The sequence below is a fragment of the Schistocerca cancellata genome, chromosome 5 (genome assembly GCF_023864275.1).
Source record: "Schistocerca cancellata isolate TAMUIC-IGC-003103 chromosome 5, iqSchCanc2.1, whole genome shotgun sequence".
Lineage (NCBI taxonomy): Eukaryota > Metazoa > Arthropoda > Insecta > Orthoptera > Acrididae > Schistocerca > Schistocerca cancellata.
In genome coordinates this window covers 624,055,227-624,631,942 of record NC_064630.1, presented here as the reverse complement: position 1 = coordinate 624,631,942, position 576,716 = coordinate 624,055,227, and the positions used below count along the sequence as shown (strand labels likewise).

Here is a 576,716-nt window from a genome sequence, read left to right as displayed (position 1 = left end):
TCCAGGTGAATTTTGAACTCACAACCCTCTATGCAACAATCTAGTATCATAACGACTACACTACGGTGACTCTGTTACTTGGCTTCTTCTGCGACAGTATTAATCTGAAAGCTCACACATATAGACAAGAAGGCTGTGAGACACACTGTACATTTGTGTTGCAAGGCAGTGTTCATTACATTTTTCTGCACATAAAACTAGTAAATATTGATGTTGCTGTAGCCCGTGCCTCAATAATGAGGACAGTGACATTATATATTTATTGCCAAGAACAGAAACAAATTAATATCTGGTGTTCATTAAACTGTGCCCGCACTGGACTAGCTGTACCACACAGACACGCGGCACAGAAAGGCACAGACCAGAGCACAACTGCAAGCATGAAACAGTGTTCGTAGGTGTGCAGGAATGTTCCAGTGTGTGCATCAATAAGAATGGAAAATGACAAATATCGTACAAACAGAACACGCATGAACAAACCATTTCCTTTTATATACTGACATTGCACAGAACTAGTTCTTTGATGCACACAGCACCACGATTTCACATCCACATTGGAGATGCCACACTGCACTGACTCTCTTTCCTCGATTTTGCGCAATGTGGCACAGGGCGGTGCAGCTGGTATGGACATGGCTTTATTTATTTATCTATTTTTTTATACTGCAATTGCTTGACAAGTTGTATGGGAACAGTTTGGTGCAATGACTGACTGTCACAGTATTTTGATAACAAAATTCGTTGTTAGTATCATGAACTAACAATGTAAAATATTACCAATTGAACCACTAAAACAAGTGTGCTCATCATTGATCCAACACTTTGCCTTGTATATGCGAATAATAGTCAATACCACAAAACTTTCGAAGCTCAGGATTTATTCATGTTAGTGGTACTATATGTTAATAACCTTACATTATATTTTGAAAAGATGACAATTTTTTTTGTAGATAATATAAATATTATTGTACAATGTGAAGGCAAATCTAGAGAGAAACTTTTATGAATATTGTGATTGAATTTGTCAAAGATATGGACTATAACAAATGGGCAACGGCTAACACCAGTGCAGGCTGGCCAGGGAAATGGTGATACTAGTTGTTCCTCAAAGAACGGTAATACGTTACACCACATGGGCTGAGGCAACGTCCTACTGAAATTGGGCATACACAGTTGTCCAAAGCATGGGCAATACCTAAGGTTTACCACTGTCTTCATATAATAGCTGCTGCTCAGAATGCCCATGATACTACCATACTGCTCCACAATGCAGGCTACTAGATTGTGATCACCACATCACAAAATTAGTATCTAATACATATTTGGTCATCACTGTAGAAGCTGAAGTAGCACTCCTAGAAAATATTATGTTCTGCAGCTCAACATGCCAGCTGTTGGGTTGTTTCTGGAGAAAAGAAGCTGACATGTAATGGCATGAAATCACCATTCCACAATGCAAGAGACGACATTATATCATTGACAGTATTAAGTTCACAACCATTGCAATTCTTCCAATGTCAAATCAACACACATACATATAATGTAAGGTTCACAGCTTGTGGACAAGATAGCAAATGTTCCATAAAATTTTTGGCATTCAGCCGCAGAAATTTCACTTCTTCTTCTGATATTTTGGCTGTATATTGTCCAGCCATCTAGTGAACTGGCTCCCTCTGAAGATGGCTGGATGGTTTACAGACAAAATATCAAAATAAGAAGAAGTGAAATTTCTGCGGCTGCATTCCCGAAATTTTACGGAAAATCATTGCACCATGAAAATATTAAGATGTACAAGACAGTAGTCACACCCACTATGATAACACTGAGTCACCCACACTTAGTTGTTGCTGTGTGTGGCCCTCTTCTGTTGATTGGTTCACCACATGGATCACTATCATAGCAGCATGACCTATACAAGCTGGTATCTCATGGTATGATAAAACCACTTCCCCAAATGCTGATTATATTGTGCCATTTTAAATCACTCACATGCTGATGGTATGCCTTCTGATATTAACATGTCATATTAACACTTGCTTTTATGTTTTCACTTTACTTAGTCTTCACTAACCTTAGCATAACACTGACATTTCTGCTAAGGCCAGAGAAAGTCTTTGTGGGTCCATGGGTAAACATATGTTCACAATCTTAGTTAATAATTCCTGGTATCTCGTTAAACTTTCAAATGAATTATTTCTTCTGGATGTCGCAGTTTTCTCAAACATTAGTGTATTATGTGTAACACATACACGGTCCAGTGAGATTAATGTGACCACCATCTATGTCCACTGTCGACACGGAATAACCACTCACAGACAGCAGGTGGCAGCACTAGCAGTGGATAGCATAAAAGCGTGTTGCAGGTATGAGGAAAATAGTTAAGTTGTTGTCATAATGACTAAATGTAGTGATTTTTATAATGTCCAAAAGGGCACAATCATTGGCTTTCAAGCCAAGGGTGGAAGCATTTCCGAAATGATTATATTTGTGACACCGTAGCTTCAAAGCGTATGTGTGTGGTTTTAAGAGCACCATGATGAATTTACCATACTCTCCTGGCCACCAAACTCCCCAGATTTTAACCCATTAACCCAACTGAGAATCTGTCGGGCCATCTCAATCAGGCGGTTCACACCACAGATCCTTAAATGAGAAACCTAGTGCAGCTGGCCACAATACTGGAGTTTGAATGGCTCCATATCGCTGTCGGTCCCCTTCAGAACCTCACTGACTCTCTTCCTGCATGTCTCGCAGTGGTCTGTGCTGCAGAAGGTGGTTATTCACATTTTTGATAGGTGGCCACATTAATGTGAATACACATAGTCACACCTGAAAAGGGTTAATGTACAGCTGTATATCTATAGGCTAACCAACTAATTGGCTAATAACAGCCAAAATATCATAAACAGTTGTCATATGATGTCATTCCCATAAATTTTTACACAGGGTTAACTTACCACAGAATCTTACACTCATGGCTTAACACTAAAAAACACATCAGACAAATCTTTTCCATACCTGTGCGGTTATTCTATTACCATTCAAATGTGATTCTTTGAAGCCATTTGAAATACAGCGTATGTCCAAATCGTCAAAGCTATTATCAGATTCTGCTTGTGTAATTCCATTTGCATCTGGTTCAGAACTGTTAAGACTGCTAAATACATTTGTTTTTCTTGCCTGTCACATAATTAAAACAATCACTGAGATTGCATTCCTATTGATAACATCCAGTTCTAATTAATATTACATTACAATTGTGAATACTCAAATCCTTCCCAGAAAAAGCAACAGAATTTAAAACTTAAACAATGAAAGCTAGTGTAATGAAAAGCATATACACATGTACAAAGGAATAAAAAATCTTAATCATTAAGTGTTATATAATCACAGTGACGAAACAGTGATTCAATGTTAAAATATTGAAGAATGTTCTACATTAATCAGTTTTTAAAGAAATGAATCAGCCTACTGTTGACCTAATCAAATAATGTAATGTGAGCATGCTAACTTGCCAGAGAATGAGGTGAGCCAGACCTATATCGAACCCTCATAATGGATTAATGACATGGTCTGGTTCACCAGTGTGCGTGAGTGTGGTGGTTTGAATATTTCTCATACTCATTTATGCAAATGCTCGACTGGGCCCCAAATTCCACCTTAGAGAATATGATACACGAACAGTTAAAACACAAAAATAATCAGAACAATGTTTATACAATTTGCAGACAGATTTACATCTACATCCACATGATACTCTACAATTCACATTTTAGTACCTGGCAGAGGGTTCTTCGAACCACCTTCATACTATTTCTCTACTGTTCCACTCTCTAATAGCACATGGGAAAAATGAACACTTAAATCTTTCTGTACAAGCTCTGATTTCTGTTGTTTTATTAGAATAATCACTTCTCACTACATAGGTTTGGGACAATAATATATTTTCATATTCAGAGGAGATAGTTCATGGTTGACATTTCATGAAAAAATCCCACCACAATGAAAAAGTCTTTCTTTCAATGATTGCCATTCCAAATCACTTATCATATATATGACACATTCTCCTCTATTTTGTGACACTACAAAACGAACTGCCCTCTTCGGACTTTTTGGTGTCCTCCATCATGTCCTCCATCAGTGCTATGTGGTAAGGATCACATAATACACAAAAATACTCTTGCAGAGGACAGACATGCACAGTGTAGGCAGTCTCTTTAGAAGACCTGTTGCATCTTCTAAATCAGGGCTTCACAACATACGTGCTCGCGGAGCAAGCTGTGAGCAGCAAGGCGTGAGCACGGAGCAGCGCGAGCACGCTACCCCCACTACCGGACCAGAGCGGAGAGAGTCATGTATGGCACACAACAGCTGCCGCCAGTCAATGTAAATCCACGGACACCTGCAGGGATATCACTCACGAATTATACTGCGACAAATGAAACAAATAAAGGAGAATGTACACGTGCCAGATAATTTTATTAGCTTAGTGTATGCCTCTACATTCGTATTAATTTGTGAACTGTTACACAATAAAAGGTGTCACTGAAGTGTGGGATTCTCGGTTATCTTGTACTTTTTGCCCTTTACAATTGCGTTTATGTTCGGAGTAATTGTTCGTGTGCATTGTAGGCGCAGCGTGCAGTTTAAATTTCGATCAGAAAATGCGTTTCTCAGGCGCGTCTTGTTACATTTCATTGCAGAGAACAGTTGTTCACAAACATACGTGGAACCGAACATTGATATTATTGTAGCCGCCAGTTTGTGCAAACGAGGAAATCTATGCTGAGGGAAGTGTCTGTACAATTCCAAAATGATTTTCTTGTTCTGAAATTTGTCTCCGTATTCTCTGTCACACTGCTGGTCAATAATTTGTAGTTGCAGCTCAGGACGAATCTCTTCAATATTCGCTGAATATGGAGAGGAGAACAGATCAAAATCACTGTCTAATGCTGCTAGATCTCGAAAGCATTGATCAAATTCTTCCTTAAGGGCAACTAAACTATGTGAATGATGTTCACAGTTTTTGTGAACATCTTGCATGGATGGTAATTTAGGAAAATGAGCTAGATTTCCTGTTTCCAGCTGACTCACCCAAAGTGTCAATCTCATTTTAAAAGCTCGTATTCAATCTATGAAATGAGTAATTAGCAGATCTTTACCTTGTAGTGAAATGTTCAAAGCATTCAGATGGCTAGTTAAATCTGCTAAGAACGCGACATCACATTTCCATGAAGGCCCTTTCAATTCAGGAACACACATGTTATTTATTTCCATGAACATATTTATCTCATCTAATAGGCAAAAAAATCGATTTAATAATTCGCCACGACTAAGCCAGCGGACCTCGCTGTAATAAGGCAGGCTACCATACTGGTTTTCTACATCCTCAAGAAAGCTTTTAAATTGTCTGTGTTGTAGTCCATGCTTCCTTATATAATTGGTTGTACGAACAACAACACTCATCACATTTTTTAGAGTGATACTCTTTGCACATAAGTTTTCCTGGTGGATCACACAGTGAACACCGCTTATTTCATTCAGCACGGTCAGTTTTTGCATTTTCTCCTTCAACAGCACAACGAAACCTGATTTTTTCCCTGTCATCGCTGGTGCACCATCTGTAGACACTGAATCTAAAGAATTCCACGACAATCCTATATTTTCAACGCTTTCTTCAACACTACTTAAAATATCACCTCCAGTTGCAGTGTTCTTCATGACTACTACATTGAGGAGCTCCTCCCTCACCTGAAGATCTCTATTAACACCTCTAATAAATATGGCAAGCTGTCAGTTCCAGTGATATCAACACTTTCGTCCAGAGCTAGAGAATACACCATAAAATCTTTACAGATATTTGCAAGCTGGCTCTGGACGTCGTCTGCCATGTCCTGTATGCGACGCATAATGGTCATGTTAGATAATGGCACAATCAGAAACTGTTCAACTTGAGATGGACACAAATGTTCCGCTGCAGCTACCAAACATTCTTTTATTAAATCGCCATCAGTGAAGGGGCGCAGGGATTTTGCTAAAAGCAAAGCAATTTTGTAACTCAGTCTGAGAGCTGCCTCAGTTGATTTTTCTTCGGCGTCCAGATCTTCTTCGGATAGCTTCCATTTAAGTTTAATAACTTCCTGTGCATGATCTGGTCCATCACATTTTCCACTTCCGTAGTCTTTCACGTGGTGTGACATATAATGTCGCAGCAAATTAAATTTCCTAAAAGAATACAGCGTTCTGTGACATACTAAACATTTTGCAACTCCAGCTTTTTCTGTAAACAGATACAATTCCTCCCAATGGGGGTTGAACTGCGAAAGCATGGTTGGGGTTACACAACGGCGACTTGACATGATTCTTAACCAGTGAAGTGACTGTTAGAGCTGATCGTAGTACTTTAAACGTTACACAGTTGGTGCAAATTCAATAGACATGCTGCGGCCATACTCAAACGTGCGCGTGCATTTCCCCTCTCTCCCCTCCTTCCCTACTCCGCGACCTTGCACCTGCTCGCGAGCACGTGCCTGAGCAGACGCGAGTACTCGCACTCAAAACCGGCCAGTTGTTAAGCCCTGTTCTAAATGTTCTGCCAATAAAATGCTGTCTTTGTTCCTGAAACTGATTTTATTTGAGAGCTTAGACCCACTGAAATAAACAAACCCAAAATGCCTGACTTTACTTAGAAATAATGAAATCAAAATCCTGATCTGAACCTCCCAATATGTGTCATCTGGTAAAATTCTGCTCTAAGAGGCTAAAAAATTATGTTTCCTCTTACCAAAAGTGCTTGGAATTTAATAGTCACTTTTAAGAAGAATAACTTTATGTGTCTAGTCTGTGATCTTTTACAGCCAGCTGGGACTTACATCTGTACTCTTTTCTATTGTATGGTGTTGTGCTGTGGAGAGGAACATATAAACACATGAACAGAGGATTTGTGCCACAGAGGAAAGCACTGAGGATAGTGGCTAGGATCAAAAGGAGAAACCTCATGTAAGGATCCAGTTATAAATTTTAATATTATGAAAGTGTAAGCAATGTATATGTTCCAAGCAATTAAAAAAGTAATACAGAATAGAAAAATTACTAGCAGAAATGTGGAATTTCATGGGTATGGTATGAGGAGCACCTATGCATGAATTTCACTTAGATTACAGGAGACTCATACTAATGGAACCATTTCAAATGAACCATGTACTGTAACTCTATACCCAGCAAGCTCAAAAAGTTAGAGGACAAAAAATTTAAGAGTGACCTCAAGAAATGGCTTGCAGCTGAGTGTCCACCTGGCTCAGAACTGAATCAGGGTGCTGTATAAAATTAAACCTAAAATGTGGTGAAACTAGATCTTTCGTCATTAAATGTACTTGTGTAACTTAAGAGTAAGTATATTTTACATCCAAAGCCTTGTGCTACTAATTTTTACATGAAATAAATATATGTGCAATGTTATAATTTTAACCCTTAGCACTTGCCCAGTGGAGCAACCCTGACTATGTAAATATCACAATAGACTCGCATTTTGGGCATCACCCAACACTAACTTCAATTCGCCATTGGGGCTCTGCTTTATTTTTTGTACTGGAGTGTTCTGACATATGTCTGCAAATGATATAACAATCAGGAAATGCATTTGTTGAATGCATAAGAACTCTTGTTGGATGAATTCCTTAAACCCAAAGCCATTTGCGACCATAATAAAAAGACGGGTGGAGTGGATATCCAACTGGTATTGCGCATCCTATAGCCTCACCAGGAAATTTAAAAACTGGTGGTGGAATATGTTTTTCTGGCTGCTGGAAGTAGCAGTAGTTAACAGCTTCATTCTGTACAATCTGGACACTACTTACAACCAGTAACCCAAGTTGAGCCACAAGAAATACAGAGTGACATATCTAAAAGCTCTGGTTGGAAATGTATGGTACACAAATGGAAGAAAGAGGGGAGGACCATGTACTTTTGCTGATGAGGAGAGACTGTCAAAAAAGCCAATACTGCATTTATTCCCATGGAAAGAATAACAGTAAGGACTGTGATGTTTCCTGTAGCAGTAACGCAAAAGGAAGTAGAATGGAAACTATTTACTACAGCAGCAAGTTCCAGAAAATCAGCACTCCATCTGGGTCAATGCTTTGAAAAGTACCAAACCTTGGAGAAATATACGGCCTAGGTGATGATATACATAAATGAAGGATGCGATATGAGATGTGAAGCATAATTTGCTTTATTGTTTTGTTTATAGTTAGACATGGCATAATTTCATTACATGTAATAGAGGTTATTTTCAGTGCAAATATTATGAGTGCAGTGGACAGTACAGGGTGGAAAAAATCAAGTGGAAGAGTTGATCTTATGCATGTTTTGTCACATGTTTGAAGAAAATAAATAGATAATCACTTCTATGATTGAAAAGAAGTAGCATCACTACAAATTGTGTACAAACATAATTAGTCAAATAAAGAGTACTGCAGCAGCTAAATCAAATTTTTATTTTCAATGATCATATTGTCTGACATAAGTAACATAAACGTCAAAAATGCTTATTCATCTACTTCTTAATGTCATATGGGAATATTTTTCAGGGTAAATCATCATCTAAACTAATGCTTCAGAGTCCAAAACAATTTACTACAAATCATTAAATCAATACTCCTCTGATTTCAAGAATGCCATGCACAGGCCTGTCAAAGAACTGGAAATACTTACTACTGCTTCTCAATATATTCATTTTCTAATGAATTGTCACACACACACACACACGCACACACACATATATATATATATATATATATATATATATATATATATATATAATAGAGGGAAACATTCCACGCGGGAAAAATATATCCAAAAAGAAAGATGATGAGACCCACCAAACAAAAGCGCCGGCAGGCCGACAGACACACAAACAAACACAAACACACACACAAAATCCAGCCCTCGCAACCAACGGTTGCCCCGTCAGGAAAGAGGGAAGGAGAAGGAAAGACAAAAGGATATGGGTTTCAAGGGAGAGGGTAAGGAGTCATTCCAATCCCGGGAGCGGAAAGACTCACCTTAAGGGGAAAAAAGGACAGGTATACACTCGCACACACACACATATCCATCCATACATACAAGACACAAGCAGACATGTCTGCTTGTGTCTTGTATGTATGGATGGATATGTGTGTGTGTGCGAGTGTATACCTGTCCTTTTTTCCCCTTAAGGTGAGTCTTTCCGCTCCCGGGATTGGAATGACTCCTTACCCTCTCCCTTGAAACCCATATCCTTTTGTCTTTCCTTCTCCTTCCCTCTTTCCTGACGGGGCAACCGTTGGTTGCGAGAGCTGGATTTTGTGTGTGTGTTTGTGTTTGTTTGTGTGTCTGTCGGCCTGCCGGCGCTTTTGTTTGGTGGGTCTCATCATCTTTCTTTTTGGATATATATATATATATATATATATATATATATATATATATATATATATATATATATATGATGTGAATATAATAGAGGGAAACATTCCACGTGGGAAAAATATATTTAAAAAAGAAAGATGATGAGACTTACCAAACAATAGCGCTGGCAGGTCGATAGACACACAAACAAACACAAACATACACACAAAATTCTAGCTTTCGCAACCAACTGTTGCCTCGTCAGGAAAGAGGGAAAGAGGGAAATTTTTGAAATGTCTGCTTGTGTCTTGTATGTGTGGATGGATATGTGTGTGTGTGCGAGTGTATACCTGTCCTTTTTCCCCCTAAGGTAAGTCTTTCCGCTCCCGGGATTGGAATGACTCCTTACCCTCTCTCTTAAAACCCATATCCTTTTGTCTTTCCTTCTCCTTCCCTCTTTCCTGACGAGGCAACCGTTGGTTGCGAAAGCTAGATTTTGTGTGTATGTTTGTGTTTGTTTGTGTGTCTATCGACCTGCCAGCGCTTTTGTTTGGTAAGTCTCATCATCTTTCTTTTTAAATATATTTTTCCCACGTGGAATGTTTCCCTCTATTAGATATATATATATATATATATATATATATATATATATATATATATATATATATATATAAACCTAAAAACAAAGATGATGTGACTTACCAAATGAAAGTGCTGGCAGGTCGACAGACACACAAACGAACACAAACATACACACAAAATTCAAGCTTTCGCAACAAACAGGAAAGAGGGAAGGAGAGGGAAAGACGAAAGGATGTGGGTTTTAAGGGAGAGGGTAAGGAGTCATTCCAGTCCCGGATAGATACACACACATCCCGGGAGCGGAAAGACTTACCTTATGGGGAAAAAAGGGCGGGTATACACTCGCACACACACACATATCCATCCACACATATACAGACACAAGCAGACATATTTTGGTCTTTAAATATGTCTGCTTGTGTCTGTATATGTGTGGATGGATATGTGTGTGTGTGCGAGTGTATACCCGTCCTTTTTTCCCCATAAGGTAAGTCTTTCCGCTCCCGGGACTGGAATGACTCCTTACCCTCTCCCTTAAAACCCACATCCTTTCGTCTTTCCCTCTCCTTCCCTCTTTCCTGATGAGGCAACAGTTTGTTGCGAAAGCTTGAATTTTGTGTGTATGTTTGTGTTCGTTTGTGTCTCTCGACCTGCCAGCACTTTCATTTGGTAAGTCACATCATCTTTGTTTTTAGGTTTATTTTTCCTTCATGGAATGTTTCCTTCTATTATATATATATATATATATATATAATAGAGGGAAACATTCCACGTGGGAATATATATATATATATATATATATATATATATATATATATATATATATATATATATATATATATATATATATATATATAAAGAAAGATGATGAGACTTACCAAACAAAAGCGCTGGCAGGTCGATAGACACACAAACAAACACAAACATACACACAAAATTCTAGCTTTCGCAACCAACGTTTGCCTCGTCAGGAAAGAGGGAAGGAGAAGGAAAGACAAAAGGATATGGGTTTTAAGGGAGAGGGTAAGGAGTCATTCCAATCCCGGGAGCGGAAAGACTTACCTTAGGGGGAAAAAAGGACAGGTATACACTTGCACACACACACATATCCATCCACACATACACAGACACAAGCAGACATTTGTAAAGGCAAAGAGTTTGGGCAGAGATGTCAGTCGGGACGGAAGTACAGAGGCAAAGATGATGTTGAAAGACAGGTGAGGTATGAGCGGCGGCAGATTGAAATTAGAAATTAGCGGAGATTGAGGCCTGGCGGATAGCGAGAAGAGAGGGCAAGTTCCCATCTCCGGATTTCTGACAGGTTGGTGTTAGTGGGAAGTATCCAGATAACCCGGACGGTGTAACACTGTGCCAAGATGTGCTGGCCGTGCACCAAGGCATGTTTAGCCACAGGGTGATCCTCATTACCAACAAACACTGTCTGCCTGTGTCCATTCATGCGAATGGACAGTTTGTTGCTGGTCATTCCCACATAGAACGCTTCACAGTGTAGGCAGGTCAGTTGGTAAATCACGTGGGTGCTTTCACACGTGGCTCTGCCTTTGATCGTGTTCACCTTCCGGGTTACAGGACTGGAATAGGTGGTGGTGGGAGGGTGCATGGGACAGGTTTTACACCGGGGGCAGTTACAGGGGTAGGAGCCAGAGGGTAGGGAAGGTGGTTTGGGGATTTCATAGGGATGAACTAAGAGGTTATGAAGGTTAGGTGGACGGCGGAAAGACACTCTTGGTGGAGTGGGGAGGATTTCATGAAGGATGGATCTCATTTCAGGGCAGGATTTGAGGAAGTCGTATCCCTGCTGGAGAGCCACATTCAGAATCTGATCCAGTCCCGGAAAGTATCCTGTCACAAGTGGGGCACTTTTGGGGTTCTTCTGTGGAAGGTTCCGGGTTTGAGGAGATGAGGAAGTGGCTCTGGTTATTTGCTTCTGTACCAGGTCGGGAGGGTAGTTACAGGATGCAAAAGCTGTTTTCAGGTTGTTGGTGTAATGGTTCAAGGATTCCGGACTGGGGCAGATTCGTTTGCCACGAAGACCTAGGCTGTAGGGAAGGGACCGTTTGATGTGGAATGGGTGGCAGCTGTCATAATGGAGGTACTGTTGCTTGTTGGTGGGTTTGATGTGGACGGACGTGTGAAGCTGGCCATTGGACAGGTGGAGGTCAACGTCAAGGAAAGTGGCATGGGATTTAGAGTAGGACCAGGTGAATCTGATGGAACCAAAGGAGTTGAGGTTGGAGAGGAAATTCTGGAGTTCTTCTTCACTGTGAGTCCAGATCATGAAAATGTCATCAATAAATCTGTACCAAACTTTGGGTTGGCAGGCCTGGGTAACCAAGAAGGCTTCCTCTAAGCGACCCATGAATAGGTTGGCGTACGAGGGGGCCATCCTGGTACCCATGGCTGTTCCCTTTAATTGTTGGTATGTCTGGCCTTCAAAAGTGAAGAAGTTGTGGGTCAGGATGAAGCTGGCTAAGGTAATGAGGAAAGAGGTTTTAGGTAGGGCGGCAGGTGATCGGCGTGAAATGAAGTGCTCCATCGCAGCGAGGCCCTGGACATGCGGAATATTTGTGTATAAGGAAGTGGCATCAATGGTTACAAGGATGGTTTCCGTAATACGTAATCCTCCTGGCCTCAATCTCCACTAACCCAATGTCTCCACACACTCTACCCAATATTTTCCCTTTACCCTGCCCTGTCGTCCCATCCTAGTCCATCCTCCAGATTATCTTCATTGTGTATTGCATCTCATCGGCCCCAGTAACTTTGTATTACATCACATTCCTAGCCCGTGTACCTTCCAACCCTCTTTCCTGCTTTCCTAACCAATGAACCTGCTGCCTTCCTCTGATCCACTAGGTACCCATCGCCAACCCCTCTTCCTGCTTCCCATCTTTCTCCCTCTAACCACCCTACATGATACAATCCCCACCCCCATCCAACACAACCCCCATCCCACCTTAGTCCATCTGCTGAACTGTATTCCTGGCACTGTGTCTAGCCAGCACCATGCTTATCGATGGATTTCTTCCAAAAGCTAGCAAGTTTTTATTCTCTTTAGTGTGTGCCTATTGATGGTTCAGTGCTTCTGCTATTCAGTGAATGGTCTCGTTTATTCCTAAATTATTTCCTATTAATGTTTCCAGTATTTTAAAATAACATATGGGTTGTCATAAATCTATTTAAAACAACATGGCAGCAACAGTGGGAGGGGGGGGGGAACAAATGTCTCTAGTATGTTATTTGGTAGTTAGAGTGCTATAATTATATTTGAACATTTGGGAAACAAGCTCAATTACAAAAACTTCAACCCCAGCATAGATACAGATAAGTTGTCACTCACCATTATTTTTAATGCAAGTCAAGTCAAATTCTAGTACATTCAAACTTGGTATATTTTGACAGATCTGAAAACATAACTCAAGGTAGTTATAAATTGCAAGGTTGGATAGTTAATGCAGTTGCTGGTACTGACTATAACATATTGGGACATACGCGGCAAGAGATGGCTATTGTACTGACATTTGCCGCATCCAAACTGTGCCTATATTGAAGACCTGTAATGTGAGTTAAAGCTTGGAGAGATACTCAGTCCTCTGATGTATGTATATTTATTGTATGTCTTGTAGTTTTTGAGCAGTCATTTTCTGAAACACTGGAGGTACTTCTGAATAATCGTGTATACGCAATAAAATGAAACTCGCACCCACATTCTCCATTGAGACAGATGCATGCAAACACAAACATGTACTACCAAAATAATCAATAAAAAAATACAAAAAGACCTTAGTCAGGGGTTCTCCTTCATGTGCATGTGAATTTTTTGTCAACACACTTTCTGCCATTATGCATTGTTTTATAAAGTCGCTTGATAGCTCCAGCTTATACAAACATCGAAAACATACATGTTTTGGCAGCGCATCATCTTCAAAAATCTGAAAGCAATTTCACACTAACTTCAAGCCAATGTCTTCAATGTAAACTAGTTATTTGTACTTATGAAATAAATTTGACACTATGAAAAGAAGAACAGAGATAAGTAGCCTGCTTTATAACCAAACACCATTTACTAGTTTTACAGTTTGCAATTACTATTATAAACAGTTGATGTACTCATATAATTTCTCACTGTTGGGCTGTAAACCTCTATAAACTACTGTAACAATAATATGAGGATGATGATGACACTAGCTGCAGTGGACGTATTTACTTTTTCAAGCCCTCTTAATTATAAAGTATTGGGAACAACATAACCACAGGTCCATTACAATTTCCTCTTGCATTTCAAAAATACTAAAACATTTTGTGTATGACTAACATAGAGAACTTGTATATTAAAATAAAATCCTGTGTAACGAACAACACAGATTCAGAAATAAGAGGTGAACAGTAAATTCCATTAATGAGTGCATTTGTTGTTCAATAAGCATGACAGACAAGAAACATTAATCAACCTGGATATTCACTGACGAAAAGCTTTTGAAATGGTGGATCATAAGATTCTACAGTCAAAGGCTGAAAAGTATAGTATTTGAGGTGTGTCCAACAGTTGGATCATTTCCTTCATGAGCAATCTTAAGCAACCAGCAAGCATCAAACATACTAATATCAACATAAAAGACATTTAATATAAACATAAGTATTAACAAATACCTATGTCCCACAGTTCGTATATTCCAAGTATTTTATTTTTTATTATGAGTGATTTCCAATTCCTGACTGAACTAAACTTACAATTCATTACTGTAAAGCAACAAGCACTGTAACTATTAGCAACCAGTGTGCACTTAGGATTAATGCCTATGTTGCCAAGGTGACTGATGACTAGTTGTAACAGGCACATGTGTTTAGAGATATAACGAAGGATAATTTGGTTGGTGAGACAATTGACAATATTCTTTAGTGAATTTTCAATGTTAAAGCCTTCTTGTTGATATACGACATGTGGAAATGGACAGCTAAACGTGTGAGTTGGCATGGCATATATTATTATAATCAATGTTTGTATTTCTCATGGTTTAGTGTGTAATACAGAGAAGCTGGTATTTTTTATAAACAAAACCTTAGTCAGGATTACACTAATAATTACAGTATTTTCAATTAACTGTGCTTACTACTGGCTACTTGGTTGTTCTAATTTAGATGCTGCTTGGAGACTGGTTACCTGCATGGCATAGTCTACCCTGCTGCTACTAACTATAACTCTTCCAGTGGAGATAGTCACCCAAGAGTAAGAGACAACTATGGATCTTGTATTTGCTCACATGTTTTCCTGGATAATATAAAAGTCTGTTAGCAGGGCAGGCGCCTACGCCCCCCCCCCCCCTTTCTCCCAACTCATTCCGCACAATGCCCAAGACACAACCACTCAGTGCAAAAAACATTTTTAGTCTTGCTTCTGCCCTTATTGACAAAGTAATGTCTGAACTATATGTGACTTGTTACCTTTATTCCTTTCATAAATATTAATACTGTAAATATTTCTTTACCGTGATACATATATTTACTCCAAGCTGGAGGTAAACTATTTAAGAGTTATTAAGGGAAAGAGAAGATTGGGTTGATAACTGACAATAAAGCTGAACAGAAAACTTCAGCACTGCCTAGAATGAAAGATAAATATGGAAAGGATAGAGAGTAGCTCAACTCAGGTAAAAAGACAAAGAAGATAGGCAAGACAGGAAAGCCAACATCCCAAGGACACCAATCAGTTCAATGAGTAGTGGTCCCATTTACTAGTGTTTACATGGACGGAATGTACAAATACACTATAATAATTGCTTATAAATAAGTTACAATTTATATAAAAACTGCCAATTTCTATATGACAAACAATACAGTAGCACATACTTGTGTATTCTTATCTGTCATTAATAACTTGCATATACACAGAAAATAATTTCAAACAAAAGTAAAAGCCTCTTATTAGCATAAAAATTTGTTAACTATTTACACAAATGTGTACCAAATCCTGGAAAAACAAGCCATACCTCAAAAAATACAAGGTCTCCTCAAAAAATTCTGGAGCTTTTCCCACAAAATTTTTCTACACTTATCTTTTACTTATTACATGGCCTCCTTCACAATACTCTCCTCCACAATTGATAAACTGCTCCCAATGAAATTTCCACTTCTGGAAGCAGTCTTGCTGGATTGCGTGAAGCGCCATCTACAAATTTTATTTTACCTCATTTCTTTTCCAAATCTTCATCGTTTCAATGGGGTTTTCAACTTGGGAAATAAAAAAAAAAGTCCACAGGGGACAGGTCCGGAGAGAAAGGAGAATGAGGCAGCACAGTGATTTCGTTTTTTATGCAACAGTCATGCACCAACAGGGATGAGTGTGTGACTGTGTTATCATGATATGATGCAAGAGCTGTGAATTGTCTCACCACATTTTAGGCCATTTCCTTCTCACAGGCGTTGCAACATGTCATGTCAGCACCACCAATTATTTTTTTTTTAAATTTCTTTTATTTTTTTTTAGAACCTTTCCACCAGATCCAACCTCGAACCTTGGTCTCAATATCATAACCACAGACCCACATCTCGTCACCAGTTTTGAATCTCTTAAGGAACATCACATTCTCATTTGCACAGCCCAAAAGCTCTTCACACATTCTGAGGTGAAAGTCTTTCTGGTCTTAACTCATGAGCCGTGGGACGAACTTGGCAGCAACAAAATGCTTTCCAAGATGCTGTATCAGGATTTCATGACATGATCCAACTGAAATGTTACATTCTTCTGCAGTCTCTTGGACAGTCAGTCTGCAACTGGAATGCACAATTTCATTGATATTCCTAAAATAAGCATCATTGATAGACAATGAATGGTGTCCTGAACAAGGGTCATCTTTAATTTCCGTCCACGCACTTTTTAACCATTGAACCACTTGTAACACAGAGTATGACTTAAGCACTCATCACTGTAGGCTTCCTGTATTATTTGGCATGTCTCTGTAAATGTTTTCTCGAGTTTCATGCAGACACGTTGCTTCTCTAACTCTGCCATCTCGAAATTTGTAAATTGTGTGACACAATGTTCTACTCAATATAGCACTGAACAATAACTAACAGACATACAACAATGAAACTTCTGGCACTTACACATAAAACACAGGTGTGTGCAGGGATGCCAACTGCATTTCAGTCCAACACACAATTGGTGTGAAATTACAAGTGTCCCAGAAATTTTGAACAGATCTCATACATGTGTATCATGCGCATTACTGACTCAAGGTGGCATTTACTTCAGCAGTTTTCTTCCAAGGCAGTTATATTTCAATGCTTGTACCCCCCCCCCCCCCCCCGCCACCCCAGTCACACCCCTCACCTCACCCCTCCAAACTCACCAACAGCCTCAAAGATCCATATACATCTCAAAAAGAAGAAGAAGCTGTTGTCTGTTGTTCCCAAATTGTTAGGGTGAACCACACCTAATTAAGCTGTGCAACTAGGTATACTAATTAAATAGTTATCTCCCAATCTTAATGCACTGAGTGGGTGTTCCCTCTACATCTAAAACTGTACTCTGCACACCACTACGAACACAGAGTGGAGGGTACTTCCCATTATATGATATATTACAATTTCTTCTGATCGCAACTGAGTATGGAGCCTGCAAAAAACCATTGCTTAAATGTCCCTGTGCATGTGGTAATAAGTCTAATTTTAACGTGTGACTCTAAGCTTTCCAGGCATATAATGATTTTAAAATGTTCTTGGGTATTCAGTGGGGTGGTGGTGTTATCCAAATGGAGCCACTTGACTGAATACCTGAGGACACTCCAAAAGTCTAATATTGCCTTTGAAGCTCATATGGAACAATACATTTGGAGTCTATAATATACTCCTAGATACCCCACCTAACACTCATTCTTGAAACTTTGTTTGTGTGCTTTCATGGGATAGCTGATGTCTACCTTCAAACGTCTGCCATTTCAGGTTTTTCTCCATTCCCTTGATTCTCTCCCTTGAGTCAAATAAACCTGTGACCACCTATGCGACCATTCTTTGAAAACATTCAATAATCTCTGTTAGTCCTATTTGGTATGGATCTCCCATGGATGAACAATGTTTCAAGAAGGAACATTCAAGTGATTTTAAGCAGTGTCGTTTGAAGACAGGCTGCTTTTCCCAGTTTGTTACGAATAAACTGAAGTCTGCACCTGCTTTACCTATGACTGAGCAGGCACAATCATTCTATTTGATATCCCTACAACTTTTTACATACCAATATTTGTATGAGTTGCCTGGTTCAAATGGTGACTCACTGATATTGTAATTATCCAATACTACATTACTGTATTTTCAGAGTTACACATTTTTACATTTCTGAACATTTGAAGCAAGTTGCTAATTTGTTCAAAGCTGAAATCTTGTTAAGATATGACAGATATTTGTGCAGCTTTCTTCAAAGAGTACTTCATTATTGTGGTATCAACGTTCAATACCACACTTGTTAGGGGTTGCAATTATCGACCACAGTCCGTACTAGTATCGCTGGACCCACGAGGCGAGACTAGCACCGCTCCGTGTCTTGCAAGAAGTCTCTAGCATGTGCTCGGCCACTCTTGCTCGGGATGTCAAGTAGGAAAGTAGTATAGCCTTCAGTTGATAGGCAGCAACCTCTAACAGGATGCTTAGTTAAAGTATGGCCTCTGTGATGCCTATATAGCTCTCTGTTTGTAATTATATTCATCCTGACTATGAAGACTCCTGTACCACCAGTTAAGTACAATATATGATGTTTTATCAACAACTTCTAATTATTTTAGTCATTGCAGACCCAGACCATGTAGAGCCCAGAAGAGAGCAATTAGGATAATAGCAAATATTAGTAAACGTCAATCCTGTAGAGAATACTTCATTAAGTATAATATACTAACAGTGTATTCATTATATGTTCTAATGACTATACTGTTTGTAAAAGAAAGTATAATAAATAGTGATATCCATAGTTATAATAAAGGAAGAAAGAGGATTACCACATAAAATTCAGAAATAAAAAAGCAACCGATCATAATCCATTTTCTGCTGGAAGATTTTTTTACAACAGACTGCCAAATATCATAAAAATGTTAAAAGGAAACATACTTAAAATAAAATTAAAGCAGCTGTTAATTGCTAAATGTTTGTACTCCATCAAGGATTTTTAATGTTGTGTGTACTTTATTTCTACTACTAAACTATTATTATTGTTCATGTATGTACTGACTGACTATGTCCACGACTGTAAAAGTTATTATGGACAAATAAACCATTATTATTATTATTATTATTATTATTATTATTATTATTATAGCTCCTTATCGACTTCACTGACAAACCTGCTGTATATGCCAAGAAGAGATTTGCATGTTTCCATTTAGCAGTGGCCACCAGACGTTCACATTGGCAACAATTCGTTCATCATCATCATAACAATTATAATGAGTGTACCATAATTAATATTGAAAACTGACGTGAGTGAAAGTATACTATAATAGAAACAAAAGCATTTTAGTGAACATGGGTCCAAAAATGAGCTATTAGTGAGATAATTTTGAATGTATGAAGGTGACTACCAAAAACTTAGGTATGAAATATTCTCCTAGTTACCGGTAGTACAAATGTATTTGAAATACAGTCCTATCATTACTAAAAATAAATTGGCATTAAATAAGGAAAAGACAATTCTAATGGAGTTTATGCTAAATTACAAATCAAGACAAGTGGATACTGAACCAGAGTTATCAATAGAAACAATTGATAAACATAAATTCCTAGGTATTATACTTGATGAACATCTTACAAGGAAGGAGCACATCAGCTATATGTGTAAAAAACCTCGTGTAATACCTACCTGCTAAAACACCTTTCTAGCATAATAGCATCACCAGTCTTAAGACAAATCTATTTTGGTATTATACACTCCCCCCTACAATATGGTATTGAGATTTGGGGCGGGGCACCAACGGTACACATGGATAGGGCTTTTAGAGCTCAGAAGAGAGCAATTAGGATAATAGCGAATATTAGTAAACGTCAATCCTGTAGAGAATACTTCATTAAGTAATATACTAACAGTGTACTCATTATATGTTCTAAGGACTATACTGTTTGTAAAAGAAAATGTGGAGCACAGTATAATAAATAGTGATATCCATAGTTATAATACACGGAAGAAAGATGATTACCACATAAAATTCAGAAATAAAACAGCAACCGATCATAATCCATTTTCTGCTGGAAGATTTTTTTACAACAGACTGCCAAATACCATAAAAATGTTAAAAGGAAACATTTTTAAAATAAAATTAAAGCAGCTGTTAATTGCTAAACATTTGTACTCCATCAAGGATTCTTAATGTTGTATATACATTATTTCTACTACTAAACTATTATTATTGTTCATGTATGTACTGACTGAGTATGTCCATGACTGTAAAAGTTATTATGGACAAATAAACCATTATTATTATTATTGCGCCTGTCTGTGACTCAACGACTCCTGTGTAAGGTGAGTAGCAGTCTATCCTTGTTATTCCATCCTGGATTTCCCATTGTTCAAAATATAAACATTTTGATTATTTCTTCATCTAACTGGATTCAAATTTCACCCATGACCAATGAACTGGAACGTGTTAGATGCATTAAATGGCACATACACATTTTGCTATTCATGTATAATGACATCTAACATGCCAATGTTGTCCAAGAGAGAGAGATTAAGCAGGAACTGTACCTCAAACTGCAAGATTACCTGACCTCAATCATCTGGGTTTTTCTGTCTGCGTTTATCTCAAAAGTGAAATGTACAGCACTCCTGTTGCCCAATTGAAGAGCTGGAGCACCAAATCATACAATCTTGACAAGAATGGCACATGGACCACCACCTTTAAGCAGGCACAAGTGTATAGTAACTTGTGACATGTAAGATACTGAAGCAGTAGCCTACTGTGTTTTTTGTTTGAGGTAAGCCAGGAGTGAAATTTGAGGCCAATTAGATAAAGACTTAATCAAAAAATTTACATTTCAAACACATTTTAGTGGCATCTCACAACCACACATTCATAATTATCCTGTAAATGGCTAGTTTGTGGACCCATGTTTCCTGAAACACATTTCCTTCTATTACATTATACTTTTTTGCGTGTGCCCATTTTCAGTATTAATTATGATAGACTCTGCAGAAGACAGCAAGATCCGCAAAAAGACAGCCAGGTCATAAAAGTATAATATGATCAGTACGGGCCCAATACTCTTCCCTGGGCATGCCTGAAAGTACATTTACATCAGACAATGATTCTGTTGTGGTCCTCACTTAAGGCCACAATATATTGAAGATAAAATAACTTCTGAAACAACAACAAAAATTGGCAACTGGTATGTGAACCAAACCAATGTTGCTGATATTAGATTTACAGGCATAAGGTCATGGTTCAAGACATAATTCTCCACCTAATGTTTCATCTTCCATTGCTGGAGAATTCAATAGAGAATTTAAGAACTCAGACAGTTGCTCAGACTCAGACTCAAAACAAGCTCAGAAAGCCGAATTGTTTATACGTATCCACACGATGGTCGGTTCATGATGTCATCAGCCTCTGATGGTGTTTCCAGCAGTGGAAGATAAAACATTAGGCAGAAAATTATGCCTTGGCCCACAGCCTTATGCTCATAAATCAAATATCAGCAATGTCACAAGTACTGCCCATGAGAGCCTACACTGTATGATCAAACAGTAATAGTTCTACAAGAAATATTCATCTGAACCAAAATGGAAATTATTATGAGACAGTTCCAGGGTAGTAAAATAATATCCAAGTACATCTTTGCCAGACACGTGTATTCCATAATCAAAGTTCTATATAGGCAACTGGGGATGGAAATCATAAGTTCATGATTTGTAGCACTAAACACACAGTAAACAGTTGTCGCATTGCGAAGTCCAAAGGAAGAGGAAAACTGGATAACGTCAAACTGATGCAGAGATGGCTGTCAGATAGCCTTACTTTTGGCCTCATACAGATGCTCACATGACTGGCCTGCAATATCAGTCTTATTCCCACCCCAGGCGCCTTCACAGGACAAGCGAGACATTACACATATCGCGAGACATTACACATATCAATAGACTATATTATCCTGCTGCACAGCCATGAACAAGCATTTAGGGCCAGTACCTACCAAGCCGATGCAGTGGAGGATCACTTGGCAGAAGCAGCTGGGAACTGGGCAATGGCAAGGCGGAAGATTCTGGAGAGACATCTGGGGTTTCCAGCAACACTTGCACTAGGTATGGAGTTTCTTGCACAGGCCTAGATATTTTTGGAAATGGAGGTGGCGAGGTCAGTGATTAGCCATTAGTGAAGGTGAATTGACACCATGAGTACATCCCACAGCTCACAGGAAGGAAGTACCAGGTGGCTATCATCTGAGATCCCTGAGTAGCTGTGATGCTGGAGATGGTGGACTCCATGACAAAGGACGCTGCTGACCAAGGGCCGCAACTGGAGCTGGTTGCAGTGTCAGTGCAGCATCCCATATGGCATAGTACCAACACCACCTGGTGTCCCTGTTGTTCTGCCACAAACGTCCAGATCCACTTTGTACTTTGCCCAAATTTCCGTGCCCACACCAGCCTTGTACAGAAGAAAACATGAATTATAAACAATTCAGGCAAGAAGAGAACTGAAGCTTTTGATATGTGGTGCTACAGAAGAATGCTGAAGATAGGATGGGTATATCAAATAAGTAATGAAGAGGTGCTTATTATCAAGAAAAATATGTGTATTAGCACCTGCTCCAGTTCATAATAATAAAGTTTCTCACTTGCAGCCATAAAAGTGAAGATATTCATAAAATGGAAACTGAATGCCCAGGTATAAATTTGTTCAAAATAAACATATGATAAACCTTGTCTCGAATGTTTTGTTTCCATTTCTATTCTATACAATAGGCTAAGTATCAAAGTATTTAGTGTTTATAAATGGAAATTAATGGAGGTTTGATTCTGGGTCAGATTATATAATGTTATTCAGTGTTAGAGGTTGTGACCATTAGGCCTAATTTGTTTGCAGGTATCCACGAGTATAAATACAACAGCAAGTCACTAAGAGCTAAAACCTCATACATCACAATTATTTATAATAGTACAATTATGAGTAAAAAATGTATATGCTGTGACTTCTGAAATTTTCCCAGCATATTTCTTCTTCCAGTAATTTTTGGGTTTGCAGCTGGCTCCCATCAACATTCTGCCATGATATTTCTGCCCAGAGACGTACGGCCATCCTCAGGTGAGTAGACAAAGTACTGAAGAGACCTGATGCAGTCATGGTATTTATAGCGAATTCTGCACGTGCGAATCGTACTGGCGGTTTATGGCGCATGCGTTAGGAGGTGACATGTGCGAGGCAGCACAGTTGTGTGTGCTGCGCTCAGTGGTGAAGTGAGAACAAACTAACTGCTGAGTATTGATTGAGCATGTCGATTCCATTGTGACCGCATCATTTTAATAACAGGATTCCAATTTTTATCAAGCTGTGTAGAACATGAAAGATATACCTGTCTGCGGTAACCTTTAAAATCAGCAGTAGCAGAACATTGCATTTCCATGGGACATTCAATGGAATACAATAATACCAAAATTTTAGCACTGGTTTCCAGCTTCTGGGACTCTGTAATTAAAGAATCTATGGAAATGCGTGCTGCTGATAATTTAATGAACTGTGACAACTTCCACCTTGATAAAAATTGGAATCCTATTATTAAAATGATGCGGTCACAATGGAATCGACATGCTCAGTTGATAATCAGCAATTAATTTGTTCTTACTTCACCACTGAGGGTAGCGCACACTAAATGTCGTGGCAGAATGTTGATGGTATCCGGCTGCAGACCCGAAAATTACTGGAAAAAAAAATGTATATGCTGTCACAGGTTGGTTAATAGTTTGTAATTGATGTGTGGAGGTTGTGTGTGAATTGTGATTTTATCAGGTAACTTGCAGTGTGACACAGGAAGGGATTTCTGGTGAGACTCTCCTATAGATTTGTAAGTTCTGTATAAAACACAGGAAGATCACAGAAGAAGATTTGAGCCCTTCGGGCAGAGACTGAGTCCTTGAAAACTGAATAAGAGCAGTTAATGGGGAAAAATAAAATGGGAAGTGAGAAAAGATTACAGGAAAGTCATGAAAAGAGAATAGTCTGGATATTCCTACTGCCACTGTGCTACAGAACAGATACAGAATGTCATCTGTTGAATGTGAGGAGTCTAATCCAATTGCAGAAAAGAGTAGGTTGCAACAGATCCTCAATAAGAAACTAAGCTAAGTAGAAAAAGGAAGGTGTTGCTGATAGAAAGCAGTCAAGGAAGTGGTGCAGAGCAACAACTGCAGGAAAAATGAGGATCAGATAACCATTTCACAAATACTTGGCATCTGCTAGATAATACTGAAGCAGTGGATCTGAGTGAAGTGGATCAAGTATTTACTGTTGTGAGAGAAGGCAACAGCCTGGTGAAGAATAGAGAATGTAGTGTAGTACCAGCAGTGATACAGAGAAGATAGATGCAGCTACAGCACACACACCTGTGAGCTTTATTGAAGTTCTGCATCATTGGTGCAACCAGCCCTGGATGAACAAAGCCTTGCCTTCAGGTGAGTAAACTTGGAACTGACAGAGTTCCTGCTGATTTCAGATGGGGCTCACATTGGTGTCATGCCAGTTGCTGCTATTGGGAGATAGGGAAACACAAGGTATGGCCTCTGCACATTAACATAAAGGCTAAAGGTAGATTAGCTGAACTGACAGCTGAAAATATAAGGACAGAGGGGTGGGGAAGGGAGGGAGGGATTGCGATGCACTGTCCTATAAAAAAGAAACTTGTTTGAATAATATCATTAAGAATCAGAATACTATAGGACTAAAGAACAAAAAAAAACATCTATTTACATGATCTAGAATGTCATAAGGAAATTGATGCAGACCATAGTAGCCCATTTCTGTGGCAATTTAAATAAGAATTTTCTAAAATATCCAAACAAAAATGGAATGTGTTCTGTTGTTAATTTTCCTATCAGCCTTACACATGAAAGATGTATACAAATATATTGTAACAGTTTTGTATATGAACACTTTACCAGTGACATAAATGTTTTTTCAGTAGTGAGCAGCTGCTCTGAAAATGAAGCTCAACACTTAACTTCGCTTATCTATCCATACCAGTGGCCTACAGAACCATGCCTCTACATAGAATATTCACACAATGGAGCATCCCAAAGGCATTTTAACATTATTGCCAACCACCCCCTCCTCCCCAGTGGGGAACTTCTGCATGCATCTAGTGTACATCTCATGATCAATGCAACATCATTTTTTAAAAAGTTTATGTATTGCATATCTGAGACAGAGGCTGGACCAAGGATGTGGAAAACTTCCAGGATGGATGGTACACTGGCCCCCATCATTAATCCAGGAGGCGTATTCAAGCTGGGGCAGGCATGCCTCCCTGTCTTCCACAAATGGATGCTTTAACATGGGTGCCCCGACTATCCAAGTCGGTTATGAAGCACAACTGGCCATACTAAACAGCTTATTTGATTACAATGAAATGGTATAATGGAAAACAGAGTAATTAATGAACAGACAACAGAAAATTACAAGGCAATATCTAGGAAGGTGACTGGAAGGTTTTCTATAATGTGACAGATATCAGTTCAAATTTTATGTATTTATAAATGAGTTTGTATCAATTCTTATCAGCTGTTTCCCCAAAAATGCCCTGGATTATAACAGGAACCAAAATATCATGTACAAGGAAATGCAAACAGTTTGGAACAATTAACTGTACTAAGGAAACTGAACTAAGGAAAATTCATCAATGGAAATCTGTGTGTAATGTTTTAAATCATCACTACAGACAATAAAGTTAAATATATATCAGCAATAGTTAAAAGAGAAATCAGGAAATTAAGGACCGTAAGGACTTTATTATTAAAGAAAACGGCCAAAAATGAATGATAGCAGCTAGGCAGCCAATATGCTTAATAACTGCTTTCTTGAAGTAGATCAGAAGATTGGCATAACAGTTCAAAGGATAAAGCAATAGAATATAGCGTGGTGATATATAACGCTCCAAAGGACAAAGGACACTCAGAACTAAAAGTTATAAAATAACATTCAAATATAAAGGTGCAGACATTATGCAAAGATTTTAATTTTAATTTTTACATGTTGAGGGATGGCACGTCTTCAGCATGGGCCAGTGATTGCAGTGATTTTGCTAGAGAAAATACATGCTCAGATGTGCAAATACATACACCTTAGATTGACGACCTGCCCTGGGGTGCACAGACTTCCAAGTATAGTTATATTAACAATGAAGGCATGTTGGCAGATGTAAGAACAGAATTTTTATCAGATTACTTTTATTTGAAATATGAAACAATGAAGGCAATCACATAATACAGTTAGTGTATGCGACAGTGAAAAGAATACACAAGTTGTTAACTCAACACTAGCATCACAAGTTATTCAGAGCAATGTGGTGAAGCAATTCTGAATTTTAAAGCAACCAGAACAAAGTCAGAGATGAAGTCTGAGAAATAACAATGGTCTCACAAATTTAAAGAAGATCAATATCACACTGAAAGCTGACACCACGCAGGTGTGTCGCCTCAGTGCAGGACAATGATCAAGCGATAAATGTTTATTGCTTGAAGTGAATAAAATATTTAAACTCTGGAAGGAAATATTATACAGACCACAAAGAGTGAAGGAAATAAAGAATACTAAGGAAAACTGATAACAACATAGCAATTCGCGTGCCAGGTGCATATGGTGTTCCTTGCGAGTGCAGCAGCAGCATATGTTTAGGTCAGATAGAGTGTTGTACAGAGCACAAGGGACATATTAAACAGAGAGAGCTAGACAAGTTGGCCACAGCTGAGCATTGCCTGAAAAACAGACACGAAATACAGTCTGAAAACATGAGAGTTTTTGCTCATGCATTGACATACTGGGATTCAATTACAAAAGAGGCAGCTGAGATTAGAACGAATAGCAACAATTTTAACAGAGACCAGGGGTACGCACTTAGCAGGGTGTGGAGGCAGGCTTTGGAAGTTGAAAGGAAGCAACAATGAATGCTTGACACTTGTAGAGCAGTGGGAGCAGACGCTTGTAGAGCAGTGGGAGCAGCAGTTTCAAATGTGGCACCAGCCCCATGTGCCACCTGACATCACTCAGTCCCGTAGCGGGAGCTGCTATGAGCTGTCCAACTCGCCTCCATTGCTTCTGTCATTTCAGCCCTCTCTGATTGGTACCAGAGGCTGCAGTTGGCACTATGTTGTTGTTGTTGTGGTCTTCAGTCCTGAGACTGGTTTGATGCAGCTCTCCATGCTACTCTATCCTGTGCAAGCTTCTTCATCTCCCAATACCTACTGCAACCTAAATCCTTCTGAATCTGCTTACTGTATTCATCTCTTGGTCTCCCCCTACGATTTTTACCCTCCACGCTGCCCTCCAATACTAAATTGGTGATCCCTTGATGCCTCAGAATATGTCCTACCAACCGATCCCTTCTTCTGGTCAAGTTGTGCCACAAACTTCTCTTCTCCCCAATCCTATTCAATACTTTCTCATTAGTTATGTGATCTACCCATCTAATCTTCAGCATTCTTCTGTAGCACCACATTTCGAAAGCTTCTATTCTCTTCTTGTCCAAACTATTTACCGTCCATGTTTCACTTCCATACATGGCTACACTCCATACAAATACTTTCAGAAATGACTTCCTGACACTTAAATCTATACTCGATGTTAACAAATTTCTCTTCTTCAGAATAGCTTCCCTTGCCATTGCCAGTCTACATTTTATATCCTCTCTACTTCGACCATCATCAGTTATTTTGCTCCCCAAATAGCAAAACTCCTTTACTACTTTAAGTGTCTCATTTCCTAATCTAATACCCTCAACATCACCTGACTTAATTCGACTACATTCCATTATCCTCGTTTTGCTTTTGTTGATGTTCATCTTATATCCTCCCTTCAAGACACCATCCATTCCGTTCAACTGCTCTTCAAAGTCCTTTGCTGTCTCTGACAGAATTACAATGTCATCGGCGAACCTCAACGTTTTTATTTCTTCTCCATGGATTTTAATACCTACTCCGAATTTTTCTTTTGTTTCCTTTACTGCTTGCTCAATATACAGATTGAATAACATCGGGGAGAGGCTACAACCCTGTCTTACTCCCTTCCCAACCACTGCTTCCCTTTCCTGACCCTCGACTCTTATAACTGCCATCTGGTTTCTGTACAAATTGTAAATAGCCTTTCGCTCCCTGTATTTTACCCCTGCCACCTTTAGAATTTGAAAGAGAGTATTCCAGGCAACACTGTCAAAAGCTTTCTCTAAGTCTACAAATGCTAGGAATGTAGGTTTGCCTTTCCTTAATCTGTTTTCTAAGATAAGTCGTAAGGTCAGTATTGCCTCATGTGTTCCAGTATTTCTACGGAATCCAAACTGATCTTCCCCGAGGTCGGCTTCTACTAGTTTTTCCATTCGTCTGTAAAGAATTCGTGTTAGTATTTTGCAGCTGTGGCTTATTAAACTGATAGTTCGGTAATTTTCACATCTGTCAACACCTGCTTTCTTTGGGATTGGAATTATTATATTCTTCTTGAAGTCTGAGGGTATTTCGCCTGTTTCATACATCTTGCTCACCAGATGGTAGAGTTTTGTCAGGACTGGCTCTCCCAAGGCCGTCAGTAGTTCCAATGGAATGTTGTCTACTCCGGGGGCCTTGAATCGACTCAGGTCTTTCAGTGCTCTGTCAAACTCTTCACGCAGTATCGTATCTCCCATTTCATCTTCATCTACATCCTCTTCCATTTCCATAATATTGTCCTCAAGTGCATCGCCCTTGTATAGACCCCCTATATACTCCTTCCACCTTTCTGCTTTCCCTTCTTTGCTTAGAACTGGGTTTCCATCTGAGCTCTTGATGTTCATACAAGTGGTTCTCTTATCTCCAAAGGTCTCTTTAATTTTCCTGTAGGCAGTATCTATCTTACCCCTAGTGAGATAAGCCTCGACATCCTTACATTTGTCCTCTTGCCATCCCTGCTTAGCCATTTTGCACTTCCTGTCAATCTCATTTTTGAGACGTTTGTATTCCTTTTTGCCTGCTTCATTTACTGCATTTTTATATTTTCTCCTTTCATCAATTAAATTCAATATTTCTTCTGTTACCCAAGGATTTCTACTAGCCCTCGTCTTTTTACCTACTTGATCCTCTGCTGCCTTCACTACTTCATCCCTCAAAGCTACCCATTCTTCTTCTACTGTATTTCTTTCCCCCATTCCTGTCAATTGTTCCCTTATGCTCTCCCTGAAACTCTGTACAACCTCTGGTTCTTTCAGTTTATCCAGGTCCCATCTCCTTAAATTCCTACCTTTTTGCAGTTTCTTCAGTTTTAATCTACAGGTCATAACCAATAGATTGTGGTCAGAGTCCACATCTGCCCCTGGAAATGTCTTACAATTTAAAACCTGGTTCCTAAATCTCTGTCTTACCATTATATAATCTATGTGATACCTTTTAGTATCTCCAGGGTTCTTCCATGTATACAAAATGGCACTATATAAGCAGAAAACCACGCCAGCCCCGACAATAAGTGGTTTTACTCCTGATTATGCTAGTGGAGATAGACATCAGAAGCTTTAGAATTTTATCCAAACTTACGCAGGTTGAAAACCAAGAATATTTTATTCAGATATGCCTCTGTGAAAGACTCTGAGGACATATTTCTGACCTAAAGCAGAACAGTTAACAACTGGCCTAAACATAAAATTAATGCGAACATAACCAAACATGTTTTAACAATCGATGAACGGACTCAAAAAGTTCATGAACAGGCTTCAAAGCTTGATGGATAGGCTAAAGCTTATGATAAATGAACATTAAATTATATGTAACATATTTTAAAATAGACAGTGAAGACAAAAAGCTACAGGAATACATTGTGGAATCATATCAAGAAAACGATCAAATAAATCACAAAATATTATAATTAAAGACAATTACGGTATAGGTACTGAATTTAAAAGACAAATTACATTCTGAACTAATTAAGTCACAAGATTTAGTTAGGAATGAGTTAAAAGAACAGTTTAATGAAGTAAATACAGGCCTAAAACAAATTAAAGAATCTTCTGGATGGGGATTTACAGAAGTGCAAAAACAAATTTCATACAGTAGCCTAAGGTTTTAGAACAATGTAAAGATTCAGACAGAGTAGTTATCTCTGGTTCCATTTTCACAACATGGTTTTATTGAATGGAAAGGTCAGGAAAAGGCTGTTACTACACCTCATTTGCCAGCTGGCCTTGAGAAAACAGAAGCAAAATTTTCAACATTAAGAGGAGAAAGTTATTTAAATTCTATTAACCACAGCTTGACTGGTGGGAGAAATAGGTAAATGAATTTCATAAACTGTTTAAGATCACAGAAATGACTTGTTGCCATGTAGTATTTGATGTTGATTTGTTATAAATGTTTGATTCTGATAGAAAAATCTGTAATTGTGATTTAATAGCAACATTAATAGAAGCAACTACTAATGAAATTCTGTTGAAAAGGGGGTTGTAATTGTATTGCAAAAGGTACTGCAAGATGTATTAATTAAGAGAATCAAAATACTACCACACAGATTAATGTATCATATCAGGGAATTCACATGCTTTAAGAACATGTAGCCGACAGCGACAAGGTTCCAGGTTGGACATTATATTTCTTTGTATTTCACTTTCCATACAATGATCCTGTCCCTTTATTATTCTGTAGACTCTTCTGTAGTTTCTTTCACTGCCATTATCTCTTGGTAGTGCTTTCACTGGTTATTAGATAGCAACAGCAGGAACATAGATCACTTATTCACTCATCAATATTTAGATGAAGAGGATTGATGGTCAGTAGTTTTGAGATCCCTGTATGCACCCCACATTGGATGAAACCTGGGCCAAACTTAAGCAGATTCATTTATTCATAATGTACAAACGTATGCATTCTTTCCCTGAAATATGATTCTGACTATGAAAGAGGAACTTTTACTGGAAAACTTGAATTCAATGTTGTGACCTCCTCTGGCATTTTTATAAGTAAATAGAGTGTAATGTCATCAAATTTCTTGAAGCACCCATTGCCGCGTTTGTTCAATATACTGCTTCTTATAGTCTCAAAGTCATCAGTAGGATGAGAAACGAACTTTGTACTTACACAGGCCTTTGTCTGGCTGTACCACTATTCTTTAATAGCTGCCAGTTGCTGGTGTGTATGTTCCAAATAGTCAACTATAGACAACTGTTTGGAAATCTCAGAAGGTATTTATTTACTATCTACTCATGTGCTTGTTGTAGAGCACCTGGCACAAAGCCTTGGTTGCAAAGAGGAGCTGTTCATGATGATATTAGCCTTTAGTGAGATACCAGTGTTAAGCTACACTTGCTTTAGTATCTTGTACTTTACCTTCAAGGTAGCCTACTCCACTCCATTTGTATAGTCGTTACAAGCTAAGAAATTGTCTCCGTGTTCTGCAAGTGTATTCTGTCTCTCTTTTTCTTTTAGTGTAAAACTGTAAAACATATTTCTAAAAAAATTAATGAGGCATGTAGCTTTGGACATTATGTTTCAACTTACAGAGGCATGTTTACTTGGGACTGCAGCTTTGCTAACAGATGACAGTATTGAAAAAGAATGAAACACGTTACAAATGTGGAGATAGAATTTCACGAGATGATTACTGATGAGGGGGTGTAATTCACAAAGCAGGTTACTGAAACCAATCTTTGGAGGCTGTGGGGGTGGAGCTGGTGTTGTCTATCCTATAGCCCGCTAGCAAATTACCACCCTTTGTCCTTGGGGCTATCTTCCTTCCTTCTTTGATCTCAGCATACTGGATCTTATTTTTTCCTTTCATACAGCCCTACTGGGTATCAAATCATTCTTTTCCTCTGTGCATATTTATAAGTTCTCATTGTGAGCCCCTTCCTTTTTCTGTTTGAACTTTAAAATCCATTATTGGAAATATCTGTGATTATGCAATCACCATAAGAATTGCCTCTTGAAAGTACAGATCATACTTTACAACTACAAGCTAGTTTTATTCTGCACATCATTGGAGTGGGTCTCAAAAATCAAATATTTCATTGCAATTGAAATTATATTGTCCTACTTTCACCTCATTTCTCAGATACACCACTATCCCCTTTTAAATTAATTTTCCTTCTTTTATCTTCTGAGGTGGTATTTGTGTATACAACATCCTCCAACTTGTCTCCCAGTACTGTAATGCAAGTGTAGATGCTCCTTCCTTCGTATACCTACTCCATCTGCTACCATGCTAGATACACTATGTGATCAAAAGTATCCAGACACCTGGCTTAAAATGACTAACAAGTTTGTGGCACCCTCCATTGATAACGCTGGAATTCAATATGGTGTTGGCCCACCCTTAGCCTTGATGACAGCTTCCACTCTCGCAGGCATACACTCAGACAGGTGCTGGAAGGTTTCTTGGGGAATAGCAGCCCATTTTTCACGGAGTGCTGCACTGAGGAGAGGTATCGCTGTCAGTCCGTGAGGCCTGGTACGAAGTCTGCGTTCCAAAACATTCCAAAGGTGTTCTATAGGATTCACGTCAGGACTGTGCAGGTCAGTCCATTACAGGGATGTTATTGTCATTTAACCACTCCACCACAGAGCGTGCATTATGAATAGGTGCTCAATCGTGTTGAAAGATGCAATCGCCATCCCCGAATTGCTCTTCAACAGTGTGAAGCCAGAAGGTGCTTAAAACATTAATGTAGGCCTGTGCTGTGATAGTGCCATGCAAAACAACAAGGGGTGCAAGCCCCCTCCATGAAAAACACCACCACACCGTACCACCACCGCCTCCAAATTTTACTGTTGGCACTACGCACGCTGGTAGATGATGTTCACCAGGCATTCACCATACTTACACCCTGCCATTAGATCGCCACATCATATACCGTGATTTGACACTCCACACGTTTTTCCACTGTTCAATCTTACTTTGTTTAAACTATGATAAAACCATTAGCACACACAGTGGTCAAGTACAAGTAAATAAGTAAATGATACAATTCATATAATGCAAATGTACTGAGTATTTTTGCTATAATTGTATTTGTTCAAAAGACCCTCCTTATTTGCTACAGAAAACATTTTCAATTAAGACTTTTACAGATAAAAGACAAATTTCTATTATTTTCTAAACTTACATTTACTGATATAAAAAAGAACAGAATTAATTAGAATTTGAAATAATGGTGCTCAATTAAATTTTTCACAATCTTAGGTGTAAAAACAAAAACATTCAGAATAGAGGAGAATCACCTGCTTTACTGACATCAGAACCTTTTAACCGACATAAGGGTTGCCCAGATAACCGTCAATAATTATTTACATTTTAATGCATCAACAAACACCAAAAAATCATGTTTATGGCAATTTTGCCAATGTTCTTAATTAATTTATTTTCCTTTCTCTGTTTCTGTCTTTTCTTAATTTATAGATTGTATTCTATACAATCATGAAACAATATTGTATTAAATCTTGTGTAAGCATTATTTTTTAAAAAAATGAATTTTTATGAACCAGTACTTTGAAAAACATTTCTAGTCTATGGTAGTAATGTATTCTTCTTCACTATTAACAACAGTCTGCCAATGGTGGGGTAACTTTTCAATTCTCCAATTGTGGAAATCATGTAGTTTTGAGAGGAAGAACTTGTCGAGCTATGTTCAGGACACATTTTCACCCACAAAGTAAGTTCCTTGAAGGATGTTCAGCAAAAGCAGAAAAGAAGAAAATCAGTAGGTGGAAGATCAGATGAATAATGTGCATGTGCACTGACTTCCCCACACAATTCCTAGCATCACTTCACGCAGTCTTCCTGGTCATTGTTCTTGGATTGCATCTGCATGACATCTCACTCGTTAGCAATAAATGTCAGCAGTGATGATTCCACCTCAGGGAGGAAATTCATAGTACACCACACTGTCACTGTTCCATCATATGATGCATGCAGGTCTTGGTGTGGGGAATTATTGCTTTTTTAGACCTCAACCATTCTATTCTTTCCCCTGTGTTAGTGTAATGACTCCATTTCTCCTTACCAATAATGCTACAGGACAGGAATGGTCAGTGATGTTCATGAGCCAACTGATGACTAGCAGGCAGTGATGTACATATGACCACCAGCTTATTTTTGTGATTTTGGCTTAGAGCATGCAGTACACATACAACCAATTTTTGAATCTTCCCCGTTGCATGCAAATGTCATGCAATAGTTGTGAAATGATCATAATTCATCACATTTGCCAGTTCTCAGGTACACTGATGTGGATTATTGTGGATTAATGCGCTTAAACGATCTTCATCAAACCCAAAAGATTTTCTAGAGTATGGAGTGTCACTAATGTCAAAACAATCCTACTTAAAATGAGAAAATCAGTTACTTGTCATGCTTTATCTAATGGCATTAACCCCATATGTGGTTCAAATATTTCTGACTGCCTTTGCTGCTATCATCCCTCTATTAAACTCAAACAGAAGAATATGCCAGAGATGTTCTTATTTTTCCACTTGGCACTCCATTTTCTAGCATCCACAACTACACCCACTATCTCCAAATGACAAAATGTAGACTCAGACAGCAACAGTGAACTACAAATAAGGAATGACAACTGATAAATAAATTCACAGCAATATGAATACTAACATGTGGGGAAAAACCAATACAAATAATGGTTTGGAAGGTAGGAGACGAGATACTGGCAGAACTGAAGCTGTGAGAATGGGTTATAAGTCATGCTTGGGTAGCTTAGTTGGTAGTACACTTGCCCGCGAAAGGGACAGGTCCTGAGTTTGAGTCTCAGTGTGGCACACAGGTTCAATGTACTCAAAATGATTTCCTGGACCAAATAAATAAAGTACCACAAATAAATACCTGATGCAATTTACACACAGTCTGATAAATTGGAAGGAAAAATATCTGCTACATTCTAAGTTATGACCCACTTAATGTACCTTTCTTGCTGCTAGTGACATTCATATGAGTACACTGATAACTGAGAGTACGTGTGATAGAAGTTACATTTCCCAATAAAATGATCTGAGAGCACATTTGGTACACTAAGGTGCAGATCTCTCCTGAGTACAAGAAGTATATGTGAAATCCCTGCATAGTGCCGCATTCTGCGATGATACATTATAAGCTCTAAGCCAGTACCTGGAGTGCATTTGGAATACAACTAGTATATGTAAAATTGTGGATGAAAGGATATTACTGCTATCTTTAATGAAGCATGAGGTACGCATTTTTCTGAAATACAGCGATAGCCTAAAGTGTATGCTTTTAAGAGTGCTTATTGTAATATTTAAGGCACATATAAACAATTTATATGTAAAATGGTGCTATGTTTCAAATGGATGCTTGTGTAGTAGCAATTTTGTGTTAATACAATGTGAAGTGAACAATTGAGAAAGAAGCCAGAAAGAGCCATACAACATCAGGATTTCAGAGTCACAACATTAAAGGATGAGCCATACCACGAGTCACAAAATTAAAGATACCAGCAGAGAAGATAGGAGAGGTTACAATTTTACATTGTCACATTTCCAAAACACAGGACTCATTGCAACATAGCAGACATTCTTCACAAGACAGTATTTGTGCTCAGAGATTAATCTAAGCAAGATATATGCACTCTATTGATCCAAGTGCATAGAAATGAATATAGCTCCAGTTAAAAAACAGTATTACTCTGATGTTTTTAACAGAGTCTTCAGTCTAAGCTTTCATCATCCATACAGTGACACATACAATAAGTGTGGCAAATTTACGATTGATGTGACCTCCTCAACCAGATCCTTGCTTGTGAAGCCAAGAGGCAGAAAGAGCTTCATGTAAGAAGGGTGTAAAGGGCAATGGACAACAACAATTGGATAAGAACACTTGTCCTGACCCTACTGCAGAGTTTGCATCTGACATACAAAAAACTCCGCTGATACTATTTTTGATTACGAACAAAATATTATTTCTGAGAGTATTGTGGACCAACAATTTAGGTATGCATGTTCTTAAACATCTGGAAAAGCCAAAATGGATCTACTGCAGGGAGGCATTCACAGGTAATTCTTTCAAGCTCAGTCAAATATTTAGAACAACTAACAGTTGAAACATCCCATATCATTGAATACAGTGACAGAAGCAATGGTCAAGACAGAACAGCTATATTTTGAAATACTGGATGTACATCTTGAAGCAAAATCAACACAGTAACACAACTGATCACAAGTTCCTTGAACGTGGCCAAATATATATGGAATGTGATCAAGATTTTGATCTCACTGAAAAGGCAAGGAAACACTTGAACTACAAATTATTCCCCATGACTGGATGGAAGCAATGAAGTTGGTCAGCAGAAAGTTTTTCACAGTGGAAGTGAAAAGAGAAAACTTTCTTTCAATTACAACTAAGGATGTCATAGAAAAGATCAAAGTTCCTACAGACAATGGAGGAAATAAAATACAATGTAGGAATATTACGTGGGTCAAAATTTCCAAAGACAATCCCCTAACAATGCAGTTCAGTCACTCACTTAACTGTGGTCTTGAGTTTATAGAAGTAAATTGTAGGGGGCACAGTATTGGTTGCCTATCAGTGCTTCTTCTGTAGCTTTTACATGAAGCTGACATTGAAATAAAATTTGAGAAGTGCAATAATCTTCAAGAGATAGAGAACTTCACCCCTCCATTTTATCGTGACTTCCATAACAATACAGGATATCCCAGAAATGTTGCAACAGACTTCAAAGGGCTGTACCACAAGTCTTAAGGCACAAATCAAGGATAGGAATTAATTTCCAGAAATGTCTTCCAACAATGCTCCAGAACATCGAAGTTATAGCCACTGGCATCTGCCAATAGGCCACCCCTTCAGCAGTAAACATGACTTCATACCTTGACAGACCATAGGTGGAACATCTTGCAATGTTGTTTGTTATTCAGTGATCGCAACTGATTGCCATGAACACCAGTGGAGGAGATGGGGTTAGCTGCTATATAAACAGGCTTGTCTCCTATAAATGCAATGCCTTGGTGAATAATGGTTTTGGACCCCACTAAAATCTCCAATAATTTTCGGCATAAAGGAGAAAAATAAACAGCAGATGGAAATTAACAGCTGAACCATCATTTACCAAGGCAACAGAGCACTGAATTCATAGGAGACAATGCCTGTCTACACAGCAGCTAGCTCCATTTCTCCACTGGTGATTGTGGCAATCAGTCAAGGTCACTGAATAACTAACAATGTTGCGAGACATTCCACCTATGGTCCATAAAAGCACAAAGCTGTATTTGCTGCCAAGAGGCTGGCCTAGTGCCACCATATGTAACTTCGATGCTTGGTAGCATCATTGGGTGATGTTTCTGGACACAGGTTTTTGTCCTCAATTTGTTCCTCAAGACACCCTTTACAACCCATTGAAGTATGTCACATTTGTGGGATACAATTTACATCCCATAGCCAGGCAGCAATTACAATGAATGCAAGAAGTGGGAACAGACAAAGGAGAGAATCTGATGGAAGAAGGGAACGAGAAAGACCGAAAAGAACACAACACAATGATACAGAGTCATGAGTGCTGTCCCAGGGAGATAAATTATTCAATGGATGCCCTGGAAGGCACTGATTCTGTAGTCACAGACTGTGAGACGAATATGGAAAGTGACTATGAATTATCTCTCTTATATGTTGGAGTACACACCATTATATTAACTATCTTACTACTAACAGGAAATTTCAATGCCTAAATGCCAATACCATATTTATGAGATTAGGGATAGCTGTGATTTCCTTTAAGAACCTACAGAGATGCCCAATTTCTAGTCCTGTTTTACAACAAATTTTGGATCAGAATGCAGAATTCCATTCTGAACTCCACACAATACACCAATTATTATTGTGTCTTCAACTATGGCTGTTGTAACACAGTTAATTTAAGTTAAACTCTCTTTTAACACGACTGTAAATTCGAACTGTCCTTTCGTTGGCTGGGGCACTTGCCTTCCAGAGAACTGGTTTTCTCGGTTATTTAAGATTTCTCACGGAGCCGTAGTGGGGCGCGTACATATTCCATATTTTCAGTCACCATGCAAGGAGGAGGCGAACCAAGAATGGTCCATCTTTTTCGGTACGCACATATTAACTGTCATATCGCAACTTCATTACATAAGAAATGTTTTCGCACTACGTAATAATTCAAAATCCTTTGTAATGTCTTATGCAAAACTAAATTTAACATTCTTATTATTCAGATTTGCAGGATGTATCAATTGCGTTACGAGAATATTTACCCCCAATGAAAAGTGAAAAGGACGGAAATTACTCGCGCAGGTCACATAGGTAGGTGCAAAATATAGTGACCGGTGTACAAATCAATATTTACTGTGCCGAATCTATTGTAGGCTTTACATATCAAATCGTCAATAACTTTTGCAAATAGGGTTTCGGCCGATTACAACTGACTTCCAAGTTGGAGAGCAATATCACAAGTAAAACTCTTCCTGTGTAGCGGGCAGCATCGGCCTGTTCGTCTGTTTTTGTAAAATTACTGTGCTTTCCGACGATCGTTGTTATCGCGAATGATGTAATGAAACTAAACGTATAGCAATGGATACATCCTCTCCACGCGCCCCTTTATCCTTCTTTCTTTATATACTAAATGTGGTGTATTCACTCATGCACAAGAATGCATGTAACAATGAAACATATCTGAACACAAATAATAATAATTGTGTAGATATCATTTCCTTAAAACAAAAAAATATTTAAAACGTGCAACATGAATACGGACCTTTAATCTTGGTATACAAATACGAATCTTATCATGAATTTCTTTACTCTCTGCAAGCTTTGAAAAGATATCTAAAGCAAAAGAATCCCGGTTTAAACACAGGCGACACGTCATAATTGTGTTACATCGTACATTTTCCGGGTCATTCATATTATCAGTCTCTAAACGCACTTTTGATATACTAAAAGTATCGGTACCATATAGGCCTAATATTTTTCTCGATGATCTCGTGACTCAATTGTCTCAGGTAGAAATTGTTGGAATTTAGAATCGATGCCTCTACTACATATTTATCTTTGCCGCAGTTGCTACGGACGCTTTTATAGACGTTCCTATTAATATGGTTGTGTTTTGCTACCCTTGTGTTACATTCGTTCTGTGCGTGTTCATAAAAGCATTTATGTTCACTTTCAAACCGTGATCACGTATTTATTTCAAGTTCAATAACAACAGGTTATGGGCCCAGGCACAGTCACCCAGCGGTTTATTTGAAATGAATAAAAACTACGTTTTTTTCGTCACACTAAGACGCAGATACAGAACGCCGATATCATGGGCTCAGTCAGTGCCAATTCGTTGCCGTTAATTGAAAAACTGAAACGAAGAGAAAATTACAATACACGGCAATTTGCAATGGAAACTTATTTACAGCACGAACAATTGTGGCAGTGTATAACGGGCGAGATCAAAGATGAAGTTAAGATATGTACCGCAAGGGCCAAAATAATCTTATCAGTTGATTCTGCCATTTATGTGCATCTGCAGAGCACGTGATCTGCAAAAGAAGCGTGGGATAAATTAAAACAAACTTACGAGGATTCAGGACTTTATCGAAGAAGAATATGTGTCGCGAATAATTTCAACGTCAATTAAATTGAATGATCTTGACTTTGAAGTGAAAGACGAGTGGGTAGGATCCAAATAAGTGCGAGCAATGGTAATGGGTTTAGAGAACTGCAACACGCCGATAACGGGCGATTCCATTAAAAACAAATTACTACAGGAAGTAAAGGATGAAGCGTGTAGCAACTGGTATGTTAACCACGTGGGTCTCCAGGCAAATAAAAAAAAAAGGCTTATCAGCTCACACCACAATCCCAGAGGTCCGAGATGTTACAACTGCAACAAATATGGACACATAGCGAAAAACTGTCGCAGTAAAAACAAGGCAAGTGCAAAATAAGTAATTAAAGAAACCAGTTACAAGACGTTTTTCATGATGCCACTGTCAACTAAAGATATACACAGACTGATTTGTGGATTCTGGTGCGTCAGCGCACGTGTCAAACCATCCATGTGATTTAAATTTCGTAGCGTCAGTTCTCAGTTCACAAGTGGTCGTGGCCAACAACGAAAATTTACCCGTTAAAGGGACAGGTTGCATGCATAATGAAGCTGTGACAGGCCGAGAGAAAATAAATATTAAGGTGACGGATGTACTTTGTGTTCCTCAGCTGAGTACAAATTTACTTTCCGTAAGCAAAATAGTGCAACAGAGTCACTCAGACATTTTTGACAACAGAGGCTGTCGCATTCGAGATACAGAGAAGAAATTGATAGTTACAGCTACATTAATCAAAGGAATGTATAGGCTGGACCAAACAAGTGATTGCAGTGCAGAAGCAAAATATGCAACCTTGTCTACTGATACGAATCTATGGCACAGAAGATTAGGCCACCTACACTCAGATGCGTTGGAAGAATTACGTAACGGTTTGGGTAATGGTATCAAATATTAGGGAGCCGTTGACACTCCATGCGTTACGTGCCTATAAGGTAAGGAAACTTTCCTCACTCCACTTCTAGAGCTAAAAGAATTTTGGAATTAGTGCATTCAGATTTGTTGGTCCAATGCAAACCACATCGATTGGTGGAGCTAAATATTTTCTAACTCTGATTGATGATTTCTCTAGAAAGATTTTTTTGTATACTGTCAGCAATAAATATCAAGTACCTGGCATTATACACAATTTTAAATAGTTCTTAGAGAGTCAGACAGGCGAAAGGCTTTGTATCTTGCGAACTGATAATGGAAAAGAATATATAAACGAATGACTGACGAAATTTTTAAGGGAAGAAAGAGTTAAACATGAAACCATGGTTCCCTACACCCCAGAACAAAATGGTGTTGCAGAAAGGTACAATAGAACAATCGTGGAAAAGGCAAGATGTATGTTATTTGAAGCAAAATTACCTACGAATTTTTGGGGAGAAGACGTGTCCACCACAGTTTATCTCATTAACAAATCACTGACTAAAGCTTTGAACAACATAACGCCAGAGGAAGCTTTCTCAGGAAAGAAACCTGACCTCCGACATCTAAGATTATTCGGCAGTAAGGCATTTGTACACATACCAAAAGCCATTAGGCGCAAATGGGACAAGAAATGTGTACAGTGCATACTCGTCGGATACTCTGAAGACAGCAAGCCATACTGGTTGTTCCATCCGGTTCAACAAAGAATCATTAAATCCAGAGATGTGATATTTAAAGAAGAAATAATTCAAGAGAATAATAACAAGTCAGGAACATGTGATCATTTGCTGGAACGAAATCAGGTATCTATTCCGTTCACAAATAAGGAGAAGACATTACGATTAAAGATGACTCATGGGACAACAGATCAGATAACAGCATTTCAGAAGAAACAGTCTCAGTCGAAATAGAAGAAGAATCAGAACCGCCTCAACAAATGCTCAGAAGATCTTCCAGAATACCCATACCGAAGAAGATGGATGATTATGTGACCTATTGTATTAAAGAAGATTCACAAGAGTCAGAGCCATCAACTTTGGAAGAAGCTTTCTAATCCAAGGATTCAGAGAAATGGTTTCAAGCAATAGAAGAAGAATTGAAGTCACATGCGGAAAATAAAACTTGGGAATCAGCTATCCTGCCCTAAGCCATAACTGTGATTGCTGCTAGGCGGGTCTTTAAGGTAAAAAGAGAATTACGAGGATAGATAATTCGCCATAAAGCTCGACTTGAAGTTAAGGGATGTTCACAAGTTGAAGGTTTAGACTATGAAGAAACCTACTCACCACTAATACGATATAATTCACTCAGATATTTGTTTAGTCTAGCCACTAAATACGACTTGGACATTGATCATTGTGATGTGGTGACAGCTTTTTTGCAAGGTGATTTGAAAGAAGAAATTTTGTTAAAATTCCCACAGTTGACTATGTGACAAGAACAGTCAAATATGGAGGTATTAAAAGACTCAAGAAAGCAGTGTATGGACTTAAACAGGGAAGTCGCTGTTAGAATATCAAACTGGACAAAGTTCTACTAAGTTTAAATTTCAGCAGGTCCACCGCTGATCCATGTGTTTATCACAGAAATCAAGGAAGTGATATATTAATTGTAGCTGTTTAAGTAGATGATATGCTGATATTTTGTAACAATATGCAACAGAAAATAGCATTTAAAGGACAACTAAAGGAACAATTTAAACTAAAGGAACTCAGATAAATATCCAATTGTCTAGGAATCCGAGTGACAAGAGATCACATGCTCTAGTATATCCCAGCTGAACGCCTCAATCGTTTCCCTGAGCCATTTTGCTGTATGTGATGGGGCCGTTACCATGGAGCAAAATGACTTTACGTTGTCTTTTCCCATATTCCGGGTTTTTTTACACGTAAAGCTCGATTTACATGGGTCATCTGCTGTTTGTAGCGATAAGTGTTAATGGTTTCACCAGGATTTAGCAGCTCATAATAGGTGACACCTTTCTGATCCCACCAAATACAGAACATTGTCTTATAGCGAATGTCGATGGTTTTCCTAGATTATCCAATGATTTACAACGCTTCGGATTCTCAAAATATATCCATTTTCCATCACCTGTCACTATTAGATGGTGAAACGACGTTCTTTTGTATCTGGCGAGCAGCATTTCACAAGTAGTCTTTCGAATTGCTTGCTGTCTTTCGTTCAGTTCGTGCGGAATGCATTTTCCCACATTCTTCACCTTTCCCATAGCTCTCAACTGAGGAGAAACGGCTTTCTGCGTCACATTCAATTATTATGCGAGTTCCTGTTGAGGTTGTGTATCATCTATATCCAATATGTCGTGCAATTCGTTGTTTTCGAACGTTTTCGGTGGTTTCCCGCGCTCGTCGTTTCTCACGTCAAAATCACCACTTTTGAACCTCTCGAAACACTGTGTTTTTCCAAGAGCATGTTCGCCGAAAGCTTCGACAAGCGTTCGATACGATTTTGCGGCAGTTTTCTTCAAATGATAACAGAAAATCAATGCTGTCCGCAAATCGTACATCGTAGATACAAAACTCGACATGTCTACGGGTTTAAAACAGATACCAATGCATGGAACTTGCGTTACCGTGTATTGACATTCGTCAGCCATTAGAGGACGCAGCTAGCGCTGCAGACACGGTTTCACGGGCTCTAAACTGACGGCTAACACCATCAATAGGGAAGTTCCGGTTTCATACTTCTACACCTGGTACTATGCAGAATTTTATTCCATTATGTCCTATGAGACTGAACTTTAGGGGAGTGCATTAAAAATGAACAAGATCCTTGATATACAGAAAAAGGCCATCTGCAGAATGATAAGGCAAAGAAGCTGTACCACATGTAGACCAAAGTTCAAAGAACTGAACATCCTAACACCAGTAAACGCCTACAGCTACAAAATACTAATACTCACAAAAAAACACAATAATCTCTGCCAAGCAAATGAACAAATACACCAATATAAAACCAAGACTTGATGGAAACTAAGGGCAACTCAGCATTGAACCAGATATGAGAAAGGGATTACATACATAGGAATGCGTCTCTGTAACGATCTTCCAAAAGTCATTACGGAAATAGAGAACATAAATGACTTTAAAAAATGTATTAGACAAATATTGACAGAAAATTCATTTTATTCAATGCAGGAATTTTTTGATCAAAGCAAAGTTATAAATAAATGAATGTATCATTATAAAATTGCATGATTATAGACTAACATGATTATAAACCTGTGTGATTTTAACAGGTTTGATTAATAATCTGTATAATAGTATTAATTTGTAACTATATATTATTTGTAACTATATATGCAAACTTTAATGTACTCTCAACTTTAGTATATAAGGCCTGAAAATGTCCATGTGTAAAGATAAAACATGTATCAATTGCATTGCATCACAATGGCTGCTGAATTAATAAAAATAATAATTTTTGATATTAATTTCATATCTAAGTTACTGATTTTGTTCGCCAATTTCGTATTATCTGACCATGCCCCGCCACCTGCAGTAATTATTTTTGTGTTATCTGAAACATATACCAGCAATTTCAGTGTACTCTGGTCATTTCTGTACGTATTCTGGACATTTCTGAATTCATTTTTAATATTGTCTGCAATATTTTGTTACTCTAATTCATGTCTACCGTTATGTATTGATGTATCCACATTACTCATTCTTTCCAGCTAGCTTCATTCACCCAGAAATGAGTCGCGTAAATTTTCATTGTCAGTTCCATTATTACTTCCTCTATCACTATAAAAAATTTCACCTTCCACGATTGATTGAGGACCGGTGTCATCATTAGCCCCAAAATACACATCTAATTCACAAATAATAGTAGAGTTTAATTGAATATTCTCATTATTTGGCAAATTACTGCATTGTTGCGAATGATTATTGTCATCTCTTATTGGAAATTTTGTCAATGCTTCGACATCTCACTTTCACCATTATTTGTTGCTTTTTGTTGGGTTCCATTTTTAACGAACACACATATTAATTGAATACATAAAAATGTTAAATACTTACAGAAAACTTTTTTTGTTTATTTAGAAATTACTTTTTACTTGCAACAAGATGGTACATCATTGTGGTACTGTTACATAACAAACACTACAGGAATACAAATTACAAGGATGAACTTTCTTGCTTGCTGCTAAGGCTGGGAAATTGAACAAGGAATAGGATAGTGGTGGAATTGCTCTCATATGGAAAAAATTTGTTAATACTCTTTTCCTACCTTGTTCAAGTTCCCTCTTAATTCGGAATTCTGTAATTTCCAGTATTTTTGGATGGTTTAAATGTTTCTTGTTCCCAACAATTAATAAACAGCTTTTCCGTCTTTCTTCCTCGTATACCATAAATATGCAAAAAATAATAATTATTAGTACAAAGTCGATCTCTAATAACGGATTCTAATCTTTCTTGTACTCTCACGTAAAATTTTTGGAGATCATGGTCACAGTTCGGTCGCCATTGTAAAGTTTTAAGAAAAGGTTATGGAAATCACAGGGGAAATACTATTTAAATGGTTAACTGATTTTTTAAGATTATTCTGTAATACGTTATTGGATAAAGGAGGGGTTTCAGCTATCCAGTCGCCATAGTTTATCAAGAAAAATTGAATAAAATTTCTTTATGAATACATAGATATAAAAAGTAAAAAATGTTCTTATGTCGCTTCTTCAAATGATTTCTTACACCTCTTCAATGCTGTGGTGACCTGTTGGTGTTTCCCTCCACTATTACTCCTGTCCTTGCAGATCCTCATGATCGCCAAAATATTTTTTATGATGTACATTCATGGATTAATTAATAAATATTCAAACAACTTTTTAAAACTGTCCTGAATATATTTTCATATATAACCTTTGGTAACACATTCACAAGTTAAATAATTCGTAGTGTGCATACATTTTTTACACAAGTCATCAATGCATCTGGTGTCTTTCAGATCTTAACACAGACAGACAGCAAGTAATGAATTAGTGCTCACTGGATTGTTCATTAACAATCATCTCAGGCCTCACTATCTTTTACCATTGTCATAGATGTTATTGCTATCTAGTGGTCAGAGAGCGCGTTTTTTAATCAGATTAAAAATTACTGTCACAGTCAATAAAAATATTCCCTTAACAATATTGTTTGATGTGTCTGTATGTATATATTTTCGTTAGATAAACAATTTCGTCGTTCTGAAATGTTGTTTCACTTCTTAGCACTTTACCACACAAAAGTGTCTAGAAATATACATGATGCATTTAGCTTTCGCCATTAATAAAGTTTATTATTTTATTGTTAGTTCCTGAATTGTCATTCTAACGGATTTAAATTTAAACTCATTGGTTGGAATATTAAACTCGTTGGTCTTTTGTATCATGGATGGTAGCTCATAACCTCGCTCTTACCATTCAGTAAGGGGCCTAAGTGAATTGATGTGCGTGATGGCCAGTATGAGTTGACCTTAAAGTATGAAACTTCTTTGTTTAATATTTTTTGCTGAAATTGCAATAACTGTGAAGGTTAAACTACGTTATTTAATTCTGAAACTGCTGAATGAAACTGAATGCAAGTGTCACTTTGCTATTTTTTTTTTCATTTCATTTCTGACCTACAGAATTTTCCCTAACAAGTACAACTCAAACTTATTCTATTCATTAATTACCCACAATATTCAGGGATAATGCGATCTGACTGCTTTAAAATTAACTCAGAAGAATATCACTGAATTAGAAGAAATGTTAACAATAACCCATACATTTCATAAGTCACTTACCTCACAGAAAATCTTCATTACACGAACAACAGCAATACAGCAAGCACCAATACAGCCAGATAAAAAAAATATTCTAATTACTGTAGGCTCTGACTACTAATAGGCATGTAGTTAGCAAAGCAGAGGAAGAAATGTATTTAGCAGATTTTGCCTTAATCATGTGACATCCAGTTAAAAATATATATATAATCGTCCGTGACATCCAGTTCCAAAAATTATATAATCATCAACAATATTACATCTCCATGACGGACAAACATCCAAACCATCTACTCGCGCTAACACTTCACACCTCTAACCTCCATCACTGCTAACTATAAACTTCCAACCTCCATCCCTGCTGACTATTAACTTCCAACTTCCATCACTGCTGGCTATTCACTCCTAATTGCGAGTCCAACCAGTAACTGAGTCTCTTACAGAGGGCTCACAGCGCTGGCAGAGATATTAATGCAGTCTATCGTGCTGCCAAAATACAAACATATAAACAGGCTACTTACAAGTATAGTTGCGCTTCAGATTTTTATAAATTAGTGATGCACAGGAGGAAATAGCATTAAATCATTAAATTCTATTACTTTCAAACTAGTGTTGGATTTGCACAAATTTGTAGCAAGAGCTCTCATGCATTATGTACAAATATTCACAAAGTGGGTAGGCATGTTACTACATCTGAAAGATATTGTCTGTTCATATTTCGCTCCAGTCGCAAAAAGGTGGTGGTAGTAGCGCCGCTATGATGATGCAAATTAAGTTCGCTTTAAATACAAGCTGTAACAGTCGTGAGCTTTAGTTATCTTCGAGACTGGACGTGGTGACGTGATGTTAGTCAAGAATGCCTTTAAGGTGGAAAAGATACCATTAACTGCACCTCACTGAGTTTGAATGAGGTCGTGTAATAGGACTATGAGGAGTTGGATATTCCTTCTGCGATACTGCAGAAAGACTTGGGAAGAATGTAGCCACTGTACATGATTATTAGCAGCAGCGGTCATGAAAATGTACGGTCACAAGAAGATTGACCTCCAGACAGCCATGTGGCACTACCAAGAAGAAAGATCATCGTGTTCGGAGTATCGTCTCTGGCACATCATGCTGCATCTGCAGCAACAGTTTGAGTAGCAGTTGGCATCAAAGTGACACAACGAACTGTTACAAATGGATTACTTGAAGGACAGTTCTGAGCCACATGCCGTGTAGCGTGCATTTCACTGGTCCCAAACCATCATCATTTGAGACTTCAGTGGTGTCAAGTAGGAGAGTTCACTGGAGGGCAGGGTGGAAGTTTGTCATGTTTTTTTATGACAGCTGGTAACGCATCAGGGCCAGTGATGGCCGTGCATTGGTTAGAAGGAGACAAGTTGAGGGCCTGCAACCAACCTATCCACGTGTGAGAGAGGCAGGACATGCACCTGGAGTTATGATCTTGCACCTGGAGTTATGATCTTGGTTGTGTTATAGCAGGAGCACTCTTTTGATGTCCCACACACTACAACAGCAAACTTGTAGGTCAATCGAATGATTCGACTTTGTGTTGCAGTTCACAAACAGAATTCCAGGGGGTGTTTTCCAACATAATAACGCTCGCCCACATGCCGCTGCTTAACCCAGCATGCTCTACAGAGTGTCTACATGTTACCTTACCCAGCTTGATCACCAGATCTGTCTCCAATCGAGCACAAGTGTGACATCATCGGACAACTCCAACAGCATCCACAAACAATGTTAACCATCCCTATACTCACCAACCAAGTGCAACAGGTGTGGAACTCCATCCAACAAAGTGACATCTAGAATCATCAAAGCACTATATATCCACATTTGCATGCTTGCATTTAGCATTCCAGCAGTTACACCAGTTATTAATGTACCAGCATTTCACATTTGCAATGTCTTATATTACACTTACACTAACCTGTGATATTGCAGTGTTAATCAGTTAAATGTGTTACTACACAAATGTATTCCCAAAATTTCATTACTCTATATTAATTATTTTTGGCGTTGTGATTTTTTGTGAGTATAGAAATATTTATATAATGATTTTTAATTAAATCGGTGAAACCCTTCTAAAATATTACGTGGTTCTGAATTCAGTACAATATTATATTTGATTATTATAGACTATAAGAATGTACTGGTACCAAGTGGTTTGCTAATAAATTATCAAATGGCTGTGAGCACTATGGGACTTAACTTCTAAGGTCATCAGTCCCCTAGAACTTAGAACTACTTAAAACAAACTAACCTAAGGACATCACACACATCCATGCCCGAGGCAGGATTCGAACCTGCGACTGTAGCGGTAGCGCGGTTCCAGACTGTAGCGCCTAGAACCGCTCGGTCACCCCGGCCGGCATTAAATTATCATTTAGATCCCTGTTCATATATTAGAATGATGTGGAAAACTGTTACCATCTGTGTCTATGCTTTGAAAACTACTGTGAAGTCCATGGCATTGTGTACAGCCATCGCCACATACAAGGGTACCGTCTTTTTACAGTAAAATCCTTGTTCGCTGTTTGGGGGAGAGGTATGGAGTCATCACTGGATGTGATATGACGTCATCATTTAGAACTGGTGTATCTGTGGGGTTCTGAAAAGGTTTGGTTCAAGTTGTCATATCTTTCGTCTGTTTATCTACAAGGTGGTGCTGGTACAGCTGACTTACAAACAGGGACTGTTGGAGTTTTCAATATGGCAACATTGCACAGCTGTCAAATAAACTGTCAAATTTCATTTACCCAGGCAGGTAAACACAAGCGGAACTAGAGATACAGACCCCGGCAGAGGCAGCCAAAGAGACCATTAGTACACGTTGCGCTTGACCAAACTAGGGCTATCGGCATTACAGAAAGAAAAGAATCGTAACAGCGGATTTCGCCAGAAGGACGCGTTGCCAGGCAGCAGAGGTGCAACGGTAGTCAGACGAGAAGATCCAGCAGCAACGGCAATCAGCAGAAATGCAGATTGGACCACGAGAAGAGCGTTTTGTGAATGTATGTTTAACTCGAATAAAAGGGACCGAAGCTATTAACCAGAGACAAGAAATACGAACGGGTGTGTTCACCACAGATGCTATAGTGACCTTGAAGGATTGAATGTGTATTACAAGTGTGATAAACACTCGGGAAGAGGAAGTGCAAATGTCAAGACCAGAGTTAATTGCGGAGTCAGTGCCTCCACCACCGACAGCAGAATCAGAAACATAAGAAGAGAACCAAAAAAATGGCTCTGCGCACTATGGGACTTAACATCTAAGGTCATCAGTCCCCTAGAACTTAGAACTACTTAAACCTATCTAACCTAAGGACATCACACACATCCATGCCCGAGGCAGGATTCAAACCTGCGACCGTAGCAGCAGCGCGGTTCCAGACTGAAGCACCTAGAACCGCTCAGCCACAACGGCCGGCGAAGAGAACCAACCACTACTGTTAAGTGTAGGTAAAGCCTTCTGCTAGAGAACATGCGAGTAGGTCATATGAAACAATCGCTTACCGAATTGTGTGTTGCTTACAACGACGTGTTACATTTACCGGGCAATCAGTTAACGCATACGACAGTTCTGAAGCACCAGATACCACTACTACCAGATGCAGCCAGCAGGATTATCAATCAACGGCCTTGCAGAATTTCGCACCCCCAGCAAGAGACACTGAAGAAGGTATGTCAGCAGACGGAATAATATCCCCTAGTAACCGTCCTTACAACTTTCTTTTAATTATGTTGCCAAAGAAATAACGTATATGCGAGCGGACAACAAAAGTGGAAAGTGTCAGGCGACCACAGAAAGTTAAATGAGATATCACTCAACATGGTGTATCCTCTTCCCCGTATCGACGAAATGCTAGTCAGTTTAGGAAAAGCAAAATACTTTTCCACGTTGGACCTGCCAAAAGGATACTACCAAGTGCTTATCGTCGAAAAAGATCGCGAGAAAACCGCATTTAGCACGCCCATATGTCACTTTGAGTATAATGAAATGCTCATGGCATTGGAGACTATACCATCCACGTTCCAAAGGTTGATGAACTCAGTGCTGACAGGGATACAGGGTAACCAAGTTTTCTTATATTTAGACGATATAGTCATCGTGGGAACATCGCATGAGGAGCATAATTAGAGGCAGTGTTCAAACCACTGAGATAAAACGCTTTAGAACTACGGATAGATAAGTGTGAATTTCTGAGGAAAGAAGTCACTTTTTTGGGTAATTTGTTGACGGCCAAGTGACTACAGCCAGATCAATCCAAAGTGGAAACCATCAGGAAATACCCACAAACGCAAACGGTAACACAGCTGAAAGCGTATTTACACCTGGTGGGGTACTACTGGCGTTTTTTAAGCAGTTTCAGTAAGATAGCCAAAACGTTGTATGAATTGTTGAAGAAGGGAGTTCCGTGTGGCTGGAGGACTCAACAGGAAGAAGCTTTCCAACAGTTAAAGGAGAAAATAATTAGTCCACCTATATTGCAGTACCCAGATTTTGAACAAGAGTTTATAGTAACCACGGAGGGGAGACTTTCATTTCTGTACTCGGTCAAGGACCAGTTGGCAAGGATCTACCAGTAGCCTTTATATCCTGAACATTCAACAAGGCTGAACAAAATTACAGCACAGTGGAGACATAACTACTCGCGATAGTGGGGGCCATGAAGTACTTCAGATCTTATCAGTTCGGAAGACATTTCAAGATAGTGACAGATCACAAGCCGCTCACATGGCTTGTTAGAGTCTCTGATCCGTCTTCCCGTCTGAGAAAGTTTAGGCTGAAATTAGAAGAATAAGACCTCCAGATTTTGTACAAAGAGGGCAAGCATAATAAGGTTGCAGACGCATTGTCTCGCATTCCGACTGCACTTGAATTAGAAAGTGACGCAGCGACTAGAGCAATGGGGAGCACCACGAGTGAAGAAGATAACATTGTAGACACAGGCAGTGCAACAGATACAACCCAGGCCGCCAGTGATGGCTCGGTTATAAGGCGAGGAGACAACCGTACCATCCGACTGTCACAAACCCCGCCAGGGAAGCCACCAAAGGAGTAAACGAGACCGACGTAAGTAACGAGGAGAAGCTAGCAACAATGGAGCAAATGCATATGTCTCCAATTGGAGGACATCAGGGTATGGGTAGAAAATATGGGAGAGGAAAGCAATATTGCAGCTGGCTGGGAATGAAGGCAGACACAAGGGCAGAAAAATAAAATTACACATCCTAAGACTAAGCAACCATTAGAGCTAACGCCAAGCCCAGAATTTATATTCTTGAGATGTGATGCGGACATAGTGGGAAAGTCGGTACAGTCACAGGCTGGTAACAAGTACCTTTCGACATTTCAAGATTCCCTGACGAAATTCGTTGTGGCGGAGCCACTGGACAAACAGGATACAGATACCATCGCGAGGAAGTTGGTAGAGAACGTTATACCTAAATTCGGTATACCAACTGCACTGCTGAACGATATGGACAGTAATTTCGTGAGCGACATGATGAAACGGGTGTGCAAACTGTTAAAAATTGAGAAGCTGCAGGCAACGAGCTACCATCCGCAAACAAACGGAGCTCTGGAGCGAACGCACAGAACATTAACGGAAATGCTAAGACATTACGTAAAAAGAGATCAAACCCACTGGAATACGTGGGTGCCATTCGCAATGTTCGTATTTAATACGACCCCCCTCCCCTTTCCATAGTGCTACAGGGTGTACCCCGTTTGAATTATTCTTCGGCAGAAAATGCAACCTACCAGGACTTTTGCGAAAGAAGCTGGCGAATGTTATCTATAACTACCATGGTTACGTAACAGAGACACGCCAAAGGAAGCAATTTTTACACCAAGGGGCGAGGACAGCCATACAGGAAAGTAAAGAAAGGAATAAGATTCAATACGATAGAATGCAAAATCCCAAGACATTTAAGTTTAACGAGCGAGTTTATCGTATGATGAGAGCTTAGGAACGGGTATATGAGGAAATTAGACAGTCAGTGGAGAGGACCCTATCAAGTGGTCGCTGTGGACGGACCAAATGTCATAATTAGGATGAAGGAACAGAAATGTACGAAGGTACATGCGAATAGGCCGAAGGAATTCTTTAATTACAGATGGCAGGAGTACGAGACTTGTGGGGATGGATAATCGTCGGATATATGGTAACTAGCATAGCGGGACAAACACAGACGGCAAGGGACACGCGGTTACAACGATTTCAGTCTGCACCTGAGATTTATTATGACAACCAAGGAAAGGCTAGTTTATTCAGTACTACTTGGCGCATAGTGACGTATTTTAATTTAAAGGGCTTGCATGATAGGTTTGACAAGACTCGCCAAGCCGCGAACCTAGCGGTGTCAACCTGCGTAACGAGATTGCATACTGTGAAGTTGGCCCCAGTCGAGTGTGAACATGCACAGCATCCGGTGACGTGGCATGTAAAAAAAAGTAGAGCGAAAGAATCGATAGGGCAGTTAGCGAGACATGGAACCGGCAGACGGAACAGAGGAATTTTGAATTTTATAGGGGATGCAAGTAAGATTTTCTTTGGCACTTTAGATGAGGAGGACGTGTCGTCTTTCAAGGCTAAGATAGTTGTTCTGCAGGAACAGCAACGGGAATTACTAAGGCTGTCCAAGGACCAAATGCCAATACTGAAGGCCTCGCTAGAGAGTTTTAATCAGACGTCAATGTGGTCACGAAGAATGAGAAAATAATCGCTGAAGGAATTCAAAAGTTAAGTAAACATGTAGTAGATTACGAAAATAGTACGTCTAAGAAGTTACAGCAAGCCTTAATTCTGATTATGATGACTGAACAGTTGGTACAATTAACAGCAATGTTTAGTGAATTGGAAAGGGAATATGATTTCCTAATTAAGGCCATAGTGAATGCACAGAAAGGGTTCTTAGAGCCTCACTTAATAAACCCGGTGCAGGTAGTGCGATACTTAGAATTAATTAAAGATTATATGAAAGACTAGAGGTTCCACATCGCACTGAGGACCAGGGTTACCAACTGCTACGTATTATAGATTTAGATGTAGTTTTAGCTGGCAGTACTTTAAGCTATATTGTAAATGTATCACTCTTGGATAGCAATGAATATACTATCTATAAGGGTTGACCATTACCTGCAAAAGTTGATACAAGTAAGTAATTGTTTGCATACACTACTGGCCATTAAAATTGCTACACCACGAAAATGACGTGCTACAGACGCGAAATTTAACCTACAGGAAGAAGATGCTGTGATATGCAAATGATTAACTTTTCAGAGCATTCACACACGGTTGGCGCCGGTGGTGACACCTACAACGTGCTGACATGAGGAAAGTTTCCAACCGATTTCTCATACACAAACAGCATTTGACCGGCGTTGCCTGGTGAAACATTTTTGTGATGACTCGTGTAAGGAGGAGAAATGCATACCATCACGTTTCGATAAAGGTCGGATTGTAGTCTATCGCGATTGCGGTTTATCGTATCGCGACATTGCTGCTCGCGTTGGTCGAGATCCAATGACTGTTAGCAGAATATGGAATCGGTGGTTTCAGGAGGGTAATACGGAACGCCGTGCTGGATCCCAACGGCCTCGTATCACTAGCAGTCGAGATGACAGGCATCTCATCCGCATGGCTGTAACGGATCGTGCAGCCACGTCTCGACCCCTGAGTCAACAGATGGGCACGTTTGTGAGACAACAACTATCTGCACGAACAGTTGGACGACGTTTGCAGCAGCATGGACTATCAGCTCGGAGACCGTGGCTGCGGTTACCCTTGACGCTGCATCACAGACAGGAGCGCCAGCGATGGTGTACTCAACGACGAACCTGAGTGCACGAATGGCAAAACGTCATTTTTTCGGATGAATGCAGGTTCTGTTTACAGCATCATGATGGTCGCATCCGTGTTTGGCGACATCACGGTGAACGCACACTGGAAGCGTGTATTCGTCATCGCCATACTAGCGTATCACCTGGCGTGATGGTATGGGGTGCCATTGGTTACAGGTCTCGGTCACCTTTTGTTCACATTGACGGCACTTTGAACAGTGGTCGTTACATTTCAGGTGTGTTACGACCCGTGGCTCTACCCTTCACTCGATCCCTGCAAAACCCTACATTTCAGCAGGATAATGCACGACCGCATGTTGCAGGTCCTGTACGGTCCTTTCTGGATACAGAAAATGTTCGACTGCTGCCCTGGCCAGCACATTCTCCAGATCTCTCACCAATTGAAAACGTCTGGTCAATGGTGGCCGAGCAACTGGCTCGTCCCAATACGCCAGTCACTGCTCTTGATGAACTGTGGAATCGTGTTGTAGCTGCATGGGCAGCTGTACCTGTACACGCAATCCAACCTCTGTTTGACTCAATGCCCAGGCGTATCAAGGCCGTTATTACGGCCAGAGGTGGTTGTTCTGGGTACTGATTTCTCAGGATCTATGCACCCAAATTGCGTGAAAATGTAACCACATGTCAGTTCTAGTATAATATATTTGTCCAATGAATACCCGTTTATCATCTGCATTTCTTCTTGGAGCAACAATTTTAATGGCCAGTAGTGTATTTTACTCCCACAACAGAATTCTTAATAATCGATTAAGCCAAAAGGCAGCAGCGCAGCTGTCTCTTTAACAATTAAAATGTAAAGGTATTAATAATAAGCATCGGATATGTAAGCAGAATTTTGTATTTATGTGTAACTATGATCATGAGAGACGCGAAGAACGAATGCTGCAGCCGGTTCGAGAGGTACCTAATGTAGTGCCTAAAGAATTTCGACGCAAATTCTAGAGACCCTCGGCTTTCCATCATCTCGAACACCCGATATTTTAAGTACGAGTGTGAGAGACACGAGAGTGTCTACCTCGTCACCGGTTTCTGTGTGTGCAGGATGGACGTGTATCGGGAGAATACGGCAATAGTGAGGGTCGATCGGCGCGGGCAGATGATTGCCGTGCTCACTACATAAGTTACATGACCAGCACTAGGAGCAAGCGCGCCTTACTCCGTGACGGTGCTAAGTCATTCATCACTGTGAACAGTTGAATTGTGCAAGAGAAAAGAAAAGACATATTTTTACTTACTTACTAACTATCTAGAGTTGCGGATGGTGGACTTGCGACAACCTTGAGAGATTTTTGGAACTGTATTTATTGTAAAATAATTAATAGTTTCTGACTGACCGCGAGTCATTGGGCTTACGAAATATGATTCATTTATGTGAAAACTGTTATGTGGTGTTCCGTTAGTGGAAGTGAAAATATAGTAGGTTTGATTTAAAAGTATCTTGAGTGTACGCAATCATTTTTAAGAGTATAGAAAATTACGCCAAACAGCATTATATCTTCGAAGAAGAAGTTGGGGGAGATCGTCGCAGCCGGCTATCCTGCAAAAGAAGATTGGCAAAGCACCTCCAAGTAAGTCCTATGATGAAGGGGACTTGTGAATCTTGCACACCAACACGACACGGCTTCTTCCAGTTGCCGGAAACCGCCAGAATAAGGATTGCAATCAAAAATACATAATTCTGAACGAAAGTATCTGGACGCAGATACGGAAGATCGAATGGTTATTCGTGGCTCCCAAGGACGAAGGATTAACAGTTTTGTGTATTGAGTTCAGCCGACTGATGCCATAGTACGCGGTACCGGCAAGTTAACGTTTCTAGGAAAATGTAACGGCTATGGAGCTCAGATCATACTACAATCAGATCGTATGCTATGTACCAATATAAGTAATGCAGATTTAGTACCTGCCTTAAACATAGAAGTAAACTGTTGTATTATAGAAGATGAAAAGCATAAACTATCAGAAACACCTGTAATGTTACCTTTAGATCATGTAGTTCATCAGCTGGACGATTTGAAAGCTGGAGGGCATAAGGTTGATGAGTTGCAAGATGAAATTAATTATCAAGAAAGAACGACCTTCAAGGGATGGTCGATGAGTGAGTATTCCACCTGGGGATACTCAGGATCCGCTATATCATTTATAATTATAATTTTGTGTTGTCTGTGTGTTTGTCGTAGATGTTGTAGGACTTGTGGTAAGAAATTGTGTCGAATAGTCAGTACATACTGTTACGCCAGATTTGTGTAACGAATACCGTTGTAAATGAACGTACCCCAGGCACACGTGTCAGATATAGCCCAGCTCAGCAAGCTGATGTGAACTATGAGGAGAATGAGCTGGACTCTTACGACGCTACGTCAGTCCTATATCCTGCGCCAGCTGAACAACGACTGAGAAGGGCTACCAGTCCTCTGGCAGGGACGATTAGGGAGAATGACTCAGCCGCCCCTATAACAGATTCCCTACAATTACGCGTCGATAAACGATAAATTCCCAGCACAAACTGCTCGCAGCGTTAGAATGTAGATTTATTTTATAAATGTGTAACTATATTGTAAACGAAAAATAAGACCAGCTATACTTTTAGTGATGTAAGAATGTATGTAATATTGCCTGATCTTGTCAAATGAGAAAAACGAATGGTCACATTTAATGATGTACGTCATGTAGTATAATTCTGCTGACAGTACGGAACGAATGTAATTTTCGGAACCAGTGATCCGATAGCACTACTGATGATGCAAACAGAAAATTTCATAGTCCCTGAGGACAGGTTCTATAAACTTTTTCCTGGGGTCGCGAAATCCACTGTTAAGGGCTGGAATACGGCATTACATTCAAATTTATAAGCGAGGCCCTGCATCGCAAGACGACGGAGGAGTTGGTCAATCGGGTATTCAAACAGCGACAGACTGGCGACGGTCTGAACGCAGGATAAGTACACGTGGAAACAGTCTCTGGTTAGCCAGCGCGTGACCGAAGTTCCGTGTAGCAGCTCGCAACACTGACACAAGTGCCTCGTGAGTTTCCCATACATGGTAATGTACACTCCTCGTTGGCGACGTGCGTCAGAGGGAGTGTTCTAGAAACCCGACGAGCGTTATAAAAAGGGGACCCACCCCCAACCCGAGAGAGAACACAGTTGGTAGTCATCTGGGGTGCTATCCCTGCGCCGGGCGTCGCCAGGCTGAGGACTTACGAGCCACGTCTGGATCGAGATAATACTGAGAAGATAGTCTCAGGACCGTGAGATAGGAGACAGGTGACAGTATGTTACGTGAAGCCGTACATCGTAACATTGTGCATTGAATCATAGAGTAAATATCTCTGGAGTGAGCATTCACATGCGCAGAACTGATTTTGTGTTGTTAACATACATTGCCGGCCTGGTCACGTGTTCTCGGGACGTCGTGTGTTTGTCCGTATAGTGCCCTGTACATTTGGAATGTCACTACATCCCTAGAATAGACGGATTCTTTTCGTAAGTGTCGTGGATTATTTATATATGTTGCGTAGACATTTTAACAGTATCCATTTGATACCGGGAATAAACCAGCTACGTAACTTTTAAGGGCAAGTGATATTGCATTCTGCTTCTTTGCGATAGGTGTGACAGTTCAGATGGACTCGATTTTTGGTAGTTTTCGGTATGAAACGGCACTTTATAGTATTACGGAGCCTGACGTACATTTTTGCAGTGATAGTCTTGCAAACCGACTTGACAGTACGCTAGTACTTTTGCAAGTGTCCGAAAAACAACGAATTTGCCACACATTAGCGATTATATCCCTGCTAATTTGTCCTTTTTTCTGCTATTTCTACTTATTTATTTTCTCGCTTTTGCGACCTAAAGCACCATTTTTCTTACTTGTGACATATTGAAGTATTTATTTAACGCATTTTACGTACTTGCTCCCAGTTTATTAAATAAATAGTAGACTGAGTAATCTATATACATAATCGACAAGTCACTGATAAATGCATGAAGGATAGTATTTGATGAAACAACTAACCATTCCCTTTCCTGTTTCACTAGCAAATTTACGAGAGGAAGCGATTGTTTGTAAGCTTTTGTACGAGCCGTAATATTTATGATATAGTCATAAAATCGTTGATAAATAGATCTACAGACTCAAGCCTTAATTATAATGCGTCTCGAAATTTTTAACGTATACAGTGTCTCTTACTAATATGATAACTATAATTAGAGCTACATGGTATGTACCCATGAAAAGTTACTATCCCTCCTTTCACATATTTTTCTTTGCATCCGTAGCAACAACTGTAATTCACCATCGCTATTACACTATCAACAAACGGTGAAATACAACAAAAGCTCCTGATATTATAAACTTCAAAGGCTGCGGAAAGCACATTCGCACAGCGAAGTCCCGAAAACACGTGACAATCCTGATTTAATGTTGACAACATGCGCAGAACGCAATGCTCACTCCAGAGCTACTTACTCTATGCACTGAATAGAAGAAGCTAAATTCAGTAGTGCCAGAAGTAAACTTCCAAAGAAGTTTATCAGTCTGATTTTGATTAGACCTGATTTTCCTTGCGCTGTACACCGAGTACTGTGTCCCTGAACACTCTCTTTTGCTTGTAGATTCTTTACAGGGTGGAGTTCTGCAAGCTGCCTACGCCAAAGTGGCCCATCGATTATATCGATCGATGTAAGCCCTTGTAATTACAACGTGTCCTTCTCACTTCCTCTCGGGACGCGACAGCAGCGCTGCCCACCCAGGCAGGACATGCACAGCCCGTGCAAATAGCTGCCTCTGTAGTATCGTAGCAGCATATGGCCGGTGGGCCTCATGACATGGCAGCACGCTGGCTTCGCTCCCATCGCGCCATGCCACGCTAATGTGGACTCACTGGCGACTGTCATATTCATATTCCGACAGCGATTCATAAGCGCACACAGGACGATACTTAGGCTTCCTCATCTTAAATTGCGTGATTGCTATTACCAAGGCTCATATCACCATCAAGTGGGCGTCGACTGTGCCTGGAACTAGACTGTTCTGGGATTTCTTCAAATGGTTCAAATGGCTCTGAACACTATGGGACTTAACATCTGAGGTCATCAGTCCCCTAGACTTAGAACTACTTAAACCTAACTAACCTAAGGACATCACACAGATCCATGCCCGAAGCAGGATTCGACTGTAGCAGTAGCGTGGTTCCGGACTGAAGTGCCTAGAACCGCTCAGCCACAGAGGCGGCTGGATTTCTTCTACTCACCACTCTGATCACCAGCGTCATCCACGAACTTTGCTAATCATCATCACAGTGACAGAGCTAGCCAGTCACTGAGGTTGTGCATAATTCTCTTTTCTGTCTGCTGTGGTAGAGGAATTAACTGTGTTGATTACTCACCCCTGCTGTTATTTGTTGGCCTCCATTCATGGATGCAACATTCAGAACAATATCCTCAAGCAGAAGCTTATTTATTGTAAACAGTGCTACCACATACATGTGAATGTGAAAAAAAGACAGTAATCATCTAGTAGATTCTAGTACGTAAAAATTCACATGGCTGGACCCTATCAACAGAAAGATTGTCAGTCAACTGCAAATTCTTTTTTTCCTATGTATTCTATATCTCCTCTGTTTAATGCTAATGCTCAGTAATATCTTCATTCTGTGTTCCATGGAGAAACGAGTACATGAAACTTTTTGGTAGATTAATCTGGTTTTAATCTGCGAGGAAGCTTCATTTCAGCACACTTTGTTGCAGAGTGAAAATTCAGTCTGGGTTATTATGGATGTATATAAGTAATTTCAGACGTCTGTATCAAATTTAGTTTCATATAACCCATAATTGACAATAAAATGATGTTACTTGTATAAGAAAATTATTATTGAATATTTCTTTATTACAATTTTCAATTGACAAAAAATATAGAATTCAAATATAAGTAAAAAAGTTAGCTATGTAGGATATTCGAACTTGAGAATTTTTGACTTCGAAACTTCTACATTACTTTTTTTATTTTTATTTAAAAAAGGGGGGATGGTTCCAGGGGAAAGTGGGGCAGGGGACATTTTGCGAGGCCTGGCCATAATGACTCAGTTGCCAAACAGGAACAGACGCAAGGGGTAAAAGGCCACAGAAGAATATTCATTCTTTATTGACAAAAAATAAATTCGTCTTTTTCATGACTTGTCTCTGTCGCCAAAATTTTAAAAGAAGAAGGGATGCATACTACTTGCGTGAAAAAAATACTAAGTAACACTTCTGGAACACTCACATGCAGCGTCTGTACTCCACGGACGCTGACACCCCATCTTCATGGCATGTCTTCTTGTAATGTCATGTAGGTACTGTTCTCTAGTCAATCTCCTACGTGTGGATCTACCAAACTTATCCCCTGCCATGAATGATCCAGCAACGGAGCAGATCGTGGAAGGTGATCCGCAAGAAGTTCTAAAAGTATTGGCTGTACATAGGGTTCTTCACAATAGCACAATGACGACCGTTTAAATAGCTCCAAAAACCCACGAGCCCTATGACACACCACCTCCAAACAAATAATGAATCACGTGACCTCTGATCCATGTGAGGGCACTGTGTTCCGTCTTCAGGTAATAGACATCTACTACATCTACATCTACATCCATACTCCGCAAGCCACCTGACGGTGTGTGGCGTAGGGTACCTTCAGTACCTCTATCGGTTCTCCCTTCTATTCCAGTCTCGTATTGTTCGTGGAAAGAAGGATTGTCGGTATGCCTCTGTGTGGGCTCTAATCTCTCTGATTTTATCCTCATGGTCTCTTCGCGAGATATACGTAGGAGGGAGCAATATACTGCTTGACTCTTCGGTGAAGGTATGTTCTCGAAACTTTGATAAAAGCCCGTACCGAGCTACTGAGCGTCTCTCCTGCAGAGTCTTCCACTGGAGTTTATCTATCATCTCCGTAACGCTTTCGCGATTACTAAATGATCCTGTAACGAAGCGCGCTGCTCTCCGTTGGATCTTCTCTATGTCTTGTATCAATCCTATCTGGTACGGATCCCACACTGCTGAGCAGTATTCAAGCAGTGGGCGAACAAGCGTACTGTAACCTACTTCCTTTGTTTTCGGATTGCATTTCCTTAGGATTCTTCCAATGAATCTCAGTCTGGCATCTGCTTTACCGACAATCAACATTATATGATCATTCCATTTTAAATCACTCCTAATGCGTACTCCCAGATAATTTATGGTATTAACTGCTTCCAGTTGCTGACCTGCTATTTTGTAACTAAATGATAAAGGATCTATCTTTCTGTGTATTCGCAGCACATTACACTTGTCTACATTGAGATTCAGTTGCCATTCCCTGCACCATGCGTCAATTCGCTGCAGATCCTCCTGCATTTCAGTACAATTTTCCATTGTTACAACCTCTCGATACACCACAGCATCATCTGCAAAAAGCCTCAGTGAACTTCCGATGTCGTCCACCATGTCATTTATGTATATTGTGAATAGCAACGGTCCTATGACACTCCCCTGCGGCACACCTGAAATTACTCTTACTTCGGAAGACTTCTCTCCATTGGGAATAACATGCTGCGTCCTGTTATCTAGGAACTCCTCAATCCAATCACACAATTGGTCTGATAGCCCATATGCTCTTACTTTGTTCAATAAACGACTGTGGGGAACTGTATCGAACGCCTTGCGGAAGTCAAGAAACACGGCATCTACCTGTGAACCCGTGTCTATGGCCCTCTGAGTCTCGTGGACGAATAGCGCGAGCTGGGTTTCACATGACCGTCTTTTTCGAAACCCATGCTGATTCCTACAGAGTAGATTTCTAGTCTTCAGAAAAGTCATTATACTCGAACACAAGCGGACGACACCCGTAAAAAGAGAGCCAAAATTTGAGACACAAAATTCCATCTCTCTTCCGCCGGTCTGCAGTGTAGCCAGTGTTCGTCTATATTCTGAGTGTTGCAGAGGCGAATCGACAAGATGAATCCTATGGAGTCTCTCTCGAGTAATCTTTCTTTTCACCGTCGCATACCAGTCGAACGCCCATCTGAATCTAGCGTCACCGTGTTGACAGTGCAGCATACTACGAGGGTCACTCCAAAAGATATGCACACTATTTTTGTAAAAATACAGTTTTCATTCTGCAAGTGTGAAAGTTTTACAGTGTGTAGATACATCCTTCCCGCTTGTTTTCAGACTTGGTTCAACCTGTTCCCGTGAGTGGCGCCGTCACAGCATGTCTTCAAGGTGGCTGCTACACTTGACGTTCGTCAGAAGCAAAGTGCTGTCATAGAATTCCTGTGCTGTGAAAACGAGACAGCGGGAAACATCCACAAGAGGTTGAAAAAGGTGTATGGAGATGCTGCTGTCGATCGCAGTACAGTTAGTCGTTGGGCAAGCACGTTACTTGATGAAAGCGAGCACGGCAATATTGAGGATTGTGCTCGCAGCAGCAGGCCTCGTACTGCACACACTCCAGACAATGTGCAGAGAGTTAACGAATTGGTGACTGCTGACAGACGCATCACAGTGAACGAATTGTCACGCTACGTTGGGATAGGGGAAGGAAGTGTTTGCAGAATACTGAAAGTGTTGGCTTTAAAAAAGGTTTGTGCCAGGTGGGTTCCAAGAATCTTGACAGTGACTCACAAAGAAACAAGAAAAACGGTATGCAGCGAACTTTTGGAGCAGTACGAGAATGGTGGAGATTTATTTCTTGAAAGAATTGTGACAGGTGATGAAACATGGCTCCATCATTTTTCACCAGAGACGAAGAGACAATCATTGGAGTGGCATCATGCAAATTCACCCAAGAAAAAAAATTTCAAAACCACACCTTCTGCTGGAAAAGTTATGACTACGGTGTTTTCCGATTCCGGAGGACTCTTGCTTGTGGACATCATGCCAAGTGGAACCACCATAAATTCTGATGCATATGTGACGACAACGAAGAAACTTCAAGCGCGACTGAGTCATGTTCGACCACATCGGCAAAAGCAGGATGTTTTGCTGTTGCACGACAATGCACGGCCACATGTCAGTCGAAAAACCATGGAAGCGATCACAAAACTCGGATGGACAACACTGAAACACGCGCCTTACAGTCCTGATGTGACTATCATCTCTTTGGGAAACTGAAAGACTCTCTTCATGGAACAAGATTTGAAGATGATGACTCCCATGTGCACGCTGCCAAACAGTGGCTCAACAGGTTGGTCCAGACTTTTACCGTGGTGGTATACAGGCGCTCGTTCCAAGATGGCGTAAGGCAGTTGAGAGGGATGGAAATTTGGGGAGAAATGAAAATATTGTTCCTAAAGGATGTATCTACACACTGTAAAACTTTCAAAGATGTAGAATAAAAGATGGATTTAAAAAAAATAGCGTGCATTTCTTTTGGAGTGACCCTCGTACCTTCCAATGCGCGGTAGGATATGTCAGTTCGATGACATTAGACGACCAGTGGCGAAGTAGGGTGCGATAGATGTCACTGGCTGTTGGTAAACGAGAAACAGGAAGAACATCTCATAAGTGGCTAAACTCTAGATAAAGCATCCCAAAGCAGGAAGATGGCACCGCTATCTCAGTGAGCGCCACTGGAGGGTCGAGGAAGAGCCTCCATCAGTAAGTCTGTGAGGTTGGTTGGACATCGCAGTCAAAGCATGAAGTGCGTACCAAAATGTAGCAGCACTGCTCGATCGTGAACACTGACCAGGCCAAGTCCGCCTTTTTCTTTAGGAAGAGCGAGGGAGCCTTAAATATCATTCTACTGCTGACAAATGAACTGAATGCTACTATGAGGCTGCGAGCTATGTGTTTGGGTATCAGTAGCACTTGGGCTACACGCAGAATTCGTGATGCGTGATAGACATTAATAAATTCGGCCCATTGATGAAGGTCCAAAACATGGAGCCGATTATCCGCAAGTCTAGCACGGGTGCATTGCAAGAGGCTCTGATAGTTAAGAGTCGTATTCGTGAGATTTCGTCCGTGAAGTCGATACAAAGACAGCGGATTTTTATAGCACAGTCTGAGCGGGTGACGCTTGCATATGTCATCCCAGTGCCAATACTCAAGGTCACAGATTTATGTACTGTGATATGGCTCCCCAAAGTTTCACCATAAGTGGCTAACCAATCTATGACTATACGGACATCCTGTTCATCACGAAGTGTTAACACCAGATCATCTGCATATGCAGTGCATGTAACAATGATGCCATCAACAGACAATCCCATCGTGTGGTGTCACTGACAAAACAACAAAAGTTCCATTGCTAAAGTGTACAGTATCGTCGATAAGGGGCATCCCCATCTAACCGAACGGCGAATCTGCAAGGTGTCCGACAGTCTACCATTGGTAAACACTTTTGATATTGCACCACGTAGGAGAAGGAGCACCACCTCGCCGAATGCACCCGGGTAATGTATGTTTTGAAGAACAGCAGTTAAGTACATGTAGACTGACACGATAAAATGCTTGACTAAAGTCTATCACAGCCAGCCTCCCAGTGTAAGACGCACCTTAACGAGGACAATCAGGTCTCTGTAGTGACACAGCGTGGCGCGGATATTATGTGTCCCAATCATCAATCCCTGATCCATTGATAGGACATGAGACGTAGTATGCCGAGTTCGAGTCGCCAGTAGGCATGTGAAGATTTTCATACCACAATTCAACAAAGTTAATGCTTGGTAGTCTGTAATACGTGATCCTCCCTGAGGTTCACAGTTTGGGATGATGACACCTTTCACATAGGCAGCTGGAAGTTGCACCTCTGGCGTCATGAGTTGTTGACATATAGTAGTCCAATAGGGTACTAATAGCCTCTGGAAAGGCCTATAGAGCTCCAGGTGTAGCCCATACGGTCCTGGTGTCTTATTGGGTGCCCGTTTTCCTATGGCATCCAACACTTCTTCTTCAGTCTCCGATTCTGGCAGTTCCTGTCTCTGCTCCACATACAAGTGAGAATAATGCATAAAACATGCATTGTTTGTGTTTCGTTGCATGATGTGACCGACGCCATTTTCTGTCATCATCTCATGGATCAAAGTCCCGTGTCTGCACTTTCATTCCGTGGCTATATGGTACATAGAGGGCCGTTCGTTGGCGATTCTGATCATTTGATGTGTACGAGTGGTGGTCCCTTGCAAGTGCTGACACGTCAAAATCACAGTCTTCGCTTTTGCTTAATAGAAAGTCATCTGGCGGTCTAGTGATGGAGGCATGGTAGAACTCTGTAGTGCTGTGCCTCCACGCCGCAGCTTCCCTATTAAAAATATTAAGGGGCAATGATGCCTCAGCTTGGCACAGTCCAATCACCACTGTAAAGCAAATGTATCGTTCCTCGTCGTTGTAAGCAATCTCAGTGTGTCTCCCATCACTGCTTGACATTACAATGAGGTCAGGTGAGTGGTGTTAAATTTCCGATGGCTGCGGCTGCACCACACCAGTTGGCATCCAAAAGTGATGGTACATATGTAAGCAATGTTGTCAGTAAACGCTGCTAGCCACAATTTGGCTGCTGTGACTGCCTACCTGAGAGAGTGGAAGGTATACAGGGTGGTCCATTGATCGTGACCAGGCCAAATATTTCACGAAATAAGCGTCAAACGAAAAAACTACAAAGAACGAAACTTGTCTAGCTTGAAGGGGGAAAAAAGATGGCGCTATGGTTGGCCTGCTAGATGGTGCTGCCATAGGTCCAACGGATATCAGCTGCGTTTTTCTAAATAGGAACTCCCATTTTTTAGTACATATTCGTGTATTGCTAGAAGAATGTTCCGTAAGTTGCATGAATTCTAGTCTGTCAGCATAGATGATGTTCCAGTTGACACAGAGTGCTGAGCATGGGGAATGGAGAGGAATTTGGTCCTTGGGATATTGTCTACAGTTAAAATAACCCCCCCCCCCAAATCGCCGTATCATCTATCCTACTTCGGCCTAATTGCATTAACTCCTCAGTAAAGAAAAAACGAACGTTAGTGCGTCTTGCCTCTTGCTGGCACCAGACGTTGTGTAAGCAATGATGAGACGTATCCCTTGGACTATAAGTACCATGCCCCTGGCATTTGCTAGGTAATGTACATCGGTGGCTACTAAACCTTCTTTGATAAGTATTTTGATGGCATTGCTCATAAATGATGCATGTGATACGGATGTCATGTAACCAGTAGCTAAAAACGCATACTTACTGCAATAAAGCCACATAGTTGCAGTTGCATAAAGTATGTCATGTAACAGTCACAGCTTCGAATGTGATCGGATGGTATTGATGTTGATAGTCGCGAATCGATATGACTGTCATTCGCCCTCTAAGGCAGTGGCAGTCATCTGTGTAAGGGATGGCGACGAATTTCGTCACCCCAACGCCACCCTGTCGTCTCTGTTATCATGCTGTCCACACGAGATGTGGAGAATTGTGTAAATCCCTCTCCTCTGCAACTGATGTGCCCGCCACAGAGAAGTCTTCCATGTCGTCCGCCAGCAAGTCACTAGAGAGAGGCTGCTAGTGTGTTACAACGGCTACCAAAGAGGCCTTTGTCGTGGTTCCTAGAGGCTGCGGCGGTGTTCCATCGTCCCCTCCATCCCCAAACTGGTGTCCAGGAGAAGAAAAATCCATCGTCTCAGTTCCTAAAGAGGGAGCAGAGTCGGTTGACGACTCCATTGCAGGGGCGTAACAGCACGGTCGAAATCAGTACAAATACGTGTCTCTGTCTGCAGGAGACAGTTGTCAGATGGCGTCCATTGGAGTTTGTTGTGCTTGCAGGGTGAACGCTGATTTGGTAAGTGTGTGAGGGTTTCAACATGTGGATGTAGATCTGGTTCCTCTGCACCTTCTGAAAAGGAAAGCTTGGGCTGGCACGACTCGTGTATCAACATCCATCCACATGTTGTAGGGTGGCAGTTGCTGTTCGGGTTTACCTGGCGACTCCCTGTAGCAAGCGAGTGGTACTCGCCTCGTCAGTAACATGTCTGCCTGTCTGAGGTGGTAACCTACACCGATCCCCACTACCAGAAGTCATACATGCCATCACTTGTGCATAAATAATTGCTAGAATAGAAGGAGGAGAATGTTGTACCGCTTGGTTTGATGTAATCTGGGTGATCCGCCGCTGCAAACAATAAGACATGCACTGTTGCACATCATACATGATAACTACCTGACAACCAGCGATATTTAAGTATGAAGGAACATGCTTTGTGAGTCCGATTTTGATCTGTGTTACTCCATTGAGTTGGGTTACATTGTAAGTCTGCCACTTCTCAGCCACGTGGCTAATGACAGTCCTATATGGCTTAAGAGCAGAGCCGGCAGGGGTGGCCGAGCGGTTCTAGGGGCTACAGTCTGGAACAGCGAGACCGCTACGGTCGCAGGCTCGAATCCTGCCTCGGGCATGGATGTGTGTGATGTTCTTAGGTTAGTTAGGTTTAAGTAGTCCTAAGTTCTAGGGGACTGATGATCTCAGAAGTTAAGTCCCATAGTGCTCAGAGCCATTTGAATCATTTAAGAGCGGAGATAATGGAATTGGCAGGTACCCCAAAATGTAGCTCAAAAATCTTCATGATTGGGCCTGCATGTTCAACGGTAACAGGGCCAATATATCCATCTGAGTGCCTAAACTGGAGTCTGCCGGTAGCACTAGTAACCACCTCCATGCACGCTTCTTCATTGATCATTAACATCGACGACACTGGCCGTGATCGAAAAATGGATCTAGATGTAGTTCATCACGCAAGAATGTTTTACATCATATGCTCGTTGCCGTGGATATTCAGCTTGGGACGTAATCTTGATAGTGTTTTTACTATAGGAGTTCGCTGTCTTACTTCAATGAACTTATAGTAAGTGACTTGCACTCGCGGAAAGTAAACAAATTGCGTACCCCACCAGACTGATGGGAAGTTAAGCACGTGTCCTCGCTGCTCTGTCGCTGATAGCCAACTTCGGTTCAGTTATAGGCATCTACAGCACTTCAGCCTTTTGCTTTGTGTCCTTGACAGAGTTCAGTAATCATCTCATTTTTTAAGGCAACCGATTGTGTCACACTGTGTTATTAAACTGATGTCTAGGCACAGACTTTCAAATTGCGTAAGTACATTCTAAGACAAAAAAAAAAATTAAAAAGAAGACGCACCACGAAGGAGTTATGCAAACTGCTGACAAACTGATATTCATATAGATATCGACGGAAAACGCAAAATTATAAACTTTGGCAGCTGGTGGGTGAATGTATGATGTTGCTGCAGCTGGCAAGGATAGTAAACAGGTGGCACATGGATACCAGGGCATAAAGACTTTGTGAATTTCATTACATTACTCAGTTGGACAGTAATATACCTCGCAGACAGTCGTGTGAACACTATATGTAGATGTAACCGTTTGAGAGAGGACATGCAGTTGGGCTCAAAGACGCTAGTTGGAATAATTGCCGAAACGCTTGACATTTGAACAGGAGAAATGCCGCTATTTGACGATGTTGGCAAGAATGGGTGAACCATGGCTGAGAACAGTGTCAAGAAGGCAGTGGCAGATGTAGAGAAATGAAAGAATGAGAGAACAGCGTGAGCTCCGGAGAGGTACTCAGAACCCTGTATTCATGAATCGATCCAACAAGCAACTGGTGCTTCAGTGATCACGAGGACCATTAATAGGCGGCTAATAGAATGGAACCTGAGCTCACAGAGATTCTTGTGGCAACTGTCATTGATTTCTGAACACCAACAAGCCCATTTGGAGTGGTGTCAGGCTCATTTGACGTGGAATATCACTGGCTGGAGTAGAATTGTCTTCAGTGATAAGTCCCACTTCGAACAGAGCCCTGATAACCAAGAAGACGTATCTGGAGACGCCCCTGACAGCAGTGGCATACCAGCCTGACTCTTGCCTGCCATGTAGCCTGACAACCAGGGGTGACGGTCTGGGGTGCAATTTCATTTCATAACTGGACCCCTTTGGTTGTCATCCACAGCAGTCTTACAGCAAAGTGGTACATCGAAGTATTCTACGCCCTGTTTTGTTACCCTTCATGGCAAATCAGCCTGGGTTTAGATTTGAGCATGATGATGCCTGCCCACACACAGCGAGAGTTTACACTGCTTGTTTTTGAATTTACCAAACCCTACCTTGGCTGACAAGGTTGCTGGCAGGGGCAGCTCGTTCTTAAGGGCCAGAGGAGCCCATCCTCACCAGAAATTTTGTGATGTAACTTTATTCGGTGTATTTTCTTCAGTATTATATCAAACAGTTTGAGTATGACAAGACTTTGATGTAGTACATGTGATGCAGACCAGAGGTAATCAGGCCCAGTTTCCACTGCTCTGTAAAAGAGACACGATGTTTCTCTGAGCTATCGGTACCAAGGTCACTCGACCAGCACCAGCGTCAGATGGCCCACACTCTCTCCCCACCCCGTGCTCATGAACCTACAGTAAGTGACGTGACAAAGCAGTTTCTCTTTCTTCGCTTCGCCCATTGCCGTAGCATAGTGTAGGGCCAGCTCAGGTAGGCGCCTTGGATCCTGCGCCCTTGGCAGAACTGACAAAGCTGTGTCCCCCCTCCCTCCCAGAAAAACTATCTTTCTACAAATATTTTCAACACAGATCTAAGACATTTTGTAATTTGTAATTTAATTTTTGTGTGAATTTATAAGGGACCAAACTGCTGAGGTCATCAGTCCCTAGACTTACACGCTACTTAATCTAACTTATGCTATGAACAAAACACACACCCATACCCGAGGGAGGACTCGAACCTCTGGCGGGAGGGGCCGCGCAATCCATGACATGGCGCCTCAAACGACGCGGCTTGTAATTTGTAAAGTAGGTTTAATAAAAGTGAAGCATAATTGAAGAATAATATTTAAATGAGCTATATTAGGCGACACATATTGCACCCAACATATTAAATGTATCAGTATAGAAAAATAAATTACAATTTGTCCAAACTTTCTAAAAGAATTGAAAGTAAAATAAAAGCTACATCTTATTGTATGTGCCAGCTCTTATTAAATTATTAGCGGAGTATGAATCATTAATAGGAAATAAAGGAAAAGGGGCTATAAATATGTGTTTAAAAACGCTTTACTTTTCAAGAATTGTGTTCTTATTATAATTTTACTTCCCATTTCCTTGCTTTGAGCGCCGCAAACTCATTGATAATGTCATTGAAGTCAAAGCAGCTGATCATATTCCATAGAGAAGATAGCTGAATTTCACAGTCTGCTTCACCTACATCCGACCAGAAGTAGTATTTTTATCATCTTTTAATTTGCTGAAATGGCGTTGTAATTGTCACAAATATCCTCAATCTTATTTCGATATTTGCATAAGTTTCTCGTAACCCATACACCGAAAACAAAAAATTCAAAATATCTGAATGGCAATTTGTGTTACAGCTTTTCATCAGCTCTCTCTCCTGGAATTTGAAAATAGCTATTTCCTTAACCAGCTCTGCTGTATCGAAGTTTCTTTTATATTTGGCAACAAAATCTGTTGTGTATGTCTCAAAACAAGATACAAAGCTCTCATTTAGCAGCTGGTCATATTCCTTAGAGAAGATAATTGAATACTGTTGAGCCCCCAGACATGACTTGTGTAACAAATAAGTTTAACTATGTTTTCGGACAGTATGCCTTCTGTAGAACAATATGTTATTATGTAGGGTGAAATAGTGCCAAACTGTTCACATTACCTTGTCTCAGCTATGTTCTCACTTTGTGCCATCGTGGATCTGTTTCTTGTAGTTATTTCATGTTTCTGCACATATCAATACAGTACTGTCGGTAGTATTTGTCATTCATGAGTAATATGCAACAGTCCTTTACTTGTTCTAGTGTTTCTGCATTTTCGGTCAGACCTTGTGGCAGTCTAGACAGTGTGTTACCTACAATGTTTTCTTTTCCTCTTATGTGAATTATTCCCAAATGAATATTCTTGTAAAAATAGTTCTCATTGCGCTATTTGCAGATGTTATAATTTGCAGAAAATCAAAAAGATCAAAGCTTGGTGATCAGTATATACTAATGTTTCTACTACAGGGTGTCCCACTCAAACCTCCCTGATTTCAAAAACCCAGGAAAAAACCCACAGTAGATATGACAATGAAAGATGCACCACATTCTAGAGCATCTCAAAGAATTTATTTATTTATCATCAATACACCTCTACAAGTTAACCATTTGCAGCATGAAGAACATCGAGTCTATATTCAGTTTCTTGCCAAGACCTTTGTAACATTTCCTCTGTTATTGTTGCAATTGCATTAGTGATACAATGTCGCAAAGTAGGAATATCGTCCATTTTGGTTGCATACACGTGATCCTTCACGAATCCCTAGATGAAGAAATCAAGCAGTGTAGTGTCGGGGGAACGTGGTAGACAGGAAATGGGTCCTCTGCATCCGATCCAACGATTGGGAAATTTCCTATCCAGGAACTTGCGAACAGCCATTGACCAATGCAGTGGAGCTCCATCCTGTTGAAAAATGATAATGGGTTGCACGTCCCGTATCTGAAAGTACAAAAACTGTTCCAACATGTCCAAATACATTAACCAAATCTTAAATGGAATACTCATATCTCAGCCCTAAATTCAAAACTAGCAAAAATGAGTTATGTGGTAAGAATTCTCTGCAACAGTACTAGTGCAGAAACAGTTAGGGCTGTATATTTTGCTCGTGTACATTCAATACTGAAGTACGGTATCATTTTCTGGGGAAATGTACATCAGGCCTAACAGTTTTCAGGAAACAAAAGGCAATTATAAGAATAATGAAACAAGTGAGCAGCAGAAAACCATGCAAACCTTTCTTTAAAGACCTAAAGATCCTACCCCTTCCCTGCATTTATATACTGGAAATAGTCACGCATGTCAAAAAAAGCATTCTGAGAAAAGAAAACCTTTTTCCTCAAAACAAAAGTGTCCATGATTACAGTACCAGGTCAGACAGTGACATACATGTCAATCATTGTAACACCACATTATGCCAAAAAGGTGTATATCATGCAGGAACAAAACTTTACAACAGATTACCGAGACATATAAAATCTCTTACTGAACTACAAAGCTTTAAAAAGTCTGTGACATCCTACCTTCTGAAGAACTGCTACTATTCAGTCTCACAGTATCTTATGCAAGAAAAAATGTAATTTGTATCTTTAATTGTAGAAATAAGTTATAAATATACAGTATTTCAAAAATTTGTAATTATTAACTGTATAGATCCAATTTGTCATAAAAATTTATGTTTGATATTTGAAAATCCAATAGCCAAAAAATGCTTTCTGTCCAATATCCTGTGTACAATATATGTACTTAAAAAGAGATTTATATGAACCCATTCACTGTTTGATCCGCAAAGAAGAATGCTCCAACAACCCTGTCATGCATTAGCCCACATCAGACGGGCTATCACGAACATGTTCCATGATAACATGTGGATTTTGCGAACCCCAAATCCGAATATTATGCCTATTAATCCTTCCTGATAGATGAAAGGTTGCCTCATCTTCCCAGGAAGCTGGCATCCATACCAATACGCTGCAGCATATCTGCAGCAAATTGTTGTCGGCGTGGTTTTTCGTTTGGCGTCACATGTTGCAGAGTTTGCACTTTGTAAGCACATATACGAAGACGCTGGTGAATTGCACAATGCGATGTTGATCAAGGTACATCAAGTTCCCTATATGCTTGACGAATTGACTTACGTGGGCTTCTGAGAAACGTTTGTCCGATGTCTTCCACTGTCTCTTTGAAAACTCTGTAACGTGCACTGCCAGAATGTTCCAGAAACTTCCTGTTGCCAGAAACTTCTACACCATTCCTTAATAGTTTTCACATCAGGTGGATCACATTCATACACACGACGATAATTTATTTGCACAGTAATCCGCGATTTTGTTTCTGCAAACCACAGTACTGCTTGCACTCGCTGTTATCGAGTCTCCATTTTCACTTGATACGACCATGCTGCACTCTGATGACGATACTTGGCACTTCTGACGCGAGAATATAAATTCTTTGAGATGCTCTACAGTGTGGTGCATTTTTCATTATCACATCTACTGTAGTTTTTCTCTCCTGGGTCCTTGAAATCAGGAAGGTTTAGGTGGGGCACTTGTATAATTGAACTTTTTTAATGCCCACACAGTTTCTATTGTTTCTAATTCTGTCACTGAATAAGAACGCTCACATTCATGAATAGTTATACTTGCAAAAATAATAGTTTTTGCTTCGTATTTACCTTGTTCTTGATCGATTTGAAACAGACATGAGCGCAGTCCTGTGTATGCGGTATCTGTAGTGACACAAAAATCTTTGTACGTATCAGGGCTACATAAGATATCTGTATTAACTAGTGGTTTTTTTCTGTGTTAAAATCATTGTTGCACTTCTGTGTCCAAAGCCATAAAGTGTTCTTCTCTAATAAACCTAATAATGCTGTTGTTCTGGGGTGAAAAGCAGAAAGAAAGAGCAGAGACTGAAAATTTCTTTTAGCTGCTTCTTGGTGTTTGTATAAGGGAAATTCCTGACTTCACAAATTTTATCACGATCTGGTCATATTCCTTGTGAGGATATGATGTGGCCTAAAAATTTGATCTCCTCTCTTTCAAACTTAGATATTTGCAAATTTACCATTACTCCTGCTTGCGAAAACTTTTGTGGTGTTCTTTTTAGAATTTATAGATGTTCTCAAGTATTTGTTGCCATCATAATGTTGTCAACATACAATGTTAAAATTTTCTAGTAGTACTGGACCTATTACTGTATCTAAAGCCGTAATGAACACTCCAGAACTGAGATTAAGTCCAAAACATACAACGCAAAACTAACAGCCCCTACTGCCAAAAATAATGGTTGTCTATTTTCTAGATTTTGGTGTCAATTTTACCAGCCAATATGACCTTTTTAAATAAATAATTTTAAGGTGACATCATGAAATTTTTGTAATTGCTCATCAAGCTTTTCAGGTATTGTGCATACATATATTTTATTTATAGCTCAAGCGTCTGACACAAGATGAATACTTCCATCAGGTTTTTTACTGCTAACAATGGCCTACAATACAGTGATAGAGAAGTTTCAATTACATTCAGTTCTAGCATTTGCTTGCTCTCATCCATCACTGTTACTCGCTTTGTATGTGCTGTTGCAAAGTGCTTCATGGGGGCGAACCTCCATATTGTAAATACAGGCTTTAATAACACTTGGTTTTCATGTAAATACCCATAAATAGTGCAGTAATGGGTCATATAACTCACTCTGTTGTACCCATGTAGTTGCTGTAGATTCAATCACTTTATTGCCTCGTGAGTTTTCACAAAGTCTGATATCCCATCTTTCATTATAGGACAGCTAACATTATGGCCTAAGAATTGTGTACAGTAGCTCTGGAACTATTTGCCATGAATTAACTTTTATCTGTCCACAATTACATCGGTCTTTCGTCACTGTGCGCCAAGAAACGTTTTCCTAAGGAGAAATCGATCATAACGTATTTCTCTCTCAGAAAACCTAGGCCTAACAAGCAGTCATTAACTAAATGATCAATTACTAGGAAAGAGCATTCCATTTACCTGCATAATTGTCACAAAACTGCATTCTTACCCCATGTGACTTAATGCCAACTTCGCTCACGATTTGGCATTTCTGGACAGGAAAATATGGTATGAGGCCTAATTCCCTTATCCTCTTATACAAATTGTATGATATAGCACATATTGATGCCCACATACTGGGTTGGTACACCACTCACGATAGTTTGTGTTGTGGTCTGTATCTCCTCGTTTTATGGGCCATGACATTGTGTATATTCTTCGGTTATCTTGTCACATAGATCTATGTTTTCGTTGTACCTCAATAAGAACACAGGATCTGTCTGATTACCATTTTGTTTATTCTGGTTCTTGTTCTCATTTGTGACAGGTTGTCGCCACCTTTATGAACATCAGTTATCGTCTGGGGGTGAAAAAGAGAGACCGAATCTAGTTTGATAGGCCATCATTTGATGGTTGATTCTCATTCGCTAGCTCTATTGTGTTCACTTGGCGATGACATGTCCTTCAGTCACCCTAAATCACATGGCTCTCTCCATTACTATGTGTGTTATTTGCTACTAGCTGCAGATTGGTGACATCTGCTGAACATTGGAATGTAGCATGGCGTATTGTTTGGCTATTGTTTTTTGTTTATATGTAGCCGAAAACATGGCCACGTTGTAAAGCTAGCGGCAGTCCGGCTGGTGCTGGCTATTATTTCTTTCTTTTCTTGTAGTCGTATGGGCCATGAGTTCGTTCCTGTACGACAGCAATATTATCTAGCAATGATTCTTTGATGGTCGTTTTGGATCTGAGTAGTTAATTGTGTTTGAACAAAATGTTGTGGAACATGAAAATATGTTAAAATTTCACTACTGGCCTGGATTATACAATAGGTCGTTAGCAGGGAGATGAGCACACACATTTTCATTGCCAAAACTTCGTGCACTTTGCGTATGACTGGAACTTTATGCGTGGGTGAGGGATATGTAACACTTTCCTGTACCTGTTGTAGTTCCTTTTACAAATCAGAAAACTGTTAAGAGACATTTGTTGCCAGACAGCATATCTTTGTTAAAAGTTTGTTTAATTTCATGAACCTGTTCAGGTTTTGAAGTCTGTGTGCTTATCTTTATTATCCAACCATTCAGAATAATTAGTCCTAAAAGTATGCATGTTGTCATCAAACTGTAACTTTAAATTATTTGCCCGCTCAATGGTGAAATGTTTTACTTTAGACTGAAGTGACACATACTGTAACATTTACATTATACACTCATCATTTCAGTAACAATATTCACTCTTCTCGTGTACCTGAGTCGATGTATACCACTCATGGGGCGAACAACTTGGCGAACTGGATTTATTTTCATTAAGCACTCACTATCTCAGCAACAATACTCACTCTTCTCCTGTACCTTAACTGACACATACGACCCTTGAGGCGATAACTCAGCATACAGTGTCATAGTGCATGGTATTTTCACCAGTAAGCTATTGTATATTAGTGGACAAATTCTGATAGACATTCGATAATTTTGTTACACTGCTAGCTAACATTTCGTGTTGCTTCAAATTTGTATTCTCTTGGGATATTTGCTCTATCTCTAGGGAAATGTTACCAAACTCTGACAGCTGATGAAAGCTCTGAAATTTGTGTTGCGATACTTTTCGTTGCTTCATCGAACTTTGTCTCATTTCATCTTTAGAAGTCAAGAGTGGTCATATTAGGTAATACCTAACGCAACATTTGTTGTACATTAAGTTCGCTAGAAGCTTGTGGGAATGCAAGGTCGGATGAAGGTCGAACCATTGCATTAGCGATCTGTTTATTACATGAGGTTGAATATCTGACTGAAATGGTCACTTTCCGATCGCGTATTGGTTTCACACACAGCAGCATTACATTCTACATGCTTGGATAAATTTCCACTTAGTTACTTTCTTCTTTTGAAGATGTTACCAGAATTTATTTCTGCCATTTTTTGTTTCTCACAGATATTGACCATAATATCGAATTTACTGAACGCTTCACGCGTAGCCCTCCTCACGCTAACTTTGACATCGTTTAGCTTCTGTTTGCCTGCACTAAAGCATTTTTTCAATAAATAACTGAAGATATTTACGTGTTGCTAAATGACCACAATACTGATCGGATTTACTTCGATATTGAATGCCCGATTATGTGTGAGATGTAACACGATCGTCGATCTTGGATTGGCTAAACTGTGTATATGTAACTAAGATGGAAAACTATTGTACTGCTGAGATATTTAAACAAAATGTATACGATCGCAGCCCAGCACTTACTACTTCAAGAGCTAAAGCACAATAATGAATTCCTTCTTTACCGATTTCATTACTTATGTGGCGGCTTTCTAGAATGCCAAACTATAGAATAATACGCAGTTGTTCACAATAACTTCTATTACCTTCACACTTGAAAACACAACGATAAACATAAACAACTCTAAGTCACTATGCCAACTGCGGCAAAGTTTATGCTCTAATAAGTCAGCGATACGATCGCGCTAAACTCATGTGGCAAAGAATGTCAAAGGTCGCCACACTTACTTTGTTTCATGTTAATTCTTTTCATTTAGTTTTTGTTTCTAATTAATTTATGTGTCCACACAGTAATGTTTTTTTAGCTATCACTCGACTATTTAAGAAAGACATGCAGTTAGAATAGTCAAACCAATTACAATTTTATACCATAGACATTATTTAACAATCATTATGACAGAATTACTAATAAATTTTCATTCGATAGACATTATTTAACAGTTGTACGGTCACTGTCGCCGGTGTGAGTTGGCTTCCACCTCCTCTCACTAAATAAATGCCAAACCAGCGATATAATGCATATTGTAATATGTAATTGTACCAGAGTGGTGTTGGGAGCCGCACTACCTTTATGTAAATTGCATATAACGATCTGATAATCGCTCTATGTGGTGTAATTAGTTAAAATTCTAAGACTTCGTCTTCGAATGACTGCAGGTTCAGGTTGTTTGATGAGAGAAAAAATATACTGAAAATTAGTAACAAAGTTATGCCAATAGCGGTTTGATGCCACTTCTAAATGTTGCGTCTCTCTCACAAAAGGCTGAAAAATGGAACTGGGAGTACAGTAATCAGTGACATAAATATGTGGCATGGTATTATAATAAAATATTTGACCACATTTTCAGTGAGAATTAGTTTAATATATTGGAAATTGTTCAGAGCTACAGAGATTAATGCTTACATGACAAGATCGTGATGGTAAAAGACAAAAGTGATCCGCCAGGCATCTCCTAGCTACTTTCAAAAAAACTGAAGACTGCACCCTCATTTCTTTGTACAGATAGTATAAATGTTGGCATATGGGCCTGAATGGTTACAAAAATAATATTTTTAGTAAAAGAGGTCTTACGAGATAAATGCCACCTCAGTTACATGGTTCACAAATGTTTAGAAAACTCTGATACACTTTCACATTCAGACAGCTGGGGGTACACACTTTCTGTCCCGGGATGGCAGCAGAGAGAGCATGTGGCCACCATTTAAATTAACCATGCCAAATCCATAAAATAATCATGTCAACCCAGCACAGAAGCAGGATAAAGGCACAAGGAAAAAAAGAAGCCAGGAAAATTGAATCCACCAAGACCAGAAATTGAAACTAGGCACAAGACTATCTTGGCAAGACTCCGTATGAAGGGTGAGCATGAACTTGTAATCAGCTTCTTCTACTGGTCACATGATTCATTTTGATATATAACTGAAAACTTTAGAGAAAACCTAAGTTCACTAGTAAGTTTCCCAAGCATACTGTCATCACTGAAGGAGGCTTTAATCATCCAAAAATTACAGTTTTGTAGGCAGTGTACAGACAGGACACCCTGGGAATCATTATTAAATGCCTTCTCTGAGGATGACATAGAACATTATGTTCAGAAGCTCATTCACAATGGAAACATATTGGAGCTAATAGCAACAAATAGACCTGACCTCTTTGTCCACATAGAAACTGGTATCAATTTCCATGACATTGTTGTCACAACAATGATTAACAAAGTACAAAGGGCAAGTAAAACAAGTAGAAGGATTTACATTTGCAGTAAACTAAATGAAAAGGCAGTAGTATTGAATCGCAATAAGGTACTCAAAACATTTAGCTCAGGAGAGGAGCAAGTAGAACAACTGTGGCTCAGGTTTAGAATAATAGTTGAGCATGCACTTGATAGGTACATACCTAGTAGAACAGTTCATAACGGCAGGGACCTTCTATGGTCTACGGTCACGCATATTTGCAGTGGTGTTAGAATTAAATTGGAGCAATAGATTTTATATGTAAAGGAACATTTGAAAACAAGAGTTCAGTGTTTCTACCATTCTGCTACCTCCCAATTTCAGTTCATCTTGTCCATGTACAGCTGCTTGAATGTTCAGGCAGAACTTGATAATATTTCAAAGAGGTGCAAAGATTAGCAACTTGCTTTAAATGTTCAAAAACGTAAAGGTGTTCATTTTACAAAACATGTAGTATCCTATGACTACAGTATCAACAAGTCACAGTTGGAATCAGTCAACCCACACAAATGTGTGGGTGTAAAATTTTGTAGGGATATAAACAGGAATCATCACATAGACTCAGCCATACATAAAGTAGGCAGATTGGTAGAATAATAGTGAAATGATATCAGTCGGCAAAAGACATTGCTTACAAATCAAGCATGTGATCCATTCTAGAATATGGCACAAGTATGTGGTATCAGTTCCAAACAGGACTACAAGGGAATACTGAATGTACACAGAGAAGAAAAGCACAAATGGTCATATGTTTGTTTGACCCATGACAGAATGTCACAAAGATGTTGAAGAAACTGCAGTGGCAGACACTTGAACAATGCACTTCAACCCCCTACAAATTGCCTCACATAAGGATCGTTAGGACCAGATTTGATTAATTGCAGTGTGCACAGAGGCATTTTTCCCACACACAGTATGTGAATGGAATGAGAAGAGGAGCTGCTACAATGGAAAGTACCCTCTGCCCTGCACTTCATAGTGGTTTGCAGAGTATGGATGTAGATGTAGGCAAGGGGTGGGAAACTACTGCTATTGAAGTATCCTGTTAGAAAGAAAGAGCTCTACACAATTCGGAGAACAAGTAGTAGTCCAGATTCGAAACACCATCACTGTCAGTATTTGCAGTCTTCCAGCTGGTCATTAAAGAAGCAAAAGTCATATACTGTGCACAAAAATAAAACACTCTGAGAATAAGATAAAAACTTTTTGGAACATTATTAAATAAGAAACAAACAAAAAGAGCCTCCAGGAAATAGCTCTGGTAGAAATGGTGAGACTTTCAAATCTTTGGCCACCAAATCCAATAATTACTTCATTATATTGGCAGCAAACATTGCACCAAGAAAGAAACAACCAAATACATATGTGTTAGATTTAATTGTGCAGATAATGAGTACACTGCCAACAGACATTAGTTTCAAAAATACAATTCCCAAGGAGATTATAGAATTCACTAGGTCACTAAAATGTAGTGCAGACTTGATAGGATTACTCTTAAACTATCTTTGTAATCAATGAAATTTCATCTTTACATCACTTTAGTTGTATTTCATGGATCTCACAGAGAGGATTCACTGGGATGTGAAAAGAAGTCAAAGATGTACATTCAGTTTAATAAGTGCAGTTCAGTGACACAACCTTACATTACTGTATTGCAGTGCTAATTCTCGCCCCTAGGGTTTATCCTGACTAGCATAGTGCCCATTTTTTTCAGGATTTGGCAAACTTTATTTCTTTATTTAATGTTGTGACGAGATGCCATTCCTAATACCACAGTTACTAACGTACCCTGTGTAAACCTTGTCCTTTGTGTTATTCTATGACCTATTGTGCACTGTATTCTCTGAGGTGGAATTTGAGGACCAGCCTAAATGAGAGTGGGAAACTGCCTAAAAAACATACTCAGGCTGGCCATTTACAGGTCACTAGAAGTCTCTGTAGAAGTTGTTTTGTCATAGTGCTATGTTCACACACTGCACTATTGTTTTTGCCAAAGACAATATTGGTAATGGCAAACAACATCAATGAAGATATGTATTGTGAAATAGTTGTCGAAATATGTAGTTTTTGAAGAGTTCGCTGCATGATGTTCTAAAATTAAAGCCAGATATAATTTCTCAAAGATGCTTCTGTATACTGAAAATACTATGCCTGTACCTTGAATTTCCCCCCAAAAATGGCTTTGAGTATATGGCCTGACAGACTTAAATGTTCTGCAGTAACACCCATCTACAAAACTGAAGATAAGCAAATCATCTCTAATTACATATGTATTTACTCCTTCCATTCTTTTCAAAAAGTGGTCAACAACAAAATACTGATTCATTTAACGGAGTAGAATTAGTTAACTGTCTCAGTCTGACTGCCACAAAGGATTGACCACAGAATAAGGAATACAAAACCTCACAAATGAAGTGGTAGCAGAGCTAAACACAGAAAGTTAGCGTGTTGGTACATTCTGTGAGCTTGCCATCATAAAATTCTGCTTGGTAATCTTAAGTGTTATGACATTAATAGCATCCCTCTTACATGGATGGAATCTTATCTTTATAATAGAAAGCAAAGGGTCTCACTGACAGACTGTATCTCAGATATGTAAATAACCTCAGAATGGGAGAACATAACATGCACAGTGCCACAAGGATAATCCTAGGCCCACTCTTGTCTCTAACCTACATAAATGTTTTTCAAGGACAGTTCAAAAACGACAATATTTGCAGCTGATACAAACATACTATTCAATGAACTGACTCAAGCCTAACAGACACAGTTCAGATGATAGCTGAACTCACCTGCAACTGGTTCACAGCTAACAATTGTCAGTCTCACAGACTCATATTATACAGGGTGCATAAAAAAGAATCATATGATTTGGCATGTCTATATTTCTGAAAGTAATAAACATATACAATGAATTTTGTCTTTTGATGAATGAGAAACTAAAACGGTTTTTTTCTTACTTTTTCATAGGTGTTCAATATACCCCCCCCCAACTGTGATGCACCACGGGATATGTCAAAATGCAGTATTCAAATTTGTTCCCACACTGCAGTGAGCATGTCTTGAGTTACATCTTCCACTGTTGCTGCTATGTGATGTCTCAGTTCATTCATTGTTGTTGGTAATGGAGGCACATAAACATAAATCCCCACAAGAAATAATCACGCATAGTCAGGTCTTGTGATCTTGGAGGCCAGTAATGTAAGGCTGAATCATTTGATCAAATGATCTGTATCCTCCATCTTACCAAGAATGAAATTACAGAACTCCACACATTGTTGTTTGTTACCTTTATGAAGAGCTTGCAATAGCTTAATTCTGTATGGTTTCATGACTAAACATTGATGCAGCACACGCCAAATAGACATTGAGGGAATATTGTGCTGTCGAGCTGCATGGCAAATGGATTTCTGCGGACTCCTTGTGAAACTAAGGGCGATTTGTTTGACGTCTGTGTCAGACACTCGGGTACGGCCCGGCGAATTGCCTTTACACAGACAACCTGTTTTTTGGAATTGTTCATGTCATATTCTAATGCTCTGTACTGTATGAGCATCCACACTGTATCTAGTAAGAAAGTCATGCTGAACAGTTATTACAGATCCTCACTGCACAAAAACTAGAACACAAAATGCTTTCTGCTGTCCAGACACAATTTTTACTAGAATTGAAGTGGGCACATACTGCTGCTACCTAGCAGGAACCATGTAATACTCGACAGTTTGCTCTTTCCAGCACTATGTACAATTTCAGACCAGCAATAATGGCTTATTAGCATCAGAAGTAGATGTTAACAGTAGTACGCTAAAAGAAATAAAAGTCCCTGAGGTCCAGCTGGATAAAAAGTTAAAATGGAGTCAGCATATGTGTAAACTAATCAAGAAACTCGGTTCAGTTAGAATCATCTCTCGTTGTGTTGAGCTAAAGACAAGAGTGACAGCATATTTTCATTCCCTATGTAATTATATTTAGGGGCAGTGCATCTAAAATAAATAAAATGTTTATTTAGCAGAAGTGAGCATTAAGAATGTTGTGTCAATACCAAACATGTTGCACAAGCCTTTTTAAAGATCTTTGATTTCATACACTCACTTTCCAATACAATTACTCTTCAATGACTTACATAGTCGATACTAAAAATCAGTCTACAAGTATTTTGCAACAGTGTCACCAATGAAATATTCCAGTATTTCTTATTTATTTATTTAGCAATCATTGTATCACATTTATGATACAGGGTTTGTCAGGATACAAGACTGTATGAAATTTTACATAGAAGTATGTACAAAATATAGGTACACTTAAGTTGTAATATTACAATTAGACACGTGGCACTCTTAAAAAGTCAACATGTCTTGACTGACAACAATAAAATAAACACTATTCTACTTAATTAAGTGTAAGAAAATAGAATTTTATGTACACACATGTAGACATAGAAGACAAACAGTTGAAAAGTTATTGACACATCTTGACTGACTGTACTAAAGTAAGCAATATTCTAGTTAAATATCTATAAGAAAATAAGTTTTGATGTCCACATATATGGCCACAAGAGAGACATGACTACACACTAACAGAAGTAAAATAGTAAAAGGTGTTTAGTTTTATCTAGAAACACTTTGATAATTATAAAGTGCAGATTAGACGTAATATGAGGTAGAACACACAAATTTTAACTACTTCCAAATATTTATTATTTCTTTTGATATTATTGGGCAAAGCACAGAAGAGAATTTTTGGTTTATGTAGTAACGCGATTCACGTTTCCATTGCACTTCACACAGTGTAGACTGGGAACTGTCTGCTAAGCATGCCCGATGTGAACTGAACTGGGCACAGCCCGTGCTGCCTGAGTTGTTGTTGTTCCGCCGGCAGAGGGCGCGGCTGAATTCTCGCGTGCCCTCTGGTGGACGGGACTTTACTTGTGGCAACAACTGTCCGTGATGCGCCATGCCGATGTGCGCCTCCCGCGATCTTTCTGGTGGCTACTGCACTCCTCCTCCTTCGGGGGCGAAGCCACTGTGAACCACTGCGTCGGAAGGTGGAGCATCGTGCAGTAGTGATTACCTCCACATCCATTGGAAGGCTGGAGTCGGGGGGGGGATCTGCCAACCCTCGAGCCGCAACCTTCGAATAAGGGTGGAGGTGACCCACACGAAGAGGCCCCTGTCGTCCCACCACTGGAGACCGGGACACAATGGGCGACAAGCCGTTGAACTCCGGATCCCGGTCCACCTCTGAATGGGCAAGACCCAGTGGCAGGGACGATGGCGAAAGGACGACCACAGGGGAACCAGCCTCCTGAGAAACCGGGCCCGCGAGGGGGGCCTGCTCTCACCGGGGCATCTCAAACGATGACGATGCCAGTGCTGGAGCTACTGGAGGCCGCCAAGGCTGAGAACCATCGCCGTGTGGTGGAGTCACAGGTGGGAGGGGCAGTAGCATCCCGAGAAAACAACACGGATGCCGGGAATGGGGAAGCCGTCGCCCGAGGAGTCGGAGGGTGGGTGCCCAAACGTGGACGTAGCTGATTTTGGTGACGACGTACCTCCTGGTCCCCCGCCTGCAAGGTATAGAGCCGGCGGCCATGGCGGTGCAGGACCACCGCCGGTATCCAATGTGGATTGTGACCAAACTCACGTGCCCAGACCGACATACCCGGTGGAAAGCCGGGTACCCCGTTTTGCGAAGACTGGTGAGTACCAGGTCGGAGGAGGTGCAGTAGAGTCCTAGGTTGGCACCCATGGAGGAGCTCTGCAGGGCTGTGTTCTCCCATCAGTGTAGTCTGGTATGCCGTCAGGAAAATCATCAACCCCTCCTCTGCAGGAAATTCGTGCACATACTTTTTCATCTGCGTCTTAAATGTGCGCACAACTCGCTCGACTTCCCCATTCAATTGTGGATGAAAGGGGGGCGGGGGGAGTAAACATGCCGAATACCGAAGCGCCTACAAAAATCCTGAAAGGTCTGCGAAAGAAACTGAGGTACATTGTCCGAGACCAGGGTGACTGGCAGATCTTCCACAGAAAAGATTTTCGCTAGTACCTGGATGGCCACTTCTGAAGTGGTTGAGGAGCAGCGAACCACATATGGGAATTGGGAATAAGCATCAATGACAATGACATTGAGAAATGGGCCCACAAAATCTATGTGAACACGTTCCCATGCCTAGGTTGCAGGCAGCCACGAAGAGAACGCTGACCAGGGAGATGCCTGTTGGCTCGCAAACTGCCAACAGGCGGCCACCAAGTGCTCAATTTCTCTGTCAATACCAGGCCAGTACACATGTCTGCGAGCCAAGGTTTTAGTACAGGAAACACTCCAGTGCCCCCCATGTAATAACGTGAGGACCTCCCTTCGCAAACTGGTAGGAACAACCACGCGAGGAGCTGTATCATCGGTAGCCAGAAGGAGAACTCCTTCCAAAACTGAGAGGTGGTCTAGTAGAACAAAATAATTATGAAGAGGGTCCGAGGCCTGCCTGGAGGGCGGGACGACCACCCCTGCTGAACGAGGTGAACTACTTGCCGGAGAACTGGGTCAGCTGCCATTTCCCTGGTGACTCGAGAGCTAATGATCAGGAAGCCATCAACCGCTTGGCGGGACGCCACATCCAAATGAAAACACATTATCTCCTCCCGAACGAACTTAGGATCCGGGCCCACCGGAAGACGGGAAAGAGCGTCGGCATTGGCATGCTGTCCGGTAGGGCGAAAATGAATGTCATAATGGTACTTAGAGAGGAACAATGCCCAGCGCTGCAGTCTGTGGGTCGCCCTATTTGGAATCTGAGAGGCGGGGCCAAATAACGATATTAATGGCTTATGGTCAGTGATTAGCTGAATCTTTGTGCCATACAAGAAAGGGTGAAACTTGGTAACAGCATAGACAATGGCCAAAGCCTCTTTTTCCAGCTGGGAGTAATGTGCCTGCGCGGGACTAAGAGTTTTAGATGCAAACGCCAGTGGCTGCTCGGAGCCATGCGCATTGCGATGGTCCAGGACTGCCCCCACCCCTTACTGCGAAGCATCTGTAGCCAGGACCAATGGCTTATTGGGGTCAAAAGTAGCCAAACAAGGCACTGACGTGAGGAGGCCCTTCAACGAGGTGAACGCTCGCTCGCATGCAGACGACCAATCAGAAGGCAGTACAGAGGGTGGGCTATGGTGGAAGCCCTGGGAATGAACAGGTGGTAATAGGCAATTTTGCCTAAAAAGGCCTGTAACTCCTTCAGCGAAGTGGGCCGCGGAAGGTCGACGATACCTTGGACCAAACTTCCTAGCAGCTGGACGTTGTGTCGAGAGATGGTGTACCCCACATACTCAATGGACGGTTGGAAGAAGTTCGACTTGTGCAGGTTGCAACGCAGGCCCATGAACCTGAATTTGAGAAAGAGGGGCCGAAGGTTGTGCAAGTGTTCCTTCGTGCTGCAGCCCGTGACAATTATGTCATCCAGGTAATTAATACAATGAGGAATTGTCGACGTGACGTGCTCAAGATAACGCTGAAATATCGCCGGGGCACTGGATATTCCGAAGGCCAACCGCTGGTATTCGTAAAGGCCAAACGGGGTGTTGACGACTGCCAGCTGTTTGGAGTCCTCATCAAGTGGTATCTGATGATAAGCCTCCGAAAGATCGATTTTAGAAAAATATTGGCCTCCCACCACGGCGGAGAACAATTCATCAGAACGAGGCAAGGGATAGGTGTCCACCACCAATTCGGAATTAATGGTGGCCTTGAAATCACCACAAAGATGTAATTTTCCCGAGGGTTTCCTGACAATAACGAGGGGCGAAGCCCACTCACTACAAGAAATGGGAAGAACGACCCCGAGGGCTGTCAGCCGGTCTAGCTCTGCTTTTACCTGAGGGCGGAGGGCCAAGGAGATATGCCTCACGCGTAGAAAACGCGGGTGAGCCGACGCCTTCAACGTTAAGTGAGCTTCAAAGTCAAACATGCCCCAGGCGCTCCTCAAAGACATCCTTAAAATCAGAGGTCAAAGATTCCAATGATTGAAACTTCCTGGCAGCACTTGCCCACGGAAGGCAAAGGTCCCGAGTTCGAGTCTCAGTCGGGCACACAGTTTTAATCTGCCAGGAAGTTTCATATCAGCGCACACTCCACTGCAGAGTGAGAATCTCATTCTGGAAACCTCCCCAAGGCTGTGGCTAAGCCATGTCTCCGCAGTATCCTTTCTTTCAGGAGTGCTAGTTCTGCAAGGTTTTGCAGGAGAGCTTCTGTAAAGTTTGGAAGGTAGGAGACGAGATACTGGCAGAAGTAAAGCTGTGAGTACCGGGCGAGACTCGTGCTTCGGTAGCTCAGATGGTAGAGCACTTGCCCGCGAAAGGCAAAGGTCCCGAGTTCGAGTCTCGGTCGGGTACACAGTTTTAATCTGCCAGGAAGTTTCATATCAGCGCACACTCTGCTGCAGAGTGAGAATCTCATTCTGGAAACCTCCCCCAGGCTGTGGCTAAGCCATGTCTCCGCAGTATCCTTTCTTTCAGGAGTGCTAGTTCTGCAAGGTTCACAGGAGAGCTTCTGTAAAGTTTGGAAGGTAGGAGACGAGATACTGGCAGAAGTAAAGCTGTGAGTACTGGGCGTGAGTCATGCTTCGGTAGCTCAGATGGTAGAGCACTTGCCCGCAAAAGGCAAAGGTCCCGAGTTCGAGTCTCGGTCGGGCACACAGTTTTAATCTGCCAGGAAGTTTCATATCAGCGCACACTCCGCTGCAGAGTGAGAATCTCATTCTGGATTCCAATGATTGATAGGGAACGTCTTCAGAGACCAACTGTATGGTGTCTGTGATAGAAAAACCGAAAGCCTGAAAGGCATTCAATCCAAAAAGGTTAGCGGAGCTCGCATCACTGACAACAATAAAAGTATGAGGCCGAGTGACTGATTTGTAAGTAATGTCAGTAGTGAATTGACCCAGTAGGGGAATGAACTGTTTACCATAACCGCGTAGACGCCGGTAAACAGGCACCAACGGGGGCGACCCAAGGTCGGAGTAAGTTTGTGCATTCAACAAGGGAACTGCCACGCCCGTATCTACTTGCAGTTGTAATCGGAGTGACCGAACCGACACCCCGATAAAGAGTTTGTGTGTCGATGCGTCGGGAGCCTGACCCGATGAAACTTCCTGAATGTCAATGTCCATGTCCTCTGTAGCTGCTTCCTTCGATTCGTTTGAGGCTAAGCGGCAAACTTTAGCAATGCGTCCTTTTTTATTACATTTGTGACAAACGGCCAATGCTGGGGGCAGTCTGACCAATCATGATGCATATAGCACGATGCACAGGACGGTAACAGGGGCTGGCGACCGGAACTCTGTTTACGCGCCATGCAGGAGTGGCCGTAACGGCCGGATTGTACCACTTGCACGTCGTCCACCCCAGACACAGTGGACGCGGCCGCGCCACCCTGAACCGCTGTGACATCGCACCACGCTTCCAACTGTTGACCTGCGGCATGAGAGACTTCATATGATTGAGCAATGGACAGGACTTCCTCAAGGGAAGGGTCTTCCAACTGCAGGGCCTGTTGTCGGACCTCCCCATCTGGGGCCGAACGAACAATGACGTCGCGCACCATAACGTGGGCATACGACTCTCGCGACTGCTCAGTGACAAAATGACACTTGCGACTAAGACCGTGCAGGGTAGCGGCCCACGCCCGGTAAGACTGATGGGGCTGTTTTTTGCACTGATAGAACTCGACCCTAGCTGCAACATGCGTGCGGCGCTGATAATAGGAAGACAGCAATGAACACAATGCGTCAAAAGAAAAGGATGAGGGTTCCTGCAACGGCGCTAGCTGCCACAAAACTTGATACAGCGAGGGAGATATCCAAGACAAGACAAGAGCACGATATACCTCTGCATCGGCAACATAAAACGCCTGGAAATGCTGCCGAAGGCGATGTTCATAAGCGTCCCAATCCTCCGCCTTCTCATCATACGGGGGAAAGGGAGGAGGGAACGGCGCTGGGGCAGACTGCGGGTAGAACAACGCCGGAAGCACTTGTTTCATGGTGGCCATGAGCTCCGTCCGCTGCTCAACCAAAACCCGCACTAATTCCTCCATACCATAGATAAGCTGCGAAACCGGAACAACGATGCAACACCCAAAACAACGACCCTACTCGTCGCCAATTGTGTAGTAACACGATTCACGTTTCCGTTGCACTTCACGTAGTGTAGACCAGGAACTGTCTGCTAAGCATGCCCGATGTGAACTGAACTGGGCATGGCCCGTGCTGCCTGAGTTGTTGTTGTTCTGCCGGCAGAGGGCGCGGCCGAATTCTCGCGTGCCCTCTGGTGGACGGGACTTTACTTGTGGCAACTATTGTCCGCAATGCGCCGTGCCGATGTGCGCCTCCCACGATCTTTCTGGTGGCTACTGCAGTTTATATAATACACAGTTCTTTGAAAATCATCTAAGTGCAGCAAAGACTGCAATAATGGAATTCAACACAAAGAAACAAACAGTAGAAATTTGAAACTGATTTTACTCTTGATAAAGACTCCAGTGTTTGTATGTTCCAATGTTAAATATTTTACAGAATATATATGTGAACAAAAGATTTGTAAATATTATTGAACTACTTGGGATATAAAACTCGAAAAAACACTCAAATCCATTTCCATTGTATAATTTATTTACCTTTAAGTTCCTTGGGTCCTTGACGCAAATATACTGAGAGGCTGTAGAACAATCACATTATTACAGTAACTGTCTATACTGCATTCAAACAGGTAGGTGAAAAGCAGGCAAAGTGCTCAGATAACAACTCAGCAGTGTCACTACTTTCTTGTACAGAACAGAAACACCTATCCCACAGATAATGTTTTAGCTGCTTTTTGAATTTAGTCAGATCCCCAATGACTGAACTGACATGAGCTGCAAGTTCACTCTATACATTTATGCTACATTAATGTCTTCCTTTTTATATTATGCTGAGATCTTTGTGAACATCATGTTTATTTCTTCTATCACGATCATGATATGCACTGTTTATTTTGTAAATTGTACTATTCTTGTTGATAAAGTACACAAGGGAAAACACAGTGGTGATGATCCCGTGTTTGAACACATTTCTGCTAGAGCTTTTAGCCTGGACTCTACTCATACATTTGATGATCTTCTTCTGTGTCATATAGACTTTATTTGCTTATGACTGATTTCCCGAGAATATGATGCCTTGTATCAAAAGTGAATGGAAATATCCAGTGTATGCAGTTTAGATTATTTTCATGTCACAACAAATGCAATTGACTGAGTGAAAAATGCTGCCAAATTCAGTCTTTTATAAAGGTCGAAATGTGAACTGACCAGTTTAGATTATTGTTAGGCTGTAATACCAGGAATTTTCAGGAGTCATCTCTCAATATTTCTTTGTCACCACAAATTATTTCAACATCTTCCTGTTTTTTATGTTTCGTGTGAAACAGAATGAACTAAGTCATGCATAGAAATGTTTGTACAGTAATTTTCATATTATTTTTGATGCGCACATCTGATTAGTAAATGTACTCACATGGTGTAGTTGAAATCCCCAAGGATCTGTACAATAATCCCAATTACTACTTGTGGTTAGTATTATTATCACCTTTTTCTATAGTTTGGAGACTGTGTTGTGTATTTCCACAAATAACACTTGAGTGGATGTGTGTATAGTATTTATTTGGCACTGGCTGTTACACACTGATGATAAGACTCTGTGCTCAAGATATTCTGTTTGCAAGTATCTTTGTGTGTTCTCAACTCATCATCATCATCATCTTCTTCTTCTTCTTCTACACAAAAGGGTGAAGTAAGGGACAAAATATGCCTCTATTAAGGCAGTTTTGAAGCTAGAACTATGAAAATTGATATTTGTTTTCTTGTTCAGAAAAAAAAACAACAGATGCTCCGCATTTTTGGGAATTCAACTACTAAGGGGGTAAAATAGTGAGTGAAAGTTTATTTTGAAAATAAATCATTATTGAAGTACTACTAAAGCATTTTTACAGCAACATATATGAAAATTTGTACTTCAATTCCTGGTTAAAATTTTTTTAAAAAAAAGAAGAAAAGAAAAAAATTGTGCATTTCAGTGTTTTTGGGAATTCAACCCTTAAGGGGCCGAAATAAGAGAGAAAATTTTTTGTGAAAGTATTTCATTATAGTAAAACACATTTAAAGCTAAATACATGAAAACTGCTATTATACTTTTAAAGAAATATGTGTTAGGAGATGAAAGATTTTATGGAAATATCACCACAAGAACTCAAAAGGCAAGACTAACAAAGACCCCGACCAGCATCGCTTTTTGGTCAGAAATAAAGTCGGAAAATACCATAGTTTTATGGCCTTAATTAGTGTGAAAAGTTTAGATACTGTTGCAATTTATGAACAACATAAAAGATCAATTAAAGAAAAAAAAGAAAATCTGTGCAGATGCGAGCAAAGCAGTAGGCGCTAAGTTAATTACCCATATTTTCCACGCATACATGAGTAATGGAGGGATAATATGCACAGTATAACATTTGTTTGTATTTTGGCTGTGCAGCGTTGGTCCAGAACAAGCTTCTTACTTCTGCAGGAATCCCTAGGTTTGCCTTCCCCTTTCTCTAATCTCCTCATCAGTCCTCCTGCTGTCTTCTATGGAGCTACATAAGTACTTGAAATGTTCACTTCCTTTTATGCTTGCTCTCTAATATATATATATATATATATATATATATATATATATATATATATATATATATATATATATATCTGTCGCTACTGTCCTTGTTGACACCATCAGTTCACAATTCTTTGCATTAGATTTCAGTCCATACTACCCCACGTCTTCATTCAATATGTTTATCATACTTCTCCTTTTCGCCATTGAATAACAACAATGTGGAAAGGATAGACTACACTATTCACCACATAAGAGTAAGCAATGAGTTGCAGGTGGGCACAGCGAAAAAGAATTCTAAAATATTTACACTTTTGGATCTAATCATTCTTCTGATGTAGAAAACACACACTCATTCACACAAGCAAAACTCAACCACACATGGCCACTATCTCTGGGTATTAAGGCCAGACTGCGACTTCATACGATGTGATCAGCACTCCAGCTATGGTGGGTAGCGGGGATAAGGAAAAAGCATGGGGCAGGAAGGAGGAGGTATAGCTATTTTTAGCATTCTTTTTCAATGTGCTGGTCCTTTACGACGTGGCTTCTCTATGTGGTTAGTGCCAAAGTGTCATTCCCATATAGTTACTACTGGGAAAGTCATTGATGTATATGATGAACAATATTGGTTCTGGTATGTAATTCTGAGGAACTCTTGCATTAATGTATCTTGGTTCTTAATAATTATTTCACTAAGTGTTCAACCTTATTTAAGGTTTTTGTGTTATCTCTACTCCTAGAACCTGAAGTGCTTTGTATAATTGGAACCAGTCATTATCCACACCTCTTGGTGCTAATGATTCTAGTTGTTTTTTAGGAGAATATCATAGTCAACAGTTTTGAAAACGTTAGAGAGATCTAAGAGTACACCTATGACACATTCATCCTTATTAAGTACATAAGTATCGCTTTGTATGAAATGTATTTTTATATGTGCTTTCCACTATTTCATGCAGTTCAATTACACTGCATAAAACATTAAACATCTTGTTTTTAAATTATATTAGGGCTTATTGTGGGCATAAGGCATGAATCAGCATTATATTTGTAATACCTTTTTTGTGTTTTGTATTATTTTAAGATATTTCTTGGACAACACATGGTGGTGGCAAGATTGTTAGTAGAAAACTTGACTTTGCAGCAGTTGGTGCATAGAGCCATCAGTGCTGTCTTGCAGTCTGTTCTAACACTGCCACATGGGGCAAGGGTCTCCTATCTGCCTATCAACATGCTTGCGGGCAGGCACAGGTAGTGTAGCGTTCAAGTCAGGTGGCCCTATTTCACATGTTATGTACATGTGCAAACCACAGGGCACACCTGCCTGTGTGTACACTACAGACGGGCTGCAAGACTGGCCACATGTCATTAGTTTGCCCACTCCTGCCTCTGCTGCCCCAGATGGTTCTGGGCATTTAAATTCTTTACCAGGTTACCATCCCTCACCTCCCTCCTGTTGAGGAGAGGATCAAAGACAAATCAGTACGAGCTAAGAAGTTTTAGTAGCCAAAACTAAATTTTGGATGTATTGTGTGTACAATTTTGTGTCAAGCCAATATATATTATTGTGATGTCCTCCTTAACTTTGTTGGGGTGAATTCAATAAATACATGGCCACCAAACTTGAATCATTGTTCTGATTACACTTGATGTTAAACGAATGTATGTATTTTTAAAATCTTTCTCAAAAGAGAAAGAGTAGTAAAGTGTACCCCTCACAGATTTACTTACATTTAACTATACATTGCATGTACACAAAAGATGCATGCAACCTGTTCCAGCTCAAAGGCCGGGGTGGGCAAAGGGCTGATAGGTGGTAATCAGTTAGTTGGACCCTAGCGTACACGATCGTAAGACCCTAGTTGGACCCTATAGACAGGGGCAGCCAAGTGGCTTGCACGTACACAAAACCCATGCAATATGGCTGCCTAGCGGGTAGCCTATACTACCTGTGTCTGTGCAAAGGCAAGTTGACAGGTGCTTACATGTGCCTAAGCCTCTGGGGCAGTGTTGGGACAGTCTGATTGAAAGCTTCTACTTATAATGTATATGTTGCTGTTGCTGTTCAAAGCATGTATTGCATTTTAAATGCCTGTCAATCTTCTTTGTCTATCACTGTTTTAAAAACTGTTTAGAGTCATAATGGATTACTTTCAAGACCACAACATACTGATATTACAAAGATTGACACACTAATATTTATTACAAAGAAGATAAAAGAGTTAATGGGGTTTAACGATCAATTCACAAAGTGTTATGAATATTTGTTATGAATAGTAAATTTTATTTCAAAAATATACATTTAGATGATAAAACAAAAATACTGCAACATATACAAACACACCCTATTTAAGTGTGTTACAGGCAGTGTGTTTTGAAGATATTCTGTGAATAACGCAGCCACTTTTTTTCAGTTTTCGGTACAGAGAAATGTATTTTCCTGCTGTCGTAGTTTGAGGCACAATGTAACTTTCACAAAATCTTGTTCTACTGACAGCGGCTGCACTGAGGGCTCCAAACCTCAACTCTTGCAAAAATTTCAAAACAAAATTGTAGCAGTTGAAATTTTCTTCATTGTACCTATCAGAAAAAAAGAACAAAAATATTGTAGCACGCAAATTTAATAGTCTATGTGGTAAATGTTAGCTTATTTTGCAACTATATTTGTACACAAATTGTGTACAGTTTTATATATGACAGACTACAGATTTATTTATTTATTTACATTTTCTTTACGTGGAGCCATTGTAATGAGGGCTTTTCAAAATGTCAGACTTAATACTATGGTTGTATTTACATTTATAAAATACACTATATTCTGTAGCTGTTGCTTCTTATGTCTATTTTTTACATTTATCCCTTTACAACTGATACGATAATGCCCCATGTTACAATCACTATCTTAAAATTCATTGAAAGAATATAAACATTCTTCTATTAGAAAAGATTTTAATTTTGTTATAGAAACATTTCCCCTGTACGTTCTTTTAGAGTGTTTGGTAGCTTTTTATAGCAAATCAAACCACTGATATATGGACTTCTATCAGTCATTTTAAATGTTGTTCGGTTATGGAAATAGTTACACTTTGTTCTAGTGTTGTGATCCTGTACATCACTGCCCTTGATAGCTTCTGTTGGTTGACTTATAAAAATACAGTATTTTGAAGATGTACAGAGAATATATTGTCAGATATTTGTGCTGCAAAAACACTTCACGACATGAATCTCTATGTCCCATCCCATGTATATGTCATATTGCTCTTTTCTGTAGTAGTAGTAGTAGTAGTATTCTTTTTAAATGTACATCAGCTGTACAGTCCCATAGTTCAATTCCATAACTGGGAAAGTGGTAAAGTGTTCCATAATATACTAATTTCAGTGCTTGGATAGGAACAGAATAAAATTTTTACTTCCATTTCAATATAGAATATCACTGTTGAGAATGATACATAAGGCAACACTTTGAACAATTTCATGTAAAGAGGAACTCTGAATTACTTTCCATCCTGTACTTCACCAAAAGCGGTAACCTCTGAAACTGGAGATGATGCACTTCCTCAGTGATTTGTTCTACACTCAATATATTTGTGAGATTATGTTTCTTTCTTTTATGACTAGCACTGAACAAAAACAATTTTTTTTCTCCAAACAGTGCTTCATAGCTTTTAAATGATTCGGGAAAGATATTTTACAAATGTCAAAAGCTGTTAACATTAAAGATTTTAATTATTTTTGGCAATTTTCTTACAATATAGTTTGATTTGTTGTATACCTATGATATTTGATATGTTGCACTCTTGAGTTCTACCTGTTCTTTTGGTGTCTACCGCATTTCCTCTCATGTTATGTTGATAAATATTATCAACAGGATTTTAGCATTATAATTTTAAATCACCATTATTTAAAATTGAAACAAGCCTAAAAATTATTAGTGCAACAGCTTCTGGTGGTTTTAAGATTCTGAAACAAATAACTTGGTATTTTGAAAATTCATCACTTAAACAGCATTCAGAAAGAAGAAACTAGAATGGAGTATTCTGTATTCAGTACTCAAGTAACACTACTTTATTCTGAAATTTTTATAAAGTAGTAATAAAACAGATGTCTATTTACTTTTTGAACCATGATTTTTATGTATGATGCTCTACAATTAGAATGAATTACAGCAAAGTAATGTAAATGAAAGATATCCCAGTTAGAAAATTTTGTTTGGAAGCTCTGAATTAAGTTTTCCATTATGATTTTTTTTGTACTTTCCAGTAGCTGATGCATTTATTTCAATATCGGATAGGAAATCAAAGCATGGTAATTTAACCTAATTATGCAGTTTATCCATTATTATAATCATTCAATTTTTCACCTTTTGAAACTGTTTAAGTCATGGAGAAGTTCTGCAAGATTGTATCTCCATTAAGAAAAACAGTGTCCTAAGTTGGCCACATTAATTATTCTTAATATGAGCAAGATGGTGGCCGATGAATTAAAATTTTATAGTACAGGCCTGAAACCAAAGTTGTATATTATGGTGCTAAATATCAGTCCACAAGAGTGATGTGAATCCCTACTTATCCTTGCCAATTAATTGTACTCACAAATGAAAAACAGAAAACAAGTTATATTAGCAGAGAGCATAAATATTGTGCAGCTTTATTTTATTTGCACATGAAGAACCATGCCAAGGGATGACATTTGTCTTCAACATGGAAATGGTGACTGCAACAACTTTGTGAGAGAAATTATTTGCCTTGCCTGGATGCAAACATAGAAGCTCCAACAAGCATTGCCAGGGTTCTTTGGAGAATGTTTAATCAAATGAAATGTTAATGAAATGCCATTCAGATTCAGTATTACTTTGGATAGATGTCGATGTAGATGTTTATGATTTGACAGAAGTTTGATCTCATCCATTTGCAGAGTGGAAATGGAAAATGTTCTAATATGACTTTTTTGTCGGGACTTTTCTGCCGGTATTGGTCCATGTGTGTTGGTTTTAAGTACAGGGTTATTACAAATGATTGAAGCGATTTCACAGCTCTACAATAACTTTATTATTTGAGATATTTTCACAATGCTTTGCACACACATACAAAAACTCAAAAAGTTTTTTAGGCATTCACAAATGTTCGATATGTGCCCCTTTAGTGATTCGGCAGACATCAAGCCGATAATCAAGTTCCTCCACACTCGGCGCAGCATGGCCCCATCAATGAGTTCGAAAGCATTGTTGATGCGAGCTCGCAGTTCTGGCACGTTTCTTGGTAGAGGAGGTTCAAACACTGAATCTTTCACATAACCCCACAGAAAGAAATCGCATGGGGTTAAGTCGGGAGAGCGTGGAGGCCATGACATGAATTGCTGATCATGATCTTCACCACGACCGATCCATCGGTTTTCCAATCTCCTGTTTAAGAAATGCCGAACATCATGATGGAAGTGCGGTGGAGCACCATCCTGTTGAAAGATGAAGTCGGCGCTGTCGGTCTCCAGTTGTGGCATGAGCAATTTTCCAGCATGTCCAGATACACGTATCCTGTAACGTTTTTTTCGCAGAAGAAAAAGGGGCCGTAAACTTTAAACCGTGAGATTGCACAAAACACGTTAACTTTTGGTGAATTGCGAATTTGCTGCACGAATGCGTGAGGATTCTCTACCGCCCAGATTCGCACATTGTGTCTGTTCACTTCACCATTAAGAAAAATGTTGCTTCATCACTGAAAACAAGTTTCGCACTGAACGCATCCTCTTCCATGAGCTGTTGCAACCGCGCCGAAAATTCAAAGCGTTTGACTTTGTCATCGGGTGTCAGGGCTTGTAGCAATTGTAAACGGTAAGATTTCTGCTTTAGCCTTTTCCGTAAGATTTTCCAAACTGTCGGCTATGGTACGTTTAGCTCCCTGCTTGCTTTATTCGTCGACTTCCCCGGGCTACGCATGAAACTTGCCCGCACGCGTTCAACCGTTTCTTCGCTCACTGCAGGCCGACCCATTGATTTCCCCTTACAGCGGCATCCAGAAGCTTTAAACTGTGCATACCATCACCGAATGGAGTTAGCAGTTGGTGGATCTTTGTTGAACTTCGTCCTGAAGTGTCGTTGCACTGTTATGACTGACTGATGCGAGTGCATTTCAAGCACGACATACGCTTTCTCGGCTCCTGTCGCCATTTTCTCTCACTGCGCTCTCGAGCGCTCTGACGACAGAAACCTGAAGTGCGGCTTCAGCCGAACAAAACTTTATGAGTTTTTCTACGTATCTGTAGTGTGTCGTGACCATATGTCAATGAATGGAGCTACAGTGAATTTATGAAATCGCTTCAATCATTTGTAATAGCCCTGTATATGCTGTGTCCCAGGTTTTCAGCAAACTATCAAATCACCACCTGAGCCAAAAAAGAGGCTCGATTAACATGCTTGTACCGTGAGCAAGATGAATATGTGAGCCGTAGTACCTCAGATGCCATATCCAACACCTGGAAAGCATTTGGAGAAGCAATGCATACTCCACCAGTTCTATCAGGCGAGAGTCAAACACTCGTTGTATAAGGCGAGAGTCAAACACTTGGCGAAGTGACACATCAGAAAAAGAAATGTTGGGTACGGCTTTCTGCCATACATTTCCAGAGTGACAGACAGAATCAGCCTTAAATTGCACAAATACGGTGTAAAGACTATTTATAAACAAACAAAGAAGATCAAAGGGTATCTCAGATCACCAAAGGAGAAAAGGGACTCACTTGCAATGTCGGGAATATACGGCACACCATACACACGTGGAAAAGTTTATGTTTGAATGACTGGACAATCAATCAACACCAGGATCACGGAACATAAGTGGCATTGCAGGCAGGTGGAGAAATCAGATGTGACAGAGCACATACTGTATGAGGCCAACCACACAGTAAAATTCGCCGAAATGGAATATCTGGCCATAAAGATGAGCTACCACAACCATTTGTTTAGAGATGTTACAGAAATACACAAACATGAGAATCACTTCAACAAGAAGGAACAAAGCTTCAAGCTGAATGGATCTTGGATCCCTGTGCTGCAGCGAATGACCTTTGCAGATAGCAAGAAGAGAACCACACTGGAAGTGACCTGAGAAAAGCCTGGGATGTTGGCACGCCAGGTACATATAGTCTGTGTCCGCGAGCTCAACTCCAGTCCACCACCAGCAATGGAGGGTGAAGCTTTGACAATGCTAGCCACTCGTGCTGGTGGAATGTCAGAAAAATCATCAAACAAATGTCAGCCGAAGAGCTTGAGATGGAAGCCAACAGGTAATTTATCAATAACTGGCCATGAAAGCCATAATAATTTTGTAGTAGTAATGTTCTTGATTTTTTTGTTAGTAAGGTACTACAACCAGGATTTTCCTGTATCATAGGAAGTGTGGTGTGTGTGTATGGGGGGGGGGGGGGGGGGGGGGGGGGGGAGAAGGGAGAGGGGGAGGGGAGGGGGAACAATGCAGTTGCTACACTGACTTCTCCAACATATTAATATACTCAGATGTGAAATAGAGAGAAAGCTACACTGGTTCCCATTTGCCCACATTACACTTTTACAATGAGCACTGCAACTGAATATCCTGTCCAGTGCAATTGAATGTCGTCTCCAATATTAAAACTGTCTTGTAATGTAGTTTTTAATGGGAAAATTTTCAAAGCTGTTGACACTTGTCATGAAATCTCTGCTATATATATAAACTGAGAGTGATGAGTGAAGGTGTTGTACATTAATGGTATCATTTGCTTAAGAATTCAGAACTGGCTGTCAAGAATTCATAACTGGCTGTCAAGAATTCATAACTGGCTGTCTGCAGCAAGCAACAAACCAGGAGAGAAAATCAATTTCAGAATTCATGAAACTAATCATGTCACAATGTCTAAACTGTTGGAAAAGTTTCTGCAGACATCTCGACATGTTTTGCTTGAGATTGTGACTAAAGAATCAGGGTACTTTAATTTGTGTGGTCATTTTTATGTAGCAAACTGTCTGCTAAAATGAGAACTGTTGCATCAGTACTAATAGGACATTTATGAACAATTTCCCTGCAGTCCAGATTTGGCTTCAAGTGAGATCCACCATTACAATATGTTGTCAATGACAGGCTGCAATCTCAGACAAGAGCTTAAATCTAATTGGTGATTATGTAGAGAAGTAACATAATGGTATAGTATTAAGATTTTAATAGACTTGCTGAAACTATTCCAATATTTTATTTATAGCCTGACAGAGGTAAATGCCACTTAATCTTTGTACAGGGTGTGCAATATAACTCTGACCCAGAAAATATTTACAATTAAGAGTCGAACTGTTTTTGGATAGTTAAGGTACTACTGGATTCACTACAGAATCCATTTTGTACCATTCTGCCATTAAGTTTTGCATTTCAGACTTTGCTGGAGGTTTTCTCGAAACACTTCCAGTCTTAAACTCTTGCACAAACAACTCTGAACACAAATTTTTTTGAAACATAGTTTTTGGAAATGTCAGCAGTCATAAAATACTAACAAAAATATAACAAACAAGGAAAAATAAAAAATGTAATAAAATAGTATAGACCACATAAAATATTTTACTGTTAAAGCAGAGACAGGTTTTGATCAGTGTTTAATTACCCTCACACTGTTACTCCTTTCTTACTGCTGGAGATGGTGGCATGGAGCACAAACTGCTCTAGGCTGGTGTGAGCAGCACTGCTACTGAACATGGGCTCTTTTTTCATGAGCATCATTTTGTGTTGCATTCAACTGGTCACTAAACACGTCTGCCCTTCTCACTCACTCGTACATAATGACACAGTGAAGCACTCGGGACAGAGCATGTGGAAGATGCGCATACAGAGGCATGTGACAGCAACTGATTGGTGCACCGAAATCACGGTTTCCAGCATATTTTGTGATGGGCAGTTCTCTTGTTCATTAATAAGGGCCAGTTCCGTGACAGTCACAAATATTTTCCAAGCCACTTTTATTTAGCCCACTCTGTACATCAGCAATTTTTTGCAGTTTCATATTTGTGAAAGGATTCTGGCAAATAACTGAAACGTCATTCTCTACAAGTTAGCTTTTGATGCCCCCCCCCCCCCCCCCCTTTGTTATTTTGTATCAGCCTATTTGACCTCTACTGAGCAGCTGTAGTCAGTTTTACAGCAAAGAATTTGATTCAGATTTTGTCTGCCTTTGCTGCTGAGAGAACAACATGATGTGCTACTTTAAAAACATACCCTCAATTTTGTTGGAAGAATTAATTTGCACTGTACAGTATATAAGTATGTAACATTCTGCAGTTGTACGGCAAGTTGGAGATTAATAGCTTAGCAATAATGGTTTGGAGTTTCCATTATTGTTATAACTGCCTTTATCTGAACATGTTCAAACACAGAGGGCACCTACAGCTACAGTGTAACAATCCCATGCTAATGGATGTTTTCGAAGAGAAACAGATGGTTCCTAATAGATGTGTCATGTAGTATGGTGCAGTGTGCAGTGACTCAGTGCTTCTCAAGAAGAGACATAGGAGACAAGTGATAACAAGTCAGTGAAGAATTTAATGCCCTATCAGCAATGTGCACAAAAGTTATCAGCAAAGCAGTTAACTGTAAAATTTGATGAACTCCAAGCCCCAAATAGATATAACCAACGTCCAAAAAGATATTGGTTTGCATGTAAGCATATTCTGATCTCTTTTGAACTGTGAGATTAAATATAAAGTTTTTGTTTCCTTTTCTTAATCATGACTCAGTGGTTATACAGGAGCACCAATGGCATACTTTTATAGAATGCACAAACAAAACGTTCAGTGACTATTTGCAGTAGATAAATTCTGTTCTTCAGTCTGCCCCTCTGTAATTAAAGTCAAATGTTTCTACTTTAAGCTTAAACGAGCCAAATTACCTTTCAGGAGACCAGCAGGTTAGACTGGACACGTGTCTTAAAGTGTTATCCCATATTTCACTCCAAGACTCATCAGCACCATCTACTATTAAGCATTGTTTCCACAAGCTCGCTTTGTCATACTGCAATCCATTTTTATCATATTCCACCACTAACCCCTTAGATGAAGTGACTCCTATATGAAGGTCTTTAGAATTCAAGTAATCACTGAAAGACAGAAACACAACGCATTAGCATCAAGAATAGTTGAAGAAATACTCAACAATCACACATTTTTAATACAAACTACAACATTGTATATCAAACAATGGAAAATCCAGTGTGGGATGTAACAGTATTATGAAAAGGTAAGTTGCTACTCACCATACAGTAGAGATGTTGAGTTGCAGATAGGCACAACAAAACAACTGTCATGAATAAAGCTTTCGCCCAGTAAGGCCCTCGCCAGCAATAGATGACACATACACAAACAAACAAACAAACACACACACCCACACCCACATGAAAATGCAACTCATACACACGACTGTAGTCTCGGGCAACGTTTCAGTTGCCATATATATATAGATATATTATTATTATTGGTGTTTTGCCCTTAAAGAGCGCATTTGGACTAAACTACATGGCCAGTTCCTTTTGCTGCCTTCCTTGCTGCCCAAACTTCCCTCATTCGCTCGCTGTGTTTCTGTTTCCGGTCATCTGTCCATGCTTCTTGTCGGCTTTGTGTCTTCGGCTTCATCTTGATTGCCTTTTTGGTTGCCCATATTTCTTTCATCTTCTGGCTGTGTTCTTGCTTGCGTTCTTCGGTCCATTTTATGCCTGTTCGTTTGTCACATTGTATCTCATGTAGTTTACTTTTCTTAATGATGTTTCTGAATTTTGTTCTGTCGTTTATTGTGTCTGCTGTTATGTTGAGTTGGTTCAGGTCGTTTTCTACCTCTGCCACCCATTTGTTGTTTCTAGTGGTTACCCAGTCAAAGATCTGTTTGGTCAGCCTGTGTGATGGCATTCTGTATAGGTGTCCATAGAATTGTAGTCTGCATTTTCTAATCTTTTCTGTGATTTTCTCCGTATGTTTGTACAGTTCCTCTGTAGGTTTCTTGATCCACATTCCATTGTTGTTAGTTGCGCCAAATATTTTCCTAAGTATTTTCCGTTCTACTTTTTCTAATTGTCTGAGACGTGTATGCCCTAGGATTAGTGTGGTCTCTGCTGCATATAGTGCCTCGGGAAGCACCACCGTGTCGTAAGGGCGTAATTTGGCTTTTTGTGAGATAGACTTCTTGTTGTAATGATTCCACACTACTTTGTATGCCTTGTCCAGTTTAGTCTTTCTTTCTTCGTTTGAGTCTCTGTTATGTCCACTCATTTGTAGTGTTTCACCAAGGTATTTGAAGTTTGCCATTTTGTAAATCGTGCCATACTTTGTGTTCAGAGATGAGAGTTTCTTTGTGCTCATAAACTGTGTCTTTTCGTAAGAGATCTGTCCAGTTTTGGAAGCGATTTCGTGCAGTTTTTCAATAGCGTCTTTTGTTTCCTTTATACCTTTCGTGACAATCGCCAAATCGTCTGCAAAAGCCAGGCATTTAATCTGTAGGTTTCCTAAGCTTATCCCCTGTTGTGATGTTTCCCATTCTTTTATGACCTTATCTAACACCAGATTGAAAAGGAGAGGTGAGAGGCCATCGCTTTGTCGCACACCTGTGCGAATTTCAAAGGGCTCTGATAGTTCCCCACACAACTTTACTTTGGAGGTCGTGTTGGTTAAAGTTTGCTCTATGATAGCCCGTGTTTTGTTATCTACTTTTTATTCTGCTAGAATTTTGAAGAGAGTTTTCCGGTTGATAGAGTCGTACGCCTTTTTGAAGTCAACAAAGGTAATGATCAGGTTCTGTTTGTGTTGTAAAATCATTTTCAGGTTCCAAATTTGTTCCGCACAAGACTGCCCCTTACGGAAGCCTGCTTGGTATTCCCCAATCAAGTGGTCGGTCTGGCATTCTAGTCTGTTCAGTAAAGCTTTAGAGAGGATCTTGAAAGTGACCGGTAGTAGCTATATTCCTCTGTAGTTGTTTGGGTCAGTCTTGTCACCTTTTTTGTGTAGTGGGTGTATCAGGGCAGTTTTCCAGTCGTCAGGAATTTTCATGGTCTTCCAGATGCCCTCCAAGATCCTGTGGATGTCTTTGGTGAGTTCTGGGTCTTGTAACTTCCAGATTTCCGCAATGATGCCATCTTCTCCTGGTGCTCTACGATTCTTGAGTGACTTGATTATTTCTTTAACTTCTTCTAGAGTTGGAGGTTCACTATCTGGATTGTATGTGCTCATTTCTGTCATCATTTGTTCCATAGGGGGGTCCGTGTTGAGCAGTTTTTCAAAGTACTTTGCCAGAATGTCACAATTGTTTTTGGTATTGGTTTCTAGGGTTCCATCCGGTCTTCTGAAGCACAAGTTGGGTGGTTGATACCCAGTCATATTTTCTCTGAACGTTGTGTAGAAGTTTCTTGTATTGTTCTTCATGAAGTCCGATTCGATCTCTGTCAGTCGCCGTTTGTCATACTGTCGTTTTTCACTTCGAATGATTTTGCTTGATTGCTTCTGTGTTTTCAAGAAGTTCATCCAATTCTCTTGGGATTTATGGCTACTAAATTTTTTCCATGCACTGATTCGTTAGTCAATAGCTTGGTCACATGTGTGGTTCCACCAACGGTGTTTCCGTGTGCATGGTGCTTGTGCTAGTTTCATGGCCTCTCGGATTCTTTGTGAAAGTTGTGTCCAGTCTGTCGTTTTCTCCATTTTAATTTTGTGTAATATTTGTGTCTGGTTTAAAGTAACGTATTCTGGATCTGGTCTAACAATTTTGTTCTTCTGGAGCTTTTTCTTGGGCAAAAGACGAATCCTGATCTGTAGTAGGTGGTGGTCTGAGTCGAAGTAGCCTTTACGGGTGTCTATGTTCAAAATTTCTTTTTGTGAGTCTTTCTGGACTATTACGTGGTCGATTTGTAGTTCTTGCTTTCCGCTGGGGAATTTCCATGTGGTAAGTTTTCGTGTTGGTTTCTTGAATTTTGACATAATGGCGAGGTCGTGGCTTTTGCAAAAGTCTATCAGATGTTTTCCGTTTTTGTTGGTGTCCTTGTGTGGAGTATGTTTTCCTGTGATATGTCTGTATATCTTTTCTTTTCCAAGTTTAGCGTTGAAGTCTCCCAGTATTATTTTGACTCTATGTGCAGGAATTTTTCTGATAGTTTCTTCCATTGTCGTCCAGAAGTCATCAATTTCGTCCGGGTTTTTCCTGTTGTAGTCATTAGTCGGTGTGTGTGTGTGTGTGTATATATATATATATATATATATATATATAATAGAGGGAAACATTCCACGTGGGATATATATATATATATATATATATATATATATATATATATATATATATATATATAGAGAGAGAGAGAGAGAGAGAGAGAGAGAGAGGGAAACATTCCACGTGGCAAAAATATATCTAAAAACAAAGATGATGAGACTTACCAAACAAAAGCGCTGGCAGGTTGATAGACACACAAACAAACACAAACATACACACAAAATTCAAGCTTTCGCAACCAACGGTTGCTTCATCAGGAAAGAGGGAAGGAGAGGGAAAGACGAAAGGATGTGGGTTTTGAGGGAGAGGGTAAGGAGTCATTCCAATCCCAGGTGCGGAAAGACTTACCTTAGGGGGAAAAAAGGGCAGGTATACACTCGCACACACACCCATATCCAACCGCACATACACAGACACAGACACAAGCAGACATTTGTAAAGGCAAAGAGTTTCAGCAGAGATGTCAGTCGAGGCGGAAGTACAGAGGCAAAGATGTTGTTGAACGGCAGGTGAGGTATGAGCGGCGGTAACTTGAAATTAGCGGAGGTTGAGGCCTGGCGGATAACGAGAAGAGGGGATATACTGAAGGGCAAGTTTCCATCTCCAGAGTTCTGACAGGTTGGTGTTAGTGGGAAGTATCCAGATGACCCGGACGGTGTAACACGGTGCCAAGATGTGCTGGCCGTGCACCAAGGCATGTTTAGCCACAGGGTGATCCTCATTACCAACAAACACTGTCTGCCTGTGTCCATTCATGTGAATGGACAGTTTGTTGCTGGTCATTCCCACATAGAAAGCTTCACAGTGTAGGCAGGTCAGTTGATAAATCACGTGGGTGCTTTCACACGTTGCTCTACCATTGACCGTGTACACCTTCCGGGTTACAGGACTGGAGTAGGTGGTGGTGGGAGGGTGCATGGAACAGGTTTTACACCGGGCACGGTTACAAGGGTAGGAGCCAGAGGGTAGGGAAGGTGGTTTGGGCATTTCATAGCGATGAACTAAGAGATTACAAAGGTTAGGTGGACGGCGGAAAGACACTCTTGGTGGAGTGGGGAGGATTTCATGAAGGAAGGATCTCATTTCAGGGCAGGATTTGAGGAAGTCGTATCCCCGCTGGAGAGCCACATTCAGAGTCTGATCCAGTCCCGGAAAGTATCCTGTCACAAGTGGGGCACTTTTGTGGTTCTTCTGTGGGAGGTTCTGGGTTTGAGGGGATGAGGAAGTGGCTCTGGTTATTTGCTTCTGTACCAGGTCAGGAGGGTAGTTGCGGGATGCGAAAGCTGTTTTCAGGTTGTTGGTGTAATGGTTCAGGGATTCCGGACTGGAGCAGATTCGTTTGCCACGAAGACCTAGGCTGTAGGGAAGGGACCGTTTCATGTGGAGTGGGTGGCAGCTGTCATAATGGAGATACTGTTGCTTGTTGGTGGGTTTGATGTGGACGGACGTATGAAGCTGGCCATTGGACAGATGGAGGTCAACGTCAAGGAAAGTGGCATGGGATTTGGAGTAGGAGCACGTGAATCTGATGGAACCAAAGGAGTTGAGGTTGGAGAGGAAATTGTGGAGTTCTTCTTCACTGTGAGACCAGATCATGAAGATGTCATCAATAAATCTGTACCAAACTTTGGGTTGGCAGGCCTGGGTAACCAAGAAGGCTTCCTCTAAGTGACCCATGAATAGGTTGGCATACAAGGGGGCCATCCTGGTACCCATGGCTGTTCCCTTTAATTGTTGGTACGTCTGGCCTTCAAAAGTGAAGAAGTTGTGGGTCAGGATGAAGCTGGCTAAGGTAATGAGGAAAGAGGTTTTAGGTAGGGTGGCAGGTGATCGGCGTGAAAGGAAGTGCTCCATCGCAGCGAGGCCCTGAACATGCGGAATATTTGTGTATAAGGAAGTGGCATCAATGGTTACAAGGATGGTTTCCAGGGGTAACAGATTGGGTAAGGATTCCAGGTGTTCGAGAAAGTGGTTGGTGTCTTTGATGAAGGATGGGAGACTGCATGTAATGGGTTGAAGGTGTTGATCTACGTAGGCAGAGATACGTTCTGTGGGGGCTTGGTAACCAGCTACAATGGGGCGGCCTAGGAAGAAGGAAGATCTCCAGTTGCTTTCTAGTTCACCTTTATCTCTCCCCATATATTTTTATTTTCATTTCAGCCTCATGTTACACTTTTCATCTTCTAATACCATGCCACCCTCACAACATCCCCACGACGACCCCATTAAGTTTTAATTACATTCCCTCCGCAAACATGCCTTCGCCCTAGCCAGATTACGCTCCCATATTTTATTTTCTCAGGCTTGTCTGACATTTGGAATTACCCCCAAAGGCCTCACACTTGAAGTTCCCATCTCTAGCTGCAACCCTTCTTTCCATCAGTCCCTATACCAATTCCAAACTGAACAATCCATTGCCCTCACCCACCTAATACTTCACCTACACATCAACTCAGCCAATTAACACACCCGTCAACTCCTATCCTTAATAAAAGTCCTCAATCTTCCCTCTCCCACATCCACACTGGCTGTTCAGAGCATCCTCCTACAGGCCAACCACAAATTAGAACAGCATACCACCCTCCATCTCAAAAACTATCCAATCTCCTGGTTTCCCACCTCCGGAAAGGCAACTCTCTCACCCTTCACAACCTTTCCAGCAAACCTCAACCTCCTCTCATTGCACACAAATCCAGTCTCTCCTATCTACTCAATCTCCCACTTTCAGCTCCACTCCCTCCAAAACCTCAAAATTCCAATCAACACAATCTGGAACCACAACACCCTAATTCAGTAGTTAACCTTTCCTCCAAACCTCTCTCCCAATCCAAAACCTCTGTCCTATCCAAAGGCCTCACCTTCAGCCCCACTCCCAGATTCAACCAAACAGCCCTCGTCAAAGATTTACTGTCCTACACTCGTACTCTCTGCTGGAAATATCACTTTGCCATGAAGAAAAATGATCCTAATCCTACTCCTAATGATCCAAATCCCCAAGACACTATCCAAATTGAACCCTGCCTGGAACAGTTCCGTCCTCCGCCACAGCGGGACCCACCTCCTCTTCCTCAAAATCACCCTCTCCAAACCTTCCGGGAATTTCTGACTTCCAGCCTTGCCTCTCAATCCTTCTTAAAAAACCTTAATCCTACTCCCAACATCACCACTGCTGAAGCACAGGCTATCTGTGATCTGAAGGCTGACCGATCCATCGTCATTCTTCCGGCAGACAAGGGTTCCACGACCGTGGTACTTGATTGTCGGGAGTATGTGGCTGAGGGACTGCGTCAGCTTTCAGACAACACCACATACAAAGTTTGCCAAGGTAATCCCATTACTGATGTCCAGGCGGAGCTTCAAGGAATCCTCAGAACCTTAGGCCCCCTACAAAACCTTTCACCTGACTCCATCAACCTCCTGACCCCACTGACACCCGGCATTCCTACCTTCTACCTTCTTCCTAAAATTCACAAACGCAATCATCCCGGCCGCCCCATTGCAACTGGTTACCAAACCCCCACAGAACATATCTCTGCCTACGCAGATCAACACCTTCAACCCATTACATGCAGTCTCCCATCCTTCATCAAAGACACCAACCACTTTCTCGAACACCTGGAATCCTTACCCAATCTGTTACCCCCGGAAACCATCCTTGTAAGCATTGATGCCACTTCCTTATACACAAATATTCCGCATGTCCAGGGCCTCGCTGCGATGGAGCACTTCCTTTCACGCCGATCACCTGCCACCCTACCTAAAACCTCTTTCCTCATTACCTTAGCCAGCTTCATCCTGACCCACAACTTCTTCACTTTTGAAGGCCAGACATACCAACAATTAAAGGGAACAACCATGGGTACCAGGATGGCCCCCTCGTACGCCAATCTATTCATGGGTCGCTTAGAGGAAGCCTTCTTGGTTACCCAGACCTGCCAACCCAAAGTTTGGTATAGATTTATTGATGACATCTTCATGATCTGGACTCACAGTGAAGAAGAACTCCACAATTTCCTCTCCAACCTCAACTCCTCTGGTTCCATCAGCTTCACCTGGTCCTACTCCAGATCCTATGCCACTTTCCTTGACGTTGACCTCCATCTGTCCAATGGCCAGCTTCACACGTCCGTCCACATCAAACCCACCAACAAGCAACAGTACCTCCATTATGACAGCTGCCACCCACTCCACATGAAACGGTCCCTTCCCTACAGCCTAGGTCTCCGTGGCAAACGAATCTGCTCCAGTCCGGAATCCCTGAACCATTACACCAACAACCTGAAAACAGCTTTTGCATCCCGCCACTACCCTCCCGACCTGGTAGAGAAGCAAATAACCAGAGCCACTTCCTCATTCCCTTCCCTGAACCATTACACCAACAACCTGAAAACAGCTTTCGCATCCCGCAACTACCCTCCCGACCTGGTACAGAAGCAAATAACCAGAGCCACTTCCTCATCCCCTCAAACCCAGAACCTCCCACAGAAGAACCACAAAAGTGCCCCACTTGTGACAGGATACTTTCCGGGACTGGACCAGACTCTGAATGTGGCTCTCCAGCAGGGATACGACTTCCTCAAATCCTGCCCTGAAATGAGATCCATCCTTCATGAAATCCTCCCCACTCCACCAAGAGTGTCTTTCCACCTTCCACCTAACCTTCGTAACCTCTTAGTTCATCCCTATGAAATCCCCAAACTACCTTCTCTACCCTCTGGCTCCTACCCTTGTAACCGCCCCTGGTGTAAAACCTGTCCCATGCACCCTCCCACCACCACCTACTCCAGTCCTGTAACCCGGAAGGTGTACACGATCAAAGGCAGAGCAACGTGTGAAAGCACCCACATGATTTACCAACTGACCTGCCTACACTGTGAAGCTTTCTATGTGGGAATGACCAGCAACAAACTGTCCATTCACATGAATGGACACAGGCAGACAGTGTTTGTTGGTAATGAGGATCACCCTGTGGCTAAACATGCCTTGGTGCACGGCCAGCACATCTTGGCACCGTGTTACACCGTCCGGGTCATCTGGATACTTCCCACTAACCCCAACCTGTCAGAACTCCGGAGATGGGAACTTGCCCTTCAGTATATCCTCTCTTCTCGTTATCCGCCAGGCCTCAACCTCCGCTAATTTCAAGTTACCGCTGCTCATACCTCACCTGTCTTTCAACAACATCTTTGCCTCTGTACTTCCGCCTCGACTGACATCTCTGCTGAAACTCTTTGCCATTGCAAATGTCTGCTTGTGTCTGTGTATATGCAGTTGGATATGGGTGTGTGTGCGAGTGTGTACCTGTCCTTTTTTCCCCCTAAGGTAAGTCTTTTCGCTCCCGGGATTGGAATGACTCCTTACCCTCTCCCTTAAAACCCACATCCTTTCGTCTTTCCCTCTCCTTCCCTCTTTCCTGATGAAGCAGCCGTTGGTTGCGAAAGCTAGAATTTTGTGTGTATGTTTGTGTTTGTTTGTATGTCTATCGACCTGCCAGTGCTTTCTTTTGGTAAGTCACATCTTGAAACATTCCACATGGGAAAAATATATCTAAAAACAAAGATGATGAGACTTACGAAACAAAAGTGCTGGCAGGTCGATAGACACACAAACAAACATAAACATACACACAAAATTCAAGCTTTCGCAACAAACAGTTGCTTCGTCAGGAAAGAGGGAAGGAGAAGGAAAGATGAAAGGATGTGGGTTTGAAGGGAGAGGGTAAGGAGTCATTCCAATCCCGGGAGCGGAAAGACTTACCTTAGGGGGAAAAAAAGGACAGGTATACACTCGCACACACACACATATTCCATCCGCACATACACAGACACAAGCAGATAGAGAGAGAGAGAGAGAGAGAGAGAGAGAGAGAGAGAGAGAGAGTGTGTGCGTGGGTGTGTGGTTTGTTGTTGATTAAGGCGTCACTGGCAGAAAGCTTTATTTTTGACAGTCTTTTTGTTGTGCCTATCTACGACTCAGCATCTCCACTATATGGTGAGTAGCAACTTACCTTTTCATAATATTGTTACAACATTATATAGTTATATGTAAAATCTTCATTCACAGAATAATACGCATATTGGACAAAATCACCCTTAAAAGGGCATACTGGTCACTTTGGAATGCTGTGGATTAACGGTTTTTGTGATAATATTTACTATATAAGTGACTTATTAGTGGTTTCTTCATTCACCTCCGCCTTTCTTGTGTTGTGACCTGATATTTGTGAGTGTTTCGTAGCGAGCAACTTAACCTCTTACCTGTGTTTACATTTCGCACTGACCAGTTGCAGCTGTAGCGGCGCATCGAAAGCTAAGTACTAATTAATTGTTTGTGTATAGTGGTTTATTTAGGAACTTTAGTAGTCTTCAACCGGTGTTCTTGGTGTTTTCTGGTGAAATAATTTCAGAAGAAATTTTTGGGAACTGTTTTCAGTTTCGTTACTGTGTCATCAGACGTTTGATTTTCTTTCTGTGTTAGTCTTTTGTTATATTCTCATTTGCTGTTGATTAATACTGTTAATAATAGTAGTTACTTCCCTTGTAGAGTAAGTTTGTGATTATTGTAGTTAGTTTTTTAACATCTTCTTATTGTGCTAGCGGAACTTAGATAAAGTAGTTTTCTTGTTTCAATAACTGAAAAATTTTACCATGAGTGAGAAGTGTGGGCTTTGCCGTACATTCGTGAGTAGTGGATTGCGGTGTGAGACTTGTTCGAAGTACTTTCACTGGGGGGGGGGAATGCAGTGGGAAAGCCAGTGGGCATTCTGGTGAGATCCTCTCCTGGAACTGCAGGTTATGTAGCAAGAGTAAGTTGATACAGGAGCAGGAGCGTAAGATCTGTGCCCTTCAGGTGCAGTTGAAAAACGCACAGGAGGAGCTAGATAGGATGAAGGGGAAGAAGGGGGTTGGGGAATGGGAGCTGGCTGTTGGCAAGAGATCTGCTAGGAGAAGGAGATTTTCAGATAGTTTTACCATTGGTGTTTGCAATAGATACGACCAACTGTCAGAGTCTAGTAGAGAGGAATCTCTAGTAGCTGTAGATGTAGGAAGTATGCAGCAGACCTCAGCAGTTACGGTGGCTAGGACAGTTGCAAAGTCTAAGAGAAAGAAGAAGGTTCTGCTGTTAGGTAGTTCTCATGGTAGAGGTGTAGGCCAGCAGTTGCAGGAAGTGTTGGGGAGTGAGTACCAGGTCACCAGCATTGTGAAGCCTAATGCAGGATTGGCTCAGGTGACTGTTAACATAGGGGGGTTATGTAGGGATTTTACTAAAGGAGATCAGGTAGTGATTGTGGGTGGGGCTGGTAATAGTATTGATAGGGATGGGGAGTATGACATAGATGGTGACCTGGAAAAGATAGCCACTCAGACTGGTAACACGAATGTGCATTTCGTGGAACTGTTTCAGCGTCACGATCGGCCTCATCTTAATATAGCCGTCAAGTGTAATAACATGAGACTTGGGGGTGCGCTGATGATAGAAGGCATGAGTCACATTTCAGTGGTGTCGGTGGAGTCTATCAGCAGGACGGGTTTCACTAGACATGGCCTGCACTTCAAGAGGTATGGAAAGGGGAGGTTGGCAAAGCTTACAGGTGACAGCATAAGTGGGGATGGTGGGATCACTCATGGGAAAATTCCTGTACTAGTGGGTGTTAGAGCTGCACCTTTTTTAGATTGAAGTCAGCTGATAGGTATTCCTGCTAAGGGGAAGTCTCTCTGACAAAGAAACCACTTTTGACAAAGCTTAGGTATCCGAGTAATGAGGGAATTAGTATATTTCATCAAAATATACAAGGTATTAGAGATAAAGTTAGTGAACTGCTTATAGATGTTGACTCTGAAATTATTGGTATATCTGAACACTTCTTAAATAAGGAGATAATTCAGAGGCTTCCTTTACCAGGATACAGGTTGGCTGGCAGCTTTTCTAGGAGCTCTTTGCGGTGTGGGGGAGTAGCCATGTATGTGAAAAACGGTATCCCGTTTGAGTCAATTGATGTTTCAAAGTACTGACTGAAAAGGTGTTTGAATGTTGTGCAGGTGTGGTTAAATTTAGTGGAGATAAACTCCTAACTGTTGTTATTTATAGATCCCCAGACTCCGATTTCACAACATTTTTGCTAAAGCTAGAGGAGGTTCTTGGTTCACTTTATAGGAAATACAAAAAGTTAGTTGTACGAGGTGTGGCTAGAAAAAAACCGGACTAGTGCTGGTGAAACAATAAAACGAATGCAATAAGGCTGAAAGTCGCGTGGCCTGTCACATGACTTTCGCTCCGCCTACTGCTCGAGTTTCATCTGCCTCCTGCACTCAGTCTGCCCGTGGCGTCTGTTTTAAGTAGTTGACGTTTTGTCTGTGCGTTGGAAAATGTTGAGTGTACAGAAAGAACAGCGTGTTAACATCAAATTTTGTTTCAAACTAAGAAAATCTGCAAGTGAAACGATTGTAATGTTACAACAAGTGTACGGCGATGATTGTTTATCGCGAACACAAGTGTTTGAGTGGTTTAAACGATTTAAAGATGGCCGCGAAGACACCAGTGATGACACTCGCACTGGCAGACCATTGTCAGCAAAAACTGATGCAAACATTGAAAAAATCGGTAAACTTGTTCGACAAGATCGCCGTTTAACAATCAGAGCAGTGTTTGAGTTAACAGGAGTTGACAAGGAAAGTGTTAGGCAGATTCTTCATGAAAGTTTCAACATGAACAAAGTGTGTTCAAAAATGGTTCCAAAGTGTCTCACAATTGAACAGAAGGAACGCCGAAGAATGATTTGTTCTGACATCCTGGAAAACATTGAAAGTGATCCCACCTTCTTACAAAATGTTATTACTTGCGATGAATCGTGGTTTTTTACTTACGATCCCGAAACTAAACGCCAATCGATGCATTGGAAAACTCCTGGTTCTCCACGACAAAAAAAAGCACGAATGTCAAAATCGAAATTCAAGGCAATGATGATTGTTTTTTTTGACATCAAAGGGATTGTGCACATTGATTGGTTACCAGAGGGACAAACAGTGAATCAGCATTACTACATTAGCGTCCTGGCTACCCTACGTGAGTGAGTACGGAGAAAACGGAACGATTTGTAGAGAAAAAAGTCATGGATCCTTCACCAAGACAATGCCCCAGCTCACAGTGCGTTGTCAGTGAAGACGTTTTTGGCAAAACACAACATTCCCATCTTAGATCATCCACCCTACTCACCTGATTTGGCCCCCTGTGACTTTTTTCTTTTCCCTAAAGTCAAGTCAGCTTTGAAAGGAACTAGATTTGAGACTGTTGAAGCAGTAAAAGAAAAAGCGACGGAAGTAATGTATGGACTTACCGAAAATGATCTGCAGCATTGCTATGGACACTGGAAAATTCATATGGAGCGGTGTAGAGACCGAGGAGGAGAGTACATTGAAGGAGATAACATGAAATTGTAAATAATTGTAAATAAATGTTTTTTCCAGCATCAGTCCGGTTTTTTTCTAGCCGCACCTCGTATGTGGTGACTTCAATATTAATTGTATAAGTGATTGTGCACAGAAAAGGATGCTGGTAGACCACCTTAATTCATATAATCTTATGCAAACCGTATTCTTTCCAACGAGAGTGCAAGGGAACAGTAGAACAACCACAGACAACATTTTTATTCACTCCTCATTACTAGAAGGGCATTCTGTTAGCAAAACAGTGAATGGCCTTTCAGATCATGATGCACAAGTTTTAACTCTAAAAGATTTTTGTGCTGCAACATATGTTAAATGTTGCTGTAGAGACCTTTGTAAACCTTATCAAGTAACAAGAGTGGCAAGATGTTTATAGTGCTGATACAGTAGACGATAAATCTAATGCTTTCCTCAAGACTTTTCTTGCGCTCTTTGAAAGTTGCTTTCCGTTAGAATGTTCAAAACAGGGTACTAGCACAAACAGGCAGCCTTGGTGGCTGACTAGAGGGATAAGAATAGCCTGTAGAACAAAGTGGCAATTATCTCAGAACATTAGAAACAGTCAAAATCTAAATGCAGCAGCCCATTACAAACAGTATTGTAAGGTGCTTACAAAAGTTATTAGGAGGGCAAAAAGTATGTGGTATGCAGATAGAATAGCTAAGTCTCAGGATAAAATTAAAACCATATGGTCAGTCATAAAGAAAGTGGCTGGTCTGCAGATACAGGTCGAGGATATAGAATCAGTGCGTAGTGGGAATGTCCGTGTTACTGATAAGTCGCATATATGTAGAGTATTTAATAATCACTTTCTGAATATAGCAGGTGAACTAAATAGAAACCTAGTCCCAACAGGGAATTACATTGCGCTCGTAGAAAAAAAGTGTTCTGAGACTGTTACCTGAAATGCTCCTCCATGATACTGAGAAGAGGGAGATTGAGTTAATAATTAAATCACTAAAAATCAAGAACTCTCATGGATATGACGGGGTATCTAGCAGAATACTGAAGTATTGTTCTATGTATGTTAGTCCAGTACTTAGCCATATCTGTAACTTTTCCTTTAGGAGTGGTCGGTTTCCTGACCAATTAAAGTACTCAGTAGTGAAGCCACTTTATAAAAAGGGAGATAGGGATAATGTTGACAATTATAGACCTATTTCTATGCCATCGGTGTTTGCTCAAGTTGTATATACAAGGTTACTGGAGCATTTAAATTCACATAATTTGCCATCAAATGTACGGTTTGGTTTTAGAAATGGTTTAACAACTGAAAACGCTATATTCTCTTTTCTCTGTGAGGTTTTGGATGGATTAAATAAAAGGTTGCGAAAGCAATTTTGATTTAATGAAGGCTTTTGACTGTGTTGACCACAAAATATTACTGCAGAAGTTGGAACATTATGGAGTAAGGGGAGTAGCTTACAATTGGTTCGCCTCTTACTTTAAGAACAGAAAGCAGAAGGTAATTCTCCACAATATTGAGAGTGGTAGTGATGTTCAGTCCCAATGGGGCACTGTTAAGTGGGGCGTTCCCCAAGGGTTGGTGCTGGGGCCACCGCTGTTTCTTATTTATATAAATGATATGCCTTCTAGTATTACAGGTGATTCAAAAATATTTCTAACACCAGCTTGGTAGTTGAGGATCTTGTGTGTAATATTGAAACTGTTGTGTTGGCAGAAGAGCCAACACCGTGTTAGGAATGGAGACCAAAATGCACACGTTTTAGCTCACACAGGCTGGCGTGAGGAGGAAAGGACTATACTGATGTGAGGTCTGGAACATTACAAGGAATTAGAATTCAGAAAGCGGATGTAATTAGTTTCATACTTAACTTTAATCCATTAATGATGAACATCACTCTTGACAGTACATGATTCACAATATTATCTGTTCAGAATAGTAACTGAATATGGCACCTTGCTAGGTCGTAGCAAATGACATAGCTGAAGGCTATGCTAAACTGCTGTCTTGGCAAATGAGAGCGTATGTAGACAGTGAACCATTGCCAGCAAAGTCGGCTGTACAACTGGGACGAGTGCTAGGGAGTCTCTCTAGACTAGACCTGCCGTGTGGCGGCGCTCGGTGTGCAATCACTGATAGTGGCGACACGCGGGTCCGATGTATACTAACGGACCACGGCCGATTTAAAGGCTACCACCTAGCAAGTGTGGTGTCTGGCGGTGACACCACACAAACATTATCAAATAATGTAGTTCATGAAATAAGTTCGTGGCTTGTGGAAAATAATTTGATGCTAAATCACAGTAAGACTCAGTTTTTACAGTTTCAAACTCACAATTCAACAAGAACTGATATTTTGATCAGACAGAATGGGCATATTATAAGCAAGACGGAACAGTTCAAGTTCCTAGGCATTCGGATAGATAGTAAGCTGTTGTGGAAAGCCCATGTTCAGGATCTTGTTCAGAAACTAAATGCTGCTTTATTTACCATTAGAACAGTATCTGAAATAAGTGACAGTTCAACACGAAAAGTAGTCTACTTCGCATATTTTCATACACTTATGTCATATGGTATTATTTTTTGGGGTAATTCTTCTGATTCAAAAAGATATTTATGGCTCAAAAACAGGCTGTTCGAGCTATATGTGGTGTAAGTTCGAGAACCTCTTGTCGACCCCTATTCAATAGTCTGGGAATTCTGACATTGCCCTCACAGTATATATTTTCTTTAATGTCGTTTGTTGTTAGCAATATTAGCTTTTTCCCAATAGTTAGCAGCATTCACTCAGTTAATACTAGGCAGAAATCAAATCTGCATGTGGAATGCATTTCCTTGACTCTTGTGCAGAAAGGAGTGCACTATTCTGCTGCATCCATTTTCAATAAGCTACCACAAGAACTCAAAACTCTTAGCAGTAGCCCAAACACTTTTAAGTCTGAACTGAAGAGTTTCCTCATGGCTCACTCCTTCTATTCTGTCAAGGAGCTCCTGGAAGAGCTGAAAAATTAAGCAAATTATTCCAGTGTTACATTGTTGATTTTCTTTATTTAAACTTACGAATTGTCGCCTGAATACGTTTCTTGTATTTCATTTTATCTGTTTCTACTATCGTGTTATAATTTCATGTATTGACTCGTTCCATGACCATGGAGACTTCTCCTTAATTTGGGCCCATGGAACAATAAAAAAAATAAAAAAATGTAGAACTGGTACCAATGGCCATATCATACAACACCTCTTGGCAGAGTGTGTGTGTGTGTGTGTGTGTGTGTGTGTGTGTGTGTGTGTGTGTGTGTGCGCGCGCGTGCGTGCGTGCGTGTGTGCGCGCGCGCACACGTTTTTATTTGTTTTGTTTTAGGGTGCTTAAACAACTAGGGTCATATGTGCCCACATCAGAACTGTAGAACACAAATACAAAGAGAGGAGCTAAAAACAACTATGCGTTAATCTCAATCAATTGAAGAGAAGACAGTTAAAAACAGGAACATGCAGAAAGATCTATTAAATACACCATAAAGAAATGGAGGTCCGGAAGTAAAGATTAAATGTCCTTCACCATATTGCAATGAAGGATAAAAAGTAAAACACAGTTGACAGGCCACGTGTTGTTTGCTAAAACAGCCGATAAGGCAGACGGCAAACACAAATGAGAACATAAGTGTTAAAAGAAAGGGCATTCCACCAGGAAATGGTGAACCACCAAAGGTTGAGGACAGTAAGCACAAAGTGGTGAGGGAGCACCAATTAACAAATGGCGTTGGCTAAAAAAGACAGTGCTCGATACCCGACCCAGCTAAAATGATCTCCTCATGGCGAGAAAGCTGAGTGGAGGTCGTACAAGCCACTAGGAGAGGCTTAATAACCTAGAGCTTGTTCCCATGAAGGGATGACCAGTGACGATGCCAAAGTAACACCACCTGCCGACAGACAGCAACAGAGAGATCATCGGAAGGAAGTGAAGATCGTACAAGCCGCTGGGAGAGGCTTAATAACCTGGAGCTTGTTCCCATGAAGGGAGGACCAGTGGTGATGCCAAAGTAACACCACCTGCTGCCAGACAGCAACACAGAGATCATTGGAAGAAATGCAAGAACTAGCGGGCCGAGATACAAGGACTTCAGCCTTGGCAGCAGTGTCAGTGGCCTCGTTTCCTGTCATACCAACATGACCTGGAACCCACAGAACATCACAGTGACTCCATCAAGAATGAGCAAGTGACAGCTTTCCTGGACACATTGCATTAAATGACGGATGGTGTACAGCACACAGAGGCTTTGAAGGGCACTGACAGAGAGGGTACAGATGGCAAAATTGAAAAGCCTATGTTGCAGGATGTACTGCATTGCCTGATACAGGGCGAAGAGCTGAGCAGTGATCCAGAAGTCAATACCAAAAAACATTGGTGCCAACGATGAAGGCACACCTGACACCACGGTCAGTCTGAGAACAATCAGTGTACACAAAAGTACTATCGCGAAGTTCCATCCAAATGAAGTGAAACTGAAGGCGATAGACGGAAGCTGGTGCAGTGTCCTTAGGAAGTGAATGAAGGCCAAGGTGAACATAGGCCACCACATGAAGCCAAGGTGATGAAGGGTTCACACCCACCAAGAAAGTGGCAGGTAGTGTGAAGACAAGCTGCTGGAGCACGAGCCAAAAGCGAACTCTATGAGGTAACAGAAAGAAGGAAGTACCCCATACTGGCGATCAAAGGAGTCATCAAAGAAGGCATGGGATGGGTGGCCACACATGGCAGACAAATGGCATGCGTATCTGCTGACGAGAAAGTCGCGGCGGTAGGACAGTGGTAGTCCGACAGCTTCTGCATACAGACTCTCAACCTGGCTAATGTAAAAGAAAAGGTGCCGGTGGCCAAACGGATGCCACGATGATGGTCAGTATTGAGATAGCATAAGAGGTACAAATGTGCAGCTGCATAAACAAAACACTCATAGCCAAGTTTCGAACAGACAAGGGACCAGTACTTCCAGGAAGTACCACTGAGGACACGTAGGACATTGAGGGACCGCACACAGTGGGCTACCAGGTAAGATATGTGGGAGGACCCACAAAAGTTTCCTATCGAGCATGAGCCCCAGGAATTTCATGGTTTCAACGAACGGAGGAGCAACAGGCCCAAGATGTAAACACGGTAGAAGAAACCAATTGTGCCACCAGAAACTCATACAAACGGTTTTGTCAATGGAAAAACAAAAGCCACTGTTGGTGCTCCATGAATAAAGAGAATCAAGACATTGCTGAAGACGCCACTCAATGAGACAGGTCAGTGGAGAACTGCAATAGATGGCAAAATCTTCAACGCTTTTGGAGCCGGAGATGCCTGGTGGGAAACAGGCCACTATAAGGTAATGGCGGTAGCAAAGAGCACGACACTCAGGACAGAACCCTGAGGCACACCGTTTCCCTGAATAAAGGTGTCCGACAAGGCAGAACTCACACACACCTTGAAAACTCTGTCTTTTAAAAATTTCTGAAGGAAACAGGGCATGTGACCACGGAAGCCCCATGTGTAGAGAGTACGGAGGATACCAGTGTCCTCCAGCAGGTGTCGAAGACTGTCTCCAAATCGAAAAACACGGTCACAGTCTGAGATTTCCGCAAAAAGCCATTCATGACATGGGTGGACAAAGTGATGAGATGGTCAACTGCAGAACAGAGCACTTGAAATTCAAACTGTTCCGTGGTTAGTAAATTAAGAGACCCGAGCCACCATACCAGCCAGGCATGAATCATACGTTCCATCACCTTTCAAACACAGCTAGTGAGAGAAATGGGGAGGTAACTAGAAGGAAGGAGTTCGTCCTTACCGAACTTAGGTATGGGTATGACAGTGGCTTCACGACAGCATCTGGGAAACGTGCCCTCTGCCTAGATGCGGTTATATGTGTTAAACAGAAAGTGCTTGCCCACAAGAGAAAGGTGCTGCAACATCTGATTGTGAACATCCTCTGGCCCTGGGGCAATGGATCAGGATGAAGTGAGAAGTGAGAGCATGGTCTAGTTCCCTCATAGTAAAAGCAGCATTGTAGCACTCACTATTTTGGGAGGAGAAGGATTTCACATAAGCCTCTTCCACTCATTTTCAATGGAGGAAGGCAGGGTGACAGTGGGAGGAGCTTGAAATCTCTGCAAAATGGCAGCCCAAGGTGTTGGAGATAGCAATAGGGTCCATTATGAAACCATCTACTACTGTCAGGGGGAATGGACCTTGGTCCCTGAGAGCCGTCAGAGGTTGGCCCACATGACGAAAGAGGGAGTGGAACTATTAAAAGAACTAGTAAATGAAATCCAGCTGGCTTTTTTGCTATCCCAAAGAACATGACGACACAGTGCATACAATTGTTTATAATGAAAGCAGTCTGCCATTGTAGGATGATCGTTAAAAAACAGAGTACCGTATTTACTCGAATCTAAGCCGCACTCGAATCTAAGCCGCACCTGAAAAATGAGACTCGAAATAAAGGAAAAAAAAATTTCCCGAATCTAAGCCGCACCTGAAATTTGAGACTCGAAATTCAAGGGGAGAGAAAAGTTTTAGGCCGCACCTCCAAATCGAAACAAAATTTGTCCATTGTAATATGAGACACAATTTAGGTCGAATGAATGACGATACAGCTACAGTAGTTTGGTTCGTGTCTAAGCTTAGCAGTTAAGCTTTACCACGTAGCCATTGCTATGCGTCAGGCACTCCGTCCGTATTTATACGGGTGCCCTTCCTTTTTCACGTGCTTCGTCTGGTTTGAATCGATTGCTTATTTTGCTTTGATCTGATAATTGCCGTTTTCTTTGTTATAGGTCTTTGCGTCACTCTTAAGCTGAAAATGCATTACTGCACTGTGTCATGCATTGTTTGTTGCATTCTGATAGTGCGTGTTTACGGCCTGTCGCTACCGCCGCGTACAATTAAAAAAAGAGGAATCGTCTCATTAGCGAAACAATGGCAAGAGATCGCAATTTGTTGTTACTTACACTGCTGCTTTCTTTGATAATGATCAACAAGAATCAAATAATAGACTGCGTATGATAGAACATGTTCTGAACGAAAGTTAGGCGAAAATTTTTCTCCGTTTGAAAATGTTTGTGGTCGCTTCTTTATTACATCAAATTCTGCACAGAAATTAGTCATTTTAGATTTAAAAATCTAGTCACTTGCCGTGCTTCATTTCTGACTGTATCACTATCAGGCATAAGAATAATACGAATATAAACATGACACGATACGTATATTCTTCCGCGTTTGCTGTTGTCTCACTCTAGTTTTGTAGTTTATTAGGCACAGGATTTAAATGAGATAGCAGCAAACACGAAAGAATACATGGCAAAATGTTTATATTCGTATAATTCTTATGGTGAAGAGAATACTGTATATGATTCAAATTTCATCAGGTTCCTATTAGCAACCATCTCTTCTCACAGATAGGAAAAAATTCAGAACGTAGAGTTGGCCATATTGACAAACATCCCAAACAGTCTTGCCAGTCAGATTTTCGTAGTACACTGAAATTGTGCTACATTCGAAGATGAACAATACGGAATTTGTATTTACTTCGTTGGATAATGTATGAAAATGCAGTGGTCGAAACTCGCGGCGGAGAAAAAAAAAGCTCGTCTTCCACTTTTTTTTTAATTTATTTACTGACGCTGAGATTTTGGCGCCAGTATTTATCCTTGTGCCTACAAAACATGCCTGCGTAGCGCTACATATATTCGGCGGCAGAAGTTAGTTGTGGCGGCATGTACCGACATTTTTCATAACTTCTGCATGCTTTGCACTCGATTCTAAGCCGCAGGCGGTTTTTTGGATTACGAAAACCGGAAAAAAAGTGCGGCTTAGATTCGAGTAAATACGGTAGCACGTCTCTGCGCGCGAATTGCATTGCGGCATGCCTCAGTCCACCGAGGGACTGGGACACGGTGCAGTAAAGAAGAAGTACGAGGAATGGAATGTCCTGTGGTGGTAAGGATAACATGTGTAAGATATTCCACCTGGTCATTGCAACTGGGGAAATGTCGCCAGGGAGGCCTTAGAAAGCTGCTATTTGCGTCTCCACATAGGAGCCGTAGGAGTCAGCAATAAGGGACATGGTCACTCGAGTACGAGTCAGAGAGAATGGGCAAGCTGGGCAGTGCAGAAGGAGAGGTCCAAATGGGAATAAGTGTGAGTGGAAACTGAAAATAATGTGGGTGCTTTCGTATTAAGGCAGACGAGGTTATGATGATTGAGAAGGTCAGCCAAGAGGGCACCTCTCTGACAGGTTCTGGGCGAGACCCAAAGGGGATGGTGCACATTCAAGTCACCGAGCAGCAGAAAGGGGCGAGGGAGTTGCCCCATGAGCTGGAGGAGGTCTGCCCTGGTGATACTGAATGATGGACAGATGTGAACGTTACAAAGGGAACAGGTCAAGTGATGAAAAATGCGGACAGCAACAACTTGGAGCCGGGTAGTCAGGGAGATGGATTGACTATGAACATCATCCTGGGCAAGCAGCACTACTCCCCCATGAGACGGAATGCCTTCCTAAGGGTGAAGGTCAAAGCGGACCGTGAAGAAATGTGAGAGCTCAAAGCAGTTGTGAGGACACAACTTTGTTTCCTGGAGGCACAGTACGAGTGGACGCTGTGGTTCTAAGAGCAGCTCGAAGTCCTCTTTGTTGGTTCAAAGGCCATGAACGTTCCACTGGAGGAGAGTCATAACAAGGAAAAAAATGAAGGGGTGTCACCAAGGTGACTGCCAACGCAAGCCTTCGAAGACTCACTGCTACAGGACAGAGGTAGGAGGATCCTGCTCCAAGAGCTCCACAGAGGTGTCAGCATTCGCCTTCTGTCGGCCTGTGGAGTCCAGGGCAGAAAAACAGTTGGTAGTGCGCACCAGCGACACAGAGGTAGGCCAGGCGAGGTTATCATGTGTCGACACCATTGAAGAGAAGAAGACAGTTTCCATTTGTTTGACTTCTTGGAGCCTTTCTGGTTGGCAGAGGAAGACTCAGATGTTTGTTGGCTGGAGGGATTAAGGAAATCTTTGTGGGAGTATTCCTCCTGTCCTTTCCAGCCTTCGATTGTGCAGCAGGTGACTTCGCCCAATAAGGTGGAAGTTTGGTGGCTTGTTGCACAGCTGGAGGAAAAGAAGGGGACACTACCATGACGCTGCACAATTTCACAACCGCAGTGCTACATTTGAGGTTGCAAGTCTGTGTGGTCATGTCCTTCATGGAGCAAGATGTAGCAAGAACAGTACTGTAGGTGCCAGATGGTACTACACAGGGTTTCTGACAAGCCAACAACTTGTGAGCGACCAGGTAAGGCACTTTTTCCTTCACCCATATCTTCTGGACGCCTCACTCACCGAGATCTCAGGTGGTGGCGGTATGGTTACCATTGCAATTGATACAGCGGAGAGAAAGAGGCAGAGCATCCCTATCATAGGTTACACATTTGGCTGGGTGTCGATACGACTCTCGAGTGTGGTTGCAACGGCTAGCAGCACATCGGATTCAGAATGTATAGTCGTATTGTGATAACCTCCTAGCCTGCTTTGATCTTTGACAGAAGAACCACTCTATCAAAAGTGAGAAAAAGAGTGTGTGTGGGCACTAAGGATGCATCTATTTTTTTCATCACCCGATGGACTGCAATGACATCCTGATCAGAGAGTACGTTTGGATTTCTGTCTCAGTCAGACCATCGAGCAGCCTAGTGTAAATAACACCATGGAAAGAATTCAGCATTTGATGGGCCTCAACACAAACAGTATAGCCGTGGAGAAGTGAAGCTGCAAGCAGTTGTTGTGTTTGAGAATCAGTAGTAGTCTCCAAAAGCAAAGTGCTATTTCATAAGCAAGAGCAGGATTTCACAGGGCCAGCAACTGCATCAACACCTTTCTGAATAATAAACAGATTTACTGTAGCAGCAAAGGACTGATATCTACAGTACAAGAAACCACGAGGAACTGTGGTGCAGCTGGGAGGGTCTCTGAATCATTAGTGTCATTCCATTTAGGTATGGTAGACATAGACAGCGAGAAAGACGTTTGGCTCATTGCGAGAAAATTCCCCATGATTGCCAGTGTGTCCAGTTGCGCGCTCTTTCCAACTGGGGGCTCCCTCTGAAGGGGGTGCATCCATTTTAGGTAAACGGAAATGAGTGTTTGGCATCATTGGCCGGGATGCCCCTTAAGGGGCAGGTCCGGTCACCTTGGTGCACGTCTAATTACATTCGATGCCACACTGGGCGACTTGCATGCCAGATGGGGATGAAATGATGATGAAGACAACACAACACCCAGTCCCTGAGCGGAGAAAATCCCCGACCCAGCCAGGAATCGAACCTGGGCCCCTTAGGACAGCAGTCAGTCATGCTGACCACTCAGCTTTCAGCCAGATATCCATCTTAGGTGATTGTTCACATCTCCCGAACCCCTGACAGAGGGGCCAATCGGCAATTTAGGAAGATAGCAGCTCAGGCAAACACCCTTCCCTGGGCCTGGCATTTACCAGGGGGTATATGGGAACCCTAACTGTCAAGCCAGGTCTGGAAATTACGTGTTACACAGTCACCTGTTAAGTGTCAGACGCATGGGCTGGCCTTCACAGTGCGCAGGCAAAGAGAAGAAAAAGAGGAACCTCAAACACCGAAACGGAGGACGGATAGGAGAAGGGGAATGGAAAAAAATAAAGAAGGAAGAAAAGACAATGGAGAGACGGTTCTGGTATTGGTGACTGAATATGCACAGCACATTTCCAATAACATTCCAGACATGTTCTCCAAGGGATGGGAAATAGAATAGCAAGAGGACAGACATGCAGCATGAAAAGGAAAAGATTCTGCAAAGGCAGGGGCCCTGTGGTAGCCAAGCATGAATCCACCAAAGAGCGGCGAGCCTCCTGGTGTGTGTGTGTGTGTGTGTGTGTGTTTTAATCTATTACATGGAATCAGCACAGTAAGATAGGTTGATGTGAAGATGTGACAGAATGGCAGAGACTATCCTGTTGGGATGTGCCATGACTACACCATGAATGGTGTTGCCCAATTTGTTGGTGTATCATTGCAGGATGTCAAATATGTCTTCTAGGAATGATATACGACCCAGCCATGTAACACGTTGTAAGGACAGTGGTCATAAAATTACCCTAACAGAGAAGGACTGGAGATGAGTGTTACGACCTGACAATTACAATTGGATTCAAACATGACAGGAATTCAACCTTAAGCAGTCTGAGAGAACAATGTGTAGGGAACTGCATGTCACAGTCAATTAAAAATGCCATTGCTAACAGCAGCATATAAAGCTGCATGTCTGCAATGAACCAAACACCACTGGAAAATAGCTGACTGTAGGTCTATAGTGTGGTCTGATACATCACGACCGTTTTCAAATGACGCAAGCCATCAAGTGCAATGACAGCCAAATGAGGCATTTAACCTGCAGTGTGCGGAGGTTATAGTTCAGGGAAGAGGTGGTTTTTGGGATGTTTTTGTATTTTGACTTCGGCCCACTCACTGAGGTTATCATTAATGTGAAACAGGGTATTTCTTTCAACAGCCTACGTGAACAAATGATGCTCTTTCTTCTATATTTTCATGATGAATATGTTGTGTGCATTTCCAACTTTCAACACAACAAAGGCTGTGTCTACAGGGCTGCACACATACATTCCTGGTTTGATGAAAACTCAGGCCCCATATCATACCAATTATTTAATATAAGTCCCATAGAAACCATCTGGGACAATTTAGAACAGTGAGTGAAACACAACAATCAATATCCCCACAATGTGGGACTTAATCATCAATGCTGAGCATAGCATACCTGAAGAAACTTGTGGACACTCTTTCTTGACAAACTGAAATTATTAGACAGCTCATACCAAAGTTATTTTACATCTGGGGGTAGCACGATGTTCTAATTTTCACGCTCCTCCAGAATTTTCAAGCTCATATATACCACTGAGAAGAAAGCCAATTATGGAGAGCAGTTCATCAGTTTATATAACACAAGAGTTATTGAAAAGTATACACACAAAGTATAGAAACTACACTCCTGGAAATGGAAAAAAGAACACATTGACACCGGTGTGTCAGACCCACCATACTTGCTCCGGACACTGCGAGAGGGCTGTACAAGCAATGATCACACGCACGGCACAGCGGACACACCAGGAACCGCGGTGTTGGCTGTCGAATGGTGCTAGCTGCGCAGCATTTGTGCACCGCCGCCGTCAGTGTCAGCCAGTTTGCCGTGGCATACGGAGCTCCATCGCAGTCTTTAACACTGGTAGCATGCCGCGACAGCGTGGACGTGAACCGTATGTGCAAGTGACGGACTTTGAGCGAGGGCGTATAGTGGGCATGCGGGAGGCCGGGTGGACGTACCGCCGAATTGCTCAACATGTGGGGCGTGAGGTCTCCACAGTACATCGATGTTGTCGCCAGTGGTCGGCGGAAGGTGCACGTGCCCATCGACCTGGGACCGGACCGCAGCGACGCACGGATGCACACCAAGACTGTAGGATCCTACGCAGTGCCGTAGGGGACCGCACCGCCACTTCCCAGCAAATGAGGGACACTGTTGCTCCTGGGGTATCGGCGAGGACCATTCGCAACCGTCTCCATGAAGCTGGGCTACAGTCCCGCACACCGTTAGGCCGTCTTCCGCTCACGCCCCAACATCGTGCAGCCCGCCTCCAGTGGTGTCGCGACAGGCGTGAATGGAGGGACGAATGGAGACGTGTTGTCTTCAGCGATGAGAGTCGCTTCTGCCTTGGTGCCAATGATGGTCGTATGCGTGTTTGGCGCCGTGCAGGTGAGCGCCACAATCAGGACTGCATACGACCGAGGCACACAGGGCCAACACCCGGCATCATAGTGTGGGGAGCGATCTCCTACACTGGCCGTACACCACTGGTGATCGTCGAGGGGACACTGAATAGTGCACGGTACATCCAAACCGTCATCGAACCCATCGTTCTACCATTCCTAGACCGGCAAGGGAACTTGCTGTTCCAACAGGACAATGCACGTCCGCATGTATCCCGTGCCACCCAACGTGCTCTAGAAGGTGTAAGTCAACTACCCTGGCCAGCAAGATCTCCGGATCTGTCCCCCATTGAGCATGTTTGGGACTGGATGAAGCGTCGTCTCACGCGGTCTGCATGTCCAGCACGAACGCTGGTCCAACTGAGGCGCCAGGTGGAAATGGCATGGCAAGCCGTTCCACAGGACTACATCCAGCATCTCTACGATCGTCTCCATGGGAGAATAGCAGCCTGCATTGCTGCGAAAGGTGGATATACACTGTACTAGTGCCGACATTGTGCATGCTCTGTTGCCTGTGTCTATGTGCCTGTGGTTCTGTCAGTGTGATCATGTGATGTATCTGACCCCAGGAATGTGTCAATAAAGTTTCCCCTTCCTGGGACAATGAATTCACGGTGTTCTTATTTCAATTTCCAGGAGTGTATATACTTTTGTATTAAGTTGATGAATGTTGGGGACACATTTTCTTATTATTTTTTCCATATAACCACCATCAATGTCAATACACCACTTCTGGAATACTATAACCTGCAGCAGACTTTTTGCTACAGTATTACTTCAATTTGGGAAATAATTTGGTATGAGAATTGAAATGTATGCTGGATGCATTCTAAGTTCCCCGACAATTTTATTGACGATCTTCAGTTAGCATTTTCAACATCAGCACTATATATCATATATTGATCATCCCATTAAGAATAGTTATTGATTGTACTTCACAATGTTCATGGAAATGATACGTCATTTAACATTTAGTGGTTAAATTTTTGCTAAACTATTCTGGCTATTTTTCGGAAATTGTGAAAAAACTAGCACTAATCCTCTCTCTCATCACTAACACCACCACTCCTTCCCTCTGGAAAATTATAGTATCATTTTGTTACTTTTAATCTGTTTATATAATTTTGAACAAATGAGATAACTGAGATATACAGCAAGTGGGCTCATACTAGGTAGAGAGAGAAAGAGAGAGAAAAAATTCAAAATTAGTGCAATTTTCTGAGTTATTATGTGTCTCTTTGAGGCCTCATCTTTCATCTACAAAGGAGTCCTTCCTCATTTTTGTTTGTTGAATATTTAGACAGATATTTATTTGGCAAATAAATAAATTTGGAAAATATTTTAGAAAACAGATATCTACAGTGGAGTAATCTGTTATATTGAACATATAACTCTTTGGATAATAATAGTTTTTACTCTCCAATGATTATTATTATTATTCTTTTCTCTTCTGGATACAAGTGCCTTTCTAATCTTTTGAATATTACCTGTGATGTCAAAATTTCCCATTTAATTGCTTAAAGTGTGACTAATGGTCTGAAACAAAAAATATTACTACAGTTATTTAGTGATCCGTTTTTTTAAATATGTGTTGCTGTTGTTGTTGTGGTCTTCAGTCCTGAGACTGGTTTGATGCAGTTCTCCATGTTAATCTATCCTGTGCAAGCTTCTTCAGGTCCCAGTACTTACTGCCCCACATCCTTCAGAATCTGCTTAGTGTATTCATCTCTTGGTCTCCCTCTATGATTTTTACCCTCCACGCTGCCCTCCAACGCTAAATTGGTGATCCCTTGATGCCTCAGACTCCTCTTCTCCCCAATTCTATTCAGTACTTCATCATTAGTTATGTGATCTACCCATCTAATCATCAGCATTCTTCTGTAGCACCACATTTCGAAAGCTTCTATTCTCTTCTTGTCCAAACTATTTATTGTCCATGTTTCACTTCCATACATGGCTACACTCCATACAAATACTTTCAGAAACAACTTCCTCACACTTAAATCTATACTCGATGTTAACATGTTTCTCATCTTCAGAAACGCTCTCCTTGCCATTGCCAGTCTACATTTTATATCTTCTCTACTTCGACCATCATCAGTTATTTTGCTCCCCAAACAGCAAAACTCCTTCACTACTTTAAGTGTCTCATTTCCTAATCTAATTCCCTCAGCATCACCCGACTTAATTCGACCACATTCCATTATCCTCATTTTGCTTTGTTGATGTTCATCTTATATCCTCCTTTCAAGACACTGTCCACTCCGTTCAACTGCTCTTCCAAGTCCTTTGCTGTCTCTGATAGAATTACAATGTCATCGGCGAACCTCAAAGTTTTTATTTCTTCTCCATGGATTTTAATAGCTACTCCGAATTTTTCTTTTGTTTCCTTTACTGCTTGCTCAATATACAGAATGAATAACATCGGGGATAGCCTACAACCCTGTCTCACTCCCTTCCAAACCACTGCTTCCCTTTCATGTCCCTCAACTCTTATAACTACCATCCGGTTTCTGTAAAAATTGTAAATAGCCTTCCTCTCCCTGTATTTTACCCCTGCCACATTTAGAATTTGAAAGAGAGTATTCCAGTCAACATTGCCAAAAGCTTTCTCTAAGCCTACAAATGCTAGAAATGTAGGTTTGCCTTTCCTTAATCTTTCTTCTAAGATAAGTCGTAAGGTCTGTATTGCATCACGTGTTCCAACATTTCTACGGAATCCAAACTGATCTTCCCCGAGGTCGTCTTCTACCGGTTTTTCCATTCGTCTGTAAAGAATTCGCGCTAGTATTTTGCATCTGTGACTTATTAAACTGATAATTCGGTAATTTTCACATCTGTCAACACCTGCTTTCTTTGGGATTGGAATTATTATATTCTTCTTGACGTCTGAGGGTATTTCGCCTGTCTCATACGGAATGTTGTCTACTCCCAGATAGTAGAGTTTTGTCAGGACTGGCTCTCCCAAGGCCGTCAGTAGTTCTAATGGAATGTTGTCTACTCCCGGGGCCTTGTTTCGACTCAGGTCTTTCAGTGCTCTGTCAAACTATTCACGCAGTATCGAATCTCCCATTTCATCTTCATCTACATCCTCTTCCATTTCCATAGTATTGTCCTGAAGTACATCGCCCTTGTATAGACCTTCTATATACTCCTTCCACCTTTCTGCTTTCCCTTCTTTGCTTAGAACTGGGTTTCCATCTGAGCTCTTGATGTTCATACAAGTGGTTCTCTTTTCTCCAAAGGTCTCTTTAATTTTCCTGTAGGCTGTATCTATCTTACCCCTAGTGAGATAAGCCTCTACATCCTTACATTTGTCCTCTAGCCATCCCTGCTTAGCCATTTTGCACTTCCTGTCGATTTCATTTTTGAGACGTCTGTATTCCTTTTTGCCTGCTTCATTTACTGCATTTTTATATTTCCTCCTTTCATCAATTAAGTTCAATATTTCTTCTGTTACCCAAGGAGTTCTACTAGCCCTCATCTTTTTACCTACTTGATCCTCTGCTGCCTTCACTACTTCATCCCTCAGAGCTACCCATTCTTCTTCTACTGTATTTCTTTCCCCCATTCCTGCCATTTGTTCCCTTACACTCTCCCTGAAACTCTGTACAACCTCTGGTTCTTTCAGTTTATCCAGGTCCCATCTCCTTAAATTCCCACCTTTTTGCAGTTTCTTCAGTTTTAATCTACAGTTCATAACCAATAGATTGTGGTCAGAATCCACATCTGCCCCTGGAAATGTCTTACAATGTAAAACCTGGTTCCTAAATCTCTGTCTTACCATTATATAATGTATCTGATACCTTTTAGTATCTCCAGGATTCTTCCATGTATACAACCTTCTTTCATGATTCTTGAACCAAGTGTTAGCTATGATTAAGTTATGCTCTGTGCAAAACTCTACCAGGAGACTTCCTCTTTCATTTCTTAGCCGCAATCCATATTCACCTACTATGTTTCCTTCTCTCCCTTTTCCTACTCTCGAATTCCAGTCACCCATGACTATTAAATTTTCATCTCCCTTCACTACCTGAATAATTTCTTTTATCTCATCATACATTTCTTCAATTTCTTCATCATCTGCAGAGCTAGTTGGCATATAAACTTGTACTACTGTAGTAGGCGTGGGCTTTGTTTCTATCTTGGCCACAATAATGCGTTCACTATGCTGTTTGTAGTAGCTTACCCACAAACCTATTTTTTATTCATTATTAAACCTACTCCTGCATTACCCCTATTTGATTTTGTGTTTATAATCTTGTATTCACCTGACCAAAAGTCTTGTTTCTCCTGCCACCGAACTTCGCTAATGCCCACTATATCTAACTTTAACCGATCCATTTCCCTTTTTAAATTTTCTAATCTACCTGCCCGGTTGAGGGATCTGATGTTCCACGCTCCGATCCGTAGAATGCCAGTTTTCTTTTTCCTGATAACGACGTCCTCTTGAGTAGTCCCCGCCCGGAGATCCGAATGGGGGACTATTTTACCTCCGGAATATTTTACCCAAGAGGACGCCATCATCATTTATCCATACAGTAAAGCTGCATGCCCTCGGGAAAAATTACGGCCGTAGTTTCCCCTTGCTTTCAGCCGTTCGCAGTACCAGCACAGCAAGGCCGTTTTGGTTAATGTTGCAAGGCCAGGTCAGTCAATCATCCAGACTGTTGCCCCTGCAACTACTGAAAAGGCTGCTGCCCCTCTTCAGGAACCACACATTTGTCTGGCCTCTCAACAGATACCCCTCCGTTGTGGTTGCACCTACGGTACGGCCATCTGTATCGCTGAGGCACGCAAGCCTCCCCACCAACGGCAAGGTCCATCGTTCATGGGGAAGTTTTAATATGTACTGTTTATCAACAACACAGGCTTTGGTGAGGTAGTCATAACTATTTTTTATAAATGTGAATTTTGATACACAAACATTTGTTATTAAATGGTTGCTGACTATCATCATATTCTCACAGAGCTGAGGGGAAAAAAAGGAGGAAGTCCAGAGACTTCAATCATTTGTAGGACTTATGTTGAACAGCTCTGTGAAAGCTGTGCAATGGTAGTGGATCTGGAAACTCACAAATTACAGTTATTTTGGAAGTGGATACACCAAAAATTCAGTTAACCCATATTAATTGTGCAGTCTCTGCTGAATTACATCAACAAATCTGTGACTTAAATAAAATTTCTGATAATACACACTACAAACTAAAATTTGGTCCTGACATTACACATTCCATATCTTATTCTTCACATAAACCGAATAAATAAGTATTTAAATGTGCAGTGCTGTGTACTTTGGTATTTCCCATTATGTATTTCACATAATTTTTCTCAACAATGTACTGTACTGTAATATGGCAACAACAGCCCAATCGCTTGCATGCTGCTTGTGTGTCACTTCCACAGTGTAAGAGGCAATGGTGGGGGAAGAGAGAGGTTGGTCACTGGACTACACACAGCTCCTGACTTGCAACAATCCAGAGAGCTATCTGTCCCTGTTTGTGAACAATGAATGTGTTTTTCTCCTTTCACTCCATCACTCAAAATATAGCACCAAAGACAGAAATGAGCTCATAACACTCTGATGCTAAAACAAAAGCAGCAAATGCTATATATGGTCAAATGGTGCAGTGAAGACTAAAACACAGGTTGCAGGACACTTTCAGATCCTGAAGTCTATTCTCTTATCAATAATTAGTTCAAGACAGAAAACAGAGGCAAGTCTGGCAACCTGTTCATTCAGTGGCAATAAAAGCAGATGAGGCTAGCCAAATGTGAAGTAGAAGAGGATTTGCTGTCTGAATGGTTCCAACACATGTGTTGACAGCAAATTCTGTTGTCCAGCTCCAGGCTTCCAGAAAAGGCCCATGATAATGCCCAGAAAAGGGGAACTTCTGAGTTTGTGTGTTCTGAGGGCTAGATATGGCATTTTCAGAAGAAGCTTAAAATCAGTTTTGTCTGTGTCTGTGGGGAGGCTCAGAATAAACAAGGAAGATGCCGATGAGTGGGTCTGGGAATTTTAATCCCATCTCTCTCATATCTAACATCCAAGAGACGTGTTTAATATGGATGAGACTGGCTATAAACTGATGTCTGGAAAAACACTACATATCAATGGTGAAAAATGTGATGGAGGAAAATGCAGCAAGGAGAGACTGACGATGACCTTGTGTTTTAATTCAGATGATTCTGAAAAGCTGAAACCATTACAAATTGGAAAATACAAAAATCCACATGATTTTACAAATGTCAACCTATTCAATGTGCCATGTCACTGCGAGACTAACAATAAAGCTTGGATGGCCAAATCCCTCTTCTGTAGCTGGCTTTTCAAGGTTCAACAACAAATGACTTTGACAACTTTGAACCACTGCTTGTCACATCAGTTTGATGACCTGTTACTTCCAAACACAGAAGCTGCCTTCTTACCAGTGAACACCATGAGCCATCTGCAGCCATTGGATCAAGGAACATTTATGTAATTACTAAAACTATTTAAGGTTGCCATCAGTGCAATAAAACTAAAAGAAACAGTTTCACATTGGAAAGTACTGCGATCTACCCACAACATATCTGCTGTTTGGGATGAAGCTACAACAGACACCATAACTAACTCTTTTAAGAAATCCTAGACAGTTGTAGTACTACTGACAACGCAAAAACCACAAATGAGGAGAAAAATCTAACCTTTATCAACCATTCAAACACAGTATTTGATGTTACTGTTTGCAGATCCTTCATCTTTATTTATTTCACACAATACTGATAAACACACCTACAATTGAAACAACAGATTTGAGAGAAAGGTACTGAAAAACTGTAGGTGTGAGGGCAAGATAGCTTGAGTCAGTAAGAGCACTGACCAAGAAATGTGAGGTGCTGGGTTCAAGTCAAGTCCATCAATAGTTTTAATATGTCTATTTTCATACATAGAATTTATATATCATATCATAAAGGTCCCAGCAAAAGCACACAAGCCTGAAGAAAACAAGCTACAATGAATGGACTCCTGGAATAGTATTGTTTATACAAATTGCCTTTACATCCATTGTTCATCTTGATTGTTGTTGCTAAACCCACAGCAGTCACCATACATCAAACATCTGTATACTTCATGCAATTCTCTCTCTCTCTTTTTCCTATTTCTATGTGAAAATCATTCACAGTTAATTTCAATTAATTTTTTCCAAATCATTTTCCCTTACCTTTCTTCCTTTCTTGAATTTTCTCTCTCTCTCTCTCTCTCTCATGTAAGCAATTCAGTGACAGCTAATTTTGCCTCCCTTAGGCTTTATTAAGCTACATCATACCAAAAATTATGTTATGCTTACAGCTAATCATGACCCTATGAGCACAGTGTGGGAAAGAATAAAATGTGATGGTGTTCCTGGTAAGAGTGAAGCACAACCAAATTCATCACGTTCCTTAAAATCCCATCAAGAAGTAGAACCTTCAGTGACGTGCAATCATGTCACAGAATACACTAGCAAAAGGTACAAAAAATCATGGAAATTTAATCTATATACTGTATTAACAATAAACTTTTACAATATTGCTTAGTGCTATTAATGCTTATGCCAGTTAAATTTAAGTCAGCTAGAAAGAAAGTAACATTTGAAGCCATACATTCAGCCTCACATATCCACAGAACAAGCAGGTGTTGTTGGAGCAAAAGGAACTTGTGAACGGATGCTCAAAACATAACAAATAATTGAGAAATCGTGAGAGTGAGTTCTGTGTTCCTGTCTTCATCTGCTTCAGTGACTGTAGGGAAGCCTTTGACTGTGTTGTGTGGGAAGAGTTGTGGCAGCTGATTGCTGAGTTCAATATCCCACAACATTTGACAGCACTGATCAGAATTCTATACAATAATCACCTCACAGCTGCGTAGACAAATGCTGGCACATCTGATTTCTTCAGTGTATCAAAAGGCATCAGATAGGGTTATGTTCTATCTCCCAGACTGTACAACATCTATGCGTAACATTTCATTAGAAATGCTCTTGTTGTTTGGACTTAAGTCATCTCAATTGGTGATAGAATTATTTACAACCTCTGATTTGCTAATGACACAATGCTTTTAGCCAGTGTCGAAGATGAACTTGCTGAGCTATTAACATAAGTAATGGAAATTGGTCTATCATTTGGATTGGACCTCAATCTCAGTAAGTCCAAACTCATGATAGTTGATCGAGGAGTATAGGTTCAACTCAGAGGTCAATTAAAGGAACTGGAAGTCATGCATTCTTTCATCTATCTTGGGTCAACCATCTGTGACACGGGAAGCTGTGAAGATAAGAAGACAGATAATGCTAGGGTGAGTGGCTACAAAGTTCACCAAGACCTGATGGAACAGAACAATAATGACCACCACAAAGGTCTGGCTTGTTAAAACACCCATGTTTTCCGTCTTCTTTTATTGTTGCAAGACATGGACCCTTAAAGGCAGAGACAAACAGTGCATCAATGTATTTGAGCTTTGGTGCTTGCGGAGGATGCTGCGTAGAAAATGGACTGAAAGAAGAACAAATGTGTACATTATTGAACAATCCAATTTCTTGGTGCATCTTTCTTCTTGTGTCAACCAAAAAATTCTCCATTTCTTTGGCCATACTGTCAGAAGAGATGGAGAAAACCTGGAACAAATAATCACGGAAGAGAAGATCGAGGGCAAGAGAATAAGAGGAAGAGAGCGGACAAGTGGACTGATGAAATCACGATCTTGTGTCTACCTCTTCAGCAAGTTCTAAGAGAAGCTGGTAACCATCCAGGATGCAGACACTCGATTCATGGGTCACGAAGCTCAGCAAAGAGCACAACAACTTGTGGTGGTGGTGGTGGTGGTGGTGGTGGTGGTGGTGGTGATGATGACGATGATGATATTTGGATTTACCACTGATAATTAAGGCATCATGTATAATCATACAGATTGAATGTAAGTATTTCTGGTTGTGGAGTTCTAAAACAAATGGGATTATATGTAAAGCTAGTCTACCATTGTTACAAGGTACAAGTGTCTCAGCATCTCACATTTTCCCATGTCAAGATGTGTTTGCAATGAGTTCACATCTACTGAAATACATTTCTACAGAAGAATATAATGCATGAAATAAAGATTTTTAATTACAGATTATCATAAGCAAAATAGGTAGCAGAGAATGTGTTTGAAATTCTGTAAGTGTGTTCCCTAATACATGCATCAAAAAAAGTTTTGTATCACCTTGGTTCCAAAAGTTCTGGAACCTGTACAGCAAATTGGAATAGAGATCAATATAAACATCATTTACACCCTTTTTACTGCTCATGAAAACAACACATTGCATGTTGTACCACCACACAGCGAGACTTTCAGAGGTGATGTTCCATATTGCTGTACACGCCGGTACCTCTAATATCCGGTAGCATGTCCTCTTGCATTGATGCATGCCTGTATTCCTCGTGGCATACTATCCACAAGTTCATCAAGGCACTGTTCGTCCAGACTGTCCCACTCCTTAACGGCGATTTGGCGTAGATCCCCCAGAGTGATTAGCGTGTCACGTCAACCATAAACAGCCCTTTCCAATCTATCCCAGGCATGTTCAATAGGGTTCATGTCTGGAGAACATGCTGGCCACTCTAGTTGAGCAATGTCATTATCCTGAAGGAAATCATTCACAAGATGTGCACAATGGGGGTGTGAATTGTCATCCATGAAGACGAATGCCTCACCAATACGCTGCCGATATCGTACAGCCGTTACAGCGCCTTCCATGACCGCCAGCGGCGTACTTCAGTCTCACATAATGCCACCCCAAAACATCAGGGAACCTCTACCTTGCTGCACTCACTGGACATTGCGTCTAAGGCATTCAGAGTGACTGGGTTACCTCCAAACATGTCTCCGATGACTGTCTGATTGAAGGCATATGCGACACTTCCATTTGGCGTGTTGTTGGGCCCATCTGTACCGCGCTGCATGGTGTCGTGGTTACAAAGATGGACCTAGCCACGGCCGTTGGGAGTGAAGTTGCGCATCATGCAGCCTATTGCGCACAGTCTGAGTCGTAACACGATGTCCTGTGGCTGCACGAAAAGCATTATTTAACATGGTGGCGTAGCTGTCAGGGTTCCTCCGAGCCATAATTGGTAGGTAGTGATTATCCACTGCAATAGTAGTCCTTGGGCAGCCTGAGTGAGGCATGTCATCAACAGTTCCTGTCTCTCCGTATCTCCTCCATGTCCGAACAACATAACTGTGATTCACTCGGATACGCCTGGACACTTCCCTTGTTGAGAGCCCTTCCTGGCACAAAGTAACAATGTGGACACAATCGAACCGCAGTATTGACCGTCTGGGCGTGGTTGAACTATAGGCAACATGAGCCGTGTAACTCCTTCCTGATGGAATGACGAACTGATCAGCTGTTGGACCCCCTCGTGTAATAGGCGCTGTTCATGCATAGTTGTTTACATCTTTGGGCTCTCTGAACAGTTAAAGGGACTGTGTCTGTGATACAATATTCACAGTCAATATCTATCTTCAGGAGTTCTGGGAACTGGGGAAATGCAAATTTTTTTTTGACGCGTGTATTACTCAAAACATTTAATACTGAAAACATAGATATGATTATCTTCCTGCATGATTATTTGAGAAAGACCCTCAAGTAGATATATTACAAATAACTGCATACACTATGAAGGCACTGAGAACAGAACTCTCCAGGAAAGAGGAAAGGAACTAGCAGCAACAAAATACACTATCATAACAAAGCTTGAGACAACAAACAGATGATTCAAAAAAGTTAGAATTATGCTTACTGAATACTTCAATAATGGATGCAGTGTACCCTTCAATGAAAAAATATTCTGTAGAGCCGAATAAACTGTCACTATACTGCTTAGTGCTGTTCATCCTTATGACAGTTAAATTTAAACAAATAAATTAGAAACACATTGCTACTCTGAAAAAAAAGTGCTGCCTCCTTAAAAAAGGGAAAATCTAGGGTCGAATAACAATATCCTTTTATATTACTGCTGCCTCCTTAGGTTAAACAGCTGCTATTGATGTCCTATAGATAGCCTGTTATTTACTTTATTCCAACTGATTTTTTAAACAGAGATCTGCATCAATAAATACTGAGATCTGTTGAAAACAAATTACTGCTTGTTGTGCAGCTTTTAAAATTACTGAATACCTTAATACCAGAGTGCACAATTCCAGTGTGAACACTAGACAAACCCTATTATGAAGTAAATGTATTGGAAAATTAGTACAAAAATTCCAAGAAAGGCTCCTACGAGACATACAGTTATCTACTTTGCACAATATTCTTACAGTTCACTCAAAATAAGCCAACACACCTGTCCTTACGTCAACACAATGAGAAATGCTTCTAAGGGCAAACACACTGAACTAAGCTTCTTGATTGGTTTATCTACATGTTGACTCCATTTAACATACTAACCAACTGGACCTCAAGTAATTTTGCAGTGTTTCATTTAGTGTGTGACCATTAATGTCTCCTTGTGACAACAGGGCATTCTTGTTTGAAATGAAGTATTGTGATTGTTTTTGAGATTAAGACTTTAAACTAATGGCTGTGAACCACTTTTATGCCTATTCAGCTACCATCTACAGCTAAATATATATTCTACAAATCACTGTGAACGTCAAAGGGGATGCAACATCATACTGATAAGTGGACTCATACTAACAACTTCTTAGTAATTTGAGTAGATTTTGTACTCACTGAAATATCATCATATACTGTCTCAACAAGTGAAATTTCATTTCATTTCATCCTCCCCTTCAGGGTGCTCTGTGCTTCACTTTTTTTGTCAGCCAGTGTAGGTCTGTAATCAGAGGTGGTTTACTTATTCTGTTTTATAGATGAGTGGTACTACAGCAGATTTAAGCCTGTCTGGGAATAAGCCTTGTGTCACTGATTACGAAGTTCACTTAAGGTTAGTCATATTATGTCAGCACAAGATTTTAATACTATGCTAGAAATACCATTATAATCAGCTACTTTTTAGAGACCTGTAAAATTTTGGAATACCTGTAAGGGTTGTATCTCTGAAGTTAACGTCCATTCAAGGTGCTGTATATCTGTATTTGGTTGTTTATTAGTGAGTGCAGTGTTTACTGTTGCATTGGTGTACAACTATCACAAATGTTACTTCTGATGTAAAATGAAAAATGTGCAACTCATCAGTGGATTTTGACACATCATAAACAGTTATCTGGCCTATTTTAATCTATTATATATATTGGCATAGTTGTAAAGCTTGCAAATGAGTTACACTTTTTTCATTTTTCATATGACATTCACCTCTGTAGTAATTATGTCTTTGACTGCTACGGCTGTGCTTAACTCTTATTAGAGACACCATTATGTTTCTCTTATGCTGTGTCAATCATAACATGCTGCCAGCATCACATAATTAATGTGTGATGTGATATCATAATGTCCAAGGGCTGAATTTAGCTAATCACAAATTATGAAAAATGTGTTATTTAAAAAAAAATCTTACATAGAAAAATTACTGTTTTGGAACAACTTATACCACCATTCATTTACCAAAACGTAGAGGGGGATACACAGTTAATGAACAAACATGCCCTAGCTTTTTTCCAATAAATATAGGCACAAATGCATGTAGCTTAAAAAATCTAAAATTTTTCTTCAAACAGGAAGTTACTGACAACACAACACTATTTAAAAATAAGAGCTTACTTGAGGAAATCTCCATTTGTAGGTTTCATAACTATGCAACATGAATGCTGTGATGCACGTACAAATGGGTACGGAATCCTGCACAGAAGGAAAAAGAAAAATTTTACATGAGAGAATAATAACAAGCACTGCTTTCAAATAAAGTTTTACTTTAGAAGTATGCTCTTAAGCACCTCAATAGCATGAACATCCACAAAAATATTTCAACATGTTTTTCATTTCTCAAACAATACAGTTTTTCACAAGTGACTGATACTTCTTAGAGAAATACATGTTTGTTACTAAAATTTATGTTTTCATATCTTTCATGGCTGTGTCTTTGTGCATTACAAAACACTTGTAAACAAAGCAAGTCTTTGCAGAATTAAATGATTGTTAAGTAATTTGTTAAAATCATACCTTGACAATACTTCTTTACAAATCTACAAAAAAAAAAGACTGAAACAGCTATTAACAAAATGGGCAGTAATTAACATATAACACGATCAGTAGTTGTATCACACTTCATTGTAGCATGCTCAACCCCCACCCCCCCTCCCCGGCCACTATATAGGAAAAATATCCAAATTTCCATACAAAAATTATCTGTGTTCTTCCAGTAAAGAACTCTGATAATCCCTCCAGTGAAAGTAATATACATTCACTCCTTTTTCAACACTACCACCACAGTGCTATTTCAATTTCCTCCTTTGTGGAACATTTGAAGAAAGAATCAAGTGTTTCTAATTTCCTTTTGCTGCAGTTTATTCCGGTCACCATTTCATAAAAAAAGAATAAGGAGACTTTCATGCCAAAGGAAGCTTTAAGATTTTTAGGCATTTGAAAGAAATCCTGTTACAATATTTGGAAGATTTTGTGTATGTCCTTTTGAAAATCACAGCACTTTTAATATGGTAAAAGTTTTTGTGGCTCTCAGATATACATGGTTATTCTAAATCATGGACCGATTTTCAAAACTCCATATTTATTGAAGTACAAACCAAAATGAGCAAGCTTTATACCAATGAAAAGAGAAAGTTTTAAAGTTTTTTTCATAATGTTTGATGTCAATTTAATAAATTGTAATTAATTAGTTTTTAATAATTATTTAATAATCAGAAATGTGATAAATGTTCAATGCGGCCTCTGTTGGCTGCATGGCAACATCTGCGCGGTAGCCAAACTTGTCCCAGACACGCAAAAGCATATCTACTGTTATTGTGTGCACGACAGCAGTGATTCGGTTCCGCAGATCGTTCAGAGTGGTTAGTAGAGGCAGGACATAAACAGATTCCTGCACATAACACCATAAGGAATAGTCGCATGGTGTGAGATCAGGAGACCTCGGTGGCCAGAAGTGCAGAGCGAGGTCCTCAAGTCCTCTGCAACTGATCCAGCACTGAGGAAGGGAGTCATTCAAAAAGCCTCGTACATCATGGTGCCAATGGGTGGGAGCTCCATCCTGCTGAAGAATGAAGTCCTGGGGAATCTTCCATAACTTGAGGGAACAACCATTGTTCCAACATGTCCAGGTACTTGATCGTTGAGTCTCTTCCGTGTTGCAATGATGAATGTGTATTTTTCAAACACCACAAGCGAACATTGAGTCTGTTGACATTTCCACTTTAAGGTGGAACGTCACTTTATCGCTAGAAATTACATGCTGTAGAAATGCGTTATCCTTCATCTTTGCTAGCACATAACCACAAAATGCGAGATGCTTCCCTTTGTCATTGGGGTTGAAAGCCTGAACAAGTTGTAATTGGTAGGGCTCGTACAGCAAACACCGTCTAAGAACTTTCCATACAATGGAAAGAGTGAAAATCTCATTCTGGAAACATCCCCCACGCTGTGGCTAAGCCATGTCTCCGCTATATCCTTTCTTTCAGGAGTGCTAGTTCTGCAAGGTTCGCAGGAGAGCTTCTGTAAAGTTTGGAAGGTAGGAGACGAGATACTGGCAGAAGTAAAGCTGTGAGTACCGGGCGTGAGTCGTGCTTTGGTAGCTCAGATGATAGAGCACTTGCCCGCGAAAGGCAAAGGTCCCGAGTTTGAGTCTCGGTCGGGCACACAGTTTTAATCTGCCAGGAAGTTTCATACATCAGGTTATTAACAGTTCAGAAATTCTTCACCAGAGTAGAACAAGTTGTCAAGCAGATATGATTTCTATCTGTGTCTGAAGTTAATTTGATAACCTACTAAATGCTTTACATCTTTGGTCAAAGATATTTATGGGTTAGTGCCTCACTCTTTTCTATGCCTCTTTCCAGCTGAGTGATGAACTGACTTGCACTTAATGATTTATGGGTTAGTGTAAACATGGAAGTTGAAAAGGTACACCTATTTACTTAAACTTCTCACATCTCAAATGACATTTGATGACATTCTGCACTGAGATTCAGTAAACAATTTCTATCCCTGCTCAAGAGAGTGGGTTGGTCTATCCCAAGGACAAAATATTGAAGTAATTCTTGTTGTTGTATACAAATTACTATGGTGTAAAATAATAACAACAACTATCCAATCTCAAGTTCATGGAAATCCTCTGCTGCAAAACTCATGTGTTATTAACACGTATGAAGAGTGCTGCAAGTAATATTGGTCTTTCATCTGCTTAGTGCTGTTCATCCTTATGCCAGGTAAATTTAAACAAATAAATTAGAAACACATTGCTATTCTGAAAAACTCCCAATGCTATCATCTGGTGTCCAATCTCTGTAACATTGTAGTGAATGTTAAGAGTATATCAGTGAGCACAGTTTCATCCACATAGAACTCTTCAAAAATTAATAGGTCTTCGTTAGACTATGGCCCAAAAACACATGCACTGAAATAAGATTCCACTGTTATGCCATAATCTCACCTGAGGAATGTATTCCTCTTAGTTCAAGCTAAAGTGTAACAGCTTCCGCACACTGAGGGAATTTTGTGCTTTTTCAGTTAAAAAAAAAAAACTGAGTAATAAGCATTTTATTATGTTTTTAAAGGGACATAGGAACTGATTAGTGGTGCAAAAGTTACTAAACAATAGAAAATATGCACAGGTTGCAGGAAATCTTTGAGTATCTATACAATTTATAGCCTCAGAAGCTAATACATATTTTTACAGAAGTAGTTCAAAGACACAAAATTACAGCAGCACAAGCATGTTAGATGATGTGAAAAATGTATACTCTTAGGTACAAATAAACACCTCATGAAGCAATGAATAATTAGTACAGTAATGTGTCAGGTTCAGACTTGCTCATTACAACAAGATTATGAGACAGAATGGGTGCCAACTACTTACCTTCAGAAGATGAAAATCTGAATATTTCTGTTAAACACATAACAAATCTAAAGCTGTCATTGACCTGAAGGTTTGTTTGTAAACCATATAGTTATATTAGACACTGCCCTATTGAGGTGGGATGCCCCTGCCTTCCCCTGCCTTACAAATAACTTACGTAGCTTGTTATGGGGGACTCTGATGCCTGAGAACTTGGCCATTTATCACATCAACAAACATTGTCAAAATTGATAAGTAATGGACAAAAATCCTAGGGCAGACTGGGGACTGAACCTGAGGCATTTGGGTCAATCGTCTGGCATTTTATTACCACTGAGCGACCAAGCCAGGATAGATATACATAAATAGTTTTTAGTTTTTTTACTTCATATGCACACATAAAAGTACAAAAAACTATTCTGGTTTACAAAACTATTACATCCTTCCCATTGGCAGAAAAGAAGTAGACAGTGTAAAGGGTTTGAAAGGAAGGACAGACCACTCAGACCCCATAACGATAGAGATCAACCAGTATGAGAGAGTAGGATGTCAAGGATTGCACTTCAGTTACTGGCTACATTCCTGAGATATAACAATTGTGTATGGCACACCGGTTATTCAATCAGGGAAAGGGGAGTTGCAGTTCAGGGTGGACCCTGAACCACGCGTCATTCCTGGTGGCTACCTCATCATTGAGAGGTGAAGGCTAGATTACTGGCGGACTGAAAATTTTTTTGTGTTCCAGCTAGGATTCGATCCCATAACCTCTGCACTTTCCTGCTAGACCAACCTCTGCACTTTCCTGCTAGACCACCAGGTCCAACAGACCACGAGATGATAGAAGGATAATGTGACATGTACAGATTGATTAAGTGGTAGAGAAATAAGAAGTAAAATAACTAGTACAATTAAGAATGAGAAGGAAAGCAGGATATGAGGTAGGGGGAAAACAAAGATAGACTGAGGTAAAAAGTAAAAAGCTATTAAGAAATGACTCAACACATAAAAAGATACAACAATGTACCCACTGTGGAATCCTCCCATCCATCTACCACCACCACATACCACCTCCCAGTTTACTGATAAGTCCTGCAACCTGTGAAATGAGGAGGGCGGGCTGTTTGTGAGGTTGCTGGAGTGCTCTTTTCAGTTGTTGGGTTATTGATTGTTCAGTTTTGTAGCTTTATTTTATTTGTGATTGGAGATATCAGCAGTGGGAGGGAAGAAGAGTGATCTTCTATCTTTCCGACTGAAAAACAGTCTCATATTTGTACTGTGCATGTTGTTGCAATGGGTTATGCACAAATAATGGCCTGCATTGGAATAGGGGGGGAATGACAGATTAACTTAGCATCTTGCAGAAAGTGTAAGAGGAGCTAGATGCACACGAGGCAAAATCCTTGTGATTGCTGGAGTCACAGGGGTGTAATTTTTAGGGTTTAATCAATTTATAGACAGATAGGCTTGACAGAAATTAGAACAGAACACAACCATATACGTAACAGTTTCCAAGAAAGCAAAAGTTTGTTTCATTAGAACATTAGGGTACTGAAAAGCAAAGTAGATAAGCTTCTTGTATGTCTAGAAGATGTGGAGAATTCTGAGGCGACAGATATTCTTTGTCTTTTTTAGCACTATGTACTCACAGGGATAGAGAACTTAAATACAAGGGATTACAGACTGCTATCATTTCCGTGTAGAGTGATTATCGAAAGACAAGGAGTTGCTATATATGTAATGAATACTTTTCCTGTAACTTTAAGGGTCAACAGATTCCCTTTACAATACTTTAGCAACCTGTCAGACAAAAAGAAACAGTTAATAGTGTGTGGAGATTTAAATGCACATTTGTTAAAAAGATTCTGACAGGAAAAATGAACTGGAATCAATATTTGGCTGTTTCAATCTGATTTAAGTGGTAAATTTCCAAACTCGTGTTAAAAGATACCAGGACCCTTCAAATGCATTATGTACGGCAGACTCATAAGCTTCCTTATGTCACAAAATATCGTAGGCAGAAGCCAACATAGATGCCAAAAAAATAAATCCACTACTTCAGCAACACAAGAACTTGTGGACTATGTATTGCAAACACCTAACTGGGAAGAATCTGTTATTTGGGTATTTTACAACTTATCAGAAGTTTATGATTTAGTTGATCACAAGATTATTTTGAAAAAGCTAAAATTTTATGGGGTGTGTTGCACTACATTCAATCTAATAAAATCCTTCTTAACAATATTTTGAGAAGAAATGTTGCTACTCACCACATAGTGGAAATGCTCAGCATCTCCGCTATATGGCGAGTAGTGATTTTCCTTCTCATAATATTGTTACATTCCATCCTAGGTTTTCCATTGTTTGAAAATATTACTTAAAATTATGGGAACAGTAGATTACTACTCATTGTAAGGATGGCACATTGAGTTGCAGACAGGTACAATGAAAAGACTGTTACACAATAATTTTTCAGCCAAGCCTTCATAAGAAAAGAAAAACACACATGGATTCACAGAAATAAGCACATCTCACACACACATGACCGCTATCTGCAGACAATAAACACTGGTCTGAGAAGATTTATCAGAAGAACTTTAAATAGTTCACATCCATGACCCGAAATTTTTGGAACTCCATACAAGTGAAAATATTGAAAGTGATGAAAGAAAATTATTTTCTCATGCACTACTGAACGAAAGCTATCTGTGACTTAATAATTATGAAGTTTTGTTCTGCAAGTGAAAGTAATTACACCTGTTCTCTACTCAAAATTCTCAACCTAACTTGTATATTTATGACTAAAAATACTCCAAAGCTATGAGACAGCTAATATTTTTACAAACATAAAAAAAAGTTATGGCACAGTAGTTTCAGATATGTGGTATTTCACTTAAGTTCCGAGAAGTCCACTGCTGACAAATTTCTAAATGGGGCAAAAAGTGAAATTTTTGTTACACTGGTTCTAGATGACAGGTGTGCACAGTCTCATGCCTGTACTGAGAGCCACAGAGGAACCAAAGTAAAAATTAAGAGCTAGTGATGCAAAGTGTAACCAGACTATCAGGAACCACTTGCTCTAAGATGAGCAAGCACAAGTGCCATCAGCCAGGCTTCTGCTCACATCTGACCACCATGCACCTTCTCCAGCACTGTAGTGAGAGATGCCACTGAGACATGAATTCCAGGCCTCTAAAGCAACAGCAAGCAGTATTAACTCCAAACATGGTATGGTGTGGTAAGGCATAGTCCATGGTGACTACAAACCCATAATGTTTGTTGAGGCGAAACTGAACAGAGTAACATACATCCAACCCAGCCACAACATCGGTGAGTGTTGTTCCAGAAGGATAATGTTTAAAAACAAATTTCTTCTGTTACCTAATGGACCCCTCAAAGTGTTGCTCTTATTAGCAGTGCAATAAGCAGCCATCTTCCCTGTTAAGCAACATGGAATGTGATGAGATGGCAACTGATTCAGTCTCATTACCAGCAACGTCCATTATCTAGTGGTGATAGCTGATGGATGTAGCTGGGAACATTATATGCCAAAATGACATCCACCATCTCTTAGACATCCTCTATCCAAGACTGTAGGAGTGCATTCATATGAAAATTGTTGTCTTAAAGCAATTTTTCCATTGGCGTAAAACCTATACAATTTGTGCACGAAACTGAGTTAATTTTGGACCACTAGTTAATGATATCCATTCTTCAGTCTGCACTAGCATGTGAAGAAAACAAGAACCTATTTGGTACCCCAAAATACTGGATACTCTGTTTACAAAATATTTGCTTTATATACTCATTTTATATGCCATACTTCCTTAACTCTGTGCATTAATCACTCTCGTAGCAAAAGATTGTCTCAGTTTGACATAATCTGTTCTTCTTCTAAATATTGCCAATACTTTCTTCTGTTGTGAAATTATAAATCAAAACACCTTATTTGTACACTTTAAGGTATCATATAATTTCTATTTCTGTCTGTTGGATAAATACAACAGCTGAGAACTTTTCATTTTAATCAGTTTTGTTGTTTCACCATATAATTCTCTTGTAACTGCTAGTCTCTCTTGAACAAAACTGATTAAAAGTCTCCTAGTGACTCAGTTTGCTTTCTTATAATGGATGTGAAATCCCCTGAAAACATAACAATTCACACAGGTCCACTTCATGTACCACAAACAGCCATAAAACTGAGAAGTGAAGATAAGCAGTACAGCGGGATGCAGCTGGACTGGCAGTAAAGCTGTTAGATAATGTAGGAGGTAATGAACCAGCAAAGGAATTACAAGGACCTTTCCATCCTACAGATGTTAGTAGCAATGCATGTAGGGAATTGCTATAAACAAAGACACTTATATCTTTGAGTGGATGTGATGTGATATGACTTATCATAAACCCCTTGTAATGTAAGATTTATAATTGTAAATAAAGAGTTGCGTTGTACTGGAATCATTCCTTAGTCAAGTTACTATGGTTTATTTATCAAAAGTTTTATTTATAGTTCACTGTTGCTATTTCAGTTTATATATTGTCATTTTGTTATTTGGAGATAGTGAGTGGAGCTGTGGATACTAGAAACCAGAGTGCCAAATGGAGAAATTGGAACATTTCCCATTTATTTTTCTGTTTACGTTTAGTAGTGTGGACACAGCAGCAGCGGCAGTGAGAAATATTTGTGCCATGTATGGGGATAATGCCATTGGATAGAGCACAGCAAGAAAATGACTTTCTCGTTTTAAGGAGGATAGTTTTGACATTATTGACTCTCCGCATTCAGGAAGACATTTGAGATTTGATGAAGAGCATTTAAACACATTAATCCACAATGATCCACATCAAAGAACTGGCAAATGTGATGAACTGTGATCATTCCAACATTGTGTGACATTTGCATGCAATGGGAAAGGCTCAAAAATCGGGTGTCTAGGTAATGCATGCTCCAAGCCAAAATCACAAAAATTGCCAGGTGGTAATATGTGCATCTCTGCTTGTTTGTCACCAATTGGCTTGTGAGCAACACCAACCATTTCTATCCTGTATCAATTACTGGTGACGAGAAATGGTATCTTTATGCTAACATAAGGGAAAGAGGAATGGTTGAGCCCGAGCAATCCAGCAACTCCCTGTACAAAGACTTGCATGCATCTACAAAAGATAACATTATGTGATGGTATGGTGTACTACAAACTGCTTTTCCAAGGTATAACTACCACCGCTGACATTTATTGTCAACAACTGAGAACAACAACCAGGAAGACTGTGTGAAGTGCTACTACTCCTCGATAACATCTGCCTGCATCCTACTAGACTGACAAAAAACATTACAGAGGAGTCATTCTGTACCCATATTATTCGCCACCAGATCCTGTGCCCTCAGATTTTCATTTTTTCTGCTATCTACCAAAAAACCTTCAAGAAACTTCCTTTCCAGATGAAAAAGTGCTCTGAACATGGCTTGATGAGTTCTTCGCGTCACAACTACGTGATTTCTGCAGTCGTGGGATCAAAAAGTTCACCAGCATTGGCAGACTGTTGTAAATAGTGAAGGAGAATATATTATTGATGATAAAGTCTCTTACGTGTATCTGTTGTGTCTAAAAAACTTATGGAAAAATGCTAAGAACTTATGCATCAACCTAGTATTTTGTTGATGATATCGCTGTCATCTCTGACCAATCTGAGAACTCTCACAAAATGCTTTGGTAATAAAAACAGAATCACGCAAGTTCACCTGGATTATTTGGACTCTATTGAACCAATACACTTTTCAAATTACTTAAGTCTACGTTTACCAATTGCAATCGGTGCATCCATCTTTTGTGCATACTCAGTGAAGAAGTAAATGCTAATGGGTGTGTAATAGCACCAAAATTTTTCAGAACTTTTCTGGCATTATAGGCCAATGCTGGCTTAAATACCAAGCAAACCAATCTTTCAGAATGGGATGTACTTCAGTTGATGGATTTCATAGGGACAGAAACAGGCACAGCACTTACCTTGCAGATGATCCACTTTGACAATAAAAGGTCGACTCACATTCTCATGAAAGCAGCCCTACATATCCATGGTAATTAGAAACACACATTAGCCAAAAGCAATCAAAACTATGTGCCATTTTGCACCTTTTGTGAAGAATGTGGTCATTGGGTCCATAACGTAATAAAATTACTGACATCATTAAATCAAAACCGAAACTGAAAAGTACTATATCTAAACTGAGGACATAAAGCTTCAAAATGCGGAAAGAAAGGTAGAGCATTTAGAGCAACTGTAAAAAACCACATCGCAAGTCAACATGCATCCAAGATATGACATAGAAGATCTTTGAAGTACAGAGAAATGTTACTTCTGTTAGTAAAATAGATGCAACTATGCCAGGCTTCACATTTTTGTAAACAGCTCCAATGTGAAATGTAGGACCATCAGGACCAAGTAAACTTTCTCAATTTGTGCTACTCAACTGAAGCGATGCACCCTTAATAGCAAAGTCATTAACAGAAGATCTGAAATTGCCTGCCTCCACTCAATGACAACTTAGTGTTTACACCTTAGAAACACATGTTCCCTCCTCATGACAGAGTAGACTTGTCAATTTCAAAACTAGAGAAGTGTGGAATAATTCTACAACGTCAATCAATGCGTATGACCACTGCTTCACTCTTCAGCTCAGAGTTCTACAAGATATTAAAAATATGCCACATGTCCACACATTGTAATTAGCTGATCCAAAGGCATATTTCCAACAAGACATGCTCATTGAACTTTTAACTGGTAGTGATCATTATTGGAGGGCTATCACTGAAAATCTACCGATCAGCATTTCTAAATCTATTGATATATTTCCATTATATCTGGTTGGATCCTCAATGGAAGCAGATCTGACGTCTGTGCAAATTTAGCTATTGTTACCTTTGTACTTCCGACTCATGTACCCGCAGACAATGAACTGAGGCCATTTTGGGACCTAGAGACAAATGGGATAATTGAGTATGCTGAAAAGACCAACAAAGATTCTGTCCTTCAGTTACACACAACTTATCTTGTGCATGATCATCGAACAGTCATTCATCTACCTAAGTAACAAAATAAAACAATGGAAAATCCAGGATGGAATTTAACAATACCAGAGAAGGAAAGTTGCTACTCACCATATAGCGGAGATGCTGCAACTTGCACACACGTCTGCAGTCTCAGAGACCTGAAGTGTTTTGTGTGTGTGTGTGTGTGTGTGTGTGTGTGTGTGTGTCTACTGCTGACAAAGGCCTTAATGGCCGAAAGCTATAATTGTGTGAATCTTTTTGTTGTTTGTTGTGCCTATCGCGACTCAGCATCTCTGCTGTATGGTAAGTAACAAAATAATATTCTACATTTTAATGACTGACTCTTTACATTTTGTAGTTTACATAAAAGACTTCTTAGCAACACCTACCACCATCTTATGTTAGACTACATTACAAAGAATGAACCATGTAAAACTCAATCATCCTAAAAACCTAAATAACGTCATGTTCTATCTTCAGCATCATGCAGTTATAAATGAGAAACTTGATCAACAAAATAGAGGATTGTTTTCAATTCATCTTCTCATGAGATCAATATGCCCTCTCTCAACAATGCATTAGAGGTGGGACCAAATCTTCTGTAGAAACACTTCCTGTTCTATTATGGTTCTGCTTACATTCCATGGCTGTTATTGGTGAGATACCCAAGCATTTCTGCAACCTGTATTGCACAAATATGACAGAATTTGACAAGATGTTTATGGCACGTTTTTCAAGACAGTCACAGAAACTACCATACAATGAACGAAGTAACGACTTACTGTTTCACTAGATTTCCATTTGTCCTGAAATCTAGTCCATTCTTGTTTCCCATAACATAACATGTGCTTTTAGACATGAGACTGAATTTTCCATTGCTGCGCAGCTACTGGCCAACAATGTTTTCATGAATGATTTTGCATTTGGCACAGACAACGACAATGAAACTACTGCCATATATTATGAACTAATAGATCTCATAAAATTTTTGAACTTTCAATTGGCAAAATGGGTCAGTATTTTAGATACGTTGCAAGACATATGGAGAGCCAAAGGGTAAAGATTAATACAGAGACTCAAGTTTATACTGGAAAAAGGCAATGAACTGCTTCTACATCAACAAGGAAGATGTTATGGAAAATTTACATGGTGGACATACTACCAACCAGAAACTGTTACAGAGCACAGCTAAGTTTTATGACCAACTTGGGACTGATTTCTCCTGTCGCAGTCAAGGTGAAACTATTATTCTGAGAAACATGGTGTAGAGGCATGGACTGGAGTGAACTGCTATTCACCAATCTGCCAAATCAATGGAATACTTGGAAGTCCACTTTACCTTCAATGTCTTGCATTTGTATCCCATGAGGGATATTAAATACTAACAATCACAATGTTCAGATTCACATATTTTGTTACACACACACTCTCTCTCACACACACACACACACACACACACACACACACACACACACACACATATTTTGTTACACACACACACACACACACACACACACACACAAAATTGAGACACTGATATTGTCCTGGATATGATAATGCAGTAGAACACCTAACATGGGGCTTCTTAGCAATTGCATATAATCTGTGTATGTTTGGTGGAAAGAATCACCATGGCTTGCTCACCAAGAACGATAAGGAAACATAAAATATGTGATGACACTTACTATACCTCCATCCTCATAGAAATTTCCAAACTCAGTTCCTACTTGAGACTACTTCGACCAACCAGATGGATTCTTCATTTCATACATAGCATTTGTCACAAAGATAAACTCGCTGGAGAGTTAACAGGAGTTGAGCTTGCAAATGCACATACTTACCAGCTCAGAATAGTCTGACGCCAATGTTTCACACAGGAAATCCACACACTCTAGAATGTTAAACCCATCTCTTAGAAGACCCTAAAATTTGATGCTTTCACCCATCAATTGAAGATGGAATTCTTCAAGGGAGATAGATTACAGTTTGGAGACTTCACTAGTAAGCAATGACGTCCAGTATTCCTTTATCACTTTATGAGACTCTTCTTCTTTCTAACACATACTGATCTTTATTACCTTGATGTCCAAATCTCCAAATCGTATTATCTGAACTTTGGAAAGGATTTTGGATACTTACAGGTTTTCAAACCACTAAAAAGGTCATACATACATTTTTACCATGCAAGATCATGAGGACTCCAAAATGGCAACAAACTGAAGCTCCTCCATTTGCAAATCACATGAGTCCATCCAGACCTTTTACTGCCACTAGCACACACCTCCACAGGCCATGTGATAGGAGCACAACTTCTCAGTATTCCTTCACCGAATGGCTTTAGAAGACACAAGTCAGTTCCAATTCGAGAGTTCGGCATCAATGTTCACAGGGCACAGTTTGTCAGAGTGCAGCACATGCCAGTTGGAGCCAAGACACGGATAATGTATCAGATACGGACATTTCCTACGGCAGAGTTTCCTTACTGTGATGGACTGTCTACTCAACTGTACCTTCAAGAATAGTTATTGAATAACCCAGCTGTCATGAGACAGCATGATCTTTCAGTTGCATTTGTTCAGAAGCTATTCAGAACCTAACATCAGGGTGTAATTTGCTGTGTCTGTAATAAAGTTCTATTGTTCTTGGTTATCTGGACATGTCTTTCTTCTTGTAGTGCGTATCACCGACATAACAGGATACCAGAACTTGCGCAACAATATGCACAATACATTTACAAATTTACTCCAATATGAACATCAACATATTTTTGGTGTCTTTAGAGATTTGTTAGTAAATATGGATTGCCGAGCATCATCAACACTGACAATGCAAATACCTTCCATGCCACCATCGTAGAATCGTCTGAACTATACAACTCACTGACCACCTCAGAGACCCATCACTTCCTCGCTAAAAATGGAATCACTTAGAAGTCCATCACCCCATGGGCACATTGGTGGGGCCACCAAGCAATGCTTATGAGAAGTGTTGGGGCAGCCAAGATTAGCTTTACAACAATTCGACACCTCCTTGGTCTACACTGAATGCTGCAGTAAACTCAAGGCCTTCTCTCCTGAAGATGATGTACAACCTCTGACTCCAGCACACTTTCTAGATGGTGAAGGGCTACTAAATGTGTCTGCTGGACCCAAACTTACTGTCACACACAACCTGACCAACGAATTCAAAATACATCAAAAGGTAGTAAATCACTTTTGGAAAAGATGAACCAAGGAATACCTCATGAAGCTTAGCAACTGTCACAAAGTTATGGGCACGTCTGCAAGATCTATCAACTTTTTGTCTGGTGATCTGGCTTTTATTCAAGAGAGTATGGAAACCCACAACATGTCTTGAGGAACAGGAAGATACATCATAATTAATCCATCCATATGCCACTCCCAATCCCAACCCCTTGACACAGGGATCCCTGTACAAGACCCAGGTGCAAGACCTGCCCAATCCACCCACTCAGTTCTTGCTACTCCAATCCTGTGAGAGGTTTAGCCTACCCCATCAGAGGCCGAGCCTTCTGTGAAAACAGCCATGTCATATACCAGCTCTGCTGCAATCATTGCACAGCTATTTATATTGGCGCGACTTCCAACCAACTGTCCACCAGGAAGAACAGCCACTGCCAAACTGTGGTCAAGAGCAAAGTAGACCACCCTGTGGCACAAAATGCAGCTGAACATAACATACTTCATTTCAATGGCTGGCTCGCTACCCTCGCTATCTGGATCCTTCCCTCCACCACCACTTTTTCGCATTCCAGTCCGAGCAACTAGAGATGGTGGACAGGTGTACATGAGGTTGTGCTTGCTTGTGTTAATGAATGTGTGTGCACTTCCTTTTCTGAAGGCTTTAGCTGAAAGCTAATGTGTAAGTGCTTGCTTTTTCTTAGCACCTATCTGTATCCCAACGTGTCATCTTTATGGTGAGTAGCAACATATCTTTTTTGCCTATTGCTAATAGTTTACTTGACTGCAGTCTGGTTGAATCACACAGCTGCAACATCATTTGAATGCCATTTCAGCAAATTAAGGACGATAAAAACCAATTTGAGGTTGACAGTGGGCGAAAGCAGGCTGTCAAATTTAGCTATCTTATCAACAGAATATAACAGAGCTGCTAAACTTGACTTCTTTGGCATAATCAATACTCAGAGAACGGAAATGCAAAGTAAAATAATAATGAAAAAAACAATTTCTAGAAAAGGGTATCTTCTCAATTCTTAATTTATAGCCCTTTTTCTTTCATTTGTAATCAACAATTTGCGCACTGTTAATAAGTTATAAGGAGCAAATAAAACCTCTACTTTGCTCTACATCACATTGAGGCCAATGAACAGCAGCTGCCATAAAGAATAAGATACAGTTCTTGTTCCACCTTTAGGTTCTTTTTTAAGAAAAGAGTTGTTTCATATTAAAGGGTATTATTTGTTCAGTACTATGACAACATAACATCTAATTCAACAATAAGTTACTACTAAATTCTTAATACTGCACATACTACCGTATTTACTCGAATCTAAGCCGCACTCGAATCTAAGCCGCACCTGAAAAATGAGACTCGTAATCAAGGAAAAAAAAAATTTCCCGAATCTAAGCCGCACCTGAAATTTGAGACTCGAAATTCAAGGGGAGAGAAAAGTTTTAGGCCACACCTCCAAATCGAAACAAAGTTGGTCCATTGTAATATGAGACACAATTTAGGTGAATGACAATACAGCTACAGTAGTTTGGTTCGAGTCGTAAGCTTAGCAGTTAAGCTTTACCACGTAGCCATTGCTATTCGTCAGGCGCTCCGTCCGTATTTATACGGGTGCTCTTCCTTTTTCACGTGCTTCGTCTGGTTTGAATCGATTGCTTATTTTACTTTGATCTGATAAGTGCCGTTTTCTTTGATATAGGTGTTTGCGTCACTCTTAAGGTGAAAATGCATTACTGCACTGTGTCATGCATTGTTTGTCGCATTCTGATAGTGCGTGTTTACGGCCTGTCGCGGCTCGCGGCATGGCTTGCTTTTGTGCGCGCTACCGCCGCGTACAATTAAAAAAAAAAAAAAAAAAAGAGGAATCGTCTCATTAGCAAAACAATGGCAAGAGACTGCTATTTGTTGTTACTTACACTGCTGCTTTCTTTGATAATGATCAACAAGAATCAAATAATAGACTGCGTATGATAGAACATGTTCTGAACGAGAGTTAGGCGAAAATTTTTCTCCGTTTGAAAATCTTTGCGGCCGCTTCTTTATTACATCAAATTCTGCACAGAAATTAGAGTCATCTTAGATTTAAAAATCTAGTCACTTGCCGTGCTTCATTTCAGACTGTATCATTATTAGGCATAAGAATAATACGAATATAAACATGACACGATACGTATATTCTTCCGCGTTTGCTGTTGTCTCACTCTAGTTTCGTAGTTTATTAGGCAGACAGGATTTAAATGAGATAGCAGCAAACACAAAAGAATACATGGCAAAATGTTTATATTCGTATTATTCTTATGGTGAAGAGAATACTGTATGTGATTCAAATTTCATCAGGTTCCTATTAGCAACCATCTCTTCTCACAGATAGGAAAAAATTCAGAACGTAGAGTTGGCCATATTGACAAACATCCCAAACAGTCTTGCCAGTCAGATTTTCGTAGTACACTGAAATTGTGCTACATTCGAAGATGAACAATACGGAATTTGTATTTACTTCATTGGATAATGTATGAAAATGCAGTGGTCGAAACTCGCGGCGGAGAAAAAAAGCTCGTCTTCCACTTTTTTTTTTTTTTAATTTATTTACTGACGCAGAGGTTTTGGCGCCAGTATTTATCTTTGTGCCTACAAAGCATGCCTGTGTCGCCCTACATATATTCGACGGCAGAAGTTAGTTGTGGCGGCACATACCAACATTTTTCATAACTTCCGCTTGCTTTGCACTCGATTCTAAGCCGCAGGCGGTTTTTTGGATTACGAAAACCGGAAAAAAAGTGCGGCTTAGATTCGAGTAAATACGGTAAATTAAAGCATAAAAATAAATGCAAAATGCAGTTATGATACATGGTAATAAACCTTTGGGAAGTAAGTTCAAAAGTTTGTTTACATTAGTGTTTCTTTACGGATTAGTAAGCTACAGGTTACGAAACTACTGTGGTCTTGTGCCAACTTATTCTCTGCTTTGGTGTTAAGTTTGTCTATCAAACCATGTGTAACAAATGTGGTGGTTGCCGTAGAAATTTAAAAGAGGGGGTGTTCTGTGTAGACTGTAAGTTATGGTTTCATTGGGGTGAATGTAGTGGCGAGGAGATGAGGGTAGAAAATGAGGCACTTCCATGGCAGTGTAGATTATGTAGAAAGGACAGAAAAATCGCTGAACAGGAGGCAAAAATTTGTGCCCTTAAGGCTGAATTAGAAAACGTGAACTTGGAATTATGTAGGTTAAGGGAGGAAAAAGAGACTGGGAACTGGGAAAAGGTAGCAAGCAAAGGGCGAAAAAGGGAAGCACTTGAAAAAACTCCAGAAATTCAATTAGTAAATCAATTTGGCTTGCTATCTGAAGTAGAGGAAGGGCCTCATCCAGATGTAGTTGAAAGTAGGGTGAAGCAGAATATTAGCTTAAAGAAAAAAGACAGTTTGGGATCAAACCAGAATAGGAAAAGAAGAAGTCTGCTTATAGGCAGCAGTCATGGGAGGGGTGTGGGCCAGCAGCTCAGGGGAAATTAGGTGCAGGGTACCAGGTCACTACTTTTGTGAAACCAAGTGCAAGCCCTTAGCCAGGTGACAGAAAACTTAGGTCAGCTATGCAGGGACTTCGAGAAGGAAGATCAGGTAATTATAGTTGGGGGAGCAGGAAACAGCCTGGCTATGAATCCAAAATACAGTATTAGGAGTTACCTGGATAAAATAGTAACAGAAACTGAGCACACAAATGTGGGGTTTGTGGAGGCCTTTCAGCGCCATTATCAGCCCTGGGTAAACACTGCTGTAAGGCATGTTAACACTGAGCTGAACAGGATGCTCCGGACATCGGCAAAATCTCACATAAGTGTTGATCCAGTAAATGCTATTGGTAGGTGGGGATACACTACACATGGTCTGCACCTGAATAGGATGGGGAAAAATAAGTTAGCTTCTCTATTAGCAGAAACTGTAAGGGGTTCCACAGTCACGCAAAGGGTGATCCCTGTGGTTAATGGGTCCAGGCAGGTGACAATCAAGATAAATAGAACAAAAGAAACTTCATGTACAGTAAATAGGGGTAAAGCTAAGGGCAGTATCATTTTACTTCATCAAAATATCAGGGGAATAAAAAATAAAAGTAGATGAGCTATTAGTGTGTTTAGATGATCTCAAAAATAAGAATGAGATTGATATACTCTGTCTGTCTGAACACCATGTAACTGTGGGCACGTATAGTGCAGGATATAATTTAGCATATTACGCATGCAGATCTAGGATGGGTAAAGGAGTTGCCATTTCCATAAAACAAGGGTATAAATGCAAAATTCTAGAAGTAAGCACATTTTGTGTTGATCAGCACTTTGAGGTTTGTGCATGTGAACTTAAGCTAGATAATGTAGTATTGACTTCAGCAACAGTGTACAGGTCCTCAATTGGAGCAGGGAGCTGTTCATAAAAAAGTTTGACAAAAAAGTTTGACTCCCTATTATGTTGTCTGTCAGACAAAAAGAAGAAGTTATTTATCTGTGGTGATTTCAATGTTAACTTTCTAAGTAATTCTGATAGGAAAAGTGAACTAGAAGTGTTATTAACAACATATAACTTAGAATCACTGATCAATTTCCCTACATGTATAGCTCAGGACAGTAGCACCCTAATAGATAATGTATTTGTACAGAAAGAGGATGTAAAACAAACACATGCTTTCCCTGTGGTAAATGGATTGTCAGACCATGATGCACAACTGATTAACTTACAAAACATAACATGGAGTCCAGTTCGGAAAACTTACTTAAGTGTGAGGTCGCTCAACCCCGTATCTATAACGCACTTCAGAGAAAGCTTAAGAAATGTTAATTGGAGAGATGTATGTAATGAGCCAAATGCTAATGATAAATGCAACATATTTCTTGATAAATTTATGAAAGTCTCAGATAGATTATATAATGGTAAGACAGAGATTCAGGAACCAGGTTTTAAATTGTAAGACATTTCCAGGGGCAGATGGGGACTCTGACCACAATCTATTGATTATGAACTGTAGATTAAAACTGAAGAAACTGCAAAAAGGTGGGAATTCGAGGAGATGGGACCTGTATAAACTGAAGAACCAGAGGTTGTAGAGAGCTTCAGGGAGAGCATTAGAGAGATTGACAAGAATGGGGGGAGAAAATACAGTAGAAGAAGAATGGGTAGCTTTGAGAGATGAAATAGTGAAGACAGCAGAGGATCAAGTAAGTAAAAAGACGAGGGCTAATAGAAATCCTTGGGTAACAGAAGAGATACTGAATTTAATTGATGAAAGGAGAAAATTAAAAAATGCAGTAAATAAAGCAGGCAAAAAGGAATACAAACGTCTCAAAAATGAGATCGACAGGAAGTGCAAAATGGCTAAGCAGGGATGGCTAGAGGACAAATGTAATGATGTAGAGGCGCATATCGCTAGGGGTAAGATAGATACTGCCTACAGGAAAATTAAAGAGACCTTAGGAGAAAAGAGAACCACTTGCATGAATATCAAGAATTCAGATAGAAACCCAGTTCTAAGCAAAGAAGGGAAAGCAGAAAGGTGGAAGCAGTATATAGAGGGTCTGTACGAGGGCGATGTTCTTGAGGACAATATTATAGAAATGGAAGACAATGTAGATGAAGATGAAACAGAAGATATGATACTGCGTAAAGAGTCTGACAGAGCATTGGAAGACCTAAGTCGAAACAAGGCCCCGGGAGTAGACAACATTCCGTATGAGACAGGCGAAATACCCTCAGACTTCATGAAGAATATAATAATTCCAATCCCTAAGAAAGCAGGTGTTGACAGATGTGAAAATTACCGAACTATCAGTTTAGTAAGCCACAGTTGCAAAATACTAATGCAAATTCTTTACAGACGAATGGAAAACTTGTAGAAGCCGACCTCGGGGAAGATCAGTTTGGATTCCGTAGAAATGCTGGAACACGTGAGGCAATACTGACCCTATGATTAATCTTAGAAAATAGATTAAGGAAAGGCAAACCTACGTTTCTAGCATCTGTAGACTTAGAGAAAGCTTTTGACAATGTTGACTGGAATACTCTCTTTCAGAATGAGATTTTCACTCTGCAGCGGAGTGTGCGCTGGTATGAAACTTCCTGGCAGATTAAAACTGTATGCCCGACCGAGACTCGAACTTGGGACAGGTCCCGAGTTCGAGTCTCGGTCGGGCACACAGTTTTAATCTGCCAGGAAGTTTCATACTCTCTTTCAAATTCTGAAGGTGGCAGGGGTAAAATACAGGGAGCGAAAGGCTATTTACAATTTGTACAGAAACCAGATGGCAGTTATAAGAGTCGAGGGACTAGAAGGGGAAGTAGTGGTTGGGAAGGGAGGGAGACAGGGTTGTAGCCTATCCCCGATGTTATTAAATCTGTATATTGAGCAAGCAGTAAAGGAAACAAAAGAAAAATTCGAAGTAGGAATTAAAATCCATGGAGAAGAAATAAAAACTTTGAGGTTCGCCGATGACATTGTAATTCTGTCAGAGACAGCAAAGGACCTGGAAGAGCAGCTGAACAGAATGGACAGTATCTTGAAAGGAGGATATAAGATGAACGTCAACAAAAGCAAAACGAGGATAATGGAATGTAGTCGAATTAAATCAGGTGATGCTGTGGGAATTAGATTACGAAATGAGACACTTAAAGTAGTAAATGAGTTTTGCTATTTGGGGAGCAAAATAACTGATGATGGTCGAAGTAGAAAGGATATAAAATGTAGACTGGCAATGGCAAGGGAAGCTATTCTGAAGAAGAGAAATTTGTTAACATAGAGTATAGATTTAAGTGTCAGGAAGTCGTTTCTGAAAGTATTTGTATGGAGTGTAGCCATGTATGAAAGTGAAATGTGGACGATAAATAGTTTAGACAAGAAGAGAACTGAAGCTTTCGAAATGTGGTGCTCTAAAAGAATGCTGAAGATTAGATGGGTAGACCACATAACTAATTAGGAGGTATTGAATAGAACTGGAGAGAAGAGAAATTTGTGGCACAACTTGACTAGAAGAAGGGATCGGTTGATAGGGCATATTCTGAGGCATCAAGGGATCACCAATTTAGTATTGGAGGGCAGCGTGGAGGGAAAAAATCGTAGAGGGAGACCAAGAGTTGAATACACTAAACACATTCTGTACTGGAGACGAAGAAGCTTGCACAGGAGAGAGTAGCATGGAGAGCTGCATCAAACCAGTCTCTGGTCTGAAGACCACAACAACAACAACAAATTTATGTCCCTTTTTGAAAATTGTTTCCCAAAGAAAATTACTAAATGTAACACCACACACTTTTCAAAGAAACCTCGGATTACTACAGGTATTAAAGTGCCCTCAGAAAAGAAAAGAAAACTGTATGAGACAGCAAGAAGTAGTAAAGATCCAGAAATAGTTTTACACTATTAAAATTATTGTAACATACTGAAAAAATGTTGTAAGGAAATCGAGAAATATGTATGTTAGAGAAGAAATTAACAACTCCGGCAATAAAATCAAATCAATATGGAATGTTGTTAGGAGGGAGACAGGAAAAGTAAGCACTCGGGTAGGTACTATTACTATTAAAGAGAATGAGACCATACTAACCAACAGTACACAAGTAGCTAATGTATTTAACAATGATTACTTAAGTGTAGGAGAAAAAATTGGTGATAACAGTTCAAAAGAAAAAGCCAGGCAGTACATGGAAGTGTCTGTTTTGAAAAAATTTAGTCAAATTAACTTTCCCCTGAGAACCTGTTGTGAAATAAGTAAAATTATTAAATCTTTGAAAAATAAATGTTCTGTTGGAGAAGATGACATCTCTAATAAGATATTAAAACAATATGGAGCAATTACAGCTGATGTTCTGAGTCACATATGTAATGCATCACTAACTCAAGGTATTTTCCCAGAGAAGTTAAAATATGCCATTCTCAGGCCTATCTAAAAAAAGGGGGGACACCACAGATGTCAATAATTATCGGCCAGTATCCTTACTTACAGCATTTTCAAAAATCTTCAGGAGAGTAATATACTCGAGAGTGGTTAGCCATCTCAACAGTAATGGGATACTTAGTAAACCACAGTTCGGATTTCAAAAACGCTGTTTCACTGAGACAGCAATATACAGTTTCACTGTCCACATAATAGGGTCTTTAAATGGTAAAATGTCACCAATAGGAATTTTCTGTGACTTGTCCAAAGCATTTGATTGTGTGAACCATGACATTATGTTACAGAAATTACAATTCTATGGTATAAATGGAATAGCATATTAATGGTTTATGTCATACCTACAGAACATGAAGCAAAAAGTTTCCTTATATGGGTCAAGTGATTTAAATATGTTTGCCGCTTCATCTAACTGAGGTGAAATTACGTTAGGTACTCCGCAGGGTTCAATCTTGGGTTCCCTTCTGTTCTTGACATATTTTAATGACCTCCCTTCCTATCTGAAACAGGAAGCTGAACTGACACTGTTTGCTGATGATACAAGCATCATTATTAATCCAGTGAAAGAAACTCCAATGGAATATGATACAAATAAGGTATTTGGAAAAGTCTTTAATTGGTTTTCTGCAAATGGGCTTGCTCTAAACTCTGAAAACACACAGTACATTCAATTTTATGCTGCAAAAAGTACAGTTCCTTCAATAAATATAACACATCAACAGAAGTCAGTCAACAGGGTAGAGCATACTAAATATAACACTTCAACAGAAGTCAGTAGACAGGGTAGAACATACTAAGTTTTTAGATGTACATACAGATGAGAATCTTAATTGGAAAATTCATATTTTGGATCTTCTAAAGGAACTAGGTTCAGCAACTTTTGCAATCAGAATAATTGCCAATTTTGAGGATATAGAAATTAGTAAACTAACATACTTTCACTCTCTGATGTCATACGGAATAATATTTTGGGGTAACTCAACATTTAGACAAAAAGTATTCACTGCTCAAAAGAAAGTGGTTAGAATAATGTGTGGGGTTCATAGTCGCACATTTTGTAGGCATCTTTTCAAAAGATTGGGAATTCTTACAACAGCCTCACAGTACATTTACTCATTAATGAAATTTGTTCTCAACAACATGGACCAGTTTAAAAACAACAGTGAAATTCATGATTATAATACCAGAAAAAAGAAAGACTTACACTATCCTTTATGCAACCTATTTTTGGCACAGAAAGCAGTAAAATATGCTGCTATAAAAATTTTCGACAAATTACCAGATGAAATAAAATGTCCAACAGAAAGCAGTAATAGCTTCAAAAATAAATTGAAATCATATCTCCTTGACAACTCCTTCTATGCCATGGATAAATTCTTGAATAGAAATAAATAAATCTATAAATATAGTATATGCATTTTGTGCCATTTAAGGGAATGGCGTAAATAATAAAAATATTAATCTTTAACTCTGTATTGTAAACCAGATGGCATTGTCAATGCATGTGCGAACATTACGGAAGGCAAACTACTCGCTGTTGAGAGGAATGTCGTTACACTTATTGCCAAATGCATTGAGGTTGACGGACATCATTTTGAGCACTTATTACATTAATGTGGTATTTACAGATCATCACGCTGTAACAGCATGCGTTCTCAGAAATGATAAGCTCACAAAGGTACATGTATCACATTGGAACAACCGAAATAAAATGTTCAAACGTACCTACATTCTGTATTTTAATTTAAAAAACCTACCTGTTACCAACTGTTCGTCTAAAGCTGTGAGCCATATGTTTGTGACTATTAAAGCGCCATCTATCACAAAGCGAAAAAAGTGGTCAAACTAAAACATTCATATTTCTTCACGTAGTACACGAATATGTAATAAAAAAATGGGGGTTCCTATTTTAAAAAATGCAGTTGATATCCATTTGACCTATGGCAGCGCCATCTAGCGGGCCAACCATAGCGCCATCTGGTTTCCTCCTTCAAGCTAGACAAGTTTCGTTCTTTGTAGTTTTTTCGTTTGATGCTTATTTCGTGAGATATTTGGCCCGGTCACTATCAATGGACCACCCTTATATATATACATATACATTCCACATCATAACGGCTACTGTACTGTGCAACTGATAAATGGAACACGCAACCAGCTAACTAACTAACCTGGTTAGGCACCCACTGGAATATTTAACACCCAAACTATAAAAGGTGTAATGCAATAATTCAAAAAAGAACTTTATGAAAACACTTAAAATGAACCTACTACTTAAGTTGAACACTACTTAACAATAACTCTAGTTTTCATAGTGTTCATCATTGCAGTCAACACAAAGTAATACAAAGAACATTGTGATATATTTTTCTTACATCATCAATGATTTCTTTTTTTTTTTTAAGTAAATGTGAATTGTCATATACACTTCAGCATACAAATATCAACCCATAAAACTCTACAATTGCCTGTAATATCTCTTTCCAATCTAAGGGGAAAAAAACTGCACAAAAATTAAGCTAATGAAATATTGCAACCAGCGTTTATGTGCATAAAGGATGTACTTAACAGCATCCAAATTACATTAAATATGCAAAACATGTACACAGTTTAATATTAACACAAAAATATGTGCACATTAAAACCTGCAGTAAATCATGATTTCGCTGTTTAAACAGATGCCCTTCATAGAGTAAAGTGCTACATGTATCTGATTTATGTTAAATATAGCATGACAATGATAATTACATGTAAATGAAAAAGTTCAGATGGAAATGTGAACACATGTATTTTGTTTATCTGTCCACAAAATTTAATAGGTTGTTCTAGAATTTTTAGACATTGTCTTGGGTTTTTAATACATCCTACAAACTGATGCATGAACTGACACTTTAGGAGTGGCCCTAGAAAACTGACACACAATAATTTTAATGTAATGTATAAAATTCGCCATTAGTTGGTAAATTAGAATAGTTCATGCACTGACTGAAGTCATGTTTTCACTGTAACTATTTTTCCACTTCTTAGAGTCTGCTATTTCCTTTCCTGAATAATAATGCAGAATAAGTTGACAGTATCACAGTGCTTGAACTGAATGTGGTATCTTCTGACAGCGTCATCCACTAGATCTTCAGGTAGCGATATCCTTTATCTTCACTCAGTTATGTAACTCACTAAATGTACACCATTCTCCTGATTTTTAACATGTAGGCTTGAAAGATCTTTACATGAACCTCTTCATCATTTTGCTTAACATTTAACCTAATGTACCCGCCTCTGGTACCACAATTGTGGATGCAAACTGTAAAGTACATTAAAAAAAAACAACCAATAGAAGCTGAGTGTGTCTATAGTGGCCGTACTGTATATTATCTTCATTTCATTTCACATTTTACTAAGATTTTTGGTAATTACTGGAGCCCCACAGGCATATTCAATATAGCTACGTGCAATATGTCAGTATAGACATCATCTCCTCCTCTCACATGATGAATGAAAAGCATGAATGAGAGTGTACAACATAAATTTCAGTATCTAGATCTGTGGGACTAAAAGTAGTCTGCTTCTGTGGCAGAATAGCCAATCCTATAAAATACATACCAGGCAGCAAAGAGGTTTCTGTTGGCCTTGGATGAAGCTCCTGTACAGGTTGGCACCACTCAATTGGGAGCTCTCTGGGCACTTCCAGAGGAATAGGATATGTGGGCTCCAAAAGAGTTTGCTCGGCAGTGTGGTCTGGGAGATGCGAGACAGGTGTGAGTGTGCCTATTCATAGTTAATTCATTATCTTATTTTTGTAGATTTCAGCTCCAGTCAAAATTAACATCTTGCTCTCATTGCTCGCTGCTCGTTGAGTAGTATATGGAATTTTTCTGGTTAATTTTTAACATTATAACCAGTTGCACTTGGTCAGGCATGCTAGCCACTGTTCTGCTCTACTTCCGTTCAAACATGTGGACTTGTGCTGTATTTTCTCAGTTCAGTCTGATTTAGTTTGTAGGTGATCTCACAGGTCTAGGATAATAGAACAGATCGGTTCGGAATCTAGTTTCCACATGTCCTTGTTGTCTCAGCATGTGTTACGTACAGATGTGAGAGCTGTAAGTTAGCAGATCATGACTCATGGTAATGTATCCTGTCCAATTTGGTCAGCTATTCTGAATTTTACTACTCATTTTATGCACAATTTTTGTTTGTGACGATCACGTGCCCGCGAATTGTGAGAATCGTTACATGTCACAGTTACTGATTCTCGGGGTAAAACTTCCAAATTAGCTTCAGAATTTCTTCTATGGTACAACTATTAATAGGTTATTCTTATCAATGCATTCTTGTTCACTTGCTTCGTGCACTCCAGACAAGGGAATGACCGTTTGCCAACCGTGTGCATACCGGTGAAGTTTTTCTTTATTCTTATATTTGTCCCGAGTATCTATTATACGAGTATATGTGTGTGAATGTCGCCACTGAAAGATTCATCTGACTCTTCCATAGTTAATGATAAATCGTGTTGGGATATCCAAGATGCAGTTGTAAATGTAATTTTGTAACAGACGAGAGTGTTACGAAGAACAGCAAACATCACCCATTTATAAGTTGTTTAGCTTATTAGTTTGTTCAGCTGTTCTTCTTGAATAAACGTGATATTTTTAACAGAGCACATGCTTACGTATTCCCTCGCAAACTTCCATTTTACATCCTATTGCTATCCATTGTGCAACAGATGCTTATGTACCCAATTAAATTATTTTGTCAAAAATTGGTTGTTTTTGTTGATGTATTAGCCCATGTGGCCATCATTCCTTCTTGTGTAAGCCTCTTGTCAGTCTTTGTTGTCGTCTGTCTTGTTTAAATTGTTGTCTGTTTGCTACCTTATATGCTAATCTGTTCATTTATTTATCTGTAACACCAAGATCAATCAACACATTGCCCCTTATCTTTTCTAGTAGTGACTTCTGTGCTCATATATGGCTCTATTTTTAATTACATATAACACAATTCCATTGTTATTTACGAATTTGGTTAATTACACTGCATGGCCTTCTACCGATCATCTTTCACCAATCTATTCACAAATTTGGCAGGTCCCGCCCCCCCCCCCCCCCCATCGTCCACTTATCTTGTTTATACATAATTCTTTCACTTTTTTGTGAAATTGTTTTTCAGCAAACTGCTCTGATTGACTTTTATTGCCGTCTATTACATCACTTTAATTGCCAAGCTCAGTAGTCTACATATTCTCCTATGACTTTTGCTTTCTGTTTACCCGGTTTTTAAAATTCTGTCTGTTTTCACGACTTTCTTCTTTTTTTCTTTTAATATAACTTTTTTTTCATATCATATCATATAGACCTCCCACTCATTATGTCTTATTAACGTTTTTGTATGGACTTTTTTTCTGATTTTTCCAAATTTTTTCCTCATTTTTCTTCTGTTTTTCTATCTTTTCCACCCTCAGCTTTTATTTATTTATTGTCACTTCCATGATTTCTAACTCTTCAAACCGCCCTCTCTTGACATGATGAATCATATCTCATATTACATTCGTTCTTTTCGAAAACATGCTATCAAAACTAAGGTCCCACATTCTGTTTCATGAAACCTGCTTGTCCCTTGGAGTGACTCCGAAAGCCCTTACACTGAACATCTCTGTTTCTGGATGTAATCCTACTCTACACCAGGCTCTTTTACAGCTTTAAATACAGCAATCTCTTGCTCTTACCAGCTAATCTGTGATCTATATGTCTCACTAGCCAATTTCGACTCCACCAGACTTCTCTCTTTCTACGAAATCCTGCAGTTACCTGCCCCTCATGTTTCCTCGGATGGTATCATCTGCCAAGCCAACTTCAAACTGCAACAGCATGCCAGACTTCACTTCAAAAAGCTATCCCACCTTCTCCTAAACTAACTGAACAGTGGTGTTTCCCTTCCTGTCCTTCTACAGTTCCCTAAACAGTCACACCATCAACCACTACTTCTTTCTTACAAACCGAGGTTGGCCAACCTCCTTAACATTCCACAGCCTTTACCGATGCCTCCCACACCAAGAATAACTCCTAATCATAAGACCCTGTCACAACAGTACAGTGCCCTTAGTCTCTCATCTAAAGCACTCTCCACTCCTGAATTATCTGTATTATCTGAGGGTCTCACTTTCATCCCTAAACCTACATTTGATCATGCTGCTTTGGTGAAGAACCTACTTTCCTTCACATGTAATACCAATTGGAAATATCACTTTGCAACGCAATCCCAAAACCTTTCCAACAGTACACCTGACACTGAACCCTGTCTTGAACAGTTCAGGCCACGATTCCAACTTGATCCACCACCACTACCTCAAAATCATCCCCTACAAGCCTTCCAAGAATTCCTCACATCCAGCATTGCTTCACAGCCTTTCGTCAGGTCCCTACAACATGACCCAAAACTGTCCTCTGCAGAACTCCAGGCTCTATATTCCCTAAAAACTGATGACGCCATCATTATCCTCCCAGCAGACAAAGGCTCTACCACTGTAGTATTTGACCAAAAGGAGTATGTTAGTGAAGATATACGCCCGCTGTCTGACACCTCTACATACAGCGTCTGCCATCAAGATCCCATCCCTGTGGTTCAAACTGACCTGCAGTCCCTCCTTTAAAACCTCAGGCCCCTCACAAGGACGAACACCTCAAGCCATTGAACTTTTCACTCCAAACCACACACCCCCATCTTTTACCATTTTTCTAAGATCCACAAGCCCAATCATCCTGGCCATCCCATAGTTGCTGCGTTAGTTAATCAGCACCTGCAACCCACAGTACAAAGACTCCTCTCTCATATCAAAGATACCAAACAAACCATATCCTATACTGCCTGAAATCTGTGCCATCCCACTCCCACCACACACCTTGCTTGTCACCATTGATGATACCTCCCTCTATACCAACATCCCCCACATACATGGTCTGTCTGCTGCTGAACATTTCCTCGGTCAGCTCCCACCTGATTCCAGACCCATGGCATCCTTCCTACTTACCTTAATCAACTTTATACTCACCAAAAACTACTACATGTTTGAGGGGCAGACAAACAAACATATCAGGAGTACGGCCATGGGAACCAGGATGTCCCCTTCCTATGCCAATCTTTTCATGGTCACTTGGAGAGGGCTTTCCTGGTATCCATAAGTCTTCAGCCCCTGGTTTGGTTTAGATACACTGATGGCATCTTTATCATATGAACTGATGGTGAGGCTGACCTGTTGAAACTCCTGGAATCTCTGAATACTTTCTCCCAATTAAATTTCACATGGTCTTATCCCGAATCCCATGCCACTTTCCTCGGCGTTGATCTCATCCTCACCGAAGGCCAGCTAAACACTCCTGTCCACATTAAACCTACCAACAAAGAACAGTATTTACATTTTGACAGTTGCCAACATTTCCATGTCAAATACACTGCCCCATAAAGCCTCGGCAACTGAGGCAAACATATTTTTTCTGATGCAGACTCTTTACAGCAATATACCACCACTCCCACCTCAGCCTTCACTGTACGCAGTTAACCCACCAAGTTCAAAATCAGATTTCCTGGGCCATCACATCAAATCCTGGTACTCCTGATTCCTCCAAAAAACAACTTTCGAGCACACCACTGGTGACTCAGTATTATCCTGGTCTGGAATGTATTAATCAGCTACTTCAACAGGGCCATGACTTCCTAAAATCATTCCCTGAATTGAGATTCATGCTGTCTGAGACTTTGCCCACCACACCTAGAACGGATTTTCACTGCCCTACCATCTACACAATATTCTTGTCAGACCCTATTCTCCTTCTGCACGCATCTCCCTACCCTATGGCTCTTACCCCTGTGACCATCTCCACTGCAAGACTTGTCCTTTGCATCCTCCTACCACCACCTATAGCAGTCCTGTAACTGGCAAAACATATACTATCGAAGGGAGAGCCACGTATGAAACGACACGTCACATACCAGAATTTATGTAAACACTGTTCGGCCTTTTACATTAGCATGACTACCACCAAATTATCAATTAGGATGAATGGGCACAGGCAGAGAGTGTATACTGGCGAAACGCAATATACAGTTGCAGAGGATGCTCTACATCATGAACTCTGTGATCTCAGTGCCTGTTTCACCACACGCGCCATCTGGATTCTTCCCCCAGACACAAGTTTCTCAGAACTCTGCACGTGGGAACTAGCGCTACAACATGTCCTTGGTTCTCGCCACCCACCTGGCCTTAATTTACGTTAATTTCTCCCGTCTCAGCATTTTTCCACAGTAACTACTCTTTTCTGCACTCCATTTTAGTTTTCTACATCTATCATTGTCGTAACTGTTCATTTTTCACCGTCCCCCTCCCACCGCCATTACTTACAATGAACCTAGCTTTTCACTCTCATTAACTCATGAATGATGTTTCTCTGTCTTACATAAACACCAACTTTCAGGTGACTTTCCAATACCTACCCCTTTGCCTAGACTTCTCCAGTCCTTTTGCTTCACCACTCTTTCTTCCCCTTCAACCCCTCTGCCTGAAGAAGAAGCCACTAGCTCCAAAAGCTTGCCAATTACAACTGTCTTTTGCGTGTGTGTTCTGTCACCACTTAGCAAGTAGATTTTTCATTTATCCAATTAAATTATCAAGTTATTTGTTTAATATTTATTCAGCTATCATAAATGTGCAGATTTGGCAACTCAGTTCATTTAAATGTCAAAGGTTTTTCTTTCGTATATATCCAGATACTGTCTTCCCAGCTTCCTCATTAGTAGATACCTCATTTTTATGGAAGCCTTCATCACGAGCACCAATCCCCAATGAGATCCGTCACAGACAGATACCCTCCATGCTGTTATCATCTGCCTTGGGCAAGATCAGTACTTGCATCTGAACATTTTCAATTTAAATCTCAAGTAATCTTAAATCTATCTGGTGCTCACCCACATATATAAGAGAGGGTATCCAAAAAAAATCAGAACAACATTGCTGTGGGCAGAGCTTGTGTAGTACTCATTTCTGCCACTAGGCGTGAATAGTGCAGCTCACTGTCAGTTTAGTGCTGCCTATGTTGTCAACCTACCTTGTTCTGTTCATCTGCAGTGATTGTTTTTGCTAGCACTGTTTTGTTCTTGTTTTGTTTCTTATGATGACAAGCTTAAGTGAACAATGCACAGCAGTGAAATTTGGTTTCCTACTTGGTAAAAATGCTCCCAAAACTGTTTTAACGTTGAAAAAGCTTATCAAGATCATGCTTTGGGAAAACCTCAGCTGTATGAGTAGTTTGCTTGATTTAAAAATTGTGACACATTGCCTAACGACAAATCTCATTTTGGACATCCATCAACTATCTGAACCGACAAAAATATTGCAAAAATTTGAGAGCTTATGCTCACAGAGCACCAATGGGCAATTGACCAACTGTCAGAGATTAGACTGCGCAACAGTGTTCTTCAAAAAGACGCAATTTGTGGCAGACGGGAGACTGGTTCTCCCAACCAATGCACCTGCGCACACAGCCATCTATGTTAGGCAGTTTTTGGCTAAAAATGACATGGTTCTGCTGCCCCACACACCAGACTTGCCTGACCTAGCTCAATGGGACTTTTTCTCATTTCCACACATGAAAATGAGCATAGAAGGTCACCGATTTGACAAAATTGAAGAAGTCAAGAAAAAGCTAGGGAGGAGCTGTCAACCATTTGTAAAGATGACCAAAAAAATGTTTTGAACAGGGGAAGCATTGGTGGAATGCAGTTGTAATGCAGAGTATTTTGAAGTGGTTAAAGTTGTTTTGAAAACCATTTGAAAATATATAGCTTTTAAAAAATAATTCCAGTTTTTTTAGTAACCCCTTGTACTTGGTTTAATTGTTCACAGGTGACTGTTAAAATTGCTAGGATACCCCATGTGGACTGTGTTTGCACTCTACCCTTCATCTGATCTGGTAATTTTTCAACTGTCTGTTCTTACTGCTTCAACAGATTAGAGACTCTATGCTCAAAGATTATCTGAAGTGCAAAGAGTTTGTTAGACAGTTCTTGTTTTGTTGCCTACACTTCACATTTGATACAAGGAGGAATTCTTTCAGCAAAGCCACAACTATAGTGGGCGCCAAATGCCTTGGATGCTAGATGCACAGTTATCTGGGGAAGCATGGGGAGAGCAGCAGTGGTGGTGGGCAAGGGGTAGGGGAGGGGGGTGCTCAGAGTGCTGTAGGGGAAATGCCGTGTGCTGGAGTGGAGGTGCCATTCTAAACTGAAGCCTATGCTTACATCTTTTGTAAATATTAAGTGGGGCCCCTCCACGCCCATACTTGCATGGTGACCATTCAAAAAGATCTATTGTCACCTCTGCTTTCGTCAGTATCTAATAGGAATTCCTCTGAATATGCAGCAATTTATTTTCGTCTGGCTTGTTAACCAACTGTAACTTTCAGAGGGGTGTCATGAATGGTGAATTTTGAGTAAAGCCTACACATTTCTAGGGCTGCTATGTCAAAATTTGCTTCTTTTGCCAAAACTTAGTGGAGTTCACACTGTCTCAACTCACTAACATATTGCGCACACATAACTGCAAGAGAATTCTGAAAAAGCAGTTTATTAAGTGAGGAACTGAGAAAAAGTACTCAGTAGCTTATGAGAAAGCAAAAACATGTAATGCCTTCATATACACTATGTGATCAAAAGTATCCGGACACCTGGCTAAAAATGACTTACAAGTTCGTGGGCACTCCATCGGTAATGCTGGAATTCAATATCGCCTTGACCCACCCTTGGCCTTGATTACAGCTTCCACTCTTGCAGACATATGTCCAATCAGATGCTGGAAGGTTTCTTGGGGAATGGCAGCCAATTCTTCACAGAGTGCTGCACTGAGGAGAGATATTGATGTCAGTCAGTGAGGCCTGGCACAACGTCGGCATTCCAAAACATCCCAAAGGTATTCTTTAGGATTCACATCAGGACTCTGTGCAGGTCAGTCCATTACAGGGATGTTATTGTCATGTAACCACTCCGCCACAGGCCGTACATTATGAACAGGTGCTCAATCGTGTTGAAAGATGTAATTGCCATCCCCGAATTGCTTTTCAACAGTGGGAAGCAAGGCAGTACTTAAAATATCAATGTAGGCCTATGCTGTGATAGTGCCATACAAAACAACAAGGAGTGCAAGTGCCCTCCACAAAAAACACGGCCACACTGTAACACCACTGCCTCTGAATTTTACTGTTGGAACTACACATGCTGGTAGATGACATTCACCGGTCATTCACCATACACACACCCGGCCATTGGACTGCCACATTGTGTACCACGATTTGGGACTCCACACAATGTTTTTCCACTGTTCAATTGTCTAATGTTTACGCTCCTTACACCAAGCGAGGCATATTTTGGCATTTACCGACATGATGTGTGGCTTATGAGCAGCTTCTCGACCGCGAAATCTAAGTTTTCTGACTCCCTGCCTAACTGACATAGTACTTGCAGTGGATCCTGATGCAGTTTGGAATTCCTGTGTGATGGTCTGGATAGATGGATGCCTATTACACATTATAACCCTCTTCAACTGTTGGCGGTCTCTGTGAGTCAACAGACGAGGTCGGCCTGTACGCTTTTGTGCTGTATGTGTCCCTTCATGTTTCCACTTAACTATTACATCTGAAACAGTGGACCTAGGGATATTCTCGGATACAGATGCATGACACAAGTGACACCCAATTACCTGACAATGTTCAAAGTCCGTGAGTTTTGCGGAGCGCCCCTTTCTGCTCTCTCACGATGTGTAATGACTACTGAGGTCGCTGATATGGAGTACCTGGCAGGAGGTGGCAGCACAATGCACCTAATAGGAAAAACGTATGTTTTTGGGGGTGTCTGTATACTTTTGATCACATAGTAAATGTTGTTCCAAAACCAATAGCATTTCTTATTTCACCAGTTATCGATGGCCTTAAATAATTACATTCTTTCATCGAAAAAGTCTGTAGTGATTGGAATAACACAGCAGATAATGAAGTATTACATAATAATGATATGTTAAAATTCTCTCCTCTTTGAATGCTATCATTTTTCAAAATCTCATTTCGATATCTCAAACTGCTTATGAAATATGAGGAGTGTTGTGGATATTTCACTCTGTCTTTATCTATGGCATGGTTTGACCATAAATGAGTGTGTTACATCAGATCAATTTTCTCAATGTTGGTGACAGATACATACTTCTACCCAAGTCTAAGGAAAAATTCAATATGTTAGCTAAAATTCATACACAACAACAAATTGAAAATCATAGCAACCTCTATTTTTCACTAAACACTTTTCCAAATTTCGCACATTGTCTTACTTTTCACGTAAATATCACAATAACTATGGTCATTAATGAATTGATGGGCACAGCAGCATGAACCTGATATATGTAGCTATAATAAATAAAGCAACATTGATTTTTTTACGTATAGTTTCAGTAAAATCATTTGAGAAAGATTGCAGGGTGTGCGCCTCAATTCTGTCATCGCTGACCAGCCGAAAGGTGGAAGATGCTTAGCCGAAAGGTGGAAGATGCTTATTGGCCTACCCTTCCAAACAAATGAATGAACTCGCCCAGTACTTTGGACAAAAACTGGTCATTGCGCATCGGTCACCGAATCCTAAGTGAGCTATACCAATGATTTTTCTACGTGGATAAACATTTTCCTGCAAAATGATGAGAATGTCACACACGAAATGTTGCCGCTTCTTTCTCCAAGCTGTTCATTTTTGGAACATAGCCTGCGATCAGTTTAGAGAAAGAAGAGACAAAACTTTCTGTAGGACTTGCCCATCATTTTGCAGGACAATGCTCAGATACACATGGCACGAGCTGTGACTTATTTGTTCGATTGATGGGACTGGGAAGTATCGTATGACCCAGTAAATTCCCTGGACTTCAATTTGTGTCCTAATATGGAGGAAGCACTTGGTGGCATCCACTTCAGAACGGTTACAGAGATCTGTCTGCAACAGATTACTCCACTCAAACTATCAACACAACTGATGCTGCTAAGGGTATTCTACAACTTTTACATCAGTGGTAACAGGTTATACACAATGCCAGTAACCACTCTGAAGGACAGTAAAACTTTGAAGCTTGTATCTATTTTGTATAATAGTAGATAGTTGCCACTATTAAAGTTCCAACCCTCGTCATTACCATTCATATATGCCACTGGAAAAGTGTATCTATGTCCTATTGAAGACACCATAATTTCTAAAATATTTGCCACATGAAAAGAATGAAATTTGATAAGGCAAGACCACAACTACATGGAAAATTTCACTGTTTCAAACAAAGAAGACAGAGGTGAATATTTATTTTCTGTATTAATGATGTTGCACTCTAACACATTAGGTGTCTCAAGCTTACTATATGGGTCAATACAGACAAAAATTAAGTAAAAGCAAGAAAATTATTTAATTTATGCTGATAAAATCTCTTACCTGAATGGAGGAAGAGGAAGTACAGTATTCGCCATAGGACTTTGACACACAGGACATTTTTCTGGTAATTCGAAACAAAATACTTTAGAATCACAGTGTTGAAAACAAATAATACCAGGGTCTGTATCCATGAATAACAGACTTACAGTCATAACTCGTCCCTACCTGAAAAGAACAGCCATAGATATATCTCAAATGTGTATTACACAAGTTTGAAAATGCAAATAATCTTCACACATAAGAAATAATATACAGATAGAGAGGACAGATTTTCTCTCTCTTTGTTTGTTAAAGACAGCAGAGGCACAGAACTACAGTGTCAATATTCTAATGGCTGTATGTAGCATTAAATTGTAGTCCAACACTGACATTACAACACAACAAAATGTACAGAGAAAATATGTGCACAATACCTGACTTTTATTACAATGTTATAGATATCCTGGCAAAAATGAAATAGAAATGCCTTTCTCAAACTAATCTGCTTTTTGAGGGATATTTCACATTCTCTGTACACTGAATTTGGTGCAAACAATTACACTAGTCTGCATTTTAAAACTTTTTGTCAGATGATTTGTAGAAAGTAGGTGTTCTTGAATCAATTTTTAATGCGGATTCTAGAAATGACTTCAATTTTTGTCTGTCACATCAGGTTTTTACGCAAATTAAGAGGTAATAGTTTGATGATTTTAACTTCTGAACCCCAAATATATTCAATACCATTTCACACAAGGTGATTTTTTAATCTCCACGACTATCTAGTATAAAAACAAGAAGTCAACAGTGTTCCATTAATTTTTAAACTTTCTCTTCTTAAACTTCCTTTCAGATCCTTGCGTATGATGAGTGCCATTCTTCAACATCCAACAATAGTCGGCCAACGTAGTCGCATTCCAGTTCCCTTGGCACCTCAACTCCATCGTCGTAACTTCTTGGTGAAAATGTTCACCCCACTCTTCACTATAATGTCTCAAATTTTCCAGAAAGTAGTCAATATGAGAGTGTAGAAAGTGGACTTTCACATTCATGTAACAACCCATCTTCTTGAACAACAATGGCCTTGTATTTATGACTATGTTATTCTTAAGAAAGTTCTTGGTAACAGATTGGAAGGTGATCCATGCGTCTTTTTCTCTCTTCGTCATTGTCTTATCTAAATCTTCACCCTTCATCAATTTCTTTATTTAAGGATCAACAAAAATTTCAGATTTCGACTTGTCTTGTGTGACAAAGGAAAATTTCTTGGAAAGGCACTAGATGCAGGGTCCATCCTGTAGTAGAGCCTTTAGAAATTGCTTTATCAAGCCCAGTTTTATGTGTAGTGGTGGAAACAATGATCTCCCCCCCCCCCCCCCCACACACACACACACACACACACACAAGCAGTTCATGCAGAATGTTTATAGTTCCTAGCACAAAATTTCTCCACTCTGGCCAAACTCTCACACTCCAATGTCTTTGCCTTGCTCGACTACTCCCTTTGCATATACAGCAAGGTACTTTTGGAAACTTGGCTCGCTGTCCTAACAGTATTCCAATAACTCTGAAGCACTGCAGATAAGTCATTTGTGTTCCTCATATTGGGTACTTGTTAAGAGTATCTTCACATTCTCAGACATAGCTTTCATTTGAACTGAATGGGCCACAGGAATGGACATATACTCATTCCCATTATGCAGTAACACACTTTCAGCCACCTGGTTGATGAATCTAGAAAAAGTCTCCATAGAGTAGGATCATGTTCAACACCACAGAACTGCATTAACTTATTTATATTATTGCAGTAACCCAAGGTCTTGTCCTGTGTCTGTATCTTGGGTAGTGCGTTCCTGGTTCCAGAGAATTCTTACTTTTTAACCAGGAGCCACATAGCTGTGCAGATTCCTTAGGCAAATTCAAATCTGATATGAGATCATAAAAGGTGTGCAATAAACAATGTTTGAGTTGTGCAATGAAGTTGCATTCACGCTGGTAGATATCATTATCGTCTTTGGTAATGGCATCAACTTCATTTTCATCATCTTCTCATGCATTCTCTAAAACAGTTGGAGGAAGAGGAGCAATCAGTTCTTCTCCATGTGCAACTGGCCTAATGGTTGAATCAAAAACTGGATGCACAATTTGTTTCTTATTTTTCAAATTGCACTCCTGAACATTAACTAAGCAGACGTAATCACAAATGGCATGCATGTTTTCTTTCCTTTTGTCCACAATCTTAACTTGTCAGCACAATAGTGGCAAACTGTCTTTGGTGCCAAACCCTTCTACTGGTTATCCAGTTTCATTTTAAAATAAGTGTGGTAAGCTTTTTTCACAAAGTCTGTGACAACCATTCTCTGCACAGGAACTGTATAACAACAGATGTGAAGCATCGATCTCTGCATACAATAGCAAGGAGAAACCCTCAACACAATGCCACGTCTGTGGAAGCAGTTCCATACAGCTACAGGATTGCAACAGTCTACACAAGCAATACGAAATAGGCTCTGTGAGCAGGGATTATATGCCAGAAGACCTATTGAGGCTCCTCCTTTAAATGAAGTTCAGAGAAGGGCTTGTATCACACGAGCATGGAACCTTCTTTGTGAGCTAGGCAACAGTGGGACATAACATTCTTTTCTGATGAGATCCGTATTTGTCTCCACCCTGATAATACCAATATCCATGTTTGGGAGCAACAGGGGCAATGTTTACACTCTATCTGTATCCTATACTGACGCCCTTATCAATGCGGTTCATTCATGTTTTGGTATGGAATCATGTATGGCCACAGGGCACCACTTGTGCCAATAAATGGGAGGATGACTGGTGTGAAGTATCGGAACAACATTCTTGCACATATTGTGGCTCCATTTAGTGAGCATACTTTAGCAGAATTCACACTGATGAGCAACAGTGCACTCCCCCCGTGCCACAATCTTGTAAACACCTTCCTAGTGGAGCATGTAACCAGTCATATGGAATGGTCTCCACATTCTCCAGATCTCAGCTCCTTTCAGAGTGCATAGGAGCTGAAACAAGCTGTTTGCAATCATCATGCCCCACCAGAGACATTACAGGGCACCAGAGAACCAGGGTGGAGGGATGGGACAATGTCCTACAGGCTTACAGTGAGTTTTGCTGTCTGAGCAGCAAAATAATTGATGAAATAATATAAAATGATATAGAACACAGACTGACAATAGCAAGAAAAGCATTTCTGAAACACAGGAATTTGATACCAATGAATATAAATTTCAATATTAGGGTGTCTTTTCTGAAGGGTTTTGTCTGGATTGGTTGGTTGGTTTGTGGAAGGGGAAACAAACAGCGAGGTCATCACTCCCATTGGTTTAGGGAAGTATGCAGAAGGAAGCTGGCCGTGTACTTTCAAACGAACTGTCCCAGCATTTACCTGAAGCGATTCAGAAGGTAACAGTGGGGCCACAACAAATAAAGGAATCATTCATTTTTGCCGAAGGTAAGGAAATAATGTACCATACTCTAATTTATGAAACAATTTAACAATAAGAGGGAATTTACAATGATCACAATACACAGCACTAACACCAACTCCTAGTACAGTAAACCAATGTAGTAATCATTTTCAGTGTCATCTGAACCCATTGTGAAAGTTACTGACCATCTGTATGCTACTCTGTTTCATTCATTTCACGGTGATTCCACATCACTGCTTTCACTCATAACTTCTTTCGGTTGTAACACCTGGACATCCAAGTTATCATCAGCTCACTTCATTTTTCAGTCTTTCTGCATTTCTTCACAAATATAAAGTCACTGTTGTAGCCAATTCTTGAAACTGTAAGAGAAGAATGGAACCATGGCCACAGTATTGCAAACAGCAAAAGAACAATGGAATTTCTGTTACATGAAATTGGACAGTCAGACTATCCTGATTTAAGTATTTTTTGGTTCCCTCACACTGAGATCATTTGAAGTGAATAGCAGGATTAGTTTTTTTTCCTATTAAGCAAGGGCATATCAGTGTTACATCTCTTGACACAATAAACAAGAATTCTAACTTCCCTTTGATGTTTTCAAATTAGGAGAATATGGCAGCTCTTGACTAGTGATAGCAAAGCTGACATAATGATACATAAAAAAAATTATTTATTTGTAGCAGCTCCTGGAACAATCAAATCACAGCTACATGACCAAGTGATAATTTACTACATCAGTATTCATGGGATATTGGTTAAAACAATAAAAAACCATAACATGTGACTTGTAGGTATATACGTAAGTGTATAACAGTCAAACGAAAAGGACTAAACTAGTGCAAGGCGCAGTTACACTGAATGAGAACTGAGAGATCCGTAGAAGTCTTTCATATTAAACTTTAAAATCTGTGATTTAACACTCACATACTAAGTTTTCAGGTAGCCAGCAGAATAACACATAAGATTCCGAACAATGGTTAAGGACGCATTACCCAAATACAAATCACTTCCCTGTTTAGAGGTCAATCAGAGTATGTAGTTGTTGTCCCCCCCCCCCCCCCCCCCCCCCTCCAATTCTAGCTAACTTACTTACACTTTAATACAAATAAATAATAACAATGTGACTAACCAGAATAAAATAGTGTATTCTGTGAGGGAATTCAGCCACAGATAACCATTTATTTGCATTTACAGCTGTGAGCTCTATCTCCACACAATTTCATATTTTTGCTTTTTCTGGAATATACAGAGTCCCCTACACAGACCGCCATGAATTCCTCTGCTGTGCCAACCTTTTCACCTCAGAGTAACACTTGCAACCTACCTCCTCAATTATTTGCTGAATGTATTCAAGTCTCTGTCTTCCTCTAAAGTCTTTACCCTCCATGGCTCCCTTGAGTACTATAGAAATTATTCCACATGTCTTTAACACATGACCAATCATCCTGCCCCTTCTTCTTGTCAGCATTTTCTGTATATTCCTTTCCTCGTTGATTCTGGGGAGAATCTCCTCATTCCTTACCTCATCAGTCCAACTAATTGTCAACATTCATCTGTAGCACTACATCTCACATGCTTTGATTCTCTTCTGTTCCAGTTTTCCCACAGTCCATGTTTCACTACCATAAAATGCTGTGCTCCAAATCTACATTCTCAGAATTTTCTTCCTCAAATTATGGCCTATATTTAATACTAGTACAATTCTCTTGGCCAGGAATTCCCTTTTTGCCAATGCTAGCCTGCTTTTGGTTTCCTCCGTGCTCCTACCCCTCATAGAGGCCTTCAACATACTCCTCCACCTACCCACTCTTCCCTCTGCATTTAACAGTGGTATTCCTACTGTGCTCTTAATGTTATTGCCCCTGCTTTTAATTCCACTGTAGGTTGCTTTGACTTTTCTTTGTCAATTTTTTCACAGTTTTCATGAAGCCTTTTCACCTTAGCTTCTCTGCACTTTCTATTTATTTCATTCCTGAGTGACTTGTATATCTGTATTCCTGAACTGCTGTGAACATTTCAGTGCTGCCTTCTTTAGCCGACCTATTGAAGTACTTCTTCTGTTACCCATGGCTTCCTTGTACCTGTGGTTTTCTTCCAAGCTTCTGCGATTGCTCTGTCATGCTGTGAAATAAGGAATGTCCTACAGCCACTATCCCTCCCACAGAGGTTTTCCACTATCCACTGAAGCTACACAATATCCTCATCCATCCCTACACAACCACCACTCCCAGCTCCCTTGCCTCATGGCTCATACCCCTGTAATAAACCTAGATGCAAGATCTATCCTCACACTATCTCAACTCCAGGCCAGTCACAAGCACCACCTATCCCATCAGGTACAGGGCTACCTATGATCTACAAGCTAAGTTGCAACCACTGAGCTGTGTTCTATATGGCTCGTGATAACCAACAAGCAGTCTGTTCACATGAATGGCCAGCAACAAACTGTAGCCAAACAACGGCTGGATCGTCCAGCTGCTAAGCACACTGCCTAACACAAAGTTCTTCATTTCAATGACTGATACACAGCCTGTGCCATCTGGATCCTTCATACCAATGCCAGCTTTTCTGAACTGCGCAGTTGGCAACTCTCCCTACAATATATTCTACTTTCCCATAACACTCCTGGCCTCAACCTTCACTAGCCATTGTCCTACACCCACATATCTCCTTCCACCAATACACCCGCAGTCTTTTTACTTTTCTGCTTTTCCACTCCCCCTCGCCCCACCCGTCTAACTTCCTGACTGCATGTAGCTGCCCTACCCTCTCTCCAGCTCATCCCTGTGTGCTCCCACAAGCAGTACTTTACCATCCACCTCTTGTACCCTGCTATTCCTCCCCCTCCCTGCCCTAGCCTCTCGGCAGCCAGAGACAGTGGTCATGTGTGTCTGAGTTGCATTAGCAATTCAGATGGAAACCTTCTTGGTTAAAGATCTACAACTTCGAGAATCTTTTCGTTGTGCCTATCTGCGACTCAACATCTCCTCTATATCGTGAGTGGCAATCTATTCTTTTCATAATATTGTCATTATTCCATTCTGAATTTTCCATTGTTTGATTTTGCCTAACTGGAATCCTCCTGTATCTCACAGCATTTTACAAGTATACCTCCTCCTTTTGTGATCTTGAACAGAGTTTTTGCATTTCTAGCTGAAATTTAATGCAGAGCTCAATTAGTCTTTTTCTTCTCTCATTCGTACCACCATGGCCATTTTCTCCCATAACCCTTTCTTCTACTCCCTCTCCTACAACCATGTTCCAGTCCCCCATGATTATTAGATTTTCATCTCCATTTATGTACTGAATTATCCATTCAGTATACTCATATACTTTATCTCTTCATCTTGTGCTTGTGCTTTTTGGATTTGTACATGAATTACTGTTGTTGGTGTTGGTTTGCTGTCAATAGTGATGAGAACACACTATCACTCAACTGTTCACAGTAACCCACTCTCTGCCCTACTTCCTATTCATAATGACATCTACTCTCATTATACCATTTCCTGCTGCTCCTGATATTACCCTATATTCGTCTGACCACAAATCCTTGTCTTCTTTCCATTTCACTTTACTGGCCCCCAATATATCTAAATTGAGCTGTAGCAAACACCTTTTCAGCTTTTCTACCTCCCCTACCATGTTCACACTTCTGACATTCCACACCCCGACTCAGTGTGTTACCCTTTCGTTGGTTATTCAATCTTTTTCTCATGGTCAGCTCCCCCTCCCGGAGATATAAATGGGGGACCGGTAAGGAATCTTTTTCCAATACGGATCGTCATGACACTTTTTCAATTACAGGCCACATTTCCCGTGGATACACATTATATGTCTTTAATGCAGTGATTTCCATAATATTCTGCATTCTGTCATTGATCATTGCTGATTGTTCCATCTTTTAGGGGCAATTTCCCATACCAAGGCAAGAGTGTGCCCCGAGATTCCATCCACTCCTGCCGCGCTCTCTTTGACAAAGTTGTTGGCAGAACAAGAGTGACTTCTTATGCCATAAGTCTTCGGCTGCCATTGCTGATGATTTTTATTCAAAATTTAAGTAGTAATGAGGTCTGAACCTGGGACCCAGGACACATTTTTATCCACTCCTGCCGCGCTCTCTTTGACAAAGTTGTTGGCAGAACAAGAGTGACTTCTTATGCCATAAGTCTTCGGCTGCCATTGCTGATGATTTTTATTCAAAATTTAAGTAGTAATGAGGTCTGAACCTGGGACCCAGGACACATTTTTATTACTACTCAAAGGTGCTACCCCTAAAGTATGGCGAACATACTTTTTGTTTATTCTTATTATTAACATGCCACTTGGATTTATCTGCTTGAAATATTTCATTGGAATGGCTACAGTACTGAGTGGTGAGCTGTAGAGCACAATACCTGTTGAGATGTCCATGGTGCAACCAGCAGGAATGGCATGTTGGCAACACGCACAACATAGAGGGTAGCCACAAAAATCAATTAAAAGTAACTAAGGCCAGAGATGGTTTGTGGTTTTCAAGGCTAAGTGAAACTGCCAATCTGTGATTAATGTGTTCATGTTCATGAGTGCAGAAACACCAGATGAACAGTAGAGTACCAGTTTAAAGAAAGGAGGAGCATGTAATGGATATTGACAAGTAGCAAGTGCACTCATAACCATTTGTCATGAAATCTCAAATCGCCTTTCATCGCAAAAATGAGATCTCCTCATCCCTGCCTACCTCTCGGCTAAGATCCTGTGAATGCTCTTGCCTTAAATTACACTATGTGATCAAAAGTATGTGGACACCTGGCTCAAAATGACTTACGAGTTCATGGCACCCTCCATCAATAATGTTGGGATTCAATACGGTGTTAGCCTACCCTTAGCCTTGATGACAGCTTCCAATCTTGCAGGCATGCGTTTAATCATGCGCTGGAAGGTTTCCTGGGGAATGGCAGTCCATTCTTCATGGAGTGCTGCACTAAGGAGAAGTATAAATGTCAGTTGTTGAGTCCTGGCACCAAGCCAGGGTTCCAAAACATCCCAAAGGTGTTGTATAGGATTCATGTCAGGACTCTGTGCAGGCCAGTCCGTTAAAGTCATGTAAGCACCCCGCCACAGGCCGTGCATTATGAACAGGTGCTTGATCGTGTTGACAGATGCAATTGCCATCCCCGAATTGCTCTTCAACACTGGGAAGCAAGAGTGTGCTTAAAACATCAATGTAGGCCTGTGCCGTGATAGTGCCATGCAAAACAACATGGGGTGCATCCCCCTCCATGAAAAACACAACCACACCATAACACCACCGCCTCCAAATTTTACTGTTGGCACTAAACACGCTGGCAGATAATATTCACCGGGCATTCGCCATACCCACACCCTGCCATCGGATCGTGATTCGTCCCTCCACACAATGTTTTTCCACTGTTCAATTGTCCAATTTTTAAGCTCCTTACACCAAGCGAGGCGTTTTTTGGCATTTACCGACGTGATGAGTGGCTTATGAGCAGCCTCTCGACCATGAAATCCGAGTTTTCTCAGCTTCTGCCTAACTGTCATGGTATTTACAGTGGATCCTGATGCAGTTTGGAAGTCCTGTGTGATGGTCTGGATAGATGTCTGCCTATTACACATTACGATCCTCTTCAACTGTCAGCGGTCTCTTTCAGTCATCAGACGAGGTTGGTCTGTACGTTTTTATGCTGTATGTGTCCCTTCACATTTTCACTTCACTATCACATCAGAAGCAGTGGAGCTAGGGATATTTAGAAGTATGGAAATCTCGTGTCCAGACATATGACACACGTGACAACAAATCATCTGACCGTGTTCGAAGTCCGTGAGTTCCGCGGAGTCCCCATTCTGCTCTCTCACAATGTCTAATGGCTACTGAGGTTGCTGATAGGGAGTACCTGGCAGTAGGTGGTAGCACAATGCGCCTAGTATGAAAAACGTATGTTTTTGGGGGTGTCCGGATACTTTTGATCACATAATGTATGTCTCAAAGTACATGTTTTTGGCAGTTAAATTTAATTCGCATGTTGCAAGAATGATCAAAATGCACCTGAAATAAAGAAAAGAAACTTGCATACAAAGAACTTGTTAGGAACTGAAAGTAACAAGAAACATTTCAGGCCCTTATTTCTCCTAATCGTTTATGAAACTCACGTTAGGTGATGAGACTTACATTACTGTATCCTGGTGCACTCTAACAAGGCATTTACAAATTTAGTATGCTTGTAACATAATAGACAGAATTGCCAAAGATGCAAACAAATAAGTATCTTTAAAAATATCAAAAGATGAAAATCATATCTTGATTAATGGCATATCAAATGATAATAGAAAGATACAGAGAGTGAAGTTTCAGCCACTCTACTGATTCTCCTTCATTGTAAGCAGTGGAACATGAAAATCACATGGAGTGTGACACAATTTCCTTAGGCTCACGTACTTAAGCTTCCGGAAGCCCACAGAGCTATAGTCTGTAGAAGCCATGCCCCATAACCCCTGCTACATGAAGCTAACTGGCATTTTAAGGAGCAACCTTAAGTCTAGCAATTAACTGTTGGAAAAACATCATACAACATCAACACTTCTAAAAAGTTTGACTATCATCATTCATATCTATGTGGAAAATTTTCTAAATGCTTGGTGATAATTTAAATTCTGTAACATATTAGTGAAAAATCATTTTAATACTGCTCTTGGTATGGGCTTCCCTCCGAGCCTTTACCGACAAGTCACACATGAGGAATGCTGTGTCCCAATCAAATAGGAAATACTCTGTCATACTATACACTCTGTCACATGTCACTCTACTGAGATGTGAAGGATAGCTACTTCTACTCTTCAATGAGTAAATTTTGCCTCCTCCGTATTTGGAAGTTCATCAACATAATTTCTTTATATCATTTTATTTTATTTGAGGTGGTCTATTGGTTTGGAATAAGAAGCAATAATTGTGATTTGGAATTTGTTCATGGAAGATAATGAAACTGGAAAATTACATGCATTCACTTTAAAAAAAATTAACTTTCATTGCATATGATAGCCTAAAGGTTGATACATGGAAAAATTGTATGTATTTGAGTAATATTGTAGTGTCATGAATAATAGTTTCTGACACTAAGATATCTTTGACCTGAGAAGTGACAGGTAAATATCACCTCTAATTAAGACATCATTATAACTGAAGTAAGATTTTATTAATACTGTGCCACATATCATGTAATTGACCCAATTACATTTTTCTTTCTCAATAGTGCACATGAACAACATGACAACAATATCTTCATAACTGTATGGACAAGGCAATCATGTTTAATATTTGTAAGACAGCCCGTTCCACAAGGTCAGAGGATATCTCCACATGCAGTATTCATCAGACCAGCAGATCCTAACCTTTTTGAACTCATGAACCACTTCTACAATGATCTGATTTGGCTGAACTGATGACTTTTAAATATGCATACAGTTCACATGCATAAAATCTAATTACAAGTAATCTTAAATTAACTTAATCCTTAACGGTTAAAACCAAAAGTTACTCAAGTTATGACTGAAAAGTTACACAATGTGTAGGCCCAGTTGCAATAATAAACACAAGTTTTCATTATAACTACTCATCCCTTCCTTGGAATTTAGTGAAAAGGTTGTGCATCCTTTCAGTGGCACAGAGCTTAGAAGTAAGGAGCCACAGAAGTTAAATAAAGTTTCAAATCACTTTCAGCACAAAGTCTTCTTCTGTATTTATTTTTTTAAATAGGGTTATGAAGAAAATGACTTTTCATACAAGTATGTGGATGAAAAGGTAATAGAGCCGTTATGGCTTTATTCACTAACATTGGGAACTCCTTTAAACTTAACCAATTTATAACTTTTCTATAACTGAAAATCAGTGGAAATTTCAAGAAGCTGCTCTTTTTAAATTATGCTTAATGTGGATTCTAAGATTGTTGGCTCTCAGAAGAGATTCCGAATCCAATTGTTATTATTGGAAATAGCAAGGAAATATTCTCTGAAAGTTTTTCCAAGAACCTTCAAATGTTTTTTCACCATGTACTTGACATTTTCGTCCAAAGTAAGATGATTTCCCACCAGGAAGTCATGAAGTGTATCAAAGCACTCAGTTTGATTCCTATTAAAACACATTTCTCAAAGATTAAGATTTTTAATGAACAATTTGACGTAATCTTGCACAATATAAATGTTTATATTTGACCCCTAGAGAGTTAAGTTTAAACTTTTAATTTTTGAGAAAACGTCTGCCAAATAATCTATAGTCTGAAACCAGATTTCATCTTCCATCTTTGGCGAGTTCATCTTTCAGCTCATGCAGTCTGAAAATAGTTCTACCTCAAGATAGTCACTCAATTTCAGTATGAGACAATAAACACTCTCACAAATGCTCCCCATTTCCTCACAAAGCACTGTGAAGATGTAGTAATTTATTGGGCAAGCCTTAAAATTAGTTACTTGCACTGTGTTGCCCACTACAGATTTAAATCCATAAGGCTTGTGTTTAGAAACAAGAGCCTGCACATGAATGCAGCAAAGTGCCCAAAAAGTGTTTGACACTACTGATTTCACTTTGGCAACAAACCCAGCATAACACCCTGTTGTAGGTTTTGCACCATTCTCTCTTTTAAGGGTCTGCACAATAATAGTCTCTTTCTACAGACTCACCATTAATATAATGGACGAAAAGTAACAAAAGGGCTAAATGGCAACATCAGTTGATTCGCAAAAGAGAGGACTAGCACGAACTGTTTCCAAAATTTCACTTTAAAACATAATTTGACATGTCTTTAATTCAGCATTTGATTGTATTGTCGGACAATGATACCGTATTGACATTTTTTGTGGGAGATTCTCCAAGCACGCATTGTACATCATTCATTCATGGCCGACTGTATTGATGGACAATGATACCATACTGATTTTTTTGTGAAAGATTCTCCAAGAATGCATTGTACTACAGCATTTATACATGGCTGTGCTAAATCTTCAGCTATTAAATAAGGTTTTGCAGTTTTATCAGTTCTGTAGCTAATGCAATAAGATGCATCAAGGGCATTCTTATTTTCACTGTTTGCAGCAGATACAAAAGTAGTTAAATCATTTTTCCACTTGTTATCTTTTAGTCTTTATGTGACTGGGTGTTTAGTTTCTAAATGAAATTTAAGTAGGGAAGGCTTCAGACCGCTGTTAGCAAAAATGTCACCTATTTATGAAAATACAAACCTAACGCAATTATCATCATACTTTCTTTTCTTTACACACAGTTCACATTTGTCAGATTAACACACATCACTAGGAGCTGAATAACCTGTTGACACAACACTATCTTGTGGTTTTGTTAAACTGTATTTCCCTTTCAAACTTCCACTTTTCAACGACTTATTCATTTTAATATGAATGAGAATGATTCTGATACACTATAGACAACTTTCTCCATTCAACACAAGGAAAGATCATGTAGAGGCCTGAGAGCCACATAACCATTCTCCAGTGCTGTCGTGTACTGTTGTTAGTATTGTTAGAACACAAAGAAGCTGGCAGACCGAATTTCCATTGTAGTGAAATCAAATGAATTCCTAACATTGTTACAAAATTTTAAATCATAAATTCATGAGAAATACTAATTTATTGTGGAAATATCATGATAAATTCCAGTTTATGAAAATGCCACAGAAACTGAGGGAACAGTAACAGGCCTAACTTCAAAACCCACCATTATGGAAAAGAGTTTAGGTAAACCCCTTGAAATATTTTGCAAACTCCCTGGGGATTCATGAACCACAGGTTGGGAAACAATGCATTATACAATAAATTACAGGCTACTGGTAATTTTGTGATCTGTCAAATACATTTGACTGTGTACATCACAACACCATTTTAAATAAATTAAATAAATCAGAATATTACGATGTAAAAAGAAATACCGCATAAGGGTACAAATCCTATATCTCTGCAAGGAAACAAAGTGTGTGAGGGAAGAGACATGTATGAAGCCAACAGGCATCATCCTGCCGGGAAGTAATTACATGTGGTGTCCCAAAAGGTTCCGTCTCAGGGCTATTTTCTTGTGCATATCAATTACCTTCTATTTGTAACATTACCTGGTGGCAACTTTGTTTTGTTAGCAAATTACTCAAACATTATAATAATTAGCAAATAAAGTATAGCCTTAGAAAGATTGGTTAATGAAATTTTCATGGATATTAATAAATTTTCCCTAGACAATTCTTAACCACAAAACTTTGAAAAAAACACACTACATGCAGTTTAGAACTTGAAAAAGTATTCCCACCTACATCTGCCTTTAATATGATGACAAGACAGCTTCACAATGAGTTAAACCATAACAAAAATGCTGACTTTGTGTGGTGTGTAAAGAGATATAAGAATACATTTAAAAAAGTCATACAGGCAGCAAAAAATTTGGCTAACAACACGTATATTAGTAAACATGAAAATAAATCAAAGGCAATTTTGGGTGTTGTCAAATCTGAATTGGGAGTAAAGAAAAAGTGCCAAGAAAGTGTTCGAATTAAAATTAAAAATGATATAATTATAGATCCTTTTCAAACGTCATACTGTTTCGACGATTTTTTCATAAATGTGACAAAATCAGAAGTAGATATCACAGCTCATCAGAGCAAGGTAGACGTCAACTTCATAAATATAACACAAAATGCAAGCCTTAAATCATTCAAAAGTCTTATGCCAAAAGATGTAGAAGATGCTATAGCATCTTAAAAAATCAGCTGGGTGGGATGAAATTCCAACCACTGTAGTCAAGGCTGTTTATAACATCAATTCTCAACCATTGGCTAAAATTATTAATCAGTCATTTGAGGAAGGATATTTCCCGGATGTATTAAAATATGCTGGAATAAGACCATTGTTCAAGAAAGGCTCACCAGATGACATGGGAAATTACTGCTTTCTTTCCCTGCTGCCCGTTTTTGCTAAGGTGTTAGAAAGGACTGTTGCAAAACCTCTTGAAAACTTTCTTGCAGAAAATGATATTATAATTAAAAATCAATTTGGATTTCAAAAGGGCAAAAACACAATAAATCCTATCAGGGAATTCACTGGAAAGATAAGCTCTGCTTTAGACAAAGGTAAAAAGGTCACTGGTATTTTTTGTGATTTGACCAAAGCTTTTGACATAGTCAAGCATATGGAATCGTGGACAGGGCATTACAGTGGTTCAAATCTTATTTATCTGAAAGAAAACAATTATTCTAAATTCAAATGAAAAAAAAATCATTCTTGGACTGGAAAAAGATTTGTACAGGGGTCCTGCAGGGCTCAATTTTGGAATCGTGGACAGGGCATTACAGTGGTTCAAATCTTATTTATCTGAAAGGAAACAATTATTCTAAATTCAAATGGAAAAAAAAAATCATTCTTGGACTGGAAAAAGATTTGTACAGGGGTCCTGCAGGGCTAAATTTTAGGGCCTTATCTTTTTCTACTGCACATAAATGATTTACCTTTAAGCACTGATGTTCACTCTGGTTTATTCGCAGATGACACCTCGGTTTTAATTGAAAATGGCAATTTAGAACAAATTCATGATACTGTGGCAAATATGATGGGAAACCTAGAATTATGATTTCAGCAAAATTGGATTAATACTCAGTGTCACAAAAACACAATTTATGCAGTTCAGTGCTAAAATATCATCAGCATCTTCAATAAAAACAGTTTACAGCGATCAGGAAATGACTGAACCAAGTTATGTAAAATTTCTAGGTCCAAATCTAGACAAAAATTTAAACTGGAAGATACAAGAAAACTTCTTAGCAAACAAAATGCAATGAATGTCTTATCTGGTTCCACCCTTATGGACACCAGGAAGATAGTCTACCACAGCTACTTTGAACCTATAATTCGATACGGAATAATTTTCTACGAACAGCCCAAGATTACCTACACTTTAAAAGAGAATCATAAGAAACGTGTTTAGTCCAAAAATGAACATCATGTCACCCATTATTTAAAAAATTAAAAATACTAACCACTCCTTCTCTGTACATCTACAGAATTTTTATTTTCATACATAAAAATCAAAACTCACTTCACAATTTTCATTTCAATGCTAATAACAGTACTTGTCACAGAGTCAGTTTTAAACTTCCCTCTCATAATTTAAAATTTTACACTCAAACACCACTGTACACGGGATTAAAAATTTTCAATAAATTAAATAACACAAATCTGTTAAACATGGAGTTTGACCCACTAAAAAGATTGGTATTTAATACACTAGTGGAAAAATGTTACTATCCAATTGAAGGATTCATGCAGGACAGTTTGGCAATTTGAAAAGGAAAGGAACAACAAAGGTTATGTATTCTATAATAAATTGTTAATATATTGTATAATTTGTATTGCAAGCTGCAAAATGACCATAAGTGTTATATATGTTGTTGTTAAATTGTTCATGTGAGGCACACTGTTCCAAAATCCACCTTATACATTTTTACAAATTTTTCAGGAAATGAAAAAAAAACCTTTCTTGCTCACCTTCAATAAAATAATTGTATTTATTCATGTTTATTATATTGAGGTAGTTACATATATTGATATATCTGAAAGCTGCATACAATTCGTGACATGTAATGAAGATATTTACAAATTAAGATAGGATAAGACATGTTTTGGAACTCAACATTGGATAAGGAGGGTTTTGAAACTGTCATCATGGATAAGGATGGGTTTTGCAAACATAGCTAAAATTTAATAATATCATTTTCGTCATTAATTGGAATTATTATTGACATTCTTTTATTATTTACGTTATTTGAAATCACAAAATATTTCAGACATAGTATATAAAAATATGAAATGCCAATAATTAAACTCAATATCAATCACAATGTAACAAAATTTTCCAAAAATGACAAGTCAATGCTGAACAATACACATTACTTTTCTACATATTTTTAAAAGTGTAATAATGTGTATCCACAAAATAATCTAAGTTCTGATTTAACAGCAAATCATTAATATTCTGAAGTCAGTGTCATATTCATTTTTCTCTTCATCTAGCTGTTCAGCGAAATGTTCATTCTCTGCATGTTCCTTTTTCATCAGGCTGGAATACAAGATGAGGTCCTCATTACTTTGTCAAATCATTTCGAGAGCATTTTATCGATATCCTTTAATTTTTTGGGTTTTAGTTGCACACCTTTTGGTAGAACACTTACAGTAATATTGTCAATTTTCTGATGTTTCCTCAAGAGAGGACGGAAAACACCAATGTCACATCTATAACAGGGCTCACCTCTAACCAAAACTACAGACTTGCCTTTCTTGAAAATAATTCTTTTACACTGTTGAAGTCAGAAATACCATCCACTTGGAGGTTTATTTATTTGAGATACACCATGTTTCCAGTTTTGTATGGGGAAATCACTTCCGAGCCTTAGAACAGCACCTCCTTCCTCAGACAGTTCAATATATTCTGCAGGATCCACAATAAAATTTATTTTCCGCACCTTCTTCTCTATTCCTCCAAATACACAGTCTGGAGGCAGGAAAGAATGTCCAACAACAGGAAATGTTGGAGGTACTTCCTGAATGTTACTGGGAAATTCAAGCTGCAACCAATAATACAGCATTCCAACCATTGCAGAGTTCTTATTTCGGCCAGGGCATCCATCTGCATACAGTTCAACAGTTGTAACCTCCCATAGATTAGGATGGTTCATGTGGTAAAGTGGAAACAATTTCATTGCATTCTTTGGGGCATTCATGTTCGAGCCAGTTAGAAATCTTAACCATTTCTTTGTTCTGAGCAGCAGATGTTGACCCACCTCTGCAGATCGTCAGGTTATATGAATATAACAGCCTGGAGTAATATGCCGCTTGAGCTGTTAGCTTGGACGAGACCATATTCTTCTGACGGTTGAAAGAAAATCTGATCACCGCTGACTCTTCTTTCTGTAACAGGGCTTTAGAAGCAGCTGCTTTGAGCTTATGCACACAAAATTGTGCAATTGCACATAACTGTTCTTTTGGTGGTAGATGGGCTGACTTCATTTGCAGGGTGAGAAATTGACATTCAGAACATACATCAGTAACTGGTTGTCTTGAAACTAATATTATAATCAGTCAGAAGAAAAACAGTCAGAAATATATTCTTCAACTGACCTCAAAAACACCCATTTAGTCCCTCTCCCACCACCATGAAAACAACATCAACACACCGAACACTATAAACAACATGATGCTCCCCACTCTCAAGCTTCACATTACCAAACCGATATGCACTAATTTCTACAACACACACACAGCCCCTCCCCCATGATGCTCTATACTTAACAAAATTCACTGTACACTTCATGCCAAAACAAATACCAATCCAACACACACCTACCACTCACACTAGTCTCATGCGTACACGACCAAAGTGGACAATAACAGCACCAACAGTAAGTCACAAACACAACATCACGCAAGGCCAACCTGGATTCCTCGAGCCAGGAACCTCTTGTAACATATCTCCAAATGTTATCTGGGTGACACCTCCACATATAGAGGTTCCTGGTCCGAGAGAGTGGGACTCTAGGCTACTTCATAAACTCCCCAACACATTCAGCGAGCAAAACAAGTAAGTGTAGAAATTTTATATGTCCCCCTATGGCAGTAGCATCTAAAGACCAAGTACTAATTATTACTGTGGGATCCATACCAACAAACAAATGACAAACACACAAAATTCAATTTAACAAATGAATTAATTGAAAATGATGAACTAATTGCTCAAAAACCGAAAAGCAATCGATAGCCCATAACTTCTGAAATTGAAATTTACTAACTAGAAAGTCAACAACTATCTCCAAAAAAGCACTGTACAACAATGAAAAATTCTAATACAACACACTCGAAAACACTTCCAACAAAATCAGAATACCAATAACACAACACACTTCATCAAAACAATCCAATACCACTGCACCGTTACTATTAAACAAATTAGAAAAACAAACATCCAAAACCAGAGAGTGCCACTGTTTACTACAACACAACCTCTACAGTCCATTTGGTGGTAGTGGTAGCGGGGTGGTGGTGGTGGTGGTGATGGTTGGTAGTACTGGTGGTAGCAGTAGTCATAATAGTGGCGGTGGTGGTGGTAGTAATAGTAATAGTAGTAGTAGTAGTAGTAGTAGTAGTAGTAGTAGTATTCATCCATAGACATATCTTGATATTCCAATTTAAGAATAACAAAAGCAAAAATAAAGTAATTCATATCTATAGACATTTAGATTAGATTAGATTAGATTTACTTTCATTCCAATTGATCCGTAGTGAGGAGGTCCTCCAGGATGTGGAACATGTCAAAAAAACAACAATACATGACAAATATTTACAACTAAAACAAATAAGCTAATGTACCATTCCACAGGTCCCAAGTGGAATGATCGTCATTTTTTAATGAACACTAAGAGTCATTTTACAAATACTAATGCACTGAATTTAAAATAAAAAAAGTTTTTTATTTATTTATAAGGTAATAAACATGTAATACAATTACTGTAATACTTATTTACAATGAACACATTACTGCACTGAAATGGTGCAGAAGTTAGATTATACTTACACACACACACACACACACACACACACACACACACACACACATTTTCAGTGAACACATTACTGCACTGAAATTGTGCAGAAGTTATGTTGTACTTATATACAAATCAGTTGGTTTTACTAAGAAATTCATCAATGGAGTAGAAGGAGTTGGCCACCAATAAATCCTTTAGGCTTCTCTTAAACTGAATTTCATTGGTTGTTAAGCTTTTTATGGCTGCTGGCAAGTTATTGAAAATGTGTGCTCCTGAATAATACACACCTTTTTGTACAAGACTAAGTGACTTTAAATCCTTGTGAAGATTATTCTTATTTCTAGTATTGATTCCATGAATGGAGCTGTTGGTTTGAAAAAGTGATATATTTTTAATGACACATTTCATTAAGGAATAAATATATTGGGAAGCTGTAGTTAGTATCCCTAGTTCCTTAAACAGGCTTCTGCAGGATGTTCTTGAGTTCACACCACATATAATTCTTACTGCACGTTTTTGTGCCCGGAAAACTTTAGCTTGGCTTGATGAATTACCCCAAAAAATAATCCCATATGACATTATGGAATGAAAGTAAGCATAGTATGCCAGCTTTTTCATTTTTATATCCCCTATGTCTGACAAAATTCGCATTGCAAACACAGATTTGTTAAGACGCTTCAGCAGTTCTGTGGTGTGCTCCTCCCAGTTGAATTTATTATCAAGCTGTAATCCCAAGAATTTAACACTGTCCACTTCTTCTATCTTCTTGTCATCGTATATTAGGCATATACTCTTGGGACACCCCTTACAAGTTCTGAACTGCATGTAGTGTGTTTTTTCAAAGTTTAGTGACAAAGAATTGGCTAGGAACCAGTGATTAATGTCCACAAATATTTTATTGGCTGATCTTTCTAAGACTACACTTGATTTGCTATTTATTGCAATGTTTGTATCATCGGCAAACAAAACAAACTTGGCATCTGGTAATGTTACTGATGAAAGGTCATTGATATACACAAGGAAAAGTAAGGGCCCCAAAATGGAACCTTGTGGGACCCCACATGTAATTAGTTCCCAGTTGGATGATGCCTGATAGCTTGATACATGTCTCTTTCCTAATAACACCCTTTGTTTCCTGCCAGAGATATAAGATTTGAACCATTTTGCAGCATTTCCTGTTACACTATAATATTCTAGTTTACTTAAAAGGATATTGTGATTTACACAGTCAAATGCCTTTGACAGATCACAAAATATACCAGTTGCCTGCAATTTTTTGTCTAATGAATTAAGCACATTTTCACTGTAAGTGAAGATAGCCTTCTCAATATCAGAACCTTTTAGAAATCCAAACTGTGACTTTGACAGTATGTTATTTGAGATAAGATGGTTATAAAGACGACTGTACATTACTTTTTCGAAAATTTTTGAGAATGCTGGCAACAGTGAAATTGGACGGAAATTTGAAGCTATTTCTTTATCTCCCTTCTTAAACAGTGGCTTAACTTCAGCATATTTCAGCCATTCAGGAAATATTCCACTGATAAACGACTGGTTACACAAATAGCTTAATATGTTACTTAGCTCAGAATCACATTCTTTAATTAACTTTGTTGATATTTCATCATACCCACTAGATGTTTTTGATTTTAAAGATTTTATGATGGACATTATTTCTGTTGAGGTAGTGAGGGTCAAATTCATATTATGGAAGTTACTTGAAATGTCTGGTCTAAGGTAATCCATAGCAGCATCTACCGAACCTGACAACCCCATCTTTTCAGTAACAGTTATAAAATGTTTGTTAAAAAGTTCTGCAACACTATACACATCTGTCACCAATGTATCATTTACTCTTAATGCTATTTGTTCCTCTTCATGTCTGGTTCTACCGGTCTCCTCCTTCACTATATCCCATATTGTCTTTATTTTGTTATCTGATATGACTATCTTTTCCTTGTAATATATTTGCTTTGACATCCGTATTACAGTCTTTAATATTTTGCAGTATTTCTTATAATGCGCTATAGCATCAACATTGGAAATGTTTCGGATTGACAGATACAGTTTTCTTTTTGTTTTACAAGATACCCCTATTCCTCGAGTAATCCATGGCTTCTTTGTAGACTTTGCTCTAACCTTGGTAAGTTTTGGGGGAAAGCAGTGTTCAAATAAGGTAAGCACTTTATTAGCAAAAATGTTATATTTTTCATTCATGCCATGAGCACTGTAAACATCAGTCCAGTGAATGTCTCTGAGGAGTGTCCTAAATTAATCAATTTTTGGCTTACTGATTACCCTCTTGAGCTCAGATTTAACAGATTTTATATCCTGTTCAGTATTAACATTTGCAGCCTCTCTGGTCTAGCAAAACAAGAGAAAACCTAAATCAGGGTGGCTTGATGAAGATTGGAGCCTCCACTCTCCCAAATACAAGGCCACTCTATTTAAAACAGTGTTAACTCATTCAGTTTACCGCTATTGTACACTTCTGCTTTACAAATAACTTACTTAACAATGAACTTCTTGTTTCAATGATGGTACACACACTATCAGTTGAGTCAATAAAATCTCTCTCAATAGCCTGAGCCCATACCCTACTAAATGTGTACTCATGGTCTCTGTTAAAATATTCCTTCCATACTGTGTAGCAAGTACAGGCAACATAGGGGAGCTGAAGAGACAAGGACTAAGACCAGTGTTCCGACCCACCTCCAAGATAAGAGGTATGTTACACCCCATTAAAGACAACATGGGTCTTCGAGTTCCTGGCATGTATGGTGTCCTCTGTAAATGTGGGAGTATTCATATAGATCTAACCATTCGCACTGTCACTGAGTGTTGTGCAGAGCATTTACACAATATCAAAGAAAGGGAACTTTAGAAGTCAGCCGTGGTATAATATTATTAGAAAAAACAAAGAATTTTGGGTCAAACATCATACTGGGACTCTGTTATCAAAGAAGTGGCCGAAATTAGAATAAACATCAACAATTTTCACAGAGACCAGGGTTGTATACTTAGCGGGGCATGAGGGCAGACTTTGGACGTACTGGCTGCAACGACCATTCCATGCTGAATACACCTGTTCTTGTCTCATTACCGAAGTTAAGCAGATGAACAAAAGCAGGCATAGACTTGAAGCTTGTGGCAAAAAGTTTGTGGTGCCAGCCGCTCGTGCCATGTGACGTCACACAGTCCCATTGTGGGGCGGAGCCATTGCTCGACTTGCCTTCTGCCCATGCACAAGTCTGGCCCTCTCTGGAGGGTTCCAGTTGCTGCCATTACATCTATATAACCATAACACTATATCAGCCCCAGCAGTCAGTGATTTCAACTCCTAATGACGATGGTGAAGACAGCCGTTGAAAGCTTGAGTGTTTTACTCAAAATGATACGGCTTGTAAATTGAGAAGACTTTATTGAAGCATACCACCTCAAAAGACTCCCACAACACAATTATTTGATGTCAGGACAATTTGCACTGCAACTTCCCATTTGCTTTGATAAACTGAATTAACATTCATCCATAATGAGTGAGCTGTTGAGACCAGAAGGAGGGTAAGGTGTAGTATTACAGACTACATAGCTTTGGGAGTAAGTTTTTCCAGAAAAGGAAAAAAAAAATATAGCGTAAAATGTTATATGGAATGCTACATTTTTTATTATTTATTTGTGTTACATTTTTTTACCAAACCCCTACTATTGTGTTATTTAGGTTATCCTTCAATGTATACAATGTACTGTTTTGTAAAATTTTTTGTTTATTTATAGACGCAATCACATGTTGATGACACAGTCATAACCGGTTTCGGCCATACAATGACCATCTTCAGATTCTAAAGGCAGCATACACTGAACACAGGTTTGTATTTTTTAGTTTGACAATGCCGCCTTTAGAATCTGAAGATGGTTACTGTGAGGCCGAAACAGAATCAATCACGCACTCCACAGACAAAATGTCATTTTCTTCAAAATGTATTGTTTAAAAGGAACTTTTTACTGCCTTTTCAAATAAGTTTCTGTTAGCAATTTCTTTAATCTCATTTGGAAATTTATTGTACAGTTTTATTCTCTGTAGTAAGTGCTGTTTTGACTTTTATGCTTATCCTTTCTTGGTAAACGGAAGTTCATTCTAGAGCTTGCTCCATGGCCATTGATGGAACTGTTTGCATAGTAATGATCAATGTCATTTTTCATGTGCACAACTGATTGGTAAATGTACTCACATGGTACAGTTAAAATCCCCTCCAGTGTTTTGAACAGATTTTTACAATGCACACATCTATATTACTTTTGGTTATTATTCTTAAGGCCCTTTTCTAAACTTTGAAAATCACATTCATGTTTTGTGCATTTCTTCCCTAGAAAAGGGTGCCACAGCTAAGAAGTACATAAGAATAATATTGTCGCAGAAGAAACTGAGTAGCACCATGGTGTAGTGGTTTTTATACTAAGCTGTTGTATGGAGGGTCGTAAGTTCAAAACTTACCTGGACTGTACAATTTTAATTTCTGTATTCGGTTCGAATACATTCTAGAAGTATTCACAAATGTCAAGAAGCATTGTACTGGAATGTTCTGTAGCTGTATACATACTGAATGTGTTCTGGCCAGAGGCAGTTCGCTCCGCACTCTTGTATGTGCAAGTGCTAAATAAACCTTCATTAAGTGAAGTTAAGTAAAATCAAATAGGGGTAATGCAGGAGTAGGTTTAATAATGAATAAAAAAATAGGAGTGCAGGTAAGCTACTACAGACAGCATAGTGAACGCATTATTGTGGCCAAGATGAACACGAAGCCCACGCCTACCACAGTGGTACAAGTCTATATGCCAACTAGCTCTGCAGATGACGAAGAAATTGAAGAAATGTATGATGAAATAAAAGAAATTATTCAGATAGTGAAGGGAGACGAAAATTCAATAGTCATGGGTGACTGGAATTCGGTAGCAGGAAAAGGGAGAGAAGGAAACGTAGTAGGTGAATATGGATTGTGGGGAAGAAATGAAAGAGGAAGCCGCCTGGTAGAATTTTGCACCGAGCACAACTTAATCATAGCTAACACCTGGTTCAAGAATCATAAAAGAAGGTTGTATACATGGAAGAAGCCTGGAGATACTGACAAGTTTCAGATAGATTATATAATGGTAAGACAGAGATTTAGGAACCAGGTTTTAAATTGTAAGACATTTCCAGGGGCAGATGTGGACTCTGACCACAATCTATTGGTTATGAACTGTACATTAAAACTGAAGATACTGCAAAAAGATGGGAATTTAAGGAGATGGGACCTCGATAAACTGAAAGAACCAGAGGTTGTACAGAGTTTCGAGGAGAGCATAAGGGAACAATTGACAGGAATGGGGGAAAGAAATACAGTACAAGAAGAATGGGTAGCTTTGAGGGATGAAGTAGTGAAGGCAGCAGAGGATAAAGTAAGTAAAAAGACGAGGGCTGCTAGAAATCCTTGGGTAACAGAAGAGAATGAATTTGCAGTAAATGAAGCAGGCAACAGGGAATACAAACGTCTCAAAAATGAGATCGACAGGAAGTGCAAAATGGCTAAGCAGGGATGGCTAGAGGACAAATGTAAAGATGTAGAGGCTTATCTCACTAGGGCTAAGATAGATACTGCCTACAGGAAAATTAAAGAGACCTTTGGAGAAAAGAGAGCCACTTGTTTGAATATCAAGAGCTCAGATGGAAACCCAGTTCTAAGCAAAGAAGGGAAAGCAGAAAGGTGGAAGGAGTATATAGAAGGTCTATACAAGGGCGATGTACTTCAGGACAATACTATGGAAATGGAAGAGGATGTAGATGAAGATGAAATGGGAGATTCGATACTGCGTGAATAGTTTGACAGAGCACTGAAAGACCTGAGTCGAAACAAGGCCCCGGGAGTAGACAACATTCCATTAGAACTACTGACGGCCTTGGGAGAGCCAGTCCTGACAAAACTCTACTATCTGGGAGTAGACAACATTCCGTATGAGACAGGCGAAATACCCTCAGACGTCAAGAAGAATATAATAATTCCAATCCCAAAGAAAGCAGGTGTTGACAGATGTGAAAATTACCGAATTATCAGTTTAATAAGTCACAGATGCAAAATACTAGCGCGAATTCTTTACAGACGAATGGAAAAACCGGTAGAAGACGACCTCGGGGAAGATCAGTTTGGATTCCGTAGAAATGTTGGAACACGTGATGCAATACAGACCTTACGACTTATCTTAGAAGAAAGATTAAGGAAAGGCAAACCTACATTTCTAGCATTTGTAGGCTTAGAGAAAGCTTTTGGCAATGTTGACTGGAATACTCTCTTTCAAATTCTAAATGTGGCAGGGGTAAAATACAGGGAGAGGAAGGCTATTTACAATTTTTACAGAAACCGGATGGTAGTTATAAGAGTTGAGGGACATGAAAGGGAAGCAGTGGTTTGGAAGGGAGTGAGACAGGGTTGTAGGCTATCCCCGATGTTATTCATTCTGTATATTGAGCAAGCAGTAAAGGAAACAAAAGAAAAATTCGGAGTAGCTATTAAAATCCATGGAGAAGAAATAAAAACTTTGAGGTTCGCCGATGACATTGTAATTCTATCAGAGACAGCAAAGGACTTGGAAGAGCAGTTGAACGGAGTGGACAGTGTCTTGAAAGGAGGATATAAGATGAACATCAACAAAGCAAAATGAGGATAATGGAATGTGGTCGAATTAAGTCGGGTGATGCTGAGGGAATTAGATTAGGAAATGAGACACTTAAAGTAGTGAAGGAGTTTTGCTGTTTGGGGAGCAAAATAACTGATGATGGTCGAAGTAGAGAGGATATAAAATGTAGACTGGCAATGGCAAGGAAAGCATTTCTGAAGAAGAGAAATTTGTTAACAACGAGTATAGATTTAAGTGTCAGGAAGTCGTTTCTGAAAGTATTCGTATGGAGTGTAGCCATGTATGGAAGTGAAACATGGACGACAAATAGTTTGGACAAGAAGATAGTAGAAGCTTTCAAAATGTGGTGCTACAGAAGAATGCTGAAGATTAGATGGGTAGATCACATAACTAATGAGGAAGTATTGAATAGAATTAGGGAGAAGAGGAGTTTGTGGCACAACTTGACAAGAAGAAGGGACCGGTTGGTAGGACATGTTCTGAGGCATCAAGGGATCAAAAATTTAGCATTGGAGGGCAGCGTGGAAGGTAAAAATTGTAGAAGGAGACCAAGAGATGACTACACTAAGGAGATTCAGAAGGATGTAGGTTGCAGTAAGTAATGGGAGATGAAGAAGCTTTCACAGGATAAAGTAGCATGGAGAGCTGAATCAAACCAGTCTCAGGACTGAAGACGACAACAATAACAAGTGAAGTTAGTGTTTGTCATTCATCTAATTACACCTTCTTCTACATGACATTATTCTGGTGGAGGAGCTGGGTATTGGAACCTGTGATAGCACACATTATCAACGACAGTGGCTCCCATCAGGCCATGACAGAGCCGCCATTTACGTGGCGAGAAACCCGAGTTCGAGCCATATTCAACAGATCGCAATCTATTGAAAACAGAAGAAGAAGAGGATGTTACGATGGCAGTAACATGAGACATCATTCCGGATTCTCTGGTGATGATGGCCAAGATGAAACAAGTGGCTGAAGGTATAGGAGCGTACAGCCAAATTTAACAAATGGGATGACACTGTGTGTTTGGCGAACGTATTTTTCTACTTGGATGGCACTGCCAAGCAATGGTACGAGAACGAGGAGAAGTTCACAAGCTGGGAAGTATTCCAGGTGGAACTGCGCAAGTATTTCGGTGACACACAAGAACAGTAGTGCAAGGCTGAAGATAAATTAAAGTGCAGGACACAGCGTTCAGAAGAAACATCAGCATCATACATTCAAGACGTCTTGGAGCTGTGTAAAATAGTGGATCCTAGAATAAAGGGGGAAGATAAGGTTACACATCTCATGAAGAGTGTTGCTGAGGACATGTATCAAGCCCTACTCCTGAAGGAGGTTTCGACAGCAGACTTCATAAAATGGTGCCAGTATATCGAGACAGTGCATCAAAAAACAATTACTCGCAAGAAGTTTGAACGGCTTCCGAACGTATCATGTCTGTGATGGAGGAAGCAACTGATTTCACAAGAGTTCTTCGCCAGATAGTGAGAGAGGAATTTCAGAAGGAACTTGGACTGCACGGCGAGCAGAAAAAGATGGTTCAAGAGGTCATAAGGTAGGAAGTGGAACAGACATAGAACCCAATCTCTCGTGCTTCATTTCCCTTTAAAACGGTGAAAAAGTCAAGACTCAGGTGGAGTTATGTTCCTACAATGCTGCATGAGGAACCGGTTTGGGCACCAAGGAAGACTGACATCTGGAGGACCCACGATAACCAACCAGTATGTTTCCACTATGGACGACCGGGACATATGGTGCGCTATTGTCGAGAAAGGTGGTGGATATTTTATGACGCCCGCGCCAGAAGACAACAGATGGATCTTAGCCAATGCCAACTCCGGGACGACTAATATGAACAAAACGATGTGGGTGCAGGATGACATAGGTCACAATCGCCACAAGCTAGCCGCTGGAGAGGACACTCCACAACACGCCGAACAACGTCTCCATCGCCGTTTAGAAGCTCCAGTCAATCACCTAGTCGCCATAACCTGGAAAACTAAAGGGTGCGACCTTCCCTGGATGTGAGTCCGCTGAAGAGAAAAATCCTCCGCCGTCAATCACTACACAAATGATAGGAAACTACATCGATATCCTCATGGATGGCCGACCAGCCCAAGCTCTTGTGGACTCTGGCGCATCATATTCAGTAATTTTGGAGAAATACCATCGCCAGTTGCAGAAAACCATATTTGTCAACAACAAAACATCTCTGCTGAAGGTGGCTAATGAGAAATATGTAAAACCTACAGGAAGCTGGGCCATTCGTGTGGGTATAAGTGGCCATACACAGCCCTTAGAATTCATCATCTTACAAGAGTATAGTCATGACGTCATTCTCAGATGGGACTTTTTGAAAGCTTCTCAGGCAATTGCAGATTGTGGTCACTCAAAGATTATGCTAGACGAGATGAGATACTGTGGACAGGAAGATGCACATTCGAGTGTGCGGAGACTGTGTGCTGGATGAAGTTATCATTCCTGCAGTCAGCACTAGAAGGGTACTGTCATGGACCATGCCATGCATCAACCCATGGATCTTATAGTGGAATGTAAGAGAAGCATACCACTGAAGAATAACTTTGTCAACCCAGCCTCTGTCATCTCGTTTAAGAACGGATTCGGTGAATTGTGAATAGTTAACTGTAGCCGAGAACCGCAGATCCTTCTGAGATGCATGTGGGTAGCAAATGCTGAGCCGTTAATACCTGAACAGCTGAGCGTCATAGAAACATCCCATGCCGAGTCTGTGGGCGAGATTTGCGCTACCACCACGAGACAAGATCTTCTAGCTCGACTATCACCAGATCTCACTAAGGAACATCAGAAGAAGCTACTTGCCATTCTTTGGGAGTTCTCTAAATGCTTCAATCCACAGGTGAAGAGCAAATTAGGCAAATTGATGGTGAAGCACCAGATTAGCACTGGAGACCACGAAACAATAAGTCGGAGAGCAAACGTGTGTCAGCAACAGAATGCCGAATAATTCGCGATGAGATAGAGAAAATGATGAAGAATGACATCATTCAGCCTTTGCAAAGCCCATGGTCATCACCAGTGGTCCTCGTCAGGAAGAAGGCTGGCTGTTGGCGCTTTTGTGTTAATCAAAAGCTTATAAGGTAACTAGAATGTTTACCCTCTTCCACGAATTGATGATATACTAGATTGTCTGAAGGGGGCCAAGTTTTTCTCAACCATGGACACGTACTGGGGATGCTGGCAAATCGAAGTAGATGAGGCTGACTGTGAGAAAACTGCATTCATCACCCCTGAGGGCCTGTATGAGTTTAAGGTAATGCCGTTTGGTTTGTGTAAGGCACCAGCAAATTTTAAATGGGTGATGGATAATCTTCTAAGACATATGAAGTGGACGATGTGTCTTTGTTATTTAGATGACATTATAGTGTTCTCAGAGACATTTGATGAACATATACAAAGACTGAGGGCCATGCTTAAGTGTCTCCAACAAGGCGGTCTGAGACTTAATCCAAGAAAGTGTCTCTTTGGGGCAAAAGAAATCAAAATGCTTGGACACCTTGTGTCAAATGAAGGTGTCCGGCAAGACCCAGAAAAGGTGAGATCTATAATGGAATTTCCTATTCTTTAACATATTAGAGATGTGAGAAGCTTCCTCGGATTATGTTCTTATTACCGTTGTTTTATCAAAGACTTTTGTATCAAAGTCAGGCCACTCCAAGAGTTGTTAAAAGCTGATACTAAATTTATCTGGGGTGGTGCTCAACAAGATTCTTTTGATGTGCTGCGAAAAGCTCTGACGACTAACCCTGTACTTGGTCTGTATGATGAGAGAACACCTACAGAACTACACACAGATGCCAGCGGGTATGGGGTTGGTGCTGTTCTGGTGCAAATTTCGGATGGAAAAGATTGGTTGGTTGGTTTGGGGAAGGAGACCAGACAGCGTGGTCATCGGTCTCATCGGATTAGGGAAGGATGGGGAAGGAAGTTGGCCGTGCCCTTTCAGAGGAACCATCCCGGCATTTGCCTGGAGTGATTTAGGGAAATCACGGAAAACCTAAATCAGGATGGCCGGACGCGGGATTGAACCGTCGTCCTTCCGAATGCGAGTCCAGTGTCTAACCACTGCGCCACCTCGCTCGGTGATGGAAAAGAGGTTATAGCCTATGCTTCTAAGATACTTACAAAGGCCGAGAGAAACTACTCAACTACAGAAAAAGAATGTCTTGCTGTGATCTGGGCCATGTGCAAATTTCGACAGATCTCTATGGAAGAAGGTCTTAAGGATCTGACAGGACGACTCACCAGGTGGGCACTATGTCTTCAAGAGTATGACATTACCATAGTGTGCAAAAGTGGAAGAAAACATCAGGATCCTAACTGTCTCTCAAGAAACCCTGTGCAAGACCATCAAGACTTTGATGAAGATAGTGACTGTCTCACTAAACTCCATGATCTCTCTGCTGAGCAGAAGAAGGATGCCAAGATATCTCAAATTATTCTTGCCTTAAATAGGTCAGAGGATGTGAAGGACAATTTAAGGTAGTTAATAGATTATTCTGCAAGAAAAACTTTGATCTGTTTCGAAAGAGGTGGCTACCAGTGATTCCTAAACACATGCGCTTAGATGTTATACAGAAATTCCATTACACACCTGAGGCCGGCTATTTAGGATTTATGAAGACATAAAATAGAATCTGCAAGAGATTTTTCTAGTCAGGTTTATTTAGGAGTGTGTTGCACTGTCGAGAGTGCCAGAGGAGAAAGGCAGTTCCTCAGAAACCATCTGGCCGACTCAGGCCAATTCCACCAGCCGAAACGCCTTTCCAGCGTGTTGGGATTGACCTCCTCGGACGATTTCCAAGTCTGCTAGTGGCAATAGATGGATTATTGTTGGCACTGATTATCTGACAAGCTATGCCATTACAAAAGCCTTGAAACAGCCAAAGCATCCGAGGTAGCCAAATTCATCGTGAAAGACATTGTATTAAAACATGGTGCCCCAAGGTCGTTAATTATGGATCGAAGGCAAGTTTATCAATCGAATCTTGTGACATAGATAAACCGTCGGTGTAACATTACTCATCACATGACGACTGCCTACCATCCGCTAACTAACAGGCTTACTGAATGTCTTAATAAGACCTTGGCCGACATGGTATCCATGTTCATCAATGTTGAGCAGAGCAACTGGGATGAGGTGCTACCTTTCGTGAAGTTTGCCTACAACACCGCCAAACAAGACACCACAGGATTTACACAATTTTTCCTGGTGCATGGGCGTGAGACGACTACGACGATGGACACTGTGTTTCCGTTACATCCTGATGACATGGACGACTACATTGGCCAGGTGTTAACCAGAGCTGAGAAAGCTCGGCAGTTCGCTAGACTCCACATGCTGCAGGCTCAAGTAAACGATTGTCGAAGGTATGATGTGAGACACTGCCCTGTTGTCTACCAACCTGGTGACCTCATCTGTATCTTCACTCCTGTTTGGAAGGTTTGTCTCTCTGAGAAGCTCCTCAGGCGCTACTTTGGACCTTATAAGGTTGTAAGACAGTTGTCTGATGTTACTTATGAAGTTGAAGATTTCGAACCCCAAACGAGATGACGAAAGATCAGAGAAACAGTCCACGTCCTTCAAATGAAGCCCTATAAGGATCCTGCAACCCAGAGTAAATTCGAAGCTCCAGTGACAGGCAACAAGTGGAAAGGTGACAAAGAGCGTAGCGGCATAAGAAGTTCTAAGGAGATCATCGCCAGGGTGAGAATCAGTCATCAGGAGTCGGAGTATGCAGGGCCGATGACTCGTTCCCAGACTAGGATGATGTAATACCGAGACGCTGTTCTCTTAAGGAGGGAGCAATGTCGCAGATGAAGCTGAGTAGCACTGTGGTGTAGCAGTTATGATACTGAACTGTTGCATGGAGGGTCGTGAGTTCAAACCTTACCTGGACTGTACAATTTTAATTTCTGTATACATTCTAGAAGTATACACAAATGTCAAGAAGCGTAGTACTGGAATGTTCTGTAGCTGTACATACACCGTATGTGTTCTGGTCAGAGGCAGTTCCCTGAATGAACCTTTGTTAAGTGAAGTTAGTGTTCGTCATTCATCTAATTACACCTACGTGACAATATATAACTAACAGACACTGGCTGTTACAAACTGATGAGAAGACACTAAGGACCTAACATGCTGATGACATTTGGTCTTGTTGATGGTGTTGACACAGCAACCAGCCACAAATGTATTTTAAGTTCCTTTATTCAAAAGGTACAGCTACCGGTTTCAAATCTTTACAATTCATCATCAGATGGCTTTCATGCTTTCATTAGAACATGTGGTACATTTTTTACTGATTAGCTGTCCTAAAATATAAATAATACATAATTATAAGCATGTCACACAGATGGTTACATTACATGTTTGTATTGGGATGTGACTCATGTAAAATGCCGGTTTGGAGTACATGTTTTCATCCAGCAGGTGGCGTTCGTAGTTTTTGCCATTTTCCCATTATTGCACACATAAACTTGTATAATTAAGCGCTTCAGATCTGTCACTGAATACATTTCCACCACATTCCTACCGTTGCACTTTTGTCTGCAAGTATCTTTGTGTGTTTACACCGCTTCAACAGATAATTAGTACTGATTCTTAAGAATTTTGTGTGTTACACAATCCATAGAGATTTCACATATAAATATAATTTAACAGTGACATTTTCCCGCTTGATATCGAAGTACAGGGCATTGCTTTCTTTATGCCTGATGTCACTTTATTGCTTACACTAACCAATTGTACAGTTCCTTGAGGGTCTCATTTGCTTTCTCTGCAAGGAGTTTTCTTGTTTTCTCAGTGACTGTGACAGTGCTGTCATCAGCAAAGAGAATTTTTTTTCTGTGACAAACACTATTGGGAAAGTCACTGATGTACATCAGTAACAGTATTGGTCCTAATATGCTACTTTGAGGAACTCCTCCATTAAGTGCTTTACTAAGGGTTTAGACTTATCTCAGGTATGTGTTATCTCTACTCTTTGTACCCTCATCTGCTACGTATGTCATGAGCCACTGCTCTTATTCCCAACGCATTTAGCTTACGCACCAGTATTCAAACATGCCACAACTCCATGGCATCACACAACACCCTTACCACACATGCTAAAGCTGACAAGTGGAATTGCAACGATCAGCAGACTCAATTTTTCTTTAGTACATGAGAAAGAGGAACATCAAAAAGCCTAGCAACAAATTGAAAATTTCCAGATTGGACAGGCACTGCATTGGTGATACTGAATACTAGTAAACGAATGAAACCACTTACCAGCAACACTCAGACACAGGTCATGCCCATATGATCTGACAGTGATGGGCAATGCACTATTCACTGTCATGTATGAACACCTCACTGTCCTGCAGCAGATTCCCAGTTCTGCATTAATGTTTCAAAAAAATACCACATCCACAGATTTTCATACAACTCAAAGAGTACTAAATTGTCACACTGACATGAGCAGCATCTGACAGCTTAAATATAGGTAGGGCATATATGAGGTCCAAACAGTTGCCTACTTCGTAAAACAATTGTACCCTGTATGATCATCTTTAGCAAGAAATATTTACAAGTGACATCATAAAGCCATCAATTTTACTGAATATTTATGTTTTGTTACAACGTGCTACATGGGTATAGAAAGGACTGGCATTGTTGATACCTAATACAACCAGCCACAAATTTGTGGCTGATTGCGTTTCTCACCAACAATCATTAAGGCGGAGTTCAAATGATTTAGCAAAGACAAAAGAAATGACTGGCATCCCTAGCCCTTAATTGCGGTCGTGATGAAGGTAAATCTGTCAGTGTGAGCTACAGGCCTTTCCAGAAGAGATTTGGAGAAATATATCGAGCTTTGCCCTAAACTCTGATTTTAACTTTTTGGCTAATTGTCCAGGGAAAATAATGTTACGGCATCTACTTCAGTCACCGTACCTCAGTATTCTGGAGCATCTCATGAAAGACATACAAAAAAATAAACTGTCGAACAATGCATCTACTTCTATCAATACCAAAACACGAACATGGAAACGATTGAATGAAGTTTCTTTCCAATTTCTCTTTTCTCCATTTTCTGCACAAAACAATTCCTCAACGAATCCCAAGTATATATGCTTCCTATCTCAGTCTTCATGCTGAATTTTTAACTGTCATGATTATCCGACTACGTCAAACCAATTGTTAATATTTGACATTAACTTAATCATATTTGTGCCACTAAAAAAAAAAAAGGCGAAACAGACATTACCTATCAATCAACAATTCTCGTGAAAAAGACTCCTGCAATTAGACAACAAAATGTGAAACGTAACATGTTTAAACACTACCAACTCAGAAGTATATTAATAATAATATTTCCTCACTTACGTTTGTTTTCAAACGTGCAACAAGTCAAATGGTCATCCTCTAAAGTGTCTATCGATTACTGCAATGGAAATCGACTAATCGATATAACCACTAGAAAATCCATCTACAGAGCAAACTTGTCTATTAAATGCGCCCTTGTCTAGCTGCACATTTGTCAAACTAGCCAGTACACGTAGAAACAATTTTTCAGTTTAACCTCACTTTCAAGCAGACGCTGTTCGTGTTCGTGACAGTAGTGAGAATGGCCACAAGAAAAACGCGGACAAAGCATTGACTTGGTACTGAGTTTAAAGGCTAAGAAGAATGGCTTGAAATGAGGGAGAGATTTATGGTTCAAATGGCTCTAAGCACTATGGGACTTAACATCTGAGGTCATCAGTCCCCTAGACTTGGAACTGCTTAAACCTAACTAACCTACGGACATTACACACATCCATGCCCGAGACAGGATTCGAACCTGCGATCGCAGCAGCCGCGTAGTTACGGACGGAAGCGCCTAGAACCGCTCGGCCACCGCTAGATTAATCCATGAAAAATCTACTAAAGAATTATTGCTCTCAGAGCCCGATGATTACTTCTACCTTCTAAACCTGTTAAAGGAAGTGTTTCACTGGGAACCTCATGAGCACATCAAATTTTTGCGGATGGACAGTGGAACTTCCATTCATTTAGTTGTGTTCGTGTATAATTAAAAGATAATTCTTATGTTTGTTCCCTGCATGTTAAATTATTAAATTGCAAGCTCGTTACACACGGGACGCATTAAACCGTATTTGCAACGGGGTATTTATCGCCGTCTCCTGTGGCTGCGATCAATAAAGCAAATGTCGTAGACTGGTTTCATCGTCCTAAGTACACGAAGGTTCTGATGGTCGAACGATAGTCTGCACAGCTTGTACCGACAAAATGGTGACCACGACGTGATTTACCTGCGTAATATCATTTGGTTAACTAACGCTTACGGAAGAGATTTACAAAATGACTGACACGAATCCCGCCGTGTCACTATTGCCTGTAACATCACCACCTTCCTGACCACACAATATCCAGCTATGTGGTTTGCGCTGAGGAGGCCAGTTTCTTTCCGTTCTGGAATTTCGGCGAACGGTGTTAAGTTTGCGCTGGTGGTATCTCAGTTAGGCCACCAGTACCACGGCCGCCTTTATTAATACAGGCGGCCGTGCCAGTACGCCGCGGAAGTTTATGATACAATTACTTCGCCACCAGAGCGGAATTGATCCGGCGAGTGTTGCATCAGTAGGAAACTACAGAAAATTCCTAACGCATTTTCTAATGCATCTTCTCTCAAATGTCATTCCCATAAAAGGGATCATTAAACTGGGCATGGCATGTACTTAAACAACAAGGGAAAGCGATTACGTGTCGTCAAATTAGAGAACATATTAGTAACATCCCTAAAGGAAACAAGTCACAGACTGCCCTAGAAATGGGAATACATAATAATAATAATAATAATAATAATAATAATATAATAACAACTTTATTGTCGTTCAGCTGATTACAGCAATAGTCAAAGTCAAGAGCATATATTTCTACATAAACTACTACATCGATGTAAATTGGTTTACATAAAATAGGTACACGTTAGAATACAGTATTTTCATCTTCAAAGAATTCATCAATGGTGTAAAATGGATTGTTCACTAATAGCTTGTATAATTTAGCTTTAAAGATATTTACAGGCAGTTCTTTAAAGTCAGCACTTAGTCTATTAAACATCCTTAGTCCAAGAACTAGGTAAGAGTTATGCGATTTTGATAATCTATGATATGGTACATCTACAGATGTTCTGTTTCTAGTATTATGGCTATGAATATCACTTCTCAACACAAAATTAGACATATTGTTTCTAATGTACATTAAAACATTGTAGATGAATAAGTTTACTACTGTAAGACACTGCAATTTAATAAACAGAGGTTTACAATGTTCTGTTTTATCAGAATCCGTTATTATTCTTATTACTTTCTTCTGTAAAAGTAAAATGTCATTTACATGACAGCTACTACCCCACAGTAAAATTCCATAAGAGATGATGCTTTGGAAGAAGGCAAAATATGCTGATCTCACATAGTCATTGGGAACAGGTCTTTTTAAATTTCTAATTAGATAAATAACTCTTGAAAGCCTAGCCAATATATTTTTAATGTGTGGTTCCCACGTCAATTTATTGTCAGTAGTAACACCTAAAAATTTAACAGTTTCTAATTCCTGGTAGTTAGGAATCTCTTTGAGGCTAAAGTAAAGTGTCTGGGTTTTGTCTTCATTTAGCAGGAAGCCATTAGCTTTGAACCATAATGAGGACTGGGCAAGGGTATTTTCGGTCAGTGTTTTCAGCGTACCTAGATCAGAGCTTTTATGTAGAAAAGTTGTGTCATCAGCATGCAATATTGTATGAAAATTTATGAATAAGGGCAGGTCATTAATCATTAGTATAAACAGTAAAGGTTGAGGCACTCCGTACCTAACATTAACCAAATTTGATTTCTCCCTACCAATGCACACAACTTGTTGACGGTTCTCTAGAAAAAGACCTGAACATATTTATACTGATGTCATCAAAACCATAGTAAACTAGCTTATTCAGCACAGTGTCATGCTCTACACAGTCAAAGGCTCTGCTCAGGTCACAAAATGTAGCCTGGGCATAGTCCCTAGCCTCGAATACATCTAGGACTAATTTTACGAGGGAGTCCATTGCATCTGTTGTGGAATTACCTTTCCTAAATCCAAACTGTTTATCACTAATTATATTTAGTTTACCCAAGTAGGCACTAACTTGCTCATACATAATCGTTTCTAAAATTTTTGAAAAAACTGGGGTCATGGATATAGGTCTGTAACTAGCGGGACAGTTCTTTTCCCCTTTTTTGTATATGGGCACAACTCTAGAAATTTTTAGTATGTCAGGGAACTTACTTTCAACTAGGCATTTGTTAACACAAAAGGTTAAAACATAAATCACACAATCAATAACATCTTTCAACAAATTACATGACATATCATAGTAATCAATACTAACTGAAGGTTTGAAATTTTTCACTATTTTTAGGATATTATTTGGGCTCACTTCTGTGAAAGTGAAGGTGCTTGGGGGGAAGCTTTTCAAAGCAGCTGTCCATAATACTAAGTGCATTTTCAGGTGGTTTGATTATTGAACTACTAATTTCTTCAATGGACTGAATGCAATATTTATTAAATTCTTCTGGGGTAATGGCAATTTCCTCTTTGTGTTTAGTGTGTGCAATGGAGTTTATTACACTCCAGGCCTTCTTGCATTTATTGTTAGATTTTTCAATGTTTACTATGTTATGCAGTTTCTTTGCTTCATTTATTGTCTTCCTGTACTTGCATTTAGCTTTAGCATACAGGTCTTTATACAGTTCTGATTTACTGGTTTTGTACAGACTAGAATACAGCATAACAGTATTTTTCAGTTGCCCTAACTGTGGAGTATACCATTCCTTTGTTTTCCTTTTCTTGTAATTACTACTAATATTCACTGTACATTTTTTCAGAAGGCTGCTATTTTCAAATACATTTAAAAAGATGGAGAAAAACTTTGTGAATACAATATCAGCTGAACAGCATTGAAGCCTAATAAAACATATGTCCCAACTGACATAAGTGAGGGCATGTCTAAACCTATCCATCCTCTCTCTGCTCACTGGTCTAGTAATCACAGTGCAGTGGTTTGGTGCAGTCTGAAGTTACATTATTAAGACTAAGATATACTGCATCATGGTCTGAGAAAGGGAAACTAATTACATCAGTGGACATACAAGTTCTCTTAATATTTGTAAATACACTCCTGGAAATGGAAAAAAGAACACATTGACACCGGTGTGTCAGACCCACCATACTTGCTCCGGACACTGCGAGAGGGCTGTACAAGCAATGATCACACGCACGGCACAGCGGACACACCAGGAACCGCGGTGTTGGCCGTCGAATGGCGCTAGCTGCGCAGCATTTGTGCACCGCCGCCGTCAGTGTCAGCCAGTTTGCCGTGGCATACGGAGCTCCATCGCAGTCTTTAACACTGGTAGCATGCCGCGACAGCGTGGACGTGAACCGTATGTGCAGTTGACGGACTTTGAGCGAGGGCGTATAGTGGGCATGCGGGAGGCCGGGTAGACGTACCGCCGAATTGCTCAACACGTGGGGCGTGAGGTCTCCACAGTACATCGATGTTGTCGCCAGTGGTCGGCGGAAGGTGCACGTGCCCGTCGACCTGGGACCGGACCGCAGCGACGCACGGATGCACGCCAAGACCGTAGGATGCTACGCAGTGCCGTAGGGGACCGCACCGCCACTTCCCAGCAAATTAGGGACACTGTTGCTCCTGGGGTATCGGCGAGGACCATTCGCAACCGTCTCCATGAAGCTGGGCTACGGTCACGCACACCGTTAGGCCGTCTTCCGCTCACGCCCCAACATCGTGCAGCCCGCCTCCAGTGGTGTCGCGACAGGCGTGAATGGAGGGACGAATGGAGACGTGTCGTCTTCAGCGATGAGAGTCGCTTCTGCCTTGGTGCCAATGATGGTCGTATGCGTGTTTGGCGCCGTGCAGGTGAGCGCCACAATCAGGACTGCACACGACCGAGGCACACAGGGCCAACACCCGGCATCATGGTGTGGGGAGCGATCTCCTACACTGGCCGTACACCACTGGTGATCGTCGAGGGGACACTGAATAGTGCACGGTACATCCAAACCGTCATCGAACCCATCGTTCTACCATTCCTAGACCGGCAAGGGAACTTGCTGTTCCAACAGGACAATGCACGTCCGCATGTATCCCGTGCCACCCAACGTGCTCTAGAAGGTGTAAGTCAACTACCCTGGCCAGCAAGATCTCCGGATCTGTCCCCCATTGAGCATGTTTGTGACTGGATGAAGCGTCGTCTCACGCGGTCTGCACGTCCAGCACGAACGCTGGTCCAACTGAGGCGCCAGGTGGAAATGGCATGGCAAGCCGTTCCACAGGACTACATCCAGCATCTCTACGATCGTCTCCATGGGAGAATAGCAGCCTGCATTGCTGCGAAAGGTGGATATACACTGTACTAGTGCCGATATTGTGCATGCTCTGTTGCCTGTGTCTATGTGCCTGTGGTTCTGTCAGTGTGATCATGTGATGTATCTGACCCCAGGAATGTGTCAATAAATTTTCCCCTTCCTGGGACAATGAATTCACGGTGTTCTTATTTCAATTTCCAGGAGTGTATATTGTCTAGACAGGATGAGCCTCTGGTAGGTTTGCAGTTAACATAGTACATGTTAAATTGTCGAAGCACATTTTTGAGCTCTGTCACAGTTTTTCTGTCCTGCAGGACATCAAAACTTGAATTGATATCCCCTCCAATGACAACATTGTATTTTTTCCATTTCGGTATACATATGTGCATTAAGAGTTCCTCAAGTTTCTCCAGAAAGATATGGGGGTCACCACTAGGTGGACTGTACACTACTACTACCATTAGCTTAAGGCTCTCAATTACTAGACCTGACATTTCAAAATGCATTTCATCACAAAGGGTACTGAGATCTATTCTGCCACAGTTTGGTGCAAGAGGTGTTTTTGCATATATTGCTACCCCACCACGTAAGTGCTGTTTTCTGCAATAGCAACTAAGTAGTGTGTAATCATCCAATACTTTGTACCCAAGCTCATCCTCTTTACACCAATGTTCACTTAAACATAGAATATCTATCATGTCCAGGTGCTGAAAATGTAAAGGAGAAAAATAACTTGTCAGTCGGCGTACAAATCCAAACGCAATGTCCATCTAAAACACTCTCGTATGCTGAACTTGTGATTTCACCTGCAAGATTAACGTCATTTGAAGAAAAAGATGTAACATCTACAGGAAAAACAGAAATTCCACATGCAACAAATGGGAAGAAATCTTCATCAAGCAATCCAAATAAAACATTGTTGGGCAGAAGAAATGCTGACCCTCCTTTACTTCACAACGATTTTTTATGTGTAGGCCTGAAGTAAAAGAAGGGACGACAGTAGGTAGTGACAAGTGTTTCCACCCTCCTGTCTCAAGGTAGACTCCAGTGGATTCTCAGTCAGGACAGCACTAATAGAATAGAAAAGCAAGAGGAAGGCATCTCTTTCTTTCATCAAAAGTATAAGAGGCCTCTTAATCAAAACAGTTCAGTGTCTTATTAACATTAATGAAAAGGATTGTATAAATAATGATCAGTTTTTGTGCTTAACTGAGCACCATGTTTTTTTATTTTTTATTTATTTATTTATTTATTGTATTTTTTTTTCTTTTTTTTTTTTTTTTTTTTTTTTTTTTTTTTTTTTTTTTTTTTTTTTTTTTTTTTTTTTTTGCATGGTGACACCAACTGGTGTCTTTTGTGCAAACGTCATAGCATTTTTTTACAAGTTTAGTACAATATATACATATATATATACACACAATAATTTATTTTAGTTTAATATTAATATTCACTTAAAGAGTATAAACACTTGTCAATCAAGAAATGTTTCAGTTTCACTTTGAATAAGTTCCCTTTGTGGCACCTTATAGAGCTCAGTAATCTGTTGTACCATATTTGACCACTAATGCATGGACTATGGTCTGTTGTTTTTAATTTTGTTCTTTGTCTGTAGTAGCAGTCTTTATTTCTTGTACTATAGGCATGCATATCAGAACACTTTGTTTCTTTGTTTTGATGTGTCACAAAAAATATAATTAATTTGTAAAGATACAGTGAGTAGACTGTGAGGTATTTATGATGAACAAAGATTTCCCTGCATGAATCTCTATACCCTAATCCATAGATAATTCTGATTGCTCTTTTCTGTAGGGTTAATATTCTGTTCATATGTATGTTGGCAGCACAACCCCATATCTCTATCCCGTAATTGATCTGTGCAAAAATGGTTCCATAATAAATTGTTTTTAATGTCTGATGTGGAACTACTTTTGATAACTGGCTGATTAGATGTAATGAACTGCTGATTTTATTGCATAAAAATTTGATATGGTTTACCCATCTTAGATTTTCATCTAGGTGAATACCTAGAAATCTGCAGCCTTCTGTGTCCACTACTTCAATTCCACCTATGTTACTGATAGAGGTTTGGTGTGAGTTTGTAAGTTTAAATGGCAATAACTGAGATTTACTGATATTAACTTTCAAACCTTGATCTTGGAAATAAGTAGTTATTTGCTGTAGTCCCTCAGTTGCTACCAATGTTAACTCATCATTTTGTTTACCAAGAAATAACAGTGAGGTATCGTCTGCATAGGTTACCAATTGGGAGTTGAAAGGTTGCTCTATATCATTTATGTACACCAGGAAAAGGAAAGGGCCCAAAATTGAGCCCTGGGGTACACCTTGTGTGACTGTCTCATATTTGGACTGGAAATTAATGATCTGATTATTGATTTTGTAAGTCAGCTTTGTACACTGCATGCGGTTAAATAAATATGTAGCCAGCAATTGCATGGATGCAGCATTTACATTGTATGACTCAAGTTTACTTAAAAGTAACTCATGGTTTACCGAGTCAAAGGCTTTAGTAAGGTCTAGAAATATGCCAGCTGTTTGCATTCCTTGATCAAGGGCACCATACGTTTTGTGAAGAAATTCCGTAGTTGCTGTGATAGTGCTATGATCTTTTCGGAATCCGTGTTGTGTCTCTGTTAGGAACTTATTTTTCAAGAAATAGTCACTAAGTTGCGTCAGCAGCACAACTTCAAATACCTTGCTGAAGACAGGTATTAATGATATGGGCCTGAAATTTGAAACCTCTTCCTTGGATCCTTTTTTATGCACTGGTTTAACTGTGCTCCATTTCAATACATTTGGAAATTTATGTTCTCTGATGCTGCAGTTTACCAGGTGGGTGATTATTTTAACTAATTCCTTATTACATTTTTTAATCACGATACTACTCAAACCATCGCATCCAGATGAGAACTTATTCTTTAGGTTATTTATTATCCTGCCTATTTCTTTTTCACTTACTTGTTTGAATTCAAAAGGTGGCTCTTCAAAAGGGCAGAGCTTTACCTCACTACTCACAACTGTGTTATTAATTGGACTAACAGCTGCAGATATAAAGTATTTATTGAAAATATTGCAGACTTTATTAGGATCTTTAATTGTGTTTCCTTCATGTCTTATAATTAAAATTTCAGTTTCTGGCTTTGGTGTGGCTTTGCGAAATTGATTTATAATTCTCCATGAGGTCTTGGCTATATTGTCTGATTGAGCTATTTCACTGCTGTATATCTGTTTTCTTAGATTTGAAAGCTCTTTCTTAAAGATTTTCTTGGCTTCATTGTACTTGGCCTTAAAAACCTGCAGGTTTGTTGACTTGTGTAACACATCCAGGTCCTGGATGTTTTGCCTGAGTTTTACCATATTTGCTGGAAGTATCAGTCTGTTGGTTTTTGCACTTTGGTTATGGGTGAACAGGGCAGCATCTGTCAAAGTGTCTTAGCATAGTATCATAGAATTTGGCCCATTTGTTTTCAGATCCTTCAGTCTGGTAAACCAGATCCCAGTCCTCTATAGCTAATTTATTTCTTAGGGCAAGGATGTTACCCTCTTTTAGGATTCTTTTATTTTCGATAACTTTTGTCATTTTTGGGATGCTTGTGTTTACATACTCTACAAGCTGGCATTTGTGGTCAGAGTAGTGAAAATCCATGTTCCAGCACCTAACACTGTCTTTAATATGTTTACATAGTATAACATAATCAATTCTGCTAGATATGGACTTTGTTACCCTGGTATCACTATTTACTACATTTATGAGATTATATGAGTTAAGAGTATCTATTAACCTCATATTACACAAACTGGAAGATTTTGCCTCAATATTCAGATCACCAAGTATAGTTAGGTCACTGGGACCACAACGTCCCACTACTCTACTAAATATGTCTATGAAGCCAACTACATCAGCCTTTGGTGGATGGTAAATCCCAATAACTTTATGTTTTCTCATAACCTCTCTACACACTTTGGTGTGGACTTCAGTGCCTGTCACTTCAATCAAGCCTTCTTTGTTGTACTGGTCTAGATAGTTTATTTTCTTGTACTCGAGATTCTCACTAATGTAAACTGCCACACCACCACCCTTATGTTGCTGTCTACAATAACTATTTGCTAAGGAGTAGCCCTCTAGTTTACAGTAAATAATTTCATCAGATTTTAATCCATGCTCAGTTAACACTACTATATGAGGTGACTGCTCACTTACAAAAACCTGTAATATATTAAGCTTATTTCTAAGGTACTGTATGTTTAGGTGCATGAGCCTTAGTGGTATTTTTAACTGGTCACTCTGATTATATTCCTTTAAAACGCACTGAGTTGGTTCACTTACATAAGTTCTGGATCCAGGCACTAAAAGTGTTCCTGTTCTTTGGCGATCTTGCATTTCTCGATCTACTACCCAACCTGGCTTCTGTCTGTCTAGTTGTCAAGGTAGCTGTTGAGGTGCCTTCTTGCTCCGTACAGTCCGAGGAGTTGCCGAGCTGCCTGGTGTTGCAGTAATTGGAGTTGTATACTCCACCACATTTGATTGAGTAAGTGACGCTGAAGAGTCTGCAGTTGATGTAACAGCTTCTGTTGTTTTAACTAGCTGGCTTGGCCAGTTGTTTTTACCCAGTCCTGGGAATTTGTTAGTTGCTTTACTTTCCCACAAAAACATGTCACTTTGAACTCTGGGTTTTATTGGTCTTGAGGATCTTCTAGGAGCACAATGTGTTTCTGGACTTTTGAATATCCTGTTCCTGCAAACTGATCTTCCTACTCCATTGTTCATTACTGTCCTCTTGACAACATTGTGGTTGATTTCTGGTACTGTAATTTTTTCTTGCTGTGGTTTTATTTGCTCAGTTCCATCTGGATCCTAAGTAAAGACAAAGGTGGAGTAGCAATTTATGTTAAGGATAGTGTAGTATACAAAGCTATAGATATTAAGAAATATTGTGTGGAACAACAATTTGAGGCATGTCCAAATGAATAATAACTAATTTCTACACAATAACAGTGCTAGCTGTCTACATGGCACCTTCAGGAGACATAAAAACTTTTCTGTGTATAATGGAACTCCTGCTGTCAGTGTTACATGCAAAGCAAAGGACATTGTAGTTTTAGGTGATTTCAGTATAAAGAATAAAAATAAAATTGATTTTGAGATTGTGATGACCTTATATAATCTGATATCGGTAATAAACCTCTCAACAGGAATTAGATCTGAGTCCCGAACTATGATAGATAACATTTTTTTAGATGTAAGCAGACATCAGAATTATACTGTCAGACAGGTTATAAGTGGGCTGTCAGATAACAATGGACAAATTCTCACTCTTTATGATCTTAATCTGTTCAGAAAACAATTTCCTGAATGGAAGTTCATAAGAGTAATGAACAAAAAGGCAAAAGAAACTTTCAACCATAGGTTGCAGCAAATGGACTGGTCTTCAGTATGTAGCCTTGGTAATATGGATACTAAATGTAACTGTTTTATAAATGAATTCTGTGCCCTTTTTGAGGAAATATTTACAAAGAAATTTGTCAGAAACAATGCTTCCAATTCTGTAAGTAAGCCTTGGATTACAAAAGGTATAAAACAGTCATGTAAAACCAAAAGATTACCTAAAGATGTAAAAAAAAATGGGAACACTACAGATTATACTGTAAAATTTTAAAGAAACTAATGCAGAAACCAAAACCCCTTTATTATGAGAAGAAAATAGATATTCTAATAATAAAATAAAAACAATTTGGAGTATTGTAAAAAAAAGAAAAGAAACAGAAGAGATACAACAAGCAAAGAAGATGTAAATAAAATCAGATAAGAAGGTACCCAAGTAGATAATCCCAAAAGTTTGGCTAAGATTTTTAATAAACACTTCCTATCAGTAACTCAACAGATTGGTTGCAAGCCCAATGTTGATGAAACCACAACTCTGTCAAGCTGTATATTCAAACACAATTCCAGAAATGCACCTTAATCCTGTTACTGTAGACAAAATTCAAATAATCATCATGTCCCTAAAAAGTAAAAACTCTGCAGGGGTTGATAATATTTCTAGTAATTTACTGAAATATTCTTCTTTGTGATTAATGGACATTCTCTGTCATATTTTCAATGCTTCACTTCACATAGGTATTGTTCACAGTAGATTTAAGTATGCCATTGTGAAGCTCCTGTACAAAAAGGGTGATAAAACTAAATTAAGTAACTATTGGCCTATCTCTTTGCTGACAGCTTTCTATAAAATTTAGATAAGCTAATAAATGTAAGAATTACTGATCATCTCATGAAGAATGGAGTTCTCAGCAAGAGGCAATTTGGCTTTCAAAAGGGTTGTTCAACAGAAGACGCAATCTATGCACTAGCAAATGAAGTATTAGAAATCCTTAATGAGAAAATGCTAGCACTTGCTGTCTACTTGTAATTTTCTAAAGCATCTGAATGTGTCAATCACCAGATTTTCTTGCATAAAGCATAATTAATAGGAATAAGTGGTGTTGCAGGCAATTGGCTACAGTTGTATCTCCAAGACAGAAAACAAAAAGTTGTCTTGAATAGCTCAGGTGGAGTATGTGATGTTTCCTCACATTCTGAATGGAGTTCCATTACATGTGGAGTGTCGCAGGGCTCAATTCTTGGGCCACTATTATTCCTGATTTTTATAAATGATCTATCAACATGTACAAGCCTGCTGTGTAAATTTACATTATTTTCTGATGATACCAAAATTTTTATGAGCAGTAGAACATATAGTAATCTTGGGGAATCTATTACATCTCAGATGTGGTTAATTGGTTCAAGGTGAATGGTCTCTCATTAAATTCCAGTAAGACCAGCTGTATTTAGTTCTGTACAAAAACAGAAAAAGAGAGAGAGAGATAAGTGTGACATTTGGTAATCAGCCAATAGAAAGAATGGAAACAACAAAATTTCTTGGAGTATACACTGACAAGAAAATAAACTGGTATTCACATATTATAGATTTCTGTAAGAGGCTTAGCTCTGCTACTATGCTTTAAGGGTTGTCACTACATGTGTTGAACCTGACATTGCAAAGTAGGCATGCTATGTCTATTTTCACTCACTCATTGAATACGGCATTACTTTTTGGGGCAACCAGCCATTAGCAAGGAAAGTGTTCACTGCTCAGAAGCAATCTTTAAGAGTTATATGTGGATTATGCCTAAGAGACTCATGTAGAAATAGTCTTCGAAAACTTAAAATACACACAACTATGTGCCAATATGTTTTTCTCTCATGTGTTTTGTCTCTAAAAATATAGAAATATTTCAACCAAACAGTAATTATCATGAGAATAACACATGGAGGAAGAATAACATACACAGCAAGCATAGAAATTTGACCTTGGCGCAAAAGGGTGTCCACTACACTGGAACAAAACTCTTCAATGCTCTTCCTCCTGAAATAAAGACAGAGATTCACAACAAGAGTATGTTTAAGAAAGCATTAAAAATATTTCTGCTAGCAAAAGCTTTTTACACTCTAGATGAATTTTTAAATAAATAAATTGTAAAATTTTAATATTATATGATACAAGTTGACATAATGCCACTAAGAATGTTATTTAACTTGAGCTTTGTATCCGTTTGTGCTCTGTATCTATTTTTCTGCAGTGCTCTAATAATTATAAGAAAATATGTATCGTCTTTTTTCTGTATTGCTGTTCAAAGTATTTACTATATAAATTTTTATATAATTATGTACTCAAATGTCTGGATATTCTATAAGATTATTATATTATATTTGTAAAAAACTGACTCGTTCCACGTCCTTGTGAACCCAACACAGCTGGACATATTGAACACAAAATGAGATCAAATCAATCAATCAATCAAATCAAATCAAATCGTCAGGTTGTCACTCAGGAAGATATTGGAGACAGAAAGCCTTTGCAGTGCTTATGGCACCTCAGAAGCAAAGTAGACGTGGAGACCATTCCAGACAGCTTACTATGCACAATATAGAGCAGTCGTTTGTCATTGCCTGTCAAAGCAATTATAAACCTCACAGTCTAAAACACCCGTGGATGTAGCAGTGGTGTTGATAGATAAAATCCAGGATGTGATGACACTGGCTCCTATCAGCGCAATCACTGCACAGTGTGCTAGCATGATGCTAACTGTTTTGTGCGCAGATTACGGCGACTTGGTGGCCAAGATAGATCTATTGTCCCACGCGATCCGAGCAATGTCAGAAGCCGGGATCGATACCCTCGACGTTCGTGCAGCAGATAATCAACAATATGTTCCACAGCTGAGCCTGAGCTGCTAGGTATCTGCTGGTATATCCGAAAATTAGTGTAGCGAGCACGCAGATTACCCCCCCCCCACCCCCCCCCACCCCACCCCCCCCGCCAGACTTGTATCTCCTCACCTGTTTGTTATCATTTGTCTGGCTGAAAATATTTAATAGACACTGGATCCAATTTGTCCATTTGCATACAGACTATGTTGCACTGCAAGCAACCACCCACATTATTCTGTCTGAAAACTGCAAACAACTCATAGCAATGTATGGTACTCTGCACTTGGAACTAACTGTACCTGGCCTAACGACAAGCCTCCACATGGGATTTTACCATTGCAGACATCGACGAACCTATCATCAGAGTAGACTTCCCCACTGATTACAGTCTACTGTAGAACATAAAGTACTCACGCCTAGGTGACAACACCACAGGCTTAACAGTGTCCGGATTTCAGCGAGATGAAGCCATTCATACTTCCAAAATAATTCGGATGGAGGACTGCAAGGATGCAAAGCTTCTGCATCAGTCTTTGGGTCAACTACATAGACATGACCGACAGTCCTCCCCTTCCCCCCCCTCCCCCCTCCCCATGTCTTGCAAACCATGATATTTGGCTCCAGATCGTCTTAAAACAGTGAAAGCAGAGCTCGCGTATGACTAGTGAAGGTGTAATGTAGCTTTCCAACAGTCCCTGGTCCTCACTGCTACATTTGGTCCCAAAAAAGAGTAATGCATGGCGGCCTTGTGGTGATTATAGAGCCCTGAATGCCAGAACACTACCTGTCAGATATCCAGTACCGTTGTTACGTGACTATCATTATGCATTGAGTGGCGCAGTTATCTTTAGCATCCTCGACTGTGCAGAAGTTTAGACATAGATCCCCGTGGCTGAACAATACATTCCCAAAGCAGGGATCATTGTTCCTTTTGGACTATTTGCAGCAAATTTATGTCTTTTACTAATAACACCAAGGCAATGTCCTAAACATTGGTAAATGTGTTTTTGGCCAGCCCCAGGAGGATTTCCTCGGGCATAAGATAAAAGCAGCAGGATCTCTCCCAGTCACGAAGGTAGAAGCCATCATATGGATTTCACACCCAAATACAACTAAGCAATAGTGCTGATTCCTCGGTATGGCAGGAACATGTTATTATCACCGTCACTTGTCATACTCTGCTGAGTTACAGGAGCCATCAGTTGCAGCGCTCACTTGCCGAAAGAACAAGGGTAACTCCCCTGAACATGGACTGATAGCATGTGTGTGGCATTTGAAGCAGCCAAAAGGAGCATTGCAGATACCACACTACTGGCGCATCTTGAGCTTACTGCACATCTGGCACTATAGTTGACGCTAGCCAGATGGCGATCGGCACAGCGTTGCAACAATGGTTGGAGACACATCGCAACCACTCGTGTTTTTCTTGTACAAGCTATCACCCTCACTAAAGCTGTGGACTATCTATGATAGAGAATTTCTGGCCATTTATGAGTCCGTCAAATGCTTCAGGCCTCACCTGGAAGCTACAGACTTTATTATCTACAACGACCACAAACTATTAACTTATGCCTTTTACCAGAACAATAGGAATGTTCATCTAGGCAACACAATCAGCTAATGTTCATCTCACAATTCAACATGGACATCTAGCTTATCTCCGGCACCGACATTGTGATGGCTGATTGTTTTTCTCAGGTCGGAAGCATGCTTTACTAGCACGATCGATTACACGAAACTTGCCACCGCTCAACAATCAGATCAAGAACTACAAGGGCTTTTATCAAGAGGAACATCAGCATTGAATCTCCAATTTATTCAAATTCCTCTGTCAGACACAAAGAATTGGCCTGGAGTCAAATGCTAACTAGTACCACTGAATTGCTACTGCTTATGTAAGGCCAGGATGTGCCTTTAGTTAAAACACATTAACCTGTCCTCTTACAGGACGTGAAAATGTACATGGGAGAGAGCTGGTAACATCACAGTGTGGAATTTCAAGCTCCACTAGACTATGAAATATGAAATGAAGAATCTCAAATGTCAGATTTTTACCTCGTGGTGACGAACTTGCAGCATCAGTTTTCATCACAAGAAGAACATATGAGGCCCACAAGAAAGACAGGCTGTGGCATGTACATCACAGCATGTGATACTGCATCACAGCACGTGGCACTGCAGGTCTTATGAGTGCCAGCAGACATCTCCAGCTGAGAGGGAGTATCTATTTCAGACAACTTTAATAATTCTTGACGACATGTTGAAAGGCATGCAGGTTCTCGATAACACATGACAAAATTAAGACTTTTAGTCGGTACCTTTTCAATTAAATATTGATTTCCCTGGCCCCTTCATAGAGCCAAGCATTTGGGAGATGTGCCAGACAAGCCATCTACCGTGTCATCACAATTTCGTTGCAGGGCCTATATATCTCTTTGGTGCCACAGAACATAGGAGTCACCATATTGTTTGGAGATAAACACTGATTTTTTTTTAAAAAAAATTGTAGACTACATGGTATTGATATAAGTTCTTTCAAAGCATAAACACATTGAGTATCTCTCAGAAACACATCATTTTAGGTACGATTTGTTATAATAAAATGAAAGGAAACTGCATATTGGTAGTACTGTTGTCTGCTGTGGATTCTGTCTCCTCTGTGGGAACAATGACATCTGTCATTACTCACCCACTCATATCACCCATCCTAGAATACTGCTCAAGTGTGTGTCACCCATACCTAATAGACTTACCAGGGGATACTGAACATACACAGAAAAGGGCAGCATGAATGGTCATGTCTGTGTGATCCATTGGTGAGTGTCAAAGATATTCTGAGGAAACTGAACTGCCAGACTCTTGAAGATAGATGTAAACAATCCTGAAAAAGTCTGCTTATAAAATTTCAAGTAGCGACATTAAAGGATGACTGTAGGAATATACTGCTACCTCCTACTTATCACAGAGGCGTTTAAATGATCATTCTTCCCACATTTCATACATAAATGGAACAGGGAAAAAATCCTAACAACTGGTAAAGTGGGATGTATTTTCTGTCGTACACTTCACAGTGGTTTTCAGAGTATAGATATAGATGTAGATGTAATTAAAGGCTTCCCATATTTGATGCTTTCAGCATTATAACTTATGTGCTTTGAAGTTATGCCATTTCAGTGCTACGGCATCATGATGATCTATCAAAACCATGTCATTGTTGGTACAATTTGTCATATTTAAATTAAAATGTATATATATTTCTATATTATTTATATATATATTAAAATATAAAATAACATCATTTGTAGAGACAACTGTTACAGTGCATATCTCATAACTGAGGTACTGCAATCGTGTTGAAGCCATAGCATAGTTAGTAGTATTTATTGCTTATTTATATATTTAAATATAAAATAATAAATTTGTAGATACAGTTGTTACAGTGCATATCACATAACTGAGGTGCTGCAGTCATGTTGAAGCAGTAGCATAGTTAGTAGCATTGTGAACTTTGAAGAGCAAGGTAATAAGTTCACATATAGCTATTTATGATTTTTTTACCTTTTGTTTTAAAATATTTTGCATCTTTTTTTATTAATATAAGTATTTTCTGCAGTAGATGATGTTATTTACTATAAGTTAGGTAGTTGCTGCAATTCTCTTTGCATAGGTGATGACTGGGATGTTTCCCCAGTGGTCAGAAATCTTGATGTGTCTGCCGGTATATATCAGAAAGTAAACAGAAGTTGCACACTGTAAGTGTTTGATAGACACACACAAGGATCTGATATCTTGAGGCATTGAGGTGTCAGATATTCTGCCAGATATCAGTGCCATTCATGCACAATACTCCAATAACTTGAAATGTTATCTTTGTCAGGTGCTACCTGTGACTGTTCGTCGAATGTAACAGGTCCAGTATTTAGACCCAAAGTCCTTCCCCTCCACGGTCAGTTCCAAGAGTTCTGTCTGAATTCTGTTCCTGCGAGGACCAGCCTTAGGCATTCCTTCTTCAGTCAAGGGCATGTGTCTGCGTACTGGTCCGGTCTTCATTCCAGTGTGCCTTGTGCTCTGTTTTGTGTTCATTCCCCATGTCCACACAACCAGTTCCTCTTTTTGTAGAGTTCTGCTGCTGCCTCCATTGCGTTTCCACTAGCTCCAGTACATGATCCCAGACTTCAAAGTTGGTTCCCAGTGTCACGATTCATGAGGTTTTCTGTCACCTTTATGTGGTTTTCTGCCATCTTTGTCTCTATAGACACTCTTATAATACTGTCCCTGTGTCTGGGGATCTGTGCCGGAACACTCATTTCATCATAGTACAAGGAGTGATGGGTTTCAGACAGTGCTCAGCAATGACAAATTTGGTAGCCTGCCTTAGTCAGACATGACACTAATATTTTTTTTTCATCTGATTCCATTGTCCCAGTTATTTGGTCACTGAATGGCATGCTTCTTTGGCAAGGTATATTATAAATTCCTGCTTTTCCTAGTCCCAGCTCATCTTTCACACTCCCAGCAGCCCACTCCCATATTTTGATAGGCGGACAAAACTCACTTGATGTTATGCTTCCTGAGAATCCTGCTGATTTTGGCAGAAACAGATCCTGCATAGGGCAGACATACCACAACTTTTGTTTCATCTTGTTCTCAGGGGTGGCTTGTTATAAATGGCCATTAGTGCCCAGCCCCACCAAAAATTTTGTGATAAATTTTTTTCAGTGTTGTAGCAAACAGTTTGAGTGTGATGTGATTATGGCGTAATATGATTGACAGAAATCTGACGTAATGAGGCCCAGTTCTCTCTGTTGCAGACAACACAAAGCATATCATACTGCATTCCCCATCTGATTCATCCAAAGCTGAGGGCGAGCGGCATGTGGCCCGTAGTCTCCTACTTCATCCACACCTCGTCTCTTGCCAAAGCAGAGCTGTGGGCCAGCAAGTATGGGCCCCGGTGGTGGGGTCACTGCACATGTGCAGTACTCCTCTTCCTCTGCAATCCATCCATGGCATGCGGCCAGCAACAGACGGTTCTTACTCTCTCCACACCCCCAGTTACTTAAACTGCAATTGCAATGATGAGATCAAGCTGTACTTGTTCCCCAACTTCAGCCCTCACTCTAGTTCTACTTTGGGACAGCTTGTGTGGGCACTGTGGATGAATCACTTCACCCATACCCCTATTTCCCTGCAACCCAGCGAATCCCGCTATTCCTGCCACTTTCCCACTCTCTTCCCCTTGCCTACATGTTCACAGGTCTTCACAATGTTTGGGGCCAGCCACCTTCAGGCCACAGTATCTAACTGTAGCTCCTGTCACCTGCCTTACTGCATTCTTACTCGCCTCTGCTGCCATTCATCAATGGGAAATGTGGAAATCAGCAAACAAGGCCACCTTCCGGTAGTGTCCCATATTTGGGAGCAGTGTGGTTGAAACACAAGTGTTCACACAGTGATTTTAAAATAAATAAACTAGATTGTTTGCTTAAAAGGCCCTTTCATTTATTAAGTGTGGAAAAGAAGCTGGAAATCAAGCACTTAGGTGCACAGCAACCAAAAGATTTCTTGATGTCTAAACTTTGAGGAAAGAAGAAGAAAACTTTCTGAAACAGATGGCTGTGTAAAAAGTCTTAGTTAACAGTGAGTGAAGAGAAACACAACTTATTTTTTTTCTGTTGCATGTTATTTGGCGATGAAGGTATGTGGACAACAGTCAGCTGTAAGGATCTAAAGCATGTAAGTGAATGAATTAAGAAACATGCAGAAAGTGGACTACATTCAGAGAATGCATGTATGTACAAAATGTTTGGAAGAATTAACATTGTCACCTAGATTGATAGATTGATTCAGTGTACAAAATGTCAATTCAGAAACATAATGAATTAGTTACAAAAAATAGACACATATTAAACAGAATAGAAGAGTGCTTGATGTTTCATCAAACACATGAGTTAGGGCTAAGGGCTCACAAAGAAAAACTGGAGTCACCAACCTGGAGCCATTTCTTAGATTTGTTAGTTCTTCTAGCAAACCTTGACAGCATGTTAGATGATCTCTTAAGGGGAGTTGGAACGCCCTATCGCGACAATGTTAAATTTAGTGACTTGACTTCCCTGTATTTCAGGAACCACTGTAGCCATTGACATGAAACTTTTACGGGACATTAAACTGTATGTTCTGAGTCTACTGAACTACAATAATTGCATTTCAGCCACCACTTTCAGAAATACAATTTTTAATAACACGGTTAAGATTTTGTGTACTTTTTTGTACGTTACCCTAAATAATTTTAATCTTTTAGTTCAGTAGACTCAGGATATGTATGTTATTATTCCCTGAAAATTTGAATACTCTATTTAATTGTTGTATGCAAATGTAGGTTAGATGGCGCCACAGTTGAGTAATCTGTGGCAGTGTCGTAGCCTGAGTCGCACCTCTAATGGCAGACCAGGAATGAAAAACTCTTCAGCGTCACCAAACATTTGTAGTTATCATATATGATTGGCTGGTAATAACACACACTAAGTATTGAATATGCATTTATTTATCACTGAGACAAAATGACCAAATGTGGCAGAAGAACAAGTTGCGCACTGAGGAGGAACTAGAACAAAGCAGTCCAAAGAAATAAGAGTCAAAGATAGGGCACTCTGTGCCAGAGACGCCACATAGGCACCCCCCCCCCCCCCCCCCCCGCCTCCCGGTAGTACGGAGCATGGCGGAGGGAAGCTTCATCACACGAATTCATAATCTTTGTGCCAGCACAGTGGTTGTAGGCAGTGGCTGGTGCGAGAAGTAGGCACATCGGAATCTGCGGTGCAAGGGTTCCGTCGCTCCGACGGCTGCGCAGGCAGAGATATGTCAGCCGAAGGCAGGTCAGCAGCGTTGGGAGGCAGGTCAATGAGTGACCATGCTAGTTTCAGTCAATTAACAAACTCAGTCTGTGGACCTCCGTGTAGGTGAATGACAAACGTGTTCATACCGTGACTTAGCATGCGGAGAGTGCCCGAATAAGGCAGCTGAAAGCCTGCTCACACAGTGTCATCCCACATAATCACCAAGTTGCACGAATCAGCTCCCTGTAGACGAATACAGGTGGGGTGGAGTGAGTGTGTGGAAGGGGGGTGCGGAGGTGTGCGACATGCGTACAAACCTGTTCAACCAGAGCAGGAAGATCCGTGGTAGCAGCTGACGGTGAATCCTTGATGAACTCGGCAGGAAGGAGGCGGGGTTCGCCGTATAGAATCTCAGTGAGTGAGGCATTCAAGTCTTCTTTATGGGCCGAGTGAATACCCAGCAGGACCCACAGGAGGGCCTGGGACCATAGGCCGCCATGGCACATAAGCACACCCTTGAGTGTGCGGTGCCAACTTTGGACGAGGCTGTTCACCTTTGGGTGGTAAGCCATGGTGTGAAATTTGGTGACGGTTGCGAGAAAAAGGGGACAGCTGAAATGAGCAACCCATGCTGAGATGAAATAACATGCGATGGTCTCAGCTGTAATGTAAATAAGAGGGACTGCCTTGACCCAATGGGTCACGATGTCGCTGATCGATTAGATGTATCTGTAACCCTCGGAAGGGGGGAGGGACCAACAATGTTGACATGGACGTGCTGAAGACGCCCCTTTGGAATGTTAAACTTGCCCAATGGAGGTTGAGCGTGCCTGCTGACCTTGCTGCGCTGGCACTGAATGCACGTGCGGGTCCAAGCTCGGCAGTTGTGCTGCACACTGGGCCACACAAAGCACTCCATAACCAGCCATGTCGTGGCTCATGTTCCAGGGTGGGCCAAGCTGTGCAAGGCAGTACAGACCCTGTGATTTAGGGCAGTTGTGACCAGGGGGCAGGGTGCGCCCACAGAAGTGTCGCAGAGGACAGGGATCATCGACCCGTGTAGTATGTAGGGATGGACAGAGAGCGATGACTTGTTGTCTAATATTAGTCACTGTATATCATCATCTTCGGCCCGAAGTTCGACGAGCTCTTCCAGAGTCAGTGGTGCACTCAGCATGCAGATGTGGGGAAGGTAGTCTGCCACAATGTTCTCCACGTCGCGGATATAGCATGCATCGGAAGAGTACTGACAGATGTAGTCCATATCCTTAGCAGGATTACAAATAGCATCCACAAGCAGCTTGTGATCTGTATAGATGATGAAAGGTCGCCCCTGGAGGTCACTACAGATGTGTTTAATCAGCTCATACACTGTGAGGAGCTCACAGTCGAAAGCCGACCATTTACACTGGCTCTTAGTCTGTTTCTTGGAAAAGAAGCTGAGGGGTTCGGTGGAGTCGGTGGTGTGCTGTTGTAAAACAGCACCCACAGCTGAGTCACTGGCATCTATAGTGATTGAGACATGGGACTCAGGATCAGGGTGGGTGAGTGTGATGGCCTTGGTGAGGGCAGTTTTAAGGTTACCAAATGTGTCGAGCATGGGTTTGGTCCATTCCAACTTCTATTTCCCAGTGGTGTTTTTGCTGGAGAGAGAGTCAGTGAGGGCCATTTGGACAGAGGTGGCCTGAGGGATACGGTGGCGATAGAAATTAGTCATACCCATAAAATGATGGAGCTGAGCATAATCCTCAGGGAGAGGGAGATCAAGTATGGTTTTGACACGAGAACTCGTAGGTTGGAGGCTGTCAGCAGAGATGGTATGGCCTAGGAAGGTCACTGGTATGGAACATAGCTGAGATTTATCATGGTTGATCACCACGCTGTTGACAGTGAGGGCTGAATGAAGTGGATCGAGGTGAACTTGATGCTCCTCAGCGGAGGAGGAAAAGATCAATATATCATCTAAGTAAGCGTAAGCAAATGGCAGAGAGAGCAAAATGGAATCAATGAACCGCTGCCACATCTGCGCAGCATTTTTCAATCCATAAGGCATGTAACAGTATTCAAATAGGCTGAAGGGTGTGATGATGGCCATCTTAGGAATATCTGGTGGATACATAGGGATCTGATGGTATGCCTTGGAACAATCTAAAACAGAGAAAAAATTAGAACACGTAGTAATTGCGTGAAATCCTGTGTATGAGGAATGGGATAGTTATCAATAATGGTATGAGCATTAAGGGACCTGTAGCCCCCGCATATGTGTAAGGTACTGTCTGTTTTAGGAAAAAGGAGAATGGGTGAAGACCAGTTGCTATTGGAGGGATGGAGGACCCAAAGCCAACAGATCCTGAACAATCTCCTTGGTACGCAGAAGTTTGGAAGTGTTAAGGCGCCTGGCCTTATAATGTACAGGTGGATCCGTTGGTGGGGTGAAACCTTTGACAAGTGTCATTACTGATGGCAAATACTCGTGAAAGGGGTCGACAAGGGGGGCCAAGAAGGGATCCATGGGCAGCGTCAGTTCACTGACCTTGATAAACCGGGGCGACATAGGCAGGGCATCAGCTTTAGTCAGCGATGGGAGGTATGGTGCAGGAGCCACGAGGTGTGAAGAATCAGGAGGGCACATGCATGTGCGTCTTGGAGATTCATCTGCGATGATGCAAAAATGACAGCACTCGGTGGAACGCTCGACATGGGAACAGGTTGGTGAGAAGATGTAGTAGAGGTTTGTTTTGGATTACCTCGTTGCAGTTCTGCAGGTAGGCAATGTGTAGTAAGCCTTGCGTGTGACAACCCAGCGGAGGTAGAGGCTATGTGGGTGCATACGGCGGCAGTTTGGGTGTGGAGTTCATCAATTTGTGAGCACACATCTGACAGGTCAGAGAGCCGCGTAGTAATGTGCTCAAGCAGGGATGCACATGTGGAAAGCACAGCCAAGGAGGTGGAGGGCGAAGTCGTGTTGAACTTGTGTGAGGTCGGAACAGTAGAGCCAGATGTGTGGCAGAGCACGGCGGCAGGTCTGGTGAAAGGTCGTAATGATTTAGAAAATCCAACCCGACTACAGGTTCATCCACATTGGCAATGTGGAAGGTCAAAGGGAAGGAAGGGACCGGTGATAGGCAAAGCAACATATTGATGGAGTCATGGACTGCAATAGGAGAGTGACTGGTGGCGATCAAGGCAAAGATAGTAGGTGAAAGTGTTTTGTCAGCATGTTAGGCTGTGATAACGCTAATGTCAGCACCAGGGTTGATGATAAAATGACATGTCTGTGGCATATAGGCATCGCGTCACTGAAACGAATGGTACAGCATTGGATGGCAGGCACCGTGAAGGAACGTGACGGGACATGGTGCCTAAATGTGCCTGCTGGTATCATTTGCATAGGCGCAAGGCTCACGAAAGTTGCGGACAGCATCCCCATAATTAGTGTGGAACCAGTACAGCAGGTAGGCCAGTGGACGGGGTGGTGTGGAGCGGGAGAGAACCACAGCTGACTCTGCGTTGGGGCTGGTGCCAATCAGGCCTCTGATTGGGTGAGGTTGGCGGCCACGGGTAGTACCTCATGTAGGCCGCTAGGTGGCAGCTCCTGACTGGCAGCTGAGGCACCAAGGCGAGTGCACTGGCCTCTGCCAGCACAGCACAGAACCGAAGGCACAGGATTGTCAACTGAGGGCGGTGGAGGTGTCGTCCATGACAGGCAGTGCCGGTGATGAATGATAGCGTAAGCCCGATCTGCTATGCGTAAATGAACCTCAAGTGGGTCAGCAACATGAGGCAGTAGATTAAGCTGCAGACCCAAAGGCATTTTGACCATCCACAATGTCCAAAGTGCGGTGTCAGGTAATACTTGATCATCAATTAATATACATAGGTGCTCCCAAAGCTGTGAAGGAGTGCGGTCGTCGAGATGCTCGTCATAAATAATGTAGCAGATAGTTTCCGCCGGAGGGTGAGAAAGGTGCTCGATGAGCAGTGCTTTCACCATTGAATACTTGTGTGAGGTGGGTGGTGAGAGACGCAAGTCACTAATGATGTCCGGATGAGCGTGGAGGTGACTCATCAGGCAGACAAAATGGGCGACATTGTCCAAAATGCCATGGATGTACAGTAAGTGATCCACTAATGCAAACCAAGTCTTAGGGTTATCTTTTCGCAAAGCAGGTAGCTTGGGAAAGCTGCCGGGTAACACATGTTGAGGCAGCACTGGCAGACAATGATCCTTATGAGCAGAGCAGGATGCTTCCAACACTGGAAGTGTAGTAACAGTGAACAGTGCATTGCCTGAGGTCTGCGTGGGACGGCAGCCGCATGCAGCACAGGGTTTCGTGGAGGGGGCAAACTGCACTGGCGATGTTACGAAAACAGGCGGGAGGCAATCGGGGTGCAACCACAGTGCAATGGTCGCAGAAATGCACAGGGCGGGGGTGGGGTAGGGGTGGGGGGTGGGGGGGGGGGTGGAGGAAGAGGGTGCTGTGACACTAGGCATATAAGAATGTAAGAACATCTGCTACCCCATGCATAGAAATGTTCGATTCACAGTTCTGGAACTTTGTCGACGCATCAAACCATCCCAAAGGTAATGCCATGGATAAAGGATAAACCACAATGTCTTTAACTGGAAGATTATCCACAATGTCGTTAGGAGGTGGTCACCAGCATGGCAGGGCATAAATAATTGTTCACTTTTAACCAGACTCGCATTAGATACACGTGACCACTCGTGGTTTGCAAGCACAGTTAATAGGGCGCATGATACTTGGACCAAAAGACACTAGTAGATCCATTGTGGCGGAAACAATGTGGGCTGGCACACGAATGTCGTAAATGACGAAAACAAGCACAAAATAACTCGCGATGAGACGATGATGGTGTCGGGGTCACCACTGTGGTTATCACATATGGTTGGTTGGTAATAACACACACTAAGTATTGAATATACATTTATTAATCACTAAGACAAAACAAACAAACGTGGCAGAACAAGTTGTGCGCTGAGAAGCAACTAAAATAAAGCAGTTCAAAGAAATAAGAGTCAGTGTCAAAGATAGGGTACTCTGTACCAGAAACTCCACACATTTGCCAAAGCAACAAAGAGACTTTTCCCGCCAGTGAGAGGGGAATCTATTCCAGTCAGCTAACAACACAGTTAACTAAAGTGCCTTAAAGATCGTATAAACCATAATAATATATCACGTACCAGTGTTATTTTATAACCTGATAAATTATCACCTAATTGTTATATTTTGTGGTACAATTCTCATTATTAAATTCTCATTTAACTTCAATTTATAATGTGCTTTTGCAAATCCTTGTTACTTCCGAGAGTGAAATAAAATTATATCATTGTTGTTAATCAATATTAAGCATTCCTTCCGCAGCCCAAACAGCCAAGATAATTGTCCAGAATTCGGGTCTATAAAATAAGGCCACCATAACACTTTATTTGTTTAATTCAAAATTTTTAAATTAACAAATGCCTGGCCTGCGAAATTCACACTCACTTAATATGTCTTATTTTTGGTTTTATAACATTTTAAATGCTTGATAAAAGTACGTGGTTTGAAAGTCAAAGTACGAGATTTTTAGTTGTTTATGTATGAGGAAAAAAGTTCTATGGTTGGCAACCCTGCTGTCAACCCACATTAGGACACTATTCGAAGCCAAGCACATCTTGCACTGATGAACTACTGTGGTATAGATTTGACATGGAAGTAACATGAATTTCTGAACACGTATTATAGCGATGTTCCTATTCAGATGCAGTACTTGTTAGTAGCAAGGAATACGTGACTACACTACAGTGTTACAATTAGTTTTGTCACAGAAGTATGGTGCTCCAACTGGTAGGTCACTGCCATTGGCAGCAATGGGAAAGAAGAGGACAGTCCACCCGAATTGGTTTGTAAGGAACCGACATGTGATGAAACCAAACTATGGCCCCATTGGACAACTATTTTTGTGCCAGCTACATGTGTATATTGAAATACTGGATTTTCTCAACTTCATATCATATATGTTAGAATAATTATCGATAATGTCCCAAAGCGAATTATGCCATTTCCCAATATTTCATTTCAGTAAAAGGCGCCATAGTTTAACCTAGCCACAATTGTGGGCACCACATTACATGTGTGTGTTACACACATGGCCAGCACGTCACTGAGAGCATGGCAGACTATAACTTTAAAAAGTAAGGGGTCTGGTTTAAGTTACATGAAGGGGTCCACATTACTTAACTAAAATCTATATTTGGTAACAGATTAAACTTTTAATCAGATATCTAAAGGAAGGATTTAATCATAATCATTGACGTTAAACCTTACTATTCAAGAGCACATATATGTTGGAAGATTTACCTGCCAATATGTAGGAGAAATAATGAACAATGTAGGACAGTGTAAACACATTTTCTGTAGACAAAACGTGTAATGGTGAACTTGTGTAATAAATGAAGCGGGCGACTTGTGCATCTCGCTACACAGTGGTAAAAGCCTAAATTACAATTTACACTGAGTTCCACTACAGTTTAGGATAATGCCAAGCCAATAAACAAGGCTGTCTGCTGTAAGGGGAGGGTGGTCAAATTTAGGGCACTTTCCTCTATTTTTCACCTGACGCAAATATTTATTCCTCGTTTTTGATTTCCAATGGTGCAATCAGGCAGGAACCTAAGAGTGCGGCATAAATTGCTATGGATCAAAGTAGAAATGACATTCACATTCTTTGTTGTCACAAATATTTAGGTGCTTTTCTGCAAATATTTTGCAATTTCTGAGGTCCACTCACTCAGGATATTTCATGCTGTTCTTCATCTTCAATGTTATTACTGAAACTAATCATGCTGAACATGCTACAGGCTTCAAACAGGCAAAAATAAAGCGAGGATACAAAGCTCGTGTAACTCAATTTAGAACATAAATGAGCATGCAGGTGACTGGCTTTCCAGTTCTGATTTTTCATTGGTCACACGGTTAGAGCTCAGAAGGCATGGTGAACATATTACTAGACGTTTTACTTCTGTTCTTGTGTCCACACACTGGGGTCAGTGCTGTTGCCAACAGTGTTGATCGATTATGTGGATTGTTGGGACCAATATTGGCCCCAATTTTGGTATGACTGCTTTGCTTGTAGGTATTTTGAGCAAACATCAAATGGCATTGGGACCAATACTGATATGTCAACCAGACAACTGCACATTTGTGCTAACATTTTTTATTTTGTTTGTAGTTTCAAAACCTGAGTTTTATTGGCTATCCTTCTACTTCCAGTTTGTATATTTGAAATCACAATCTCAGGAACAGGGGAGTAACATGCAAGTTCATGAATTTTTGGAACTTTACCAGCAAGGATTACACTTGTGGAAACCTGCTATGCAGAACCACAAAAATCACAGTGTCACTGTGAATGCATGGCAGTTGGCACCAAAGAGGTACACAATTATTGAATTTCTTTTCAGAATCCTCCTTGCTGTATGCTCAAGTATAAATGCATGGACATATCCAAAAAAAGATGAAATGTTGGAGTATATATTTTTACATGAGTTCTGTAACTGTGCTGTATTGTGTGTATGTTGATGTAACTGTTCACTTGTGCAATAAAGCTTGTTTCACCCAATTCCTTACCATATACCTGAAGCCAGATGATATCACCACAAGTGCGACAAAGAACTGTACAAGCCTGCTGGACAAAATGTTTGTAGACAGTGACAAACTTGACAAAAATGTGTAACACAAATCATATATGGTCTTTCTGACCATGACGGGCAGCTGTTGAAAATGCATGCTGTAAGCCCCTGTTAACAGGAGTAGATTTATCAATAGTTCTTTTAGATTAATCAACATTGACCATCTGGAATCCTTCAGCAGGCATTTCCAGTAGTTAGAATGAGACACAGAATATCACGCTACAAAAGGTCAAATGATAAAATTAACCTATTCATGAATGAATTTCTTACCCTGTTTGAAAGTGTATTTGCATAAAGAATTCAAAAAGTACCTACCTGAATTAGTGCAGAAGACAACAGCTCTTTAAGGGTATAAAACATCCTGCAAAATAAAGAGAATGCTTTGTGCTTCACTCATAAATTCTGATAAACCTCAGGCCAGGGAGCACTACAGATTATACTGCAGAATCCTAAAGAATGCAATTAAGAAATCAAAGAGCATGTTTGTTAAATCTGTAACTGACAGTTCAAATAATAAAATAAAACCAATTTGGAAGTTGATAAAATGGAGGTAGGATGAGTTTCAGAGGACACAGACAGTATCAACATGTGTTGTAATGAAGGGATGGTAGATGAAGGTGACATAGTTGAAAATATCGTCAACAACAATTTCTTGACAGTAGCTGATCAGATTGGTTGTAGAGGGTCTATGGCTGAAGCCCTAAGTCTTCCACAGAAATCAGCGCGGAACAAAAGTGGCCAGATGCATGTACAGTATGTTCAACATCCAAGATTGAGAATGTAATAAGTGAAATGAAAAAGAAAAAGTCCTCTGGTATGGACAATATACCTGCCAAAGTACTGTAGCACACCAACTATATTCAATCAGAAATGTGCAAAGCAGGAAGCAGATTACTGCTGATCCAGCCACAGGAAGCGTAGATGTTATGCTTTACAAAACACAATACAACCGCCACGTGCTGTGAGGGAAACCAGCCAGGTGAGGTGCAGAAATAGTTGACACAGCACCACCTAAGTGTAGAAACTGCAAGCCTTTCCACACCAGCAACCACAGAAGTGTTTTGTATACATGCCACAAGGCATAGCAAAGCTCAAGTAAGTGCAGACTGTGAGCTTATAAATACCTAGCCACTTTCTTTACCGAAATATTCTTATGTCAGTATTGCGGCTGTACCAAAATGGGGCTGTGACACTTTGAGTGCCATCTGGAATCCTGTATGGGGTCTGTAATTTGATCTTGCATGAGGGCAGCCTGCTCTAGGACATGAGCCACATAGTCAACAGGGCCATGGGACATAGTGCACCAGCCACAGCACTCCTTCAGTGGGTAACAACTGCAGCAGCATTGGAGACATCAGCATGCCTCAGCCACCATGCCTTAGCCACCGAGCCCAAAGGATGTCGCCGAAGGAGGCAGTAGTGCCACACTCTGTCAGCATTGTGGGACATCATGCATATACATGAGGGATGCAACTGGATGCCTTAACAACACTACCAGTTTTTGAAATGTATCCTGGCTGAGAGCCGTAATAAAGGAATCTGAAAGCACAAAACAAATCTGCCAACTCCATTCCCATTTCATTCGTTTCAGGACACTGACATTGCCTTTGTAGAGAAATATCTGAACCTACAGCCTATGGTATGGTGAGTCCAAAACAATTAATTCTTGTTGAATGTTTAGTCATGGGAAAGAGGTTTGACTGCTGTGTTTTTTGTATAATATTTTTTGTTACAAGTACAAACTCAGTAGATTTGTTGCGATTCATAGGCAGTGGGATTCCCAATTGACAAGTACCTGTTAGATGTACACAATGTAACATAGAACATCATTCAGCACCGCAAACAGAATCAGTAACAGTAGTATGTTTCACATGTAAATGCTATGGGCATATGGCTAGGCAGTGCTGAGAATTGAAATGGTTGATGATTAGATGTAAGAACCAGGTTAATATATTTTATTTCATCTGTCTTGTGAGTATTGGTGTTCAAAGCAAATGTCAGGAAGAACAAGGCTTCTGCGCAATCAGAGATGTGTCAGAACTGGAGGTAGTTTGCATATCATCAGAGATATTAGCGCCATTGACACCAATTAATACAGAATTATGTGGAGGTACAGATTTGTCAGCTAGTTGCTCCTTTTTCTGGGAAATCAACTAAGGACTTTCAAGCATTTGTGAAGATCCTATGAACTTGGCAGAGATGGAAGGAAGGTTTGACATGGAACTTTTAAGTTTAGCAAAATTGAGATTAGCAGGAAAAGGAACTTATAGGGGGTATACAGAGGATCTCAAGGGAATCAGAACATTTGAAGAATTTATGAAGACATTAGTCTATAGGTATATGAAGCAGAACAGTGCCAGACTTTTTAGAGAATAGTTGGGCATGTTAAGGAAGAAATGTGGAGTCAGTGGAAGAAACTGCAGACACGCTTCAGAGATGTCAAGATGAATACGGGCAGGATACCTGACTGTTTTGCACACAACTGTGAGAATGGCAATGGAATGTGAAGAAACTGACATGTGAAACAGAGTGAAGGTTAGACGAACAGTGTTCTCAACCAAGATATGGTGTTATATGTGTTGGCAGATGGGGCATGTAAGGAGGCAATGTCACCAGTCTTGGGACAATGGGAGTAGATGCAGAGGTCACAGTAATTTCAGTGGTAGAGGACTAGGGAAGAACCAGAGATTGAACCCCAAACGGAACACAAGGCCCACCTATGGTCATTCCCATAGTGCGCGTCATTTATGATGAGGCCGAGTTTAGGTTCATTCTGTGCATCTGACATCACACAGTCAGCCAATGAACAGAGAACGACATTGCCAGAGCTCGACTACAGTGCAGAGCACGAACGAGTGTCTCCAGTTTTAGAAATGTTCAGTCATAAATAAAGTAATTGAATAAAAGCAATGTCTTGATAGCAGACTTTCTTTTATTGAAAGTTTGGAAAAAGCATTATTTATACCAATTGCTTCATATTCTGTTAATTAATTAAACCAAACAAGCAATAAGCCTCCTAATTCAGGCAATAGCAAGGAAAGGTGTTTGTATCATTCTCACGAACCGCCTTCTCGCAATGAAGAACAGCGGTAATTGTTTAATGCTGGTAGATGGTGAGCTGCGTTAGCATAACGGTTAAGGTGTTTGGCTGCTAAGTGAAAAGTTCTGAGTTCAAACCTTGTTCGGTGCTGAAGATTTTCTTTATTTAAAAACAATATCGAAGTGTCTTACTTCATGAATTTATTTGTTTGAATGTAATTTTTTGAAATTTCTAGTGCTTTGTCTCTTCATTATAATTTTCAGTGGACAGTATTTTGTCTCCTCCATTGCCATGTCACCTTTCATAGTTTTGTGCTGCGGTAACACAATATTCAATGTTTGCGTCGGCTGATCAGTGTTTTAGCAAGTAAATGCTGTTTCTGTGTGCCACACACAAAAATTAAATTTGACATAGCTCAGAGCACTTCACTGATACACAGTATATTCAACTCCTAATGTTTTTGCATGTCCACAGTTTTGTTTAATGTATTTTATCTACTTCCTTTTGATTGATCGAAGTGCTTAAAATAAAGCCAAATGCGCCCGGTGTAAATAAAACTTTTATTACAGTCACGAAAGATGGAATATTTCTCAGTATTACATATGACACCTATCTGGTACATAAATGAAATGAGATATTGTCATATAGTAAATTTTGTATGAAATTTAGGTATCTTGTCCACATTTCAATCTCAACATTGTGGCAACTAAATCGACCATACGGAAAGTATACACTATGGATTTTTACCTCTGCACAATCTTCAAAATTTTGTGCAATGGTTTACTACATTTAATGCTGAACAATAACTGCGTAGAAAATCGAAACAAAATTAAGTCATTTGTGGGGGGAAGGTATCAGTCAAGAAGATGTGTGAAAATAAAATTTTTGGGCCAAATAGTTTTTGTGAAATCGAATGATAAGTGTGTCAAAGCAATTGGAACACCATGTGTCTGCACAGGCGAGCAGTGCAGTGATCACAAAATCGTGCACAGTGCGGAATGCGGGAAGCACGTCTCTGTAGCAGCGGAAGGGTAATGCAGCCATGGTGGCTTTACTTCATAAACTGTGCACTCCCCCCTATACGCAACTTTGCGAACTATACTATATTATGGCGCTGCTTCTCTTGGTGCGTGTGTTGTTTGCAAACTGGCGGCCGGCCGAAGTGGCCGTGTGGTTAAAGGCGCTGCAGTCTGGAACCGCAAGACCGCTACGGTCGCAGGTTCGAATCCTGCCTCAGGCATGGATGTTTGTGATGTCCTTAGGTTAGTTAGGTTTAACTAGTTCTAAGTTCTAGGGGACTAATGACCTCAGCAGTTGAGTCCCATAGTGCTCAGAGCCATTTGAACCATTTGCAAACTGGCAACGCACCAATCTCCCACATCTGGGCAGGCATGCGCGAGCCGCCAAGATATAAGAATTGAATTATAGTAAGCTTAGATGCTACAGAGTTTTATGCAGAGGTGGATTGTGTTGTGAGAAGAATAGTATGAAAGAAAAATTGGAGGATATTGTTGGACACAGGGGCACATGTGTTGGTTGCCAGAGGTGATATGGTGGAACATAAGCAACAAAACCCACCATGGTACAGGTTACATGGAGTGGGGGATAAAGATGTCATGCTATTGGAATATCAACCAAAAACAATGCTTGGTGTATCTTGACAAGTTAATTGTCTATGCAAGTGGTATGGAACTGCACATACAGTACCGAAGGGAAGCATTCCTGAGACTGAGGATAGTGAATTTAATGTTGAGTATGGAGAACTGTAATTTTGAATCAGAAGAGGTGGCATTCCTTCCTCACATAATAACTGAGGATAAGGTTAAGGCAGACCCCAAGATTGACTAAAGGTTTACATGAATTTTCTGTGCCTGAGTGAGTGAAGGAACTAAAACCATTCCTTGGTGTTGCTGCAAACTATTACCAAAGAGTCACAAAGGGATTTGCATACATTGCCAGATCATTCACGCAGGTACTGAAGAAAGGCTCCAAATTTGGTTGATCAGAGAACTGTTAACATATACTTGAGAGACTGAAAGAAGCTTTAACATCAAATCCAATATTACTGTCTCCAGATTTCAGTAAAGACTGAAAGAAGCTTTAACATGAAATCCAATTCATATTTCAGTAAGGACTTTGTTCTGTCATGTGATGCATCCAACCATGCACTTGGCTGTGTATTGTCTCAAGAAATAGAGTTCATAGAGCACTCAGTATCCTGTGCATCAAGACAATTGAATTCAGCAGAGAGGAGTTACTCCATGACAAAAAATGAGATGTTGAGTCTTACCTATGGAATCACCTACTTCAAGTATAATCTCCATGGGAAAAAGGTTTGAGCTATAGCAGATCATACAGCATTGAAATCCTTGCTGGAATTGAAGAACCCATCTAATAAGTTAACACAATGTGTGAAAAGACTGACTGAGTTTGACTTTGGGGTTATACATAAGCCTGGAAAGAAACATGGGAACACTGATGGCCTAAATAGGAAAGTAGCTGTATTGAAAATAAATGGTAATGAGCTTAATGAATGTCAGACAGTGCAGAAGATGGAGAAGTGTAAACGGTATAGCAGACAATCACAGTTTTGTAACCAGGATGGGTTGCTGTGCAGAGAAACAAAGTTGGGACCAAGAGTCGTAGTTCCAGCGAAGCTAAGGAATAGAATGTTAAAAGAGACACATGATCATGTGTTAGCTGTTCATGGAAGTGTATGTCTGCCAACAGGAGAGGTACTGGTGGGAGGATAGAGAAATGGACATTAACCATTAAGTGCGGAACTGTATACAGCATACACAGAGAGCAGATTTGTGTCGCACGAGAGTACAACTGCAGAGATTACCTGAAGCATTAGCACAATGTGAATTTCTCAGGATTGATGTTTCATGTCTTTTCATCAAAACACTTGCAAGGAATTAATGTGTACTTATGATTATATAAAATTTTTCAAGATACATGGTAGTGGTCAAATACCAAACTGACAGGCAGCAGTAGGCACCAGCATATGTGAACAATTGCATACTGAAATTAGAGTACCTGAAACAATAATTACGGACCATGGAACCAATTCTATGTTGGATTTGTTCAAGGTATTGTGTAAGCCGTTGTGTGTGAAGAAATTGAGGGTGAGTCCTCCACATTCTTAAGCTAATGGGAGAAATGGAAGGGTGCATAAAACTACAGTGAAGATGCAAGGACTCTTTGTAGATGCATAGCATACCAACTGGTATGTCTATGGAAGGTATGTGGTCTCCACATACTACTCAAAACATCTCACAAATACAGGATTGCACCATATGAGGTGGTATATGGTCACAGAATGCCATCTATATTTGACATTCTGAAAACCAAGAAGAGGAAGATGAAAGAATTGTTAAGGAGCTAGCAAGAGTGATACGAGAAGTTTGGAACAGAATGTCCAGGGCAAATACACGGGCACTGGAAAAGCAAGAGGAAGCAATAAGCCATACAGCAATACAAGGTTGGCCAATAGGTGATGCTATTGACTTCATACACTGGGATGAGGAAGATGGAGATATTTTTTACAAAGTATCAAGGGTCATATCAAATTGTGGAAACTGTGTTGCCAGTGAAGTCAAGATTCAGTTGCCAACAAGAACAACAATGGTGCATGTGGGACATTTGAAACCTTTTTGAGGGAGTCCAGAGATTATGGCAGGAATTAGAGGGTCGATCTGTAGAGGGAAACTGGGAAGGAAAGTGCAGTGGAGCAAACAAGAGGTTTTAGGTGAGGCAGCAATAGGAACTCCATATGGGTTAAGACCTAGGAGGTAAGAATAAATTAATATTATTTGTACGTGAGATATAGATGCAGCATAATGTTTAGAATGAGCAAAATGAGCTGTTGCAGGGCAAAAGTGGATTATAAGAGGAGAAAAGGGCAACATGTAACCTGTGCTCAGGTGAGATATGCCAGGAGAATAGTCGATGTGTGTCATAACCGGAATACTGGTTGTCATCAGGGTGGAAGTATTGCGGAACCAGCAACTGGAGAGAACACTGATGTTCATGAAGCAAGAAGATGTGGTTATCAACAGTCATTGCTGTGTAATACAGGTGGTATTTAATGCATGGGAGATATGGAATGAGGTGAAACCGCTAGAAGAGGACATTGATAATTTTTGACAGAGAACTGAGAATGTTTAAAGGAATTGCTAGGGTATGTAGGAGAATACATGGGGCTTACGGGAATCTGAGGGATGAGATGACACAGAATCTGGGGATTATACCACATCCGAGAAGGAGTGGTCGGATTGAGGTGGGAGCCGACATTTGAAATCTGTGTTTGGGACAACTGATGAAGAGGACAGTAGGAGAGTGAATGACACAGCAGAAATACTAAAATAATGAGTGAAAGGAAACAAGGCAGCAAGTGAGTGGCACACCATGCAGATTTTGAGTTTGAAGAAAGATGTGTTGAACAATACTTACTTACTATGACAGCTGACTGGGGAAGTGATGAGCTACGCCAAAACTGTGAAGGATCAGTAAACTAGAACATTATGAGGTTGAAAACTAAAGTAGAAATATTGGACAAGGAAGTAGTGGTAAAAAATGGTTATAGTTCTTGGAGGACAGTATATGGGAAGCATGAGGAGAGGTAGCAGAGTTATGGGAAGCTATGCAGCAAACTGTGTGAGGCCAGCTAGGAGTGCACTTGTGTCACAAGAATAGTACCTGGAGGGGCTAAGGAAAGTGCTAAACGAGCTACCACCAGAACTAGGATTGGTCTTGGAATCTAATTTTATTTTAATCTAGCCACAGTAGAAGCAAGGACCGATGCAGCAAAGGTGTACATTTCAGTTTTTCTTTCCAACTGCAGGGAAGTAGGCATGGTAGCAATGTTGCATACTCCACATGTATCCTGTTAAGTGGGGACACATTGAAGAAGTTTGTCAGGGTAAAGGTACAATGGTTGTTACTAGTTGCAGAAGACAAGAATAAACACCCAAAAATGGAAGAAGTGGAGTTACAGAAGTGTTACAGGCATGTGATTATAGTTTGTCCAAACAGAGTAGTGAGACAGAGTCAGAATTCCTATGCAGTGAAGTTACTAACATGTAAGAAAGCAGAGAAGTAATCCAAGAAGGAGGTGATTAGGCCTGAGTTGAGCTTCCAGTTGGTTGAGGAACATTAGTTGTACTCTACCATGATCAAAGTAGTAGTATTAGCCAGTTGTTTTGAGCAGGGGAAACTCATGACAGTCAAAAGGTTAGAGTTATATGGGAGTGGACTATTAATAAACGGGACATCAAGTGAAATAATGGGACCTATTTTCCATCTATGTGCCACAATTTTGGGCGTAATCCACCTAAACATTTCATAGCCTCAGATAAATTGGCCAAGAAACCCATGCAAGTGCTGCCAGCTGCAAATTTGTCTATTTTAAACCAGTCTTTGGGACCAGTCCTAATGCAGTTCATAGGCAAACTCATTAGTAAGCATGAGGGCCAAACCTCCATGGAGGCATTGATGTAGCATGTGAGGGAGAGTCAGTACCAAAGGGGAACAATGCTGACCATTGTCATACCAATTACCACAGTGACACTTGCTCTGCTAGGCATAGTCCTTGTTTACATGTACAGAAAATGGAACACAAGGCAAAGTCCAAACCCAGCCAATTTTCAAATTCCAGTGGACTATATTCTCAGAGCCTAGCAGGCAGCACAGGAAGAGTAAACTGAATTGAGCAAAAAACTAAGAGACCTAGGATAACTAGTGTCTTAGGGAACTTATTGGTAAAAGTTATCCTTAAAGAGTAGACCAAGACCAGTTGGGCCATCTGCTAGGATCTGTCATTCCGGTGTAAGGATAGTCTAGCTAAGGTGACCTGATGGCCTGGTCTTGTTAAGATGGAGGACAGTGTACTGCACCTACCTTATTTGGTCAGAACCACACAAAGAAGGAAGGAGATTACAACTGAGCCAGCTGCAGGTGAGCACAGATGTTATGACTTGCAAAATACAACACAACTGCCACATGTCATGAGACATGCCAGCCAGGCAAGGTGTAGAAATAGCTGACATAGTAGCATCTAAGTAGGAGAAGACAGAAGCCTTTCCACACCACCAACTGTGGATGTGTTTAGTATACATACTTCAAGGCACAGCAAAGCCCAAGCAATCGCAGCATGTGAGCATATAAATAGCTAGCTACTTTTATTCTGAAGTATTCTTGTGTTAATATCACAGCACTATCATCACAGGGCTAGAACACCTAGGGTATCATCTAGAATGCAGTACAGGGTCTGCAGTTTGATCATGCATCAGGGCAACCTCCACCAACGAGATAGGAGTCACAGAGTCACAGCCATTGCAAACCCCCCAGCTGAGCCCTGGGACACAGCACTCTGGGCACAGCACTCCTACAGTGAGTTATGGCTGCTGCAGCACTGGAGACATCAGTCATGCCTCAGCCACCATTGCCTTAGCCACTGAGCCCAGAGAATGTCACTGACAAAAGCAATGGTGTTATGCCATTGCTCTGCCATACCATGCTCTGTCAGCATTCCAGGGCATCATGCACACACATAAGAGAGGCAACTGGATGTCTCAGCAATACCACTGCTGTTTGAAATGATCCGAGCAGAGAGCCACAATAAAGGAATTTGAAACCACAAAACAAATCTACTGACTTCAGTCCTACTTCAGTACTGAAGCACAGCTGTAAATTTATTCTTAACATTCTCTGCCAGACAAATATTCACAGAAACAACTAAATCAACACCAACAGTGGAAATAGCTCTGTCATCCACAACAGCACAATTGAATGACACAGTTACCATGACTACAGAAGAAGTAGCAGAACCAAAATCTAAGGGCAACTGTATTGCTAAAGAAGTAGTACTGACAACAGAAACATTAGAAAATTCAGGGGATGCAACAAACTGATAAGGAAAACCTTCAAGATCATGCCTGGATGAAATGCTATGACAATATTACATCTGAGAACGTAAGTACAGTTGCTGGCAAGACCAAGAGATCATGTCCAGGAAATGTAATCCTGCTGCATGCAGCCAGGATTTTCAGTGGTAACACATGACAAAGATCCACACATAAGATATCAAGCCAATGCTTGGACCAAAATATATACGAGTAAGTCTCACAGTTCAAAATTAAATTCAAATTTGATTGTATTTCATCAGAATCCATACTCATTACAAAGTAAAGGACATTATATTTACGTAAAAAATACATCATTATTATGTCTAGCAGAACACTACCTTGATGAGGAAAACCATCAGATGATGGTTTTTTGAAGTTATGCACCAGATGTTTATTCTTGATGAAAAAAATTACAAACTTGCTGATAGCTATGTCTATGTAAGAAAAAATATGCATTTTGAAACAATATATTTTCATAAAAAATACTGTAGTTAGAGGTGAAGATGCAGAGATATCAGGAGTTGAAATACTACATGAAAGAATAGTTGTAATTTGTTTGTACAGGGCTCCAACTGGGATATTAACAACTTGCTGAAAAGCTTAGAATTACTGATCAACAAATTAAAGCATACAAATAGAAGAGTAATTCTGTGTGGTGATTTCAATATGGACTAGGTGAATGAATCAAAACAGATTTACTAAGCCTTCTTTCAACCTTCAACTTACAAGCTGTGATAGAAACATCAACATGTATCACAAAAACAACAGCTTTGACAATTGACTAGATATTCAATAATGCGCAAATGAACTATCTTAAAGAGTTATTGGACAGAGGCTTTTGGAATTGTTAACCACAAGAACTGATTCTTAAGGTAGATATTCAATTTAACTAAGGAAACTGCTTAATAAACTGTAGTAGGTGCTACAGTGATGAGACTAAAAATGACTTCGACTATTGCTTGAGCAATCAAAAATATACAAATACTGATGCCACATTTGAAAGCCTCATTAGGAACTTTACTTATTACTTTGATGTCTGTTTCCCCCTTAATAAGAAGAAAATATAAAAAAGGGAATGTAAAAAATAATTGGATTACCATAGGAATACAAATGTGGACAGTGTAGACACAGGTTGTGTAGACACGGAATGTCCAAGTGATACACAGAGACATAGAATCCAAACATATATAATTTATTTTACATAACACAATGCACAAACATCTTACAATTGCAGTCACTCAGTCTGAAATAGTTGTTTTAGATGCAGACACTTCACTCTGCTCTGCCATCGCTGGTTAGTTTTGGGCACTGTCCCCAAAGAGCCTGACCCCCAAAATGTGATGCACTTAAGAAGGGAGGAGGGTTTGTCAACAACTGGTGGGTGGCACTTGTAGCTGTGCATGCTGTCCATGTTTGTGTTGCGTGACCAGCTGTGCTGTGGCTGATTGGTAGTTGTTGATTGGAGACAGTGTGAAGGTGAGCCATGATGGTAGGCATAATGGTCAGCTGTAGTGTAATGTGGTGTGGGCTAATGGTGCTTCCTCATCTGCTGGAGACTGTGACATGTTGGATGTGTGAAAATCTGCCAAGTTGTTGGGGTCATGTCTGTGATGACAGAAATACTGTTAGCTGGTCTGTCTGTGCGAGATGTGATGAGACTGCCACAAAGTCCATTGTGTTAAGCAAGCAAAAAGTCAGATAAGTTTTGTATCAGTTGGTGTAGTCAGAATCTGGTACTGTGTGCATGGCATCTACAGAGAAGTGATCATCAATCAGTTTTACTGCTACTTCTTTGGCTGAAAATCCCTAACATCTATGGAGATATCTGCTGCTTATGCTAGTAGAGAGCTAGTGGTAGGCACTTTGCCTGAGGTTTTATCGTTCTGGAGATGACTCACGTTGTCTGAGGAGTGACAGAGTCAATTTGGTCATTGGTCAGGTGATAGACATTGTTATTATCTTGGCATTTAAATCTACATCAAACATGTAGCTGCATTGGTGCAGCACCCAAAATGGTATGCTGTAAGATAGCTGCAGCACTGGCCATACAATATCATCTTGAATCATTACATACTCACAGTCAGTGAGCCTTTATAAATTAATGGTGTCTGTGTTGATGAAGGAGGTAGACGTGAGTCTTTTGACCCTTTGTGCCATATGCAGTAGGTCAAATGAGCTGACGGTGGGCGTAAAGAACACAGACTCTGCTGACAATGTTAGAGTCTCCCCATATAGAATTTCTGCTTGTGATTTTTAAAGCACCCTTGTGTGTCAAGCCAACTCTGATGGTCATGCACAGGAGGGCCTCCATCCATTCATCCCCTGTGGTACACTGTTTGATGCCATTGTTCCACCAGGCTGTTACTTTGGGTATAATAAGCCACGGAACTATGGTGAGAGGTTCTGCACGTGTTGCATAATGCATTAAAAAGTGAAGACTCCAATTGCCACTCTTGATATGCAGTAATGGTGTCAGGGCCAAAAGAGGTGACCCAGTTCAACGTAAAAGTGCAGGCTGTAGATTCCATTGTAATATTGGCAATCAAGACTGCCTCCACCCAGTGGATTACACAGCTGAGCATTGGCTCTATGAACCTACATCCTTCTCATTCTGGTAAGGGACCCATTAGGTTGAAATGTATATCTCAGAATCATGCACATGGAATTTCAAGCTTGCTGAAGTGATTATGCACATGCTGGCCCACTTTGCTGCATTGAAAGTTGAGGCGCACCCTTGCCCATTCCCGACAATTGTGCTTAACACCTACACAAAAAAATATTCAATAACAATCTGAGTTGTCAGCTGCATACCCATATGGCTGAGATTACATTGTGTGTCAAAAATTATGCATCATTTAGACGATGGTATAGTAGGGTGAATACAGTGGAACCTCACATAGCAAGTATAATTTGTTCCAGAATCTTACTTGTACTGCAACACACTTATTAAGTGAAACAATTTATCCCATATAAATTAATGTAAAATATGATAATGCATTCTATTCAGTAAAAGTACTAAAAGCCTTATCTTATTCATGCCATTTATTCACAGAAAATTATACATACAGTATTATGTATTTTATTATTCACAATACATAACTAATTATTTTTTATTAGGAAGCTATCTATAGTCATTTGTTTCTGCTGACACTTAAACACTTGGTGAAAATGCGACACAGCATTACCGTAAAATAAATTTTTAGCATGTGTAGTCACTGCTTTATTAGGGTGATGATTTTCAATTTACAATGCAACTGGTTCCCATGCTTGCAGAATTTCTCTTACTGTGCCAAAAGATTGCTGCTTTGGCGTTACTGCCTCCTCCTCCTCCTCTGAAGAACTCCTCTGCTCAACATCCTGCTGTGAAACACACTGCAACTCCATAAGCTCTTTGGTGAACATTTCTTGGCTGTGATCTTTCACAAGTTCATCGATATTATTGTTGTCCACTTCTAGCCCCATACTCTTCGCCAAAGACACAATCTCATTGTTTACAGACTCCACAGGTACTGACTCAAATGTCTCACAGTCACATTCAACAATGCACTCTGGCCAAAGTTTCTTCCAAGCAGAAGTGAGAGTTCTCTTGGTAACCCCTCCGCATGCCTTTTTGATCATCTTGATGTAGGCAACAATGTTGAAGTGATATTTCCAAAACTCTCTGAGAGTGAGATTGGTAGCTTCAGTCAACTCAAAGCAATGCTCAAAGAATGCTATAGTGTAGAGCTTCTTAAAGTTAAAAAAAAATCTGCTGGTCCATAGGTTGGAGTAATGGAGTGGTGTTGGGAGGCAGAAATTGGATCTTGATGAACTGAAATTCTTCAAGGAGGTGGTCTTGTAGGGTTGGAGAATGGGCAGGAGCGTTATCCATAAGAAGCAAGACATGGAGTAGCAGATTCATCTCAATCAGATATTTTTATATTTTTTCACCAAAGGGCAAAACACTTCATTGATTTAAAAAATAACTTGCTCATCTGGACTTAACTCTTCTTGAAGCTTAATGGAGTGTCTGAATGATGGTAAACAGGCAGTGATTTGATATTCAAATCACCGCTTGCATTGGCACATTAAAGCAATGTGAGAGCGTCTTCCATTAGCTTGTGACTGGGCAATGCATTGTCCTCTGCTGTTATAAACGTACGCTTCAGCATCTTTTTCCAGAACAGACCTGTCTCATCACAACTGAAAACCTGTTGTTGCTGATAACCCTCAGAATCTATGAGCATCTTGAAGTTTCTGATGATGTTCTTTGCTGCCTTTATGTCAGAGCTGGCTGCTTTGTCATGCCTCACAATGCTGTGGATGACGGTTCTTCTCTTAAACCTCTTGAACCACCCACGGCTTCTCTTAACCACTTCTTTGGCTGCTTATGATCCTGGCATCTTCTTAATGAGGGCAGCAAATATCATTCTTGCTTTCTCATAAACAATGTTCTTGTTGCTAGTGTCACCTTGCAATTGCATTTCATTTAACTAGATAAGGAGCAGCCTTTTGATATCATCCTGAATATGAAAACATTGTTTAGATAATCTTATCACTCTCTTTGAAGCATCTATTTCCTTAATCTTGTCCTTGTTCTTGAGGATAGTGCAAATAGTTGATAGAGACTGATTGTATGTGCTTGCTAAATCAGTAACGCTCACACAACTTTCGCTTTTTTCAATGATTTTATGTTTCATTTATAAGGACTTTTTCTTTCTCTTATGGTCATCTTCTTGCAGCTTTATCTTTGGGGACATTTCTATGAAGGTTATTAAAATTTGCACACAAAAAAACACTGTGTGAACACAAGTTCAGAAAAATGTGTGATCACAAGCTGCACTAAGATGGCAGCAGAAAGAGTGCTAAGCCCAGACTGCAGTACATACTAACGACATTGTTCATATGCCACTGTCAAAAATTAAAGGCGTTCATATTGTTGAATGTTTCCCCCACTGCACGCAAATGGCTGATGATGTCATGTTAATCATCATCACTCATTATGTGAAACATTGATCATTAAGAAAGTAATTGTTTTACAATTTGTTTTGTTCGTTATGCAAACTGCACATTATGGGAGGTGCTCATTACATGAGGTTGCACTGTACATGTCACAGAGGAAAGTTGCATCCATTCCAGGGATTGGTGTGCATTCACATTGAGGTTAGTTAATTCATTCTCTAGCAAAGTACCAATTGTTCGATCATGATCCTGTTCTTCCACAACTTTGTTGCTGACTCGTAACAAGAAGTCTGTGATGATGTCATCTGGCCCATGGAGGTGAGAGACAGCCATAGAATACTATGTGATCAGATCAAATGTTGAAATTATCTTGAGTTAACCAGAGATTGTGGGTGTCAAATGGCGTCTGCAAGAGGTTTATGATCTATATAGATAATCTTGTGACACCCCTCAATATCTTCACAGAAATAGCACATGGCCTCGTAAACTGTGAGTAGTTCACAGTCAAAATCCGACTATTTTGTCTGTGAGGCTGTAGCTTTATGGATAAGAATCACAGAGTGTATCACCGGCTACTTCCTACTGAGGACTGTGCCTATGGCTTCCTCTTCATCCATCATAATTGTAAGCTGTGCATCCAGTACTGGGTGTGCCTCAGCAACTGCATCTGCCAGGCACTTCTTAGTGCAGGCAAATGCTGCTTGGATTTCCAGTCTCCATAAGTTTATGCTTGCTTTGCATGTGGGGATCTGCAAGGGCATTCGTCAATGGTGCTTAAACCCATGCAGCATGTGGGATATGTTGTTTATAAAAATTAAGGAGTTCAAAGAATCATTGAAGGTCATGATCTGAGGAGGCAGCAGCTGTCAAATAAGTTGATTGCAGTCCAGTGAGAGCTTGATCCCATCAACACTGAGTGTATGTCTGAGAAATATGACCTTGTTTTTAAATAATTGGGTCCTGTCTTCGTTTATAGTCACCCATACATTATGGAGGACAGTGGAATGTGTTTGAAGTGAACTTTGTGGCTCTGATAATTATACAAAAAATTAGAATGTCATATAAATGGGCATAGCAGCAGTCCAGTTTGATCAATACCCCATTGATGAACGCACAACCAGAAACTCGAATAAGCCGAATGACATGATGATGACCATTTTAGTAACATCGTCTGGATGCTTAGGGACCTTGTAGTATGCCTTTTTACAATCAATCACAGAAAAAACAGTTTCCTCCAGTAAGCGCAAGGGTCAAGTTCTGTACATTTGGTAGGTACAAGGTAACTGTCATAAATTGTGCAAGAGTTAAATGTTCTTTAGTCTCTGCATAGTCAAGTAGAACTGTCTTTCTCAGCTACTAATTTAATAGGATATGTCCAGTGAGTGAGAAGTGGGTTTCAAGAGTGCTGTCTTTGCTATGTTGTATTTGTTACTGGCAGGTAGGGTGAGTATTAGGTCACTGATTAACTCTGCAGGCTCAATGAGATGGCAGACTAGCATGATAAATGTCAAGTTATCTCCAACAATTTCCAACGTCATGAGAATGCACTCTATGACTGTGAACTATAAAGTCACCTTGTTGGGCCTAAATTTAAGAATTTTTGCTACTTGTTGTGTTGCGTATTCCAATAATTGCTGTTCTGTGAGGGCCATGTAGTAAAACACTTCTATGGCATTTGTCAGTATACATGGCATAGTTGTCTGACAAAACATGGCAGTACTATTGTCTGTGGGTTGTTGCTGTGGAACGATCATGTCAAAAGTTTGCAGTCCCAGCATGGTAGGCACATACATCACAGTAGATACAGGATTCATTGTTGAAATATTATTTGTCCTCACAAACACGAAAGTTGTAGTTTCAATGCACATGGTATCGGTGCTGCACAGTGATTGTGACTACAGAGCAGTCATACTGAAAGTCTGTGTATGTGATATGGTAGGCACAGAAGACACGGAAGGTGTAAAATTACTCCATACATAAGTAGGTCATGAGGGAACACCGAAACTTGCTGATTAAGTTTGGAGCACCACTTTATCATTAAAAGTGACCACTGGTGCATTGCTCCCTCTGTGTTCTATGCAGGAACGTTAGCACTCATCTCCTCTTTTCATTTGCGCAGTGTTTATTGTTGTGAGTACGTTTGGGAATGGAGCAACATTAATACCTGATATTATTGGAGCTGTCGAACCTCATAAACTGACCAGTGGGCATGAAGTTGTGTCCGCTGGTTGCATTGTAGCCACTCAAAAAATGGAATATCACTGTAATTACTGCTTTTTCACAGTCAGGGTCACCAATATGTATGTGGTTTCCCCTGTGGCATAGGTAAGGAATGACCCATGATACACAGAGTTGTGTGCGTAAAAAAAAAACCTTATCATCCAGAAAGGAATTATCCAGAATGGGATGGAAATTGGTAAATGTGATGTACATGCACAGGAAAAAAATGATTACTGTCTCAGAAGAATTGGATGATTTATTCAAGAGAAAGAACTTCATAAACAGAGCAAGTCAATAACATGTTGGTCCACCTCTGGCTCTTCTGCAAGCAGTTATTCAGCTTGGCAGTGATTGATAGCATTACTGAATGTCCTCCTGAAGGATGTTGTTGTTGTTGTTGTCTTCAGTCCAGAGACTGGTTTGATGCAGCTCTCCATGCTTCTCTATCCTGTGCAAGCTTCTTCATCTCCCAGTACTTACTGCAACCTACATCCTTCTGAATCTGCTTAGTGTATTCATCTCTTGGTCTCCCTCTATGATTTTTACCCTTCAAGCTGCCCTCCAATGCTAAATTTGTGATCCTTTGATGCCTCAGAACATGCCCTACCAACCAGTCCCTTCTTCTTGTCAAGTTGTGCCATAAACTCCTCTTCTCCCCTATTCTATTCAATCCCTCCTCATTAGTTATGTGATCTACCCATCTAACCTTCAGCATTCTTCTGTAGTACCACATTTCGAAAGCTTCTATTCTCTTCTTGTCTAAACTGTTTATCGTCCACATTTCACTTCCATACATGGCTACACTCCATACAAATACTTTCAGAAACGACTTCCTGACACTTAAATCTATACTCGATGTTAACAAATTTCTCTTCTTCAGAAACGCTTTCCTTGCCATTGCCAGTCTACATTTTGTATCCTCTCTACTTCGACCATCATCAGTTATTTTGCTCCCCAAATAGCAAAACTCCTTTACTACTTTAAGTGTCTCATTTCCTAATCTAATTCCGTCAGCATCACCCGACTTAATTCGACTACATTCCATGATCCTCATTTTGCTTTTGTTGATGTTCATCTTATATCCTCCTTTCAAGATACTGTCCATTCCGTTCAACTGCTCTTCCAAGTCCTTTACTGTCTCTGACGCAATTACAATGTCATCGGCGAACCTCAAAGTTTTTATTTCTTCTCCATGGATTTTAATAGCTACTCTGAATTTTTCTTTTGTTTCCTTTACTGCTTGCTCAATATACAGAATGAATAACATCGGGGATAGCCTACAACCCTGTCTCACTCCCTTCCAAACCACTGCTTCCCTTTCATGTCCCTCAACTCTTATAACTACCATCCGGTTTCTGTAAAAATTGTAAATAGCCTTCCTCTCCCTGTATTTTACCCCTGCCACATTTAGAATTTGAAAGAGAGTATTCCAGTCAACATTGCCAAAAGCTTTCTCTAAGCCTACAAATGCTAGAAATGTAGGTTTGCCTTTCCTTAATCTTTCTTCTAAGATAAGGCGTAAGGTCAGTGTTGCCTCACGTGTTCCAACATTTCTATGGAATCCAAACTGATCTTCCCCGAGGTCGACTTCTACCACTTTTTCCATTCATCTGTAAAGAATTCGCGTTAGTATTTTGCAGCTGTGACTTATTAAACTGATAGTTCGGTAATTTTCACATCTGTCAACACCTGCTTTCTTTGGGATTGGAATTATTATATTCTTCTTGAAGTCTGAGGGTATTTCGCCTGCCTCATACATTTTGCTCACCAGATGGTAGAGTTTTGTCAGGACTGGCTCTCCCAAGGCCATCAGCAGTTCTAATGGAATGTTGTCTACTCTCGGGGCCTTGTTTCAACTCAGGTCTTCCAATGCTCTGTCAAACTCTTCATGCAGTATCGTATCTCCCATTTCATCTTCATCTACATCCTCTTCCATTTCCATAATATTGTCCTCAAGTACATCGCCCTTGTATAGACCCTCTATATACTCCTTCCACCTTTCTGCTTTCCCTTCTTTGCTTAGAACTGGGTTTCCATCTGAGCTCTTGATATTCATACAACCAGGTGTATTACTAATTTTCCTGTAGGCAGTATCTATCTTACCCCTAGTCAGATAAGCCTCTACATCCTTACATTTGTCCTCTAGCCATCCCTGCTTAGCAGTTTTGCACTTCCTGTCGATCTCATTTTTGAGACGTTTGTCATCAATTAAATTCAATATTTCTTCTGTTATCCAAGGATTTCTACTAGCCCTTGTCTTTTTACCTACTTGATCATGTGCTGCCTTCACTACTTCATCCCTCAAAGCTACTCATTCTTCTTCTACTGTATTTCTTACCCCCATTCCTGTCAATTGTTCCCTTATGCTCTCCCTGAAACTCTCTACAACCTTTGGTTTAGTCGGTTTATCCAGGTCCCATCTCCTTAAATTCCCACCTTTTTGCAGTTTCTTCAGTTTTAATCTACAGTTCATAACCAATAGATTGTGGTCAGAGTCCACATCTGCCCCTGGAAATGTCTTACAACTTAAAACCAGGTTCCTAAATCTCCGTCTTACCATTATATAATCTATCTGATACCTTTTGGTATCTCCAGGGTTCTTCCATGTATACAACTCCTGAAGGATATTGTGCCAAATTCTATCCATTTGGCACATTGGATTATCAAAATCCCTAGCTGTTTGGAGGGCCCTGCCTGTAATGTTGCAAATGTTCTCAATTGAGGGAGAGGTACAGTGACATTGCTGGCCAAGGTAGGGTTTGGCAAGCATGAAGACAAGTAGTAGAAAGTCTCTCCAGGTGCTGGTCGGCATTATCTTGCTAAAATGTTGGCCCAGGATGGCTGGCCATGAAATTCAACACAAATGTACATAGAATACCATTGGCATACCGCCGGCCTGTGAAGGTGCTGTGGATGACAGTCAAAAGGTCCAGCTATGAGAAGAAATGGCACTCCCCAGTCCTTTACACCTGGTTGTCAGTGCAGATGGCAGGCAACAGTCTTGTTGGTATCTTGTTGGTACCTTACTGATGTCTGGGGATCTTCGCTGATCATTGGGGCTCAGTTTGTAGTGGAACACATCACTGGAGACAACCCTACTCTAATCACCAAGATTCTAGGCTGGGAAAAAACCATATGTATGTCTATTTTCCCCATTAACTTATGTACCTCTATTACAGATAACACATTTATACACTCCTGGAAATTGAAATAAGAACACCGTGAATTCATTGTCCCAGGAAGGGGAAACTTTATTGACACATTCCTGGGGTCAGATACATATCACATGATCACACTGACAGAACCACAGGCACATAGACACAGGCAACAGAGCATGCACAATGTCGGTACTAGTACAGTGTATATCCACCTTTCGCAGCAATGCAGGCTGCTATTCTCCCATGGAGACGATCGTAGAGATGCTGGATGTAGTCCTGTGGAACGGCTTGCCATGCCATTTCCACCTGGCGCCTCAGTTGGACCAGCGTTCGTGCTGGACGTGCAGACCGCGTGAGACGACGCTTCATCCAGTCCCAAACATGCTCAATGGGGGACAGATCCGGAGATCTTGCTGGCCAGGGTAGTTGACTTACACCTTCTAGAGCACGTTGGGTGGCACGGGATACATGCGGACGTGCATTGTCCTGTTGGAACAGCAAGTTCCCTTGCCGGTCTAGGAATGGTAGAACGATGGGTTCGATGACGGTTTGGATGTACCGTGCACTATTCAGTGTCCCCTCGACGATCACCAGTGGTGTACGGCCAGTGTAGGAGATCGCTCCCCACACCATGATGCCGGGTGTTGGCCCTGTGTGCCTCGGTCGTATGCAGTCCTGATTGTGGCGCTCACCTGCACGGCGCCAAACACGCATACGACCATCATTGGCACCAAGGCAGAAGCGACTCTCATCGCTGAAGACGACACGTCTCCATTCGTCCCTCCATTCACGCCTGTCGCGACACCACTGGAGGCGGGCTGCACGATGTTGGGGCGTGAGCGGAAGACGGCCTAACGGTGTGCGGGACCGTAGCCCAGCTTCATGGAGACGGTTGCGAATGGTCCTCGCCGATACCCCAGGAGCAACAGTGTCCCTAATTTGCTGGGAAGTGGCGGTGCGGTCCCCTACGGCACTGCGTAGGATCCTACGGTCTTGGCGTGCATCCGTGCGTCGCTGCGGTCCGGTCCCAGGTCGACGGGCACGTGCACCTTTCGCCGACCACTGGCGACAACATCGATGTACTGTGGAGACCTCACGCCCCACGTGTTGAGCAATTCGGCGGTACGTCCACCCGGCCTCCCGCATGCCCACTATACGCCCTCGCTCAAAGTCCGTCAACTGCACATACGGTTCACGTCCACGCTGTCGCGGCATGCTACCAGTGTTAAAGACTGCGATGGAGCTCCGTATGCCACGGCAAACTGGCTGACACTGACGGCGGCGGTGCACAAATGCTGCGCAGCTAGCGCCATTCGACGGCCAACACCGCGGTTCCTGGTGTGTCCGCTGTGCCGTGCGTGTGATCATTGCTTGTACAGCCCTCTTGCAGTGTCCGGAGCAAGTATGGTGGGTCTGACACACCGGTGTCAATGTGTTCGTTTTTCCATTTCCAGGAGTGTATATTTGCAATGACAACACCAATATGAAGAAATTTCTTATTATGGTGTGGCTGAGTATCTATTTGTTTAAAACCTAAATCTGTACATTATTAGTGTAATAAATAGTGATAACAGAAAATTTGTATAGATTATGTTAGTTGTGGAACAATAAAACAGACTACACTGCAGAAGTGCTATTATTGTGTAGCTGGGTGCCTATCAGGTTAAAACCTAAATGTGTACATTATTATTGTAATAAATAGCTAGAGTGGAAAATTTGTATAGACTGTGTTAAAAGTGAAACAGTAATGCAGAATGCAGGATTCAAGGATCTGTGCACAATCATTTGCCAGTAAATTTTTTCACAATATAGATAAGTATTTGTTAGCATAAAGAAGTGGAATAATGTGCAACACATTTTCATCATGATGATGTATAAATTATAAATATTTCTAGATGGCAGAAAGCAGAAGGTAATATTAAAATTCTGCAATGGCAGTTGCCTGCTTCCAATGGGTTACAGAAAATGTGGAGTACCACACAACTCAGTGCTTGGTCTCTTATTTTTCTTAATCTTCATCAATGGTTTGCCATGGTGTATGAGCCAAAAAGCATTCTTCACCCTATCTGCAAACGACACAACCATTATGGCTGACAAAGTACTCAGCTGCAGTCTACAGAACACTGCAACCACTATATTCACAGAAGCTTTAGTAGACTGGTTAATTTCAAATGGTCTGTTCCTCAATGTTAACAAAATTCAGTTCATTCAGTTTCACACAGCAAACAAAAAATGAAAATGTTGAAATAAAATGTGGTGACAAAGAAATGTCACCAAATTCTGGCAGTTACATATTAATCACAACCTAAACTTGTCAGTTCACATCTTTGATTTATGTAACAGACTGAATTGAGCAGTATTTGCCATTTGCTCAAATGCATCTGGTATTGACTTGTTAACAATCAAAGCTGCATACTTGGGATATTTCCATTCACCTATGACAAATAGCATCATATTCTGGGGAACCAGTTGCAGGCAAGTAAAGTCTTTATTGCACAGAAGAGAGCCATCAGAATTATGAGTAGAGTGCAACCTAGATGCTTTTAGCCTGCCCGGCTAGCCTCGTGGTATAACGCTCTGCTTCCTGAGCAGGAAGGTGTGCCAATCTCCGGCATGAATTCACCTGGCGAATTAGTGTCAAGGGACGTTGTGCTGGCCAGCCTGTGGATAGATTTTAAGGCAGTTTTTCATCTGTCTCGGTGAATGTGGGCTGGTTCCCCTTATTCTGCCTCAGTTACACTATGTCAGTGCAAACACCATTTCCACGTATGCTTACACCATAATTATTCTACCATGCAAACATTTGGGGTTATACTCATCTGGTATGAGACATTTCTGGGGAGGGGCCTCCAGGGTCCACAGGGGGCCGCACTGCACAATAACCGTGGGTTCGGTATGTGTCAACGGTGGTGTGGGCAGACTGCTGTGGGCTGTTCTGGGTTTGTGAACCACTGAGGGCTATGGCGGGACGAAGCCTCTCCATCATTTCTAGATCCCTGGTTTAATACTTATGAACATACATACATAGATGCTCTTGCAGAAATGTATTTAAACAGTTGGGATCCTCACCATGCTATAACAGCACATTTTTTTCACTAATGTGCTTTGTTAGTAAGAATTGTAGAAGTTACAAAATAAACAGTGCTTATAAAGATTATGATATAAGAAGTAAACATGATATTCCTAAAGACAAAAAATCTCACGATGGCACAGAAAAAAATACTTACAGTTCATGTCAAATCAGTTGTTAGGGTTAGCAGAATGCTTTTCATGTGAATTGGGATGTACACCTTATAATTTGTTCGTGCGATCATTATTACTGCTGTTATCTGTGGCATTATTTGAACAGTTGGACCTCTCTTTTCTTGTATCTGTTTACACACGATTTAGACTGATAGCCTCATGATCATTTACATATGTTTATTACTGCAATAATTTGGCGAGTTCTACATCCTAGATAGAATCACATCAAGGATCCATGAAACTCGAAAATAAATGATAAAATAAATTTTGAAACAAATACTAACAAAGAGATAGAGGGGCTGGCCAGTACTTACCTCAGCTCAGTACAGCCGATAGATGCACAAAAAACAGAACTGAAAATTTACGTTCCTAGCTTTCGGAACAAATGTTCCTTCATCAGGGAGGAGAGAGGGGAAAGAAAGGGAAGAAGGAAAAGTGGATTCAGTTACTCACAACCCAGGTTATGAAGCAACAGGGAAAGGCAAAACAGGGAGGCTAGCAAGGATGGAGGCATGGTTGTCAGAGGGAAGCCAAAGATATTCTACTGTAAGTACTGTGCCAGCTTCAAACCAAAGAGGATGCATACAGAAGTAAAGAGGTATATAGTATAAAGATAAACACAACTATGTAGGATGTCCGCCGCTCGTGGTCTCGCGGTAGCGTTCTCGCTTCCCGAGCACGGGGTCCCGGGTTCGATTCCCGGCGGGGTCAGGGATTTTCACCTGCCTCGAGATGACTGGGTGTTTGTGTTGTCCTCATCATTTCATCATCATCCAGGAAAGTGGCGAAATTGGACTGAGCAAAAGATTGGGCAATTGTACGGGCGCTGATAACCACGCAGTTGAGCGTCCCACAAACCAAATATCATCATCATCTCAACTATGTAGGATGAAAAGATGCATGAGTGGCTAAAGAGGAAAGGGAAAGAGGAGAAGACTGAAGAGTAAATGGGAGTGAGGTTGTTTAACGTAGGTTCAGTCCAGAGGGATGGCGGGATGAAAGGATGTGTTGGAGTGCAAGTTCCCATCTCCGCAGTTCAGAGGGACTGGTGTTGGGTGGGAGAAGCTAAATGGCACATACGGTGTAGCAGGTTCCTAGGTGCCTTGAATTATGCTGGAGGGCATGCTCCGCTACTGGGTATTGGACATCTCCTAGGCGGACAGTTCGTCTGTGTCCATTCATGCACTCAGCCAGTTTAGTTGTCATACCGATGTAAAAGGCTGTGCAGTGCAGGCATGTCAGCTGATAAATGACATGTGTAGTTTCACACGTGGCCCTGCCTTGAATTGTGTATGTTTTACTAGTAGCGGGGCTGGAGTAGGTAGTTGTGGGGGGATGCATGGGGCAGGTTTTGCAGCAGAGTCGGTTACAGCGGTAGGAACCACTGGGTAGAGAAGGTAGTCTGGGAATATTGTAGGGTTTAACAAGGATGTTATGGAGGTTAGGGGGGCGACGAAAGGCAACTCTGGGTGGTGTGGGGAGAATTTTGTCAAGGGATGATCTCATTTCAGGGGTTGACTTGAGAAAGTCATATCCCTGGCAGAGTAATTTGTTGATGTATTCGAGGCCAGGATAATATTGGGTGACAAGGGGGATGCTTCTGTGTGGTCTGGGGGTAGGAACATTGTTGTTGGATGGGGAGGAACGTATTGCTCGGGAGATCTGTTTGTGGACAAGGTCTGCAGGATAGTTGCGGGAGAGGAAAGCAATGGTCAGGTTATTGGTGTAATTGTTGAGGGATTCGTCACTGGAGCAGATACGTTTGCCACAAATACCTAAGCTGTAGGGAAGGGAGCGTTTGATGTGGAATGGATGGCAGCTATCAAAGTGAAGGTACTGTTGTTTGTTTGTGGGTTTGACACGGACAGAGGTGTGGATGTGAGCTTCAACAAGATGAAGGTCAACTTCCAGGAAGGTGGCTTGGGTTTTGGAGAAGGACCAGGTGAAATTCAGATTCGAAAAGGAGTTGAGGTTATGGAGGAAATTAAGGAGTGTTTCTTCACCATGAGTCCAGACCACAAAGATGTCATCTATAAACCTATACCAGGCCAGAGGAAGCAGCTGTTGGGTCTTCAGGAAAGCCTCCCCCATGTGGCCCATGAAAAGGTTGGCATAGGACGGAGCCATCCTGGTACCCATAGCCTGATATCAGTTTACCAGAGCCACCTTCAAAAAAATTTGTAGACCATCAAAAAATACAAGTATGTTTACCATCTCCAAGGTCTCGTCTAGTTTTGTTGTACGAATAGTAAAGCAATTGAAATCGTCAGACTGTGTAAATATATAAGACATATCAAGCAGCATGTTAAAAAAGTGATCAATTGTGTTGTGAACCCCTTAACATAGTGTCTAAATACGTGTATATCTGAGGGATATTTTCCTGATGAGCTTTAAGTATCTAAGGTAGTTCCAGTATATAAAAAGTAGATAAAGGCTCGCTCTCAAGTTACAGGCCAATTTCCGTAGCCTCAGCTAGATACCAACAGTTATGTGTTTACTTTGAAACTCTATGAAGAAATAGTGGATCGCGGCATCACTTTGGGAACAATTTGTCTATTGTTAATGCTATAGACTCTGTAGTCAAAATGCCCACTTAGAATGTTTGAGGATAAATGTTTGTTCAAGTCATTATTTTGTGAGCTAAGCAAATCCTTTGACTGAACAGGGCACACACCACTCCTAGAAAAATGACTTCTAACATTAGATATGGTAGCCTTAAACTATTACAATCATATTTACAGAACCAACTGCAAGTTGTCTGTCTTGGAAAAGAAATGTCCAATATCGAACAAATTAAGGTAAATGTTCCACAGGGATCTGTACAGGGCCCTTTCTTCTTCCTAATAATGATTAATGATCTGCCATCAATTACTAAATCCAAAACAGTGCTGTATGCTGACAATACAATTTTTATTCATAATAGTAAGATTTCAGTAGTCTTAAAACTTGTGTTGCACAGACATCTCAAGCAACCTATTGGTTTAAAACAAATGTATTCTTGTTGAATGAAAACAAAATGCAGCAGATGGTTTTAGTCTAAGAGATAAGCTTCTCTCAGATGATCCAAGTTATGTTAAGTATTTGGGGGTGTATTTAGATGATAAATTACCTTGGGGTCAACATGTACAATCTATTAGTGGTAAGTTGTCAAGAGTGATTTATTTGTTAAGGGACTTATGGATTATGTATCTGGAATGTATGTTTGAACATACTAATTTTCGTTTTTCCAAACCTACATATCATTCGGCATTATTTTATGGGGAAACTCTAGTTGTGTGCATAACATATTTATACTGCAGAAGAAAGCCATTAGAGCAGTTACTGGTTCCCCATATAAGGCCCACTGCAAACCTTTGTTTCGTGGATAAAACATCTTGGCTGTAATAAACTATATGCACTATTTTTAATTTATACAAAGAACATAGGGAAAATGTACACTGTTATAAAGAAACAATAGGTGCGTTTGCACTCCAGACCACAGACTGTCAAAATCACTTAACAGATATGAACTTATGGGGCAGAAATTGTTTAATAAGCTCTTAGGAACTATACAAGATTTATCATAATAAGCATTGAAATGAACACTATATGACTGGTGAGTAGCCCACCCATTTTTTGACGTATAAGAGTTTATCAAATATAATATAAAACTTCAATGTTAATAACTAACCTATTGTTTTCTTTAATTTATCTACTGTATTATATTAGGTGTCAGATGTTTACTATTGCTGTAATTGTAATGGCCTAATGACAATAAATTTATTATTATTATTATTTGCTGAGGAAGTGTTGAAACCTAAGTTAACTGCTATTGACAGAAAACTGTTACTAAAGTTTTTTACGGTTTTATGGGAATCTTTGATCATTTCACTAACTACCTTTAAAGAAACTTGTTCATTATCTTGATTACTTTTTCCTGTCTTTCCTGTTTCCCCCTGATGCCTAGCACATTCTTCTACTAATTTTACTTAAAATAAGGGAAAGAAAACAATCCAGTTGCCTGATGTTTGGCACATAGACACGTGCAAAAGAAAATGTACACTGTCATAGCTAAAGAAACAGTAGGTGCATTTGTACTCCGGACCACAGACTGTCAAAATCACTTAACAGCTATGAACTCATGGGGCACAAATTGTTTAATAAGCTTTTAGGAACTATACAAGATTTATCACAATAAGCACTCAAACAAACACTGTATGACTGGTGAGTAGCACCATACATCAGTGTGCTTTAGGTAAGTGGTTGCATTTCCATTATTTTACATATAGTTCCCTCCAAGATTTTCTTCTCTTAATTTTGTATGACATTTTGATCGTATTGATAATCCATGGTTTAGATGCATTTAATCAATGTACAGCAGTTAATTTATTAGGGAAATAGTTTTCAATATAGGCCATGGATATGTAATAGAATACATTATATTTTCAAATTAAGACAAAGGTTTTGGGCACACCTCTCCTGTCTGTGTTTCAGAAATTCTTGTTGAATTTCTAAATTCCTTTTCCATTTATTGTCCTTGTAGTTTTCCAGTAATTTTTATTTAAGTAATACATTCTGATGATAATCACAATCCATGTAGACCGTTGTTTAAAAAAAGGATGATCCTGCCACTTCCTTGCATATATATACTTGAAAATATAATGTATTTAAAGCAAAACTTACATACAAAAAGGCCACTCATCACTCAAAATCACACAATACACAGCTATGATGTAAGACAAAAATTGGATGTACATGTTTAAAGCACGAACACAAAGCTGTATAGTATCAAACTATACAATACCTTACCAGATACCATTAAACACATACAAAACAATGGTCACTTCAAATCTAAATTGAAGTCGCTCTTGGTTGATCACTGCTTTTACAAAACTAAATTTTTTTTATGGTAACCCAATGTAGTCTCATTAAGAAGAACATTTGTATTTTATCTCTCTGTATATAGTGTAACAACATTTATTTAAGTATTCATCATTAATTGATATATTAATGTGTGTAATTATGTACAGAGGTTTACTATATGTAAAACTGTTAATATTAACATAAAAATCCAAATATCGCTTGCACACTGTGCAGGTGTAGATGAAAATGGATCAATAAATTAATCAATCAAAAATCATTGAATGTCAACAGTTGACCACTGTGGTCTGAGATGCTATAACTATATGAATTACACCATGTCTTTGCAATCTCGATGGTTTACAAAAATTTTGTCAATGGCAGTGTTGCTGGTTCCCATAAAATGTAGTTTTTCACTCAAAATATTTCTTTTTTCTATTTTCTCGGTACTTATCTCGGACTTTCTTTCTATCTTCTGTAGCTGTGTGAATAAATAAAAGGAAAAGATATAAAGACAGGAGAAATATTCTCAGACACAATCAAAAGCTTATAAAGTGTAGTTGCCAACTTACAGTTGAGTATCGTGCTGTATGATCTTGTTGTGACGACGATTCGTAACATCTCAATACTCTTTAATGCCTTGACAAAAAGATCCTAAATTAAAATTTTATTTACTGCTGAATCGTTATGTCCTCTATGTTTTTTTATGCTGGTAGGGAGTTTGTTATGGAAAAAGTGACCAACATTTATTGTAATCCTGTCAGCCGAAGTTGAATGCCTTGTATGTGATAATCATTCCTACATCCTGTGTTATAATTATATAAGTTTCTGTACAAACAAGCGGCACTGTTTATTTTTCTTACATAGTTGTTGCAAGGATAGTTCAAATGTTTAGTTCTCTGGTTAAATATGCTGGGAGCTGCGCATACTCTTTAATTACGATACTGTAGCAATGCACGACAGAAAGAATAGGCTCTGCTGACCAGACAATGGCTTGGTCACTGAAACTGCAAACAATGTTACAGATATGCCCTATCACGGAAAAACGAAATACGTATAAGGTAGTTGTCTTCTTCGAAGTAAAACTAAAACGCGTTTGCGACCTCCCAATCCTTCCCAGCAAACATGCGACTTACGATAGTTGTTGCAAATTATGACATGGGGGACTTGCGATTCAATATAAAAAAAAAAAATTATAGCTATTACATCAGCGTTGGAAATGGGAAGTGCAGAACATTTGTTTGGATTTAAAAACAAAGGCGGAATGAAACACTTTTAAGTCGTAGGAGACACATTTGCATTAACGGGAATGCGTTTTCGAACGTAGTAGGGAACGGTTGTCATGGTAACCAGACCTAGCACACACGTATGTCGCTGTCATCCACTGGTACATAAATAAATAAATAAAGACTGCAATTATTATTTTGGCTGCCTTTTGGTAAGTGAACTTGAGCACATACTATTTATTTTGATGCCTTTTCACAGCAGTAATGTAGGCCTATTGTGAAAATAATTCAAACTACAACTGAAAGTGAGATGTTTGTTTCTTAATATAGCTCTGTTGAACGTTTGACACTTCATTCAGCTAAGAAATTAACAACTTAATCTTCGCGTTTGTTGTGTTTTGAAGTATTTGTTATAAATTCACGATATTAACCCCATATTATTTTGTCTGTGTAGCTGGGGCTAAGTTGACGATCGAAATAGAGACCATGTGTGAGAACGGTAAAAACAATTGTCTGTACGTTTAGAAGAATTTCCACGAATGGTTTTCCCTTTTTTCAAAAGTAATCGCTATAGTATATGAATGCCGATACAGGAACGTAGAAATACACGCGGAATACGATTCCAGCAAGCAAAAGGAAGTACCATATGATACGGTGCTGAACAAGCTTATCACCACTTCGTAAGCATATGTATTAGATAGAGTTCCTATTTCATGTAAGTGCCGTGCAGGATTAAATGAATTCAGTTATAAACATCTGTGACTGTAAATTGCACGATGCATTTCTGGGAAAAATTTTGCTGACTTGTTTTCACGGTGCACTCTCCGAATTTTACGTTTAGAGATTTGTGAGAGACAATACAGAAACTCTATGCGACAAGGTCTTGCGTGTTGTTACGCAGATCGAATTGTTCAAGATTATAGAATAATTATTTATTTTGTAAAATATATGCGCATCACATGTCCTCCGTTTTTTTTATTGTAGAAAGGTCTGCTCTAAAAGGAAGTATTCTCGCACCTATAGTTCTTTTGGGTAAATGCTTGAGCAAAATGATTTCCAGTTTCTTTATTTGTGATTAAAACTTGCTGTAAATACTTGTTTTAGGTGCTCGAAGCGAAACGCTTCTTGTACACTATTTTAAACATTTATTCGATGAATTTCCTTCTACCGCTGGTGCAGCAAAATGTTTATGAAAAAAGTCATAGACTCATTACCGTGAGTCTTAATTCAAACTTGAAGGAAAAAAACTCAAAGGTTACTGTACGCTGGATACGGGAGAAGCTAGTTTCAACTTAAGCTGCTCTTAACATCATAGTTGTGTTGCCTGACAACGCTGCTTGGCATGCTAACATCATCGTAGAGATCGGCCGATGCAACGGAGGCGGACGTGTGTGGTTGCTGTATTTCGGCGCTGAGCATTATCTGATGTTATTCGGGATGGATGTGCGTGAATAAATCTTGAGATAATATTAGGAATATAGCAATGTTTAGACTAAATTATCGAAGTGCGTATGAACTTTGGAAATTGTTATAAATGCGGTTGGCTGATTGTCAGAAGCGAAGCCATAGGATTTCCACCAAGATAGGTTTTGTAAGTGCAAGAACAATGGGCCTGCTGTACTGTATAATTTGAAATTATAGTTTGCACAAGATCAGATATCGGAGCAACGTGAGACGAGTTACTAACTTGAGTAATAGCACTGCCATATAAATCCGTGATGTACGCCAATGACACAACTTGTATCACGTCACATAATGACGTGAACGTTTTCGAACAAATGAACAGCTCTATGAAGGAAAAGTCAACTCAGTGGTTCCATGAAAATAGGTGGACCTTAAATTAATGTGAAACTGAACACAACCTCTTTTCCGTTAGTGATATTAACAATGGACAAAATGAAGTCTACCATTCTGTAAAATTGTTGGGGATGTACCTCGATAGTACTGGAATATCCACACAGAAAAGATCTGTAGTAAGTTGCAAGTTAATATCTCTGTAGAAAGTGAAAGATTGCCTGAGTAAAGGGCTCATGCTTATGGCTTAGGCTGCTATGCCTTTATTCATACACAGTTGCATTATGGAATACTTCTTTGGGGAAACTCTTAGAGTAGCAACAGAGGTTGTCGCTCTGGTAGAAGAAAGCCATTAGATGAATTTTTGGTTTTAGCAACTTAACTTTCTGCAGGCAGTACTTCATTGAGTACAGAATACTTATACAGTCCATGCATGCCAAACAGAATGACCACATGTATGAAAGCAGATCATATGTGTACTCATATAAAACCAGAAACAGGAACTTACTGGACTCTTTTACACTTGTTGCCAAAATATTTTTTGATAGTATACCACATGGCATGAGGACATTACATGAAAGTAAATTTAAAGTAATGGTAGAGACATGTTTGAGAGTAAGAGCATTTTATAACACAGCTGAATTTGTATATAATGAAAAAAGATGATTTTGTTGTTATAATTGTGATTGTAACAAACCAAATTGTAATTTATGTCATACAAGCTGGTTTTGCAATCTGTAATAAAACTAATTATGTTATGAGTACAAGATAAGTAATATCTGTATAATAATATTTTCATTGTTATCCACTTGTATAATCATTTATATAATTATGTATGCACTAACAAAGCAGTGTACAACACAACAGATGTTTACAGACAAATAAATCAATTCTATGTATTTATCACAGTTTAGAAATTCGTAATCACATTGAAAAATGGAAGATTCATACTGTTATTGGTTACCATATAGATGTATGTGGTTCTGAATGTTTTTTTGATAACCATTGATTTAGTTGCAAATTGCTGTCCTGAAGAATTGTGGACTAGTGATTTGTACCCTGGATTTTTTCCCCTCATTGTTTTAATGCAGTGTGTAGTTGCTGACAGTACTTTATATATGAAATCATTTCATGCCACACATAAATTAGAAATTAACTTTAAACTTATAGAGTAAGTCCAAAGGAGACAAAAAGTCAGATGTTAAATCATCTCCACTAGAACATCACTATTAAACCAGAGATATTTTGTATGAATTATGATTGACATATAGACCTAACAAAAGTGAGACAGATACGTCATATATTTATAATATTTGCTTTCCTGTGTGTGATTCAGAGTTGATGCCTGGATTAGTAGTAGTAATAATAATAATAATAATAATACTTTATTCATTTTTGAATGATTCACTTCATTATACAAAACCAGCAATTGATAGATTATGAATCTTGACACATAACACAACAACACATTCTTCTGAAGATATTGTTGATGAACTTGGTGATATCGTTGATGAACTTGGGATAAGATTGCACATAAAACATTGGCTGCTATTTACTTTCTCCTTTTTTCCCAAAACACTTCTTATTCTGTACCTCACTATAATACTCTTCTAATGTGTAGAAAGGTTTTTGTAAAAGGAATGTCTCAAGCTGAAACTTAAGCTTCAGTATAGGAAGGTTCATAAATATTCTTGGCAATGCATTGGAGAATTTTAATATTGCATATTGTGGGCCATTTTCATAGAGCGCTGTTCTTAGACAGTGGATGTATTTCTTTCTTTATTCCTAGTACTGAACTGATAAAAATCAGAATAAATTTTGGGATGCAGTCTTTAAATGAGCAATATAGCTCTTAGATTATATATATGTTTCTTGTGGCCAACACACTGCTTTTGGAAACATGATTCTTTCTACTCAATTTCAAGATGATTCTTATAGGCCTTTATTGAAGGATCAGTACCTTATTGGGATCCTGATTTGGTTTTTACTTCCCACATTTCAATTCCATAGCACAGGTGTGAGGAAAATAAAGCATGGCATGCAGTCCTTAGGAAAACAATCTCTTCGCAAAACATGCTATTCGTATTGATTGTGCAAATATGTTATTAGATAGCTTACTTGTTAAAGAGTTACATTTCAGATTGGAGTGAATAGTTAAACGTTCTTATGTGAATGCCTTCAACAATCATCCATCTGGGATAAAGCAAGTTATTGTGAATCTTTGTAAATTTAAAATAAAATTATAAGAAGTAATAGCCATTCTTACAAATTATTTTTTAAAATCTTGGTTTAATTATAGAAAGTTCCTGTTAGCTGTGTGACGGGCAGCAGAGGGTAGGGTAAATCGGTCTCCATCCTTAACAGCAAATAAGTAACTGCTATTCTGTGATAGACAGAAATTATGATGACAATAAGGAAACGATTATGTGAGGGAGTGAAATACATAGCAGATCTTGTGCGTCTAACAATACCTTTATCAACAGCATAGCTCCTTTACAGTTACTCGTAAGGAATCCAATGATCATTTACTCACATAAAACTCAGTCACGTGAAATCAGATCGAGTAAAAGTTAAATTTGAGGCCAGGATTTTTGGACACTTCCTGGCTACTTAAGCTGTCTTAATAGATGTTAATATTAACTTAACAGGTAATTTTTTAATCTAGAACCCAATGAGTTTGTAAAGTTTTGATAAGAAAAGATATTTTATCATCTTCTCTGACAATAATGCTATCATTCAGGTATCTAATTACTCACTAGATATGAAAATTCCCTATGTTTGGATACTATCCCAGTTCTACAAAAGCTTGTTGCCATGTACTGGGACATATCAGCAGTCAGAGAAACATCACGATTTATTCGCACATGAAGAACTACCATACTAATATTTGTTCACTAAACAGACTCGCCAATGAGAGATATCGACACTTTTACCTGAAAAAACGATTAAGATTACTTAAAGAGATCAAGGCACCAGGTCCTGATAGAATTCAAATTAGAGTTTACATTGAGTGTGGTGTTGAATCGCCCTTTTCCCAGCTCATGCTTATTGAAAATCTCGTGCACAGGATTTCCTCTCTGGAAAAGAGTACAGGTCACTCTTACTTACAAAAAGGATAAAAATTCAGATGTACAGAATTAAAGAACAAGAACACCGGCTGTTGTAGGATGCTAGAGCATATTTTATGATCAAACATTGACATTCAGCAAGCTTCTTTCAAAGAAATAGCATGGATTCTGGAGAAATCACTCATGTGAAACAAAGCTTGCTTTATTCATACATGACATCTCGCAAGCATGAAGCAAGCTGTGTTTAAAATGAGTGATTTTTCCAGAATTTTTCAGTCTGCTTTTGCTCTAGCCTTCACTTCTCAATAATGCGAAGATGTGCTAGAAATGACATGTAGTTTGGAAGGATTACTGAATTTAGGGCACACAATTCGCCAAAGTGGCAATCGGTTTATAGACTTGCATTAAGCTGTTGAACCTTCTTCTAAAGGAACTCCCAGTCAGTCATGCCATATGACTATTTGTGTCACCCAAACAATAGATGCAGGTGGACAGATAGATTCCATTTTCCTAGATTTTCAAAAGGCATTTGATAGTGTGCTACATTAGATTAGATTGGATTAGATTAGATTAATACTAGTTCCATGGATCATGAATACGATATTTCGTAATGATGTGGAACGAGTCAAATTTTCCAATACATGACATAATTAAGTTAATTTAACAACATACTTAAGTTAATATAACAACTTTTTCATTTTTGTGTTTTTTTTATTTTTTTATTAATATTTTTTTTTAAATTTATATCTAAAAATTACTCTATGGAGTAGAAGGAGTTGTCATTCAGAAATTCTTTTAATTTCATCTTAAATACTTGTTGGTTATCTGTCAGACTTTTGATACTATTTGGTAAGTGACCAAAGACTAGTGCCAGTATAATTCACCCCTTTCTGTGCCAAAGTTAGATTTAATCTTGAATAGTGAAGATCATCCTTTCTCCTAGTATTGTAGTTATGCACACTGCTATTACTTTTGAATTGGGTTTGGTTGTTAATAACAAATTTCATAAGAGAGTATATATACTGAGAAGCTACTGTGAATATCCCTAGATCCTTAAATAAATGTCTGCAGGATGATCTTGGGTGGACTCCAGCTATTATTCTGATTACATGCTTTTGTGCAATAAATACTTTATTCCTCAGTGATGAATTACCCCAAAATATGATGCCATATGAAAGCAACGAGTGAAAATAGGCGTAGTAAGCTAATTTACTAAGATGTTTATCACCAAAATTTGCAATGACCCTTATTGCATAAGTAGCTGAACTCAAACGTTTCAGCAGATCATCAATGTGTTTCTTTCAATTTAATCTCTCATCAATGGACACACCTAAAAATTTGGAATATTCTACCTTAGCTACATGCTTCTGATTAAGGTCTATATTTATTAATGGCGTCATACCATTCACTGTACGGAACTGTATGTACTGTGTCTTATCAAAATTCAGTGAGAGTCCGTTTACAAGGAACCACTTAGTAATTTTCTGAAAGACAGTATTGACAATTTCATCAGTTAAGTCTTGTTTGTCAGGTGTGATTACTATACTTGTATCATCAGCAAAGAGAACAAACTTTGCCTCTTCATGAATATAGAATGGCAAGTCATTAATATATACACTCCTGGAAATGGAAAAAAGAACACATTGACACCGGTGTGTCAGACCCACCATACTTGCTCCGGACACTGCGAGAGGGCTGTACAAGCAATGCTCACACGCACGGCACAGCGGACACACCAGGAACCGCGGTGTTGGCCGTCGAATGGCGCTAGCTGCGCAGCATTTGTGCACCGCCGCCCTCAGTGTCAGCCAGTTTGCCGTGGCATACGGAGCTCCATCGCAGTCTTTAACACTGGTAGCATGCCGCGACAGCGTGGACGTGAACCATATGTGCAGTTGATGGACTTTGAGCGAGGGCGTATAGTGGGCATGCGGGAGGCCGGGTGGACGTACCGCCGAATTGCTCAACACGTGGGGCGTGAGGTCTCCACAGTACATCGATGTTGTCGCCAGTGGTCGGTGGAAGGTGCACGTGCCCGTCGACCTGGGACCGGACCGCAGCAACGCACGGATGACCGCCAAGACCGTAGGATCCTACGCAGTGCCGTAGGGGACCACACCGCCACTTCCCAGCAAATTAGGGACACTGTTGCTCCTGGGGTATCGGCGAGGACCATTCGCAACCGTCTCCATGAAGCTGGGCTACGGTCCCGCACACCGTTAGGCCGTCTTCCGCTCACGCCCCAACATCGTGCAGCCCGCCTCCAGTGGTGTCGCGACAGGCGTGAATGGAGGGACGAATGGAGACGTGTCGTCTTCAGCGATGAGAGTCACTTCTGTCTTGGTGCCAATGATGGTCGTATGCGTGTTTGGCGCCGTGCAGGTGAGCGCCACAATCAGGACTGCATACGACCGAGGCACACAGGGCCAATACCCGGCATCATGGTGTGGGGAGCGATCTCCTACACTGGCCGTACACCACTGGTGATCGTCGAGGGGACACTGAATAGTGCACGGTACATCCAAACCGTCATCGAACCCATCGTTCTACCATTCCTAGATCGGCAAGGGAACTTGCTGTTCCAACAGGACAATGCACGTCCGCATGTATCCCGTGCCACCCAACGTGCTCTAGAAGGTGTAAGTCAACTACCCTGGCCAGCAAGATCTCTGGATCTGTCCCCCATTGAGCATGTTTGGGACTGGATGAAGCGTCGTCTCACGCGGTCTGCATGTCCAGCACGAATGCTGGTCCAACTGAGGCGCCAGGTGGAAATGGCATGGCAAGCCGTTCCACAGGACTACATCCAGCATCTCTACGATCGTCTCCATGGGAGAATAGCAGCCTGCATTGCTGCAAAAGGTGGATATACGCTGTACTACATTGTGCATGCTCTGTTGCCTGTGTCTATGTGCCTGTGGTTCTGTCAGTGTGGTCATGTGATGTATCTGACCCCAGGAATGTGTCAATAAAGTTTCCCCTTCCTGGGACAATGAATTCACGGTGTTCTTATTTCAATTTCCAGGAGTGTATTAAGAACAACAAATGACCCAAGACTGACCCTTGTGGAACCCCATTCTTGATAGTTCCCCAGTTTGAGGAATGTGCTGATCTTTGCATATTATGAGAACTACTTATTTCAACTTTCTGCACTCTTCCAGTTAGGTACGAATTAAACCATTTGTGCACTGTCCCACTGATGCCACAATACTTGAGCTTGTCTAGCAGAATTTCATGATTTACACAATCAAAAGCCTTTGAGAGATCACAAAAAATCCCAATGGGTGGTGTTCGGCTATTCAGATCATTCAAAATTTGATTGGTGAAAGCATATATGGCCTTTTTCTGTTGAAAAACCTTTCTGGAAACCAAACTGACATTTTGTTAGTACTTCATTGTTACAGATATGTGAAGCTACTCTTGAATACATTACTTTCTCAAAAATTTTGGATAAACCTGTTAGAAGGGAGATCAGACGGTAATTGTTGACATCAGATCTATCCCCCTTTTTATGCAAAGGTATAACAATAGCATATTTCAGTCTATCACGGAAAATGCCCTGTTCCAGAGAGCTATTACACAGGTGGCTGAGAATCTTACTTATCTGTTGAGAACAAGCTTTTAGTATTTTGCTGGAAATGCTGTCAATTCCATGTGAGTTTTTGCTTTTAAGCAAGTTTATTATTTTCCTAATTTCAGAGGGAGAAGTGGGTGAGATTTCAATTGTATCAAATTGGATAGGTATGGCCTCTTCCATTAACAGCCTAGCATCTTCTAATGAACACCTGGATCCTACTATATCCACAACATTTAGAAAATGATTATTAAAAATATTTTCAACTTCTGACTTTTTGTTCGTAAAGTTTTCATTCAATTTGGTGGTAATACTGTCTTCCTGTGCTCTTGGTTGACCTGTTTCTCTTTTAATAATATTCCAAATTGTTTTAATTTTATTATCAGAGTTGCCGATTTCAGACATGATACACATTCTTCCAACACTAGCCCCGCGAAACAATCATGTGGAATACATTTGCAAATGTATTATTGCCTTGACGAATGTCTGATTAATATTAGGTTGGTGCATAAGTTTGTAGCATTTTTGTTTTGCATGTTGGTATTCCGGTTGCTATGGGCTTATTTATCAATTGTCATTTTTTATTTATATTTCACTGTTGGTATTTGAGTTTACATATTGTCATTCAGAGATAGTGAGTGTATTTTTAGATGTCAGAAAATGGAGTGCTAAGTGGAGAAATTGGGAACATTTCCAGCGTATTCTACTGTTTGAGTTCAATAGAGGGATGACGGCAGCAGAGACAGCCAGAAATATTTGTGCCAAGTATGGGGATAGTTTTGACATTATTGACTCTCCATGTCTAGGAAGACCTTTAAGATTTGATGAAGATTGTTTAAACACATTAATCCACAATGATCCTCGTCAGTGTATTTGAGAACTGGCAAATGTGTTGAACTGTGATCATTCCAACATTGTGTGACATTTGCATGCAATGGAGAACATTCAAAAATTGAATGTTTGGGTACTGCATGCTGTTAGCCAAAATCACAAAATTCAGCGATTAGCCATATGTGCTTGCTTATCACTAATTGGCTTGTGAACAATACCAATCATTCCTATCCTGTGTTGTTACTAGTGATGAGAAATTGTGTCTTTATACTAATTCAAGGAATACTAATTCAAGGAAAAGAAAGGAATGGTCATTCTCAAACAAAGGAGCAACTCCCCCTACAAAGTCTTGCTGCACAAATCCTTAAAAGATAATGTTATACATCTGGTAGAACGGCAGTGATGTGGTGTAGTATGAATTGCTTCCCTGTGTGTAACCATTACTGCTGATATTTAGTGTCAACCGTTGAGACATATTGCAGACTCAATCCACGAACAATGACCAGGAAGTCTGTGTGAAATGATGCTACTCCACAATAACACCCGCCTGTGTCCACCTATACTGACAAAAACCACTTTCTGGGAATTGGGTTGGGAGGTCATTCTGCACCCACATTACTCACCTGAACTTGAGCCCTCAGATTTTCATCTTTTCTGCTCTCTATCAAACAACCTTCAAGAAACTTCCCTTCCAGATGAAAGTGCACTCTGAATATGGCTCAATGAGTTCTTTGCTTCAAAACTACGTGATTTCTATAGTCACGGAATTGAAAAGCTACCACACCATTGACACACTGTTGTAAATAGTGAAAGAGAATATATTATTGACGACTAAAAGTCTCTGTTATGTGTGTCTGTTGTGTTTATTCAACTTATGGAAAAACGCCACAAACTTATGCACCAACCCAATAGAACCAAGTACCTTATAGTGGATGGTGAATGTTCTACAAAAATAAAAGTAACATCAACAGCGTATAATAGGGCCTCTAAACTAAGACTGAATCAACAATCACGACCAGAGGACCACATGGTGCTCATCAGCAGATTTGTCACCCTTTGTCATATGTCATCATATAGGTGCGGTAAGAAGGGGCATGGAGATAGCACAGCACTTTCTTGGGTGATGTATTTCCCCAGAGCTGCTGCTTCTCATTCAAATAACACATGGCTGAGTGGACCCCGTTCCAGTCGTCCCACTAAAGAAACATTCGTGGCAGCACTGCGAACTGAACCCAGGTACTCCATGTTGCAGTAGATGTGCTGACCACTTGACTATGGAGGCAGGTGATAAGACCTCCGATGCTCTCAGTGTACATAAATGATGTTCATATAAGATCAGTAGCACTATAAAATTGTTTGCTGACAATCCAGTTGTCTAAAGGAAAGTACTGCCATAAAACAATTGTAAGGATCTGCAGCAAGACTTGGATTAAAATTTCTGACTGCTGTAATGTATTGATGCTCTCTTTAAAATTGGATAAATGTAAGATTATATCTATAACAAAGAGAAGAAAACCCTATACCACCTCAGTAGAAAAACTAGTGGTGAACATCTTGAGCAAGTACCATTGTTTCGTATTTAGTGGTCATACTAAGAGGTGATATTAAATTGGATGAACAAGTGAAGGCAGTATTAGGGAGGCCAAATGGAAGACAGATTTTCTGGCAGAGATTTGGGAAAATACAATGCATCCACAAAGAAAATCACATACAAGTGACTTGTGTGACCAGTTCTAGAGCACTGTTCCTGTATTTGGAGTCAGTATCAAGTAGGCGTGATAATGATCAGTCAGAAAATTGAGGAACCCCCTGTTAGGACCATAACATGTTTATATAGCCCATAGGAAAGTGTAACATAATTGCTTAAATGGTAATGGTTGAAAGAAAAAGATATTCTGACGAGAGCCTATTAGTTAAACGTAGACCACCTGTGTTCAAAGAAGACTGTGATGACTGTGCTGTGACCATTGTTTACCTCTTGTAGAGAGAATGAGAAACAGATAAGACACATTTGGGCTCATGCAGAAGCATATAGACATTCATTTTTCCCTCATTGTGTACACTAATAAAATAGGAAATAAAATTTAAAGTATTGGTATGATTGGTAAGAAGAGACGGACAGGACAGCATATCACAGTGTACCAGTCTTCCTCACCAAGTAGGTATGTGTATAGGAGACGGCATGTAGAATACTAATGTGATCCATTCTGGAGTACTGCTCAAATGTTTGGGATGCCCACCAGATCAGATTAAAGGAGGAAATTGAAGAAATTCAAGGGTAGGCTGCTAGATTTGTTACCTGTAGGTTTGATCAACATGCAAATGTTAGAGAGATGCTTTGAGAACTCAAATGGGTATCCCTATATGAAAGACTACATTCTTTTCAAGGAACACTGTTGAGTAAATTTAGAGAACCTGCTTTTGAATCTGGTTTCAGAATGATTCTACTACTGCCAACTTACATTTTGTGTAAGGACCACAAAGATGTGATAAAAGAAATTAAGACTTTTATGGAGGCATATAGACAGACATTTTTCCCTCACTCGATTCGTGAGTGGCACAGAAAGGGAAATGACTAGTAGTAGTACAATGTGCCCCCTGCCAGTTGTAGAATATAATAACCAATTGACTAATAAAGAATAGTTACCACCTGTTTTATGGCTCCTTCCTCTCAGTCAAACTGATAAGAGCTGTTCTCAATGGGGCAATGCATAGTGGAATGGAACTGTGCAAAGTAAGACAACATGATAGTCTTTAAGTAAATTCAATGAGAAGTACTTGAAACTGCAAAATTTGAAGAACATAGCTGCTTGAGTAACTTGTCTCTGTGTCACTACATCTCAGGAGCACATTATCCAACACGATATGAGAGCTTTTGCTTTTAACAATGGGGAGAAAATTGTAAGCACTGCCAATAAACCACATATAAAAAAGGTGCTTTTTTATACTTATATAGGCCTATGTGTGTATTTGCAGTACCGTGAATATAGCCTCATCTTCTTCAGAAATAGTTACTGATAAATGACAAAAGTTAATAACATGTCAGACTTCTAAACCATGCTTTACCTAAATCAGAATCCAGTTTTTTATTGCACACTAGTAACTAGACACACAGAGCTATTATATATTTATCCTCATTGAGTACATCAAAGTAATCTTATCATTTCAATGTTACGAACCAAGAACAACTTATTGGAGCAAATAAATTCAAAGTTCTAGTTCTCCATCATCTTAGGATTACTTCAGCTATTACAAGCTAACTGTTGGAGTGATGTATTAGTACACCATTGCTGGCTGAAATAACTGAGTAAGATCCTTCTGCTCCTGAATTCTGCAGTCCAGTGCACATGAAACCAGGTGCTCTGAAGCTGACAAAGTATTGCCATCAATGCAATGCCTGATGCATTCAGGGACTACCGTAACAGAATGTTGTCAAGTGATCTTTTACAGAACCCAAAGAAATTCTGATTGTATTTAAACGTTGTTGGTGGCACCAGAGTTAGTATCCAGACCCTAACGAATGAGACAGGAAGTGGCATTGATGGTAGCAAAGCAAAAGCTGAAATGCTTAACACAATTTTCAAATGTTCCATTACAAAGAAAACCCAGGAGAATTGCCTCAATTCAATCCTTGTACCACTGAAATGCTGAATGAAATAACTATTAGTGTCGGTGATGTTGAGAAACAGCTGAAATCACTAGGTGGAACAAATCTCTTAAGCTCCGATGGAATCCCTGTCAGATTCCATCAGGGGATAGTGAATGCTGTGGGTGGGGCTCATGCAGTACACATTTCTGCTGCTAGGCATGTAAAGTGCAACTCATTCTGCCTCGTTCTGTTCTTCTGCAGTGATTTTTTTTTCTAGCACTGTTTTATTCTTTTCTCGTTTTTTATGATGGCAAGTTTAACTGAGCAACGTGCAGCTGTGAAATTTTGTTTTCAACTCAGTAAGTATGCTGCTGAAACTGTCTTAATTTTGAAAGCAAGTTACCAAATTATGCTATGGGAAAAACCTAAGTGTATGAGAGGTTTGCTCAATTTAAAAATGACAACATGTCGATTGATAGCAGACCTCATTCTGGTCTGTCCATTAACTGTCTGAATCGACGAAACTATGAAAAAAATTGAGAGCTTATGCTCACAGACCATTGACAGACAACTGATCAATTGCCAGAGACTAGTGAGTTATCTTGGAGCTTGGTTCAGTGAATTTTAACAGAACCCTTGGGAATGAAAAGGGTTTCTGCCAAGTTTGTTCCTCAGTTTCTGACAATTGAAAGGAATGACAAGTTAAAACATTTCGTGCTTTGAAAGAACAGCTTGAAACTGATCCAGATTTTCTGTCAAAGGTTACTTGTGATGATTCAGGGTTCTATGGTTATGACTCGGAAACAAAGCAATATTCAAGCCAATGGAAGACATCATCATCACCCCATCCAAAAAATGTCATCAAGTCAAATCAAACATCAGAAAATGCTGATTTGCGTTTTTGATGCTAAGGATCGTTCATAGTTTGTTTGCCCAGGTCAAATCATCAATCAAAACTTTTATTTGGAATTTTTAAGAAGATTGTACAACAGTGTTTGTCAAAAAGACCTAATTTGTGGCATACAAGAGACTGGTTTTTCCACCACGACAAGGCACCTGCACACACAACCATCTCTGTTAGACAGTTTTTGGCTAAACATGGCATGGTTCCACTGCCCCCCGTTCCTTACTTGCCTGAACTGGCTCTGTGCGACTTAACTTAATATACAACATGAACAGCAAGGGTCCCAACGCACTTCTTGGGGCACACCCAAAGTTACCCTGGGACACACACAAAGTTACTTCTACATTCTGGTGATGACTCTCCATCCAAGATAACATGCTGTGCCCTTGCTACCAAAAAAGCCTCAGACCAGTCACAAATTTCACTTGATACCCAATATTATCGCACTTTTGACAATAAGCGTAGGTGTGGTACTGAGTCAAATGTTTTTCAACAAAACCAAGAGATACTGCATCTACCTGGTAGCCTTGATCCAAAGCTTTCAGTATGTCACATGTGAAAAGTACAAGTTGGGTTTCAAACTATTGATGTTTTCAAAATCCATGCTGGTTAGCATTAGGAGCTCATTCTGATCAAGATACCTCACTCACTATGTTTGAGCTCAGAATATGTTCTAAAATTTTACAACAAATCCATGTCAAGCATATGGCAAATGTATTAGGGACAAATGTATTAGTTGTATGTTGTTGTTGTGGTCTTCAGTCCTGAGACTGGTTTGATGCAGCTGTCCATGCTACTTTATCCTGCGCAAGCTTCTTCATCTCCCAGTACCTACTGCAACATACATCCTTCTGAATCTGCTTAGTGTATTCATCTCTTGGTCTCCCCCTACGATTTTTACCCTCCACACTGCCCTCCAATACTAAATTGGTGATCCCTTGATGCCTCAGAACATGTCCTACCAACCGATCCCTTCTTCTGGTCAAGTTGTGCCACAAACTTCTCTTCTCCCCAATCCTATTCAATACTTCCTCATTAGTTATGTGATCTACCCATCTAATCTTCAGCATTCTTCTGTAGCACCACATTTCGAAAGCTTCTATTCTCTTTTTGTCCAAACTATTTACCGTCCATGTTTCACTTCCAGACATGGATGGCTACACTCCATACAAATACTTTCAGAAACGACTTCCTGACACTTAAATCTATACTCGATGTTAACAAATTTCTCTTCTTCAGAAACGCTTTCCTTGCCATTGCCAGTCTACATTTTATATCCTCTCTACTTCGACCATCATCAGTTATTTTGCACCCCAAATAGCAAAACTCCTTTACTACTTTAAGTGTCTCATTTCGTAATCTAATACCCTCAACATCACCCGACTTAATTTGACTACATTCCATTATCCTCGTTTTGCTTTTGTTGATGTTCATCTTATATCCTCCTTTCAAGACACCATCCATTCCGTTCAACTGCTCTTCCAAGTTCTTTGCTGTCTCTGACAGAATTACAATGTCATCGGCGAACCTCAAAGTTTTTATTTCTTCTCCACGGATTTTAATACCTACTCCGAATTTTTCTTTTGTTTCCTTTACTGCTTGCTCAATATACAGATTGAATAACATCGGGGAGAGGCTACAACCCTGTCTCACTCCCTTCCCAACCACTGCTTCCGTTTCATGTCCCTCGTTGTAATGGAGAGTATTTTGGAAGGGATAAGGTTGTTTTGCAAACAGTTTGAAAATATATAGCTTCTAAAAAATAATTCTAGTTTTTTTGGATACCCCCTTGTATATTGAATTTGTGGTTGAATAAGTCCCTCTTCTAACTATAATCTATTGTAGGTCCCTTAAACAAAAAACCGTGCCCAGTTCTTGGAAAAAGGCACAAGTCACACCTGTCTACAACAAGGATTGTAGAAGTGATCCACAAAACTACCACCCAAAATGCTTGACATTGATTTGTTGTAAAATTTTAGAACATATGCTGAGCTCAAACATAGTGAGTGAGGTATCTTGATCAGATTGAGCTCATAATGCCAGCCAGCAAGGTTTTTGAAAACATCAATCATTTGAAACCCAACTCGTACTTTTCACACGTGTTATAGTGGAAGCTTTGGATCAAGGCTACCAGGTAGATGCAGTGTTTCTTGGTTTTGTTGAAAATCATTTGACTCAGTACCACATGCATGCTTATTGTCAAAAGTACGATAATATTGGGTATCAAGTGAAATTTGTGACTGGATTGAGGCCTTTTTGGTAGCAAGGACACAGCATGTTATCTTGGATGGAGAGTCATCACCAGAATGTAGAAGTAACTTTGTGCGTGCCCCAGGGTAACTTTGGGTGTGCCCCAGGGAAGTGCATTGGGACCCTTGCCATTCATGTTGTATATTAATTACCTTGCAGATAATAGGAATAGTAAAATCAGAGTTTTTGCAGATGATACAGTTATCTACAATGAACTACTGTCTGAAAGAAGCTGCATAAATATTCAGTCAGATATTGATAAGATTTCAATTTGGTGCAGAGATTGGCAATTTTCTCTATGTTCAGAAATGTGAAATTTTGCGTTTCACAGAATGAAAAAAAGTAATATCCTATGACTATAATATCAATGAGCCAATGTTGCAATCAGCCAACTCGTAAAAGTACCTGGGTATAATGCTTTGTAGGATATGCAATGGAATGATCACATAGGTTCAATCGTGGGTGTAGCTGGTGATAAACTTCGGTTTATTGGTGGAGTACTGGGGAAGTGCAATCAGTCTGTAAAGGAGATAGCTTACAAATCACTTGTGACACTGGTTCTAGAATATTGCTCAAGTGTGGGGGACCCATACCAGATAGGACTAACAGAAGGCAGCATGAATGGTCACTGGTTTATTTAATTCATGGGTGGAACTGAACTGGAAAACTCATGAAGATAGATGTAAACTATCTGGAGAAAGTCTATTAACAAAGGTTCAGGAACTGGCTTTAAATGTTTACTCTAGGAGTTATTGAACGCAGTTTTCCGAAATTCCTTCACCAGGGAAGACGAATAGAATATTCCAAAATTTGAAACACGAACAGCTGCTAGAATGAGTTTCTTAGAAGTAGATACCTTAGGGGTTGCAAAGCAACTCAAATCGCTTGATACGGGCAAGTCTTCAGGTCCAGATTGTATACCGATTAGGTTCCTTTCAGATTACGCTGATACAATAGCTCCCCACTTAGCAATCATATACAACCACTCGCTCACCGATAGATCTGTACCTACAGATTGGAAAATTGCGCAGGTCGCACCAGTGTTTAAGAAGGGTAGTAGGAGTTATCCATCAAACTACAGACCTATATCATTGCCGTTGGTTTGCAATAGGGTTTTGGAGCATATACTGTATTCAAACATTATGAATCACCTCGAAGGGAACGATCTATTGATACGTAATCAGCATGGTTTCAGAAAACATCTTTCTTGTGAAACGCAGCTGCCTCTTTATTCGCACGAAGTAATGGCCACTTTTGACAGGGGATCTCAAGTTGATTCCGTATTTCTAGATTTCCGGAAAGCTTTTGACACCGTTCCTCACAAGCGACTTCTAATCAAGCTGTGGGCCTATGGGGTATCATCTCAGTTGTGCGACTGGATTCGTGATTTCCTGTCAGAAAGGTCGCAGTTCGTAGTAATAGACAGCAAATCATCGAGTAAAACTGAAGTGATATCAGGTGTTCCCCAGGGAAGCGTCCTGGGACCTCTGCTGTTCCTGATCTATATAAATGACCTGGGTGACAATCTGAGCAGTTCTCTTAGATTGTTCACAGATGATGCTGTAATTTACTGTCTAGTAAGGTCATCCGAAGACCAGTATCAGTTGCAAAGTGATTTAGAAAAGATTGCTGTATGGTGTGGCAGGTGGCAGTTGACGCTAAATAACGAAAAGTGTGAGGTGATCCACATGAGTTCCAAAAGAAATCCATTGGAATTTGATTACTCGATAAATAGTACAATTCTCAAGGCTGTCAAGTCAACTAAGTACCTGGCTGTTAAAATTACAAAAAACTTCAGTTGGAAAGACCACATAGGTCATATTGTGGGGAAGGCAAGCCAAAGGTTGCCTTTCATTGGCAGGACACTTAGAAGATGCAGCAAGTGCACTAAAGAGAAAGAGCTTACACTACACTCATTCGTCCTCTGTTAGAATATTGCTGCGTGGTGTGGGATCCTTACCAGATGGGATTGACGGAGGACATCGAAAGGATGCAAAAAGGGCAGCTTGTTTTGTATTATCACGTAATAGGGGAGAGAGTGTGGCAGATATGATACGCGAGTTGGGATGGAAGTCATTAAAGCAAAGACATTTTTCGTCGCGGCGAGATCTATTTACAAAATTTCAGTCACCAACTTTCTCTTCCGAATGTGAAAATATTTTGTTGAGCCCAACCTACATAGGTAGGAATGATCATCAAAATAAAATAAGAGAAATCAGAGCTCGAACAGAAAGGTTTAGGTGTTTGTTTTTCCCGCGCGCTGTTTGGGAGAGGAATGGTAGGGAGATAGTATGATTGTGGTTTGATGAACCCTCTGCCAAGCACTTAAATGTGAATTGCAGAGTAGTCACGTAGATGTAGATATTACAACCCCTTACATATGGCTCATGTAGGGGTCGTGAGGATAATATCAGGATAATTACTGCACACACAGAGGCATTCAAACAATCATTCTTCCTGTGTTCCATTCACGAATGGAACAGGAAGAAACCCTGAGACAATGGGATGTACCCTCTGCCATGCACCTCATGGTGGTTAGCAGAGTATAGATGTAGATGTAGAATGCAGATGCCATCTCTCATTCTTAAATATGACTTCTTCAATGGAATCTATGTGGCATCAGACGACATAGGGTGAAACAGCAGCTGCTTCTATGTTCAAAATTCCCAGCTGTTTTGTGCTTCTATGAAATGAAAATATGGACTCAAGACTGTGTGTTACTATCAACCTTCCAGTGTGGAGGGTGGGGGGATGTGGGTTAGAAGGGAAATGAATAGGTTAGCGGAGCTTTGGACCAGGGGGATTTCTAGAGTGCAGGACATGCTGGAGAGACGATTTCCATCTGTGTAGTTCAGAGACATTAGTTCTGGAAGAAAGTATCCAAATGGCCAGCATAGTGAAGCAGCTGTTGAAGTCATTTGTGTTGTGGTTTGCAACATGTTCAAAAAGTGGATGGTGAAGCCTGCGGTTTGCCGTAGTTTTGTTGTGGCCTTTCACATGAGTAGACAGCTGGTTACTTGTCATGCTCACATAGGATATTGTACAGCAGTTTCAGTGTAGCTGAAACCTGTCTGCTTTCATATATGGCCCTGATGTTTAGTGGGTAGGAAATGACTGTGATTGGACTGCAGTAGGATGTGGTGGGTCAGTGTATGGGACTGGTCTTGCACCTGGGCTGACCACAAGGGAATGATACATGAGGTGCAGGATAAGATTGGGAATAGGGAGGGATGAGGATAACCTGTAGGTTGGGTGGGCAGCGGACAGTACTTTGGGGTTTGGGAGTAGGATTTTGGGTAGGATATCCCTCTTCTCAGGGCACAGTGATGTGTAGTTGAAGTCCTGTTGGAGGATGTGGTTGAGCTTTTCAAGGTTAGGGTGACACTGGGTGATTAGGTGAGTGCTGGTCAGTGGCTGGTTAACAGCTTTATTAGTTCCAAGAGGAGAAGATGGCAATGGAGATTTGTTTATGGATAAGGGGGATAGAATGTGGATAGATGTATTTATGGAGCTATGGGAGAGGTGAGCTTTGACTTCTAGGAAGATGGTTTGATGGGTTGAGAAGGAAGCAGATTTGGGAATAGGTGTTGAGATTATGAACGAGAGGACAAAAGCTGTCCTTGTTGTGAGTCCAGATCATGAAAATGTCATTAGTGAATCTGAACCAGACAAGTGGTTTTAGTGTTGAGTTGGTTGGTAGGATTCTTCCAGATGGCCCATAAATAAGTTGGCATGGGATGGTGCCATGCAAGTACCCATGGCAATACTATGGACTTTTTTGTAGATTTTGCATCCAATTAGGCAAGAGGTGGCAGATTTAGTGTCGGGGTCATTGAGAAATGTAGTATTCCATGGGGGATGTTGGTGTACAAGGACATCACATCCACAGTGACCAACAAGGGGTCTGGTGGCAATGGGACAGGAGCTGTGGAGTGGTGGTGTAGAAAGTGAGCAGCGTCTTGAATGGGGGCTGAGAGGCTACGGACAGTAGCTTGGAAGTGTTGGGCAGCATTGTAAACAGCCACAATGGGATGACCAATAGGGAGACCTGCGGGTCTGGGTTTATGGAGTTGGGGGAGTAGCTAAAAGGTAGGAGTGCAGCGGGTTACTGGTGTGAAGAGGAATATGGGTTGAGGTGTCAGAGTTTAGGACGGATCGAAGGCCTTACTGGAGCTGCTTTAGGTCACTTTTGACTTCTGGGATGGTGTAATGGTTGTAACGTCTGTATGCAGAGGTGTCAGAAAGTTGGTGGAGACACTCTGCCACATAATAACTACAATTCATGACCATTGCAATGGGGACATTGTCTGTGGGAAGGATTGTTTTTCTGGTAACAGATAGCAATGTGTCCCATAGGAGTGATGTTGGACTGACCATGAAGGCACTTAGGAAAGGAAGGTGAGGGCAGATTGGAAGTGAGGAATTCCTGAAAAATTACCAGATGATGATTGGATGGAATGGAAGGTGGATTGTGGTTGGAGGGTAGGTGGAACTGTTTTAGACAAGGCTGTGTTCGTGTTTTGGTTGGCTGTCATCAGTGTTTCATGTAGTGAAGTAATATTTCCACTGCAAGGAGCAAGTAAAGGAAAGTAGGTTCTTTACAAGGGCACTGTGGTTGAAATTAGGTTTGGGGCTGAAGGTGAGGCCTTTTGAAAATATTGAGACTTCTGCAGGATCAGAGTTTTGGCAGAAAGATTGACAATAGTGTTACAGTGGTGGTGTTCAGGAGTAGTGTGTGTCATGGGTGGGAGGAGCTTTTGGGCATGTGGAAGGCAGATTAGGTCAGAAAGACATGGTCAGGGAGCTATGAGGTGTTGACAGGGTACGTTCTATCAGAGTGGTAGGTTTTTCCTTGGCTATCAGACAGGTCTAGCTGGGACAGCTTCCTCAGATGGTGTTGGGGATGATGTTCCAACTGTTAAAGAGCAAGAGTTTCTTTTGCATTGAAGGCATTCAGGAAGTTGGGATCACACAGTAAAAGGATTTTGTGGAAGGAGTAGAGGCTATCAAGTATCGTTTGAGCTTAGTTTGTATGATTAATAAGGTTCAGATTAGTGAGAGTGAGGAACTGGTGGAATTGAAAAAGGTGAAGGTTCTTGCAATAAGATGGATGTCAACCTGAAATGCCATTTTTAATGGTAAACTCATTAGGCAGGTACCATGTGCCAGACAGAATTTTAGAAAGAGCATGTGTGACTGGAGTTTTGCAAGGGAAAAGGAGAGTTTTCAGAATTGGTGAAGGTAGAGTGAGCAGGGATTCATAAGTGAATGATTGAGGGAGAAAAGGAACTACTAAAAATTTGTTAAAAAAAGTTGAAAGTGAGAACCTGCAAACTTAACCAGCCACTGACCAGCAGCACCTGATCATCCCAGCCTTGGAAAGCTCAACCATACCTCCACCGGGGCTTCGACACCTCTTGTGCCCTGAGATGAGGGATTTCCTACACAGAACCCTACCGACATCCCCAAAGTACTATTCTACTGCGCAGCCACCCTACGGAATATCCCTGTCTATCCTTATTCCAATCATACTCCCAATCCTGCACCCCATGTGTCATTCCTGTTGTGGTTGGCCCAGGTGCAAGAACCATCCCATACACTCACCCACCACCTCCGACTGCATTTCAGTCGCAGGTGTTTCCTACCCAATAAAAGGCAGGGCCACATGTAAAAGCAGCCATGTTAAGTATCAGAAATACAGTAATTGCTGTCCAACATTCAATGTGACCATGACAAATAACCAACTGTCTACTTGCACGAATGGCCACCACAAAACTGTGGCAAACTTCAAACTTGACCATCCAGTCTCCAAACTTGCTGCAAATTGTGTAGGTACATGGTGAAAGACCCCCCCCCCCCCTCCCCCCAGATATGGTAAGGTTAAAAAGACATTAATTATGAATGTGTGGTAAGGTGCAGACAAATGAAAAAAAAAAAACGATCATTCATTTTTCTTTGTACATGAATTTGTTTTTACTCTCTCTCATATGGGAAAGGATGGTTACGATGTATTGCTTAAAGTATGCTTTAAGTATGAGTGTGTGAGAGTGGAAATGTGTCTACTGCACCACAGTTTATGTGCCCGATGAGCGTGTGTTACGAGAAGACTAAAGTCGTGGTGGTCTGTCAGCGCTGACAGGTGGTGGCTGCACATCCCTTGGAAGCCATATGTCCATTACAAGGAGTAATCAAGGGCTACTCTTTGGCAGTGAAATAGTCTGTTGGGAAAAAATGAAATAGGTTTTATCTAGAGACTCTTATACTCTGTTGTTTGACATGCTAAAAGCCAGAACTGTTTTGACAAGGGTTATTAAAACCAAAAGAGACTATAATGATATATGTTAAGTACTAAGGTTTTCCAGGCATGGTTGATTTATGAGACTTGAAAGAACTTGTGAAACTTGTGTAGTTGTCTTATTGTGAAGAAGAAAATATAGCAGAGTTGATATAAAAGTATTCTGAGAATAATGAATCATTTCAAGGGTAGAGAAGTAGTTCAGTAATATTTCCCTAACCAGCACATAATCTTTAGAGAAGAAGCATTGTGTAGATCGATGCAGCCGTCTGTCCTGAGAAGAAGATTGGCTGCACACACAATATGTAAATCACCCGCGAGAGACGTGTGAGTCTTGCACCCCAGTACCACAGAGTCTCCAGTCGTCAGGAAAACATTAGAATATGTATATTGTTTTTATTAATATAACACAAAATCAAAACACAAATGACTTCAACAGCTGCTTCACTATGCAATTCATTTGAATACTCCTCCCAGCACAAATTCCTCTGAACTACACAGCTGGGAATCGTCTCCTCAGTATATGCTGCACCCTTGCAATCCCCTGGCCTAAACTTCTGCTGACCTGTTCCCACTGCCTCATTTTATCTCTTCCCTTCTCTCTTCTAACGACATCACTTCTCCATTTGAGTCCTACACTGCTTCTCCACCACTCTTCCTTCCCTCCCACCCATATGGGCATTCTCTCTCACTCTCTCTCTCTCTCTCTCTCTCTCTCTCTCTCTCGTCCTCCTCATTCTCCCTTCTGAACCCCAGTCCCTTCCCTCTCCCCTCCCTTTGTCCATCTTCACATCACATTTCTCTCTTCTGCCCCCCCCCCCCCACCTCTCCCTCTTCCAACATCTTTTCTTGTCCACCCTCTTTACTCTTTTTGTCTTGTTGTGCGGCCATGGAGTCATCTGTCCAAAGAGCTGCCTCTTCTCCACTACCCCTTCCTTGCATTCTCACCATTCCCGAACACCATCAATTCACTTCAAAACCTAGTATAAATAATCAATCTTCTTTTGGCCATGGGAGTGTACATTTGTCTGTCTGTGTGGTTATGTGTGTGAATTTTGCTAGAAAAATAGCTAGTGCTCAAAAGCTAGTGATACTGATGTGTTTCGGTGCTTCATGCATCAGTCCTCTATAGATGAGTGGTTGCCTTTCCCTTATTTTAAATAATGAAGTATTTGTCATGTTTTTGCTTCAGTAAAACTTTTTCTCATATCGGAAAATAAATTACTGTGAGAGATAAGGAAAAAATCTGAGGCCTGACGTGGATTCAGTTCCCAAAAAACCATTAGAGTAAGCTACTCACTAACAAATAGTAATTATTATTTCATTGGCCTGTGTAGTCTTTTTCCTGGGAAGTTGCAGTATGCCATCTGACAAATCTACTAGTTGGACACTAGGATTCCAGGAATTGAAGAGTATGGTGAAGCATCTAAATCTAGATCTACACACTGCAAACCACTGTGAAGTGCATGGCAGAGAGTACTTATTAGAGCTTCTTCCCAGTCCATTTACATATGGAAACCAGGAAGAGTGAGTGCTTAAATGTCTCTGTGCTTGCTTTAATTAGTCTAATTTAGCGTCTGGCCCTTCAGGTTTTTCAGCATTTCTGTAACACTCTTCCAAGTGTTGATCAAATCTGTGACTACTTCTGATGCCTTCCTTTGTATATGTTCTGTATCCCCTGTTAGTCCTATCTGGTATGGGTTCCACATAATTGAGCATTATTGTAGGGTATATTGCACCAATGTTTTATTTGTAAACAGTTTTTGCACCACTTTGAAATCTTGTCAAGATCTGACTGAATACTTGTGCAGCTTTTTTCAGACAGCACTTCATTACAGATAATTGGATCACTCATGAGAAATATGTTGTTACCCTTAATATTATCAGCTAGATCATAATATGCAATATGAAAAGCAAAGGTCCAAACATAGTACCCTACATCCAAAGTTACTTCTACATCTGTTGATGACTCTCTATCCAAGATAACAGGCTGCATCCTCCCCACTAAGAAATTCTCAGTCCAGTCTCAAAGTTTACTTGATGTCCAGTATGATCATACTTCTGATGACAAATGTTGGTGTGGAATGGAGTCGAATGAAAGGCAATAAATAGTGCATCTACCTGACTGCCTTGGTCCATGGTTTTCAGGATGCCATGTGAGAAAAGTGGGAGTTGGGTTTCATGTGACTGACATTTTTGGTTTCCATGCTGGTTGGCATAGAGGAGATCATTCCGTTCAAGATACCTCACACTGCCCGAGCTTAGAATGTGTTCCAAGATTCCACAACAACTGATTCAAAGATATTGGATGATAATTTTGTGGATCATTTCTGTTAGCCTTGTTGTAGATAGGTGTGATTACAGTTTTTTTTGTGAGATATGTTCTGGTTAAAAGAGGACCTTCCTCATCTAAAAACTGTGAGTAATATATGTTGTTATCTTGTTGCTGTAGTAGTAATAGTTGTTGTTGTTGTCTTCAGCACAAAGGCTGGTCTGATGCAGCTCTCCATGCTACTGTATTTGGTGCAAGCCTTTTCATGTGCGAATAACAACTGCAAACTATATCCTCTTTAAACTGCTTAACATATTCATTTCTTGGTTTCCCTCTTCACATTTTGCTACCCGCACTTCCCTCCAGTACTAAAGTTGTGATCCCCTTATGGGTCAGAAGAATGTGTCCAATCAGCTGATCCCTTCCTTTAGTCAAGTTGTCCCACAAAATTCTTTTCTCTCCAATTCTCTTCAACAACACCTCATTAATTATATGATCACCCATCCAATCTTTAGCATTCTTCTGCAGCACCCCGTTTCAAAAGCTTCTATTCGCTGGTTGTCTGAGTTGTGTATCATTCACATTACCCTTCTGTACAGGGCTATTCTCTAGACAAGTACCTTTAGGAAAGACTTGCTAACACTTAAATCTCTATTTGATGGTAACAAATTTCTCTTCTTTAGAAAGGCTTTTCATGCCATTGCCAATCTACATTTTATATCTTCTCTACTTTGACCATCATCAGTTATTGTTTTGTCCAAATAGCAGAACTCTTCTGCTATTTCTAGTGTCTCATTTCCTCATTGAATTCCCTCATTATTGCCTGATTTGATTCAACAACATTCCATTACCGTTGTTTTGTTTTTGTTGACATTCTTCTTATTCCTCCTTTCAATACACTGTCCATTCCATTCACTGCTGTTTGAAGTCCTGTGCTGTCTCTGACAGAATTAAAATGTTGTTGGCAAACCTTAAAGTTTTCATTTTTCTCCCTAAACTTTTAATTTCTACTCCACATTTTTATTTGGTTTCCTTTACTGCTTGCACAGTGTACAGATTGAGTGACATTATCAATAGGCTACAACACTGTCTCACATGATTCTCACCACCTGCTTTCCTTTCATGCCCCTTGACTGATACAGCTGTTGTCTGATTTCTGTGCAAGTTGTATATAGCTTTTCATTCCCTGTGTTTTCCTCTGCTATCTTTAGAATTTCAATGAGTGTATTCCAATCAACATTACTGAAAGCTCTCTGTAAGTCTACAAATGCTATAAACATTGGTTTGCTTTTCCTTGACCTGGCTTCTAAGGTAGGCTATACAGTTGGTATTGTCCTGTGTGTTTCTACATTTCTCTGGAATTCAAACTGATCTTCCTGGAGGTCAACTTTTAGCAGTTTTTCCATTCTACTGTAAAGAATTCATGTGTGTATTTTTCAAAGCATGATAGTCCAGTAATATTCACACCTGTCAGCATTTGCTTTATTTGGAATTGGAGTTATTACATTCATCTTGAAGTCTATGGGTGTTTCGTGTGTCTCATACATCTTGTTACGTACAGTGCTATCATTGGCACAACAAAGCTCCCAGCAGTCTCATTCCAGACCTGAATGCTTCTGAATCTCAGAGCTTGGGATTGGTATGTGCCAGCAGACCTTTCAAGTCCCCAGCCAATATCAGCATCTAACAGTCAGTCGGTCACTGTGTCATCCATAATACACTTGATCAGCATGGTTGCACCATGCTGTCTGCAGGCTTTGGTGATGAGCAGCTCATCTGCATTTATTCTCTGTATATTGATACATCCAGACTGCTGTTTTATGGGTGCCAACAGTTACATGCTGTGATTGCTTAGATGTACATTGGGATCTACCATAATTGGTTCCCTTAATACTCAATATGATGTTACTAAAAGGTCTCCCCCAGGTCTAATTAGAATGGCCTTTTGAAGAGCTCTACAGAATCCTTACTGCTTTCCCTCTCCATCCATGATTGTATTGGAAAGGAATCGTAATAGACTGTATTGTTGTTTTAATAGACTGCATTGTTGTTTTAATAGACTGCATTGTTGTTGTGGTCTTCAGTCTGAAGACTGGTTTGATGCAACTCCGTCCTGCACAGGTATCTTCATTTCCTAATAGACTGTAGGTTACAGTAAAAATTATACAGTGCCACACATACTTCACTGATTCACAGAATATAGTTAGTTAATTCCGCTTTCTGTAGATTGTATTCATGATAATGATGTGGAATGTGTCACTAGAATAAATTATTGCAGAGAGAGACTTAAAAATATTAATATGATTATATGTTGGTCATTTAAGGTTTTCAATTGGCAACTTAATTCTATTCATAAATTTCTCTGTAGTTTAGACAGAGTTGTTAAGAACAAACTACTTTAATCTACATTTGAAAACACTTGTGCTGTCTGTCAAAAACATTATAGCTGTATATTTCTCACCTTGTTTTGTGCCACTGCTATATTCAGAAGAGGAAGGTGGAGATACTTTTTCTGTGTGATATTGTTTAGATATAGATACCTGTTTTATACTTCTGAGTCTAGCTTTTGGTCTAAATAACATTTTATAAACATAATATGTCATATTGAATTTTATAAATATAACCTCCATTATGTAACTTTGTGATCAAGTTAGTTGTAAAACACTTGTTACATACAACTACATTTCTCATGAAATTGTCTTCAACTATCTTTGCTACAACTATCAACTGTCTTTAATGAACTAATGAAGTACAGTGATGTCTGACTTTCAAATTAAAGATCATGACAATCCACTGCTGGGAGGTATCACTGTTTCCCATGAGTGTACCTCTTTGACATCCTTGGAACCAGTGGACTCATTGTGTAGCGGTAGTTCCACCTTAGCTTGTCACAATAAGTGGGTGACCACTGCCAGGATCCATTTGCAGTGATTTTTGGAGAAAACCAATCCCCAGACATCATATTTGACAAAATAATGGTGGTGTTGAGACCATGTATGGGGAGATGGAGTTCTCATAGTATGGAGAAAGGAGATTTGCACTGGTGCTGCCATCCATGGAGTTTTTCGGTGGGGCTGTTGCTGTCCTGAGGGGTGGAGTGATAAGATGCTGAAAACAGAGTCAGAGCTTCATTTAAATCATGATGGCATTGTGACTTCACTAGTTGTGACTTAAACATGTGAACAAAACAGTCTGATAATCCTTTGGATGCAAGATAGAAAAGTTCCGTGTGCACTAGGGCAATTCCTTTGGAAGAACAATGAGATGTAATTTTGGAAGAAATCAACTGAGGCTTGTTGTTGGTAACCATGTTTCCAGAAGTGTTCTTTGGAGAAGACCTGTGCTAGAGCGTGGATAGTCTATGTCCAGGATGTTGAAGACGTCCAAGAAATGTAGTGGAATCCAGTTCCTGTATCGACCATGATAAATTGTGAATACCTAATATCTATGGTAAATAAGAATCCAAGTAAGAGGCCTGCAAAGGTTAAATGGAGTAGTAACCAGAGTCTTGAAGCACCTAGCCAGGGGGAATATTTATGAGCAGGTACCACCTGTTTGTTTTGGCAGGTCTCACATGCCACCTTCATGTTGGTAATATCTGCATCGACACATTGCCAATACACATGTAGATAGTCTATCCTCTTAATAAGCACCACTCCCAGTAGCATTGGTGTGGGAGGCACAAGATGCGGTGTTACAAGGTGGATGGGATCAGAACATTGGTGTGACTATTTTCTCTTGACCAACAGGACTCCCTTGAGGGTGGATGTGCATGTGCAAATGCTGAAATGCTTGGACTTCTAAATGATTTAATTGTTTCCAATCTGTCAGCCACTCCTGTTGCACCAGCCAGAGCATTTCCTTGAAAACTGGGTTGTGAACTGAGTTGTGTGTCCAGTCCAAAGGTACCTGGAGAGAACGTCAACATTCGCATGTTGAACTGTCGAGTGGTATTTGGTGTCACATGGCTAGCTAGACAAAAATAATGCCCACCTGTGGAAGCAATGTGCCAGTTTGGTTGGAATATTGAAGACTGCCTTGAGTGATGGGAAAAGAGATTTATGTTCAGTTACTAATGTGAAATGTCGGCTGTACACATAATCGTTGAATTTCTGGAGTGTGATCACAATACCCAGGGCCTTCTATTCCATTTGGCTGTTGTTCGTTTGTGTCTGTGTCAGAGTTTTGGATATGAATGCAGTATTGACATTTCACACCTTGTACTTTTTGAGATATCATCATGCCCAAGTTATAACCAGAAGCAGTAGCTGCTACAATTAAAGGTTTTGATGGACCGTAGGCCATAAGGCATATAGAAGGCTTTATCGCAGACTAGAGGCCACTTAAACTTCACATAACAGCTTATGGAACAGTTCTACTGTGGTTGTGGCTTGTGGGATGAACTTGTGAATATAATTAAGTTGGCCAGGCACAAATTGTAGCATGTTTGTTTGCATGGCCATCTTCTGTGCAGCAGCTATTGAAATCAGTTATTATCGATTTTTCTCTCTTAAGCTTACTACTGAAAGTTAATTAAAGGGAGTTTTACACCATATACATTTTTCTTTTAACTCACAATCATCCCCCCCCCCCTCCTCCCCTCATCTCCTCTCACATCTCTGCCAAACATACAAGACATTTTCACTAATTTACACACACTCTCTCTCTCTCTCTCTCTCTCTCTCTCTCTCTCTCTCTCTCTCTCACACACACACACACACACACCTCACACACACACACACACACACACACACACACACACACAAATTAAATATATATATATCTAAAAAAAATGTAGTTTCTCAGGTTGACAATGTTTACAACTTACACAAAAACAAGTGAACAGACATAAACACAGTAACACTGTGCTGAGTGAGAACACACATAACTTCAGTTCGATTTCCAACAGTATGCAAATGCAGCATAAGAAAAACTGCAGAAAGACAAAACTGCCAGATGTACATGTGAAATGAAGTCTTTTGACATCAGCAATGAAGTCTTTTGACATCAGCCTCAGCCCACAAAGAGGGAAGAAGCAGTGGTTTGGAGAATATGTAAACAAGAGGCAGAAACACTTTAAGCAAAGTGCACACCAACTTTATAAACAAAAATACTGTTTCTAATGTGAAACAATCAAAAATGTACAAAATCAAACAATGAAAAGTCCAGGATGGAATAATGACAATATTACAAAAAGGATAGTTTGGTGCTCACAATAAAGAGCAGATATTCTACATCGACATCAAAATCTACATCTATAATTGCAAATTACCATGAGGCATATGGCAGAGGGTATTTAATTAAATTAAAAAAAAAAAAAAAAAAGATCGCAGATAAGCACAACAAAGAGACTGTCAAACAAGACATACACACACTAAAGCAAATGCAAAGCACACACACGTTCCATTGTCTCTGGTTTGGGTGTGAATTGTATTCCTGAAGCACTGAGAACATGACTATGATATTCCACCTCAGGGACAAAAAATGGGTCTTGTGCAAGTCTTGGGACTGGTTAGTTGAAAAATGGTAAAGAAATCATCCAGGTTGGCTGCCACCTCCTGAGCATTTTTACCACTGACTAGTATGTTGTCCAGGTAGTTTGCTGTGCTGGGTATATTCCTCATGTGCTGTTCAAGGTATCATTGAAAAATAATTGGAGCACTGCCAATGCCAAAAGGAAGCCTGTTATAGCAGAAAAATGCAAACAGAGTGTTAATGACTAGAATGTTCCGTGATGCCTCGTCCAGAGGGAGCTGAAGGTAAGCATCCTGCAAATCAATATTGGCAAAAATTTCACCTCCTGCGAGTCATGCCATAATGGCTTCTAATTTTGGAATTGGGTAGGTGTCAATGACGGACTGTGCATTGATTGTGGTCTTGTATTTGAAGTGAAGTGACCCATTTGGCTTTTCCACATGATTGCTTGGAGTAGCCCTGACTGATGGTGGCTTCAGTGAGAATGCCTTCCTATTGGAGGCACTGTAGTTCTGACTGTGGCTTATCCCTGAGAGTGAAGTGAATATTCCACACTTTGAAGAAGCAGATATTGACTGTTGGAGTGAGAGTGATATGAGCCCCAAATCCAGTGATGCGGGTGTTAGGATGAGAAAAACTGACTTGTACTCAGATAATTTGTTGCTTAAGTTGTTGAATTGTTGTTGATGGGAGTATGTACTTCCAAGCCCAAAGAATTAAAAAATTCCAGACCAAGGATTTTTGGGGCTCATTCAGTGGTTATATAAAGGAACTTAATAATTTTTTCTTATAGATAAATGTATAGATAATAATTTTACTCTCATACCAAAGATTAATTTGAAAAGTATTTAACACTGACAAACAAAAGAAGATTTATGCTCTTCGTTTATTAGTTTTATTAATAGTTATCTTTCATTGTTCTCGTGTCGTGGTAATAAGATGTACACCAAGTGCTCCATAATTCAAAGTGAAATTTTGTTATATAATGAAAGCAACTTATGAAACAATACGATTCTCTCATGTACGATACCATGGATCCCAGCTCCTGTAACTTTGGAAAATTATTATCATTTTAATTTTGTATGGAGAATATAGATGGAGGCGATGATCTTCATGACGGCGTTGCTCAACAATAGAGGTTCGTGAATGTGGTCATTTGTTTCCCTTCATGGCTGCCAATGTCAATCTCAATATTTATGTCATATTTTCCATGACATTCAGAACCTGCAGTCTTTCTTTTTTTTTAATTACAAAGTCTGATTATTTTCTTTCTTAGAAGGATAAATGCATTTTAACCACAGTTCTTTATACCCAGGCCATGGGGAATGATAGTACTTAGAGCATAAGTGCCTCTATCCCGATTGTACCTTCACATACAACTGAGTGTGTACCAACGTAACTATACTCATGACCCATTTCCCTCACAGTATTAATTCTTATTTTGAACCACTCACTCGCTAATGTACATACCCTCTTATTTTGTGTAGTTCATCGGGCATAATCCTTAAAAACATTAGTCTTTTAATATTCAGTGGCTCAGTTTCCACAATTGACCTTTGCCTGTGTCACAACGGCACTTCACACGAACTCTTATTTCAAAATTACATCGGCTGACTAAGTTTCTAACAATTTAACAGGGTAGTTACACCACCAAGATATCTGCCATGAAGACAGTGGAATGATGCTGATTGCAAGCAGTGAATTGTCCTTTCATATTGATAGTATTCTTGCTGTAGATAGCAGAATTAATGTAGCAGAGTGGACCCTGTAAGTCTCCCAAATCATGATAGTTGGGGAAGAATACACATCAATCTGGAACTCCACAGACACTGTGTTGACTTCCACCATGAGCTTGAAGAATCTATCAGATACAAGGACTATTGACATGTAACATGTTTGGAGTGCAGGCATCAGGCACCTCCTCGACTCCAGGGGAAAGGGGCTCCATGTGGGCATAATCTACATTCATCTTGAGGGAAGATTGGCAAACTTCTATCTTGTGTCCTGTCTTGTCACAGGAAGAACATTTAGCCCAGCAAAGGTAGGAGACGAGGTACTGATGGGAATAAAGCTTTGAGGATTTGTCATGAGTCATGCTTGGGTGGCTCAGTTGGTAGAGCACTTGGCCATAAAAGGGAAAAGATTCCAAGTTTGAGTCTCAATCTGGAACACACTTTTAATCTGCCAGGAAGTTTGATAATAATAGTGTTGCCATAGGCGAGTGAAAAAACAGTTGCTGCATGAGAATAATTGTTTTGGGCAATGCACATTGGTAGAGGGCTTGCCAGGTGCAGACAAATCAAAATGCTGTAAAGGCAAGGGTTGGGGCTGGCGAGCTGGGTGGGCTGTAAACATTTGTGGAGGGTCTTGTAATGTTGCTGATGATTGTAGAGATTCTTCAAAAGCCCTAATAATGGGGAGGCAAGTCTCTAACTTGGGATCCTTAAAATTGAGGAGGTCAGTATGGAGTCCTTCATCTGGTGAATGTACAAATATCTTGTTTCTGACAAGTGAAGTTGCATTGGATGGTCTACATTGGACCTGACAGCCATGGAACAAATCCTGCAATTTTGCTCTCCACTCTCTGTAAGATTATCCACTAAGCTTGTGGCAGCTAAAAAACTTACGGCAGACCGTAGCAACATGTACTTGAGAATCAAAATATCTTAGTAAACATGCCTTTAAGTGATTGTATGTGAGGAGTTAGTTGCTGCAGTGAATTATACATTTCTGGGCCTGCATAGGGTAAGAAGAATGTGGGCTGCTGGATATCACCAGTGATACCATGGGCCAGGAAATATTGCTCAGGTCTGGCTATGTAGTTTGCTCAGGGCTTGATCTTCTGGTCAAACACCTGAAACAGTGGTGACGTCCCCCTAAATTCCTTCACCAGTGAATCGATGTGGAGAGGCTGTTGGACAGCTCTGGGTTGGATGTGGTGATGGCTGCCATCTTGTTCACCATTGTGTATAGGATCTGTTGCATGTTCTGGAGTAACAGCAACAACTGGGTAGTAACATGCAAAGAGTTAGATATGGTGGAACGAAAATGCGTTATCGAGGTCTTTGTGACGTAGGAGTCACATGCGTGCTGACACTGTCTACTTGTAGCCACATGGTAAGTTGTGCACCAGTTGAGGTGCAATGTGAACACTGCGCATGTAAACTATGTACCATTGTTTTCTTGAAAAGTACATAAACCAAAATACTCCTCCATTGGAGACAAGTTAGTCACTACAATAGTTTGTGAAAATTAATGTTTAGCATTGAATTTACACAAGTCTGAATTTAGGCTGAAGACTGTAATGATCAATCTAAGAATGGCATACAGCCCATACGCAGTATAAGATTAGGAGAACAAGCAGCAAATTAACATAAAATGGAAGAAAACATGATCTGTTGTGAAATCTTCAAGAATAATTAGAGAACATTTGTCTATAATTTTTCAGTTTACTTCTTTCTTACAATTCTGTTTATAGTTTTCTATTATCTTACATTACTCAAAAATTTCAATAATTAAAATTACAATTATTTTCAGGGTAAAGTAAAAGGAAATCAAAATGTGCAATCATTCAGCAAATTTTTATTTGGTTTTGAAATATCTTATGCCTACACCTTTACAGGTCTCTTAGAACTGCATAGCTGATAATAGCAGGATGACCCATGAAGCTCTTGGGTGAAGTGTTTATTGTGGCCCTCTATGCCATAGGACTATTTTCTTCAATAACAAAGGCTGGATTTGCCTGTCTCAGCAACCCATGTATTCATGGAATCTGCATAGATGACCTTAATAGGTATGTTCATCATCTTGAAATGATAAAATAATAATCTCATTGTGTTGATCAATTAGAAATAAATGTATTTTGAATACAGTTTCCTTCATTTGAAAAGTCAGTGCAGTGTAATTGTAGTTTGACCAGTCATGTAGCATGCATAATGTGTATATAAGGACTTTAGAGGCTGTTGATTGTGTCCTAGTACAAAGTATAACCATTTATCTTATTGTTGCATCAGAATTCCATTGCAGTGATCAGAAGTTGTCAAAATCTCACTGTTATGAGCTCAGTTTTCAGAATTTGGTGCAAGTGAGAAACGCTATTTATCTTGCAAATACAGTCTGAAAATGGCAGATTTACCAGGTGTACCAGTATGAAATGAGCGTTAAGATACAAATGTGTCGATAGGGAACATTTGTTGTGAACGAGCCTTAATTTTTTTTTTTTTTTGTTTGGATGGTATGACATCTGTCAAAGATATTCAGTATACATCAAGTCATGGAACAAACAACATCATATGTTTTCATCATGTTAACAATGTCGAATTTTGTACCAGAAAGTCATGATTTGCGGAAAGCATTAATTTTTTGTTTTCATTTGAAAAAAAAGTGCTGGAGAGTCACATCAAATGCTTGTCGAGGCATATGGTGATCATGCTCTATCAGAGGTAATATGCAAAAGATGGTTTCAATGGCTCAGAAATAATGATTTTGATGTAAGAAATGAAGAACGTGGAAGACCACCAAAAAGGTTTGAAGACACTGAATTGCAAGCAATATTGGATGAAGATGATACTTTGAGTCAGAAACAAATGGCAGCAATGCTAAATGTTGCACAACAAACAATTTCGGACCGTTTGAAAGCTATGGGAAAGATCCAAAAGTGTGGAAAATGGGTGCCACATGAATTGAATGAAAGACAGATGGAAAACTGAAAAAACATTTGTTAAATTTTGTTTCAAAGACATGAAAGAAAATCAGTTTTGCATCAAATTGTTACTGGCAATGAAAAATGGATTTATTTTAAGAATCCTAAACAGGAAAAATCATGGGTTAATCCGGGACAACCATCAACGCCGACTGCAAAATCAGATCAATTCGGCAAGAAGGCAATGCTCTGTGTTTGGTGTGATCAGAAAGGTGTGGTGTATCATAAGCTTCTAAAATCCAGTGAAACTGTGAATACTAATTGCTATAGACAACAAATGATCAATTTGAACTATGCATTGATCAAAAAAAGAGCAGAATGGGCCAGAAGACATGGCAAAGTAATTTTTTTACATGACAATGCACCTGCACACAAAGCAAAACTGGTTCAGGATACAATCAAAACACTTGGCTGGGAGCTGCTACCCCTCCCGCCGTATTCACCAGACTTGGCCCCTTCCGACTACCATTTGTTTTCATCAGTGGGACACACATTGGCTGAGGAACACTTCGATTCCTATGAAGAAGTCGAAAATTGGGTGTCTGATTGGTTTGCTTCAAAAGCTGAACATTTCTATTGGCGTGGTGTCCACAAATTGCCAGGAAGGTGGTCAAAACGTATAGAAAGCAATGGTCAGTACTTTGAATAAAATGTTTTTACTTTTCAATTGAAAATTAGTGTTTCATTTTCACAAAAAAAAGATCATTTCATACTGGTACACCTGGTAATATTTAATCAATAAGTGTCCCCATTTTGATGCAACTTTAAGTTGTACATTCTATTTTGATACACATTTTTTCTATTATTATTTTGAATATTGTAATACATAGTTGTCAATTCATTTGATATCAAGTTGAGATAGTGCTTTTCCATAACAAGATGAATTTTGGTTCCATTATATATAACAGCCAGTCCCCACTGTTGTATCTGACTGTAATTTGTCTGTGATAGTGAGAATGAGATGTAGATGTAAATGTTTTGGAGACATAAATGATCAGTGCTCAGTAGCAGCTTATCTCGAGCTGTGAGAGTGGCTGTTACTAAACTAAGTGTCTGATTAGTACAAATGTGGTCACATGTGTGGTTTACACTAACTCCCTCTTTCCTGGACCCTCCAATACTGTTCATCCCTGTGTGTGGGTGTCTGTTTGTGTGTGTGTGTGTGTGTGTGTGTGTGTGTGTGTGTGTGTGTGTGTTTAATTCTAAAGGAGAACATATTACAATTTCTTTGTAAGTTGTCATTGTTTTCTATGTGCCTGGTTACAGTTACAGTGGTACTTCTATTTGGTGAGTAGTGAACTATCCTTGTATATTAATACATAAAAGGTTTCATTTATGTTAGAGTTGTGTGAATGCCTTGATCTAAGATTCACAGTCTCATTTTGGCAGTGGACATGTCTAGTAACTTGTCTTTTTTCCTCTATAATTGTGACTGCTGATAATTTTTCATTTTGCAACTTTGAAGATGCTGTATGATTAATATAGTCACTGGCACTCGTATTTTATTGATTTTTTTTCTGGCATATATTCAAACTTCACAGTGCTATTTACATTTTCTTTGTTCCAGTTCTTATACATGCTATTGTATTGATGGCTATACTGGCATACAGTGCCAAACAAATTGGGATGAGTGTTGGTCAAACCCTTGCATAAATGGAGGAACATGCATTGATGGTGTTGCATCATACAACTGCACTTGTCCAGATGGGTACATGGGTAATGCGACAATAAATTTAAATATTTTTTAAAGTAATAAATGTAGCCAGAAATACTATTACATTTAATACTTATAATAACCTCAGTTTTTTTAAACAGGTGAACAGTGTGAAGAAAATTTTGATGAGTGTGAGTCAAATCCTTGTCTGAACAATGGTACATGTGTAGATGAAGTCAATGGCTATGTATGTCAGTGTCTACCAGGCTACTCAGGTGACTATATATTCTACAAATACCTTACACTGTGTGTTTTACGTGTATTTATTTTTTTTCAACTTATTATTGCATTATGCATATTAAATACACAGTTTTTACCTCACAAAATGAACACAAGATGAAAGGCTTAAAGATTTACATAACACCAGTACTCGGTGCTACATTTTATACAATCAGCATACATATAGAGGTAACATTGATTGATAGATGTTAGTAATTAACATTGATTGATAGATGTTAGTAATTACTCAGAATGGCTTTGCAATGAAGCTGTCTCTTGCAAATGAAAGTAGAAAGAATGTCTGTTGCTTGGAGGTGTATCAAAAATGCATTAATGGAAGTAATGAAGTCCGAAATCTTCATATCAGATTTTTTTTGTCTTTGGAATGTAAATGTAAGAAAGAAGATGAAGAATAAGAAGAATCTCATGGAACAACAAGATGGCACAATGGTTAAGGAACTGGACTTGTAGTTCGGAGGAACAGAGTTGAAATCAGTATCTGATTCCAGTTTTGTGCTGTATTCCTAAATCATGCTGACCCTGTAGATAAGCACATGGCTGATTCCTTTTTTCATCCTACGTCATCTGAGTTAATGCTTTGCCACCTCACCTTGCTACCAACAAGATGTTAAACTCTTAACTTTCATATGAGATGAAAAATCTATGTAAGCTTCCCCTTCTTTTTCAAAATACTGTCATTCATTTAATGTTGACGTTCATTGTATGTTTTGAAAGAAAACAATTTACAAACAGATCATACCCAGCAAAAGATGATCCAGAACTAGCCAACCCCAACTTCTGACTCATTGTTTACACAATGGATTTGGCATACTTTCTGACTTTTTCAGTAATGGATTTGTGTTTTTGTTGATGAAGCAACTTTCCCAACACTAATTCTGCATTATATAGCTGTGTGTTAACATGTTTTTTTTTAAAAAATATAATGTTCTTTGAGTTCATTTTTCATCAATAGTTTCTGTGCATTTTCCAATGTCTTCTTTGTGGTTATTATGTTAGTTCTAATGTCCACCTTGAGATAAGCTGGAATGACATTATTTTTCATACAATTTCTATTGAAGTGTACGTGCTGGGTCATCATTGGAAATTTTTGTTAGGTTTTCTTTATAACCAAAAATAGCCTGACTTGGCAGATTAATTTTAAATACGAACATTTTTGGGTAGGCTTTACCATCACTGTTATTAACATTGTTTCAATCAAGTTTACTATTACCACTTACTGTTTATTTATTACCACAATGAATTTTGAAAGTTTAAACCTCCACCACCAGATAAGAGTTATGTGATTTAATATGACATATGTGTTATGTTATGACTTTGGAGTAATGTGTGGCATTGTCTCAGTGGTCACAGGCTCCTTTTCCTAGTTTGATGCATCACAGACACCATTGTACTTTGTTAAACTGTAAGGCTCCTTATAATTGATTAGTTAAATCACTTCGGCATGACCATTGATCGGATAGTTCTGGGGAAAACCAGAGTTTGTCCACAATTTTGCAGTAGATTCAGAGCCTTGGGGAAGAAATGCCCTTTAAGAATAGACAGATGATTAGCATGAATGAAAAAAGGCATATATGCATAAACAAACTGATCGGCTGGGCTGGAGAAGAGAGTGAAGTCACAACATAAGAAAATATACTTAATACTGGAAGATGCAGTAGCCACAAATTGTGAGCAATTTTGGACCAGTTCCTCCGCCAGAAAGGCAAAAGGGGAGCATTAAAGGACAGAGCCCAAAGTTTAGATGATATGCTTCAGAGAACGAAGTTGAGGATAAGCAAAACACTCTGTAATGAAATATAATGTTGATGGTGTAAGAGATAAAGTCAGCACATCGTAATTACAGTACACAGTTATAAGGCATCTGATCTGTCTACAACAAAATATGTCTGTGGCAACTTTCAATGTTGTTTACCAATATGGGATTTTTATTTTATTTTATTTTTTTTATTTTTATAATGCACTGCAGCTCCATTAGTCAGTGGCAGGAGCCTTAAACTTTTGGCAAGCAAATGCTGAACAGTGACTACTCTTCACTGGCCAGTGTCCTAAAGCAGACACCAGAAGAATATGTTTGGAATAAATCAGGAAAGATCCCATATGTATGATGCTGTTATACAAGATTGACATTCATTGTAAAATAAGAGTGACATAAAATTGACTTATGTTGCATATCTTGAGTTCTAAGGGTGTATGAGGCAGGAAGTGTCAAAATGGTTTATTAAAATGTGCTAGTAAAGCAAGTACATACATAAGCCATTATTATGTCAAGTGGATTTATTTTGTTGATCACCTTCCCTACTTGAGGAAAGAAGAAAATAAATACAAATAATTGTCTGATGTGTGTCTATATGTATAAAATTAGTCCAAGTTTCTTGCATTTTCATTGGCATTTAATATTAATGTTGACCTTTCTGCATAGGAGGTAATATTATGAATGCACACTCAAGTTCACAATGAAAAATAACATGCTGCCGTAGTAACATTTGGCATCATTGCCCCAAGATGTTGAGCTAGTGGTCTGGCAAAATATAGAAAAGTTTTAATGATGGCTTCTATTGAAAAAGAGAGCCTCAGCAACTCTCTTACATCAGGGAAACTTCTGCACAAAGAATATTTACTTCGGATTAATTGTGATGTAGATAATTAAGAAATGTAGAATATATCTTTCTTTTAAGATTATACAAGCTAGTCTGATGTTCTTATTGAAATTCAATAATTCTATTTATAAGTATTCAACAATCTGACAAGATACAGGAAATTGTGTATTCATCTGGTCAACTACCTTTTGTAGAAAATTTGAAAATAAAGCAAGGTACTTCTGGAATGACAGAGTATACGTACACCACTGTGAAGCTTGCATTGTAAGTAAACAGCAGTAAAACAGTAATCAGGAGAATCAGCAGCTTTTCTTCCCCAAAACAGAGGCTTTGCTTCTGTTTAAAATATTTATTTACTACTGTTAATTTATGTATACAATAAAGCTAACACTTTTTAAAAGAAATAAACAGACTCTATTCAAAGGGAATAATACAGAATTTGTCAAGAGCCTGAGAAAGGTGGATTCTAGAATTTGGTAAGAAATAAGAGAGGAAATAAACCATGCAGCAGAATACCAGTAAAAAAAATAACAAAACACCATTGGTGGACAACAGAGTGCAGTAGAGGAGTAGAAGAACGATCAAAGACTGTGGAAAAAAATCAAATGCTAGTAGAAAACCAAGAAGAATATGAACAGCATAGCAACATTGTTCGGCCCCCGGTAGCTGAGTGGCAGCGCGACAGAATGTTAATCCTAAGGGCCCGGGTTCGATTCCTGTCTGGGTCGGAGATTTTCTCCACTCAAGAACTGGGTGTTGTGTTGTCCTAATCATTGTTGTTTCATCCCCATTGACACGCAAGATGCCGAAGTGGCGTCAAATTGAAAGACTTGCACCCGGCGAACGGTCTACCCAACGAGGGGCCCTCGTCACACGACATTTACATTTTTTTAGCAAAATTAAAAAGGAAACAGACAAAATCATCAGAAATACTCAGTGAAAATACATTACTAAATTGTAAGGAACAAAAAGAAATATTTGAATTAGGCAAATCTAACATAATTCAAGGAACAAACCAACCTCCAAATGGTGAAGAAATAAGAACAATTTTGAATTATTTGAAGAATTTTACAGCATCAGCAGAAATTCTAAAATACAGCAGATGAGAAATGCAACTGGTACTAGTTAAACTGGTGGAAAAAAACCTGGAAAGAAGGAAAAGTACTGGACTGCTTTTTAAATGACTGGAAAATAACATTAGTCCACCCACTACACAAAAAAGTGACAGAACATATGTCAACAACCATAAGATTATATTTATTCTCTCTGTAGCATGCAGATTATTTTCTGTAGCACTTTCAGAACAATTGAAGAAAGGTAGGATGCAGAATTAGAAGAATGTCACACAAGATTGTCAGAGGTAGGACCTGTGCACTACAGATCCATAATCTGAAGTTAATATTTTAAGAAAAACTAAAAAATATTTGTATATGGTTGTAGATTTTAAATAGGCTTATGACTCCACATTCAGGCTAACTATTCAAAACAATCAGAAAATTTGTAATAGATAAGAATACACAGGAGCTCTTAAAGAAATCTAATAAATATAAAATCTAAATGTGTGGTTCCACAACTACATATACTGAAAACATTCTCTCAAGCTTCCAGTCATAAGTGATCAAGTGGTTAAAAACCTAAAAGTTTTCAGCCAAGTGCTCTTGGGCTCTAGTCAAGTGTTGATTGTTGTGTGGTCTGTCCTTTTGTAGCCATGCTGCCACCTGTGATGTGCCGGATCTGTATAGGATAATGTTTTGAAGACCACTGCACTCATTTCAAGGTCTGCTTAGCTGAAGGCCACTCTCTTTAGTTAGGATACATCTGAAATTTTTATTTCGATTGCTTCTTTCATAATGCTATGACAGAAACCATTTGTCCATTTAATAAAAGATGTTTCACTGTTTGCAGTTTGGTGTCTGTCTTCCAGAGCATGATCTGCTACCACTGATAACTCAGGATACCACAGACAGAAACACCTCCAGTGTTGAATACTTATCAGGTAGCCATTGTCTGAAAGGAACCGGTGATAGTTTATTCAAAATTTTCTGAATTGAAAGACTTTTTCTTGCTTAAGAGTTGTTACTTGGATGGGAAGCCACCACAACTTCCCAATGGCATCCCATATTGTTGGACTAAGCATTGCTCCCATGGCAAGGATTGCTGATGAATGAATGCCTGTGACCCTTGCCTACAGTACCTGATTAATGGGAGTGTGGGAGGAAATCAAAAGAGGCCTTGGTAAATGGGAGAAAAGTGCTGATTTTGTAATGGACTCATTCTCTGCTACCGTGTCCTGGCTTGGCAATATGCTCCCTCCTGCAGTCTCGCTATGTACCTCTTAATTCGGCCATGTTGGTCCTTTAGACAATGGTGACTTCCCTGGGCACCATAAGAGAAAACAAATGTAATGTGAGGTTTCAAAAATTTAAAAAAGATAGTCTGTGTAATACCTTCTTAGAAGTGGATGCCCCCATATGTCTCAAATTTGTTGACAGAATACAAGCTGCATTTAATGCAGCCCCAAGGTGTCATTTCATCAGCATCACACAAATTGCAGGAAGCAAGATCAACTGTCCATAAAGTGTTACATAAATGGTTATGCCTCTTTGCATACAAAGTGCAAAATAGACCACACATTGCAGCCAAATGATCATCCTTTGCAGTATTCATTTGCATGTTCCATGCTGGCAGTTGTAGATGCTGACAATGACTACCTGGAAAATTGCCTGTTTTCACATGTAGCAACATCTCACATTTATGGACATGTGAATTGCTACAACATTGTGATTTGTAGCTCTGAAAACCAATACAACATACATGATAACATCTGTGATACCTTGAAGCTTAATGTTTGGGATAGCCTAATGCACGATAGGTGGCAGGCTCATTTTTCTTATGTAGAGAGAACCACAGAGGGAAATGTTGAGCTTAACATGATTGAACAGTTTTTGCTATCACAGATCAAACAGATGCCAATGTCCATTACGTCCCTGTATGATGATACCCTCCTACATCATAGTTTGGAGATGCAGGAAGTACACACATTTCCTGAGAGGTGGATGGGTCACGATAGTCCACCCGCACTCTTCTGATGTCATGTCTTTAGATTTCTTTTTGTGGAGTTATGTCAAGGATCACATGTACACAACACCATTCAATAACACTGCTACCTATTGTGCATGAATCAATGAGGCTGGAATGCTGACCTGTACATGGACAGAATTCAAATATCACGTTGATGTTCTATGTACAGTGAGCGGTGCATATATTAAAAGTGTGGCATAACAGAAAAAAACTTTATGAGATTCTGATGGTTTTACAACATACAATGATGCTCTATCTCTAGTAGAGCTATGATTTTTCCAAGTTATGAGTTTTTGAAATGATAGCAGAACTTAATTGACACCCTGTATTATTTTAAATTTGTGACTTATTACTCAGAACAAACTTAGTAAAAGATAAATGTATTGTGAGGCTGTTCTTAATATACCTAGTTTGATGAATAAGCCTGCATGATTCAGCGATAATCAGGTGCTGACACTTGATATTATCCTTATGATGTGTTTAGTGTGTAATTAATACTTTCTGTTTAGTTGTAGAACTCCTACAAAAAGTATTCCAAATGGCAGTAATGAATGGAAGTATGGAAGTATGCAAAGTAAACAAACTTTCTGATACTTTCTTAGCCAAAATTTGTTAACATTGCTGAACTTGGTCTTTTGACAAACACTGTCCACTTACTGTAAACCATTGAATAATTAAAAAAAAATTCATTTATTTTTCTTCTGATGTCCTGCCTCTTTTGTGCATAACTGTGATGCTTGCATAATCAGCAAAGAACTCTTTATCATTGTTTGATGGTTATTTGTGTGTATCAAGAATGTGACTAATGCCAATAGTAATTAGACACAACCAGAAAAATATTCCTCATGAAAACTGTATGAGCTGTGCAACATGATCATTTGCTTTCTATCAACTAAGTACAAAGTGAACAACTTTCACTAAGTCATATGATGTTATGTCCTTAGTGTAACCACTTTGTTGTGTGAATAAAACTGTAACATATTTGGCAACTGGAGTGTTTAATTTCAATAATCATACATTCAACAGTGTGAAAGAACAGTGGGAATTTGAGTTGTGGCAGTTAAACCACTCTCTCATAAGCAAGACAAAATCATTAAAATGTGTTTTATTGGAATTAGGTAAAGATGAATTGCATCTGGCACAAGTGTTTATTTTTCTTCTCTCTTTCTTTCTTTTTTACCCCTTTTTTCTCTGCCTCCTCTCTTTTTTGCAATATCAGCTTCATTATGTTAGTTTATTTATTAGCAACCAATAAAATTATTTACAGGTGAATTAAACAATGGAAATGACCACATCTGCTAGATGATATTAAATGCTGAACCATATAAGATATGCCTAGTCAACTGTCATGCCCCATCAGAAGATGCTGACGAAGAAACAAAGAACAGTTTCTATCTCAAGCTATAAAATATAGTAGATGGGCTACCTAGGCATTCAATCCAACAAGCAATGAGAATGGTGTCAGGCTAATTAACTTCGCTGAAACAATGAGAATGACCATCAGAAGTATGTACTTCCCATGTAAAGAAGTACATAAGGTTACCTGAATGTCCCCAGATGGAAGTATGAAGAACCAGATCGATCATTTTCTAGTTGACCGAGGGCTTCATGGAAGTGCCAAACATGTACGAACCTTCCGCAGGGCAGATATGAACTCCGACCACTTTTTGGTTGTAGCCAAACTATGTCTGAAACTGTCTACCAAATGACGAAATAATGCAGAAAGGATGGTCGGCTTTGACAAGGAAAAATTGAAAGCTATAGCAATGAGACAGTGATACCAAAAAAATTGGCAGAACATCTCAAAACTTTGGAAGATCCTAACAACATAGAAGGCACATGGTTGACACTATGGAATGCAGTGCTACTGAGCGCAAATGAAGAGCTTGTTTGCCTTCCAAGACGCAAAAGTAAACCTTGGTTTGATGAAGAATGTCAGAAATCTGTAGAGACCAGATCAGCGAGGAGGCTGAAATGGCTAGAGAAACCCTCAGACGATAAAAGAATAGCTTATTGTGAGGTGAGGCGAAACACAGACTAGCTCATAAGGAGGAAGAAATGGGAACACCAAAAAAATCTCATGATAGCAGTCGAAGAGACAAAGTTATCATGCCCTTTTTTCCAGGCCTGAAGATTTGCCAGCGGTGTCTACCAGCAACATACATTGGTTTTAGCGAGTGAGACTGGTGAAGTATTACCATCCCTAGACCAGACAAACATACTTAAAAAACATTTTAAGAATTTATTGAACCATGAAAGCCTAACAGTGTTGACAACTCAGACACGGGTCCAATTTGATAGTGAGGAAATCCCTGAACCATCAGAGGAAGAAATCTGTGTTGCGCTAAAGGCCCTCAGGAACAACAAGGATCCAGGTGGTAGTGCTATTACAGCCGAGATGCTACACCTGGGGGGTGAAGCATTGGTGGAGGCATTGAAGCAGTTAATATCTACCACCTGGACAGCGGAAAAAATTCCTAAAGAATGGAAGGGTGCAATTATATGCCACACATCTATCCAAATACTGCAGGATTTCTCTACTTGACATTGGGTACAAAGTATTTACAAAGCTGCTCCTAAACCACTTGAAACTATTGGATGAAGAAATTATAGGCTTTTATCAATGTGGGTTCATCTCTGGATGGTCGACTCTTGGTCACATATTTGCCTTGAGGCAAGTAACAGAAAAAATTTAGGAGTTCGTCCAGAAACTACACCTCATCTTCGTTGATTTTAGACAAGTGTATCACAGCATTAACTGCTGCATGCTATGGAAAATGGTAGAAGAACTCGACATTCCACCTAAATACATCTGACTAATAGCAACTTGCTACTCCCAATCAACTTGCCAAGTAAGGTTCGGTGGCCAACTATCGTCACCATTCAGTATTCAAAATGGATTGTGACAAGGAGATTGGCGTCAGTGCTATTCAACTTGTCCTTGGAAAAAGCAAGCTGCAACACCGATTGAAGCAGAAAAATGAAGATGGTGGGAATGGATGTAATCCTGGCATTTGCTGATGATGTTGTGATCCTTGGCAACACCCAGGAGCAAGTAAGTGCTGACACTTCATGATTCCTCCACAACGTGAAACAAATATGGCTGGTAGTGAATGAGAGGAAAACAAAATATCTTATCGTCTTGTGACATCAAGCTCCTCTCCCCTCCATTATTGTTGACAAGTATGCCCTTGGACGAGTAAGAGCATTCAAATATCTTGGATCCAACTGACCAATAAAAGTGAAGAGACAGAAGAGGTGCCGCAATGAATAACAAATGCTAATTGCATTTTCTTCAGCCTAAACAATCTATTCAAATCCTGGCTGATATCACTTAAAAAGCAAGATTTGTCTGTACTTTTATATGGTTATGAAACCTGGCCAACTTCAGCAACAACTGGAGAAGCAATTTGTGCATTCGAGAGGAAGGTACTGTGGAAGATATGTGGACCTGTCTACAATGCTGTGGAAGGTAAATGGGAATGAAGAACAAAAGAAGACCTGTACCAGTGGTATGGAAAGCCACACATCTGCCGCATATTGGGGCAGAAGATGCTACAGTGGTTTGGCCACATCTTCTGAGCTGATGGATCCCTCCCTAGCCATGTTCTCATTCCCAACCTGCTGGGAGACGCCCATAGGGCTGACCAAGGACGCAGTAGAAGGATCGGGTACTGGCAATACTCAAACGAGTGGAGCCGATAGCCGTAGAAGATGAGGCTGGGGACTGACAGCGATGGACCGCCGTCTGCAGTAAATGTCTCCAATACTGAGATTGTGACTGACTGGTGTTTTTTTGTTTTTGTAATGTGTACCTTTCCAAATTTTTGTGATGAAAGGCTGTCTTCTGGAGTAGACAACACAGAGACACGTGCAAAAGCAAACACAACTCACATACATGTGACCATTGTCTCTGTCTTTTTGTTGTGCCTGTCTGCAACTCAACATCTTCACTATATGGTAAGTAACAGTCTTTCCTTTTCATAATATTTGCAGACATATTATGCTGATCTGATCACTATTAATGAGAGACGGCCATGCTTTTTTAGTTTGTGAAATGTTCATAAGCCTGATTTTCTACCAATCCCTTGGTCTTTTCCAACAAAGTGAGTCTCATTGTAGAGAGAGCTATATTAATTGGTTTTTGAGTTATTATTGAATCCTTGTAACTTACAGCATGTAAATGAATAGCTGAAAACATTGCAGACTATGAAAACAAAGAAACAATTGGTTAAGTAGCTTTCATATTTTTCTTCAGTATGAAATCGGTTATGAGTGTGATTACAGTTGCCCTACCCACAAGTTTTTTTCTGTCTTTCATCTCACCTGTAAATTTTTTAGTGGCAGCTCTTGGTTACAAAAGCTGTGATTACAGTTTGTAATACCAAGAGTGTTTGGAGTTTATTGGTATGTTCTGAATCATTTCTTGTTGGTGTTTGTTGCTACTTCTATAGTCACAGGTGACATGAATAGACATAAAAAAGTGATATAATAAAAATACATCACTGATGGAATTTTCATATTCAAAATAAATTCATGTAGGATTGTTTCTTCCAGGAGTAATGTGTGAAATTGATGAAGAGGTCTGCAATACCACAGCAGAAACAAATTGCTACAATGGAGGACTCTGTATTGAGGGACCTGGAATATCATTCAGTTGTATTTGCTCTCCAGGTAATTTCTTTACTTATTTATGTCTCATCCCATTAGCAACTTTGTGTGTGTGTGTGTGTGTGTGTGTGTGTGTGTGTGTGTGTGTGTGATAGTACAGATTAATTTGAATAAAACATTCCATATATGTTCATTTTTTATTGGATACAGAAATACAGCTGGATGTATAGAGAAGTTTTCATTTCGTGTGATAGTACACCAGTTGCTACTGATTTGTTTACTGATGTTCATTTTTATTTTGAAATTCAAGTTGTGAAGTTGTGCTTGACTTAGCATAATTGAATTTTTCATCTGTGGTTGTGTCTGTGATTAGTTGGCCAATTCTGCTGTATCATTTGTGCATGTTTTATGAATTTACAAATGTCGAATATGCTGGTATAATATTTGGGTATGGTTTTATAATGGAAATGGTGCTGCTTGTAGAGAATATGGACAGATGATTTCCCAATCACAGAGTACCAGATTCAAGAGTGATTACTCATGTTTCCATTAAACTGTGTGTGACTGGTGCAGTGCCCAGCCAGAATGCTTCATCTGAATGTGCAGATGAATAGAGTTTGGCTGAGGTAGATGACATTATTCAGTTGGTGGAACACAGCACTTCAACAAGTACATGCAGAATTTCTTCACATACTGGTGTTTCACATACAAGAATGTGGTGGATTTATGCACAGCCACTATTCTTGTCATTTACAGTGGATTTGACATCTCTGAGAACAAAATGAAAACATATAATTGGAATATAGTTGTTAGCTAATTTCAAATTGCCAAATAATCTGATTAATACTGTTTATTAATGAGTCCACTCTCATTTCTGATGGTATCAGTAACCCTGATAACTCACATCTGTGATCCAATAAAGCCCACACAACTTTGTGGAGATGCATTTTCAAGAACAATTCCTTATGAATGTCTGGTGTGGCATGACAGACAGTCATTGGGCCTCTTGTGGTGCTGCATTGTCTTCAGGTGCCATTATCTGGAGTGTACACCATTATTGTAAAAGGTTCCTTTGGCTACAAATATGACAGGGCTCCAGGACATTCTGGTCATGAGGTGACACATCTAAGCCTAACATTTCCTGGAGAGAACCAGTAGAAATAGTCATGTTTTTCAGCCACCAAGATCCCCAGACTTTATCCCCTTTGGATTTTTTTACCACTGGAAGTGGTTGAAAGGCAAAATCTTCAAAGAAAAAGTAAACACAAGAGATGAACTGACTGTTCAGATTATGAATAGTGCTGCCATCATAAAAGAACACTGAGATGACCTCAGGAGAGTTAGATGTGATGTTGTCAAGAAAATTTGAAAGTGCAATGAAGTCAGAGGTAAAATTTATGAAAATCAGCTTTTAACATAATCTTTTGCTTTTGTTTAATGACTTTCATGAGTATTTGTTTCGGTTGCATTCTAACAGCTGTATCTCTGTGGAAAATAACAATTGGACACTTATATGGAGTGTTTTATTTGAACTAGTCTGTACTACTACCTCTTACAATATTTACTGTTCCTTCCAAAACACCCAGTACATTACGGCTGTTTCTCCAAAGAGGAGACATTTTTAATTTTGTACTTGCAGTGTGAGGAAACAGCAGAAACAATACTGTTCCTCATGTGTCTCATGTGATGCCCAATGTTAGTGAAATTGTTGGTTATTCGCCATTAAAAACAACAGTAATAGTAAAATAAAAACATTAGGTCTACATCTTTGCTTACGCCATTTTTTCTCAACATTCATGGCTTTATTACGATTCAAAGTAACAGTCATTGCTGGTTGTTATTTTCTCCTATCTTTCGGGCAGCATATGAATCCTGCAACAGAAGAATGGAGTGTCTTTTGTCAATTTTGCACTTGTTCATATTACTGGAAGTGCTGGTCAGCCAGGCCATGTGTCATTGATCAAAAAAGGTGGTGGTCAGAGGGAGCAATGTGTGGAGAATATGGCTGATAGGGTAGAACTTCCCAACTCAACATTTCCAGTTATGTTTTGACAGGTTGTGCGACATGAGGTTGAGCATTGTCACATAGTAAAATCATCTTTTCATGTCTATTGCTCTATTGTGGCCATTTGTTTCTCAGTGCTCAACTCAGACATGTCAGTTGCTTTTGATAATGATCTCCTGTGATGGTTTCAGTCTGTTTCAGTAGCTCATAATACATTATACTGATCTGGTCCCACCAAATACAGAGCATGACCTTCTAGCCACGAGTATTTGGTTTGCCCATTGATGTGGAAGCATGGCCAGGATGTCCCCATGATTTCTTGCATTTAAGAGTATCATAAGAAACCAATTCATGCCCAATCACAATACATTGCAGAAATCCCTTCTGCTTCTGCCTGGCAAGCAGTTGTTCACAAGCAAACAAACTCCGCTAACATCTGTTGGCTTAATGTTGTAAGGTGCTAGTGTCTTTGCTTCTGTACCATTCCCATGGCTTTCAGTCAATTGAAAATGACTTGTATTCCCAGTGATTGTGCTAATTCCTGTTGCATCTGACACACATCATGGTCAAGTAATGCCTCCAATTTGGTGTTTTCAAAAATCTTCTCTCTTCCACACCTCTGCCAATCTTTGACATCAAAATCCCTATTCTTGAACCATTCTCTGCATGTTATTTCACTAATAGTTGCCTCACCATAGGACTTACTCATCATTTTATGAGCCTCAGCTGCAGATTTCTTCGTGTTAAAGCAGAAAATTAAAACTTCCTGCAAATGACAAGAATTGGGCACATAAGTTATCCTATTCAATTGAGCATAACTTTATGTTGCAATCACAAATTGACTAATAGTGCAATGGCGTTATATTTACAAATGCCTTAAATACAACCTGCACCACCAGTTGCTGCTACAGCCATCTATTGCGCACTGGTGGAAGCAAAGTTGTAGATCTAATAAAAAATTTAAGAGGAATTTCATTTGCGTATTCAACAGTAAAAACCTAATTTAGTCTAGTGGGATATTCTGTCTAATGGTTCATGTTAACAAGAACAGTAAAACACAAAGAATAACCAGTATTCCAGCAGTGGCTGAGTAGTGGTACTGTATGGCACTAGCAGACAGATAGTGTGGTGTGCAGGCCGACATTCAAGAAAGAGCAACCCAAGCAAGGGTGATGAGGCAAACCAATGTTTAAAAATATGAAAACTGCTAGGGGACACTGGATTTGGCTTTTTTATCTCAAAGTGTAGTAAAATACAGAGCAATAGATTGTATTATTAATTTGGCTCTGTGGCTTGCTCTCAGAACTCTCTAATGTAATCAATAACAGCAGTAGACACTGAAAAATTGGTTAGCACTTGCTCACCTATTCTTCCTTGCTTGATTTGTGCCATTTTGTGTGCCAGTTCATCCATCACTGTCTGTCTGCTACTGCCCTGAAATAGGGTTACTCAGCCACTGTTAGAGTACTGATTATGCTTTATGTTTTTCTGTACCTGTTAACATCTGCCATTAAACTGAATACTGTACTTGATTAGTTTTTGATCACTATGTTAAATTGACACATAAAATTGCACTTTAAGAAACATTTCAAATAACTAGAAACAAATTGACTCCATTGTCAAATTGGGTGTTGCAAGGAACTGGTGATGAGTGGTATCTGTTAGAGCTGACTCCACCTGCATATTTCAAGAATGGTACAGCAAATATTGTGAAACAATGAGAACATGTGTGCACTCTTAGGATGTGTATGTTTGTGTGTGTGTGTGTGTGTGTGTGTGTGTTGTTTACAACAGAAATGATAACATAGTATGTAAATCATACACATGTAGTCTTCATCTGCTCCTAAATTAACAGTTTTGTTTTACTCTTGAATTTCTAGAGCTGTTTGTAATGTTTACTGTTATTCTTTCTTGTATAATTTTATGTAATTATAATAATAATAATCTTAAAATGTAATATTCCCAAAGAGACCCATTTTCTCAATCTGTGGTTAAAAAATAATTTCATTTCCAAACAATGGAAAATCTGTGATGGAATAATAACAATATGAAAATTATAGATAACTACTTACCACACAAGATGTTAAGTGGCAGACAAGCACGTTGGGTCACACACACACACACACACACACACACACACACACACACACACACATGCACATGCACATAACACTCCTACATACATTGGCCACTGTCATCTCCAGGTGCAAAGGCCCACCTGTGACTGCATCTGACATGAGCAGTGATCTTTTCAGGGATAGGTAGCAGGGGTACAGAAGGGGTGTGGGGTGAGGAGGAAGAGGGTTGGAGGAAAATTTATGGCAAATATTGATCCCAGTCGATATGTGTCTTGTTCACATAGTAAGATATTTTAATGATTCTGCTATGATCCTGTACCACTCTGCCATTGGCTTTAGGATGGGAGGGATAGTTCTGCACTTCCCAATTCTTAAAAACTTACATACTTATACAAATAAAGCAGACTTAAAATTGGTTCCTTCGGCCATCAAAATGGCATCAGGGCATCCAAAAGGCAATCCTAGGTTTGCAAGAAATTCTTTTGCTGCTATAGTGGCCATCATGTTGGCAATTGGTACCGAAATCAGGTAGCATGAAAAATGGCTGATAATTCACATAATGTTCTTGCTCTCCTGTAGCATCCATTAAAAAGGTCCCACAATATCTAAAGCTACAATCTCAAAAGTCCTAGAGGAGGAAAAATGGTCGATAATTTGAAGAGTGTACTTGTTCTTCTGTTGTGTCTATGGAAAGGTTTCCATAGGGTCTTGAACTAAAATTTCAATGGATCTAGAGGCTGCAGATAAGGTTTGCAATTGGATTCAGAGTCTGGCCTGTGTGTGTCCAGGAATGGAATACACATGGGAATATTATTTTCAATATCATACTTTATACTATAACAGACTTGGGTACTGTAGTGACATTGCATGATGATATGATGCTGAAATGCCTTTGGTATCAAAAACTGATTCTCAAGGGGCATTTTGTGATACAGGATACCATCTTCAGATACAGGGTGTTTCAAAAATGACCAGTATATTGGAAACGGCAATAAAAACTAAATGAGCAGCGATAGAAATACACCGTTTGTTGCAATATGCTTGGGACAACAGTACATTTTCAGGCAGACAAACTTTCGAAATTACAGTAGTTACAATTTTCAACAACAGATGGCGCTGCGGTCTGGGAAACTCTATAGTACGATATTTTCCACATATCCACCATGCGTAGCAATAATATGGCGTAGTCTCTGAATGAAATTACCCGAAACCTTTGACAACGTGTCTGGCGGAATGGCTTCACATGCAGATGAGATGTACTGCTTCAGCTGTTCAATTGTTTCTGGATTCTGGCGGTACACCTGGTCTTTCAAGTGTCCCCACAGAAAGAAGTCACAGGGGTTCATGTCTGGCGAATAGGGAGGCCAATCCACGCCGCCTCCTGTATGTTTCGGATAGCCCAAAGCAATCACACGATCATCGAAATATTCATTCAGGAAATTAAAGACGTTGGCCGTGCGATGTGGCCGGGCACCATCTTGCATAAACCACGAGGTGTTCGCAGTGTCGTCTAAGGCAGTTTGTACCGCCACAAATTCACGAAGAATGTCCAGATAGCATGATGCAGTAATCGTTTCGGATCTGAAAAATGGGCCAATGATTCCTTTGGAAGAAATGGCGGCCCAGACCAGTACTTTTTGAGGATGCAGGGACGATGGGACTGCAACATGGGGCTTTTCGGTTCCCCATATGCGCCAGTTCTGTTTATTGACGAAGCCGTCCAGGTAAAAATAAGCTTCATCAGTAAACCAAATGCTGCCCACATGCATATTGCCGTCATCAATCCTGTGCACTATATTGTTAGCGAATGTCTCTCATGCAGCAATGGTAGCGGCGCTGAGGGGTTGCCGCGTTTGAATTTTGTATGGATAGAGGTGTAAACTCTGGCGCATGAGACGATACGTGGACGTTGGCGTCATTTGGACCGCAGCTGCAACACGGCGAACGGAAACCCGAGGCCGCTGTTGGATCACCTGCTGCACTAATTGCGCGTTGCCCTCTGTGGTTGCCGTACGCGGTCGCCCTACCTTTCCAGCACGTTCATCCGTCACGTTCCCAGTCCGTTGAAATTTTTCAAACAGATCCTTTATTGTATCGCTTTTCAGTCCTTTGGTTACATTAAACCTCTGTTGAAAACTTCGTCTTGTTGCAACAACACTGTGTTCTAGGCGGTGGAATTCCAACACCAGAAAAATCCTCTGTTCTAAGGAATAAACCATGTTGTCTACAGCACACTTGCACGTTGTGAACAGCACACGCTTACAGCAGAAAGACGACGTACAGAATGGCGCACCCACAGACTGCGTTGTCTTCTATATCTTTCACATCACTTGCAGCGCCATCTGTTGTTGAAAATTGTAACTACTGTAATTTCGAAAGTTTGTCCACCTGAAAATGTACTGTTGTCCCAAGCATATTGCAACAAACGGTGTATTTCTATCGCTGCTCGTTTAGTTTTTATTGCCGTTTCAAATATACCGGTCATTTTTGAAACACCCTGTATGAAATATAGAAGAGCAGTGCATCATCAGCATTCTGCATCCTGTTCTTAAGCCTCTTGCACCTCAGCAATAAGCACCTCATCTGCTTACAAAACATGAACCATCCTGATCAGTGCATCTACATTCTGATGTAATTTTCTAGGCTTGTGATGAGTGTCGTAATCATTTTCACTTAGTTTTAATGCCCATCTCAGCAGTCAACTTCTTGGATGCATTGAATTCAATAGCTACAGTGAAGTCGTATGATCAGTAATGACTGTGAACTTTTTTGTATCGTATTGGTAGCATTTAAAATAGTACACCCCAAACACCAAAGCTGATAACTCCTTCTCAGTTGTGCATTAGTTGATTTCTTTCTAACTGAGCTGGTGAGATGTAAAACAAACTGTTTCTTTTTCCCATGTTGTTCCAGGCTTATGACAAATCCCGCAAAAAAGTTGCTAGCATCACAAGATAAGACAGACATTAGGCTATAATAACAAAGGAGATTTTGTCAAAACATCTTTAATCTGTTGCATTGTTGTCTTGATTTTGCAGTCCATCCAAAAGGTGCCAATATCTTTAGTAACCTGGGCACAGGTTTGGTCAGAGGAGCATAATCTTTGACAAACCTAATTTTTGATGAACTGGTGATAATAATTTATAAACCCACAGAATGACTGTAATTCCTACATATTAATGAGAACAGGGAAATTATCTACTGCTTCTGTAAGTCATTGATCTGGTTCCACCAGGCCCAGGAACTGAACCTGTGACTCTGTGAAAGAATGTTCCACTAACATCAAATTACCCCCTTGTAATCACACTGAAACACGCTTTAGTCATTCAGCATGTTCTCTGATGGTGTGTCAAAACACACTTATATCATACAAATAAACCAAACACATAGTTGGTTTCAATCCTCTTAATATCCGATCTGTGAACTGCTGAAATGTAATGGTTGATGCTTTTCTCAAACCAAACAACATCCTACGAAATTGGTTCAATCCTGAAGGCAGCCAACGTCATGTACATTCTACAGAAAGGTGAACACATTTTCTGAGGGTTTTTTGAAAGTGGCTACTACAACACTATTTACTATGTTAGACTGTGGGTCAATGGTATTGCTAGCCTCAAGTTTCCTAAGTTCCTTGGAGTAGTAGACCAATGCTCAAATCTTTCTTTAAGATGGACAGTTGTGTCTGGACCTGTTCTAACCTCTTCTCTAAGTCAAAATTATTAAGAACAAGTATGTTAATCTACTCTTACAAAGCCTTAACATGTCCTGTCCTCACTGCTACTCACCTCTGCTCAGCTTTCTGTCTGTATGCGTATCGTGGGCTCGTTCCTACCCAGCATGGGTGTAAAAGTGGTAACAATAGCAAATAAGGTCTTTACAACAAAATGAAGGCTCTGGAATGCTGCATCACTTGCAAAGGAAAGGCAGTTCATTGCTTACTAGCTGCAACATCCTTGATTATCTCCACCAACAGATCAGCAACTGGGCAGCTGTAATGCACTTACCGTATTTACTCGAATCTAAGCCGCACTTTTTTTCCGGTTTTCGTAATCCAAAAAACCGCCTGCGGCTTAGAATCGAGTGCAAAGCAAGCAGAAGTTATGAAAAATGTCGGTACATGCCGCCACAACTAACTTCTGCCACCGAATATATGTAGCGCTACGCAGGCATACTTTGTAGAGGATAAATACTGGCGCCAAAATCTCAGTGTCAGTAAATAAATTAAAAAAAAAGGAGAAGATGAGCTTTTTTTCTCCGCCGCGAGTTTCGACCACTGCATTTTCATACATTATCCAACGAAGTAAATACAAATTCCGTATTGTTCATCTTCGAATGTAGCACAATTTCAGTGTACTACGAAAATCTGACTGGCAAGACTGTTTGGGATGTTTGTCAATATGGCCAACTCTACGTTCTGAATTTTTTCCTATCTGTGAGAAGAGATGGTTGCTAATAGGAACCTGATGAAATTTGAATCATATACAGTATTCTCTTCACCATAAGAATTATACGAATATAAACATTTTGCCATGTATTCTTTCGTATTTGCTGCTATCTCATTTAAATCCTGTCTGCCTAATAAACTACGAAACTAGAGTGAGACAACAGCAAACGCGGAAGAATATACGTATCATGTCATGTTTATATGCGTATTATTCTTATGCCTAATAGTGATACAGTCAGAAATGAAGCACGGCAAGTGACTAGATTTTTAAATCTAAAATGACTCTAATTTCTGTGCAGAATTTGATGTAATAAAGAAGCGACTGCAAAGATTTTCAAACGGAGAAAAATTTTCGCCTAACTTTCGTTCAGAACATGTTCTATCATACGCAGTCTATTATTTGATTCTTGTTGATCATTATCAAAGAAAGCAGCAGTGTAAGTAACAACAAATAGCGGTCTCTTGCCATTGTTTCGCTAATGAGACGAATGCTTTTTTTTTTTGTACGCGGCGGTAGCGCGCACAAAAGCAAGCCGTGCTGCGAGCCGCGACAGGCCGTAAACACGCACTATCAGAATGCGACAAACAATGCATGACACAGTGCAGTAATGCATTTTCAGCTTAAGAGTGACGCAAACACCTATAACAAAGAAAACGGCAATTATCAGATCAAAGCAAAATAAGCAATCGATTCAAACCAGACGAAGCACGTGAAAAAGGAAGGGCACCCGTATAAATACGGACGGAGCGCCTGACGCATTGCAATGGCTACGTGGTAAAGCTTAACTGCTAAGCTTAGACTCGAACCAAACTACTGTAGCTGTATCATTCATTCGACCTAAATTGTGTCTCATATTACAATGGACAAACTTTGTTTCGATTTGGAGGTGCGGCCTAGAACTTTTCCCTCCCCTTGAATTTCGAGTCTCAAATTTCAGGTGCGGCTTAGATTCGGGAAATTTTTTTTTCCTTTATTTCGAGTCTCATTTTTCAGGTGCGGCTTAGATTCGAGTGCGGCTTAGATTCAAGTAAATACGGTACATTTTGGGTGGTTAGCGATGGCAGTAATATGAGGTTACAGCAGGGGCATGTTCACGTTTATCAGGGAAGCTAGCCACATAGCATAATGGATTCTCAGTGTGACAGAGCTGGCTCACAGACTCCATGCTGTGATGGACCTTGCTCGCCAGAGCAGTGGAAAGCATGGCTTCAGCAAGAGCAGCTACACCTGGTGGCTGCATACGTAATGCAGTAGCATGAGAAACAAACTTACAGTGTCCGTGCTCAATTTATGGAATTCAGCCATGAAAATGTGGCCTTATTAACGGACCACAAAGTCAGCCATCCCACTTAATTGACAGCAGTTTTTTTACAGATGCCCAGGTGGGAGAGGGGTGGGCACATGATAAGGGTAGCTTCAAATAAGAACAGGAGGATTAAATAGGTAAAAATGATCCTGTGTCTCAGTGTACAGGTTACAAAGAATGTGCCTGGGGAAGGTGAACATGCCATCAACCGTTTGGAGGAACTATCAGCTTACCCTTTTCTCACATGATATACTGCAAACTATGGATGCAGGGCAACAGGCAGATTTCATATTTCTAGATGTCCAGAAAACATTTAACATGGTGCCCCACTTCAGACTGTTAATGAAGGTACGAGCATTCTAATGTTCCTGACTTAAAGTGTGAGTGTGAATCTGGGTTATTTCGGTTTATTCTCCCAAACCACCTTCCACTTCTTTACGAGGTGACTTACTTGGAATTTGCAGCCACTCTTCTTTACTGGATAGCTGGCTGCTGGAAACCCTCTTGACTGGAAACCCTCTTGACTCCGTCGAATAACGCTAGGTACAGGAATTTTTAGACTCTGTCTACTTATGAAATAAGCAGATATACAAACTTTGCTTTTTGTCAATTAACAATGTATTTGACTTTCATACACAATAAAACTATCACTTTCAACAAATAACTTTCGGTAAGTCTCTTGTACAGTCGAACGTCAGAAACAGATTGAATTACAGTTAAAAGAAAGTTGGCTTTGCCACCATAACTTTTCTTAACATAAATCAGAAAATAAGTCTTGCCTATAGCAAAGTTATGTCAAGAGTTTTCAAGAGTTCTTTTTCAACTGTCTTTGTTTTAATAACAATAGTCAATGACCCAGTGAGCTCAGACCTGCATATAAACTCCATGGTTCTTACTTACACACTCACTAAAACATCTATGGATTGCCCGACAGGTACTTATCGGTGCCGTTCGTCTGCCACATCTACTTTCTTCCGGCGACTGATTTTAAACCTGCACACACAAACATGTGATGCTCAGTAGGTAGGATTCTACCATCCCACACTCATATCCAGATTGGTATGTATACCGCAGAGACAGGCTGGACAGTGAAGGGGGAGGTGTGTTTATAGTGATAAGAAGTGCAATAGTATCAAAGGAAATTGACGTAGATCCGAAATGTGAAATAATTTGGGTGAAGGTCACGGTTAAAGCAGGCTCAGACATGGTAATTGGATGTCTCTATAGGCCCCCTGGCTCAGCAGCTGCTGTGGCTGAGCACCTGAAGGATAATTTCGAAAATACACTCCTGGAAATTGAAATAAGAACACCGTGAATTCATTGTCCCAGGAAGGGGAAACTTTATTGACACATTCCTGGGGTCAGATACATCACATGATCACACTGACAGAACCACAGGCACATAGACACAGGCAACAGAGCATGCACAATGTCGGCACTAGTACAGTGTATATCCACCTTTCGCAGCAATGCAGGCTGCTATTCTCCCATGGAGACGATCGTAGAGATGCTGGATGTAGTCCTGTGGAACGGCTTGCCATGCCATTTCCACCTGGCGCCTCAGTTGGACCAGCGTTCGTGCTGGACGTGCAGACCACGTGAGACGACGCTTCATCCAGTCCCAAACATGCTCAATGGGGGACAGATCCGGAGATCTTGCTGGCCAGGGTAGTTGACTTACACCTTCTAGAGCACGTTGGGTGGCACGGGATACATGCGGACGTGCATTGTCCTGTTGGAACAGCAAGTTCCCTTACCGGTCTAGGAATGGTAGAACGATGGGTTCGATGACGGTTTGGATGTACCGTGCACTATTCAGTGTCCCCTCGACGATCACCAGTGGTGTACGGCCAGTGTAGGAGATCGCTCCCCACACCATGATGCCGGGTGTTGGCCCTATGTGCCTCGGTCGTATGCAGTCCTGATTGTGGCGCTCACCTGCACGGCGCCAAACACGCATACGACCATCATTGGCACCAAGGCAGAAGCGACTCTCATCGCTGAAGACGACACGTCTCCATTCGTCCCTCCATTCACGCCTGTCGCGACACCACTGGAGGCGGGCTGCACGATGTTGGGGCGTGAGCGGAAGACGGCCTAACGGTGTGCGGGACCGTAGCCCAGCTTCATGGAGACGGTTGCGAATGGTCCTCGCCGATACCCCAGGAGCAACAGTGTCCCTAATTTGCTGGGAAGTGGCAGTGTGGTCCCCTACGGCACTGCGTAGGATCCTACGGTCTTGGCGTGCATCCGTGCGTCGCTGCGGTCCGATCCCAGGTCGACGGGCACGTGCACCTTCCGCCGACCACTGGCGACAACATCGATGTACTGTGGAGACCTCACGCCCCACGTGTTGAGCAATTCGGCGGTACGTCCACCCGGCCTCCCGCATGCCCACTATACGCCCTCGCTCAAAGTCCGTCAACTGCACATACGGTTCACGTCCACGCTGTCGCGGCATGCTACCAGTGTTAAAGACTGCGATGGAGCTCCGTATGCCACGGCAAACTGGCTGACACTGACGGCAGCGGTGCACAAATGCTGCGCAGCTAGCGCCATTCGACGGCCAACACCGCGGTTCCTGGTGTGTCCGCTGTGCCGTGCGTGTGATCATTGCTTGTACAGCCCTCTCGCAGTGTCCGGAGCAAGTATGGTGGGTCTGACACACCGGTGTCAATGTGTTCTTTTATCCATTTCCAGGAGTGTATTTCGAGTAGATTTCCCCACCATGTTATAGTTCTGGGTGGAGATTTTGATTTGCCGGATGTAGACTGGGAGACTCAAATGTTCATAACGGGTGGCAGGGACAAAGAATCCAGTGAAATTTTTTTAAGTGCTTTATCTGAAAACTACCTTGAGCAGTTAAACAGAGAACCGACTCGTGGTGATAACATGTTAGGCCTTCTGGTGACAAACAGACCCGAACTATTTGAAACAGTTAACACAGAACAGGGAATCAGTGATCATAAAGCAGTTACTGCATTGATGATTTCAGCCGTAAATAGAAATATTAAAAAAGGTAGCAAGATTTTTCTGTTTAGCAAAAGTGGCAAAAATCAGATTACAGAGTACCTGACAGCTCAACACAAAAGTTTTGTCTCAAGTACAGATAGTGTTGAGGATCAGTGGACAAAGTTCAAAACCATTGTACAATATGCATTAGATGAGTATGTGCCAAGCACGATCGTAAGAGATGGAAAAGAACCGCCGTGGTACAACAACTGAGTTAGAAAACTGCTGCGGAAGCAAAGGGAACTTCACAGCAAACATAAACATAGCCAAAGCCTTGCAGGCAAACAAAAATTACACAAAGCGAAATGTAGTGTGATGAGGGCTATGCGAGAGGCGTTCAATAAATTTGAAGGTAAAGTTCTATTTACTGACTTGGCAGAAAATCCTAAGAAATTTTGGTGTTATGTCAAAGCAGTAGGTCGATCAAAAGAAAATGTCCATTCACTCTGTGACCAAAATGGTACTGAAACAGAGGATGCCAGACTAAAGGCCGAAATACTAAATGTCTTTTTCCAAAGCTGCTTCACAGAGGAAGACTGCACTGTAGTTCCTTCTCTAGATTGTTGTACAGATGACAAAATGGTAGATATCGAAATAGACGACAGAGGGATAGAGAAACAATTAAAATCGCTCAAAAGAGGGAAGGCTGCTGGACCTGATGGGAAACCAGTTCGATTTTACACAGAGTACGCGAAGGAACTTGCCCCCCTTCTTGCAGCGGTGTACCGTAGGTCTCTAGAAGAGCGTAGCATTCCAAAGGATTGGAAAAGGGCACAGGTCATCCCCGTTTTCAAGAAGAGACGTCGAACAGATGAGCAAAACTATAGACCTATATCTCTAACGTTGATCAGTTGTAGAATTTTGGAACACGTATTATGTTCAAGTATAATGACTTTTCTGGAGACTAGAAATCTACTCTGTAGGAATCAGCATGGGTTTCGAAAAAGAAGACGGTCATGTGAAACCCAGCTCGCACTATTCGTCCACGGGACTCAGAGGGCCATAGACACGGGTTCACAGGTAGATGCCGTGTTTCTTGACTTCTGCAATGCATTCGATACAGTTCCCCACAGTCGTTTAATGAACAAAGTAAGAGCATATGGACTATCAGACCAATTGTGTGATTGGATTGAAGAGTTCCTAGATAACAGAACGCAGCATGTCATTCTCAATGGAGAGAAGTCTTCCGAAGTAAGAGTGATTTCAGGTGTGCCGCAGGGGAGTGTCATAGGACCGTTGCTATTCACAATATACATAAATGACCTTGTGGATGACATCGGAAGTTCACTGAGGCTTTTTGCACATGATGCTGTGGTGTATCGAGAGGTTGTAACAATGGAAAATTGTACTGAAATGCAGGAGGATCTGCAGTGAATTGACGCATGGTTTTTGGAGGGAATGGCAATTGAATCTCAATGTAGACAAGTGTAATGTGCTGCGAATACATAGAAAGATAGATCCCTTATCATTTAGCTAAAAAATAGCAGGTCAGCAACTGGAAGCAGTTAATTCCATAAATTATCTGGGAGTATGCGTTAGGAGTGATTTAAAATGGAATGATCATATAAAGTTGATCGTTGGTAAAGCAGATGACAGACAGATTCATTGGAAGAATCCCAAGGAAATGCAATCCAAAAACAAAGGAAGTAGGTTACAGTACGCTTGTTCGCCCATTGCTTGAATACTGCTCAGCAGTATGGGATCCATACCAGATAGGGTTGATAGAAGAGATAGAGAAGATCCAACGGAGAGCAGCGCGCTTCGTTACAGGATCATTTAGTAATTGTGAAAGCGTTAGGGAAATGACAGATAAACTCCAGTGGAAGACTCTGCAGGAGAGACGCTCAGTAGCTCGGTACGGGCTTTTGTTAAAGTTTTGAGAACATACCTTCACCGAAGAGTCAAGCAGTATATTGCTCCCTCCTACGTATATCTCGCGAAGAGACCATGAGGGTAAAATCAGAGAGATTAGAGCCCACACGGAGGCATACCGACAATCCTTCTTTCCACGAACAGTACGAGACTAGAATAGAAGGGAGAACCGATAGAGGTACTCAAGGTACCCTCCGCCACACACCGTCAGGTGGCTTGCGGAGTATGGATGTACATGTAGAATATCGCGTGTTTGAGACAGTAAAAGGCTGAGTGGTTCTAGAATTTACACAGAAATTCTCGAATCACTACAGCATGTGGAATAGGTTCTCAGATACATGAGCAGCTTGAAGAATTCTCATTTAATAGAACCCAGTATGTTGTCCTCAATCGCGAGTGTTCATCAGAGACAATGGTATCATCAGGAGCGCCCCCGGGGAGTATGATAGTATTGCTATTATTTCCTGTGTATGTAAATGATCTGACAGACAGGGTGAGCAGCTGTCTGATTTTTTGCTGATGATACTGTGGTATACGGAAAGGTGTTGAAGCCAAGTGACTGTAGGGGTTATACAAGATGACTTAGACAAAATATATAGATTGTGTGGTGAATGGCAGTTAGCTCTAAATTTAGAAAAATGTAAGTTAATGCAGATGAGTAGGAAAAACAAACACATAGTGCTCAGATACAGTGTTATTAGCGTCCTGTTTGACACAGTCATGACTTTTAAATATCTGTGTATAACATTGCAAAGTGATATGAAATGGAACGAGCATGTGTGGATTGTGGTCGGGAAGGTGAATGATCGACTTCAGTGTATTGGGAAAGTCTGTGTCATCTGTAGCGGAGACTGCATATAGGATGCTTGTGCAGCCTATTCTTGAGTACTGCTCAAGTGTTTAGGATCTGTACCAGGTCAGATTAAATAAGATATCGAAGCAGTTCAGAGGCAGATTGCTAAATTTGTTACCAATAGGTCTGAACAATGTACATTTTTTATGGAGATGCTTCAGGAACTCAAATGTGAATTCCTGGAAGCAAAGTGACATTCTTTTCAAGGAACATTATTGAGAAAATTTAAAAAACTGGCATTTGAAGCTGACTGGAGAATGATTATACTGCTGCTAACATACATTTAGTGTAAGGACCATGAATATAAAATATGAAAAATTAGGGCTCTTACAGAGGCATATAGACAGCCATTTTTCCCATGCTCTATTTGCAAATTGAACAGGAAAGGCAAAGGCAATAACTAGTACTGTTACCTGGTACTCTCCGCTGTGCACTGCATAGTAGATTGTGGAATATGTATGTAGATGTAGATGTAGATTGGAGCTAAAGTGAAGCAGGTGAAGTCCAAAGAATAGGATAGAAGAGTGAGGGAAATGTGTGCTGATGGCTGAGAAAAGAGAGCAAGCCGAATCTGGAATTCATGCTCTGCCTGCATCCTCTGAAACCAGACATTACATCTTTCCCATAGTTCCTGTTGGTTGGTTGCAGGCAGCACAGCGAACAATAATGAACTGCTTCTATCCTGAAAGATAGACTGGTTTGGCATTTAGGTCTTGTGGAATAGTGTCAGTTATGGACAGAAGTTCCAAATGTGAAAGACAAAATTATTTTAATTTCCAACAACTCAACGATAAAGAATGCTCGTAAATCCCCCAAACAGGAAGTAACCTGCACAAAGTGGAGGTCAACATAGAGAAAGATGGCTTGATGGTCTGAAGATTCATGAAGATGTCATCAGTGAATCTGAACCAAATGTAAGGTTTCTTTTGTGAGTCATTAATAAGGATTCCTCTAGATAGCCCATGAATAGTTTGGCATAGGATAGTGGCACGTGGATGGCCATTGTTAGCTCACATATTTGTTTTTGCCTTGATATCTTCAAGGGTGAAGTAGTTGTGGACAAGGATGTAGCTGGTTACAGTGACAAGGAAGACGGTTTGGGTTTGGAGTAAGTTGCGTGCTGGGAAAGGTAGTGTTCATTAGCGGTGAAGCCATGGGCATTGGGAATGTTGGTGTAGAGGGTGTGGCATCAATGGTGATGAATGATGTGCTGGATGACAAAAGAGCAGGAATTGTAGAGATTGACATATATTGACGACATAATGACTTGTACATTGTTACACTTAAGGCTACTTGGAATCATCAAGGGCACTCCAAGGTAGGAAATCAGAGACACAGTGCAGAGAGCAGGCAAAATTGGTAGCATTTAGGTTATCAGAGATAAATAGTAACTCTAGAGCTGTGCAAATTGCAGACGCTCTGTGCAGCTGTCTGAGGGGAGAAGTTTCCCTTCAGAGAATTAACTGATAACTCCATCCACTGCCTAGATTCTGTTGTAAGGCATCACTGTAGAAGGTGGCCACAAAAAAGTAAGTCATAGCAGAGGCAGCAAACTTGATACTTGCTCCTGACAACTGCAATGTCAGTCAGTTTACACAGATTAGAGTGCTACTACGGCATTCCCCACACACAGAAGGGCAGAGGGTGGGGCCATGTGATGTAAAACACAGTTGTTGCTGGCCGTAATATGAGTGACAGTGACGTTTAGCTTTCATCTGAATGGTGTTGATACCAAATTTGTAGTTTGTTAATGTAAAATCCAGAAGCATCCCTACGTAACAAGTAAGAGTAGGAGAAGAAACTACATGTGGTTGGCCAGAGGCGCCCTGGAGGTGCAGAACGACTCCCCACATTGGCCAAAGGTTGTTAGGTGGGTCGTCTATATAAAGGGGGAAATGGTGCGCCACTACAATTCTTTAAAAACCTATGCTTTTGTGTTCAGAGAGAGTTCTCAGTCAGATTGCTGGGGTGTTGATTCTGTGTTGTTCTTGGCTAGTCTTGGCAAGCACTGATGTTGTTTTACTCAATTGGAGTGCTGCTTTCAAGTTTGTACTTAATGTGCTACTAGTATTTACTACTTCTGTTAGCACCTGGCCCCGTGGCTTCAGACACTGACTTCCGTTGTGCAACCAGTTACCTCCTTTACTTGTTATAGTGTTTAGAACTAGTCGTCAGTGCAGTAGTTAGTCTGATCGCAAATAAATAGTGTTAATCAGACCCCTGAATTCCATAAGTCTCATGCTGCAAGGATCCTGTTCCAAAATCTGCATCTCTCGTAGATGTCCTGAGACAGTGTTTGGTGCTGATCCGAGTCATCAACCTGCCTTCACTGAGAATTTGCCTTTCTGCATTTGCTCCTCACCGCTCGGAAATTGCAGACTAACCTTAAACCCCTGGTCTTCCCTCTATCCTGTGTCAGGATATGACATCTTTATGGGTAATAGGCTGATGGTGTTGATTGACAAGGGCAGACATTATGTCTGTGGGAATATAGTAACCAGCTGCAATGGAGCATACCGGGTCTCAGGTTTGAGTAGTTTAGGAAGCATGTAGAAGGCAGGAGTGCAGGGAGTGATGGGGGTGAGGGGGATGTAGCATCGGGGAAGAAATTCTTGGATGAACCTAGGGACTGAAGGTCGTGCTGAATTACTGAAATGGGATCAATGTGGCATAATCAGGACTCGATGACCTGAATATTCTGTGTCTTTGATCTCCAATGCCTCACAAGTGAAGATTAGGTGAGGTATGGCTTCGTCCCCCTCACCACACAGATTATATCTTGGGTCCTCTCTCTTTATATCCATCAGCTGCAAGTGTTTCTTAAAGTTTCTGTTGTCTGTCGTTAGCCCTACCATGAGTTTAATCTGTACCTGTTCAAGCTCCGTACCTCTTCAAGCTCTGGATTACACAAATTTTCTTAAAACATGACTTTGGCATCATCAGTTTGCCATGTTTTTATTTTTTATCATAGACCAATATTCTACATGCTGTTTTCTTATCCAGTTTTGTAGTTTCAGTTCAGTCATCTCCTTAGTGATGGTTAGGACAGGATCTTCTCCAGTAAATGGAGTCATTGTACCTGTCCTGACCAGTTTCTCAGCTTGTTCATTGCCGCTGCTTCTTGAGTGAGCAGGAACTGACAGCACATTGTTGCATTCCCCTAGTCTCACAAGGGCATCATGGCATTCTACTATGATCTTTTAATCTCATTGGAGGGGCTGATAGAGATAACAGAGCTGTTTGGCTATCAGAATAAATGTAGGTGTGGCCATCTTTGTAGCACCTATGCAAATTCTTCTCCACACACACCCTAATAGCAGATATTTCTGCTTGGAATACCGTGGCCAGCTTCCCTAAAGAGATTGCACTTTCTCGTGTAGTCTGTACCACATACACCTCTGATGCAGTTATTTTCAGCCCATCAGTAAATGAGACTATGTCTCCTGCATGGTCTTGTGGTTTGTTCTTCCATTACTCCCTGCTTCCAGTTGTTACACTGAAAGGTATTGAAGCAACTGGAAGTTATTGCATACTCAGCTGGCTTTTCCTTGGTCATTCCTTTATTTACTGCATTCTCTATTTTGGTGTGAGATTCTGGTTATCCCAAAGATATCCAGTTATTTCTAGTTTTTAGCCTGTATGCTCCTGCCGCTGCCTCCATTTTGACCCACCGGTGTGGTGGGGGTGTGTACAGCATTTTCTCCATCTCGCAGTGGGTGTACTGCTGATTCCACATATTATGGTTAAGCAGGGCATATCTACACCTTGCCAAACTTGTTAGCAGGCACATTTTGTTCTACTTTGTCCCACTGTACTATAGTCCCATAAATTATCATAGGTCTTGTTGCAGTGGTGTATATCCTGTACTTACTGTTGGTTTAGACCTCAGTTTTTTTCCACAGGCTCTTCTAGTGGTCGTAAAAGTATCTTTCGCCTTGGAGCATATATCCCTTATGTGAGGAAACCATGATAGTTTCGCACCTGGGGTTACCCATAGATACTTCACTGTCCCCTGACAGGTAGAATTTTTTTCGAGAAGCTTAAGTTCGAGTGCATGTCCTGCATATGCTTCCTTGTAAATGGTACTATAACAGTTTTCTTGGAACAGATCCGGTTTCCTGCACCAGTCTTGCGCAACGTACAATGCACATTGTGCCATTTTTCTAATGTACTATCAAATTTGCCAAATATTAATAGGACTGAGTTTTCTGTATATCACTGGCAAAAGTAGCTTCTAGTATTGAGCTCTCCAATGAGTTCATTCACCACTAGGTTTCTCAATAGCAGGGACAAAACCCCTCCTAGCCGACACTATTTTTTCATTCATCTTGGTGACTTCTCTCTTTCTTCTGCTCAACATGTCTTAATACATCTACATATGGTGGTCTCAGTGCTATGCCCTTTTGCAGTTCTTTCCATGAATTTGAAGATCGTATTGCTAAAATACACTAATGCTAAAATGCCAAAACCCACCAACTATAGAGGAATAACCCTATTGTCTCATGGGCTGAAAATATTTGAGAAGATCATAGGAAAGAGACTGAAAACTATGATAGAACCACAGCTGGAGGAGGAATAATATGGCTTCAGAAGTAACAGATCTACAATAGATCTAATTTTTAGCACCTGCATGTTGATGGAAAAGTATTGGGAGAAAGGCAAGAACTTGGTCATTGTATTTCTGGATTTAGAAAAAGCCTACGATAGTGTTATAAGAGATAAGATCTGGGAAGGCCTGAGGAAAAATAATGTGCCTGAAGGACTAACAAAAAAAAAATCAGATGTTGTACATAGACTGTAGTAGCTGTGCACAAATTGGGGAAGGACGATCGTTATGGTTTGAGACCAAGAGTGGAGTTCAGCAAGGAAGTGCCTTTCTCCACTACTATTCATCACTGTTATGGATTCCATAATGAAGAACATCAAGGAGATGTCAGGTGAACTGAAGGCATGTACCTTTGCTGATGACATCATGATTTGGGGTGAAACTGAAGAGGAAATACAGATCAGACTTGATGAAGGGAAATCTCAGTTCCAGGAATATAACCTCAACATCAGCAAGACCCAGACAGTGGTGATGGCAGTCAACAGAGGTGGGCAATCAGGAGACCACCAACTAGAGTGTGTGGACAGTTTTCCTTACCTTGGAAGTGTAATTTCCAGTGTTAACTTGGTCAGAAATGAACTCACCAACAGAGTGAAAAAAGGATCTGAATTCTACCAAGACACTTTTATGGGATGACTTGATCCCAAAATTGTCCATACTCATGATGTTTAATAGCTATTTCACACCAATATTTACCTATGGTGTTGAAACATGCATCCTCACAAAAAGAGAATCATCAGAACTGCAAGCAGCAGAGATGAAATTTCTTAGATCCACCATCCAGAAGACGAAGATGGACAAATTAAGGAATGAAGAGGTGAGGATAGAAGCCAGAGTAAAGACATCCCTATTAGATCGTATTGGCACATCTAGACTTTGATGGTACGGGCATGTGATGAGAATGGAGTCAACTAGAACAGCCAAAATAAATTTGGAAAGACAGGTGGATGGGAAAAGACCTCAAGGAAGACCTCAAACTGGACTTGATCAGTGCTGATTTAGTGACCAGAGGATGGACAGTAGACAATGTTCTCCGTGAAAAGGTGTATCTGGAGAGGATGAAGTGGAAAAGGCTCATTACTAGTACCCGGTATACTGGAACTGTTGAATGATGATGATTATTGCTAAAAGCCCACTTAATATCCAGGAAGATGCAGAGAGCAATTTCCTGAAAGTTTAGTGCTTTTTCCACCTTCCCAACAAGCTGGTGAAGTACTGTTTCATATGATTTGCCTGGTTGATATGCATGTTTGTTTACAAGAAGAGGTGCCTCTGTTAACCTCTTTTTCCCTAATGTGCATTAATGTCTCAAGAAGAAACAAAGGCACACATATCCATCTTATATCCTTGGCCTTGGTGTGATCAGTTCTCCCTGGCTTCAAAATGAAAATGATATTTGGTGGCCTCCAAGCATTAGAAATGATTTGTGCTGCTAGGCTGACCCTAAACAGTCGACATAGGAATCTAATTAATCCATCTTCTGCTTGTTGCAGTAGAGCTGAAAAGATTCCATCTGGGCCTGATGACATGAACAGTAGCAGATTCCCAGTTATCCCTTTGATTACTTGTAAACTAGTGCCTCACAGGGCTGAATAAGCCAGTCAGGCCATTGTGTGTGCAAATTCAAGTGACCCAACAGATACAATTAGTGTCAGTTGTCCTCATTGCGTAAGTGATAGTGCACAAGACTGCTCAACCTTTGACTTGGATTCGATCCTTACTACTGTCCCAGTTCCTATTTTTATATCACTTCCTTGTTTGATTTAACGTGTTTGGTGAAACTGTCTTTTGCAGGCTGCTTGAATTTGCATGCTACGGCCTTATTGGCTAACTTTAATGATAATTAACTCAGAAATGGTGCAACATATCAAATTTTTTTCTCAACAATTATTTCTTAGCACAACCTATCCTGCAACACCGTATTAAGTTTCTTGAACTGTTTCTAACAACCTGTATATTAAAAGGCTGTTTCGGGCCTCAGAGGTACTTGACAAAAGTTGATTTATGGTCGGATTCTAAAAAACTCCAGAACTTGCATTTATGTTAAGAACAAAATTTCATTGTCCAGAAAAATCCTCCCCAGTTTGGGGCCTTGACTTGCATCCCCCACAGTCTTCTCAGAGAGATCCATCTGAACAAGATCCATCTGCTATGAGATTAATTTTACCAGTGGATATCCCTACTGGATAACCAGCATCCTGAAAACTGAGATTGCAGGGCCTCAGGTCTGTTTCCCAATTTTTTGCCTCATCTTTTTATGTATACGTTTATCCTGAGAACTGAAAGTGAGAGCATTAGACTCCTCCCTTTTTCTCTTGTTCCATGTATGGACGTCTTAGGTTCAGGATCTTTCGGTTCTCCCATTTATGTTTAATAGCCATTCTTTACTTTCCTTTTCTTTTCATTCTTAAGACATGTCCTCATTTGAGTCCCAGATCAGGATTTGATGATGACCTGGTTCAACTTATCAGTAATTGTTTCCACTTTTTGGACAAGTCTATTGCCTTATCCAGTTGTGAAAACAACTTCCACAGTTCCTACCCTGATGCTTGAGTGTTTTAGGTCACACAAAGTTCCTCATTTTTGTGCTCTGTTTTCCATGTTCTCTGTTTTGGTCCCACAAGAATTGAGGATCTATTCAGTTGACACCATGGAATCCCACACAGCCACACAGCGCAAGGCTTATTACTCAGGGAGGTCACCTGGTATCCCTGGGGATCTTTGGCATGGATTGCATCACACCTTAGGTTGGGTATCTAAGGAATTGCAGAAGGAAATGGTAGTGAATAAGGGAGAGGTGGGACATTCTGGGACACTCTTTATGTGGTTCATCTGCTGAGGCCTGTTCAGTATTGGTGATCTGCCAGAAGCTGCACTGCAGCTGGTGTAGTCCTCAGCTTCAATCAAAAATGCAAGCCTCTCCCCCTATACAGTAGGTACTTAGACAAGTTTGTGTTCCATAGAGAAGATCACAGTTTGTAAATGGACATATCTCACAGCTAGTGGAGTCTCTCTGCAAGGTAATCCTTTAATCCAGTAGTGGAACCTTTGCTGAAGGTAAAAATGTAAGATTGATATCAGATTTAGGTGGCTGATTGCCATTCTTTCTGCAGATACCAGTATGGTTTTCATGTTGAGGTATTTGTAGATTGAAGATGCGGCATGGTTCAAGGTAAGGAAATTCTGGAATGTTAACAGGAAATAATTTTGGGCAGTGGGGTGGATCACGGTTAGTCGGGGAGGAATAAACTGAGTAAGGAAGGATTCTTTTTTTTTGTGTGATTGGTTGGGTTATTTGTGAAAAACTGTATCCGTGATAGGGATCAGGACAAGGTGAGGATATAACAAGTCCAACATGATTGAATTTGGAGTGGAGTAAAAGGTAAGGCATTTGTAAAGGACTGGTACTTCTGCAGGATTGGGAGTTACCATAGATAGAGGCTCTTGTAATGCTGGTGGATAGATTGTCCAAGTTGGGAGTATAAGGTGATGTGCTCAGACAGGTTTTTTGAGGTGGCATTGAGCATACTGCACTAATGCGTAAAGGGCAAAGGTATCAATCTGTAAGACAGGATGCAGGATTTGGGATTGCAGAGTAGGAGGATTTCCCAGATTGAGCAGAGATGGTGGAAAAAGGTTAGGTCCTAATTTATATGGTTTAGGAAGACTAGATTGGGGACTGAAAGAATTTGAATAGATAGAGATATTATGGAAGGGAGGTTGCAGCCAGTAGTGGATAATTTGGTGGTCATTCCATTTGTAGGGGAATCTGTGAAGTAGGCACCCATTCAGGAATAGTACATGGGACAAGGCCTGGGCAAACATAGGGAAAATTTTCTTTATTGGTGCAGATGGAACAAGCAAGGATCCATAGTGTAGAATAAAAAATGTGTAAAATTATTTAAAAATATGTGGGGGTATCTCTAAAAAACACTATCAAGAAGAAACAGGAGTGCAATTAAGAAATGAAACCCAAGTAAAGATAATGAAAAACAATTTGAAAATGAGATGAGATCAAAGTTTAATTGGACTGGGTGAGGTCAGTAAGGTGCATTCGTGGATATGGGTAGAGTGTTTTTGTGGGGGAGGGGGGGGGGAGGAATGGGAAGCTGTTGGGCTTGAGGTGCTACAAAGTGCATATGGTTCAGACAGGACCAGGAAAACATTGGAAAATACATGTGGTTGAATGAAAATAGTGTGTTCAGTTTGAAGAACAAGGAATAATTTAATAAATGGAGAGAATATGGAACATTAGACACAGAACATACTGTCCATATGGACTCAAAGCCTTGTGTCGTGCAGTGGATGAGACTATTGATACAGGGTTGCTCAGAACTAGAGCTTCACAGGGTATGTGGGCATTGGGTAGAAAGCATGTATGGTGCAGAAAATGACAACGAAAGAGTGAGAAAGATAGGTGCCAAGCAATGTTGTGCTGTAGAGACAATAAGTAGGGGATACAGTGTTGGGTTGTAGAATAGAAGAGAAGCCATTTGGCAGAATCAAACAATGGAAAATCCAAGATGAAATAACAACAATATGAAAAGGATAGATTAGTAGTCACCATGTACAGAAGTGAAAGACAGGCACATTGAAAAAAGACTCATAGATATTATGAGTTGTCAGACTAAGCCCTTCATTGGATGCAAACACACACACACACACACACACACACACACACAGATGCATAACTCTGTCATCTGTGGGCACTAAGGCCCAAGTGCGGCAATGGTGAGCAGTGGCCTTTGCTGGAGTAGCCAGTGGGGGTACAGGAGATGCTTGGGTGCAATGAGGGAAGGATGGCAGAGTAGTGATGAGGAAGATGCTCGTGCTGTCTGTGGGAGTGTGCAGGTATGTGGTGGGGACAGGATAGGACTGCTAGGTACAACTTTGGGAGACTGTGCTGGAAAGGGGAGGGGAGGGGGAAGTTGAGAAGGGAAAAGAGCTATGCATGTGCATTGGTGAGTTAGAAGGTGTATATAGAACTGGTGTGGGAGTGGGGCAGGAGATAGGCAGGTGGAGGTCAGTGACTGATGAAGGTTGAGTCTAGGGTGGTGGGTTACAGGAATGAAGGATATGTTGCAGGAAGAGTTCCTACCTGTACAATTCAGAAAAGTTGATGTTGTTTGATGGCATAGGCTATGAAGCAATCAGTGAAGTTGAGCTCATTGTGTTGGACGGCGTGCTCTTCAAATTGGAGGTCCAGCTGTCTCTTGGCCATAGTTGACAGTGGGTGCTCATGTGGACAGATAGCTCGTTAGTGATTATGCCCATGTAGGATGCAGCACAGAGGTTGCAGCTATGTTGAGAGATCACGAGTGGTCGACTAACACTGTGAGAAGGATGTGGTGGCTAGTGGGGAGGACATTTCTCATTTCAGACCTCAATGAAAAGTAGTTGAAACACTGGTGCAGAACATGATTCAGTTGGTGCAGTACTCAGTGGTACTGAGCCCCAAGGAGGGTGGGGTGGGGTGAGGGAGGGGGTGGGGAGAGGGTGTGCTCATTTGTTGGTGATGGTAAGTGACTGGTGAGACAAGGTACTGGAGATCTGTTTCTGAATAAGGTGGGGAGAGTTATTTTGGTCTGTGAATGCCTTAGTGAGATCCTTGGCATATTTGGAAAGAGACTGCTCTTCACTAGATACAGTGACCACAGGTGGTGAGGTTTTATGTAGGGGACTTCTTGGTATGGAATGGGTGCCAGCTGTAGAGGTGGGTGTATTTTGGTGGTTGATATGTTTGATGTGGATGGAGATACTGATGTAGCCATTCTTAAAGTGGCAGCTGACATAGAGGAAGGTGGCTTGTTGGGCTGAGGAACACCATGTGAAGCAAATGTGGAAGAAGGTATTGCAGTTCTTGAGGAATCTGTATAGAGTGTCTTCACCCTTGCATGAAGATGTCATCAGTGACTCTGAACCAGGTGAGGGAGTTGGGATTCTGGTCCATGGCTAGATTTGCATAGGATGGTGCCTTGCAGGTTCCCATCCTGTACCATGGATTTGTTTGTATGTGAAGCCTTCAAAGAGAAGAAATTTTGAGTGATGATTTAGTTAGCAGGAGGTAGTAGGTTTAGAGTCCATCAAACACTGCAAAAGTAGTATTTAATAGTGATGAGGCTGTGGGCATTGGTGATATTAGAGTAAAGGGAGATGGGCCAGCAGTGATGAAGAGGGTGCCTGGTAGTATAGGAATAGGAATGGTGGAGAGTCAATAGAGGAATTGGTTAATTTATTTATATAGGAAGGTAGTGTATCAATAGACTGAAGATTTTAGTCCACAATAGCAGACATTATCACTGTGAGGACACAATAAACTAATTCCATCCCTGCTCCCAACCTCTTGCACTGTGGCTCGTATCCCTGCAATAGACCTAGGTGCCAGACCTTTCCCATACATCCTTCCACTACCACCTGCTCCAGTCCTGTTACAGGTATGTACTACCCCCATCAAAGGCAGATTCACCTGTGAAAGCAACTATGTGATCTACCATTTTAGTTGCCAGCACTGTGTTTTGTCCTACATTGGCATGATCACTAACAAGCTGTCTGTGTGCATAAATGATCACTGCCCAACTGTGGCCAAGAGACAGATGGACAACCCAATTGCAGAGCATGTTGCCCAACACAAAGTGCTTCACTTCAACTAATGCTTTACAGTCTGTGCCATCTTCATTCTTCCCACCAGCACCAGACTTTCTGAAAAAGGCTGGTGACAACTCTCCCTACAACATATCCTTTGTTCCTGTAACTGCCTTGGTGTCAGTCTCTGCTAGTCTCTGTCCTCCACCTACCTATCCCCTTTCCAGCTTGTACTACTGCACTAGACTGACCTTCTTTCCCACTAGCACACCTGCATAATCCCTTTTTCTGATTCTATCTTCTCACTTTTATCCTTCCTCCCTCCTCCCCCAAACCAGTCTCCATAGATAAGAAGTAGAAGAAACAAAAAATGTTATGAAATACATTCTATATGGTGTTGGAGAAAGGTGTTTTAAGTTCTACATCATCATGTATTTCCTAAAATGTTCACATCATCTTAATGAAATAGGTTTCCAAATTAAATGCAGAAATACAGAATTAGTCAAAGGAGAAGAATACAAGCACCTATAAGTGTACATGCAAAGTGACGCCTAACATTATTTCCAGGCCACTCAAGGCTGTACTGAACAAAAAGAAGCAAAATCAACAATTAACCTCACAAAAACAACTTTAACACATGTTCACATGGTACCATGTCAACCACACTGACACAGTCATTCACTCAGTGGCCAAAATCTGCAAAGAAATTAAAGCTAATAAAACATGACTAGAGCCATTGGATCATGCACAGCTCACACTCTCTGAGGATTCTGATGATAGCACACTTTTAGAGCATATGGAATTCAAGGGGTGTCTGAGGGAACCTTATGCATCTTCATAAAAATCTCACACACTGATGGTTTTCCACATAAATGTAAAAAAAAAGTGAGAGGAGAAAGAGAAACCCCACCTGCAAAAATGCTCCAGTACTCCAATACATAATTGGGTGCTTTGAAAATGTGGAGGAGCTAGGATTCTCAGCTCAGGCAAGGTGTAAACACACTTCAGAAGGCACTGGTGCCCTCATGGAAAGGCATTGCAGACTTCATAGAAAGGACGACTCAGTGAGAGAGGGCTAAAAGTGGTGTGGTCATATTTGTCATCAGTGAGTGTCACTTCTCTCCCTTCTTCCACCTTCAGACCATCTGTGAAGACAGTTTGTACTCTGGTGGAAGGATATATGCTTTTCTGCAGTTGAAGACAGTCTTTGTGCAGATGCTAACCAATGACTGCAAACCTTTGCAACATTCAGTTAAAGCATTCATGAGCATCACAAACCAATCCAAAAAGACAGTCATGGTATGGTAGCTATCAGGAGGAGATATGGGCAAGGTGGCAGGCATGTAGTTATTGGTATGATGTGAAATGGTAATCTCCAAGTGAACCCGTAAGATATGGCACAGACAGTTGGAGAAAATTTTGCCAAAAATGGCTGCCACCCCCATCTGGACACCAGTCTATCAAGAACATAGAATCTTACTGTGATAGATAATTGGTATTTCTGTTACAAAAATGGAGAACCTTACAACTATTCTTTCCCTGGAATCAGCACTGTCTGCTGTTCATGACATGGAATGTGGCCGTAATAAAATGCACTACACCAAGTTGTGGCACCTTATAGAGGCAGCAAAAGAAGACCTCTTCACCCAACTTAGCTGCATCTGGGGGACAGAACAATTCCTATGCTTATGGGGGGTCTTCCTTTGGACAGTCACAACTGTGTAAGTTCATTTTGTAAAGTGAAGAAACTGCACAACAGTTGCTTAATTCACAATCTCTTGTTGTGTCCATGACAGGTATTGAAATACTTAAAAGTTCCATCATCTGGCGTAAACAGTAATAATGAAAATATTGTGTTACATGACAATGGGAGGTGATCTTCAAGTCTGAAATGTCAGATAAGGAATTATGTGGCTAAAATTTCTAAACTGAATTAAAATAAATTGAAAAAAGAGAACACGACATTACTGGCATATAAAATCACGTAACCATCTGAGGTCATCCTCACCCCAGTGTTGTCATGGAACTAAAGGTTCTGTGTCATAAATATGAAAGAGACCTAAAAGAAAGTTTTCCTGTTTGTGTTCCTGGTTGTGCAACATGGGGGAACAGTTTTTATAGAATTTATGTAAGTAATTCCATACAATATGTGATTAACCCCCCCCCCCCCCCCCCCCCCATTTTATTGCATTTCACATGTTTGAAGATTGACTTTTTTGGTGTCCAGTTGTGATGTCTGTTTTCTCAGATTACTTTTATGTACCTTTTATCCTTTTGACATGGAATTTTGGTTCTATGACAACGTGTGGCTGAGGATGAAGTCAGGTGGTTAAGTGATTATATTTCTAAGTAATGTCCTGTTCTCTTTTTTAATTTATTTTAATTCATTTTAGAAATTCCAGTTGCATAGTTCCTTATCTGACTTGAGGATACCCTCCCATTGACACATACCTCAATATTTTCATTATTACAGTTTACACCAGAAGATGGAACCTTTAGTGTTCTGAAACCAGTCTGGTAAAGGATAAAAGATTGTGGATTAAGCAACTATTGTCTGGTTTCTTCATTTTATAATTATGTATGGATGCAATCCTAATACCCCTCCTTAAAATTGGAAACGACTGTGGTATCTGAAAATTTATCACCTATGCCCTTATAGTACACACAGGAAGGACTTTAGAAGGATCACTGCTGCTTTCCTGAGTTATCAAATCCCAGGAAATTCAACCATTGAGATATGACCCTGCTGGGGGTGAAAGAATGTACAAATGCTGTTTTATGTCATAATTGTGTAGTACATTAGTTTTGTGATATTGAGAAGGCTGACAGAACCTCTGTGAGGCATAAAATCTGTGGACAGCTTGATCAATGGGTATACCCAACTACCCATATGTGTATCATCCTCCCTGTCTAGATACTAGTTCATTTATCAAATTATGACTGTCCTGCCAGACAGATTTGAAGATAAGAATTTCATCACTCAATGTAAGTATGCTGGGTATATTCATCCATTCTTTAACAATTAAACTGCATACTTTATATTATTGGGAAACCAGTTCAAGCACATTCATTTATGGGGGATTTTACAATATGTTTGCTTCTCCTTTAACCCTGCCACACAAATGTGGAAGTCACAGTTAAAAATCAGGAGGTCGAAAAGTGGATTGCATGCACTTAATTAAGGGACATTTGACAACAAATTTCAACATTTCAATTTTTGCTTTCCTACCTTCAGTTTCAGTTCTTTTGCCATTAATAAATGTCTGGTCATTGACTTGAAATCACTGACAGTGTTAACATGTGGCCAGAATTTCTTTGGATGTTATGAGACGTGTTTCAAAGAGATTCTCCTACAGTAGTCATTGAAGGCTTCACACGTTGGCTTGCTCAATAAGCACAAAAAAATGGTCACCAAATTCTGCCAGCCATAAAAATTATGGTGGCTGTCTTCTTGGAAGCTACAGAAATCTTGATTGTGGAATTTAACTTGAAAAGATAATTAATTCTGAAGCATGATATGGAACATTAAGGAATAGAGGAAGGGCCATTAAAAATAAGTGACCCAGTCTCTTCACTACTGTTTTTGGCTTGACACAGCCAGACACAAGGACTGTTGCATCAAAAGGAGAATCCATTTGAAAAAATTATTAAATGATGATGAAGAGTGATCTAATATCCAACCAACTGTGCCACTGCATGAGGACAGACACTTCTGTTATGGTTGGGTCCTTGAACATTTACATAAATTAATTAGTATAATGTAACTGAACCCCTATTTATTGGAACACACACAAACTGTAATGTCCAGTCTTGGTTAGACATGCCTATGAATCTGTCCAGGCTGAGAACTAAGTTCCATAACAAAACAGACACTTCAAGAAGTAAACACCCATCCAGAGATTAAATCAGTTGTCGGTGTTGCTGTGCTAAGGGCAGTGGCAGTTCCTATCCATGTGGGCTATTTGCTGTAGGTAACTGATACCAGACTGGCAGCCACTATCTTCATACCGTTGCTAAGTATAACCTTTGAACTATGTAGTTTATGAGACACTCTCGATGAACTCTTCTGCTGCCTGGAAAAGAACTGCCGTTGACTCTCCAGCTACAAGTTATAAAGCTGTGCATTGATACCACTTAATCTGTGTAATTTGTTGTCAGTGATGGCAATAAAACGCTCCCCACTCAGTGGCTTTGCAAACAGTGTGATGTCATCACTGTGTCTCATTGGTAAACGTTCTTCATTGTGCCTCGTTGGTAAATGTGATGAACTGTGGTGAAATAGTGCGGCTGCCACTGGTGTCCTCTGTGGACAACCACAAAAGTGCTCATCACTCTTGGCCTCACCTAGATGTGGACTATGCTACCTCTGTGACAGAAGGGTGGAGTATCTAGCAGGTGTTGTGCCATGGGATACAACATCCTTCGCCTTCAAGGGAGATAGATGAAGCCTCTTCCTCTTTTTCTTCAGCTGATACTATTGGTGGATAAAGTGCACCTCTATCCTAGCCTCCAACTCTGTTGGTCTCTGTGTCCATTGCGTCAAGTGGTGGCAGGACATCTACACTGGTTGGGTGCTGTGGTGCTGACTTTGCCCCTTTCTCTTCCAGGGCCGATACATTAACAGGGCTATAATTCCAGGAAGGCAGAAACATATCAACACTCATACAGAGATGATCCACTTGTTTTCTGTCTGCCACTCATGACACAATTGCTTTACCAATACTGTACCTCAGAATATGAGACCTTGGTATCAATCTCAAAATATCATTTCCTGTTGTCCATTCCTCTGACAACTGTTTCTCCTTTGGTGGTGTGAGTAAGGGACAGTAGATTTCTCATCTTCCAACTGTGCAACATCTCCACAGGAGATGCATCCTCATGTGGAGATAATCTGTAGGGGAAAAAAAAACCATTAGTAAAGTGTCCTCTAATGCTTAGTCAGGCGTGAGTTGTTTTATATGCGCCTTGAATATTTGAAAAAAGTGCTCTGTAACTTTGTTCAACTCTGGGTGAAAAGGCATGCTGTGAAGGTGCTGTATCCTGTAGGCCATGTAGAAAGACTCAAATTCTTGACTAACCATAACAATGGGTGTAGCTAAACCCTCCCCAGTGAAAATCTTTTTGAGAGGCCAGACCATCTGGGGTGTCCTTGTACTAGTCATCCTAACCGTGTTAAGGGTAGCTTGTGTGGGTGTCCACAAGAATTACGCAATTTGTGCCCAGAAAAGGTCTGGCATAACCTAAATAGAGCCTGTACCAGGGCTCCAGTGCCTTAGGCCGATGAAAAGAAATGTATGATGGTGCATAGTCTAAATTGCCCTCCTGACCTGGATGTGGTCATCTGGCTCCTGAACTGTGAAGCACAGCAACTGAAAAAGATCCAGTCCCATTATATTGGCAGTTGTATGTGATTATATTGTTAGAAAATGGAGCGTGCAACTGTTTATTTTTATATCTAACAATGTTATGAAAAGGATAGTTGCTACTCACCATATAGTGCAGATGCTGATCCACAGCTAGGCACAACAAAAAGGCTCTCTCAAAATAAGCTTTTGGCCAACAAGGCCTTTGTCAAAAATAGACGACAGACATACAGACATACTCATGCAAATGCAACTCACACAAACATGTCTACATCTTTGGCAGCTGAAGCCAGACTCCGGTCAGTGACTGTGTTCACTAGACTTTTGGTGGCAGTATTATGAAAAGAATAGTTTGCTTCACATTGTATAGAGGAGCTTTTGAGTCACAGGCAGAAATAATAAAACAACTGCTAAACATGTGAGTTTTCAGCCAGAAAGCCAGGTGATCTCTGCAGAGAGAACTGCAATCCACTGTCTACAAACTGATCATGACCTTATAATCCTACTAACCGACAAAGCCTTCACCACTGTACTTTCGAACAGCAGGGATTACCTGGTGGAAGGACTCTGCTAACTGTCAGATTCGTCCACCTACAAACCCAGCTACAGTGATCCCATTCCAGAAATCCAACAGGATCTCCAGTTTCTCCTCAAATCCTTAGGCACATCCGAGAAATCTCTCCTGAGTCCATCTCACTCCACACCCCTACCACTCCCTGCAATCTTACCTTGTACTTGCTTCCTAAAGTCCATAAATCTAACCACCCAGGATGCCCCATTGTGGCTGGTTACTGTGCCCATTGAGAGAATCTCTGGTCTCTTAGACCAAATCCTTCAACCTATTGCCCATAACCTGTCCTCCTATATAAAAGATGCCAACCATTTCCTCCATCAACTCTCCAAAGTTCCTGCTCCTTTACCACATGGCACCCTTGAACACTGCCTTTCCCAATGCCTGACTTATTCCAGACCTTCAACCTCTGTCCTGGTTACTGTGACCAACTGTATCCACACACACAATTACTTCACCATTGAAGGAATCACCTACAAACAAATTCATGATATGCCAATGGGCACTCACACGACACCATTCTATGCTAACCTATTCATGGACCATCTGGAGGAATCTTTCCTGATCAGCCAAAATCACAAATCCCTGCATGGTGCAGAGTCACTGATTACATCGTCATGATCTGGACCAAGTGTGAAGACACTCTATACAGATTCCTCAAAAATTGCAGTACCTTCTCCCCCATTCATGTCTCCTCCTCAACCCAGTAAGACAGATTCCTCAATGTTGACCTCCACCACAAAGGTGGGTATGTCAGTACCTCATACCAACCAATCACCAGCAATACTTCCACTTCGACGGCTGCCACCCACTGCATACTAAGAAGTCCCTTCCATACAACCTAGCCACCCATGGCATCTGCAGTCATGAGCAGTTCCTCTCCATATATACCAAGGGTTTGATTGAGACCTTCACAGACCGAAATCATGCTCCTGACATTGTACAGAAACAGATCTCACACGCCTCATTTCTCCAGTCACCGACCAACTCCCAGAATCTCACTGTCTGGCCAAAAAGGTGCATGCCCTTCATGACTCATTATCACCCAGGACTGGTGCAGTGGAATCACATTGTCCACTGGTGCTTTGACTACCTGTCATTGTGTCCTGAAATGAGGAATACCTTACCCACTATCCTTCCCACACCTCTCACAGTGGTGCTCTACCACCAAACAAACCTAAGAAATATCCTCACCCATTATTACTCCACCCTTGCTCCCAACTCTTTGACTCATGGCTCACATCCGTGTGATGCAATACCAGTCTCATACATCCTCCCCCCACAACCTACTCCAATCCAGTCACAAGCATCACCTATCCCATCAAAGGCAGGGTAACCTGTGAAAGCAGTCATGTGATCTATAAACTAAACTACAACCACTGTGCTACATTTTACATGGGCATAACAATCAACAAGCTGTCTGTCTATGTGAATGGCCACTGACAAACTGTGCCAAGAGACAACTGGGCCAACACACCATTCTTCACTTCAGTGGATGCATCGCACCCTGCACCATCTGGATTTCCTGCCAACACCAGCTTTCCTGAATTGCACAGGTAGGGTCTCTCCCTGCAGTATATCCTCTGAGCCCATAACGCTCCTGGGCTCAGCCTTCATTTGTCCCTGTCTTTCACAAGCCTATAACATTCCCTGTTCCCAATCCAGCAATATACAGCCCTCTTTTCCACCAATGCAGCCACAGTCTTTCTTCCTATTGTCTACTTCTCTCCTTTTCCATTTCCCCTGCCCCCTCCCTCCATTAGCCTTGCAACTACACCTAGCTGTACTTCCCTGTCTGTACTATTTCCCTGCATGCTCCTGCAAGGAGCACTTTTCTGTCCCCACACTTAATGTAAGACCAATTTGCTGTGGCGTCTAGAATGGATTACAGACATATTAATGTTCTCAGCCAAACTTGATGAGGTAATGAGATAAGGCATAACCAATAGGTCTAACAAGAAAATAGCACAGGACCCAGAGTTCAGAACTGAACGATGTCAGGGCTCACTAGGACAATTAACTGTCTGGAAGGTGATACAGTCGGTCAACAAAATGTAGAAAATACACTGCACACACACCCTTGAAACTTGAAGTATCTCATTGGTGTGATCCACTTGATTCCCATTGAAGTATGCCCTCTGCAGTGGCTGACTGTGCATGTGCTTTCGAGTTTAGTATCTGATTGATGGCAAGTTTTGTGAGGCCTGGTAATAAATACGAAAGGACTTCTGAAGTATAGGTAGTTCTTTTTTCTCTTGCACAACTACTAACTGTGCCACTGCTGTATAACGGTATGATATCCAACTGACTGCACCACTGTAAGTGGTTGAACACATCTTTCATGATTGGCTTCTGGAACACTACTACATAAATTAATTAGTGCAATGTAATTGAACACCTACATATTGCAACACACATGTAAAGCATAACATCCAGCTCAGCTTAGACACATGTACCTGTACAGCCTGAGAACCAGTTCCCATAACAAAATAGTCACCTCCAAAAGTAAACATCCAACCATAAGCTAAGTCTATTACCAGTGTCACCGCTGATGAACAAATGTACATGAAACTATCCTTGTTTTCAAAAGTGTTAATTCCTTCCTTGTGCAGGAAAGACGGATAGATTGAGATGGTTAAAAAGGAAGGACAAGTGACTTCAGTCCCGGGATAAGAGGGACCCACTGTCGTGATGAAAATAAGTAGTAGTGAGGCTTGCTATGACTGTGGGATTGTGCATTTGGATGTACTGTGTGGTTGTTGCATTTGGATGTACTGTGTGGTTGTGGTTGTGTGTGCTATTGCCAGAAAAAAGAACTAGTGCTTGCAAGCTACGTGAATGCTGTTTTCAGTTAAGTGTTTCTGTGCTCCACATATTGATCCACTGTAGGTGAGTGGTTGCTTTTCCCTTGTTTTATGTAATATTCTGTCCATAAATGTCCAGTGTTGTTATATATTTAGGGGTAATTTATTTATGTAAAAAAGAAAAAAGAAATGGGCCTGGAGTTGAGCCTTGTGGTTCCCCGTGTGAAACAGTTCTGCTCTGCAAGGATTACATTCCTTTGCTTCATGTAATGACAACCCTTTTCTTTCCCTCTGTCATATATGACTGTAAGGCACTGCCGATACTTCTGTATTCTTTCATGTTATAAAGTGGGAAGGAGTGGTTCTCACAGTTGAATGCTTTGGATAATTCATAGAAGATTCCGGCAGCTTTTTGTGTTGTAGATAAGTGGAACTAACTCTATGCACAAATTCATTGACTGCATAAATTGAGCTTTTCACTTTTTTGGGAGCTAAATTGTTATTTTTGAGATTAAGTTTATCACAGAAATTTTGAATTTTGATTGCAATGATCATTTCATACAGTTTAAAAAACACAGGAAGAAGATAAATTGGATGATAATTTCCTGTTTCTTCTTTGGAGCCTTTTTTAAATACTGCTTTCTTTTCTGCCTAATTCAGAAAGTTTGGAAAGTAACCTTCTTCAAGAGACTGATTAATTATTTTGGGCAACGGATGTGATATTGTATTTGCAGCTGCTTTAATGACCATTGCAGGTACTTCATTCCATCACACAAAGTTTTTGTTTTTTTAGGTTTGATATAGTTTTCTACATCTTTTATTGTTACTTTGTCAAATTTAATTAGACTCTTGGTTTTGTTCCGACCTGAGCAAAATAAATGGACATTATCTGGATAGGAGTTTATATAAACACCAGATTTTGCTACATTTGTAAAGAATTCGTTGAATTTTCTGGTTTCTGAACAGGATTTACAATTATTTTGTCTTGTATCTTTATTTTAGAAATTTCCTGTTTCCCAGATTTAATTCAGAGTTTATATTTGACAACTGTCAAAACTGCCTTGAATTTATTTCTGTCGTTTTTAATAAATTTAATGTTTGCCATTTCCTTTGCTATTTTTACAATCCTCCTAAACAGTTTTCGTATGATTAAACATAGTTAATGAACTCAAGACACTTATTGCATTTTAGCATGGCATGTAACTGTCTCTTCCTGTTACTAGAGCTGGCCACTGTGGCTGGGTGGTTCTAGGCGATTCAGTCTGGAACCGCACTGCTGCTACGGTCACAGGTTCAAATCCTGCCTCGGGCATGGATGTGTGTGATGTCCTTAGGTTAGCTAGGTTTAAGTAGTTCTAAGTCTAGGGGACTGATGACCTCAGCTGTTAAGTCTCATAGTGCTTAGAATCATTTGACTCATTTGAACCTGTTACTAGATATTTTTATGCCAGTGATACTCCACTATAGTTTATTTGTTACTTTTCTTTGGACGGGAATGTTTCATTGAAAATATGTAAAAAGCTTTTTAAGAACTTACCAACATTTTTTTAACATGAGATTTCATGTTGTAATGACCAATCTTCCTCATTTAATCTACAAAGAACGAGTGTATGTTTCCCTCACTGAACAAACTTTTCATGAAACATCTCCCCTCTTTTTTTATTTATTTTTAATAATTTGATAAGCAGAACAGAGTGATCTGAGATACCTAGGTATAAAAAGACTTTGTCAGTGTCATTAAGTGTGTAATTTGTTAAAATATTATTTGTTAAAATATTATTTATACATACTGCTGTCTGCTTACATACTCTGGTGAAATCAGTGAAATTTAGATTAAAACCATATTCTTGATTTGATTGTTGCATCTATGTTAAAATCTGCATCAATTACAATTTTTCCCCCTTTTCTTTTGTGGGTTCATCAAGGAGACACTATAATATCCCTAAAAATGATTTGGTGACATCATTACCTGAAATCCTGTGTATTAAGATAATAATAATATTATATTGTTCTGTGTCTACTCAGAAACTTTCAAGTATAAGTATTTCATTTATATTTAAAACTGTATCTTTCTTTATATTCAAATGACTTGTTAACCAGTATACAGAAGCGTCCATGACTTCTGTTTTTCCTACAAAAACTGTTAGCTACCACTAAGTTTTCTAATTTATTTAAAACTGCGATAGAATCTTTCTTGACTCAGTGTTCATTTAGGCAAGCAACTTTGATATTTCTTCCTTCTGAAAGAATATTTTGCAGTTCAGTTCATCAGTTTTTTGTAGTTTTATCCTACGGATACATTGCGCTCAGTCCTTTTATGTTATTGTACATTGTGAATAAATACTTACACTTTCTTACAGTTTTGAACACATTTTTCTTTGAATACTGTTTTACTTTTTTATTGTGTTTTTCCATTTTTCACCTGCCTCACTGATTGTTAGTTTCCCTTGCTTCATATAATTTTGCACAAATCAGTAAACATCTTGCTGAAAGTTGTTGAACCTTACCTATTTAGATGCAGGCCATCTTGTGATATACAGTCCTCACTAACAAACTTGTCTGAGTTTACAAATATTGCTCCTAGTTCATTACACTGACAATGGGTACCATAGTTGATTTTGTCTGTGTGTCACTCAGTGTTATTCTGTATAGTACAGTGTTTACATGTCAAAAGATTGCACAGTAACACTGAAGAAATGTATGTTGTAAAAATATAGTTGAAAAACACAGATGATTGGGCAACATATCAATGTTTACTGTAAATCTGTCTTTATAAGTGTTTGAATACAAAAATGTGTGTAAAATTACCAAGATGTCTTTTTTATAAGTCTTATTTGTTATATGTAATTTTATTATATTACAACCTCAGCTATACTTCATGTAGCAAACGTGAAACAAATTTTTTGTAACTATAAAGAGTCTGATTCATATGTGCATAATACAAAGAGCCATGAAACTGGCAAAATATCTAAGGCTATGCCAGTACTACACTGGCAAAATATGTAGAAATATATCAGTACTAAATATGAAACAATGTAAAATCCAGGAGTACTAAATATATCACTAGATTTTATGACAAATTTACTCACTTTAAATATGAGTACTTCCGCAAGTGGTTCTGGTTTTCCTTGATATTTCCACCCATATTTAATTTTTGATCAATATGTTAATAATCTTTCAGCATATAACATCACCATTCCTTGTGATTCCAAAACCTGAGTGTTTAATGTTCTTTACTGAATGTGTCTGTTAATCATTCCATGAACCATTTTCAGAGAGTCTGTGTTATTCAAACAACACTATTCTTGACTGAATAGAATTATATTTGATTTTTTGTGTTTGATATAAAATACGTTAATATGGTACTTATACATTTATGAAGATACAAAGCACATTTAATTATTGAAGGCTCCATGCTATAACTTTTCTTCTAAATTTACTATAAAACTATAAAGTTCACAAGAACGTATTGTAATCTGCAGGATGGTCAGGTACATTCTGTGAACTGCCTGTTGATGAATGTGCTTCTACACCTTGCCAGAATGGGGCAGTATGTGTCGATCTGAAAGCAGATTATGCTTGTGCCTGTTTGTTTGGTAAGCTATTCCATGTTAATCTGTAATCAGTTAAGTGTAGTAGTTTTTTTGTTTAACATATAATGCTGTTTATTTTGTTTTAGGCTTTACTGGGAAAAACTGTGAAGTAAAACTTGTGCGATGTGAAGACAATCCATGTGAAAATGATGCACTATGTCTTATTGAGAGTGGGGGAGCTGTGTGTTATTGTGTTCCTGATTTTCATGGAAACAAGTGTCAGTATCAGTATGATGAGTGTCAACTTGGACCAAGGTATGAGAAACTTTCTTTTGAAGAGAGAGAAACCAATTAGAATTATAGAAGGTACTAAGTACTTACTTCCCTAATGTTGTTTTGTTAAAAGTGTAATTCTGACTGGATGTAAACTCCCTATTTATGGTAAAAAAGAACTGTCTATATATCAACTGCAGAGACATACACATTTTTTAAGGGAAAGGTAGGGAATTGGGAAAATAAAGAGTGAGATGTAGAGACAGTGGAAGTGTGAGATGTATTCCCACCTGTAGTTGGAAACACACATAGTGTAAGAAAGAGTTAAAAAGTTAAGAGATAACAATGGACAAATAGCCAAACTGCACATTACAGAGATGATTAGTATTCAGTCATTCAAAGACAAAGAACCAAACTGGAAAAAATTCCTGGATTCAAATGGAAACAACAGTCAAAATTTCATTTTCAAAAGGTTGGAACTGAGGGAGAGATTTCATGATGTAAATAAAACGGAAGGGAAGGAAGTCTGTGGTAGACAACCAACAAGTCATGGAAAATAAGACCAGTATAAATTAAGACTAGGTGACTGGTATGTATTGTGGAAAGCCATTTCACATTTTCTTATTTGAGGGTTAAAGAAAGTTGCAGTTTTGTATCCTGTCAACATCCAGATCACAAAGACAGCTTTTCAGGTCCATTACGTGACGTGACTTTTCCTTTCCTTTTACTGTTATCTCCTATCCTTCCCTTTCTCAGAATTACAGAATATTTAATAATTATGGAAGCTAGAGATTGAAATGTGCTTATTAATTTGTGCATACTTCAGAACTGCTTTGGTTGTCCCTTTGAAGGTTTCTCATAAGCAGGTACATCTCTTTCATTTAAAATGTTATAAATTATTTTTTTAAAGTTCAGATTATTTCATTTAAATCATTAGCTGCTCAGGTTAGCTCTTCACTTGATGCTGTAATTGGACAATATGCCTGTCATAACAGTAGAACATTGTGCCAGACTGAATTTTCAGGAATACACTCATATCAATCTATGTTTATTTGATGGGAAATGTAATAAATAAACTAAATCTTAAGCTAAACCAGTATATTAACATGTTGTTTATACACTCCTGGAAATTGAAATAAGAACACCGTGAATTCATTGTCCCAGGAAGGGGAAACTTTATTGACACATTCCTGGGGTCAGATACATCACATGATCACACTGACAGAACCACAGGCACATAGACACAGGCAACAGAGCATGCACAATGTCGGCACTAGTACAGTGTATATCCACCTTTCGCAGCAATGCAGGCTGCTATTCTCCCATGGAGACGATCGTAGAGATGCTGGATGTAGTCCTGTGGAACGGCTTGCCATGCCATTTCCACCTGGCGCCTCAGTTGGACCAGCGTTCGTGCTGGACGTGAAGACCGCGTGAGACGACGCTTCATCCAGTCCCAAACATGCTCATTGGGGGACAGATCCGGACATCTTGCTGGCCAGGGTAGTTGACTTACACCTTCTAGAGCATGTTGGGTGGCACGGGATACATGCGGACGTGCATTGTCCTGTTGGAACAGCAAGTTCCCTTGCCGGTCTAGGAATGGTAGAACGATGGGTTCGATGACGGTTTGGATGTACCGTGCACTATTCAGTGTCCCCTCGACGATCACCAGTGGTGTACGGCCAGTGTAGGACATCGCTCCCCACACCATGATGCCGGGTGTTGGCCCTGTGTGCCTCGGTCGTATGCAGTCCTGATTGTGGCGCTCACCTGCACGGCGCCAAACACGCATATGACCATCATTGGCACCAAGGCAGAAGCGACTCTCATCGCTGAAGACGACACGTCTCCATTTGTCCCTCCATTCACGCCTGTCGCGACACCACTGGAGGCAGGCTGCACGATGTTGGGGCGTGACCGGAAGACGGCCTAACGGTGTGCGGGACCGTAGCCCAGCTTCATGGAGACGGTTTCGAATGGTCCTCGCCGGTACCCCAGGAGCAACAGTGTCCCTAATTTGCTGGGAAGTGGCGGTGCGGTCCCCTACGGCACTGCGTAGGATCCTACGGTCTTGGCGTGCATCCGTGCGTCGCTGCGGTCTGGTCCCAGGTCGACGGGCACGTGCACCTTCCGCCGACCACTGGCGACAACATTGATGTACTGTGGAGACCTCACGCCCCACATGTTGAGCAATTCGGCGGTACGTCCACCCGGCCTCCCGCATGCCCACTATACGCCCTCGCTCAAAGTCCGTCAACTGCACATACGGTTCACGTCCACGCTGTCGCGGCATGCTACCAGTGTTAAAGACTGCGATGGCGCTCCGTATGCCACGGCAAACTGGCTGACACTGACGGCGGCGGTACACAAATGCTGCGCAGCTAGCGCCATTCGACGGCCAACACCACGGTTCCTGGTGTGTCTGCTGTGCCGTGCGTGTGATCATTGCTTGTACAGCCCTCTCGCAGTGTCCGGAGCAAGTATGGTGGGTCTGACACACCGGTGTCAATGTGTTCTTTTTTCCATTTCCAGGAGTGTAGTATTGTTACATGAAAGGGAAAGAGTTTCATTATTTTTGCAAACACTGCAACCATCTCCATACAAGTGTAATATTAACGTTGAAACTTATAAACTAGGGCCATCACCTTTCCTGTATGTAGTAGTTAAGAGAAGAGCTATCAGGTTATTTGGCAAGGTGCTTACAGACAATCCACTCATGCTGATCCTTAGCTTTACATTGTGAACCATCACCACCCATAACAAAGAATTGTTGTGTTGAGGACTATGCTAAATGCAGCTAGCACATGCCAGACAAGGAGACCCTTATCGAGCAAAGTTGCACAGTGATTAGCGCACTGGACTCGCATCCGGGAAGATGATGGTTCAAGCCCACTTCTGACAATCCATGCTTTCCCTAAATTGTTTCAGGCAAAAGCCAGGATGGTTCCTTGGAAGGTCATGGCTGACTTCCTTCCCCATCGTTCCCTAATCTGTTGGGACCGACGACCTCACTGTTTTGTATGTCCATCCTTTTAGCAGGACATCTCTGGGACGATGGCTGTTTACTATCGTGACAAATAAAAACAGCTACAGCCATCCTTATGATTTTATTTTATTGTGTCGCTATCAGTTTTGATGCTTCATTGGATCATCTTCAGGCTGTTTTGATGTGGAACAGGTTGATACGATCCCCATGCATAACCCATCAGTTGCCAGCACTAATGGATTTGCAGATAATGTGTCAGCACTCTAACCATCAAGTTGGGTTATGCATGGGGATTGTATCAACCTGTACTGCAACAAAACAGCCTGAAGATGACGCAATGAAGCATTGAAACTGGTAGTGACAAAATAAAATAAAATTACAAGGACGGCCGTAGGTGTTTTTGTCGCTTCACTGTTTGGTCCCCTCCCCCAAATTAACCAACCAGCCAAGAAGGAGATCCTCAAAAACACCCACAAAGACAGTAATATTCCAAAGGAATTGATACTCATATTGACAAATCATGTAGGCGTCATGGGGAAATCAACAATGCTTATGAAATATACTGAGACCAAAAATAAAAATAAAAAGGATAACCAAGGAAAGCTCATTGGATTAGATTAGATAAACTGATTATACTGTAAACCTATAATGAGATCTTTTGGGATTTAGAACCCTAAATACATTATAAATATTTTTTAAAAAAAAGATATGCTATTGTTTCTTCCGCAGACCCTAAGTAAGATGGTTTCAAGGATTCAGAAAAACTAAAAAACAAAAAAGTTTTTTTTCCCTTTATGTATTGACTAAAAAGGTAACCACAGCTATAAGATAATTCAAGGCTGTTGCAGCCAGGCACTAACAAACACAAAAATAGTTTGCATGATGGACTTACACATTACTGCACTGAAACTTTGCCAAAGTCAGGTACTACATAGCATTCCCCATATTTTTGATACAGTTAATAATAACTACATCAGTAGGCTCTATTAAGAAATTTTCTCAATGGAGTTAAGGGATTAGGACTTGGATACATCACTTAGGGTCTTCTTGAACTACACTTCTCTAGTTTCTACACTTTGTATGGTTTCATGGTAGTCATTCCTTCTCCTGTAGCAAATGTGATATGTATGTTAGTGAAAGCTGTTTGTAAAGGCTAATCTCAAATTTTACAAATCAGCATTTACTGAGCCAAACACTGCAATTTTTCTAGTTACAGATACAGAGTGTTTGTTAAAGAACTTTGCAACACATCTCTAGTTGTAACAGTCTCTTCCTTTTCTATATTACACATCGCCTTTAGTGTGTTACTTTACGTGGCTATTATTTTTTAATAACACATTTGCTTTGATGTCTTGATTACTTTCCTCAATATCCTGCAGGATTTTTTTTAATGATATGCAGTGTCATCAAAGGTGTTCCTGATTGACTATGAATTGACCTTTTTGTCCTGCCAGATACCATAACTTTTCTGTTGGCCACTCTGGTTTACTTTTGAGTGAAAACAGTTTTCAATCAAGCGGAGAACATTATTAATAAAAGGCACATATTTTTCATTCATGTTGTCATTGCTGCATACATCTCTCCTATTCACTATTTGACCAGTTTTCTAAAACACTCAATTTTGGCCCATTAACTCACTTTATGAAATTGGATTTTATAGTATTTTTGTTGCTATCAGAAGTAATATTTAATCGAAGGAATTGCTTATCATTTCTGAAAGGTCATTGATTATAGGTTTTGTAGTATTAAAATTGTCTGTAAAGATTTTATCAATGGCTGTCATCAAGCAGCTGGCAATGATAGTTGGAAAATTTACAGTCTGTATTATAACATTGAATTATAATGTTACTGGCTGCTATAAAATTTTATCGGAAAACTTTTTAAGACATCCATATTACAAGCACAAGACACTGTTTTTTTGTCTGTTTAAACAGTCAAATGAACTTTAAACAATCACTACATCAACTGATCCATACTAGCGATTGGTGAAATAAACAGCTGTTGTGAAAACTTCTCTGCCATGAGGAATATGCAACAACAAAACTTTCTGTCTCTTCACTGGCACTTTCCAAATTCTTACTGAAAGTTTGTTGTCCTCTATCTACACCTAAATTTTCCTGGGGCACATCTGCTTCCAAATGAAATAACAGATCAACCTTATTGTGCTTGTTGAGCATAAACCAGTTGGAATAAGTTCTTTCATTGATCCCTGTATTATTTGTTACCACTTTTGACCTCTCATTATCCTTCTCCTTAATTAACCCAGATGCAAATATTTCCTGCCGTACATAATTCAGCCTGGAGGACTGTAATATACACTTCCTTTCCAACTATTTATTTACATCCACTGAATATGTTATAAACCACTGAGGAGCCACATTAATTTCCCCAATATCCACATCATAACAACAACTGAGTACAAAAACTACAGTAGCTCTAAAACCAAACCCTGGAGCCAACGATCCCACTGCACGTTCTGCACTGTTCACTTGCGGTAAACAGAGATTGTCAGGAGCCTCAACACTAAAAAATGTGTAGTGGGAATTAACTTAGATTTATCTAAAGCTTTTGATACAGTAAATCACAAAATTCTGTTAAACAAGATGGAGGCAATAGGTGTAAGGGGAGTTGTGAAACAGTGGTTTGAATCTTACCTTCAAGATAGAACTCAGGTGGTAGAAATCATCACAGAGCATAAAAATCAGAAAATCAAGTGGGTCTCAGATGCAAAGAAATTGGAAATAGGTGTCCCACCGGGCAGTGTTCTTGGTCCCTTATTATTCTTGCTTTATATAAATTACATAAAAAATCCTAAATTTCTACCAAAATAATGTTGTTTGCAGATGACACTAGCATAATTATAAGTGATGATAAAAAATCATTAACCACCACAATTGATATAGTCCTGAAATGTATTCAACATTGTTTTAATGCTAATGAGTTAACACTTAATCTAAGTAAAACAAATTATATACAGTATGGCAAAGCAACTCAAGATATGGACCTTCAGTTAAAAATAACGGATCAGAAGATAGAGAGTGTACAATTCACAAAGTTTTTGGGCATGCACATTGATCAAAACTTAAGCTGGAAAGACCATCTCAAGTACTTATCCCACAGGCCCAATTCGGCATGTTTTGCATTGAGGATATTATCTAGAGTATGCAGCACAGACTGTACTAGACTAGTGTATTTTGCTTACTTTCAGTCCATCATGTCTTACGGCATAGTGTTCTGGGGTAAAACTAAATCAAACTTAACAGATATCTTCAAATTTCAGAAAAGAGCTATACGAATCATAACACATAACTCTCCAAGAACTCATTGTAGGCCCCTTTTCAAAGAACTGCAAATACTCACAATACCATCACTGTATATTTTTAAAAGCATTGTGTGTACAAGAGCACATATGAAAAATCTACGTACAAATGAGGACTGCCATAATTATAATACTAGAACACGTAAGAATTTGTATGTAGAAAGGGTAAGGACAACACAAACCCAAAAGCAAGTAAGTTATTTTGGAATAAAACTTTACAATGCTCTGCCAGTGTACATGAAGGAAATAATAGATGAAGTAAAATTTAAGACTGAGCTTAAAAATTACCTTTTAAGCAAAATTTTCTATGATGTAGATGAGTACTTTGATTGTGTGTAAATTTATTGCCAAAAATTTTAATTTATATGTCTAAATTTGTACTTTTTAAAAAAATGCCTTGAAAGTATTATTCCATTATTATGTCTGTAGTACTTATACTAGTATGATAACTTTGTTGTGACAATTCCTACATCATGTAAATGATTTACAGGAGGATAATAAAATGAAATGAAATGAATGAAATGAAATGAACAACAAAGATTTATCAAAACTAAGGTAATATACGGCTATCTAGAACAAAAAAATTGTTTTCAGAAATCTGGTCTAAAATGATTGAAAGTCACTTTATCTTCTGTCAATATGTACTACCTAGTAATGGAATAAGCCCTACTAAGTTATGCTGCAATGAAAAGCAAGTAGTCGAAATTGCATTTTTCTGTGTGAAAAATGTAAACAAAGAAACATGCTGCTAACTCATATTTGCAAACCTTTCACATTTTTATAAATAATACCTGAAGAAAATGGAGGCTTTCAAGAGAATACTCAAGATAGCCATTAAAATATGTAAATTTTACATACAAGACTTTTTATAACTAGTTTAACTATTTATGCTTATGAAGAGCACAGAAATGCACATCTCACTTGGTGCAGACAAGTCTGCCTGTACTAACCAAATATCCAAAAAATGCTGGTAGACTTATATCAAAACATGGTATCCAGTGCATTTCATTGTTACTGACAAAGATAAAATCTCTGAAATATAAAATCTCTGATAATGTTGAAGACAATCTAGGCATCTGAAAACTAGGTGTATACCAAATTTCAAACCCATGTGGCATGTTGTATTCCAGACAGAGCAGAACACTAAAGAAGAGATGCAAGGAACATAAGAATGGTGCCTGACCAAAAGCCAAACAAATTAGCTGCTGCCAGTTTACTAAGATTTTGCTGGGTGTTCTCTTTGAGGTACCTCATTACTTTTGAGCTCAGTATATGTTCTAAGATTCTACAATAGATTGGTGTCAATGACATTGGACAGTAGTTTTGTGGGTCACATTTGCTACCATTCTTGTAGATGGGCGTGACATACACTTTCTGCTTACCGCTGAACATAACTTTTTTCTTTTTTTTTTGGGGCGGAACTTACAGTATCTATGTAAGCTACAGATTCTGTGTAGAATAAGATAGGGGTTCCATTGTGCCCTGTAACCTCCTTCAGTTTTACTGTTTTTAGCTGTTTCTCAATGCTACTTGTCTTTCAAGTAGTGCAAGAGTGAAACTGGAGCAGTACTCCTTGATATTCTTTTGTAAAAGACTGTTTTATAAGACTTTGCACTTCTGCTTTTTCTTTGCTACTTTAAATACCAATTCCTATGACAGCTATTATTATCAGTACACCAACTTTGGTGACACTCAAAGACTTGACATACAACCAGAATTTCTTGGGTTTTGTGAGCAGTCTTTCAATAAGATTCTGCTATGGTTGTCAGTGAGAGCTTCATATATTGCCCTTTTTACACTGCAACGAATTTTGTTTGGCATCTCTCTGTCTGTAATATTATGCTCTTAATACCATGGAGGGCCCTTCCCAGCATGAACTATTGTATAAATACATGTCTGTCTAATGTTTGATCAACTAGTTTTCCAATCTTTAGTCACAGTTCCTGTATGTGCTCTTTCCCGGTGGTTTGGCGTTCTTCTTGTATTCAGCATGTATATCTACCAGTTGTTTTATGGACTTTGATAGTCATTGTTGCTGCAATTTCCTCATGATGACTGTTACCATTAGATCTAGCATTTTTGTCATGAGCAGGCTTTGAAATTATCTGTTTGGAGTTCCTCTTGTATTCAGCATGTATATCTACCAGTTGTTTTATGGACTTTGATATTCATTGTTGCTGCAATTTCCTCATGATGACTGTTACCATTAGATCTAGCATTTTTGTCATGAGCAGGCTTTGAAATTATCTGTTTGTAATAGTTTTCAGAGAAGGCATTTGGTATTGTTTCTCAGAATCTCTTGTCATATCCACCACTTAAGAAAACTATAATCCTACCAGTCATTTTTGGTTGATTTAATTCACCTCCAATGATGTCATTATAATTGGGGACAAGGGGGTGGCAAGGGTGGGGGGGCTATAGCACCCCCCACCCCCACCCCCCTGCCCCAGTGGAGCATCATATTACAGTGGATAAAATGACTTCAGAAATCAGCAAATATATTACTCCAACAGATTCATACATTTTTTTTATAATTATGTTGCAGTATAGGTTGCAATGTATGTCAGACACATTTTAACTAAAGAATAAGAGCAGAAATAGCTTACTATCTAAAACAATAAATATCATACAACAATACCAGAGAAGGAAAATTGCTACTCACCATATAGCGGAGATGCTGAGTCGCGATAGGCACAACAAAAAGATTCACACAATTATAGCTTTCGGCCATTAAGGCCATTGTCAGCAGGAGACACACACACACACACACACACACACGCACATGCACATGCACACACATACACAGTGTGTGTGTGCATGTGCATGTGCGTATGTGTCTACTGCTGACAAATGCCTTAATGGCTATAATTGTGTGAATCTTTTTGTTGTGCTTATCGTGACTCAGCATCTCCTCTATATGATGAGTAGCAACTTTCCTTCTCTGGTATTGTTACATTCCATCCTGGATTTTCCATTGTTCCAATAAATATCATTTAACTTAAAATGGGCATATTATTTATTAATATACATTTTTTACCCAGAACTCCAAAACTGTTACCAGAAACTACTTTAAGAAAAACCAAATTTTACCAATTTGTTGGTGGATGACCCCAACTCTTATTCCATTCCCCCAACCCCCCCCTCCCCATTAGCCACACTCTTGACTGACTTCTAGAATTGCCCCTGATTGGGGACCGTATGTACTAGTGGTCTGATGTTTTCTTCCAAATTTTCAGCTACATCTGAAGGTGAGGCTGCTCATAAATAGAAAATCAAATTAAAAGTTTGTGTCCATCCTTGATATTGAATCTTTCCGAACCAATGTTGCATGAAGATTCAATTTATTTCCGAATAGCTGTGAATTTTGTGTCTGATGTGACAAATATGCCACCTCAATTTCCCATTAGCCTGTATTTTCAATAAGTACTTAGATTTTCCCCAGAAATCTTACTGTGGTCAATTACAGGTTTTAGCCAGGTTTGTGTACCTAGTATTATACAAGTCTTCCTGACACTTAAATCTGTACTTGATGTTAACAAATTTCTCTTCTACAGAAACACTTTCCCCTACATTTTATATCCTCTCTACTTCAACCATAATCAGTTATTTTGCTCTCCAAATAACAAAATTCCTTTACTAGTTTAAGTATCTCATTTCCTAATCTAATTCCCTCAGCATCACCTGACTTAATTCAACTACATTCCATTATCCTTGTTTAGCTTTTGTTGATGATTATCCTCCTTTCAAGACACTGTCCATTCCGTTGAGCTGCTCTTCCAGGTCCTGTGCTGTCTCTGACAGAATTACAATGTCATCAGTAAACCTCAAAGTTTTAATTTCTTCTCTATGGATTTTAATGCCTACTCTGAATTTTTCTTTTGTTTTGCTTTACTGCTTACTCAGTATACGGATTGAATGACATCGGGGACAGGCTACAACTTTACATCACTCCCTTATCAACCACTGCTTCCCTTTCATGCCCCTCCGCTCTTATAACTGCCATCTGGTTTCTGACACAAATTGTAAATAGCCTTTCGCTCCCTGTATTTTACACCTGATACTTTCAGAATCTGAAAGAGAGTATTTCAGTCACCATTATTAAAAGCCTTTTCTTCAAATGCCAGAAATGTAGGTTTGCCTTTCCTTAACCTATGTTCTAAGATAAGTCATAGGGTCAATATTGCCTCACATGTTCCAACATTTCTGCGGAATCCAAACTGATATTCTCTGAGGTCAGCTTCTGCCAGTTTTTTCATTCATTTGTAAAGAATTCATGTTAGTATTTTGCAACCATTAGTCATTAAACTGATAGTTCAGTAATTTTTTCACCTGTCAACACATGCTTTCTTTGGGATTGAAATTACCATATTCTTCTTGAAGTCTGAGGGTATTTCACCTGTCTCATACATCTTGCTCACCTGATGGAAGAGTTTTGTCAGGGCTGGCTCTCACTTATTTCGACATAGGTCTTTCAGTACTCTGTCAAATTCTTCATGCAGTATTATATCTCCCAATTCATCTTCATCTATCTCCTCTTCCATTTCCATAATATTGCCATCAAGTACTTTGCCCTTGTATAGACCCTCTATATGCTCCTTCCACCTTTCTGCTTTCCCTTCTTTGCTTACAACTGTTTTTCCCTCTGAGCTCTTGATATTCATACAGGTGGTTCTCTTTTCTCCAAAGGTCTCTTTAATTTTCCTGTAGGCAGTATTGATCTTACCCCTAGTGATATATGCCTCTACATCCTCACATTTGTCCTCTAGCCATCCCTGCTTAGCTATTTTGCTGTTCCTGTCGATCTCATTCTTGAGATGTCTGTATTCCTTTTTGCCTGCTTCATTTACTGCATTCTTATGTTTTCTCCTTTCATCAATTAAATTCAATATCTCTTCTGTTACCCAAGAATATCTACTAGCCCTCGTCTTTTTACCTACTCGATCCTCTGCTGAATTCACTATTCCATCTCTCAAAGCTATCCATTCTTCTTCTACTCTATTTCTTTCCCCGTTCTTGTCAACCATTCCCTAATGCTCTTTCTGAAACTCTCTACAACCTCTAGCACTTTCAGTTTTTCCAGTTCCCATCTCCTTAAATTCCTACCTTTTTGCAGTTTCTTCAGTTTTAATCTAAAGTTGATAACCAATAAATTGTGGTCAGAGTCCTCATCTGTCCCTGGAAATGTCTTACAATTTAAAACCTTGTTCCTGAATCTCTGTCCTGCCATTATATAACCTATCTGAAACGTTCCAATGTCTCCAGGCTTCTTGTACATACACAACCTTCTTTCATGACACTTAAACCAAGTGTTAGCTATGATTAAGTTCTGTTCTGCACATAATTCTACCAGGCAGCTTTCTCTTTCATTCCTTACCCCCAGTCCATATTCACATACTACTTTTCCTTCTCTTCCTTTTCCTACTATCGAATTCCAGTCCCCCATGACTATAAAATTTTTGTCTTCCTTAACTATCTGAATAATTTCTTTTATTGCATCATACATTTCTTGAATCTCTTCATCATCTGTGGAGTTAGTTGGTATATGCATATAAACTTGTATTACTGTGGCAGGCATGGGCTTTGTGTCTGTCTTGGTCATAGTAATGGGTTCACTATGCTGTTCATAGTAGCTCATCTGCGTTCCTATTTTTTTTATTCATTATTAAACCTACTCCTGCACTACTGTTATTTGATTTTGTATTTATAACCCTGTATTCACCTGACCAGAAGTCCTGTTCCTGCTACCACCAAAGTTCACTAATTCCCACTATATCTAACTTTAACCTATCCATTTCTCTTTTTAAATTTTCTAACCTACCTGCCTGATTAAGGGATCTGACATTCCATGGTCCAATCCATAGAATGCCAGTTTTGTTTCTCCTGTTAACAATATCCTGCTGAGTAGTCTCCACCTGGAGATCCGAATGGGGCACTATTTTACCTCTGGAATATTTCACCCAAGAGGATGCAGTCACCATTTAACCACACAATAAAGCTGCATGCCCCCAGGAAAAATTACAACTGTAGTTTCCCCTTGCTTTCAGCCATTCGCAGTACCAGCACAGCAAGGCCATTTTGGTTGATGTTACAAGGCCAGTTCAGTAAACCATCAAGACTGTTGCCCCTGCTAGTAGCATAAAGTTTTAAATTCTGCGTATGACTGAAATGCTCAAGTGGGTGAATGTTATAATTATCAGAACAGGTGTATTCAAGGACTGAAAAGTTTTCATAGCTAAATGCCACATTTCTTGTAATGGAGCATAGCAAGTGGTATTGTATTAAAACAAAAATAAATAGCAGTGAGATTTTTGGGGGAAATTCAGTTGTGTATCAAAAGGAAAGGCTAGTGGGAAATGGAGGTGATGTACTTGTTGCAAAAGAGAAGAAACACAAATACACTGAGGTAGAAATTGAAGATGCAAGTTTCTTTGGACAACTATCAGTCACCAGACTCACTTAGGGATGTAACCAAAAACTTTAGAGAAAATCTCAGTTTGCTAGTGCATACATACCCCAGTCATACTGTAATCATTGGTGGAGATTTTAATCATCCAACATCCAATTGTGAACATTATAGTTCTGTTAGTTGTGGGTGCGATAAGACATCCTGTGAAACATTACTAAATGCTTTCTCTGAAAACTATATACATTAGAACACACAGTTTGGAACCCCACTCGTGATGGGAATATATTAAATTTAATTGCAACAAATAGACCTTTCCTTTTTAAGGATGTCCACATTAAAATTGGTATCAGTGACCACACTGTGGTTTGTGGCAACAGATGTTACCAAAGTACAATTGGCAACTAAAGCAAGTAGAAAGATTTAGATCTTCAGTAAAACAGATAAACGCAATAGTGCTGTGTCTCAGTGAGGAACTTGAAAATTTCAGCATAGGACAGCAGTATGTAGAGGAACTATGGTTCAAGTTTGGAAGAACAGTTGACCATGTGCTTGATGGATATGTATCTCGTAGAAATTTCACAATAGGAAGGACCCTCCACAGTATACAGTCACTGTAACGAAACTCCTAAAGAAACACAGACTAATGGATAATAAGTACAGGGTGCGGCAGCATTCATAGTAGTATATTAAAAACACACCACCAGGCAGTAACTGTAATTTATTTATTACCACTTATGTCAATTAATAGTTAAAGGTATGCCATTTACTAATGTATAAGTCATTGTCCATAGCATGGATTACTTTTTGAATATGACTCCTGTCAAATGATGCCCCCTCTGCACAACACATTCATCTAGTCCTGTTGATAGCTTTCCATAACTTGACCTAACGTATTCCCTGGGACATTGCCGACAGCAATTCTGATGCAATCCTTCAACTCAGGAATGGTGGTCAGAATTTGCATGGATTTCTTGCGACAGACATTTCCCGATAGATTAATTTCCCGTTTTGGTGACATTTCCTGGCCGCCTTGCTCAACTGACCTTTCATGTGCAGACTTCTTCCTTTGGGGCTACCTGAAACAAAAAGTGCACCGAACACGTTGTGCCACCATTCCTGAGTTGAAGGATCGCATCAGAACTGCCATCACCAATGTCCCAGAGAATACATTACGCTGAGTTATGGAAAGCTTCCCACACTACCTAGATGAATGTGTTGTGCAGAGCGGGCATCATTTGACAGGAGTAATATTCAAAAGTAATCCACACAATGGACAATGACTTACACATTAGTAAATGGCATGCCTTTCACTATTAATTAACATAAGAGGTAATAAATAAATTACAGTTACTGCCTGATGGTGTGTCTTTAATATCCTACTATGAAAGCTGCTGCACCCTGTATAAATTAAAGCATACTGGTTGGGCTACAGATAGAGAGATACTGAATGAAACACTTTTAATTCTCAAGAGAGCAATGCATGAAGCCTCCAGTTAGTATTGTAACAGAGTACTGTCAAATGATGTTTGACACAACCCAAAGAAATTCTGGTTATATGTAAAGGCTGCCTCATCCAGTTACTGGTGGGTGAGGCAGGAACTGAAATTGAGGGAAACAAAGCAAAAGCAGAAATGCTTAACTCTGGTTTCAAATTGTCCTTAAGAAATGAAAACCCAAGAGTATTTCCACAATCTAATTCTCATAGCACTGAAGATGAGTGAAATAGATATTAGTGTCAGTGACATTTACAGGCAGCTGAAACCATTAATATTGAACAAAACTCCAGAGCCTGATGGAATCCACATCAGGTTCTACACTGTATTTGCAGCTGAGTTAACTCCTCTTTTAATTATAATTTATCGTAGATCCCTTGAACAAAAAACCATTTCAGTAGTTGGAAGAAAGTACAGATCGCAACCATTTATAAGAAGAGTAGTAAAATACATGAAGCCTCCAGTGAGTATTGTAGCGGAGTACTGTCAAGTGATGTTTGACAAAACCCAAAGAAATTCTGGTTGCACGTAAAGGCTGTTAGTGGCACCAGAGTAACCATCCAGTTACACTATGTGATCAAAAGTATTTGCACCCCCCCCCCCCCCCCCAAAACATATGTTTCTCATATTAGGTGCATTGTGCTGCCACTGACTGCCAGGTACTCCATATCAGTGACCTTAGTAGTCATTATACATCGTGAGAGAGCAGAATGGGGCACTCTGCGGAACTCACAGACTTCGAATGTGGTCAGGTGATTGGTTGTCACTTGGGTCATACGTCTGTACGCAAGATCTCCACACTCCTAAACATCCCTAAGTCCACTGTTTCCAATGTGAAGTGGAAACATGAAGGGACACATACAGCACAAAAGCGTACAGGCCGACCTCATCTGTTGATTGACAGAGACTGCTGACAAATGAAGAAGGTCATATGTGTAATAGGCAGACATTTATCTAGACCATCACACAGGAATTCCAAACTGCATCAGGATCCACTGCAAGTATTATGACAATTAAGACAGGAGGTGAGAAAACTTGGATTTCATGGTTGAGCGGCTGCTCATAAGCCACACATCACACTGGTAAATTCCTAACAACACCTTGCTTGTTGTAAGGAGCTTAAACATTGGACAATTGAACAGTAGAATAAGTTGTGCACAATGTGGCAATCCAATGGCAGGGTGTGGGTATGGCAAATGCCTGGTGAACGTCATTTGCCAGCATGTGTAGTGCCAACCGTAAAATTCGGAGGCGGTGGTGTTATGGTATGGTCGTGTTGTTCATAGAGGGGGCTTGCACCCCTTGTTGTTTTGCGATGCTCTATCAAAGCAAAGGACTACATTGATGTTTGAAACACCTTGCTTCCGACTGTTGAAGAGCAATTTGGGGATGGCGATTGCATCTTTCAACACAATCGAACACCTGTTCATAATGCACAGCCTGTGACTGAGTGGTTACACAACAATAACCACCCTATAATGGACTGGCCTACACAGGGTCCTGACCTGAATCCTATAGAACACCTCTGGGATGTTTTGGAATGCCGACTTCATGCCAGGACTCACCGACCGACATCGATACTTCTTCTCAGTGCAGCACTCCATGAAGAATGGGCCACCATTCCCCAAGAAAACTTCCAGCACCTGATTGAATGTATGCCTGCCAGAGTGGAAGCTGTCATCAACCAAGGCTAAGGGTGGGCCAACGCCATATTGAATTCCAACATTACTGATGGAGGGTGCCACGAACTTGTAAGTCATTTCCAGCCAGGTGTCTGGATACTTCTGATCACATAGTGTACTTGTGGATGAGGCAGGAACTGAAATTGAGGGCAGCAAAGCAAAAGCAGAAATTCTTAACTCTGATTTCAAATGTTCCTTTAGAAAGGAAAATTCAAGAGTATTTCCACAATTTAATTCTCATAGCACTGAAGATGAGTAAAATAGATATTAGTGTCAGTGACATTTACAGGCACCTGAAATCATTAAAATTTAAATAAGCTCCAGAGCTGAATTTGCAGCTGAGTTAGCTTCTCTTTTAATTATAATTTATTGTAGATCCCTCAAACAAAAAACCATGTTCAGTAGTTGGAAGAAAGCACTCATCACACCCATTTACAATGGGAGTAGTAAAAGTGATTCACAAAACTACCATCCAGTATACTTGACATCATTTTTTTGTAGAATCTTAGAACTTGCATACCTGACATCAATTTGTTGTAGAATCTTAGAACATGTCCTGAGCTCAATGTAATAAAATATTTTGAACAGAATGACCTTCTTGATGGCAATCAGCATGGATTCTGAAAACATTGACATTGTGAAACCTAATTGACACTTTTCTCACATGAAATACTGAAAGCTTTGTATCAAGGCAATCAGGTAGATGCAGAATTTCTTGATTACAAAAAGCATTTCACTCAGTACCACATCTACACGTATTGTGGAAAGTATGATCATACAGGATATCAAGTGAAATTTGTGACTGGACTGAGGATTTTTTTGGTAGAGAGTACATAGCAAGTGATCTTGGATAGAGAGTCATTATTGGATGTATTAGTAATGTATGATATGCGCCAGGGAAGTGCGTTGGGACCCTTGTTGCTCAAATGGTGTGTTAATGACCTTGTGGATGGTATTAACAACACTCGAAGATAATGCAAGTATCGTTAATGAATTACTGTTTGAAAGAAGCTACATAGATATTTAGTTAGATCTTGATATGATTTCAATGTGGTGCACAGATCAGCAACTTGCTTTAAATGCTGAGAAATGTAAAACCATGTATTTCCTCAAAATGATTAAACATAGTATTCTATGGCTATTCTATCAGCGAGTCTCTGTTGGAATTGGCCAACTCATACATATACCTGGGTACAACACTTTGTAGGGATATGAAATGGAATGATCACATAGGCTCAGTGGTAGGTAAAGCAAGTGGTAGACTTTGGTTTGTTGGTGGAATACTGGGGAAATACAATATGTCTACAAATGAGATTGCTTTCAAATCATTTATGTGGCCCCTCATACAATACTGCTCACTTGTGTGGGACCCATGTGAAATAGGACTAACAGGCAATATTGAACATTTGCAGAGAAGGGCAGCACAAGCCTGCTCAGTAGTTTGTTAGATCCATGGGAGAGTGTTACAAAGATGCTGAAGAAAGTGAACTGGCAGACTCGTGAAGATAGATGTCTCCTAACCCAAGAAAGGCTGCTCACAATGTTTCAAGAACTGGCTTTAAATGACAACTAGCATACATTACAACCCACTAAGCATCACTCCTGTAGGTATTGGGGAACCAAGACTAGATTTATGACTGCAGGCATCGAGGCAGTTAAACAATCATTCTTCCTGTGCTCCATATGTGAATGGAATGGGAAGGAAACCTGATAACTGGTGCAATGGGATGTAGCCTCTGCCATGCACTTCACAGTTGTTTGCAGATTATAGAAGTGGATGTAGATGTGCCATAAACTGGGCTCAACATTTAAAGATGTAAGTGACTGTTTTCCTTGAAATATACCTCTGTAATCAAGTAATGAAATATACCTCTGTAATCAAGTAAATACGACACTGCAGCTAGTTAGTATAAGAAATTGAGCAGGCAGCAGGTTCTTTTCTCTTCAAAGTAGCAGCTTCCCTTCTAGTTTACTTGATGAAATTTAGCTAGTGTAAAAATAAATAGCATTTACCAATGTAGTGATGTTTAATTGTTAATTCAATATACAGGTCAAGTTTCTATGATTTCCTTATCATATGTCAGTGTATATCTTGACACATTCTGTGGCTCTGAAGATTCTCTTCCACGAAAATAAATGTGGAACATGAGGAACGAATAGAGTGACGCGTACCAGTTGCAGAACAGCTGGTAAACAAAAATAGGTATTTTCAAGCATCCCCTATGATTGATTATACACTGATGTGAGTCACAACACCACGAGGAAGATGTGAGACATAAATGAAAGATGGTAGGCATGTTTCTACATCTGAAACATGATGTCTATTCAATTTTGTGGCAGTCGCATAAGAGTGATGCAAGTAGCACCACTATGAGGATGCAAATCAGGTTGGCTGTGAATATATGCTGCAATGGTTATGAACGTTAGTTACCTTTGAGAATGGACATGGTGAGCTGATGTTAGTCAAGAATGCCTTTAAATCAACACCTCACTGAATTTGAATGGGATCCTGTAATAGGGCTACAAGGAGCTGAGTGTTTCTTCTGTGATACTGCAGGAAGACTTGGCAGGAATGTAGCCACAGTACATGATTGTTGGCAGTGATGGTCACCAGAATATCGCAAGAGGACTGGGCTCTGGATGGCCATGTGACAACACCAAGAGGGAATGCCACTGTGTTCAGCGTATAGCTGTTGCACATCATATTGCATCTGCAGCAGAAATTTGAGCAGAAGTTGACACCACAGTGACACAACGATTACTTCAAGGGCAACTCTGAGGCAGAAACCTTTTAGTGAGCATTCCATTTATCTGAAGCCAGCGCCATTTGCGACTTCAATGGTGACAAGTGAGAGCTCATTGGAGGCACGCTGGAGGTCTGTTGTGTTTCTTGTTGAAAGCTGGTTCTGCTTCTGACCTGTAGTGCCGCCATTCACAAATAGTACTCCAGGGGGTGTTTTCCAACAGGATAATGCTTGCCCACATACTGCTGTTGTAATCCAACATTACAATAGAATGTTAACATGTAGCCTTGGCCTGCTCAGTCACCAAATCTGTCTCCAATTGAGCACATACAGGATTTAATGACAACTGAAGTGTCATCTATAAACAGCATTAACCCTGTATTGACTGACCAAGTGCAACGTGCACGGAACTCCATCACACAAACTGACGTCTGACATCTGTACAACACGATACATCACATTTGCATGCTTGCTTTCAACATTCTGGTAGTTACACCAGTTATTAATGTACCAGCATTTCACATTTGCAATGATTTATCTTGTGCTTACATTAATCTGTGATCCTGCAGTGTTAATCACCTAATGACTTACCTATACAAACCTGCTCCCAAAATTTAATTACTTTAATTACGTATTTTTTTGGACTGCGATTTTTTTCCCATCATTGTATATGAAATGCCTGTGACAGGATTTCAACTAATGGTGTCATTATTGTTAATGGTGATTGCGTTGTTGGTGATTTTGTGGGACAGTTACTGCAGTCAACTTACCTTCGCGAGAATGACCCATGAGCAAGTGGGTGGGATCAAGATTTGGATCAGGAGTTGTGATAGAATAATCTTTCATCTCAGACAACAATATGAGAAAATTGAAGATCTGTTATTTAGTTATCAAATAATTGATTATTAATGCAACACTAGGCAATATTAGGTTTTCAGTTCTGATTTTTTTTGGTGAAACAGGATAAAATAGTGAAGGACATTTATTTAATGACTGGCTGGGTGGAATAATGTTGATCTGTAAAGACTCTGGCAAGGAAAATAGATTACATAACTCTCACTTTCTTCTACAGAACTGACATTTTTGGGTGTTAGACCTGTAATAGGGAATGTGAATTATGTGAAAACTATCTAAATGGAGTTATTGTCAATAATTAGTGCATTTAATATGGGCAGAGGTTCTTGTGGGGGCCCAGATCATGTAAGAAATTAAGCCTGACGTTACATGACATGTGGTAGAGCCAACAGAGATACCAAGGTCAAAATCCTGCAAAGTACCTATTGAGCTGGGGAGGAACAGACAAAAAATAAAAAAAAAACTAGTATATGGAACGCAATGCTTGAATCTCACCATTTTAAAAATTCTGCTCTAATTTAGCCTTTTCCACTTAATTTATTGTTTTTACTTTTTTGTGGATGATTGAGCCTTAGTCCTAGTGGTAGAAAGTCTTTCCTTTTACTGTTGGCAGTCTTGTTTAGTTTGTGAAACTGAACAGTTTAATAGCTTAAAAAAAAAAGAGCACATTGGTAACATTTCACATTTGTCTTGATTATTTCAGCCATTTACACTCCTGGAAATTGAAATAAGAACACCGTGAATTCATTGTCCCAGGAAGGGGAAACTTTATTGACACATTCCTGGGGTCAGATACATCACATGATCACACTGACAGAACCACAGGCACATAGACACAGGCAACAGAGCATGCACAATGTCGGCACTAGTACAGTGTATATCCACCTTTCGCAGCAATGCAGGCTGCTATTCTCCCATGGAGACGATCGTAGAGATGCTGGATGTAGTCCTGTGGAACGGCTTGCCATGCCATTTCCACCTGGCGCCTCAGTTGGACCAGCGTTCGTGCTGGACGTGCAGACCGCATGAGACGACGCTTCATCCAGTCCCAAACATGCTCAATGGGGGACAGATCCGGAGATCTTGCTGGCCAGGGTAGTTGACTTACACCTTCTAGAGCACGTTGGGTGGCACGGGATATATGCGGACGTGCATTGTCCTGTTGGAACAGCAAGTTCCCTTGCCGGTCTAGGAATGGTAGAACGATGGGTTTGATGACGGTTTGGATGTACCGTGCACTATTCAGTGTCCCCTCGACGATCACCAGTGGTGTACGGCCAGTGTAGGAGATCGCTCCCCACACCATGATGCCGGGTGTTGGCCCTGTGTGCCTCGGTCGTATGCAGTCCTGATTGTGGCGCTCACCTGCACGGTGCCAAACACGCATACGACCATCATTGGCACCAAGGCAGAAGTGACTCTCATCGCTGAAGACGACACGTCTCCATTCGTCCCTCCATTCACGCCTGTCGCGACACCACTGGAGGCGGGCTGCACGATGTTGGGGCGTGACCGGAAGACGGCCTAACGGTGTGCGGGACCGTAGCCCAGCTTCATGGAGACGGTTGCGAATGGTCCTCGCCGATACCCCAGGAGCAACAGTGTCCCTAATTTGCTGGGAGGTGGCGGTGTGGTCCCCTACGGCACTGCGTAGGATCCTACGGTCTTGGCGTGCATCCGTGCGTCGCTGCGGTCCGGTCCCGGGTCGATGGGCACGTGCACCTTCCGCCGACCACTGGCGACAACATCGATGTACTGTGGAGACCTCACGCCCCACGTGTTGAGCAATTCGGCGGTACGTCCACCCGGCCTCCCGCATGCCCACTATACGCCCTCGCTCAAAGTCCGTCAACTGCACATACGGTTCACGTCCACGCTGTCGCGGCATGCTACCAGTGTTAAAGACTGCGATGGAGCTCCGTATGCCACGGCAAACTGGCTGACACTGACGGCGGCGGTGCACAAATGCTGCGCAGCTAGCGCCATTCGACGGCCAACACCGCGGTTCCTGGTGTGTCCGCTGTGCCGTGCGTGTGATCATTGCTTGTACAGCCCTCTCGCAGTGACCAGAGCAAGTATGGTGGGTCTGACACACCGGTGTCAATGTGTTCTTTTTTCCATTTCCAGGAGTGTACATGTGTGAAACAAAAACTTGACGTTTGATACTCTCTGGGTTCTTCCTCAAAATTTAGGTCATCTCCAGTACGGTTTTCTCTTCTATGTACAAATTGTAATATCTAAAATCATATTTAAATTTCTTTTTAAGAGCTGTTTGTTTTTTGAGCAGTCCCACTTTCCCCATTTGTGACATCATTGTTGTATTGTTTTTCCACAAGCTTTGTTCCTCCATACCTCTCCTACATTCTTGGCATGTTAATTTCTCATATAAATTTGTCATGACTGTTTAGTAAGATAACATTTCTGATAAACTGTTAGTACCTACCTTCTAGGCCTTAGTTCTTCATTTTCCTGGATGAAATGAAATTTTAATGTTCGGGAGGCATTATTTAAAAAAAAAAAAAAAAATGCTGTTCACTGTTTACTTTTAAGCTTAATTAATTCTGTAGCATTTCTTGTGAGTATTGCTTCATAAACTAGCTGAAAATTTTGTTAAGTTGTATTTGCAAATACCTTAGATGATCAACTATTTCAGTTTGTGTTTGTTCTTAAAGGTGGTGGAAGTTCACCTGCGAGATTCTTCTATTACTTTTATTTACCTACGGTAGTTACGCAGTGTTGTCACCAAGAAGTATTTTTGTTGTTACATATTTTCTAAATTTTTGATCCTGACCTTGATGATCTGTTTATGGATTTATTTTGTTTCCTTCATTTTCTGGTTCTTGTTAGATTATAGGTTGTGTTGTATTTTTATTATTTTAGTTTTGCAGTGTCTTTGTTAAAATAGACATTCTCTTTGAACTTGACCTAAATTCTGTTATACTGACAACCCTTTTCCCACAGAATGTTGTTCTAAAGATCGTGCATTACACAGCATGTTTACTGAAAGTGTTTATTTATTTAGTGCCCATTTTGACACAGTAATGATATATCATTGCATATGATTACATGCACTGATCAAAACTACTCGTCTGAGTAGTACTCAATAAATTGTGGATGAAGCCCGACCAACAGGCATTACATGCATTGATCAAAACTACTCATTTGAGTAGGATTCAATGAGCTGTGGATGAAGCCTGACCAACATGCATTACGTGCATTGATCAAAAATGATAGTGCATTGAGAATGGATAGTTTCTAGCTGAAATCTAGATCTGCCAATAAAATTTAAAAAGGACGCCTGATAGCTGAAATCTATTATTTACCAAGTCAATATAACAGTCACTGAGTGCAACAGCCTTCTGAATGGAAGGTAACCTGATTTCATATAATTGACAAATTTATAGTCAGTTGTCTTATTGGCAAGGACATGTTTAGAACATACAAAACACAAATTGACATAGGTAACTGTAAATGTCACTTTTATGTAAAGGATAGGATTATTTTTTCTATTGATTTAGTCAAAACACCTGGTGAAAGTAACAAAAGCGAACCAGAGTCAAATGTAATAGTACAATATTCCTTTCCAGATACATATTTCACAAACGAATTTGATGTTGAACAACAAGCAAACACTGAGGTTAGTTACGAAATAGCAGAGCAGAAACTAAGTGAATTACAGATACTAAATGATATGCAATGATGAGAGCTTTCTAACTTGTTATTGAAGTATGCAAATGTTTTCACTAAGGAGCCAGGAGTAAACAAAGACTATGAATATAAAGTTGAAGTCTATTGACATGAAACATTTTGTGTAATGTCTTATCCTATTCCGTGGGCAAAATGAGAGGTGGTAAGGGAAGAGATCAATCATATGATTAAAGGGGAATTATACAGCCTTCATTTTCACATTATTGTAGTTCTGTATTACCAGTAAGTAAACTGGACGGTTCTGTAAGATTAGTTCTCGATGCTATACATATCAATAAGATTATAGTACCAGTACGCATAAGACCAGACAACTCGGACAAACAGCTTCTAAAGTTTTACAATACAAAATATTTCAGTTTACTCGATCTCAAGATGTCGACTGGCAAATAAAGCTGTATGAAGGAAGTTGAAAACATACAGCATTTGTTTGTGGTAGCAGAAGTTACAAATTCTGTGTTCTACCTTTTGAACTGAACATTAGTGCAGGAGTGTTTATATCTGCACTGGACAAGGTTTTAGGACAAGAATTGCTTAGCAAAGTCACTGTTTATGTAGATGACCTGCTAATAGCCATGTCCACTTCGTTAGAACTTATCAGGCTGATTGAACAGGTACTTCAGTGATTTACAGATTATGGAGTAACTGCCAATTTAAAAAAGTCTAGTTTTGGTAGGGAGCAAGTCAAATTTTTAGGACATGTGTCAGAACAAGGTATATTACCTGATTCGAAAAAACTTGATGCCATGCGCAACTGTCCAGCTCCAAGAAATAAAAAACAACAAAAAGCTTTTCTAGGACTCGCATCTGTTTTTCGTAAATTCATACCACAGGAACTGATGAACAGTGATGCATTGCTCAACTTGTTACGAAAAAATAGTCCTTGGTTATGGGATGATAAGTGTCAGGAGGACTTTAATAACATCAAGCATGCATTAGTCAATGCAAACGTTCTTAGCCACCCTGAAATGTCCAAGGATTTTTGTCTATACACAGATGCCCCATCTCAAGGGCTGGGGCATGCTTGTTCCAGATGCAAGAAGAAGAAGGTAGGGAAGCACCCAAGGTCATCAGTTTTTCTGGTCACACATTATCAGAAGCAGAAAGATCTTACTCTGTGTCAGAATTGGAAAGCTTAGCTGTAATATGGGCATTTAAAAAGTTTGCACATTTTTTGTGGGGCAAGAATACCAAAGTTTACTGTGACCATTAGTCACTGTCATTTCTTTTAACATGTAAACTATTGCATCGTAGATTAGCTAGATGGTGTCAACATTTACAAGAATTCAATTTCAAGACCATTTATATTAAAGGAAGTCAGAATGTTATTGCCAATACTTTGTCTAGGTTACCACAAGGTTTAGAGTGATTTGGTGAATTAACAGAGCAAGATACAGAAATCAAAATGTTATTAACACAAGGTACAACACAACAGACTGATTACCACAAGTTTTGTAAGCAAATGAAAATTTTACAACAGCAAGATCGCAGATGGAGTAATGTCATGCAAAACCTTAAGCAAAGATGAAGATGGGAAGATAGATAAATGGTATCAGGAGTTTGAGTTTTGTTTCATAGGAAACATGAAAAATCTGATCAGTGGTGTGTGTGTAATCCTGAAAATTATATTGACAAATTTGTAAGGCATACACATGAAATATGGCGACATTATGGAGTAGGCAAATGTACTGAAAAAAATAGCAACACTTTGTTATTTTCCAAATTTGGGAAGGTGAGTCCTACAGGTATTAAGGAAATGTGCAATATGTCAATCAAAACAGTCCATTGTGTTAAAATATACTGAGCTACACCGAATACCCACAAGGGTATTTACCCCCTCTACATATTGTATCCCTGAACATAACTGGTCCTTATCGAAGAAGTGTAGGACGAGTAAGATATGTAGCAGCACTATACGATATTTTCTTGAAACATATCAAAGTGTTTGCCATTAAAATTGCAACAGCCGCGAATATCAGAAGAAGAATTGAGGGAGACTATTTGAGAAGAGTAGATAAACCAAAGGTACTACTAACTGATAATGCTTCGTATTTCGTTGGGCAAAAGTGGAAACAATTTATGACCTCACAGGGCATAAAGCACATATTAGTAAGATTTTTTCACCCAGAAGCAAGCCAAGTAAAATGAGTCTTTAAAGAATGTAACCAGTTTCTTGGGACATACACCCCTCACAAACACACCCGATGGGTAGAATACGTAACTCCTTTCATGCAAGTTGTCAGTATCCTTCCACATTCTTCAACAGGTTTCACACCTAACGAACTGATGTTCCGGACAAAGCAAGCGAATGACTGGGAGCCACCCATATCAAAGGTACCCACTACAGAAATGACACTATAAGACAAAACCAAACAAGCCATGGTTACACTAAAAAATAGGACTGAGTATAGAAAGAAAATTTATAATAAGAAACTGAAAGGTGTTACACAGTTTTTTGAAGGGTAACGAATCCTCTTATGGGCGCACCCTAAATCGACAGAATTTGGCAAATTGAGTAAGAAGTGGCAATTACACTATTTAGCACCAAATGTAATTTCCAAAATACCATACCCTGGGACGTACAGATTAGTCTATGAGAAAACAGGGAGAGACAAGGGATTCCACCCGCACAAGGATATAAAGGCTTTTATAGAATGATGAAACTAGGTAGCATTTTTTATTTCTGTCACAAGATAATTGTACATAGTGTACATAACTCGAAGTGTAATTTTTCTTCTGGAGTGTATTTTAAGATAAAGTAATGTGTATAGGCATAAGTAATTCTTTTGATTTGTACAGCAACGAGAAGTAATACATCACTTCATGCGAAGCGAAAGTATAAACAAAATTGGATTATGGCTCAGCTGTCCGCACTCAACAATATCCACTGTTTAGTAGAAGAGGAGGCATTGACCTCTGCTTATGTGCGACAGTTTGGCAGAAGACGCAACCAAATAGAAATGCAATATGTACAAGTACTTAACTTAAATAGAAAGTAAACGGAAATACTAAGCAGTTGCATCTACTATCTAAGAACCAAGGAACCTATTGATGTATTTATGTAGAGATTTAATTAAATACTAAGCTATATACAAAATATTTACAAGCAAAATTAAGCATTATGAAAAATTATACGAGACATTTAAGCGAAGGAGAAACAACAAAATACCATAAGAGAGGTCAAATAATTTTCTTTTCAGGGTAAATAATCATAAAGAGTAACAGAATAAACTAATATCTATGAATTTAAACAAAGTATGGAAATATCTGCAGACGGATGTAATGACCAAATGTATCAGTGGCTGCCGATCTACGTGATGCAGTTAGTTTTAAGTTAGTTTTAAGTTTTTTTCTTTGAGCAACCAGTGCATCATCATGGTGCAGAAGAAGAGAATTACATTGGGAGTAGCAGGTACCAAATGAAAAATTGGGCCACATCTCAAGTAAACAATTTAGCTATAAGGGTATTTACACAAAGGTCATAAGGCAATGAATTTAAAAATATGTATTGTCGCAGAATATCTCCATGACATTTATCACTACCTATTCACTGCAGAGTACACATAAACATTTAAGAGTGTAATTTTACAAAAACCAATTAATTTTTATCATGTCACATGAAAGATAGAGTAATGGCACTTCCAGGTATTCAAGAAAGATAAGTCAACGATGGTTAAAATGTCATATTTTACACTAAACTATATGTGGATTGAAGTAGATAGCACTAGCACATGAAGAAACAACATGATACTACATGAATAATTTAGTCGGCACACATTATTTCCATAAAACGAAAGTTCCTTGGCAACTAGTTCGTGACTGTACAAGTAACATTTTCTCATAAATCCTTGAATCAGTAGGTGAGTACTTCCTTTCTTCTCTCCTAAACAAAGGAGGCAGTGCCAAGCATAGTTAGGCCAGCAATGCGTAATGTTTTAGTCCTATTTACAATATTTTTCTCCCTCCTCTACCTAAGGAAGAAATGAGCTCCCATAAATGATAAAAGCCTATCTATAAAATGAAGCATAAATGTACAATATGCTTGTGTTGTATCATAATAATGTCTGTGTAATTAATTTGTACATGTGATTTGAATGAAGAAAAGTTAAAACTTACAAAAAAACTGTGGTAACAGAACCCAGTTTACCTAAGGAAGAAATGAGCTCCCATAAGTGAGAAAAGCCTATTTATAAAATGAAGTATAAATGTATGATATGCTGGTATTGTATCATAATAATGTGTTATGTAATTAATTTCTATATGTGATGTGAACTAGGATAAGTTAAAACTAACAAACAAACTGTAGTAACAGAACCCAGTTAATGAAAATTTTATGATGTTTTAAAACTTAAGAAATCTATGTTCATAGTATAAGCGATGGATGGAATGTCAGTCATAGGTATAAGCTATCATGTTATGTATATTGTTGTAACTCATTACTTTTATGAATTTTTGTTGGGAACCAAACGCCTAGTGAAGAAATGAACTTTAAAGACCAGCAATTTATACAAGGTTTTGGATGGCTATATGTGTCCTTCAACAAGTGGATGATCAAGTTTGGTGACATAAACATGCATGTGCAATGAAATAATTTCTGAATATCATGGCTAGTAAAGCTAGATACATTAATAAGTGAACTATAGTTGTTCGAGCAAGTACTTACCTCATCAATGGATGCTGTTGGTCAGCAGTATGTCTCCGTACCGTGTCAACATACAGTGTGGGGGATATTATGTAGTTACATAGTGAAAGACCCTCAGGATAAAAAAATAATAATAAAAAATGAAACATCGATCGACCATAAGCATCAGCAAAGACATTAATTATGAAGGTGCCAACAAATAATAATAATAAAAAAAACATCATTCATTTTTCCTTGTACGTGATTTTGTTTACTCATTCTATCTGGTATGTAGAAATTTCTGTTGAAGATAAGCAACTTTGAGTATGATGGGGGAACAAGTGTTTTGTATCATATGCATTCAAAATAAGAGAAGATTTGATATCAGTATTCAGTATTTTTTAGTGAAGTGAAGTGGAACCAAGTAAGGAGGATTTTCTTACTTTTGAGATGTGTTGGTGTCTTTGAAGTCTGCTGCCTGTGTCTACAATTGAAATTTAAGAGAGGAAGTCCGATTAGCCAAAAATCGTACAAGCACAACATTTCTAATAATGCAATTGTAATATACTTTTAAATTAATTTTTTCCCATTTTTTTATTATTATAACACAAGGTGGACTTTTGGAAAAGAGTTGTGGCTTGTCCAAGATGTGCCATGTAGCAAATAGAGAGGCTATGGGTGTCGATAAATAGACACTATAGAAACGAAATTTCTACAATGGTATGAGCATGTAGAAAGGCTGGATGATAGCCAATGGTCACAGGAAGTGTGATAGTGGACTCCATTAAAAAAAGAAAGCATGGGTGACCTAGAAGCAGTTGCAGTCAAGATTTCCAGTACATGATGGCTGCCAGAAGACTACAAGAAGGTGACTGGTACGACTGGAGGAAGTGGAATATAGGAAACGAGAAGCAGTGTCAGCCACAGAATATTCACATTATGATGCTGATGAATTTCATGTGCACATACATTGCTCAAAGGACACATAACAATGCACATTAATTAATGTTCATGAAATGAGTTTAATTTATTCAGAAATACTTTTGAGGCAGAACATATACACTTGAGTCATATTCCAATTATTCATTAATGCTGTATAAGCTGTGGATTAAAAGTAGGTCTTTTAGCTCTCATTTAAATGTATTAAAGTTTGCTATTATTCTGATCTTATTCGGCAGTGCATTGAAGAGGACTTTTGATCTGTATACTACACTGTTCTGGCATATTGATTTTGTGTGTACGTCCCTATGAAAGTCATCCCTGTTCCTTGTTTTGTAATTGTGGACCTCATTGTTCAAAGTTGAAAACTCTCAATAAGTTCTTTTATATCATCTAGTGTTGTGTACGGGTTGCATTCTCATACAATAATATCGATTCTTGTACTCCTAAAACCTGGATTTGGTGCTTCTGTACAAATATTGCTCTTTCTGTTTTCCAGTTGTCAGAAGGTAATTTGATTTAAATGACCCAGAACAATATTTCTTTAGAAATTTCTCTTTAAAAGATATTGCAAGATGCTTTGGTTTAGCAAGCTCTGGAACCTAAGTCACAGTTTTTCATAAGATGTAAAGAAAGGTTCTGTTAAAATTGTGGATTCATTAAGTGAATTTTATATTTTGTAGTTTTGATCTTTTAAATTATAACAAAGCTAAGGTTGTACAATGATTTCCAGAGTAAGAAAACACTATTAGAGTAGAATTGCTAATTTGTATCCAATCCAGGTATTTCATTTTCGCAATGTCACTTACTTATATCTGGGGAGCATTCCTTACTTCACTCCTTTGGAGCCACTCCACAGGGAACAGGCAACACTGCACTGGTACTGACCAATTATTATTTTAAAAAATGAGATGATTAAAAAGACCAAAAAAGCCCTTTAACCAGGGAGTAGTCTTGGGAAAGTTATGTCTGAATTTGGAGCGATTGCACAAGATAACTTGGCCCATGCAAAGAAATGCATTCTCATTCTCAGTGGTGGGCAAGTTCATCCCTCTGTTCTAAAAGAGCAGCCACCTCAATTGCGTGTCACTGAGCTGTGTGCTTCATCTGTTATAATCGAAATGTTCTCTGCCCACTATGCTGCACTGCATAAATGGAGGTGTGTGCATGCAGGCTCCACTACAACCTTCCCAAACAATTTTGAAGAAAGTATTTGGCAAAAAAATTTATTCTCACACATATCATAACCTCATTTGTGAGCTTCATAATGAACTGCCTTTTATTTCGTTAATGGTCTCATTTAGTGTGACATTTGTATGTTAAGTAACATACTGTGCAAAATTCGATTACTTAGCTATGAAAAATATGGAGTACATAGTAGACCATGTATTTCTGAGTACAAAATGAAGCTAACAGATTGAATTTTTCTATAAAATTGAGATGAGATCTATATCTGTCCCATTCTTGAGAACTTGATAGTATCCAGTGCATTCACTTCTTATTGTGTGGGCAAATGATAGGGTACATGTGAAATATTCATAACATTTCTCATATCTATAAACAGTTCAAGATACTGAGAAGAATTTTTTTCAAACAAAGTGGAGACTATTTTACATTGTAGTTATCATGCAAAATGCTCTTATATAGTGTGATGTGTGAGTGATTAGAGATTTTTTTCTGTGAAATAATGTATTTATTTTAAGGGCCATCAGTAGCTGGTGAAATGAGAATTACTATACAATCGTAACAACATAAGCGAAGGAATCATACTTGTTCTGAATTGTTTGATTAATGGTAGACTATTTCAGGATTCTGTCACAATTGCAACTGCATTAGCATGTTTGTGGAAAGATATTGCATAAAACCTGCTGTATTTTGGGAAAAGAAGCTAATTTTAACATGGCAACAAGAGAAAGAGAGAAAGGTGTACAAGACAAGCGAATATAAATCAGTCCCACTGTTGCAGTTTCAATGTAATCCTGAGCCCATTGTGTTTTTAATAATAAATGATTGACTTTTCAACTTCTCGGTTGTACTGGCGTAACGTATTAATGTGATCATTTGTAGTTTCACTAGTTGTAGCTTAGAAGTTCTGCATAATAGGCATTTGTGTGAAGGTTTCATCAGTAGAACTGTACTCCCCTCGTTTGCTGTCCCATCCACAAGAGAGCCCACACCAATATCATTGTCACCTCCCCTACTGTGCCTTCCGTGCAACTGGGAACCAAGTAATATAGTATGTACTCTACAGAATTCCCTGTGTAGTGAATATCAGATATGTAGTTTTTTTAACGTTTCACATGTTCAATTCAGATAGAACTAAACAAAAAAATTCCCTGTCAGATTTTCTGTTATCTTGCAAATACCTTAGAATTAGTAGAGCATAAAATTCTCTTATAGAAACTAAGATGGTGTGGGATTAAAACCATTCCCATTGCTTGGATAGAGCAATACCAACAAACACTCCACTCCTTAATCTTTAGAGAATAGAACTCCCATGTGTAAAACAGTTTCAGACATCTGATTACAAACAAGTTATTGTATCAAATATTTGACATTAAGCATGTAAATGAGAAAAAAATTAGAAATAGTTTGAAATTATGTTGAACTTTGTCAGAAATCACTAAGTCCTTTCATTAAGAAACACTTGATGAATACAGTCTGAGTAATTTGCACTCTGTTTCAAGCAAAGCTAATTTTTCACACATCTCAGTGTTTATGACATCATATCTCCTGAACTATGTGTTGTACAATGATATAATTTTGTAGATATCTTAAGTGTTATATGTGGATTCCATCTGAAAAATGTGTTGCTATTAGAGATTACACTAAAGAAGTAATAAATTAAAATGTCCTACTTGATGGTGATGTTTTGCTCCATGCATAGTGAAATTATGAGCATTAAAAAGTTAGAAATTGTGTGTGAAGTGTGTTGGAAATTGTCAAGTGCATTCATTCTCAAGTACAGTATTGTATGAATGTAGTCTGGGTAATTTGTGCATCATTAACTATGCTGTTTCAAGACATATACAAAGTTTCTAACCACAATACTTGTCTTATCATGTTGAACCTTAAACATATTATTATGCCTCTTATTGTATATGTTCTGAGAGCATTTTAAATTTGTAAATTCATCAATAATTATATTAAATATTGAAAATCACATGTTTATTGCCCCTGGATGCTATTAGATAGTCAACTTGCAGCTATGACAATGAACCATGAACCGGGTAAGCTGTTGAGTAATATAGTTGGTAACAACAGAAAACAAAGCTTCACATTAACAAATTATACCATAGGAATCAAACTATATTTGAGAGGGGAAACATTAAATACTATTGTGTGACATATTCCTGTTCTTGCCATACATAAATGATTTTCCTGTCTAGGGTTTTGCATGAAGTTTTATATTCTGGTGCAAGTTTATTTCAATTTGCTGATATGTATTAGACAGGGTAATACACGGTTTTGAAAAACAAAGTAAAAGAGCCATTCCTGCAATTTATCAGAATCTTTGGACTTTGGGAATATAAATTCCATTTAAAACTGCTTGTGTTAAAAATTTTCCAATGCACAGATGGCTGATAGCAGTCTTTGAATTCAGTAAAATTACATAAATTGTAGTAAGAAGTGGTAAAAACTGCAGCTGAGTAATATAAAAAGGGGAGGACCAGCTCTGTCTTTTTTAAAAGTAATGTTTTTCTGCTAATATACACATACATACAAAGTAATCTAGAGGTAATTTCCATAATTATCAATGTGAGTAGACTAGCAGTAGTCATAATTTGTTCTTCCTGTTAGTGTACTTATGAAAGTTGCCTGCAGTTTCTATAATGGGTAATTTGAGTGCTTCCACATTCCTGAAGCTCTCCTTCACTTATTTTTTCCAGAAAATGATTTTTTGGTTTCTTTATACGTATGACATGGGGCAAGTCAGAGCTAACATAATAAATTTATGATTACAGTAGTCACTGAGACTAAATGATGAATACAGTAAGAGTACATAATAAGATAAGTCGAGATACTACTTTGTTTGTACAAAAACAAAAATAATCATTTATTGATAGTATAATGTAAAGGACAGGTAAAAAGATCTACTCACAAAGCGGCAACAGGGGAACACACACACACACACACACGCAAAGATTTAACTTTCATTCGGAGCCAGTGGCTCCTTGTTCTGGTGGAAGAGTTGAAGGAGTCTTTCTTTCTCATCCCATCTGGTAAGTCTACCCTGACGTGGGACTCTGGGTTATGTGTAAACTGCACCCTTTTCCCTAAACCTCTCCAGTGCTTTCCCTTCACCCCTCTTCCTTCCCCTTCAACTTTTCCACCAGAAGCTCTGAAAGCTTGTGAAGTTAAATCCTTTTGTGTGTGTGTTCCCCTGTCACTGCTTGGTGAGTAGCTTTTTTATTTTATTTTATTTTTATTTTTATTTTTTACATTGTTCGTACGTATGATAGAGGGCAAGGCAGGGGCAATGCAAATAATTTATAATCTCAGTAGCTATTAAATGAGACTTCGTGATCAACTTAATGAAAGTCAATGATAATATACAGTGAAATAATATACAATTATAATGAAATTGGATAGGTAAAAATGTACTTGCCAAATGGCAGCAAGAGTTCACACATGTAAAGGTATTGAAATTTGCAAGCTTTTAGAGTCAGTGCCTCTTTCTTCTGGTAGAAGGTTTGAAGGGAAGGAAGAGGGGTGTAGGAAAAGGACTGGCGAGATTTATGAAATGGTAAGTGTGTAGAAAAGTCAGAGGAGACTTACCGGATGGGATGAAAAGGAAAGACTGATAATATGTAATTGTATAATTAATAATATTTGATAAATTAGGTTTACTTAGTATGATGTTTCAGAAATCCAAAGACAGTAGAAGCAGTGCCCAAGCAAAAATTGTTTCAAATTTATCTTGAATGTATTTCATCTGTATGCTTTTTAACTAAGAAGGCAGATGATTGTATAAAATAACTCAACATTTGTCTTGAATGTATTTCATCTATATGCTTTTTAACTAAGAAAGCCGATGATTGTATAACATAACTCCAGTACATTATACTCCTCTTTTGCATAAATTTGTACTTACTGTGTTTATGTGTAGATTAAACTTCTGCCTATTTTCATATGCATGTAACTCATAGCTATGTTTGAAGTTGTTGTCGTTCTTTGAAATGCTCAGTTTTCCAAAAATTAGTATTTTGTGTATATACAAACAAGGCAGAGGCACTGTTTTCAGACTGTTTTGAAGGGGGTCTACAGGAATACTTCCATTTAGTGTTCCTTACCATCCTGGTTATCTTTTTCTGTACTTTAATTTTTTTAATTGAGGAATTGCCCTCAAAAATTATTTGGTACGTCAGTAGTGACTGTATGCTACCATGGTATGTTGTCACACCAGTGAGCAACTTGTGGTTTGAGTGAGAATCCTAATAGTGTACATAAGAGTATTCAGTTTTTATTTAGATTGTTAAGGTGCAACTCCCACTTCAAATCCTCCTGAAAAACTGCATAACTAAAAATTATATATGGCTTACATTTGAGACATTTTTTTTCTTCAGTGGTGAAAACAAGGTTTGCAAGGTGTAGATTTTATGTGGTGTAGGTGAACCACTGTGCTAAACTGTGCATAACTGATGTTGTTTTCCTGCAGATGTTCCTCACTGTTTGAGTTAATTAAAATATTAATGTCATCAGCAAAGACTACCATAATTCCATAATATCAGTCAGGTCATTTATATACAGCAGAAATAGGACAGGTCCCAGAATTTTTTGTGTTTCGTTGTCTTTGTATATTATTTCAGTAATCTCTTGACAGATGGTGAGGTATGATAGGGTCTGCCTTTCAGACTGATCTCCAGTTACTTAACTTATGCATTAATTACTCAGTTTATGTAAGGGAATGGCATGATCAATAACATCAAAGGATTTACTATACTGTTTAGTCACATTAATGTGACCACCTGTCAAAGGCATGAATAACTACCTGTTGCAGTGTGGACCTCTGTAATACATGTAGGACTAGTCAGTGAGACTCTGGAAGGTACTAACAGGGATACAGAGCGATGTGGAGTCCAGTACCATGGCCAGCAGTGCTGGGTTCTTCAGTTCGGGATCCATGGCATGTAGAGCCTGACCTCAATTGGGTTTAAATCTGAGGAGTTTGGTGGCGAGGGGAGTATGGTAAACTCTTCCTGGTGCTCTTAGAACCACGTATGTACACTGCAAGCTGTGTGACACATTGCATTGTACTGCTGGTAGATACCAACCATCATGTTGAGGAAAAACAAGTTGCATTTAGAGGTGGACATGATCCTCAGGGATAGATGCATACTTGTGTTCATCCATTGCACTTTCCAGCAGAATGGTGAGATCACTTGGGGAATGCCTCAGAAACATTCACCAGATCATACTGTTCCACCCTCCATCCTAGACCCTTCCAACGATTGTTGCTGGGTATTTGCTTTCAGATGGTTCACACCATACACACCAACGGCCACCTGTCTGATGGGTCACAAAACATGATTCATCTGCTAAAGCCACCTGTCACCACTCAGTGAACATCCAGTTGTGGTATTGACTTGTGAATTCCAGCCTTTGTAAGTGATGAGCAGCAGTCAGAATGGGTGCATGAATCAGGTGCCTGCTGCGGAGACACATACACAGCAACATTCACTGAACTTTCATTGAGGGAACACTGTTGGTAGCCCCTTGGTTCTTTTGGGCAGTCAGTTGCTCAGCAGCTGCATGTCTATTTACCTGTAAACATCTCTGCAGCTGTTGTTCATCCCTCTCATCTATGGCCCCTGCTGCACCACAATTGTATTGGCACTGGATTTGGTTAGCACCGTTTTGCAATGCACAGTATACTTCAATCACAGTGGCATGTGAACAGTGTACAAAGTTAGCCGTTTCAGAAATGCTTTCAGCTTTTGACACAAAAGCCAATGATCTTGCCCTTTTGGGTGTCAGATAAATGCTCCATTTTCACATTACGACAATGACTGCACTGTTTTCCGTGTCCCCCTGACACACTTTATATACTTTCCACTGATAGTGCTGCCATTTGCCATCTCTGAGTAGTTATTGCACTTTGATGTTGAACATAGATGGTAGCTACATTTATGTGAATGGACCATGTAAGATCAAGAAAGACTCCTGATACATATTATTTATCATCCAGTGCTGTTGGTATCCCTCTTAAAGAGGTAAAACATTACTGACTGCATTGACCCCATGCTGCAAGTCATTTAACAGCATCGTCTTTATTTAAGAAGGCTGTTAATCCTTGAAGGAACATTTTTTCCATAATTTCTGAAGCTTCGCAAAGCTGAAACTGACCTATAGTTAGCAATGTCAGGTTTTGCACCCTCCTTAGCAGAGGTGTCACTTTTGCGGTTTTTAGTCTGTTTGGAAATAAACCAATCTCAAATGATGAATCTGCTGTGTCTGATAGTGGTTCTACAATAAATATTGCACTAGCTATGGTGATAGCATGCACGCTAGAGATGGGCAAAACTGTTCTTTTCAGAGATCGGATCAGAACTGTTCACTCCCTGAAATGAACTAGCTCTTTTTCATGACTCACCACTCATTCACAATAGAAAATAAATGGAAGGCACATTGCCCTTTAAACTTGGTTTATTCCAGTACTATACCTATATTTTGATCTTATTTGATCCTGTTTTGAATTAACACAGATAATGAGTAAGAATTTTGTATTGTTTATTGAAGTTTCCACGATATGACAAAGTTTTTGATTATTGATTTATTTTGCACTATCATGGTTTTTTGGGTGATTGGAAAATGTTGTAACTTGAGATTTACACTAACAATATATTTGGCTATAATGTATTAAAATTTCATTAACCTCGTACAAATACATCGCAAGCCATGTATTTTTAAAGTGAACGTTTCCTTCCGAAGACGCCTAAAATCGCAAAATCCGTACCAGAATAAGAAAAAAATAAATAAATTTGACTGTAAGACTAAAGTGCTGCATATAGCCTTACGCAGAATAAAACAAGGAAAATATTGGTGTATCACATTTTGCGATACGTTTATCGGTTCACTCGTAATTAAAGCGTAAATTCGAGTGTCCATAATAAAAATCCTATAGTAAGAAGAGTGGTCAGGAACCTAATCTGATCAGTTTAAACAAATAAAAATAAAATAAAAACAAATTATGTATACATAACATAATAATGTAATATACATAGCGGTATTACTACGAAGAACAATATCCAGTAGAGACGAACTCCGATGCAGAAGCACTGAGTCGAGCAGGTCGAGCTGCGAGCTGTATTACTGCATGAGCTAAGACCGCAGAGACCAGAGTGACACCTGAGTTGCTTTGCTCAACGCTCTGGCTAGAGTCGAGAACGGTGGGGTGAGCTTTGAGCGGGCGAGTTCCGAGGGTGGGGGGAGCGGTGAACTCACCTGCTCCGAGACAAATTGTCCGTTCCCTTGCGAGCAGGTTGTTGCAAGTAGTTCTTATGTTCTCCGCTAGGAGGCTCTCTGTCCTGTTGCTCGCATCAACTGCCCAGAGGGCAGGACGTGCGACTGAAACGTTCGCCGACAGAGTGCGATGCTAAGCTGCGCCAGACACTGCACGCGGCAGAGGACGCACAGAGACTGCACGGCATATGTGAAACACAAAATCCAATGGGGCACTGCACAGTGCAGGCAGCCAAGGCAGAAGCAGGGCAGAGGCCGGCGCCGGCTGTGTTGTGTGGCGTGCACTGTGCTCTGACCAGCAGAGGCGCCGCTGATATGCTCCGTCTCTCTCTCTCTCTCTCTCTCTCTCTCTCTCTCTCTCTCTCTCTCTCTCTCTCTCTCTGCCGTGGGAAACGTTTGGAGCTACCGTTCTTTTTTTCTGAATCACTGATTGTTCACTCCTTTGAAAGATTCAACTCTATGAATCAGTTCAGGAGCGGATCCCCCATCTCTAATGCACGCACTGAATATTTATTAGGTAAATCCCTTTATAATTTTAGACAGATCCTCCAGTGCTGTTGGATGCTTGAATAATATATTTCCATAAAGATTGTGATTGGGCTGGATTCCCTTGTTGTCTGCCTGCTTGTCATTATGTCTATTTATCAGGTGCTGTAATCTTTTTAAGAAATACCAAATACAAGGTCCACCCCTTTGGTCGATATCAGAAAAATTTATTGTGATTTGCTTTAAATGTAAAGGCTGTTCCTATAGCTGCACAGGCTTAAGTGCAGGGCTCAGCACAGTTGAATAGTGAAGTAAGTATGCAAAACTTGCCTACAGTAGTCACCAACAGTAAGTGTGAGATGATGCTATGTTGAGGCACTCCTGTCTGCTACCAGCTGTTGACCTGGAGTGTGCTTTCACTCCTTGATTCTTGACATCCTAGCACAAATGATACCACCAAGCCATTGGCTGCCTGGCCATCTTTCCCCTAGGTGAACCTTTTACTGAATTATATGCTCTTTTCTTTGGCCAGTTTAATGCCATTTTTTCAAGTTCCTAACCTGGATACCCACCCTCCCACCACCCTTGGTCCTTCTTGTAAAATAGTTGAAAGCACTGTCCACTTGTCTGAGGTCAGTTAATTTGTTATCATTCATAATCAGCTCTGTATTACAGGGATTAACTGATCTTACAATTCTTTCCCTTTCTGTATTTTCCCAGGTTCCTTTACTTTTATTTTGGAATTATGCATTATTATTATTAAAAACTTGTCTCAGTATTTGCTTATATGTTCTAAAGTAGATAATAAAATTGGTACTAGTATTTTGCTTAGAGTGCTCATACAATCTCCTCTCATTTATTGATGGTATAAGTGAATGAAATTATGAAATATGAGTTTAATGTTAAAAAAATTTCTGACTTGAGATTTATGCTCATTTTTGTGAAACAAAAGGTTAATTTTAAATTGAATGAGTGATGTATAAGGCTCAATATTAATAGTTATACTTACTTACTTCATATTATGAACAACCTTTGCAAATATGTGAAACTTTATCTTTCCCAAATTCCTGCTTTGAGAAGGTAACCATATTCTATAGCTTAATTGTTTGTTTATTTATTAACAGGTGCCTGAATGGTGGTACGTGCCTAGATGGTATTGATAATTTCACTTGCTCTTGTCCACCCAATCTTACTGGAAGAATCTGTGAGTGCCTTATAATTTCACCTGGGCATTTGAATTGCTCATTCATATTGCCATCAACAAGTGAATTTCCTACACAAACTGCAACTGTGGCTTCAACTGAATATTTGACTTCAGCATTTTCTTCTGACAGAACTGTACCTAAATCTACCACACTTGCTGAAGGAAAGGTTTCTCGCACTACAGCTCCAACATTCACAGAGACAGTATTACCTTCCTCATCTACTTTTTCATTTATGGCAGGCACTAGTTCAACTCATCCACCTTCTGAACCAATATCTTCATATTTTACATCATCAAGTGAAACAGTGGTGCCAGATACTGAACTGAGTACAACTACTGCAAAACATATGTTTACAGATGTTACAGTGTACCAAGAAAAGTCTTCCAAAATTACACCACAGACTGAAAGTTCAACATTGACAAGTACTGAAATGTTAGGAACAAATATTACAACTGAGAAATTAAAACCAGTAAGTGTTCAGACATTGACTGTACCTTCATATACTGAAATGGTTAGTGAAATAACAACACTGCCTTCAGTTGAAGAGAAGTCAACTTTAATACCACCAGATTATTATACAATGGGACCATTTACAACAGAAAAAGTAACACTGCCACCTCCTTCAGGAGAAACAGATGAAACAAAGAGCATATCTCTCACTTCTGTAGGTGTAGAAACATTCAGTGATGGTATATTTACAGTACTGCAAACTGTGAAGACTACTGCTCCAACTTCAGATATAAGTGCTTTAGATACAACAGAATTGGAATATACCACTGCCACTCAAGTTATTCCATCTGCTGAGACAGAAGTGTACACATCAACTGCAAAAATACCAGACTGCTCCATTACTCCTTGTCTCCATGGAGGAACTTGTACATATTTTGAAGGTGGGAGTCAGGTATGTATAAGTCTCTTTTCTTGATTTGGAGTAGCATAAGTATCTTAAATATATACTTTTTATGATGTAGCACAAAAATACAAGATATGTGATGATAAAGAAAAATTAGTTTTAGCATGAAATAACAGACATGCCTCAACTGTAATACTCTCTGGACAGAAATTAAAGAGAAATTTAGCCATTGTGTACTCAGCACCAGTTATTCACCCTAAAGTTAGCTTGGAAAGCACTGCTTTTAACTATGCCTAGCTGGTGTTGTAAATAAGGTATATGAAAAAAGTAATGAGACTGACACACTACTAGAAATCTGGCAGTGCTGTGTTGAATGCCGACAATGGAATATCGGAATTTAGAGCTAATTTATACTGTCAAGTTTTATGGTAAGTTTGGGGAATCCATGAGTGTGACCTCTGAAAAGCTGAAACAGGCCTATGGGAATATTCCTCATCACAAGCACAAGTTTTTCACTGGCATAAATCATTTTTGGAAGGCTGGGAACATGTTGAAGGTGAACGTCACACAGGGGGACCTTCAGGTTCAATACTGACGAAAATGTTAAATGTGTGCATGCTGTTGTGAGAGTGCTCCTCCAGGACAAGATGTCATCCAAGTGTTTTACAAAGGTATCCATGAATGACTCAGGAAAAGGGTGAACTGAGTGAGACTGGACATTGCAGAGAAGCGGATGCTGCATCATGACAATGACCCATGTCACATGGCCACTTCCATCATGGAACTTTTGACATAAAAAGGCATTCCTGTTGTTCCACAGCCTCCCTATTGAACTGACTTGAGTCGTCGTGACTTTTTCCTGTTCCCAAAATTGAAAAATGTCTTAAAAGGATGTCATTTTGGGACTCTGGAGAACAATCAAAATAATGTGACTGACATGTTAATGGCCCTATCAGTTAAAGTCTTTCAGTGCTGCTACCAAGAATGAGAGTTCTGCTGGCATATAGCTACTGAAGGGAACTACTTTGAAGGGGCCAGTATTGTTGCTTGAAAAAAATAAAAACATTTTAAAAAAAAAATCAGTCTTGTTACTTTTCTCACACAACTCGTATCTTTTATCATTTGGCAATTTTTTAAAGTGCTGCACAGAAGAGGACGAAAAATTTGGAAATACTGTACTGCTAATTGTTGTGCTATGTATAATTTAATTTGCAACATTATTGAAGCTAGATTTGTTTCCTTTGTCATATTTTAATGTCAAAATGTCTTTCTTACTTCTCTGTTGGTATATTTACCATTGAAAATATAAGAATAACAAATAATACAAAAACTCTTGTTGACAATGTTCTTTCTAATGTAGAATCTACAAAAGTAGAAATGAAAAGCAGATTTAGGGATTTTAAAGCACAGTGTTCTTGTGCTTAAAATTCCTCCCGTGCTATTGAAAGAAACAAATACCTAAATTTTTCTGCACGAGACTTTGAAGATTTTTTAAAAATCATCTGAGTAATGGGTCCTGGTCAGAACTGCTGTCAATAACAAATGCTTGTGATGCTTGTAATGCCTTTTCTTAAATCTTCATGGGACTAAGTTCTCATATGAAAACATTCACACATCCATAGCGTACTGAATATGTTAGGAATAACAAGATGCTAGATTAAAATATAATTACCAAGATAAAAGTTATGAAAAATGGTAGCCTTATAAGACAGTCTGATGTATTGGATATTGTGAAAGTAGAAACAGAGAAGAATATGAGGATCAGGAAATCCGTCTCAAAAATACAGAAAACAATTTATCCTTCCGACATTAAGAAAATTATACATTCTCTCAAAAATAAAAAGTCATCAGCTATTGATGGAATTTCCAATAGAGTACTATAGACTTGTTCCCATATAGTAAGTCCTGTATTACTCGAAATATGTAATGCATCACTAACTCAAGTCATCTTTCCAGAGAGATTGAAATATGCCATTGTTAAACCCCTCTATAAGAAAGGTGGTGATAGAGCAGATCTCAATAACTAGTGACTCTTGACATTATTTTCCAAAATTTTTGAGGTAATGTATTCTGGAATAGTATTCCATATGAGCAACAACAGTATTCTCAGTAAATCACAGTTTGTATTTCATTGAAGTTGTTCATCTGAGAAAGCCGTTCACAAGGTCACTCACCAATTTGACAAGCGTTAAATAAAAAAAAATACCATCGGTTGATATTATCAGCAACCTTTCCAAGACATTTGATTGTGAATCACAATATTCTTGTAGATAAAATGAGGTTTTATAGAATGATGGTCTAACCAACCAATGAATAATGTATTATTTATCCAAAAGAATGCAGAAAGTTGTTCTTAGTGTTCCAACCAATGGGATTAGGAGAGATTGTTTTGACAGGGAAGTAATCATGAATGGGGTTCACAAAGGCTGAACCTTGGACCTTTTATTGTTTCTCATACATCTAAATGATCTTCTGTGTAACATATAAGCAGAATTATTTTTTATGGGTGACATTATGTTATAATTAATCCAAGCACACATACAGAAGGAGCATACATACAGAAAGAGAAAGAATTAAAATTATCATTGACTGGTTTTCTGCAGTCCCTCTGGAAATATGACAAGTGTCTCACTGTTGCCTTTATGGGCCAAAATTACCCTCCAAACCTTGTCCAGAAACATATCTCCCATGCCTTGTCTCTCCGGTTACATACCAGATCGCACATACTCACTCTCTGGCTACAAAGAAGCACATCTCTCATGACTCAGTATTGCCCAGGACTGAAGCAACTGAATCACATTCTCCAACAGGGTTTTGACTGAATGGCCACTGCCAAACTGTGGCTGAGAGACAGCTGAGCGACACAGTTATTGAACATGTTGCCCAACATGATGTGCTTAATTGAATAAGTTTTACAGCCTGTACCATCTGGATTCTTCCCACCAACACCAGCTTTCCTTAATTGTTCAATATATCCTTCATTCCTGTAAAACCCCTTGGCCTCAGCCTTCACTATCCCCTGTCCTCACACCTACCCTCCCATTCCCTGCTCCCACTCCAGCACTACACACACATATCCCACCAGCACAACTACTAGTCTTGTCTCCTTCTCTATGGCTCTCCTCTCTCCACTTTCTTCCCTCCTCAAACTCCCCCTTCCCTCCTCCACAGAACAACCTTCCATCACTGCACTTAGCAACCTTCTCCTGTCCCCACCATGTCCCTGCACACTCATACAGGTAGCACAGCATCTTCCCCCAACCCTACCCTGCCATCCCTCCCTGTCCTCACCCTATGCTTCCTCCTTAAACCCAACACCCACACCAGTGTATTGGTGCACACATCAGACGCAGTTACAGTCAGGCCTTAGTGCCCATAGTGGCCATGTGTGTGTGGGATTTGCACTTGTGTGAATGTGCGTTTGTTTTCTTTTTTTGGAAGCTTTTTTTGTGTTCAAAAGCTTAATTATTTTAGCAGTTTCTTTCATTGTGCCTGTCTGTGACTTTGTTGCTTCCTCTATGTGTTGAGTTGCACTCTGTCCTTTCCATATTGTTGTTAACCCCTAGAAAGAATATAGTTTCAGGGAATTGTACAGATTCTTCTTCTGAATACTTCAGTCCACAATGTATAAACTAAAGTTTTGTGTTTAACAATAAATTTTACAATTTTTAAAGTATAAGAAACAGTGTTACAAATTTGTTTATATTCATTAGATTGGTTGTGAATTACCTGAGACTATGTGCCTGACATACTTACAAATCAGTTTTCGTAAAGATGAAGAACTCATCTACAAAATAAAATGAATTTTCAGTTAAAATTCTTTTTAGTTGGTTTGATAATTTTAATGTCTAAAGGAACAGATACCATCTTCATATAGATACGGCATACCGGCCAATGATCTTCTTCAGTGTGGATACACTCACATTGCTCAAACTCTTACGGGAATTGGTAGATTGACTGCTGCGAGTAATAAGTATAGTGGACAGGGGCACTACAACTGTAGTGCGTGGACAGTAAGTTGGAAATGTGGGTCTCCCAGGGAGCATGTCAGAGATAAGACCCTGCAGTTGCACTACCCTCTGTGTCCTCGATGGCTCTGTTTGCTGGAGCATCTGCCTTGTAAGCAGAAAATCCTGGGTTTGAGTCCCCGTCGGCACACACATTTTCTACTGTCCCCATTGATATTTATCGATGCCTGTAAGCAGCTAATTGTGTGGATTTCATTGTAATTTCATTCTTCAAGAGCTGCACAATCACCAATGGTATCTGTTCTTTCAGACATGTCCGAAGAAACAGATACCGTCTTCATATCTGTCACCTTTATGGTGAGTAGCACTCTATATTTTCCTTATATTATTGATATTCCAATCTGGAGTTTCTATTGTTTGATACATTGTTCCCTGTTGCTCATATACAATTTTATCAACTCGTAGCCTGTTCCTGTAATAACCGAAGTTGCACAACTTGTCAAGTAACATGGAGATATTGACACAGTCAAACGCCTTTTCAGGATCAAAGAATACACCAGTAACATATGCCTTGTCTCTCTGGCAGTAATTGTTTTGCCTATTAACTCTACTGTGGTTGCTAAAGTTAACTTATTTTTCATAAAGCCATTCTGATTCTAAAATACTGCAAAAACTGCAAATATGCACCGATAAAACTAACAGAATGTTTATCCCTCTCTCCTTTTCTTCTTGTCTTCTGTTCTAACTGTGCCACTCATTTACTAATGTAACATGTCATACTAGTATTTGGTTGCATATCATTTTTTTTGACTCTGTATTGTCCCTGAATCATCTCTTCATAGACCTGCAATCCAATCAGTGATCCTCAGTTGATAGTATTACTTCTTCATTAATTATTAGTAGGAACCTCTACATTTCATAAAACTTGCTCCCCAGATGTTAACTATGACGAGATTTAGATGTTGCTAAGCAGTTGCTGATCTGGGTATTATTGAGTTTCAGTTGAACACAATCTGTTAATATTAATTAGTGTTCAAAATTCTTTGCCCTCTTTAGCTTTTTGTAGCATTTCAGCTCACTTAACCACTCTTGCATCAACACAATGAATGCAATACAAATAGCTAATGAAACTTCAGTCATCAATTAATCATTTATTCCCTTTTTTTTTGCACCCACCAAGAAAGTTTGATTTGTCTTCTGTGTCAGTGACATCTTTCTTTCTTGTCTTATTTCTTTGCTTTCAAAATTAATTCTTCATTTGATTAGATGCTCTTCAGAATTATTTCAGGTCCTGTCAAGTCATCATGTGTGACGGAATGCCTGGGCTTCAGGGAAGCCTCTTTAATGTATGATAGAATATTTAAACTTATCTCTCTTTGACTAACTTTTGACCCGTGTGCTTCGCTAAGCCCACCAGACTTCTAACATTCAGTAACTGTAACTCAGACATAGATTTTATAGCAAACTTTGCCTCTGAAAGAACCGTTGAGCTTATAGTGTACTCCAAACTGCAATTCAATGGTAAGTCTTCACATACTTAAATTTACTAAGCAAAATGTGATGCCTGCCAGTGCTGCTTCATCATGGTCACCTACAGTATTCTGTCTATACAATATCCATAGCTGAACACTGTCTACTTGGGATTCCGTGATAGTCTTGGAGATGCTAGATATGTACACCTGTCTGTCACTGCTATCTTGGCCATGCAATGTCAAATCTCCATCACCCAGAGATCTCTAGAACATCATCCAAACATACTATCAGTAGTAGTTGTTCTAATATGAAATCATCCTACATTTAATTGTTAAAAATGACTTTTAATGTAATTTCTTCAAGCCACCCTCGATAACACATTACTCTGACATAGGAGGTGGCATTTGCATTGTAGTTTATAGCTGCAAATTCTCACCCTCATGGTATATTCCGTGTGTTTTATTGTATGTGTATATACATGTATTATTATTTACATGACTATTTCCTTACAATGAATTTACATAAATTTTTCATGTGCAGTTGGAGAAAGATATTCAGTATTTGTTATCCACAGGTGCATAAATAAATAAACAAAATAAAAATAAATCTTATATTTTTCCTTCCGTTCCTGTTAACATCTTACTTTAACAACACTTCATAAGAAGACTATGTTGTAACATAAAGTGTTCTCATAAACTGCACAGATTTTTGCTGTTATTTTGTAAAACTATTCAATTTACTATTCAGAATGATTCAAATTTTTCAATTTTTAATATAAGGTAATGAAAGTATGGTATAATAAAATAAATGTGATTTAACATTGAGCTTTTTCTCATGTTTCAGTGCAAATGTAAGTCTGAGTGGACTGGGCCTCTATGTGAAGTGTACACAGGAAATGATACAGTTGCATTCAGAGAGCATTCATTCGTTACACACCACCTTATTGAAAAAACAGGTGCCAAAATTGAAGTCCAGGCACGAACACTAGTGCTGAGTGGTATTCTGCTGCATGCTCAACTCACATCAAATGTTTATATGGCTGTTTACATTGAAGATGGATTACTCAATTTCCAGTTCTCTTGTGGAGTTCAAACCATGCTTTTCACAGAAGTCCGAAGTCTGGTTAACAATGGATATGATTTAAAAGTGCAAGCAATGTGAGTAAAATAATTAGTTCAGAGACGTCTGTACTATGGAACAATGAAGGTACAATTATATAACGTTCAACATTTTATTTTTGCAAAAAGTAGAATACTTTCATACAGAATACAACATGGGTCAAGAATAAGGTTAGAAGTTTCTTGAAACACAATGATCTGTGCAATTTTTGGTGTGTTGAATCACACACATAGTACATAATGACGTAACCAAAAATATAAAAATAACTGTCAGGTTAGAAAATAAATGGAAAAGTCCTCCTTTATGGCTTTATAGGCCATCAGTTAGTCATTTTGAACTATATGTGCAGAGAGTTGACAACCTAATCCACTCAGTCAAACACTTACTACTTCCACACAAGTTAGAGAGGTATGGGATTGTGGACAGGGTATTGCTGTGGTTCAAATCTTATTTGTCACAAAGAAAACAGAGAGTTATTCTAAATTCAAATGGGAAAAAATCATTCTTGGATTGGGAACACTTTTCTACAGGGGTCACACAGGGCTCAATTTTAGGACCTTATCATTTTCAGCTGTACATAAATGATTTACCTTTAAACATTGATGTTCAGTCCCTTTTATTCACAGATGACACCTTGGTTTTAATTGAAAATGGCAGTTTAGAAAAAAATTCATGATACTGTGGAAAATATAATGGGAGACATAGAATTATGGTTTCAGCACAATGAATTAAAACTCAATGTCGCAAAAATACAATTAGTGCAGTTCAGTGATAAAACATCACCAGCATCTATCATAAAAATAGTGCACGGAGATCAGGAAAGGACTGAAGCAAGTTGTGTAAAATTTCTAGGTCTAAACCTTGAAAAAAATTTAAATTGGAAGGCACATGTAGACTTCTTAGCAAACTAACTAAACAGCCTAGCTTATGCGATGAATGTCTTATCTGGTTCCACCCTTATGGACACCAGGTAGATAGTCTGCCACAGCTACTTTGAGAATATTCAATATGGAATAATTTTCTGGGGAAACTCAACGAACAGCCTGAGATTACTTACATTTCAAAAGAGAAACATAAGAAACATGTGTTTAGTCCAAAAACATCAAGTCACCCATTATGTAAAAAATTAAAAATACTAACCACTCCTTCTGTGTACATCTATGAAATTTTTATTTTTATATATAAAAATCAAAACTCACTTGACAGTTCTCATTTAAATCACAATTACAGTACTCGTCACAGAGACACAGCTTCAAACTTTTCTCTCAAAAGTTAAGACTTTACACTCAAACACCATTGTACATGGGATTAAAAATTTCCAATAAATTAAATAACATAAATCTTTTAATATGGAGTTTGACCCACTAAACAGATTGGTATTTAATACACTAGTGGAAAAATGTTAATATTCAATTAAAGAATTCATGCTGACAGTTTGGCAATTTGAAAAGGAAAGAAACAATACAGATTATGTATTGTGTAATAAATTGTTAATATATTGTATAAATTGTTTTGCAAGCTGCAAAATGACCATAAGTGTTATACAAGTTCTTGTTAAATTGTTCATGTGTAAAAATGCAGAAATGCCTGCTGAAGTATGTTAATTATTGTAACCTTATTATTATTTTTTTTAAGTAATCTGTCTCCAGTACAAAAGTCTTTGATTTGTAACTATACGTTATGAGATGAATAAACTACATTCTAACACATTCTACTCTCCCAGGACAAGTAACCTGCAATGCCGTATTTGAACAATAGCTCATAAGGTTCATATTTGTATAGGCTGTGGCAGATGAAATCATTCTTGTCTCCTAAAATTGTTTGGATTGTTCACGATAAATTCAAACTGTGTGCTGGACTGGGACTTGAACTGAGAACCTTGCATTTCATCATGTGCAGTGATCTTACTGGCTGAGTTTTGACCTTCCCACAGAGCTTCACTTCTGCAACTATCTCTCTTCTACTTTCCAAACTTCACAGGAGTTTTCCTGTATATCTTGCTGGAAGAAAATATATTGTAGAGAAATTGTCTTGCCACAGCCTAGGGTTTGTTCCCAGAATGAATTGCACTCTGCAGTGGAATGTACACTGTTTTGTAATTTTCTGATGGATTAAAACCATATAACGTGCTGGGATTCAGACTTGGAACCTAACCTTTTAAGACTGAAGCCTTTAGTGACTGATGTATCCAGCTACAGCTCTTAACTCACCTTCACAGTTTGAATTTTGCCAGTACCTGTGTTCTACTTGTCGAGCTCCTCTGAAGCTCTGTTGCAAACATTACTGGACTACCAATTGTGGATGAAGTGATGATGTGAAGAATTGATGTAGCCACAGCGTAGGGGGCACACAGTTTTAATCTACTAAGAAGATTCAAAACAGGGCACATTCTGGTGGGGAGTGAAATATTATGTAATTCTGGAGTGGTCAGATAGCTTGTTAAGTTTAATCTGAACCCCTCTCCCCCAATACATCACTTTATGTGTCTTCATGCAGAAATAATTATTTAGCAATGATAATTGCATTACATTTTAGCTTGTTGTATGCAGAGAATTTAATTTCATCTGTAGAATAAACAAGGGAATAGAATGAGGTGGTTTGCATTTGTGACCAAGAATTTTGTTTTACCACCCAAGAACACACAATTGAGAGCTTCAGCTGTTGATCTCCATTTAGAATCAAAGAAAGTTAGAATGTTGTTCTGGCTGCATGCCTTGACTGCAGTAATTTCTTATTATTAGCTGTATAGATGTTATGGTTATGTCCTGACAAAATCAGAGATGATTGTGTCCACCCTGTTCTGCCACTTGGAGTTCCTTGATGCCTGCCTCACGATGTATCCTGTCAAGTGATCACTTCCTTTAATCAAGTTGTGCTTTAAATTTCGTTTTCCCAATTTGATTTAGCACCTCATTAGTTCATTGATCTACCCATCTAATCTTCAGCATTCTTCTGTAGCAGTGTATTTCAAAAGCTTCTATTCTTTTCATATCTGAACTGCTTATCATCCACATTTCACTTCTGCACTCCGTTCTAAGCTACACTCAATATAAATACTTATTAATACTTTAGTTTACATTAGATGTTAACAAATTTCTCTTTCACAGAAATTCTTTCCTTGCTATAGCCAATCTGCGTTTTATACCCTTTTATACCCTCAATGTACTGTGGCCATTGTTAGTTACTTTGCCCTCTAGATAAGAAAATTCATAAGAGAAAAAATAAGCAACTGCAAGAATTCCAAAAGCTCTGATGGGAAGCCAGTATTGAGCAGAAAAGAATAGGATGAAAGGTGGATGGAATATGTAGAACAGCTATGTAAGGGAAGAAAATGTGAAGACAATACCATGAAGATGGAAGAGAAAGTGTATGAAAATGAGAAAGGAGATGTGATACTTTGAGAAAAAACTGACAGAGTATTGTAAGACCTCATTCAAAACAGGCACCTGGAGTAAACATCAACTCAGAATATAAGACAGGTGATATACCCTAAGACATTAGAGAAGAATGTAATAATTCAAATACAAAAGCAAACACATGCTGGCAGATGTGAGCATTACCAAACCATCAGTTTAGTAAGTCATGACAGTAAAATTGTAATACAAACTATCTAAGATGGATGATACAGCTGGAAGATTAGTTTGAGCTCCAGATAAATGTACAAACATGTAAAGCAGTACCAAACCAACAGCTTATCACAAAATAAAGGCAACCTCTTTGAAAGCAATTATAGATATAGAAATTGATTAGAATACTCTCTTTGGAATTTTGAAGCTATCGAGAATAAATACAGGGACTGGAACTTTATTTTTGACTTCTACGTGTATCAAACTGGAGTCCTAAGAACTGAAGGATATGGAAAGGAGGCAGTAATTGAGAAAGGAGCAAGGCAGGGTTGTAGTCTGTTCTCCATGTTACTCATTTTGTACACTGAGCAAGCAGTAAATTAAACTAAGGAGAAATTTGGAAAGGACATTAAGGTTCAGGAAGGAAAAATAAAATCTGTAAGGTGTGCTGATGATGTTCTAATTCTCTTAGAGATTTATTTATTTTATTATGAATTCCATTGACCCCAATAGCATTAGAGTTACTGGGATATGGACTGAGTGGGAGATTTTTGCAATATTTACAGTCATGATTTTTTTTATAAAATTTGTGGTAATGGATACAGTAGAGGAGTCCTGTACTGTACCGTAGTGTACTGTACTGTTGTAGATCCACAGAATCAATAAATAAGTAAGTTAAATCCTGACAAGATTATGATGGACAACTGCTTACAGTAGATGACATCAACCGGTGAATGCTAAACATTTCTTTAAATATTTCAGACCAGTCAATAATGATACCCTAGAAATTTTCAACTTTTACTTGCAGCAGATCAGCCAGAGCCCTTTATGTACGTAACATGTATGTATGTATGTATGTATGTAACATGTATGTATGTACGTATGATGTATCTGTATCACTAATTGAGTAGAATGAATTTTTCAACAGGTGTTATTTCAGTTTGCTCTTGGAGTTACAGGTTTTAAAAGAAAGACTTTTGATGTCTGTAGGTGAAGCATTCAAAACTTCCATGCCTGAGTTGTTAACCCTTTCTGCGCATGGGTTTCTGTGTAAGTGCTATTTGAACATCATATTGTGCCAATGATATGCTCAGTTGGATTTGGAAAGAGAGCATTTTTAATACTGAAACATGTAAGGGAGAAGATATTCTAAGTTGTTATTGTAAACATGTGTAGTTTCCTGAATAGATTCCTGTAAGAACATCTCGAAAGAACACCATTCATGACGCACACATACCAGTGAAAAGATGCTCTTATCGAAGCACAAAAGTCCAATAAGCTCCTGTTTATTAGAAGACTCTGACTGAAAAATGGGGTACCAGCTGCCTCATTCTACCTTCCTCAGTACCTTTAAAAATGTTCCCAAAAGTTTCAGCATGCGAACATATTAGCTCTCTTTTTAATGTGCCACTCACATCTCACTCCCACAAGCTCCCCTAACTGTAATTCACTCACACCCACTAGTTCATTGCTGTGTCACTCAGACCCATCCATTCTCATCCACTCGATCTCATTGCCATTATGTCTTTGTGTCTGTCTAATTGTTACTGTCTTCATTCTGTCCTTCTAATATTCTATGGGCTCTCCCTTTTGCTTCCTCTTACTACTACTATTGCATTCATTCCATCCCACTGCTGATGTTTCTTTCCACTGTCACTGTCTGTCTCTTACTCACTGCCATTGTCATAGACTTTGGCTCTTACACAATTCCACTGTCTCCTTCTCTTTGTTGCTTACCTATTGGCACTGTCTCCTTCACTCTTTTCCTAGCACTGTTCTGTCTCTGTGTCCCCTTTCTTTCTCTCACATGGTCATTGTTTCCTTCACTCTTTCTATACCCCAACCATTGTCTACTCTTCCACTGCCACCATCTCTTTCTCTCTCAGCATAAAAATTCATGAGTATGATTGCATGCCAAAGTTTTGGGAATTTTTTTAAATATGTGAGGAAGGTAGAATGAGGCAACTGGTACCCTACTTTTCAGTCACAGTCTTTTAATAAACAGGAGCATATTTGCCATTTTTGTGCTCTAATAGGAGCATTTTATGATTGATTCATTTCTTTTTTGTGCCACATCAGGACATGTTACTCAATTTGAAGGGGGAGGGGGGGGGAGGGAGGGGAACTTTATAGGTCAGTAAAATTTTGAAAGTTCACATATGTGAAATTGAATCACTTTGTAAACTATGTTTCACCTCATAATGGATTTTACGTGCTTATTTTACATGTACAAGTAGGGTACGTTGAAATTCAGCATCTCATAAACAGATAAAGATACCAAGAAAATTTTCAAGTTGTTTGAGTTTGAGATTTAGGAATACATAGTAAAAATTACAGCCATTTGCAGTGCTTACCATTGTTGAAATCTGTGGCTCAGTTTTGGTACACAAAAATTAGGTTTTTGATGGTTTCTCGATAATGGATAAAGATTTTTGAAAATGAGAAGATGCTACTTCTAGATAAACGCTTAGAGAATATACCATTAAAATTTGAGCAAATTGCTGTGGTTATTTATTATTTAGATTTTTTTCTCACTCCAAATTTTACATGTCCATTTTACATTACAGTAAGATGACATGTCTGTTGGATATACAATTGGTCCCTAGCCAAAGGGCTATCCAAAACACTTGACCCTACCTTTCTCCCACCAACAGAATCTGAGGTATGAGCCCTGGAAAAGTCCTGTTCTTATATTTGGCACACATTAAGTAGTGAATGCTGTACCATGCATGACTGTAACTCTCTTCTGAATGCCAAATTTTGTTTTTTTTGCTGTGAGTTGATTACTCCAAAGGATGATGCTATAAGATAATAATGTATGGAAATATTCAATGTAAACAGTTCTGATAGCATCCTTACATGTATGTAGATGATGCAATTACACACAAGGCAAAAGTTGCAGAATGAAGTCGTTTCGTCAGATGTAGGTTATGACAGGACCAATTTAATAAGCTATCAGTATACACTCTCAAAAACTGAACAGAATGAAGTTTCTGTATTTAATGTCCATTACATTTTATATTTATGTTCTCGCGTTCTTTCTGTGTCCCATGAAAGTGCACTTAATGATTTTTTTTTACTTTCAGAGAGACTCTATTACAGCTGAACAATCAAATACATTGTGAGCAGAGACTTACAGGTTTTTCCCAGCTGTTTTCCCCACTAGGAGAGAAGTATAGTCAGCAAAGAGGATGAATTTCCTCACTGCAGTGGGAAAGTCATTTACAAATATAAGAAACAGCAAGGATTTCTGCACTAAGTTTTGTGCCACTCTGGTGTTGACTGTGTCCCACTTAGATGAAGCTAGAATTCCATTCCTGTCTGTAATTACCAAAACAGGATTCTGTTTTATTTAGCAGAATTACTTGATTAATACAGTCAAAAGTCTTGGATAGTTCACAGTTTGCTATTAGGAGACAGCAGAATTTGATTGGTGAAGGTGGAGATAATAATTTATTGATAGGCCTCGCCAAAAATCAAATTGACGTTGATTGAGAATGTTGTGACTGTTCAGGTGATTGACTGTTCTCCTGGAGACCAATTTGTGTAGGACCTTTGAAAAACTTATTAGCAAGGATATTGAATGGTAGTTTGCCACATTGGGTGCTCACCCTTCTTGAAAAATGATTTCACATATGCATATTTTAACCACAGTTGTAGAATGCTATGATGTAGGGAGTTGTTAAATATTTGACACATGACTGCATTTATATAGTCCTGAAAGGGGTGAACTAATTTTGATCTCACCATGTGTGATGGGAGCTCTGCAGCTATCAAAAAATGTGTACTGCAGACTATGTCAGTTCCCTTGCAATCACTGTTTTTTATTATATTTCCACCATGACTTTTTTCTATATCAGACACGCATTTACTTTCTTCCCACTCTCCCGTGTTACAACTTGCTCGATGGTTTCTGCTTTTTTGTTGAAGTTGTCAATTTCATATGTGATGTCTGTAGTTTTTGGGTTTTTTAATGACTGTTTTTAAATTATTAAAGTACAATCTATGGTCTCCTTTTCTATGGGATGATCAGATATCCTTAGTGATTCATATAACTTTCTTTTTGTTCTACAGAAATTCTGATCCCTCTAGTAGTACAGGGTTATGCTTTTGTAGCTTGGAGATTATTTCTTACTTCATTTTCTTAAATACAGCTTCAAACAATTACATAAACTCACTAGAAAATAGAATAATTTTATCTTGAACACTCCTTTACATACATAAAGGGCTCCAGCTGATCTGCTGCAAGTAAAAGTTGAAAATTTCTAACGTATCATTATTGACTGGCCTGAAATATTTAAAGAAATGTTTAGCATTCACAGGTTGATGTCATTTACTGTAAGCAGTTGTCCATCATTATCTTATCAGGATTTAACTTATTTATTGGTACTGTGGATCTAGGACAGTACAGTGTATAAAAGATATGCCCACCTAGAATGCCATGCAGTGATTTCAGCTGATTTGACCAACTACATGGCATTTTTTACAATTGGCCCTGTCTTTTATGTGGTAGTAAATGCCTTTAACATGACTGGAATAGGTGGTTGAGGGAGGATGTATGAGACAGTTCTCACTCTTAGGTTATTTACAGAGATGTGAGTCATGGGGCGCAGGGTTGGGAGCAAGGGTGGGATAGAGACAGGCAAGGATATTGTTAGATATAGTGGGTGATTGAATACTTTTGTGGGAGGGGTGGGGAGGATAGTTCACATTTCAGGATATGACAAAAGGTAGTCAAAATCCTGGTGGATAATGTGATTCAGTTGCTCCTGTCCTGTGTGGTACGTAGTTGCAAGAGGAGGGCTCCTTTTTGGGCCAGAAAGTGGGTATGTGTGAGGAAGTAGGTGAATTGAGGGTCAAGGCATGCAGGATAAGTTTCTGTACAAGGTTGAGAAGATAATTCCAGACTGTGAAGGCCTCAGCAAGGACTTCAGCATATTTTGAGAGGGACTTCTTGTCATTGCAAATGCGACAGCTATGGGTGGTAGGCTGAATGGAAGGGCTTCTTGATCTGCAACAAGTGGTGGTTGTCCAGATGGAGATATTGTTGATGGTTGGTAGATTTGATGTGGATGGAGGTATACATGATGCCATCTGTGAGGCAGAGGTCAACATTAAAGAAGGTGAACTGTTGGGATGAGGAGGACCAGGCAAAGCAAATTATCAAGAAATTGTTGAGGTACTGGAGGAATGTGGATAGGGTGTCATTACCCCTGATTCAGATCATGAAGATATCAGGTTTGGGATTCTGTGTGGATAGGAAGGAGTCCTCTATACAACTCATGAGTAGGTTGGCATAGCCTGGTGCCATGTGGAAGCCCATAACTGTACCACAGATTTGTTTGTATGTGATGCCTTCAAAGGAGAAGTAATTATGGATGAGAATGCAGATAATCATGGGAGCTGGGAAGGAGGTTGTATGTTTAGATGAAGTTGGGTGTTGGGAAAGATAGTGTACAATGGCAGCAATCTTATGATCACTGGGGATGTTAGTGTAGAGGAAGATGGCTTCAACAGTGATGAGCAGGGCACTGAGTGATAGAGGGACAGTAAAGTTGGAGAGTCTGTAGATGAACTGGTTGATGTCTTTTAGATAGTTGGGTATATTATGGATAATAGGCTGAAGGTGTTGATCCACAAGTTGGAGATTCTCTTGTTAAGGTGCAGTACTCAGCCACAATAGTGCATCCTGGGTGGATATGTTGGCAGGTAGGATTATAAGACAATGACCAGCTTTAAGGTGATGTCTTGCAGTTCTTCCTGCAGATGTGAGGCTGTTTTCTGTGTTGAGGCATTTGGAGCATAATTTGAGAACAAGGTTTGAGGTTCATAAATTCTGGATAATTATCAGGGTATGATTTGGGGGGAGTGTGATTTACATTGTGGTTAAATGAAGGAATAAATGAAATTGGTGGGTTTCAGTATTGTTTTTGGGTAAATCTGACTAATAGGGTTGAGGGCAGAAAATTGTTTCCACTATGGAAACCAGGTAAAGGAGAGGAGGTCTATAATAAGATCAGCATGACAATTTGGGAGTAGGGCAAAAGTTGAGGCCTTTGGGAAGGACTAATACTTCTGGGGGACTGAGGATTGAAGAGGACTGGTTCATAACTGTGTTGAGGGTCAGTTTAGCCTTTGGATTCTTCAGGGGTTGAGGGTGGGGGGAGTTTCTGAGGGAGTGACAGATATAGTAGGTCTACATGGCAGGATTTGATGGCTATGATGGAGGCTCTTGTGGTAGTGGTGGATAATGGTAGTTCAAGGTGGGAATGTGAAGTGAATAAATTGGACAGTTTTTTGAGGTGGCATTGTAAATGCTGCTGTGGTTGCTAGAAGGCAAGGGTTTCAGTCTGGCAGGTCAGATGTAGAAATTTGGAGTTACAGAGCAGGAGGATCTTATGGATGGAGTGGGGATAGTGCAAGAGATCTTGGGTCCGGTTATGTGGTTCTGCAGAACTAGGTTGGTGAGAGCTATGGACTGACAGAACTTGAAGAGCTAGAGGCTGTTGTGGGAGGGAAGGCAGAGCCTGAAATGGGTGATTTGATGGTCAGGCTATTGGAAAGGGGGTTCCATGAACTAGACAACAGTGCAGGAACAGTATGTGGATCTGGGATCAACCTACAGGCAGGCAAAATTTATGTGGTGATTCAGATGAAATTAGCCGGGGTTCATGGTAGATGATGAAAAACATATAAAAATACATGGAAATGTGTTAACAACTTACAATCTCAGAAATGGCAAAATGACATGAAGTATGGAAAAACAACCAAGATGTAAATGAAATAAGTTGGTTGTGATAACGGGATGAGATATAGTGAAAATAGAAATAAAAGTAAAGTATGTCAGTTGTGTTAGGGTATAGGTCAGTGGGTGGATATGAGTGGCAAGAGTGGGCAGCTGATGTTTTCACTGGACAAGATCAGTTTGATATGTGCATGAATGTGATGGACAGCAGCAGGTTTGGGAGGGGCAAGGGGTTGGGGGGGGGGGGCAGATACCTGTTAGATTCCCTTATCCTATCACCCTTTATATATTTATATGCAGCATCAGGAGACTGTTTTTGTGTTCCCATGTTAACCCAACAGGTTTATCAATTATGACTGAAGTGAACATGGGATCATAAAGATAGAAAAGAGGATGTATCCGGATATGCCATCATACAGGTGAATGGCAGCTCAAAATAAGCACCACACCATAGATGAAGGCCAGTTAGGGCAGACATTCACTTGGGCTTCAATGGTACCTGTTGTAGTAATCAAACGCACCATGGCAGCCATGGACCACATGAACATTATTCTGGACTGCCTGCATCCCTTAATGATTGATATCTTTCAAAACGATAACTGACCACTTTGCAAGACCACAGTCATGCTTCAGTGGTTTGAGGACCATGAAAGTGAATTCATATTGATGTCTAGGCTACCAAATCTGCCTGATCAGAACCTTATAGAAAACTTCAGGGATGCTATCTGGTGTGAGCTTTCACATCTCTCTTTAGAACCAAAACTATGTTTTCGTTTACCAATAACATTTTGGAATGCCTTGATATGAAGACATCACCAGTGGGCATATTTTGCGATCTGTCTAAGGCCTTTGAATGTGTCAATCATAGAACACTTATAGAGAAAGCATGCCACTATGCAATTCCAAGGTCAAATGCGCAAGTGGCTCAGATCCTACCTACAGGGCAGACAACAGAAAATAGTGTTAGATGGTAACAATACACACATAGGAGGGATAGAGTCTGACTGGGCAACAGTGAGTTATGGAGTTCTCCAGGGCTCTGTCCTTGGTCCCCTGCTATTTCTCATATACACTCCTGGAAATTGAAATAAGAACAGCATGAATTCATTGTCCCAGGAAGGGGAAACTTTATTGACACATTCCTGGGGTCAGATACATCACATGATCACACTGACAGAACCACAGGCACATAGACACAGGCAACAGAGCATGCACAATGTCGGCACTAGTACAGTGTATATCCACCTTTCACAGCAATGCAGGCTGCTATTCTCCCATGGAGACGATCGTAGAGATGCTGGATGTAGTCCTGTGGAACAGCTTGCCATGCCATTTCCACCTGGCGCCTCAGTTGGACCAGCGTTCGTGCTGGACGTGCAGACCGTGTGAGACGACGCTTCATCCAGTCCCAAACATGCTCAATGGGGGACAGATCCGGAGATCTTGCTGGCCAGGGTAGTTGACTTACACCTTCTAGAGCACGTTGGGTGGCACGGGATACATGCGGACGTGCATTGTCCTGTTGGAACAGCAAGTTCCCTTGCCGGTCTAGGAATGGTAGAACGATGGGTTCGATGACGGTTTGGATGTACCGTGCACTATTCAGTGTCCCCTCGACGATCACCAGTGGTGTACGGCCAGTGTAGGAGATCGCTCCCCACACCATGATGCCGGGTGTTGGCCCTGTGTGCCTCGGTCGTATGCAGTCCTGATTGTGGCGCTCACCTGCACGGCGCCAAACACGCATATGACCATCATTGGCACCAAGGCAGAAGCGACTCTCATCGCTGAAGACGACACGTCTCCATTTGTCCCTCCATTCACGCCTGTCGCGACACCACTGGAGGCGGGCTGCACGATGTTGGGGCGTGAGCGGAAGACGGCCTAACGGTGTGCGGGACCGTAGCCCAGCTTCATGGAGACGGTTGCGAATGGTCCTCGCCGATACCCCAGGAGCAACAGTGTCCCTAATTTGCTGGGAGGTGGCGGTGCGGTCCCCTACGGCACTGCGTAGGATCCTACGGTCTTGGCGTGTATCCGTGTGTCGCTGCGGTCCGGTCCCAGGTCGACGGGCACGTGCACCTTCCGCCGACCACTGGCGACAACATCGATGTACTGTGGAGACCTCACGCCCCACGTGTTGAGCAATTCGGCGGTACGTCCACCCGGCCTCCCACATGCCCACTATACGCCCTCGCTCAAAGTCCGTCAACTGCACATACGGTTCACGTCCACGCTGTCGCGGCATGCTACCAGTGTTAAAGACTGCGATGGAGCTCCGTATGCCACGGCAAACTGGCTGACACTGATGGCGGCGGTGCACAAATGCTGCGCAGCTAGCGCCATTCGACAGCCAACACCGCGGTTCCTGGTGTGTCCGCTGTGCCGTGCGTGTGATCATTGCTTGTACAGCCCTCTCGCAGTGTCCGGAGCAAGTATGGTGGGTCTGACACACTGGTGTCAATGTGTTCTTTTTTCCATTTCCAGGAGTGTATATCAGTGACCTACCTTTGTTCTAAAACAAATCAACAATACACACATAGGAGGGGTAGAGTCTGACTGGGGAACAGTGAGTTATGGAATTCTCCAGGGTTCTGTCCTTGGTCCCCTGCTATTTCTCATATATATCAGTGACCTACCTTTGTTCTAAAACAAATCAAACAACTTAACAATGTTTGCAGATGACACAAATATTTTAATAGACAATAACACATCCCCTGACCTAGAATTAAATGCCAACCAGTTACTTGAGGACATTCTGAATTGGTTCACAGTAAATACTTTATTAATAAACCTCAGCAAAACCAATTACTTTAATTTCCATTCTGGTCACAAAAGCCCACAGGAGATAAACATTGCACATGAGAGCCAGCAGTTACAGAGGGTAGATTGTATGAAATTCTTGGGCATACATATAGATACCAGGCTTAACTGGGAACACCACATCGACCAAACCATGAAAAGGCTTAGTTCAGCAACATTTGGCATCTGGATAATTGCCAAAATTGGAGACATCAGTGTTTCAAAATCTGCTTACTTTGGCTGCTTCCATTCACTTATGTGTTATGGAATAATCTTCTGAGGCAATTCACCACTGTTGAGAAAAGTCTTAAAAATTTATCTCATATTATTGTGTAGTCCTGATTCACTGTATCTTCCTGCTTTAATTAGATTATTGGTGATCTGTAAGTCAAGAAGATGGTCACATTTACTCTGTAAAAATTGTTTGGATAAGATCTGAAAATTGCATCTTAACCTGTGTTAGTGGGTGTAATTAGAACTTACTGACTGTGTTATGTTATTATTGTCTTCAATTTTTATTCTTAATCCCTTTTTATTGTCTCGATGGAAACAGATGTCATAATGAATTAAATGTTTTGACTTGTTCCACATCCATGAGTTACCACGCAAAAATGGAGCTATGGAATATGTATTGCAATAAATAAATAAACCCATCAAACCACTGGTCCATAACTTGTGGGAATTGCTTGACCTGTGCATGGACATAGGGTGTCATACCTTGAGAAACCTATTAAGGACTTGTCAGATCCATACCACAAGAATCGCTGCTACACTGAGTTCCATAAACGGACCAACACACTGTTAACTAGGTGTCATAATATTTTGCTCATCAGTGTACCTCTCCTTGTGGCTGAACTTTTTCATTACTCATTAAAAAGTCATGGTTCTTACAACTCTTTATCTTCTCTGTCTTTTGTCCAAAGAACAAATCCTAGGTTGTAAACATTTTTATTATCTTTATTTGATGTCAGTTTTGTTCTGCAGCACTCCTTTCTTAAGAATGAAGCAATCATCTAACCTAAATATGGTTTCAGCACTATAATGGCTTACTACACATGATTGTGTTTGATATGACATGGTCTTCCTATGATGTTTGAGTTGTCTTTCATATACTTTTACAGTGGAATTTTCAATTAAAAAAATAATTCATACCATTGTGAAACTTAGCTTTGCCATATAGCATTGGTAGATGTGAAGTCATAATGGGAGCTAGGAGAAACCTCAGGATTGAACTTTGAATTTGTACCTTGATAATTACATTGTGATTCATAAGTTATTACTTGTACAGTCCCAATCAACCAACACCTTTCACATCTAGGAATATGCAAGTGAGGAGATAGCACTCTGAGGCAACAGTGTCATCATAATCGACAATATCGGGATAATATCTTGGAACTAGGACAATCAGTAATAATATATGATAATGAAAAAGACTAGAAAATTTGGAACAGCTGACAATTTAGACAGAAAGTAATTGAATGTAAATTCATGAATGATAAGAAAAAATAAAAACACAAGGTGTACATAAAGACTGGGAACACGTTCAAATATTTATTGCGCAAGAATCAAACATTGTACAGAGATCATACATATGTCATTTTGAAAAGAAACCCTGAAATTTTTTTATGTATACAGCCACAGCATAGTTTGGTAATTTGCCGATAGTCAGCGCTAGTCGCAAACATGGCAAGTTCAGGTGTGGAGCAAGCTTTCTGTGTGTTGGAGTTCAACAAAAACACCAGGTCTTACTCTGTGTGACTTTTTTCTGTGGGGACACATTAAAGATCTGGTGTATGTACCGCCTCTACCCCATGATGTAGCAGAGCTCCAGGAGAGAATACAGGAAGCGACTGCCACAGTCAACGATGCCATGCTGGAACAGTTATGGCAAGAATTCAATTACCATATTGACATCTTCCCGATCACTCATGGTTTGCATATCGAATGTTCGAAAAAAAAAAAAAACTTTCCGAGTTTCTCTTCAAAATGCAATATGTATGACATCTGTACAGTGTTTAGTTCTTGTGCAATAAATAATTGAAAGTGTTCCAGGACTTTATGTACCCCCTGCATAATATCATTTTGAGAACTTAAATCTTGCACAAAATAAAAATAATCCCTGTAATGAAGACAGTTCAGTAAACATGATACATTCATTTCAGAAAGTAATTGATTTTGTCTAGGATACTTGTAATGTTAAACTTCACAAAGAAAAAAAAAAACAACAATGAGACTGGAAATAGAAGAGAGAAAGCTGAGAAGATACATATACATGCCAATATAATGGGAATCTTTTGGAAAATACACTTAATATTTTGATTCTGCCATTGGCAGAAACTAGATCTATAAGTTGCAGCTTGATTTTGATTCACACAATCTTAGTACAAGAAACAAAAATGGTTTTTATGTAGACTTTGCCTCCTTGTTAAGGGTTCAGACCAGTGTGAAGTACTCTGTTGTAAAGATTTTCAACAGGCTCCCATGTAACATAAAGCAAGATACTGGGAATCATGACCAATGCAAAAGCACATTAAAACCCTACCTTATTAGCTACTCTTACAAATTGTCTGACTATCTAGATTCAAGGATTGAATAGTTCTGTTAACTAAATGCCAAGTTGCAGTGCTCTTTGTAAAGTTGCATGACTAGTAGTAGGGTATCACAAAAAAGCTTCTGTTGTTATGAATGTAGGCATCAGTAACTACTTTCTTTGAATAATATCAGTGTAATTCAGTAAAACTAAAGCAGAATCATCTGTTGATACCCTGCTGATTGATCTGAGCAAAGCATTCGATTATGTGAGTCAGCAAATTCTAACGGACAAACAAAAATACTGTGGTATTCTAGATTCAGAACTTTCTCTTACAGGAATATATATTGACAGTAGGAAGCAGAATGTACACTTTAATTATACAAACATTGGACTGCTAAATATTTAAAGAGGCATGCCTGAAGGTAACATGCTGGAACCCTTAGTATTTATAATTTATATTAATGACCTGCCTAGTATCATGCCATGTAAATCTTCCTTTTATTCTCATGCTACCACTTTCATTGCAGCTAAAAATACAATAGAGAACCTAAAGGAACAAAACAAAACTAACCTAAGAATTTCTAGTATTTGGTTTAAAGACAGTGAACTGCAAATCAGAATAAAATGAAAATGTAATCTTTAGTTTATGCAGTGCTAGCAGTGATTTTATGTATGTTAAACTTCTTCATGTGTACATGTATTCAAAATTAGCTCAGAACCACCAGACAGACTCTACATGAATTAAATTATCAAGAGTCATATACTTGTTAAGCATACAAGCTGTGTGTGAAAATCTGATGCTCAGGTCCTATTATGCATCTCTCATAGCCACATAATGTACTGTGTACTGCTTTTGACAGTGCCACTGGGCCAAAAAGAGATTTAAGTGACTGAAAATGACAATCAGTAGGCCACGTCTCAAGAAAGTAGGTATCATGACAGGCCCATCATTATTTGTATGTAGTTACGAGTCTCCTGAAAAGAAAGCTAAGAGAGCTACAAATTAATACAGTAATTTCATTACATAAAATACATAACAGTGACATAATCGATGAGCACTTTGCTGGATTAAGCAAGACTCATAATGGTTACACATACCTTGGAGATGAACTGTTTAGTTCGCTGCCACCAGAAGCATGCACTATCTCGTTAAAAAGCTTCAGAAATTGTATGCAAATTGACTTAAAGAGACATTTTATTCCACAAAGAAATTCTTTGTGCAAAAGAAAATTTTAAATTTTAACTTATTCTCATTGTATATTTATATGCAAATCTGCATTATTTAGCTGTTATCTTTATTACTGTGTTATATTATTACATGTATTATTGTGTATTACTTAATTTCTACAAAATATTGACTTCAACAGCATGCAAAGTTCTCAAAGATGGAAATAAATAATAAATAAAAAATAAATGTGAACTACCAGTGTAAGATAAACAGCAGGTATTTAATACAACAGAGGAAGCAGTGGCTTTTATTTTTTTCCAAAGTAGTGGTTTTAATTCTAGTTTTCTATGTTAGATTTAGCTAGTGTAATCTCAAATAATATTACGCAGTATAGTGATATTTCATTCTTAATGTAGTGTACAGATTAAGATTCTGTGATTTAACTGTCTTTTGTTAATGTATATTGTAACACACAAGAATGACCTTGAAATATTGGTTGGTTTTTTTCAATTTGATATCAGTTATTGATTTTCCTACTCGGGTATTACAAGAAAGCAGCACACTAATAGACAATGTTTTTATAGACCAAGATGAGTTTTATGAAATAAAATGAAATAAGAATGGTCTTGCTTATCATGATGCACAGCTAGTTATAGTATATGACACAGCTCCATAGAGTAACACAAAACAGTACTGCAAAATAGAGCACACAATTAACATTTTAAAAACTGAAAATTTTAGGAGAAGCTTGCAACAGTAAGACTGAACTGTATGCTAATTTAAAATTTAACCTACTTCAAGAAACCTTCGTGATTAAATTTGAAAACTGTTTCCCTAATAAACCAGTTAAACACAATTGTAAGAAACCATCTACAAAGCCATGGCTTACTAAAGGGATAAACATATCTTGTAAACAGAAGAGGGAAATTTATCTTATAGCTAGAAGGAGTAATGACCCAGAAAGAGTCAAACATTATAAAAACCATGACACTGTATTAAGAAAAGTTATTAAAAAGTTCAGAAGTATGTGCATTATGTCTGAGATTAGCTCCTCTGATAGTAGAATTAAAACAATTCTAAATATTATTAAAAGGAAAAAGGGACTGCTGAGAGCATGGGAAGACTTTATTTCTATCAAATTCGATTAAAATATTATGTAAAGGATAGTTGCTACTCATCATGTAATGGAGATGCTAAGTCACAGATAGGTGCAACAAAAAGACTGTCAAAGCTTTTGGCCAAACAGGCCTTCATCAGAGTTAGACAACATACACAAACACACTCACACAAATACAACTCACACATACATGAATAAAGTCTCCTGCTGCTGCAGCCAGACTGCATACAGCAGTGCATGATGGGAGAAGCAAACAGGGTAACGGAGCTAAGAGGAAGGATGGAATGGGGAGGGGGAAGTATGGCAGGGTAGTGGTGGTGGACAGTAAAGTGCTACTTGTTCAAATGAATAGTGATGGAGTCTGAGAGAGGGTAGGGCAGCTAGAAGCAGTTAGGAGGTTAGATGGAGGGCTGTGGAAAGGGTGAGAAGTGACAGTGGGTGCACTGGTGGAATAGACGGCTGTGTAGTGCTGGAATGGAAACAGGGAAAGGGATTGGTGGATAAAGGACAATGACAGGGAGGTTACAGGAATGTAGGATATATTTAGGGAGAGTGCACCATGAATTTGTATGCCACCCTACCAAGCCCCGCATCCTCCTTCTCCTTCACACTTATCCATGTTCAGCCCTGCAACCCATGTTACAATTTTTCTTTTTTTAAAGTAATTGTGTTTTCGTGTTGATTTTAATTGGTTTTTACCTTTCACTGGCAGCCTACTCCTCAGATTTCATCTTCTTTACCCACAATTCATCCATTACATCCTTTTCGTGATTTTCCCCCCTGTGTATTGGTGTATTTTTGCGAATTTTTATTGTATTTCTGTGTTATTTTATGCATTTTATCCTCCACCATGTATCCTTTCTCCTTTCACCTGCATCAATACAGGCAAGTTTGCTTATTCCTAGCTGGAACCCAGTCAGACATACTGTTCCTACAGTGTTACTTGGCTCATGGGACTCCCCACCCCCCACCCCCACCCCCCCCCAATGGCCTTGCCATCAAATTACCCATCTCCAGCTGGAACTGCTTCTTTGACATTGGCCTCCATCTGTTCAGTTTTCACAATTACTTGACCCTCATCAACATAGTCCTGCGAAAACTTGTCAGTCAGGCCCAAACCTCCTTGCAGTACCTCCTACCCTTCTCTAAAATTCTACTGCTATGCAATCTCAGATTCCTGGATCCCATATCATACATTGAAACTCTTGTCTTCCAGGAAATTGGGCAGCATGCACAATGCCATATCAAACAACTCTCCACCCTGTTCACTTACTACTCCCGTCTTAGACAACCACTGTCCAGCACTTACACAACAGCCTCCAAACCTGCCATACATCCCCTCATAGCTGACAAACTCTGCCTTGCAGACCTACTACATTTACACCACCCTTAAAAACTCCTTCCCACCGCAACACAGAATCCAGAAACTAAACCAACCCAAAAACAGTCATGAACCTTTCCTCCTAATGCCTTAGCTCCACAGAGGTATCAGTCCTTTCCAAAGGCCTCACCTTTTGCGCCACTCCCAAATTCATTTGAGCAGGACTTGTTAAAGACCTTCTATCCTCCTCCTGGTCCCTACTGTAGAAACACTTTTTTTGTCACCAACTCTACCAATCAGACTCAACCAAAGACCAATGTTGAACCCTGCCAGACTCAGTTCACTCCTCCATCTATCTGTGATTTACTTGGACTGCCTCCAAATCACCCTCTGCTAACTTTGCAGAATTTCATAACCACGAACCTTGTCTCACCGTCATTCCCCAAATCCCTCAACATGCAAACTAATCTAACATACCCACAACGAACAGCAATCCAGCACCTAAAAACTGACCTCGACCTTACAATCCTGCCTGCTGTCAATGGCTCTGCCACTGTTGTTTTGAACTGCAAGGATTACCTGGCAGAAGGACTCTGCCAGGTGTCAGGTTTGTCCACCTACAGGCCCTTCTACAGGAACCTCCTTTCAGAAATCCAGCAAAATCTCGTCTCTCCTCAAATCATTGTACCCAACCCAAAATCTCTAACTGGAGTCCATCTCTCTCCTCACCCCTACCACTCCCTGCACTCCTACCATCTACATGCTGCTTGAAGCCCATAAACCCAACCATGCAGTATGCCCCATTGTGGCTGGTTACTGTGTCCCCACTGAGAGAATCTCTGCTCTCGTAGACCAACACGTTCAGCCTGTTGCATACAATTGCCCCTACTATATAGGAGATACCAGTCATTTCCTCCACTGACTCTCCACAATTGCTGTTCCTTTACCACATGGTGCCCTGCTCATCATTATTGATGCCACCTCCCTTTACACTAACATCCCTAATGCCTAGGGCTGTACCACTATTGAACACTACCTTTCTCAATGCAACCACGAACTTCAAACCTACAACCTCTTTCCTAGTCGCTATAACCAAGTATATCCTCACCCACAATTGCTTCTCCTTCGAAAGCATCACCTACAAACAAATCGATGGTATAGCTATGCACATCAGCATGGTACCATCCTGTATCAATGCGTTCATGGGCCATCTAAAGGAAACCTTTCTAAGAACCCAGAATCCAAAACCCCTCACTTGGTTCAGACTCATTGATGACATTTTCGTGATCTGGATTGAGGATGAGGATTCCCTATCCACATTCCTTCAGAACCTCAACACCTTCTCCCTCACTTGCTTCGCCTGGTTCAACCCAACAAGCCAAATTCCTCAATGTTGCCCTCCACCTCAAAGATGACCACATCAGTACCTCCACCCATATCAAACCTACTAACCACCAACAATACCTCCATTTTGACAGTTGCCACCCATTCCCTCTTAAGAAGTCCCTTCCATATAGCTTAGCCACCCGTGACCATTGCATCTGTAGTGACAAGAAGTGCCTCTCGAAATATACCGAGGGTCTCACTGAGGCCTTTACAGACCGTAATTACCCTTGTACAAAAACAGATGTCACATGCCATATCTCACCAGTCACCCACCTACTACAAAAGTTCCTCCATCCAGCTGCAGAGGAGTATTCCCCTCATGACTCAGTACCACACAGGACTGGAGCAACTGAATCACATTCTGCAACAGAGTTTAGGCTACTTTTCATCGTGCCTGAAATGAGGAATGTCCTATCCACTATCCTTCCCACCCCTCCCACAGTGGTATTCCGCTGCCCACCAAACATGCAAAATATCCTTGTCCAGACCTACACAACCCTTGCTGCCAACCCCATGCCTCATGGCTCATTCCCTCTAATAGACCTAGATGCAAGACAGTTGACAGTGGTGTGTTTGTTGCTGTTAGATGTTGTTGATCTTGTAGCGAAATTGAAGTAGATAGTTCCTGTGAGTTAGTCTGGGTAGATGTCATTCTTGGCAACCAGAATAAAATAATAACTGGATCTTTTTACTGACCTCCCAACTCAGATGATACAATTTCTGAAAGGTTCAAAGAAAACTTGACTTTAATTTCGACCATGTACCCGAATCATAAAATTATAGTTGGTGGTGACTTTAATTTACCCAATATGTTGGTGAAAATACATGTTAAAATCCTGAGGTGTGCATTAAATATCATCTGAAATTGTGCTAAACACTTTCTCTGGAAATTATTTCGAGAAGTTAGTTCATGAGCCCACACAAATTGTAAACGGTTGTGAAAACACACTTGACCTCTTAGCAATGAATAATCCTGAGCTAATAGTGTTCATCATACAAGGATTAGTGAACACAGGGTTGTCATAGTAAGACTGAATATTGTAACCCCCAAATACTCCAAAAATAAATGAAAAATATACCTATTCAAAAAAGCAGGTAATAATTTACTTGACACCTTCTGAGAGACAATCTTCACTCCTTCCAAAATTAACCATGTAAGTGTAGCCCAGATGTGGCTTGAATTCAAAGAAATCGTATCAACAGCAATTGAGAGATTTAAGCCAAATAAATTAACGAACAATGGAGCTGATCCCCCTTGGCACACAAAATGGGTCAGAACACTGTTACAGAAACAATGAAAAAAGCATGTCAAATTTAAACGAATTCAAAATCTCCAGGATTGGTGATCTTTTAGAAAAGCTCAAAATTTAGCATGGACTTCAATGGGAGAAGCTTATAATAGTTCACAATGAAACTTTGCCTTAAAACCTGGTAGAAAATCTAAAGGGATTCTGTTCATATGTAAATTATGCTAGCGGCAAGACACAATCAATGCCTTCTCTTTGTGATAGCAGTGGAAATATTATCAATGACAGTACTGCTAAAGCAGAGTTTCTAAACACAACCTTTCAAAATTCCTTCACCAAAGAAGACAAAGTAAATATTCCGGAACTCGAATCAAGAACAGCTGCCACAATGAGTAAATCAGAAGTAGATATCCTCGGAGTAGTGAAGCAACTTAAATCATTTAATAAAAGCAAGTCTTCTGATCCAGACTGTATACCAATTAGGTTCCTTTCAGAGTATGCTGATGCAATAGCTCCATACTTAACAATCATATACAACCATACCCACACAGTGGAGAGTTGCACAGGTCACACCAGTATTCAAGAAAGGCAGTAGGAGTAATCCACTAAATTACAGGCCCAGATCATTAATGCTGATATGCAGCAGAATTTTGGAGCATATATTGTGTTCGAACATTATGAATTAACTCAAATAGAAGAGTCTATTCACACACCGTCAACATGCATTTAGAAAACATCATCCTTGTGAAGCACAACCAGTTCTTTACTCACACAAAGGCTTGAGTGCTGTTGACAAGGGATTTCAAATTGATTCCATATTTCTAGATTCCAGAAGGGTTTTGACACTGTATGACACAAGCTGCTTATAGTGAGATTGCATGCTTATGGAATATCATGTCAGCTACATGACTGGATTTGTAATTTTCTGTCAGAGGTCAGAGTTTGTAGGTATTGATGGAAAGTCTTTGAGTAAAACAGAAGTGATTTCTGGCATTCCCCACAGTAGTGTTATAGGGCCTATGCTGTTTCTTATACATATTAACGATTTGGAAGACTATCTGCGCAGCTGTCTTAGGTTGTTTATAGATGATGCTATTCTTTATCATCTAGTAAAGTCATCAGAAAACCAAAACAAATTGCAAAGTGTTTTAGAAAAGATGGTGCAAAAATTGGCAATTGACCCTAAATAATGAAAAGAATGAGGCCATCCACATGAGTGCTATAAGGAATCCATTAACCTTCAGTTACATGATAAATCAGTCAAATCTAAAGACCTTAAATTCAACTAAATACTTTGGAATTACAATTATGAACAACGGTTCTAGGCGCACAGTCCGGAACCGCGAGACTGCTACGGTCTTAGGTTCGAATCCTGCCTCGGGCATGGATGTGTGTGATGTCCTTAGGTTAGTGAATATGGAAGTTAATAGGAATATAAAAAAAGGGAGGAAGGTTTATCTGTTTAGCAAGAGTAATAGAAGGCAGATTTCAGACTACCTAACAGATCAAAACGAAAATTTCTGTTCAGACACTGACAATGTTGAGTGTTTATGGAAAAAGTTCAAGGCAATCGTAAAATGCGTTTTAGACAGGTACGTGCCGAGCAAAACTGTGAGGGACGGGAAAAACCCACCGTGGTACAACAACAAAGTTAGGAAACTACTGCGAAAGCAAAGAGAGCTTCACTCCAAGTTTAAACGCAGCCAAAACCTCTCAGACAAACAGAAGCTAAACGATGTCAAAGTTAGCGTAAGGAGGGCTATGCGTGAAGCGTTCAGTGAATTCGAAAGTAAAATACTAGGTACCGACTTGACAGAAAATCCTAGGAAGTTCTGGTCTTACGTTAAATCAGTAAGTGGCTCGAAACATCATGTCCAGACACTCCGGGATGATGATGGCATTGAAACAGAGGATGACAAGCGTAAAGCTGAAATACTAAACACCTTTTTCCAAAGCTGTTTCACAGAGGAAGACCGCACTGCAGTTCCTTCTCTAAATCCTCGCACCAACGAAAAAATGGCTGACATTGAAATAAGTGTCCAAGGAATAGAAAAGCAACTGGAATCACTCAACAGAGGAAAGTCCACTGGACCTGACGGGATACCAATTCGATTCTACACAGAGTACGCGAAAGAACTTGCCCCCCTTCTAACAGCCGTGTACCGCAAGTCTCTAGAGGAACGGAAGGTTCCAAATGATTGGAAAAGAGCACAGGTAGTCCCAGTCTTCAAGAAGGGTCGTCGAGCAGATGCGCAAAACTATAGACCTATATCTCTGACGTCGATCTGTTGTAGAATTTTAGAACATGTGTTTTGCTCGAGTATCAAGTCGTTTTTGGAAACTCAGAATCTACTATGTAGGAATCAACATGGATTCCGGAAACAGCGATCGTGTGAAACCCAACTCGCTTTATTTGTTCATGAGACCCAGAAAATATTAGATACAGGCTCCCAGGTAGATGCCATTTTCCTTGACTTCCGGAAGGCGTTCGATACAGTTCCGCACTGTCGCCTGATAAACAAAGTAAGAGCCTACGGAATATCAGACCAGCTGTGTGGCTGGATTGAAGAGTTTTTAGCAAACAGAACACAGCATGTTGTTCTCAATGGAGAGACATCTACAGACGTTAAAGTAACCTCTGGCGTGCCACAGGGGAGTGTTATGGGACCATTGCTTTTCACAATATATATAAATGACGTAGTAGATAGTGTCGGAAGTTCCATGCGGGTTTTCGCGGATGATGCTGTAGTATACAGAGAAGTTGCAGCATTAGAAAATTGTAGCGAAATGCAGGAAGATCTGCAGCGGATAGGCACTTGGTGCAGGGAGTGGCAACTGACCCTTAACATAGACAAATGTAATGTATTGCGAATACATAGAAAGAAGGATCCTTTATTGTATGATTATATGATAGCAGAACAAACACTGGTAGCAGTTACTTCTGTAAAATATCTGGGAGTATGCGTGCGGAACGATTTGAAGTGGAATGATCATATAAAATTAATTGTTGGTAAGGCGGGTACCAGGTTGAGATTCATTGGGAGAGTCCTTAGAAAATGTAGTCCATCAACAAAGGAGGTGGCTTACAAAACACTCGTTCGACCTATACTTGAGTATTGCTCATCAGTGTGGGATCCGTACCAGATCGGGTTGACGGAGGAGATAGAGAAGATCCAAAGAAGAGCGGCGCGTTTCGTCACAGGGTTATTTGGTAACCGTGATAGCGTTACGGAGATGTTTAACAAACTCAAGTGGCAGACTCTGCAAGAGAGGCGCTCTGCATCGCGGTGTAGCTTGCTCGCCAGGTTTCGAGAGGGTGCGTTTCTGGATGAGGTATCGAATATATTGCTTCCCCCTACTTATACCTCCCGAGGAGATCACGAATGTAAAATTAGAGAGATTAGAGCGCGCACAGAGGCTTTCAGACAGTCGTTCTTCCCGCGAACCATACGCGACTGGAACAGGAAAGGGAGATAATGACAGTGGCACGTAAAGTGCCCTCCGCCACACACCGTTGGGTGGCTTGCGGAGTATAAATGTAGATGTAGATGTAGATGTTAGTTAGGTTTAAGTAGTTCTAAGTTCTAGGGGACTGATGACCACAGATGTTAAGTCCCATAGTGCTCAGAGCCATTTGAACCAATTATGAACAACTTAAATTGGAAATAACACATTGAACATGTTATGGGGAAGGCAAACAATACTATTTTATTGGCAGAACATTTATAAAATGTAACAGATCTACTAAAGTGACTGCCTACATATGCTTTTATAAAATGTAACAGATCTACTAAAGTGACTGCCTACATATGCTTGTTTGTCCTCTTATGGAGTACTGCATGTGGTCTGGGGTCCTTACCAGATAGAATTAACAGTGTACACCGAAAAAATACAAAGAAGAGCTGCACAATATACAGGTCATAAAATCTTGTCTGAGGCCTGCGAGCATTGTTATGTTGATAATTGAAGAGCAGCACGTTTTCTGTAGTCCTGAAATAGGGGAGAGAGTGTAATGGACATGATACAGGATTTGGGGTGGACATCATTAAGACACAGGCATTTTTCCTTGTGGCAGAATCTTCTCAAGAAATTTCAGTCAAAAACTTTCTCCCCCCCGAATCCAAAAATATTTTGTTGACACTGACCTACTTAGAGAGAAACAATAATCATAATAAAATAAAGGAAATCAGAGCTCGTACAGAAAGATATAGGTGTTCGATTTTTCTGCGCACTGTTCAAGATTGGAATAATAGAGAAAATACTGTGAAGGTGTTTCTATGAACCCTCTGCTGGGCACTTAAATGTGATTTGCATATTATCCCTGTAGATATAGGTAGATCTGTCCCATACATCCACCCACGACCATCTACTCCAGTCTGGTCTCAAGCATCACTTATCCCATCAAAGGCAGGACTACTTTTGAAACCAGCCATATGATCTACAAGCTAAGCTAAAACAACTGTGCTGCGTCTTCATGGGCATGGCAACCAACCAGCTGTCTGTCCGCATGAATGGCCACCGCCAAACTGGCCAAGAAACAGCTGGACCACGCAGCTGCTGAGCACGCTGCTGAACACGACATACTTCATTTCAGTGACTGCTTCACAGCCTGTGCCATCTGAGCCTTCCCAGCAGTACCAGCTTTTCTGAATTGCTCAGGTGGGAACTCTCCCTACAATACATCGTAGTTCTTGTAACCCTCCTGGCCTCAACCTTTGTTAATCATTATCCTTCACCCATCTATCCCTTTTCCAGTTCCCATTCCAGCACTACACAGCCGTCTATTCCACGAAGACATCCCAAGTCTTTTTGCTTCTTCCCTTTTCCACTGCCCCTATCCCCACCCCCTCCTTCCAACTGCACTTTGCTGTCCTATCCTCTCCGTACGTCCCTGTATACTTCCATAAGCAGCACTTTACTGTCCCCTTCCCCCCACCGCCAACCTGCTAACCCTCCCCCCCCACCCACCCCCCCCCACCCCCCACCCCTCGCAGCCTTCTACTTACTCCCACCACCCAGTCTGTTTCTCCCATCATGCATTTCTGCTCGCACTTTGGCCTTGGCAGCCAGAGACAGTGGTCATGCGTGTGTGAATTATATTTGCATGTGTGTGTGTGTGTGTGTGTGTGTGTGTGTGTGTGTGTTGTCTAATTCTGACAAAGTCATATGGCCAAAAGCTTTGTTTGACAGTCTTTTTTTGTTGCACCTATCTGTGACTCAGCATCTTCACTACATGGTAAATAGCAACTATCCTTTTCATAATATTGCCATTATTCATCCTCCCGCTCCCCTCCCTCTACGTGCTTGACACCCAAGTGTGCATATCTGTAATGCCTATGCTACCCCTCACTGTTACATGGTCGCTGCTCCCAGTAGTGCAACCATGCTTTATTTCCCTGTTGACATCCCAGATGCAAGAGTTGTTCTATATACCTGCTGTGGCCAAACAGTCACCTATCCTGTGTAAACAAAGATGGAACAGTGTGAAAACGGCTATGTCATACACCAGCTATGCAACTGCTGTGTAGCTTTGTGTGTGGAGATCACAGTTGGTAAAATGTCTACTCACATTGATGGCCAACCCCAGTAGTTGTGTACACAACAATGCTGGCCACTGTGAACTTCTCAGATGAAAACTGGCTCACTACCACATCTTCCAGTTCCATTGTCACTATGGTCTAAATGTTTATTGGTTCTTGTCCTCAGAATCTGAGCTGCCTCCTTCCTACTCCATTGCTTCTGCTCCTTCCTTCAAAATGTCATCATCTTCCACCAGAACCTCTTCACCAAGCTACACTCAACAAACTAGCTTTGTTGGAAATGTATTTGAACGTCTATTTAGTCTAGATGAAACCTCTGTTCACAACAGATATGCCAAACACACTGACAGTACCCCTATGACAGTACCCCTATTGTGACAGCTGTCATCCAATACGAGTGAGAAAATCCTTCTGCTACGGCACCTATTGGTGCCACATCGCAGTGCGAAGCACGAATTACCCGAGAAGGCTGCTAATCTTGTCAGAAGTGTAGAAAACAGACATTTTCCTGCCTAGATAGTTCAGAAAGAGAGTTCTAACAACATTTCTTCTTGTGACACCAATATATCTATTTTCACTGTGAAACATTCTGCCTGTTTAGCTAAGTGCTAGTGTGCTTGCCTCCCCATGCAGCAGGCCCGGGTTTGATTCCCGAGTGGGTTCTCTGCACGTGGAATGGGTGTTGTGTTGTCCTCATCATCATCTCATCATCACTGATGCACAAGTCACCCAATGTGGCGTCACCTGCAATAAGACTTGCACCTGGTGGCTGAACATCCCCATACGAGGCCTCCCAGCCAGCAATGCCAACCAGTCATTTCATTTCACTGTAAAACAACCACAGACCACCAAATATAACCTGGGCCTTGAAAAACATGTTCTTAAAATTCCACTGAGGTTAAGGATATCCTGACAAAAATCCAACTATCACACACTGTAGTTTGTAGTGACCCTTCCTAAACATACAGTATCCTAGGTCATTTCAGTGCCACTTTTGCATCTAATCTCATGTCCAACAAGTCAACTCTCTTAGATGACTGAAATACAACTTTTGTCCCACACACTCACTCACTGCCTCCTAGTCCAGTAGAGGCACAGCCCTTTCTCATCCAGTTTAAAATAGGGTTATGTCCGAAAGCAGTCACATTATATATACTAGTTGTTGTTCTGTGATACTCCAGCATTTTAGCTGAGTATGGCAACTAACCTGTTGTATAGCCACATTAATTACTGGCACCAACCACAGACTTACATGCTGCTCACTTCAACACCAAGAACTCAACAGAGTATTTAACACTCACTCCCTTACAGACTTGTTCCTCTCTTATAGCACTTTTCTTTCTTGTCATTCTCCACCTTATCTATTCTCTGTTCTGATATTGTACTTCCAGTTTGCCTGTAATCCTCCTCCCCCAACACTCTCTTTCTCTGCCCCCCCCCCCCCCCCCCCACACACACACACTCTCTTTGTCTGTTTATCTGTCAACTCAAGAAATGAGAATGGACAATGACTTGTCACTTTCTGTGTATTATCTTTATAATGGTACAATATGTGGAAGAATATCTTGTTCATCCTAACATTTATGGTGATACCCATTCTTTTCCTATTTCCTGTATTCTAAAAGATCCTTAAAGTAGGAGGTTTACTTTTTCTCCATTTTTTACATGCTTCTCTGTCTGACATTTATCACTTCTGTTCTAGTATTTAGTAAGTACTAGTTTTCTGTCTGTTGCATTTATAGTGATACTCAGTCTTTTTAGAGGGAATTGCAATAGAAATGGAAATTTTTCTTTTCATAACTGATCCATATATAACTTAAGCATCATCACTAGTTATGATTCAATGTGTTTGTTCTGAAGCACTTACATTTATTTATCTATTTACTTAATAAGTTTTAAATGTATTGGTGATGTTGTCAAGTAAATTATTTGAACAGCCTATGAAAAATGGAATTTTATAAGTCTTTAAAAGAACAAAATTATTTTCAGGCTTGAATTACTGCCTTACAGCATTGTTCCTCAGCACTGCAATGCATACTTACGAATTAATGATTCACTTGCAATGAGTGGAGAACAGATAGCTGCAACTTCTCAGATTGGCAAAACAGTGAATGTATTGTACTTAGGAGGATTCCCTGCAGACTTTTCTGATCTCAGTGAAGTTCAGATGAAAACTGGATTCATCGGCTGCATGCATGGCCTTATGGTACTCAATTCTTCACCACTAATTTTTAATTATGTAGAAAGGAGACTCTTTAATCAGATAATTTGAAACTTTTGTGCCTGAGATTTCCTACTATATATTTAGAACAATTTATCATATTCTACAATACCTTAGTTGTTGATTTAGTTACATTAGAAATAAATATTGGGATTTTTATCAGGCAGTGTGAAAACTTTGGTAAAGTCTATCATCTCAGAATCTTAACCTTGACCTTTCTTTTGTACAATACAGTGTCAAAATTTTTTAACAACGTAAAACAAAATTCAGTTTCAGTCAGTGAAAATTATTCACTATTTTAATTGACACTCAAAACTGTGTTTTCATTTGATTAATTTTCAGTCTTTTTATGTATCACCATTAAGAGGACGTGAACATATAAATCTGTGTAAACAGCACATGAATAACAAGATATTGCTTCACCTTATGCTAATATACTGAAGAATACACTATGTTCAAAACATATGAGTCACTGCCAAGCAAGATCTAACTTAGACCATCAGTAGACATAGTTGCTGCAGTATAGTAAGAAGGTAACTGAAAAAAATATGTAACGGGATGAGCAGAAGTGACACTTTTATTCAAAGACAGTAATTACGCTGAAGTCACTGTGATTATGATTGTCCCCTGGACGTTTCGAAAGGACAGCCATGGCTCTTAATAGGATGTGCAGTCACCACGAACGGTAATGCATGCTCTGAAATATGCCACCATTCTGACCAGAAGGTTGATGTTCTTGTGGTAGGGCATTGCATTCCTCCACCAGCATGGTTGATGACTGCTGTATCATTGTTGGTGCATCTGGATGTGCTGCAGCACGAATGCCCAATGCACCAACGAGATTTTAGTTGGGAGAAAGGGCAGGTCTTTCCATTCACAAAATATCCTCTCATTCTTAGAGCTCCTCCACTTGCACTGTTTGATGTGTTTGCACATAGTCATCTATAAATATGAAGACCAGGCCTATACACTTGATGTACTTGAGGAAGAAGTACCATGACATAGTAACATGTCATGGTGATTGTACTGTGTTCAAAGATGTAGAGGTCAGTACACCCATGCAACATTATGCATACCTACACCATAACACCTGGACCACCAAAACGATCATGTTCGACTATGTTCTGGGTGCATTGCGTGTTCCTTCCTCTCACTATATGAGGGTATGTCGACCACAGAGCATGCATTGCATTGGTGATCACAAACACTATTAAGAACCATGGTCCTACTTTTGTAATGATCAATGGGCCATAATGAATTGTGATTTCTGTGTAATTATTGTCTTTGAATAAAAGTGTCATTTCTGTTCATCTCATTGCGTATTTCTTTCAGTTATCTTCTGTGCTATATGTAGCAGTGATTTCTGTGTATCACTCAAGTTTCATCCAGCTATGTTTATTGGTAGTGATACATCATGCGAAAGTTACTTTCATCCTTAAGTTTTGCACACCAGTGTACAAATGTCAATGCAACACTTTCTATTAGAGAGAGCAGTCAGGCAAGGACTTTCCACACCACCAAATTTATTTTTAGTAGTCCCGTATGATGTTAACAAGAGAGGAATATGTGTTTTTGGAACAATTATGCAACATTGCTGTTTTGATTTTGACTTTGTACTATTTGCTTTCAGTGCTGATGACTTTTTATAATAAAAGGAAGAACTTAATACAGCACTTTGAAAGTAGGTCTAAAAATCAATAAAACGAAGATGTGTATAATATATAAGCAACACAATGAAAAGAAAATATTAAAAATGAAAATATTAAAAATTAACGATTATGTTATACAAACAGTAGGTGAGGTTTTTTTTATATATATATAGAGCATTTGTAGACAATAACAGGATTTGAAGTGAAAGAAATAGACGAAAGGCTTACAGTAAAAGGGCTTTGAATGCTTTTAATAAACTCAGCTGTGTTTTAAGAACCAAGCTGCCTATGTGTTTGTAAAAGAAACCTTACATTGTGTATTACCAGTGTTCCTTTATGGCAATGAGACAAACATGGACATTGAAAGTGAAAGTCATTTAATAACAGAGGGTTGTTGGAAATCATTAGAAAACAAACAAATTGTTCAGGTTGTGGACTGGACTGAAAGACATAATTATGACTGTTTTTGTCTCAATTACTTGAAGTTTCTTTTGAGACAGGATTGTTTCTGATCCGTTATTGGAGAGGATTGCAATGTCATCATCGATTATCAGGCAGTCAAGATACTTTTGGAGACATCAACCAATACTTATACCCTTAGTTTTATTTTTCCATTTTCTAATCATTTTATCTAACAGTTAAACATTACTGGGGATAAGCCATCTCCCCTTCTTACTCCTGGCTTATGTCAGTCACAAATTGTTAGATCATATTTGGGACGAATTTCTCAACTATGAGGTGAAAATTTGGACTTTATAAATATTGAAAGTAGGATGGAACAGCTTGAAGCTTCTTTTTTTTCTTTATTTTGAACTCCTCAAGCATGAACTGTAAGAGTGATAACTTTGAAGTTTTTCTTTAAATTTCTGATAGTTCTGGCATTATTTATTGAAAAATAGTGGACAATTTCCATTAGTCAACCGTGTTTATATTTACATTTTTATATATTGGTGATTTTAGATGCATGTTTTTTGAATCTCGAGGTATTCTTGCCATTTGATTTCGAATTGTGAAATTTCCACAACAGCTATGTTTCAACTCTTTCTTCTACAAATTCTGTTGTAAGTGTCATTTCAGCATCTGTGCTTTATTTTTCATTGCAGAGTGCCAAGGTTTTGAGACTCATGTCATATTGGTGTTTTATAAGTTATGAAAATCAAGTGATATTTAGGAAAGTAAATTAGAAAAGAATTATACGATACACGTTTAAGGACTTTAGGGCTAATTCTTATTGTTCTAGGGGTTTTCATTTTGGATTTCTTACGCTCAGACGTTTATGACACATATCTACTTATCCAAACAGATAATTTCTTTTTCGATACTTTCATTTTGTTTTTCTGTGGTAATTGTCAGCTGTTAAGTTTGAAATTTTGTCTGATGTTTCTACATATACACATACAGTTTGTACGGGATTCATGCACCTTCACCCACTACCAAGAATTTCTGCAGTGGCTGCTAGCTCGATCTGCTGTCATTGTGCTTTCATTTGTTGGAGATATTCACATTTCCTTCTTTCTGGGGAGGCAGTAAGTGTGTTGACATTGCCGTCAGATTAAAGATTTGACCTAAGTCAATTAACCTTTTACTTCTTTTGTTTGTTCTTGTATGCAAAGAGTATTATCCCTCTGTTCACTTAAATTTTTTGTATGCCAGTTTGTGCACTGAAATCTCCAGCAATAGTTTGACACAGTGTGCTGTAATTGTATTTTTAACTTCTGCCAGTGTTTCTAGAGGTCATCTATTTTTTTAGCATCCTTTCAGTTATAGATGTTTTGTGGGGTTGTGCACATTAATTGACACATGTGACCTGTTCCATTACTTGATAGAGAGAAGTGAATTTTTTCTGTCATATATATGAAATTTAGCAACGAATTTGTAATGTTTCTCACGACTGCAAATACTTTGCCACATTGGGGCATTTCATTGGAAGTGGATGTTCCTAGCATTCCTCTATAACTCGTATAATTTCTGAGTTCAAAATTTATTTTGTCTCTGTACAGGATTTCGTATATTGACATAATTTGACTGTCAATTTCATCCACTAGTTGTTTTTCTTTCCCAATTTTGAGAAATTTTATTTATCGTATGATGATACAGAGCTTGGATCAAATACATAATTTTAAGAGTATACAGTGTAAGAAATGACAAGCAAAATACAGGTAGAGAATCAAATGTCCAAAGTATTATACTAAATTTTGTACACATTACACAAGTTCTTAGATTTCCAATTCAAATCTGTTGATCCAGATGAGCCCTTCAGGTGATGCATGATGAATGTCATTTATTGATCCCCCGAAGGCTCGTTTTGGGCATTTACCAACAATGTGATTTATTGTTTGCAGGGCAGCTCCACAGTCACAATCTGGAGATGTTGTCCAGCCCTATTTGTGCTTTAGATATCCACAGTTCCCTTGTCCTGTTCGGACACGGTTGATAGTTCTCCACTGGCATCTGGAGAGTGTGAAACCTGGAACTTGGATGGAATGCTTTTCAACCAGATGACCGTAGAACACTGATGATTCTTCCTGTTGACTTCTCCATACTTCATTGATGTTCGGAGGCTTCAAGATGTTGCGCAGTTCGCCAAGGTGGTTTTCTTGACTTCAGACATTGATGTTCTGCTATTAATATATTGCTGTGTACGGGTAGCTTAGGGTTATTCTGAATATTTCTTCAGATCTTCAAGAGAGCATCTGATCTTCATAGAGCTGGAGGTTGGACGTTACTTAGAACTGGTAGCCATGCAGTTTGAGTGCTACGTATGCAGCCTGTGATAAGTCGCATTGTCTGGTTGAGTTGCACATCTGTCTTGTTGCAGTGAGCACTGTTCATCCAAGTTGGGCAACAGTATTCAGCGATAGAGTATTATAGTGCCAAAGCAGTTGATCTTAGGGTTTGAGCACAGCAATCCCAGGAGGTACCAGCAAGCTTCTGAATGATATTATTACAGGTCTTCACTTTTGCGACCACGTCAGAGGCATGTTGTCAGAAAGTTAGGTAATTCGGAGTGCTGCAGTACTGTAAGGTTTGTCGTCGGAGTTTAACTTCTGGTTTGTAGTCAGAGTGTCTGTTCCATAGGTGGAATGCTGCAGCAACAGTTTTCTGAGGGTATAGGCGGAGGCACCTCTTCCTGGAGTATGTGTCCAGGATTTCCATGTCAGCAGTTAATGTGCTTTCAGCAGTGGTGTAACTGGAGCTCTGGGTTACCAAACAGATGTCATCAGCATATATGAATTTCCTTGAGGTTGTGGCTGGCAAGTCATAAATGTATAAGTTGAAAAGGAGATGGGCCAATACAGATCCTTGAGGTAGTCCATCACTTAATTGGAAGACTTTGCTTCTGTCATTATCAGAGTACATCTGGGCAAGTCTGTTGCTTAACATGCCGCTAAGTAGATTTGTGAGTTTCTGACACTGAATGATGCTCACAAATTTGAAGAGAAGCCTTCTTGCCATACGGTGTCATAGGCGGCGGATAGATCCAAGAAAGCAACTATGCTTACGCATTTCTTCTCATATCCATTGTTAATGCAAACACTTGGTCATTACAGCTTCTACCAGGCCTGAATCCAGCTTGTTCTATGGGTATTTGTTCATTAATTGTTTCATAGATCCTGTTGTAGATGAGTCATTGAAGTAGTTTGTAAGTAACACTTAACAGGGCTAGTGGATGGTAACTTTTTACTTTTATTGGGTATTTGTTCAGTTTAAGGATTGCTATTAACTTGGTTTTCTTGAATAATGGTGGGAGATTTCCAGTGGAGGGAATGTCTGAGAAGAAGGTAGAAAGCCATTTGATAGTTGCTGGTCCACAGTGTGTGAGAAATTCAGGGTACATCCCATCGAATCCAGCTGCCTTGCCAACTTTCATGTTTCTGATGGCATCTCTTACTTCCTCTTCATTGAATGGATTGGAAAATTTAGAGTAATTTGGGGGTGCTCTTTTCTTGGTGTTGAGCTGGGTTTTGATTTCCCTTCTTGTCTGCTTATTCTTTGGGCTCTTGGAATTTGAGGTTAGATGATTGGCAAAATCATTCAGCTCGATGGCAGTTTTAGGTTTCACTGGTGCTGAGTTTGTTGCATCCAGTTTTCGGATAAAAGATCAAGCATTAGGACTTGAATGGGTGTGGTCGAATGATTCTACAGCTTCATGCCATATCTTCTTCCTATTCTCATCAAGTGACTGCAGAAGATCTGTAGCGTTGCTAACAGTTGAATTTTCTTCATATTCTTCAAGCAGTTTTTCACTGTCCTCATTCCAGCCAGGTGTATATTCTTGACGATAGCCTCTACGGATAAATCATCTGGCTGCTCCTTTAATTATACCTATAAACTGACTGTAGTTACTGTGTATTGGCTTGATCCATCTGATATTGTTATCTGTTTGTTTTCTGAATTCAATCCAGTTAGCTTTCTTGAAATTCCATCTTGGTTTCGGACTGCACAAGGGTTACACATATTCCAGACTCTAAAATAATAGATCTGTGCTGGTTGTGGGGCAAATCTTTAAGTATTGAGCAATGTATCTGGGTGACTGGAATTTGACAGTAGGAAAAGGAAGAGAAGGAAACGTAGTAGGTGAATATGGATTGGGGCTAAGAAATAAATGAGGAAGCCGCCTGGTAGAATTTTGCACAGAGCATAACTTAATCATAGCTAACACTTGGTTTAAGAATCATGAAAGAAGGCTATATACATGGAAGAACCCTGGAGATACTAAAAGGTTTCAGATAGATTATATAATGGTAAGATAGAGATTTAGGAACCAGGTTTTAAATTGTAAGACATTTCCAGGGGCAGATGTGGACTCTGCCCACAATCTGTTGGTCATGAACTGTAGATTAAAACTGAAGAAACTGCAAAAAGGTGGGAATTTAAGGAGATGGAACTTGGATAAACTGAAAGAACCAGAGGCTGTACAGAGTTTCAGGGAGAGCATAAGGGAACAACTGACAGGAATGGGGGAAAGAAATACAGTAGAAGAAGAATGGGTAGCTTTGAGGAATGAAATAGTGAAGGCAGGATCAAGTAGGTAAAAAGATGAGGGCTAGTAGGAATCCTTGGGTAACAGAAGAGACACTGAATTTAATTGATGAAAGGAGAAAATATAAAAATGCAGTAAGTGAAGCAGGCAAAAGGGAATACAAATGTCTCAAAAATGAGATCGACAGGAAGTGCAAAATGGCTAGGCAATACTGACCCTATGACTTATCTTAGAAGAAAGATTAAGGAAAGGCAAACCTACGTTTCTAACATTTGTAGACTTAGAGAAAGCTTTTGACAGTGTTGACTAGAATACTCGCTTTCAAATTCTAAAGGTGGCAGGGGTAAAATACAGGGAGCGAAAGGCTATTTACAATTTGTACAGAAAGCAGGGGTCAGTTATAAAGAGTCAAGGGACATGTAAGGGAAGCAGTGGTTGGGACTATTCAGACTATTCAGTCTGTATATTGAGCAAGCAGTAAAGGAAACAAAAGAAAAATTTGGAGGAATTAAAATCCATGGAGAAGAAATAAAAACTTTGAGGTTCACCGATGACATTGTAATTCTGTCAGAGATGGCAAAGGACTTGGAAGAGCAGTTGAACGGAATGGACAGTGTCTTGAAAGGAGGATATAAGATGAACATCAACAAAAGCAAAACGAGGATAATGGAATGTAGTCGAATTGAGTCGGGTGATGCTGAGGGAATTAGATTAGGAAGTGAGACACTTAAAGTAGTAAAGGAGTTTTGCTATTTGGGGAGCAAAATAACTGATGATGGTCGAAGTACAGAGGATATAACATGTAGACTGGCAATGGCAAGGAAAGCGTTTCTGTAGAAGAGAAATTTGTTAACATCGAGTATTGATTTAAGTGTCAGGAAGTCGTTTCTGAAAGTTTTTGTATGGAGTGTAGCCATGTATGGAAGTGAAACATGGACGATAAATAGTTTAGACAAGAAGAGAATAGAAGCTTTCAAAATGTGGTGCTACAGAATAATGCTGAAGATTAGATGGGTAGATCACGTAACTAATGAGGAGGTTTTGAATAGAATTGGGGAGAAGAGGAGTTTGTGGCACAACTTGACTAGAAGAAGGGATCGGTTGGTAGGACATGTTCTGAGGCATCAAGGGATCATCAGTTTAATACTGGAGTGCAGTGTGGAGGGTAAACATCATAGAGGGAGACCAAGAGATGAATACACTAAGCAAATTCAGAAGGATGTAGGCTGCAGTAGGTACTGGGAGATGAAGAAGTTTGCACAGGATAGAGTAGCATGGAGAGCTGCATCAAACCAGTCTCAGGACTGAAGACCACAACAACAACATCTGGGTATGGGTGCTGTGAAGCTGAGTTGTGAAGCACAGATCAGGGGTATATCCTGTGTTCCTGAATGAAAGGTAGGTGGATCCTTGGCATCAAAAATTACATCCAAGTTTTCAGTTTCCATCCATTCACAAAGAGCTTCACAGTTACTGTAGTTTTCACAATATCCCCATAGATTATGATGGCTGTTGAAGTCGCCCAGGAATAAAGATGGATGCTGCTGAGATGGCAGAGGAGGAGGAGGCCAGTTTACTCCAGGAGGCTTGTAGACATTGACTATTGTTACACTATCAATTTTTGCTGAAATTATGAAAATATTGTTTTCGCTGCTCACTGAAACTATGTGATAATTTTTCATATTATGGTTGACGTAAATTACAAGACCATATTTTGGATGGTTATTTGAGGCTATTAGTTTATATCCTGGTATTTTCCCTCTGCTCCGTATCTGTTGATCATCTGCTGTGTGTGTTTCTTGGATTGCAACGACATCGACTGCCTGGTTTTTCGATAGTTTGGATAGACAGTCACATTTTGACCTACTTATTCCTTCGATGTTAAGTTAGCGTATGTGAATAGATGGTCCAGTTCTATGAACTAAGGACTTTTTGGTTGTTTGCTCTGCACTGTATGACCGGGAGGCTTTTTCGGGCAGTTTGGTCTCATCCTGTTGTTGTTACTCATTTAGCACCACCCAGGAGGCACGTGTGACTTAGGGTATTTCATGGACGCGAGTAACCTTGTCCCCCCATTTTGAGAAATGTTATAATTTTTAAGTTACTGTGTAATGTCGTAATTAAAATCAGACATTTGGGGAGCTTTGATATTGTCACATGATTCGATCGCACAGAATCCATTGACTGACATAACTTTTCTATCTTGCTAAAAGTTGTAGATAGTAATGAGACTGAACTAAAGTGCCTCATAGTTACAAAAGGTATTGAGACTTCCCTCAAGTTCCTTTGCAGCTTTTTTATGACTTCTCTAGTCTCTTATTCAGGTCTGGGATCAGCAGCAGCAACTAGGGAGCTACACAATTTATTCAGTAGCTACAATGTGCAAAGTTAATCTGAATGGATTGATAGTAGTTAGACAACAACGTTTGATTTCCCAAAAGTCATTATCATGTAATATCATTTAATTACATACAAAAAGATATTAATTTTGTACTTGTATTTGTGTTTTTAGGTTGATAATATGCCACGTCATATTTTACATGACTCATTGAGTGCTTCAGGAATTTCTGAATGTGCATCACTTGCATGTTTGTCAAATCCTTGTTATGATGGTGGAACATGTGTAGAACATAATGATGAGTGGAACTGTTTATGTCCTTCAGGGTAAGGTACATATTTTAATTTTGAAACTCTTGCAGTATTGCACAAGAAATGGCAAACTTTTGAACAGAACAGTATGTAAAATAAAGGAAACACAACCACTTATGTGTAGCAGATTGATGTGTGGTGCATAGACACCCATATAAGAGCACAGTATTAACTAGCTTTTGAGCCCTGGCTCTTCTTCTGGCAGAAAGTACACATGTTTACACACAGAACCAAACAGACACCGAAACATACACTACCACAGACTCATTGTCACATCACAGTAGCATGCTTTTGGTTGTCTGTTTTTGTGTGTGTGTGTGTGTGTGTGTTTGTGCTTGTGTGTGTGTGTGTGTGTGTTTGTTTGTGTGTGTGTGTGTGTGTGTACTTTCTGCCAAAAGAAGATCCAGGTCTCAAAAGCTAGTTAACACTGTATTCTGTTATGAGTGTTTCTGTGGCTCACATCAGTCTGCTTAATGTGTGGGTTGCGTTTGCTTTATTTTATGTAAATGATAAACTAATAAATGTTCTAAAATGTTAAAATTCTTATGTTACAAAACAAATTCAAAGGCATGTCATCTCCTAAGATTTATAAAGAGAGAAGACTGATTAGTTTTCAAAGAAATCAGATGCATTATTCTTATTATGATTATAGCACATAGTGATTATGTGACTTTTTTCTGCTTGAGAAAATATTTCCTTTTCAAATTTCACTACCACCTGTATTTACATCCATTGTTATGTTTTTCAGGTATGTTGGGAAAGCTTGTGAGAAATCAGTCTGTGAAGTAAATCCTTGTCAATTTGGTGCAACCTGTGTCATATTCCCCGGTAGTGGATTCCTTTGTCTTTGCCCTCTGGGAAAACATGGAATTTTCTGTGAGCATGGTATGTTATTCTGTAATTTCCAAAAACAAAAATAAACTAGTTAACCACCAAATTGTAGAAGGGTATTTTTCGTAATGTTCCATGTTGGTTTCTTACTTTTCTAGACTTAGACATTGGTCAGCCTTCTTTCTCTCCATCAGTTTCTGGATTTTCATCATACACTGCATACCCTTTACCAGGAACTATTCACCACAATATGGAGCTAAGATTCCGTTTCAAACCATCAAGCATGGAACAGATAGCACTAATGATTTTTGTTGGGCAAGATGGTTCTCATGATGCTCAATCTGATCACCTTTCTGTGAGCTTCATAAAAGGTTATGTTGTTCTTACTTGGAATCTTGGATCAGGTAATCACCTGCATGTATTTTCAAAACTGGCAGAAATACATAGATTTTATTTTATGTGCATCAAGTGTTATTTCATTAAAGTTTGGATTTCATATTGTACCTTTTTTCACTGTTATTTCCTTCATATATTTTTTGATAATGTAAATTCAGTAGGCACTTCTTATCACAGTGCTCTCAACTGAAATTAAAAATATGACTAAAATGAACTTTTTAGGAATTATATTGTTCAAAATGACATATATTAACTAATGAGAAACAGAAGCTCCAGGTTGCATTTGATAAGTTACTGTCTTTAATATGAGATAAAATTCAAAATTTATGTTACATTATTATTTAATTTTGATTTATACAGTGTCATGTGTACAAACTGTATAGAAATATAATTTCTACGACCAATAAATGCTATATAGTTTATAGGATATGAAGAGAATTATTAAAATAAAATTGAGGATATTACATAATACACTGAAGCACCACAGAAACTGGTATAGGCATGCATATTCAAATACAGAGATCTGTAAACAGGCAGAATACAGTAGTGTGGTTGGCAATGCCTATATAAGATGACAAGTATCTGGCACAGTTGTTAGATCAGTTACTGCTGCTACAGTGGCAGGTTGTCAAGATTTAAGTGAGTTTGAATGTGGTGTTATAGTCTGCCCAGAAGTGATGGGATACAGTATCTCCAAGGTAGTGATGAAGTGGGGATTTTCCATATGACCATTTCATGAGTGTACTGTGAATATCAGGAATCCGGTCAAACATCAGATCTCTGACATCACTGCGGCTGGAAAGAGATCCTGCAAGAACAGGACCAATCACAACTAAAGAGGTTTATTCATGACTGAAGTGCGACTCTCCCTGAAATTACTGTAGATTTCAATGCTGGGCCATCAAGTGTCAGTGTGTGAACCATTCAATGAAACATCGACATGGGCTTTTGAAGTTGAGAGCCCACTCATGTACCCTTAATGACTGCATGACACAAAGCTTTACACCTCGTCTGGTCCTGTCAATGCTGACATTGGACTGTTGGTAACTGGAAACATTTTACCTGCTCGGATGAGTCTCATTTCAAATTGTATTAGGCAGATGGACATATACAGGTATAAAGACAACTTCATGAATCCATGGACCCTGCTTGTCAACAGAGGACTGTTCAAGCTGGTGGAGACTCTGTAATGGTGTAGCGCATGTGCAGTTGGCAGATATGGGACCCCTGATGTGTCTAGATATGTCCCTGACAGATGACACATACGTAAGCATCCTGTCGGATCACCTGCATCCATTCATGTCCATTGTGCATTCCGACGGACAATGTGACACCCCACACATCTATAATTGCTACATATTGGCTCCAGGAACACTCTTCTGAGTTTAAACCCTTCTGCTGGCCACCACACTCCCCAGACATGAATGCTATTGAGCATATCTGGGATGCCTTGCAACGTGCTGTTCAGAAGAGATCTCCACCCTCTCGTACTCTTACAGATTTATGGACAGCCCTGCAGGATTTATGGTGTTAGTTCCCTCCATCAGTACCTCAGACATTAGTCAAGTCCATGCCATGTCATGTTGCAGCATATCTGTATGCTCACAGGGGTCCTCCATGATACCAGGCAGGTGTACCAGTTGTTTGGCTCTTCATTGTATATGGAGTTTAATGCTCCAAAATTGTAATTTATGTTATGTAGCACCACACTGCTAATAATTTGCAGACATAATAAAAACTGTTTGAAAAGTATGGCCATACCCTGCACTACCCTCTTTGAGTTATCCCCTCATATCTATCATTGTCTTGGAAACAGGTTACAGGGGACTGGAAGTACCCAAAGTTTGCCACTCTAGCATCTTCTGTATGCAAATTTTTGAAACAATTCTCAGAGCAAAATATGCTGAATGGAGTCTCTGAGAGAGTTTCACTACACTTGTAAGGTATCATGCAAGGGAGCAAGTACCGAATCATCATGTGCCATGTCACTCATTACACTTGGATAATCAGAAATATATAAACTTTTGGAAAACACAGTTATATCAGAACTTTGTATGTCACTGCCATTATTTCTGATCACAAATTATTAACACACACATTTGCCTTTTCTTCTCTGATATATTTAGTACTTTAGCTACTTTTTTTTAACTTCTAACAATCACCCTACTCCTCTCAGTGCCCTAACCACTACTCAACTCTCAATGTAACCCAAAGAGTCCCCAAAGACAAAGATGTCTTAACTATTGTAACTTTACAGTGATCTTCCCAATGTAGTTGATCAACATGTGTTTCCAATGGTTTTTTCAGTTGTACTCTCGCTAACTCTTTACAGTTCATTATTGTAATTCACTGCTGCATCGTATTCCATAAATCGCATTATGAAGGGGGCTGTCAGGTATGTGGAACATGCTAAATTCTACATTATATTTAAAGGAAAATTCAGTTGAGGAAAAGTTCCTTCCTCAAGTTGGAAAGATGGATAGACTGGGGAAGGTTACAAAGAAAGCACAGGTCATTTAGATTCCATATGAGAGGGACCAGCCTCTCATCAAGATCTCTCACAACCTTTACACTGTTGGGATGATGGAGAACCAATTAAGAAAGTAAAGTAGATATTATCTTCTAAGATTTTTTGTGGTCTGGGCATTACTAATGAATACTATTCACTCAAGTCTCCAGTTTATTGTGGAGAATGGCAGGAGTTCATCACTTAGTCATGTTCAACATCCAGGTTATTAAGAATGAAGAGCATTGTGGCAATATCTTATGTCAGTTTGCTATTCTTCAGATGAAATTTGCCCCATTGTGTGGGTTTGTATTTATAACACCAGGGCTAGTCACCTGTGTTGATATTTTCCAGAAAAGAAATGTCTGCATTTCGTATTTCAATCAAATCATGGCAGATTTCCACACATTGTTGATTTGATTTTGTTAAGACATGTCATGCAAACTTTGCGCAGACTTTTCTCTTCTTCAAAACATTCTGGGGGGAGTCTTGAATGCTTGATTTATGGCTGCTACTCCATTGTGATTTGATGCAAAAGCATTGGCACATTATGGCCAAACATCCACTAATTAACATTTCCTGCTCACAATTGACTGGTCCAACACATACCTGTTTTTTATAATTGTTAGTTCAAGCTGACACTGTAGTTACTGCGATGATGTCACTTGTTTGGAAGTAATAATGTCAGTCTTGGAATTTTTGGAAGGATTGTGTATGCTATGCTTTCTGTTTCTGTTTCTCTTAGACTTGATTTTCCTACCAAGCGAGATGCCACAGTGGTTACACTAAACTTGTATTTGGAAAGATGGAGATGGCCATTCAAAACTTCATCCAGCCATCTGTACTTAGATTTTCCTTTATTCTCCTAAATCTATAAAGGAAAATGCGAGGATAGTTCCTTTGAAATGGCATGGCTAATCTTCTTCCCCACCCTCCTGCAGGCCAAGCTTGTGCTTCATTTATAACAACATTTTTGTGAAACAGACATTAAACAATAATTGTTCTCTGCTCTTTTCTTTTTTTCCTGCTTTGTCTGGTTCCTATATCCATGTTTATATTCTTGTCATTCATTTTCTTTTTACAGCAATGTACTGATGTCTTGTCAGTTTGATTCATGTCTATTATATTTTCCTGTTGGATCTCCCATGATTTTCTTAGCAAGCTCAAAAACTTCATAAATTTCCTAATTTTTCATTGTCTGTTTATGTCACTATCCCTTTCATTGTGATAGGTACATCTCAACTTTCCTTACACATTTTAAACTTTCTTTGAGTTATTTCCCTTTTGTTAAACAGCATCTTTATTCTTAACCCTATCCCTGTAGGTTCTTTTATTTGATGAGCTCCATCGAACATAATGAATTAAAGAATGAATGAACTCACTCATCAAGTTTGCAGTTTGTCACACTTCTTCATAGTTCAGATTTTTTAATATGAGTTAACAAGCTGGATGAAGCTGTTCAGCCAACTATATCAATGTGCTCATATTGTATCTTGTTATTTTTGTATATAGCATTGTAATCATACATATTTTTATGTTCTTTAGTAATTACTTAACTGTAAAAATGTTAAGAAGCTTCAAAATTTACATTAAGAATAGTCACATCTTTCAACAGTCTTATGCTAGTTCTGTTGGCTTTACTGATCCAGCTGTTTATTAATAAATTTCAGGACCACGGAGAATCTTCACACCACGTCCTGTCACTCAGCGAGCAAAAAGACCACATTTTGTGAGTCTGGGTAGATCAGGAAAACATGCTTGGCTTCGTGTTGATAACCTGAAGAATGTTACCGGAACATCTCCTGGTCACATGACTCAGCTAAATACACATTCTCCATTATACATCGGTAGTGCTTCATTGTGAGGAAAATAAGATTTGTGGACTAATATGCTTCAGTTGCAGAAACTAATTTTTTTTCTTCACTTTTGCAGGTGGCCATGAATCAGCAAATTTTTCGTTGCTACCTCATGATCTACCATTGCACAGTGGCTTCTCAGGTTGTCTTTTTGATGTGGAGTTGAGGACAGGCAGAGTTTCAGTTCCACTTCAGAAGACAAGGACTGCCACTGGTAGAAGTGTTGGTCAATGTGGAACCACAGAATGTCATGAACATGCCTGTCAGAATGGAGGTGCATGCCTGCATCATGGTGCATCTTTTGTGTAAGTACAGTAGGTTAGTACAAGTACCTGTATGTAGATTGACAAGAAATCATCAGTTTACTATCTTGTTCCCTTCATGCATCAGCTTATTTTTGTTTCTGTTTACATTAATTCCATGTGTCCACCCTTTGTTGATGTTTTTGCTGTTACGCCATTGGCTTTTAATATTTTTTCTGTACCTACCATTCTCATTTCATGTTAACTTTCATTTTCTGTCTTGTATTTCTGTTATTAATCCATCCAGCAGTAATCAGTTCCCATTAACTAAATCTGAAACACATGAAACAAATGGTAAAATGGAAATAGTTGAAGATTTATAGCAATGTCACAGCATAACACATATGCTGTAAGCCCCTGGCTGCATCCATTCCTTTCTCATAAAAGAGTCATCTTGTTGTTGTGATCAGCTCTCCATGCTCGTCTATCATGTGCAAGGCTCTTAATGTGTGCATAACTACTGCATACGAGGTGCAATCCTATAGTCATGAAATTTTTTTCCCGGCTCTTCAACAGGCCTCAGTACTTTCAGGCCATTTGAGTTGGGGGAGTGGAGGGGGCTGTACCCACAGCTTTGCAGTCCACCCTATATCATTCTGCTGTGAGCATTGATGGCGTTAGGATAGCTGCTATAATGCAACCTTGTTTTGAGATCACATCATGGTGGATACAACACTGGGTGATCATTTTCTACACAAAATTCAGTGAAAGAAAGCTGCAGAAACTCGTTGTTGTTGTCTTCAGTCCTGAGACTGGTTTGATGCAGCTCTCCATGCTACTCTATCCTGTGCAAGCTTCTTCATCTCCCAGTACTTACTGCAACCTACATCCTTCTGAATCTGCTTAGTGTATTCATCTCTTGGTCTCCCTCTACGATTTTTACCCTCCACGCTGCCCTCCAATGCTAAATTTGTGACTCCTTGATGACTCAGAACATGTCCTACCAACCGGTCCGTTCTTCTTGTCAAGTTGTGCCACAAACTCGTCTTCTCCCCAATTCTATTCAGTACCTCCTCATTAGTTATGTGATCTACCCATCTAATCTTCAGCATTCTTCTGTAGCACCACATTTCGAAAGCTTGTATTCTCTTCTTGTCTAAACTATTTATCGTCCATGTTTCACCTCCATACATGGCTACACTCCATACAAATACTTTCAGAAACACCTTCCGGGTTACAGGACTGGAGTAGGTGGTGGTGGGAGGGTGCATGGAACAGGTTTTACACTGGGGGCGGTTACAAGGGTAGGAGCCAGAGGGTAGGGAAGGTGGTTTGGGGATTTCATAGAGATGAATTAAGAGGTTACGAAGGTTAGGTGGACGGCGGAAAGATACTCTTGTTGGAGTGGGGAGGATTTCATGAAGGATGGATTTCATTTCAGGGCAGGATTTGAGGAAGTCGTATCCCTGCTGGAGAGCCACATTCAGAGTCTGATCCTGTCCCGGAAAGTATCCTGTCACAAGTGGGGCACTTTTGGGGTTTTTCTGTGGAAGGTTCTGGGTTTGAAGGGATGAGGAAGTGGCTCTAGTTATTTGCTTCTGTACCAGGTCGGGAGGGTAGTTGCGGGATGCGAAAGCTGTTTTCAGGTTGTTGGTGTAATGGTTCAGGGATTCCGTACTGGAGCAGATTCGTTTGCCACGAAGACCTAGGCTGTAGGGAAGGGACCGTTTGATGTGGAATGGGTGGCAGCTGTCATAATGGAGGTACTGTTGCTTGTTTGTGGGTTTGATGTGGACGGACGTGTGAAGCTGGCCATTGGACAGATGGAGGTCAACATCAAGGAAAGTGGCATGGGATTTAGAGTAGGACCAGGTGAATCTGATGGAACCAAAAGAGTTGAGGTTTGAGAGGAAATTCTGGAGTTCTTCTTCACTGTGAGTCCAGATCATGAAGATGTCATCAATAAATCTGTACCAAACTTTGGGTTTGCAGGCCTGGGTAACCAAGAAGGCTTCCTCTAAGCGATCCATGAATAGGTTGGCGTACAAGGGGGCCATCCTGGTACCCATGGCTGTTCCCTTTAATTGTTGGTAGGTCTGGCCTTCAAAAGTGAAGAAGTTGTGGGTCAGGATGAAGCTGGCTAAGGTAATGAGGAAAGAGGTTTTAGGTAGGGTGGCAGGTGATCGGCGTGAAAGGAAGTGCTCCTTAATCCTACTCCCAACATCACCACTGCTGAAGCCCAAGCTATCCGTGATCTGAAGTTCATCCCTATGAAATCCCCAAACCACCTTCCCTACCCTCTGGCTCCTACCCTTGTAACCGCCCCCGGTGTAAAACCTGTCCCATGCACCCTCCCACCACCACCTACTCCAGTCCTGTAACCCAGAAGGTGTACACGATCAAAGGCAGAGCCACGTGTGAAAGCACCCACGTGATTTACCAACTGACCTGCCTACACTGTGAAGCTTTCTATGTGGGAATGACCAGCAACAAACTGTCCATTCACATGAATGGACACAGGCAGACAGTGTTTCTTGGTAATGAGGATCACCCTGTGGCTAAACATGCCTTGGTGCACAGCCAGCACATCTTGGCACAGTGTTACACCGTCCGGGTTATCTGGATACTTCCCACTAACACCAGCCTGTCAGAACTCCGGAGATGGGAACTTGCCCTTCAGTATATCCTCTCGTCTCGTTATCCGCCAGGCCTCAACCTCCGCTAATTTCAAGTTGCTGCCACTCATACCTCAACTGTCTTTCAACAACATCTTTGCCTCTTTACTTCCGCCTCGACTGACATCTCTGCCCAAACTCTTTGCCTTTACAAATGTCTGCTTGTGTCTGTGTATGTGTGCGGATGGATATGTGTGTGTGTGCAAGTGTATACCTGTCCTTTTTTCCCCCTAAGGTAAGTCTTTCCGCTCCCGGGATTGGAATGACTCCTTACCCTCTTCCTTAAAACCCACATTCTTTCGTCTTTCCCTGTCCTTCCCTCTTTCCTGATGAAGCAACCATTTGTTGCGAAAGCTTGAATTTTGTGTGTATGTCTGTGTTTGTTTGTGTGTCTATCGACCTGCCAGCGCATTTGTTTAGTAAGTCTCATCATCTTTGTTTTTAGATATATTTTTCCCACGTGGAATGTTTCCCTCTATTATATATATATATTATAGAATTTTCACAGAAATGTCATTAAAAGTATATTATAAAAGGTGCCAGTGATAATATAGTTAATTTTTTTGTAATGCCTTGGTTTTAACTTTGGACTGCCAGAAAAACAGTGAGAAAGTAGAGGACAGCAGCATTGGCATTTTGACATGAAATATTACTTCACACATCTTACACACTGAAGTGTGATTCTATATACAGTTTTAAATTTGTTACAGTTCCCCTCTGCAATATATACTGACTTACTATTTAATTTTTTACTTTAAGATATTTTTTAATACTGTAAGGGCAAATATTGATCAGATGGCTTTTTAATTTTCTTTTAAAAAGAGACATACCTTCTGTCATCTTTATACATTGTGTTCAGGGGCACCGACTTATAAAAATATTGGGAAGGGGGGGGGGTCTTGCCCTGGAAAATTTTCTAAATTTTAGATGAAAAATAGTGAGTTTTAAAGTTTTTTTAAGCATTTTAGAGTCATATGATCAACTTTAGAACCCAGAAAACTGGACTCTTGATAACTCAACACTCCGGGAAACTCGACAAGCCTGACACATTTTTTTGGCTTTGAAGAAAGAAACAAAACGTAAACACGCATGGTATTTTTGTAAAAAGGTAATTTAATTTACAGAATTTGTAAATGCTTGTAGACTATTACAGAGCAGTGAATATATAGGTCTGAAAAAACTGAAATTATATTTAAATAAATCCTAAACTATCAGTAAAAGAATAAAACATAAAATATTGCTGTCACACAGCAATAGCACTTTGATTAATAAGTGAAATAGCTAAATTAAGCTTACTTTGAATAAGGCTCTGGGTTCATTAAATAAAAACAATATCTCAAAGTTAATGCTTTAATACAGTTAATAAAGTTAATGCAATATGCCTAATACTTTCAGTCAAAAATTATGTAAATAGTGGGTTTTAATTGGGTCTTACACCCTGATAATATTTAAGTATTTGGAAATAACTAATACAGTACTATAGTAATATAGTAATAGAGTACTAAACTAGTACTAATATTTTGAAACTGAAAATTTAACATTATGTATGTATTTAATTCTCTATTTTATAAAGATTTTTAATATTGCTCCAAAAGCCATTATTAGGGCTGGAGTGTCTTTATAAAAGTGCAAATGTCGACTGTCTGACACTGGATTGCTGAATATGAAGTTGTTGATGACTGGTCGGATATTCAATTCATCCAAAACATCTTGGTGGGCATGAAGAACAGCCAAGTTGTTCAATCGTTTCTGTCCCAGGGTGCTAAATGACAGTTCTGCTATTACTGTCATGACTGGAACTACTTTGAGAAGCTTAATGCACTTCACTACTTCACATAACATTTCTCTATCTGCAGACTCTTGTGTAATGTACTTTCTTACATCACACATGTTTTTAGACCAGTTGTTTTTTATTAGCAATATTGGCTGACATATTGAAGTGTAAGTGCAGTCTCTCAATGTCTAGGTCATGTTTGAAAAACTCAGTTGATTTTTCCAAATTTGTTTCACCTCTGTTTACTAAAAGCAAGCACTCTTGTTCTACTGCAATGACCTGTGTGATTCCAGTTGAAGCAAACCGCTCAGTAATGCAAGATTGCACCGTTTCACAAACTTCAATGTAAATAGCTTTGTAATATTCCTTTGGGGTTTTGAAAGTGTGTGGTGAGCTGGCTTCGTAGTCTTCATACTTCTTTGGTATACTTCAATTCTGAGGAAGCGAAGGATCATCAACTTGTGATGGTTTTTCTTTTAAACACAATTCCCAAAGATGTTCAAAACTTTCACACCTTCCATTCAATATACAAATCGAGCTCTCATATATTTTTTCCAGATCAGCAACCCTTAGATGAGGGCATTGAATTTTTTCATTGATATCCTCTACTGGGTTCATTGCATGGCAATATAGACGTAAAAAGAAATGTCTTGAATTGTAACATTGACTCAAGGTAGCCTGCACATTCGTAACTTACCTCTGTTTTGTCCTCTGCGAAAATGTTTCGAAAAACTATAGAAGTTCTTCAAAGTTTTTCAATATTCTCAAGATACTAGAAGCATGTATAGTCCATCAAGTCGGACAAAGGGGTCATAGACCAGCTTGGTCGTTAGGCGCTCGCGCAGCGTATGCTTCTAAAAAGTCCCATCCTTTTGTTGGATTCCCTTACAGTGTTTTGCCTGCAATTGCCAAGTCTAAACTGCGAGCAGTGCAGTGCACATAATGTGCTTTTGGTTGTATATCCAAAAGTAACATTTTTAGTCCTTTGAACTTACCTCTCATATTCAAGGCACCATCATAGCACTGTCCTCTTTAAGTTATCCATTGACAAATCGAGATGAGCAAAAACATCTTTTAAAACACTAAACAGAGTTTGTGATTCATTGTTGTGGGTCTCATATAAGCCAATAAAGTCTTCCTTGATGATTAAGGAATCATGAACAGTACGAATACAAAATGACACTTGTTTGTGAATCAAAGGATCACTTGTTTTGTCAACCATAATAGGAAAAATGTTCAGTCTTTTTGACTGAAGTCAATACCTTTCTCAACACAGACTTTCCTAGTAGAGCAATGATCTCGTTTTGAATATCATGTGACAGCCCCTTATACCCCGAACGAACTAATCAATCATTAAACTCAGGTATGTGATTCTTTCAGACTTCCAACAATTGAAAAAAAATTTGATTTTACATCTTTGTGCCCTCTAATTGCTAGTCCTTGTTGGCATAGAAATTGCACGGTAGTAAAAATTGTCTCCAGAGCTAAACGGCCACTATCTAACTGTTCATACAATTGGGAGGCCACACTTCAGTTAGTGATAGAAATTAGTTTCAGAACACCTTCTTTATGCATAAACGTATTTTCATGAAGACAGAATTTTTCCAAAGCCTTTTTCTAGTTAGAAAACCGTATGGAAGTAAATGCATCTTCTTTTTTTGAAGAAAATTGTAATGGATTTTTAGCATTTTCCTCTTTGCAGGTTTTGCAGAAAACTGTTTTGGTTGATGCTTCATATTCTAGCCATATATATTTGATCAGCCAAGACTTCTGAAAAGATCTTCCCTTACCGGATTGTCCAGGTATCAGCTGTGAATGGTTCTCGCCTGAAGGCGATGAAGCAAATGATGACACAGTAATTGTTGGAGGTTGACTTGCAGTATCATCAACTTCCAAGCGTGCCTTTTTGGTAACAAGTTTATCCATTGCAAACTTAATTCACAATACACGAAGAGACTAAAGTAAATGAATAAAATATAGTCATATAAATTAGTCCACTAGACACTTAAGTCGGAACTCTAAACATGTCTGCAGAATGCACTGAACGAAACTATCCACACTGAATGACTGCGACAGCAGTGTGGGCTTTATATAGCCATGGCTTCATTATGTCTTGAAGCGGAGGGTGCCAGGCATTTCTGCTCCAGTCCTTTTGATTTCGCTATGGCCTCAGTGGTGGCTGGCCGGCGCCAGACTTTACCCGAAGGTTCGCACTCCGAGACAAATTCTACGTGTGGCCTCAGTACCATAACACTATCATAATTCACACCACTCATTTTCAGTTAATCTGCTTACTACCGTAACAATTATTTGTTTTAACTCATTACTGAATGTATTTTGAAAGGTAACTATCTTCAAGCAAGGAAAATAAAAAACTCCAACATAATTTTGTGATTTTACAAAGCATAATATACTAATAATTTTCTTAAATTATTGGGGGGCTCTGCCCCCCTCCCCCCCCCCCTCCCCCCCCCCCAAACAAATTTTTGAGGAGGCTCAGGCCCCATGGAGTCGGCACCTGTGATTGCAGTAAAACGTTGTACAGTATGCATCCAGTATTTACAGGTTCCTTGTCTGTTAATTTTAGCATACTTCCACTTATTTGATAGTCATTTGTTCTTCTTGTATTATGGTCATGATATTCACACACACACACACACACACACACACACACACACACACACAGAGAGAGAGAGAGAGAGAGAGAGAGAGAGAGAGAGAGAGATGCTACTGTTAAAATTTTTAGCTCCCTGAATTTATTTCTGCAGGATTCCAGTTTTATTTTTATTTTATTTTACACGTCTGGTTCTGTAGGACCAAAACTCCAAGGTCATGGAACGTGTCAGTATGTTTAATTACAACATAAAAGTAATAAAAATAAAACAAAATGTTTATGGACCCAAAAAAATCCAAACCATAAGTTTATGTAAACACAATCAACAATGTTGTTGTTGTTGTGGTCTTCAGTCCTGAGACTGGTTTGATGCAGCTCTCCATGCTACTCTATCCTGTGCAAGCTTCTTCATCTCCCAGTACCTACTGCAGCCTACATCCTTCTGAATCTGCTTAGTGTATTCATCTCTTGGCCACCCTCTACGATTTTTACCCTCCACGCTGCCCTCCAGCACTAAATTGGTGATCCCTTGATGCCTCAGAACATGTTCTACCAACTGATCCCTTCTTCTTGTCAAGTTGTGCCACAAACTCCTCTTCTCCCCAATTCTATTCAACACCTCCTCATTAGTTAACAATCAGCAATATAACACAGAAATCAGCTTAATTTTTCAAGGAACTCCTTGAAAGAATAGAACGAGTGACCCATGAGGAAACTCTTCAGTTTCGGTTTGAAAGTGTGGATTACTGCTAAGACCTTTGAATCCTTGTAGTAGCGTATTGAAAATTGGTGCAGCGGTATACTGCCCACATTTCTGCACTAGAGGCAAGGAAGTGCGATCCAATCGCAGATTGGTTTTTGCCTAGTATTAACTGAGTGAAAGCTGCTATTTCTTGGGATTAAGCTGATATTGTTAACAAGAAATGACAGTAAAGAATATATATTGTCTCTATCAACGTACCAATGCTTTCGTTTGGTACGTTACAGAATCTTTGTTTTTAGATATATTTTTCCCACATGGAATGTTTTGCTCTATTATATATCAATGTCTGAATACCCAGACTAATGAACTGGGATCAACAAGAGGCTCGTGAACTTACAACTTACACCACTTATTGCTGAAACTGCCTGTGCCTGAGCCAAAAATATCCTTTGAGAATGGGAAGAGTTACCCCAAAATATAATACCATATGTCAGAAGCATATGAAAATAAGCAAAGTGGACTACTTTTTATGTCAGAGCTATCACTTATTGCAGAACTGTTCGAGTAGTGAAAATGGCAGCATCAAGTCTTTGAACAAGATTTTCAACGTGGGCCTTCCACGGCTGTTTACTATCTATATGAACACCTAGAAATTTGAACTCTTCAGTTTCATTAGTCATATGCCCATTCTGTGAATTTAAAATCTTGGGTTTTGTTCAATTGTTTGCTAGAAACTGTAAAAACTGAGTCTTACTATGATTTAGCATTAGTTTATTTTCTACAAGACATGAACTCACATCATGAACTGTACTCTTTAAAATAGTGCCAATGCTGCACACAACATCTTTTACTACCAAGGTAGTGGTCATTAGCAAACTGAAATATTTCAGAATCACCTGTAATACTAGAGGGCATATCATTTTTACAAATAAGGAACAGGAGTGGCCCCAGCACTGATTCCACTGACCTTGCCCCACCCAGACCCCACATCACAGCCATTCTCAACATTGTGGGTAATGACCTATCGTTAAAGTAAGAGGTGAACGAAGTGTGAGCTACTCCACATATTCCATAATGGTCCAAGTTCTATAGCAATATTTTGTGATCAACACAATCAAATGCCTTAGTTAAATCAAAAAAGATGCCTAGCTTTCTAAACCTATTGTTTAATCCATCCAATACCTCACAGAGAAAAGAGAATATAGCATTTTCAGTTGTTAAACCACTGCTAAAAACGAACTGTACATTTGATAACAAATTATGAGAAATAAAATGATTAATTAATGATTAATTATCCATACATACACAGCCTTTTCAATAACTTTAGCAAACACTGATGGCTTAAAAATAGGTTTAAAATTGCCTACATTATGCCTTCTGCCTTTTTTAAAGCAGGTTTACTAATGAGTACTTTAATTGTTCAGGAAACTGACCATTCTTAAAGGAAAAATTATAAATATTGCTAAATACAGGGCTAAGATGTGCAGCACAGTACTTTATTATTCTGATAGGCACTCCATCATGTCCATGAGATGATACTTTTGTGATGCATCATACAGCTCTGTTTTGTATTCTTAATGCCCTTTGTGTGGGCAAATTTGCAGCATTTCACCAAACCAGTATGCCGTATGAGAGGTGCAAATGGACTAGTCCATAGTACCCACCAAACCAAGATGCCGTATGAGAGGTGCAAATGGACTAGTCCATAGTACATCATATGTAGAGTGTGTCTATTTACCGACTTTGAGATTTTTCTCATCAGAAGTATGCTTGAACCTATTTTGCTACAAATGTTATTTACGTGGTTCTCCCATATCATATACCTATCCACTGTTACGCCTAGAAATTTATAGCTGTCTGTCTCCTTTAGTTCTAGATCTCTAAGCCTAACTGTAATGTAGATCTCCAAGCCTGACTGTAATGTTGTCCAAAGTGTGCTTTTTGGTTGCATGAATCTGCATATATGTTGTTTTGGTTCCATTTATAAAGAGATTGTTTTCTCTGAAATTATTGTTTCCACTTTTCATATTTAGCAAAAGCCCTCTCTTGCAAGTCATCTGTTGTAGAACTAGTTACAAGAATTGAAGCATCATCTGAATACATGATTACACTATCAGATACTGTTTTGGTCATATCATTGATACACAGGATGAAAAGTAGTGGACCACAGAGGGGTCTGTGAGGAACCCTGTACATCACATTTTCAAAATTCGAAAAGACACTTCTAATATTATTTTTTACTTTTTGCTTTATTTCTACGCACTGATTTATATTTTCCAAAAATGATTTAATGATGTCTTTTCTAATAGAAGCTTTTCTAATAGATGTCATGACATACACAATCAAAAGCATTAGATAGGGCAAGTAACAGATCGCAGACTTTGTTTTGTTCATCAAGTGCTTTAGTTACAAGTGTTACTGCTGTGTCATCCGAACAAGACACCACCAGGGCAAAAGCACCACATGCGCAAAGGTGCAAGCTGGTGGCAGTGCAATAGAGAACCACAACTTGTGCATCCTCCACCAGCGCCATGGGCGGCACTGAGGAAGAAGATGGAAGAAGATATCGACTTTGCCTCGGCCAATTGCCAGCCGAGTACATTCCGCCAATGACCTGATGTGTGGACAGAAGTCTACTCAGAAGATAGAAGAGCAGCTCTTGCCCACTTGGTTACAGATCATCGTCCACTTGGTTACAGATCATTGTACAGGGATGACCCAGACAGGGAACGTCATATAGTGAAATCTTAGAAGTGGATAGACAGTTGTTGTAAATTGCATTTGCTATTTACTGTGAAGTTTACCTATGATCATTTGCACTTTACCATTGAGAGCATTTTATTTTCATTGCATTAAAAGCAGTGTTGCAGACTTCATTATTCAACAAGTCTTAAAGATAAGTAAACCTTTTTACTTCTTTTGTGTGACTTTGTTACTAATTTGTTGAAGTGTTGTAGAACCTTTGTTCTCCTACCCTCTTACTTGATCCTGAGGCATAGCTGTGTGATAGTGGCAGTGAGACATTGTCTTAGTGGTGTACTGCACCATAAGCTGTTTCATGAACTCACAAACTTGGCCTACCGTAACAACAATGGCAACCCAGCCTCCAGAGCATTAGTCACGAGGCCTTTACACAACTGGCACTGAGAGTTTACAAAAGTTATGAAATCAGCTGTTGCTATTTTGGTAGTTTTCCCGTTCTGAACCCATGTTTGTCATTGTTGAGAATGTTGCATGTTTGTATAAAATTTAATATTCTGTCTTTTATTACAGTTTCTATTATTTTGGATAGTACAGATGTAAATTGCCTGAATCTTTTTTGCAGCCTCTTTTGTACATAGGAATTACTTTACTCTTTTTAGGCACATCAGAAATATTTCTTTTTCTATAGATAAGTTTATCAGACAAGCTAATGACTCTACTGTCCACTGCAATCAGCATTTAATTAGTTTAGTGGATATATCATCTAGACTCTCAGTGTTTTTTTTTTCTTTACTCTATGCGTTATTTTTACAATACTGATTCATATCTTGGGGTCAGGGATAAGCATTTTGTCTCGTATGGAATATTTATTGCGTTTATTTTGGAAGTACCACACCTACATCTTTGGTCTCTTCATTTATGAGAGATCATATGGTCTTTGTGATATTTGTTGAAATTGCTATCTTGTTTTTGTAATATGTCGATTTAGTTTCTTGCATCAGTTTGTTGTACCATTTCCTCTTTTCCCTACATGCATCCCTATTTTCTTGAGTTGGCTTTAGCCAACAATTTTCATGCATATTTTTCACCTCTTCCCTCTTCCTTTTTACCTCTATTGTGAGCCAATTTTTATTATAATTCTCATTTATTTTCATACGTGCTAATGGACATGTAACATCAATGTAATGGTCTAATGTATTGCAGAGTGATTCCCATCCTTTATCTAGGTTTTCTACCTCCAAAAGCCTTTGTAGCATATCCGTATTTGTTTGCTTTTTGTCTAAACTCTTTACAGATTTTCTCTGACCTTCCTACAGTGCCTCCTACTTCAACTAATACCCCATAGTGGTCTGCAATGGTTGTTTGTATGACCTGTACTGTCTGCCTGCTGTTGGTATATTAGAGATATATTAATGTTTCCATATTTTTACAGTTCCTGTGGGACTGTCTGCTGCTAAATTAAGGCCATAAGTTTTAATCAGATCTTGAAAACTCTTTCTATAACTGTTGTCTTTTAGTGTATTAATATTTAGATCACCTTCTACAATTATATAAGGGAATTCCCTGCTAACCTTATCTAACAGGATGTCTAATTCTTTTAGAAATCCATTTATCTGACTATTTGGTGGTTATAGAGGCCTATTATCACACACTTTTCCCCATTATATGTTGTCTGTATTGCTGCAGCTTCAAACAGCATTTATGTACCGTCGTCTACTGACCATGGACTGATATCCTCTATTTTACTGTGTATATAGACTACCGCCCCTCTGCCCTTATGTTCAGGTCTGCAGAAAATAGCAACTTTTTTTATATGTCTGTATGTTGTAAACATGAATTTCATTTCCCTCTAGCCCATGTTGTGATATAATAAATATATGTGATAACTCCGCATCTACTAGTACTTCTATCTGTTTTAATTTACTGGATGCATACTGTACATTCTGCTGCAAGATCCTTATATTAGAAATACTTGTGTTAATTTTTTGATTGTCTATGGCAACTGTCTTTTTACCTGCTGGTACAAAAGTGAATAGTGTTTTATTCGTCTCATAACATACAGTTTCTAATCATATTATTAGTGTACAGGAGACACGTCAAAAATGGATAACACAACTTAGGCCTAATTGGTACAAAGAATTTTAACATTAATATAAACTTTTATTTTTCTTTCCTCCCTTTTGTGAAGGACAGCTACATTTACGCACAAGACTATATGTAAGTTTATCCTGCTCAAATGTTCAGTTCATCCTTCATGAACTCCTCAACAGTGTAGTAGCAGCGTTTGACAAGTATATCATATAGCTTTGTTTTCAGTGTCTCTAGGTTCATACTCAGAACATTCTTTCCTTTTAGCTTGTTATGAATTTTCATTGCCATATACTGAGGAGACTGCGCATATAGGTTTAACCGATGAGTGGGAAGCATGAAATTGTCTTTGTTTCTTGTGTTATATGAGTGATTGAAACAGTTTTTCTCGAATAACTCTAAATTGCTATGTAGAAAGATGATAATATCATAGACGTATAAGGAGGGAACTGTTAATAACTGTTGTTTTTCAAATAGTGGGCGACATGATGTCCTTGGATGGGAGGTACACATGTTCCTTATTATTCTTTTCTGTAGCTTTAGTATGCACAATATATTGCTTGAATTTCCCCAAAAAATAATACCATACCTTACAACTGATTGAAAGTAGCTGTGGTATGCAATTTTCCTTGTATTCATGTCTGTTGCACCAGCTAATATTTGCATAGCAAATGCAAAGCTACATAATTTGTTTAACAGGTAGTCAACATGTTTATTCCAATTTAAATTTTTATCTAGGTTTAACCCTAAAAACTTTACAGAATCTACTTCCTCTATATCCTGATTTTTATGAGTTATTTTAATTTCTTAGGGCTTTGACTGTTTTGTTCTGAACTGGACCATGTGGGTTTTGGGGATGTTCAATCTTAATCCATTCAGTTGGAACCATGTTTCTAGTCTGTTCATTGTGTTTATTATGTAGTGAGGGATGTTTTCTGGCTCCTGGTTTTCAATTAATACAGATGTGTCATCTGCAAATAAAATCGATGGAGCATTTATATTGTTCGGTAAATCATTAACATAGAACAAGAACAAAATAGGTCCTAGAATCGAGCCTTGAGGGACACCTTGGGCTACTGTTTTCCATTTTGAATAGTAATTTGCTGAATTTGATGAGACAATCACTCTTTGTTTCCTATTTGATAAGTATGAAGTAAGCCAATTTAGAACATTACCCTTGATCCCATACTTGTCAAGCTTATAGATAAGCAGTGCATGATTTACAGAGTCAAAGCTTTTGTGAGATCACAAAAGATTGCTGCAACTTTATTATGATTGTCTAATGATGTGCTGATCTTGTCGATAAACTTGTTAATTGCATCAGTAGTACTTTTGCCACGCTGGAAACCAAATTGGTTTTCCGTAATAATATCATATTTCTCGATAAAATTTCGAATCTGCATAGCAGCAGCATTTTCAAAGATTTTTGAAAGGACTGGAAGGAGGGAGATGGGACGATAATTCCCCATATCCTCTCTTGACCCTTTTTTGAGGAACGGTTTTACTTCCGCATACTTCAGCACCTCTGGGAAGCTTCCTTGTTCAAAGGATTGGTTTATTATTTTAGATAGTGGGTATCCTATTATTTTACACACAAATTTAAGGACTTTTGCTGGTATTCCATCCCAACCTGCAGAATTTTTGTTTTTCAGTTTTAATATAATTTTTTCTACATCTATTGTTGAAACTGTTTTGAATTTTGTGAGGCATTCAGAATTATAATTTAGTCCAAAGGGACATACATTGTTCCCATAATCTGCAACATTAACCACTGGTTTCACTACATTAATGAAGAACTCATTGAAGCATTCTGAAATTTGAGCCGGATTTACAATGATCTCATCTTCAAACTTAATTGTACTAATTCCATGTCTAGAGGCTTTGATACCTAATTCGTGTTTTACAACTGACCACACTGCCTTTGATTTATTCTCATGTTTTAAGATTAATTTATTATTTGTCATTTGCTTTGCTGCTTTGACAACTTTCTTAAATGTACTTTTGTATCGTTTAACATATTCAATAAATTCAATTTTTTTTATTATGTCTTAGTTCCTTATGTAGCTGCCTTTTCTTAGCTCTGCAGATTTTTATACCTTTAGTGATCCATTTTAATTTTGTCATTTTATTAAAATAAGTTTTTTGTGGAAACATTTCATTGAAAACACTTAGAAAATCCCTTAGAAATGCTTCAAAATTTACCGTGCATGAAATATTTTTATCAAAGTGCCATTCTGTCTCCTTGAGCTTCTCATGGAATAGAGTCAAAGTTTCTTGGTTGAAGATCCTTTTTACATAAGCATTTTTACATGGGACTTCTCTACCTGCTCTGGGTAGCTCAATGAATAATGCTGAATGATCAGAAATTCCTAGATCTAGACAAAATTTATATCCATCTTCAAATACGTAATTTGTTAAAATATTGTCAATGCATGTGGCTGACTGAGCATTTTCTCTTGTAGATTCAGAAAAATTTAATTTGAAGCCATATTTTTTATTAAGTCTGTAAATTTTGATACCTCACATGTTTCATTCAACACATTGATATTGAAATCAGCAGCAACCACAATTTTTTTCCTCTTTTCTTTACTGAGGTATTCTAACAAACTCTGAAATTTACGTAGGAAATGCTCCTTGAGATGCTTTTGCTTCTTTGTTCTTTCTCCTCACCCTTATCTTGCCTGTGGGATCTCTGCCACAGCATATTCTTCTGTGGATGATGACACAGCTTCTTCTGCTGGTGATAAGACTCATTCTTCTGCTTCTTCTTCTTCTTCTTCTTCGTCTGCTGCTGCTGATGATGATAACACTGCTTTTCCTTCCTTTGCAGGGCAGAGTGATATTTCCTCTTCTGTTCTTCCGTCATGTGGCTGTTTTGAGTCCGTTACTGGATACAGTATTGTACCTTCTATTTCTTCCCTCATTGACAGTGGTATAAGTCTTTGTACCTGTTTTTGTGGGCTGCTAATTCTTTCTAATATTTCTTTGCACAGAATTTGTTATCATAGATGCTTCTGTGCAGGGCATGCTTTGTGAAATGTTCTCTCATTGAGCTTATTGCTTCAATAAATATGTGTGTGTTTATGTAATTTCTCTGTTTACACATGAACCTTCTATCAGGTCATGAGATCATTCTGATGTATATGACATGTATATGAAGATTTTCTTAGAGCCCTGGTTGCATTTACAGTTTTGTTCTTATATGCATTGGTACCTCCCCCAATAATAACACTTTTGTAGCCTTTTGTTACTGTTGTTTCACTGTCTTTTAGCACTTCATGTGGAGGTGTGCCAGGATGGGTAAATCCTTCCTTTACTACTCACACTCCTACAGTTGAGTCAATTTAAGGAAGTCCCTGACATTTGTCAGCGCTTTTGACAGCTTTCGGCTGTGAAGTTCAAAAAGCTATAGGCAAAAACAATAACCATTTATAGAGCTATGGAGAGGCATTGCCGTAGAGATGTTTAGAAAATCACATTGTAGACCTGTGAAGCAGCTCCGCCTGGCACACAGAAACTATTTCACAATATCAAAGCTGTTTTCACAAATACATGAAGTCAGCAGCTCGTGGTCCAGTGGCTAGTGTTGTTGCCTCTGGATCACAGGGTCCTTGGTTCGATTCCTGTCTCGGTTGGGGATTTTCTTTGCCTGGGGACTGGGTGTTTGTGTTGTCCTCATCATTTCATCATCATCTTCTTCATCATTATCATTTGTGACAGTGGCTGGATTGGAGCGTGTAAAAAATTGGACTGTGTAAAGCTTGGGATTTTGTACGGGCACTGATGACCATGCAGTTGAGCGCCCTACACATCAAACAAAAAAATACATGGAAATGAATTTTTTTCAATATTACGCTACAAACACAATTCATTTCTTGTTTTTGTTTCTAATTGAAAATAGATAAAATGAATTTCCAGGCTATTGTGGGTTTGTCAGCTAGTTGATAGTAAATCTTTTTTGAGGAAATGTATTTCATGAATTTTGGAACACACCGTGTACATCCATTTGAACCTGGTTACTGAGTCACCCACCACACTTCCCTCCACTACCAAACTAACATTTTCGTGATGCTTCAGTATGAGCCTTATCATCTAGTACCCTTTTTTAAATGAAGTTGTATCGTAAATTTCTTTTCTCTACAATTCAATTCATTACCATATTGTTAGTTATCAGATTGACATATATAATATTCAGCATTCTTTTGTCGCAGCATATTTCAAAAGTTTATAGTTTGCTTCTTCTGCAAACCGTTTATCATCCATGTTTCACTTCAGTACAAGGATATACTCCAGACAAATATCTTCAGAAAAGCTGCCCTAACATTTAAATTTATGACTTCCTGGCAGATTAAACTGTTTGCAGGACTAGGACTGGAACCCTTTGTCTTTTCCAGGAAATTGCTCTACCCACTGAGCTGTCAAAGTATGACTCATGACCTGCTTGTACCTGTTCTCCAACCTTCCAAAGTTCACTGAAGTCTTATTGTATATCTTGCAGGACTATCACTGCTGGAAGAAAAGACGTTGTGGAGACATGGCTTAGCTACAGCCTAGGGGATTGTTTTGAGAATGAATTTTCACTCTGCAACAGAGTCTACACTGATTTGAAACTTCCTGCCTGATTAAAATTGTGTGCCGAACCAGTGATCAGATCGGCCTAGGTTTGAGTCCTGGTCCAACAGACAATTTTAACCAGCCAGAAAGTTCTAAATCAGTGCAAACTCTGCTGTAGAGTTAAAATTCATTCTGTAATATATTTAATGTTAACAAATTTCTCTTTTTTAGAATTGCTTATATTGCCAGTGACAGTCTGCATTTTATACCCTCTCTACTTCAGCCATTGTCATTTGTTTTGCTGCCTAAATAACACAACTCGTCCACTACTTTTAGTGTCTCATTTTCTAACATAACTCCCCCAGCAACACCTAATTTGATTCAGTTGCATTCCATTAGCCTTTTTTTTACTTTGCAGGTATTCATGTTGTAACCAGTTTTCAGAACACTTTCCATTCTATTACTAATCCATTGAACGAGCTAAATTAGAGGCCTAATAAGCCACCAATGTGCAAAAACATCATGTTTAAACAGATTACCCTCTGTAAGATATATTTAATTTGGTTATATGTGATCATATGTAAAAATCAACAACATCACCTTATCTTTTGTATGTACTCATTTACAGGTAACACAATGTTTACAAATATGGATGAGGGGTGTGATGCTAATGTGAAACATCTTAAGACATGCCAAAAAACCTTCTTAGGTATTGGGGGGGGGGGGGGGGAGAGAGAAAGAGTGAGATTACCACAGATGTCGGTGTGCCGGGGCAGACAGTAGCAACTCATTCTTAAATACCCTGCAGGCTGCTAGACATCATCTCTATTTTTCAGACCCCCTCTTATACAAGATTTTGGTCTTCATCTTTTACTGAGCTTACCTTTGATCTCTCTTCATCACACAGCAAGTTAACTTTTATTGATTCAAAGAAAGATGATGTCTCATGTGTTGTGGTGTTGTGGTAAATCTTACTCTATTCTTGTTGCAAGGTTAAATGGGGAGTGTAGCTCACTCAGATCTTAGGAAAAGAGGACTTCACATGTTGCAAGATGAAAATCTATGAATCTCAGACATAGTGATAATTCATACTCATTTTTCCATTCTATAATTTCAGCTTGCAAGTAGTTTGTCATGCTGTATCCACTCAAAAAACGAGCTAATTCTGTTGCTTTACTAAAGTATGGTTGAAGATAATTGTAGTTGATATCTTGTACATTACACAGAACAGGGTGATAGCTTTATGGTCATTCATTTCTTGACCATCTCTCTTCGTTAAACTATGGAATAATATTGTAGGACAACTTTCCCATGGTACAGAGTACTTTCAGAACATGAAAGATAGCTATCAGAATCATTACTGGACAGAGTAAAGATTCACACAGATCTTTGTTTAAAATTTTACTCATACCACTATTACACTGTGCGTGTTCAAGTTCATGTTTTCATGGCATACTGGATGTGGCATTAGACCTTGGGCAAGCATCCAATGAAACTCTATTTCTTCATCTGATCATCTGATATTTTAGCTACATACCTCTTGGCCATCTTCTGAGTGAGGTGCCAGACTGAAGTTATAGCTTTTGCATCCATCCTTTTAAACACAAGGTCCATGCCACAACACACCTATGTCCCATGTCCATCTATACTCTGCAAACCACTGTGAATTGTGTAGAGTACTTCCCATTGTATCAGTTATTGGGGCTGCTTCTCATTCCATTAATGTGCAGAGTGCAGGAAGAATGATTGCTTAAGTGCCTCTATGTATGCTGTAATTAGGCTAATATTGTCTTTTCGATCACTGCAGGAGTGATACATAGGGCACAGAGGAATTATAGACATTGGCTGTAAGTGGGAATTGATTGAAATCAATGGGGAATGAAAATTTGTGCTAGACCGGGATTTGAACCTGGATCTCCTGCTTGTCCGAAAGAACAGGTACCACATATATACTGTATATATGATACATAGGGGTTGTAGTACATTCTTGTATTCCTCACTTAAAGTTGCATTTGGAACGTTGTAAATAAACTTTCGTGGATTAGTTTACATCTACCTTTAACCATCTGAAAATTCAGTATTTTTCAGCCTCTTCATCATGCATTCCAACTTTATTCCATTGGTATTGTGTCATAGGATACTAGGTTTCTTCTAATTTGTGAAGTGCACAATTTTACATTTCTGAATGTTTAAAACAAATTGCCAATCTTTGCACCACTTTGAAATCTTAGTAATATCTGACTGAAAATATGTTCAGCTTTTACCAGAAGGTGCTGTGTTGTAGAGGCCTGCATTACCTGCAAAAGTGGAAGATTACTGTTAATATTTGCCTGTCATTTCTTTAATATATAACATGAGCAGCAACAATCCCAACACATTTCCTTGGGGCACACCAGAAGCTAATTGTAAATCTGTTGGTAACTTTTCATCCATGACAACACAATGCGTTCTGCCTACCAAGAAATACTCAGTCCTGCCACGAATTTTGTTTAATAGTCTGTGGGATCCTCCATACATTAATGAGAATTAGTGTGGTGTTGAGTCAAATGCTTTTCAGAAATCAGAAGTACTGCATCATCCTAACTGCTTTGAACATGTCTTTCAGAATGAAATGTGAGAAAAACACAAGTTACATGTCCATTACTAATGTCAAAGTTATTGGATGTTTGATTTATGGATCACTTCTGGTACCCTTATTGTATTAGGTGCTTTCTTCCATCTGCTGGGTACAGTTTTTTGTTTGAGGGATCCACAACATACTGTGGTTAAAACATGAGCTATTTCAAACCCACATTATGTAGAATTTGATAAAGATTCAATTAGGTCGTGGAGCTATGGTCAATTTTAGCAATTTTAGCTATTTCCAATGACACTAACATTAACATCAGTATCATTCATCTTTACTGTGGTGTGAGAATTAAATTTAAATTCGATTCCAGCATTTCTGCTTTTACTTTTTATCCTCAGTTTCAGATCCTGTGTCATCCATGAGTGTCTGGACATTAACTCTGATGTCACTGACAGCCTTTAATTAAGTCCAGAATTTTTGCATTTTGTGAGAAGTTTGCAGTAAAATTCAGCTATTATTGTCATTGACGGCTTCACATACTGCTCTTTCTGTTCTTTCTTCATAATAATTATTTTATTTTCTATAATCCCTCTTACGTCTGGAACCACTGCTTCCTTATGACAAGATGTGATAGATTTTTCAATTTGGTATTTTGCCTACAGCCTTTAGGTACCAGAAATACTTCAATTCCTTCCTATTTTTTGCTTTCCATTATTGCTCACATAGCTGTTGCCATAGAATTTCTTTCTTAGTCTGAACTTATATACAGACAATTCCAATACAGAACACATAACAAAGACCAAATGTAAATACCTCTCTGCATGGCCATGCAGCTGATGTGTTGATACATGGCAACACCATCTATGCCTACTTGTACCCATGGCAAAGCACATCACTTACTTACTGATATTGAACAGGTAATTACCACTGATCACATAGGAAAAATGCAGCATCAGGAACTAAGAGAGACTTTAGTAGCAAGGTAATGAAAGTGCCATTTGTTTAGTTGAATTACTTTCAAGGTAAGTATGTTTTTTCCAGTAGTTCAAGATCTACCGTATTTACCCGAATCTAAGCCGCACTCGAATCTAAGCCGCACCTGAAAAATGAGACTCGAAACAAAGGAAAAAAAGATTTCCCAAATCTAAGCCGCACCTGAAATTTGAGACTCGAAATTCAAGGGGAGATAAAAGTTTTAGGCTGCACTTCCAAATCGAAACAAAGTTGGTCCATTGTAATATGAGACACAATTTAGGTCGAATGAATGACGATACAGCTACAGTAGTTTGGTTTGAGTCGTAAGCTTTACCAGGTAGCCATTGCTATGCGTCAGGCGCTCCGTCCGTATTTATACGGGTACCCTTCCTTTTTCACGTGCTTTGTCTGGTTTGAATCGATTGCTTATTTTGTTTGATCTGATAAGTGCCGTTTTCTCTGTTATAGGTGTTTACGTCACTCTAAGCTGAAAATGCATCACTGTACTGTGTCATGCATTGTTTGTCGCATTCTGATAGTGCGTGTTTACGGCCTGTCACCGTTCGCGGCAAGGCTTGCTTTTGTGCGCGCTACCGCCGCTTACAACTAAAAAGAGGCGAATCGTCTCATTAGCGAAGCAATGTCAAGAGACTGCTATTTGTTGTTACTTACACTGCTGCTTTCTTTGAGAATGATCAACAAGAACCAAATAATAGGCTGCGTATGATAGAACATGTTCTGAACGAGAGTTAGGCGAAAATTTTTCTCCATTTGAAAATCTTTGCGGCCGCTTCTTTAGTACATCAAATTCTGCACAGAAATTAGAGTCATCTTAGATTTAAAAATCTAGTCAGTTGCCGTGGTTCATTTCTGACTGTATCACTATTAGGCTAAGAATAATACGAATATAAACAGACACGATAAGTGTATTCTTCCGCGTTTGCTGTTGTCTCACTCTAGTTTCGTAGTTTATTAGGCAGACAGGATTTAAATGAGATAGCAACAAACACGGAAGAACACATGGCAAAAATGTTTATATTCGTATTATTCTTATGGTGAAGAGAATACTACTTGTGATTCACATTTCATCAGGTTACTATTAGCAACCATCTCTTCTCACAGGTAGGAAAAAATTCAGAATGTAGAGTTGGCCATATTGAAAAACATCCCAAACAGTCTTGCCAGTCGGATTTTCGTAGTACATTGAAATTCTAATACATTCGAAGATGAACAATACGGAATTTGTATTTAGTTCGTTGGATAATGTATGAAAATGCAGTGGTCGAAACTTGGGGCGGAGAAAAAAAAAGCTCGTCTTCCACCTTTTTTTTTTTATTTATTTACTGACGCAGAGGTTTTAGCGCCAGTATTTATCTTTGTGCCTACAAAGCATGTCTGTGTAGGGCTACATATATTCGACGGCAGAAGTTAGTTGTGGCGGCACCTACCAACGTTTTTCAGAACTTCCGCTTGCTTTGCACTCGATTCTAAGCCGCAGGCGGTTTTTTGGATTACAAAAACTGGAAAAAAAGTGCGGCTTAGATTCGAGTAAATACGGTATAAAAGAGACTTTACTTGATCCTATAGTCCTATGTAGATAAGACTGTACCACAAAAGAACTACAGTACAAATTAATAAATATTTTCATTAGATACTTGTGTTGTATGTGTAAGTAATTTTAGTGGAGAAGTGTTTACTAACCATGGCAGGCACCTTATGACAAGATGCCATAGGTTCCTGCACCTTAGGAAGAGAAGCATTAGATACCCTTCTAAATGCAGCTGTTATGGGAGGAGAAAACAACAACTCCATACCTGAAACCTATTCCCCTTAAGTGGCTCCAGCTGTCTAATCATAATAATCACAATAATTTACAGACTCAAAATATCCTAAGTGACACAGTTAATAATGAGCCTATTCACAGAATGAACTTTCACTCTGCAGCAGATTGTGCACTGATTTGAAACTTCCTGGCCAACTGAAACTGTGTGCCAGACCAGGAATCAAATCTGGGTCCTTTGCCTTTTGATGGCATGTGCTCAACCGTTTGAGCTATCCAAGCACAACTCATAACCTGTCCTCGCAGCTTCACTTCTGCCAGTGCCAAACTTCACAGAAGCTCTCATGCATACATTGTGAAGCTAGTGGTGGAAGAAAGGATATTGTGTGGAGAAGTTGTCATAAGCATGCACAAACAGTTCAGGGAAAAACCCAAATCGAAACACAATACAGGCAAGGTCGCTCACTCTACTAAGTAATGGCATGCATCAAAGGCTTCAGGGAACTAGTGGGACTGATTGTCAAGTGCAGCAAGTGCAGAGCCGTGATATTTACTGACATTCTCTCATCAGTGGATGGGTCCATGTGATACGTCTGTGGCTGCAATGGTACCCCCTCCTCCCCCCCCCCCCCCCAAAGGGAGCAAGATTTGGCTGTGGTATGAAGCGTGAGTTAATCACACAGTTCCAAAAACTGTCACAGAGTTGCTGTCTCAGTTGAAATTCCTTTGTTAAATTCGTGTTCGCTGAAGGCTCTGGTCCCGTCGGAATAGTCGTAAGTGTTTCTCCCGTCAGAAAATGGGAAAGTGTGAGTGCATCACAATCACCTCCTGGTGTGATGTGCCTGGAGTTCACCGCGGCTTCCATACTGATCAAAGTGGTGTTCAGTTGTTCCTCAGTGAGCCTTGTGAGTCCCAATACCTTCCATAGGCAACGCTTTATAGTGCCCACCATTCTATCCTACCATCCTCCCCACCAAGCTGCCCGGGAGATAATGAATTTCCAAGTAATACCATGGTGGGCGAGGAACTGATAAGTTTTTGTGGTGGTTAATGCCTTCCAAAGTTGGGCTAGTTCCATATTCGTGGTGTGGAATGTTTTCATGTTGTCTGTATATATCGTGTGGGGTAGTCCGCGTCGTCTGGCGAATCGCTGAAGTGCCATAAACAACTTGTCTGTTGACAACTCTGTACAGAGTTCGAGGTGTACAGCTCATGTGGTAGCACATGTGAAAAGAGTGATACATGACTTGTGCATTTCCTTCCTCACTTTGATGAATAGTGGGCCACCAAAGTCTATTCCGGTTACAGAAAATGGTTTGGCAGGTGAAACTCGTTCAGGTGGCAGCGGTGCTTCGATCTGCTGCCCTCATGGATTCTTCAAGATCTCTGAACTGTCCTCCTTATCAGTACTTGGGCTGGGCAGGGAATCCGAATTACAGTCACTCACTAAACCCATCCCCTCCTCTCTCCCTTTAATCTGCATGTGGAGCTGGAAATGGACCACACTGTGCCAACTTCATCAAGGAATGTGAGAGAGAGGTATCAAGAAACCCCACCACAGGCTCCTGTTGTAATTCCTCAATGTGATTGGCTGTGCCAGATGTTGGTGCTGTTTTTTGGAGTCCCAGCAGTGCAGTGGGTTCTGGAGCACTGCTTTGTCCTGCCTGCAGAGGAGGGGATGGTAGCTGTGGTGAGATAGGAAAAATGGTTTGGCATCCTAGGCCACCCAGTCCAAAAACATCAGCCTCTGTTTGTTGTGTAGTGAGAGGTGTTGCCAGTGTTGGTGGCAGCAGAAAGTGGCTAATGCAGTGGAAGCATTTCCATCTCAATTGGCTACCAGGCAGGCTGTTGACCAGGCTTGTTCCCAGCATGGCTCCATACATCATCTCAGTCTACAGCTGGAGTTGATATTGGTGCCTGACTAGATGCTCCTGGCCAGTTACAACTTCAAACATTCATCACCGCTACTATCAATGATGCCTTGGGACCACCCAGGATTCTGGCTGTAAGTATAAGCCCGGATATAAGAGGCCGCTTGGTAATATGGCAGTGTGCTTGGGTGCTGTGCCCACTGACTTGGGTGCAGCAGGTCAGAGACAGTGTAGGGATTGCACCCATGTAAAGTTTCTGTTGTACTTTGTCCATTTATTGGGATGAATTGGTAGGTGGCAAGGAAACTGGTGACAGATTCCTCAGAGTATCTTTCATATCTATGTTTTGAATGTTCTGAGCACCTGCTCAGCTTTCATATTGGATGTGGGATTGGAAGGGTACTGGTCAGGTGCTCATTGCGACTGAGTTCACAAAAATCCTGAAATACAGGATATGAAATTGAGGATCATTGTTGGAAACCAGAGTGGAAGGTGCCCACTCTATCAGAAATGTGATGGATAGGTCATTGATGATTTGATGATAGCTGCTGTGGAGGTAGTAGCCATCCATACCTGATATGGAAAGTTAACTTATATAACATATAAAAGATATGTCAACAACTAGCAACCACGTTGATCCCCGGCATGCTTCTGCAGAATCAACGTGCACTCTTTGCTAGGGGTGGTTAGGGTGTTGCCAACATTTTAAATACTGTAATGGAACTGACTGATTGAGCACGCAGGCCTGGTCCTGGATAGTATGTTCTATGGCGGCATCAACACTAGGCCACCCACATGTGGTGCTGTACTATTACCCTCATTCTGGACATTCCCCAGTGTGCAACATGGAGGAGCTTCAGTATGTGACAAGGAGGGGGGGGGGGGGGGGGTGAGCTTGAGAGGAACTACCACCTGGCTTTAGAATTGCCCGTAGCTAACAATATGAGGTGTGCACTGGCCAACCCCGCTATTCAGCAGTCAACACTCTGTATAGTGTTGGATCTTGGTGTGTGTCTGTTGCTACTTCATGCATCACAACTAGGAATTTATCAAGATTGTCTCACATATGTCTAAGTTACCACCTGTCAGACCCTGTGTCTGCGCCACATGGCAAATGGGAAAGTATTTGCATTTGAGTGCTGCATGGTAAGCAATAATGCATCTTATAAGTATAATTACTAAGGAACATAGCCCACCATTGCAGCTGCTGCATGGTCTTATCGGTAACTTTTGAACTGGGACCAAATAGCAAAATGAGAGGCTTGTGATCAGGTGAAACTTAGTATCATAGAGTTATATGTGAAACTTTTTGACATCATATATAATGTCCAAAGCCCGTTTCAAAATTTTTGAATAATTCCTCTGCATGACATTTAATGTTTTAGATACAAATGCAATGGGCTGTGCCATAGGTGTATTTGTGGACAGTACTGTGCCAATGCATCACTCCAACACATCAGTGACTGGCCTAAATCATTTACCCATATTAAACAAAGCTAAACAAGGGGCCAACTTCAGGCTCTTTTTTAGTTGCAAGAAAGCTTTTTGCCATACCTTTGACACTGTGAATATAACACATTTTTTTTCTGCAAGTGATCAAGCAGGTGGAGTATCCAGGCTATATTGGGAATGAACTTCGCCTAATAATTCTCATTGCCAAAGAACAACTGAAGTTATTTGAAGTTCTTAGGAGTTGGTAAGTTAGTGATTGCATCCACATGATCCTGTGTTGGTGCAAGTCCCTCTTTACTTAAGATATGTCTTACACATTTGACATTTAGCTCAAAGAAACTACATTTGTCAAAGCAACAATGGAGACCATGACCTTGGAGCTGCTCAAATGACATCAGTTGATTGTGCAGGTGTTGTTCTTTCATGGGCCCAGTAATTAACAAGTCATCTAAATAATTAACACAGTTGGGGATGCCTTGGATGTATTGCTTAAGATAGCCCTACCTTCGGATCTATCGCAAACAGCAACCTGTTAGAATGATACATGCTGAATTGTATTCTGTTCACAAAAATCTGTTTCATCAGACCATTTACAGGCAATTCAAAATAGGCATCAGCAAGATCTATCTTTGAAAAATAATGGTCCTCATCCAATTTTGCCAAGAATTCCTCCAACCTAAGAACTAAATACAGATCAGGATTTGCTTAAGCATTAATGGCAGACAGAAAGTCACCACAAATTCTAAAAGATCCTTTCAGCTTCTTAACTATGACCATTGGCATTGCTTGCTGGCTAGACAAGATTGGGGATATTACTCCCATATTTGCAGTCTATCTAGTTCTGCTTTAACCTGATCAGGGTGGCAAAAGACACAGGATGTGCTCTACAAAACTTTGGCACTCTTAATTGCTTTAAAGATACATGAGCTTGAAACTGTGTTGCACAGTCTAATGAAGGTTCAACAGGTGCTTATACTGTGCACATAGAGCATCAGGTTCTGTGAATGGTTATCACAAGTGCAACTAGATTCATTTGAATTTGGAAACCAAAAAGCACGAAAGTGTTTAAGTCAAAAGTGCTAGTTTTCATCCAAGAGTTGACTACTAGCAACGGGTTACATGAAATGTTTCCCATTTGAGAACATGGACAACCATCAGCTGTGCAGTGGAATGATGAATGAAAATTTCTGCATGACTGGGACTTGAACCTGGATTTCCACCTTATCGCAAGTGGTCGCCTTACCATTTGGCTATCTGAGCATGCTTCATGGCCTGACTCAAAACTCATCAACCACGTATCTACAACCTGCACTCATATATGCATTACATATATTCCTATGCAGGGGAGACATTTTAATGCAGGAATACACCAATACAGGAATATAAATAATGGTTGTATGAGTGCAGGTTGTAGACACATGGTTGATGGCATTTGGAAGTTTGGGTCAGGCCATGAAGCGTACTCAGATAACCTAATGGTACAGCGACTGCTCACAGTAAGTGAGAAATCCAGGTTAGAATCCCAGTCTGGCACAAAGTTTCATTGTCATCATTCCATTGTGCAGCTGATGGTTGTTCATACTCGCAACTGCATATAAAATTCATGTGTTTCATAATGGCTGTAGTCACCGCAGTGTCTGTTGCTTGACATGCATGCATGTCCAAAGGAACATTGCATCATACTTCTGGAAAACATGGGCACCGCAATACCGTAACTAGCAAGGTTGGTTGCCTTGCTACATTTTTATATTTAATTTGAACTACGATCTGACCCTTCAATCAACTGACCATTGTACATCAACATTCTGCACTGAGGGGACCATGGCTGTGGGAAACCGATGTGCTAGTATGTGTCCACATCAATCAGAGACACAGCTACAACTGTGTCCAGCTGGAATTTTGCCATTGCTTCATTAAGTTCCAGCTGCAGCATAAGCTTCTGCATTCCATTTGCTGCTGCTAGTGGCACCGTCAAGAAAGCATGCAATGTGTTGATGGCTGGTGTTGTTGCCACTCTCTTGGCTGAGGCAGACACTTCCTGGATGCCCTGGATTGTGGCATGCAAAACAGGTGGTGTCATGGATGATGCTGTGGTCACAATCTGGACATAATTTCCTTGCACAAACTTTCCCAGGACCCTTGGACAATGATGGAGAGGGAAATGTATGAGCTTCCACTTGCCATGGGCCACACCAACAGTGAGTCTCTGTTTTTGTGTATCTATCAACAGAAAGGGTGGTGGATTGCTAGCTACAGCATTCTACCGAATTCCATGATGCCGGACAACTGGATGAATGGGTGGTAAATTGGACTGGAAGTCATCAGTTGACTGAAAAGCACGGTGGTGACTAATACTACTGACAAAGTTGTGTCCTGAAGTATTGTGAGAAGGTTGTTTCAAGAGCAGTAGTGTGCTGCTTAAGGCTGAGGCAGACACTTGCTCACTTTGGGGCACACCAATGGTCAACAAAGTACCTCTGTTTTTGTATATCTGTCCAAAAGAGAAAAAAAAGAGTGGTGGATTGCTACCTACTGGACTATCTACTATCCCATGATGTTGGACTGCTGGATGAATGGATGCCCAGTAAATCAGACGATAATGTTGACTGGAAGTCATCAGTTGATCATAGAGCACAATGGTGACTAATACTATCGACAAAGTCAACACCAGAAGCATTATGAAACAGGTACTTCGTGACGGTTTCTGTGTTGCTCAAGGAAAGATCAAACAACTCTTAAGTCTTCGCACTAAATTCTCTATCAGGTGAAAGATGTATAACAATTTCATGGACTAATGAGTCTGCATATGATGTGCCACACTATTTACAAGAAAAATTATACTTGTGTGCTAAGCCTTGTAAGTCAGCTTCTGCATGTGATGTGTCACACTGTTTACAAGAACAATCACAGTTGTGTGCTAAGCCTTGTGAGTCAGAAACACATAATGTGTATGTTTGTGTACATTGCTTAACACATTATTCAATTTGAGCCTAGTTGCATCTACAAGCATTTGTTGAGCATAATGGTCAGTCAGCAAACCTCAAACATCAGAAAACCCTCAGGGGTCTGAAAATGAGTGCAGTTTTTGCACCACTTCTTACAATTTCTCACATGAAGACAGTAAGCACACCCTCAGTCATTCTCAGACAGCTATTTAACTTGCCTTATGGTGAAGAACAAAATGATGTAAATTGATGTAAATACCTCACAGCTCTCATTTGCCTTGTGGAAGCAAGTGTATGGTGGACAGATAATTTGTTGATTTTGCAGCCATTGTTACAGCAATTTCTGCTGCTAGTGGTGGAATTCCCACTGCTATTCGTGCTGTTGCTGCTTCTGGAATTCCCACTACTGTTATTGCTATTGCTGCAGCTATTGTTGTTGTAGCTGCAACTGCTGCTGCCACAACTGCAGAAACTTGGGGTCCATTCTTTGCTGGATAGTTGAACATTTAGAAAGCCCTCATTGCCTATTTTCTGTCCTACTCTGCATTGAAAGAAAACAGTTTATGACCACTCGCACTGGTGGCTTTGCGGAGACTGGTAGAATGAACAAGCAGATGATGATGATGATGATAATGATGAAGTTAAAGTGAAAAGCTACGCGCAAACAGTGTCCAGTGCAGAGAGGAGTCATCGTAATCATGCAAACTGCAGCTGGAGTATGAAGCCCAAGTACCTCTAACCTGTCCTCCATATTGATACTCAGGCTGGGCTAGAAATCTGAATTACTGTCAAATAGTTAAACGTTCCACATCATTACAATGTATGGATCCATAGAATGTGGGAATAAAATAAAAGGAGATTGTGACTAGAGCGCAGAGTGCAGCAATTTAATACTAGTACCAAAGAGTTGTGATACACAAAAATAACTATTTCAGAAAGTAACAGTGGCTCGTACTATTGAGGCACTAACACTGCAGTCACCTAAAGTGATGTGTCCCAGGTACAATGCCACCTGATGTGGGCACTATCTCAAGGTTGTGGACTGTCATACAACAGAGATGCCACTTTGGATGGAAGCAACCGTAATAAACACAATGTGGTTAAAGAAAACAGGGCTCTTGATCAGAGCATATACAAAGAGGTCATAGAAAATTCAGGACATGCACAAATGCAAGGAAACAATTGAATCTGAGAATGTAAAATAGAAAACTTTGGCATTTTTCCAAACTTCCTAGAGATACATAATGTGAGTAACTTGATGCCATTTTGTAAAAGAGTAAAATCTCTCAAGAACTGTGACATTGCATAATAGAGAATAATATTAATGGAAATCAACAAACCACCACAGTGGAATTTTAAGTAATTTTATTTAATAATTTCTATTCCTCATCTCAGATTTTAAGAAGTTTATCTTCCAATCGCAAACACACTTTTTCTTTATATCTCATCATGCATATTTGTATATCAGGCAAACAATCAAAAAGCAGTAAAGGCAACTACTCACCTGCAAATGATTGATGGGTGGCAGATAAACATGACTGATGTACTGACATAGGTGGTGCATAACAGTGATCATGTGTAACATATCAGAAAACTGCTCTAGCTTGAAAGTCTTTTCCCACACAGAAACAAGGAGGCTGTGAGGACATGTGCCCTAGGCATTTGTGTGTGTGTGTGTGTGTGTGTGTGTGTGTGTGTGTGTGTGTGTGTGCGTGCGCACGCGCGCGTGTGTCAAACAGAAGCACAAATTGCAGAAGGTGTTAGGAATCTTTCGTTTTGATAACAGTTGAGCAGTACTACACTCATTATAAGAAAATATAGTCATACAAAATATTCTTTTACTTGTTGTTGGAGAAAATCTAATTTTAACATTTATTCTTTCGTAGGTGTCTTTGTGCAGATGGGTGGTTTGGACCAGTATGCGCGCAACAGTACAATCCCTGTGATTCATCACAACACAAATGCAGCTCTGGTGCAACATGTGTACCACTCATTAATGGATATGAGTGTGATTGCCCTTTTGGAAAAGTGGGCACTTACTGTGGAAGAAGTATGTGTCATTTGTAACATAAATAAAATCAAATTGTTTTGGCGTAAGTAGATTAAAGCATCCTTTAGATCACATAACCTTGATTCACATATGTATGACACATTTCTCAATTTTTTCTTCATTATTCCTTTCTCCTCCTCCATTTCTTCAATTCCCAAGGCAGAGAATGACTGCCCATGACTGCCTCTTCTAACACTTTTTTAATTTGATTAGTGGTTTTTTCACATATCTATCTTTCTCCACTGAACTGATAATGCACATGTTTTCAAGATGCAGCAAAAAAATGCCCTAGCTCAGTGATTACATGCCAACAAGAGTGACATTTCCTAGCAGCCACAGAAGTCTCACTCCCCTCACAGCAGGGGGGATTGACTCTTGACCTACTTATTGCCAGTAGAGCCTACTGAGAGATGACCAAAACTGTAACCACTGCCTGAAGACCTATCACCTTGTAATATCTGTGCCTGGCATAGGTACCTTGTAAAACCTGATACCTAGAGCCTGATTTTTTTCTATATTGTCTTGGGGCTTCTGTGATAGTGAGGCCTAGGATGATCAGAAGAAAACACTTAAATGTGATCCATACTGTATGCACAGAGGCAAAGGCTAATGGCCAAATACTAATCTGTTGGTGTTCAGATGATTTCCGTCAGCATATTGTCAGTGGAATGAATATACCATACCAGACTTCTATAAATGCAGTTTTCTCAGAGAGAACATACAGTACAAACTGCTTTCCAAATACCTAACCTTCAGACCATTGTGAATTCTGGCAGAAAATCAATATTTTCTATGGGTGGCCTTCAGGGTACCTGCCATAGTCAAGCACATCAGGAAGTTCATTTTATTAAGAGACAGAGCATAACATTAAAAAGTTTCAGCCCAAACATAGAAGAAAATATTCAGAAACCCCTGTCTAACCACAGATATAAAGAAACCTGTGGTATCTGCCTGATATTATACGACCATAAAATTTGGACTTTAAACTCAAAACTATCATCATTCAGTGTAATCATAACAAGCCAAAAATAAAAGTTGATGTTTAAGTGGTCGTGAAAGAAATTACAAAATATAATAGTAAACTGTGGGCTCAGGATTAGATCTAGACAAATAGCTGAACAACTTTCCATAATGAGAATGTTCACATATAACTAAGAAACTATAAATCAACTGCTTAAAAACAGCTTTAAAAATACTGTAACTTTCATGAAATAGAATCCTCTTACCTACTGCTGTCATAGTCATTCCATTTTAACGTATACTTTAACTTTCACCATAATACTGACAGATCCGAAGAAATAAGTTGCAGAAAAAGCACCTGAACTCACAATTCCAGTGCAACAGGAATTTCCATACGGCAGATTAAGAGACAGGCAAAGGCTATATTGAAAATGAAGTGCATTAACTCCTCTGTCTCACTTCACACCTCCTTCAATAAACCCAATATATGTACAAAACCTGTGATAAACACACAAATACCAATGACCTGGTGTGAGTATTGTGGCGGCACAGCTAAAAAACAATGTAGAAGTCATGGGCAACTTGCTCTTTATCAGATTCAGTCATAGAATAAATAATAAGTTCACAAGCATTGACAGATTGGGCAGGGTGATTGAGACAGCATTTATCAACATTTTTCCTGACCAAAAGTTGAAGATCATGGGCACTCTGATGATCTTGTGACATGTTCTGCAGTAGCATCCCAGGATGAAAGACTAGCCATACAGTGCACTAATACATAAATCAGCCAAGTATAGAAAAAATTCCTTTGCCACAACACAACAGAAATGCTACAAAATGGCTTTTATAACCAAGTAGTCTGTATAAACATCAGCAGTTGTCTCACTATTGACTTTGTTATTGGGAATGGCTATAGAAGGGAAAGCACAGAGAGATAAGATTAATATACCACATTTGCAATATTGTAGACAATAGGGATATAGGATAAAGACAGGTGAATAATCTGTTAAATCTATTGCAACTGGAGTAAAAGCAAATATCATGGATAATAAATTGATGTTAAGCAGTTGTGAGACAGTGTGGCATCACAAAAGACAAGCTGATGTGTTATAAAGTGTGAGGTAGTGTTATAGCTTATTGTCGTCATTTAACTTGTATGTCAAGGAAGTAATGAAGAATTGTACTGAGACTGCAGGAGGTGGAAATACCAGTACAAAGGTTCATAGAGAATATAATCCACTCTTTCCAAATATAATCCACTCTTTCTGAAAGCAAAGAAGATTTTAAAGAAATGTTGAACATAATGGGTCCAAAAAAGGAAAAGGAAATGAGCAATCAGTCCCAAATCCAATCTCTATTTTGATTGCCGGTCTAGATTTCAGCTATTGAATAACTATCATCTGTTCTAAAAAAAAGTATAAGAAAATTTACAGTAGTCAGTACTTAAAACCACATTTTACAGTACTAATGCTCAAATATTATGTAATGTACCATTTAACAGAGTCATAGAGACTCATCAAGCATGTGGCAGCCAGCACATATTAGTATACATCTTCAGATGGACATGGCCAGATTGCAACTGAAGCTGGATAGGGCAATTCCCTCTTTGCTACTAACATCATTATAAAGTTTCCAGTACAATTTATTAGAATGAAATTATTATTAATATTAATAAGATAAAACAAGTAACTATTATTTAAATTAATAATAAAACAAATTACATGTTTACAGTTACATAGCATTCAATAAATGGAAAAATTAAACCACTGAACAAATCTGGGAAACACTTTAAAATACTGTAAAATGTTTTTATATGAAAATTATACTTTGAGAAAAGCCTAGAGTAGCCAGTCATACTCACTGATTATTATTACAGTGTCATCTATTAAAATATGGTAACCATAATAATTAATGGAAAACATTGTTTGAAATGCAGTGCCTCAGCTGCAGCGAAGAAAAGATGTACACAAATTGCCTTACACTTTAACTTATAAGGGATCAAATCAAATCATATTTGATGCAATTGACCATAAAAACATTGGCAAGTAAGATAATATCAAAAATTAGGAGACAAACAACATCTACACATAACGATAAATTTTGTTCTGATTAGATCTCACCTGGTGAATTATTAGGTGTTGTCATAAAAACAGGAGAATTGATAAAAATTCCTACATTCCTCCTGGGTTGTGGTAAGTTTCAAATCTTTTTCCTCTCTGCTCCACATATTCTAAACATTTAAATTTATAAACATCTTATTCATGATAAATACTCTTTTGTCTGTACTATAAAGCAAAGATAGATTGCTACCTACTGCAAAGATAACATGTTAAGTTGCAGACAGGCACAACAAAAAAGACACTTACACATTAGCTTTTGGCCAATGATTTCATCAGAAAAGGAATCTCTCTCTCTCTCTCTCTCTCCCTGACACACACACACCACACACATTCATTCAAAAAGCAAGCAAAAACCTCATGCACTTAATGACATCTTTATAGTAACTAGCAATCTATCTTTTCCTTACATTGTTGACATTCCAATGTGGACTTTCCATTGTTTGATTCTTTCAACACTGTTAGGTAAAGTATGTCCAAGATTATTTTTAGTTGAGAATGAAACCACTATTTTATCTTTTCTGAAACCAAATGCTACCCTTGTACTATTTGTACTGTTGTATGGCAAACAAAATTTTTGCTAATACTGGGTCTTAACAACTTGTGGGTATTTAGCTGTAATTTTATTATAGATTTTGTTTAATTAATGCCGAGGATATTCATTCACTTTGGCAATGTATTTAATGGGATCTAGCTATGTTTCTCACTCAGCTTGTAAAAGTGGGAACTCGAATAGGTGTTTATACTAAAGTTGAAAACAACATTTTTATGTTGGCTTGGCTGATTTGAATTTTACAATATTTTCAGTGCAAGGATTTTTTCTGAAAATCCCAAAACTTTGTTTTCTGTTGTTATTCCTGATATTCAAATCTAAAAAATTAATGGAACCATTGATTTCCATTTCAGGTTTAAACTTAATTTTATCTTGTAAATCATTGAACTTAGTAATGATGTCATTAATAACACCATCATTATTTTTGACTGACAAAAGATTATCATCAACGTATCTGAAATAGTATAGTGGGATTTCAAGTGAAAAATTTGTTTTCTAGGTTGTGATAAAAATTAGTGTGGTTTCAGTTGCCTGAGACTGCAGTCATGGGTGTGAGTTGTGTTTGCATGTGTGTGTGTGTGTGGGGGGGGGGGGGGGGGGGGGGGAAATTGCGTGCGCGCGCAAGTGCTTATGTCTGTCTCTTGTTGACGAAGTCCTGTATGGCCGAAAGCTATAACTGCGAGAGTCTTTTTATTGTGCCTTTCTGCGACTCAGTATCTCCGCTGTATGGTGAGTAACAGCTTTCCTTCACATAATATTGTTACATGTCATCTTGGATTTTCCATTGTTTGATTCATACTAAGTTCATCATTTTGGAGGAATATTTCATATTTCATCATTAAATTTAAAAGTTATATTTCAGGTTTAGAAGCAACAAAGCAGTGAACCCATCAATTTCATATCTAGAAAGCCAGTTATGATCATTTAGATTCTCTCTTATAATTTCAATGGCGCTATGAGATGGTATTTTAGTATTTAGGTTTACTGTGTCTAAAACACTGACTTCATGTCTACTGTTGTTGGTATGTTATGAATTTTAGTGGCCATATCTATTTTTGACTGAACATTGCCTATTGTAGTGAAAATGTTTCTTTAAAAAACTCAAAGTTAACCTGGCAAATTTACTGAAAGGACCACCCCTCCCTTTAATGAACAGTCTTGTAGGCATGTTTTCCTTATGGATCTTAAGTTGTGCCCAACATGTAGGTGTGCATGGACTCATGAACTTAAGCTGCTGTATTTCTGTTGGTGAAAATAGTTCTTTATATATTTTTAGCTACTTGGTACATAATTTTAATTTTAAATGAATGAAAGAAAGACAGAAGTTTGGAATTGTAGTAGAAAGAAGATAAGTCAATTGTCAAAAGTTTAACTGTGCAGAAGACAGTGTCTAAAAAAGTAAAAGAATCCTTTTACCTTGGAAGAAACTTTCCTTGACGTGGCCTAAGCAAGGAAAGCATAGAAGCTGATGTGTACAGGCAAATACATTTTACTTCAATTCATGCTGGCATCAGATACAGGCGGAAAGGCTGCTGTCGAGCAATGATAAAGAAACCAGTTGAGAAAGCCCATTTGGAGATAACAAACAAATAAAGTCTTGTGTATGCATGTTCAGAAACTTATGGTTTTCCTTGTAGAGACAATTGTATTCACATCATAATAAATGATGAACAGTATCACCAACCTGCAGAACAGATATATGAAGGCTACAAGGAACCTACATTGGATGGCAGCCTCTTCTGGTTCATTCTCAATGTGTGGACAGAGATTACTGCTAACTGTCTCTCGAAATCTGTCACCTTTACACAGTGCCCCACATCCAGTGCATATCTACACTTCTTGATGGGCTCACTGCATACCATGCGGAAGAAGTTCTTTTTCAGTGTGGAAGATCGTGTTCCTGACTGGTGCTCCAACCTACATAAGCATTACATTATGGAGATAACCTTGACAACATTTACTTCAGTCAGTGGATTGGACATAGTGCTCCAGTTGCATGGTGCACCAGGTGATCATATCTCAACACTTTCAACTTATGTATGTGGGGGTACATGAAAGTCTTAGTGTATGTGGGGATGGCTCAAGGCCTGTAAGAGCAACTTTGAACGTCTCCTTTAGGTAACATGGCAGGATATCGTCACTTCAATGTCCTGTACAGGACTCCGCCTAGGAACACAGGAAACTTGCATTTATAGACATATGTTCTTAACAAGTAAGTGATCGAATAAGGTGTGAAACAAGGAGATAGTAGGAAAAGTGGGATAGAAAAGTATTTGTATAATGAAAAAATCTAGACAAGTGAGAGGTTTCACTGGGTGGCAAATTCATAAAATTTTGTTGTTCATGAAATAGCTTGCTTTTAAACATATTCCTTATCATTGTTATTCTCTTTAGTATACTTTAAATGATTATCCACAGGATTAATAAACAGTGTGCATTTATTACATTAACTTTTACAATATGCTATATATGCGGATAGTTCAACATCACTCTCAGTACTAAAACAAACTGGAAGCTTTTTTGTATTAGTTATTGCATATAAATTCTAGTGTATGAATTTTCTTGATGGTCTTCAACCTCTTATTCTGAAATGCTCCTTACAATGTCCATGAAGAGTTGGAAGTTCTGAGCCATACTTTCTGTGATGTAACAGGCATCTGCTGACTAACTTCAAATGTCACTCGCAGCCTGAGGAGTACCTCAAACAGAAAATAAAATGACACAAACTGTATGTAAGAATGTATAACACCATATGCAAAACATGGTTCTGTCTGCCCATACACTTATCAATAAACTGCATGATTACTCATTTATATGAGACAATGAGGGTACAGGAAACTTAAGACTTCTTACTTTTAAAAGGAAAAAATCCCAAATTTGATCATGGAAAATTCTGCACCATTACAAAAGCAAAAGCTAAAGGTTTCAAATGAAGTTGGATTGTTGCTTTGGTTCATCTCTTTATTTATTGAATTTTTTGATTTGGGTTGTCTGATACCTTTATTTTTTGACCCATTCCTCCAAGCACACTTCGTTATATATTTATCTGTTTTAGTGTTTATGTTTAATTAGTAACTTTTGAGTTCTCACATTATTGTCTTTTACATTGTTAATGTTCTGGATGGGTGCAAAACACAGTAGGGTAACATTACAGAGTACATAGGGAACATAACCCAGAAGTACATTTTAAATAACGTTTTTGTTTTCACTGATATGACATTTTCTTCATTAAAATATGTTTGTACCCATTGTAAACCAGGTTTTGTCTATGTCATTTTTCCCATGCTTAAGTTTGCCTGCTTCCAAACCAGAAATCTGATATGCTTTATTGTTCTTTTGTATGCCTTACTTGGGTATTAAATCTTAAGGTTTTCTATGAATTATTTTAGTTTTGTTGGGGTTGTAGTAGCTTCCATTATACAATAATCTGAATATTTAACCTATGTCACTAATGAAAATTACGGGGCAGGAATAAGAAACAAAAATGTGTAAACACTATCAGTGATACGAGGATAAATTGTAGGTGGTACCTGCTTTGAGACTTGTGCTCTTTTTTTCTGCAAACTACGTATGTTCATGCTCTCTCTCTCTCTCTCGCTCTCTCTCTCTCTCTCTCTCTCTCTCTCTCTCTCTCTCTCTCTGACACACACACATACACACACACCTCTGCAGCCTTGGCAACACTTTTTAAGAATGATCGGCCATGGAGATTAGATTGGGTGAGAGAAAGGAATTGGGACAATTTGGAGAACAAAACAAATGCGGAGCAGATAGGTATGTAGGGGAATACTGGGAGATAGAAGAGGAATCAACAGCAACTCTCAGCAGATCAGAAAAAAGTGGACTGATTCATACAACAGAACAAAGTGTTCAATTTTCAAAACACATCAGTCAAAATAAAATTCTTGAGCTTTCAAGCAATGGAAAATCCAGGATGGAATGTAACAATACCAGAGAAGGAAAGTTACTGCTCACCATTTAGTGGAGATGCTGAGTCGCGATAAGCACAATAAAAAGATTCACACAATTAAAGCTTTTGGCCATTAAGGCCTTTGTCAGCAGTAGACACACATAAACACACGCACACACACACACACACACACTCACACACTCACATAAACGCAACTTGCACATACATTTGCAGTCTCAGAGAGCTGAGACCACACTGCGAACAGCTGCACCAGTGCATGATGGGAATGGTGACTGGGTGGGTGTAAGGAGGAGTCTGGGGCAGGGAGGGGGAGGGATAGTATGGTGGGAGTGGTGGACAGTCAAGTGTTGCAGTTTAGACAGAGGGCAGGAGAGAAGGTGTGGAGGGGGGAGGGGGTAAGTAGCAGAAAGGAGAGAAATAAAAGAAATTATAAGACTGGGTGTGACAGTGAAATGACAGCTGTGTAGTGCTGGAATGGGAACAGGGAGGGGGCTGGACGGGCAAGGACAGTGACTAACAAAGGTTGAGGCCAGGAGGGTTACGGGAAAGTTCCCACCTGCGCAATTCAGAAAAGCTGGTGTTGGTGGGAAGGATCCATATGGCACAGGCTGTGAAGCAGTAATTAAGATGAGGGATATCATGTTTGGCATGTTTGGCAGCATGTTCAGCAACAGGGTGATCCACTTGTTTCTTGGCCACAGTTTGTCGGTAGCCATTCATGCGGACAAGCAGCTTGTTGGTTGTCATGCCTACATAGAATGCAGCACAGAGGTTGCAGCTTAGCTTGTAAATCACATGACTGGTTTCATATGTAGCCCTGAGTATATTGTGTAGGTTCGATGGACGGCGGAATACCATGGTAGGAGGGGTGGGAAGGATAGTGGGCAGGACATTTCTCATTTCAGGGCATGATGAGAGGAAATCGAAACCCTGGTGGAGAATGTAATTCAGTTGCTCCCGTCCCAGATGGTACCGAGTTATGACGGGAATGCTCCTCTGTGGCCGGACTGTGGGGCTTTGGGAGGTGGTGGGAGACTGGGAAGATGAGGCATGGGAGATTTGTTTTTGTACAAGGATGGGGGGATAATTACGGTCAGTGAAGGCTTCAGTAAGGCCCTTAGTATATTTTGAGAGGGACTGCTCGTCACTGCAGATGCGACAACCACAGGTGGCTAGGCTGTACGGAAGGGACTTCTTGGTATGGAATGGGTGGCAGCTATTGAAGTGGAGGTATTGCTGGTGGTTAGTAGGTTTTATATGGATGGATGTACTGATGTAGCCATCTCTGAGGTGAAGGTTAACATCTAGGAAGGTGGCTTGTTGAGTTGAGTTGGACCAGGTGAAGCAAATAGGGGAGAAGTTGTTGAGGTTCTGGAGGAATGTGAATGAGGTGTCCTCACCTTCAATCCAGATAACAAAGATGTCATCAATGAATCTGAACTAGGTGAGGGATTTAGGATTCTGGGTTTTTCGGAAGGATTCCTCTAGATGGCCCATGAGTAGGTTAGCATAGGATGGTGCCATGCAGGTACCCATAGCCATACCACAGATTTGTTTGTAGGTAATGCCTTCAAAGGAAGAGTATTGTTACATTCTTGAGCTTTCAATAGATGTCACTGTCAACATCCCAAGCAGTTAAAACTTTTGACTACCAGAATAGGGAATGTGTCCCCCTTATACACATCAGGCAGCAATATCCAGCATCTGCAGGAAAGTGAGTTAAGTACCCTATCACAGATTCAACCATCACAAGCATAATGACATCAACAGGTGTAAGGGGTCAGTGCCATGTTCAAAACTGCTACTTCTGCCCACCTGCTAATGTCAACTGTTTTCATTTGTTTCCATCTGATGTCCAAAACCCTCCCTAATTTCCTATTAAATATATACCCCCTTTTCCTTGTTGAAGTTATTGAGCCATCAAATGACAGATTTGTTTTCTCTGAGTATTTCCCACCCAGTGACTCAGATGAGGGACTGTTTTACCTGCTGAATATTTTACCCAGGAGGACGCAATTTTCATTAAACCATACAGTAGAGGTGCATGTCCAAGTGAAATGTACTTTCCTCTCAATTTCAGCTATGCCACATATCAGTGTGAATGGTCATGTTGGCTATGTTACAAGATCAGATTAGTTAATTATCTGTACTCTTGTCCCTACAACTACTTGAAAGGTTGCTGACACTCTTCAGCAACTTTATGTTAGTATAGCCTCTTCATGTCTTCATACATATCTCTCTGATGTAGTTGTAGCCACAACACTACTCTCTGTATATTTAAGGTGGAGATCATATTGTCATTGAACATAAGTGTTTCCTGCTTGATTACTCTGCTTTAGGTTTTTTTGGACTGTACATTAGTCAGTAAATTCTTGTGAAACTATATGTATTTTACAATATTATTGTAGAACTTAGTTTCTCTCACTAGATATTTTAATGCTCTTTGTTACCCATTCTTTCTTTTTCCCTTGATATTTAATATTATAGTCTGAAGAGGAAAAAACTGTTATAAAATAGTAAAGGAACATATTTTGAAAACACTTGTACCTACAGTCAACATTCTTCTCAAGACTTGAATTACTTCACTCACAACTTCATTTTCAACCTTCATTTTTATCTCTAATATTTAATTTTTATCTCTAATATTTAGGAATATGAAAAAGAGGATACTTTCTTTATTTTAGAATGAAAAAGAATTTTGGAATTAGAAAAGACGATATGTTACTCAATACCCACACAATTAACATTGATTATGTATTAACAATGGTAAAACTATGAAATGAGCGCAGTTTACCACAACAAATAGTTTTCATTAATGACTTGTAGGAATCCTTTGGAATCCATTTTTGCACAAGCATTTGACATATATAGTGAGTTAGACGAGGAAGGAAAAAATTGATACTCCTGAAAATGAGGCCTAACACAGCTTTTTCCAAACAGATCCAGAATACTACAGTAACTATATTTACATTGAGAACTACTGCTTTTTCACCTATTGTTGACCCATGGGCGGTATGGGCTCAGGGAGCAAAAACAAAATCACTGGTGAGGAGATGTGAGGTGTAAGGGAATGCTTTTGCTATGCTACTCAGTGGTAGAGTTCATCTTCTGCAGTGGGAACGACATCAAAAGTAACAAATTTTCTAAAAGCTTATCAAAGGGACATTCATGTTCAAATGCAGTGCATATTAGTAATAATGTATACAAAATTAAATTGAGACTGTTATAACACAATTGTTGTTAAATCACATAAGTTGGCAGTAGCAGCATGTGCACAATCTTCTGATTTTTACTGAATGTATGGATCAGAACAATGGGCTCATGGGTCAAGAAATTGTAAACAAATTATAGCTATGCTTTATTTTTATGTTTTTATATATAGAAACAATTACTTTATTTTTTTCCTCACCATTTGCTCCTGGTTAACAGTACCCCAAGAATATTTTTCTGTTGAGCATATCTTCCTTAATAGTCATTTGTCAGTCATTAGACAGCTGAGGGATTCTTTGCAAACATCATTTTTCTAATTATATTGTTCTTGCAAATGACCTCAAAGTGTGTTCACAAACTATACCTTTCTCTTGTTCACTTACTCTGCTTTAGGGATAAAAGTCTTTCTGCATTTTGAGATGGAATGGCAAAGAAAAACTAACCAATTTTTATCATTTTCATATAGCTGGAAGAATGTCTGAATTTCTCAAAATATAGAGTCCACTTTTTGTAAAATTCAAGGCTAATGAAATCTTGTTTATGTTCATGTTTTTATTCCCAAACTTCTTCAAGCAGCAGAATTCACTGAAATGTTTCATGTGATAAACAGGTACACCTCTATCCAAAAGATATTTAATGGTTGATTCCACATGCTCCCACTCAGGCAATATTTGAACAGGCAGCCACATGAAACATGTGAACTCTTGCATGGGTACCAAGCACTTTTGCAGATATTCTGTACATCTTTCATAGAATCCAACTACTGCTGCAGTGAATTTGTCACATTCAGCATACAGTCCATTTTTTAGTTTCTTATCCAACAGAGCTTTCATTTTTAGCCACATAAATTTATTGGCCTCACGATCAGAAAGCATGTTATTAACAGACTTCAACAAGCAAATTAGTTTCTTTCTCAAACTCTGCTGTGCATGAAGGAAACATGCTGATGTGTTTGTATATACCAAGATAGATCACACTCAGTTCATTTTCAAAGAACTTCTTAATGTTTGTAGGTGGGTTTAAGCCGTGAGAGAAAACATGATTTCAGATAAGAGAACATATTGATAAGTGTGTTTATACCCCAAAATAATGATCACCGCCTTGTTTTGCTATGGGACAACAATTTCTTGGTTTCAATACAATATATTCTGAAATTCTCTAACTTCAATAGTCTAGACTGTATAGTTCTGAAAATACTAAAACAATTTGAAAACTACACTTTTGATATCAATCGTAATTGCATCCCCAGCTTGATAAATACAGTTATTTAGGATGTGAGCTGGATATTAGACTTCAATCAAAAGTTCTCTCCCCAACAATTTTTTAAGTTTTGAAAAAATGTTTTTCCCTGAACAATTCTGACACCAATCTTCCAAACATTGTGCTACAATTAACTCCTGTGAATGTTATACTCTTATCAAGGAGTCCCATGTTCTGAACAGCACCCTTTAAAAGTGAAGGCAGTGCCTGCAGTCTCATCAGGTTTTGAACCTAATTCAATCACTTTTTATTGTAAACAGTCAGTTTTCCAATCAGAATGTGTAGTGATTGGGAATATTTTCACTGACTCATGTGTACTGCTAGTGGTAGAAATGCTACAGTGAGCTATGTCATTATTTTTGAAACTCTTCATCTCTCTTTCAACAGAATGAGTAAGCACTAAGTTTATTATTGCTTCTGTATTCCATCTTTCAGTGCGCCCTCAACTACTCTGTTGCTGGCATTGGGGTATGTCACACATCATGAGGCAACTTGCCTACTGATGGAAACTGAACAAGGCCATTGAGGTCATAGTATGCAAATGTTCTGTTTGCATCTGGGACCAGGCCACTACACCTAATCACACCCTCCTGACCCCACCACCCTTACAGTTGCCAAGGCAACCACATTCACTTGCACTTTGTGTGCCCCTTTCTGGGCTCTATGTGGCTCATTCTCATGGAACCTTACTCTAACTACCCATAGGCAGTCAGCGTGGTGTCCACCACAACTGAGACTAAAATGAATGTGCTTGTCCAGATTTTTGCCATCGAAGGGCTTACCTGAACCATTGTGTTGTAGAGTGGACCACAGTTCATGGTGACAGCTTTTGAACAGTTCTGAATTTCAGACAGCTTCACACACCCATTTAGTTTGCCATTTCACTCACCCTCCAATAGCAAAACAGAGTGTATGGTGCAGATATCCAAATAACAAATGTTAAGAGTGGTAGGAACCACCACAGATGTGTTCATGATGTTGATACATAAGACCACTCCCATTCTTCTCCATCTCCTAGTCCCACTGCCCCAGGAAACTTGGATCTGGCACACTGAGTGCTATCCACCAGGGCACACTCATATGGAACAAAAATGTGTCGATGCCAGCTACAGTGGTTACCATCCATTGGTGACTCATTACGATAGTTGATACTCTGATGTGTTTGGAGCGCCATCATACCAACAGACTGTGTGCACGCCTACCAGATGCACAGGTGGCTCAATTGGACATGGAAACCCTGCCTGTAATGATCCCACACTCACACATGTATAACTTGTGCACCAGAACACCAGTGATGGTTCTCATGAACCCACAGAGATGAAGGACTCACCACAGTTTCACCACACTCAACTGATGTTGACTATGGTACTGCATCGTAGCACATTGTACAACACCTCCAAGTCCTTCATCCAGCTGGTGGGTTTAAGTGACGGGACTCTGTGCTCAAGTTTGCCTTCCAAAGCAGTGATCACTTCCTGCCCATGTCAGGGGGAAGGTTCTCGTATCTTGGACCAGCAATTTTGAAAGTCTGCCAAAGGGCATGGAACTTGATGATGGCTGGTAGATGGTACCACTACATCTTACATCTGTGAGTGTTAATCACACCAATGCAGTTCTGGCTGCAGAATCATACCCATCTCGCTGGCCAATTATTGCTCATGGTGACACTATAAAGCTAGCAGCATAGAGGCTCTGTCTTCAGTTGTGATTTTACTGCACTCTTCTATCATTCTCATTATACATTGTTGTTTTGGTCTCAGGATTCACTACACCTTTGGTTTCACTCATGGATTACTAAATGGATTTGTTATTGTACCATTCTGTCTTCATTGCCCATGTTAGTTTTGCTGTTGTCCCCCTGTCATGTCCATTGTCTTGCTGTTGACAGCCCTTGGCCAGTGGCCAGTGTCTGCAGGTTCTTGAGTCATCCACGGTCTTGTCAGATTCTGGTCACTGTAGGATGTGCTCATCGGGCAAACACCAGATGGCACACTAGGACACAGTGTCTGCTGTAAACTGATGCACACAGATTAGTACTTGCATGCCTTCTCTTACCATGCCCCTTCCTGCAGGCCATGTTCTGTATGAATGGTTATGACAACCACCATATACAGTATGACTTGAGACTGAAGAAGCTAAGACCACAGCCTGTCCAAGCTGAAACCTGTTGTGATGGCAGTTATCCCACATGTGAGGAACCCATATTCAAAAATTGGAAGAATCAGTAACATAATGTCAAGAGTTTGTTCTGCTCAACACTCAAGATGAAATCCTTTTTGGGATCAGTCAAGGATGACCTAGGACTCTGGAAACTGCAAGTGTACTTAGGCCAGAGTATCTGTATGGTACAGGCATAATGCACTGAACTTTTTTGGAAATTTGTGGTAAGTTTCTGTGGGATCAAACTGTTGAGATCATCAGTCCCTAGGCTTAAATACTACTTAAACTAACTTATGCTAAGAATAAGATGCACACCCATGCCCGAGGAAGGACTCAAACCTCCGACAAGGGGAGCTGCACAAACCGTGGCAGGGCGCCTCAGACTGTGCGGCCACCATGTGCGTCAAAATTCACTGGACATAAATGCCGCAAAGGCAACAAACAGGCAGCAGAGTCTGCTGTGGCAGAGCACTGCATCTCTCAAAGACATGTCATGAAGTATGATGGCACTAAGTTATTGCACCAGTCAAACACCATCTGGGATTGTATTCTAAAAAAAGGCTGTAGAGATCTGACAACACAACAGACTACTAAATAAAGACTACAATTTTCATTTAGCAAGGCCTGGGACCCAGCCTTGAGCATGATCAAAGCAACCATTCCCATCCTGGCAACTGAAGAGAATGATGACATACTGTCACCATGCCAGTAGAGACCCATGTCAGGCAATGGCAGCAGTGTGACTGAGGACATGGAATCTTACTCCAGTGATGCACCTCCCCCACCCCTGCTCCAGGTCCATGCCTGGAGATGGTTGGCTGGAGGCTACAGGTGGTAAGGAGGGGATATAGTGCCAGCACCCAGTAAAGACAGTCAGTCATCAGAAATGCCTGAAGATGGCAAGAAGTCAGCAGAATACCTGAGACATAAGGTTTCAGACTTGACAGGAGATGCTGGTGTAAGTGATTGCTGGTCCATCTCAACCAGCTTCCAAGAGAACTTTGTGAAGGGACCTGCATGCATTGGGCATTTAGGATAAGATACTCTGGGAAAAGCGATTGCTCACAGTGGCACATAAAGTTGTAAGTTTTTGATGAGCCAAACAACAAAGAAACTAAACAGTAGTAGCTAACAAGAGGCATGTAGTGTGGTCCAATGAGTCTTGATTTTGTTCTTTTTAAATAATAAAAGATATCACATAAACTTATGGCACAATAAGGGGTTTAACTTGCAGTGCATGGAAGGTGTAGTCTCAGTCAGAGGTGGTTCTGTGATGTTTTTGGGGGAGTTTTTCAAACTATGACTGTGTGACAGAGTCTCAACGATCGACATCTTGTAAAATAGCTGTAAATTGTTTTCTAGAAATAATGTAGATGATGTTCATTTCAAATATTTCCAGGTAACAAGGCATTTCCTCATTTGCTATCTCCAAAACCACTGTGATGACTGGATCTGGTTGCATGTCAAATGTTTCTATGCAAGTAGACACCCATACCCTCTGTATGACACACTACCACAGTGGCAAATACAGTCACTGGTGTAAGTCCTTTGTAGAGACAATATTTCCAGAACACAGTGTTTATAGATTATAGAAGCAGTACATACACATGAGATTTGAAACAGTCCCTGAGATGATTGAACATCAAATACTTAACATGATACCAGTCTGAAGAAAAACACGTTCACTGCTTTGAGAGACTTATCCCAGCCACTGATTGATAAACGTACATCAGATGATTCATAATACATGCATGCTTACCCTATATACATAATCTAATATTTTTCATAGAAATGTTAAATGTGAACTTCGTGAATACTAAATGGTTGTATGAATGTCAGCATAGTAAATCATCAACACTTTAGAGATACAATGCCAAAATCAAATTTAAACACCATTCTGGCTAGTTGCAGTTTCTTGAAATCTCACATATGTGTTGGGTGAGTACTTCCCGACAATAGATTTTTTACAGGCTAGTTGTACATGGATGTTATCATTGCTATAGTTGATCCCAGGCTGAAAATTTTGGGTGGCATCTAAATGTTTGGAGGCCTGTGTGTGATCTTATTACGATCTCAGAAACTACATAATCATTTGAAAAATGGCTGGGTTAGACTTTGCCACTAAAAATGGATTATGAGTATTAGCAGTGATTTTGTTTCTGAAATATGTGATAGTCTAGGAAATTAAAAAAGGTCGTGAAACAATTTTATGCATCCACTTTGGGGATACCCTATTTACAAGTACAAATTCCTATTAAAAATTATGGTAAATTATGGAAAAATTGTAATTAATGGATGAATCATGTCATTATGTGCACAAAAATTAGATCAACAAAAGTATAATAATGAAGGCCAGCACATAAAAGCACAGAGATACACTCCTGGAAATTGAAATAAGAACACCGTGAATTCATTGTCCCAGGAAGGGGAAACGTTATTGACACATTCCTGGGGTCAGATACATCACATGATCACACTGACAGAACCACAGGCATATAGACACAGGCAACAGAGCATGCACAATGTCGGCACTAGTACAGTGTATATCCACCTTTCGCAGCAATGCAGGCTGCTATTCTCCCATGGAGACGATCGTAGAGATGCTGGATGTAGTCCTGTGGAACGGCTTGCCATGCCATTTCCACCTGGCGCCTCAGTTGGACCAGCGTTCGTGCTGGACGTGCAGACCGCGTGAGACGACGCTTCATCCAGTCCCAAACATGCTCAATGGGGGACAGATCCGGAGATCTTGCTGGCCAGGGTAGTTGACTTACACCTTCTAGAGCACGTTGGGTGGCACGGGATACATGCGGACGTGCATTGTCCTGTTGGAACAGCAAGTTCCCTTGCCGGTCTAGGAATGGTAGAAAGATGGGTTCGATGACGGTTTGGATGTACCATGCACTATTCAGTGTCCCCTCGACGATCACCAGTGGTGTACGGCCAGTGTAGGAGATCGCTCCCCACACCATGATGCCGGGTGTTGGCCCTGTGTGCCTCGGTCGTATGCAGTCCTGATTGTGGCGCTCACCTGCACGGCGCCAAACACGCATACGACCATCATTGGCACCAAGGCAGGAGCGACTCTCATCGCTGAAGACGACACGTCTCCATTCGTCCCTCCATTCATGCCTGTCGCGACACCACTGGAGGCGGGCTGCACGATGTTGGGGCGTGAGCGGAAGACGGCCTAACGGTGTGCAGGACCGTAGCCCAGTTTCATGGAGACGGTTACGAATGGTCCTCGCCGATACCCCAGGAGCAACAGTGTCCCTAATTTGCTGGGAAGTGGCGGTGCGGTCCCCTACGGCACTGCATAGGATCCTACGGTCTTGGCGTGCATCCGTGCGTCGCTGCGGTCCGGTCCCAGGTCGACGGGCACGTGCACCTTCCGCCGACCACTGGCGACAACATCGATGTACTGTGGAGACCTCACGCCCCACGTGTTGAGCAATTCGGCGGTACGTCCACCCGGCCTCCTGCATGCCCACTATACGCCCTCGTTCAAAGTCCGTCAACTGCACATACGGTTCACGTCCACGCTGTCGCGGCATGCTACCAGTGTTAAAGACTGCGATGGAGCTCCGTATGCCACGGCAAACTGGCTGACACTGACGGCGGCGGTGCACAAATGCTGCGCAGCTAGCGCCATTCGACGGCCAACACCGCGGTTCCTGGTGTGTCCGCTGTGCCGTGCGTGTGATCATTGCTTGTACAGCCCTCTCGCAGTGTCCGGAGCAAGTATGGTGGGTCTGACACACCGGTGTCAATGTGTTCTTTTTTCCATTTCCAGGAGTGTATAATCTGCAGTGGGCAATGTAGCTGTGCCTGAAATTTAATGTTAATTATCTTGCAAGATAATTGGTTTTGCAGAAACTGAAGTATCTTGCTGAAAAGTTGGATTCCAGTCTTTCTCATGAATAATCTCACTAAGTTCAAAATACAAACTAGCTCACATGAAAATTGCCAAGTTGAACTGTAGTAAAAAGTTCAGTTAGTCATATGTTTTGAGTAACAGAGGTGTCCTTTAAAACGTGGTGGATCATTGGAATCAATACATTGAAATCAATGCCTTGAATGATGAATTTAAGGAGGGAAATATTTAGTTGAGGTTTTGAAGTAGTTGAGTAGCTACCATGTGTATACTGCTTACAAAATATACAGAAATTGAATAATGAGTAAAATAAAAAAAAAATAATTTGTATATGGTGCACTAGGAGCAGATGGAAGAGTCCAGCTTGCACTCTTTCAACTGGCCTCATTCGTTCAGGTTACCATGAATGTGAACCAGGATTTTGGTGCCAATGTTCTTGACCAAGTATTACCTTCCTTATATACCTTCACAGTGAGCATGGTGGGGACACTACCATCTCTCAAGAAACAACAGCCATTTTTACAGGGCTGCCAGATATGTTCCTGGTTTGATGAACAATCAGGCACCATATTCCACCTCAACTGACATGTTAAATCATTCAGTTTTAATCATAGAGAAAATGTCTGGGACTATTTGAAAAATTGGATGAAACATAGCAGTCAACATCCCCACAATTTGGTAACTTTACAGGAGCTGATCATCGGTGAGTAGTTTCATCTGGATATACCGTACCTGAAGAAACTTGTGGAATCTCTTCCACCTCACATTGAGACCATTACCAAGCCTGGTGGTTGTGTTACATATTGTTAGTGTGACATCTCAAGAGCTGGCTGATTTTTGTCTGCTGTGCTTACTGACTCACTTCAGTGAAATTTTAAAAAATTCAAACTTTATTTCTTTGATCTATGTTGCTGGAATGCATGGAAGCCAATGCATATTTATTGAAGGTAGATCGATATTAAACATTGTTTTAACATTATTAACTAAATTTTATTTCAGGCACACATTGTTGAAGTATTTATACATCATTTTAATGAATACATAACATGAATGTTTGTTCTATTTGTATGCTCAATGATGTAAGCTATAATAAATCTTTGTAAAACAAACAGTCATCAGCATTCATCAGAGTGTAGTACACAAAATAAATGTTTTACTATTTTCCTCTTGTCATGTTGATTGTGATGAACTTTGATTTTCCACATAAATGTTAAGATTAATGAGAGGTTCAGTAGGTAGTGTGCATTGACAAAAATTGGAATGTCCTGTCAAAAATCAATATGCATCTTTGTACATCTTAACAAACTGTTGCCAGAATCTACTAAGATATTTTTTTTCCATTTGTAATAGATGAAACCCCATCTGATGTTCACTTCTCTGGAAGACGGTCTTTTATATCTCTGCCTATCAAAAATCTGCATGAAAATGAAATATGTATTGAACTAGAAATTCGACCACTGGCTGACAGAGGACTCCTATTGTTCATAGGGCAGCCAGATACAAACAGTTTCATGTCACTTTCACTTCAGGGTGGAGTGCTTGAACTTCGAATTCTCCCCGGTATGTGGCCATAACAATTAAGTAGGAAGTACTTTGTTTTTGTTAACAAAAGTAGTTGTGTGTCTGGTAACATTGTAGTATTGCAGTCAAAAGCCTTTGCCAAGCCGTCCAGAGCAGGTGAGTAAAATTAGAAGTAATGCAGTTTATACAAATCTTAGGAGTTGAGATAGTTACGAGAAACCAGTACTGTAGATTTTTAGGTTTAGCTTGCACTTAGAAAAAAATTACTTTACTTAAAATTTCTCTCATACATAATTAAAATTTATACTGTGCTTCAACATTAAACTATGTGGTGTTCTTGTATCCAAAGTTTCCCATAACTTTTCATAGTTTATTAATCAGTGATACAGACATTTACTGTTCAGTTTTTACTATTCTAATCAATACATGCCAATGAAATATACCCTTATTATCTTCAAATCCAGCAGATTAATAAGATTCACACAATGTAAAACTGCAATATAATATAAACTTTACTGTATGTTTGTGGCAATACTCAGGTGAGGTATGACATATGGCAGTCAGTCCCATACCACCATATTTTATTTCCCATGGTTCTACTGGAACTAATTCCATTGTAAAATCTGCCCCATGCTGCTCCCCACCCCCCTCCCTCTGAAAAAAAAAAATTATATACATATATATATGTGTGTGGATGGATATGTGTGTGTGTGCGAGTGTATACCCGTCCTTTTTTCCCCCTAAGGTAAGTCTTTCCGCTCCCGGGACTGGAATGACTCCTTACCCTCTCCCTTAAAACCCACATCCTTTCGTCTTTCCCTCTCCTTCCCTCTTTCCTGATGAGGCAACAGTTTGTTGCGAAAGCTTGAATTTTGTGTGTATGTTTGTGTTCGTTTGTGTGTCGGTCGACCTGCCAGCACTTTCATTTGGTAAGTCACATCATCTTTGTTTTTAGGTATATATATATATATATATATATATATATATATATATATATATATATGTGTGTGTGTGTGTGTGTGTGTGTGTGTGCGTGCAACAGCTCTCCTGCCCCATCCTAACACAGTACTACATTAAAAGAAAACAATTCGTTTCTTATTTACCAAATAACATGTATTCACTACACAACTTCATTAATAGGTATTATTTGCTATCAAACTGCCATGCTACACAAATGGACACTGACAATGTGTGTGCACAGGGGACATCCAGCAGTCACTTGCTCAGCATTCTTTACAGCAAGAATCAAGGAACCTGATTAAATTCTATGATACACAAGTCATGTGAAACATCCTGAATTTCAGAGATATGACGTTGCACTCTCCAGTAAAACATTCCACACTGTCATGCACCTGAGTTCAATATATGTCTCCCTCCATCCTCTATCCCATTCACACAGGACTTGGTTTCCTTTTTTTTTATTTCTTACACACTACCATTTTACTGTACTTACGTGTTACATTTTATTTGGATAATTCTTCTGGTTTCTGTTTTATTTTCTCTTTGTGTTTCTCTCTCAAATACTCACTCTTCTCACCCTTTGGTGTCCTTTCTTTCATATATGAACTGAGATCAGTCCATTGCTAACTAATGTATTTGATCTCCCACTGCTTCCAACATATTTTCCTTCACCTGTGCCCCCTTATGCCCTTGTGTGTTACTGATCTCCTTTAACTTGGATTGTGAGTCCTCATGTGACTAGGACGTCCCGTCTGGTAGACCGTTCGCCGGGTGTAAGTCTTTCGATTTGATGCCACTTCAGCGACTTGCGTGTTGATTGGGATGAAATGATGATGAGTAGGACAACACAACACCCAGTCCCTGAGTGGAGAAAATCTCCAATCCAGCCGGGAAACGAACCCGGGCCCTTAGGATTGACATTCTGTTGCGCTGACCACTCAGCTACCGGGGACAAACAGATTGTGATTCACCAACTTGCTCAACAGCTTCCTTTTTTCTTCACTGAAGAGGGATCTTGTGTTGTCAAAACCTGTTGGCATTGTTTTGAAGGTAAGTACTGGCAATCCACTATGCACTATTTGTATTTGTCCATACATGTCCCTATATTCATTTTACATCATTGTGCGCTGAATGATTTGTAACTTAGGAACACAGTTCCTTTTTGCATTACTTGTCATTTCATGATATCATTGTGCTTTTCACAATTACTGGTTTTCATTTTTACTGACATGTGCATGAACTGTTATTTTCCAGTTCACTGAAATGGATCACCTAAACAGATGTATTATGATGTCCTTTGAAATAAGTTAATAAACCGTCTCTGTACATGTCCTATAAACTGTATTGCTATTGGAGTCAGTGTAACCAATAACAAAATAAACAAATAAAAATCTAAAATCTTTCAGAGTTTCCATGCCAGTAATGCAGGAAAACAATAGTTCTCTGGTAAATGAGTTACTGAAACACAAGCATTTTACAAATTGTATGATTTTGGTATTTTAATGAATTTGTTTAAGTCTGCTGCGAACATGCAAACACAGTGATGTGATTCTTCAGTTTCTCCCGGCGTATTTGTTGTTCGAACAGTCCACGGGTATACTGCTGGTTCATAGTGTCCAACGGGTAAAATATTTTGGCGATCAGACATGTCACCATCGTCAGGTGCACTGACAAACTGAGCTCCTGAGGGCAGGTGGCCGATTTAAATCCCCTCCCCCCATAGGCCGCTCTCTTCACCGTCCGCGCCCGCGCGCTGGCGGTCGCGAAGATGTGGGCATCATAATCTGTCGTAACATTCATATGCTTGCTATGTCTGCCCTCGTCGCCAGTTCGTACTTCTTGCTGAGAGTCTTCTTATTACATTCAATGCTGGGTCCCAAGCCTTGCTGAGATTGTAGCCGCAATCTCAGTTGATAAGATCTTCCCTGGTGCGAATTTCGATAGCCTCCCTTATAATGCTGCCCCAATATTTAGAGGTCTGAGCCAGGATCTTGGTACTCTCATAATCCATCTCGTGTTTATTGGACAAACAGTGCTCTGCTACTGCCGACTTATTTGGATGTTTCAGTCGAGTGTGCCTTTGATGTTCTCGGCAATGATCTTTGATGGTGCGTACTGTTTGTCTGATATAAGTCTTCCCACACTCACAGGAAATTTGGTATATGCCAGCCTTCCTCAAACTGAGGTCATCTTTCACACCTCCCAGTAATGCCCGTGTTTTATTAGGCGGGCAGAAGACGGTTTTAACTCTGTGTTTCTTTAATATACGGCCGATTTTCCCCAATACTGCGCCATTGTATGGAATAAAGGCAGTGGCTACCTCTTCTTCCACGACTTCATCCATCTCCACAGGTTGTGTGGTGGTGGTGGAATGGAGAGTGCGTCTTATCTGCCATTCCGAGTACCCGTTTTTTCAGAACACGGTTTTGAGGTGTTCCAATTCCTGGAGCAGATTCTCTGCGTCTGAGATGCTGCATGCCTTGTGTACTAGTGTTTTTAGTTCTCCATTCCTCTGAGAAGGGTGGCGGCAGCTGTCTGCATGCAGGTACAGGTGAGTGCATTTTCTTCCTGTACACACCATGGCTCAGGGAACCATCAGCTCTTCTCTTGACCATGACGTCCAGGAATGGTAATCTTCCTTCTGCTTCGGTCTCCATAGTGATGGAGTTCAGGTGTTTAGGAAATCCAGGAGCTTGTCCCTACCATGGGGCCAGATGACAAATGTGTCATCGACATAACGGAAGAAACAAGTAGGTTTCCAATTGGATGACACCAAGGCTTCCTCCTCGAAGTGGTCCATGTACAAATTCACGACCGCCGGTGAGGGTGGGCTACCCATTGTGACTCCATCCGTTTTCTCATAATATTACCCATTAAACAGAAAATACATTGAGGTCAAGACATGCCTAAAGAGTTTGGTGGTCTTCTCGTCAAATTTCTGCCCAATAAGCTTGACTGACTCTCGTAGTCAAAGCTCACTAGGATATCAGTGTCTTTCAGTCTGAAGTTGTCGAGACGTTTCACAAAATCCACGGAATCACGGATATGGTGAGGGCATTTACCTACGTAGGGGCTAAGTAATTCAGCCATATATTTTGCCAGCAAGTAATTAGGTGCCCTAATGTTGCTGACAATTGGGCACATAGGTACCCCTCTTTGTGGACCTTAGGGAGTCCATAAAGTCTTGGTGGTACAGATCATTGAGGTGACAATTTCTTGGCGTCCCCCTCTGGTAGATCCGCGTCCTGGAGTAGAGCCCTGGTTTTGTTCTCCACCTTCTTCGTGGGGTCAGCGTTGATCTTCCTGTAGGAGTCATCATCTAGCAGGTGCTCCATCTTCTCAATGTAGTCCTTACCGGAAAGAACAACAGTGGCGTTGCCTTTGTCAGCAGGTCAGATAACAATCTCAGAGCACTCTCTTGGGTCTCGAATGTCCGCCCTCTCTCTACTGGTGATGTTAGTCTTCATAGGTGTATTTCTGGTCAGAGCCTGGCAGGTTTCCCGACACATTTCTTCTGTTGCTTCAGGTGGTAATCACACTGCAACCTGTTCCACTACATTGACGATGTCCATGAGCAGCGTGAACCTAGGGGTGGGAGCAAAGTTGAGTCCCTTCTCCAGAACCGAAACCACCTCATGAGACAGCTCCATGTCAGTGAGATTGATGATCGTCTTGCATGGTGCCTTCAGCGATGGTTTATCTGAGAGACATGAGAATTTTGAAATCTGATGTCCAGTGGCCTTTTTATGTGCAGAATCGGCTGTCGTCCAGGTAACACCATCCACCCAGTCCCAGGTCCACGAATTAAACTGATGGCCAGTTTAAGATGAAGTTTAAATAGTTTCTGGGAGTTGTATTCAAGGCTGCGGCGAGTAAAGTGCACCCTCTCACATACCAAGGCAAGGCTGTCCCATCTCTTAATTCTCTTGGCTGCTGCAGAATTGATGTGATGCGTGACCTTAGTGAAGTTCCACACAATCTGCTCAGTACGACATCTCTTCAGGAATGCAAGAGCACTCAGCAAACGGCATCTTTGGTGGCGCAGCTTGTCGAGTTTCTTCATGCTGCGATACATCTCCCCGTAAAGGTATATGATGTGATTCTTCAGTTTCTCCATGTTCGAGCAACAAATACGCCGGGAGAAACTGGTCATACATATTATAAAACTGAATGAACTTACATTTACATCATTATTTGAAATATCTCTATAAGAATCATAAGCTTTTAGAAAGTTATTTGGTGGTTCAAGATTCTATAATCCTTGAGGAATAAATTCATTTCTTCCATTTCTAACATAGATATTTAGTAATTTAACATGATTGAATAAAGAAGAATCAAGTAATGGATTATTTTTTCGATTAGGAAAACAACAAAAATAAATTAAGGCATATCAAATTCTGTACAATTATAATAATTAGTAATATCTAGTTCAGAATTTCTTTTCCCTTGTAAACCAACAAATTCAAGTGTTTGAAGTTTGAAGAACGAAATTGGAATTTTTTTCATTTCTAACTCTTTCTTGTTCTAATTCAAGTGAATATTCTGGTTCATATGTAACAACAGGAACACAAATTTCCATGCTTTTTACAACAATTTTACCCTTTTTTTTTGGAAATTAGTGAGTGGTTGTGTGACTAGGACCTCCCAACTGGTAGACTGTTCACCGGGTGCAAGTGTTTCGATTTGACGCCACGTCGGCAACTTGCGTGTCGATGAGGATTAAATGATGATGATTAGGACATTCCCTGAGCAGAGAAAATCTCCGACCCAGCCAGGAATCAAACCTGGGCACTTAGGATTGACATTCTGTCATGCTCACCACACCGAGCGAGGTGGCGCAGTGGTTAGCACACTGGACTCGCATTCGGGAGGACGACGGTTCAATCCCGTCTCCGGCCATCCTGATTTAGGTTTTCCGTGATTTCCCTAAATCGCTTCAGGCAAATGCTGGGATGGTTCCTTTGAAAGGGCACGGCTGATTTCCTTCCCCATCCTTCCCTCACCCAAGCTTGCCCTCCGTCTCTAATGACCTCGTTGTCGACGGGACGTTAAATACCAATATCCTCCTCCTCCTCCTCCTATGCTCACCACTCAGGTACCAGGGGTGAACCTTTTGGAAGTGTAGAATTATCATTTTCTGTTGTCCAACAAAGAATCAAATAACAGTTGAATCACCTTCAAACATAGTTTCTTCATTACCTTTAAAAAATCCACAAAATAATTTTAATGGATAAAGAATTTAATTTTTTTAGTTTTAATTTTTCCATTGTTAAGAATACGTCCTTCCATATTTAATTCATTCAAAAGGATGATATCAATCAAGTAAGAGTTGAAGAAGAAATAAATGGATATTTGATTCTAGATAAAATACAATTTTCTTTTTTAATTGTAATAACATCAAAATTTTCAAACATAGTTATCAACTAGTTTAATATTTGATTTTCCATCATATGCAGAAAAATCAGTTCTATCTGTGTGAATTAAATCAAAAGTCATGTAAAGTTGTGAAAAATTTGGATGAATCCAACTATCACCAATGAATGAATGGATGGATGAATGAATGAATGAAAATAGCCTGTTTTGTTCCATTGAGGGCAATGCAAATGCAGTTATAATTAAGAAAAAAGAGGAAAAAAGAATTAGAAGAAGAAAAAACTTGGAATTGGAAAAGAGAAAAAAATTTCAAAGAAGTAATCAAAAAATTAATTGTCCTGTATCTAATTTGTACCTATAAGAATTAGTTAAACAATTAAAAATTAATCATTTTCAGGGTGTTTTTATGATTGATGAATTACCTAATGAGACAAACAATTTAAAAGTGGAATAGTATATTTAGACAGCATCTGATCATGTTGAAACTCACTGGATATTTTGTTGTAAAAATAAAGACATAAAATTTGTTTTTAATGCATTTGGAGGAAATATTCCAAAACAACTTGTTAACTATTTCGAAAAAAATAATGTACTGCAGTATTCATAATATAAAAAGTTTTGATGAAGTAATTTGTGGGCATTTGTGTTGATTTGTTTGAATCTAATATGTATGAATTATAAGTGTAGTGATATTTTAAATTCATTTGGAAATAAACTCATTAACAATTTAGAAAAAATAAAAGATTATCAATCACTAGATCAAAAAAACTAATAATGAATTAATTTGAGAATTCAAAAACATTCAATCATCATTAGATTCAAATATAGTTAATGTAATTAAATGATACCCGAAAGAATTAAATAACATTTTTTTTGTATCTGAATATTGTTTTGATTTTAAGTGTAAAAGAATAGTTAATATCAACGTTTGACTTAATGATTTGGATACAGTTAGTAAAAGATATTTGGAAACAAGACTTTTATAACCTATACAGCAATATATAAATGTTTTAATTATGTTTCAAAACTATTATTTCAAAAAAGATATTGAGAAAGCTTTATCAGATATTTCTCAAAAACAGATTTAATATCATATTTGTACGATTTAAATTATCTTAAAGATGAAATATATTTTAAACCAATTATTGAATTTACTTTTATGGCTGGAGGCGAACAAAAAAGGCACAATTTCAATGAATATGATTTTATTCTTAGAAAGGTTTTTCTTGTTGATGAAGACATAAACAGAGATTTAACATTTAATGATAATCACACATACTGTTTGAAGTGCAAGAAGTTTACTGAAAAACATAATCCTCATAGATTAACCAATAAAAATGTAGAAAAAGAATTGAAGGAATATGTTCGATTTGTAAAACCAAAATGAGTAAATTTGTTAAAAAAGTTTTGTAGATGAAGTTATAACTATCCGTGAACAAATTATTATTGAATTACATAAAGCAATAAGAAAAAATTTTAAATGAAAAAAATGTAATATCTTTCACAATTGATGATTTATGGCAATCTGATTTAGCTGGAATAGATTCAGGTAATCTGAAAGGAATTAGAAAAATATATAAAGGTTATAAATATTTATTACATAGTATGGATAGTTTTTTTAATGATGTGCATGGGCTCTTCTACTTAATGATAAAACAGGTAAAAATATAATTGACTCTATCAAAAAAAAATATTTGAGTTGAAAATACGAAAAATTTGCAAACAGATAATGGCGAAGTACTTTATAATAAAGAACTCAAGAATAAATCAAGAAATTTTACATTAATCGTTATTCAACTGTTTGTGAATTCAAAGCAACTTTTGTTGAACAATTTAACAGAACATTGAAAGAAAATATGTGGAAGGCATTTGATCTTCTATGGAAAATGTAATTGGGTTGACTAAGTTTCTAAATTAATTGATGATTAAAATAACACATAAAATTCAACAATAAAAATGCAACTGAAAGATGTAAATAAAGAAACTGAAAAAATCTTATTGAAAAATATCCTACATAAAAAATTTGTTAAATGTTGAACCTAAATATAAAATTGGTGATAAAGTAAGAATTTTTGAAGTTGAAGATGTTATTCATTCCAATCCAATCACATATAAATTGTAAGATTTAAATGGTGAGTAAGTGAAAGGACCCTATTATGAACAAGAACTATTAAAAATTATTTTCCAGATTTTTACCTTGTTGGTAAAGTTTTAAATAAGAAAGGTAATAAAGTCTATGTTTAATGGTTAGGTTTCGATGATTCACACTATAGGGTGGTAAATACGAAAAGTGTATGTCATATCTTCTCCATTACTAAATAATGATAATTTTTCATTACCTCCGAATTGGAAAAGTTTATATATTTTTAATAATAAAAGTTTTCTATATAAATGGAGTTAGATAATGATACTTCAAACATTTTTTGTATTGAATATAATTTTCATTATGATTATTATTTCATTAAAAAGATAGACTTATTTTAATATTCAATTAAAGATTCTCAAAACTGATTTAATGTCAAAATCATTTGAAGATTTTGAATTTGAGTTGCTGGAATAATATGGTTTTAATAAGTTCCATTTATTAGATGCATATAAATTTTTTTAGTAATGTTCTTTAATATTTGATTATGAAAAAACTACATGTAAATTTAGTTTTACATTCTAAGAATGTTTGTTAGTTTATTTATAATTTAAAGCAATTATTCTGGTGAATATCAATCAAAGTATGGAAATAATTTTGAGACAAACAATTCTTAAATCTTCTTTCATTGGTTAATATAAATTTGCTGAATTTGGTGCATAGTTGAGTCCTTAATTTTATCCCAGTTTAGATGTCTGTTTCTGACAATATCTATTTGATTTTGTGCATATTTAAATTTTGTTCAGATACATAACATTCATAGTTTAAATCATGTAATCTTAAAATAACAAGAGTTGGTCTTAAATTTTGATTACTCACTTGAGCAACAATATGTGGTAATAATTTATTTCTTCATTTCTGTCGTTTATTATCCCAACCGCGTCACAAATTATTTCTCTGAAACCATTTATACTTTCATCTTAATACTTTATTTAAATTGTCGAAGTGAGATATTTTCTTTTTCATTTTATGTAATCATGTTTTTTAATGGCCAAGACTTTACCATTAACCCAATTTCAAAATTTACTGCAAAACGCATTTTGTATTTAATATCTAAGGAATATAAACCATGTTCATTAATGAAGTTTGTGGGTGGTTAGATATTTTTAAGTAGCATGATTTTACTGTTAGTGAAATTTTCATATATTTTACAATATTTTCGTTTAACATGTTCATTCTTGGATGTTTATATTGTAAAATATCGCCAAGTCATTTACATAAAACCAGAGATCATTTTTTCATCGATGCTTCTCAAGGGGCTCCGGAACAACCTATACTTGCAATGTTAAAATAACGCTTATAAATTACATCTTTCCTCACAAAGTATTTGAGGTAGAAAGTTGAACTTTTTACAGATTATTTATTGGAATATGGGCTACAACTTAACACAGGGATTTTACAAAATTTTAGTTCAGTTATTAAAGATGATTTTTTTTCAATTGTAATGAAAATTCACAACATTTTTTTCCAATTTTTTATTTATATATTCAAAAATATACAGTTTTTTGGAAAAAGGCTGTGTTAAATTATGCAGAAGGTACTGTGTAACATTTACTGAAAGTTTGAAACAAATATGTTTGGAAGATCCTTAGAAAACATGTAATTAGTATGAGAAAATAAAAGTTTTGGGAATTGAGCGACAAAGATTGGATTAACTTTTTAGTGCATTCCAGGTCCATAGGATGGATTATCTTCATCCTCTGCAAACTCCTCCTCCAGTTTCCTCTTGTTCCTCCTTCTGTTTACTCTTGCTTGTATTTCTAGACTCTTTACAGCCCTGTCTGCAGCCCGAAGGCGTTCCTTGTCTTAAGCAAGCATCGCTCGTACCATGTTAGAACCTATCTTCATTCCCATATATCTAAATACCTAGCACCTTACAATGTTGCCATCATTGAAAGTCGCAACAGCATCATACACACCAAAGTGAAGTGTTTCTATTCCAACAAATACTGTCTTGGGGATTCTCGACCATATAACACTATTTACACTTTCATTGGGGTTTTGAGTTTTTCCGTGAATACACTTTTTCAACAGTTCAGGTGCTGCTAAGTCTCTGAAAATAGGTTTTATCACCTCCATTATTGCATGAGGCAGACTATGCTTATGAGTGTACACTTCACCAGTTAGCAATCCTTTGTTATATTTACACCAACTGTCTTCTTCTTTGGGACACAAGCTATGTTGGGGATTTTCATCGGTTGTAGAAGTATGAAAAAAAAGAGCCCAAACAGCCTTCTTCATTTCGTCGACACTTTGTGTATTTTGCCTAATAGCCATTCCATAATAGTTCTGTATTTTGTCAATTACACTATCAGTTAACCTTCCCTTCCCATCCAACCCTTTACCATCACTGAGTTTTTGTTTTTTGTACGAAGCTTTCAATCGCCGAAGTCTTGTTCCCATTCGCTTCTGTACGTGTCCAATACACTTAAGTTTCTGCACTACAACATCATCACCATAGGGCTTCAGTCCTTGAACATGTCTGAAACTTTTAGAATCACCGTCACCAAGGTAATTAACATATCGCACAGCGCCACAGTGGGTCACGCCCATGTAGAACACATTTCAAAAAAAAATTAAAAATAGTTGTAGTCTTCGGAATGGAATAAATTATATATCTATTAAAAGGTAATAGTCTGCAGATTCAGAAAACGCAAAAAAGTAAAAATTGGACTTTTCATGATTTTGAGCCTTTCCGGAGCCCCTTAAAACTTCTTTGTTGTTATAAATATGTTTATTATTTTTTATATCAACAAGCGACTTCATTTATGAAAAAATTTAATGTATATCTCTAATGTCAGTAATTTTTTCCATATAATTGATTAGTGAAAATAAATGATATGTCCCTTCGGCAATCTATAAAACGATATTCAAAAGAAATTTAAATAACAAGACATAGTTTGCATTCAAAATGATGTTGTAATAATTGTAAAATAAAGAAACAAAAAGAACATCTTCATAATTAGCATATTAAAGCATTTATTTGTGAAAAATCTGGAAAGGAAATTAAAAATTCTTATGAATACATACGTAACTACAAGCATTCAAAAGATGAGATATTAGCTTTAAAATATCAAAAAGATAAAGAAAGAGATTGTCAAAAAGTTTAATGTTTTTATGGAAAATTTGTTTCTAAATTTTACTTACCGAAAAGATAAAGAAAGAGATTATAAAAAGTTGAATGTTTTTGTGGAAAATTTGTTTGTAAATTTTATGTATGAAGACATCAAAAATTAAAATACCATGAAAGAATATAAAGAAATTAATTATTTTTTATTTTTATTTAATGTAATGTCCAACTGTTTAATTATTGTAAGAAATCATTCTTATCATTTATTTTATGCCAGTGTAATTTATAATGACCATATGGTATTGAATGAATACCATTTTGTATTACAACTCATTTATCATCAGCACTTAAAACTATTTTATTACATCCACCTGTATATAATTCATGTTTAAATGATGTAATCATATTCATTTTTCTATTTTGTTTTATTGTCTCAGTTAAGCATTTGTTGTAATCATCTAAGGTATTTCATTTTTCACAACAGATTTCTTAACTCCATTAGATTTTTTCTCTTCTTTTTCACCAACTTTATATGTGTAGATTTTCTGTCTTAAACTATAGTGTTCTAACACTTCTTTTCCACAATATTCATATTTCATTTTTCCTAAAACTTTCTTATTTACTTGCAGAAATTCATTATCTTTTGTTTAATCACTGGTATTAAATTCATTTATCAAGATTTCATATCTTTATAAAAATTTCCAGTTCTTATACCGTAAAAGAAAAAATTAGTATCCATATAACATAAATCACTTTTTTAGCATATTTTGGTTTCATAACATTCCAGTAAAATCATACATTTAATATCTAGAATACCCATTCCAATATAAATTGATTTTTTGAACTTTATTTTAATTTTCTTCATATCAAGTGCTACATAATTATTTGATAATTCTGTAGTATGTTCATAATTTCATTTTTAAATGTAATTCTTATATTTTCTTGGATCTGTTATGATGTTATGATTTTAGTATTTTGTCTATTTTTTAATATTTTCCAATGTCCTTCTAACTGCTTAATTATTCATTAACTTGTAGAAATCTTTTTCAAAATATATAGTTGCCTTTTTTTCTCGTTTCTGTATTAAAATCCATATATTTCTTCAATCAATCTGATTATTCAAATGATAAGATTCTATTAATTTTCTTTAATTTTAATACAAGATTTAGTCATTGTTTAAGATTTTCAAAATGTTAAACATATTTTTCTTCATTTTTAAAGATGTTAATAGTTTATTTCCTCCTTCAGGTACTAAAGGTAAATGTTTGTGTAAATCATGTAATTTTCTTAGACGTTCTAAATCAACTTCTAAAATATAACCTTATTTACAATCATATAACATTTTAAGTATTTTTTCAGAGTTAAAACTTTTTGGTTCCTCCCAATTGAAATTTTTAAAGGGTAAAAACTCAGACATTGTCCAACCATGTAAATTATTTCCATCTAAATATGCAATATAATCTGATTGTTTTTTAGCTCAAAATTTTTCATATATGTATTATTTGATTTTGCATATCTTTTAATAACCTGATAAATTTCACCTCGAATTTCTCTTTCAAGAAATAATATCATACCATAATCATGTAATAAATCTAATTTGATTCCTGTCATTTTTAACATAGAATCCAAAGATAATCCTGGATCTGTAAAAGACCAAGCTGGATCAAGTTTTTTAATACATGCACCGCTAAAATTTTTGAAAGTATCTGTTAAAATTAAATCTTCAGATTGATTATATAATTTTGTATATTCATCAGAATTTCTATTATTGAATTTTTGGAAACTTTCTTTTTTGTGTAATTTATTTTTCTGTAATCTTTATTTAGAATCCATTTATTCACAAGGGTAAACTCCTTTTGTTAATTAGTAAATCTAGTGGTCACCTTAAAATATTTTGCTGTTTCACTAAAATTATTCTTTTGAATATTGTAAGATACTTAATCAGCGCTAGATACCGACTCCTCAGCATTTCCTTCTCCGGGATTTTAGTGCTTCCTCTAGGTAGATCTTAAAGAGTGTAAGAGTGAGTGTGCATCCGTTTGTCAACTCAGACTCTTGAGGTAGTTGATTTCTCACATTTACCATTGCCTTACAACCTTGGTGGAGGAGTCTGACAGCTTTCACATAGCTCGGTGACACGCCATTATCATTTAGACTTGTCCGTAGCTTGTTCTGTGCAATTGTGTCATAAGCTTTCCGGAGATCTACAAAGACAAGGTGGGTCGTAAGGCCCATTGCTGTCCTTTTTTCACTAGGTTTTTGAGGGTAAATACTCCATCAGTACAGGAGCGACCAGATCTGAATCCATTTTGTTCTTCAGATTCATTTACTTCTTCTTCTATCCTCTTTTTTAGGATATGGCCATAGATGCTCGCCATGGATGGCATCACACTAATAACGCGATTGTTTGCACAATTTCTCCTGTTGCCCTTCTTAAATATTGATGTAATTGTTGCCTTTTTCAACTCTTTTGGGGCTTCGTCACCTGTAAGGCATTTGTCAAAAATCACTGCCAATACCTCAAAGAGTTTTGACAGTGCTGCTGTAACCAGTTCTATATAAATTAAGCCTGGACCAAGCGTCTTTCTGTTTTTCATTGCATTAATTGCATTTTGGACTTCATTTGGGGTTATCGGTGGTATATTATCATTACTGATTTCAATGTCTGGTGGGTTCTCAGTGATTGCTGCTCTGTTCTCAGTTAGTAGCCCTTGGAAGTGTTGTACCCATTGCTGCATGCTAATTAGGTTTATATCTGTTTTGTTGTTATTCTGTTCAAATGGCTCTGAGCACTATGCATCTATGGTCATCAGTCCCCTAGAACTTAGAACTACTTAAACCTAACTAACCTAAGGACAGCACACAACACCCAGTCATCTCAAGGCAGAGAAAATCCCTGACCCCGCAAGGAATTGTACCCGGACGCGGGAAGCGAGAACACTACCGCACGACCACGAGCTGCGGACGTCGTTATTCTGTGTTCTCATTGTTTTTAATAACTTCCAGGCTTTCCTTGCATGTGTATTCCCCATGCCTTTTTCTCTTTTTTCACCGGTTTTCTGCCAGGCTTCATTTTTTTCCTTAATTATTGTTTTTTGGGCATCTTTTCTATGCTCTCTGTATTCCCACCAGCCATTGTCTCACCTTGAGTTCAACCGTTTATTATAAGCCGCCTTCTTACATTCTACCTTCTCTTGTACTGGGTGGTTCCACCACTCATCACATGTTCTATTACTCTTCTGGATTTCTTTTTTTCCCAGTGCTTCATAAGCTGCATTATGGATGGCTTCTTTAGCCATCTCATACATCTTATCTGCAGAGGTTTCTTCAATGACAGCAAGTTTTTCTGCTAGCCTTTGCTGGTACAAGAAACGAGTAGAACTATGGTCAAGGCTGTGTACATTATATTGGATATTATTGGCTTTCTCTGGCTCAGTTTCCTCTTGAATTCCTGTGTCTTTTTTTGATGTAGGCAAATGTGATTTTTTTTTTGTTTTATAAAGAATAAAACTTTTTAAATTTGAAGAATTTAAATGAGGAAATGAGAATTTGGTTTTTACGATACAGGCAAATGAGATGTTTTTGGTATGAGAAAACAGTGAAATTAGGTTCTTTGTTTGTAACCTGGAATTTTTACTCGAAAATGCTCTTTGCACCAGAACTCTCATCAGTACATAGGCATATCCTTATTCCATTTACACATATACTATCTGCCAATCCCTGTTACTAGAAAACTTCAAAGTAAAAGCACAAATCTCTCTGTACTAAGAATACATAGTAACCCCAACAAAATAAGACAATAAAATGAAAATAATGTAATTTACCACAGAGCTCCATATACATTCTGTAAGCTTTGTCACATACTTACATGACCTGAGTGCGTAAGGCACCTCGTGTGCAGCCTGTCTGCAAGCTTCTGATTCTTTAATTCCCTTCTTGCCCCAGCCTTCGTTGCTGATAGCAGCACTAGCATTTGTGGTAAAGCATCCAGAGCTCTCTTAGAAGGTCTAATGCACACTACGTGGACAATGGAGGTCCTTTCCAGCAGTTGTAATTTGTGATGTCATTTCTGTGACTTGGTATAGCACTTGACAATGCATAATCAATTTCTTCATTTTACCCTTCATTGTATAGGGGCTAGTTCACCAAATGTATATTTCAGCAACCTAACAGTATGCCATCTCATTGTCTCTTGTCATTTGAGTGGCTTAATATTTGCATTACTTGCATACTTCGACACATCTCTTAATTTTTTGGAAAATTTTGTATTGATTCCCTGATTTTCCAATTTTGACTTTAAAAATGTCAAAAGATGATGGCATCTACCTTCTGTACCCCACCTCATATGACCAGGCCCCTACACTATCACACGCCTTTGGATTATAGCAATCCATCATGCATGGCAAATTGTGGTTGTTATTTGAGTCCTCATCAGTGGTTAGTGCCTTCTGCCATACTGCAAGGATTCAGCTAAGTGCTCATACGACACCAATCTTTCTGCTTAGTCCATCTGCGTTGCCATGTTTTTAGCCCTTTTTGTGAACTACGTCAAAGTCGAATTCACTTAATTTCAATGCACTTTGCGTCCACCTGCTGAAAGGATTTGTTAACCCTAATGGTCATTTTAAAGCCGTGTGTTCTGTTAAGAATTTGAATTTTCTGCCATATAAGTAACACCTTAAGTATATGACACCATGTATTAAACTCAACACTTCCTTTTTCACAGTCAAGTAATTTTTCTTGAGCTTATTTAATTGTATGACGTGTAGACTACTGGATGCTCTGTCTCATTCATTTCTTGGCTTACAACATGTCCTATGCCTGGTTGCCTGAATCACAGGATGGAATAAATTCCTCTTTCTAGTTTGGAAATGAATTTTTTGAAATCATCTTGACAATCAGCTGTCCACTGGAATTTTACACCCGTCTTTAATAAATGTGTCTGCAGTACATCAGCATCAGTAAATCCCTTGACTGATTGTCTCTAATAATTGGATAATCCTAAAAATGACTGTAGCTGTTTTGTAGACTGCAGTGGTAGTAAAGCGTGGACTGTATGTATCAACTCTGGATCAATGTTTATGCCATCTTGTGAAATCAATTGCCCTAGATATTTCTCTTCTGTCAAAGCACTGTGACACATATTCATACTTAACATTAAGGGTGCTGACACAACTTTTATATGCTGCTTCTAGCTGTTGTGTGTGCTCCTTCATGTTGTTCAACAAGACAATAACATCATCCAAATAAACCATGTACTGACATGGCTTCAAACCTCTCAACATTCCACCTGGCAATAACTGAAATGTTCCCAGCGCGTTCCTAAGCCCAAATGGCACCCGTCTGTATTGGTAATGTCGATAGGGGGTGGTAAATATGTTCTTTGACCCTGGCACTACCTCCAACTGGTGGTAACGACTTTATAGATCCATTTTGGAAAATTACTTGCATTGAACCAAGTTATGTAATGATGCTGTAACATTTGGTTTAAGATATGCATCCACAACAATCCCAATGTTTAAATAACGATAATTGCATCAGAACATGTACTTGTTTATCCTGTCCAACAAGTTTGTGGGTACAATGGCAACCAATGTTTCCCATGGTCTATTACTTTCTTCAGTAACACTGTCCTTCGGTTGCTATCTGTTAAATTCTCACAGTATTGCTTGCAAATGAAGAGGTATTCTTCAATATTTTCTATCCCCAGTCTGGATTCTGTGTTTCGTGTTGGTGTTACCAGTAGGATTGAACAAATCTGTGAACTTTGTGAATAGCTTCTCCAAGGTTACCCCCTTTCCCCCCTCCAATACTAAACTTTCTTTCATAATGCAGTTGTATTGAAGGTTTGCTTATGGTAGAGGTCTACACTCAACATGTCCAAATTGTTCTCATCCAGAATGTCCAAATTGGAAAAACCACTTCATCGGCTCTGGATTTTACTGGGTCCTATCCTGTGTATTACTTGCAGCGGTCTCTCTTAGTCAAACAATGTTCCACTGAGTTTGACAGTGTGCCACAGTAGATCAATTTTTGCATGTCTACTTAAGGAATCTGACCTCAAGATCGTGCTGTACCCCTTAACCTACATGTGGCAAAACTTCCATATTCTCTCAAAATACTTTGTTGCAATGCAAAAATTCAACATTGCTGAACTCAGTAATGCCATGGAATTGTTCCCTGCTCCATGTAACCTATAACATGAAGATTCAGTCACCTCCTACCCAAGAGGTCCGCTCAGCCACAGACATGTGAGCCCATTTGTGTACAAACATAAAATCCATACCAATGATCTTGACAGCTAAACAACTCTGCAGTCTTTATAGGGAATTACAGCTAGCAGATATGGAGACCGTGTTATTGTTTAATGTCCATTTCCTATGTCTAAGCCCATTGTGTCTTCTACACCAACAATCCTGCATGTGGTGTCCCAGTATTTTGCATTCATGGCATTGTTGCTTCTGACACTGCTTCCAAATGTGGCCCACACATATCTATAACACTTTCATCCATAGAAGAAACATGTCATTTGTGTTGCATTTGCATCACTACATCTGTTTCCTCTAGTTTCATAGGTACCCTGATGGTGGTGGTCAAATCCTTCACACTTTTCATCTGTATTATCCTAGACAAGTCAAGTGGAAACTCACTTAAAAAACATTTAATGTTCTGTACTGAAACTCTTGCAGAATAACTGTGTCTGCTTCCTCACCTCCTGTTAATTGATAAGTCTGAGCATTTCTTTTCCTGATCCTGATGAAGAAAATCTCTACTGATTGATTTCATCTTGGGAATACTCCACTGAGCTGTTCCCTAGTGAACCTCGTATTGGTTTGTTTCCAGAAGCACTTTAAAAGCCCATTTTCTCCCTGCTGAAATGTACATGCTTTATTCAATTCCTTGTGATACATTATATACATTTTTGCATCACCCATTACTCACAGTTCGGCCATCTGCAACAATGCTCTGTGTGTCCAGGTGCCCAAACTTGTAGCAGCCTCCAAATAATTTATAAACAATGACACATCCTGAGTTATCTTGCCCAAGAAAGGGGTAATCAGACCAGCAGCAGTCAAGTCCAACAGAGGTGTGGCTACAGTGGATGAAATCTCTTCTACCATGGCTATTTTCTTTTGTTACTGCAAGTTATCCAATGTCTACTGCTTTATTTGTTCTGTCAAAGCTTGATTCGCCTCCTGCAAGGAAACGCCTTGTGTTACGGCTCTGACATTGTAAAACTTTATTCACCAATAAATTACAACCAAAATACACACAAAATAAGAAAACAAGGGTAGCTATTACAGGAACTCAAAAATAGCAACAGGAAATGTTCTCAATCCTTGCATTGAATCAACCCTGAACATTGCTGGACATAATGGTCATAGCATTGGCATGTGCAAAGATGACAAATACTGACTGAGTAGAAGTCAATTTGTGGCTCAACAAATTTCACTGTGTCATATGATATTATAGCCATCTCTGGTATTGTCTTTGAACTGAGGAAGGTTGTCAGGACCTCAGCTTTCACAACTTGCAGCTTTAAATTCCTATGACAATCTATTGTCCCCACCATGTGCATAGACAAGACCCGAGCAGGGAGGGGGGGGGGGTGTAAAAAAAATAAATAAATAAATCCATTCACTGCATTGTACCCTCAAAGTTGCAAATGATGACGGGCAGTGATGGCAATGAAATTGTAGTCCATAGCAGTTGTAGTGTCCTCTCCACAAATGGCAGCCATTGACTTCATAGTGACCACTACTGTCACAAAAATATTCTGACACCAGAATGTAGTGATTGTGACATGATTCTTACAGTAGTGGGTGAATTGGGCTACTGGCATGTCAGGATAGTGTGTCATTTCTCTGCCTGAATGTGGGTGCAGTGGTGTTTGTGACTATGTGATGTTCACCTGCTTTATTTCTTCGTTGATGGTCCTCGGTGTCGACGTACTGCATTGTGATACTGGCTGAAAAATGGGACGTGGTATTCCAACACTGACTACTGCAAATAATGTAGCCAACAAGTGCACAGTTGTGTTTCACAGTTCTTTACTTTCACTGTTCACGACTCCCCAATATACGCAGATAATATGGCCAGTGCACTATTGTTTAATTTTCAAGAAGCCTTATTAATGCTTATCAGGCATACTTCATAATACTGCTACAATAGTTTACTGTTGAATATCTGTGAGCAGTAAAAACCGAACCACACAGTTCACAGTTCTTGCTGAATAATACAGTATGTATTGAACAGACACTGTCATTGTTTTAAGGCATGGCCTATTTGTGTTACACTTATTTCACAGTTAAGTTGATGCATTGTTTTTGATCTAACCAATATGGGTTCCTTGTCTGAAACTCAGCCATGGACTGACTGACTCGGGACCAAAAATCAGGTGTTTATGTACTATCATGATAATAGGTACTGAAGCTGCACATTGCTAATGTTTAATTTACAGAAATTACAATTAAAACCCATATCAATTAACTGAATACATTGAAAAATTCCTTCATTTTAACAATTTCTTCTACTACAAGAGTTAAGACAAATTATTTGTTTAAATGATGAAAGTAACATACATAGTTACACAAACAATACTTTTGATGAAACTGGTAATTACTTTGGAATTAATTAAGTTCTTGCTTTGCTAACATGTTTTCAAATAGAGCCAAATAAATATTTAAAAAATGCTAGTGTTTTGTCTTCCAAATTTTTATAATTAGTACAGAATTTATATTTGTTTATAAGTCAACTGTAGAATTCAAGTCACGAAACAATTACCCATTTTACCCTATAATGAAAGACAGTAACTAGGATTAGTCAAAACTAATTAAAAAATTGATGACATACACAAAAGTAAGCACAAAATTAGACCTGGTGTTATATTCTTTAGAACTGAGGGCCAACCTTTATCTTTTATGAAAATGCAGACTATACTTGTGTGTGTTAGTGATAATCAGTCAAAAATAAAAAATGAATTTAAGGAGGCAGATGGCAAAACAAGAGGGGAAGTGAAAATATCCCACCTTGCTTCATCACAACTGAGGTCAAATGATAGAGCATCAATAAAACATCCATGGTTAAAAAAGTCTTTTGTTCATGACAGTTCCACAGATAGAATCATAGCTGGAGAGGAGGTTGGTTATCTCTGTGATATGGTTGGCCACAGTCACTGGAGTGTGCTGGTGCCAGCGGTTGTGCACTGGTAAAATTACATATGCCAGTGACAATGTGTGCTGGAGTCAGCGCAGCTGGAGAGCACTGGCGCAAGATAGTGAATCAGTGGCAACACATGGTAGATGCATTCTGGCTGCAAGGCCACTCCTGTAGCAACAGTGTACAACACACCAGAGTAGACAATGTTAAACTGCAGTATTCTGCTTGACTTGAGATTATGGTGTGCACCTGTACTGGGCAATGGACAGCAACAGTGCAGCCCTGTATGGGCTGGTAGACAGTGATGGTGTAGTTGGGCAGTTAGCTCGCTAAAGTTTCTTGCCGGTTTGGTGGCTGTCAGTGGAAGATAGTTACCAAACGGGTAACTCGATGGGGTGATGGCGCCAAGTTGACTGTATACAGACCTTAGCTGTGGTAGAGTCCTGAAGCTAATGACAGCCGAGTCTGTTGATGATCGCTAGCTGCTTCATCTTGAACTGCAAGCACTCATCTTCCTTGCATTTAAAATCTGGCATTGAGTATCTCACTGGGATGCTGTGCACACCTGGATATTATTGAGTTGGATACTGCTGAGCACATGAGCATACTGAAACAAAGGGTCTAAGTTAGGTGATTCTAAACAGCTCCTCCCATTCATGTAATTAATGTTCAGATAATAAAATTCACAGAGTTCGAGTTCTCAACATTTTTCTGTCAGTACAGAGAGTATTGAAGTGTTATCTGTTTTAATTATTAAAAACCGTTCAAAGGCAAAGATTGCACAAAATATTTTTTATTCAAGACAAGTGGTTTCAAAAGTCTTAGCTGTCACCTTCAGGTCTTAAACATTTTTTTTTTTTTTTTTTTTTTTTTTTTTTTTTTTTTTTTTTTTTTGTGTAAAACTGTTCATTTTATGCTGAACCTCATCACAAGATGTCAAGTGGATACAACTCAGCACATTATAAACGTCATCACTGTCATCACTGAACTATGTAAAAGCACACAGCACCTTGTCCAAAAGGCCATGCCCATATACTTATTGCTCACAGATGCTTCTTACATGATACAAATACTGTACAAAATAGCACATCTGTTTATATATGCTGCACACATGCTAAACAGTGCAAATCTACTTTAAAGTGGAAAAATACGGTACACAATAGCACATTGACATACTAAACAATGTAAACCCACTTTAAAGTTCATTCACACTGTTTAGTATGTGTCCATCATATGCAAACAAAGGCGCTATTGTATTTGTATCAGGTAACAAGCACCTGTGAGCAATATGTATATGGACATGGCCTTTTGGACAAAGTGCTGTGTGTTTTTAAATATTTTAGTGCTGACAAACCTTTATAATGTGCTGAGTTTTATCCACTTGACATCTTATGCATGAGGTTCAATGTAACACAAGCATGTTTTACTACAAAAAAAAGTTTAAGACATGAAGATGACAGTTAAGACTGTTGGATAAAATAATATTTTGTGCAATCTTCGCTTTTTAATGGTTTTTAACAATGTAAATACTTACCTTGATTTCCTTGTAGAATCAGTGGCTCAGCTCATCATTCAGTAATCTGCTAGGTGATGAATCATGAGAGGCCCAGGTCTGATGTGTTTCCACGTTGTTGTAGTTACTCTCATTATTATCATATAATGGTTGGAATCAGATTGATCACTTTGGAAATAGATTCTGGCTTTCAGCTTGAAATATTTGTTTTCTTTCCCAAAATTACAGATTTACAAAAATAAATCTTTTGATTTCATGCGTATTTGAGAGAATTCACTTGGCAAGATGATAATTACACAACATCTTAAATGGAGGCAACTTAAAGCCATGTGTCACCACATCTGTCCCCTCTCAGTGCACACCAAAGATTCCCCCCCAAAACTTGTACAAAACACACAGTAAATAAAGATAATACCACTCAGTGGTGAAATCGGTCAAAGATAAATATTTACAGAAAGTTCAATTTCACATTTACCCAAAAATTAATATTCAAGGTATCATCGAATTTTATAGTGATAATCCTAATAAAAAATTTTGGGTGTAATTTTGTAACATATTTTTGCTATGTAAATAAAATATCCATCAGTTGCTGACGTTAGAAGGAGAAACAATTTCATAGGATAATTAACATTTTCAGAAACAAATCAAAAATGAAAGAAACATTTTCTAAACTTAATGAAAAAATTAAATGATAAATGAAATTTTAAATAACAGTTACCAAACATCATAATGATCCTGAAAACTCCCATAATGAAAATAAGTTTTGCAATTACAAAGAAACATCATCAGGAGATTATACCTTACTCAGCTGTGATGCAACAAATAAAACACTGTGATTCATCAGTAATAACTCCAGTTTTCTAAATTTTTCTAACAAGCTTTCTGTTCTTACTCAATTGATCTTTCTTGGAAGGTGATGAATAACTGTGTTCCACTATCAAGGACACTTTTTTGATAAGCAGAAATGATGGAATGGGAAGAATTAGTGTTTTCGAGTCCATTTTGTTGGTATACATTGGTAATACCTAAATACTCTCTTAGAAAAACTATTGTTTTGTATACATACAAATACGAATAGTTCAGGATCCTTAGTGCTGGGAACAGAGAATGGAATGAATTATTTCCCTTTCATTTCACAATTTTCAACACTACTGTCAGCTGTAATTTCATTACAAATCTGGTTTTAATGGTACACTTTGTCGTTATCAGACCCCCCTAAATATGTATATTTATATGTATTCTGAGGGCGTAATGATGACAAAGTGTATCATTGAAAAAATTGAAAATTGTAAATTGATAATGTAATTACAGCTGATGGTAATGCTGAAAATTGTAATGTTCCTATCAGCTGTGGTCCTCCTCCTATTGAAGGATGCATTTGTTGATATTTTTCTTTCTGTTGCATATTGCCCCCCCCCCCCCCCCCACCCCCACCCCCGCCCCCCCAGTTCAACTAGTGTTCACCAGAATATTAGCGTAGGCTTGACTGCAGATTGGAAATGGGCACATGACAATGAGTCATTCTTCAATACAGTGTCATGTCTGTGTGCTACTGCCATATTTGTGGTCTGCTGAGATTGTTTGACATGTCTAAAATCTCAATTTCACAAGGACATCAAGTTGTAACTAATAAATTCATATTTTCAACGAAAAGCATGTATAAAATCAATAAATTCTTTGTCTTTCTTGATGACAGTTGACAGACATATTATCAAGTATAATACTAGTCTCAAAACTGTTTGATTTACTACTAAGGCTTGTCAAAAGGTGCATAATAAAATAAATTTCAATACACATAGTACAGAAGGAAGGCCATAATGGGTGATCTAATAAACTCAGAGCAATGAAGATGGAAATGGCTTTTCAGTTGACTAAACTTCTGAACAATAAGAGATCTATGTGATTTCTAGGGTTTTCTGATGCAGTTAGTAATAGTGTGCTTCTGGGTGTTGTACTGGGTTGTTTCCACTTCATGCACAATTTTTCAATGGGCAGCCCAGGTCTCTTCTTCAGGTGCTGCAAGTTTTGCTGTTATGTGTACTTGCTGCCTGGTCTCCAACCAAACTGAAGAAGATGGCTGGATCAGTTGTTGAAATATTGTGCATTAAATGAAAATGATAACTTAGCAGAACACCTGGAAGCACCCTATTATGAGATTTATTTTGTCTCAAGCAGAGTTACAGCACTGTGTTTCAGTAACAAAATAAGAATGTTTCTACACCAACAAATGACTAGGTTTGACTAAGACAGGAGAAACAGAAAACATGGAAAAGAAATAGAGGAAAATTGTAAGAAAAAATGTGGGGCAAGCAAAACACAGCCGGGAATACTGGAGTAATGAAGCTCTGTACAAGAAAACTGAACAACTAAATGTAATGATGGGAAAACATTGAATGATGTTTTATTGCCACCTGGTTTGGATGAATGAAAACAGTATATGCAGGAGAAATTTTGAGCATGACAACTTCAGAAACACCCTTTGAGGAGCATGAAATTCTGATTAGAGATATGTTTCAAAAACCTGCACAATTCTCCAATTAAAATAAAAAAAGAAAGATGGAGCAAAATGGTCACAAGTTCACAAACAAAAGCACTCCAATCAAAAGAAAAATGTAGTCTATACAAGAAGTCATACGCAGTCACACACTCAGGAACTGAGAGTACAGAAGCAGAGCAGGGAACTTGCATAGCCATTCAACACAAATTCATAGTTATTCTATGTGGCCCATTGAAGGACCAATGTGAGTGAAGAAAGAGAAAACTCAATTATAACTCTTACGTACTATGTGAAAGAAAGGAAATCTCTGAAGACTAGAGAATGAACAATAAGAATCAGTATGCGGTACTGTTTTATGCTTCACTGGGCGTGACAACCAACAAGCTGTCTGTCCACATGAATGGCCACAATACACTGTGTCCAAGAAACAGCTGGACCACTCCATTGCTGAGCATGCCACCCAACACATTTTTCATTACAGTGACTGCTTCACAGCTTGTGCCATCTGGATTCTTCTCACCACCACCAGATTTTCTGAATTGTGCAGGTATGTTGAAAATAGACAAAACACACACACACACACACACACACACACACAAATATATATATATATATAGGAAACATTCCTCACGCACAAATAAAGAAAAGATGTTATGTGGACATGTGTCCGGAAACGCTTAATTTCCATGTTAGAGCTCATTTCAGTTTCGTCAGTATGTACTGTACTTCCTTGATTCACCGCCAGTTGGCCCAATTGAAGGAAGGTAATGTTGACTTCGGTGCTTGTGTTGACATGCGACTCATTGCTCTACAGTACTAGCATCAAGCACATCAGTACGTAGCATCAACAGGTTAGTGTTAATCACGAATATGGTTTTGCAGTCAGTGCAATGTTTACAAATGCGGAGTTGGCAGATGCCCATTTGATGTATGGATTAGCACGGGGCAATAGCCGTGGCGCGGTACGTTTGTATTGAGACAGATTTCCAGAACGAAGGTGTCCCGACAGGAAAATGTTCGAAGCAATTGATCGGCATCTTAGGGAGCACGGAACATTCCAGCCTATGACTCGGGACTGGGGAAGGCCTAGAACGACGAGGACACGTGCAATGGACGAGGCACTTCTTCGTGCAGTTGACGATAACCTTAATGACAGCGTCAGAGAAGTTGCTGGTGTACAAGGTAACGTTGACCACGTCACAATATGGAGAGTGCTACGGGAGAACCAGTTGTTTCCGTACCATGTACAGCATGTGCAGGTACTATCAGCAGCTGATTGGCCTCCACGGGTACACTTCTGCGAATGGTTCATCCAACAATGTGTCAATCCTCATTTCAGTGCAAATGTTCTCTTTACAGATGAGGCTTCATTCCAACGTGATCAAATTGTAAATTTTCACAATCAACATGTGTGGGCTGACGAGAATCCGCACGCAATTGTGCAATCACGTCATCAACACAGATTTTCTGTGAACGTTTAGGCAGGCATTGTTGGTGATGTCTTGATTGGGCCCCATGTTCTTCCACCTACGCTCAATGAAGCACGTTATCATGATTTCATACGGGATACTCTAACTGAGCTGCTAGAACATGTGCCTTTACAAGTACGACACAACATGTGGTTCATGCACGATGGAGCTCCTGCACATTTCAGTCGAAGTGTCCGTACGCTTCTCAACAACAGATTCGGTGACCGATGGATTGGTAGAGGCAGACCAATTCCATGGCCTCCACGCTCTCCTGACCTCAACCCTCTTGACTTTCATTTATGGGGGCATATGAAAGCTTTTGTCTACGCAAACCAGGTACCAAATGTAGAGACTCTTCGTGCTCGTATTGTGGACGGCTGTGATACAATACGCCATTCTGCATGGCTGCATCAGCGCATCAGGGATTCTAAAGTCACACACACATGACCACAGTCTGTGGCTGCCAGTCTGTGAGAAGAAGTGCATGATGGGAGAGGCAAGCTGATGGTGGGGGTAAGAAGGAGGCTGAGGTGGGAAGGGGGAGGGATAGCAGGGTAGGGGTGAGGGATGGTAAATTGCGGCTTGTGGGAGCATACAGATACAAGGTGGAGGGATGGTAGGGCAGCTGCTGCAGTTATGGGAACACAGCATATATAACAAAGAGACTTCCCATCTGCACAATTCAGAAAATCTAGTGCTGGTGAGAAGAAGCCAGATGGCTCAAGCTATGAAGCAGTCACTGAAATGAAAAACGTGTTGCATGGCGTGCTCAGCAATGGGGTGGTCCACCCATTTCTTGGACACCGTTTGTTGTGGCCATTCAGGTGGACAGACAGCTTGTTGGTTGTCATGCCCAAAGCAGCAGAGTGGTTGCAATATAGCTTGTAGATCATATGGCTGGTTTCACAGGTAGTGCTGCCTTCGATGCTGGAGTAGGTGGTGGTGGAAGGATGCATGGGACAGGTCTTGCATCTTGTTCTGTAACAGGGATATGAGAAGGATATGAGCCATGAGGCAAGGTGCTGGGAGCAGGGGTTATGTAGGGAAGGACGGGTATATTGTGTAGGTTCAGTGGGCAGCAGAATACCACTGTGGAAGGGATGGGAAGGCTAGTGGGGAGGACATTCCTCATTTCAGGATATAATGAGAGGTTCTCAGAACCCTGGTGGAGAATGTGATTCAGTTGCTCCAGTCCTGGGTCATACTGTGTCATGAGGGGAATGCTCCTTTGTGACTGGATGGTGGGACTTTTGGAGAAACTAAATGTTGAGATGAAGCTAAATAATGACTATGAATAAAATAAAAAGTTGCTGTACATACTGACTGAAGAATAGGTAAATTGTACGTAAGTCCATTGTTACTTGGGGTAAATTGGAAATTTTATGAGGATGAATGAAGAATGATTTCCATTTACTGTTGACTGTAGTTATCTGCAATGACAACAACATTAATTTGAGTAACGTTAGAACATATGAACAGTTATCAAAACCATCTGTATGTATCATTTTTTCGGCAAGAGTAAGCTCTAAAGAATTCTTATTTTAATCAGTTAGCTAAAGTGATAAAGACCACGAGTCTTGCCGGTGTGGTGAAGACAAGAGCTCACTATCTGTAGCAACATCGACAAGATCGATGGCAGATCTTGGGTACAGAGCCCAATGGAGGGTCTGAATCACAGTTTCAGTCAGTTCTGCAATTGCGTATTTTGCAGATTTATCGACTTGTTGCTGTTAGAAGTAATTTAACTTGTAGTGTAATTGAAGTAGATAGTTCCTGTGAGATATTATGGGGAGAGGCCCCACTTGACAACTGCAGTAAATTAATAACTGGTTCCTTTTACTGACCCCCCCCCCCCCCAATTCAGACTACATTTGCTGAACAATTCATAGCAAACTTGAGTCTCATCACAAATAGATAGCCCGCTCAGACAATTATAGTTGATGATGACTTCAATCTACCCTTGATTTGTTGGCAAAAATATGTATTCGAAACCAGTGTTAGGTATTGTACTAAGTGCTGTCTCTGAAATCTGTTTTGAGCAATTAGTTAAGGAGCCTACTGAAAGTATAAGCAGTAGCAAAAACATTCTTGACCACTTTCTAATGACAAATAACCCTGAGTAAATAGTGAGCATCTTGGCAGATACAGGGAATAGTGACCACAAGATTGTTATGTGAACTGACCACCACAACATCCAAAATGACCAAAAGTAAACACAACATATATCTACTTAAAAAAGCAGATAAAAATTGTCTTGACGTCTACCTAAAGGCAGCCTCCACTCCTTCTCTAGTAACAGTGTAAGTGAAATTACACAATTTCAGAGACTTTACTGATCTCACAGATATGATTTTATGTATATAGGCTGAAATGGCGAGTGAAAATTTGTACCAAGCCTGGGAATTGAACCCAGGTGTCCTTCTTACTAGGCAGGTGCATTAGCCACTAAGCCAACATGGAACAGCAGTTCACACAACTGCACAGATTACCATGGCACACCTCACTCCTCGATTCAAATTCTCACTGCTGCCACAGTCTACATTAAATTCCCCCTTACACATGAACAGAACTGACAAGGCTCTCCATGTCATGAAATAGCACCTCAGCATCAAACGTAAATGGGGGATCCAGCCTGAAACTCAGATGCAGGTACTTATACAAATGAAATGACTCAATTTCAGAGACATTATTGGTCTCATACAGATATCATTTTATGTATACTGACTGAAGCGGCGAGTGAAAATTTGTATCAAGGCCAGGAATCAAACTGGGGTCGCCTGCATACTGTGTTCATGTGTAAGGGGGAATTTAAAGTAGACTGGGGCAGCAGTGAGAATTTGTATTAAGGTGGGAGGTGGGTAGGAGTAATCTGTGAGTTCTGTGAACTGCTGTACCAAGGTAGCTTCGTAGCTAACACACCTGCCTAGTAAGCACGAAATCCAGGTTTGATTCCCAGCCTTGGTACAAACTTTCACTCACTGCTATAGTCTGTATACATAAAATCATACCTGTCTTACATGGGTTTCAGGCTGGATCCCCCATTTACATTTGATGCTGAAGTGCTATTCCAGAATGTGGAGAGTATCAACAATTCTGTTTGAATGTAAGGGAAAATTTAAAGTAGACTTGGGCAGCAATGAGAATTTGGATATAGGAGGTAGCTGTGCCATGATAATCTATACAGTTGTGTGAACAGCTGTGCCAGGGTGCCTTAGTGGCTAATGCACCTGCATGGTGAGGAGGAGACCTAGGTTTGATTCCCGGTCTTGGTACAAATTTTCAGTTACCACTTAATTCTACATATGTAATAACAAAGTAAGTATAAACAAGATGAATCTGAAATTCAGAGAAATAGTATCTGAGACAATTGAGATATTTGTACCAAATAAATTAATAAAAGATGGTGCTGATCCCCCATGGTACACATAACAGGTCAGGACACAAAAACTTTTATATCCTTTAAAGTAAATGTAATAGGTAAGGATAGTAAACTGCAAAAAAGTGTCATATTCATGACCACAATATCAGACAATAAGAATGTACATTTGAGATGGATCAATGCATCTCTGTGCCAGAAAGGTACTATCCACATGCAACTTAAATTTTATAACAAACTCTCCAAAAACATAAAAGCAAATACTCAGCTCAAAACCTTTGGAAAATCTTTGAAGTCCTGTATGTGGCATCACTACATTTAGACAATTGAAGAATATTTAAGTGTATGAAGCATATTACATACAGAAAACATGGGGGGGGGATTATTTGCAATTTAAATTTATATGCATAGAAATGTAAATGTACTGTCATATAACTTTTGCTTGTTTAGGTAAAAATTTACCCATCCAATGTTTCAGTCATAAGCTGCTTTTGTAAGAAAGAGAGTCAATAAAAACATAAAACTATGCAATACAATCCCTTGAAAGTGCCTGTAAAACCATGGATAGTTGAGTGAAGAAAATAACTAATTGACAGCCATTCCTTTTCCCATTAAAAAAGGAAATTCCTTTATAAGTCTGCACTCAGCCATTTCTTTTCCCATTAAACAAGGAATTTCCTTTTTATGACTCTGCACTCATTGTGCATATTTTGTGAATAAACCATGTATAGTTCACTATTAATTTTTTGTAATTTATTACCATGTTTCAGCTACAGTCATCATCATATAACTGCGATTAAAATTAAAGGAACATAATCGTTATACAACAACAAGGCACAAAAGTTAACAAAAACTAAGAAGTTAAAAAAGTTAAAAATACTTTTGAAAGTACAATCCCCAAAAAGCTTTGAACTTGCAGAGTAAGATTCGGTGTCAGTATTGAAATCTATTTCTAATCGGGGCATCATCTAACAGTTGGCTCAAAATTTTGTACAAAGGTTAAGTTGTAACTACCATATGGCACTAATATTGGGGAACATGGCCTTCAGATTTTATTTTATTATTTATATCTTTCTCTCTGTTCATACTTATAAAAAGACAGACAGTCTTAAGAATATAAACTTTCAAAGTCAGGTTATAAAACACAATCATAATTGCATACTCACCAAATTAGCTTTTCAGATTGTCAGTTAGCTCTTGTAGAGTTCACTAAACTAGCGAGTATTCAGTGCAGCTTCTAGATGATAATGTCTGTATAACAGCTGCATGAACTTTAGTATCAGATACATTCTGCTTTGATAAGATGTAGCAGTTATAAAAATAGAACCTTATGCTATAATTAAGTGTTACTGATAAGTAAAAAAAGTGTGCCCTATGAACTAAAATTTGCCAAAAACTTCATTAAAATGTGTCTACTTATAAAACAGATTATAATGAATAAAACAATCAAATTATTAAATTAAAATCTCTTTGAAGACAGCTCCATATTGTATAAGAACCAGCAACTTGCTCCATGAGGCACTTGGTTGGCACACACCAGTGAGAGCTCCGCCAGCACAGCAGACGTGAGGCAAGGCGTGGCCTAGTCAACAGTAGGAGAACAGGCCACAGTCAGCAAGTCACTCTAGCAGTTCTGTAAAATTTCAAAAAACCAGTTAGGGCTAAGCTAATTCTGTTCATTCAAAATTGTTTGTAGAGTTCTGTTTTTGTGGATAAAAATTTCTAATTCTTCTAGACTGTTGACCTTAGGGACTACATGCAATAGTTCCAGGCTTTTACTTGCCTATCCTAAATTATTCTTATGCATTTTTAAATTCGTCATTAGTGCTTTACCATTCAAATCGTAGGATTGTTCCCTAACCATTGTCATGAGTTTCCTTTCATCTAGTCCTATAGAAAACTTTTCACAGTCATTGCAGCTTATTTTAAAAGCTACTGAGTCACTCTTTGTCATGTCTAGTTTAAATTCTGGGGCATCAACTTTGTCCCAGGCACCCTCTGGTTTGAAACTTTACTGATGTTAGCTTGGATAATGCTGTAAATCTTTTTTTGATAGCTCCTTTGTTGAGTACTTTTCTCATATTTAATTTTCTGATACATTTTGATGATTTCACTATTCCTACATCCATTTACATGACCTTTATGCATAATTATTTGAATCTTTTTCTCAATTTTGCCTTCATACAATGGTAACTTCATGAGTCTGTGTATTATAGACCTACAGAAAGCATACGTATGTCTTGAGAGGTGACATGACTTCACATAGATGATCACATGGTATTGGATGCTTTCCTGAGTATACACCTATTTTGTGTGTCCCAGCCTCTCTTTCTCTCTCTTCCTCTTTGCACTCATTTACCTAGTGACTTCTTATATTTCACTAGCATTACCTCTATATTATAAAATAATGTCATTGACATATTGACATATCTCTTGTAATAAATGATTTGCTGATCTATGTACTGGTTCTCTTAAAAGAATCTGTTCTTTAGATCATTTATAAAACTCTTCTGCGTAAACTATTGCCCATTGTTAATCCATTCATCTGCTGATATGTACGGTCATTAAACGTATAATAGCAGCATCTTGTCAATGCAAAATGTATTTAATACTAAAGTTCATGCAGCTGTTATACAGATATTATTGTGTGTAGTTTCACTGAATACTTGTTATTTGTTTAATGAACTCTACACGGGATAACTGAAGCCATCTGAAAATGTTTGTGCTAAATGTTCAAATTTTAAATGTTACCTGTCTTATTATAAGTATAAAAAGAGAGAAAAATATAAATAATAAAATAAAATTTGACAGGCATATTCTCCCACTCCAGCGCCATCTGATGATTTCTGAGTTAGATGTTGATGAAGACGGACCATGCTGTAGTGAAGAATGTGACAGATCACCATCCGATGGTGCTTGCATGATTGGTGGCTCCATCTGGCCTCCACTTACAATGAAGCAGCATTCAGCCACTGGACAAGAACTGGACAACGGGAAGGATTTGTTGCACTCGCGGTGTAACAACTGAGAATATTTTGGTCATGAACCACATTGCTATCAGTGGCTCACTACACTGATGAGAGGACGAGGAGCTCAAGTTATTTGCTGCGCAGACGAAGCAGCATCCTGGTGCGTCGCCAGCAGTAACTTCACACTGCCTGGAGTCGCCCTGCCGTGATGCAAGACATTACAGTACTGTCAAGGAAGGCTCATCCAGTCACAGCCACTGAAGCAGTCACTGTCCTGACCAGGCAGACTCTGCCAGTGGTGGTTCACCATGAAGAAGCCACAGCACTGCCACAATCAGCCTTGCCAGCCATGATTCCGCAAGAGGCTACAGTGCTGCCCCACCGAGCGGGGTGGCGCAGTGGTTAGACACTGGACTCGCATTCGGGAGGACGACGGTTCAATCCCGCGTCCGGCCATCCTGATTTAGGTTTTCCGTGATTTCCATAAATCACTCCAGGCAAATGCCGGGATGGTTCCTCTGAAAGGGCACGGCCGCCTTCCTTCCCAATCCTTCCCTAATCCGATGAGACTGATGACCACGCTGTCTGGTCTCCTTCCCCAAACCAAGTGCTGCCCAGCCAGTCATGTCAAAGGAAGATGCCATTGGCCTACCTGAAGCCAATCTGGTATGGACCCAAAAGGCATGTCCCATAAAGATGACCATATGGGAGTTCCGCAGGCCTCGCGCAAGTAGCTTGCAGTGGGGGATGAGAATGACTTCTCATCTCTATACACCTCTGTCCCATGGCAACCAAAATAGAGGGCACAGAAGGGTGCTCCTGCTCCTTCTCCACAGCAGGATACAGACAGCTTTGTCATACCAAAGTGGAAACACACTGCATGGTCCCAAGTGCTCAAGTAAGTGTAATCATTACCGATCCTTACAGGGAACCATTTTGAGATGATGCATGAAGCAGTTGCAGGCGGTGACTTAAGACACCACCAACAAGGGAACCTCCTCCAATCATCATATAATAGCAGGAAGTATACAAAGATCTCCAGTTGATAAACTGGAGATGACAAACATGACATTGATCCATGTTCTCGATGATGACCTTTATAAGGTCTACACAGCAACCACCGATGACCACACCAAGCTCATGACTTACATCCACACCAAGGGGCTCCAATGCTTCATGTACAACATCAGACCTCTCCATCTGCTGAAGGTTGCCTTCCTCATCTCCCACTCAAGATGGCCCGGACCACATCAAACAAGAACTGATGACCAAGGGCTATGGCATCTCGGCCACCGAACTCATGCCATCACCTAGGACACACAGGAACATGCCACTGCTCCTTATCATCCTAGTGCAGGGCTTCACAACATACGTGCTCACGGAGAAAGCTTTGAGCAGCAAGGCGCGAGCACTGAGCAGTGCGGACCAGATCGGAGAGTGGGGTGAGTCACGTGGGGCACACAACAGCTGCCGCCAGTCAATGTAAATCCGCGGCCACCTGCAGGGATATCACTCACGAATTATTACTACGACAAATGAAACAAATAAAGGAGAATTTACACGTGCCACATAATTTTATTAGCTTAGTGTATGCCTCTACATTCTTATTAATTTGTGAACTGTTACACAATAAAAGGTGTCACTGAAGTGTGGGATTCTCGGTTATCTTGTACTTTTTGCCCTTTACAATTGCGACTATGTTCGGAGTAATTGTTCTTGTGCATTGTAGGTGCAGCGTGCAGTTTAAATTTCGATCAGACACTGAGTTTCTCAGGCGCATCTTGTTACATTTCATTGCAGAGAACAGTTGTTCACAAACATACGTGGAACCAAACATTGATATTATTGTAGCCGCCAGTTTGTGCAAACGAGGAAATCTGTCCTGAGGGAAGTGTCTGTAGAATTTCAAAATGTTTTTCTTGTTCTGAAATTTGTCTCTGTATTCTCTGTCACCCTCCACGTCAATAATTTCTAGTTGCAGCTCAGGACGAATCTCTTCAATATTCGCTGAATATGGAGAGGAGAACAGATCAAAATCACTGTCTAGTGCTGTCAGATCTTGAAAGTGTTGATCAAAGTCTTCCTTAAGGGCAACTAAACTATGTGAATAACGTTCACAGTCTTTGTGAACATCTTGCATGGATGATAATTTAGGAAAATGAGCTAGATTTCCTGTTTCCAGCTCGATCACCCAAAGTGTTAATTTCATTTAAAAGCTCGTATTCGATCTATGAAATGAGTAATTAGCAGATCTTTACCTTGTAGTGAAATGTTCAAAGCATTCAGATGGCTAGTTAAATCTGCTAAGAACACGAGATCACATTTCAATGAAGGCTCTTTCAATTCAGGAACACACATGTTATTTATTTCCATGAACATATTTATCTCATCTAATAGGCAAAAAAATTGATTTAGTAATTCACCACGACTAAGCCAGCGGACCTCGCTGTAATAAGGCAGGCTACCATACTGGCTTTCTACATCCTCAAGAAAGCTTTTAAATTGTCTGTGTTGTAGCCCATGCTTCCTTATATAATTGGTTGTACGAACAACAACACTCATCACATTTTTTAGAGTGATACTCTTTGCACATAAGTTTTCCTGGTGGATCACACAGTGAACACCGCTTATTTCATTCAGCACGGTCAGTTTTTGCATTTTCTCCTTCAACAGCGCAACGAAACCTGATTTTTTCCCAGTCATCGCTGGTGCACCGTCTGTAGGCACTGAAACTAAAGAATTCCATGACAATCCTATATTTTCAACACTTTCTTCAACACTGCTTAAAATATCACCTCCGGTTGTAGTGTTCTTCATTGCTACTACATCGAGGAGCTCATCCCTCACCTGAAGATCTCTATTAATACCTCTGATAAATATGGCAAGCTGCGCTGTTCCAGTGATATCAACACTTTCATCCAGAGCTAGAGAATACGCCATAAAATCTTTACAAGTATTTGCAAGCTGGCTCTGGACGTCGTCTGCCATGTCCTGTATGGGATGCATGATGGTCATGTTAGATAATGGCACAATCCAAAACTGTTCAACTTGAGATGGACGCAAATGTTCCGCTGCAACTACCAAACATTCTTTTATTAAATCGCCATCAGTGAAGGGGTGCAGGGATATTGCTAAAAGCAAAGCAATTTTGTAACTCACTCTAAGAGCTGCCTCAGTGATTTTTCTTCGTCGTCCAGATCTTCTTCGGATAGCTTCCTTTTAAGTTTAATAACTTCCTGTGCACGGTCTGGTCCATCACATTTTCCACTTCCATAGTCTTTCACGTGATACAACATATAATGTCGCTGCAAATTAAATTTCCTAAAAGAATTCAGCGTTTTGTGACATACTAAACATTTTGCAACACCATCTTTTTCTGTAAACAGATACAATTCCTCCCAATGGGGGTTGAACTGGGAAAGCATGGTTGGGGTTACACAACGTGACTTGAACTGATTCTTAACCAGCGAAGTGACTGTTAGAGCTGATCGCAGTACTTTAAACGTTACACAGTCAGCGCGAATTCAATAGGCACGCTGAGGCCCTATTCAAACGTGCGCGCACATATCTCCTCCCTCCCCACCCTCCCTACTCCACGACCTTGCACCTGCTCGCAAGCACGTGCCTGAGCAGGTGCTCAAAACCGGCCAGTTGTTAAGCCCTGTCCTAGTGGACAGCACAAATAACTGGAAGATTTTGCATGTTACTAAGATTGCTGACGTCATAGTGGAGGTTGAACCACTCCATGACAGTGGCAGATGGGCTCAATGCTTCTTCTACCATGCCCTCGACTACATGGCGCAACACTGCAGAATGCCAACCCATTGAATTAAGTTCACTGAGTCACATCAGAATTGCGAGTGCATGAACAAGGTGGCAGACTGGTCACATTGCTGCAGTTGCAATAAGCAGGATGTGGCCAATGCTTTTGAGGTCAATTTCACCCCAGTAGTGGCTGTTGTCAATGATGACCACATCCACCTTGTCAATGAATAGCTGTGTACCTTCCTGGCAGCTTGTGATGTGGGTAGTGCTGTACCTCCCATCTATGAAGAGAAAGCTGCATTGAAGCCTCAATCGCTTGACACCAGCCAGGCAGAGGGCAGTTATGGGATCACTAACGTTCTCCTTAAGAACCTATGACAGGGGATCCACTGAGCATCTAGCTGACATCTTTAACAAGATTTTTCATTTAGGGGCTACTCATCTGCATGGAAACTTGTGGAAGTGTTCATCGTCCTGAAAACCAACAAAGACCCTCAGCTGGACTAAACCACCATCCTATCAGTCCCCTCTCCAACGTTTTTGAGAAGCTCCATCTGCAGTGTCTGCAGGCACATGTCAACCAGGAATGTCCCATGCCTGATGAGCAGCTTGGCTTCAGAAGTGGCCATGCCACCTCTCACCAACTACTACACCTGGTTGATCATGCCATGAGGCCACTGGAGACATGGAGTACTTTGATGTGGTACTTCTGGACATATCTAGGGCGTTGAACTCCATGTGGCATGATGGCCTTTGCTGCAAGCTCTTTGTGCCTTAGGTTCCGATGTCAGATGGTGTCCTCCTGTGTCTTACCTTTCTTGCAGGACCTCTCATGTAAGGACCAAACAAGGCACATCCACCCTGAGGCCAGTACATGCACCGAGTGTGGTGGCACAGTGGTTAGCACACTGGACTCGCATTTGGGAGGACGATGGTTCAAACCCGTCTTCGGACATCCTGATTTAGGTTTTCTGTGATTTCCCTAAATTGTTTTAGGCAAATGCCGGGATGATTCCTTTGAAAGGGCATGGCCTATTTCCTTCCCAATCCATCTCTAATCCGAGCTTGCGCTCTGTCTCTAATGACCTCGTTGTTGCCGGGACGTTAAATGCTAATCTTCTCCCCAGTACATGCACGGATGTCACAGGGGTCTGTACTTGGTCCCTTGTTGTACACTCTGTACATTTTTGATGCACTGTGGGTGGCATGCGTAGCATTGACTATGCCAATGACATGGCTTTGTTCACTCACAGTATAACATGAGCCACTGTCTCCAGCCTGTCTGTGATGCTTTGGTTGTGTGGGCCACCAAATGGGGCTCTATTTCAATCCTGTGAAGAAGAAGGCAAGTCTCTTTACATAACGAAAGCCCCCACCAGCTCTTCTGCCAGTCGCCATCACAAGAGGCTCCCTGTGGACCAAGACTGTAACTTACCTTGGGGTGAAACTCAACCAGTGCCTCACCTGGCTTCTGCATGTCCATGAGATCCAGAACAGGGCTGTGGGGAGCATCTGTGTGCTCTATCCCTTGCTCAATCCCATGTCAACACTTCCCCCCTGCTGTGGTATTATACTCTACCTAATACTGGTTCATCCAGTGTTTGAGTATGTGGCCACGGTATGGGGGTGCGCTGCTAACTCCCACATTGCCGCCTCCCACATTGCCACGCTACAGCAGGTGCAGAGTAGGGTGCTGAATCAAGTGCTGTGCCTTCCCTGGCTCTGCTTGACACGTCAGCACCATAAGGATGTGGGCCTCCTACTGCTATGAGACAAGTTCCACTTGACCACACATGCATCTTATGAAAAGGCAGACCTGTCTCACAATTGTCTTGTCAACAGTTTGGCCCACCGGCATCACCACTGACTGACTATGCATTAGCTGGACCCGTTGTGTGAGTGATTCAGTCCACAATGGCATGAGGACCAGCACCTGCACTTCCCAACAGCCTGGGCCCCCATGACAGGCCATAATATAAGTCAACATTGCCAGGCCATGCAGGAATAGCATGAGTGCGTACCCTGCCACAGGGCAGCTCAGCATGCTTGCCCATCAAAGCAAAGCAAAGTGCTACCTACTTACAACTTCCTACAAATTTTTAAGCCAACTGTTGGTTAACACCCAACTAGGCATAAGTCTTAAGATGGGTACTGAACATTGTTCTGCAAACTCTAAGCTTCTTCGAGAGCATACTTTTAAAAGTATTTTTTTTTTTTTAACATTTTAATTTTTCATTTTTTGTACTTTCCATTGTATAACAAATGCCTGTCATTCTTTATGTTCCTTTAATCTTAATCACAGATATCTGATGATGGCAGTAGCTGAAACAGCACAATAAATAAAGAAAATTTTAATAGTTACTTAGACAGTTAAAAAGAGCTGAAAAAGTTTTTGGGACATGACAGTAAGTATGTCATTGCATTTTATTATGCAGAAATATTTATGATAGAATGCATGAAAGAAAAACTTGGAATGCATACAGAATTTCAATTTACTGAAAACTATGATCATCAAATAAAAATGATCAACAAAATTCTTTGCAAATTGTGTTGTAAGATGAATGAAATGGAAGTGCTCACAGAAAGCTTTTAAAAAATGGTCTAAACTCAAAAAAATAAAAACCATGAATATAAATTGAAAAATGGATAATGTTGTGTTGGCAGAAACACAATGCACGCGTTTTAGCTCACGCAGGCTGGCATGAGGAGGGAAGAACTATACTGATGTGAGGTCTGGAACATGACAAGGAATTAGAATTCAGAAAGCAGACGTAATTAGTTTGATACTTAACTTTAATCCATTAATGATGAATGTCGCTCTTGACAGTACATGAGTCATAATATTATCTGTTCAGAACACATAGTAACTGAATATGGCGCCTTGCTAGATCGTAGCAAATGACGTAGCTGAAGGCTATGCTAAACTGTCGTCTCTGCAAATGAGAGCGTATGTCGTCAGTGAACCATCGCTAGCAAAGTTGGCTGTACAACTGGGCGAGTGCTAGGGAGTCTCTCTAGACTAGACCTGCTGTGTGGTGGTGCTCGGTCTGCAATCACTGATAGTGGCGACACGCGGGTCCTACGTATACTAACGGACCGCGGCCGATTTAAAGGCTACCACCTAGCAAGTGTGGTGTCTGGCGGTGACACCACAGATATTATTGTAAGTCTGGTTCTTCAATAACACTTATGTTATTACACACAGCTTACTTACAATTAAATCACAGAAAATAATAGTTCCTGACTGTTCAGGAAATACACCAAACACAAGATTTCTGGAGGTAGATACCATTCTAAATGTTTGTTGAGTAATTGCTGGAGAGCACTGTGATATGAACCACACTCTTGGTACACCCATTGTGATGTTCCCTATCTGTCTTCTGGTTTGAATTTGTCGACTTCTCGTGGCTATAATTTTCTTCGCCTGAAATAAAACAATGTTTTCACCATGCTGGTGCAGAACTGTTGAACTTCTCCTCAGCTGGAATCAACGGTTGAATTAAGAGTCTTCAGTTCAATATGGAACTCTCAAAAACAAATACAAACAGTTTCTTGTATAACAATCTCCATATATTGTTTCATCAAAATAAATAAGTTCTTCTATACAAGACTTTTCAACCTGAGAAACATCGTATGTTAACTTGCCCCGATATTACATAACAGTGTCTATAGACCAGTTTGATACATTGTTACCTGAATGATTTTTATATAAGCTGCTTCAGTTTTGTCCTGGAATGCTCACCACATTGTTTACTCAGGCCATCTACTCTGACCTTGCTCTGCTGCTCCATGTTCCAACCTGGGATGATTATGCATGGAGCCATTGAAAGTACTTTATCTTGTGGAGTCACTGCAATTGCTGCCTCACCTTGAAGACTCGCAGCACCCCTCGGTACATTCATTGTGTACAAAAACACGTAACAGAAACCACAGAAAGTTGCACTCTCCCAAATATTTAATCACTACATTGCTTCTATGAGTAATTTGTGAGCATCATTTGTTGACTAGGTAGATACAGAATTACACATCTTACTACTGGAATGGAATGTAACACCACTTCATACACCAACAGTTTGTTCACTGAAAACACTATAGTTGGTTGAATGGTGGACAAAGACAGTCACATATGAGGCAGGCGGGCTAATCAAATGTTATCGGTAGGTAGTCACAGAGTCCAAATGACAGTCCAGGAGAAAACCACATTGTCGAGGATCATTGTCAGCTGGACAGCTTGCTGTAAATTTTGGCTGGTTGACAGAAGAGATCATGGTAGTCCAAAGGAGCCATTAAATTTGTTGGAAGTGTTTTGCCATGTGACATTATGCTGAATGTATGCATGTTGATTGATCCATCATTATGTCTGGGAGGATAACAAGAACTCTCAGTCTACACGAGAAGTGTTGAAAACAACATTATCACGTGATATGAAATACTCAGAACACAGGCTACCATAAACGCACAACTACGTAACATAAAATTATTTTTCAGTCCTTACAAATAAACCCAAATGTAAAATCCCTGTAAGCATATGGAGTTCAAGAAACCATTTAACAAGAAGAGAAGAAATGATAAAACTGAGAATGAGACAAATAGGAAAAAGGCTGATATTGGAATGTTCCTGTTGTTCATGTAAGCTAGCCATAAACACCATTGTAAAGAGACTAAAATGAGCTCAAAGAACTAAATATTTAGAGTTAAAAATGCAAATAGCATGTTACAGATACAAGCCTCATAGCGCAAAATATATATTAGTTCTAACTTCTGCTCAGTTATCAAACAAAAATTTCTTTAAATTATTGAAAATAATCATTACTTACATAATAGGTCTTTCCTTGTTTACATGTCTGTATTATTGAATAAGAAGTTCTTCACTTCCAAACAGGTTTCTATCAATATATTTGTTCTTTTAATTTTTTAATTTGGCTTGTCTGTATTGCAGAAATGGAAAAACTCTAGTTTCATGTTTACATTTGAATAATGGTCGCTCTGACATTTTGTGTGACATTAAAATATTTACTAAGCTTCATATTTTTTTCCACACCTAAGGTCAGTCAAGGAAACGCAGTGAAACTATTGTTATACGAAGTGGAAGAGTCCTAGCCCCAAAAGAATGGCATCAAGTTCTTGCTTGGAGATATGGTCGAAAGCTTTATCTAAGAGTTGATGGTAGTCTAAGCACTGGGACAATGCATGCTGGAGAAAGACTCCCAGCTCTTGGAAAGATTCTATATTTAGGTCAGTAGTCATATTTGATTTTTGTAGTGTTTCACTTTGAGTGTGTGTATGTGATACATGTGTTTGTAGCTGAATGTACCTCAGCTTCTTACAGAAATTAAGCAAGGAAAATAGTATATGCATGTTTGAGTGTCATTGTATTTACTGTGTGCTGCTTTTAATAAAATAATCTAAATAGAAAAACTGACAACCCAAAAAGACAAATTCACAAAACTGAAGTCTCTACAAGTTTGTACAAAGACAGCAGAGTTCAGATGTTACAGAGGCCTCACACTAATGGCAGATAAAAAGCTTCTCTCTTCTACATTGCTGTCTTGCTCTATTGCATATATTTCATCAGAATATATTGAATATATTTTATTCATTGCTGTTTACAATGAATTATTAAATTATATTACTATAATTTATAACGAAGATACAGAGGCTATAATGAGATACTTGTTCAAGGTGTATCTATAATGAGAAAATGAAAATGGTTGCATTGTAGACCACTTTGTCCGTCATCATTAACCCTGCAATTGGACACAAAGTGTCAAATGCACATGTATAGGGTATGTTGCTAGTCATCAGGTACATAGTAGACATTCACACTGCTGTTTGGTTTTCAGACAGAAGTAATGTTCTTGGCTGGACGTAACTTCCACATTTCACTCTGGCTCCTACATTGTAAACAAAGTGGTCATTATCAGAAATTAAATTACCCCGAAGCATAGAAGATCAATTGAAAAAGGGATGGAGAAACTTTGTTAAAAGAGAGATAATAAATTGAAACCTACTAATTTAGATGTTTACATTTGGAAAAGATAAATGGGTTAATGGGAGTAAAAAATAAGACGGAAATCTGGAAACAGTCATTGGAGAACCTGTGTAGTGGTCTATAAGAAATTAGGGCAGTTAAATAGAAGATATGGTTTAGGATGATGATACATGACATTCAGCATTTGTTTATGCATTTCAAAAACCTTCATTACTTGTGACCATACTGACTTTGTTTGGAAACCATGACTGTGTGGAATAATTGCTCATTTGTAGTTTTTTTCACTCTTTTTGTTTTATGTTTAATTTAACATAACATAATGAAATTTTTGTTTACTGTTTGCTGCTGGAGTGGCTGTTGGGCTATCTGGAAAGGGGGAGGGGCAGTGGTTGGCCAGAAATTGCTGTCCATTGATATTTTCTGGTGTGGAGCTGTGTCTCATTGTTTGTTATGATTTACACCATGGCCTATGCGGGATGCAAATAGTTTTGCATCAGCTGTTATGGTGTGAAAATGGCGTGATGAAATTTTTTATTTGACATTTGTTCATATTTGGTTTTTATATTTGAAAGTCTAATTTGCATCACTGGTGCACTGGTGGAACAGTTGTGAGGCATTATACTGTTGCTCTATTAGTCTTGGCACTGTTTTTCAATGTAATTCAGTGTACAAATGTTTTCTACATACATATAAACATTACACACTTAATACAACATGACGGCCTTGCATTGTGTCAGTGAGTATCGACTCTGCACAAATTTTAAAGGAAAATGCCCAATACTGATGAAATACATTAATATCTAAATATACACGCTGTAAACCCTAATGAAACACCAGAGGGTATTTTCCATTATAGCGCTTATGAGGGGGAATCAAATGTAAACAGGATTTTTGTTCCTGAGCATCAACAGTTGACAGGAGCGGACCTGCGGATCTAATATTGTTGAGTGGGGGCATTAGAAGTAGGGAGACCTGGCTATCACAAACTTCCGACAGCTTCATCAATAATGCTCATTATGTCAAAGCAACAGGTGCACCCCCCACTGTGTAAGGCATGATTGTAAAATTTCTTAATCCTGAAGGAGTTCAAGTGACAAAAATTTTCCCAAGATTGACTGCACAGTTCAGTGATCAAACATTGTCATGGACACATGTGCCTGACTGGCATAAAGAGCTCAAGGAAGGATGAGAAAGTGTGTAAAATCAGCAATATGATTGCTGTCCTCAGACCAGCATTACAGACAAAAACATTTGTATAATTCAAGACATTCTTGAAGGCATCGACAACAGAGAGTATCACATATTACAGAACAGATCATAAATAGTTATGGGAGCTGTCAAGCAATCATAAAAAGTGCCAAACATTTTTTTAAAGTGTGTTCCAGATTGGTCCCTTGCCTTTTGGCTGAAATCAGAAGTTGAGGCATTTGGAGGTCTGTCAGAGGCTTACAGCAAGATTGGGAACATAGGATGAAGCAGTTTTGAGTCAGATAGTCACCTGCAATGAAATGTGGGTCCATCACTACACTCCTGAATCCAAGCCAGAAAGGAGTGCTGGGGGAAAGGGGAGGGAGTCCCAGTGAAAGTCAAAACTCAACTGTCAAGTGGAAAGGTTCTTTCTACCATTTTTTTCAACCAGCGAGATGTCTTGCTCATTGATTTTTTGCAGGAACAATGCAAAATCAATGCTGTCTACTACTGTGAGCTGCTGAAGAAGGTGTGAAATGCATATCAGCCCAAAAGACGAGACCAACCAATTTGACAGTTCATACTCCTCCAAGACAATGACAGGACTCATACTGCATGCAGGAAATGCACTGGATTCAACTTGATCATCCTCCCTACATCCAAGACCTATCGCCCTGAGATTTCCATTTGTCTGGACTGCTTAAAAAAGCTCTAGGAGAGCATCAATGTGAAGATGATGAGGGCATGGATAAATTCCTGTGCAATTGGTTCCTGATGCACCCAGGTTCATTTTACGATGATATGATTAAAAAACCTGCCTTCTCATTCAGAAAAATATATTTCTAAGGAGGAAACTATGGAAAAATAAGTTGCAACTGCCTTTTGTTTTTCAATAAATGAATTTTTTGTTAAATAAAACTTCCATTTACATCTGATCAGGGTCTATGTGCCCTGGGACAATGAGGAAATCTGGGGAAAATGTGGAATTTTTTCATCTAGGAAAAACCAAGGAAATTCTTAGAATTACAGACTTTTTCATTGTTTTAGTATTCAGTTAATTTTTTATAAATTTAATTGGTAAGAACTGTTAATCTGGCAAAGAATTTTACTTTACCCTGCTGCTGCAGAATAATACTGCATAAAAGAGAGAATAATACCAAAAAAAATTACCTACAAAGAGAATGGGCCAAATAGAATGTGCCATTTACAACAACAAAACACAGTGCACACCCCGAAGTGTCTGCTGGCAGCAAAATGTGTCACAGGCTTTAGGGTGAAGGCTGTATAATACTTCATAACAACAAACTGCTTTCAGTGAGTGTGACACCACAACAGTTTACATTTCTAACAGATTGCAGGAAAATATTGTGAATGGTGGTTCGAGAAGCATTACTTTCAAGGTAACATTTTGACAACCAGCCACTTAGAAAAATTTCAGGCCAGAAGATCAGCTCCTAACACAATTATTTAAAATTTTACTGTCTCATTTGTGTTAGATATACATTAAAAGGTAACACACACCAAAAAAAGACCAATATTATTCATGACAGCTTAGGTTTTCTTGTAATTATACATGTATTAATTTAAACTATTAACTTTTCCTATTTGTATGTCCGCACTAGTTAAAAGTCATAATACTATTGGCTGACAGCAGCATGTGTCCTATGCTCTGAATATCTGCTATCATTGGCCGATGAGATTACTTGACGGTGAGCCACAATTTGCTTACAAAAGCACATCGTAATCTTGATTTCAGTGCTTCAGAAGCTACCACACTGTATTTGATGGAATTCATATTTATACTTTTGTAATACAAAAATATGCAGTGTACATGTTTCCATGCAACAAAGGTCTTCCCAAAATGCATTGTTTTTCCTGGATTTTGCTTCCTTAAGTGGCAGGAAATTATATGCTTTAGCTTCAAAGGACTGGTAACTCTTCCAGCTCTGAGAGAAAGTATATTGTCACTTAACATGGAAAAAATGTACTTTTACCTGCGTATAGTGTATTTTCACCCAGGTGAAAGTGTATTTTTAACTGAAATTTTTTTTTCTTATCCATGTATACACCCTGTTGATTCACCCTTCTGTTAGGGATTCTTTCTTTTTTTTAGTTCATACATTAATACTTAAAGAATCTCCTGCAGCTTTCATTATCACAATTGTGTGTAGAGTCACTTGATGAAAAAATAATGTAAGCAGGACTGACCATATCAATTTTTTCTGGAATGCTTCAATGTGTTGCATCCCAGAGAACAGACATTTTTCTTTCCATCATGTACCACACTCCTCAGTTATCTGCACCCTGTCTCCTCAAAGCTGCCAGAACAGCATCTCCAGCTTGTTAAATAAAAGACTGTAGATTGTAGATTGTATTTTATTGGTCCTGTTGTCTACATAGCAGCTTATGCATAAGACATTGGACAAGTCAAGTTATAAATATACAGGCTGAAAGTAATTTCAAGGCATACATATTTAAGCTTACAATAATACACTTTACACACAAGTATTTATATAACACACTTCATAAATTTAAATATTCTTCAATGGAATAAAAGCAGTGATGCTGTAAATATGACTTTAGAGATTTTCCAAATGTATTGACTTCAGTGATAGCTTTTATGTTTTCAGGAAGTTTGTTATAAAGCTTAACTCCCATGTGAAAAGTACCTTTTTGGCACAGTGCTGTGCTGATTTGAGTCATATGTAAGTTCCTGTTTTGTCTCGTAAAGTGCTCATGTATATCACAGTTTTTTTGTAGCCTCTGGTCCTTGCCTATTACATTTAATTTAAAGAACAAAAGGGTTTCCATAATGTATACACACGGTAATGGGGGAATACCAGATTTCTTAAACAGGGGTTTACAAGAGTCTCTAGGCTTGCACCCAAACAAGATTCTAATGGCCCTTTTTTGTAGTTTAAAAGTGCTATTAGCTATTTTAGAGTTTCCCCAGAAGGTGACCCCATATCTAAGACGAGAATGAAAGTACGCATGATATGCATTCAATACTGTTTTCTCACTACAGCATGATTTTAATGAACAAAGAAGATAACACACTACGGTAAAGTTTGATCTTGCTTATCCCTTGCTGCCATTTCTCTAAGTGATCTACTTTTCAAGGTCCATTTTTTATCTTTGTGTTTCCAGCTACTGTTAGGAAGAATTCATTGTATTTAGTAGCCAACAATTTGATTCTAACATCATATGCTCAGACGTTATTGCATCAGGGCATTGAAGATCATTTGCCTTACAACATTTATTAATTTCATGCCAAATAATGCTCCAAATTGTATTTGCTTTGTACAGTATTCCACATCTGAAAGCAGGATCATCAATGAGATACAACACTTAGCAATGAAAGCAAGTTTTTAGTGAACACTAGTGCACAGTCAGAACAGAACTGACTTGCTGGACGGTGGTTGCAGCTGTTTATACAAACATCAAATATTCCAGAAGGCTAGTACTTGCACAAATATTGAACATTCCAGAATATTCAAATATAACATATTTCATGTATCTTCCAGAAATGGTAAGCTCTAAATAAAAAGGAATTGCTGGTGGTAGGGATTGAACTGGTGACCTGCAGCATCTCAGCCAGCTATTGTAACGACTACAGCACACTGTGTGCACCACATTTTGTGACATTTGATCACTCTCCCAGAGAAACAATGTTCCATTGTTTCAAAATTCTCTTTGGCACCAGCTACAGCACCCTGAATCCAGATCTTGTCAATGGTCCTCTGTAGGACAACTCTGAGGGATCCTCACATTCTGGTCATGTTGTCACATACTTTTTGCTATGATGAGCATCAGTCCCTCCCATTGAAGCATCATGATTGTCAAAAGGGTCTTCCATTCTCATGAACCTCCCATTATTGATCTGTACCTTTGGACTGAATAGAGCTTCATACGGATGACACGGGCGGCATCTCTCTGCTTTTGTATTCTCAATGAAGGATCATAATCCTCGACTTCATATGTGAAGTTCCGAAACTGATCAAGGATATGATATGGGCCAAAGTAGTGTTAAGCAACTTTCCAAGTTGTCGTGCTTTCCACACAGGGGTAAAAAATCTGCAACAAGTTTCCTAGGCTCTATCTCACGGGTCAGCACTTGGCATTATAGTGCTCTCGGTGTTTCTCCCGGGCATCCAGAGTCTGTATGTTAGCCAGGCACCTTGTTTCTTTTGTACTGGTGATGAGGTGCTTCACATAGTCATCCTGAGCAATGTCTGGCTGAAATGGGAAATGGACATTGTTGTGTCAGCCTCATGACCATTGGAATGTAATGCCACTGTTCTGTAACTGGACTGCACCAAGAAGATTTGATTTGATTTCTTTATTAATCCGTGAAACAATTTACAATGTATGGATTTTGTCACTGAATAATAGACAATTTTACAGTTTAAATTTGTTTCTTACAGTAGTGGACAGTGAAATTTTCTTATAATCTAATTTACAATTTACAATAATATAATTTACAATTTATTTCTCCGTATAGTTTAACACAGTACTTTCAGATTTTAAGTAACCTTTTTTAATTCAAGTATTCCATTACTGTATAGTAACTTTTATTTTGTAAAATTTTTTTTTAGTTTTTCTTTAAAGGAGGAGATTGTCTCTATGTCTTTTATGTTTTGTGGTAATTTATTATATAATTTGATGGCATTGTACAGTAGACTCTGTTGCATTTTAACTTTATTTTTTCTATCCAGATGCAAATTATTGCAGTTCCTAGTTTCGTAACCATGTACAGAACCATTGTTAACATAGTGTCCAATTTTTTTTTTTTTTTTAATATACATAACATTCTGAAAAATGTATTCACATGGGACAGTTAAAATTTCCAGCATTTTAAAAAGTTCAAGGCAGTGAGCCATGCTGCCACTCTTGGTCATTATACGTACTGCTCTTTTCTGAAATTTGAATATAGCTTTGATATTTTTCCTATTCATTCCCCAGAATATTATCCCATAACTAATAACAGGATGGATGTATGCAAAGTATATTGATCTAATACATGAAATATTGCATGCTGAAGTAAGAACTCTGAGGGCATAGCATGCTGTAGAGATTCTGTTATGAAGTATTTTTACATGGTCTTCCCACTTCAACTGACTATCAACTTGCATGCCAAGAAATTTTGTGCTTTCCACCCATTGTATGGTTTCATTACCAAACTTCAGGTTATTATAATATGGTTTTTTGTTTATGTAAAAGTTCATAGCACTTGTTTTCTTAATGTTAAGCTTGACTTTGTTGTTAGCTGCCCACTCATATATACTTTTTAGTGTTTCTTCAGCTTTCTCTCTTAGATCTAGATGTGATGTGTCACTGATTAGCACAGATGTGTTACCTTCCAAGTGATCTGTCACCGTGATGCTACTCATAAATGTTGTTTATTTCAGTTATTTTCTTATACAGTCACCTGACTTGAAGGTTCTTGATGTAGTGGGCCTGCTATGCAGTGCCACCAGTTCTTGCTGTGTGACTTCTTCACTTTGTCCAGAGGGTAAAGGGCTGCAATAGAGTTTTGAACTATTCAGACTACTAAATGACATAAACATCTTTCAGTAACTCTTCTGTACTTTGTCTCAGATATATATTAACAAGTAGCACAGTGGGTGTACAGATCACTTGTGAATTTGTAGACCAGAACAACATCTCTGAATAGACTCTTAGAACAGAACAGAATAGAATGGAATGACATTTCTCTTAAGCTTTATTTCAACTGTTTTTGGGTGCTTTCATTATCAACAGTGCCTCTTGTTCTGTGCCTTCCAAAACACTACCAAGCTATGACACCATAGTATAAGCAACACTGCCACAACAAGTGGAGGCACTTGATCGCTGTCAAACTTCACTGATGTCCTGTGCTCATGCTTCTTCCATCATATCTGCACGGGCATCAAATCAAAGCACACACAATGGAAAGTTCTCTACTTAAATACTATATAAACAACATTTTACATGAACATCGATCATCAGCTTAAGAGAGAGGAGTGTAACACATTATTCTGAATGAACAGCATGCCACACCACATCATGGAGCAGAAATAATGGTGTGCAGCCTGTAGTGTCTTGCTTCACTGTGTTGTTTGCCAATATCATGATGGGCAGTATTGTATCTCATTCTCTCTGTTTGACATCAATGTACACTGAGATTATAGTTTTGAGTGTAAAGTGTTCTGTGAGGCCATTCATCTGAGGGTGGTAGGCACTTGCCATGTTGTGGGTGAAGTCGCAACATGAAATTACCTCTGCCACTAGTCTTAACTGTAAAACTTTTGGAGGTCATCACACGTGGCGCTCTATGCTTCAAAATTATGTTTTCTATAATGAACTCTGCAATTTCTGGAGTGTAGGCAGTTGACACAGCTTTGGTGACAGCATAGTCAGTGAGGTAGTCAGTGCAATTCTCATTTGTCGACTTTGGGAGCTTCCCCAAGAGGTCATTTCCAATTCAGTGGAAGGTGCTGCTGGAGATAAGATTGCTGCCAGATCCCAGGAGGTAATTGCAGCATGCACTTCTGTCATTGACATTCCTTGCAGTGGCTCATGTAGTCTCTAACAGATGAGTCTTCATGAATCCCAGGAGATCATATGTTGGAGCATCATCGAAATACTTATAGCTGGCTGTAGATGAGCTGGGATAATGAGCAACAATATCTGCCCCATTTCCTCTTATACAATGCTCCATTTATTAATTCGAATTATCCTTTGTATAGATCCTTCTCCTTCAAGGCTTCTATGATTTTCAGTTGCACTAGATCTTCCCTCTGATCAGCTGAAGTGTCATTTAATTCAGTGATGACTGAGGTTTCGTCCATGCTGGTGTGTTCTGCCAAAGGATTCCTTGAAATCTAGTTGGTGTCATTGTGCTTGCATCCACTTGTGTATATCACTGTGGTGTATATCATTGCAGTGTCATACTCCTGAAGCCTCATTACCCATCTCACTATTCAACATGATGAATCCTTCAGGATAGTCATTGAGCAGAGAGAACTTTGGGCTGTCACAATAGTGAATGATTTGCCAAATAAAAATAGCCAGAATCTGTTGATAGCACAAGGAAGTGCAAGGCACTTTTTCTCCGTAGTAGGGTAGTTCATTTTGGACTTGGAGGGTACTCTGGAAGTGTAAGCTCCCACCCTGTCAGCACCTTCTTGAATATGCACTTGTACGAAGAAGGAAAGATCTTTCTTGCACTCCTTTTGAGGCAGATTTGTCTTCTCCCAGCAAAAATCCTTGAAAAATGTGTGCCTTGGTACAGTAAACATTTCTCACAAAATGTGCCAAGAAGCTGCGAAATCTGTAACTGCTGCTATGTACTCTAGATCAGGATGGACTTCATCTCCATTCACTATGTGCCCAAAGTTCTTTTGTCTTAGGTGGCAATGGGGCATGTTTTTGGATTCAGGTGGAGGCCTGCAGTCTAAGCACACTTCAACAAGGTTGTCAGGTAGCTTAGATGTTCTTCAGTGTATTCAAAAAATGACAGTGTCACCCACATAGCTAATCCATGTCATTCATTTAAGGTGTCTCAGCAGGTTGTCCATCATGCATTCAAATGTGGCTGGAGCATTACACAATGCAAACAGCATTATTTTGAACTCAAAGAGTCAACCAGAGGTTATGAAGGCTGTCTTTTTAATGGTCAGCCTCATCAACCTCAGTTTTCTGTGTGTGTCTGCATGTTTTGCTGCTTTCAAACAGTCTAAGGTATCATCAATGCACAGCAGAGATAGTCACATTTCTTTTTGATTTTGTTCAGTTGTTGGTAGTTGACATAAATGCTGTGTGCCATCCTTCTTCTTCACAAGGATCACAGGAGAGGATCAAGGATACTCTGAAGGTTCAATGATGTCCTCTGGCAGCATCTTCTCCACTTCCTCCTAGATTATCCATCATTCAGCTGGTGACATAATATATGAGTGCTGGCTAGTTGGCGTATGGTCCACAGTGTTGGTAACATGTTTCGCTATGGGCCAGTTGGTCTGTTTTTTCTCTACTTTGGATTTGAAAGCGTCTGAAGATTATCAGTACTGGCTATCACTTCCTGACAATGTTCCTCAGTCAGACAAGACCCTATTCCCAGATTGGTAGTACCTTCCTCCACTGCATTATCTGTAGTGGTAGTGGAGCATGACTCTTCATTGACGACACTAAGCTGTCCTTCCTGGACTGGTTCATCTGTCACTGTGCACGTGCATTTGGGGATGAGGATGAACTGTAGCTGTACATGACAATTAGTGATCCAAAGTTCTTCTGGACCACCTTCAGTGCTTAAGATCATCACTGGTATGTAGATTTCTTTTGTAAGCCTGAGTAGAATTTCATTTCATCAAAAGCTCCAAGCTTAACTGAGATTCTTTATAGGCAACTGGAAATCATCTTATTGATGATGGCAGGATAACGATGTCCTCAACAGCAACCAACCAACCAGAACACTCTTTGTTATGTATGCTCATTGGAATAGCTTCATCAGTCTGTAAGTCTCATATTCCACTATTCATGACTGCTTGTGATGCCTGCAGGAAATCCCATGTGAGAATAACATTAAGACTACATTCCATTAAAATGACAAATTTGGAGAGCTATATTCTATCACTAATAGTTATTTTTGCAGTACATGCTCCAGTCAACTGGATGTATTTACCATTTGCGACTTTCGGCCAATTGCTTCTCTATTACAAAGCATAACCATGTTTAGCTGACAGTGATAAGCCTATGACATTCCAGAAAAGAAAGCCCTTGAGTTCAATTAGTGCCTGGACAGAATGACTGTCAGTGATAAAATCAATGAGATTTCCTGACATCTTGGTGACTGTCATCCGTGGAGCATTTGCATCTGAGGTATCCTCACCTCCACAGCTCTACATCTACATAGATACTCAGCAAATCACACTTAAGTGCCTGGCAGAGGATGATGCTGCTTAGTTTTCCTGAAGCTGGTGGCTAGGTGACCGGCTGGTTCCTCTGTTCTGTGACAGAGAACAGCTACAACATGATCGGGAGTGACTTTGCCCAGGTTACAACAATATGCTTCATCCTACAGGTTGGCTACATTTGTCTGCCATTGACTGGCATGAACAGGACTATTGTGCTGGTTGACATTTTATGGCATAATAGTCATCAAACAAGGTATTTACTGGCAGTTTGTTCTGCATCCTCCAAATTTCTGTTCTTTTGTGAGACATTGTACTCAGTGGAGGAGTTGGTTGGATGTGCACTGGTCGATGTTGGGTAGTCGTTTGATGGTTGTGACTGAGTCCATTCTACACGGCATGTTTGACTAGTGATAGACATTGGTGCTAAAGATAGGTATATCTATTCTTTGACATTTCTGTTACTTCCTAATAATATACAGAGTCAACAATCATGGCTGCTATGTCTTGTGTACTTTGTTCAACATTTCTGGATACCATACACTGCTGTAGTTCTTCTCATACTTTCTGGCATGTATTCGCAAATGCCATAGAGACCACTTTCAGCAGTTGATCATATCTCTTCCATCAAACTCTCATCATCATCATCATCATCATTATCATCATCATCTTCTTCTTCTTCTCCCCCCCTCCCCCACCACCACCCCACCCCTACCCCCTCCTTCCATCTCAATTCACTGGCACCATTTGATGAATTCCTGTTTTTGAGATGTTCTTTACCAAAAGGGTTGTGATGTTCTTTATCGGAAGAGCTTGGTACATATCTTCTGTGACTCCTTTCATCAAGTGTAAAATTAGTTTGGCTCATGTCATATTCTCATTTATGATCGCATAGGGCCAAAGCAGTCTGTAGAGTGTAAAATTAGTTTGGCTTATGTCATATTCAGATTCTGCATAGTGCCAAAACAGTCTGTAGATATGACTATGTCTTTTACCTGTGATGTTGGGCCCTGTTCTTCACTTGTTCTCCCACAAGCAGACATTTTCTTCAGTTTGACCTAGAATCTGTCCTAGCTATAGAACCACTGCTGGTCTGTGTCATACGAATGAAAGTACACATTACCAAATGCATCCTGTCATCCTACTTGTTGTATTTGAGAGCTCAGTCAAATCCTTTTTGCCATTATGTTCGGTCTTGACCAGCATCTCTGGTAAACATGGATGAATGCCTCATATGCAGTTGACTTACTGCTGGTCTTCTGAATATGTGTGTCTTAGGAACAATGTACTGCTTGAATTTCTGTTCTTGACAGTGTAGGCAATAGCTTTTACATTGCCTATTTGGACCCAAAGTTATGTAGATGTTTTGAAGTATTCAACATTTACACCAAATAATGTCTGCTCATAAACACACTCAAGTCCAAATCTGAAAGCAGGTTGTCAATGAGATACAACACTTAGCACTGAAAGCAAGTTTATTACAAACACCAACACACAGCCAGAACAGAACTTACCTCCTTGATGGAGAATGCATATATTTATACAGATATTCGAGAATGCTGATATTCATACAAAAATCAAATATTCTAGAATATACAAACCTTTGATATTTGAAGAACCTTCCAGAAATGATAAACAGTAAACAACAAATAATTGCTGGTGGTTGGATTTGAAATGGTGACCTGCAGCACATCAGCCAATGACACTAATCACAGCACCAAACTGCACGCACTACATTTTGTGGCAATATTCTTGTTCATCCAAATGCCCCTTGAGCTTTCAATCCCTTACGTGGCAATCATTTGTCTGTTGATTTTATCATGTGAATGTGTGTTAGTGGCCTTTTTAGGTGTTCAGGCTGTTATTGAATTGTTATTATATATGTTATGTTTTTTCGTTTTGTAGAAAACCATTAATGCATGACAATTTCACTTATTTGTGAGCTCAATTGTTATTACTTAATTTAAAGGAGGTACTGGAGACCTGTCAAACTTGCCAAATGCTGCAATGGCTACATTACCAGAACCATTTACAGGCTGCATAAGGAGAGTTTATTTAAACTGGGAGAAAATCCCATTGGATGAAAAGAATATGATTGCAGCACGTAATGTAGCTGACTGTGATGGAACACCATGTGGTGGTGATGTATGTGAACATGGTGGGACTTGCTGGTTAGATCCACACTCTCAACCTCGTTGCAGCTGCAAGAAGGTATACTTGTACTTTCCTGAAATCAGGCAATGCTTCTGTTGATTAATGTACAATATTATTACTTTTTTGTTTGACTTGTTTATATTTTTAAATACTATAGCAAATTTCTTACAGTTCTATACAGGAGCATTTTGTGAAAGTCAATTAACATGTACAGAAGACAGCTGTCAAAACAATGGACGATGCATGAACAGAACTTCAGCAATTGCAGAATGTTCCTGTCCCCTTGGCTGGGGAGGAGCAACATGTGAAGAAGGTTACTTTTTTTCTAAGTTTTCATGTACTTTACCACAACATAAATCAAACTTCTCAATTGACAGTACATTTTTTTCTGTAGCTGTAATGACCATATCGCCTCATTTTGGAGGGAATGGCTACCTTGTTGTTGAAGGAAGTGGGAAAAGTGCAAAACAGAATGAACTCAGTGTGCAAACCAAAATGGAAATTGGTTACTTATACATAAATTTTTCCACTATTGAGTCAAAGGGAATGATTCTATGGAGTTCAATGGTGAGTTGATGTTAAATATTATGAAGTAATTTTTATTGTAATCTCTCTCAAAGTCTGGTAAAGCTTTTTCATGGCATAAGAGTCTATACTGTCAAGTTGAGGCAATTGCTGGAGATTATTATGAACACAAATTGTCATCCAGTTATGGCTCTTTTTTGTTTTACACAAGTTTCTGTGTGTTGGCATGTTAGCGTATAACATGCCACATGCGAGTGCTGTTCTATCTAGCTATTAAACTTTATCTGATTTAACTAAATTTGTACTAGTTCATGCATTGTGTTTTGTGTTTAATTTGGTGACTGAAATGTGTTTCAGAGAATGAAGTGCTGATATGAGGTAAGTTCTAATTTCTTTCCATTTGTGACCTTATTGTATTCCTATCCAGCCATACCAAAATGCTTCCAGAAACTTCCTGCCGCCAATTTAGCCATCCTCTTCCATAAAAACTTTAATGTAAATTCAAGCAATGGTACTCCACATAGGAATGTGAACACTGTAGGAAAAAGTAAATTGCTACTTTCTCTGAAGAAGACACATTAAGTTGAAGACAGTCAAAATTAAGAGACACTTACACAACGCTTTTGGCCACAATGTTCACCAGCAAAAGAGAAAGAGGAAAACACACACCATTTGTACATATAAGCAAGTACACTTCATGCACACATGATTGCCAACTCCAGAAGCCACATTCTGGCCCGGGCTGCTGGAGTTGGTGGTCATGCGTATGTCAGAAAACTTTAATGTACATGAACATGATACCAGCAAAAAGATAAACTCAGTGTCTAGTCAGTAAGTACAACAGCCTTTAAAACTTCTACTACAAATAGTGCTATACAAATGTACAATGGCCTCCCACATAAAATCAAAGTTATTTCTTTCATTTTCATGTTTTATAAATGCCTAAGGGCATTCTTATTAGGTCATTGCTTCTATTCAGTGGCAGAATTTTTAGACCGTATTAAGTACAAGAGACTTGAAGCAAGAATATGCAAAAACTGCTACTGCTGCTAAAGCAAGATCAAATAGAATTAATTTATTATACTATTAAAATATATTTTTATTTTATATTTAACTTGTGTATGCTTGTGTGTGTGTGTGTGTGTGTGTGTGTGTGTGTGTGTGTGTGTTGATTACACATTGTCTGTGAAACTTATCCAAATTTATACCTACAAACAACAGACAAAAGTATTTTATGCTTCTGAAAATCACTCATTTACACTTGTCTCATCCCTTCCTCAAACTGTTTCACTACATATTGTGCGATGTAAATCCTCAAGGCTACCCAATGTGCTCTGTGCCCCTTGGAAGGCAACTGTACTCCTACACTGACATAAGCATTTATATCTTCCTTCAAAATATATCTTTTCACATTAAAGAAGCCATTCATGGTGTAATTTAACTGGTTTTAGTTATCACTGTGGATGACAACTATCTATACAGCAATTTTCTACATTTCCATGACTTCAGACAGTGGGAGATTTCCCTCTTCCAGGGTGAGCTAAATTCATGTTAGCTGTACTAACTTCACATTTATCTTCATTTATTTTTTATTCACTGGGTACATCTCCAATCAACACATGATTTTCCGCTACAGATGTGTGCTACCAGTTTTCCCTCTTACGGCAATGGAGCCTCTCTCAAGATCCTGTACTTTTCATTACACAAAATAACTTCTCCATACTTTTCACAAAATACTCCATTTTATATAGGTTTTAAATTCTCCTTCGGAGATAATTAATGTTTTACACAGAATTCTACTCAAACTGCCCAGAATTACAGTTAGTCATCAAAGAATTTATGCAGTCTCAACAGAGCATCACTTTAACCATCATTGCCGAAATCAAAGGTACAAAAAAATTACCCCTGTCCATCCTCCTGTCATATACTTCACCCCCAATATTAATGTTGCATACTCCCGTAAGGCAACCTGAGAAAATTTTAGTGCTACCTATCAGTTTTGTTGCTGTCTATTGAAAGAATGGCTTCAGATAAGTCGCCATGAGGCTCAGTTGAAGGATATTTATTGATATTTAGACCAAAGCTTGAAGGATAATCAGTATTTCCAGCAGTGACTGAGTAACACGTACACTGCTTTGTGCTCACTCATCAGGTGCTGCTGTAAAAATCAATTATTCTTTCTGTTTTTCTACCACCACCAATAAAAACTCTAAATCTTATGTAATGCCAGAAAGGAAGGAAGAAGAAAATGCAATATTAAATATCTCATTGACTGTGAAGTCATTAGGAACAGAGCTCAATTTTGGGCTGGCTAAGAGTTGGGGACAGTCCTGTAACCCAACCTTGTGTCGGACATTCAAAGGATGATGTTACCTACATATTGCACATATGGGATGAGAATTGTCCACTGCATTAGACTTTTGAGAAATGTTGACTGGAGTGTGTCATTGCCTGCAAATAGCAAAAATTATTTCAGCATTCATTATGCGTTATTGACATCAAAGAACAAGTGGAATCAAATTTTGGTATTTGGATTAAGTCTGTCCATAGGTCTTTAGGAACATGGTTTTCTAAGTAAGGGATGTTACTACAGTGACAAGGCAAAAAGTGTGAAGGGTATGAGGCACAGAGAGATGGGTATTGTAGTGAAGCCAGTAGAATAGTGTTAAAAGTGGTGTTACTAAGAGATAACCGAGACCTCATTCTGGAAAGGGGGGGGGGGGTTATGATGCCGGTAGACCTTTGTCAGTTCAAGTTCAATTTCTACATCAGTTGTCATAGGTTTTTATATGTTTATAATGTCTTTTCCCGAATTCCTTCTCATTTTGCATATATTATACAGAATATTGAGGTCATGTAAGTCTAAAAATGCCAGAAGACATTAGCTATCTTTCTTCCTTCTGTATTTCATTTTACTTTCCATTTTAGCTTGTTATTGCTCAAGAATGTTAATTAACAAAGAGTTGTCACACTATGCAGTCTCATTTTTGTGAAATTTTCTCAACTTTTTGTAAACTACATTAACTATTTCAAAAGATAAAGAAAAATTGCCTGTAATGTTATTGTACCCAAAACACGTTAAATACTACTGGCTAAATCATAAGACAACACTGTAACTGACATTACTGAAGCATTATCATATATACAGGATGGCAATTATTGAATTACATGAAATAAAATTGTCATAACTTCTGAACGGTTTGCATTAGGATGTTCAACCTGCACTGTTGGTCTTGGGCATGATGGGAATTAATATGCACATGTGCACACATCTTGTTTTTATCAGCCATTTGCACATGAAAAAGTCACGGTACAGCATGCCTGAGCGTATAGCACTTGTGAAGGCCTACTATGCGAACAATAACAGCCCAACTGTGGCTCAAAGGAAGTTCAAGCTGAAGACAACTGCTCCAAGTGTGCTAACAATCAAGTATTTGATTCACATGAAAACATTGAGAAGACATGCACTGTATTTCAAACCAGCCCCAGGAAATCGATCATATGAGCTGTACAACAGGTAGGAATCAACAAGGAGACACTGCGACAAATTGTTGTTGATGATCTGCATCTCTTTCCATACAAAATTCAAACCCATCAGCAATTAAACCCAAGGGCCATGAACCAGCAGTTGTGTTTTGCCAACACTATTGTCCAAAGAATCGATGAACAGGACTTTGATGTGAATATGGTTTTGTTTAGCAATGAAGCCCACTTTCATTTGGATGGGTTCAAAAACTGGCACATTTGGGGGACTGCGATAGAGAAGTCTCTTCACCCTCAACAGGTGACTTTGTGGTGTGCAATGTCCAGTCACAGAATAATCGGCGTGATATTCCTTGATGGCACAGTGACTACTGAATGGTATGTGATGGTTCTGGAATATAATTTCATCGCTATAATGCAAAGTGACCCTGATTTCGACAAGGTATGGTTCATGCAAAACAGATCTCGATCCCATCAAATCAGGAGAGTGTTTGATGTCCTGGAGGAGCACTTTGGGAACTGTATTCTGGTTCTGGCATACCCAGAGGCCACTGGCATGGGACTCGATTGGCCGCCATATTCTCCAGATCTGAATAATAAGACTCCTTTTTGTGAAGCTATATGAAAGAGAAGGTGTACAGCAGTAACCCCAAAACCATTACTGGGCTGAAGAAAGCATTTCTGGAGGTCATCGACAGCATTAATGTTTCCACACTTCAGCAGGTCATGCAGAATTTTGCTATTCATCTGTTCCACACTGTCACCAAGGATAGCAATCATATCGAACATGTCATAACCTAAATCTGAATATCTGCAGCGACATTTACATGTTGAATAAAGTCTGTTCATGCCGTAGTTTTTAACTAATTTCCTTTTTTTCATATAGTTCAATAATTGCCACATTGTAAATGGCTTCTAGAGAATAAACACAAACTAAACTGTCTGAAAAATCTAGTACTCTCTGACAAAAGTGGTACTAATGTTTAATCAGATCTTGATAACGTTTTTAAAGAGCTGCAACGAGTGCTTTAAAAGAACATAAATGTAAAATTATACACTTCACAAAACAAAACCATAGTATTGTTGTTGTTGTGGTCTTCAGTCCTGAGACTGGTTTGATGCAGCTGTCCATGCTACTCTATCCTGCATCTCCCAGTAGGTACTGCAGCCTACATCCTTCTGAATCTGCTTAGTGTATTCATCTCTTGGTCTCCCTCTATGATTTTTACCCTCCACACCGCCCTCCGATACTAAATTGGTGATCCCTTGATGCCTCAGAATATGTCCTACCAACGGATCCCTTCTTCTAGTCAAGTTGTGCCACAAACTCCTCTTCTCCCCAATTCTTTTCAATACCTCCTCATTAGTTATGTGATCTACCCATCTAATCTTCAGCATTCTTCTGTAGCACCACATTTCGAAAGCTTCTATTCTCTTCTTGTCTGAACTATTTATCGTCCACATTTCACTTCCATACATAGTATTATATGACTGCAATAGTAATGATTCACAGTGAAAATCAATCAACACATACAAATACTTTGGTGTAACAATTTGTTTGGACATTAAATGGAATATTACTATGACACTCTGTCATAGATAAGGGGGCAGCAGACTTCGGTTCATTGGTACGATTATGGGTCTGGCTGCAAAGAGATTGCTTACAAAACATTTGTGCAACCCATCCCAGAATATTGCTCAACTGTGGGGGACCCATACCTAGTAGGACTAACAGGGGATATTGAATGTATACAAAAATGGGCAGCAAGAATGGTCACACATGTGTTTGACTCATGGGAGAGTTTCATAAAGATGCCAAAATACCAGAACGTCCAAATACTTGAATACAGATGCCAACTGTTCCATGAAAGCCTATTTACAAAGTTTCAAGAGCCAGTTTTAAGTATGGAATCGAGGCACATAATACAAGCCCTTAAGCAGTATGTGTAGAGACCACAAAGACAAGAGTAGACTGATCACAACATGCAGAGCATCATTTAAGCAACCCTTCTTCTCGCACTCAGTATGCAGATGGAATAGAAAGAAGCCTTGATAAGTGTCACAGTGGAAAGAGACCTTATCCACACATTTCACAGTGGTTTGCAGAGTCGAGATGTAGATCTTGAGCACAAAATAAAAACTCGCAACACTCCGACATTAAAAGATTGAGACCTTCTACACTAATAGTTTTCTTACTATACAAGTGAATATTTCAGAAAGATAATCACACTTGTGGAGATGTGTACCATTATTTAATGACAAGTTACAACAGAAAATGAGATACAGTAAACCAGGAAAAACAACTTCCCACAGATTTAAAGTCTCAAAAGGACATGTTGTCTTTGTTCAGCGTATTATGCAGTTCAAACTGGGTGGTAAATCTTCAGAAGTAAAAAATAAAAATAAATAAAAACCAAGACACAAATAGGTTAGTTCTTACAATGATAAAGGAAAACAGGACATAAAAATAGAAATAAGTTGGTAGGGGGAAAGTATCAATCTACATGGTCTGAGGCTTGAAGTAAATTTTCTTTTCCATAATCATTAATTCCTGTTTTCTGTGAATGAAATGACTTATCTTATCATTCCTAAGTATGGCTTTTTCATGTTTCTGGTAATTTTGCTGCATTTTTTCCTGTTTTTACTGTTTATCAATATGTATGTTCTTCTGCTTCCTTGGAGTTAAGTATCATTTTGGACTTACCTGTTTCTGATATCTGTAATTTCACTATTGTGTTATATCACTTATGATGCTTCAGGGACAAGAGTATTTGGGTATTGGCATAGAAGAAGGACTGTTAAAGTTTGCATGGGGACATCCCACTACAAACCGTACACTGTTACTGGTCTCTGGTGGTGTAGCTGCTGATGGCACCTGGCATACTTTGGAGATTGACCTTAGTCCAAGGAACATCACTGTATGGTTCGATAGTCAGCTTATTCATTCTGAAACAGAAGAAGGTGAAGGCAGCAAAAAATTTCTGATTACAGATGGAATATTCTATCTGGGTAAGTTGTAGAGAGACTCATTTAGCTTAAAATAAGAGATAAGGGCATTTTGCTCTGTATTCTTTGATCAATGTGTTACTGAAGATATTCATTTTATAAATGTCCACTCTTCTGCAAAGGCCAGGTTACTTCTGCATGCTTCATTCCACAGTGAAGAATACATTCTAGAAATAACCTTTAGGGTTTGTATAAGCTGTTCTCCACAATATTTTTTCTCTTGGAGGAGTTAGTCCAGCAAAGTATGCTATAGAGTAGCTGTATAGTTTGGAAGGCATTTTGCTCTTTATTCTTGATCAATGTGTTACTGAAGAAATTTATTTTATAAATGTCCACTCTTCTTCAAAGGTCATGTTGCTTCTGTATACTTCACTCCACAGTGAATAATACATTCTATAAATAACCTTTAGGATTTATGTAAGCCTCTCTCCACAATATCTTTTCTCTCAGAGGAGTTAGTCCAACAAAGTATGCTATAGAGTGTCTGTACAGTTTGGAAAGTGTAAGAGAAAGGTACAGAAAGATTAATGTTTTGCGTCAGGCTATGATATGTGACTGGATAACTCAGTCAGTAAGAGATTATCTGCAAAGCCAAGTGTGCAGGTTGAGACCCCAGTGTTGCATTCAGTTTTAATCTGGCAAGAGGTATTATATTATTCACTCCATTACAGGCTAAAAGATTCATTCAAGTATATAAATAACTTGTTCAAAAACCTCTCAACCATCATTGTTGCAGGTTTTTGACACCAACACAAACGTATAATAAGTTAATAGAACAATTGTTTATCCTGTTGTGAGCTGATGCTTATCTTGATAGTAGAAAATTGACCACAATATGAGAAGGCTCTCAATATATTCCGTAAAGCATGTTAACATGTGTAATTTGATATCTCAGCAATCATTAACACTTTATGTTTTGTATCACATTGTGGGCTTTAATGATTACCTCTCGCATGATTATCTTTCAGGTGGATTCCCTGGAGAAGAATCTGTAACAGAATTATCAAATGGATTATTTTCATCACATTTCATAGGATGTATCAAAGAACTAGCATGGAATAAAAATACCAGTGTCACTGATTTCTCAGACTACCAGGGAGAAAATGTTGGGAGCTGTGCTTCAATACAAACATAAATTTCATTAACAAAGCTGTTTAAAACATGCCACAACAAAAGTATTTTTGTTAGACATGCCATTCTAGCAAGTGCTCACATTATGAGCTGACAGCCTCTGTTGATCTAAAATGTTGAGTGATAACTAATACAGGGAAATCCAGATGCAAGAGAGATTTCATTTGCAGAATTGGTCAGTCAATGTGATTTGTTTCTTTCCTTTTTATGTTGTCATTTCAGTATGGGATTCTGTCCTTTTCTTGGCTGGTACCTTCTGAGTAATATAAAAATTGATAACAGTGATATCTTTCTCAGTGTCTTGAGTTCTGCTCATTTGGACATCACACACAGGACAGTTAACAAGTAATTTCATAGGCACTATTTTTATTCTTACAGGTTTAGGGTTCCCTAATAACATTTTGTATTTAATACATAAAACAGCAGTACTGAGTTGGTACTCATCTGTCCTGTACAGCTGCCCTCATTGTTTTGGACAGTCTATCGTGCTTTGTATTTCATACCCTAGTTATGATAGTCCCACAAAAGACTGGCTGTGATCAAAAGAAAATCTAAATATTGTGAATTTATCTGGAAAGACTTTCAGCTTGTAAATAAATTCTGCCTGTCGTAGTGTTTCTGACACAGGTAATATTTTTCAGAACACAATTTGAGAGAAAAGGAAGAGAGTTAGTGAGAGGCTGAACTATTTAGTTGGTGTGTGAGGCTCGTTTTAGCAGCTCAGTTGGAAGGATGCCAAATGCAAACATTGAAAGTGCAGATGTGATTAACAGTTCTATATAAAACTGTCTCATTGTTGTAATTTACTACATCCAAGAACTTAAACTCTATACATCTATCTATTTAAAACATTGGATTTATCAGATTGATGCAGCTGCTCATGTAAAGCAAATATCATGTTTAAGCTATCAATAGTGAAATTCAATTGAAAATAAGAAATTTTTCCCAAAATGTGTTGCATGCAAGACAAATAAAATTAATAAAAATGATTACTGGCAACACAATATGATTTTGATATTATTTCAAACAAAGCTTCTGTAAAAAGTATTTACTCTAAATGCACTACTAGAACCAGTAATTATAGCTGAATAAGAAAGTAACAAGTGTGCATTCTCTCCTTCATACTTGTATTCCACAGAGAAATATGTGTATCCAGTGTGGCAACAGCGGATATTTTTGGTATTGTTACATGCAAAACTTCTGTAAGAATTGTTTATCATTAAATGCGTTAGTAGAACCAGTAATTATAGCTGAATAAGAAAATAACAGGTGTGTATTCCTTCATGCTTGTGTTCCACAGAGAGATATGTGTACTGTATCCTGTTTCACAGTAAGAATTGTCATGGATGGATAAATAAACGGTTGTTATGAGGGTAAATCTTACTGTAAAATTCACTCCATAGCTGAATTTTGATCTTCCAGAAGCAGGAACACCTTCTGCAATTGCTGAAGAAAAATATACAGAAGGAAAATTTGGGGGAAAAAAACATGAGTAGCAAAGTAATAGTGGAGAGTTGTGATTTGAGCATTAAATGTTGCACTACATGATGATCCTTGATAACATGTTTTGTATTTTAACTTAAGATATTATATTTTCTTTCACAATGGCTTGCTTCTATTTGATATGTTTTACTCAACAAATAAATCCCTGATTCTTTTGTGAATTTCTTGTTGATATTCAACTTGGTACCATATGCTCGCGTGTTTCTGGCATCACAAACTAGCTTTTGCGGCAGATGGGTCTCTTATGATGAACACAAGTGCAGCTAATGCAGTACATAATTCCCAGTCTTCACTCTGTCAGTTACAATCAGAATACCCTTTCCCTGCTTTAGCTACATCCTTTCATCAAAATCACTAATAAGGGAACAGAGGTGACTCAGTACCCAACTGCCAATGAATCAACAAGGAAAGTCCTCAGCAAGATTATAAACTTCATATATTGTGAAATTAAATACTATACACTCTCCTTGCAGATCAAAGTAGCAGTCTTTCAAGCTTTGCAGCACTGCTGCCAAATCCAATACTTTTCATAGATCACTTCATTTAACCACACTAGGCAGAGACAATGGTTAATACTGAATAAAAGAGTTTTTGTTATTATTAAAGAAAAGCTTATCTTAATACTTTTCATCAGTCAATTTTTTAACATTTTGTCATAACATTTGCTTATCAAGTGTGTTTCTGGAGTCTTGCCCTTGAATTTCTTTGTACCATAGTATTGATGTGTCTATTTTTTTGGTGATGGCATTTGGATATTGACTGTATTCTTTCATGGGAGTATAATAGAACACTCCAAGTTCAAACCTGCAATTCCTTGATGCTTGCCTCTTTGCTTTTAATTAAATGTTATCATTCTTCATTTGTTCATTTCCTTATGCAGTTATTGTTGATCACAAGATACTCTGTTTTGACTCGAACATACTCTAATTCTTGTTTCTTTTGTAATATCTCAATGTTGTTCTTCATTTCTACTTCCTCTTAGTCACTGTACTCCCTCTCAGATCATATTACCGTAAGTCCTCTTTCTTCTTTTATTTTGTTTCTTCATGCTGCAGAATCTCTTTGTGATCTTGCATGGGACATTATATACCTTTAATGGCAAAATTTTGGAGAACATAGGCTCTACAGTTTCTAGTACATTTGTAGAAAGTTCTAGAACTTCTAGAACATTCTACATTACCAGCAAGCCACACTTTGCATTACATATATTCAAGAATAAAATTTTGTTGAACTTTGGTACTGCAATTTCCAGTCACAGAAAAATCTAACTTTCAAATATTCTGTCTATTTTACCCTTCATCTGTGTTGCCCACATATCTCTGCTATTTACCTGCACATTCTGCCAGCACTTTACTTTATACCTACTGTACCTAAATCACAATGTATGTTCTCAAACCATAAATTGAATAAGAAGGGGGCCAAATGACGACAGAATGGTAACATCTATTCTCAGTCATACACTATATGGTGAACTGCGTTGTTCAAATGTAGAGGTGCCTGAAAGAATGACTGATACATAGTGGTAACCACCTCTAGCATCCATTTGAACCATCCTAATGTACCAACAGAAGGTATTACTGCAATACTCATTTAACCTGATAATCAGCTCATGTTATTTGTTAATATGCCATCTTTTCTGCTTAAACCCACAACACATATGCCACACCATTGTACAAACTTAAATATGACACTCATCTTATTCCTGTTTTATTCAACTTTATACTGCTTCTTCCCTCCTATTTTCCCCACTGTGCATGTGTTTTTCTACTTTTCTGTTGATCAGTATGTTGATTCTGTTTCTTTTTATTTCCTCTGTAATTTATGACCTTGTTTGAATGATGATATAGTATTGCTCAGACTTAACTTCCATGACAGCAATGAAAAATAAACTTCCTTTGTAAGTCTCAAAAGAACACTTGTAAACTTATGTCAAATCATTAATAAGCTGAAAAGTTACAAAGGATTTTTGTTCTAAAGAAAATTTTGGTAATACCAAATCAGTCTCCCAAATAACATAAATAGGTCACTCAAATTGAGTGATGGGTACCATTTCCAATTTTTTTTAATTACTGCCATATGCTTTATAATTGAAGCAAGTATCAATAATTTTCTTTAATATTTATGCACAAAGGAAATAAAAAAGAAAGCAATAAATCACATTGGCTGGACTTTGACATTTTAAGTTCCACACCATAGCTTGGCTATATTATTATTATTATTATTATTCGTTACAGTCAACTTTGGACTACGCTAAGCATCAGTCATTTCTTGTGCTTTTTCTTGCGTTCTTCCCAGTACTTCTTCATTTTTTCTGAGTGGGCTTCTTTACGTTCTTGCGACCAGGTTGTTCCCGTCTTCTTTGATTGCGTTCGGTCTTTGAATCCCTGTATTTTGTTGATGGCATTCCTATATTCCATTCTGTTGTATACTGTCTCTGGTATATTATTATTATCTGGTATATTATTATTATTATTATTATTATTATTATAGTGTCTGCATATCAAGTTATCTGTAATGAAGGATATTTGTGTACATTTTGAGCTGTACTGGAACAGCTCATTTGCTTTAGCCAAGGTGCATTAAATGTCATAATTCTGTGATAAAATATTATTGAGTGATTTCTGTAATGTACAATGAAATACAGCACCAACTGTTACTATTTCATGGAATTCCTTTCTCTATTCAAGCCATGATTAGGGCACCTATCTCTGTCATTAGACAACTGTAAGCACATATTATGTAGTACATGATATTAGCATCATATTAGTTGCTGCTTTAATTAATGTGAGAAATTATTTGTTTTGGTTAAGTTCTCTCTTAATTGGCAAGATTGGAAGACATTTAAATTTATTAGAAATGGACATGCTCTCTCTCTCTCTTCGCCCCCTCTCTCTTCCTCTCTCTCTCTCTCTCTCTCTCTCTCTCTCTCTCTCTCTCTCTCTCTCTCTTTGTGTGTGTGTGTAGCATTCAGTTTTTGTACCTGCCAATTAATGACCAGGCATGTGCAGTATGCATTTACACTGCTAATCAGTTTCTTATCCATCAAAATTAAGCCTAACCAAAATTTTTATTTCTCACCGAGCAAAGCAGCACACTAAGTGTTGTCAACACTACATACTGTGCCATGCACTTTATAATACTTTAATATAAGTGTGTGAAACCACTCATGACTTGAATAATAATTTTACAAAAAGTCATAAAAAGGTTACTTCATGTCAGTATTATAAAAAAACTGAAGCTTAACAACCTGAATAAGATTTATGTACACACAATGTTATGGAAAGGAAATCTGCTACTTACCGTATAGCGGAAATGCGGAGTCGCAGATAGGCACAACAGAAATACTGTCACAAATAAGCTTTTGGCCAGTACGGCCTTCATCAAAAATAGATGACAGACATACACACACTCACTCACACAAATGCAACTCACGCACACACAACTGCAGTCTCTGGTAACTGAAGCCAGCGCATGATGGGAGTGGTGACTGAGAGGGGGGTCAGGAGGAGGCTGGGGTAACGAGGGGGAGGGATAGTAGGAGGGGGGTGTGGGATAGTGAAGTGCTGCTGGGGAGCACTCAGGGACGAGATGGAGAGAGGGTAAACCAGCTATGCCCAGTCGGGAGGTTAGACGGAGGGCAGGGGAGAGATGGAGGTTGAGGAGGTAGTGGAAAAGGAGAGAAGTAAAAAAAGACTGGGTGTGATGGTGGAATGAGGGCTGTGTAGTGCTGGAATTGGTGCAGGGAAGGGGCTGGATGGGTGAGGACAATGACTAATGAAGGTTGATGCCAGGAGGGTTATGGGAACACAAGATATATTGCAGGGAAAGTTCCCACCTGCACAATTCAGAAAAGCTGGTGTCGGTGGGAAGGATCCATATGGCACAGGCTGTGAAGCTGTCATTGAATTGGAGGATGTCATGTTGGGCAACATGCTCAGCAACAGGGTGACAGGGTGGTCCACTTGTTTCTTGGCCAGAGTTTGTGGGTGGCCAATCATGCAGGCAGACAGCTTGTTGGTTGTCATGCATCCTCCCAGCACTTTAGTTGCAGCTGAGCTTGTAGATCACATGACTGGTTTCACATGTGGCCCTGCCTTTGATGGGATAGGTGATGTTTGTGGCTGGACTGGAGTAGGTGGTGGTGGGAGGATGTATGGCACAGGTCGTGCATCTAAGTTTGTTACAGAGATATGAGCCGTGATGTAAGGGCTTGGGAGCAGGGCTTGTGTAGGGATGGATGAGTATATTGTGTAGGTTCGGTGGACGGCAGAATACCATTGTGGGAGGGGTGGGAAGGATAGTGGGCAGGACATTTCTCATTTCAGGGCACAATGAGAGGTAATCAAAACCCTGGCAGTGAATGTAATTCAGTTGCTCCAATCCTGGGTGGTACTGAGTTATGAGGGGAATGCCTGTGCATAGATGGCTTACCCTTTCTCCACCTCATCCCTGAATGCTACCCAGCAGCACTTCACTGTCCCCCACCCCCACCCTACTATCCCTCCCTCTCCCCAACCCAGCCTCCTCCTTACCCCAATCCAGTCACCTTGCTGCTGCATTGCTGCTCACAGTCTGGCTTCAGCTGCCAGAGACTGCACTCACGTGTGTGTGAGTTGCGTTGTTGTGCCTATCTGTGACTCAGCATCTCCACTATATGGTGAGTAGCAACTTGCCTTTTCATAATATTGTTACATCCCATCCTGGATTTTCTATTGTATGATTTATGTATACACATTCATATATGTAACTTAAACTTATAAGAAAACTCTCCAGCTGTAATTAAAAGTATTGACAAAACTTGACGGGTATGTAGAGGGGTCAAAATAATACAATACATGTTTTTTTTTTTTAGTTTTGGTCAATTTTATTTTTAGGGAATAAAACACATCCATAAACGTAATTTGGTGTATTAGGTTTGGAGGGAATATCTTTGAAACCGTAACATATAAAAAAATGTGTTTCATATAAAAGTTGAAATGTAATTAACATTCTTGAAAACTATATAGTCAACTTACATAATAATTTGAAATTTTGGAAAATACCCCACCACCATTAATTAATTTTGAAAAATGTAAACTTTTGTTACAAGATAAATTAAAGAAGTTTCCATGCTACATCCATTCATGTGTAATAAAGCTGGTTTATAAAATAAGCTGTGTAGCATATTCAATATACCTAAGTAAAATATCTAACTATTCATTATTATTCTAATTATTTGTTTTATTTATTTTGTTTCATGTTTTAAATTCTTATTTTACGTCTTAAATTCATGTTTTTTTCTTAATTTTACCATTTCACATACTTTTATTTTGTTACCTAAAACTAATAAATAACTCATTATTGTGATACAATATCATTACAGTAATGATTATCTGTAAGAAACTGCATCAAACATTACATTTCTTACACTGTGCACATAAAAAGCATGAAATTTCTTCACATAATGCACACAACAGACAACACAATATAAAACAAAATTCAGCAGGATTTTCAAATTGTGAGGGGTGATCCTCTAAATATCCTGAATTGTACTGGTACAATTCAGAACGTTAGAAAACCTGGTTATGTACTAGTGACTCCAACTTGATTATATTGTGTCCCAAGTTTAGATTGACATCATAGTCATTCAGCCGAACAACATCTGAAAATCTTCTCTCAAACTTCTTCCGACATCGAATACCACTTACATTCACTGGCTGCACCTGTCCCATCAAGCCTTTTGTGATCATGAGATGAACAAGTTCCTTGTCCTCAGGTATTATGCTCAAAACAGTTTTTCCACATTACCACCCCAACAATCTAACAATAGTACAGATGTTTTTCCCCCAGTGGAAGAAAACTTCTGTCAGATATCGTTTTACATGGTCAGATGTTAGTTTACCAGATTTTGATGCTGTCACTAGAACATTCCAGGTATCAGCAAGTGATTCTTGAATTGTAAGTCCAAACTCTCAAATAGATTCTTTTAAAAGAATGGGAATGGGGTGGTTAGTGAGAAAAAAACATTTTGAGCAGTGTACCTGATGGCAAGGAACTTGTTCATCTGGTGATCCCAAAAGACTCAATAGCACAGATACAGCCATTGGATGTATATGGCTTTTGGTGTTGGAAGAATGTTGTGAGAAGATTTTCAGATCTAGTGCTACTGAAGGATTACCATATCAATCTTCATTTGAGAAACAATATAATTGTGGTGCAGTCACTAGGATGTAATCAATTCTCATTGCCAAGGTTTTCCAGTGTACTGAAATATGCTTGCCACAAATCAGGATGTTTTGGGGGTCACTCACCACAGCTTGAGAATACTGCTGAATTTTATTTCATATTTTTTTTGTCTATCATGTGCTATATGTGAACAATTTCATTCATTAAATGTGCACGGAGTAAAAAAAGTAATGTTTTAAGGATTTATTTGCAGATGACCATTAATGTAATGATTTTGTTTTGTAATATTGAGTTATTTATTGTTTTCAATTAACAAAATACAGTTGTATGAAACAGTAACTAAAAACAGAAATTTAAAATGTAAAATAACAATTTAAAACATGAAACAAAAATAAGTGAAACAAATAATTAAAATAATATTGAATATTTATATATTTTATTTAGATATGTAGAAAATACTCTGGCAGCACATTCTGTAAAGATTATTTCCTAAGAATGCAATGTAACTGGATAGATAAAAAATCTACTCACCAAGCATCATCAGGAGACAACACTTACAAAAGGTATTACAGAAGTTTTAGAACCAGTGGCTCTTTCTTCTGGCAGAAGGACTGAAGGGGAAGGAAGAGGGGTGAAAGAAAAGGACAGGTGAGGCTTACAAAAAGGCATAGAGTCCGGAAAGTTTACCCAGAAGCCCGGGTTCTTTCCTTTTCATCCTGTCCTGTAAATCTCCCCTGACCCAGGGTTATGGATGACCTTTCCAAACTCTACAATCTTTTCTAAGCCTTACCACTTCTTCTCCTTCACCCTACTTCCTTCTCCCTCAATCCTTCTGCCAGAAGAAGTAGCCACTGGCTCTGATAGCTTCTGTGATACCTTTTATATGCGAGTTCTCCTGCTGGAGCTTGGTGAGTAGATATTTTATCTATCCAGTTACATAATATTTTCAAAAATTAATTATTTTCATTCATTTATTTCTCAAAAATAAGATCTTAGAAACAGGCTTTATTGTACATAGTTGGATGTGGTGCGAAAGCTTCTTTAATTCATGTTGTAACAAAAATATTCTCTTTTTCAAAATTAATTAAGGTTGGTGGTGTATTTTACAAAATTTAAAATTATTTTAAGAAAGTTGATTACACAGTTTTCAAGATTATTAATTACATTTTAACTTTTATATAAAACACATTTTTGTATATCATAGTTTCGAAAATATTCCCTCCAAACTTCATATGCCCAATTACCATTTAAAAGTGAAACAGGACAAAAATGAGAAAATATTTATTGCATTATTTTGACCCTTCTACATACTTGCAACGTTTCATCAAGGTTATTTAGTTATGCCTGGGAATATTGCCATATTACTTCTGTATGTTATTAGCTAACAAACACAAAAATTTTAAGATTGTATAGGTTTAAAAATTAAAGTTCCATTGAAATGAATTTAATTTTAATTTATTATAAATCAGGCTGAACAGTACATCATTACCATAATTTGTAGAAAATCAAGTACAGTTCCTGTTCCAGATCTCTTAACTTCCTGTTTCACAACTGTAAACCACATATACGAGAGTTGGTGCAAAATTCGTAGTTATATATAATATCACGTCATTGTTGTTATTATTAAAATAATTGTTAAAGTTAAAATACAAAATTATAAATCGGAACACATGTTCACCAATAAGTGTTTGTGTTTATGGAGACCAACAAACAAAATATACTACTTTACGGCAAACATGTTATTAAAACTGACTGTGTACAGATGCATGATATGCAGTAATGGAGGTATAGAGACAATATTGTTTTTGTTTCTGTTTGTCAGTATTTTTATGTTCATACTAACAAAAATATTTTTGGTTTGTTAAATATGTCATAAATACCATGTGAGATTTTAAAGTCCCATTTGTAAGATTGCTTTTGCTTTGGTTTCTTTTTCTTTATGGTTCTTTAGCATTATACATTAGATTATCTGTTTTACAGTATACTTCAAATTCAAGTGACATGCAAGCAGATAAGTGTAATTGGGAATTTTGATTTCAAACGACACTATTCTCTGCACAACATTTGAAGATATGGAAAACAAGTGGCAGAAAGATATTTGTAGTCAGCTTACATTATTAGTCTTCAGGTCTAGTTGGCAAAATTTTGAATTTGTTCCATTTACTACAGCCCTTTCATTTTTTAAAACAAAAGTACACGTTATTTGTCCAGGTTCAGTGCTCTAACTGAACTTAAAAAATATTTCATTTCTTCTCTCTGTTTTTATTTGTGTTGTTTGCTTGAGAGTAAGACACGTTTAAATGTAGCTATATTTGTGTACATTATCTTTGTAGAACCTGAGTCGAAAATAACCCATGAAAAATATGATATAGCAGAAAACTTATATATAAGTAAGAAAGTTTTCATCTTTGGGGGATATATTCATTATGTAATTCTGTGCTGCACACACATTTTTGATTAAAGTTGACTAACTGTGTTTTAGATGATGTAACAAAGATCCTATAAATGGCAGCAACTGAGAAACAAATACTCGGCAATGAAGTGAGAGAAGCAGAGTGTTTGATATTTTCAAGTAACAATGTGTAGTACATTAAAACAACAATGTATCTCAAAGCATTGACGTTTTCTTACAAATCTTTAATTTAAAACAATTTGTACAATATTTTACAATATGGCTTCCATACGAATGTATTGTACTGTGTGATAAAAGCCATTTTATTTCAAATCAACCTCTGTGTAGTTTTGAAGTACATGAACAATACAGCTGATCACTGCCATATGTTTGTGTGAACTCATTTATACAAGATTACAATATTTGTATATGCATATATAAAAAGTTCTTATCCACAATTTCATAAAATGTTCTTAATAGTAAAAACACAGCACACATTTTTAATTCCATAGGTACTTAAAAGTAGAAATGAATAGAAAGCAGTTATGAGATGAAAGGTTTATGAATTGTATGTGCTTACATTAAAATGTGAAAGATGTTAAATGCTATATGCTGTTCAATTTATTATTCAGTTTCAATTTGTTATGTAATGTTGTCATTGTATTGTGATAGATTATTTATCTTTTTGTTAAATGTTAGTTTCGGAGATTGTTGTGTATTTCTTGAAATCACAGTTAATGAAATTTATTGTACTGTTGGTGTGACTCTGCTAAAGAGCATCACATTTGTTTTACTCTAATTTGTGATTTTGTTGCCTTTGGTACATTTTATATTTGTTAAGTTTTGTTAATTTATTGTTGCTTGTGTGCGTGTGTGTGTGTGTGTGTGTGTGTGTGTGTGTGTGTGTGTGTCGTGCATATGACCTTTATAATGTCCTTTTTGATTGATTATGGTAAGAATATAAATATTATGTAAAACATTATTTTAAATAAAGTTTTAAGAAGTAAATGCACACACTGCTCTGACTGCTTATAATTTTGGAATTATCTAACAAGCCAAAATTGGAATCATATAATTATTTATGTCCCCAACATCTTTCCAGTGACATTAATATGGCGCAATTTGGTGTGTATGTGTGTGGGGGTGGGAGGGAGGTTATATTGTGGAAGTAATAATGACAGCAAACTTCGCACATATTGCACTATTACCGATTGAGACTATAAATGGATGGCATTTCACTTAACATACTCTTTATTCCTTCAAAATTTGATTAAGTAAGTTTGGTTACAGTAATTAATGAGATTATTCAGGTCATACATAGCCAAATTCCTGGTGTCAGTATTATAAAAACTATGTAGTTACTACTCACCATATAGTGGAGAGGCTCGGTTGCAGATAGGCACAACAAAAAGACTGTCAAACAAAGCTTGCCCAAACAGGCCTTCATGAGAATAGGCAACACATATGCACACACACACACACACACACACACACACACACACACACACACTAACACACACATACACGCACACATACACACTCACACACATGACCACAGTGTCTGGTGGCCTTGGCAGCCAGAGATTGCAGTCATGTGTGTGTGAGTTGTATTTGTATGCGCGCGCGCGCGCGTGTGTGTGTGTGTGTGTGTGTGTGTGTGTGTGTGTTGTCTATTCTCATTAAGACCTGTTTGGGCAAGCTTTGTTTGACAGTCTTTTTGTTGTGCCTATCTGCAACTCAGCATCTCTGCTGCATGTTGAGTAGCAACTGTCCTTTCAATAATACTGTCATTATTCTATCCTGGATTTTCTATTGTCAAATTCCTGGTGTCACAGATAAGAGGATTTATGCAGTATGTGCCCTTGCTTAATAGTGAAGTCCATCAACATATCCGACAACTCCACAAAACATTGACCACTGTGATGAAATGGAAACCACAGTTATTAACTGTCAGAAAGAAAGCCACGAGGACAAGTGACATTAGGTGTGAAATGGATTCAACTTCCATTATATAAACATGCAGACTATACAATCCCTGATTAGCACTGCAATCTGTATCACAGAACACTGGTAAAGAGACTTAGAAATCCAACATGTGTTAGCATATGCACTATCTGATCAAAACTACTCAGACACACCTATGTAATACAGAATTGGCTACTAGAAGTCCTGAAAGGCAGACCAACCAGTATAAAATGCCATGAGGCTTTTTGCGTTGTCAGTAGAAAAGCATTAGCAGGAGAATGGGATCATCAGAAGAGCAAAGGAATTTCAACTGTTAACTAGTTGGATAACAAATCCATCATTCAATAAAGTCAACTGTTGGTGATGTGATTGTAAAGTTGAAACATGAAGGATCAACCAGAGCTAAGCCAAGATCAGGCAGACCCCCGTATTGATGAACAGAGACCCTTGAGCATTGCAGAGGGTGGTTGTAAAAAATCGCATGAAATCAGCAGGAGGAATCACTGGTGAGTCCCAAACTGTTGCCGGCAGTCCATATAGCATAATTACTGTGCACGGGGAATTAAAAAGAATTGGGTAAAATGGTCAAGCAGCTCCTCATAAGCCACATATTTCTGTAGTTAGTGCTAAGCGACTTTTGAGGTGGTGTAAGGAGCAATGCCACAGGGCAGGAGATGACTGGAATTGAGTGATTTGGAGTGATAGGTCATGCTATATCCTATGGCAATCGAATGGAAGGGTTTGGGTTTGGTGAATGCCTAGAGAAAGGTTACCTGCCATCATGTGTAGTGCCAACAGGGAAGTACAAAGCAGGTTTGGTGGTGTTGCAGTATGTGGGTGTTTGTTGTTGTTAGGGTGTGATCCCCTAATTACACTTAAGAAAATGCTAAAGTCAGAAGGATATGAACCCATTTTACAACATTGTGTACTGCATAAAAAAGTGCAGGATCAATTTGTAGATGATGATTGATTTTATCAGCATGACAATGCGCACTGTCATAAAGCAGCACCTGTGTGGCAATGGTTTATGGACACTAACATTCCTGAAATGCACAGGCCTGTGCACTGTCCTGACCTGAACCCAATAGAACACCTTTTGTGTGAGTGATAACGTCAATTTCACTCCAGACTCTACAGTTCAACATCCCTAATTTCTCTGGTTTCATTCTTGAGGAAGAATGAGATTCCATTCCTCCACAGACATTCAGACACCTCATTGAAAGTGCCGCCAGCAGAGTTTAAGCTGTCATAAAGGTGAGGTGTCCAGATATTTTTGATCGGATATTGTATGAAAGTGGCTATTACTGTTATAGAACATTGTGAAGTGATGAAGGATTATATGTCTGTTGGAGAAGTAGTCCATTTTAAGCAAGACTTCATCATGTCACAGTTTTTGATGAGCAATACAATGAAATCTCAGCATCTATGCAAACAGGTATTGAAATCAGTGAGAAATTAATCACTTTGTGTCTATACTAATTACTTGAGGGCAGCACGAAGACCATTTTTTCTTGATGTTGTATTACATAAACTCATCTTCGCTGGGCCTGCAGCTTGCATAAGATCATAATGTGACAGCTTCCTTATACTTTTGACAAAATTAGATGTAAACTGTTTATTTTGTGTTGTTCATATAAGCTTCATATAAGCTTCATTGGAACAATCTGTCAGTTTACAACTGTCAAAGGATGACATGAAATTTATATAGGAAGTAAATGTGTGAACTGTATTAATCATCATCAGTTATCTGCTATATTAGCAGGTCCTTTGCCTCTCCATTTTCTGCGATCCATTGCTTCCTTCTTAAGGCTGCTGTATGTTGTACCGTCCATCATGTCATCCAGTATCTGGAATCTCTTCCTTCCTCGCTTCCTTTTCCCTTCCACATAACCTTCTAAAACTGTTTTTATCAGTCCGTCATTCTTTCTTAATATATGCCCAATCCAATTTCTTTTTCTTCTCTTTATTACATCTAGTAACTGTCTTTTCTCTCCCACTCTTCTCAGTACCTCTTCATTTTTTACTCTGTCCATCCAACTTATTCTTTCCATCTTCCGCCATGTCCAGATCTCAAAAGCCTCCAGCCTTTCTCTGTCTTTTTTCCTCAGAGTCCATGTTTCAGCTCCATATAGAAGAACACTCCATACAAAGCATTATTAATAGATAGATAAAAGAACTTACATTCTCTGATGATTTATGAACATCACTCCGCCTAGACAATGTAAATATATGACCTATGTTAACAACATAGCACATAAAAGAACTTACATTCCAAGATGATCTACGGATGTCACTCCTTCTAGACGTCCTCTTGATAATGGCACATATGCCGAAGGAATCTTATCATGAAGTTATGTAATCAACAAGAAATAAACAGTTTGCAGCTAATTTTGTTAAAAGTGTAAATAAAATATCATACCATTTTTTTCATAAAGTGTTTTACATTCTGGATGCTATTTCAACTTGAAAGAGCAATATAATTTTATAAGGATGCACAAATATTAACACATGAAATCAGGAGTAACCTGTTAAATATCCTGCCTGATTTTGGTAGCTGGTAGTTGATCAATTGCCCATCAAGGTGAACTACAGGTATAGACAGAAACAACATAAACAGTAGTCAGTACTGTATATATATGATAACCTTAGGTCCACTTGCTTATGTTGGTCTCTAAAATACATTGAAAAGTTTAAATCACTTTTAATGGAAAGGGAATACAGACATGTTTGCCTAATCCATCCAATCAAACTGGTATTTTCCATTATTTCCAATATCATTTAAGGAAACAACTGGAATAATTCCTACTACTTTGCATGCAGTATAATTTAGATTTGAAAGGAAAACGTATAAATGAGGTCAGTTCCCCCTCCCCTCCCATTACTTCTTGACATCCACAGGAGAGTTGAAATAGCAGGTCCTGTCTTCCTCAAGCAGTGCTTCTAACTGATAGTCTAAGAAAACTTGACCAATACACAGAGCTAACAAGAGTTCTACATAGTAAACCTGAAAATCAAATGGCCTTATATAGTCATTTGCTCAACAAAGATACTTTGATCATGATATCTTTCACTAAAATTTTAATTCAGTGCAATTCAGTATAGCACTCAACAGTGGGAGTGATAATACTACTGCCTACAGTCTTGTTTGATAGTAAATGCTGGTAGCAAACAAATACAAGAAACTACCAGCCTATAATATCCCTAGTTTTGCCAGTTTGCAGCTAATTTTGTTAAAAGTGTAAATAAGATATCATACAATTTTCTTCCATAAATTATTTTACATTCTGAATGCTATTTCAACTTGAAAGAGCTAGGATGTTCAGATGCCCAGATTTGTTAGATGCAGTATATTTTATTGCTGTGTATTTTCAGTAGCAGCACTGGAACAGTGCTGTACTTGTGAACTGCATATAGCATATTGGCCCATTTGCAAGTTCTAAATAAATATATACACCAGAATAATGAATATCAATAATTTTCTGGAATTCATAAATAAAGCTTTTGACTTGATTTCAGTGAAGCATGTATTAAAAGCACTTGAGAAGCAGGGCATTGAGTCTACATGTATTAGTAAACTGAAGATCGAATAGCTCAATCCAACAGCTTCCATTAGACTTCCTCGGGATAGAGAGAAATTTAAAACTGCAAGGTAAGTCTGGAAGAAAACACCATACCACCAAACCTATTATTAGCAGTCCTATTTTAAGTCTTAGTGCAGATAAACTTCAAGATAAACAGGAAAAGCTTATCAGATTAAGTCTGATAGTAAAACAGAAAATAAGTTAAAATTAAACTGAAATAATGTATGCTCAATCCATCTACAAACCTGTGTAACTGACGCATAGATGAAGACAGAGCTGAAAAATAATTATAGGCACATTTGCAACTATTAGGGGGAAACAAATAATGGAAGCTTAGCCAGCACAAAGGGAAACAATCATAATACATTTGGATATAGAACATAAGAAGTTCATCAAACAAGAAATTTTAGCTACAAAATATGAGCACAGCAGCTCTCAAACTTGCAGAAGACATGCATGTGCTCTAACAATGCGTGCATACACAGATCACAAAGCACCGTTTGGAAACAGCAGAAACTGAATAATTGCACCTAGATGGATACAAATTATTATCAAATTATTGTAGATGTAATATATGCAGAAGGGGAATAGCTAAAAACAAAAAAAGTGCAATCAAGTCCTAGGGCAGTCATGTAAATAAGTACTCCATATCTTTGAATGCTACATTTCCAGTAACAGGACTGAAACATACAACATAGTGGTTCTGGAAAGGTACAAGCTCCAACAGCAGTTGTTTTTTAAACTTCATTATGCAATTAGGAGAAGGACAAATAGGACTTGGCTGAAGAAGTAACTTGATAGTGGTTACTGTAAATGTGAAAACCTAAAAGTTTTGAAGAGAGGTCTATACTTGTTTTATTAATTGGTAGTTATGTGTAGCACTAGTTTCTTCTTATGAGGTGTTTGGAACTGAATTAAACTGGTTTTATTTAGTTTTATGGAGAGTTATTTGGCAGTGGACCATAGCATAGCTTTTTTGACAGTGTAATTAACATCAAATTGTAGACACCAGCAGACACATAAACCACAAGAATGCTTGTGTCTTAAGCAAATATAGTTCTTGTAACCTCAGAAGATATCTTGATGGAAGACATGGAACTGTTGACAAATGTCATTACATCTGCATGGTACTGCCAGAATTGAAAATACAGTATCTCCAGTGATTCAGTGACCAAATGCATGAGACCAGCTACCCGACCGATTTAAGCCTGAGTGACCATGAGCTTGCTCTGATTTTCTGCAATTTTTCCAATGCTGTGTTCTGATTTGGCATTCTCTGGATGATAATACTATATTTACAGACTCTGTTGGGTAGCAGATCACACTGTTCTTACTGCTGTGCAAATTGTCTATGCTTGCATGTGCCACTGTTAGAGCGAAGTTACATTTCAATGCCTACATATATTCAGGCAACCAGATTAACTAATTCTTATGATGGTTTCCATCACAATCTATCAGTATCCCCACACCTTTGTAACTATACTGCAATTGCCATGTATTCTACATGCAGAGTGAATTTGTTGTGTAAATTCTTTAATTTTCTCATGGCTCAGGGCAATTATTTTATTTTCTTGTAAATTTACTGACTTATATTGTTTCATATTGCACTATGTATGTGTAATAAATAACTATTGCTATAGAAGAGTGAGCTACAGAATTGGCAATTAGGATGTTACTTTCATATCAAGCAACAATTATCATGGTTGCAAAGTTATTTATGCAGTTGCAGCACCAATTCAATCAACATCAGGAACTAGTTTAAATTTTGACAAGGTCAACAGTCTTAATAATTTGAAGCATTGCCAACTATTCCAGCTTTTCATCCATTTTTCAGTTATGCACAGGAAGGTTGGGAAGTGTACCATAAATGGTTAATGCTGAATTTTCAGGAAACTGATATTAAGTGTCTGGGCATTTTTGCCAGCCAATCCTCCATTGTGGATGACAGTGATGCTATACCAAAAGTAGTGTTGGTAGGAAGACCAGACAGAAAGTGCCCCCGGGAAATACCAAAAGCCAGATGGGAAGATGGACTATGGAAAGATCTGAAACAACTAGGATTCACAGGAAACTGCCTGGAAACTGCACATGACAGGATCTGGGGGAGGTTAGTTTGTAAAGTTGGCACATGATCTGCAAGATGCCTGCTTACTGCTTAAATGAGTAATTATATCCTCTATTGCTTACTTAGTGCAAAAGTTGGCTTCGCTGTCTGACACATCTGTGCTACCCCTATGAGATGCAGTGATCTTTCGTTTGGAATATGTTTCCTCCTAGTACACATAGTGACAGCCCATTCAGAGTTTTTGCAACATCACAAAACTGATTCTGCTTCATGGATTGTCAGCTTTCAAAGTTTATGGAGAATATGTGTACAATCCTATGCTAAGAGTTTAATCTCACAGGTTGCACAACAGATTTTCTTCTGATTGTGAAATCTCTGCTATGGCCCTGGCAAGAATAGACTCTGTGCATCGACTTTCATGTCAGATCCTAAGTTGATAAAGATGTTGTGCCTGGCAGCAGCTCACTAGCCCCATTCTCTATTGTCCCATGTCCTGGTGAGTTGGTCTTAATGAGAAATTAATCCCAGAATCCTGCTACTACTGTACTCATCTTCAGATCCCACAAATAGGTAAGATCTAGGGATGAATGGTCAACTGTCATTTGGTCTCAACAATGCAGCTCATTAGCCCCTCTCAGTGTGGATTCAGGAAATTTTGATTCACTGTCAGCAACCTGACCTTGCTTGAAGCTGCTATACAGTAAGCAATCCTCGGTAGACAATATTGTTTATGAATATTTTTTGGCATCCATGAAACATACGATACTAGTTTGAGGCACAATATTCTAGTACAGCTCCACCAATGGGGACTTCCTGGCCATACACCCATATTTATATGATCTTTCTTATCAAAATTTATCTTTATATACTGAGTTGGTGATGTATTGTCAGCTAGCTTTGAGCAGGATGTTTCTCAAGGAATTGTTTCAAGTGTTAGCCTCTCTTAACCACAGCCATAAACAGTATAAAGTTTAGTGTGTGGAGTCCTTTGCACTGTTCCTCATTTATAGGAGAATTTGCAGCTTTTTGTTCCTCCTCCAGCACTACAGCAGCAACTTGTCAGTTACAATTCACAGTGAAGAGGTTAGAGGAGTGAGTTGCAATAAGAGGTTTCACATTTCCTGCAGATAAGTGTGTGTGTTAATTTTAATCATTCTTGTTGTATTTTTAATTTACCTGCATATGAGGGACACCATTCTGCAATTTAAAAACTCAGATAGTTTTCTGGGCCTCATTTTTTATTCAAAACTGTTGTTACCACACCTAAAGGACCTGAAAGCAAGGACACAGAAAGTATTAAATGCCTTAAAGTGTATAAGCCACAGGTATAGGAGAGTGAAAATAGTGCATGTGCTACAGTTTTATTGGTCTTCAATGAGATACCAGCTAGATTGTGGGTGCACAGTGTATGGATCAGTGATACCTTCTTACCTGAAGATCATTGATGCTATCCACCATGAAGGGGTCAGACTGGCCAAGGATGCTTACAGAACTAGTCATCACCCAGATTGTACTGAAGCTGGAAAACCACCACCCACCATCTCTCAGCAACTACTCACCATGCATCAAGCATATAAAATCCTTGCTGCTTCAAATCCACCAGCATATCACACTTTTGCTCATTCAACTATGGCACACCTTTTCTCAAATTGTCCATGGGCAACAAGGCCATTTGGAATCCATGTGAATCACGTGCTGGAGTCACTTGGTATTGGGGCAAGTGCAAACCCAAGTCCAGGATTGGAAGTGCCACTCTGGTTTTGGCAAAAGCCCACAGTAATTTTAGATTTAGTGCAGTGCATAAGAGACTTGCTCCTGCATTTGTTTTTAATGCAATATTTTATGACATTTTAAATGAGCTTTACAACTATGAAGCAGTATTGACAGATAGGACTAAATAGCCAGTTAGTTTGGCTGCTCTGCTTATAGGATCCCAGATATGGGTTTTTCCTGGGATTGAGTAACACAGTTCATAACAATAGGCTTAGCTGGTTGACCATAATGAGATGGAGAATTTGACCTGGCTAAGATGTTACAATCTCTAACTGAAGTAACACTCCAAAAACTTTTAAGAATCTGGGATTTATTCAGAAATAAAGCAAGTACATCCTAACTGCTCCAGCTGAGTGCTTCCATTAAGCAGCCAAGTCTGATAAGAGACAGCGACTTACAAACACCATTCCATCTGTTCTAACAAATGTGACCTACATGACTAAACTCAGAGTCCATGGTAACTGCCTATATGTCCATAAGCTCCTGCAACAAACTCTCACTAGATCCACCCGCTGCTTGCTTGAAACTCCTCCTACCACCACTTCTGTCCTCCCACACCTTCACCACAGAGCATCCTGCTCCCAAGTTTTGTTACATTTTGCCCTTTTACTCTGCCTGCACCTGGCATGAGAC

The 576,716-nt window shown here is 39.4% G+C and overlaps 2 protein-coding genes across 5 annotated transcripts; one reads left to right on the top strand and one right to left on the bottom strand.

Annotated features, from left to right (window-relative positions):
• Positions 1-93,882: 93,882 nt before the first annotated feature.
• Positions 93,883-208,962, bottom strand: LOC126187444 (MKRN2 opposite strand protein). Of its 4 annotated transcripts, XM_049928528.1 has the most exons (7): positions 208,845-208,962; positions 178,367-178,543; positions 174,891-174,909; positions 174,745-174,805; positions 139,823-139,900; positions 101,506-101,712; positions 93,883-94,188 (listed from the first exon to the last, which is right to left on the bottom strand). In XM_049928528.1, exons 4-7 carry the CDS (start codon positions 174,777-174,779, stop codon positions 93,954-93,956), a joined length of 555 nt encoding a protein of 184 aa, XP_049784485.1. In that variant the 5' UTR covers positions 174,780-174,805; positions 174,891-174,909; positions 178,367-178,543; positions 208,845-208,962; the 3' UTR covers positions 93,883-93,953. The 4 variants fall into 4 exon arrangements, with proteins under 4 accessions (XP_049784485.1, XP_049784484.1, XP_049784481.1 ...); XM_049928524.1 differs by having other exon boundaries at positions 93,885-94,188; positions 174,745-174,909; XM_049928525.1 differs by lacking the exon at positions 208,845-208,962 and adding an exon at positions 208,726-208,745 and having other exon boundaries at positions 93,885-94,188; positions 174,745-174,909.
• Positions 208,963-266,368: 57,406 nt separating this feature from the next.
• LOC126188725 (protein eyes shut-like) lies at positions 266,369-556,643 on the top strand. Its single transcript, XM_049930332.1, is given in 32 exon segments — positions 266,369-266,472; positions 299,935-300,101; positions 302,566-302,730; positions 302,830-302,943; positions 313,204-313,320; positions 352,237-352,350; positions 352,434-352,602; positions 391,387-392,368; positions 398,605-398,922; positions 402,840-402,860; positions 428,329-428,498; positions 436,020-436,059; positions 436,152-436,173; positions 437,721-437,823; positions 438,557-438,693; positions 438,798-439,043; positions 443,212-443,388; positions 443,474-443,702; positions 474,229-474,392; positions 493,808-494,017; positions 521,096-521,101; positions 535,319-535,507; positions 535,686-535,954; positions 536,058-536,140; positions 542,744-542,815; positions 542,861-542,900; positions 543,104-543,185; positions 547,236-547,391; positions 548,310-548,551; positions 548,666-549,061; positions 555,262-555,511; positions 556,477-556,643. Coding segments are annotated over 31 exon segments (5,577 nt in total). The 5' UTR covers positions 266,369-266,472; positions 299,935-299,974.
• The last annotated feature ends 20,073 nt before the right edge of the window (positions 556,644-576,716 follow it).

Coding starts and splice junctions, on each gene's coding strand:
- LOC126187444 (XM_049928524.1), bottom strand. CDS start 174,896: ATGACTGTAAGTCTGTTATTCATGGATACAGACCCTGGTATTATTTGT. Junction 139,901..174,744: donor CTTCCTCTTCCTCCATTCAG/GTAAGAGATTTT, acceptor CCTTCTGTGCAG/GATTCCGTACCCATTTGTAC. Junction 101,713..139,822: donor ACAAATGGAGATTTCCTCAA/GTAAGCTCTTAT, acceptor TCTGTCTTTCAG/TGATTACTTGAATTCTAAAG.